This window comes from Thermobia domestica, chromosome 1 (assembly GCF_964235325.1).
Source record: "Thermobia domestica chromosome 1, izTheDome1.hap1.1, whole genome shotgun sequence".
In the NCBI taxonomy this organism is placed as follows: Eukaryota; Metazoa; Arthropoda; class Insecta; order Zygentoma; family Lepismatidae; genus Thermobia; species Thermobia domestica.
Window position 1 is genome coordinate 153,457,281 of NC_137454.1, and position 576,716 is coordinate 154,033,996.

Sequence of the window (576,716 nt, forward strand, 5' to 3'; positions counted from 1 at the left end):
CTCTACCTCAATGTCTTTTATGACAATCATACATGATCACTGAACAGCATATACCCTCTGAAAATTTTAGGACTATGTTCTGTAATTATTTAGGTCGTATAAAACCTAAACTTTTGGGAGGCGCGGTGGCTCAGTGGGAGAGCGTTCACCTCCGGTGCTTGGGGTCCCTGGTTCGATCCCAGCTCGCGCCGTGTGGATTTTGTGGTGGGCAAACACCTTGCTCGTGGGTTTTCTCGGGGTTCTCCCGTTTCCTCCCACTTTCTTCATTCCACCATTTCATTCATTTCTCATCATCACCGTCTCCTTTAGCCTAATTGTCATAATCGTGGGACGTAAAACTAAAGATTTCATTTCTTTTTTTTTTCTTGATACATGCAGTAGATATTCCAGTAAGACACTGTTCTACCACATGTCTCATCACTGTCTTGCTGTCATCCATTACACTTCCAGCAGATGCTGACAATGTGTTTCCCACAGATTGGCACTTCACAGCTAGCATGCGTATAGCTTTTTTTTCTGTTTTTCGCAAGCCGTACCTGGTTCTTCTCCTTCTTGTTGTCCATGATCTCGGAAAAATCACTCACGCCGTCGGTCGACACGTGAGCGTGGCGCTCATAAATTACGCATAGTCACATTTATAAAGCCAGTGCTACTCCAACAGAAGAGAATGAAAAGATTACACTTGGCTCTCACATCAAGAGACAGCTAGACAGCGTCTCAGGTCTGTGACCCCACTAGGGCGGCTTTGAAACGAAAACATAAACCAGGGTGAGCGCTTCGCTCACCTGTCGACCGTTCCCGGGTTAAGTGTGAAATGATGTAAATATACATAAATATAAGCTACTGAGCTTCTAATAAGGGATGATGTTATGAGAATCCGACTTTCTTCCACTCATCGGATTTTATTAATTTAAAATGTGTAAGGGTTATTTTAACATAATGAAACATCAGCATTATTCTTGTTTCCAATTTCTCTTGTTGACAAAAGGCAGAATATTTTCTTGAGGTCTAATTGAGAAAATAGAACATTTTTGTTCAGTTTAACGTCCCACTTTTATGCACCGAGGTTAAAGGAGACAGTGATGATGAGATGGAAGATATGGTAGAACGAAGGCAATGGGAGGAAATGAAAGAACTCCGAGAACATCCCGCTGATAGTGTTCGTCCACCACAAAAGATTAGGGTTTAGATTTCTGGGCTGTCAGCATTTAAGGCCATTTAGCCCGTCACGTAGAAGGATGACGTCCCTCGGCGATCACACTATCCAAGGAAAGGGAAAGAAGGAAACGGCCTGGGATCTTTATGTAATATACCATCCCGGTATTTGCCTGGTGTAATTGAGGGAAACCCAGGAAAACCCTCACTCAAGGTGACTAGCGTAAAAAAGCTGTTACACTTTTTCGGCCGAGTGACACCACCGGGAATCGAACACGGAACCGGTCGCACCGAAGGCGAGAGCGTTAGTGACTACGCCATGCGGGGCCACTCGACCACGACAAAGTCACACACTAGAGATAGAAGGAACAAACAAATCATTATGGGCCTTATGCAGAGTCGTTCTGAAGCATGATTAGAGTCATACTAAAGAATTTGAGTAACATGTTTCCTGCAGTAGTCAGACCTTTAGTATGACACTAATCATACGTCAAAACGACTCTGCAAAAGGCCCTATATGTTTTCTAAAGATTCATAAGTTTGAGGATTCTTCTCATTATGTTTGTATGTTTATTTTGAATACTAATTACAGATTACTTGCTCAAGGATTTTACAAAAAATAAATTTACAGAAGGCTTTATCTGTTTTCCTGACAAAAATATCGCTTTAAGAGCACAGCTTAAAAAAATAATAATAATTCTCTTATACACATCAAAATTTATTTATGTTTTGGTTTGTATTTTTCTAGGTTGTAATTTATTTATTTATTTATTTCCTCCAACAGAGAGATCTCTCCAATTATAGGAGGTGTACACAATTGATTACATTATTATATTGACATTGCAAGTAAATGTGATGTTATTTTGTTTCCTGTAATATAGTTCCCTCTCGACTCGACTTCGTTTAAAGACGGGTCGGATGAATCAGATGTTATACCAGAAAACAATCAAATGTTCTTATTTTTACCCTGCTGACTTCAATGGATTTTTCATAAATTATTCCTTAGTTTTGGCTCCAAGGAAGGTATGACTTGGAGGCACTAAAATTGGCAGTAAAGCAATTAACAAACGAAGTGAAGCACATAGTTAATCAAGTTCCTTGGTGCATTTGATGGTGTCAACATCTCTGAAAGTGAGGTGCAGAAGAGGAAGTGGTTAAAGCAGGCATGTAGCCAGGAATGGGGGGAGGGTCCGGGAGACCAGAAATGAAAAAAATTAAGGAAGGATGAAACAAAATGAAATGAGAAAAAGAAGAATCAGCTTTAAAAAAAACTACAGGAAGCTTTTGGTTACTCTTTCTTATGAGGAGATTTGTATTACTTGCAATACATGATGGCGAGGTGAGCGAGATATCCTGGAAGAGTCAGGGAATTTGAAATTTCTAGAAAAGTTACAGAATTCTCAGAATTTCTGCTACTAGTCAGGGAGATTTCAAGCTTCCGAAAGCATAGTGCCGTTGAGTAACAGCGTGGAGATTTTTTATCATAATTTTTCGTCATGACATCCTTGCAGAATCAAACATGTTATTTCAAAAACAATTTTCTACTGCTCCTTTAACCTGTCATTTGGAACCGACAGTAGTTGACGGAATAATAAAAACAAAAATTTATATGGAAAAGGAGTTCTATTAGCATTTGATTCAATAGAAAAAGGGACGCAGATATTGTAAAATATTTTACAAGACATTATTGAGTATGTACTTTTTTATAATAGTGAATATGTATTTTTCATAATAGTTGAGATCATAATGAAAGGAATATTGTTATACAGGGTGGTTGAAAAAGACCTAGTTTTAAGTGTAAATTTAATTGGGAAATGAATGAAAACTTACATAAATGAGTACATATCATGAAAGAGAATTCCTTCAAGTTTTGTTTAATTTTGATAGACTTCAACGTAGGATCCATTTGTGGCCCTGCACACGTCGAGACGATATTCCACACAATAACTTCATGTGGATGCTCTACCCCCCAAATTCTGCAGTTATGACGATTAACTGTCCCACTGACATGAAATTTAGCCTCATCAGAAAAGAGAATCTTTTTTTTTTTTTTTTTTTTTTTTTTTTAATTGACATCATCATCAATTCTGTGTAGAAAGTCAGCAGCAAACTCATACCTTTAGATTTTATCAGTAGGTTTAATTTCATGTAACAGTTGCAATTTGTAGGCGCGCAACTTAAATCTTTTACGCACAACATCATACACAGTACCTTTAGGCACTCCTAATTGTAGACTACGTCTGGCCAATGACATCTTCGGTCTCCGAACACAAGAAAGACAGATCTGTTCAACAACATCTTCAGAAGTTCTCGGTCTACCTAGTGATTTTGCTTTAAAAACACTACCGGTTTCCTTGAAAGACTTTCACTAATGATGGATAGTTTTTGCTGTAGGTGGTTCACCACCATACTGACGTCTAAAATTACGTTGCACTTTTACAACTGACTCAGATTTTAACAAGCCAAATAACACTGCGCTTTCTGTTGCGGAGTACACATGTTGCTGAGTTGCTGTGCACTGCACGCCTGCCAGGATTGAACTGAGGAAACAAAGTCAAAAAAAAGCACTGGTGCCGCCTCAAGATCAAGCAGACCTGCCAACTGCAGGGGAGTCAAACTTGGAGAGCTGATGAATCAAACACCACAAACTAGAATAGTGTATGTCATTTTCTACAGATTCTAGGACACATTAAAACTAGGGAGTTCTTTTTCAAACACACTGTATTTGAATGAACAAAGAAAGGAAAGTATACATTGTAATATCTTTTTCAATACTTTTTTTTATTCTTTTATTACTCGAGATTACTTCATAGTTTGTTGTTAAAATATCAACATATTCTCATGTTATTGTCCTAACAACTAATATATGTTGATAGTAAAGTAGTTTACACTGATCAAGCTCCTGAGCCTTCAGAATTTCATATCACCATGGTTTGTTAGGACCCCCCCCCCCCCGATACGAAATCCTGGTTAAACGAACCAATATATGTTCCAGTAAAATAGTTTAGAATGATCGAGCCCCTGGTGTGATGGTCACAGTATTTTATGTCACGCCCCCCCCCTTCACGAAATCCTGGCTACGTGCATAGTTAAAGTGAACATTTTTCATCGTACACTTATTTTACACATCTACAAATACTCATGAAAACACCTACATACAACTACTTTACATGCCTTCATTTCATTTATTTTTCACTTTTACCAATTTTCATACCCTGACCAACTGGGAGACTGGCCCTCTTCTTCCTGTTGGAGCTCCTTCACGAACTTGACAGCAGTTATACCTTATTTAGACTATTATTACACCCTATTGTGACTATACATTTCTTACACTGATTTCGACAAACTGTTTTTATGATCTTGAAATTGCACAATGATAATTTTTATTCTAATACATTTTCTTAACTATATATAACAAGCAATTCGACTGAAAAGTCGACCAACAGATGCAAATGGCGGCATCCGCTATTTGTAAATTTCTTTACAATTTTAATACAAATAATACAATTTATGAATAAGTAATTCAAAATACTTTTTTTTTTTTTTAGCATACTTGACTTATATAGCTGATGCCCCTATTAAAACACCATTAATGGTGAAGAAGACAAGACAAGATAGTTAATCAATGTAGTCTGTTCGTAGTTACGATATTTTTTCTACTTTCACCACTTATTTAATCATTCTAGATCAAAAATATAAATAATGTTTCACATTTGAAAATTTTCATAGTTTTCAGTTTGTAGCTCTTTTGTTTCTCTACAACGAAATTATCATATGCATACTGTAATATTATCGTTCAATTTTCACGTCTGACTTGGCAAAAATGCAGGGGAAAAGAATCAGACCTAAAGGGAATTTGTAAGGATCTACGGTCATTTTTCCGGAGTTAGTCTCTGAAAAACAGTTCGACTTTTTGTGATCAGAACTGTAGTAGCCGACAAGTTTTCAAAGAGGCAGACGGAACCTTTTTAGTTTACTACAGATACAGGGCAGGGCCGTATCCAGGGGAAGTCTAGGGGGCCGTGCCCCCCTAAATTTTTGCTGGCCCCCTAAAATTTTCACGGTAGGCTTGCAAATGAACTATAAGATGGTGATGAACTATCATATAGTGGGATCGGTCCCCTCTAACTTCAGCCGGGCCCCCCTACATTTTTGGGCTGGCTACGGGCCAGATACAGGGGTGTCATTTGGGGGACAAGGAGGTAATTGCTCCTCTGAGTTTGAGATTTATATAGATTTTATCAATAGAATAGTAGTAAACCAGTGAAAAACGCGAAATTTTACTTAAGTCAAGGGGTTTTATCCGCCCAAGCAAAATCTGAAATGACACTCCTGTACAGATATAGTGCTCAAAAATGTGTTACGGAAAATCTACAAAGGATTTCAGGGAACTAGCTTTCGAAATGGCTAAAATAAATAATAAGACGATGCCAGGTTCATGGAAAGCCAACAAAACAGCTAGAATACATATATTTGACGCAAGGGCTCTTAACCCTTTTCCGACTGAATTATATTTTTCTTACCATAATTTGATATAATATTGAATTATAGCAAATTGAGGGCATATTAGACTATATAAAAATAAGTTTTACTTTTATTGTTGTTCAACAATGCTGAGGGAAAAAGGGGATCCAGGAGTCCCGTCAGACGGATAGGCTTTTAATGTGTATATAGATATACAGTATATTTGGAAAGGTTGCTAAAGTAAATAATAAAATGGTTGGCAACACTTCTATATTTATTTCGTAAATAAAAGTATTCTTATAGGTTATGCAAGTACTAAAGAATCGTTTTAATTTTCTTACTAATTGCATCCATCTTGATGACGTTATACACGACTGGAAACGTCAAAAAATAACAAACAAATATTAGTTGACTAGATGTAAATCTATCGCAGTTTCGAGAAAGGGTGTTCGTAAACTTACATCCTATGGGGGATATATTCGATTATAACATGTTCATTGGTTCATGATTTTTATATAGCCTAGCTATTACGCTAAATATTGAAAAAAATCTTTACACTAACGAGGAGTCCGATTCAAGTGTGACACGAAATTGTGGACGAGTTTACGAGGAAACGAAGTGTTTTTGTATACAATTAAACCCATTAGACGGAAAAAACCCTCGATCTCAACCGTTCCGGAGATATAGAGGGGTAAGTGGAAAGCTGGCGCTCTGATATTTTGTGGATTTTTGGCTGTGTTGCGAGTGAATTGTTTGAAAATTGCATTTAAATGTTAAGAAAGATGCACCAGAATGAATAAAAGTGGAGTTAAATGTGTAGGTGAGTGGTGTAGCATTTACCCGGTCCGAAAAAAGAAGGGGTATGAGAAATAACAAACTCCATTGACAAGAAGAACAAAATTGTATGATATTACTTGCTAATATATATATATATATATATATATATATATATATATATATATATATATATATATATATATATATATATATATATATATATATATAGTGAAACCTCTACTAACGGACATATTTTGTAATCCCCAAACACCGTAATAGGAAAAAAACATATTGGCAAACCTCTCTAAAGCGGACACTCTCTAGTACGGACACAGACAGTCTTTCTTGTCTATTATAGGTATTATTTACCTCCTATTACGGACACTTTCTCTAAAAACAAGTTGAAAAGTAGAGTATAAATACACTTTTAGTAATTCATACTATGTCACCAAGGAAGAACATGAGGATGTGACAACATTTTGCCTCCTCAACTAACTGTTCAGCAACCCTGAGGAAGGGTCACTGTTTCACATCCGTATATTCTTTGCTTGTATTCCACTCCCACCTAACTTGCTTCAGAAACAAAAGTGATTGACAGTTGCCCACTGTTTGGAATGGCACATCATTCTACTGTCTGGCTGGAATCTCTAACCTAACAGAAGACAAGTTTGGTACTTTTACCACGGGTACGCATATTGTCTTTAAAAAAAAGTCATTACTGGACTGTAATTAACTCACAAATTAAAGCAACACACCGAAAACGTAGTAAGTAGCGATAAATGTAAAGTGCAGAGAACTATAACACCTTATTCCCATGTTGTGCCTCGAACATAGGGAATTGGATGACGCAAGATAATGCAGGTACAGCAACATTTTGGTAATATTCATAAATATGTGATTCATGCAAAAATATTTTTTTCTAATTGCATATTACCTTGTTTATTAATTTACGTAAGAAAATATTGAAACCTCTGTAAGGCGGACACCTCTCTATAGCGGACAATTTTTGATTCCCCACGGCTGTCCGCTTTAGAGGTTTCACTATATATATATATATATATATATATATATATATATATATATATATATATATATATATATATATATATATATATATATATATATATATAATTCGTTGAAAATGAGAAGTATTAATTATATTGCCAAAAGAAAAGAGACGTTATTATGTGAACGAAAATACAAGGTCATATTCTGTGCAAAAGCGCTATAGAAAAACATATCAAATACGAAACATACACACATATTGTTGCAAACGTAAGTACGACAGTGTGTAGTTGTGTGATATACGTATATTAAAACGCAAAGTATGAATCAATAAACCAAAATAATACCTTCCACTTAAGAAATGAAAACCTGTACGCCTTATACACCTGTACGGTGTATACTGTATATCACATAGCTCCGATCGGTTAAAATTTGTAGAAATTATAAATGTTTGAAAAGTTCGAATGACCACCATTTTTTACATTTTTGATCCTATTTGACTGATGATGCTTTTACTTGATTCAGCGTATCAAGAAACCTGTACATAGACACCTTACACGCCCATTTTAGGCAACAATGGAACTCCGGTATTTTCGCTTTCTCCCTCCAAAACATTCCTCCCTAAAATTTTTATGGACTCTTCGGTTTTGTAATCCTCATGTCTAAGGCGACATATTACTACAGTTTCGTGGATGAAGGAATTCTTCATTTTTAAAAGTTTCTTTTACTTGTACTATCGCTACGTATTTAAAAATTCGCAAAATATCAGAGCACCAGCCTTCCCTGATTCCTCTATATCTCCGGAACGGTTGAGATCGAAGGTTTTCCCCTCTAATGGGTTTAATTGTATACAAAAACATTTCGTTTGCGCATAAACTCATCCACAATTTCGTTTCACATTTGAATCGGTTTCCTCGTAAGATTGCAATTCTAAAGCATGTAAGCACTCGAAGCGGTATGATATTCATAGAAACATTTTTTTCTTTTCATTCGAGCATGGAAAAACGTTACACATTGTACACATTGAGTGTGGCCAGGGGCGTCATTTAGGGAGGACAGGAGGGGGCAATTGCCCCCCTTAAGAGTTTGAGGAATGCATATACTTTAATCGATTGCCTACTAATATACTAGTACAAAACGTGAAATTCTTATGTCGGTGGTGCACTTGCCCCCCCCCCCCCCACCAAGCAAAGTCTGAAATGACGCCCCTGAGTGTGGCCGTGACTATGTTGTTTCGAAGGTCCCGCTGTTGGTTCCTTGTCATCCACGTCTGCCTGTGAAGTTCCCGCTAATTGTTTGTTGCCACCCATCTCACCACGTTTATTATGTTTATTTTTAGATTCACTACTTGAGTCTTCTACAGAAACCACTTCGACATTATTCTGAGAAAAACATGCGACGGCTTTTGTCACATCTTTCCATAGCATATGTTTTTTAGTATATCTACATGGACTACCCGTCTGACGGGACTTGAAGTACATGAAAGTAAATCCATAACCAAAGTTACACCAGAAACCCCCACATAAGATTTTCTTTGATAATATTTTGCTTTCTATTTCTAAAACAATATAAAAAATTAGTAAAGCCTTATCTTTCTTGTAGGACAATAAAATTAGCACCGAATACGACGGTGTAGTCATCACGATTACTACAACTTCAAAAGCATCTAAACATTTCCTTTTTGTCACCAGTTGTTTCTTCTACTTATTCTCTCCGCTCAGTCTACAAAATCATACAACGCGAACAGGAGAAATAAAGTATGAGCAAAGAAAACGGGACTTTTCAAATCCCGACAATTGTTAAGGGTTAAAACGTCATCCAAATTTAACTATTTATCAGCCTGAGGATTGCAGAATCTCACGCGCAACTTCATTTAATAAGCTTAATGTCACGAAGTTCTTTCAAAATTTACAGAACGCTTAAGAGGCGGCTCTATAATGTAGTCACAAAATCACGTGTCTTTCCAATTAAGAAAATATGAACATTTATTCCTGTATATGAATGAGGACCGACCGAAAAATAGTTTTTTAATATGGAGTTCGCAACCCTGCTCGATGTATATGAGAGATTTGGCAACATACTGTACGTAACAATGGATAATACATGTCCACATGTTCTGGCTTGGCTCTTTCTGGCGAGCGCCTATCTCACAAAACAGCCCTTTAAATACTTTCCATCACGTACAATGCAATCACACATTTTTTGTGATAGAGAAAAAGAATCCGCTTCGGTCAGCAGATGGGATAGGGAGAGAAGAGGAAATAGGGCGGAGCGTAACTTCTGTTACACTGCTGACGCACTCAACCAGGACTAGCTCAGGAGAGTAATGCTCCCAGAAGTAGGAACGGAAAACACAGTTCTGATTGTTGGCGTTATCTATGTCTTGCCACGTTGCATTCAAATAACAGAATTCAGACGGTTGTTGTTGCCGGTCCTCGTGGCCGAGTGGGCTAGCGCTGTATGCTAGTAACGAAAATCTCTTTTGGCGTGAGTTCAAACCTGGCCCGACGAAAGTTTTTAAAACATTTTTTTTTTACATTTTTATAACACTTTTTAAATTAAAATAATACGAAAATAATAATATAAAATGTGATTTACTTACTTTTGTGCAGGTAAGTAGTAGTAGTAATAGGAACGGGTTAGAAGCCCCGCAGGGCTCGTTTTGTTGCCCTTGTACTCCATGATATAAGGCTCGTTTGTTCCCCTTGTACTAAATGATAATAGATTTTGTGACCAACTTGAAACAACTGACTAGGATAGCGCGTAAAACAGCTGGCTAGAGTAGCGCGCGAAAAACGTACTTCCGGGAGTATTACTCTCCCGAGTGGGTCGTACTCAACCCAACCCGAGCAAAGTGGGATGGATTCAGTGTGACCACCGCTAGTACTTTCGTACTAGATTTAGTACCTTATATAATATTTTAGTGTTCTAGTACGTTCATCAACAAATCTAGTACCATTTCCCTCCTCTTTTCTCATAAATACATGTAGGAGAGAAAAAGTAATCTCATGAAAATTTGGCAATGTACGGAAAAAATTCACTATTCCAGGTAACTTTTTTCTGCCTGTTTTTTTTTTTTTTTTTCCAACAATGGTATTTACGAAAGCGGAAGTGGGACATGGGTGCCTTCGGGTCGCCTCCTCCAACGAGAAGGAATTCTGGCAGTGGTTAGTTGTTCCTGGCTTGATAATCCATAGGGCTCGAGAAACCAGATGATAGACCTACTTTCTTCTTTATGAATAGCGGCAAATGTTTTTGGGGCAAGTGTTAGGGTGGGGGAAGAAAATGATCCATGTAGCACTATTTTCAATCTTGAAAGGCGAGATGTCAATGAACGAAGAGTTAAAATTAATAAATGACCACAGTAAACAATATTAGATATTCGGTGATCCGTTTAAGCATTAGGACATTAAGGAATTAAAACTCGATTTTCTCAATAAGCCAATTTTATAGTATATCTTATTTTCTCCCGACATCTTCTATACTTGTTATACTTGTGTTACTTTAATGATTTTACAGTGAGTTCTAATTCGACAATTAACCAGGGATTCCGGCAGGATTTTTAGTTTGGGGGTGTAAAGTCAAAATTGGGAGGGTGTAAGTGTTTTGCACGGGTTGTATCGAGTTTTGACTGTAAACAATTTAAAGTTAGAGGTTCTTTCAAGAATGTGGGGGTTCACTGTCCCACCTACAGGGAAGGAGGAGCTACCAGAAAACTTCTAATAAAATATTAATATCGTAGAATGTCACAAATAGGGTGAAACAGGAACAGATAAAATTTTAGTACTTTTTTCCCAGACTTAGTACCTTTTTCTTCATAGGTTAGTACGAAATATATTTGCTAGGTGGTCACACTGGATGGATTTGTTCCGCTTCTCGCACAGACACAAAAGAATGTGCGAGAAGAATTCACAGAATTTCGAATCATTGTTTGCTTACGACACTCATTCAAATTATTATGAAGGAAAAACAAGAACACTTTCATAGTGTACTTCACAATTTCGGAATACAGCGTGAGCACAGAAACAGTACCTGATTTTTAAGTGCCATATAATTAACATTTAATTGAATATTTACATGAAATTTTGTACAGAGCTCAGTAAACTCAAAGTATTTTCCCATCTCTCTTTTCACAATCCTAGTTCTGACCAGGGCAGCTAGAGGGCAGTAACATCATAGCACAGCAACGAAGCTGGTACGTTTTACAATTTGCAAAAACAAGCAGTTCTGTGAGAGTGCAGCGTGATTTCAAACGACAATTTAATGCTGATCCGCCCACACACAAATCAATTGTGAAGTGGCATAGAACGTTTATTGAGACAGGGTACATTTGTGATCAAAGAAAAGGACATTCAGGGCGACGTCCAGTCTCCGAGGAAACTGTGGAGCGCGTAAGAGCAGTCTTCGTACACAGCCCACAGAAGTCTACACGTAAAGCTAGCAGAGTTGCAGATGCCACAAATAACAGTAAGCAAGATCTTACGCAAGCGTTTGCCGTGTTACCCGTACCGACTGCAGTTGGTTCAGAAGTTATACTTACACCCACAAGACAAGGTAAAGCGCCGTGAGTTCTGTGAGACAATGAAAAATTTCATGGAGAACGACGAAAATTTTCTGACGAAGATCATTTTCAGCGATGAGGCGACATTTCACTTAAGTGGAAAGGTGAATAGGCACAATGTAAGGATATGGGGAACCCAGAATCCTCATGCAACTGTAAATGTGGAACGTGACTCACACAAAATCAATGTTTTTTGTGCAGTATCAGAGCGTCGGGTGCACGGTCCGTTCCTCTTTCAGGAACAAACAATTACAGGTGAAAGTTACTTAGCATTGCTACGTAACTGGTTGATTCCGCAACTTAGTAATGCAGAGATAGACGACTTCGTTCTACAACAAGATGGAGCGCCGCCACACTGGCATCGTGCTGTACGTATGTTTCTAAACGAGAACTTCCCAAACCGATGGATAGGGCGCTCTGGAGTCAATGATCAAGTTCTTTGCAAGTGGCCTCCAAGATCACCTGACCTCACTCTTTGTGACTTCTTTCTGTGGGGATTTCTGAAGGACAAAGTGTATGCACCTCCACTACCCGCAACTCTGAACGATCTCCAAGAACACATCAGTAATGCTGTCAACTCCATCACATCGGATATGCTTCACAACGTGTGGTTGGAGCTAGATTACCGCCTCGATTTTTCCCGCGTTACAGGTGGCGCGCACATCGACTGTTTGTAATTTCAATTATTGCTACAGAAACTTTTTGAGTTTATGTATCACTGTTCTAAATTTCAGCAAAATATTCCTTCGCATATTAAATTTACACTAATTTGAAACCTGAGACTGTTTCTGTGCTCACCCTGTATAATAACACCTAGTCATTGAATTATTTAATGTAGCTTTCTTTCATTTTGCTAATTATTATATTGTTATGAAAATTCAGTCGCCACGTATGATTGAAATTACTGAATCCTTGGTTATTACTATTAAAGGTAATTTCGAGCTCTAACTTCCGAACTGAGACATGCTGCAGTGTTTGGAGCACCACGGAAACGAAGATTTCGTCACTCTTACATGCGAATACATGATATTATTAAGAAAATAACAACCTTGCATTACCATTTTAGTTATGGACGAATCACATCTAGAACATATATCAGGTTCGAATCTCTCTGCCGTGGAATCTCCAACATTTACGTTAATTATCTGACGACTAGTATTTGAGGTCCTGTCAGAGTAACGCCTAAGAGTTCTGGGTGGTCCCAGATCATTCTTTCTTTCTACTCTCCATTAGGAAACTTGTGGGTGGAGTTGTGCGTTTATCTTTCGTCCGGAGATAACAGTCGCTCTCGCTCGTCTGATATAGACATTTCTCTTTGTCTACATTGACTACTGGAGTGAGGCGTCACAACTATTTGTCTAGTTGGGAGACTCAGCTTAGTTTATAAAAATTGCTACACTATTCTTTTAATCTTCTCATTCCTAGGTCATTCTAGTCCCAATGGCTAGGATTAACAAAGTAAATGAACAAGTCTAAATCTATTTATCGATATAACAAGAAATAAGCTTATGGATGTATTATTTAGCTAGCACATGCGTCTTACATGTTAGACGCAAGAGACTCAAGGTTCAATTCTCAATAGGAGGTATATACATCGTATAACACTTTAATCTATAGTGTTGATGAGAGCGTTAATTTCAGATCAAGCAAGAAAATAAACATACAGTTTATATTTTAGTATCAAGTACCTGAACTGAAACAAGCTAGTAATAACCATAGACTTATAGAATTTAAATTTATCTATTTGCAAAACCATTCTTTATGTTCGTAACTTATTACCAACCTGTGCCTAATATATATAATATTAACCTAATTGTATAGTCTTCGAATTTAGATTTGAATCAATAAATTTAGAGATTCATCTTACCTAATAATAATCATTTGAAATATGTAGCTAAATGATTGAACCAGGATAAGCCATAAGCTTTCTGCTTGGGACAAGAATCACTAGCAATGTGAGTTCCCTCTGTTTGATTTCTAAGAAATTGTTTGTATTATGCATTAAACCTATCTTGAATGATTATCTCGCCATAAACATTTATTTCTATCCAGTTACTGTCACTGCTATTTATACATATAACATGAGTTTAAACGAAAATGCTGTCACCTTGTTGCATTTTAATCTGGAATATAAATTATACAATACAGGTCTTTAAACCGGAATATTCTTCGTCGAACTTAGCACTCAAACGTTTCAAAAAAGTGTTTCATATATAGATGGCTATCAAAATAATGGAAACATATTATAATTCAATGTACTTGATTACATGTAATACAATGTGAGCCATTGCTCTGATTCGTCACAGAATAGAGACATAAAACTTGTGAATTGTTTCTAGAGGAATACGAGTATTGTATAATTTCGCATGCTGTCTAGAACTCACCAGGAATGCTTGCCTACTCTAAAATGGATTTTGAATAATCTGAAAATAGATTTTAAAAGCCACTCCCCTTCGATGATGTAACATAGCCTATTTCAAAGTTGTAACCACTAATGAACATAAGTAATGAAATGAAATCTTTTAACTTGCCACACGTATGCCCATTAGGCTGAGAGAGACAATGATCACAGCAAGTAAATGACAATGGAAGAATTGGTGGGATGAGAAAGTGGTAGGAAACGGGAATACCCCGAGAAAACCCACCACACCAAAAACTTACTTGGTTTGGGATCGAACAAAGGAACTCCACGCACCAGAGGTAAGCGCTGTGCCACTGAGCCACACTGACTTCTATGAGCATAAGTATTGAAGTCATGGTACAATATAGATTTTAGAAACGTGAACTCACAAGGGAACATTCCAATTTAGTGAATTTAATTGCTGAAAATGATTGCTAGCACTGGATTCAACACCAATAGAAACAGAGAAAAAGAGGGTGTTTAGTGGCAGAGCGTATACAGGGTGGGAGATAAGTGAGGGCAAAGTGCGAAGATAGAAAGTAGAAAATGTCTAGAAATGCCATGTTAATTTTATAGCGAGTAAAGGGATTCAGATCAAATGTTGGATATGAGGAATGCATGTAGAGCTCCACTCAATAGACATAATGTGAATCATAGGGGGACATCTGAAAAGCCGCCATGTTGGAATTAGGGCAAGAAGAATGTACGGGAAAGGAATCATGTGGCATATGGCTCTTGATGCAAATCGTCTATTGAAATTAACAGTGGCTAATACACTTTGAGATTTTTGTTTAATAGCAACTGTTATGGAACTTAAGAATAATTGTGTAGTTGATACAAAAATGGGAACAACAGTGTGCATATTTGAAAAAGATAAAGATGGACAATCGGGCTCGTCACAGCTGTCTCCGGTATTGAAATTGTAGTAGTAGTCGACAGGTGTCATGAATGTGCCAGGCACTGTTTGCAAATATCCAGCTTTGTAGAAAGCATTTGTAATCATAGCTTGTGGGTAAACTGGAAGTGGGTGAGTGATTGCTAATTAGAAAGGTTCTTCCGTTGTCATATTTTGAAGTCAGATGACAGAAAAACGGTGTCTGATATATTTTACGATATTCGTATACGTATGAAAAAAAAAAAAAAAAAAACAACATCCAACGGTTGTATGAGTGACGTGCAACCAGGGTTGGAAAAATGTTTTAAAAAAAGAACAAAACGTGTTTAAAACATGAAAAAGATGTTCAAAATGTTTTAAACATTTTGAACAGTTTAAAACATATTTCAAAATCGTGTAATAACTTATTTATTAAGACTTTTTACTCTTTACTTGCAACCAGTATTACAGATTCATCCTGTATATACTGATTAGTGCAACATTGATAATAAAAATAAAATCGTTTGACTAAAAATGGCTTTTATATAGTTTTTTAATGAATTTTTATTAGCCACTTATTCAAGATAATTTTCGAGAAAAGATTAAATATTTTCGTAGTACACTGGCGATAATGCACCTTAATATATCAAATTTCGTTTTTGTAGTATCAGCGGTTTTGGAAATGACTTTTGAGTGTCCCTATCGGATTCAAAATGCTGACTTTGTATTTCCGTAAGCTGTCACTGATAACGCTTTTTTTTTTTTTTTTTACCTAATTTAATTTGTTTAACACCAGTGGTTTGCAAAGTGACTTTCGACTAACCATTGGATTTAATATGACATTTTTTTTTTTTTTTTTTTGCGGTATTTGGCTCAAATAATTGTATTATTGGAATTTTGCACACATGTACATAATTTTTACTCAATTGATCACCTGGAGCTGGGTGAAATTGTAGCTACAAAAATGTTATTGCTATTTCGGAATACTGATGTTAATAAAATTATTTTAAAATAATACATTTTCGAAAAGTGATGTTTCAAGCACACTTCATGTTGTGCTAACTTTAGAATATTTTCTGCAAGCCTGTGTATTGGTTGTTATTTAAATCAATAATTGTGTTGAAGAGAAACAATATTTGGGACATTCAGAGCACAATGGATCCAAGTATATTTTCAATAATGTTCAGTTTTGCTCAGCAAATGAATGCAATTTCAAAACGTATTATCTTAGCAGTCAAGAGTACGAAACAAATGAAACTAAAACCACGTGAAAGGGCGTGGGCTAGTTTCATATGACGGCCGCTAGATAGGGGCAGGAGGGCAGCCGCGCCCACCCCACTCTGAATTTCAGAGTTTGGGGGTAGTAAGGCAGATTTAGAAACTTTTTGATAAGCAAAGTCCAATAGAACAAGTTTGAAGTCCTTACACCGAATAAATACGGAGGAAATATAGATGATCAAAACTGGAAAGTTGCTTAGCCACAATTTCCAGAATTTTAAGCAGGCCCGAAACTCGAAAGTAGAGCCACCTTTGGAATCCTTGGGTTAAAAAAAAAAAAAAAAAAAAAAAAGAGCAATATAAGCCTATAGCTCCTTGCGGCCAATGGAAATGGAATTTAACTGTTCAAACTTCGTATTTATTCGGCGTCAGGACTTCAATTTTGTTCTGTTGGACTTTGCTCAGCAAAAGGTTTCTAAATCTGCATTACTGTCCCAAAATTTGAAATTCAGGGTAGGCGGTAGGAGGGCGGATGATCTCTAAACGGACGCCCCTCTCTAGCGGTAATCACATAAAAGCTCTAGATTGCACCTTGTCACATAGTTTTCTTTCTTTCTTTTCGGATTCGTAGTTGCGAATATTTGACTTTTCCGTCGGTGTATTCTTTTAGACGCACCCTGCATTTATTTAATGTAATTATGCATCATTGACTATGACATTTGGGAACTTGACTTATTAATCTTTCTCACGCTGTAGCGTACACATTATCTTAAATTTGAGCAGGTAGGGGAAAATTAGCCCTCCTGTTCCTCCATTCTAGAAACGCCCTTGCCTAGCGGTTGTCACGAAACTCTAGCCCACACTACAGTTTTTCACGTGGTTTTTGGTTCATTTATTTCGGACTCTTCGCTACGAAGATACTATGTTTGCTGAGGAAAAATGAACCTTTTTGAAAATGGACTTGGATCCTTGTGCTCTGAACGACCCATATCTAAAAATATTTTTTAAAAGCCCTAAGTTGGAGCCAAATTTATCCTGCAACCCAAGTTTGTTCAAAACGTATAAAATTAGTTTCTTCGGTTAACTTGAAATGATGTCCTTTTTTCTTTCCGTAAAACTCATGTTAAACGATTCCAAGTTGTACGAAGACTGAGAACCAACATGCACGTTATGTATTAATGAATGCCTGCGATATTTTCAGAACCGCAATTTAGAAAAGAGCCCCTTGTTTTCTGAATACAACACAAAAACTTGTTTCAATGATAATTCTTTTATTTATTGTTTAATATCATTTCTACAAGTAGTCCAATCTTCGACTATAACACTTTCTCGCAAGTTAACTAGACGGAAAAAAAAGAAGAAAAAGAAAAAAGACACGAAATAAATTGTGGATCACCACATCGATCTGCTGTAGCCACGAAAAATCAAAACATTCGCACGGGAACAGTGTTGCCACAGTCCTAGCTCTGGAATGGGCTGAAAAGTAGTACCAAATTAAAACAAAAAGGGCTGAATTCATTATTTTATCACAGTGTAATAATTACATGGCTCTATAACACGAAACTAAAAGAAGTAAAATTCTAGAACACTCCGCCCCCCTTTCTCCAAGAGTCCAAATCAAGAAATTGCTCTTTTTAAAAACATCCAAATAGGAAGACTCCGAACAATTGTGGAAGTAGATGAAACTTTTTTCGCACGTAGGAAGTATAATAGAGGCCGCAAATTACAAGGGAAAACAGTTATCATCTTCGGTATGTATTGTAAGGAAATCAAACGCTCCTCTATTTCAAAATGACCAATAGACCAAAACGGTATTATGGCCATATATGAGAAAAATATATAAAACGAGGAAAAAATCAATCATGAGATGTAGGGAAAGTTTTACTGACACTTTTGAAAATGTGACAAGCATCTGTTACATGGTGCTGAATTCGATAGAATTGTACCAACTTTTATCACAAAAGGGGCTGAAAATGCCAGCGTGGTACCAACGGGCCGATGAATGACAAAACAGGCTGAATTTGGTAATTGTACCAAGTGTAACAACACTGTACGGGGAGAAACTAGCCTTCTATACGGAATCACTTTTTGGTAATTCTCTTTCTCTGGCAATTTTTTACAAAATGTAAATAAAATAAAACAAAATGTTTAAAACGTATATAAAATTTGTTTTAAACAAAACATCCCTGCGTGCAACCATCAGGGATAAGGAGTCTGGTAAGTTGAACATTGTCCGGTTTCTGCACCAACTCTTCATCTTTATTGGTTCATGAATCAGCGAGGAGCAGCAGTTTTATAAGCTCTTATAGAAGGCCAGAAAACATCAGTCATGAACTCTCAGGTTGTCCTTGGTCATATTTGTACTTTTACCAATATATGGACGAATATTGGGTGGACCGAAGCGCTTGTTGGCTGGAAAGTGGTCTCATTCACGTTTGTGGTTGTTCCTCATTCGCGTTACCTTTACAACAATAGTGCTATATTGCCATAGCTTAGAACGCTTCCTGTTGCAGAGGTCTCAAACTGTATTGGCCACTATTGATTTCAATAGACGGTGTGCGTCAAGAGCCATATATCATATGATCCCTTTCCCGTATATTCTTCTTGCGCTAATTCCAACATGGCAGCTTTTCAGATGTCTCCCACAATTCACATTACGCCTATTCAGTAGAACTCTACATGCATTTCTCATATCCAACATTTAACCTCAATCCCTCTATTCGTTTCAAAATTAACATGGCATTTCTACACATTTTCTATGTTCTATCTTTGCAATTTTTCCCTCACTTATCTCCCATCCTGTATACGGTCTGTCACTAAACATCCTTTTTTTTCCTGTTTCTTTTGGTGCTGAATCCAGTGCTAGCAATCATTTTCAGCGATTGAATTCACTAATTGAACGTTCCCTTGTCAGAACTGGAAATTTCTAAGACAATTTCAATAATTTCAACTGATTTACGCAATTGATAGGAAATTTTGGAATTGATAGGAAATATATACCTGTAGACCATCCGAAAACATTATCAAAGTTGTAGGTAATACAATATAGCCAACTCGGTATATAATTTATTATCAAATGGCACTATATAATGTTATTACATATATAAGATGACTGAATAATAGCGAACAAAAAGATATGTCTAATATGTAGCAGTGTTGCAAATTTAAATTATTGAAGAGAGTCGTTGCTATAGCTTTAATCCATAAATTCCAAATATACGAGAAAGGATAATGTTTTCTGAGGAAATTCCAGAGAGGACATTTCAACCTCAAGTACAAAAAATATGTACGAACTGCGCCATAGAAATTGCCAAAGCATGTTGTTTTACAGGTGCATAGGCAACCGAACTTATGTTCTCGAGTGACTCGTTATGTCTGGATATAAATTCTTCCTGCACCCCTTGCCTTCATCAATTCATTGTTCCCGTGACTCAATATACTCCTTCCATACAGAGAAATTCACTTAAAACGACTTCTCAATCGAGCATCAGAATGTGTCCATCAGATTTAAACGTTAACTAAAAATGATTTTGTCTCACTTGAGAAGCTGTTTCCGAACAAAGCAAGTTTGTTCTCAAAAAGACAGCATTACCTGAGGCATAGCGGATAGAAGAATAAGTGAGCTTTCTCAATCATCTAACCATTCGAACGGTGAACCCTCGCAATAATGGCGCTGTGATCGGGCTGATTTCAAATTTAATCATAAATGTGTAGAAAAGTTTGTGAAAGTTTGAGAAGTCGTGGCTTTTTTTTTCTGTGTCCTATTTGTTTTATGTGTATGTGCATCTGTGTTAATTCAAGTATTTTTTTTTCTTAATCTTCATACATTATTATTATTTGATGTATCGTGGTGATAGCAAGCCAAAACACTTTTTACACAACCCAAGAACGAGGTATTATAGGCTATGGTAAGTGGGTCAGTTCTGTCCTACGCAAAGACAGGAAGCTAATCGGTAACAGTAGGGTCTGTGATTCACAGTTACTTACTTTTAAAACTGATTCATTCATAATAAAAAGAGTTGAATTACCGAGGGAAAAGTGGAAATTAAAACATGGCGCGGTTCCACACACATTTCTTAACCTTCCCAAATGTTTGACCACCCCCATCAAATGTCCAAATCCCCCTCTGAATAGGCAGCTACCAGAAAATCAGTAATCTGTTCTTTTTAAAAATTCGATGACTGTGGTAATACTTCTGTACGTTACGTATTCTGGCGACTGAGCGACGCATTTCACCACTTGATCACTAAAGGTTTTTTTAGTCCTGAATGACAGGGGTCAATCAGATCGCGGTACGATTCAGAACGGATGTTATTTTAAAACTTCGCAGTGAGTTTTCAGTTTCAAGAAAAATTTACCAGAGAGCAGAAAAGAATGCAACCGATTTCCAAATAAAATTTGGAGGAATGTTACACGTAACCAGTTAACCTCCCTCTACCTCCTATGGAAGCAAAATTGATCGAAATTTAGCCAGATCGTTTCGTCGTTTGATCGTCAACAATCCGCATTTGATTAGGATTTACAAGGGTCACTACGAAAGTTTTGAGATGTGAAATAACTTACATACTTAAAATCAATTTAACACTTACATTTTCTCCAAGTATTCACCATTACACTGTACACACTTTTGCATCCTCGAAAACCACTTTTGGAAGCAGTGTTGCTAGTCTTTTTCTTCAAGTGTTGAAAGTTCATTCTAGTAAGCCACTACAGCTTCTTCAGGGCTGCAAAATCTCTTCCCATGCATACGATCTTTGATCCTGGGGGACAGGGGCGGATCCAGGACCGACTTCTGGGGGGGCGGTTTGTTGTCATACTGCTACTTTTAAGGGCTCCAAACTTTGGGATGGGTTTTATTTATATATATAAAATAAGAAAGTTTACCCTTCTGGGGGGGCGATCGCCCCCCCCCCTGGATCCGCCCCTGGGAACAGAACAAAAAAAATCAAACGGGGCCAAGTCAGGGCTATACGGCGGATGAGTCATAAGTTTGACCTTCGTAGATTCTAAAATCTGAATTGTGATGTTGGCCGTGTGTGCGGACGCGTTGTCATGATTAAGCAGGAACCCACGCAATCCAGTTCTTGGACGCCGTTCCCGAAGCTTCTAGAACACTTTTGTTAGGCAAACAGTGGTGTGCCACTGAGCAGTAACAGTCCTTTGTTCTTCAAGTGGAACACTTGCAACATGGCCAGATTTGGAGAAGAAAGTTGCGACCATCTTCTTCCCCATACTTCGCGGTCGATTCACTTTCGTGGGTGGATTTTCGTCTAGAAAGATCCAAACTGTAGACTGGCGTTTATTTTCAGGGTCAAATTGATAGATCGAAGTCTCATCACCAGTAACAATGTCACAGACGCGTCGAGAATTGCCTCCATCAAATCCTGCAAGCATTTCTTCACACCATTCCACACGCATGTGCTTCTGCTGTTTAGTCAAAGTGTGTGACACTCAACGAGATGAAACCTTCCTGAGCCGAAGATGATCATGAACAATTTTTGTTACTGCTGGCGATCCAATGTTCACTGTAGATTCAATGTCCTTGAAAGTTGTTCGAGGATTTTCTCGAATCATTTGTTCCACAGCGGCAATGTTTTCATCTGACACAGCTGTTGCCGGACGTCCAGCTCTCTTCATCTTTAAGCGATGTCCGGCCTCTTCTGTATTCACCAAACTACAGAAAAATGTAGCACGAGAAGGAGCAAGGTCCCCAAATGCCCCTTGCAAACGGTCAAGGCCTTGTGTCTCGTTCAAACAACTTTTGAAATCGTAAAGGATCATTGCCCGAAAATGTTCCCTTTCGAGCTCCATTCTAGACAGCCGATTACTGCTCACATCAACAAACAAGTGAAGGCGATACGGCCACGCCGATAAGCGAGGCGAGTTAAAACTTGCTTCGCTTCTTCGCTCTGGATACCACTACCGAACGCAATTGTTGGAATTCAAATACTGTGCCACAACAATGCGTATCTCAAAACTTTCGTAGTGACCCTCGTAGATTTCTGGGCTTTCGGCATTTATTGTCATGTTAACCCCTCACACATATGAGGGATGACGTCCCTCGGGGATCACACAGCCCGGGGAATTAGAGAGGAAAAAAGGAATGGAGAAAGAAGGAACTGGCCTGGGACTGTTTTTGATACCATCCCGGCATTTGCTTGGTGTAAATGAGGAAATTCAGGGAAAACCTCACTCAGGATGGCTGATCTGAAAAAATTTATACTCCTTCTCGACCGAATGATCCCACCGGGAATTGAACCCGGGGCCGCTCGTACCAAAGGAGTGTGTATTCGCGACTAAACTACGCGCTGTCACTGAGCGTTTGATAGCTACACGTAGTAACGTAACATGCATATTGTGTACGAGAAGTTAACCTGCTCGTTCCATGAAAGCAAAATTGAACGGAATTGAGCAAGATCATCTGATCGTCGTTTGATCGCCACTCGTAGTAACTTGATACACACAATTTTTGAAAGTTAACCTATTAACCCTACACACAAGCATGATTGATTGAAATTGAGCCAGACTGTTTTATCTTCGTTAGATCGTCTATAATCATTTGATTATTACATATAGTGACGTAATAAATATAAATTTGTAGGGGCATTAGATAACGTGTAAGCCCCATGGAATCAAAATTGATCGGAATTGGGTCTGATCTTTTATGTGTTTGATCTCCACGCGTAGTGACTAATACGCTTATTTTTTATATAGTCTATAGCCCTCTATAGCCACCAAAAGCACCTTCGTTGTTGGTGGTGTGGGTCTTCATAACGTATATATTATTTGCATTTATTGTCACAGATCGCGAATAACCTCTAATATTGTTTGAAAACATTTTATATAGTGCAGAAATTTAAGTACCTTAGAATGATAAACTGTGCTCATCTCTTTCTGGACGGCGTGGAAAAATGGGAACAATCCGTTAGCATTTTAAAAGCAAGATTATTTATTTTCTAAATTATCTCCATATAAAAGAAATCATCGTGAGTGACTAACTTATCTAAGCCCGGACAAACCGCTTAAGCTAGAAATTTCAAATTTGGACAGTGCATGAGAATTGTGACATAAGGTATCACAAAAGAAGAATCATTTGGAAATTCGATGAGGACGGGAAGAGGATGATATTAAAATTTCCATCTCGGAATTTCTGGAAGGTTAAGACATGAAATTTCGTATATGGATTTCTCATTTACAATAATGAAACAAGTGTTCCAGAGTTTCATTTTTAATTTATTTATTTTAATTTGGCCTAAAAGGAAAGTAGAGGGTAGGGTTACAATAATTATAAAATGCCCACATCCAAGAATCTTTATGGTTTGTTGCTGTTAATAAAAATAAAGTTGGTATTATAAATGCAAAAGGAAAAAGGTGAGGGATTATGTTGCCTCACAATCAGCACTATTACATCAAGAAATATTCGTTTGGCACCTGTTGTAAAATTGTACTACGTGTATGTGTTCGATTGTGTACGTGTTGTGTGTTGTTGAAATTTCTATCTATAATTTGATGACTAAATAATGTATCACTATAGGATTAAAGAAAAAAAAAAGCTATGGTACTCTTGAACCTGCCAATAAATTAGACACACGAAATTCGGTATTTGGACTTCTCATTTAAAATAATTACATAAGTGTTCCAGCGTTTTTTATATTTCATCTAAAAAACAAGGAAAGAAAGGATGGAGATTACAATATTATAATAAAAGTCCATAATTCGTAATCCGTTAAGATTAGAGACTTTGGTGTTTTAGCTTTTAATATAAAATAATTAAAGAAATGCTTCAGCGCTTTTAGACGTTTGACCTAGAATGGAAGGAAAACGGGGTGGAAACCCTTCTCTAAGATGTCCATAAGAGATGTTCAAATTTTGTGCGAGACTTCCAGTTTACACGAATTCTATATGAAAGGTGCAGAAGGAAGAACGCAAAGCATTGCCCACAGCAACACGTGGGTGAACTTGCTAATTTTCAATATTCTTCATTGTTCAAAATTTTGAAGAAGAAAAAAAAAAAACTATGAATATGCAGACTTAAATTGTTTGGTATATAATATCTATTACTTTGCGTGTATCTAGAAAGCTCTGCAACAACTACCTATAGCGACAGATAGATTTGGAACATTCGTCGTAGAAGTTATTGCAAAAATAGAACCAGCTTAATAATACAGGTTTGTTACACAGTATTAAACATTCACCCTTAAAAACCTGCAAAACTAAATGAAACCCCTGAAATACGTCCTTTCGGCTGAAAGAGACGGATCACAAATACAAGTGGATAGTTACGAAGGAATTGGTGGAATGACTTCAGTGGGAAGAAACAAGAGAACCTTAAGAAAACCAACGGGCATGGTGCCATCCACAACAAACTCATATTACCTAAAATCGAACCTGTGACAAAAATCTCTGCAAATACGATGTACATCGTAGAAAAGAAAAAGAAATCAATACAAGTTACACACACATACATTTATTATAAACATGCCTATTTTGTCACAATCATAAACCACGAAAATTGTACAACACTGTACAACAATTTAACATATGATCTGTTAGGATAACAACTTCACTCGTTCATGAACAACTTTCACCGAAGAAAGTTTATTCAATTTCTTATTAAACTTTGACAATGCTTTCTCTAGTTTTCCTTCATCTCTAGGATCACCTGACGATTCTGCGTATAGTGCCATCACTTTTTTTCTCAGTTTCTTCAATGACAATTCTTGATCAGGAGCAGACTTTAACACATGTAAAATAGCTACTTCCCACTTAAATTGGGCTTTCGGTCCAACTACATCTGGAACTTCTGATGTCTCACATCATCTGGAATAAAAAGATTCAGAACATACATACAGCTGAAAATTCATATAAGGGTAGTAACAATTAGTAATTGATACATATTCATGGTAACCACGATAGGTTCCACAAAAAACTGTCTAATTTGTACTAAATCAATTAACTTAAGGATACACATACACAAAAGAAAGTTTCCTACACTTTCACATTTTCTTCCGATTTTTTGCGTAGAAATAACTTCATGTCTCTGAAGGTATCAGAGACAATCAGAGAAGGCACCGCCTAGATTTCGCACCAAGTTTTTTCTCTAAATTTCCTGTATTTCTAATGGACATTTCCACTAAACTTATTTTATTGAGATATAAAATGCTTCAGGTGCCTTCCATTTCAATTCAGGCAGAGCATGTACCATCACCATCTCAGATATTGTTGAAACTTTTTTTATAGCAACTAGACATGTTTTTAAGAGACCCATATTTTTTGTTTTGTCGAAAAAAATTTTCCCACCAAGTAATGGGCCATCAAAGACGGGGAGTACAATTTATGAATTGTAGAAGACATGGAAAATGGTCAATTTCGGAGCCTCACCATTCGGCTATAGAGACAGGTAGAGTTTTAATTCTTGTTGTGGTATGTACATAGGGATATAAATAAACTATATTTTATTATAGTTTGGTTTGCGCATGCATATCTTTATGTACATAAATTAACAAATGAACGTCAATTTATCTGAAAAGTCGAAGTTTGCGAATTTTTTTCGAGCACTTCCGGTTCGAATTTTAAAATTCTGTTTTCACGGTTGGTAAGACCTAGTTACCCGCTTTCCGAAAAAAAATTTTGTATCGCTTCTGTGGTCAACTGTTTTGTTGCAAAAAATTCGAGAAATTGTAAAATTTTCAAAAATCGCCATTTTTGGGCGCCATTTTCTCGAAAACACCATTTTTTAAAATTCTGAAATTTTGTCAGATGGTTCAACTTTACCTGAATAATAAACACACCAAATACCATTCTCGACCAATGCTTCATGGATTAACTGCAGCCATTTAAAGTTAGCGAAGTTTCGCTAATTTTGATGTCACAGTTAGCAACACTGGGAACAATGAAAGTGCAATGATTTGATGATGTTTGTGGTTCACATTCATTAAATGAAGAATAAAAGGTTTTCTTGGCTGGTTTTTTATTATTTTGAACAAAGAGGCTCTCTGAAATAGTAAAATGAGCCTCCCCCTACTCCTCCGTTTTCTTAAACTGAAGTAATCTGAGGCGGAAATTACGATTACGAAACACACAAATTTTAAGTTTACTTGAAATGGCCATCCAATGAATTCTGATGATCTATAAAAGGCCTAAACTATTACCTCAGTATGATTTGGAATGCTCCAGACAAAGTCTCGATTAAGTGCGATGTCATTACAGTGATCGAAAAATGACAAAAAGTTTAAAAAAAAAAAAATCGAAACATTTTCTTACGCGTTCCAAAGAAATTTACTGAATTTTTAAACAGAACAATTCCAGCATAAAAATGGGTCACTCGGAATTTTATAGTATTCGACTAAAGTGTGCCAGTCCGCAACCTGAGAGGGAAGTGTGTGTGTATTGTGCAAATTTTAAGTTAGCTGCTACTGCGTTGCTACAAATCAAAGGTGCAACCTGTGTTGAAGCTGTCATGAGTGACCTATTTCCTTTAGTAGTATGATCCGTAGAAAATGACAGCTGTCTTCTTCAAGAATGTGGTGAATGTCCTGGAGTGGAAGAAATAAGTGTGGTGTCTTTAATTATTGATCCTGATGAAAATGAAAGTGGTTACGTATGCCATATGGGAGAATAATGATCTCGTTATAAAAAACACTGTGCCACTTTCTGTTTTCGTATCGTACACTGCTGGTTTAACTGTAAGAATTGTAATTCATGACTACATCAAGAAAATCCAAAGAGAATCAATTGCTACCAAAAACCCCACCGTATTAAATTTCAAGATACAAATTCTATTTTACTTCATGTGGACTTCGTTGAAAACTGGACTGTTCTTCTGCAAAGTGAAATTCAGAGTTATCACCGAAATATGAAACAATTGACAGTTTTGTTGTAATAAACGACGATAAAACACACGATTCGGCTCATATACTCATAGTCATAGACAAGATTCTAAACATACTCGAAGAAAAGCGAAAATATATTTTATAGAAAAAGGTTTGAATACGTTAAAATAGGTGTCTACAATTTCCCAAACCGTGTCAGTGATTTCTGATGGTGCTGCATCCCACTTTAAAAATCGCTTTCAGATGTTCGAGATGCAGACAGGTCCGATAAAGCAGTGTTTTTGCAGTGAAACCGGCCATGTAAGAAGGGTCTCTTCGACGGTAGTGGGGAGGCGGGGGGGGGGGGGGCAAAGAATATGGCAACGCGCCATAGCCTTAGGCTAAAACAGATACGCAGTATTAAAACCGCAGAAGAAAAAAATTAAATGAAATCTTTAAGTTTTACGTTCCACGGTTGTGTAGGTTAGGCTAAAGGAGACGGTGATTATGAGAAATGAATGAAATGGTGGAATGCAGAAAGTGGGAGGAAACGGGATAATCCCAAGAAAACCCTTGAGCACGGTGTTTGTCCACCACAAAGCCCAAACGGCACGAGCTGGAATTGAACCAGGGACCCCAAGCACTGGAAGTGAACGCTCTACCACTGAGCCACCGCGTCCCCACTAAAACCGCAGGAGAATTCGTGAGTATAGTGCAAGTACAAACTCCGGGTATTACTCTCGTTTTGTTACCTGGAACTGAATTCGACGACTTCCGAAAGAAAAAAGGGAAAGTATGCGACCGGTAACTGGTATTCAACGAAGTTATCTTTGGCTTTCGGAAAATTGCGAAGTTTTTATGGCAGTAACGGGTTACCATGAACTAACTTCATACTTCCCCCAAAATCGAACTTTTGCAATTCAAAGTGTAGATTTAAGAAATCTGCAAAAAGGAACTTTTGTTATATACATATATGTATGATAACCAGTGGTGCGTAGCAGAAATATTATGAATTACGTGAAGTTGAAGTGCTGTTTATGCTTCCACATGAACCTTCAGCAGGGTACAGGTTTCCAGAAGAGCATAAGAGAAGTAAAAACAAGTGTTTTGTGACTATCGACAATGTGCTACGCAGGGGCGGATCCAGGACGGACTTCTGGGGGGGGGGGATTGTAATACTGATACTTAGAGCTACTTTTAAGAGCTCCAAACTCTGGGATGGGTTTTATTTATATATAAATAAGAAAGTTTCTTCTTCTTGGGGGAGGCGGCAATCGTCCCCCTAGATCCACTCCTGGATGAGTTATGAGTGAACCAACATCTATTGGAGCATCTGCACGGTTTTATGCCATTAGCAAAGAAGACAACAACCAAGCAAATGATTGGTCCATGTAAAAAAAAAAAAAAACAGTGAAATTTTGTTTCCGAAGACCATTTTAAGTAAGTGAACTTGAAATTTGTGTTTTTCGTAATCGTAATTTCCACCTCAGATTACTTCAGTTTAAGAAAACAGAGGAGTAGAGGGAGGCTCATTTTACTATTTCAGAGAGCCTTTTTAATCAAAATAATAATAATAAAACAGCGAAGAAAACCATTTATTCTTCATTTAATGAATGTGAACCACAAACATCATCAAATCATTACACTTTCATTGTTCCCAGTGTTGCTAACTGTGACATCAAAATTAGCGAAACTTCGCTAACTTTAAAAGGCTGTAGTTAATCCATGAAGCATTGGTCGAGAATGATATTTGGTGTGTTTATTATTCAGGTAAAGTTGAACCATCTGACAAAATTTCAGAATTTTAAAAAATGGTGTTTTCGAGAAAATGGCGCCCAAAAATGGCGATTTTTGAAAATTTTACAATTTCTCGAATTTTTTGCAACAAAACGGTTGACTACAGAAGCGATACAAATTTTTTTTCGGAAAGCGGGTAACTAGGTCTTACCAACCGTGAAAACAGAATTTTAAAATTCGAACCGGAAGTGCTCGAAAAAAATTCGCAAACTTCGACTTTTCAGATAAATTGACGTTCATTTGTTAATTTATGTACAAAAAGATACGCATGCGTAAACCAAACTATAATAAAATATAGTTTATTTATATCCCTATGTACATACCACAACAAGAATTAAAACTCTACCTGTCTCCATAGCCGAATGGCGAGGCTCCGAAATTGACCATTTTCCATGTCTTCTACAATTCATAAATTGTACTCCCTGTCTTTGATGACCCATTACTTGGTGGGAAAATTTTTTTCAACAAAACAAAAAATATGGGTCTCTTAAAAACATGTCTAGTTGCTATAAAAAAAAGTTTCAACAACATCTGAGATGGTGATGGTACAATTTTATATTTTTTTGCCTGAGTTGAAATGGAAGGCACCTTCAGAGCTAGTGATTGCAGAAATGCTTCCTTTCGTTCATGTGATGATTCTAACTACTCGAAATTTACAACTGGATTTCGATCTCTTACTCGTGCGCCGCTCAGTCGGTAAACAGTTTACATAAAGATACGAGGTAGGTTTCGGAAGTTTCATAGTTATAAGTTTTGAGCAATGGCACAATTTGTAAATAAATATATATATATATATATATAAATGTTTGTATGCCCATTAATGTTTGACAGTGTAACCTTTTGCAATGTTTCTTAAGATCTACTGAAAGAGCAAAAACTGAGTTTTCATTTGATACTTGGATGAGCCCAATAACTTGAAAAATAAGGAAGTTATGGTAAGTTTCGTTCCATGATGCTGTGTGCCGGAAAGTAAAATTGGTACCAAATTCAGATTTTTCAAAAATTTCTCCTCGGCCCATTTCTCATCCAAAAAACCGGAAAAAATTAATTTAGCATAATTTCATTAGTATTTATGTATGAAAAAAATTTGAAGAGAATCTGAGACATTGCTCTAGATGAGTTGACATGGAATGACCCTAGTGTTACTTTTCTTAGCAGCACAACACAATCAGTGCCTACGAACATATGTACTCAAGCATTTTTTAAAAAGCTGTAATGTAAGCTACACGTAAAGACACACGAAGGTGGTTGTGACAATAATTTTATTTAGTACCTTTACATAAATGTGGATTCTTTGAAGGCTGAGTTAACACATTAATTAATGTTTAGATCACCAACCAAGCTTAAGAAGCTAAATTTTATTCATACTTCCGGAGCAAACATTTCTCAAGTAATATAAATTCTCTACTGATTCAATACTAGTACGCACGAACTTAAGATGATAATCATGTCTATGAGCTTTCTGGAAATTCTCCAGTACCATTATCGAACTACTTCACATATTAACAATATTATTTCATCGTCATTTTGTTTAACCACACTCGTAAATTAATTATATTAGTCCATGAAATGTATAAAACTGATAGAGATTGGTAAGTAGTGGTCCATGTTAAAATTCATAGATCGACTGAAGTGTTTTAAATGCATTAGATATGACAGCACAGTAATGATAACAAACTAGTTCCAACTGACTGATTATTGAATGAGTTGAATTATTGAATGATTATTGAATGGTATTTGGTGTGTTTATTATTCATGTAAAGTTGAACCATCTGACAAAATTTCAGAATTTTAAAAGATGGTGTTTTCGAGAAAATGGCGCCCAAAAATAGCGATTTTTGAAAATTTTACAATTTCTCGAATTTTTTGCGACAAAACGGTTGCACACAGAAGTGATAAAATTTTTTTTTTTTTCGGAAAGCGGGTAACCACGTCTTACCAACCGTGAAAACAGAATTTTAAAATTCGAACCGGAAGCGCTCGAAAAAAATTCGCAAACTTCGACTTTTCAGATAAATTGACGTTCATTTGTTAATTTATGTACATTATATATATATATATATATAAAACTTTCTGGGCAAGAAAAAATCGGATTACTATGAAGTGCTGATTAAGAGAATTTTATCGGGCTTGCACGATCTTGGATGCAACATGAGTGTGAAGATTCATTTCCTATACAGTCACTTTGATCAATTTCTTAAGAACCTTGAAGATTGTAGCGATGAACAGGTGGAGAGAATTTCCATCAAGACCTGAAGATGAAGAAAAGCGTTATCAAGGGCGGTGGGACAAAAAGATGTTGACATATTGCTGCTCGATTATCAAACGAGAGTGCCCTGTGATTCTCCACAACTAGAAGAGCTACATGCGCAAATTTTTGCCTCAATAGAAAGTGTTTCCCATGATTTCATATGCGTTTTTTGTATTACTGTGTTCTGTGTCTAGATACACATATTATTTTCAAGGAAAAGGCCTTTAATATATTTCTGTATTAGATGTAATTGTGTGTGTAATTATTGCACAAATACTTTCGTATTGGAATATATCTCATCTATAAAGCATATTTATGAACTTTAAATGACCAATATAATCATTTTTCTAATACATGTCGTACTTATGTAGACCAATACGTCATTCTCATGTAAATGCCTTAAATTTACATTTGTATACTACTACATTGGGTTTGTATGTAATACCACTGAAATGTGGCATAGTTCCAATTTTTAATGTATATATTTAAATTTTGCAGGGCTTAATATCATCTTTCTGTAATAGACGTGGTTTGTATTCAGACATATATGTTAATTTCTGCGTAAATACTTATATTCCTATTCATAGTGAGTGCACATGTAATGCCCGGAAACAAATGCGTTTATTTTGCATATTTTCAATATACATATATTTTGCATACTATAATGCATTTACACACTTTTCTGAGTACGTAGATTAATTTTCTTGCTACTGTGTTTGTTTTAGCCCTATATAGAGACTATATTATCTGATTTCTTAAAAGTGAATTGCTCCTCAATGCGACAAGCTCCAATTGTAAAAACTATAAGTTTCATAAATTGGCATTGTAGTAAAAACACAAAACATTGAATTGAAAAAAAAAAAAAAAGCTTACACACAAAAATGAAGTTCATATTTGAAATCAGCACACTCAAATTAGGATAAACGAGATGTTGGTATCAATGCTCCCCACTGTAATCTAAAAATCGGAGTCATGGTTGACGAGTCCATTACACTTAGTCATTAAAGCACTTGTCGTTTGTTTGGGATCATCTTCTGTAATTCAGTTGATGAAATAAGTAGTTTCTTTTTCTCTTTGTTCGAGTTTCCCAACATTACAACACAGTGCATTTAGGATAGTTTAAAAACGGCTCTCCATAAATATTTTTCTCAAAATTTTGTTGTGCAATAATCAATTGTTTCTTTCTTATGTACATATGTCTTCCTTAATGTATATAAAATGCCGTGTTGAGCATGAACGGTTTTCAGGGTTGTCTGTTGTGGAGGCGGACCTTCTGGGGTTCTGAAATACCTCTCAGTGGGGGTCCGGGAATTTTCCCGCGGAAAACTATTTACAAATTGTCAATATAAAAACTCGATTTTAGAACATTTTCGACTATAATTCTATGTAATACAATATAAGAGGATATTTTTTTATGTTTCTCAGACAACTGGCAGAGGACATAGTCTCTCCATGCTCCACATGACTACGGAAAAGTTCTCCCGTGGTTTTAAGTCATTGCGTAAATAGGAATGTGATTTTTTTGGGCAACATACCCTCACTGTATTTCAATATTTAGATAACCGGTATGCCGAGTCAAAATCGTAATAAAACATACTGCCTCTGCTTTTTTTCCACTTCGAACACTGTACCACACGCATGTGTGCATAATGTTCCAAAAAAGGGAAATTTGGAGCAAAATAGGGAAATTTTCATTTAAAAAAAAAAAAAAAACTTTTTGAAAATTTGGCGACCTTCCAAGCGGTCCCAGATACAAGTATCGAACTATAATCTACGTGGAAAATACTATGGTACGAAGGGCCGCTGAAAAATTCGTAGCCCAACCCAGAAGTTTTAAAGACCATATTTCGGTAAGTAGAAATACAAATTTTCATATTAATAACGAAATTCTTATTGTGTTTTTCAAGCCCCTGAAGTGATCATGTGTGCCCAACCAACGAATTTCACGAATATGAAGATCAGAGCTGTCATCAAATTTTTGCTCCACCAAGAAGTCACCGAAGCAAATTCATGAGGAAATAAGTGAAATACTACAGAACTGTTCTCCGTTGTATGCAGTGGTAAAGGAATGGGTGGGACAGTTCAAATGACGCGATTTTTTAACAGATGATGATCCACGTGCAGGACAACAATGACTGTCCTCGAAATCATGGATGAAAACATGACATTATTCTTGAAAATAGCAGTATCTCAGCAAAATGCGTGGCAGAGATTGTGGTCATTTCTCTGGAACGTGTCAGTAGCATAATTTATAATGACTTGGACATGCGCAAGCTCTCAGCAAAATCGATTCCCAAAAATATGTCAGCAGATCAAAAGCGTGAAAATGTGAGGGTATCAAGGGCAAGTCATCTCCCATTTTGACCAAAATGCCGACCAATTTCTGTCCGAATAACAACCATGGACAAATCATAGTTATAAAACTACAATCCTGAAACAGAACAACAGTCATTAGAGTGGAGGCACTTCGATTCCCTTCGCCACAAGAAATACGAGAGACAGAAATGGGTTGTGAAATTGCCTGCAACAATCTTTGGGGTAAGGGTGGAGTTGTACTCAGACTACCTGCCCAAGGGTCAGACATTTTATGTACTATTACTCTGCATTACTCACTAAACCTACAAACTGAAAGTGCAACACCGCGGAAAAATGAAAAAAGAATTATGTTCCTTTAGGACAACGACTCTGTCTACCGAGCACTGCAAATACAACTAACATTGCATAATCTAGGGTTTCAATGCATTGATCATTCTTATTGCCCAGATCTCGCTCCATCACACTTACTTATTCCTCAAATAATAATTGAAAGGACGCCATTTTGAAACTGATTACGAGCTGATTCGCGCTACGGAACAGTCTTCAGAATTTTGTTAACGAGTTTGCAAAAATTGGAGCGCCGTACAAGGAGTGTACTTCGCGGGGTATATCGAATAACTAAGATTTCATCATTCCACATGCACTCCTTCTACATTAGGTACGAACTTTTCCGGACCCTCTTGTATATGCATTGCATATCAAGTTTCTTGCAACATCTACAATAGCAACGATGAAAATAAATATTTCCCAATGCTGTTTGATAACACCGAATGTTATATATAAACACGAAAAAAGTGGATATAATAAAAATTTTCAAACAGTACCATTCATCCGAGTAGTTAGAAATCAGAAATTAAAGGTGAAAAACAACAATACTGATTTCTAACTTCTCTTATATTGCAGGAACAATATACCAAACCCTTTTTTCTTTACTGGACAAGTAGACAGCACTAAAGCATTATTTCAAAACTATCTCAGAGAACAGAACTATTTACGGATTGACTCATTTATCAAGTTAACTTATTTTTTACTTAAGAATATTCATATCATTTATTCAATAGCACGCTGCAATTTTTTTTTCGAAGTTTTCTCTTTTATGTACTGCGGAGTCAGACATACTCGAAGATTGGGAAAATAAGACTTTCACCAATATTCTATAAACAACTAGTAAATTAATACCTTTAAAACTCACCATTTTTGAATTTCTTAGCAGAACTATCCTCCATCAAATCTTCCCCCGTTTCTGTAGATTGACGTCTCTTCTTTCCCTTTTTCTTTTTCTTAGCTGCGCTGTCATTATCTTCCTCATTTATATCACCTTCGTCCGCATTCGGCTCTAGTTTTTCTTTATCTTCACTGTCTCCATTCATATGCATATCTCCATTAACAACAGTGTCTTTCTCACTCTCAGACTTCTTCTTGTTCTTTTTCTTCTTTCCCATGTTTACATCTACATTCATTATTTCTTCCTCATCTTTGGCTTTGTGCTTTTTGTTTTTTGGTTTATCTCCATCCTCATCAATGGGAACACTTTCACCAGTTGCTTCCACTTCATCTCCTCCTTTCTTGGATTTCTTCTTTTTCTTTTTTCCGCCGTCATCTTCACCATCATCGACTATTTCTTTGTTTTCTTCATTCGAAATGGCTGCCAACTGCGCTTCATATTTCTCTCGCTTTCTTTTTTCTTTTCTTTCTTTCTTACTCAATTTGACTTCTTCACTATTCTCTTTTGAATCTTCCTCATCCACAACCTTTTTCTCTATCTCAGCCTTCTCTGCTTTATCATCTACTATCTCTGTCTGACTTGTGTCGTTTTCGCTCTCCACACTATTATTATTATTATTATTATTATTATTCTGACCCATTTCTTCCTTCAATAGCTTTTGAGCTGATTCTAACAATTCCCATACTTTCTCCACAATCTCTGGCTTGAAGGCATTTCTTGAAATATTGTTTACATAATTCTGAAATCAAAGAAAAAGCAAAACTTCAATTTTCTAATTGTTTCTGCTATAAACATATCAGAATTCACAATGAAATTAGAACAACTTAAATTTCCTTAATATGAAAAAACAAATGAAGAATTTGGGCTTAAGCTTCGAACATGGGAAAGTTAAGTATGTCTTTATCTATTATAATAACTAAATCAACCTAAATTTAAGGGATCTGAACCACTACTGATTTTGTGTTCATAGAATTGTAATTTCAAATCCTCAACCTGCAGATCGAAAAAAGGTAACTCAAACAACGAGAATCAGGCCCGGATTAACGCTCAAGATGTTTGAAGCCTACGGCAGCATATTTGACTCCCTCTGCTCTACTTATATATTAGAGAATAAATAAATCTATTCCACTAGAAATTTCCCATGAAGGTGGTTTTGCGTTACAGATTCTAATATAATATTGATCCCGTACATCGAACGCTCCTGAACTCGAATAACTTCGAATTCAAACGAAAAATCCAAGAAAATTTGCCCACAATTGAATGACCGGGCAGCACGTTGTGAATGCAGGTACCAGAATCACCAGGAATGCCGTTACCTACCGTTATAATGGATGATGATTCACTTGATCTCTCTCCCCTCCAGCTTCCACATAAACCATCACCATTTCTTTTCATCACGATCTTGTCCACCACAAACTTGGCGAGGGATCGAACCAGGGACTTTACCCACCAGAGGTAAGCGCTCCCTGTTAAGCAACTACATATTATCATTGCAAAATAAAGCAACACACTTGCACCTATGCCTGAATTGCTGGGTAGCTTGGAAAATGTAATGAATATATAACTTTAAAGTTCTGCATGTATTATGATTTGAACTGCAGCCGATCTTATCTGTATAGATACCATAGATCAATGTTTTATACATTATGACGTCCCGAACATTGTCATTCTGAAGACCTATTGCCTTCCTTGTCAATGCCACTCATAATAATTGAATATTGCAAGTTTGCAATTTCTGGTATCATTGGATTGGATTGATTTGGAGTTTACGGTCCTTTTCAGCACCGAGGCTTATCGTGGACCTACAGCTTAACGTGGGATTCGAATCACATGAGCTGCCACCGGAAATCAAACCCGGGTTTCCTGCACCCAAGGCGCATACGCTAACCACATATAGTCACGAACGAACTCATTTTCTGGTGTTATGACGATACAATTTATATGAAAGCTGCGATTGACTCTGACTTGTTACTTGTTCTATTCCTGCAATATAATATTAACAAAAGTAGCACACAATATCAATTGCGTAAACAGAATACAGAGCAAGAATGATTGAAAGAAACATGTACAGGATAACAAAAGAACAGAATTTCAAAAAGCGTGAAGAATTTTAATCATCGAAGCTACACAGATCACAAAAACAGTGTGTGATTAAGAAGTCAAGCAACCGATGGCGCAAATATCTAAAACATTTTTCCTTTCTTTTATTGCATATGACTACTGAGGAAAGGAACTTAAAATACAGTACCAGTACAGCATGGTGTACATATTGAAGGAAAGAAATTTCATTTTGGAAGAATACGTAAGTTTGGGTTACCAAACCACACCCCGGAAAGGCAGACCAACATCCAACGAGCTGTTTACATTTCCAGAATGCGTTCATGAAAATGACCAGAAGGGTGTGAAGTAGTAAGTGTTGGCCATTTTCAGTAACTTTTGTAGTACTGCCATGGGTTGCGTGACATACCCTGTACTACACACACTGCTATTCGTAAAAACTGCAACACCAATAAGAAATAACGAGAATGCATCAAAACTCAGAAAATTCTTGTGACAGGGTACGACATTCGAAATACTGCGGAATAGAGTATGCGTAGGACCTCCTTGGATTGATGTGTCATCGAAAGAAAAAGACGAGAGGGTTGTAATCCGGTGGGCAGCGCGTTCCCCAAATCCCAACCCTCTCGCCTTTTTCTTTTGAGGACAGACAGATTTGCTTGCAAGAGTCCTTAGCTGCCTATTTAATTGTGCAAGAGAACACCGGGAATATTTGAGCGAGTGGGGCAAAATTTCCTCAGGCGTCGTGCTACGTGCATAGAGGCTGGTGGTCGTCACTTTGAGCAGTTACTGTGAGTGTTTGGTACGTACAGCGCAGCAGTAGTTTGTTTGTACTAAATCTTACGCATTCAGATATAGTGTTATGCACAATAAAACAGGTTACATTGACTTGATAAACACACTTTTATTGATATGTAGAACTTGTTCCCATAGACTGCTGCAACTTCAAGATGGCGTGGCGCTTGAACTAGCCACTTTCGACCTTCGGTTTCCTATCTCAAAATGTTTATATTAAACCCCTCTATCACCTGTATAAATTTGACCCAAAGGTTATGCACACTATATAAAGTATGCGGTGGAAAAAGCCAAAGACAATACGTTTCCATACATTCCTCTGATTTGAAGAAGTTTTCCCACCAACTGTACTAGGTGCTTACTGTTAAATATTAAATAAATTAGATCTCACTAGGGACTCCTCACATCAGAGGTGCAGGAAGACTCTTCCACTTAAACACAGGTGCCCCTCTCCGCCTCACAATTCGTTTATTCGGATTAATGTCGCTTTTTTCGCATCGAGATTATATGAGACATCAACTTACAACTTAACGTGGGATTCGAACCACATGAACTCCCACCTGTAATCAAATGCAGGTTTCAACACTATTTACAGAGCCACGAGGAGGTCTTGAAATGTTCAGCGTCGGACCAGCAGCAAGTCACAACTGGACATCTACTTTGATCATAAATCAACAAACTAAGGAAATAATTTCATATAAATACATCTGATTTATTGAGATAATATTAAACATTAAATTGAAAGTACCTGAAACTTAACACGTTTCCTGGGAATGTTTTCATGTTTTATCAACAGCTCTAGCAATTCTCTTCCTTTGTTGGATAAATTCTTTTCAGTGGCTACAATGTTACGTACTAGCGTCACCCACTTCTGTTGTTTTTGTTCATTCTTATTCTTGTTTGGTTTTGGTTTGAAATCCTTTCCCGAATACTTTTCCTCTTCAGTCATGCATTTCGTGTGGAGCTGAAATTCCTGGCCCCTGAAAGAAAGAAAGAAAATAAATTTCGAATACTTGTAACAATTTATTTCAATTCTTCAAACAATTTAACAGTCTTCAAAACATTTTTTTCTTTTGAATCAATGTTTACACACACAAAAGAAAGAAAGAAAAAAAAAAGAGAGAGAGAAGTTATTTCATTGATTGGTGCAAATCCTTGGTGCTGAAAACACCTCTTTTCGGTACCAAGACTATACCAAATGCGACATACTATTTAAAAATGTTGTCCGAATCCCTCCTTGGAATTGTATCTAAGGTACTGGGCGGGAATCGATCCCGAGTCCACGCATGTTAACCACTTAATCACAAAAGGTATATGCATACAACAAAATACTGTCTTCCTACTTGGGATCTTTTGGTCCTTCGAGATCAATGATGATGATGTCTATTAACAGCAGACAGTGTATACAAATAACTTAGAAAATGTAAGTAGAGAAGACATATTAGATCCTACTCTTCAATATGCAACACAACTGTCAACATAATACACGCAGCATTACAGATAATTGCCTTCTGCCATCGTTATGGAGTACCATTAATTCCGCTTCAACAAAACAACTCAGAACGTAAGGTAAAGAACAAATTCACTACAGTTTACATATAGTTAAAGATTCGAAATAACGTCCTCGAAGTGGTCATATAATGAATGGAATAAATCACTAACTGCGGTTAAAAATCTGAGCAATAAGCTGAATGCGTCATTTCCCAGCCACAAAGGACAACAGCAGAACGAAAAATCTTAGTAACGCGTGCTTTTCTGTTATGATGATTGCAAAATACCTTAGGAGAGATTCTGAAACGCATTCACCTTGACTTTTTAATTTTCCTTGCTGATCAGACTACATAGTTATATTGTTTGGCAAGTGACATATCATGATCCACGATAGTCCGCAAAATCCACTGAGTACACATCGTATTTTTTCGGATGCCGCAACGGCTTTTGCACGGCCAGGTCAAACAAAATATTGATGAAAACAACGAAAGCATGTGACTCGTACTGATTTTATTGTGCAATATACGTCCCTGTTGAGTTAAAACTGAAGTCTAGCCTCATTAATGCCTATGTCGGAGATTTACATTATACAATATAAACGAGAAGAAGAAATGTATTTTTCAATATTTTTCTCACAATAACAAGTACAGGGATCCACTGCGAAGTTTTTGAAGACACTGTGTATATACAAGTTAAACCACTTGAAGTGACTCCTGCTCATAACTTCTAAACTAACCGACAAAAATAGCTGAAATTTTGTACCAAGCAAATATCAGACGGGGGGAAAAGTTTGCCATACTCGATAATATCAACAAGTTAACAGAGTTACAATCTCAATATAAAGTCTCATTTTTTCAAATGGCACTATGTGAAGTTGTTACATATTTCAAGTCTACATGTAAAACGAAACATAATACCAAACGTTTTATTCTATTTTGCCAACTAAGGATGCTACAGTATCACAAATATCCAAATTTCAGAGAGCTCTACAACAGTAATAGAACACCTGACATAAACGAGGCGGTGCATATCTAAAGTAATTTAATATCGGATACTATGAGCATGATATGATGCATTTCGGACGAACAGGAACAGTCACAAGAAATTGAATATTTATTATTATTATATATATATATATATATATATATATATATATATATATATATATATATATATATATATATATATATATATATATATATATATATATATATATATATATATATATAAGCTTTATGTCGAAAAACTGCTACGGCAAGAATTGTATCTAAGAAGTTAGATAGTTTCCAACTGACAAAGTAATGATAATGCCGTTTACAGCAATTTGATGTCTCAAGCCATTCCTCAGATATGATAAACATATGTAAGGTTTGCAGCATTGCTTAAAATTATTGTAATTACAAATACTAAATAATATCGTTGTAATGTTACGCGTTGATACAAAACAAAGCGACGATCATCTTAATCCTGGGAGTCCCAAACGGGTCCATTGGACCCATATGGCTTTTCGTTTATTAATTACAGAGTAAGTTTTCGTGAGAGGTTTCTAATATTCCGTGACTATTTCTTTATGGTGCTCCTCTCCCATGTTATGTCTGAAATACTTTTTTCCTTTAAGTCAGGTGGTATATATAAAAATGATAGCATTGTGTACCAGGTGGGTCCAGTGGACCCGTTGTATATTTTAAATAGGAATACTGTTCAACTTCGGTTTTGATTTACATTGCGGATCATACCTAGTCTAGCCATAAATTCTGTCACACACTTTTTTGTGAATATATGAAATACGGTTTGAGATTTTTCAATCTGCTTTTAATATGTTATAACCACATATATTCTTTACAATTGGCACCTATCAAACTTCAAAATGTCCACCATTGGCATGCACATAGGTTTTGAGTCTCTTAAGCCAGTCATCTATTGCAGTACGGAGAGTATCAATCGGAAAATCCGCCACTGCTGCCACCAAGGAACGCTTCAAACTTTTAAGTGAAGGGTCTTTTCTTGCAGACCATGTCTTCTAACACTGCCCACAGTTTGTAGTCCAGAGGGTTTAAATCGTGGCTACCAGAAGGCCACTCAGCACTGGAGATGAAATCTGATACATTGGCCTCCAACCACTGTTGTGTCATCCTTGCCTTATGAGCTGGCGCAGAATCCTGCTGGAAGGTCCAGTGATCATTGTTAAACATGGTGTCACTCAAGTCCTTCACAATAGGCTCCAGAACAGTTTCCAAATATACCCTGTCACTTGTTTTTACACCTTGCTCACAAAAGTGAAGTCTGGTGTGGCCTTCATAGCTCACCCCCCACCAAACCATGACTGAGGAGGGGTGATGACCTCTCTGAACCTTAGGAACTCTCCCACGAGCTTCTCGAGAACTTGCTGCATATATCCTATCATTTTGGCGGTTAAATCTCTCTTCAATGGTAAAGATTTTCTCGTCGGCAAAGAGGATTTGCCGATGTCCATTGTTGGAGTACCGCTGTAGGAGCTGTCTTGCTTCAGTTTCCTCTGCTGCTTCAGCTGTGGTGTCAAGAAATGCTCCGTGCTCCGCCGATAAGCTCTGACCTTCAGGTCTTCAGAAAGTAACCTGGATATTGATCTTGGAGCCATGTTGAGCTCCCGTGCCATGATCTTCTGCTTCCGGAGTGGATTTCGCCGCACACGAGCAGCCACTGCTTTAACAGCTGCCACTGTTCTCACACTGCGAGGACGACCATCCCTTCGCCGGCCACGTACACTGCCGGTCTCAGTAAACTGCTGGATTGTGCGGTAAACAAATCTTTTGCTGATTTTCAGAAGTTTCAGCAGTTTGAAAATCTCACTTGGTGAATTTCCACCCTTATGCAAGGCAAACACTGCAACTCTATTTTTGTACTCACTCCATTCCATGCTTAAGCGAAGCAGATCCACCCGTTCTCTTTCCCTGTTCGACACACACTGGCCAGGGCTGACCTTGAGCTAAATTGTACCTTGCCACCTGCACAACAGGTTCTACAGTCAAAGCCAAAAGTTTGTGACAATATTTATGGCTAGACTAGGTAGATAGCAGAATTAACGTCAGCATGTTCATTATTCTTTGTGTTCAGTATTATGTTTAAAAATGTTTCACTTATAAAGGAGTTTAATGCAGTTTTAGTAAGTTTTCCTAACAAATTAGTCCTTTTGTACGTAATGTCTACTGGTTTATAGTGTTTTCTCCCTGACACCACTTCTCAGGGGCATATTATACATTTATAACTATAATCTAAACAGCCAGTGCACGTTTCACATTAGTCATTGGATTTAGTGGGTGAGGATTATGGCACCTGGCGGAGTTTCCGATAATGACATACGCCAATATCTGTTGGCAGAAGAGTATGATGGAGAAGTGGACTGTGAATTATTAGAGTTATCTGTAAGTAAGAGTGATTTTTCTGATGTTAGTAACAGCAACGTGCAAGATGAAGCAATTTTCCCCTCTACAAGTGGCTTAGAACATTCAAATTTAGTACCCTTCACTACCAGTGGTGGGCGTGCTGGTGCTGCCAATGTAACTACAAAAAACCATGCTCCTACAGGGCACGCTAACAGGGAAATTGATGATGAGAAATGTACTTTTTGTCTATTTTTTCGTAGGAACATTCTGGAAACAATTTGCAAGTGAACTAACAAGGAAGGTACGATAAAACTTTCTCGTGACTGGAACTGTTCGTGTTGAAGAACTTCAGAAATATATTGGCATGCTAATACTTATTGGGGTATAAAATCAAAGAATGAAGGAACTAGGCAGCTCTGGAGTAAGGAAAAGGATCGACCTATCTTCAATTCCATTATGAGAAGGAATCGTCTTCACCAAATCAATTCCGCTCTACGTTTTGATGATACAGAGCTCAGAGAAGACCTGATGATAAACTATCTCCAATTCGTGCTGTGTTTCAAGACTGGGATAAAACTCCACAGGACGCTTATATTTCCGGAGGTAACATGACGATGGACGAACAGTTTGTAACTTTTCGTGGACGTTGTCCCTTTCGGCAATACATACCAAGTAAACCGGGTAAATATGGAATAAAGTTCTGGGTTGTTTGTGATAGCACCACAAGCTATATGTGGAAGATGCAAATATATAGCGGAAAAAGTCCAGAACAGGGAAGAGAAGTCAATCAAGGGGAAAGAGTCGTTCTTCAACTGACAGAAGAAATTGCTGGAAGTGGTAGAAAAATTATTGGGGATAATTTCTTTACAAGTCCTTCTCTTGCACGTAAATTGAAGGAACGAAAACTCACCTACGTCGGAACTATACGGAAGAGTAAGCCAGAACTCCCAACTTCATTTACCAAAACGGATAAAAGTAAGGCTGTAGGAACCAGTTTGTTTGGATTCCAACAGGATGCCATGATAATTTCGTATTGTCCAAAGAAGTACAAAACTGTTACTCTTCTGAGCACAATGCATAAACAGGCTGAAGTTGACACTTCTACGGCAGAGTAAAAGCCAGAAGTAATCCTTTACTATAACAAAACAGAGTCTGGCGTGGACACTATGGACCAAATGACCCGCTGTTACAGCATAAAGCAAATGACAAAGAGATGGTCTCTAGTAATATTCTTCAACATGATTGATATAAGCGCACTCAACGCTTATATTATATTCTTGTCACTACAGAAGAAAGACAAGAGGCAAAGTTTGAAACGTCGTAACTTCCTGATTTCCCTCGGCAAACAAATGGCCCATATTGGAGAAGACTTTCCACAGAAGAGAAGCCACACACAAACTGATCAGCTCACGGAAAAAGAGTCATCGAGAAAGAAAGCTCGATGCGTGATCTCCCCATCAAAATGGGATTGCAAAACAAGAACCTTCTGTACCAAATGCAAGACAAATGTGTGTTCTGAGCACAGCAGAGTTGTTTGTGAAAAATGTTTCGTGCACTAACCATAACAAATGCATAAGAAAAGGAAAAGGGATCGTAATTTTCAGTTTTGTTGGAAGCAAATATTTGCTACGTGTATGTAAAATGTTGACTATTTCATTATGCCTAAAAATTAGAACTTCTATTTGAGCTCATATATAGAAATAGTAATACTCCTAAGTTACCATATATCTAGTGTACGGTATAACTACGATAACTACAGAGTATATTTTATTAATTCGTCGAAAATACATAGCAAAAATGACATTGTTTAGTATTTCGATGTCCATTTTCTCCCAATAAGTTAATTATATGGCTCGGGGGTCTCTATATATTACTGTGGGTCCATTGGGCCCGACTGGTACACAAAGGTATAAAAATATGTCTGGAGTTCCAGGGTTAAACATTCCCTATGAATTCATTTTAAGCAGTGTTGCAAACTCTACCAAAACCTGAAATTAGAAAACTAAGAGCTTACAAGTGTTAAATTGTTATTATGAATGAGATCTCCAATAACATATCAGAATGTTTTTAATAAATAATTTTTATTTATTGGTTCGTTATTTAAATGCTGTAATGATTTACCATGAAAGTTCTGGAGTAAGGTCTTACCTGAAATCCTTTAAACAATCAACACATGAGACGGACGGTACTCGGTTACGACAGACTGTGTAATAATGTTTCTCTATTTTATTCTTCTTCACCGAATCTCCACAATGATTACAAGTAAAATACACCATCGCAACGGACTTACGCTTTGCAAATTGTCAGTTTATCTGGAAGACAAGGGCAAAGATTAATTAAAATTAACAGTTAATTCCACAGCTTAATTTATTTTTTAAAAAAGTTATCATAAAATTTCAAAGATTGTTTCTCAAAATAGGTTGAAAATTAGCGATAAAGCATAATTCAATTACTTCCGACTAATGGTTTCAAGCAAAGAAAAATGTAATAATGTGTAATGATCACATAGGATCAGGTCACTCTACACTGGGAGAATGAAAAAAATATATATTAAAAAAAAAATAATTCTAATATTAAACAAAATAAATCTGTGTTTTCCTACAAGTCAACAAGAAACCGTTGGAACAGTTTCCGTGGCTGCATTAAGACACGGAACACAAGCTAAAAATTAACTTCCTAAGTAAAATGGAGTAACAGAAAGTAGTTCGTGACCTGAAAAACCAAGAACAGCAAACAGTATTTAAACTTCGGGTTTTGAGGTCACGAGGGGTTGTGGTACGCCAAGGTGCTGCAAGTTCACCGACGAATTCTTGATTAACAGGCTTGCCTCGATTTCGGAAGAGAGAAGCCCAGAGTTCAATCCAGTTATATCCAGCTCCATAAACCACGCAAAGAAGTTTGCTGTGGGCCGTGACTGTTGCCTATCTCAGAGGTCCTGAGATCTATCCAACTCCATACAGCCACGCAAAGAGGTTTGCTGTGGGCTACCACTGATGCTATCCTTAGAGGTTCAAAGTTCGATTCCGACTCCGTAGCCAGACAAAGAGGTTTGTTGTGGACTTGCAATCTGATCGCTGCTCTAGGCTTGGAAGAGGAAGAAATGATGCATCCAGTGATCTATAGTGCCTATAATTAGTGCGTGATTAAACTCATTATCGTGTGGTATGAATATAAGACCAGAAGCTGACATCCAAGACGAGGCCGAAACATGTAAGTAGACAAAGGCTTGTCATGTGCCTGGCGTATTACTTCAAATCACCTTGCTGATATAATGATTTCCTTTGTAGGTCAGACAGAATCTATATTATTTAATTAAACTCTGTTAAACTAACTTTTATGTCACACAGACTTTAACCCTGGTTTAGCAGATAAGCAGTAGTGACCAACAGATTCCCTTTTGCTGTATGTATAGCTTATGTAAATAAACAATCATCGTCGTCATATATTTTCTCTCTCATTCCATTTTGCAATTCTTAAAATAAGGTTGGGGGGTGCGGTGGCTCAGTGGTAGAGCGTTCACCTCTGGTGCTTGGGGTCCCGGGTTCGATCCCAGCCTCCGCCAAGTGAACTTTGTGGTGGACAAACACCGTGCTCGTGGGTTTTCTCGGGGTTCTCCCGTTTCCTCCCACTTTCTTCATTCCACCATTTCACTCATCTCTCATCATCACCGTCTCCTTTAGCCTAACCGGCATAACCGTGGGACGTAAAACTTAAAGATTTCATTTTTTCTTAAAATAAGGTTAACGAAAGGTTGTAAAAACTAGTAGCGTTATATTAGCGAAGGTTCACCAAATAGTTTGTAAAATGATTACATCCTTATTTATGATGGAGTTGCAGGGTCTTATCGCCCAGCCTCGTTAGGAAGAAGAAGCATATACTGTTTATTGCATTTCAGATAGCATATCCTACAGGGGAATCGAAATAGGCCACTCTATCACTATACTACCACACCGGCACTAATAAGAATAGTAATATTCTACCATTGTCTTGTTCTAAATGTTTGTTTTCAGTTAACCTTTCGTTCCATTAATCTTCACAATAAAGGTTTCAGCGGCCGGCTTGTCGATTTCTTTAGTATGATACTATAGCAGAAGAGTTCAAGCATATTAATGCCAAGGTAAGTCCAAGCAATATTTAATTTGGTCGTACAGATTAAACATATTGGGCCATATGCAGAGTCATTTTGACGCGTGATTAGTACCATACTAAAGAGTTCAACTAACATAAGGTTCCTGTGGTAATCAGGCCTTTTGTATGACTCTGATCATACGTCAAAACGACTCTGCATAAGGTGGATTAACTCTAATCCTGAAGTTAAACCCAGTAAAAAAGTGAAGAACAAATGAAACTAGAATCATTAAATCTTTTAACCATTCAGTGTATTGTTCTAGAAGTAAATTCAGAGTAAATAAGACGATAACTTCAGTAATAAATTATTTTACAGTGCAGGAATGTCACCTGAAGTGTGTTTTTTTAAAGGAACGTAAATTTCCTTTAGAAAGTCATGCTGAAAAAATCGATAAGCCGGTTAAACATCTACGGTGAATATTAATAAAACGCGTGTGTGAGTACAAACATAATTAATATTTAATATGCACAAGTTTAAAATGTGTACTTTCAAAGTAATAAGCTGTCAAAACAAGGGGGAAAAATCAGTTTTAAAGCTACAAACTCTCAAATTGTGAGATACATCAACGGCGGTGCATGGATTTCTTACAAAATGATAAAAGCGTGAACAAGAAATTGGTAGACTGCACAATGAAACAGGTATGCCCTTTGACCGAACTGTAAACATGAGCAGATGCCCGGTGTTTCTGTCTACCTCTAGACCACAATTGTCCGTTTGATACTTCAGTATTCATGATGTCACGAAAGAAAAAAAAGGGGTCATTCCACGTCAATTCAAAACAATTACAGAGGAAATTCTGATTTGACATCTCAGATTTTAATGATATTTGGTACAGTTGTTGGCCTCATAGACCTATGAAAAAATATTAAATTTTACGTCTCTTGCTCCATTTGTTCTTAAGTTATTTAACTTTGAAATTTGAAAATTTCGAGAAAATTGGACACGTTTTGAAATCTTTGATGAAGTGGAGAGAAGCAAACCAATTAAGATACAGACATGAGAGTGGTATCGTTTAAAAGCTCTTTCAATGGACATTCATATGAGATGCTACTTGGTAGGGGTTATTTTGGGAAAAAAATCAAACAAAATTTGAAATTTTCAATTTTTTTTCAAAAAGTGATAATTTTAAAATTTTGAAAAAATTCTCAAAATAAGTTCATAACGTCTCCTTACATCACTCAAAGTTTTGTTCTGGGATCTCTATGGGATCAGGAGTTATAATGCGTAACTCTCACACATATTCAGGAAAAATGCAAAATATGTGCATATTGCTTTAAAAAAATAAATTAGTATAATATTTACACTTTTATCACTTACTCATCAAATTTACTATTGTACATCAAGATACCAGAAAGGTATCTATTCTGTTCTTAAGACCATGGGCGGCGATTAGGGGGCGCCAAGAGGAGTCAGTTGCCCCCTACATTTTGAAGTGACCCCTTAATGTATATAGTTTTATTTGGAAATATAGTTTTTGTATCTATTATTGGTTCATAGAAAAAATTGTGTCATATAATATTTGCCGTTGCGTGAGTACGTATTGCTTATTTGTCTTCCCGTGGAGTTGAGAAAGCTACAGGAATTGAGTTTTAATTGCAATTGGCATATTTCTTTAAATGTCGTAGCATATGCTTGTATTTGCTGTTTTTCATTTTCTGAGTAATAACATACATTTAATGGCATGTATGGAATTAAAAATATAAGTTGTTTATTAATCCCCAATTTCAATATAACTTCTACAAAACAAGTCCCATTGTTCATTACTATGATTAATATCTTTTCTATTTATTTGTTTTGCAAATTGTTAGACCTATTAAATAATCTGATCTCACAATTTTTCAGGCAGAATTTTAAGATGTTCATGAGGAAGAAATCAAATCTCTTCTTACACCTTCGTTGTTTAAGAGTACAAAGGGCTAGTACGTACTTGCGTTGCTCTTGTCAATTTACTTAATAAAATACAAAATACGCTATATAGTATTTTAACTGAAAAAGATAGTATCCTATTAGTTATATAACTTTTCGTCAAATAAAGTGCTAAAAACAATCAGGAAAACTAACATTGATATACAAATATTCAGATCATGCCTTGCGCCCCCCCCCCCCACCCTTTACACACACATACTTTTAACGTCCAATCACCGCCACTGCTTAAGACTTAAGTTCCTCTTCTTTGCAGAATTTCCAATGACAAGTCTGGACAAGTTTATGCATATCCGCACCTGACTATGAACTGCTTCTTCGAATCGTACTCCACTGTAATTAGTTAGTGGAGCAGTGTTGCCAACCGTAGCGGAATTCCGCTACGCGTAGCGACTTTTCGTTGCCCTGGCGACAAAGCGGTGACGGAAGAAAAATACGGAAAATGTAGCGACTTTTGAAAACCTATCTTAAAACCTCCAATTTTTTCTCATAGCTTGAAAGAAATGAACAAAATATTTATGTTAGGTTAGAAAATATGTGACAAAATTCAATCAAGTCGGGATTTATGCAGTGTTGTTCTGACAAATGACATACTAAACAGTTCGAATAAAATGTTTCCTGCAATAGTTATGCCTTTCGTATAACGTAAATTATACGTCAAAACGACTCTGAATAAGGTGAAATCTAATTTGTACATTTACTGCTTTTCCAGGCTTAATCAGAGTATGGTTTTGGGGAGGGAGGGTCCATTTGTTGTAGAGGGTAGAAGTACTGTTGAGACAAAAGTATAGAATTTTTTATACAGTTAAATAATATTTTATAGTAGTTTCATAGGGAGAGAAATTTAAAAAATTAGCATTAAACGAAAAAATATTTTTTCTTGAAGGTAATTGCAATGAAACATTTGATAAATTTTATATTTGATATGTGTATTTAATATTTGATATTTATTGCACGCTAATAAATCTTTGTTTAATTTGTTGTCAAGTGACATTATTGTAATTATTCTTTCATAATTATTTAGAAGTTATTGTATGCAGTAACGAATAAAACATATGTATCCCTTTTCTTTCATTTCTTCTATTTTTAAAAGAAAAAAATGTATACAACTGATGTTACACCAGGCCCGTAATCAGGAGGCCGGTCCCCCTAAATTTTTGCTACCCCCTAAAATTTTCACGGTATGCTTGTAAATGGACTATAATACAGAGATAAAGTACAATATGGTTGGAATCGGGCCCCCTCTTACTTCTACCGCCCCCCCCCCTACAGTTTTGGGCTGGCTACCGGCCCGTGTTACACAATGTTAATATGTTAAAAGAACATGATAATAAAAGAATTATAAGTACTGACCGTGAGTGATTTATTCAAATAAGACTGATTTTTTTTTTTTTTTTTTTTAATTCATAAAATTTAATGAAGCACTGAATAAGTACTTTCCATTTAGAATTTAGGCCTTTCATTAATATGTGAATTTTTTGCAGTTTTGTTAACAGCGTTCTTTTTTTCTTTATCATTTAAGTTTAATTTTATAATGTAGCGGAATTTCAGTAAGGGTAGCGGAATTTTGACAGTTCAGCAGCGATTTTTCGAACTGGGGGACCTGGCAACACTAAAGAGGAGCTCCAGATCTGAAAGAGATTAGTTGATTCATGAGAATGCATTGCGTTCAGTGATTAGTCCAAGTGAGTTCTGAATTACAAGTCGGCAAAATGGATAATTCAGACAAGAGACAGAGTTTGAATTGTTTTAACCCTTTTAACAAACCTAACCATTCACACGTTAGGAAAGGATTGAGACCTGTGACCCAGCGGATGTGTGCCTTGATGCCAGGAACAAGTCGCAATTCTAAAGTGTGTGATAGTTGCAGGAAGAAACTCTCCAATTTGAAAGATCAAGATACCACTTCTCATCTACCAGGCAGCAGTCAGGAAGATGCAGATATTTGTGATTTACCTTATTCAAATACAACAGAGGCACTTCAATCTCTAAACAGTTCTCTTTTAAAGATGGGAGAGTCACCTGTGGCTAAAAGGAAGATTGGTTACAAGTCATACTCGCAGGAGAAAGCAGCAAGGATCAGTGTTGCAGTGAAGAGGAAATTGCTGAATGAACCTTCTACCGATGAAGACAGTGATACTGAATGTGATTTCCTAAAATATGTCAAAAAGATATATGCAAGCTGCACTAGTAGAAAAAAGAAGGTTATATTACTGACCCTTGTGCTCGATAATTGGAGTATAAGAAAAACAATGCCGGAATTTCAGGCCCCCAACTACACTGTAAGCCAAGCGAAGACACTTTTAAAAGAAAAAGGTGTCTTGTCAAGCCCTGATATGAAACCTGGAAAAGACCTAACAACGGAAACTGTTAACTGTGTCAAAGACTTTTGTGCAAGTGACGAAGTCAGTCGAATGATGCCAGGAATTAAGGACTGCATTTCTATGGTGGACAACACAGGTACTAAAGTTAAAGTATCGAAAAGACTGATGCTTTGTAATTTACAGGAAGCCTAAGAAGATACCTGTTCAAAGAAAAGTCCCCATTCGAAGTAGGTTTATCCAAATTTGCGGAATTCAGGCCAAAGAGCTGTGTTTTTGCTGGTAAGAGTGGTACACATTCAGTCTGTGTGTGCAACATCAAAATGTAAAACTCATGATAGAAAAGAACAGAATGAAATCAATTACTAGCGGTAAGATAACTACATACAAAGACTGTCTACAGATGATGGTTTGTACTCCAGCTTCTGTAGATGCTACTTTTCAAAATGTGTTTCATGCTCAGTTGCAAACAGTATCAGAACAATTTTGGAGCAGGCATTTGATGAAAAAGGTATGGAGACACTTACCTTCCGTCAGAGAGTCTCTGTTGATAGGTGTAACTTGGAAATGGTCCAAAAATACAGTTCTAGAATTTGTAGACCTGTTTTGTGAAAGGCTAGCTGCACTACTTCGTCATGACTTCATAGCTAAACAAGAGTTCTTTTTTAAGTAATTTGAAGGAACACTTACTGGACAAAGAAGTGGTTGTTATTTGTGATTTTTCTGAGAATTACTCATTTGTTTTGCAAGATGAAGCACAGTCATATCACCGGTCGAATACACAGGCCACAATTCACCCTTTTGTTATGTATTTTAAACAGGATGGATTAAAACATTTCAATTACGTAATCGTATCAGATTGCCTCCATCATAACACTACTGCTGTTTACCTATTCCAGACAAAATTGATTCAGTTCCTGAAATCAAAGTTTGAGTCATTTCCTAGTAAAATGTACTATTTTTCAGATGAGTCGCCTGCCCAGTATAAAAATTAAAAAATTAAAAAAAAAAAAAACTGTGTCATCATAAAGAAGACTTCGGAGTTGAAGTTGAATGGCATTTTGCCGCCACAGCTCATGGAAAGGGCCCATTTGATGGGCTTCGGGGAACAGTTAAAAGACTGGCAGCTAAGGCAAGCCTTCAAAGGCCATATGAAGACCAAATAGCAACTCCCAGGCAACTCTTTGAATGGGCTGACAAGAATATCTCTAATATAGACCTCACGTATGTAAGTCTTGAGGAATGCATTACAACTGCAGAACAAATGGCCAACCGATACAGTAAAGCTATAGCTATTCCAGGTACACAACAATTCCATGCTTTTATACCCTTACAGGGTGACAAAGGTAAATGTTAAATTATTTTCCAATTCAACCATTACAACCACCTATTCTCTAACTGATGGAAACGGGGTTGCCTTCAGTGATATAAATAGATATGTAACTTCCATCTACGGTGACAGGTGGTTAATGAGCTATGTTCTGGCCAAAGATGAAGCACAACAGTTGATAGAAGTGTCTTTCCTACACCCTTCTGGACCATCACCTTCATTTTCCTTTCCTGCAGCACCTGATATACTGTGGATTCCCACTGAAGATGTGATATGCACAGTCAATCCAGTCAAACATATAATTTACCAGAAAAGGAAGTGAATAAAATTGTGGAGAAATTCCAGCAATTCAAGGCGTGTCACTAGAAATAGTGATACAAGCGTAAATATTATACTAATTTATTTTTTTAAAAAGCAATATGTACATATTTTGCATTTTTTTCCCTGAATATGTGTGTGTTATGCACTGTAACTCCTGATCCCAAGGAGATCCCAGAATAACTTTGGGTGGTGTAAACAGACATTATAAACTTATTTTGAGAAGTTTTTCAAAATTTTAAAATTGTCATTTTCTGAAAATTTCAAATTTTGTTAGATTTTTTTCAAAATAACCCCTACCAAGTAGCACCTCATATGAAAGTCCATTGAAAGAGCTTTTAAACTATACCACTTTCATGTCTGTATCTTAATTGGTTGCTGCTCTCGAAATTTTCAAATTTCAAAGTTAAATAAGTTAAGGGTCTTCACTACAGCGAAATTAAACTACCGCTAATTTTAGTTTTCTGTAATATCTTCAAAATAAATAAAAATATTCGAAAAGCAGAAACGTAGTGAACTAGACAGTACAATTTTGCATGTGATACCGTTATCACAACTCATTTATCTGCTTTCCATTTGCAACTGTAGATAGATTTAGCATTTCTTGCGGGTTTTGTAAATAGTGGTATACCAAAAGCAGATAGGTGAGTTGTAGTAAAGGTATTACATGTAAAATCGTATTGTCTAGTTCACTACGTTTCTGATTTTCGAATATTTTTTATTTGTTTTGAAGATATTACAGAAAAACTCTAAAATTAGCGGTGGTTTAATTTCGCTTTAGTGAATACCCTTAAGAACAAATGGAGCAAGAGACCTAAAATTTAATACTTTTTCATACGTCTATGAGACCAACAACTGTACCAAAATTCATCGAAATCCAAACAGTTCAGTCTGGATGACTGTGTTGAGTTGACGTGGAATGACCCAGTGGCGATGGCAAAACTCATCATTTCATACTACGAAAATGAAGCAGGTAAAAGTAAGTTCAAAATACTGCTTCGTTTTTGCGACGAAAGTGTTCTAAAATGCACGATATACCGAATGATCAGGTTCGAGGCTATCCAGCAGAGAAGTTACCACATACAAACTGATCGTCCAGAAGTGAAATCTGAACTGAAGATGATGGCGAAAATGCACAAGTTGTTTCAAAGGGATCTGTCGATGTCTGCTCGCCATGCTGCACAAAAGTTGAAGCTGAGAAGTCAACTCTGCAGCTTATAAAGCAGAAAACGTTGGGAATTAAGACATACGTCAAGAAAACTGCAAATACACCAACGATCAGGAGGAGCGTGCGAAGTCAGGGTACCGTTACGTTTATTAAAACTCCCTGCGAGTGGATGATGAGACCTACGTGCCTTCGAAGCCAGATGAAGCTTCAGGAAGGAAGTATTACCACGCCTTGGATCGAGCTGCGCTACGATACGACGAAAAAAAGAAGAGGGGTGGAGGAAGTTCAAGAAAACATTGGTATGGCAAGCAATAGACAGCGACATCTGAACTTGCAGCGGAGCACAGTCTGATCCAGTAGAGCCAACTCGTTCTTGCATATTCCAGAGTCCCTCAAGTGGTGTGGCTCGATGTTTTAATGTTCCATTTTAATAGGCCAATGGACAAAAGTCCATTTTAATAGGTAAATGCCTGTATGAACGCTATCTAGAGATAATACATAAAGTTATCATCACCCCAGATACGGCCTACGTCAATTTAACCAGGTCAAAGCAGGTGCAAGCGATTTCCTCAAAGAGTTTACAGCAGTGGCAGGTTTCTGTAACAAGGGAAAGTTTCTTATAGAGTGGCATCGGGTGAACTTACAAAGGCCGCTCCAGTCAAAACACAATGACGTAAGTAATACCCTCGCGCATTGGGACTATTTTCGACCGAAGAAAAACACCGCCTTATAAACAGGAACATGCTCAGCAACACATTAAAATATTTCAGACAATAAAAACAACTAAGAAAAACGTGTAAATTACACATCCTCTCTGATACCTACAAAGAGAAACTGGAGCATGTAATATAAAATTTATATCCCGGGGTTAAACTATACAAAATCCGCTCCAGCTCTAACCCAATGTTCTAGATAACATACTCTCCAATGGAGCGTGTATTATAAAGTGTCCCTTAGATTCCATATACCGCCAAAATGACCTTTATTTGTATGGCCCTGAGACCGCCAACTCCACATCCAGTTACACCGATGAGACAACTTTTGCTTGTTTGTCTCGTGGGGAACACAAGACAACAGACAAGTTCACTCAAACAGAACGGCTCTACCAAACAGAAAACTTATGGGTACAATACAATGTGAAACTTTTTTTGTGAAGGAATGAGTGTGTGAATATAAGCAATTACTGTTAGTGCACAGCATATTGAAATGAAGTTTGAGTAATAGTGAATGTGTCAGTGTACTCTTCCACTAGGCAAGGTTCTAAAGAGCGTCTCACCCTTAGACTATAGTACAGGAGTAAACGGCAATGCTTTTCCTTATGCCCATTGTTGCCACACTTAGCCTGAATTTTAGAAATAGTTTTTTCTTGCTAGATATGGATAGATTATTGTAGAACATTGTGTTCTCTAGAAAACAGGGTTGGCATAAACCATGGCTTTTATTAAAAAAAAAAAAAAAAGGTTTAAACCGTTTTATTTATTTATTTATTTATTTATTTTTTATTTTTTTTTTTTTTGTTTGTTTGTTTGTTTAAACCAGGTTTTTTTAGTTTAAATAATTTGTTCAATGTATTTATATCATATATGGACAAAATAAGTTTGTTTCGCCTTGGTGTTGTTATACATCAACCGGGTTGTGCTGGAAGGGGTCACATAAGATTAAAGCGGAATTCAAACCACTTGTCGGCTTACATCCGAGAGAAATTGTCCTCCATTTGAACTCGAAACCAGAACTAATTAGCCACGAATGCAATACATCTGCCAACTCACTCACGATGACTCCTGATAAATATACGTTGTACTGATCTTTACATATTTGTTAATATAATTGTGAAGAGTCATTTCAGAAGGACAAAAGAAATAAACAGTTGCACAAATGAAAGTATTATACAGAATTACATATAAACAATTTCAAAATCTGCAGAGTACGGAAGAACTAATTTAGTATAAGTTAGTTCACTACGATTTTTACAGTCCAAGTTAAAGAAATATGACGACTTAATTTGCATATCAGTAAGAAAAGAGAATAAAGATACGAATTATTTCAGTCTGCTTTGGTTCTGACCCATTCATATATAAATAGATACCAAAGATACTTCTGATTTCAATAAATGCCTCTCGTTGGGTTTGTATGACCCCCTCCTCCAGAAAAAAAAGTACGGCACTTCGATGTAGTTTATCAACAGTAAACATTAAAACGAAACATTATTCAGAATTTTTCTTTGATTGCAACTGCATAACAATAATAACAAACTATTTAAAAAACACAAAAGAAACATAAACTAATAAGAACAAAAGTTGCTTTTGTAGTATAATCTCTTTGAGTAATGAATGGGGAATTTAGGTCTGAATATAATACGAATAATATAAGGGAGTGAAACGTAATAATCCACAAATGCGTAATAATCAAAATTTTACGAACACTTACATTTTTCGTTTTTTGGTTTAAACCAGTTCGTTTTTTTTTTTTGAAAAAAAAAAAACTGGTTTAAACCAGCCACCCCTGCTAGAAAATAATATATTTTCCTCATATCAAAAGTAATTTTCAAGTATTGAAATATATTGAAATAGTGAAATCTTCCCAATGGCAAATTCTAACATAGCGTTAAATATATCACGTCATAAGTTCTGAACTACAAAAGATACAAAGTTGAAACTTATACAGCTATTAATACCACATTTGACGCAAATGTTGGGAAAGTTTCAATTCAAAAAACTTTTTGAATTTTTAAATAAAAAATAAAATGTAAGAGAAAGTGCGTATACTATTGCAATGCAATATCTAAAAAGTTGACTAGTGAGAAACTTTTTAATTTTCATGTTAGATAGGGGTGCAAAGCGAGAAAAATATTGAGTAATGATTGAAGTTATTTTTAAAACAATTCGCAGGTCGATATCTTTCTTTATTTAGGTTTTATGACTTTTAATGTTAAAGAATCAACTTTCTAAAGCGCGCGCATCTGACCAGAAGAAAGGCAGTGACAAATCTGGCCAATACTATTTTCTTCATAACGGTCGTTTTAATATTACTGATGTAGAGTGTCGTGCTATACCGATAACTATTCACTGTTGATGCTATGCGAACACGAATTTATTGTGCCTCTTGGCCTGCATTGCTTATCGGAAACATGATCGCACAAAATCGTATCCTGCACCGCACCTGCGAGAAACATTGCGTCAACTCCACTCAATCTTACGTTGCACTTACTTCGATCGTTTTCCTTTAGTTGCGGAAGCGTACAGTTCTTCCTTTCTCTATTCCAAGAAAGACAAATTTCAATCGCGGGTGAATAGTAAGTATCCAAACACTTGAATTAGAATAGTAATTCAGTCAGCAATAACCTAAATCACAAAAATGCAGTTGGTACTCAAACAAACCAACTGTTTCTTCATTAGATCAGTACCTAAGAAAGAGGATAAAGGCGGCCAATATCTGTTAATAATGGAACTCCTCACTTACTGGTGATAATAGAAAGTTATTAGTTTTTGTAATTGATTCATTTACAGTTCTCACATGGTCCCTAATGTCCTTTGGAATGCTGACAATTTAGACAATAAAAGTTGGTTTCGTTTGTAATACCACTTTTCTTATTTACTTTGGATACGCAAATACAGATGGAAAAAGCGTTAATAACAAATAACTTCACGAGGTCATAAAGCAGAACGAAAAGGCTCTTTGTTCTATTCCTCTATGCTTCTTTAGGAAGCATGAAAGAAACTAATTGTACTTCGGAATGTTTGATAGTTCTATTTGGTTTTGTTTCCTCGCCCAACGATCTGTATTTTGTTGCCTATCATATGTGGCAACAGCGCGCTCCATTTACTCTGTACTGGAATCTAAGAGTGAGACGCTCTATAGAACAAATACCCCTTCCCATTCAGCTGTAATAAAGACAGAAAAATAACGTGCTCTGACCCGCCTTCACTCGCTAACGCTTGCTCGGCAATACTACGTAAAGTAAATATTAAACTTTGTTGCAGAAAGGAACCAACCTGGCTACTAATCTATATAGGGGGACCTATGATCTAAAAGGTTCCCCTTCCACTATCCTCGTTCATGCGTATACCCTCCGTCGCTGATGCGCCTCTCCATACGGACACACCTCCCAACGGCTTCGTCTTTTTTCTGCACTGTACTAGTTTTTATGCTATAGGGTGAGTATGCCTAAAGTCAGCCGTCTCCAGTAGTCAGCCATTTTCCAGTAAAAAGCATATTAAATAAGCATACAGTAGCCCGTTATCGAAATAGTCAACTAAAACTTAAATCAGAGCTCTAGTAGTCAACCTCATTTGTTCTGGCCTGATGTGACTTCTCGTGGCAAAAAAGAAAAAAATATAATTTGATATCTGCTAAAGCAAGTGAGCAAGGGGAGCATTTTGTTAATAAAAGAATAAGGAAGAAGCTTTACTTCAAAGTTAAGTTAAAACTACATTATTGTAAAATAGTACGAGTTATTGCTTTCTTCGATGCATGAATGTATGTAGTTTGTTTTAAAAATTCGTGGTTTTGATACAAAACAAGATACTGCGTAGAAATAAGGGGGGCTGACTACAAGTTGCATTTTTGATAACGTTTCCCGGTAGTCAGCCATTAGGGGCTGACAACTGGAAATGACTCTTGACTTCATTTTCCAGTGGTCAGCCCCCCATTACTTTCAACGGACGACTACTGGATACATATACTCCAATAGACATCCACTTATCATTCATTCCATTTGAATGCACATTTCTACAACTAAGACACTTAACTAATATGTAGAAGACTTTTCTAACGATGTAATGAAAAAAGTAATTGTTATGAAGTCACTAACTGCATCATATAAGCATAATACAGCTATAAAGTACGGGACAAAATTAAACGACCGAAAATGCCATTAAAACTTATGACGATGTTGGTCGTTTATTTTTATCCCGTACTTTAATACCAGTCTGGTATTACAACCATTTCAATTATTGTATTTTCCTGAAAATAAGACTAAGGATTTATGGCTGGTCTGAATTATTTCTCTAAAATTTAAAGGACAAGTAATCAATATATTTTTAACCCTGATTATAGGTTAGTCTTTTAATCTAAGGTAACTATTAGTAAATCAAGGATATCAATATCTAATTAATTTGATGATTTAAATTACTCCGCAGAATGTCGCATTTCTGCACGTTTTTAATTCCAAGGTTGCAACTGCTCTTTAACTATTATTATTATTATTATTATCTGTTCTATTCCTAGAGTTGCCTCATTGCCAAAACAATACAGAATAATCATAAATATTTACATTCTAACTCACTGTCAGCTTGAGGAAAATATGTCTAACAGTTTAAGAACTCCTGATTCAGCGTTTCTTTCTACCAGTCCAAAGACATCTTCTACTGGAATAGGCCCAGTGTCAGATGTTTTTGCAATCAGGTGCGTTGAGGGTACTGTATCCAAAGAGTCTTCTTGTTTTACACTAATGAACACACATAGGGCTATTGTTATGTCCGTAGAGGATCGATCTGCTACATCAGTAGATACTTGCTAGTGAAATGTTCGATAATCTTAGTCCTGGAACATACCAGATTTTAGCAATTGGCCTTCTAGAGCCTACAAATATATCTTCGATATCAGAAACAGACGTTACGTCTGACTTAAACCAGGAAAACACATTCGTTATGGCATCTTGTGCTGAAACGACACAAGATGAAAGGTCTGCTTCGGTTTTTACAATCAGTAGTGCCAGTAATAACTCATGATCTCAGAAGAAATTCAAAGAGAACCTTCGTCAAATACTTCCATGTCATCTGCCTTTCATCAGCATCATTTCTGGCTAGCTCCAATCGAAAACAAAACTACCAAACATGTGCCCAGAGAAAAAGTTCAAAGTGCAATATCCTCCCAAGAATGGAGAAATTATCAGATGGTAAAGAATGAAAAAGAAAAGAAAACTAGAAGAGGAACGTCTAAAACGAAAAAGGGAGAGAATAAAGAAGAAAGGAAAATTTGTACAGTGTCAAATAGAAAGAAAAAGACTGTCAAGCCAAATAGCACTAGTAGTTGAAAAGACGAGATGCAAAAAGTTGTTAAAAGCCGTCTAATGCCTATGAAGAAGAACTGATAAAGTGATATTGAGAACAATACACTTAAATATATTGGGTGTGATTTTTGTGATCGCTGGTAGCTGGTACCACTTAAAATGCACGTGCCTCAGTGAATTATCGTACCAGAAAGATGCTAAACAAGTGTTTGTGTGTCCTGAATGTGCTTAATGAACTTCATATTAAAGGATTAATGTTGTAGCTAAGTATAAATATGAATGTAAATATAAATAAGCCTATATATTAGTTTTAAATAGGCTAGTCTAGGTCGAGGCACATTTTTCTTAGTTTATAGTAAGTATCATCCAAGAAGTCTTTTTTTCCTGTATCGCAATATATTTTCCACGTAATTTTTCTCTGTAGGAACTCTGAGTGCAATATATTTGTCCTTTAAATTGGTAAATTGATCTCTAAAATTCCATTAAAAAAGTCAATTCTATAGGTGGCTGAGTACTGGTTAAAGTAATGGCCGACCTTTGGTTTTCATAGGCCGACTACTGGTTATTTTAGGGTTTATGTATTTTCTTTTACCTGTGTAATTATTTATAAAAGATTCCCTATATGAGCTACACAAACGTAAGATTTAAACTCTGTTCTTTGTAATGACATATGCAGTAAAAGTTATTAGTAAAAAAACGAATTCTTTATACTTGAGCTCCTCATTTACTGCATGCTCTAAAAGAAATACAATGCTCTAAGCTAGAATGAAAACGTAAAAAATGTGTCATAATTTGGTAGAACCGTCTGCTCGAGTAAGCCCAGACAACTATTAAGGATGTCCATTTAGAGAACTGGCAGGATCTTAAAAGCCTTAGTGGGTGGTAATCGGAACTGTCCGAACAATCATATCCTCTTACTAGTGACATTGTAACTTAACTTATGTTCAACGACGTTGCCATAGCTTTGGTCCCCATTACACTGTGATTAATGGCTTACACATTGGGTTCTTTCTTTCTATATAGAGAAGGGGGAAATAAACAAACACTGACCAATTTGCCTGCATATATAGATCATTCCGTCTCAATGGAAAAAGAAATATTCTGTTGAAAGCAGGTTGAAAGTGTCAAATAACAGCAACATCAAGCAATCGGAGTTTCCAGACTACTTTTTTCTTCGCCAAAACATTTGAGACATTCCATTCCATATTCATATGACTGAGAAGATCAGCTTTTGCTCACCCCCTATTTTTGCCGAGAGCTGCCGTCCAGTTCGAATTTTGTTCCTCTCCAAAGGAAGAAGGAAGATTTTTCCACTCAAAGTGTCAAATAACAAAACAACACAAACCATTGGGAGTTTCCACGCTACTTTTTTTTTCTTTTTCGCCAAAACCTTTCTCAAGTGACAGAGAGGAATACGCACTCACCCCTCTGGTCGAAAATTGTCAGCTAGCTTGAATTTCTTGGCAACGCCGAATTTCGGAGAAAATGTTTGTTTTACTACCATGTAGTGGGAGGAGAAGGTTAATAGGTCAATTTTCCATACCTCCCCCCAAGGTTTTTAAGACGTTTCTAAAACTGTAGACACTTCCCCGTTAAATCACCAGATGGATTATTCACGGACTTTTGTGCCTTTGGCCAATGAAAACAGAATATCACAAAATGCAGAGCCACATCACTTGAGGGACTCTGGAAACTACGCAAACATAAGCAGGATAAACTAGATCAGATCGTGGTAAACAGAAGCATTATCCAATGGCAGCTCCGATTCTGTGCAACTATTCTCCATTAGACATCATATCAATGGAAATAGGTGGTATGAAAGGATTTTTACAGCCTAGAGGTGGCGAGTATAAATTACTTGAAGTAAGGATGAAAGTATCTTCTGTAATTCCCTGATACACGTCGTGACGCATAGAACGATTAAAAGAAAACTTCAAACCATAATCTATTTTCATGAAAGTAACACAACAAATCTTACATTTCACATGTAACCCAATACAGAGTATATTACTTTTGTCGGTATCGTCGAAAAAGGGCACGTTCTACGGAAACGAAGCATAATTAGACAGCGGAACTAGTTTTTGTTTATGTTAAACATACCGAGTTTGAGCTTGCAAACAAATCTGACGCATTCGCACTTACTCGCGGGGTTCACCCCTGCAACCTTATCCTCTATCGACGGTTCAGAAGCCCATACTGAACTTACAGCAAGCCGTTGTAAACCACCCAATTTTTCATGTACCCACCGTCACTGACGCGCCCACTCCACTTATCTGCTCGATCCTCCTGGTGCGCTCCTGATTGACTCGGTTAGATAGCATTCCTGCTTCTTAGTTGCAACCTAGCACAAGTTAATTCATCATCTATGTACTGTAGTTTTATGCCATATACCGATAATGCATTATTATACTCAGAATCAGAGTTAGAAATAAAGAACCATTATCAACCGATTCATGGGAAAACTAATACCTGAAAATACTATACAATTTTCTTGCTAACAGCTCATCAATCCGCATGAACGCTAGCCATTGAGGACTGTTATTACCTACTAACGCATCCCACCCGAATCACCCCTCCAAAACGATACATGCTCACGTGCAAATTATCTGTTATAGAAAAACGTCCACACATTCACTTATACTTCGATATATTTCAAAAACAGTACTGAAAAAAACAGCTTAATCAGACATCTATAACTTCTATAATATGTTAAAAAGACAATAAATATTTATTGACGAACTTTTAAATTGTTTTAGGGTAGGCCTAAATTTCAAAATCAACCTTGCACTTGGCTCGACATATTGACGGCAGAAAACTCGAAGACAACTTCTTAAGTTTTACCTATAATTTTATTGAATTCTTCATTTACTTCTATAGGAACTTGCACTCTTCTATTTGATCGAATCAATTAACTTTCTTAACTCTTACCTCACAACAGAAACAAATCTACAGTTACGCTCCCCACGTGAACCAAACATACGAACAACGATCACCACTGTTACCAAGTAACCCTCAATGTTAACAGGAGTAAGACACAGAATTCCACCAGATTCTAGAATGAAAACGTCATAGTTCCTTAAGTTTTCATTCATATTGTAGCAACTAATCATCAAACAAAATGTAAAGATGCTCAGATTTATACAACATTGTGGTTACATATAACATTTAATGTCATCCTCTACAATATGCAGATAATAGAAAACGACTGCATTTGCTGTAAAGTTATTTTTGACGCACAAGCTATTCATAAGGGACTTACCTTTGAACTTGAAAACACATGCTGATATTTCCAGCTGGGGCGGTCCTCTGTTTGACACCTAATGCGGCTAAGCATAGGCTAGTGTTGATTTTTTGTTATCTTTTAAACAGTGGAGTTATATTCCAAGTTCTGTGTGCACTTAAGGAGAAATCTAATAAAAATATTTGAGACATTGAAAAAAAAATATGTGGAAATTGACAAGTGCGCCCATTTGGGGGATCAAGGTGGGGCGCTCGCCTTGAAGATATTGTACTTCGGAATATCGAAAACTCAATTGAATTTTTAGAATAGTTACAGCAAAAGTTGAAACTATATTTGAAATGTCGCTTATACTTGCCCCCCTCCCCTTGGAAACCACAACATGGGCGCCCTTGACAATTGGGTATTTTACAATGGCATAAAGAGCTCCCTCGTGGTTAAGCAGTTAGCGTACACGCCTATAGCATTGGTTTTGTTCGCGGGAAGCACATGTAGTTAAGATTTCATGTCTAATATAGCCACGCTGTTGAACGGGACGTTAAACTATAATTCAAATCAAATCAAATCCAACCAGTGGCGGCGATACTTGCTTCGCTCCCCCCCCCCCTCCCCCGCAAAAACTGAACACAAGGCCATGTGTTACTCAAACTTCAATAAACTTTTTTTTTTACTTTTAAATGAATGAAGCGAAGTAATTTTACTATGATGTTTTAAAAGCTGGTCATTTGGGGGAGGGGGGCAGGAAACCATTTGGGGGGGCCCGGCCCCGATGGGCTCCCCCTTGGCTACACCCCTGAGTACGCATCAATATTTATCGGATATGAGAAAAACTGCATGTTGTTTTGGAGCGTTGACAGTTGTAAAATCTATTTTTACATTCAAAAAATAAAGTAGCGCATTCTGACAATGTTCCAGCAAAAATACTACCATAGGTGTAACTCATCCTCACACACGTTGGGAAATGTAATTTATCAATAAAATTAACTTTAAAAAAAAAAAAAAAAAAAAGAAGTTATTGGTAAGTTATTTTCTAAACAAGACATGTTAAATACAAACTCATTATTTTTAATAGAACAATATGAGTACCAAGCGGGAACACAGAAGTCGATTTGCATTTAGTTCCACCAAATAGAATTTCGGATAAATACAAACAATACCACATATAATCTCCTTCATATACATGAATAACTGGCCATACACTTCATTTTAAAAGGTTATACTCTCAAAACCTACGTATAGAATTATTATAGCATTTTTCTTTCATGTTTGAAGTAAAGATAAAAGTTTTTTTTTATTTATTTTTTAAAGGAGAGCTGGGTAGCTAGGATTGAACAAAACTTCGTTTCTGAAGTTAAATAAATTCCAGCACACTGCACACTTAATGAATATATAAAAGTAACCAAGAAAGTTATGTCGCTTCTTCACCCACCATCTTCGAACATTGATATTGTCATCTAAGACGTATCCGGAAGATCAAAAATAGTCTCCATCAGAATCGACGACTTTCTGCCAACGTAAAGAAGAAGGTATCAAGTGCATTTTGAACTTCTACTAGGGATTTGAACTGGTGTCCTCGAAGGTGATTGTCCAAGGAATGGAACAGGTGATAATCGGACGGTGCAAAGTCCAGGGAGTATGGCGGATGCAATAGTGTTTCCCATCCAAGTCGCAGAAAGGTGTCCCGGGTCATCTTAACCACGTGGGGCTTAGCATTGTCCTGTAACAGAAGGATCCCTTTGCGATTCAGAAGTGCTGACTCCAGAATTTTGAGCTTTTCTTGAACAGGCTCAACTGCTGACAGTACACAGTTGCATTGATGCTCTAACCAACTGGTAGCAGTTCCCAATGCACAATGACGCGAGCAGTCCACGAAATACCAGGAGGACCTTCTTGTGGTGCAGTGCTGGTTTCGGCTCTTTTGGAACCGGCTCATAGGGTGCTAACCAATGATGATGGCGCAGTGGGGCTTCATACAGGACCCACATGTCAACGCCAGCCTGTCCAGAAATGGCTGCTTCCTCAGACGAGACAGCAAAGAAACACAGGTGTCTGTTCCTTTGCCTTTTGGCCCGGAGTCAAATCATGTGGGACCCAATTTGTAGTGCTTCAAGTTCATGGAGGTGTTGTCGAATGGTTTCTCCACTCACACTGAATTAGTCTTAATTCTTCACATGTCTGGCCACTGTTCCCCTCAATTGCTTCCTGAAGATCTTCATTTTGGACATGTGTTAGTCTTCCAGCAAGTGGTACGTCTGCGAGTGTTTAATCACAATTCTTAAACTTGTTAAACCACCGCTGCACTGTCCGCGTAGTCACGACACACTCACTAAAGGCTTAGCATATCTTCCGCCCCGTTGAAGCGGCGTTTCACCCGTTTGAACTCGTAAAGCATACACGCCCTTATCAGAGTTGGCGTGGGTCAATGAAAACTTGACCCACGACCCACTGACCCACCACCCACCGTGACCCACGATCCACTGACCCACCACACACCGTGATCCACTCTGACCCACCACCCACCATGACCCACTCTGACCCACCACCCACTGTGACCTACTCTGACCCACCATGAAACACTCTCATCCACTTTGACCTACTCTGGCTCACCAAAATTCATCGTCAACTCTGAACACGATCCACGGCCTCTTCTGAACTGACTAAAGAGTTTGCACTTGTAATGAAACAAGACTGTGAAATTGTCACTAATTAGAGTTTGAATTTCTAGTCAATCGCTCAAGCACCACTCTGCTACAATAACGGTGGATCTGACCTTTACGATATAAAATTGTAAAGTGTTTGTCAGTGAGGAAATTGAAACAGTTCGAGGTGGGGGAAATTAGTGTGTGCCTAAAATATACTTGTCCTAATTGCAAGTGTTACTTCTGTGTACTAAATTCTTGCAAGTGTTAATTTCTGAACGCATTCCACAAGAAACTTCTATTCGCAGGAAAATACTCCTGTACAATATGGAAAAGGTTATGGTTTCTCAGTTCACAGTATTTTTCTCACAGAAGACTTGAAAAATCAGTTGTTCATAGGGTATAAAGGTGCACGGGTACCCTATGTGAGAGCACTTCCATAAAGTATGCTCATAATTGTAATTTGTGTCATCACTGAAACACCACGTAAAATTTAAGTTACAAATATGCATAATTGCAATTATTATGAATATTTATTCAAAGTAGTTTACCTAAAGCAAAGAAGAGACTTACTAAAAATTAGGTACAAAGTTGAATAACACAAATAGTAATACAAGTATACATTTCCCGTAACTCGTAATTTTCCACCTTAAAACAAATCTGAAATCGGATTTATTTCCTGTTGGTAATCTTTTGGCGGTAAATCATCCGCAGTGGAATGATGTCCATCCTTCAGCTAAGAAATAACTAGCTTGTCTACTTTGAGCATGTCTAGCGGTGGGCCATTAACATTGATGAGCAACAAGTTAGACAATGTTTGAGCACTTAATATATTTCTAATATCAGTTATCTGTAAATTCATAAGGGGAAATCCCCATTCCCACTCTGTCGTGGAAATTGATAAAACTTCTACCCGATTTCTGCAACTCCTCATCGACAATCTGCTTGTTAGACTTAAGTCTGATAACGATTTTTCTTGGTCAGGTTTGAAATACTCGGCAAGAAGTATTATCTCTCTATCACCATACAACATCTTTTCCATATCGACCATGTCAGTTGGCAATGTTGACGCATGTAGAACAGAAAATTCATCTACCACACCTTTGATAGGGAATCTTGTGAATAAATTATCAATTAAAGCCTGATAAACTGATGATTTCTTATTTGTTTATAAATTTAATTTTTGTAACTACACATGAAGATTTGATACCATTACCAAGTTCCCTCCCCCGTCTAGAAAGCGAAAGGGAACGAGGTTCCTGGAAAGTGCTGAGAGGTGAATGGAAATTTCCCTCCTTCTTCAACTTCAATTACCACACTGCTGTTTGCCATGCGCCAAATTACGATGAATTTCAATTAAATTATCATAGTATAATTATTTCCTTGTTCAATTATCAATACTTTTCGGTAGAAAAAAGGATGAAATTTCAGTTTCAAATCAAAGTAAGTAGTGTAAAATTTTCCATACAATTATGCGTACAATCCAAACTTAAAATTTGCGTGTAATTAAGCTTACAGTACAAATTTTATGCCTATTTTTCTCACAACTTCATGGGTTGATTGCTCTGTGCTGTACGCGCTCCATTAATAAACATAAGCTTCAGCAATTATTATAGCAGAAAGCAATGGATATATGAAGCCAAGCACTATATTTTTTGTTTCTGATTTTTTTTTTAATAACACCGATCGACTTCGATCATTTTTACAAACCAACTCACTACCAATTTTCCATATATAGAAAGTTCTCCCCCCCCCCACATAAAGGAGAATTTTTAAAAAATACTAGGACACATTCTGTTTATTTTCAATAAAGAGTTAATACACTGAATTTCAGCTCTGTAAGTTTAACGGCTTGCGAGATACTCGTTTTTTTTCCCGCAAAAATTCGGACAATCACTACCTCCTTAGGATATTATGCATTATAAAAAAAACAATATAACATTCCAACTTGGATTAAGGCCTAACTATATACCAAAAGTAATTTCATTTGACTTTGCAATTTGACCGTGATGATCAGTCACACATAGTTACGTTCAATCTATATATATAAAAGAGAACGTACAAAAATTTGTCCGCTCATCACGCTAATACGGCTGAACCAATTTCTTTCATTTTTGGGGGGTTATTAGGATTTGGACCCTAGATGGTTTTTATCATATCACTTTAATTTTTAATTACCAGTGTCTTGAGATAATTGACCATTCAAGTGTCCATAACGTACAAATCCTTTGTTATTAGTTCATCATAGGTAAAAATAAACGTATTTATATGCAACCCGCATGACCGTGTCACTCGGCGGGTTAACATAAATGACAGGCGATATACAGCGGAAAATAGCTTGAATCTTCTGTTTAAAATTTTTTAATTGATTTGCTTATTTTTACAGACACTTTTACAATATGCCAGCACCGGGATGACCGCAGCGAAGCGGGGCGGGTTAACATAAATGACAGGCGATATAATGTTAAGATTTACTGCAATCTTCTATGGTTTTTATCATATCACTTGAAAGCGAAAAAGTAAAAATTATCTAAGTAACAAAGTTTATTGCGTTCCGGGGTGACCGCAGCGAAGCGGGGTGAACGCTGCTAGTTTTTTATATAATAATTTACATATTACAGTGATTCAAAAATGTATTTTTTCCAGTAGTTAGCTCTAAAAACTCACAGGTCTCGAAAGCCAAGTTGTAGTGTAAGTCCTATTGCTATTATTATTATTAAAAATATCAATATCCAAAAGTGCCTGAAGTTCTTTTTTCGCTTGGTTAGATATACTCACCTCAGGTAAGTAGACAGAAACAAATGGAGAAGGAAGGGAAAAGAAGGTCTTGAAAGTAAAACGGATATAAATTTACCAGTCTTCAGAAGATACTGTTTACAATGCAGTGAGCAGGGAGGGTCAGTAGATCATACTGAGTCGGTGGGTCACAGTGGGCGGTGGGTCGCAGTGGGTCATGGTGGGTGGTGGGTCACAGTGGGTCATGGTGGGTGGTGGGTCACAGTGGGTCACACGCTGTCGACCCACGACCCACTGACCCATTCAGAAAACTTGACCCACTGACCCACTCCATCTCTGGCCCTTATGACGCTCTGTGGAGGTTCCATGTTCATTCTGTCCTTACGCAAGTTCACGGTGTAACTGAACTGCCACAACCAGGCAGTATGTTGGATATACCCACACCAACAACTGGCCTTCGCGTTATATCAATTCGCATTCAACTCACGGTGTGAGGGCCAATTGAACACAGATCTCCACAAAAAGCGACACAAAAATTTACCCCATACGCAAATGAAATTATTGGAGATTATCAGTGTGGATTTAGACGAAATCGATCAACTATCCACCAAATATTTAACATTCGACAAATACTCGAGAAGTGGGAATACAATACCTCGGTACATCAACTATTTATTGATTTTAGAAAGGCTTACGACTCGGTTAGGAGAAACAGTGTACAACATCCTTACAGAATTTGGAATACCGAAAAAGATAATTAGATTAATTAAGATATCTTTAAATGAATCTCAAACTAAAGTTCGGGTAAGAAAATTTTTGTTCACGAGCTTTCATATCGAGAATGGCCTGAAACAAGGATGTATGTTATTATTATTATTATTATTATTATTATTATTATTATTATTATTATTATTATTATTATTATCATTATTATTATTATTCAACTTTGTCTAATAATTTCTTGGTGGACAAAAATATGGAAACACCTAAAAAATTACGCATTACCTTTATTAATAGCTAGAGGACCACCTTTGGCAAGCAGAACGGCATGCAGTCAACGAAGAATGGAGAAATACAGGTCGCGTATGGTTGTCAAAGGGATGTTGTACAATTTTTCCGCCAAAGCAGCTACAAGTTGTTGCAGAGTCGACGGTGGTGGGTAGTGGGCTCGCACATTGGTCTAAAAAATGACAAAGACTCAATGTTATTGAGGTCTGGCGATTGTGGAGGCCATGGTAGATGTGGCACTATCTTTGTGCTCATCAAACCATTCCTGGAAAATGTGATCTCTATGAATAGTGGCTCTCTCATCTTGAAACACGGTAGTACCATCTGGGAACAGAGTTCGCACGATGAGATGCAGCTGGTCACTCAAAATTATTACGTGGTCCATGCGGTGATGATGGGTCCGGCAGAATATCAGGATATGACTGACCAAATTATCACTGAACCACCGTTATGTTTCACTCTTACATAACAGACGATCCGGACCGTACGCTTGTGCTGGCATTTTCCATATGTAAACTCGGCCAGTAGTTGAAAACAATGTAAAGGAAGATTCGTCCGACCAGATAACAGTCTTCCACAGCTCCATTGTCCATTTTCTATGAGCGTTGCACCACTGTCTTCGTATTGCAGCATAGTCAACAGTCACGAGTGGTTTAGGAACTGCAGATCTGCCATAAATACCCTGCTTATGCAGTTCTGTTCTGATAATTTTGATGCTAACAGCAGGGTGCGAATTGGCGGGGGGGGGGGGGTGCCAGGGATTTCCCCCCTGACAAAAATCTTTCCCACCCTGGAGAAGAAAAATTTTATCCCTGGCAGGGATAACTTTTTCCCCCTCTGGAGTATTTTTAAATGGACATAAAGATAAGATAGAAAAAGGGAACAATTCTTACTTTGCTTAGCTAACCTAAATATTACTTGAGTGAAAATTTATGAATGATCTCACATCTCAACTGTTTTGTACTTGTTAGTATATATATATATATATGTGTGTGTGTGTGTGTGTGTGTGTGTGTGAGGACTGGGTGCGCATATGGGTGAAATTCATCCCCCCCCCTGGGAAAATTTTTCAATTCGCACACTGGCTAACAGGGTTTGTAAGCACTGTATTCAGCTCAGCTGACTTTTGGCGCCGTGATTATTTTTTGCTTGGTCACAATCCTACACAATGTGCGTCTGTCTCTTCTCACGCAAATGATACAGACGGGGTAATGTACACTCATTTCCAAAATTATTGTCGCATGTCTATAAATTAGTGATGTGCGATTTCAAGAAGTTCTAACAATCGAAAGGTTCCTTATCGAGAGTTTCCGTTTATAGATTGTTTCGACTGCTTAAAATCGTCTGCAATTGTCTGTATTAACGGGCAGGAGCAGGTTTCAACTTGAATATTCATACTTCGCTTTTATTGGCTCGCGCCAATTCCATATAGTCTAAGGTCAATTTTGTTATCATTTCTTGCACAAAAACAGGTTTTCGCGATTATCAACATTTCGATCATCGGACACCAATAAAGATTATAGCAAGTGTTGTGGAACAGATGTCCTTGTTTAATGTATGGTATGTATAATCAGATTGGAAAGAAAAGGAAAGGAAGATGGACTGTGTAGTACATAAGCGCTGCTTAAAGCTATTTGTTTCTTTCAATAAACATTTTGTTAAAAATGTTTTTAAAAAATGCAATAACACACGACAGAGAGAATTGAAAGCAGCTCGTGTTGAATTACATGTTTCTTATTGGAAATTGTTCTTCATCCTTATATATAGAGACACTATAGCCCTATATATTCTCAAGATAGAGAACGACACGAATAATTGATTTCGCCTTCGGTGCGAGCGTTGGGGTCACTTGGTCAAAAAAAAATATAACAGCTTTCTCAGGCCAGCCATCCTGAGTGAGGTTTTTCCTGGGTTTTCCTCACTCACACCAGGCAAATGCCGGGATGGTACTTAACAAATAAATCCCAGCATGCCGCTTCCTTCCCTCCCCATTCCTTGCTTCCTTCCGTTTCCCCGATTGATGTGCTCACCGAGGGACGTCATCTCTCAGACGTTACGGGTTTAAGGTCGTTGCTGCCGGTAATGCCCATAAAAATGGTATCAATCAATAACAAATAATTGAACTTTAGAATGTTTAGTTTTAACGGTCTTTCCAGCAGCAAGGCTATGTGAGGCGTAGATCTACAGCTTGATATTGTGTAGTCGCTACCGCTCTTACATTTGGTGCGAACAATCCTGGGTTCGTTTCCCGGTGGGGTCACTTGGTCGAAAAGATGTAATAGCTTTTTGAGGGCAGCCATTTTGAGAGGTTTTTCCTGAGTTTTCCTCACTCACATCAGGCAAATACTGAAATGATACCTAACCTACAGGTCCCAGGTCGCTTTTCTTGCGCAGGAAGCACACATCCTTTATTTCTTCCTCCTTCCCCGGATTGTGTGCTCGCCGTGGGACGTCATCCGCCGTACGTGACGGGCTTACGATCACAGCTGCAATAATGCCAGGGGGTAGTCAGGACTTAATTTCGGGGGGTCCGTTAGCCAGAACTTACTTTCGGGGTTGAAGGGGGGATCTGGCATTGACTGAAAATGCGATTTTAGCTTTTACTTTAACAACTTTTATGAATTTCGGATGTCCAGACCCCGAACCCACTCTGGTTACTCCACTGGGTAATGCCCATAAATCTGTTTAAATAGATCTTATTCAGGGCTAAATGTAGAGCTTTTGGGAAGTTAAGTTTCTGAATATTTCATTACAATATTTGGTTTAAGATAAATTTAAAAGAAACATTGGAACGTCAGGATCGTAAATGAAGTATATACAATGTTATATATATATATATATATATATACAAAATGATATTCGGTAATACTAATCGGAAGGCTTGAGCCAGGTCAGTCCTTCCCGGCTATGCTACTGAGTTCACCTGTTAATAATGTATAAAGCGCTGTAATTATACAGCACCAATATACAATAAAAAACAACTTTTAACCAGTGTTGCCGCGCGACAATGTCGCATAAAAGAGGTCAAATCGTTCAGTAGTATAAACTACACTGTGATGGTAAAGTGGCGTTTACTTTAACGAGCACAAATAATTATCATTTCAATATATTTTATTATATAGTGCTATTTATCTGAGTTATAGACATAAGTGTTCTGCCTGAGTGTTGTAATTATAGTGTTTTGAGTTATAAGCATAAAAATGGCGCGTCCGTGTAAAAAGAAATCTATAGTGTTTTTTTTTTTTAAAGAAAACAGAAAATGACAATGTCAAATACAAAAAGTGTAGTGTAACTTTTAGTTTTTTTTTTTTTTTTTTTTTTTTTTTTTTTTAATACTACAAACCTACATGACATCAAAAAGAGGCACGATATTGAACTAAAGGCTTTACAAGACGACCGTGTTATCAATGCTGAAACGTCTGCACCCGAACCTGCTACGCAGTGTTGCCAACAAGTTAATACAAAAAGTCGCTAAATAGGAGATGAAATGACTCCAATTTTGGGTGAAAAGTCGCTAAATAAAATTTTCATGGAATTTTGCCTCATATATATTTATGTGTGTGTATATATAAGATACGTGATCAATTCAATTCAAAGCTTAGTACTATCTACGCTACAAGAACATATATGAAAGACATATATAACTAATAATTATTTCACTTTTATACATTTAACTTTATGGTCAATTTTGCTTCAGCAAAATCAAAAATGAGTTTAGAAAAACGAACAAAATTAAAGGTCTAGGAAAAAATCTTACACACTTCACTTCTACTCACGCTTCTACAGATATTCATTCATATTCATATTCATTTTATTTCGTCTTTGTGATCATACATATTGCATGAATTCGTGCGTATGAATAAGACTCGTCAGGGTATAGAAATACATAAACATACATAGTTCTAACATATACATACGAATTAATTAAAATACTATGCTACGTCTACTATATAAAAGAAACACAAAAATAAACATTTAAATACTACCAATAATCAAATTCATTTACACACCTAGGAATTCATTCACGGAATAAAAGCAGTGCTGTAATAGATAGGCTTTCAGTAATCGCTTAAATTCTCCTCTTTGTTTTATCTTTCGAAGATATAGAGGCAGCTTATTATATAGCATGGTAGCCATATAGGTTGGATTTCTTTCGTATAATTTAGTGCAGTGTTGTTTGCTGGGGAATTTGCTATCGGCAATGTATTATTTGTGCCTCTAAACTAAGCTTTGTAAACTAAAGGACATTAAAAGCTAGGATTGGTTCCCATGAGGAGATTAGAGATAACAGCAATCAAAGTGGGAATCTAGAGATAAATGTATACACTTTCCCAGCTCGTCAACACCTGCACGGATTCAACTAAGCAAAAGGAAAATAAACATATATCTGAACTGATTCGAGCTGATAGTACTTATTTTAGGACAAGATGTTCGCAGGACAAAAGTAGCTAGATTTGTAGGTAAGTCGTCAAATCGTCATTCCAAAATCACCAGAAAAAGTCACTAATCGGAAAAATTATTTTTTGTCGCTATCCTGGAAGGCGAATCCCCTAGATTTAGCGACTTTCCCCCCAAATTGGCAACACTGCTGCTACGGCTACAGCAGTATCAAGCTCTTCAACTCCTTGTACGTTGACAACACCATCGCCACAAGGTAACTCCCCCTAAAAAAGAATGAAACAATTGTGCCTGACATCTACTAACAAAAACACAATATCTGAGCAGCAGATTAAAACCTTTGATCAAAATTTAATTCATATGATACCTCTAGACTATCAGCCTTTATCTATTGTTGAGGAGAGGGTTTCAGGCAGGGGACTCTCGAGATAGCTTTTCTGCTCTCATTTTTCTCAGGATACTTCGCGGTCGGTGACGTCACGTGGAGGTATCTTTTTTTTTTCAAAATAAGTGAAATTCTGCATAAACAACAACACTACTGTTTCAAGATGGGGAAAAGTTATCTTACTTGTGCAGTAGCTCATTCTAATAACATAGGAAGCAATACAAATGAAATAATGTTCTATCGATTCCCTAAAAATGATGAACTTCAAAGAAGATTGATTTCCCGCTGTAAGCGAAAGAATACTTTTAATGTGGATAACGCACGAATATGTTCTGCTCACTTTTTGCCAGAGGATTATCAAACAGTTTGAAAAAACGAGCTTCTAAGTTTCCTGCAAAAGTAATGTTTAAGATCTGACGCTCTTTCTTCATTATTGATACCAAACTGGCATGAGGGAAAATAAACTAGACACTAGTCAAGTTGAAAAACAGGTGTGTAACAACAATATTAATTTTACTTTTATGACATTTGTTTCTGAGGGCCTGAAGCTTAAGGAGTTTATGTACGTAAAGTGAAGTGGAAGGGAGTATCAACGAGAATATAAATGTATACCCTCATATATTCTTTAATTTAAATGATATTCGTAAGTTTTGTTAAGTATCTGAAACATTATTCTAGCAAAAAGTTCGGATTGAGTATAGCCCGCTCCCCCCAGTGATTTTTAACGAATCATAGTGATTCTAACGATTCCAACTAGTTCATAATGAATCGGAATCGCATATTATAAATATTTAAGATGTAAATCTTGTGGTAAGGAAGCTTTAGTATAAGTAGTAGTGGTAGTAGTAGTAGCGGTAGTAATAGTAGCAGTAGTAGTAGTAGTATTAGTGGTAGTAGCAATAGTAGTAGTAGTACTGGTAGTTAGTAGCAATAGTAGTAGTAGGAACGGGTTAGAAGCCCCGCAGGGGTTGGTTGGGTTCTGTTCTCGATATAAATAATAATAATAATAATAATAATAATAATAATAATAATAATAATAATAATAATAATAATAATAATAATAATAATAATAATATTATAATAATAGTTGTAGTGGTGGTGGTGGTGACTCCTCCAGTTTCGGTGACAAAGAACTGGGGGGAGCGGGCTATACACAAGCCAAAAGTTCAAAGTGTATTTGAGCAGAACATTCATAGGAACCTATTACGAACCGAACCTTATCTAACTTTACATAATCTAACCTAATCTAATCTTGTTCAACCGATCCGTACCTGTTACGTACAAATCACATTGATTTTATTCCTTCTCGAATGCAACATCGTGTGACAAAATCATTTGTTGTGATCAAAGTGCACTCTTACCATATTCTTATAATTGAAGGGTTGGCCGAGAGAGGGGGCTAAGCCACAAAAACTAAATTCCGATAAATCGAAGGGCAAAGTGTAGGACAAATAACTGCAAATTTTCCCCTGTGAAGGTGGTTTTCTTATGTATGTATACCACTCTATAGATATCTGTGCAACTTGTAACCTATAATACATACTGTAAAATGTGTTATATTGAGTAATAAACAAATATTAGTAATGTAAAGGAAATATTTTGCTGTCACGATTTCTGACAATTTGGTTAATACACACTAAATACAACGGGTTAGGTTAGATTTCTAACCTGACCTAACTTAACATAACCTAATCAAATAGGTTAGGTTAGATTCGGTTATATTAGGTTAGGGAGGATTAGATTTCTAACATAACCTAACCTATCCTAACGCAACCTAACCTAATTACATACCCGTTATTACATACCCAGAATCTCTGAAATTTTGAATAATGTTTGCTTTATGTATTTTACTACCTGAAATGCTCTTATTCAGAGGATTAGTTTATGGAAAGTATTTGAACTCCTTCCACCCTTAGAATTTACGTTTCAATGAAAGTGCAATGACAAAAATCCATAATGCCACCCCTTCCCCACGCCCAAAGAGGATGAATTTGCTTTCAAACGGCATCGGATGGTCACTATTCATTTCAGTGACCCTGAAAAGCATGGACTGGAGACCAATTTCGGCTAAGTTAGTTAGTCCTGGCTGCATTAAAGTACCAAAAATCGTTAAAGTTGGTCGAGGAGAGTTGGCAATCAAACATTGTTACAATGAATAGAAAATGCCCCCTCTTCCCTTAAAACGGAAATTTTCAAAAACAATGGGACATGTTTTTCTTTAAGCTTAATGAGTAGTTTATATACCGAGTTTCATCTTTCTAACTTGATAGGTTCGTGAGATACTGTATTTTAGGTACAAATTTTGAACCCCTTTTACCCCTTAGGATTCGGCCTTTAATCAAAGTAATAAGGGCCAGGTCAACTCATGTACGGTACTAAAAATTATAAAAATCGATCCAAAGCTCTAGAATGAATTAGCGAGTAAACATTATATTCATTTTTATTTGTATAGATAATTAACCATTATTGACGATATTTATACATTTATTACATTATATTGTCTCATCTCTGAGTAGAAATAACTCATTATTTGTATTTGGAAAGACAAGGAATATCATAATTATGTTTTGAATCCAGTTTTACGAATAAAGCGCGAAGTGTAACAAGCAGGCAAGCGAAAACAATCTTCACAGATACCTCCACATGACGTCACGGACAGGGAGCCAATCAGAACGCTAATCGCGAACTGGGGCTACCTGTTATTTTATATACCTTGGGTTTCAGGCTTTATTCAAAATCTCTCAGGCCAGAGTACATGTTGCCCTCAAGAAAAACTCTTACAGAAACGTTAATTCCGGAGTTCTACGACAGCATAAAACAAAGAGCTCGTGCGTATGCTCGAAAACATTGATCACTTGTCAATTACAACAGACCTATGGTCATCAGATAGTAACAAATCGTTTATCACAGTTACAGGTCATTTTATTCACGATTTTAACTTATTCAGTTGTATTGGCAACAGAGGAAATAAAAAAATCTCACACCGGGAAAACATATCAGAGGCAATTTTAAATGTTCTCGAACCACTGGCGGATCCACGTGGGGGGCGGAGGGGGCGACCGCCCCCTCCAAAGGTATTTTAATTCCAGCTTTTATCGTTCGGAAATGCAAATATTGTCTTTTCCCGGCCGATGCAATCAGTGTGACAAGCCTAGCAGAGTCGAATCAAAATGTATGGAAGTTAACACACAGATATTTGAATTGTGAATATTTCTGTCCTTAGTTCCTTGAGATGGTCACCAGAAGGCGCAAACGAGCAAGAATGATTCATGCGTTGAGCGAACAGCTGTAGGAAGAAGTAAAGACGGCTCACTCTTTGAACTAAAAATGTATATTTTAAAATTGTGTCCTAGAAAGAAAAAAAAGATGTGGGGATTGAACTCAAAACTGAAACTTCAATTACCTTTACCTTGAATAAAGAGAAATATAGAATATTCAGCGCTCCTTACCGTAAAGCTCTCTGAATCTGAGAAGAGGCTTTTCGGTTGGTTGAATGATTGATATGTATTTACGTCCTTTGTCAAAAGCTGTGCTGTACAGAACGAGAACTAGAGTTTAAAGTTGGATCTGAACCACTGTAGTGCGTTCGATATCAAGGTGATCAGACGTCCCGTTTTAGCCGGGACAGTACCTTTTTTTCAATCATTGTCCCGTATTTTTCTGATTCTCAAACGGGACGCCTAAATGTCCCGTTTTTAAGCAAAAATGACCCAGGTGTCCCGTAATTATTATTCAAAATATAAATGGTCAATACAAGCTCTACACTCTTTCGTACCAACACTCATTGAAAAGGTTCATTTAAGTGGAACTCAAATAAAGTATCTCCTGACAACTGCTGGGTAGAAGTATTTTCCCATTTCTGTTCTTATAACGTACCGTACTCAAATCTTCTAAAAACTTGTGAAGTTCCTTCTCTGTTTACCCGGGACTAATGCTACAATTGAACGTGTATTCTCGCACATGAATGCTTTGTGAACAAGTGATAAAAACCCAACTGTTTACAGATACTTTGGAAGCTGTGCCGACGAGTAAGATTAATTTTGATCAGTCTTGTACCAATTTCTACAAATTGTTAAGTACAAACAAAGAACTTTTAAAGAAGATCCATTCATCCCAAAAATGCCAGTGAAAATTACGCTATAGATGATGTAGTGAAAGTAATGATATAGTAAAGAATAACAGATATTCAATAATGAGGTAAGTAGTTTATTAGTAGTTAAAAGTATTCTTGGGTAGTACTTAACTCCTTCAGTGTGGGTGGCGAGCTAACTCGTGTCTTCAAAACGCACCTGCTGTGCGGATGGCGTACATACACGCTTTCATTTTGCTTTGGCTATTTTGTATTGCGTATGGCGAACATACTTGCCCATAGTATGAGTAATGTTATCCCGACAATATTTAGCGAGTTTGCGCTCAGCTGGTTTCAATTGTTGCTTAATTAAAAGCAGAAGAGGAAAAATAAATAAATTAAAATAGAGTTTGGGCTTCGTCAAATACAGTCGTGATCTGTGATACAGTTTTCATTCTTTGTTTTGTTTGAGAGCAGACAGCACAGTAATGGCTTCAAAACGATATTTCAACGATGCTGATATCGAGGAAGAGTTATTAATTAGTGATTCTGATATAAGTGATTTTGAAACAGATTTAGAATCAACATCCAAAGTTCTTTAAAAAAAACTACACTTTTTACAGCGGTTCGCATCTGAAAATTACGCACTGAAGGGGTTAAGTTAGAAACGCTGTGTTATCACTCTTGCTTGTGTATTTTATAAATTGAAAACAGATATCTGGAAATCAGATATCCCCCCATCGCTGATTCGTATCCGTCCCGTTTTTGCAAGTAAGAATTCTGGTCACCTTGTTCGATGTTCACTCACAGGGTATCAAACCACAGAATTTCACGCATCAAAGATCAAAGATACGTTCGCTAGCTATTATTACATCAACAAAGAACTGTGACTTTTGGGCTTCAACACGGAAACATTCATTGTGATTTTTAATAGCATTTCATCTTTTCTTGGGAAATAATACAAGCTGTTATTGTAATCATATATAAAAGATTCGTCTTGATCTTCGCACAGGCCAAACCGCTTAAGCTAGAAACTTGAAATTCGGGCAGTAGATAAGATTTGTGGTCTAAGGTATCACCAACGAAGGATTTTTTTGGGGGAAATTCAAAGAAAAGAAGGGGGAATGGGGTGGAAATTATTTTAATAAGATGGTCATCTCTCCGAATCTTTTAAGATTAGAGACTTGAAATTTGGATTTGGACTTCTCATTTAAAATAATTTGACACGCGTTTCAACATCTTTTGACACTATAGTAAAATGGGGAAAAGAGGTGGAAAGAAAAGGGGGGCGGGGATTGCAATCATTATAAGATATTTAAGAATGTTTGAAGGTTAGAAACATGATGTATTTCAGCGTTTTTGTATTATTATTATTGTTATTATTATTATTATTATTAAGATGCCTATATCTCGGGATCCCTTACGGCGAGTTGCTAGTTTGATTATTTATTTAAAATTATGAAACATGTATTTGAGCTTTTTTTTTTTTTTTGCCACTGTACGTAGAACAGCAAAACAAGGGGTGGGAGGTTCACTAAAATGTCTTGCGAGGTGTTTGAATTTCGTGACAGCGTTTTAGCTCAATCAAGTTCTATATAAAAGACACAGAAGGGAGAACGCGAAATACTGTGTCACGGTAGCACGTAGAAGCATTTGCTATATTGTGCTAAGCCGTATTCCGAACAAATTGGGGGTCTGGGAGCGAAATTCCACCTAGGCAAAAGTTACTATAATATAATTTTATTGTTGTTGTAAGCATAACTATAATTAGACATGTTTCTAAATGCTGCTTTTAAGAAATTACCTAATAGAGCCAATTTCCAACCCCCTGTTCCTAATCTGGTCTAATGCTTTTTTCTTTATATACTAAATTATACCACTGCAAAAGCGGAGTATTAGGACAAAATACCCTAAACGGTGTTCATGGTCCAAGGTTCGATTCCCGGTGAGGGCACGTTTGAACGGAAAAGGTGGTTCGGATTCCACTATAATCAATAAGTGCACGTCTCAATTAAGCGGTCATGTCATTACCGTGGCACATTAAGCTCAAGCAACAAATCAAAATACCCTATGTATAGAGGTCTACACTTTTGTAATAGTGTCCTATATTTGTCTTTTTGCTCTCTCCTGTTTAAGTGAAAAATTCCTGAAAGTCCCAGAAATCGAATTCCTTACACATTCATCTTTAAATGCATCAATTGAGTACAGCTGGGAGCTTTTCTTGAGAAATAAACTATTCCATGGACACATAACGTCAAGTTTTATCAGTGACTTCCCAACTCCTCTTGAATCCTGGGTTCTATACCAATCATAGAAATGTTTTCTTCACCTTTGATACATCAGAAGATTTTGGTACGATTTATGTAGTCGCAATCTTAACGGGCACTTAAGAAAATGTCAACAATGTTCAGAAACTGAAATCATGGTGAAATATTGAGTTTCGCAAATCCAACATCTTGCCTTCAGGAAATGTTCTTCGCATAGCGCTAGAGATCAAAGATAATGTCCCTCTCAGAGAGACACTGAAAAAAAAAATATCATGGATAGGGGTCGACGACCGGAATATTCCCTCGCATTCTGTTGGATAATGAAATTGATAGATTTATGTCAAGATTCATGTTTTCTTGCGATCACTTTAGTGAAACAAAGGGAAACTATATTTGTGTATACAGAGAAGAAATGGAAGAGACTTCGTGGCAGATAACAGATGACAGATAAATACCATCGTCAATATAATACTTTCTTTCGTGTAAGTACTGTGCAAGACAGCGCATCTGATATAAAATCGCAATGACTAAGTGTGACTAGTAATCATGACATTACTACGCCTCCGAAACGGAAGTGCGTATTTAATTTAAATCTAGAGAAAGAACATACCTTCATTTTTAAAAAAAAATCTGGTCACAAAATATAATCTGGGAGTCAGGTTTACAATCCGCCCTCTCCCCTCCAGCCCAGGATCCATATGTGTCCCATTTTTGTAAAGTAAAACTCGGGTCACCTTGAGGCTACGCTCATCTTCCAGGAAGCGAACCGCCCCCTCCAAACGATACTTCTGGATCCGTTAGTGTCTCGAACAGTTTAAAGTAACTAATAAAGTCGTAACGGTGGTTGCAGATAACGCCGAAAACATGCGAAAAGCCATCAAGGATTTGAATAAACACAATCATCTCTGTGTCCAAGATACAATAAGCAGTAATGAAGAGTTTTCAGTAATTTTAGTTAAAAGCAAGAAATTAGTAAGTTACTTTAAAAGGAGTAACAATGCAGCATATAAACTAAAAGAAATTCAAGAACAAATGAATTTACCAGTTTTGAGTGTAGTACAAGATGTAGCCACGCGTTGGAACAGCTCACTTACGATGTTTGGAGAGGTTACTTAAGCTTAAGTTACCATTGACTGTTGCTCTTCTTTCCTTGACTGATGCCGAGGAGTGGATTATTATTGAAGAGGTAATGCCTGTGCTCAAGCCTGCTCTGTCAATGACCGAAAATTTGTCGGCGGAACACTACCCAACAATGTCTTTCGTTGTACCGTTTATTAGAGGTTTGCAGATGTTACTTGAGAAAAAAATCACTATTACAAAAGTGGCTACACAACTGAAGCTGTCGTTAGTGGACAATGTTTCCAGGCGGTTTACCCATTTAGAGCTAAATAAGTTAGTAGGTAAAGCAACTTTCTTAGACCCGCGATTTAAGAAATCTGCATTTGGCACTGAAGAGTCTGCAAAAAATATCCAACTGCAACTAGTTGATGAGCTTTCTGCACTTATCAGTAAATTAGACAACCCGAAGCATTCAGAGAAATATGTTGAACCGAGCCGTCAAGAAGGAAAAAAGGAGGTTAATTATGATGATGATATTTGGGCTGATTTTGATTCTAATGTTTCATCTCGAACATCTGCAATCACTCCATCTTCAACTGCAACAGTGATTATTAAACAATATATTGAAATGCCTTACGTTGAACGGAAGATAGACCCATTAGAGTTTTGGAAGATTCACTATGCTACATTCAGAATTACAGGCTCGTGCCTAAATATTTGTGTATTCCAGCCACTTCCGTCTCCTATCAATGAATATTTTCAATGGCAGGTTTAGTCACTAATGACAGGAGAAATATACTTAGTTCAGAGGAACTCGATCAAATATTTTTTTAAATAAAAACATAAAGGTAGTGCAATAAATTAAAGAAAAATGTCATTGACCTTTTTTTTTTCTTTTCTTTCTTTTTTTTTTTTTTTTTTAGGGCTTTACAACAGAAGAGACAGTATTTCTTTTACCAATCGTGTGTGTATTTAATTTTAATTTTCTTCTTTACTCCAATATACTGTTACAATTATTAGTACTTTATGTTTAATTTCTAGACAATAAAAAAATCTTTCAGTGAAAGTGTTTTAAAAATGTGCACAGTGTAAAGTGTTGAAAAGTAACTGATTTATTGCCGACTACAATGTACGAGACTTCACTGCTGAGTATGTTTATTTATGTTATCTTATATTTTACAGTAAACAAATTTTTAAACTCTTTAATCGTTAATATTACACTTTACACTACATTATATTACATCACTATAGAACGTCTCACCCTTAGATTGCAGTACAGGAATAAATGGCAATGCTTTTCCTTATGCACATTGTTGCCAAACTTAGCCTGAATTTTAGAAATTCTTTCATTTACTGGATATGGATAGATTTTTGAAGAACATTGTATTCTATATCAAATAATGTGTTTTTCTCATATCAAGAAGGATTTTCAAGTGTCGAAATAAATTGAAATAGTGAAATCTTGCTAATGACAAATTCTAACGTTTCATTAAACATATCACGTCATAAGTTCGGAACCATAAAAGATACAACGTTGAAACTTATACAGCTATTAACACCATATTTGATGCCAATGTTGGAAAAGTTGGCATTCAAAGAAGCTTCTTGAATTTTAAAATAAAAAAAATACAATGTAAGAGAAAGTGCATATACTATTGCAATGCAATATCTAAAAAGTTGACCAGTGAGAAACTTTTTTTTTTCAGCTTAGATGGGGTGCAAAGCGAGAAAAATATTGAGAAAATATTGAAGTTATTTTTAAAACAAATTGCAGGTCGATTTATCCGGCGATTTGCCGGATCCGTTTCCGGCATTTGCCAGATGAGAAGAGTACCCTTTCATATTATCCGGCGCTTTCCCGCGGATGAAAAATATGCGAGCAGGGTTGCTGTGCAACTAAAGAAACAAAACCTTGTGACACTTGTCGTGTTGTGGTAGTTGGAATGGACAGATGTAAAAAGTGTCTTCTACTCGCCTTGTTAAGACAGACAGAAAAAAAAGTCAGAGACACATATGGTTCACTTTTTTTCTTTCTTTTTTTTTAAGAGAAGTGGTATCTTGAAGGAGATTTTTCTATACTGTTTCCACAATTTATAGACTTGAGCAAAATAGCGGCCAGGTTCTGGATATTTAAAATATGATCCCGGTATCACCTGTTGTGACTGGGAAAACCAGGATAAAGTCCCTTCAGGATAGTCGGGGGTTGAGATCTATCCCAGAATCCAGTGGCGGATCTAGAAGGTAGAAACGGGGGGGGGACTGCCAGACCCCAGACGATGAGAAATATATAATGAGTTTACTATAAAGTTTCAAAAATATATAAATAATAGCTTAAATTATTTTCGTCACCCTGAAAACTGGGGGTACAGGCCTCCTGGCCCCGGCCTAGATTCGCGACTGCCAGGATCCCAAGTCAACACAACCACTGAGCCCAAGGCTAATCTGTAGGCATTATTTATTATTATTATTATTATTATTATTGTATTTCGGGTTTATTCTTTTGTTTTAAGCGTTCCGACTATTGACTCAAGTCTCTTTAAAGCACTGCTCTACTTCCTGTATTCATAGGACTATTCAAGAAATTACAACCATAGAAGTGTTAAAGATAATTATAAAATATATAAAGTACGGTATATTTATCAAATATATTACATTATGAATTCTCTCTTGCTTTGCGAAAGTACATAAATGTATTATTACTAAATATATAATATTGCTGAAATATTTGATAGTGTATATTTCAATTTTGGGGCACCACAAATTTATAGAATTGCAAGCTCATTTGCCCAGTGCTTCCCGGACATTTATTTCTCCCAATCTTCTATTACATAGAAAAAAATAATTTATATTGATTTGGACTCTTTAATCAACGACCTATGGATTCAACACTTCGGTAGTATTGGTAGTTTTCTATTATTTTTACATGTGATCTTTTCCCATATATTGTATGTAACAGGTTTGGTTAAAATTACTCCAGGTGTACTGAGCTAGAACCACACACACACACACACACACACACACACGTAAAACACACGCATCCATATTATCGCAGCCACTCTCTACTTTCCTGGCAACACTTGCTTCCTCCCCCAACACCCATCCGGCAGTTTGCCGCATATATGTGAAGAGCTTCATTGCTTGTAGTGTCCCGCTTGGCTATACACTGCGATCTGCCGCGCCGGATTCCAGCAGGGATATCCGGCTGTTTTTGCTCACCGGATACATGTCCGGCGACCGCCGCAAACATGTGAAAAGCTTCATTGCTTGCAATGTCTTTCTACCTTGCGGATCCGGCAAATCGCCGGATAATGTGAAAGGGCGGTTAGTGTTGAGTCAGCTTTCCAAAGCGCGCGCATCTGACCAGAAGAAAGGCAGTGACAAATCTTGCCAATGCTATTTTCTTTATAATGTTTGTTTTAACGTTACTGATGTAAAGTGTTGTGCTATACCGATGAGTATTCACACTTGATGCTATGAGAGAACGAATCTATTGCTTAACGAAAGCATGATCGCAAAATCGAATCCTGGACCACACCTACGAGAAACATTGCGTCAACTCCACTCAATCTTACATTCCACTTACTTCGCTCCTTTTCCTTGAGTTACACACACATTATATATATATATATATATAATGTCATATTTAAATATATATATAAAAGACTGACATTCAGACATCGGGAGCTTATAGTTCGTATTTCCTCTGTTCCAAGAAAAACAAATTTCAACCGCGGATGAATAGTAAGCACAGTAAACACTTGAATCAGGATAGTAATTCAGTTAGCAATAACATAAATCACAAAAATGCAGTTGGTACTCAAACAAAATAAACTGTTTCTTCAGAAGATCAATATCTATGGAAGGGAAAAAGCAGACCAATATCTGTTAATAATAAAACTCCTCACTCCTGGTGATAAAATGTTATTTGTTTTTGTAATTGATTCATTTAGAGTTCGCAAGTGGTCCCTAATGTTTCGAATGCTGACAATTTTGACAATAAAAGTTGGTTTCGTTTGTAATTCCACTTCTTTATTTACTTTGAATACGCAGATGAAGATGAGAAAAACATTACCAACAAATAACTTCATGAGCTCACAAAGCAGAATGAAAAGGCTCTTTGTTCTTTTCCCCGATGTTTCTTTAGGAAGCATGAAAGAAACAAAATGAATTTTCGGAGCGTTTGATAATTCTGTTTGGTTTTGTTTCCTCGTCCAACGATCTGTACCTTGTTGGCTGTCACTCTACGTGATTTAAAGTCACAACTTGTGCGTTTGTTAATTCACTAATTGGGAACGGTAGAATCGAGTAGAGGTGATTGAGGACAGACGATTCCAATGGCAGAATAGAGCAGTTTGGAAATTGGTAAGTACAAACCTAGCTGTAGTTTCTAGAACCTAAACCCTTGGTAACCTCGGTTTAGTAAATTAAATAACATTTTGACTAATATTTTTTTTCCTGCTAACGCAAGTAGAAGTAGCTATTAGATTATTAATTACTAGATTTAAGACTTGGTATGAAAACGTTCGTAATTTCATTTTGAAAGAAAGTTGCATTTAGTGTCCCATTTTTGTACTTTAAGATTTCTGTTGAGAGATTACTTTTTCGACGTCGGATTCATTTTTCTTGTTTTTTGCTTTTCGTGTTTAATAGTTTTGGATTTTTCGTGTTATATTGTATTTAAATTGTTAGTCTAGTCGTGGTCGCTTTTGACTAAGTTTTTATACTTTCTATTCCGGTTAAATTTTCATTCACCGTTGAAATTATTAGCGTTTGGATTGTTCTTGTTTGGAATTATTTATTTAATCAAAGTGTATTTAACTATTTTTTCAAGCAACTTTCACTTATTATTCAATTGCATTTAATCACGTTTTCAAATTTTATAGTAAGAAGCTCATTCACTGAATTTAAATTGTTGTTGTTAGTTCGTACTTTTTTAAAATGGTTAATTGATTGTAATAAAAAGCAAATTGAATATTTTCTTTTATTTAAAAATAATATCTAGTTGCTGAAATCTTGATAACCTTGCATTTTCGATTGGGAGATTTGAAGCCTGCATTATTTGGGGGATTTTTTTTTTTTTTTTTTTTTTTTTAATGCCAGATATCAGAACCGTGTCAAAAGATAGTTTGGCTAAACTTAATCATTGCTTATTTGTCTTGAATAGAATTAAGATAGGTGTCAAACAATTCTCGGCACAAGGTTCGTTACAAGATATAACAGGGTTTCTTTTCATTGTTCTTCTGTTTTCAGACTGACATTGTGTATATGAGGTGTCAGAAATGAGTATAGAAACCAGGGAGGTTCAGTGTCTATTCACCATTACATTTTGTCATCATCATCATAGGTGTTCTGCCATTTTTGGCAGGTCACTTGCTGCCACTGAGAAGCATCCATGATTCACGGTCTTTCGTTAACCTCTTCGTCTTCACGTGTGATTTTTCTATTTTGATATCGTCCAGTAATTGTAGTTTCCTTTGTCCCCTCCCTCTTTTACCTGTCACCACACCCTCTAGCACGATCCTCATGATACAGTTCCTTCTTAGCCAATGTCCCATCAGTTTCTCTTCCTTTTCTTAATTATATCTAAAATCTTGTTCTTTTGACCCCCACCATTTCTAATACTCTCTTATTGGTTTTTCGTTCGACCCAGCTAATTCTCTCCATTCTCCTCCACACTCACATTGCGAAAGCTTCCAGTCATTTTAAATCATTTTTTGGATAATGACCATGTTTCTGACCCTTACAGTACAATACTCCACACGAAACATTTTATGAGTCTTTTCGTCAACTCTTTATTCAAGGTCGCACAAAACAGACTTTCTTTCCTCCTAAAGGCTTCTTTCGCTATTCCAATCCTTGCTTTTATTTCACGTTTATATTTCGGGTTTTCACCTACAGACTAAATATATGGAAGGGATTTCACCTTTAAGCGGAAGTGATTAAAAGGTATTTACCATGCGTTCTTCTTTTTTTTTAATTTTAAATTTACAAATCTTTCGTTAATATTCACAAATGCATTTATAATTTCTATTATAGTGCGATGTTCCATTTAGACTTTGTATTTGTTAAAATATCATACTGTTGTTCCGCGGGGAAAATCACATCTGAACCATCGGAAGTGGGGAGCAGCCGCCTTCACAATATACGAGTACTTTACAATGTAACTTTTGTTTGACAAGCGAAATTAGTTTTGCGGATAGTTTGCGTACACAGACAAATGAGCGTTTTCGTACGTCATATTTTCTTGTCACATATTACGATCACCCCTACTTCAACATTCTTATCCAGGTTCAGTAGCAGTATCTTACGCATTGGTATTTCTTAGCTTGCCGCACAATCGGTACAGGGAATTTCTGTGTGAAACAGTTTAGCCTGGCATTTATTTAATCGCATGTTTTCTATTCGTTTCATATATTCTCTCGATTTCGTATTGCTCCCATTAAACTTTTATTGCAACGATTTATAAACCATCATAAAAGGAAACCCCCTACCTAACACACAATTATTAGACTGTTGTTTCCTACCCTCCAATTCGACGTTCCAAATGAATCTGCGCAAATGGAATGGCAAAAGCGATGAAAATATACGAATTAGAGAAAGGCTTTATTACAGAGTCAGGCACTCTTTCAGTTTTTCTTGTTCTTTCTTCAGAAGAGTGAGACGCGCTATAGCTGAAATGTCCGCCCTTCGTACGGGCGATCGGATGAATGCTTATAGATAAGGACCTCCAAACAAATATTCTGACCACGCCACTAAAGATAGATGTACTATGTCCTGCCAAAAAACTTCGCGGGAGTATATTCAATAACCTCCTAAAGTTTCATGGCGATCGGATGGTTATAGGTAAGGTCCCACAAACAAAAATCCTGGCTACGCCACTGAGGATAGATTTATTATGCCAAAAACCTTCGCGGGATTGTACTCAAGAACTTCCAAAGTTTCATGGCGGTTGAATGAATGCGGTAGTAATGCATAAAGGACAGACAAACATACACACATACATTCATTATTATATAATACTAGCTGAAGTGCCCAGCGTTGTGTAGGAAGAATAGGTTTATAAAAATATAAGGTCCCTCCAAACAAAAATCCCGGCTACGCCACTGAGGATAGATGTACTATGCCCTACCAAGAACCTTTGCGGGAGTGCACTCAATAACCTACCAAAGTTTCATGGTAATCGGATGGTTATAAATGAGCCCCCCCCCAAAAAAAAATTAACCACACCACTGAGGACAGGTTTAATATGCTAAAAACCTTTAGGGAGTGTACTGAACAACTTACCAAAGTTTAATGGCAATCAAATGAAGGTTTAGGAGTCCATAAAGGACAGACAGATAAGCCCCCCCCCAAAAAAAAATCCTGGCTACGCCACTGAGGAGATATGCACTATGCCCTACCAGAAACCTTCGCGGGAGTGTACTGAACAACTTACTAAAGTTTCATAACGATCGGGTGATTATAAGTGAGCCCCCCCCCCCAAAAAAAAAAAAAATCCTTTCTAAGCCACTGAGGATACATTTTATATGCCAAAAACCTTCCCGGGAGCGTACTTGACAACTTCCCAAAGTTCCATGGCAATCGGATGAATGGTTTAGGAGTCCATAAAGGACAGACACACACACACATTATACATTATATATATATAGTTGAGGAAGTAAAGTTAAATGGATTTTTATTTTAAATTTTTAATAATTGGCTCAAATAGAGATAAATAAATGTAACAAAATTAAAAGATAAAATTAAGAGTCAAGAAATTACAACAACGCAGAATTAGGTTAAGAAAATAGATTTCAAGATTATGTTGTCCGAGTATTGTTTTGGTTTATGTCAGATGTAAATACAGACACTGGCGGATCCAAGGGGGGGGGGCGAAGGGGGCGACCGCCCCCCCAAAGGTCTGGTTTTTCTTTCAGCATTTATCGTTGGAAAATACAAATATGGTCTTTTCCCGACAGATTCACTCTGTGTGACATGCCTAGCAGAGTCTAATCAAAATGTGTGGTACTTAATAGTACTTAATACAGACATATTTGAAGTGTGAATACTTCTGTCCCTAGTTCCTTGAGGCGGTCACTATAAGCCTCAAACGAGCGAGAATATGATTCATTCATTGGACGAACAGCTGTAGGAAGGACGGTAACGGCTCACTCTTTGAGCTAAAAAGCTATATTTTAAAATTGTGTCCTAGAAAAAGGATATGTAAATGGAATTCGGGTCCTGAAACTTCAAGTATCTTTACCTTGAATAAAGAGAAATATAGAATCTTCAGCGCTCCTTACCGGAAAGCTCTCTGAATCTGAGACTTTTCGGTTGGTTGATTGATTGATATGTATTTACGTTGTTTGTCAAATGCGATGCTTTACAGAACGAGAACTAGAGTTTAAAGTTGGATCTTAACCACTGTAGTACTTTCGATGCTTACTCACCGGGAATCAAACCACACAACCTCATGCATCAAACATCAAAGATACGTTCGCTAGCTACTAGATCAACAAAGAGGACCGTGACTTTTGGGGTTCAACATGAAAACATTAGGAAAGAACCAGGGATTCATTGTGACTTTTAATGTCATTTCTTCTTTCCTTGGGAAATAACACAAACTGTTATATAAAAGATGAAGTACTGAATGAATAACTGGTCGCACAGGCCAAACCGCTCAAGCTAGAAACTTGAAATTCGGGCAGTAGATAAGATTTGTGATGTAGGATATTACTAAAGAAGGATTTCTTGGAAATTCGGAGAAAGGAAGGGAGTGGCCATCTCTCCAAATCCCTTAAGGATGGAGACTTGAACTTTGATACTTGACTCGCTTTTCAACGTTTTTTGATACTTTAGTAAAATTGGAGAAAAAGAGTTGAAAAGAAAAGGTTACGGGGATTGCAATTATTATAATAATATATCAATATCTAAGAATCTTTAAAGGTTAGAAACATGAAATTTGGTGTATGGACTTCTCACTCAAAATAATTCAATACGTATTTCAGCGTCTTTAAAATTTTACCTAGAACAAAAGAAAAGGAAAAGAAAATTATTATTATTATTATTATTATTATTATTAAATGCCCATATCTCGGGATCACTTACAGTTAGAGACATGAAAGTGGGTAGTTTAATTTTTCATTTAAAAGTATTAAACATGTTTTTGAGCGTTTTTGCCACTTAACGTAGAAGGGGAGAAAAAGAGGTGCGGGTGATTCACTAAAATGCCTTTCGAGGTGTTTGGATTTCGTAACAGAGTTTTAGCTCAATCCTATATTCTACATGATAGCTCAATCCTATATTCTATATGATAGCTCAATTCTATATTCTAAACGAGACGAAAGGAAGAACGCGAAATATTGTGTCACCATAGCGCGTAGGCGCATTTGCTATACATATCGTGCGAGGCCGTATGTAGAGCAAATTGGCGGTCTGGGAGCGAAGCTCTACCTAGGCCGAAGGTTAGTATAATATAATTTTATTGTTGTTGTAAGTATGGCTATAATTATACTATGTTTCTAAGAAGTGCATTTAAGAAATTACCTAATAGAGCCAATTTCCCAGTCCTAGTCTGGTCTAATGCTTTTTTCTTTACATACTCAATTATACCACTGCAATAGAGGTGTATTCGGACAAAATACCGTATACAAAGCATCATCCGAAAGAACATTTTCAACACTAAAAAGGTTAAAGACATGGCTACGATCCCGGATTGGTGCAGATCGACTTAACAGCCTGGCACTACTATATACGTACCGAGACAAACGTAGATTACGACCAAGTCATCGACAGATTTGCTAGGAACAAGAAAGGACGTAGATTTGAGTTTGCGTTGTAACTTTCACAGAGATGGACTGCAAGGTGACTAAGGCCGTGGTGTGGTTTTAACCCGTCGTGGTTTTTGCCCGTAATTATTTTCAATTCGTGGGCAATCCCCAAAAATCATGGGTATGAGTCTAACGTTGAACTCCTTCTATGTACTGTATCTGAATCGCAAACAAAAGCAAGATTTTTAAATATTTAACTGAAACAAAAGGGCACAACAACAATCGTAAAAAATGTGTACCGGTATATAGACTATATTATATTTTTAATAAACAATACATATGGTATTTGTTTGTTTAACGACCCACGGTTGTGCCAGGAGGGCTAAAGGAGACATGGACCTACTGATTATAGTGGAATCCGAACCACTTTTTTCGTTCAACTGTACCCCCACCGGGAATCAAACCCAGGATCACTCGCACCAAAGGCAAGCATGTTGGCCATTAGATCAAATCTTATTATATCTGAGATTAAAGAAAAACAACAAGTTTGTTTCTGTACTTTATTCTGCATTGGTGATTTCGTTTAAAGGTGAGAATTTTTCAAAATTAAATTTGAATTTTTTTCAAATATCTGATATTGTCAAATAATATCGCCAGTCGAAATGTTAAAGGAAATATAGTTTGTGTGCAATAATGAACGGAAACTTCACTTTGGTTTTACATTTCAGATCTTGTTTCCTTCATTTTGTTTTTTACTATTTATCATTATAATGGCTTATATTGTGATTCTATATAATTGTAATTCATATTTTAATTCATGTAAAATTTATACACATTTCGTGCTAGATCATCAGACAAAATTTCTTTTGAGTTTGTGTAAGAGAAAGTTTAGTATTGATATTTTTGTTATTACATTATTTGCAAGTGCGCAGGCTAGTTCTTTTAAGGCAAAAACCATAACATTCTTATTTACGGGGAAAGCCACGAAATTCATGTTTCGGCAATCACTATTATGGGTAATAATCACGGAACCACTAAGCATCCTTGGAGTTCAGTTTGGTTTTTTTTTTTTTTTTTTTTTTTTTCAATTTTCAGTTTGCTTAATTGTATCTGATATAAACAGAAATGAAAGCAATATGTAAAGATTGCTCCCCTATTTTTTGGCCCAGTTGGAACAATGTGCCATACACTATTAAACATTACTTTATAATTAATTATTGTATTATTTTATTACACCAAGAAATTTACATAGAAATATCATCATGTCTCTTGTTATTTGTTGACATTTTGTATTATTCTTTATTCATGTATATTTTTGTTATCTATATTTGCGCAGACCGAGTCTGTTTTTTTTTTTTTCATCTGTTATCCCACAATTGTTATTCAAAATATAAATAATTAGAGCAAATTTTATGTTCTTTCGTTAAAATGAATGCCATCGTCAATACAGTATTTTCTTTTGTGCAAGTACTGTGCAAGACAGCGCATTGATACAAAGCGGTGATTAGTGAATCATGACACCTCCATACCTCCGAAACGAAAGTGCGTATTTAATTTAAATCTACAGAAAAAATATACTTTCATTTAAAAAACTTACAAATTCGGGTACGAAAATAGAATCTGGGAATCAAGTTTGCACCCCCCCCCCTTCTCCAGTCCCGCATTCATAAGCGTCCGAGTCTTGCAAAAGAAAAATTCTGGTCACTATGAGAGTACGATCATCTTTCAGGAAGCGAACCCCCCCCCCCAAACGGTCCTTCTGGATCCGCTAGTGAATACAGACGTGTGAATGTGCAATGTTTTGATTACAAAGGACAACAAAAAAATAATGCGGTGTCAGGAATATTGTGAGAGTCGTTGTAATGTTTATTTTGTTATTTGTTAATTGTTAACATCAACACAAATTTTAGGATGTGACAAAATTGTCAGATTACGGAGATAGACGTCTGGAGATTTTGTCTATTTGATGATCATTGCAGAAATGTGAATTTCGGCAATGAGATAGCAAACACGTGGAGTGACGTGAAGCAAGGTGGCAGTTTGGAAATTGACAGGTTGGAAATAAATACCCTACCAAGATTGGAAGGTGATCATTCGTTGAAAGCAGGGTTGATATTTTTAAAACATGTTTAAAACGAGGGCTGTTGTTTTATTCAGTTTGTTTTAAACAAATTGTTTTAAACGTGTTTTTTTTTTCGATGCTGGTTGGACATGTTTAAAACAACTAAAATATCAGATTGAAGAAGCTAATTTAATTTTCTAACAAACAACCCATCCTCCGCAGGATTTGTGCATGGAGTAAATTACAAGCAGAGTTATATTCTTATTATAACAGCAATTACTGAACGAAATTCTGCACATCAATGTGCGTATAACTAAACCAACAGAAATTCAAGTGAAGTATTTGAACATTTCTTAATTTCCAAGAATAATGGAGGTTAAACACATATACACTATTCTAAGATCCAAATTCACAAATTCAAAACTTGGGTATTTTTTGATCACTATCATTTCCATAATAATGAACAGTTCTCACATCATAAGTTAGAAGAAATACTCTGACAAATACAATACTACTCATAGAAAAGAGCAGTGACTAGCCTACAAGGAGCAAATGACATTTTAACTAAACAGTTTTCAAGATACATCTCTATCTGCAACATGGGTAGCTAATAATGATTAGTGTCTACGGCATAACAACACAATTAACTGTAGACACCCGCCAGGGATTTTAACAAAACGGTAGACTCCAGTGGCGGCCGGTGGATTGTGGTTTCGGGTGTTGCAGTACGAACGATAAGAGACAGAAGATATAAATAGGACTCATTGACTAATCAACATAACTTTAGATGCAAATGCTATGTGACATGTGAAATTAAATAAAATTCTGTTTCTAAAAAATAAAAAATACAGAACATTTTATAGGATTAATCACCTTACTTAATTAGTAAGTTCATTCTCCTTTCTTTGATTGGAGCAAATCTGCCTAATACATGCTGGTTGAACTCTGTTATTCTTATTGTCAAGTCTTTTTCGATGGAAAGCATAACCAATGGTCATAACCTTTCTTGGGGCATTCAATTCCTTGAAAGTGTCAATTCTTTTTTATGTAGAAAAATACTTTCCGTCTTTTGCTGACGCCATAGTACAGTTAATATTAATTTCAGAAGCTTTGTAGATTCACTAATTTTTTTTTCTAGATTATTGCGAACGATTCATTCTAGCAAACGCAGTCCCTGAAAGTGATCCGAATTCCTCTGCAGCGTTGACTGAAGAGAGTTCGTAGCAGAGATTAGTGTTATGAAAAATGTCCATTGAACACACTTTATTCACAGTTTATCCAGGAAAATTTAAAATAAATTGAGGAAATGTATCTAGTGCAAATAACATTACTGCCATAAAACATTCTGTAAATTTAAACTGGATTTTTTTTTTCGAACACTCTCCTGAATTGTCCTTTGCTTGTTTTGTCTAAGCCTTAATTACAAGTTTTTCCTCAGTTGAAAGCTGGTGATTTTTTTTTTTTTTTGTAAGTTATTTACAGAAGTCACGGTATACAATTCATTCAGAATTTGTAGGTTATTTACAGAATTAAAGCACACACAATAAAATTAAATCTAATAAATAAAAACCAAAACAGTGATACAAAAGAGGTACTGGTATATGAATTCCGAATGTCACATATTCATAAATCCACACACACACTCATGTGCGTAAGAGAAAAAAACTTACATTCCAAATCATCCGTCTTGGTTGTTACGCAATGCACGATGAACACAATATACTTCGACATAAGGCGAAACAATGCTTATCAATATCATATGTTCTGGAAAGGAAACCTCGAAACCCGCCAGATGTAGGATCAGCATGTATACCTAACAGAAGGTAAAAGTCGAAGAACAACAAACAGCACTGCCAGTTCTACATCCAGAAATGTGTGTTGGGAGGAGTTCGATACGTCTATGCAATATATACCTTTCTTATTCTGCATCCGAAAAGACGATAAGTAATAACTGTCACCTACATTCTCAAAAAAAAGATAGAACAATTGTTTTTAAGAAAAGAGAGTACATGATGAGGCGTAAAATAAAATATTTAACCTACATCAATCGTTTCTCTGTTAAACAAGTATAGTTCGTTAGGAAAGTCGACAAATGTTAGTCAAATTTCGAAATTTTTGGGAGGTCCGGACCCGGTTGACCCCCCTCGTGGCTACGCCCCTGAGCATTGCTAACTAGTCCCAAATTCAATGTGGCATTCCCCATCATACAGTTTTATGTGGAAATTATCAAGAGTATAAAATAAACTTAATTTATAAAAGAAATGTATGTATACTAAAATACTAGGCTATCCATAGAGGGAGGGGGGGGGTCAGAGCCGTAGCTAGAGATTTCGGCGCCCGGGGCGAAGCAGAATTCGGCGCCCCCTACACTCAACTTACCAATATATATATATATATATATATATATATATATATATATATATATATAACCAAAACAGCTTTTGTTGTTATGCTATGTTGAATTTTTATTAATCTTCTTGGAAAGACTTTTCTTTTATTAATCTTCTTGGACTTTTTTGTTAAACTTGTTAAAACTACCTTTGGTTGTATACAAATTCACTAGAAGAACAGTTATCGAAAGTTACTACTATTTACAACGCTTCGTACTAACGATAAGAAATGAAATTTCAATACATTTAGACTATGTTCTTTTAATTGTTCGAAATGAGTGACAGTATTAATTGCCATAATTGTAAACTATTTGATTTTATTCTGTAGGGGTATATGTGACATCAATAGCATTTTAATTTCGATCTTTTTACGGTAAAAATATTTTGTGAAATGTAATGGAAATTCAGAAGGAGCCTTCTTTGTGAATTTCTAAATATTGATCGATATGGGTGAAGAATATGTTCAATGTTTGTACTTAAAATCCAAAATACAGGGTTTTCATAAAGTCTGGACGGATTTAATTTGCTTATAATTTTCATAAAAATGCTCATAATGAAATCAAATAAAGTGCAAACGGTAGCGGAAGGATTAAATTTTTAGTTGGCAACACTGTTAGATAAGCGGCAACTCTGAACACGTTGAGAGAGGGAGAGGGAGGACAAGGGTCAGTTTCTTACCAAATTCCATCCATTGTTGTTTTCATTGTTGTTTCAATGTTAACTGTTAAAAGTAAGTTGTAAGCTGTATTGGTGTGTGTGTCTTTTAAAGAAATAAATAAATGAAAAACTCCTCTGAGATGACTATTTTTTTTTTACCGTATCAATGTGTGGACGTAAATGTGTGTGGACGTAAATGTACCGTAATATGTGGACGTAAATGGCGCCCAGTTGGAGGTGTGGCGGTGAATGAACTGAGCTGGTGCAGATTACAGGTAAAAATTTAATCCTTCCGCTACCGTTAGCACTTTATTTGATTCATATGAGAAAATTATAAGCAAATTAAATCCGTTCAGACTTTATGAAAACCCTGTATATATTTGACTACTACATATACCTGAAATTAAAGTAATTATTTAGTAGGTCTACTTAATTTCTTAATGAATGAAAGTTCCGAATTTAAGGTACTTATTATTAATTGACATATTAAAATACACTAACACGTACATATATAAAGAATGTGTGTATGTAGATAGATAAAAACATCACACAACTAGACACGTATGCACAAAATAATATGCTGGCCATACAAAAAGTTGATGAAAAAATGACCCCAATAAATTCCTCCAAATTGGAAGCATTTGATATGTCAATGGAATTTTAAAATAAATCATAGGTAGTGACTAGTGTCTGAAAAAGTCGAACTTCGTTGGGCTAAGTTCTGATCCCTTAAGCCCCTATTCTACAACTGCTTGAAGTTCGAAAATTATATTGTTCCCCTTGTTTACCCTTATTTTTAATACTGTACGCAAGCAGCATCTTGAATGTCCCTTCACTCTTCTCACTTTCATACCTTCATTCTCACCGTCGCACCTAAGTGGGTCCAAACGCGGCAATTCTGAGCAAAAACTCGAAAAATGAAGTAAAAGATTGACTCGATATGATTTGTTATAATGAAAGCTTAATAGTGTACACATAAGATAGTGTGCAGGAAAAGAAGTGATAGCAGTTTACAATGAACTCATGGGACGTGTATATGTGGTTAACCGCCGAAGCCGGAGAGGCGCTACTTAGCGACAGAAGATAGGAAATAGACTTTGAATGGGATTATTCCTACATTGCGTGTAGATATTCAGTGGCTGGTAAACGTGGTGACACGACCGACATGTATGTATCGTTTTGTATATTTAGAATGTTGATGTGATGTATAGTCAATAGTCATATTTGCAATGATGCTAATATCATTATCATATCCCTATGATAATCTCCTACTTAATATCATATTTGGAGAATGCTGTGATACTGAAAGCATATAAACTATGGTCAAACGATAGAATGGCATTTTAGTAGAAAATATGGCATAATAAGTCTGTGATTTTTTAATATGTCGTAGCGGAAACATTGTTCTTACTGTATGCAAATAGAAAACCTGCACATATTCGCACTTTTGGGAAGTATAGCACATGAAAATGTTTGAAGAAAACCGCATTCTGGATGCAATGCTGCTTTTGAATTTAGCTGGGATGAATGTGAGAGTAAGTGTTAGATTATTAGACGTGTGATCCCCATGCACGCAGTGACGAAGTTGAATATAGGTCGATTCTGAGAATTTTGGCCCCAGACCTCATTGGAGGTTTCGCCTCCAGGACCCATCTTGTTTCCAACATCTAGTCATACTTCTCTGGCATTCACCAACAGAACTAAACTCTAGTCAAATATATTTGATTAATGGTGGTGACATTTTGAAACGCCAATGCTAAACAATCTATGGACCATAACGTAGAACCATATTAAAAATGGTGTTGATCAATTTAGTAGTGTGTTTTTTGTGATGCGTGCACAGAAGTGACATTGGAATCAACTGTAATGAGCCTCCGCTCGCTCCAACTGAGAATGTTCCAATCAAGCCCTGAAATGAGCTCACGTAATGCACGATGCAATATATAAAACAACCTGGACAGGTTACTGATGCTTGTAAATCATAATATGTTTAATATATCTGATAATATATTCATATCGAGAACTTGTGATGAGATAACACATGGGCTGAAAAGTCCCGGGCCTAACAAAGAAAACACCGTTTTTTTGGTTCAAAATTAGCTTTATTCATCAACGTAATCTCCATGAAGAGCAACGCAATCAGTCCAGCGCCGCTCTAACATTTCAATACCACTTTTGTAGAACGATTTATCTTTTGCCTCAAAATAGGCCTCAGTTGCAGCGATAACCTCTTCATTCGTGCGAAATTTCTTACCGGTGAGCATTTTTTTCAGGTCTGCGAACAGCCAGTAGTCGCTGGGAGCCAAATCTGGCGAATACGGTGGATGTGGGAGCAATTCGAAGTTCAATTCATGTAGTTTTGCCATTGTTTTGATTGACTTGTGACACGGTGCGTTGTCTTGATGATACAAAAGTTTTTTCTTTGCCATATGCGGTCGTTTCTTTGCAATTTCGGCCTTCAAACGCTCCAATAACGCTATATAATAGTCACTGTTAATGGTATGTCCTTTCTCAAGATAGTCGATGAATATTACACCACGCACATCCCAAAATACCGAGGCCATAACCTTGCCAGCCGATTGTTGTGCTTTCGGGCGCTTTGGACGAGGTTCACCAGTTGCTGTCCACTCAGATGCCGATCGTTTTGATTCCGGAGTGAAGTGATGGATCCATGTTTCATCCATGGTCACATATCGACGCAAAAAGTCCGGTTTGTTACGTTTAAACATGGCCAAACACTGCTCAGAAGCATCAACACGTTCTTGTTTTTGGTCAACAGTGAGCAAACGCGGCACCCACTTTGAACAGAGCTTTCTCATAGTCAAATGCTCATGCAATATAAAGCCAACACGTTCTTTTGATATCTTTACGATGTCAGCTAACTCACGCACCTTCACTTTTCGATCATTCAAAACAAGTTTGTGGATTTTTTTTATGTTTTCTGATGTTACTGCCTCATTTGGACGTCCACTGCGTTCTGCATCATCGGTGTCTCTACGACCACGTTTGAAGTCAGCAAACCAACGTTTTATTGTTGTTTCTGATGGAGCGGAGTCCCCATAACACTTTTCAAGCCATTGCTTCGCTTGAACGGTATTTTTTCCCATCAAGAAGCAGTGTAAAATTAAAACACGAAATTGTTTTTGATCCATTGTTTTGAAACTAACACAAGTAGGATCACTCTTAGCACAATAACTCACAGACGAATGAATAGAATATCATGAAATTCTCACAGCTGTCTTGTGAAGGTTAGTATTCACTGAAAACAAGGTGACTGCAATACAACTAGCGCCATCTATGTGTTAGGCCCGGGACTTTTCAGCCCATGTGTTAATTTTTATGTATTGAAGCGTCCTTGCATCTTCATTGTCATAACGAATCCTCCACAACTTTGAAATAATTTTGAGAAGCAAGAACTTTTCTTCAATTTTATTACTCTTCAGTTGTAAAATGAATAAGTACACTTTTTCCTTTCATGCGTAAGAATATAAGCCAATCATAAATTGCCAAATGAAAGCATATTGCCCACGCGTTTCTTTATGGCAATCACATAATCTGTTATATAATTTAGGCGCGAATATAAGGAATAGACCTAATGTTATTTCATTTTATGATGTAAAACTCTATGCTTTTGATGAAATAATGTCCAAATAACATTATTGTAGTCACTGCACACACCAAACTAATTTGTTTTCTTTCAATTTTCTGCTTCATATTGCGAATTCTCATTTTTGCTAAGAATTCAGTGCTTTGGCCCCACTGTGCGTCGTGATTAATCCGATTGGGTAGATAAAAAAAAAAAAAAAAAAAAAAAAAAATTGAACTAAGCAAACTCATCACTGTTAAAACGCCGACTTTGATCGTTTCTGATTTTAAAAATGCTCCTGTATCAGTGGCGTATTTAAGGGTGCTTCGGGGCTTACCCCCCCCCCCCGAAATCTTACTTACTATAGTAAAGTATATGAAATATCTTGCAGAATTTTCACATTTTCAGGCAAAGCCACCCCCCCCGAAACAAAATCGTAAATACGCCACTATCCTGCATACACTATAAGTCATTACTCGGAACCTTGTATACCACATGTCATTAAGAAATCATCTATAATAAACTTTTTAAGTAATAAGTAAAAACTTGTTGTGACTTATTTAAACTCTTGGATTGCGAGCGAAGCGAGCAAGAAAATTTTTAAGAAATCTGCGTATTTCATTGATAACCGACAGCAATATTGATCTAATAGGGCGCCAACACTTTCTGGGGGCGACTCGTATTTTACTCATGTCCAACACCACTTTTTCTTTCTCCTTGCTCGTTCGGCGCCCCCTTGCTATCAGCGCCCGGGGCGGGCGCCCCGCTGGCCCCCCCTTAGCTACGGCTCTGGGGGGGGGGGGCGATTCTACATACTGACTTATTAATATTTGAATCACAAATTACTGTGGAAGAATCCTTCATTATCAATATAAGCTAAGAATTAACTTGTAAATGCGGGTCTACTTTCATTTCTTTCTTCCTCTACCAGATATTTTCTTTCTTATTTGTAATTCTGCAATCACTTTTTTTTTTAAATTGTCATTATATTGATTTGCTTCAGTATGATCCCGTAATTTAAAAATATGAATGCATAAAAACAAATTCCATTTGTTAATTGCTAGTGAAATAAAATTTAGAAACCTTACTTAGCGCGAAAAACCTTACGTTCACTGGAAACCGTGCTATGTTGCAGAAGCACTGCAACGACCAGTCCCTTTAACTTCTGAGATAGGGGAAAGGAGACTTAACATTTGTTCCAATTCCCGCGCTGAAGGAATCTGGTCGTTGTATGCTCGCTGCAACACAATATAAATTAGAGACTCTGTGACGGATTATTTTTCGCTTTTTAAAATGGATTAACGGAACGGACAGTTACAGAAGTACAAAATATGTTATTTAGAGTGTATATATGCGAGTATTAAAAAGTATTTTTCTGTTCTTTACTACTATTGATAACAATATTTTTTCTTGAAATACTTTGGTCGTTGCGCAACGCTGCAACACTAGCTTAGCCGCCACTGGTAGACTCGCATGTTCGGGGCTCTGGTGACCGCAACTGGTTATCACAAGAGTCATGAGTTATACACCATTGGAAAGCTTATAGACCACAAATTCCAACGAGGTAACAATCGTGAAATTCCCGCCGTGTTCGTAGAAAAAGAACAGACATAAAAAAATCATTAAAAATATGAAAATATTGACTTTGCGGGACCCTGGCAACCCTTGCAGTCTCCCTACGCTGACAAAATGATGCTAATGTGTAGGCCACATACTTGTGACAATAATATAAGAAATGGTAGCCATTGCTGCCATTGCGTAATGAATTCGTTTTATGTAGGAAATATTTTTTTAAAAATATATACGCAGAAAAACATTCATTGAATTAGATATTTTCTCCCCTCCCCCACTATAATACCACGTCCATATGCAAATCAATTTTGCTGCACACAACATGTATACGAACAAGAATTATGCATCTAGATCATTTCAGTGAAATATATCTTGTGTTGTATGGGATTGTCCCGAAAATAAATGTAAATTAACCAAATTTGACTCCCTCTTCCTCTGTAAACAAATACACATACAGGTTACTATTATGTAGGGGACTACTTCATTGCTTCACATACCAATTTTTAGGGATGTACCACAAAGGGGGGAGAAATACCCGCCAAAACCTGATGAAAAGAATTTGATGATTTTTTTTTTAAACTTCATCCTCCCTCTCTCGGCCGCACATATGTACCCCCTATATACATATAATGCAACTGACGGAAAGCTTCGTCCCTCAAAAATACTTTGGTACCAAATCATCTTTCTAGCTTAATTAAGGACTGAACTATTGATGTTTGTTGTAAAAAGAAATGTAATTTACGTCAAAAAACTCCAAAAATTGGCAAACTTTGCCCCATACAAGCAAGAAGTCCAAATACACTATATTACCATGTAGTGGCCTACTTCATTGCTTCACGTAACAATTTTTATGAATCTATCCTCCAAGAGGAGGAATGCCCCCCCCCAAAAAAAAACTGTTCAAAAAACAAAACAAAAAAAAAAAAACACGATATTTATCCTCCTTCCACATACATAAAATGCACATCAGCAAAGCTGCATATTTCAGGAATAAATTGGTACCAAAACCATCTTCCAGCCTTAATTTGAGGCTTAAGACTGAGCCATTGAGGCTTAAAGCCCTGATAGAACGTAACACAAAGAAACTAAACTACATATTTTGTGAACGGAGATCGGGAAATTCCCGATTTCTTTCCCCGGAATTGAACATTTGGGCGGATCGAGATTAGGGAAGTTCCCGAAATTTGATCTAGCGGTTGAATATAATGTCAAGCAATACCTAAGAGTGTAGAAATGTAATATATATATGCCTATTTAGATTATTGTTTTAAACAAAATAAACATTTTAAACATGTTTTTTTTTGTTTAAAACAAAGTACTTTGTTTTAAACGTTAAAAAAGTTTTAAACATAAAAAACGTTCTTTTTGTTCTTTTTTTAAAAAATCATGTTTTTTTTCAACCCTGATTGAAAGGAGAGAAGTCTCAGACGATCCAGTTGAGGACTAGCTTTCCAAGTATTTTATTAGACGAGATTTATTTAGAGAATATTTACTAGCTATGGTGAACTGGTCTACAGTATAAGTTCTACAACTATTCTACGTTTGAACATCTTGGTAGCATTATCATTACAAGTGGTTGGAGTTAGTTCTGCAGCACCTTTGCTTCCTGAGGACCATCATCAACATCGATTCTGAAGGCATGTGTTTGCTATCCGATTATCATCGTCAAATGGAGAAAATAGTTAGACTTCGCGGGTTGTGATCTGATCACGTTTTGTTCATTCTCTACACAACATACAGTACACTTTAATAACAAAATCTGTTACTGAAAATACAATGATTATTAATGAAACTTGGCATGTGTTTACTTTCTTGGAATTAGTTACTGAATTTTCCGGACATTATAGAGAATGTTCGGAGGACAATCTCCCTGCGTTTTCGAGCTACGCATTTGCTATTAAAGGCACACAAAGGGGGGTTGACAATATATATATATATATATATATATATATATATATATATATATATATATATATAGACCAGAACCCTGCACGGCCCGGACACACTAAAAGACGGATCGGAAACTAATGTTGTCAGCCTATGATAATCGTACTGTGTTAGGGAAACTGACTCTCTATTCAAGACTGCAAAGTACTGTAATACTACTACTATTACTACTACGACCACTGCTAATACTACTACAACTGCTACGACTTCGCGTCAGAGTTGACAGGTGTTACAGTAATTTGTTATTTAAAACTGTTCTGGAGATACAATAAGAACTGTTAGTTTGCAACACTACTTAAATTTTGTAATTCTAAGAACTTACTGTGATTACACTTACTAAAAAGTGTTGTTGTAATGTTATAGAAGCAAAGTATATTAAAAAGTGTTTTAGGAAGTTCACAAGTATGCCATTATAACAATAAATCAAATTTTGTCATTTTTTTCTTATCTCCTGAATGGTTTGATGTATCAAACTGTAAGCGACATTATGATCTTTATGTCTATTGGAAACTATGTACGTAATTCGATGTGATACTTATCCAAACATGTTTTCGAAATAAAGTCCTCTGACAAAAAGTCAAATTTTCAATTCCTTGTAGCTTTCTTTCCAATTGTTCGAAACACGCCATATGATGCCCGTAGTATTTGACATAGTACTTAGATTTGTATTATCCGCATTTGCCTCACTAGCCTTATTACTGTTGTAGAATCCTCACAAATTTAGTTGTTTTTCGAAGTTTGCAATATTGTATCACAAGTGTGCTATTTTCATCTTATATGTAGATTTGAAATGTGCAATAACCTGATGCAGTGCAATTTAAACATACATACGAGGTGTATTTCAAAAGGGCCGATACTTAATTGGAAACAGGTAAGTAAGTTTAGCAACATTGTTTTATAGGGTAAAAACAAGTACATATCCACTTTATTTTTCAACATAGTCACTATTATTTTCCAAGCACTTTCTGTACCGTGGCACAAGTTTTTTTTTATACCCTCTGCATAGAAGTTCGCCGCCTGGGAGTTCAGCCACTTCAACACTGCCGTTTTCAATTCATCAGGTTCTTCAAATCGTTGAGATGAAAGCCACTTTTTTAGGTGCAGAAAAGAGGTGATAGTTACTTGGTAATGGTGAGGCGACGATTTTCATTCACTCGCTGCACCAAGTCGTCAGTCTGAATGCTTGGTCTTCCACTCTTCTCTTCGTCGCGGACATTTGTACGGCCTTCTTTGAATGCACGACACCATTGCCGTACCTTTCCTTCACTCATTACACTGTCGCCTCACGATACTCATTACACTGCACACAATTTTCTATGAATTTCAGCAGCACTTTGTCCTTTGGCATGAAGAAATCTAATCACAGAGCGGACCTTGCACCTGGCGGGATTGTGTATGCGCGCAGCCATTTTAACACGCCCCAGCACACACGAAAACAAACAGATGACTGGCGAAACTATGGTTATTTGATAGCCAATGGACCAAGTGATGTTACTGCGCAAGCGTGATCCGACCAATATTGCCAGTCGGTTATAATAAAATATCGGCCCTTTCTTTTGAAATGCGCCTCGTATTTTCCTTTGAGTGTGTTTCCTTGCCTCTCCAAAAGAACATCTAAATTCAGCCTCTGGCAGCAATATAGGTATGCAATTATATACAACATGAAGAGATATTGTATTATATTTGCTACTAAACTTAGTTTTGTAACGACAAAGAACTGCTTTAAAAACAATAAGTGTTAACTCCACTTTCCCTAATTTTATGTTTTTACTCATGGGCTTAGGAAAATTTATATATATGTCCCTTATAACACTATCCATGACTACTCGTATGCTACTACCGCTTGCTTATTCAATTCCCCTACCATCATGGTTCTATTCCTTTTTGCTGAAGTGTTATTTCCTGTGTTATTTCTTACAAGGTACATTCGCGAAGTGATTCGTGTAAAATTGATTTAAATCCAAAGTTCTCAGCGGCCCAATACGTATTGTACTAATTTTAGCGGCCCATACGGGTAATTTGCATATTTATGGGCCTTCATACACTACTATAACGCTCGGACACAAATTGCTTTTAGTTTCGTTAGATGTAAATGGACATGAATGTGGGTATGTGCAAAACAATTTGCATCAAGTACGGCTTCTCTGACACGTTACTCACCCCGGCCGCCATCTTGGATTTAACTTTCGTTTTTTCAAATTGGAATACGTGCAAGTGATATATCAAATTCATGTAGAATTTTCTCGGAATTCCACTGGTGTAGTTAATTTTACCGTAGCTGGTACCGTTTGGAAGATATTGCATATTAAATCCCTCCAGGCACTTCGCGAATAGACATTTTACAGCAATATCAGTTACGGTAACGATGTTGACAAATCAAAACAATTTCTAACTGCAAGAAAAATTTTTGGCAGCGGAGTATTTAAGAAGGGGGTACCGGGCTTAAGCCGCCCTCCAAAATTTTATTTACTATCTTAAAGTAAATGAAATATCTTGCAGAATTTTCACATTTCTAGAAATAAAGCTGCAAAGCCCCCGAAACAAAATCGTAAATATGCCACTGACTGTAGGTATAAACAAACTCTTTACAACATTGGTGTTATCATCTTATTACATTTCTGTGAGTGATTATTATTACTTTCATGTTATACCATAACAAGGAAGTATTCTATAGACTGAAATAGTGTGACGTCACATCCTTCTCGATGCCATGGTGATCGCAGTTTTATTTTCTAAACAACAAGAACTTAAGTACAAAGTGAAAACAGTGACGTATTAACTTCTGGATTGCAAACATTAGATTAAAAGGAAAACTTGTAATGTAAAAAAGATTTCCAATGAATGAAACTACGAAAAGATAGGAAAAGCAAGCAATTTGGTAAATAATATAATAAAATATGGCAAGCGTTGAAAGTGAAATGTTCCCTTTGATACCGTAGATTATGTGTATTTATCTATATATTTGGAGGTTACATTAAGTGTCAAAATACTTAACTTTTTTTTTTATATCGGACAATAAGCTTAAATAATTCTGGAAAGCTTTATTTAGCACCATTAGTATCACACATTACATTGCATATGTGTAGGGCTACAGAATTAGTATTTAAAACTTGACCGATCAGAAATCGGTCCAGACTGAAAATTCTCAGCACGCATATGGCTACAAGCCTAGTGTCCTCTTTTGTTTTGATTGATTGTTTATTTTATAGCCATTGTAACTATGCACTCATATTTTAAAGTGTGGGTGTACGAAATCGTAAATGCCGACAGCTTGTCAGTCTCTACCTTACAGTTTCTACATTGCGTATAATTGCTTTTGTTCATTATGGATTGCGTGGTAATGACGCTAGCGTTTCTTATGCAATTTCTATCTTATCATTTTACGTAGAAATGTGGTCCCTGTAGAAGATTCCTTAGATGTTACTTCATGAATTACTGAATTTCACTTGTAAATTTTCTAAATAGTGGCCCCATATTCTTAATCTGTACCTTTTCTTACTAACTTTATCTTCAAAATATTATACAATTGTCCAATTAACAGTCTGTGATTATTAACAGCAGACTTAAGAGTATTCTTTCGATTCATGTATTTGTTTAGAAAAAAACATGGCGATCACCATGGTAACGAGGAGGAAATGACGACATCACTATTTCAGTCTATTACGGTGAAAATGCCTAATTTAAATGAAGATACGACCAGATTTGGGTGAAGACCTATTTCCGTATTTATGTCTGTGTGTATGTATTTACGTTCAGGGAATATTTCGTCAACAATAAATCGTTTAAAAGATTACATATACATACAGGGAATTGCACAATCATCTATTTTTTCAACATTCGTGAAGTATCTGACATTTAACATGCAATACCTTGCAAACGGTACAAGCTACGTTAAAATTAACTACACCAATGAATTTCTGGGAAAATTTTTATATGAATTTGATTTATCACATGCACCTATTCCCATTTGAAAAACCGAAAGTTGAATCCAATATGGTGGATCCAAGGTGGCGGCCGGGATGAGTAACACGTGTCAGAGAAGCAGTACTTGATCCTATTTGTTTTGCATATACCCACATTCATGTCCAATTATATCTAAAGAAACTAAAAGCAATTTTGTGACCGAGCTTTATAGTAGTGGTTGACTAAATTCCGGATATATGAAGGCCCATAAATATGCAAATTACCCGTTAGGGCAGCTAAAATTAGTACAATACACATTGGGCCGCGGAGAACTTTGCATTTGAATCAATTTTACACGAATTCCGAGGGGACACTTCGCGAATGTACCTTGTTAGATTACAAAAACAGGTTCCTGCGTTATGTTGGTCAGTATAAGATATAACATCTATGGAGATAATCAGTACACAAATTTCTAATTAATATCTACATATGAGAGAAGCTGATAAGTTCTCGGCTTGACCACCTCTTGCACATGTCATCCTGAAATTATTCATTACATTTGAAACATTGATCTTTTATGAGTTCAAGTGCCAGCTAGGATGATCGTAGCACTAAGGGTGTTTTTCTTACAGGTCATTGAACCATGGCGTACGAAAATGTGGAATTCATCAAGAAGCAGATGAGAGGTGTCATGAAGTAGTTCTTCCTTCAACAGAAGTCGCGGAACGAAATCCATGATTGCATGCTACATACATTGGGTGTACATTGCCTTTCATACTCCACTGTGAAGAAATGGTGCTCAAATTTTAAGCATAGTGATTTTCTAACAAGATGGTAAAAGGTGTAAGAGGAAAGTGTTCGTGTCAACTGGCTCGAAAAAGTGGATCACGTTCATGACCTTATTTTCAATATCAGACGAATTTCATTTCAAGCGATAGCTGAGACCTTGCACTCCAAGAACGTGTTTGGTCAAAAATCCATGATCATTTGGACATGCAAAATTTCTCAGCGAAATGGTGTTTAAATGTTTAAACGCTGGTGAGAAATTAAACGTGTGACATCATTTCAGTTGAATTTGCGAATTCTAAGAACGACTTTTTGAATCGGCTTGTTATCCAGGACGAAAGTTGATTCCACTATTTTGATCATGAGACCAACAAGCAGACATGTGAGTGGCGCTACTCAGAATCTCCATGGTCATTAAATACAAAGCACAGAGATATGCAAGTAAGGTGTTTGTCTTAATATTCTGGGATAAATATGGTGTTTCGTTACCAGATTACCTTAAGATGAGACGCATAACATCAAAGTATTACTGCAATGTTTTGGCTAAGGATGCTCCTAAAGAAAACAGCCGGAGGAAGTTGAAGAGGTGTGTTATTTCTGCAGGGTAATGCTTCCATTCACAACCTAGAAAAACAATGGATTTTCTGAAGGACCTAGGGTTTCAGGCCATTGACCACTCACCATACTTGCCGAACGTTGCTTCCTTCGATTAGCTCTTCCCCAAAAATAGCAGCACTTTAGCAGCGAAATGAGTTTATAGCAGCTCAGAACATTTTCTGTAAACGTTCATATATATAGGAGAATGTGCAATGATGTGTGAAGTGTGTCGATCTATGAGTAGAACTCGTTCAACAGCCTGAAACTTTCGTTTCTGTAGCTGAAGCCCTTCTGGGTCGGGCCAAGAACGCAGTCCCCTTCCCCCACCTCATTCGAATATCACACTTCTTGTCTTAGAATATTATAGTCTATCAGTTCCGACAGAATATTTTAATAATAATAATAATAATAATAATAATAATAATAATAATAATAATAATAATAATAATAATAATAATAAAATCAGTACTCCTTTAATTCTAAGGTTTTCACATAAGTAGGCAAATTTACACGTGTTTCTTGATAAAGGACAGCATGGAATTCATTAGGCCAAATAAGGTTAGTATAAACTTAATAAAGATTTATTTTTAAAAATAATGATTTAATTTTTAAAGTATTATATATAACATAAATACTTTATTGTTTCACAGGATTTAAACAGTACTAGAATATTGTTTGAAGGCAGCGGATAGGAAAGTTCTAAGTTTTATTTTTTCCCCTGTGTTTACATTTAGCAATTGTTGTATATGCACAATTTGCAAGAACCTTAGAAATTTATACGCTTACAATATTGGCAATAAAGTACAGAAAAAATATAAACAAAAAATCAGTACATGAAATGACTGGCAAGGAATGCATAATGTTAAGTACACGAGGAAATTATACGCCAATGAGTACAATAGGTAACAAGAAAATTTCTAAATGATATCTTATATAAAATTTTGACGTATAAGGAATATTGTTATGCAACGAGTTGCAGCTTTTCTGAGTTAACTTTTCTCACAGCCCATTTTTACCTGGTTAACTGCAATTAATATTCTAAAATTATGTACAATGCCATGAGTGGGTTAATTTTAAAAAAGAAAACATTATCGTGTGTTTTAGTCGCCAAGTTTAAGAATTCCAAATGCTTATTTTCACATTCTTATCAAATGGCGTTAATGTTATGTTTAGTTTTATATTATGTCCAGATTCATGTAATCTACGAGGTACACACTACTTTAAATGCCTGTTGAGGTCCTTTCGAAATCCACATAATTGCCGGCACTTAGAAACTTGTCTCCACATGTATATTATATATATATGTACACGCACAAACACACAATCTTTCACACAGTAAAAAAATTCTCTCCAAAAGTTTGGCATTCATATGTTTCTATACACAAATCAATGCTCTGATGGAGCACACAATATTCAGTCTCCAGCAGAACTACCCACTTTACTGATAAGTTCATCACATATTGAAGCAAGTTCTGAATTCTCCTTTTCCTTCTGTTCTAACATTTCTTCCAGAGATGCCGTTCGTACTTCTGCTTTCTTCAGCATCGCTTTTAGCTTCGCTATCTCTCCTTGCTGACTCCTCCGAACGTTTTCCAGTTCCTGATTAGCACTGTTCAGAAAGATAAAGATATATATTGCTGTGATTTTGTTTATAAATAGAATAAACTGATTAGAACGCTATAACTATCAATTTATTCATATTGAAAGTTGAGTACCTTAGTTCATAATAATTTTTACTTCACTTTTCTTCTGCAATTACCAAGTAATAAATAATCATTGCTGACAATAATAATATCCTTCACGGATCTCTATTGCTCTAGAATTAATAAATTTATCTAACGCTTTTCCCTTCCATTCTGATATTTTTTTAAGTTCATCATTGGCTTTTTACACAGTCCTTATATTTATGTATAGGCACATACTTGATAGTTGGTCCTTTTTTGAGATTTTTAAAATTAATAGTTTTTGTCCAATAATGCCACCTACTCTAACTTATCTGCTGTTAGAAAGCTTTTAATGTGGCTTACAAGTTTACACCAGAAATTAAATGTAAAACTGTTTGCTACAATACTGTCTGAAGTACTAGACAAATCGATCATCACACATATCAATTACAGGTTCAAAGCGCTCTTTCGTGTCTCAATTTCGTCTATATAATTAACTTCCCATGTAGTCATTTTACCCCATATTATATACAATGTTATTACAAATGACTTTCCCGATTACAAACCTGAACAAAACTCGCTTAACACAACACTCAGATACGTGAAACTGGTATCAATGGTAACGAAAACTCAAAATTACTTTATTTTCTTTTTACATATGGATCACGTCATATGTGTTCAATATGAGCTCCCTTTGTCACGCAACACACATTTTATCTGTAGTCCATTTCTTCCCATACGTGCTCCACAGCTGCCTTGCTTACTGGTGAATGGCCGATATTACTGATTCAAACTGAGAATATTACTTACGGATACTGTCCCTATTGGGTGCATTTCCAACAAACTTCCTTCTAAAATTACGTTGCACAGTGATAGACTGGCACACGTGAAAATCCAGAACACAAAAACACCTTTCTCTTTTCGTTGACAGTCATCTTCTCTCCTAACGCCCTAGCGGGGAAAACTATAACCACACGACAATTTTACCAGCTACTGAGAATGTTTGAATACCATTGATACCACTTTCACGCGTTTGAATGTATTAAGTGAGATGTGTTCAGGTTTGTAATCCGGAAGATCATCTATAATAACTGAATAGTGGGAGAAATTAGGTTGCCTAAAAGGTATTGAATCTATGGAGGTCAAAACTGAAAATACATTTATTATTATTATTTTGAAATAACATTGTGAAACCACGTACGAAACATTTTGTCAGATAAACTTCTATCATTTTTTTTTTTTTTTTTTTTTTCAGCATAACCACAATCTCGTCATTAAAGAACTTCGGTGATTCCAGTAAAAAATAATCATTGGCCTCTTTTGAAACTAACGTAACACTATTTAGGGAGTTCTGCAGAAACCAAAACAAAAATGATATTCTAACGTTGGCAGGTCTGGGTTATACGTTGGATGCATTAAAACATTTCAGCTAAGTACTCTCAATCTTTGACGGATCATTAAAGACTGTGTGGTACGGTGTTGCTAGAGTGGTATACGACGTCGTTTCAGTTGACCAGTTCCGGTCATTTCTTATGAATTCCTAAGTGCACTTCCACTCATTCTCGACGAGTCATCGTTCTGACCGGTGGCAGCAGCTTGTAATGCGTAATGCCCTTTCAATCCTACCAAACGCACAACACAATCTTCCTGGGTGTGAAATGTGGGCTGTCCCACGGACCGTGGAGCCTCTAGTTTTGACTACGATATCTTTTCGCATAATGATCTCGTAGGAAACATAATAATGAGAAATGCACACTCATGATCAATTGCTTGAAATACGGTTTGAGTTCGTTATGTTTTAGAGATTCGCAGACAGAAATTCGATTTAGTAAATGTTTTCGAGTCAGAATATGTAGCTCTTTTCTATAACCAGCTTTATCGAAATGGTTTATCACTGTTTGAATGTTTAAGTCGTTGGCGATATCATGACTGCTTACATGCCAGTCTTGTCCAACTTTTGCCAGCATATCATCCACTTTTGCTGCGATTCGTCGCCCACTGTGAGGATTACCATCTTGGGACATCGAAATTCACAGAACGAAAGCAACTGAACTATCTTTTGACTATTGCTTTTGATAACTTATCTTGCTCATACACAGCACAAATTATTTCATGAGGATTTGCAGCATTTGCGACTTCACAAAAATAAAATGGTAAAATGTAGAGTGGTTTTGGAGAAAGTTCACTCATTTTTTTGTTGCATTACGCCTGACTAAGAATTCCAATAATTTTTGCACATCTATCTTCAACTGTCAGTTTCAAATGATGTTAAGCCTGACCCGCTACGACTCGTATATTCTTGAGATTTGGGACATTGACGCCATCTCGTACACAAAAGGCTCAATACCTTTTAGACGACCTGAGACAAGTAGGGGTATATATCCTACTAATTGAATTTGAAGGAAATTACCTCTACCCCAATTATACTACATATATATAAGAATGAAATTTTAAGTTTCTGGTCTAATTAGCCAATAAAATTATTTCAATACAAAGCTACGAAGAAAGAGAAAGCTTATAGACATATAATAATCATACATACTGTTCTAATTGGGCTTCTGCATGGGCTTTTAATCTTTCGTATCTCTGCTCCTGCTTCTTAACAGTAGCTTGATACTCTGATACACTTGCTTTCAAAATTTCTTCATTCTTTTTGAAGCCTTCTATTATGGACTTGGATCTCTCGTATTTCCTTAAAATTTAATAAATAAATAAATAAATAAATACATACATACATACATAAATAATAGTAACATTCTGAAAAAAGATGAAAATCTGAAAGCATGAGCAATCACCTCTGGGTCGATGATTTACTTTATGAACATATCCTTGATACCAATTGATGATTTTCATCAGTCATGTAAATACATATGCATAGAAAAAAATAGTTACGAATATATAAGCTTGACATCGAAAGCTAATTATTGAAACAGATTCTTGCCCTCTATCTTGTACATTATTCTAGCACAAAAAATAAAATGAAATGAAATTATATTACCGTTATATACTATGCACACATCTTATGGCATGTACTAACGAGTGTGTTATTGTACCTTTTGCATTTTCATAATTGGACATAACAGTTTCCTGAATGGTGACCGATTACGTACTATACACCCTCCATTCCAAAAGAAACCGAACGTTTTAAAAAAACAAAAAAGCAATGTACATTTTGGAACAAATCATTTTTATTAATGAATGTATTTCCCTTCTGCATCGATACACATATTTGCATGCTCCAACAAGTTGTCAAACGACTTCTCCATGTCCTTTATTGGAATGGTCTTTAGGACGGCGGTCGTCGCCTTCTCAATGGCATCAATCGATGCGTGCCACTTTCCTTTCATCGCCAAATGCAGTTTCGGGAACAGATAGAAATCGCACGGAGCGAGATCTGGTGAATAGGGCGAATGATGCAACCGAATAATGTGATTTTTGACCAAAAATTCAGTTACAAGTCGCGAACGATGTGATGGTGCATTATCGTCCAAAAGAGTCCAACTGCCGATTTCGCGATATTCGGGCCGAATACGACGAATTCTTACCAGCAAACGCTTCATGACGCCTAAGTAAAACTCTCCAGTGACTGTCTGGCCGGGCTGAACAAATTCTTTGTGGATAATTCCTTTTGAATCGTAAAAACAAATCAGCATCACCTTAACTTTTGACTTCACCAAGCGACTTTTTTTTGGGTGTTCCTTCATCCGGCGCTCTCCATTCAGCACTTTGCCGCTTTGTTTCGGGCTCATATTCAAAACGCCACGTCTCGTCACCAGTTACAATCGATTTCAAGAAGTTTCGATCCTGCCGACCACTTTTAACGATGTCTTTGCAATGCGCAATTCGATCAACTTTTTGGTCTTCGGTGAGTTTGTGTGGTACAAACCGCGAATTAACCTTCTTAAGGCCCAAAACTTCGGTCAAAATGCGGTATGCGGTTGTTTGAGGAATGCCTAATTCCATTTCAATAACTTTCACCGACGATTTTTTTATGTTTGATGAATTCACGCACTTTTTCGATGTTTTCTTCCGATAATCCCGTTCTGGGACGGCCTGATCTTTCGTCATCATCCAGCGTCTCTCTACCCGATTTGAATCGCCTGAACCACTCGTAAACTTGCGTACGGGATAGACACTCATCACCATATGCATTTTGTAGCATTTGGTGCGTTTCACTAAAAGTTTTACCCAGTTTAACACAAAACTCAATTGCAGCTCGTTGTTTGAAACTCATTTTCCGACCGATGTACACAACAGACTGACAGTTGAAACGCAATAACTTTGTTGCCGTGCATCCAAATGTCATGACATTTATACCAGTTGTCAATGAGGGACTACGCCATCTACCGGTAAAATATTACAACAGATGGCACTAGTGGTACTATTTGTTTTCAAAAGTTCGGTTTCTTTTGGAATGGAGGGTGTAAATATTACTATAATATTTTGTAACATGAAGTGAGACATATGTGTTATCACAACACGACTTTGGATAGAAGAAAATAAAGATTAAATTCTACGAAATCATTTCGCGGCAAGTTTATTATATTATTATTAAAAACGATCATATCTATGATAAATAGAAAGGGTGTTACCTCGAAAATGCAATAAAGATTTACAAAAATGTCAAGTGCTTGCTTTTTAGAAGTTATTTTCATTTCGGAAAACTACTAACAAAAACTTTAAATGGGTAATCAAACCTTATATAGTAACAATATTTATGTTCCACTTGAACGAAGTCGAAGATCAATTTATTTATTTAGGTTTTATAAAACAATTTTCACAAAATCTGTATTCATCATAGACGGAGGTAAATATTCTTTAGAGGAATACTAATTTGCTATTCGTCATCAGAACCTTATGCATATTGTAAACAAGCTATGTTCTGGAGCAGAAAGATGTAATACTATAAGTAGATAACAAAAGTTCGCAGATTGTTGAACTACAAATCTGAAGTACCTAGTTACCTGCCTCTTTTAAACGTTATGACAACTCATTTAGACTCAAGTACACCTATCAAATGTATCTGAACATTTCTAAGAAATAGTACTTCTTATTCTTTATAGTAACTAGAAGTAAGACGTCTGCAAAGTTAGGGTATTCTTTTTCATGTTTATTAATAATACTAAACTCAAAAGTATTGACATATCTTTTAAAATTATATTAGTTTTTCACAATGAAATAACCACTCAAAGACACAAGAAATTTTTCAGAACTACTGTTTCCACCATCAGGAACAATTATTCCTACGTGGAAATCAATCAAATCAGTTAGAATTTCTACCAAAATACATGAAACTACTTATCGAAAATTTTACACATTCAGAAAGAAAACTGTAGCAGGTTCTGCTGGGAATCACATCCCTAATAAACGCCGATAAAATTAAATTGGTTTATCATATTGATCATTGAATAAACAAAGAAGTAACTGATTGTAACAAGGTTTGATTCTGATTTGGTTTTAGCGTTCGTTTGAGCAATGAGGCTATATGACCTTCAGCTTAACGTGGGAACCGAACCAAGGTCTCCCACGCCAAAGGCACATACGCTAATAGCTTAGCTACAAGGGAGTTCTGATTAATAACAAGGATTCGATTTCACATTTAAGAAATACGCATTCGTTTACGGTTTGCTTCCAAGAAACATACAACTCACTATACGATAAATATTGCAAATAGATGTAAGACCTCCCTAACAGAACACCTTGTGTCACCTTTTTTTGATTCTTAAATGAAGAACAATACTACTACTTTTAAAAAAGAAAAGACAACTTTCACAATTTCAGGAGTGAGAAAAATAAAATGCATCCAGGTTGACAGAAAGGCTTTGTCACGCACCGAGAACATTAATTTTTTTGTTAGCATATTCCGAAAAAAACCAAGGACAATATATGCTAATAGCAAAACCTATGTTACAACAGAACAATACTGAGACGCAAACAGGGAATTCTGTTTCAGGTCTGTTCCAACATTTGAAGGCGCAAAAGCATACCTACGATCTAGCATGCATATTATATAAACTCTTACTCTTAGAAGACATGGATCTTGAAACTTAGTATAAAGTTCAAACTAAATGGGGTTAGAGAATCTTGAACAAGAAATGGGTTCCAGTCATTAAATTGTATAATATTTCTGATCCAATTTACTTTTGGCGATTCCGTTAGGGAAGAAAAGAAAGTATATATTTTTAAATGGTTTATCCGTCTATCTTCTGGGACCATGCTGCTAACTACCACCACACCACATTCCTAACAAGTGGTAGCTCATGAACAAGACAGGAAGAATCACCTATACGTTTAAGATTGGAAAATACAAGCAGTAACCTTGATTTTTAGCTTACTGATTTATGTGGAGAAATCCTGATTTCTCTTTCTTTCATTTAAACGGCTGTTTTATGTGCTCACGTTGCTGATTTCTTTTCCAGAGTTGTTTAAACATTTGTCACTTCCTAAAACTAAGTTCAATTTTCTCACGAATTTAATGAGATGTAAATTTCGTACGGAAGTAAATTATGAGAGAGAGAGAGAGAGAGAGAGAGAGAAAAAAAAAAGGACTCACAAATATTTGAGCCGCATTCATATGAAGGTTGCGAACTACTTTCTTATTTCACATTCTGGATAGCAATGGCTTGCAGTAGTTTAATTGTGTCCAGTTAAGCGAAAGGGAGAAATGTAGCCCTGACTCATTAATAGTAGAGACAAGTAGAAAATGTCTACCCTTATGTGGATATTCGGCTCTTACCCATACCTGCTACGACAGTTGGAAGAGCATCGAAAGCACAGCTATACAGGGTGGAGGAATGAATCCTCTCCCTTTTTATATTGTAAAAACAAATGTTATTTTACTTTCTACATTTATTCCAACAAACTGTCAGAGTAGAAATTAATATACAAGCCAAAAGACAGTTCAATTTTTGAATATGATTCCAGCAATAATAATAATAATAATAACAACAACAACAACAACTTCCGGTCATAGCAAGTCATACAGTTTCTATATTCTCGGGTGGCATAATCTCGCACTACCATCTCATTTTCGAGTTGTTTCACTTTTTTTCTCCAAAATTGTAAACCTAACCTACAATGACTTTCCTTCATTGGACAGGAGCACGAAAATGACTCAATGTGCGTTATGAATGCACCTAGCTTTCACCATTTAAGTCAAACGCTTTAACGGATAAGCCGTTGCATATCTTTAAACATTTCCTTGCTAAATGCTTACTTTGCACAAAATCAACTTCCTTGTCATTGTAATAGTACATTATCTCAGATTCTTTTGTGATAGGTTTAGTAATATGAGCGATGATGTAACACCCAAGCAAATAGCAGATATTTTCTTTCTTCTGTGGCGGCCAATTTTATGGAACGATCGAGGAGGGGAATGTACGGATGCGTGAATTTAGTTTTCGCACCACGTTCCTCCATTTGCCTAAAGAACATTAATTTAATTATATATATATATATATATATATATATATATATATATATATAAAAAGACGATCATAAACACAAGCGATGTGTAAGCTGATAAAGATGTATGACATCGCACATATAGTTCGCCATTTACAAGGAAGATGAAAAACAGCAGTTTTCATCTGAACTGATGCTCCTTGCGAGATAAAATCATGAAATTCTTGCGTCCCGGATTTGTGTTTCACATCTGGAAAGTTATGTTTGATGTATTATGATTATTTTGAGTGGTTGATACATAAAGGCAGTATCGTTCTCCAGATTATCAAACAGTATACACAAGCATAAAAGACAGCTCTCTCTTTTACAAGCTTCTTTAACACTTGGGAGTTGCTTTTTCCAATTCTCCAATTTGCGCCTTTACGTTCTCGAGTGCCGAATCCGGTTACTTCTCGCGGGTCTCTTCTCACTATGAGTTGACAAACAGGAAAGGTTGGACATTTTCTCACACGAAACGAACACGAACGTTTCATACACGCACCAAGTGAGTTTTGTGTTGGACAAATAAGGTGCGTGCGGGTTTTTATCAGATTCTCCCCTTACTTCCCACATTAGTAACTTATTCATTTATCACCATAATCACTTTCTCCATTAGCCTTGGAACATAATTGTGAGACGTCCAACTAAAAAGTTAATGTTTATTAACAGAAATAATAGGATAGATGAACACCTAAATTTATCAACGTATCTAAAAGATGAATTATGAAGACGATGCATTTTATATTATGACGGATATTATATTGTAATGTCCCACGTGATGTGTATAAACAATTCCACACGCCAGTGTTTACAAACATCACCACGTGGTTTAGCAAGATTTCACACCAGATGGATCTACAATCACTTGCAGACGACAGCTTCTATCCCTTCCCACGGAGCAGAAGACAACATCGGAGCAGCAGCGCCACCGCCACCCAAGGAATTATATAAATTGGATGGACTACGGCAATTCTGTACCAGTTTTCTGGTGATCCTCCTATTGTTTGCTTCGGAACATTACGAGTAACCTAACCCCAGGGCCTCTAGTCTGCTTCGGGACTACGCCTATCCTTTCTCCTGGCTTAATCTAATCTGTTTCGGGGCTCTGACTGGGAATCCTAACCACAGCCGCTTAGCCTGCTCCGGGGCTCTGTAGAGATCCTGTCTGCGACCTTACGGTCAAAAACTACCTGTAGCTTACCTTGTAAATTTGAAGAGATTTTTTGTGTAGTATTTTGTAAAAAATACTTTTATAGTAAGACATTTTAAAATAAAAGTCGGTAGTGGGAGTAGATTCCGGACACTTTTTATTAACGCTCTACCTATACCTATATGGGATAAAATTTTACAATATATATATATATAAATAAATAAAAACTGAACCTTCCTTTTACTTTGTCGACTGTATGAGATATTTGTATCAAACATTGCATGTGAGTAATATTGGCCTGACGGTCATAACCATCATGACGATTATCTTGAGATCTGCCGTACTGAACATTTTGGCCTAACATTTTTTAAAATAAAAAGTGGTTCATCTTATGAATATGTAACCGCAGGTAAGAAATAGTTTTACACTTGGATTTTTAATAAGCCAGCCAGCCTAAAACGATATGTCATTCGATTTTCTTCTGAAACTAAATCATAGATGGCAGGATTTCAGAATGGTTAGAATGGTGTTCACATATTTCTATCACCTAGCACTACCTCTTTTACTCGTATCTGTACTTGGATCTCAATTTCTAATTTTTTTCTCTAATTGCAGTATGTTTCCAGATTATTTGCCTCGAATTATATTTTTGAGTATTCCGTTAAGAATCCAACTAATTATAAGTTTCTCGGCATTCAAAAATTAAGTACTTTTATTTAATTGGATTTTCGACCACACTTTTATATATATCTATATCTATCTATCTACCTGTGTGATATATAGTGACCTTTCACATTTTCTTGCTTTATGTTGCTCACTCGAAAATTTGTTTCAAGTGACCTTTCACATGTGCAAGATTGATGAAACTTTATATATATATATATAAATATACATAGACACATACAGTACAGTACAATATATATACTATATGCTTTGGTTAGTATTTGCTAAAAATTTGACGTGGATACGTTCATAAGTCATTTGAATCGTGATGTTTTTCCCTCCAGCACTATACTCATAAGCAGGCGCTCGTAAACAATATTTACACAAGCAATTCTCTAACTAGAGAAGAAAAAAAAATTACACGTTATTAACTTGTTGGTTCTACAGCTGTACTGATTTTTATGAAAATCTGAGTCGATGGGTGTCATTTTTACATTTTTCTGGGTAATTTGACATGGAAAGACACTTATTTCAATTTTATAATACTATTACTATTATTCTATGAATGTTATATAGAGGAAAAAGCAAGTCTTGTGACTTGTCATTTACTCCAAGGGTCTGCATGTTGGTGGTTTGTTGCTATTATTGTCCTTAAATATGTTATTGTGCAGTACAAGTGTCCCAGCCTCTTAAAGAGGTCGTAGTAAATCAAGTAAAATACTCTTCAAATAAACTAAGTTCATAAATCTTAACACGTGAAATTATCAATAAATGTTTCGAACGCAAGAGAAGAAAAAGCAAAACTTAATATAATACATACCTATGGACATCCGAGAACGCAACTTCCACATTGCTAAGATCTTCAAGAGCCTGATCTCTCTCCTTTATTAGCTTTGCCTCCTTTTGCTCAAATGACTGCTTCTCATGCTCCTTCTCTGCCACTAGCTGAGAAATAGTTTTCTCATACTCTTCCATAATAATGCTGTAATAGAATTCATTCCAATAATGTTTTAAGTAGTAGATAGATAGATATCCACATGCATACGTATTTACACCTATACTAAACTTTCTAGCATCAGCAATATTTGTTTTCGTTTAATCATGTATGACTTACAGCATGCGTATTTACACCTATACTAAACTTTCTAGCACCAGCAATATTTGTTTTCGTTTAATCATGTATGACTTACAGCAATAATCTTCGTTCATTCTAAGTTTTACATAAGCATACTGCTAACTACAACTACTGTAGCTTAATGTAGCCCCGTTTCAGAAAATATAAGTTGCTGAAGGCATTTTTTATGTTGTATAAATAGCCCCCTGGGCACAGAGTCAAAGGATGAAAAATTTTATTCATAGATTTCATCTATAAAATTTACAAGAGTCCAGCTGTACACGGAAGCTAAGCCGTCTTTAACATCAGAGCGTTTCCCTGAAGTTAATCGTCGCTTGGAGCAACATCGTGGAATGACGTCAAGCCAGGAATATATAGCAACTACTACTTTACTTTTGTTCCTCAAGCTTAATACAACGCAATTATTTTGTTGTCATTGAAATCGGAAAAGAATTCGATTAATTGTAAATTACAGTAATAAACCTTAGGACGGCAACTATTCTCCGAACATAAATACTTCTATTTTCCTTAACTGCAACTACTTCATTTCTTCAGTTTTCCGCCACGTGAAATTCAGCTTTTTTGCATTAATTTCGGTCACTGTTTGAACTTTCTCCTCTCCAATGGTCTGTTCTTTACTCGTGTGTTTCACAAGTCAAGCAACGTACGTGCTTTGTCATGAGTCAACTTTTCGATTTTGCAGGATGTACTGAAATCAATCTTTGGAGAAGTGTCAAGCTTGAAATTCTTCCCAGCTTTTGGTATGTGGCTAGTTCCTGCCACCTTCAAGATGCAGATGTCTTATCTTCTGTCCTGTTGTACCATGAAGACTTAAATGACTATAGAACATAAGAAAGAAGGGAACCCCCCAAACACGGTTTTTGTCCACCACAACTATAGGACATCGAGTGCAAAGCTGCCTTTGTAGTTAGTAACGGTGACATTTTAGCCACATGTGAAGATTACCTGTCTATCTGACGTCACACAGAAGTCAAGAACAAAATCGTTGGAGAAAAGCTGCTCGAGGTACTCGGCTGGATAATTTTGGAGGGGCACACATTGGGTGATATCAATAAAAATAAGTAACTACTCCTGAGAAGTCCTGCTCGAGAATCGGAGTAACTACACCTGGAGTAATCTCCTCCCTCAATCGTATCAATAAAACAAGCCACTACTCAGGTCTAGTCTGCTCCAGATTTATGAACGTTTACTCGCGCTTCCTCTGCACGTAGCACTGAGTCGTATAAATAAAAGAAATGATTACTCATTTCTCCCATTCATCGCGCATTGTTTTTAACCTATGGCGTAGTATCTTAAAAGCCATGAAACGGGCAAGTAGCAACGATAGCTTCAATCAAAGTGCATTTGTGGATATTGTAAAAGAGTTTCCTGTGGTACTTTCAAAGTCACAGCTACCAGAAAGTAAACGAAGGAAAGCCGAAACTTTGAAGGTAATTACAGTGAAATGCAACGAAATATCAAATACGTCTACGACTGAGACACAAATTCAAAAGAGAATCTTTAATATTCGAGCGAAAATAAAACAAATATAAAAAGAATAAAAAATAATAAAAACCGGGAAAGAAGAAAGTAATACTGAAACCATGGGAATGAACCTATTTGAGCTGATGGATGTTGATTGGAATCCAGCAATATCAAGATTAACACGACAAGCGCATATCACGTGTTGTCCAAGGTCTTTGTAGATTGTTTGGCTTTAAGAACGAAATCAGACACTTGGCTCCTTTGTTTTCTTTTTAAAAAAGTCCAGCCACCCACGTCATAAATCACGTCCATCTGATTGCGTTTTCCACACCATACGTGTCCCCTTTCGCCTTGACATAAACAAAATACATTCTCATGTATACACCCTTTCTATCAACGTTGAGTTGAGTTTATTATTAGTTTAACGTCCTTTTCAGTAGCGTGCCTATATGAGACAGAACCCACTGATTAACGTGGAATCCAAACCACATGAGCTCCTGCCGGGAATCGAACGCGGGTCTCCTATGCCAAAGGCATGTACGCTAACCGCTTAGCCACGAAATAGCTCTTCCTATTAACGTATTACTCTCCAAAATACTAGGTTTCTTTAATGCCACTTGTGTATAGTCAAGTGCTCCGATAGCACCCGGAAATGTATATTGTTCTTGCCACTCTGCCTTTGCTGTTTGTATATTACGCACACTTCCGGAAACAATCCATTTTCAGATAGTCATAGACAGTACTTTGAGCACCAGAATCCCCTGACATTCCGACCTGGAATCCCGGATCACTCATGTAACGCAAGAAAACCAAGGGCACCGATTTCTCTGTAAATTTGGGGGGGGGGGGGCATTCAGATGCAGAAGGTATATATATATATATATCAGGATTTTAAAACAAATTGCACTCTAATTATGCCAAATATTGTATATTCATAAATACAATAGGGGCCCACATGAGCTTTGGGGGGCCCGGGCCCCCACAGGATCGGAGCCCTTGAAGAAAACCCGCATCTTTTCATCATTACGTAGTCCATCACCCCGAATTTCGGTTGATTCTCCTTAAAAAATGTTGTGCTAATCACTACATTTTCTTTCATAAACTTATAATGCTTTTTGTAATCTCCATTTCCAACATTTCTATGCAGTTTATAAGTTTTCCTACGTAGTAAAACAATCATATACTCTGCCATATTTCGCACGGAGTCACCTATTTAGCTTGCTCCACAAATTTGGAGAAGTTACTAGCATCACAGAGGAGTCTTTGATTTTTATTGATATCAAACGCGAAGTAGTTACTCGGCTCGAGAATAGAGGTGTGGTTACTTCAAAAGGGCGGAGCTTCTTCGAGGTCAGCCGAGACGACTAGTGCTCAGTTCTCTTTTTATTGATACCAATGCGAGTAACTACTTCAAAATTGGGCGTAATGAGTAACTTCTCCGTTTTATTGATATCACCCATTGTCTGTGTGTGCTCGATAGCTATATAGGACTTAATCTAAGGCAGATCTTTATTGGGTGAGGTCTAATTATTTTATTAATAGTTGCATTATACCTATAACACTATTCACCCCTCTGAAAGCTACTACTATTTTACTAGTATTTAAATTTCTTTTGTTAATTTATCTCTATTCTAGTTAATTTTCGTTCAGTAGCTTCTAGTAACAGTTTTTATTCTTGATATAGCAAGTGCAGGAACGCCTCCTTATTTTTTATAGCAAGCTTGCTCAAATTCCAGAAATATGTTTGGCAATTTCTAAGTTGTGAATAGCCCGACTTTCTATCCCGTTATATCTGTTCCTATTTATTTAATCCAATTTTCAAACAGTTCCCTACTAGAATGCACTATATTCTTAGATTTTGAATTTTTATAACAATTCGCGAAACAAACTTAAATCTGCATTGTAATTTGTAATTTCTGTATAGAAATTATTTATTTTATTCTTTTACGTATATATGAAATAACCAGAGGATATTTTTCTAAGTACCAGCTTTATCATTTTACAGATTACCTAAAATGGTATCTGCTTTTAAATATATCCACATGAAGCTATTTACTGAGAGTTGAATCTGTAATGCCATCAAGAAACGGAGAACTGGAATTTCACGGCCCATGAAGCGACTTTAATTTTCATCAGCACAAATAACTTCACTTAAGCGTTAATTCCTAACTCATTCTCTAGCAGAATTATGCACGGATAAGGTTTGTTTATTCATTTTTTAAATGTTGTATATCGAATATTACTTTTCTTGAGTCGCTATTCCATTGAAAAACAAGAGCAGCAAAATAATATTTTCAGTCAATTCTATCAAATAAATATGCAAATGTATCAAGTATGAACTCTTACTCTGGAGTTTGAAACAACATAAAAGGAAGTCCCGTGTTTTTCCTAGTTACGTAATTTCTGAAAAGTACGCTGAAATCTTTAATTTCAGAAGTCCAATGAGGTGCGTTATCATCATACGGCATAAAGTGTCGAATGCACATGGTCCTTACTCTTTTTGCCATCAACTCTACGGCCAGTCTCCAGTAATATGGAGGCTAGTCATAGTGGATTATTGTTATAATTGAAAACCAAAAAGGCACAAAAAGAAAAAATGTCGGGTTTTCAAAGAAAGTTATCAACTATATGAAATCAAAAGAAAATTCTTCTATCATGAAGGTAGTAACTATATATATGAGCGCTTTAATAGGGAAAATCTAACAGAGAAGTAGGAATACTTTCTCAAATTTGATAAAGTATTTAGCGGAAGTGCTTATAATGCTTTCTAAGGGCAATTGATTATATTGTTTTCTTTCATATACAAGCAACGATGGAACTGTTTCCTGATATTTCTCTGCACGCTGGATTGCAAGAAGAGATTGTAGAGTATGCGTCACAGTTACTCAACCTAAACCCCTCAGATTTTGAAACTGATGATGTACGTTCAAAATCAGAGAAACGTGTTGAAGCACGCAAGAAGGTAGTGAATATGATGGCGGAGTTATAATGCAGGTTTTGCCAATATGCCAAATACCGTAAATACGCGCGTAATTTTCGCATCCCAATTTTGAAGGGCATTTTCTGTGTATTTTATTTTCCTCGCGTAATTTGCGCAGGCGGAAACTTTTTGTGAAACAGCATTTTTCCAGGAATCAATTACGGTAGCTAATGAAAAACTGGCAACGCAGCAAAGCCATTGTTGCATTCCATTGGGCCCTGTCAACAAAACAAAACAAGTACTTCCGTACTCACCCCTCCACTTTCCCCACCCCTCGTCTGCTGTGCGAATGAGCTTGTTTCGCGCGTCTTATCTTTTCCTCATCCCACTTCGTTACAAGCTCGTGCTAAGCGTAGTGTTTATCAGAGAGCGTGCGTTTCTGTGTGGAGAAAAAAAAATGTCGAAAGTGCAGAAGTACAACAGCTACACTGCGGCATTTAAACTTCGCGTTATTAATTTCGCCGAAGAGAAAGGGAACCGAGCAGCTGAGAGGGAATTTGGTATTTCCGAATCTCACGAGAGATATTGGAGGAAACAAAAGGCGTCATTAACCACCGCAAAAAGTTCTTGCCGTGCTTTTCGAGGTCCAAAAGACGGAAAATATCCAGAAGTGGGAGATGAGCTTTTGCGTTATGTGCAGGAATTGCGTAATGATGGCAATGCAGTCAACCACGAAATGCTCCAGTGTCGCGCAAGGGAAATCGCACGTTCAAAAGGAATTCCGCACCGTGACTTCAAAGCGAGTAGGGGAGGGTTACACGGTTCATGAGAAGAAAGAACTTGTTCCTCAGAAGACGTACAACTTTACGCCAGAAACTGCCACGTGATTATACCGACAAAGTTGTGGAATTTCACAAGTACGTAATTCGACTACGTCAACGGAATGGATATCTGTCACAAATTGGCAAAGCAGATCAGACACCCGTATACTTCGACATGCCGAGCAATACGACAATAAAAGAGAAGGGAGCATCAAGTGTACCGAGAATAACATGAGGTGCAGAAAAACAGCGGTGCACTGTGATGTTAGCTATTACTGCTGACGGAAGTAAATTACCGCCATATGTGATTTTTCGAAGGAAAACTTTACCTAAAGGGTTAAAGTTCCCTGTTGGTATACATGTGTTGGCACAAGAGAAAGGGTGGATGACTTGCGAACTCATGTTGGATTGGGTCGAAAAAGTCTGGAAACGTCGACCAGGTGCACTGCTTCGCCCAAAGTTCCTTCTCTGCTGGATAGTTTCCGGGGCCATCTTATTGGCACATTAAAGTCCCGCCTTGAAGAAGCGAAAACAGACATGGCTGTGATTCCTGGTGGATTGACATCAATATTGCAGCCCCTTGATGTTTCAGTCAACAAACCTTTCAAGGGTCAAGTACGCCAGCTGTATTCGAGATGGATGGCCGAAAACACACGAGTACACACCAGGTGGGACGATTAAACGGCCAGCATTGATTGTGATGTGTGAGTGGATCCTGAGTGCTTGGAGATCAATTGCACCCGAAATTATTGAGAAAAGTTTCAAAAAGACAGGGATTTTCGTGTCATTTTGACCGGGGAAAAAAATTAGATGATGTTCACTTATGTGGCTAATTTTTTCCCCGCATAATTTACGCACCCTTGTTTCAAAACAACTTTTTTCTTCTAAAAAAGTGCGAAAATTATGCGAGTAAATACGGTACGCTGTATGTTCCAAGGATTTTTTTTTTTTTTGCTTACCTCAGCATCAGGAACCTCCTTCCGATGTTTGTTACATTAATTGTGTGTGTGTGAATATAAAACTGCTTGTACGTGGTATTATTATTACATAGATACAAAATATCATACCTCATTTGTTGCGCTCCTTGTGTCTTTTCTGTAACTTGCTTCTTTAATAGTTCTCGCTCTTCCGCCAATTCTTTCAGTTCCTTTTGGTACTGTTCGATAATTTTATCTTTATATTCCAGCCTCTCCATAAATGCGTCTTCTTGTCTTTTCAGCAATTCTCGAGCAAAAGTAACATCTTCTATCTTCGGTTCGTTCCCTTCTTGTTGCACCTGCTTCACTGATTCAGTTTTCGTGGTTACCTCCGCAGATGGTGCTTTGACTTCTTTTTCTCTCGGCTACAGAAATAATAATAAAAACTAAGTATCAGGTTCCTAGAGCAATCAGATATAATTCAACTGTCCTGCTAACTAAACAATATGCTCGCAGTGATTTATGCCGAAAATAAAAACTCACTAAGGTATATGAGACTGATAATGAAATGGATAATGGAATTAAGAAGTGAAAAAAAATATTACGCATATAGTGCTTTGTCCACCACAAAACCAACTTCCCGGAAGCTTGGATCGAACTAGGAACCCCAGCGCCAGAAGTGAGCACTCTACCAGTAAGCCATAGTGACTTCAACAATTTTCCTGTTCAATGAGTCTTAAACAATGTTATTTATCCTGCACTAAGTGGAAACCTGTGACTTCTATTTTTATTCAAGTGTTTTAAGTGTGGTCTAACACAATGGTACTTTAGGGCGAGTTTCCATTCATTTATATATATTTTTACGCCTACATAGTTAATTATTAACATATTTCTTACAATCAAACTACTACTGATCCTTATTTTGTAATGATATACAAAGTGGCCAGAAAGTCCCTTCACACCCAAACTAAATGAGTATAACAATGTACCATGTCCGAATATTTAAGATTTGAACCTTCCATTTTGATTATTGATACGACAACAATCTCCTAACGTGAATTACCATGTGATTGCCGTGTAACTGCCGCGTTATAGCCCACGGAGAAAGGAGAATAAGGTAAGTGCGTTAACCAGTTTACTATCTCGCCTTTCCGTGTCTGGTAATAATGGCAGGTCCATAAAGGGAGGCAACAACGAAAATACGCAACAGATGATGAGACAGGTTTCGTGAACGGTTCGGTAAGGAACCATCAAGGCGTCAGACTTCGATCCCATGAGAGAAGAAATCTTTTCGCCCGGAAAGAGTTTTGGATGCTCTTTGTTCTGGTCGTTCATCAACCCGAAAGGAAATATGTGAAGAAGTTAATCCCGTCAGTGATACGTTCACCCTGCAAGTTGATCAGAAAGCACACTGCAGAGCTTAGAATTGTAAGCACGATGTAACTCCACATGAAAATGGACTTAAGACCTGCACGCATTCCGGCCAATAGGCATCAATGAACTAAAACAGATGATGACTTAAAACACCAGCAGGAAGCAAGCACGATCTTGTTGGAGGACTTCCCCATCATCCCTGCTCAGAATTGTGTTCTTTCTGATTAATGTGCTATTTATTGGAATTCGCGGAATAGGAACGTCTTCTTATGGGCAAAGGAAACCCATATTCTAATCAAGAAATTGAGAACAACTCTCCGCACGTCACGCTTTGGATGAGAATGACTGACTGACCAACACATATTTGGCCCGTACTTCTTTGAGGGTTCTGTGACCCAATTTACCTAGATGTTGAATGATTGGATTCTTCCACAGCTGCAGAATCTGGGCAAGAACAACACGGTTGTTTACTAAGACGATGGAGCTCCTGCCAATTTCGCACTTGCTGTTCGTGAACGCTTGAACGCACTGTTCCCTGGCCGGTGGATACGACCTGGGTTTCCAAATTCACCTGCCTCTTATCCCTGGCCGCTTTGAAGTTCGGACTTTACGACACTAGACAATTCGCTGTGGGGGTATCATCAAATCACACGTCAGGAAGAAGTGGTATATGGACAATGATGCTCCTCGGGCAAGTGTATTTGAAGCCTGTAACGCAGCAGCTGCAAAAGCGGATGAGTAGGAGGCATGGAGGTGTATCAAGCTATGCAAGTATAATGGAGGTGCACATACGAACTTTATGGACACACAACTATAATTAATGTAAGTGTTGTGTAAAGGGACTTTCTGGCTACCCTGCACAAATCAGGTACCTGAAGTTGGGAAACACCAAAAAATAAAGGCTTCTGTCAAGTCCTTAATTATTCCTTGCACAAAATATTCCATTTGTATTATTAGGTCTTGATGTATCCTTAGGTGGTTTACATTCTAACTATACATAGGGCTGCAGAGGGCTCTATCTTTGAGCACAAGACCAATTGAGCTTATAGTCAAACTGGTACTGGCGAATTTAACTTTTTGAAAGAGAATGAACAAAGGAAGGAAAAAAGACAAGAAGTTGAACTCTGAATTCCATTTGTTAGAAATGCTTCTTTATAGTCTCTCTGAATAAATTGATTGAACTACTGTTATTTTGATTGTTTCACATTTACTTTAACATTCTGAAATTAATTGTTTTACTTTAAAATAAATACCTTCAACAGTGATCCGTACATCGGAAACTGAGAAAAAAAAAATACCAAATTCACGAAGTTTATTTTTATCTTTGAACATGTGAGATTGTGTTCTTTCTCATAGTAAGGATACTAGAGTAAAGAAAGAAGAAATAAACGAAAAGTGGTTAAGGTGATTGGTTTTTAAGCAACTCTCGACTTGATGTGTATCAAATCTCAAGCTGCAACGAAATATAGTACATGGTATGATAATTTTTGACTTGCTTTGGCGTGAAGATTTTGTTATGGAAGAAGTCATTTAAATCAAGGTTTAATGTGCCAACGTACCTTTCTCATTCTCCTTATTAACTGTTCTTTTGCTCCTTACTAAGTGGATATGTTAATGTTGATGTACAAAAGTAATCTATCTACTTCACACAATGAATACAATGAATCAGTTTTTTACTCCAGAATACCTACCTGTACTTTTTCGATATTCACTTTCGCAGTCTGTTTCTGAGGGGTTGGAGTGAAAGAAATTAAAGTTTCAGTGTCTTCAGGATGTGCCTTCTTAAGAGGTGTTCCAGGAGCTTCGTCTCTGCCAGCGTCTCCAGCACTTCGAAGAAAGAATGTAGTCACATCAGCAAAACTGCACGCATTAACAAACTTTCCTATAATCTAAGTATCATTACAATGCAGTTCAATTAGGATAGTTAACTGTATTGAGAATATTAACATAACTCAATCAATAACTTTTGACTAATATACTGAGTTGTCATGGAAGTTCTCTTTTGATATGGTATGGGTAAGAAAATTAGTTCAGAAGAAAGTACGGGATATTTATATCTTTTGCGCAATGAGTATATTATAGTTAAAACTAATATATTATCACAGTTATCCTTTTCACCAAATTTTTGACCACCAATTAAATAAAAAACCTCTTAGAATTACTTTTCACGTATAAATATATCACATATATATTCACACTAGAATCCCGCTAACCGAATTTAATAGGACGTGGTGCTTCGATTAAACGAAAATTCGGTTAAATAGGAATAAGTTTTATGACATACAGTACTATACGAGTATATTTGTATACACATCTCAACTCGCAGGTCTCTTGACCATTACTGTACAATACAGTCCATACGCTAAAAACAGACGTGGATGGATGAGCAGATGAGTACAGCCAACGTGCCGTAACAATGAACTTACTCTTTGATAAAGGACAAAAACAAATACTGTACTCATTGTTAGTCTTTTTAAATACATGTTACATACGTGTATTTTTTAAGCGATTCGGTTATCGGGATAGTAATGTATATATAAGCAGTGTGCACGAAAAGTGGATATTTAAAATTACTAACTCCATTTCCTTTCATTATGAAAGCTAGAAATGGTACAGTCGTAGTCAAGGTAACCAACGGAGTTCCGTCGCTTTTTGTGGAGGTCTGTGTTCAATTGGCCCTCACACCGTGAGTTTAATGCAAATGGAGATAACGCGAAGGTCAGTTGTTGGTGTAAGTATATCCAACACACTACCTGATTGTGGCAGTTCAGTTACATCGTGAACTTCCGTAAGGACAGAGTGAACATGGAACCTCCACTGCGCGTCGTAAGAGCGTGTATGCTGTACGAGTTCAGACTGGGGTCAAACGCCGCTGCAGCGGTGGTTTAAGGAGTTTAAGGATGGTGAAGAAACACATGAAGACGCGTCACTTGCTGGAAGACAAACACATGTACAAAATGAAGATCTTCAGGCAGCAATTGAAGCGAACAGTGGCCAGACACGTGAGGAACTAGGACTACAATTCAGTGTGAGTGGAGAAACCATTCGGCAGCACCTCCATCAACTTGGGAAGCACTACAAGTTGAGTCAATGAGTCCCACATGATTTGACTCCGGGCCAAAAGGCAAAGGAACAGACAGCTGTGTTTCTTTGCTGTCTCGTCTGAGGAAGAAGCCATTTCTGGACAGGGTGGTGTTGACATGTGGGTCCTGTACGAAGCCCCTGGGCGCCATCATCATTGGTTAGCACCCCATGAACCGGTTCCAAAAGATCCGAAACCAGCACTGCACCAAAAGAAGGCCCTCGTGTGTGTTTGGTGCACTGCTCGCGTCATTGTGCATTGGGAACTGCTACCAGCTGGTCAGAGCATCAATGCAACTGTGTACTGTCAGCAGCTGAGCCGTGTACAAGGAAAACTCAAAATTCTGGAGCCAGCACTTCTGAATCGCAAAGGAATCCTCCTGTTATAGGACAACGCTAAGTCTCACGTGGTTAAGATGACCCGGAACACCATTCTACGCCTTGGATGGGAAACATTTGCATCCGCCATACTCCCTGGACATTGCACCGTCAGATATCACCTGTTCCATTTCTTGGATAATCACCTTAGAGAACGGCACTTCAAATCCCTAGTAGAGGTGCAAAGTGCACTTGATACCTTCTTCGCTTTACGGCCCACCAAGTTCTACCGCAATGGCATCCAGAATGTTGGCAGAAGGTCGTCGATGCTGATGGGGACTATTTTTGATCTTCCAGGTACGTCTTAAGTGACCTATCGATGTTCGAAGGTGAGTTGAGTTGATTTTGAGTTTAACGTCCCTTTTCAACTGCGAGGCTATATGAGACGTGGACCTACTGATTAACGTGGAATTCGAACATGAGCTCCCGCCGGGAATCGAACCTGGGCTTCCCACGCCAAAGGCGCGTACGCTAACCGCTTAGCCACGGAGGAGCTCTGATGTTCGAAGGTGGTGGGTGACAAAGTGACAGAACTTTGTTACCTATATACCATTTGCTAAGCAATCCAGAATACATTGTATGAATGCAAATGACACTCCGGATAGTTACTTAAGAATCTAGGAATTCCCCTTGGAAGTACATCAGAACGTAGATTCAAATCTCTATTTATGTAATTTAATAACAGCCCAGTATTCTATCTTATTTATTTGAATATCAATAAATAATGCTTTATAATCACATGGCGTAAAATGTACTTCAACAAATGATACATGCATTTGATTTATATCTTATTACCTATACATATACATCTATTCATATACATATACATCTATTCATCACATCAAATTCATATACATCTATTTGTAGTTTACCTCTTTTCCTCTATACATGGAGCTGGGTGTGGAATATTCTGATCAGTAGTAGCCATTGCTCCTACCAATGGATCAAACTTCACATAAAGTGACTGTTTCCTTAACAAACTTTCTGCATTTGAACATCCCTTCTTCGCCAGGAACTCAAAATCAAATGACGTTGCATCTTGGAACGCTATAATTAAATTAATAATAAAAAATCTACGAATTTTCAGCTGAGAACTACATTTAATACACTAACACCAAGCAATTTTACTGAATGATCTTATTACAGTACTTCTCGAGTTTAATCCATTATACTTGAACATATTACGACTTTAGCAACTATAAACAGAGCTAAAAAAGATATTTAAGTACATCAAAACAGCAACTTTAGATATGTATTTTGACTAGACACCACGTGTTTAGGAATTCAATAGTAGTTGAAGTGTCACACTACCACGACTAAAAGAACTTTTCCACACACAAGTCAATTTCCAATCTATATACTCAAAAAATTGTTTTCTATTCGAGAAAATTCACGCAATCCCATGTATTCAATATACAGTGGCAGGTAATAAAGTTTACACACAATATTGACATTTATTTCTCTCATATTTGAATTTACTTAGAGTTGCGTTTCGAAGTTTGTCTTGTAAGCAAATTGAGACGATAAATGCAATTGAACTGATGTAATATTGTGAGAAAATTAAACATTATTTGTTCGCTCCACAAAACTACAAGCCGCAATCTTAGACTGATCCCGAGAAACCACGTTCTCGAATGAAATCTGGCCATATAGCCTAAATATATAACATTTGTATCATCAGCTAAAGCCAGCTTGTTTTCCTTGTGCAATATTTATTAGCTCATCAATACTGAAAATTATTTGCACACAACATCCACACTATGAATATATTATTTACAGTGTGATTCAAAAGTCGCTGAATTTAAGTTCTAAAACGCAAAAATACAGGTGTATTGTTGCCTACGATACGTAATGGAGCTAGAAAAGTTTTGCCACTACCAGACAACAGTGACGAATAACAAGATTCCTACAAAAAAAGTGAAAATCGATTTTCCTGACACAAATTCTTGTTTTCCCTGACAAATTCTTCAACAGAAATGGAAAGATATGGAGTAAGTTCTATTATACACTTTTTTTTTAACAGCCTCCTTTATCCCTATAGCCATCTAACACACATCTTTAATCACCATTTATATATTTGTTATGTATGCAAGTATATAATAATACATGTACGATACAGTAAGTAACACATACCTTGATATTGCAAATTATACTTTTTTTTGCTTGAAAAAACAATAAAAAGCAGTCAAAAATATATTGCCAACTCTCCCTGAGACCTAATAATATCAGTCCTAAAATGAAATTAAATTAAATATTTAAGTTTTACCTTCCACGGTTATGTCGGCTAGGCAAAAGGAGACGATAACAACACGAAATGAATAGAATGGTGGAATGAAGAAAGTGGGAGGAAACAGGAGAACCCCGAGAAAACCTAAGCACACAGTGTTTGTCCACCACAAAGTTCACCTGGCGCGATCTGGGAACAAACCAAGAACCCCATGCATCAGAGGTGAACGCTCTACCACTAAGCCACCACCGTGGCCCATTATCAGTCCTAATAGTGCCAACTCTGAGATGTTAATCCTCACATTTACATTTTTAAACAGAATTTTGTTTTTGCCTTCAGTTCTTGAATTTGTTTTACGAGAGCGTCTGGTTCTTGTTTGTAACGTTATTCCATTTGTTTCTTCCTTCTTCCAATTTCTTAACTTCAGCACTTAGTTTTCATTTTTCACCTTTGATTTTACTTTCCTTTGCACTTAAGATTTGTTTCTGTTCAGGGTATTCATCATAGCGCCTCCGGGCTGAGAGAAGCGTTCTTCGATCAACAGGAACAGATTCTACACATTCATAGTACGTAACTGCATTATGCACCCGCCTATGTGCTACCAAAGAATCTTCGATTTTGTTTTCTACAGTAAGTGTCTTACTGACTGAGAATCCGCCCTTATTGCCACGGGATAATATTAAACATATTTTCACAACATGCCACAAATCGGAATATTCTTGTTTCTTGGGCATTACCTTTGCAAAAAAGTCATCTAACTTGATGCTGCCCATCTTTTTGTATTCATGGATTTCAGTATATATATAAAAGCTTTCTCAGGTACAGAATCAGATATGCTCATGCAGCGTTTGTACGATGCGTTTCATCCTAGTCTGAGCAAATTCTGGATTGTACTTTTGTAGCCTGGGATCTAAATCTGAAAGAGCACGCACTAGTTTGTACTTCAGAGGGATCCTTTGCACAATCTTCTTGATTGTGCCCAGCAAAAAGTCAAGCCTGAAAGCTAGTTTATCTTTATCTGATGCTTTCAGCTCTTTCAGTAGTTTTATCTGTCTTAAATTCAATGTCCACCTTTCTTACTTCTAGTAAATTTTCATTTGCAGTCAAATCCAAAGCAAGAAGCTTCACTGCACTGTCAGCAAGTTTCATAATGTTTTGTTGGACACAATAACTCATTAGATTTCTTAGAGACAGAAATTCTGAGTACAGGAAATAAAATGGCTCAAGACTCTGGAATTTCCCTTAAAATGATTCACATTCTGCTGTGACAGTTTTGAAGAAACATAATTTACACTTCATGAATTGTCTTGCACATTTACGTTCAATGACTTTCCATGATTTTCCAGAATGTGGAAACACTGGACAAGGGTACACTAGAGTTTGCAATACATAACAGAAAAGAGAGCCAGTACGCCACGAATTTAATAATAATAATAATAATAATAATAATAATAATAATAATAAAAGAGCTGCCTCTATAAAACCGCATTTTGCACTGCACGGCATAACGTAACGCATTACCGAAACAGGTACTGTTGTACATAGGCCTAGAAGGGGTAGACCAACTGTAATGCCTAGAGACAAATTGTGGCCAATTTTTCTCGACAACTATAAATTCAGATATTGTACATTTGCTGATTTTTTTTATTCAGATCGCGGTTAGGTATGAAAAAGTTGGATGCTTTATTCGAACACCGAGGCGAAGACTTATACTTCAAACACGAGCATGGAGATGTTTAACGACTTCTTTCAAGTTCGACTATCATCATAAGCTTTTTCTATCCTCGCTCACATGACATGGGTCCTCATATTTTTGGTTGGTTGATTTGAAATTTAGCGTCCTCTTCAGCACCGAGGCTGAGTGACGCGAACCTACAGCCAAACGTGAGATCTGAATTTTATGAGCTCCCACTGGGAACACATTTTGGGTCTCCCGCGCCAAAGACGCGTACGCTAACCATTCATCTGATTTTTACTTATGGGGTTATCTGAAGAATACGATATACCACAGTAAACCCATGATTCTTCTAAGATCTGCAGTAGATGATGATCAGAGTCTTATACACTAAAAAAAACATTTGTCGTCGTGTCAGTTCGTATATTGAGGTTAATGAAGAACATTTAAACATGTTTTGCAACGGTAATGCAAGGCTGTATAAGGCTTTTGTAGTTAAAATGTATTTTATGAAAAAAGTAGTAAAAATATTTGTGAATCACTACTTTCTTGAACTGAATTATATTGAATACCGAATAATTTCAGTTGAGAGTTTGGGACTTTTAAATCGCATTTCACTTTTTATTGGTTTAGTTATCTTTCAAGTTATTTTCAAATTCTTGAACATCAACTATAGTTGAAGCATCGGCTGTACTCATGTGCAACATGTGGGCTTGGACGAGGCGAAAAACTCAGGAATGTAATGACGCGAAAAATCGGTATATGTAGCGTATACATACCGTAAATTTACGAAAGAACGAGCGCATATGGAGGTGAGTATACGGTATATTTTTGAAAAATATCTACTGGAAAAACTGACATACAGTATATAAAAACTATTTTTGAAGTATTTATAACTCAAACTTAATTCTTAACAATCAACTGACACTTTATACGTTCTCACCGATGCTACAACTATACTTTATGAACTAAAATTATGGTGGGATAACGTGCTTAATAGTGGGTTTTAAAATATATTCTTTGTAGGGAACGAGGGTGGGGGACAAATGATATTGCACGGAGCGGCAAATTGCCCAGGACCGGCCTAATAGTTAGAATGGTACAGTACGAGCAAGGTAAATGACTACTTCAAATAATCTTTGTTTAAGGATGTATCCTGATAATAAAATACCTTAATTAGTTCATCTTAATTATTTTATCTCTAATTACGTGCAAATTACACTCACAATTTTCCTGTGACTGTAAACGATTGTACCAGGGCCCAAATCTTCCCAGGTTAGACTAGAAATCTGGATTAATCCTTTATTTTGACCCTTTCCTTTTTACTGATACTGAATAAGTTAAATAATTACTATGTTCTTAATGATATACTAAAGCATGAGCTTGTGTGTGTGGTCACTCTCTAATACTTTGATTTAAAGTTTACAGTATCGGTGTGTATTAAACCCTAATATTTCTAAGACAATTAAGAGTTTCTTTAGGTTAATGTGTTTTTATTAACTTTCTTCTTAGTCGACTTATGTGCTCGGTCTGTTTATTTGTAGTATAACTTTATTGTATTCTCAGAAGTCAATTTTAACTTGATTGTGCTCTCCGAAGTCATTTTTTCTTATAACTTGATCGAATCCTCCGAAGTCAATTTTAAGTCTACTTACTCATTTGCACAAAATGACGGAAATAAAAGAATTGCCAATCTTGCTGTGAGTACGATATAAGCCTGATGGTATGGTAACTAAGTTATACCACTACTCTGAACTAAAATTATGGCGGGGTGCGGTAACGCCAAAATTTTTGGTGCTCTATCCAAGTAAACACATTAAACTTGGAATACTCATCTGGAGAAACTTTACGATTCTCAGCTAGTGGGGACACTTATTTTCATACAATTATCATCAAATTACGGAGGAAAAAAAAAAAAAAAAAAAAAAAAAAAAAAAAAAAAAAAAAAAAAAAAAAAAAAACCGAAGTAAGGGGTTAGGAATTATTTAGTCGAAATTAGTGCTGGTGAGATTATACAAAAATAATGGAAACTCCGTAACAAAATGCAATTACCTGATTAACGTTAACCTCGCTACATCGATATTCATTGCGGAATCGAGACATGACTCGTGGATCACATTTAGAAGAATGGTAAACTTTCTTTATTCAGTGCAGTATTCAGTCACTTCAATGAGGAAACCTACGCTGGACTTACTGCTCTAAAGTTGATCATAAACATTCTAGTCGGGGAGATTAACTGGCTCAGGATAGGCGCTGAAGTTCATTTTGGTGTTCCTCAACAACACCTGAGCACGTCTGGCTGGAAGTATTGGGAATTATCTTGGAACACTGTAGTCAGGAGCACTTAATTCACTTCGTCGCATAAAATGTCCATAAGTATAATCCGTCTTTTGACGGTGATAACTGGACCAACGGAACAGCATATAACTGCGAACCCAACCAATGGAGATTGGCTGCTATGTTTAACAACAGAAGTCAGGTCGTCCGGACCACACAAGTCGTTGGACGTCCCTCAAATATGAAACCTTATTGTTAAAAATAAAATTTAAAAAAAAAATCAATCTGAGAATATCGAACTATATTACTATTTTCCAATCATGGAGGCGAGATGGTGTGGTGGAGAAACGGCCCATACAATAAGGACTCACGGTGTTAAGACCCGTCAAAAGCACCGGGCTCAAGCATCGGTAGTATCGCGGAGCCTATGTTGGTTCTATCTTTCAATACCTTGGTGTTAAACAAGAACGTAAAACACAAAAATTTACGAAGTCAATTCGGCAATCCAAGTCTTATGTTCTAAGTACAATATTTCTAGCGCATTTCTCGTCGGACCGTGATCGCAGAAAAAGATCATTCCAGATGGTCATTACGCTCTGCAGTGAGTTGTGCCACATTAACTCAACCTTCCTATTCTACTTTTCTGATTATGTTTTGTCAACTCCTCTAAGCACCAAACAAAGAAAGAACCTTGCTCCAATCACCCGCGCACCCATAATTTGCCCTGAAAGTCAGAAAGGTCTCCTATTTTGCATCACCAACGTCTGACTGTTGTAGATCGAGTTGGTGGCTCAGTTGAACCAAGTTGAGCCAGTGACATTTGTTACCAATCAGTTCTTTTTGATTTCCCATCAGTATTAACGTTTCATTGCTTCCTTATATTATCTACAACAATGTAAATACTTTTATTTACCAGATGTCCCTACAGAGAAATGATATTGAGACGGATATATCAGGAACAGATGAGGTATAGAAATGAAAATGTTACCCTCGATCTTAGATGGCAGAGAATGTAAATAGTAACGTGTCAATACAAAAACTTACTGAAACTACTTGTTACTCCGAGTAAAGCTAAAACTACAAATTGTATTTGGTAAAATAAAAGAGCTTGGGTCAATGTTAATATTATATAAGGCCAGTGAGGGTAATTATGAGACAGATTTCACAACTTTCCCACATTACTCAGCTTACATTAGTTTTGAAAGCTGTTAACCTACGCAGCAGTTTATGGTGCCAATAGAGTAACAATTTTTACTGGCAAGAAATTTCCTATTATCTCTTAAGTTAGTGAGTAAATGTCAAATTTGTACTGTCTCACAATTTTCCTCCAAAAGCAGGATTTACCCAAGTGGGCCCAGCCCGAAAAAAACCCGGGTTGGACCATCTAAAAAAAAAACTATAACCCACCTAGGTTTTTGGTTTATTTGTTAGTATATTATTGATACAACTCAGGTGATCACACTGTAAGTGATTTTTATCAGATTTTGGACTTTCCTTGGGCGAATTAGAGGCTTTCACGTTAAGGTATACAACAACATTCAACATAAGACCTTTATAATGTTCTGAATGCACTAAATGAATTAAAAAACTTAGCTTGAGATAGTTATAGAACAAATTAATGTATGGGTTATGCTTATAGCCTATTTGAAGTAAAATAAGCAATTTTGTACTTTAGAAAATATTTTCCGTGAATAGTATGCTCGTCGACGTGGAGACACCGAGGGACATTATCACTCATAAGTTTGACGGGTTTAAGGTCATAGGTACCGGTACTAATAGTACATATGTAAATACATTAGTAAAACTATTAGTATTATTTCTTACCTTTGATGTAAAACACAAGGTTCTTCAACTAAAATTTGGTTTTCCAACAATAACAGTTCAATTCAGTCATTTGTTGCTACTCTTCTAATAAGCATTCTGTAGAATCAACATCAGCAGTAGCGTAAAAATTCTTGTCAAATTTAAGAAGCTTAATGCTCGGGGTTCCGAAGACTATGTAACGCTTACTATTTCAAGTGTTGAGTTCAAATTTCCGTACTAGTGGAAGTTTTAATGTACAAGCCGTGAAAGAAGTGCTCGGGAATGAATACTTCAACATTAAAACTATCTATTTTACGCTTAAGCTTGCCATACGTCCCGTAAAAAACGGGACAGCCCCGTTTTTGGTCCCGAGTGTTCCGCGTCCCCGTAAATTTAGTCGGGACAGGGAAATGTCCCGTATTTTAGCTCAGTTCCATTTATGATGTCAATATCAGCTCATTCGAAAAACAAAAAATTCTGACATTGGCTGGGAATCCTGTAATTAGTGAATGAACAGTACGCTCTTCCATGTAAGAGTTTCGAGGAAGTACGACTTGATAGCGAGCGAAATTTGCAATGCTACTTTTTCCATTGCAATTGATGGAAACTCAGATACTCTCCGGAACATACATACATATATTATATAATGCCTTTGAGTGTTTCTACATTTACAAACACAGGGAAGATGACTAACCTTTTCTTCAGCAACACATTAGATAAGTTAACAAGAATTATAATCTTTTTCAGAGGCTAGGGGCACAGAATTCTGCTTTGGTCCAGGTCTTAGAAAAATGTAAATCTGGCCCTGAGAATTACACACGACACAAGGAGAAAAATCAGCTTTTCATCAGATTAAACTGACGAACGTAAATATGGCAGATACAGCCATGCAAATAAATATTGCTAAACGCGCGAAAAATATTGAAAGTAGATTGTATCACTGATTTAAATAATTTGCATATTGTTTTCCTGTAAAGCATTTTTATAGCATATCTTAAGTTTTTAGGCATCTTCAGTCCATACCAGTGTTTCCCAACCGGTGTGCCGCGGCACACTGGGCCGCTAGTGTGCCGCGAAGAAATTGAAAGAAAATTATTAATAGCAATCAAATTGCAAGTCATAACGAAAAAATGTATATTCGTATTTCACATTACTATGAATCTACAATTTTAAGTTTCATACCCTGTTACTTTTCTGTACATTTTTAATGTTGAAAAAAATATCTGTGATCATTGTTATGGCCAAATATTAAAAGCCAATTAAGAAAGTGATAAAACGCATTGAGTTATTTAGAAGATTAACCTAAAATACGAACCAGGCCCTTATAAGGCCTGGAATTAAGTTATTAACATCTTCTAACGACGAACTGCTAGGAGCGGCTCTTACATCCGTCACAAGGAGCAAGATATTACTGGAAAAGATTTCATCTTTACATCATATACTTTAGCGCCTTTCCAAACTTTCTGCACATTCAGCATTTTATCTCCTTAGAGCATCTTTGTCGATCCCAAGATTGTTGTATTTTCTACGGTGTTCCCCATCCTGGAGAGACGATAATCTACTGAAGAAATTCGACAACGTTCTTAAAACTGGATTGAAGAATGTTCTAAATTGTACTCTCAGTGACGAAGCATTTCTACATGCATCACTACCAGTCAAAAACGGAGGTCTAGGAATCCGTCGCGCCACAGACTTGGCTATCCCGTCTTTTATAGCCTCTTTCTATAGTTCAAGAAGATGATCGGAACCCTCCTTCATAGAGAAGATGAAGAAGTCACCAACCCCGATGTACTGGACTGTATAGTTGGTCAAATTTAGTTGGGTCAGACCCCCCGCTCCTGAAAGTCGAAATAAACAGTCGGTCTGGGACGAGCCCATCGTGAATTACCATTTAGCTTCATTATTGCAGACTTCTAATAACATCGAAAATAAGGCCAGGCTTCTTGCTGCCATGTCCCCTGAAAACGGCGCGCAGCTTCAAGCTCTACCATCACCTTCTCTCGGACTACACCTAGACAACGAAAGCTTCCGAGTATTCGTCGCTCTTCGTCTAGGAGCAAATATATGCGAGCCACACCATTGTCAAAGTTACAGCGCTCTCGTGGATAAAAGAGGTTTACACGGTCTTCCATGCAAAAGTAGTGCCAGCAGACATTCACGCCACTGGAATGCGAATGACATAATTTTGAGGGCCTTAACATGCGCAGGGGTGCCAGCTGTGAGAGAACCAATTGGCTGCAACTGTTCAGACGGAAAAAGGCCGGATGGTATCACATTACTGCCATGGAAACGAGGAAAGGCGTTGATTTGGGATTTCACTTGCTCAGACACTTATGCCCCTTCGAATCTTCAATTTTCATCAACAAAAGCAGGACTTGTCGCTTCACGAAGAGCAAAAGAAAAGAGAAATATATATATTTATCTCCTAGACAAGTATTGGTTTGTTTCAATAGCAATTGAGTCTAGTGGTTCCTGGGATCAAGAGGGCGCTAAATTTATTAACAAAATCGGCAAACGTATATCCATTAAATCAGGAGACACTCGAGCCAAATCTTTTCTAATTCAGAGCCCCAAATCCCCTGGGGGTCAAGGCGTTAAACAATTCAATTGAACTTGAAGAAAACCAATTCTGTTTTTAAATTCTCAGCAGAGAGCACAGCAGGTCAAATGCAATGTCCTAGAGGAAAGTGGAGTTGCTATCAACAATTTAACTGATTTTGAAAGTAGTTTAATAGTGTTATTGTGGGTACAAAATATGACAATTGTGTTTTTGTGATGTAGTATAATTACACTGTTCTACAAAAAATAGAAAAGTTATATTTCTGGGGTAAAAGTCTGTAGTTCTGTAGTAATTCACCATGCTGAATTCCAATCAAGATCTGAATTTACGCAGATTCACTTCGAGCGTGCCTCTAACGACCTCCTGACTGAAATTTATGCCGGGTTTCCATTACCAGACTTTTCTATAGGTAAATTATTTATACACATTACTTATTTTGCAATTGTAGTGTAAATACACTGACGGAATTGGAAATCCCAACACCAATAAGAAGTTATGCAAGGCGAATGAAACTTACATAGAATAGTCACCAAATGTTTTATTCCAATGATACCAGTTACAAGGTCACAACTCCAAGGATGCGCTTGCACTGCTATATAAATGCGAAATGGGTGGAGCCATTAGACACGTGCCACGTGTACAGAATGCCTCAAAGACGACAACGAACTGTTTATAGGCAGTTAACGCAGTTTGAACAACGCCGCGTGGTAGGGCTGTCAGAGGATGGATATTCACTTTGTGATATCGGTCGAGACGTCTCCATAGTATATAACTGTTGGCAGCAATGGTCCCAGGAAGGTACTACTACCAGAAGACCGGGTTGCGGCCCGTTCCGGCCCACCGGAGAAATAGGATCGGCGTAGTCGCAGAATGGCCTGGCAAATAGGAGGGTATCTGCAGCCGAAATTCGAGCTGCAGTGACACCTGGCGTCAGTACAAGAACTGTTCTGAATTATCTACTGGAGTGTGGGCTCCGCTCTAGACGTCTCGTAAAGTGTTTGCCGCTTTCTCCTACCCACCGTCAAAATTATGTACATTGGTGTCGCGAGAGAGCCCACTGGAGGGCAGAATGGAACTCTTTGGTATTCACGGATGAGAGTAGTTTCTGCCTCGGTATTAGTGATGGCAGTGATGGACGTGGCCTGATGAACGTTTGTTGTCAAGCTGCATTAGCCGTCATCATACCGGTCCAACACCGGGCATTATGGTATGGTTAGGGATTTCGTATGACCACAGGATCCCACTAGTGATTATTCCTAACACCATGACAGCGCACTTCTACATTACAATGGTGATCGAACCCGTTGTTCTCCCGTTTATGAAGATATGGAAGTTGTGGCCTGTTCCAACAAGATAATGCTCGTCTCCATACCACAGCTGCAACTCTGACCTTACACGTGCAGCAGGCATGGAACACAATCTCACAAAATGACATCCTACACCTCTACGATCGAATGCCTGCTCATGCTGACGCTTGCATTCAACGAGGCGGTGACTACACTGGATACTAAAGACTAATATCGTTCACTTTCGTCTGGCGGTGCACCTGCATTCTCTAAGTTCTGTACTTCAAACTTGAATCAATATGATAACACATGTACCTGATAGTTCTGTGTAAATTTTATTCACTTAACATAACTCCTCCTTGGTGTTGAGATTTCCATTTCCGTCAGTGTACTTGTTTTGTTACGTAATATTTAAGAGGACCACCTCCTGCTGAAGTGATCGGCTCGGCAACGGGTCAGTCACCACCTAGCCGAACCGAGAAGTGAGCTGAGCCAACAGCTCACCCAACCGAGCTGAACTGAACTGGTGGCTCATCTGAGTCGAGCCTAACAGCCACTGGCTCATCGCAACCGAGCCAGTTGACATCACTAGTTCACTGTTATTATCCACTAATATGACATTGCAGTACACGGGTGTTTCCATTATAAACGCTACTGATTATGTAATATTGAAAGTTTTCAGTTTGGGGAAAGGTCCAAGAATTAAGAGAGTCAACATTCACTTTACTATATGAGACTCAGTGTGTGGTAATTTATTTTTATTTGTACATATTTCTGGGCATTACCGGCATCTATGGACTTAAGCCTGTCACGTATGAGGAATGACGTTCTTAGGCCAGCATCTTATGCGGAAAAGAAGGGAAGGAAGAACGCGCATTAAGGAAACAAATCACAGCACGTATTTCATGTATTTTACAGTTGGCAGGAGTCTCAATCGGCAGAGGCATTTTAAATACTCACAAACAAACGTAAACAAGAACGAATGTTTCCGCAATAGCGTCTGTGGACTGCCAACAGATGTAGGTATGCCGACCGCAGCGCTGCAGCGGCCGAATTTCAAATTGGTACTTACTTACTTAAAAAAAAAAACGAAAAAAAAACCTCGTGATAACTGATTCCTACAAGCTCGGTATGCATATGACATGCTGATTTAAATTAAACAAATTCTAAGTAAATAAATTTTATTAGGGAATATTTCATTCTATCTTCCTGATCAGTAAGAGACTTAAATCCATCAAGCACATCGATTCGGTATTTTCCATTGCTTTGAAAATACAAATTGTGTAACAAATCATTTATTCAAAACTGATAATCCCTAATTTAGAACTGCCTGCCTACCATTTTAACATAGCCCAATCAGATTACAATATCAGCATCTCTCATCCATTCATGACCAACAGGAGTCGAAGTTACAATTTGTATTATTTTTAAACCAAAAACCACTCTTTGTCCTAACATGAATATTAAAAATCGAGAATCACAATACTTACACTCATTTTTATCCTCCTCAGCTATATCTGGACCTGCTTCGCTATGGTTTACCTCTGAGTTAATCGATAGATCTTTGGGAGACGAAGCACTATCCGTGCTACCATCCTGAAAAGTACAGTAAAAATTAAATTGATGTTAAGGTGCCAGAAGTAGTATCTTAGAATTTATTTTAAATTGTATCAACTATGTATTATTTATGGTAGTAATAGAGCTCTATATTAAAACTGAATGTTAATCATTATATATGTAGACCGATGATGGAAAGTGACCATTTAGACTTTATCCCAAAACCTATGTAGCATTTTACTGCGCGAAATTTCGCATTCTTTACCTTTGTTGCATATTACATTTTGGCATACAGATACTTACCAATTTTATGGAATCTGGAAAAAAATGAAACAGATTAAAATGGCGTTGGACCATCTTTCGTCTTCAGAATAACTGATGCGACGTGTAATGTACTCATAGAAGTCGTGAATATTATCAAGTAGAATATTACACCATTCCGCGTGTATGAACCACTCAGTGCCGTGAGACAGGATGGAGGCGGAAATCTGCACCGAGTTTGTGTCTCCAACAGGGGCGGCTTTAGGATTTTACTTTCGGTACGCTCGCTCCCTCGCTTATGGCTATATTTGATTGATTAATGACAGTAGGAAATTACTTCTACAATAGTAGTTGATGCTATTTGTTAAATGATTATCTACCAATAATATAAATAGTGGAAAACATATTTACTCTTTATTGTATCTTTTAGCGTTTGTATATTTTTCAAAATTTTTGGGTTGGCCTCTGCCTACCCGCTAAAGCCGCCACTGGTCTCCAAAACGAACAGATCAGGTCTGGGGATTGGGATTGGGCGAACGAGAGGTAGTATTTAAATAAATCTCGATGTTTCTCAAAGCACGTTACAACAGCTTCAGCTGTTCGAATGGGCACACTATCATCCTGGAATAACATCCCATTGCCCGGAATCACCTGAATTATAGGGTGAACGTGCTCCATAAAATTGCGATACAATTACAAGCAGTGACGTGAACGGTAAGTGGCACCGCAGGACCCCCAGAAAATTAGGATATTGTGCCCCACTGCATCACAGAGTAACCCGCTGTATTTCACAGTTGGGCGGAGAGACTGTGGATCATATACACTTCTTTGGGCACCGGCCACACACAAATCAGATCTGTGGTTTAAAGTAGGGTGAACGATAACTCATCCGATCATATCACAACTTTCCCATCATCAGTGGCTTATGTTGCATGTCTTTGATACCACTGGCACCATGGTGTAATGGTCACTTATCACCAGTTTCGCCGTGCACCCGACACCATACGTCTATCTCATTTCATTTGCGGGGGACTCATTGACGACACAGGCTGTGGTAATTGCTGCTTGAGCTCCTCCGTCACTTGCACCACAGTCTTAGAAGCTCTGAATGACAGTCCCCCTTACTGCTTGGGGGACCTGTCACTGAGGATTTTTTCTAACCACTGTTTTTCTTCGTCCATCTACTTTTGTCTTAGTTTTATAGACTCATCACCTTGGATATTGTCTTTCACGACACGCGCAAAACACTAGCCAATTTCGTCACGTCTGCACCGGATAACCGAGCGCCAAAAATTTGCCCTCTGAAAATCAGAGATTGCCCATTTTACACTATCACTGCCTGCTCAGCTCACTTCACACTGCTGTTCTACTGCTCCTTACGTAGTACGGAGGTTTGCTCTAACCACCAATCAAAAGCACAGTACTGCAGTCGCCTTCTGACCGCTGCCAACACAAACACCCGACGTGTTTCCAATTCTAAGTGTCCATTAAATTGATAAGGATCTTTGCTCTATGTATGAATCTGAGTGGTGAAAATGTTTTAGATTTATGTGGGTAATAATTGCGTAAAACAAGAGCTACTTTTTATTGCTTATTTATTCATTCATTGGTACGTTCAGTCATTAAAAAACGCATAAATATACGACAAAATCAAACCAAACATAAATCCACAAACAGTTCACTTTAATGCACCTTATCTTTTCATGTTTCCAAAGAAGCAAAGAAAATAAGCAGCTACATATTTATTTAGTCTAGTGAATAGAATTTATAGTTCAGGTGTGTGAAATGGAGTTAAAAAATATACTGAACTACAATGTATCCGCTTTGCAAGTAGGCTATATTATATTTTGGTACCATTCGGGGGGGGGGGGGAATCCCCCAATATTTTTTGAACAGATACGTGGTCCAGTATGTCAAAACCGCTTGGTGGACTTTCATCCGGCACACCTTTATGCCAAATATAATGGATCCTGGACTACTTTTTTATAAACAAGATTGCACATAAGGGTATCACTAGGGGCGCGAATTTTTCGCACTAAGAATTTGAAAATTTCGCGAATCGTTTATCATATTTCGCATTTTCCAAATAAAGTTTCACATTTTGTGGAAAAGATATTCCCTGACATTTTAAAAATTGTTCCTTTTATTGAGAGATCACTACAGAAATAAACCATTAATTACCTAAAAACAAAATACAATGAATATTTCACTTGACATAGTAAGTTTCACTTATAGAAAATTAAGCATTAAACATAACCATCTTACATGTTTCAACATTTTCCTCCTTCATTGTTCTACGTTTGTTTACCAGTCCATGCCACTGGCTAATTAATTAAAATAACTCCTCCACATCCAGCTGCGATGGTGATAGCTAACGCGCAACATGTTCGCTATAGTCGTGTCCGAATCACCCAAAATGCACCATTCATGCCACGTTCTACCGCTGTCAGAGGAAAACTGGAGTTTTTAAATTGATGAAAACTTATTTTTAAAATTTCGCGTTATACAGCGTATTGTTAGAAATTTCGCGCAAAACTGCCAATTTCACGTTTTATCGCGCAACGGAAATCAATGGAAATACACACAAAATATCATAAAATGTCAAGAAACTGGAAATTACTTAATTCTGACGCATTTCGTTTTATCGCGCATTGTTAAAAACTCGTGCCCCTAGTTATCACTAATCTTAACTCTGCCTAGTATCAATCTCATATTCTAAAACTAAATACTGAATTTGCATTAAATCCGAATTCTACAATAGTATGTGATTCGTTCAGTAAATTATTCTAGAATAGCATAAATGGATGTAAACTCATGTGCTTACGGCGTATTTGTTAGTAATAAACGCTCAGGATGTGAGTGGAAGGTCTAAAACCTTTCTTAAGGCTGAATTTGACAACGAAATGAGACGAAGATTCCTACAGATAGCTTCAGCTCTAGATACTATCAATACTTGTACCTACTAGGATCAACTCATGTGATCTAATGAACACATTCCAATTACTCTCGTAAGGATAACATAAATTTGCATTCGACAATCGCAGGTATCTTCTTAGCTTAAAAAATAAAATAAAATAAATAAATAAACAGAAGAAAATGACATTTAAAGTAGTTGGACTGCTGTTGATTTTACTAATCTAAACGAAGAAAATAAAGATTTGAAATTGAAGGTAAAAATAACGTGTTCATCTAACAGACTTGGGAAGAACGAAAAAAGTAAGGAAAAATGTCAAGCAATTCTACGTTAATTGCTCGCATTAAAGGCATCAATATTTAAAACAAACAAAACCAGCGAAAAGCGGAGGAGTAACACATTACCTATTCACGATTTTCAAAGCACATTACCAGCAACTGAATTTCTATTCAAGAATTTTCCAATAGCAGTATTTATCATAAGAATACTCATCCGTAGAATTTTTCGGAGTTCTCCCGTTTCTCTCAAATTCTCATTTCATCAATTCTTTCGTTATCATTGATTTATTAACAATCGTAATCATTGATTATTAGGACAAAGAGCTGGAAGATTTAATTTCATTTTGAACAGTCACAAGAAATATTTTACACTGTACTTTTACTATATATAAACTCACTAAGTCTTAAAAGCCTCACTCACCACAAGCCCTGAGCTGGAACTTAAAATATTTGAAAGAAAGTTTAATTATGGACTGACTTAAATTTGTTTCTGATGTTTCAGTCGAAAGCAACTGTTGAAAAACTGCGATGTCGATAGTATCAAACCATTTACCTACGGCGGGCATTGCTAATGTATTTTTATTATTACCATTTTAAAGTTAGATCTCGCTTGGATTTTGGGTTGGGCGAAACTAAGAAATTTAAACATTCGCACGCAAATATGTTCACTGCTATAAAACATTATCAGCAAGACGCATCATGCATAACTGAGATTTGAGATCTTGTAATACTGCTTATAAACAACAATTTGCGCGAAAACAATTTTATTTGAAAATCAAAACTTTAGTTGAGATGGAAGTGTCAGTTTCAACAAATAAAAGATACCTCCTCCTCCTACCTCCCTTGCTCACTAAGGACAGGGCAAAGTGACCACAGGCGATGTGAAGATAAGATTTCCCTCTAAATTTTCTTGACTTCGACACATACTGGACGTGATCAAGTTACCATCATTCCTAAAGTACCTAGAAACATATCACTGACTAATGCAACCACGGCTGTTTCAACAAGCACGGGAGGTATTAGAATAAATTCAGTAAACTTCAAATAAATAAATAAATAAATAAATATACATACACAATGTAAAAGTGTACTTATACCTTGACTTAAATTGCCACGCAGTGAGTATTCCGCCGAGACAATCGTTGTGCTTTGGTTGGCAAATACTTCTCAATGTGTTACATGGCGGCAACATTGTAATCCGTTTGATCCTTCCTACAGAAGCCCTCCATTTATAACTATCACCACGACGATTGGGATTGATCCCTATCTCGGTGACCTTAACATACTCCTGTGACATAGCTTCCCTTCAACACAAATTTCCACGTAGTTTACGGGTGAACTGTCAATTAGTTTCTAATTTTGATCAAAGTTAACTTAATATTGTGGAACATTAAGTTATTTAAATCATATATGTGATCAGAAAAATGGAAACACCTGTAGTTGGCAACGCGTCAGATGTATGGGTTGGCAGTGGTGTCGTGGCGCCCGCAGCGCCGGACCGGTGGTGGTGGTGGTGTGTTAGGTCGGTTTCCATACTACGTCAGGCGCAGTGTCCAGTGGCTGCAGCAGACGGAGGTAGTGTAAAATGGGAGACCTCTCAGATTTTCAAAGAGGGCAAATTATTGGTGCGCGGTTATGTGGAGTAAGTGTGACGGCAGTGGCTACTGTGTTAGGTGTGTCGCGTGGGACAGTGTCGAAGGTGATGATGGCCTACACAACACACGGGAAAACCACATCGGGGAAACGGAACAGTGGGCGGAAGAAAATCATGAGTGACAGGTCACGCCAGGTATTAAAGCGCATTGTCACGCAGAACCGTCGTGCCACTGAGGAACAAGTGACGGAGGAACTCAATCAGCACCTCCCCCACCCTGTTTCGACAATCACAGTCCGCCGCGAATTACATGACATGAACTTACGGGGTCGTGTTGCACGGACCAAACCGCTCATCAGGGACCATAACGCTTTCGCACGCCGCAAATGGTACCGCGACCATGCAACTTGGACCATTGAGGACTGGAAATGTGTGATATGGTCGGATGAGTCATCCTTCACCCTATTCCCAACCACGGGCCGTGTTTATGTGTGGAGAACGCCCAAAGAAGCTTATGATCTGCAGTGTCTCCGTCCAACTGTGAAACATGGCGGCGGCTCGGTGATGCTGTGGGCCGCCATATCATGGTTTTCATTGGGTCCTGTGGTCACACTTAGCAGACGAATCACTGCCAACGATAATGTCGCAAATTTAGGAGACTACTTGCATCCTATGGTCCGGATGTTGTTCCCGGACAATGACGCCATCTTCCAGGATGATAATGCACCTATTCACACAGCTGGCGTTGTTGCAGCGTGGTTTGCGGAACATCGGGATGAAGTTCAACAACTCCTCTGGCCCGCCCAATCCCCAGATCTCAACATAATTGAACATCTGTGGTCCGTCTTGGAAAAACTACTCCGGCGACGATTTCCACCTCCATCCTCTCTCACAGAACTGGCCGATGACCTGCACGAAGAATGGTGTAAAATTCCACTTGCTACCATTCACGACCTCTATGCTTCCATCCCATGTCGCATCTTGGCTGTTCTGAAGGCGAAAGGTGGTCCGACACCATATTAATCTGGTAAGTTGCAATTTTGCTCAGGTGTTTCCATTTTTCTGATCATCATCTGTATATACACCTCTATAAAGCGGACACCTCCCTTAACGGACATATTTTGTAATCCCCAAACACTGTAATAGGAAAAAACATATTGGCAAACCTCTCTAAAGCGGACACTCTAGTACGGACACGGACAGTCTTTTCTGTATTTTATAGGTATTATTTACCTCCGTATTACGGACACTTTCTCTAGAAATAAGTTGAAAAGTGTAGTAAAAATACATTTTCAGTAATTGATACATGTGTCACCAAGGAAGCATTATGACAACATTTTGCCTCCTCAGCTGTCTGCTCAGCAACCCAGATGAAGCGTCTCTGTTAAACAACACTTTCATGTCTTTTGCTTGCATCCCACTCCCACCCAAGCTGTTTTAGACACAAAAGTGATTGACAGTTGCCCGCCGTTAGGAATGACACATTACGCTACTGTCCCGTTGGAGTCTCTAACCAACCAGAAGACAAGTTTAGTATTTTTTGCCCTCAGGCATATATTGTCTCAGAAAGGACACTTCAGGACTGCAATTACCCCACAAATTAAAGCGCCATACTGAAAACGAAGGAAGTACTGATAAGTTTAAAGTGCAGAGAATTATAACATGTTATTTCCATGTTGTGCCTCGTACACAGAGTATTGGATGACAGAGGATAATGCATTTAATATTCGTAAATACGTGATTCATGCAAAAATATTTTTTTATAGTTGTATACTACCTTGCTCACTAATTTACATAGCAAAATACTGAAACCTCTTGAAGGCGGACACCTCTCTATAGCGGACAATTTTTGATTCCCCACGGCTGTCCGCTTTAGAGAGGTTTCACTATATATATATATATATATATATATATATATATATATATATATAGTATTAAATAATATAAGGATTTTAAATTATTGGAATATGTGAAGAATACGAAAATTTCGTCTCAGGTGTTTAAAACTACCTGTACACAGAGAAACGATACTTTCCAAAAAGGTGCAATTTTGTTATAATGCACGTGCATTGTAAATGATCGCAAAAAGACTAGACCGTAAAACAATGTCCATTCCTTTGTTCTTTAACGTGCAAGAGCAATATCCATATACGGAACAGAACGATCAGAGAAGTAACAATACACGTAAGACGCAAAATTTCGTGAAAAATATAGCAAATAGAAGAAAAAAACTTGTCAAAAAGTCCAGAAATGCATCCTTTTGGAGCTATAAGCTTTGAAAAAGCTCGAAAAATCAGACCCTGAAACGCCTCTGTTTGCGAACTGAGATTGTTTTAAAAATTACAACCATGTCGAACCTACAGACCAGATTTTCGAAGTTAAGTAAGTGCTGGGAATTCATGTTACCTTACCGTATCTTCTACGATGTGTTGACAGGAATGGTAAGATTAGTAAACATGGATATTTCGACACCGTTTGTATTAATTCATCTATAATTTCTCGAACTGTTTGGGCTAGATCCTATAGTTTATAAATGGGGCGTTTTAAAAACTGAAATTTCGAACTTTCAATGACATCGTTCTGAAAAGATGGAGTTTTCGACAAGTGTATTACTTAAATAAATTTTAAAAGTACAAGGAATTATCAGAAGTTTCGTAGTGGTATTTTCCGCATAGTATGCGATATAAAGAATCTCTAATAATAATAGCTTTGGCTCATAGTACAGAGTAATTCATTTAAACTAAAACGTTTATTTACTTATTCAAACTGAATGATTAGAATGGACACGGTGGCTGTGGTAGAGTGCTTACCTCTGGCTCGTGGGGTCCGTGGTTCGATCCCTAGCCAAGTTAGTTTGTGGACAACCTCATGTCTGGGGTTTCTCGGGGTACTCCCTTTCCTCCTACATTCTCACTCCACCAATTCTTCCATCATCATTCACTTGCTTTAATCATAGTCCCTTAGCCTTATGAGCATAACCGCAGGGCATTAAATTCAAAAATTTCATTTCATGAATGAATGATTAGAGAAACTTATTTCTACACATCACATGAAGAGTATCTATACCTCTGCTATGTCATTAGTAAATGCTGGAACTATTCACCCTGCTGCTGAAGATAACTAAATACGTTCGAAATTCCTGGCTGCTCTTGACAAAATTATCAACATCATAGAAAATGTGCGTAATGTTCTGTTTCAAATCGGCACGATGTGGACAGCAGTTTGGATACTTGGTATTTGATGTAACTATGGAAGTAGTGTGGTAGCCACAGACTTTTGGGAACCATTCGGTCCCCAACAAAACTCAAAATCAATTCCATGGACATTTTTGATCAGCATTTGGTTCAATCCACTTGAAAATACCCTTGACGCAGCACTCTATTATCCAGTTACAGAACGAATACAATCACAAATGTGTCTGTACTTTGTAGTGTCCATAGTTTCATGGAAGAATATCGGACCTACTATGCTCTAATGTATATATTCCACATGAAACTGCGACTTTCAATGGAGGAACAGACTACTAAAATAGAATGTGAATCTCGGCGGAACAAAACGTGTGTATTCCGTGAACTGACAGATACACAAATGAACCATACCTCATCTGTGAACTATATGATCTCCAGTATACTAAGATTACTCACGATGAACTGAAACAAATGACAGTATTTCACATGTTCTTCCTTACCTTATTCCAGCAATTGTTGAACAGCAATACTTCTAAACGTCTTTGTTAGTGTCGGTTGTATGTAAATCACCCGATAGTACATGTTTCCGCTCGAACGCAGGATTTCTTAAAGGAATAAGTTCCATGCCGACTTGGTAGTTACGAAATACTATAAGGTAACCAAGACAGTTCTGTCACTTTTTTACTTATCACCTTCGAACACTGATGTGTCACCTAAGATGCACCTGGAAGATCAAAAATAATCCCCATCAATATCAACGACCTTCTGCCAACGTTCTGGAAGGTCATGGAATCCATGGTGTTTCCCATACAAGGCGTAGAATGGTGTCCCGGGTCAACCTAGCCACGAGGGGCTTAGCGTTGTCCTCTGGTTCCAGAATTTTGAGTTTACCTTGAACACGGCTCAGCTGCTGACAGTACACAGTTGCATTGATGCTCTGACCAGCTGGTAGCAGTTCCCAATGCACAATGACGCGAGCAATGCACCAAACACACACGAGGACTTTCTTCTGGTGCAGTGCTGGTTTCGGATCTTTTGGAACCGGTTCATGGGTGCTAACCAATGATGACGACGCTGTGGGGCTTCGTACAGGACCCACATGTCAACACCACCCTGTCCAGAAATGGCTCCTTCCTCAGACGAGACAGCAAAGAAACACAGCTGTCTGTTCCTTTGCCTTTTGGCCCGGAGTCAAATCATGTGGGACTCATTGACCCAACTTGTAGTGCTTCCCAAGTTGATGGAGGTGCTGCCGAATGGTTTCTCCGCTCTCACTGAATTGTAGTACCAGTTCCTCACGTGTCTGGCCACTGTTCGCCTCAATTGCTGTTTGAAGATCTTCATTTTGTACCTGTGTTTGTCTTCCAGCACGTAGTGCGTCTTCGAGTGTTTCGTCACCATCCTTAAACTTGTCAAAACCACCGCTGCACTGTCCGCGTAGTCCTGACACCCTCACTAATTGCCTGGGATATCTTCCGTCCCATTGCAGCGGCGTTTGACCCCAGTTTGAACTCGTACAGCATGCACGCCCTTATGACGCTCTGTAGAGGTACCATGTTCACTCGGTTCTTACGCAAGTTCACGGTGTAACTAAACTGCCACAACAAGGCAGTATGTTGGATATACCCATACCAACAACTGACCTTCGCGTTATCTCCATTTGCATTTAACTCACGGTGTGAGCGCCAATTGAATACAGACCTCCATAAAAAGGGACAGAACTTTCTTGGTTACCTTTATATTAATTTATTTCAAAAAAATCTCTCGATAAGTCGACACGACAATCATAATATTAAAAATCAGTAATAATTTAAAATTAGGTGTAGATTCATAATACTTTGCAAATAATGATTTACTACAAATGTATTCTTTAAGAGAAAAAATCAACAAAACTCGTAAGAAGTTTCTCTGTGTTCGGTATGCATGCAAAAAAGTTCAAGGAACTTTCACTCGCATTTCAAAATTTGAATATTTACAAATAATATTTCAGTGTATTATATTATCATTTAGAAGAAGTAAGAAAAAAGTACTTATATTTAGTTGAATTGAAGCACTAATTTTTACAAATTCAAGGGTTTCTCCAAATTTTCCAGGTTATTTTTTTTATCTATATATATAAAAGAGAACGTACAATTCTTTGTCCGCTCATCACGCTAATACGGCTGAACCAATTTCTTTCATTTTTGGGGGGTTATTAGGATTTGGACCCTAGATGGTTTTTATCATATCACTTTAATTTTTAATTACCAGTGTCTTGAGATAATTGACCATTCAAGTGTCCATAACGTACAAATCCTTTGTTATTAGTTCATCATAGGTAAAAATAAACGTATTTATATGCAACCCGCATGACCGTGTCACTCGGCGGGTTAACATAAATGACAGGCGATATAGAGCGGAAAATAGCTTGAATCTTCTGTTTAAAATTTTTTAATTGATTTGCTTATTTTTACAGACACTTTTACAATATGCCAGCACCGGGATGACCGCAGCGAAGCGGGGCGGGTTAACATAAATGACAGGCGATATAATGTTAAGATTTACTGCAATCTTCTATGGTTTTTATCATATCACTTGAAAGCGAAAAAGTAAAAATTATCTAAGTAACAAAGTTTATTGCGTTCCGGGGTGACCGCAGCGAAGCGGGGTGAACGCTGCTAGTTTATTCATAATATGTAGTGAAAACCTTTATCATGATATTCGATTTACATTTAAACATATCTGAAAATTTATATATGAAATAAATACTGCTATTACATATTATATATGTATGATTACAAAGCACCCTATCAAGATGCAAAGTATTAACTAGCGTCTCTCCTGCAAGACAGCCAATCGAAAGAAAAGCTTTCAAGAATGTAAATCAGGATTGATGGTAATATATATATATATTAGGTGCGAAAAAGACTAATATTCTTCCGCACTGGTGTGTATAAACCGGTATCTCGTATCGCTACTGGTTGCGAAGGAACTTCACTGGGTATCTCGAGGTAACTCACGATTTCGTAGGTTTTGATGTGCAAAGATATATGTCCCTTCAAATCAAGTTTTAAGAGTTACTTCATTTTTCACATCCACCTGGTAACTCCCTTGTGGATGTATGATTAGCGTACGTACTTGAGGCGCACGAATATCAGGTTCCATTCCCGGTGAGAGCACAATGTGGTTCGAATCCCACGTTAAACTGTAGTTCCATGTCTTATACAGCCTCGGTGCTGAATAGACTAATCTCTTAAGTCAACCAATCAACATAGAAGAATTAACTTTTGAGAAAATCGGGAGAAACTACTTCCAAAAATTCCAGGTATTCTGGTTAATTTCGATGTTTTTTTCTTGGTTTTTGCAGTCAAAAATGAATATACACGGAATTCCAGATTAATTCCACAATTTAAGTCAGTAGTCACAGTAGAGGTATCCAACCAAATTAAGATATTAAATTTATAGGAATACATTTCCTACTGACATTGATATATACAGGGTGTCTCAAAAGTCCCCTGACAGGGTAACTCTGTTACTATCAGAGTTACAACAAAATGTAGGGGAAATAGTCTCCAAATATAATGTTTTCAATTTGAAGTGGAAGATTTTTTTTTTTTTTTTTTTTTAAATCAGACGAACCGTTTGGACTGCACAATCTTTATGCGCCCAATGTTAAATGCAAACGCAACATTGTCATTTACGTGGTCCCACAGCATAAGTGAATGAAGTTACTATCTTTTAAGCTAACGTGCCGATGGCCAGCCCCCATTTCAACAGTAACTTCATTCATTTATGTTGTAGGTCCAGGTAAATTGCAACGTTGCATTTTTATTTAACGTTGTGCACATAAATAGTATACAGTCCAAACTGCTCGTTCGATTTTAAGTTTTACTTACCTCCTCGACTTTATATTTCTTATATAAAAGCAAGTTGAATAAACGAAATTAGGATTTAGTCTGAATTCATCTACACTACAAAATACTACATGCTACATATAAAAGATGCTGTTAAATTCATACATTAAAATGTGCATCCATACACGGTATGTTTGAAGTCACATGCATAAAAAAACAAGCACATTCAACAATACGGAAAACATGTACTACAATTAAATACAATTTCTGTACATACAACTTTCCGCAATTCAACTTAAAAAAAAGTGACAACTCACTACTGGAGGTTAACATACCTTTTCTAATTTTCTTTCACGTGAACTGGCCTGGAAAGTACTATTTAACACTCTTGTATTATTTACAGAGTTTTGGGTCGCATCTCCACCGCATGCCAAATCTCTCGGTGGCGAATTGCGAAGTTTGTTTCTAGGCTTGAATGGATCTTCAGTCTCATCGCAATTCATCTCCCTCCCGCCAAATGAAAATTTGGATTTCGGTTTCGCACATTCAGTCTCTTCCATTGCAGCTGAAACAAAATCACTGAATACTTCTTTTCTCTTCGATAACTGTTGTCTGGTTCTAGTTGGAGTTTGAGTCTTGCTCGGAGTACGTTGTTTAACTAGTGTTTCTAAATCTTTCAGTTCGTCATTAGCATTTTCGGTGTCTCTCTTCTGTGGCGTTGAATGACCCAGTATCGGAGAACTACACAAATTTATGTTCTCGTCCCACTTCCCCACTTGTCTTGTCTCAGTAGTATCTAATACGCCATTACCTTCTTCATCCGCCATTCCACTATGTGAACACACAGAACTATTCTGATTTCTAGTCACCTCTTGTTTCTTACTTGTTTCTATGGATTCTTCCAAATCTGCTTCTTGCAAAGATTGTGAAGCATTAATAATTTCTTGTGAAATTCTTGCAGCTTCTAAAGCTAAACTTTCATCAAATTCTAATTCTTCTTTAAAAGAAGATTTAGATATATCACTTGGTTCAAGTTTTAACGATAAATTATTAGAGGGAATAGTACATTCACAAGTAGCAGTTTTGCTTTCTGATGTTGAATCGTCTAATGCTATCAAATTTTCACTCGCGTTGAGCTGTAATTGAAGATTTTTGTTGTCTTCCTCTTTGGCAAGTTTGATAAATTCTACTTGCTCTCTTGATTCTCTCCTTGTGGAAGGTGTGGAAGCTACGATATTTTGGTCTGCTTTAGGTGGGTTATTACTACTTAGCTCAGACCTAAACGAGTTATCCTCTTCGTTTATAGGAAGACTTGTATTTGGTTTTACTTTAGTAACTTCTGTTACCAGAAGGATTTTTTCAACTTCTTGTTCTACTACTGGTACACTCTTTTCAATTTGTTGTTTTTCTATTTGTATACCTTTTGCAATCTGTTGTTCTAATCCTCGTGCAAGCTTTTGAACTTCTGGTTCTAATATTGGTGCAAGCTTTTCAACTTCTGGTTCTAATATTGGTGCAACCTTTTCAACTTCTGGTTCTACTGTTGGTGCAACCTTTTCAACTTCTGGTTCTAATATTGGTGCAACCTTTTCAACTTCTGGTTCTACTGTTGGTGCAACCTTTTCAACTTCTGGTTCTACTGTTGGTGCAACCTTTTCAACTTCTGGTTCTAATATTGGTGCAACCTTTTCAACTTCTGGTTCTAATATTGGTGCAACCTTTTCAACTTCTGGTTCTAATGGTGGTGCAACCTTTTCAACTTCTGGTTCTAATGTTGGTGCAACCTTTTCAACTTCTGGTTCTAATGTTGGTGCAACCTTTTCAACTTCTGGTTCTAATGTTGGTGCAACCTTTTCAACTTCTGGTTCTAATGTTGGTGCAACCTTTTCAACTTCTGGTTCTACTGTTGGTGCAACCTTTTCAACTTCTGGTTCTACTGTTGGTGCAACCTTTTCAACTTCTGGTTCTAATGTTGGTGCAACCTTTTCAACTTCTGGTTCTACTGTTGGTGCAACCTTTTCAACTTCTGGTTCTACTGTTGGTGCAACCTTTTCAACTTCTGGTTCTACTGCTGCTGCAGCCTTTTCAACTTCTGGTTCTACTGTTGCTGCAGCCTTTTCAACTTCTGGTTCTACTGTTGCTGCAGCCTTTTCAACTTCTGGTTCTACTGCTGGTACAGCCTTTTCAACTTCTGGTTCTACTGTTGGTACAGCCTTTTCAACTTCTGGTTCTACTGCTGGTGCAGCCTTTTCAACTTCTGGTTTTACTGCTGGTGCAGCCTTTTCAACTTCTGGTTCTAATGTTGGTGCAACCTTTTCAACTTCTGGTTCTACTGCTGGTGCAGCCTTTTCAACTTCTGGTTCTACTGCTGGTGCAGCCTTTTCAACTTCTGGTTCTACTGCTGGTGCAGCCTTTTCAACTTCTGGTTTTACTGCTGGTGCAGCCTTTTCAACTTCTGGTTCTAATGTTGGTGCAACCTTTTCAACTTCTGGTTCTACTGTTGGTGCAACATTTTCAACTTCTGGTTCTACTGTTGGTGCAACATTTTCAACTTCTGTTTCTACTGCTGGTGCAACCTTTTCAACTTCTGGTTCTACTGCTGGTGCAACCTTTTCAACTTCTGGTTCTACTGCTGCTGCAACCTTTTCAACTTCTGGTTCTACTGCTACTGCAACCTTTTCAACTTCTACTGTTGGTGCAACCTTTTCAACTTCTGGTTCTACTGCTGCTGCAACCTTTTCAACTTCTGGTTCTACTGCTACTGCAACCTTTTCAACTTCTACTGTTGGTGCAACCTTTTCAACTTCTGGTTCTACTGCTGCTGTAACCTTTTCAACTTCTGGTTCTACTGCTGGTGCAACCTTTTCAACTTCTGGTTCTACTGCTGCTGCAACCTTTTCAACTTCTGGTTCTACTGCTGCTGCAACCTTTTCAACTTCTGGTTCTACTGCTGCTGCAACCTTTTCAACTTCTGGTTTTACTGCTGCAACTTTTTCAACTTCTGGTTTTACTGCTGCAACTTTTTCAACTTCTGGTTTTAGTGCTGGTGCAACAATTTCACCTTGTTCTGTTAGTTTATCACTTAGATAACTTGTTTCGAAAGTAACACTTGAGTTCACAGAATTCACTAGGTTTGAGTTAACACGGTTTTCCAAGGTTTCTGTTGCATTCGGACTGATTTCACTCTTTGTTATTTGTATAGTATTATTGTTATCTATGGAGGGAGTAGCAGTACTTGTATTACTTTTATCAGCATATTGTTCATCAGTTTCTGGACATTTTATTTCCACATAACTATCAGGTAAGTCTTCTTGGGATTCAAGTTTTTTCAATAGAGTCACTACACTATTGGAAGTCGATTTAGCACTACTGTCAATAAAATGTTCTTGAATATCACTTTCGACAGCTTTTACGTCTCCGTCGAAACAATTTTTTTCTACACATACATCACCAGGACTTGAATCTAACCTTTTTGGTGTACTACAATCTGTTCCGTTGGAGAGCTTTAAGTGCTTAAATGCATGGGTTACTTCGGACAAAATGTCTTCTTCATTTAGCGTAGCATTTCCAGTTTCAGAAGAAATTTGCACTTCCTGCTGCGCATCCTGAAAGATTCCTATGACATCTTCTGTAAAAACACTTCCAGTTGGTGACAGAAGATCTTTCGACTCACTGATAGGTTCTGTGTCTGCAGCACTTTCATATTCTGTAGTGTCTGTGTCTAGAAATTAAAAAAAAAAAAAAAAAAAAAAAATACATAAGTTGTTATAATAACACAAAATGTCTTCAAAAACATACATACTATAGCTCGAAAATGATAAATTGATCTCTGGAAGAACTTTAAAGTTAAAATAGTATAAAGAGCCACTAAGAGTGTCGGATACAGATTCTAGTCTAAAATGATTTGTTCTAGATAAACTATTGTACATAAATATCAGTGTTGCCATAATTATAAATTACAGTGTTTCCGACATTAAGTCGTCCGTGACAGTATTTATCAACAGATAAAATTAAATGAACGGGTAGAGAAACTATTACTACCGAGCCGAGCTAATAATCTGTAAGTCTCATAAATGTAATAGGGCAAATTTAAGGGTAAAGTGATACAAAAGGTTTACGATAATGAATTTGTCATCCTTACAACTTGCGAAATATCGCAACGCCACCAGCAGCTGCAGTTGATGTGCAAGCCATAAGCCCTATCTGTTGGCTATCGCCCTGCATTTCAGTTTCCATCGAAGGAAACTACGATAAAGCAGATGCATGAAGTCTGCTCCGTATCTTTAAGAACCGTGGAGTGCACACGGCCCAAGATAGTTTAACAATGGGAATCCACAAGATCCCATATATATCAAGAGACTTCATGTCTGTAAAACTGATTCCACGAATTCCCGTTTCACGTACCATCCACTCTACACACGTCATCGTTGACTTCGCCATATGACTGGACAGCTTGTCTCGAATGACAACGCAGGTGTGTCGTTACCACAAAATATTATGGTGGTATATTTGCTTCAAAATGATCCTTTGGTAGTAAGGTGCATTAGCTGTAGCCTTCTTGTCCATTCTGAGTAACATAATTTACTCATCATAGCAGCAATTACCACCAACCATAAATCCGCGTAGAAAACCTTCCACAGGTTCATGCATCCAGTAAAACGGACTTGGAATCACGGAGCAAAAAATGACCCTCCTTTTTTATATGCCGACAAATATACCTAAGTACAGCCCACTCACAACTAACTTCCACCTGTCCCTGCAAGATTGCGATCGTACAGTTTTCGCCTGTACCTCGTGCTTTCCATATGTGAGGGACGAAGCATAGGAACCCGAGACTTCTTTCTCTTTACAAAAAAGTATTGCGTAATTACGCTATTACCGTCACGGATGACCGTTCTTCTGCGCTTGCTACTGCTGCTCTCTGAGCCGGTGGGTTCTTACATCGCACCAAGAAAGGCACTTCTTGCGCCATATCTCGGACATGATATCTGCGATGCAAATTTTGGAGGACGCAGCAGCACAAAGTGATCCTTTTCTTTGACACACGGAAATCGTGTCATATATCCTACTTACTTGGCTACAACTACTGCAAACCAGTGTCCGAAACGATACAAATGCAGTCCTTCCAATACGCCATATTGTTCAGAGCTGTATCACCACCCACACACAGCACTTTTAAAGTAACCGTAATAGCTTCATGGACATTTATGCATGCTGGTACCTTGCGTTCAAATTCGTTACCATAAACCTGAAACCACCTTTTACTTTCATACCTTTGAAATGAACAAATGTTCTAATTACCCAATTGATCTGTATTCCTGAAGCATGCTATGACAGGATAAATAGTGTGGACTATATCTAAAGAATACTCTAGAGAGAAACTGGTAGGCCTAAGTATGTATTGAATCAAAATTTTATTTTATTTTATTTATGAGACTTCTCACAGCATAATCCTCAGCTGCTTTTACAAGTTACAAATTTAACTTCCTTTACAGGAACCAAAATAAATACAAGCACATTTAGTAGAAATACCCAAGTCTCTTTTCGGCCATTTCTGTAACTTACGTCTAGTAGTACATTTAATCATTATCGCTTATTTGTCTGTCTTTAAAATTTACGTATTAACAAGAGTGCCTTCCAGAAGACTGAATTAGCAGTTTCGTTATTCAAATACGTTTACATAATAGAAAATACGGAAGATTAGATTCTTGAGATATATATATATATATATATATATATATATATATATATATATATATATATATAGTCAAATGAAACAAGGCATTAATCGAAAGCAGTATGTAGCAGAGCTATTGTCTTTTAAAAGTCTTAACTTTACTTCATATAAAATATATAAAATCAAAATTATATCTGATAGTGTTTAACCATGGTCAGATACAGTGGCGCTAAAAAATGAAAGCGAAGGTAGACAGTTGCTCGTGCTGTTTGTTGAATGAGCAACGAAATAATGAAGTTGGGAGTTGACTGTCTGATTATCACCCACCTAAGTGCGCAATCTGGCCAAATATGACATACGTGCGCTGTAGTAACGCAGAGCTTAAAATTAAATACATACCGACTGAGGCTAGTCAAAAAGATGTTTCGGCGCCCCTACCTATTTTATATTTTTATCATAAATATACTAAACTGAAAAAAAAAAAAAAAAAAAAAACTCACATCTAGTTACCTATATATATTTCAACGGCAATAACTGATGTTCATTTGTAATGTCCCTTTCGGTATGGGCATTCATTATAATATTTATTATTATTCTGAAATGTTTAATGAAGTTCATGTTCATTTTGTTGAAGATACTTTGTTCTCAATCTAGTTACATAAGCTACGTAAAGGGAACTTGGAATATGGTTCGAACCGTAAGAAAGATCATTGCTTATAGTAGAAGCAAAATATCTCACAATCCCTACACAATAATCATCGACTGTTTTGAAAGAAGTTGACAAATTTTAACCCGAAAATATTGGAATAACACATCAGACATGTGGGTATCTGGGCCGCCATTTTGTCAGTCTTTGCTTACGGGTTTCTTTATTTCTTCCTATTGCGCAACAAATTTAATTTTTGATACCGTTCCGCGACGGTCGAAATGAGCACGCGCCGCGAAACTGTAGGCCCACGGTTGCCATAGACGTGTATCCTCCCCGCACGCACCCGATATTACATCTAAGTCCTTGAGTACTAGAGCCATGATGAAATCTAAATATATCACAACACACGGTGGTGAAATCATTAAACCGTGACGTAATTGGAATCGGGGCTTAATAGTGACCTGATAGAGTAAATTACAAGTTCATATTACAGAAATTAAAATTTAAATAAATTGTCAAGAGAATTTTGAAAGAGAATGTTGTGTTAAGTTCAAAATAATTGCACTAGCAACATTTAAGATCCAACAACACGCGTATACTACAAATAATCCCTAATAACCATACATTGGATTGAATTCTATAGATTCCGATATAATATAGACTCCTTCCTACACAGAAGAAATCTTGTGTCTATAGTTCTGTCATTCAATACTCCTGGTCTTGTAAAACAAAAGAAAATTTCAATGGTAATAGCCAAAGGCAGATTATGTTGTTGTAGCCTTAGTAGTAGATGTAACTGTATGCAGCACATTTAGTACTTCCCTAATAGATTAGACTGTTTTCGTATAGGTTTTTAAATAGTACTAGTAGTAGTAGTAGGCTTTGCTTTGCATCTTAGTTGTAGTTAGGGTTAGGAATTGTTTCTAGCATTTAATAATTCTTCCTGTCCGTAACTCTATAAAGATAAACTGACTGATTATTATACATGAGCTTCGTATGCTTGTAGCTAAGTTAGAAATCCATGTGCAGAAGTTCAAAGCATGCATAGAATTTTAACAAGTTTATTTGAGAGTATGTAAAGTGATGGGAGTAAATAATCACAGGTGTAACTAATAGATCTTGTTAGATGTAAGTAAAATGGAAGCGTAGGTTAATTATAAGTGTTGTATCTTAACATGAGAAAAATAATCAATGTTTATTTGTTTATTACAGAGATGACAGCTGGACGAATCATTCTTGAAAACAATAGAATATGACCAGGCAAATTAAATTGCTTACATATTGCACGTAGCAATCTCTATTTTTAATAACATTCATACTAGTTTCATGTAGATTAATTCATTATTATTCTCACTAATAACAATAATTAATATACTTTAAATAATTCGTCACATTGGACTTCACTCTCGAAGAACTATTTTTTTTTTTTCAGTATATATTAATTGTATTTTGCTTCGTTTTAGGTTATCATGCGTCAGCTGTTCCAGGAATGACGTACCAAATCATCGTTCTTACTTAAAAACTTCTATCATCAAAGACTACCATTGTGATAGCTAGTACTTCACTCTTTTATTCTCATTTATTTAGAGCTTCGCATGTTTTACTTCTTAATGTGCTATTATTGTATTAGGATGCATTTCCTTGTTGAATGGTGAGTATGAAATTTACAGGATAAATTCTTTTTCGTTTTAACCACAAAATGGAAAGACAGTGAAACAACCAGCTTACTTAAATTTACAGTCAATTGTTTTGTCTCTGTCTTGGATTATTAGAAAAAGGGATGGATCCTCTAAACTTACTCTTACAGACACAATCTGCTGCTTTTTTCTCTCCGTCATGAAATTAACAGAATAATATACACAATTTTATATCACAGGAAGTTCTTACATAAATACTATTAAAAATACTTAGAGTTGAGTTGATTTTGAGTTCAACGTCCCGTTCAGCAACGAGACTATATGAAACTTGGACCTACTGATTAAGGTAGAATCCGAACCACGTGAGCTCCCGCCGGAAATCCAAACCCGGGTCTCCCATGCCACAAGCGCGTACGTTAACCACTTAGCCACAAAGGAACTCTAAAATTACTTATGTTTGCACTGATGCTCAAATCTAAAAATCACTTATTTTTGGTTTAATATTATATTCAAACCTCAAAAGTGTTTTTCAATGTACACTCGTGTCCAAAATTATTGTCGCATGTCTATAAATATATTGATGTAGGAATACAATTTGATAACGAATTCGCCTGGTATTTCTTATAATGTTAGTATCTGTATAATCGGCAAAGACATGTATGTGGCAAATTTCATGTCAAAAGAGCAGTAAAAAAGAACAATAAAACAAAAATAAACTTTCTTGTCCATTTAGCAACATTTTGTTTTACTCATTCTAATTTTCGTATTTATAATTCTATTCCTATGAAATTTACCACAAATATACATTTCACGATAATACACATAGTATCAGTATTAAAAATGCCCTGCAACATCATTATCAACTTATATTCTTACAAGAAGACAGTTATAGATATGCGACAATCATTTTGGACATGAGTGTACATATTTTCTCGTTAAAATTGTCAACTTCTTTCAAAACAGTCGATTCTCTCTAGAGACTGGACCATACTTGAAGTTCCCTTTACGCAGCTTCTGTAACTAGATTGAAAACAAAGTATTTTCAACAAAATGAACATGAACCTTATTAAACATTTCAGAATAATAACGAGAGTGTAATGTCCATACCGAAAGGGGCATTACACACTTCAAGATCTTGAACATCAAAAGTGGTATGTATGTAATACCGTGTATTATGTACTGTTATATACTAATTTTCCATTTAATAATGGCGTAAAGATGCTTGAAGAACCCTGAACAAAATCTCAGGAAGTGATATTGCTAAGACGTATCATAAGTGTGTTGAACGACCTTCAGATTTTGCAACGAAATTGAACTTACCATGACCTGTTATTTGTCTTGATATATTACACAATTATTCGAACTTTGACGAAATATGTTGCAAATTCGTGTGTGTTTCTGTTATGCAAATACAATTCGCAGATAAGAGTAAGTAGATTAAAACTTGAAGTATGCCGTATCATCTAAAAAGCGAATACATTTAACTCAACCTACATTCTACCAACCAGTTTTCTCTGTATAAAATCTATTTCCTTTAAATACTAAATAAAACCTGCGAAAGCAATTTGCAGAATAACAAGACTACACGATTATTCTATAGTCATAAGACATTTTAATGGGTAGCAATATCAAAACTTTCTTTGAAGTATCAGTATTCCACACTTACTAAACAAATAACAATCAGCTCGCCTTCCATATGACCTGCTAACAAAGTAAGGACATAAATATGGTATTTAAAAATATGGGTATTATTATTAGCCAAAACTTGCTTCGTATGGCTTAAACGCTGTGTTATGTGCGTGAGACAATGTCGTGTGAAAACACACGTATAATGTAACAATATTTTGGTTCTTATAGTGACTCGTTTAGGAAATTCATGCCTTATTTTAACAATTTAGTAAATACATAGAACATACGAGAATTTTCTGAATTATATACTCGCTGTGTTGCAACTTACTTACCAAAAGTAGTAAACGCACTACAACAAAAAATTAAGGAATAAAGGGCTTTCGCCAAATGCTTCAGACAGGGACGTAACAAAAGAATAAGAAGTAGCGCCAAGAACAAGTTGGTTGTCATAGAAATGCCGAAGGACGTGGCAATGTTGCCAGGTTGAAACTGCAAAGAGTTTAGTGGACGAAGATTAAAGAGATAGGTGATAAAGAGCACAGAATAAAGGAATAACTAATGAAAGCAGTAATTTATATGTATATATGACTATGTGAAATACTAGAAGAATAAAACAAATACTGAAAGTAACATACAAATTAATTATAACAGTAGAGTTAAGGTAATCAAAATTACGTTACTTTCCAAAAATCTGTTTAAAAATACTTTTAGAAAGTTCTGAAGATACAGACAGGCTATACGAAATAAAGTGTATGTAGTGAGGAAAGTAATTATACACAGCTAAAGGATACAATGGGAATATGTCTTTCGGCAGAATGTGGACGAGTCTGACAAGAATTTTGGGAATGCTTACGCAGAAGTTGTGATCGAGTGCATAATTGTGGTATGCTGTGTGTTCTGAGATAGATACCTGAATTTGAGCGTTACAAGAATATCAATGATCCAGATCAAAAGAGTAACAAGTTTAGGTGGCACAAAAGACGCGATAGCCGATGGATGGATTTAAGAAGGTAAACGAGGTTGAAATAATCGCAAAATTTAAAAATAATTTATTTCAATTAAACCACTATTTGATCTTATGAACATCTTACACCAATTTATGACCGAACACCACTAAAGAGTCCGTGTATCTTTGCTCTCGTAAGGAGTTAGTATGTCGTAAGTCCGCCATTCGTCCTGATAACAACCTCAACACTTTTAAGATGATTTTCCATAAGATTGTGATAGACTTCGGCAGGTACTGTCCTCCATGCTCCTTGTGAAATGGTTAACAGTGAGGTTGTGGCTTTTGGGGGCTGTAGTCGGGCCTGCAACCTCTGCTTCTACTAATGCCAAAGGTGTTAAACAGGGTTCAAGTCGGGGCTTTGGGGCGGATAGTCGAGTGTTTGAATCTTATCTCATCAAACCTCTCTGTGATGGAGTGCGCTTCATGGATGTTGATACTGGGATGTTGAAATAAAAACGGCTTAAGACTGGAATAATTGCCAAACGATAGATAGTGTAAAAGTGTGTAAGACTACTTGATATACATTGGCATCATTAATCCACGTACCAAGATTTCTCTACTTCTAATTTCACAGTATGAACAATGCACTCCAGCAAGAGGCAATTATTTGGCATGCATCATGTCGACACACGTCCCTAGGATTGCCACATGAGGTGATTTGTTACTCCACATGATGCTCTTCCACTGTCCATTCGCACCATATTTTTCACTGCTGTAATCGGCGGCTCTCGTTCACTTGCGTGATCCTCGACTTATGGGCAACAGTCGCCAACTGAACTTCAATTCTAAAATCTCGTACGAAGAGCAAATGTACAGATACCACTCTCCGATGCCCGCCGAAACATGTGGCCACAGTGACCAACGTTCTTTGCTGGTGTACTATCACTACGCATCTGGGCCATAACCAGTCTGAATAATTTTTGTAGTTTACTTGGTCGAGCTGCTGTTTAATCACTCCGTCTCTTTCCCATTTCACCTCCTGGTTACGTGGAAACCTTACATACTGAATAGCCGAATCGGTGGGAACCAATGATTATTATATTCATTTCATTTGCACTTGATTCACACAGTCCGCTTACTTCGATTGCACGCGCTTTTATGACGTTCTCCCAAGTGATAACTTTTCCTTCTACCACCATAGTGATACATCTGTGACGTCTGAACGAGTTACTTGTTTTTTGGCGGGTGTCTGCTCATTAATGGCAATCTAGTGTGAATGTTCACGTATCAACTCAGATTTGTGTCTAATACAACACACGCTTTACGTTTAATTTTTGGCATTTCTTCGGTGAAGGGGCAGGTTATCCAAAAGGCCAGTTCTCGTAATGAGTGTGTGAAGTTTGAAGGAGGGTTTCTGTACACGAGTTTGGGGTGTAAAGGGAATGACTTTTCGGCTTTAGATGAGGCTGGTACGCGAAAAGGACTCGTTAGTTTCTCTTAAGAAGCTGCTAGCGTACTGAGTGAAACTCAAAAATTAGATATATATTGTTAGGTGAGATCCCCAATTGGTGAGTGGTGACGAGGGAACTTCAGGTAGCTGCTAAGGAACGAAATGATGGTGCAGATACGAGTTTCTCTAATAATTGCCAGCACGATACTGGCTAGGAAACTGATACGGGCCAGTATGAGCTCTAGAAGTATTAAGTACTATTAGGTTTTATGTGTAGCTGGTCTTGTGACTCCATAGTTAAGAGGATGAAATTTGAGAGTACAGCTGAAGAAAAACAGGTAAATTTGATTCAAGAATTGTGTAAGAACTGTACAAATTGTTGCAGTACTGATTGAGGTTTCAGGTAACGAAAGAGATGAAAAACTGTAGTGATGAGAAATTTGTTCTAGGCGCCATATGAGTAGGTTGGGGTATGACAGTGCCAATAATATGAAGACAGTAGTTACTTTCAAATGTGGAGTTATACACGTTGTTAGAACAAATATTCGTTCAATGAGGAACTGTGCTGGTCTTTCAGAGTATAGATGTGTATTTGGAAATTCGAAGAAACTGGCTAGGGAGTGAGCTTAAAAGTAGCGACTAATGAACATATAGAGGTTAGGATGTTATTAGACAATAGAGATATCATGACGGAGCAGATAATGGATAATACTGGTTTGTGTCTTTGATGTATGATGAGAGAGGTTAAAACGAGAGGTTGGAGGAGGCAGTAGTTGTCAAAAGCGATGTGTTTGATTGGACTGCAACTGGAAACCATTGTTAAGTATCTTAATGTCCCCAGGAAATAATCGATGTCCCTTGTGGGGTCCATGACATTTGGGCGCAAAACCTTTATACAAATACGTTTACCTACCTATTTATGTCATAGTGAATTTCGTAAGTAGAGCCTGGATGTTTAGGCACTGGCAATTTTCAAACACTTTCACAAATAATTTTGCAAAAAAACTATTAAAAAAATGCATCTTTAACGCAACAAAGTTTCTGCACGTCATGCACAACTTATCTCTACCAGTTGAAAAGAAATAGGAAGGAACTGCAGCAGACTCTCGACTATCCGGGTAGCGATATTCGTACTCCATACTACGTGGTTTAGTTTTAAGAGTTCTTTCTTTTTAATAAAATAAGACATGTAGTAAAGAAATGTAATTTGTGTATTTAAAAAAAACGCACTTTTTCGTTAATGTTTAGTTATTTTAAAGATGTATCTATATATTTATACTGCACTGTTTATTTGATTTTTTGAATCAGACATCATAGAATTTATCTTAAAATGTGTACAATACTACACATATTTTCATTTCTGAACTTTCATTTTCTATAATAAATTATTAAAACGCATACAAGACTAACCCATGGAATCTGTATGATAGAGTTCTCAATGACCAGTCAAGAACGAACACCACGCCGAAGCAGCTCATCGTGGACTGCAGGGCTTTAAATGCGCCATCCGTCGATTTGGCGCTTTTTTGATGCACTTTGGAGGACACACATACACATAAATAAAATAATAATAATAATACGAGGCAATGCTTCAAGAAGAGGAGTCACCCAAGAAAAGAAGAAAATATCGCTCTCTCTGGTGGTGTAGCGGTTAAATTAATTTTCCTTTATGAAGTTTTTCCATTTGCAAAATGTTCTGGTGAAAACGCACACCCTGTTCATTGCTTATAGCAGCTAATTTTTCAGAGAAATAACTCAACTGGAAATGCAGACAGTGAATGAATTTTAAAATATATATTTCATCCTTGTGCCTCGCAATTTTTCAAGAAGGTTCTGTACTAGTATTTTATAGTTTCTTCTCTTACAAGTACACCCAACGATGTCGAAATTAGTTTCTTGACCAAACTTGGCAGAGAAGTGTGGAATATCAAGAAAAGAGCTTAAGCAAAATTTGAAGTACTTCCGTCTTTAAAGACGGCCGCAGTTGCCAAAAATCTGATTGATCAGAATAAGCCATAACAATGTGTTTCAAGTTTAAAAAATTCATTTAACTTGTAAAACGAAGGAATGAGAAACAAAAGCACATTAACCGACATTGGGAGGTAGTAGACATCTATTTGAGGGTATGCTTAGGATTGCCACTATCTTGAAGCCGACCATCTTTTATCTCGCTCGACTTTTTTTTATAGGAAGGGAGTCGTGATAGGGCGCCGATTTCTCTGTAAATTTGGGGGATGGGGGCATTAAGATGCAGAAGGTATATGTGAGGATTTTAAGACAAATTGCATTCAAATTATGCCAAATATTGTACATTCATAAATACAATGCGGGGGCTTACATGAGCTTTGGGAGGGCAGCGGCCTCCAGGATCAGCGCCCTTGGGGTCATGTAATGTAGCAAATTGGGTTAGAATTTTATGAGAAATACAGTGGTAAAGTCTAGTTTGTATTTGTAAGACAAATAAAATGCACATTGATATGAATTCGTTGGTTAAGATTTCTTAACAGCTGTATCTTTTTGAAAAGAATTCAAATCAGGAAAACCTAATGTACGCTATTGTAAACATCGTAGGTAGCTACTTATGAAAGGTATAATCAGCTTGAAATCGTTACGGACTTCAGACAAAATGAAATGGTGATGAGACGATCATAAACCTGAAGGAACTGATGGAAGATGAATGAAATATTTTCCATTGGATTGTTCGAGTTAGAAGACAAACCTTCATAAGCAGACACCTATTCAGTACGCACTAGTATACATTCGGTTTTCCTGACATGATTTTTTAAAATATATATATATATATATCACGGGATTTTTCACAGGAAAGGGCAAAGTTTGTCCTCTGGTTTTGTACTTTTAATATAGTTGTATAATAAGAGAAGTAATATGCAAAGAAGTCGCACTGAGGTTGATTTATTTGATACCATCTCAGTATTCACGGTAGTATCACATGATATAATCAGTAAGAACGCCAGGAACTTTTACTCAGAGACAATATTTGGGGGGGGGTGTAGGAAAATTTGGGGGAGTGTTAAGGGTGTTGGGGGAGTGCAGAATACTTCCTGGAAATAATATTTATTTTTGCACCAGAAGTTGTAAATGTAAAAAAATAAAGAAACTACTGCAGCGTTAAATTCAAAAAATATTTGCTTACGCCCGGAAACTTAATACGAACTGTTCATTTACTTGTTAGAGAAAGGCCATACTCTCCCTTGTGGAGTCTATGGATGTACCTGTATTGCAATATGTTGTTGTATGTACTTGACAACCGAAAGCAACAGAGCTATCTTAACGGTACCATAGCCACTTTGCCGAGGGCCCCGCGAACAGAATGGCATGTATTAATTACACGTATTAGGAGCAAAATTATCATAGGAACCACAATGCACTTGTTTGCTCTGAGCCCTAATATGCTGTTAAAACTGTACTGGGGAGTAGATTAGATTGGATAGTAGAGTAGACGGCAATAGCACGGGGCCCGATTAGAAGCAATCGGTCCAATCGGCTTAAGGCCGGCCCTGTATATTATATTTCATTGTTGTTTCTTTTCCAATTGTGTCTGTTGTAAATATAGTAATAAACAGTAATACAATGTTATGAACTGCTATGAAGTTATGAATATCCAAAATGCTTATTTCTTTACGTTAGAGATGATATAAAGGTAACTTCACTGAAGTTTATTTTGGGGTGTCATAGGATGCCTACAGCAAATTTTTTTGTCAAATACAGATTCATGCTTTAAAAAAAAAATGATCTCAGATTTTCCTGAAATTAGGATATATTATTCTAGAAACTTTTTTTTTGGTTCTGCGTTATACAAAAATTTACTAGAACTAAACCAAGCATTCAACGCAACTAAGACTTTCAGTGACTGTTTACCATAGGCCATAGGAAAAATAGGACATACATACATGTAACGAAAATTTAGTTTTTGAAGATAGAGTTTTTTTTTTTTTTTTTTTTTTTTTTTTTTTTTTTTTTTTAAGAAAATTGGGATGAAATTTCACCTTTCTGAATATTTGTTAAGTTGTGCAGTTATTTGTTTATCTTTGTGATATTAGTGCCTATTTTCGAAGCTTTTAGTGCATAGACATCCGGGGTCCAGGTATGAAATACATTATAACCCATTTAAGTAGATTAACCTATTCGGATATACAGCTTTGTGCCCAAATGTCTAGCGCCTAAACGTCCTGCTCCATTCCTTGTGCGCCTAAATACTTTCTGATTGCCGGATGTGTAGCTTTTTACGTTAACTGTACCTTTTGGTAAGTAATTTGATCAAGCCTGTTTTTAGATTTCATTGTGCAAATTATCTTTACTTTAGACAGCAGTCATGAGAGAAGACGAGCTTCCGAAAAATTCTATGCATATTTTCAGACTAAAATCTTACTTCATAGCTGTGAACAATAAAATTTTACAGTACCTGTATCTACGAGGGAACGTCTTTTATATACGGCCTCTGGCTGAAGAAGATCTGGAAGTATTTCATCGGACGAACTGACAGGCTGGATATTATCTTCTGGTAGAGCTGTTAATTGACTTGTTATAGAATCTGTATCTTCCAACGATTTCTTGAAAGCTTTCTCTATGCTATAAGAAAAACAAACAGCATGCTCGTAAGTGCATATGAACTAAATCTACAGTGACAAATGCTAACTAAAAAGCATGCATTTCAATAGAAATAATTGAAAAATAAACTGAATAACATTTTGCAAAATTGTATTTTCGAAAGAAAAAAATAAAAATAGAAAATGAAACATCGAAGTACGAAATACACTGAAAAAGATGTAAAATATTTTTTAAAGTCCTTTAAATATAACAAGAGTGCTAATTATCTTTTCCTCTATCTCGTAGCTACTTAGTTAAAGGTTTTATAATGCATATTACACTTTCTCATCTCAGTAATAGAAACGATTTCTTAAAGTTGACATTATGTACGTGTGCGTATAAGTAATTACTAGCAGAACAAATTTCTTGTCTTGTGACGTGTTTGTTTTGAAACCCAAAATTGCTATTACATGATACATTAAATTGAAGATATAAATTAAAATGTCTATATACATGCGCGTAAGACATGTAATATTAAATCGTGATCTTACATCTTGAAAACATTTTTATTAACTGACATATTCGGTAGAAATTTATTTCCAGTGTTGGAAACGCTTGGTTAAGGGAATCTCAATTCGGTGACGATGGTATTACGAATCGAAATTATTTAAGCAACTCAACTGAGTTGATGCACACTAATTACTAGAGTTGTGGTCTAGCAATAAGAAGGTGTGGAATACAAATCTCTAGGGGAAGGAGATTTTCGCAAGTTGCGAAATCGCGAAAGTTTTCCAACAAAAGCCGAAAGTTGGCTTTTCAGAGAAATACGTCTGATTGAGTAAGGAAATGGGTATTTTGAAGTCGCGACAAAATGCGGTAACTGACATTTTGAGCAAAAAATGCCGCAAAACGCGACAAATTGCGAATTTTTCAAAACTTCAATTTCAGTCGTTAAAGTATAGAAATAAAAAGTACAATTTTCCAAGCAACGTTTTCCTTTTGCAATATATCCATAGAAAAGCTGAAGTGGAACATACCCGTAGAAAAAGTTTACCAATCTGCATAAGAAGAAAATGGTGATATTGTTTGAAACATGCCGGGGGAAATCCCTCTTCAAATTACATACCTTGAGGAAGGAAAAGCAGGAACTGAATGAAATGTACGAAAGCCTTGGAAAATTATTTGATCCCTTATTTGTTGGATGCCTCTCAAATCCTGATGTAGTCTTTGTGCAAGCTTTTTGTTCACATACTAGGGTTTTCAAAGTAAACTGATGAACCTATGTAAGCTGATTTCCATTAGAGGTTGAAGGAAGTTGTGATGCAGAGTGAAGATGTTAATGTCAGTGTGATGGATATTTTACTTGCACAGAGAACCAAAGGGGAGGAAAATTTAAATTTCAGTAACTTATTCCTGTCTGCAATATTTCTTCCAGTAACGAATACTGATTGTGAAAGGATTAAAAAAAAAAAAAAGCTTGGTAATAAATGATAGAAGGCTACAGATGAAAGAAGATTATGTGGAAACGTGAAACATGCTGCACTTTTCATCAGAGTAATAATGTGCAGACGAGATATACAGGAAGATATTGCGCTAACGTTTTGTATATATCCGGACCTTAAAGGCAGAGGGGAGTAAGTCATTTTTATTAAATTTACAGGAGAGACAGAAAACAGTGACTTACTTCTTTTTGCCTTTAAGTGCCTTCGGACTTATATCCAATTTTATAATATATATTTCATAATTTTTCCAGTATGTGGATCAAAACTCAAGTATATTTTCAGTATTTCCAGTATCAAAATTAAATTCCAGTATTTCAAGTATTTCCAGTATCAGTAGACACCCTGTTTACTTATCTATCTATTAAAATACTAAGAAAGCTTTAAAAACGCCTGAACTCCAACCTCTAACTTTGGATTTGAAACCTCTGATTTACGGTTATTTGTGATTTCACGTTCAACAAAGACAATATTTTAAATTATGTGTACTTTAAATAAATTATTTAAATACATCTTTTTTTAATTTATCTTTTTTTTATAAAGTTTGTTTTAAAATTATTGTTCAAAACCTTTGTATTTTAATAAGCCTTCTCCAAAATCAATGCAACTGAATTGTGCTGTCACCTTCGGAGTTCTTTTATACGTTTGTGAACGTTTATATGTTTGTGGGCAATCCTTTCTACAATGAGATCTCGGAAACTACAGGCTCTAGAAAGATCACGTTTTCACTGATCGATTGCAAATTTTGCGTAATTGTCCAGTTCTAATTGAATATTTAAAAAAAAAAACATGGCCATTATTTTTTATTATATTTTTACGACTACACTGGGTGTTGAAAACATTAAAAAAAAAAGCATCATATCCTACGGGTTATACATTCCAACACCACACTGTTGTATATGTCTCATTGGCCAAATAATAATGAAAAAGGAAAGATAACCATTTCTCCAGTCTAAGATGAACCTCTACTTGTCGAGTGTTATGCCCAATGAACACCATATATAATTGACATAAATATTTGTGTATTTAATGTACTTGCTTATTACATACTGCACGCAAGAAGGATAACACTGATCATACATTAATTAGAAACTTCAACCGGAAGTAGGCTCAAATCTTGCAAATGGTGCGAAATATTGGGGAAAAAAAAAAAAAAAACCGAAAAATCTCCCCTTTATGATACCCTTTACCGATTTTTTAAAATCAAGACGTCTTTCACTTGTCTGTAAAGGGACATGTACAGATGTGAGGAATGAGAACATTTATGCTCATATGCGAATGATGCGCTGTGTAGAAACCGCAGGTTCAGCTAGTAAACTTCAAAATTGTATGATTAAATTTGCACTAAGTGGAAACTATATATAACGGATATAGATAGATGGTATTATAGAATTCTTTGATAGCTTTTCACAGTTTCTTGTACGGATACCAGTAAGAGGGATACTGGCATGATTGAAATTTTAAACACACTAGTGTGCAAAACTTAAGGGACGATTAGGAATTATTTTCTTAGCTTTCAGTATTTATGGTCAGGTAAGCCTATCACGTATGAATGATAGCACTACCAGAGGAATTGGATAGGTAGAAAGGAAGGGAGAAAAAGGAAACGGCCCGGAACCAACAGTAAGTACCATCCCGGCATCTGCCTAATGTGAATGAAAAAAGAAAACCTCGCTCAAGAAGGCTGCCTGAAGAAAAGAAAAAAAGAAAAAAAAAAAAACGACCGAGTATTCCAATCGAAAATCGAAACCGGGACTAGGATAATGCAGGGTTCCCATTTATTTGGCGAGCAAAAATGTCCTGACTTTCCAAGGTCATGACGTAGAAATTTTCAATTCCATATATAATGTTAAAAAAAGAAAAAATAACTTTTTCCTGACCGATAAAATTCCTCTACAGAGAGAGGGAGAGATTTCGGAAAACTATTTATAAAATATCCCCTACCAACTAACCAAGGAAAAAAAAGTTAAGAAATAAAAATCCACACTTAAAATTTTCTGGTTCTTTCAGAGCTTTACAAGTAAACTGAATTTTTCCAGGTCGGTGAGAACCGTGTAAAGTGATACAGAATGTTACGTAGTCTGTGGAAATGAATGAAACCCGACAGTATCTTCTACAGGTACACAGGAAGCAAGACGTTGCATCGTGTGACTAACGCTAAATGTGTCTGCTACTCTAACTGAGGCAGTATAATGAAAAGGACGAGACAGTGTCAGAAAGCTGTAGAGGTGCACTATGGTAGTGTTACAACAATATAGTCGAATACAATATCTGGATGACTTCACACGCGAAAGAACCATCGAAAACTGGAAAAATGAATTGTGACAAGAGTCGCCCACCACACGCGAAAGAATCATCAGAAACTGGAAAAATGAAGTGTGACAAGAGTCGCCCAGGAATTTGGTATTGAGATTGATCATAGCACTGTTTCACGTGCTAGGGGTGCACGGTGTGTGACCGAGCGTTGGTGGTCGACTATAATCAATTGCAGCAGCGAACGACTGCTACATTGTGCAATACACAAGAAAGGACTGACATCAAACAGAGAATGCAATTGGAAACACATTTCACAAGACTGGAAGGGATGGTGCCAAGAACAACAGGACTAAAACGAGGAGGAGTGATGCATTTCCTTTTCGGATGAGAGCAGTTTCAGTCTAACTATCGACTCTGGACATACACTCATCTGGCGAGAGGTGGCAGCAACACGCAATGAACCTAGGAACATAGTTGAACATGATCACTTTGATGGTCCAGATGTTCTTGCGTGCAGAGTCGTAATGTTTCATGGGCATACAGACCTCCAAATTTTGAACGCGGTACACACACTGGTCAACGTTATTGTGACTGTACTCCTCCAAGTGTGTCCCTTCAGAGGTGTAGTCGACCTCGATTTCACTTTATGTATGAAAATGCACGACCATATCGAATAGCGAAAGTGGTGGGACTCTTGGAACGAGAGAATATTAGGCGAATGGACTGACCTACCCGATCCCTTGGCTTCAATTTATCGACCACGTATTCAACGTTTGCCAACAGCACTAGTAGAAGAAAGAACCTTCATACCACAATAATTCATTACCGACCTTATGAACACCACGGAAGCACGTTGCAGAGCACGTATCGCTCCTTCAAGTATCACTTTACTCTTTCTGTAATGTCAAGGGTCCATAAAAAATACCAGTGACTCCTGCGTAACAATTGTTTCTGTATAAAAATGCTATTTTTGGTCTAATCATTTCTTTTCCTGTTGTTACCTGTATAATATTGTAACACTACTTTCCATACATGGTGCAACTTCACTGATCTATGCCATTTGGAAGTGACACGCATATGAAACTTACTTTCGTCGTCAAGTATTGCACACTATGTAAATACCTTCGTGTATAATCTTAGATGCTACATACGAGATTTTCCAAGGGAAAAAAAAATCAATGGGAATCTAGCAACTGAAAAACAGTTTAGTTGTCGAAAATATTATTGCCTCGATTGATCAAAAGGATGTAGCCGGGCGTATCTACAGGGAGGTCTTTTGCACCCTTCTGTGTCACATTAAAAACAAGAAAAAAATAAATAAAACCACAATATCCCACACAAAAAATGATAAATTCAGAGCACAGCCTATATCATAATAAAAAGTGTCATTCCACTTACGAGATAAAATGCCATAGTATTTAAGAAATATGCAAACTCCACATACAAATACAAGAACTGGTAAAGACATGTTAATCTTCTCTTCGGGGGCAGCTCGGCAATATGTAAACACACGTGAGACACCCGTTAACTAGCAGTGGATATGACTGTGCAGGATAGAAGAGAAGATAGAAAGGGCAAGCCTGACAATACTATGACAAGAATAAACCCAACACAATACAGATAAGCAGAGGATAAAATGGGAAATAAAATAAGAAAAGGTCTCAAAGCAGTCAAGACTTCGGCATGTTGCAGGAATGAGAAAACTTTTAGAATCATACGTGCATCATCATCAAGCAAAGTACGCAGATGAGCAGACACTCCAGGAAAAGATGGTGAATAGTAAGCAATTCACCAGAAAGGATATAAGGCGGAGGATTCTAACCAGACAACAGATAGCAATGGATGAGGTTACTATGGCAGATACGCAAGCGTGCTAATCTTCTCTCTTCTAGTCGTGAAGTATGGGAACTCCTGGTTCAAAACCCAAGCTAAGGCTTGACAGCATGCAGTTTGGTATGCACCTGCTGGTCCCAGTCTACCAGTGCTTGCGTCTACCAACAAGACGACAACGGTCGAAAACACGACGAAGACCAGTTAGGAAGTGGTGACTGGTAGGCAGGTCCTGTAAGGGTTACAGCCTTGGCAGCAGTCTCATTGCCCGGGATACCAACATGGCTAAGCACCCAACATAAATGTACATTACAACATGTAAGGAGTGGCAAGAAAGATACGCTGAAAAAGCGGGTGTACAATCGATACATCGGTAAGGCTACACAAAGCACTTCTGGAATCAAAGAGGAAAGCATAACGAAGATGGCGTCGACGAATATACTGCAAAGTCTGCAAGATAGCAACTAATTCAGTAGTGAATGACGTAGAGAAAGGATGGAGTTTGAAACTAGCGCTATGATCGGTCGCAATGAAGGAACAACTAACAGTCCAAAAATTTCGAACTATCAGTGTAAAAGACGGTGTAGTTTCGGTATTGGTCCAGAAAAGAGAACCGACGAAATTCTTGACTACTGGTAACAGAATTCTTAAACTGCGTTAGATGAAGACTGTTGAATGGGGTAAGAATAGTCTACAGAACAATGCGTTGAAAGTCCAATGGGTGAAATGCAGGGACATCCACTTCAAGAGAAGTCAAGAGTTCCATAGCATGAATGCCACAAGATCCGTGCCAAATACCGAGCATACATACCCGCGTTGGAAAAGGGCCGAGATGCAGAAAGAAAATATTCATAAGTGGATGTTGAAAGAAAATATTTGTAAGTGGATGTTGAAGTACTCAACTAAGTTCACGAGAAGTCTGTCGTGAACATGACGGCGCATTCTGAAGCACACAAGATCATGGCTTTACAGGAGTTGAAGCCCGTAGACCATTCTAGACTTGTACACTACTGCACTTGGCTACTGCATGAAATAGGAAGTAGCTTTCCTGATCCGAACCTCTACTTCATAAAGCACAAGGCGTGGTTCTATCTCAAACGCTATGTTAATTTACAAAACCTCTATTGGTCTATCAAAAACTCACGACAAATATTCGAGCTACCAATGCATGATGCAAAGATTGGAGTGTGATACACTGTGCTGGGAAGAGAATCACTGTACCCATTTTCTTCAAGGAGACAGTGAACTCGGCACATTTCATCTCGACATCTTCGAGCCCTTCGTGTATGAATTGATGGCGCATAGCCATTTCGCGTTATTTCCAGCACTACAGCATACGCCTCTTTGGAAACAGTGCACTATTAGTTTTACGCTTAATAGAACTCTCTCGAAGTTCTATAACCTCTGATCTATCCATTATTTTTTATTTATTTATTTTTTTAATTTCTGGGGTAACCTGTACCACAACCACTGACACACTGTAGTAGATTTATGCAACGCCATTCCCAACATAAAGCAGAACGAGTTACATACAGCAAGTCGCACTAAGCGTGATCCATTGGACCAATCTGTGGGTGAAACATCATGGTCAACATTTCCAGTAGTAGCTGTGGAGACGAAGGAACGCATGTAAGTACTTTTTATCTTTAATCTACTTGTAGTTCATATGTTCACCATCTAGTTTGGTTTCGGTGTATCCTGACCCACCCTGTAGATTTCACTTCAGATTTCTTGTTTGAAGTCCTTGGAAAGAATGGGTAGTGAGATGAACAAAAGAGCTCCTTCGAAATTGGAATGGGTGGAAATTGTTTAAGTGTCCTGATGCCTTCGGAGTGGCTCATTGCTTTTGAGCCTGTTATGTGCAAGGTGGAATATGATAAAAATAACAGGCAACTCTTTTGTCAAGATGTTTTCGGAGATAAAAATAGTCTTCAGTTTACAAAGAAGCAGAGCAATAGCATCTTTTACCTTATTGAAGTAATATAGTTTGGAGAGTGTTGTTTCTTTTATATTACTATCTTTAGCATTTACTAAAAGAATGCTTCACTGCATGTAAAGTTTCATTCACTACAATTGTAACACGCTGTAAACACCAGGTGCAGTTATTCTGACTGGTCTCACTACATTAATTGCAAGAAACTACACTTTTTGGAAAAAAAACAAAATAATTTCCATTACTATGATTTACAGTATGAACCAAATCAAATTAACACTTTTCGTCCTCACAAGAGAGCGGCAATCAAATACAACTGGTGAAGAGAAAAGGTAGGTTTTGAAGGACAGCAACTTTTATTTTACACATTGTTTTCTATTACGGATCATATAATATGCGACTTGTCACTCAACCAAATTATCATTTGTGGTCAAAGAGCTAAAGGTTTGATTCCCTGAAAAAACTAAGATTCCGTTACATTGAAAATTAAAATTTACGTGTAAAAATATGTATTACTAACAGATACATCTGACCCATCTTACTAAGATTAACTTATTTACAATATTCCCAGACCACATAAGTGAGTTATGTAATGCTAATTAACGATACCATACGAATATGACTATGCTAAGAATATATGTACAAACTGTATTATATATATTAAAAACTATTATATATATTAAATGCATATATATTAAAAATTTTATGCATTAGAAATAAAGTTAAAGTACTTACGGTTGTGCTGGAATATTTTCAACTATTTCCTCAACAAATTCACGAGCATATTGAACATAAGCTTCGTGTTCAGGTTTTACAAGCACAACAGTTCTCTCGCGCCACTCTTCTGCTTCCCGTAGACTTTTCCTCGATGGTATATGCCCACTGCCAGCCTACAACAGAAAGCACTTTCGGTTATTCCCTTATCTCAAAATAATGGAGGAAACCTACCAATTATGAATATACACTCCATTCGAATGCATGCATAATCTGTACAGAAAGATAATCTTTAGTATTGTTAGTCCAGATCAATCGAAACTACCACCACCAACATCGCAAGGCTCTTCATACTATACAAGTGCCGCATGTATAGATGTTTGAATCAAACGAACTACTTCAATGATATGACCAAATATTTCGTTCTCCGAACACGGAAATATCTCCATATGGTACACGAAAGTTTTAAAGCAGGTCCTATTATTTATTAATCATTGTACTGCAACATCTACTTTCAATATTTCGCTTGATATTAGTAAAACTGTCTAGCCTGTTTCAATGTTATGGAATTCAAATATTCTATGAATAATTTTCAACAAAATACAATGACTGTAATGGTTTCAACTTAGTGAAAATGAAATGAAATGAAATCTCTAGTTTTTAACGTCTCATGAGGCTAAGGAAGACTGATTACGGTTATGAATGAAACAGTGGAATGAAGAAAGTGGGAGGAAACGGGAGGACGAGAAAACCCTTGCACCAGATGTCTGTTCACCACAAAGTTTACTTGGCAAGTTGGAATTGAATCAGGGACCCCACACATCAGAAGTGAGGGCTCTACCAATGTATCACCCGTCTTCGATGTAGTGGAGTTCGTACTTTAGATATGGAACTGTTTTTGTCTTTCTACGTTACTTTTCTGGCATGACGCAATGCACCACATGAAATTCTCTTCTGCGTCTTTACTTCGATGCCAGACGGCGATCAATGCACTGGAATTTCACGGATAAGTGATTTCATGTTTCGAGATTTAGTAGCAGCTTCCAACAGCTGACGTAATTTGGAGTCTGTAGCAGTTCAAATATGTAAGAACAAAATATATTTCTCAAGTATATTGTTATATCTTTACATAACCCAGAGTAAATGCAAAGTACACGAATTTGTAGTGAAACTGGACTGCTTCAAAATAACTTCACACTTCGCTGGAATAATTCCAGCTAGACTTTTTTTTTTTTTTTTTAATGTTTCAAATCTAATAGAACCAATCATGGTTTAGTTCCTGAAGTAAGTATCGCATTGATAACTTCACGCGCTTGCAAGTACTGAATTGTTATTGTTTTACGTAATTTCATTTTGTTCTTTATCTTTCTGTCAACTGGAGAAGTATTACACAATCAAATCACTACTACATTTCCTTCATGTACACTCACCACTTTTTTCAAAGAAAAGAAAAAAAAAAAGAAAGAAAACATAGTAGTATATTAAGTAACCCAGTGGCAAACTACGGAAAGTGGACCAGGTGCGGCCCCCTTAATGATTGTATCCGGCCCACAACATTATTCCTAATCTGAAAAAATGAAAAGAATAGGGCTACTTCGAAAGAATTGTATTAGAACCGAAATTAACAGATAAGAATTTAACTTCAAACCTGTGAATCAAAGTTCCAAACAGATTATGAGAAACTGCAATCATTAATAAGGCTTAGTATAATAAGAATTTTTAAAAGCACCCCATTATTATTTCTAATAATTTATATTATTCCGTCTGAAGTTTTTTTCTGCCCCATACCCCTAAAAAGTTCGTCCATCACTAGTGTAACGTATCTTTAACGGAATTATGCACAAATGTTACAAATTAATTGAATGAGATAAGATATACCTATTATGTCTCCAATATAGTACATCTTCCATGTGTAAAAGTACTACGAATCATGTACGTATTTATTATTCAAAGATTTCTTCGAATTATAATAAATATGGGAAATACATGGCAAATTCAATATTTATTATCTATATTCCTTCCTGACTGTCACGCGGAACTTCGAGTTAGCGCACATGGTCATACGAGGAATATTCCATTTCCTTTCATGCCATTGTATGTAAATGTATTAATCCCAATGAGTGTGAACAAGAAAACACGCAAAATGAATAAGTGACTCGACTAAAATCAATATTATATCTAAAGTGTCCTTTCTATTTTCTTGAAAAGTTTCTTACTTTCTAAAAACACTTCCACAATTCAAGATGATTCAAAACATCAAAAATGATTCATTATAGTGTCTTGATTTATTCTCCAGAAATAACAAGAAACCCAAGTAATCTTTCCAAATACTGCTCTGGAATCAGTGGAATTGTTGATGGTAGTCATCTCCTAAACACGGAAGATTTTTATTCTTGATCAGTCATGCAGTTCTTTAAGTTTATTGAATATCTCAAATGAGTCATTATGTATTCTCCATTTTTCAATCCCATGTACAAACATAAAACTAAATATTCAGATGGTCATGTTCATCCTACAATTTGACAATCACTATTACAGTTTTAAACTCTCATGTGTTTAAGGTCGCAGACACAATCTTAACATCGCACCTACATATGCTAATCCAATCCAATTAGGATTAATTACTATATCCCTAAAGTTTATCTACGTTACCTTTTTATTTCCTTAAATCATCTCAACAGTATTTTTACTGAAAAACTGGTAATCTCTCACGAGAGCAAGATATCTATCTACTTTGGACACAGATATTTGCGATATATCAGTCGATCTACTCATATTACGGAGCCCTACGTTGAGTAACCTTCTCCACTGCGCTATTAGTTAAACCTTACAAATTCTCTCTCTTAAATATTACATCATGTGGCTCGGAAAATCCCAAGTGCAGCTCGGTACGGCAACTGGAAATACGAGTTTGGCGTCCATTTTCATTCTTACCTTCTAGTAGTTCTGAATTTTATGCAAGTGGATGGATTGATAAAGAACAATCTCAGGTCATCAACGAAGTAGACAACCTTAATAATCTGAAGTTTATTAACATAAATGAAAAATCAGAGTATTATCATCCATCCAGAACAGTGGACAATCAGTACTTCATGCTCTAACTACAAGAAACGTACATGAGCATAAAATATACACTGTGGTTCTGTAAACCTTCACTTACATTGCTATCAACTGCTATTATCTACTATGGATAGCTTAAACACTAAGTAGATCTCTCGTGATTATATGATTAGCGTACTGTCTGCAGCGCGGGAAAACCACGTTCGATTCCCGACGGAACGTGTGGTTCGTATCCCACGTTAAGTTGTAGGTTCATGCCTTGTATAGCCTCACACCGAAAAAGGGACGTTAAACTCGAATCCTCCATCCTGTACAATAAGTTTGTATTTATATACCAATGACCAGGGTCATACTTAACATTTTTATCGTCCCGGCCCATTAGGAAATGCATTCCTCTCAATACCAATGTTTGGCGCCAAATTTCTGAGATTTCCAGAACTGCTGAATGAAAAAATCTGATCTGAGTGAGAAAATTTGCCGCCCCATACCACGACCCGTGTTGGCTCATGCTAAATACGGCTCTACCAGGGACTATAATTTAAGATCGAAACAAATAATTATATCAAATTCAATTTTTATTATTGTAGCGCCTAGTTAACAGTAAGGTCTGCAACATAGCTTAAAATTGCGTATTTGTGGAAAACGTTTAAACTGATAACGTGCTATAAAAGCAACGAGACTTTTAAGACAAACTGAATTCAAACTATGCAAATATTGTATACTTATAAAAATAATGGGGGCTCGGGCCCCAGGAACGGCGCCCTTGAGTGGAAGCATGGTCACAAATGAAGTGTGTACTATCGTGCGCTATAAATGAACGAGTGAGAGAATAGTGTTTCTGATATTCATCGATGCCTACAGTGCGTTTATGAAGCCAACATCATGTCCCGTCAAATTGATGAGCGCTCGTGTGCCATGTTTAATGAAGGAAGGCAGTATATGCAAGATTTAGACGCTCCTCCACATCCTTGACTGCAACAAACGTCGACGGAGTACAAAAAATAGTGTTGGCCAACACATGTGTAACTGTGTATGATGTTGAATCTATATACATTGGATGTTGGTCGTGCTCAAGTCTACCACACGATTCACAATTTGTGAGATATCAGAAGGTTTCGCTCAGATGGCCAAAGACATCACCCCTGTCACAAGACTGCATAGATGGTAGTAAACCTCGAACATCTGATGCTGTACGAGCGCGAGGGCGATCATTTCCTCTTCAGGATCATCATGGTTGATGAGACCTGGGTGCACACCTTACGTAAGAGACCAAGGCCGCCTGAATGGCATGGGAACTTCACAGCTCACCTGTCACCAAAAAACGTCCCGCAGTCCCCAGATAAGATTATGCTGATTATGTTCTGGGGCACGAAGGGTGACATACTGCTTGATTTCTTCACTGCATCATCAATGCGGCACGCTATTGCCCACATACTACACAAACTTAAGTCCAACATTTGACGCAAGAGACAGGGCTCTTAAGCCGAAAGGATTTGCTTTTGGATAACAATCTGAACAGACACTCAGTAAAAATCACTGGAACATATTTGTCCTGTGGGATGGGAGAGAGAATCACCCGGCCAGCCCCGATCTTGTCCATCAACTTCTACCTTTTTCTTTCTTGCGCTGAAGTCATCAACATCATCCAGTCATCTCTTCAGAAGCAAGGAAAAGGTGCAAAAAGCTGTCAATAAATTTTTCAAACCACTGGGCACCAACTTTTATCAGGAGGGTTCCTTGAAATTAATTTTACGGCACGACAAATGTATTGTTCGGTTCAGTTAAGATTTTGGATAAGATGTTCCTTAAGAATAATAGGACCAAGTGTTGAGAGGTTGTAAGAACAGTTGAAATACGTTTGAAGTGAATACTCTAAAGAAAAAAAAAATGAGTCATGTATAGCTGTGGATACTGTAATGGCTTTTAATGTGTAACAATTGTAGTAGTGGTTCTATTTTAAGGATGAAGGCAGTCCTGTTACATAATGTAGCTTGAGGAAGCTGTAGAAGTAAAAGGTACAATAAAAGGTAGCTTGAAGGGTATATGCCTTTAAACCTTATTGGTTGTGATAGCGTACATTCATATACCACGAGATATCGGTTTATTAAAATTTGAAGGTAGGGAAAAAAAAGAGTAATTATATACATTCATTGGTAGAGGTTAATGAAGTAATACCCGTCTAACAAACACACCATAACATGTTGGTGTGGTTATGTGAAAAAACTGCCAGATGATTGTATTTTGTTATGACACTACACATTTTCTGATTGTAATAAAGCTTTCTGTGAAACAAACGACACCTTATTTTTGGAGTGACCCTCAAATATGTAATCATGTGACATTGTGCTACTTGAAGAAAGAAAGAAAGAAAGAAAAAAAAAAGATTCTATGATATTGTTCACCTGTTGGCACTGTATAATTAAGTCAAACGATTTCTCCTTGTCGACATTTGTTTTGTAGAATTTTTTTCCTGTTAGTCATATGATTGTCTCAAGTTTAAAAAATGACTATAAAAGACTGATAGTAAAAGTTTAGTAATGCTTCCTCAAAGATGAAGAGAGCTAAAAACCTCAAATTCCCCTTGTACACGCCACTGATGATCACATCCTTACATTATTGAGGGAAGTTCCAGCTTGGATTGTTTAAAAAAAAAAAAAAAAAAAAAAAAAAAAAGGGTTGCAATGTAAATATCTTTAAATACGTTCACACTACAGAATCCTAATAAATTATGATGATCTACAGTGATGGAATAGGTTATGGGTAACGATTTTTGCCCGGGTCATTCTGATCTGAGTCTTGCCTCTGGGACTCAAATAGATTCGGCGTCCCAGAAGCAGCCAAAGTCTTAGATCTTCAGTGTTATAGCAGAATTTCATACTACATTAATGATAACAGCTTGAGGTCGAACACTTATTTGTTTGCTTCTGGGTGTCATTTTTTTTTAAGATACCATGTTTTGCATTCTTCAAATGTAATTTCATGTTTATTCGTCTTTCCATGCGTGGTGTTAAACATTGCATTGATGAATTTGACAAGTTTTGCACTCTGATAAACCTTACATTTATACTTCAGTGCAATGCTTGGCACACACACAAACGTAAATGTGAAAAAGAAAATTATATGTAGTGAAAATGCAATGAGAGAAGAAAGAATGATTGTTAGAAATGCATTAGTAGCCCCCCTTATACTAACTACATCTTTTAACTACGTTTTGTCTCCATGTCATACTGGGTAATGGGTCCGGCTGCTTCTAGGTGACCCGCTGCATCACTGGCGCTCTACGTAAGGATACTGCTCACGAAACTGGTTTCTGTCACTTCATTCAGAATTAAACAAAACCTCATTCTATCAGAGTTTTAAATATTGTTACGGAATACGAGAACAATACTGACAATTTTAAATGTCAAAACAAAATAATGATAATCTATATAGAATTAATACTATTAAGCACTGCCAACTTCTACCACACTTAAACACTCGTTCATCACAAGCTCTTGCATTTTAAGTTAGATACACAAAAATAAAATAACTAAGTGCTCGTTAGGGATCACTCACAACGCTAACAAATTAAAAGTTATTGTCCTTAAACTTCATTATTCTTATTTAAAGACATACAACATGAAATACTGAAATGTGCGCAACGCAAAATCACCACTAGAACCCAAATCTAATGGAATATGTAAATAAGGTCGAAATATTAACTGCGAGTGTTAGTTCATAACTGTGTCAGGGTAACATTAAATTTCACTCAAGCAAATTTAACATTTTTTGGGTTATAATGTACATAATTATTATGCGAAAATTATTACATACAGTAATGATGGTTAAAAACAGTTTCACCATCGCTATACACAATAAGCTTCATTCAGATTTTTTTTTTTTTTTTTTTTTTTTTAATGCAATGCTTTTCTTTTAAACGAAGTTAGTCCATGTTAGTTACAAAAGCAATAAGGTTTGGTCCTAAAATAAATACTGTACCTTTGAAGAATTTCCTCGTAAAAGTCTATGAAAAAAATCCATTTCTTCAGCGAAGCATCGGTGCAATCAACACTGGAGGTGCAGATCGTGCAAAACTTGTTTCCCAAAATACTGTTCGGTGTCCACATATCTCTAGTCACGAAAACTGCGCCTTGCGAATTTGAAATCTGGCCAAAGGTTGGTGCCAAGCGGACTTGAAAACCTTCACTTCGTTCCATTTTAAAGAGTGATTGCATATGTCCATGAAGGACGAACGTCAATGTGTCAACAATATACTCTTGATCGGATATGAACTAACTTATTTGTTTTTCACTTAAGTGCAGACTAGTTAAAACGTAAATATAATCTTTGAAATTAACAATTCACATAAATATTACACTCAAGCATTTTAAGTAAACCAGTTAATAGTATGTAGCCAGCTCAAAGGATATGGCTTCACAGTTCTAGTACCTTAATACATAAAGCGTCAAGTGACTACCGAATTTCATAGGGTTTTATGAAAAAACAACCCCAATGGGCATTCATGATATTATGGTCACAGCCTTGTTAAAGTTGGTTTATTCGCGATTCCAACTTACATGGAATACCACCACATTGGTAGATATTTGCACATTAGAGGAATTAGCTAATTAAGTCTTACGTTAAATCTAACTCGATTATTCAGTTATTTTGGTTGAACAGGAACTCATTCCAATATTCTTTAGCTTTACATTTTGAAGCAGAAAACACATCAAAACATATCCAGTCCTGAAATCAATGGCTTATATCATTCAACCAAATGTATAATAGCCTTTGTGAGTATATGTAAATGTTATATGTACATAATTACAGATATCAAAACGTACATATTAATCTTTGTAAATACATCATATAGAACAGTATGAGAAATCAATGCAGAAAAAAGAAAAAGAAACACTACAATAGAAAAAATGAAAACAGCACAGCTGAATTTGACGTTTTGCGACAACCAATGAGTAAACAGTGCAGCCAAATCTGAGGTAAGAATTCTGAGTGGGCGGATACTGTGATATAAAGCACTCTTCCGCTAAGAGCGTTTAGTACAATATAACAAAAATACATGTCACTAACGATCTTCATGGTATCAACTGTTATAAATACCATATTATATATATATATATATATATATATATATATATATATATAAGAATCCAAGAAGAAGAGGTTTCTTGCTTCAATCTCATGTCCAAAAATATGGAGTCGTCATGATGTAGTTTTTCTTTACTCAAAAGAGAGACGAACTCTCGTTATAGTACCTTCACCCTCTTCCTCATCCACTATTTCCGTCTTAAAAGTTAGCCGATTAGGCGGATCTTTCCATATTTAATGGAATGGCAAGTGAGGTCTGTATTTGAAGTGTAGTTTCCCAATAAGCTCTGAAAATATACAATATGTGCTATAGACGTATTTCTCTAGTAATCCTTAAAAAAGGATCCAGAAATATGCGGTAACATCTATACGTAACAGGAGTCCTGACAGTATCTGTCTGGTCAATGCCCAGTCCATATCGCTTAAGCTAGAAACTTGGAATTTTGACAATGCATAGGATTTGTGACGTAAGGTACCACCAAGCAAGGATTTTTAGAAATTCACGAGGAAGGAAAATAGGGGTGGCACAATTATTACAGTAAAATGTCTCAATCTCTGAAGGGTACAGACATGAAATTTGATGTACAGCAGATTTCAGATGAGAAGCGGCATGGCCTTGAGTTGGCTTTACGCGGCGTCCAATTGGCTTTGAGCGGTGTTGACAATTCGCGACAAGCAGTTCTGCACGCTGACTTCTCCCGCTACCGCGAATCTTGACAATAGCAGAGGCGCTTATTAGAAATATTGATTTAGCACATTAACTGCTCACTTTACGAAGTAGAGAAAAGAATTACGAACACATACGTGAAAACTACATCTTTTTATGACAACTGGTTGTCATGATACATGCTTTGAAAGGTTTCCATATAAAACAATTAGTAAAACGAGCGTTGAGTCCCGTCTAATTTCCAGTGGATTTTTCTTCGATTTGGAAATGGAACTCAACTTTTATTAAAGGATAATCAGGGGTGTAACCAACAGGTTGTTCTAGGGGAACATTACTTTCAGGGGGAGGAAAGCTTTTCACACATTAAAAACAGAACAAATGACCTATTTCAGAATATGAAAGCATTTTAACTCACCATGTATACTATACACATATTATGTTTTCTCGATGCTACCTTAACAAAAGACGGATCTTTACAGTACTGAAGTTGAAAAGCGGATTGTAAGAAATAAATCAATAAGGTATTCATAAGAAAACAAATGCTGTTTCTAGCAGTCTGTTTATCCGACTTTGTGTTTATGTAGGTTAAAATACTAAAGGGAAAAAACTCGAAAAAATATCAACTCAGATATTATTATGCAATAATATAGTAGTGAGAGATCCTGGGGGGACTGAGGGAGCCAGGGTCCCTCATTTTATTTGTAAATGTGCAATATTAGGCATAATTTGAATGCAATTTGTCTTAAAATCATCATATATGCTTTCTGCATCTGAATGCACCCCCCCCCCAATTTACAGAGAAATCAGCGTCCTTGTAATTAGGTACACAAACTGTATTGATGATGTTTTCTTTTTTCTTTTTTTTTTAAATCGTATTTTATTATAAACGTTCCTAATTTGCATTAACTATTAAATAAGTTTACTAAACATATACTAGATGAACCTCCCTCATTTCGGGGCTGGAAATAGTTTGGAAAGTCAAGGCCCTCTTTTCCCCCGTTTCTACACCCTTGAGAATAGTAAGCGATCGAATTAAATAACAAGCCTCTGCAATTTGATTCATATATATATATATATATATTCGATTCCCGGCGGGAGCTCATGTAGAAGAACAGAAAGTATGGGACATTCGTAATATTGTTTTGAAATTGCCTTCATGCAAGATTCTTCCTTATTCGACAGAAAAAACGCAGTATGATTTTTTTTTTTCTTCGTTTCAATACCTTACGTATGTGTGGCCAATTACGTACTCCTTCTTTACTCCTCTAGCAGGGATGCAAAAGCACCAGGCGTCTGAGTGGTGTCATAAATTATTGTAACCCAAAACAAACTCGACCATATCGTGTTGCTTACGAATCAGATGGATTGTTGTTGTGAGACCTACATCAAGTATAAGAGTATGTTATTATAGGAACAGACATGGAAGCAAAGGAGCTGATTGTGTGTGTAGGAACGCAACTTCTGTTCTAGCATAAACAGAATTCATCAGTGTCTAGGTTGCTTTCTTTCGTGGTAGTTCATTTGTTCTCCAAAATTATAGTTGACAATGTCTTTAAGGAAACCGAGTACAAGTGCGGAATTTTCTTTAAAAAAAAAAAAAAAAAAAAGTGCTACGAAGTGAAGCTGGAAGAACTATTTTTTGTGTTTACAATTTTTGGAACTCATAATAAAAAATTTACAAGAGTCAGATTCAGACAATGGCGAAATATTAATTGACATAGACGATAGTGAAAGTAGTGTTGAAGACGAACGTTTAGCAGTTCCACTGGAATAAGTTAATAGGTAGGTTATTCAGTTGCTATATATACTTCTAGGATACACAGCCAAAATCTTTGAGTTGGCTGGAATAGTATATTTACATTGTGAATAATGTTGCCAATGTATGTGTAATAATCTCAACTAGAGGAAGAGCGAGAAGGGAAAGGGGAGTCCGAAATCCGGCAACACCGCGCGGAATATCGCACAGCATTGGCTACTGCCCGTGATGCTTTACATCTGAAAAACACAATATGTACTTCTCATTTAGAATAAATAGACATATTTCACCTTTTACAAAATCCTAGAAAAAAAAAAAAAAAAAAAGGTGGGTTACAATTGATGACACGATGACCGCACTTCGAAATCCTTTAAGATTAGACATGGAATTTGTTATTTTTCATTTAAAATACCGCAAGACTTTGCACAAGATTAAAGCGATTTTAAAGAAAATCGCATGCAACTTACAAACGTGATGATTTAGAACACTGTATTTTAAACATATAATAGCTAGATATATAATGCTGCTTGTAGACGATCCAAGAAAGCTTGAACAAGACCGTTCAATACCTCAAATTTACACGTTCAAACGACTATTGTGCAAGACACTTGAACAAGAGTCTCATTACACGATCACAGAGGTATTGAATCATGTTTTATACACTTGTTGATAGGTGGCAGTCCAAAACAAGTGATTGAAACTATGAAAACAAATTAAAACTAAACTGCGTACTGATTTAGTTCAGACCTGTGCATGAATAGCTATAATATTAAGCGTGTCTTTCATAACTTTCTGTATTTGGAATTTAATAATTACCGGTATATTAAACCATTTAGATAAAAGGTCAATTGATTTTGTAGCAATCCCCTTCGAATTCTTACTATGTATTTTGCCCCTTTTAAATAAAATGTGGGTTAGGTTAGCTTAAGAGTAAAGTTCTGCTTAGATATAAAAACCCTGAACTATTTTTTTTAAAAATTTGATTCTTTAAATGGCGTACTGATGGCAGAATCATTCAAAAAGAAAAAAATCGAAATGTTTCCCAAAATTGTATCAGGAGGCAATGACTACCTTTTGATGTTATTTATGTTATGGTATAGAAGATTGTTTAAGGAAAATGCTACAAACGCAGGAAACCAAACGAAGCAATGATAATATATTTTTTTCAGGTACTGGACTTACCGCGCATATCTGCATCCGACTTTCTTCACAAACCTATCCCATATTTGGTACTGGTTAAGAATAATATGTCAAACAAATAGTAATTTTACTGTTAAAATGTGTGAGTGCATATGGAGGAGGATTGATTGGGATAATTTCCATTGTCGGAACATGCGTCTATAATGTAGGAAACAATTATGTTTAGAAGTTTTAACGTTACCAGTATCAAATAATTACAAGGGCTATAGTTGAGTTCAAATCAGTGAATACGATGTACGGGTTTGTTGTACTATTCTTATGTTTCTTGCACTATAACCTCAGTCGATGACGCGCCTGCTCCCGACAGATGTACTCTCGCGTGGACCCATTTCTACGGTCCTGCTCTGACACTGTTAAACAGCATTCTTGTTTTAAATAGGGTTTTCACTTTCGTATATGTGGCATATGTCTGAATGGACAATTGTACCTTACGGGATAGTCCTCGTAAAATTAACTTGTACGCATGAAAACAACTCCTACCTTAAGAAATAACTCCTGAAATACTACGTGTGAAATACGTAATAAAATAATTGCATGTTTTATAATAGGATAACGTGTAATAATTTTCAGGGTGCTTCAGTTTGCGAGCATATCAATTTGTACGCAATTATTTTTTTTAATTGTCCCAGATTAATAAAGCAAGAAAGGTCACACACACATATTATATATATATTTGATGAACTCTTCTACTTTCTTAATCTACACCCGATATTCTTGTATATTAAATTCTCAAATTAATACTTATACCTATCATTGCCTCAAAATTTAACAATAGTTATGGGCATGTAAGCACTGTAACTACATAAATCGTGAATATTATCAACAAAATACAAACAATATCTTCCAGCCCAGATATTAGCTTTTGTTTATTATTAAAAGTACTCTTTGAACATCAGATAATTAAGGAAAAGAGTAATAAAAAGATGTTTATTCAACAACTGCCGCTCTGTCTCACGACGCCATCATAATTGTTTTGTATTTTCCTGCACTCAATTCGAGCGCTAATTAGCTATTGAATGCTCTTGAATTGGATTATTTAGAACAGGACCGAAACGAAATCTCTTGAACGAAACTATTGAATTACAGACAAAAATTGACGTCAGTGTTGAGTCTTTCATCAAATAATCTTGAATGGTCTTGAACAAGAGTCTTGTTCAAGCTTTCTTGGATCGTCTACAAGCAGTATAGGGAAAACATTAGTGCAAGTTCATTGGTAAACATTCAGTATGACCATAGTTATTGAAATATAAACCTTGTTAAAAAGTAACCCCATAGGTGGGGTTACTTTGCACAACTCACAAAAAAGTATGTTCAACATACGAACATAACGTTTCTGTGCAATGTTTTCCCTTCAGTATTTATACATTTTACTTTCTACACAAAACTGCATGCAGTCTATAAATATTGATATTATACTGATGGTACCGGTATCAGTACTTAGTTTGAATTATTGATATCATCGATTAGAATATATATATTTTCTGGTACCGGCACAGGAACCACATTCTATATAGTTTGAATAGAACCCAGAGCATAGTTTAGCATATGTCCCACAAAAATGCCAACTCGGAACAGAATAAAAAATCCCCATGAACCAGGGAATTTTTTAAGATACCTTTTTTTGTATTTAAATGGATACCCAGGATATCCAGCGCACTTGAATCTTTAAATTTCTTTAAGAGTACTTGAACAATAAATTACTTGAATTACTGTAAATTTAACATTACTTGAATATACTTTAGTTTTGTGACTATACGTATTAGCTTGTATTCTGTGGATAGGTATAAAATTGGAGAGCTTCATCCTTGAAATTTCAGATATTCCTCTTTCCTACGATTCGCGTTCTCATTTGTCTACCTCGAGATGCTAGTACTTTTATTCTACTCTAATACAGAGAAAGTTAATAGACCGACTAAAGAGGCAGAAAGTTGAAACCGAATTCTCACATGTAACGGTCCAAATGACGTTTGGCTTATATACCTTTTGAATAGTCTCAGAGAAAATAACAGAAGAAAACAACTTGCTATTTGGATATTTAATTTTTATGAAATGAAATTTTTACCTATGTTTAGTTTACAACACTGTTTTGGTTCGCTACAATTAAGTCTCCTTATTTCTGATAAAACATTGTGAATAGATCTTTTACACTTTAGGGGAACGCTTTGCGTTGTGACCATAGCCAGTTGTGTTTCTAACCTGGGAACCTTAGATCAAAAGCGGCGAGATGTAGAGCAGAATTGTCGTCTCTCATTTATAAGTTAGACCCACGTGTTAGAACATATTTGAGTCTAAGCTAACCTGTCTACTGAAGAGGAGGTTATGGTAAATAGGAAGGAACTAGAGCGACATAATTAGTTAGACTTGCCATGTTTATTTTGTTGCTTGTATGTTTTCTGGAGACAATTAAATATCAAGTTTCCTAGAACCAATTTTTATTTTATTCAGAAGAAGTGATCACAGACGATTTTTCCTTTAAAGTCAGATTGCCTTTTATCCTTTACCACCACGTGATTGTTACATACATCCTACCCTCACATCGATCTGCTATGAACTATAATGTTGATATTTATTTGATGCGATGCATAGTAAGTCATAACCTTTGATTTAAAAAAGAAAAACTTTTGATTTTTTGTTGGGTTATATTGAATGCATTGTTTATACATACATAATATTGAAACTGTTATTTTAGAGGCCTGTTGAGACTAGATTTCAGCTATTCTTGAGCTACGTTCGCGCATTCGTAATTTGGTTCGTTTTCCAGAGATTCTCAATTCTCATTATCGCCCAATTTTAGTCTTCTTCCCAAAGATTGTTCTCTTTAACCTAATCCTTTTTATCCTGGCCTAACGTTTAATGCCACAAACTTGTAAGAAAGTATGTAAATGTCTAAGTACAAAGCGCTATTTTTAACAATTTTTGATCCTCTTTGTTGCACAGTTATCTTCAGTTGCGGGTTTACGCCGGCGGGGTAGGAGCTGAGCTCCTCCAAAATTTTAGGATTTTCGTAGAATCAAATGTTACTCATAACCTTCAAGCCCCTCCCCTAAAATTTTGGGATTTCTAAACACGAAATATTTCTAAGAGAAGCCCCTACCAAATTTTTTTCCTAAATCTGTCGCTGGTTACCTCTGTGTCCATTCTTATTTTCCCTTATACTCAGTATTAGAATTGTATTGCGTCTTGTATTGAGTGTTATTTTATCCTCTCCATCTGTACCAGTCGCGTTTCTTTGTCCTTGTCCTGTCTATGTCCATGTGCAACTTAAAAATATGGATATAAAAATAAATAAGTAAATAAATGAAGGAAAATATCCAATTATGGTAGCACGGTACGGTTTTATCTTCAAGTACCTGCCTGAAGGGGGATCTAAGCCAAAATGTTAAAAGAAAATATCCTCTCCTGTATTGATGGCAATGTGTTGAATAGGAAATGAAACGGTTAGCAGAAGTCTGACAAATACGTCATTTTGTATGCCATTATTTCATAAGTGTACATTATACAAAAATGTACTTTCAAAAATCTCTGTGCGTTTGAATTTTGCTATGTGAGTCAAGGGCCCTTTTGTGGATACCCAGTAGGGATTCCTTAAAAAATGCACTGCCATGAACTGATCTGCCTTTATTATTCTTTCTGTCCAAGAATATAATCCCAACCGTAATCAGTGGAAGATTTACGGGATTTGGGACTTGCAGGCTGACGCTCATCCGAATTTCATGATTTCTTTTTTAAAAAAATCTAATGTAGGTCATTCCTATGCGTAAAAGCTGCAATTCCCCACCACAAGTCTAATGATTTCTTTAAAAAACTAAGCGTTCGTGATTGAAGCCCCTCTCAAACTACTTTTCTGGACCCGCCACTGTTTTTAATTTATTTTCCATCAAAAAATTCATTCCACCATCTACCTAAATAGGAAATGTACCTAAATTTAGAATGCAGGAGGTTCCAGTAATAATAATTTCCTATCTAAGCGCTATTTTGGACCGATGCAAAGTAACCCCGAGTAGAGGCTGAAACCGCTTTCTCCGGTTTTTTTTTTTTTTTTTCTAAAATGTTTCACATTTCAATTTCAACTATTGCATCAAAGTCCCATTATACACAGTAGTATTCTACGAAACTGACTTAACTTTGACGGAAATTCTTGTACGTGATATCTTTCAAATTTTGGCGGCCTTTACAGTGACTGCTTTCCATGCCTCTAAAACAACGATCCCTCTCGGTAATTAGAAGTGATGTTAGTTGCCAACATTATAGCCAAAATACAGTTAGATGATCTATCTTAAGGTGGCAGTTGAAACTTCCTCTTTACTGTTACTTTAGCGACAGAGGACTGTGGAACTCTTTTCGCATTTTGTGCAAAGTACGGTACTACTGTCTTACGGTACTACATTTCGAAGGGGGAAAGAGGTTTAAATTTTTCGCAAAGACTAATGTTCTATAAACGTATTCTTGCCGTGTAAACAACGGAAACAAAGTCTGAAGTATGAGGTGCAAAGCCAAGCAAGTACGCTAGTCTGGTTTCGCGAAGTTCCCAGCTAGAAAGAAATTTTGGTAATTCCACGAGGAAGTGGGTAAACAGGGATGTAATTATATTAAAATGTCCATATCTAGGAATTTCTGAAGATCAGAAACTTGAAATATGCCAGTGTCTCCGAATCCTTTAACGTTAGAGACATGATATTTGGACTTAATTCAAGTAATTAATCATGTGAATCTACGTTTTTTTAGTGGTTTGATATAGAATGGAAGAAACATATTGAGGTGCTTCCCTAAGATGCCCAGACAGGACGTTCCAATTTTGTACGAGATATCGGGTTCAGACGAATTCTATAGGAAAAGTGTTGAATACAAAACGCAAAATATTGCCCACAGTAATATGTGAGGCATTTGCTAGTAGGCGTATATTTAATTTGATTCGAATGTTCACATGACAAGCAAACGAACATAAAGGTATCTTAAGTTGGTCTGCACAGGTATGTCAATTACATTCAGTTCCCCTGAGGATCGAAGTTTGGATCCCGCGAACCCCAGGTCTATGCCGTACCATTTTTCATAATCTCGACCGAAACGTAACTTCACATACGGCACTCTCATATATGTTATGCATCCAATTAATGGAATATAAACACACTGGGCTAATAATAAAGCACTCACCTATGAAAGGCCTACTAAGGATCCCTTATTAAATTTCAAAACCATATGAGCTTGTAGTAGTGTGTTTATGGGTTTTCTCCGGAGTATCTCCGTTACCTTGATTATATTAATTTCCTAATTTACGATGTGGTACAATAATCCATTTAAAATTATATATGCTTATTAAAGTTCTGAACCTAGTAAATTCTTCACTTTTACCCTTTGAATAAAAAACAAGTGTCAGTAGAGAAATCATAGAAGTTTGGAACAACTGAAGATTGATTCTCCTGCATCTTCATGCAACGACGAGGCTATGAAGGACAGGATCTACAATGAGCATGGGCTCCGAATCACACCAGAGCTTGCATTCGGTGCAATTGGGGGGTGTTCGACCAGTAGTTCCCAACCGGAGTCGCTACTCTGTTATGTTGCACACTTCTATAAGGTGTGTGTCGCGAAATTTTATAATTCAAAAATCATGAAGCAGCTAAAATCAGTTTCAAGACAGATGTACATTTCAATGCCTTCAGCGGCATCAACAATGTTCAGTACTACATAGTCACTGTGAATTTACGAAGATATTAGATTTTTTAATTTTTTTTTCTTATTTTTAACAAGACAAAGAAATGTGTCGCGATTCTGTGGGTTTTCAGTCAAGGAAAGTTGGGAACCAGTAGCATAGAATATTATGCACTGTCACATTTCCAAAAGGCTCCGTAGGTCTCGGTTTTGAAGTAACTGAAAAAAAAAAAAAAAAAAAAAAAAAAATGGTGGTAGACAAGGAATCCAGTTTCCAAAACAAGTAAATAAATAATGTGGTTTCGTACCGAAAAATGCAGTCATGTGGTAAATGAAGTCCAGGAGCCTAACAAATGCAGCATAATATAAGCGCAAGGTTTCTTTACTGTTAATTCTTCGGTGAACTTCAAATCCCATAAAGGAATGAAACAACCGTTTTTTTTTTTTTTTTCTTCAGAAATGGTTTACTTCGGTTGTAAGTTTATATATAAACTTAAGCTTACTAACAAATGTCTTTGTTCCCAAAAATGTTCCTTCCCGTAATCTATTCCTGCGCTTCCTTCAATGACTTCTCGGTAGAGTGTTGGTATGTTAGATATGTTTCCCAATTAGGGAGCAAAGCACTTGCAGACGATGCGTTGATTCAATATAGTAATTATTTCCACGTTGCAGTTATATACTTATACGTTCTGTGTTGTTCCTTAAGGATACAAACCACGATTATACCAGTTTATAAAGTATGAACAATTACTTCATAATGATGCTTCGAAAACAATGCAAATAATCTTCGGTTTACGTATAAAAAAATCAACTGATGGCTCAATAAATTACTTGTAATATCTGAGACAGCAGATTACTAACTAATAATTTCAATAGTAATTAAAGAGAAAATACCACATACTACTTCTGAAGGCAATATTCTCGCAATCATGCTTAGGAAATGCTACGAGTTCGATTTGATTGATGAAATTCCATTCAAGAAAACAGTATAGAGCTTTTTCAAAACAGTATTAAAAAAAAAAAAATGTTGTAAGCAATATTACTTATTTCTTTACTTTTCTCCTCTAAATAATATTAAAACTTGGCAAGTAGCAACGAATCAACTTCGCAGATACTACAACAATACTTCAGGAAGAGATTACCCGTAGCATTAGTGATGAGCAAATGCAAGACCAAGATCAAGACGAAGACCAGGGTGGTCTTGGTCTTGCACATCCAATCTTGATCTTGCACGCAAAAGTCTTGCTTTTAAGAAATCTTATGCTTTTCGTAGGTAAATTTTACTCTGAATATAAGGGATAATAAATTCTACAATGCGCCAACAGTAACGGAAATACAATATATGTTTCTAAATGTAATTTAGTTTACCTTCGTGTAAGTATGATGATAGTGTCAACATAGGCGATGACCTTTATTTTTTTTTTTTTTTAATGGGCGCCCACACTTCGCTACTTATAAGATAAATCACAACGTTTTGTAATCTTTTTACATTTTTAACAGATCTAATATTCCACTGGTTCCCAAACGGGGAGGCTACATCTGAAACGCATGAAAGAAAATCAAGACGGCATAGATAACTGAAATACCATGAATTGCAAAATTATTTTTACATTCTAAAGGCATCAGATTTTTCTTTTCAACCACGGTAAGCTAATCATTGTATTGAACAAACTTCCAATTAAATATTGAGATTGTTTTATTGATTCCAATATTACAGAAATATGGACATTACGCAAAAGCGATCAAAAAACGGAGGCTTTCGAAACGTAGGCATGGAGAAAAATAAGAGAATTAGTTGGGTTGAACAGAAAACGAATGGTGGTAGAAATGTAGCAGAAGGGGGGGGGGAAGACTTTTAGATGTAATTAAGAGGAGGAAGAGGAACTGGTTGCGACATTGGCTGAAGAAGAACTGTATTATGAGGGACGGGCTAGAGGGTATGGTGAACGAAAAGAGAGGGAGAGGGCGAAAGAGATTGTAGTTGAAGGAAGTTATTAAGACAGAAAATTGCTATGTCAAGACGAAGAGACTAGCTGAGGACTACCGTACATCGAAGCTTCTCAGTTGCAGCAAGTGACTTGTCAATAATGGCAGAAAACCTATGATGATGATACTTGGCCAAAAAAGAGAACGAAAAATTAAAATATTAACGATTGTAATCAAACCTCTTGATATTTAAGAATTTGAGTGAAAATTGAAAACGACTGAACTGTCTATGTCTTTTGTGTTAACTAAATTTACATATATACTTCTGACCTATATTAGAAATACAAAATAAAGGCAACGCTAAGTTTTTTGAAATAACTACAAAATCACTCTCACTTGTGAATATTGTTTATTTATTGTTGTATAATATTATATCCCTCAATCCTCGATGTGCCGTATACCTAAGGAGGCTAAAAATTATATTGATAAACAATTATTTAACGTGTAAGCATCCGCCTATCAATCAATCTTGCAGTCACATGACAGCAAGTTTTTGTCAATGTCATGAAAATGTTATTTCGATATTAATTTTAAGAGTATACGTAAGGATTTTCAACGAATGCTTGAACCTCGGAGCCTATGGTGTACTGAATTACCGATGTTTAACACTACATTTCTCTTTAGTTTTGGAAAAACATTACTATTATGTTTGAAATGAAATGAAATATCTAGTTTAACGTCTCACGTTTATGCACTAAGGCTAAGGGAGACGGTGATGAGAAATGAATGAAATGGTGGAATGAAGTTGGAGGAAATGGGGAAAACCCCGAGAAAAATCCACGCACACGGCGTTTGTCCACCAAAAACGCTCACATGGAGCAAGATGACACTTGTGTGTGGCTTGAAAACAAGTAATAACTACAGAAAACGCGAACAGATTCAGGAAACGTCATACTGTAGCTACATGCAACAAGGGCAGATCGACTCTCACGGATTGCATGAACTACTGGGAACACATTCACTCCAACGGTCTTGGTCTTGCATGCAAGACTCTTGCAAAAAAACACCCTGCGTAGCATTAGGAAGGCTTAGGAGCAGACTGGAGGGCTATATAGATTCATCTCGCAGTTATAGAAATACAAGGTAGAAATTTTGATCTAGTTGTGCGGAGGAAAAAAAAAAACTCAATGCAGAGCTTCTGTGAATATAGCATTGATCTCTCGGGTTCCATAGGCCACAGTTAGTTTGAATCCTGGAATTGAAAATGAAAGTAAATGCAAACCCTGAGTATACATAGCTTCCAATGGACTGACTTCCTTCAATGAGTATCGAGTAGATTCAGTTAACTAACGCACTCACTCTATGGCCTATGGAATAAGGAGGTTTAATGCCGCATTTACAGAAGTTCTCCATTTACTACTGTACTTAGCCAATTGGATCCAGTTTCTACTTCGTAGTTCTACTTCTGCGAGATCCATCTTAATATTTTCGGTTAAGAACTACTGTACTAATCCATGTTTCAGATTCCAGTAATTAGTTTTAGTAGTTTTTGTGTAGAGATGGTAACTAAAAAGCACTGAATTAAGAAATTGAGTCATGATAGAACTGCTTACCGTGTTAAAACAAGCATGATTAAAATGCATCTAACTCTTCCAGATTTAATCTGTAAAGTGAAATCTGTTTTAAAAAACTAAACATTCGCTTCAAAGAGACATCTTTGCATCATAGGTAGGACTGAAGTATTTCTTGCAAAACATGTACTGTATACTCATGTTCAAAATGATTGTCGCATATCTATAACTGTCTTCTTGTAAGAATATAATTTGATGATGATTTTGCAGGGTACTTTTAATACTATGTGTATAATCGGGAAATGTATATTTGTGGTAAATTTCATAGCAAAAGAATTATAAATACAAAAATTACAGTGAGTAAAACAAAATGTTGCTAAATGGACAATAAAGTTTTATTTTCAATTTATTGTCCGTATTTACTGCTCTTTTGACATGAAATTTGCCACATACATGTCTTTGTCGAATATACACATACTAACATTACAAGAAATACCTGGCAAATTCGTTATCAAATTATATTCCTACAACATATCTATAGACATGCGACATAATTTTGGGCATGAGTGTACATAAAAATACGCTATATATGGATTCGAAAATGGAATATTTAGTTCAACGAAGTGCGTTCTGTGCGTTAAAAACAATACTGACGAAAGTGAATGACGATGAAATACTAATAAAATGAGTGCAAATGAACTAACAGTACAATCTGAAAAATATACATGTTATTATCCAATTAGCTCATAATTGTCTGGAAATGAAATCTTTGAGTTTTACGTCCCACGCGTATGCCGATTAGGCTAAAGGAGACGGTGATGATGAGTGATGAAAGAAATGGTGGAATGAAGAAAGTAAAAATGAAATGAAAAATGAAATCTTTGAATTTTACGTCCCACGGTTATGCCGGTTAGGCGAAAGGAGACGGTGATGATGAGTAATGAATGAAATGGTGGAGTGAAGAAAGTGGGAGGAAACGGGAGAACCCCGAGAAAACCCACGTACACGGTGTTTGTCCACCACAAAGTTCACTTGGCGGGGGCTGGGATCGAACCCGGGACCCCAAGCACCAGAGGTGAACGCTCTACCACTGAGCCATAATTGTCTGGAATAGAGCTATGAACTCATTGCATCAAGCGGTAAGCGCTCTATTACAGCCCTTTTACCACCATATTCCGTCCATAAATTTGAGTCGTTTCCAGAGAGTAACGGAACGCCTGCGCAAATCTATCAATGGCTACTCCGACTGATTCCACACAATTAACTTATCATATAAAGATAAGAAGTTAATATTATTATAGTTCACTTAAGGAAAAATTTAAAGAGCTGAAACATTCACTTTTCTAACATAAGTGAACACATAGTGTTAAATAAGTATGGTAAAAAGTCAGTCTACTGAAAATCAGAAATAATTTTTATCATATATATATCTTATAAAAATAACATCCAATCTGCAATTGATATTATGAAGTGCCGAAATTAATTTAAAATTATCATTGTAATTCTCCACAACAGAACACTATGCAATATACTGAAACCTTGTCATCCATGTATCTCTTACTCCAAAATCTTCACTTACTTCGAAATTGTGAACATCCAACTTTTTGTTTTCTTTCCGAAAAACCAGATGCCATTCACCTTTCGTCAGTCTCCTCTTGGGTCTGGTGTGGAAGCAATCCGGTAAAGGAAACAGACAAAGACTCCCGCTTTATATTTGCTTAGACTTCTGCTCCGAAAAGCTCTGTTACCTAACTACATCAACCTAGTAAATTCCTCCCTAAACTCTCACAGAACCCCTAATTAATTTCCTTCTACGATGAATAACGCTAGTAATTACCACTTATCCTCTCAATTATTTTACACAAACCATTCATCCTATTAGTATTTAAAAATAATTAATAATTTACGTCGGAATGCTAACAGTAATTCCCCTGGGTAACCAAATGAATGTTTCTTAAATTCATGATCATGTTTTCATTTGTTCGAATAACTTCGCAGTGATAACTAGAAAACTAGTAAACGCCTAGGTACAAGTTTCAAAAAAATATTCAGATAATGCATAGAAAAATCATTCGCAAGACCTGAAAAACTGATTTTGTATATTCAACACCCAGTTATGTTCTGAACAAAGAAAGCTTATTTTTTTATAGAACGCACCCATATGTAGGTTGGATATTACAACGACATAAATGTACTATCAAGGATTTCTAAAGGCAAAATGACATTCATTTTAGATTTCCTCATACTTCGTTGTTCTTATGTGCGGAAACAATAAGCAAATTAATGCAACACGAGGACCCCAATAAATTATAAATGAGTACAATTACATAGTTAAAATTTGCAGTACATACAGATTAACGATGTTCAAACAATTCCGTTAGATTAAATTAATTAGATGATATTCAAGAGGCCATTTACTAATTCAGTTTTCATTTGCACTCCCATTTCTTGCTTACTGAGAGACCTTGCGTAAGACCGGGTTACATTCTACAAAATCGGGCTACACTCCACAAGAAGTACCTGCTGACACTGACCCGAAGAAGGTGGTCATGTACATCATTGTACAGGACAGGCAACATAAGCACTCAATGCTTCAAAATCCACATCAGACGAGCCGTTATTGCTCATCATATGACGACTCAAACAGAGATTAGGACCATCCAAACGAATTTGCTGGACGTAGAACAACGATCACGGATGCTACTAACAAGACCACCGTCAAAGTGCAAGTGGCCTCCAATTAGTGCTGTGAAAGAAACAGGGTTTGAAAAAAACCCGGGCTTTTTTGAAAAAGCCCAACCCACCTGGGGCCATATGGGTTTTTTCGGGTATTTTCGGGTTTAATTGGGTTTTCTCGGGTTTAATCGGGTTTTTTCGAAATATTTCAATGTCTCTGGGGTAAAAGTGTTAAAATGTGATTTATATTTCAAGACTGTCATTGTCACAACTTGCAACAATTTTCTACTCACTGCTGTTTTGAAAATAATGACCGCCATTTTGAAATTTTACATTCGATCGCCGAGAAAATCTATACAGCAGATTTAGCATATCTCGTGCTTCAGCCGTCAAAATTTCAACGTAAAAGACTGAAAATTGCGCTTCGTAGCGTAGATACTCACTGGTTTGAAAAAATGGCCGCCATTTTGACATTTTACGTTGGTATGCCGCCAAAATCTATACAGGAAATTTAGAGTGTCTCGTGCTTGTACTCTGAAAATTTTAATTTAAAAGGCCGAAAGTTGTACCCTGTAGTGTGTGTGGTAGAGGCAGACAAACGAGTTGAGTTGATTTTGTGTTTAACGTCCCTTTCAGGGGCGAGGTTATATGAGACGGGATCTACTGATTAAAGTGGAATCCGAACCACATGAGCTCCCTCCGGGAAGCAAACCCGGGTCACCCACGCCGAAGACGCGTACACTAACGCGAAGAAGCCTGATTGACGTTCGCCAAATATGAATACCAAAAGGGGTCTATTAATTTAAAACAAAGACGCAATTCATGTTGTATGAAATAAATAAATGTTTCAAAATGTCATATGAAATTAACATCTTCTAGCGTAAATAAACCTGCCATATATTTTTTTCATGAGAATACGGGACACCTCAGTTCCCCCCCCCCCATCAACTTTCCAACACAATGAATTGAAGTATAGTCTGGTTATGAACAAAAGTATAATAGGCCGCGGTGGCTCAGTGGTAGAGAGTTCACCTCTGGTGCATGGGGTCCCTAGTTCGATCCCAGCTCGCGCCAAGTGAGCTTTGTGGCGGACAAACACTTTGTGCGTGGGTTTTCTCGGGATTCTCACGTTTCCTCACACTTTCTTCATTCCGTCATTTCATTCATTTCTCATCATGACCGTCACCTTGAGCATAGCAGGCATAACCGTGAGACTAAAATTAAAATATTTCATTTAATTTTATTTTTTTTTCTTTCAAGAATATAATAGGCGAAAGTTCACTAAGCAGAAGCTGCTTTTCTTTGTTCGTACCCTGCAATTAATTGTACAGACTGAAGATGCTTAAAAACTTAAGATGCTTAAAAACTTAAGATAAATACTTTACAGGAAAACAATATGCAAATTATTTAAATCAGTGGTACAATCTACCTTCAATATTCTTCGCGCGTTTAGCAATATTTATTTACATGGCTGTATTTGCCAAAATTACGTTTGTCAGTTTAATCTGATGAAAAGCTGATTTTTTTCCCCTGTGTCGTGTGTAATTGTCAGGACCAGATTTACATTTTTCTAAGACCTGGACCAAAGCACAATTCTGAGCCCCTAGCCTCTGAAAAAAATTATAATTCTTGTTAACTTATCTAATCATGTATTGCTGGAAAAAAGGTCAGCCATCTTCCCCGTGTTTGTAAATGTAGAAACCCTCAAAGTTATTTTTTTATGTTCCGCAGAGTATCCGAGTTTCCATCAAGTTCAATGGAAAAAGTAGCATTGCAAATTTCGCTCGCTATCAAGTGGAACGCTTCCTCGAAACTGTTACATGCAACAGCGTACTGTTCATTCACTAATTACAGAATTCCCAGCCAATGTCAGAATTTTTTGTTTTCACTTTTCGAATAAGCTGATATTGAGAGCAGAAATGGAACGGAGTTAAAATACGGGTCATTTCCCTGTCCCGACTAAATTTACGGAGACGCGGGACACTCGGGCCCAAAAACGGGACTGTTCCGTTTTTTACGGGACGTATGGCAGGCTTAAGCGTAAAATAAATAGTTTTATTGTTGAAGTATCCATTTCCGATCCTTCTGCGTTTAATTCGGGAATTTCCCGAGCACTTCGTTCACGGCGTCTACATCAAAACTTCCACTAGTACGGAAATTTGAACTCAGTACTTGAAATAGTAAGCGTTACATAGTCTTCGAAACCCCGAGCATTAAGCTTCTTAAATTTGACAAGAATTTTTACGCTATTGCTGGTGTTGATTCTCCAGAATGTTTATTTGAAGAGTAGCAACAAATGACTGAACTAAACTGTTATTGTTCAACCAAATTTTAGTTGAAAAAACTTGTGTTTTACATCAAAGGTAAGAAATAATACTAATAGTTTTACTAATGTATTTACATATGTACTATTAGTGCTGGCACCTATGACCTTAAACCCGTCAAACATATGAGTGATAACGTCCCTCGGTGTCGACGAGCACACTATTCGCGGAAAATACTTTCTAAAGTACAAAATGGCTTATTTTACTTCAAAAGGCTATGAGCAAAATCCATACATTAATTTGTTCTATAACTATCTCAAGCTAAGTTTTTTTTCTTCTTTTTAATTCATTTAGTGCATTCAGAGCTTTATAAAGGTCTTATGTTGAATGTTGTTGTATACCTTAACGTGAAAGCCGCTAATTCGCCCAAGGAAAGCCTAAAATCTGATAAAAATCACTTACAATGTGATCACCTTAGTTGTACCAATAATATACTAACAATTAGGTCAAAAACCCAGGTGGGTTTTAAAGTGTTTTTTTTCAGGTGGGTCCAACCCGAAAAAACCCACCGAGTTTTTTCGGGCTGGGCCCACTTGGGCAAACCCTGGAAAGAAACCATTGGTGTGAACGGCACCTTTCAAAGTGTACGAAGTCTTTCAGCAGTAACTAACAGGAATAATGGTAGGCATCGATAGCTGTCATACCCACAGTGACCAACCGCCACTTGTGTTCTTACATGAGCACTGGTGTGTAGTCCTGATTACCCAACTATTCTGCTCTCGTCCCTGTACCATAGGATATATTTCCTCTTTCAACAGAATGCGTGCCCAACACAGTTCGTGTTATTTACGGTGTGAGTCACTTTTTCTCAAATGCATGATCAACAGATCATTGACCATACGTGGGACTGTCTACAGTTCGATCGCCAAACCTTCACATATGCCAAGGAATGGCATCTTTCAAGATGATACCCGGTCTTGTACCTACGTACAAGGGCAGCCGTGCACCGTGTATAATTCGTCCATAGGTGTAGAATTCGTGCATGATGAATTATGTACAACCATAATGTGTAGTATAAAATTTCATTCTCGTGGGACCATGGTTTAGGGAGTTAATATTTATTTTCCATCAACGTAGCTTTTTATCTTCGTCATAGCTAAGTCAACAGAACGAATGCATGTCTTTATTAAAAGCTATATTCCGTAAGAGTTCGACTAAGGTTGATTACTACTATCAGACACACACTCAAATTTATTTTTGCAGTGATTTAATTGTAGTATACTAAAAACGGCATAAAATCTATTTTACTTTTTCCGACAGAAACACGTTTATCTCTTGAATTAGGATACATTAACACCTAAGACTACTCCCTTGTTTCATTGATGTTTTTAATACTAGAACATCACATAAGCGAAGGAACAAAAGGAAAGAAAATAATTCAATAATCCGAAGTTCGAAATTATCAACACCAGATAACATGAATAATTCCTCAATAAAGAAGCAATGACATTACAAATCCTGAAAGCTTCCACTTACTTTGCAACATTCCGCAATGTAAGTTTTTTAAAAAAATGAAATAATCTCATTAATTCCGCGTAAATCACTTTATCGTCATATGTATTGTTTTCATACGACTACAAAATACAGCTCCAAGTTTACTATCATTCGTATACATTGTCTGAAAATTATTTTCCTACAATCTGAGCTATTATGAATTCAGGAAGTATTCAATGTTTTATAATCCTGATTTATAAGTACCATTCAACTACAACATATCACTGTATTATCGAATTTAACCCTTAAAACTAATTAAAAAGACAGCAATCATTTAGAAGTGTTACTGAGAATATTGGCGCAACCCAAATCATGCACAATACCAGTTTCACAGTCGATGGTACACTGGATGTCCAAACAAGCTCACAATGCAGAAAATGAGATACTAACAATAACTTCCTACAGATAGGTATTTTAGGCTAAAGCAGATGAGTGATTGCGAAGTTCAAATAAATCCAAACGTACTTTGTGTTTTGTCTATCACGGTGTAATCAGGATTAGAATTGAACATCTTAGCTTGAAATGATAGTGCTTGACTCTTACGTCGACACATTTGGGGGTGTCGACGCAGTTACATACTATCTCATCAATGAATCATGCTGCCACCACGTGTAAGAGTAATCGTTTTCAACCGGATGATGCTCTGCGACGTCACAATGTTGTCCTCTTCTCAGTAAACCACACAGATAGAACAAGTAGACAAGAAACTAGACATTGATAAAGATATTAATGACACGCAAACAATATTGATGGCACGATCGATGGAATAGTTGTACTAACCCTTCGTTAAAAAAAAAATAAATAAATAAATAAAATAAATAAATAAAAGCAATGCTTCGGATCTCATTTTAAACAACAGACCCCACTTACTACCGCCTCAGTGTTTAAAGGGACATTAAACTCCAATCACTAAATCAGAAACTTGAAGGGGTAAAAAAAAGGGGAGGGGTTGAGTGGTTTAATTTTAATTAACTACGAAGAAATTTAATGCATATCAATCTACCACTACCAGATTTTATTAATCAATATCATTGTACTTACGAGTACTTACGTCAGATCCTAAGGACAAAAATATAAATGACAAAGTTCCTAGTACAACTGCCCATTATATATATATTCTCCATCTATTTCGAAGAGGTGACCAAGTTCCGTAGATAAAGCCGTTTCAGTTGGAATAATTTAATCTCCACTTCAAACACAATACGCGTATTTGGATCAGCTAGCCCAAGTAACCAATACTTTTTAAGAAAACTATTCAATACAAACAGAAGAAGACTAGCATCTCAGTTCCTAATTGTTAATCTGATGTTATATTTTGCTTTAACATTTGCAATTCTCAAATTAACAATTAATGAAATATGGAAATTGTTACCATTCAATTTCAGAGGACACAAATACGAAATAATATTCTCCGAAACTTATTAAATGAAAAATTAGCAGGAAGACAACTGAAAAGAGTACATACTATTGTGCAGTCAGAAACAATATTAAGTATAGATTGAAGCAGGGACGGATCCAGGACCGACTTCTGGGAAGGGGGCGGTGGGTTGTCATACTGCTACTTTTAAGGACTCTAAACTTTGGGATGGGTTTTATTTATACATATAAAATAAGAGTTTACTCTTCTGGAAGGGGGGGGGGGGCGACGCCCCAATCGCTCCCCCTGGATTGAAGGTATAAGAAATGACAGCTCCAACCTTTACTTAATATTATTTCTGATTGTATACTCTAAGAGAAAGTCATTTATTGCCAAATTTAATATCGATACAGGTGATTAAAGTACGAAATCTATGAATACAGTTGACGGTTAACAAAATAATAAAATTTAGTTTCTAATTGGTTTATTAAATTTTTTAAAAGCAGTTTAGAACATGGAGTGGAAATTACGAACGGAAGATAGGACATCCAAAGCGCAGTTACATCCAAGAATTATGAACTTGGAGAGCCAACATACATGCACTAGTTCACTGTGCTCTACGCAACAGAACGACTTATGAAATGGCAACTATGTGTAAAAACGATTCAATTAGTAAGGGTTCGTTGCATTATAAATTAACGAGTCCGTTGCAAATTAATATGAAGTCTTTTTCACTTCACATACTCTCCATATATACACACACTACCATCACAAAAACAGGCAATTGCAATATTTTCTATCAACAGAACTATTGTTATTGATAACACTACTCTACACTATACTTTATAAGGATGAATGAGTTAATATTGAGTTTAACGTCCCTTTCGGTAGCAAGGCTATATAAGACAGGATTACTGATTAACGTGGAATCCGAACAGGAGCTCCCGCCGGAATCGAACCTGACTCTCCCACGCCAAAGGCACGTATGGTAACCGCTTAGCCACGAGGGAGCTATTTTATGAGGGTGAAATCTTGAAGTATAGTTAGTACTAATCCGCACTCGTATGATCCCTGCAAACCATGCTCAGGTCACAAGAAGGAAACGCACGTGTTGGCAAAGTTATATTTGGAACTTGTCACACATTCTAGGAAGAACAAGAAATATCTCCCTCCTATGCAATTCACAATCAGCACCATGTTGTTCTTAAATGCCTCCCATACAACTGGCAACATACGGTGTGGAAACTATGTTCTAGGACGAAAACAGATGTTCCAATTTTTTCACGTCACTGCAGCTGATAATTCGCCGAGTTCGGGAGTTGTAAAGATGGTAAGAAATCTATCTCATGGAAGAAGACAGATTTACGTATAGATAGTAGATCGCAATCAAAATTAACTCCATGTCACGTATACAATTCCCTCAAACTTCTGAGACAACTCATATTATACAACAAAGCGGCATCGCCATAGTTTATTATTATTATTATTTACTTATCTTTATTTTCACTATTGGTCGCGTTGTACCCACATACGAAACAAAACTTAATGGTGCATCGTTGCTCGTAACTTTGTTCGCTAATTTTCGTGACGAAGTTCAATAACGCACTTCGTAACATTAGCTCTTTCACTTCACCTGTTAACTCGAATTTCTTGTATCACAGGTCCTATTGCGGTCAGTCGAAAGTATAGTGTTATTATAGAAAAGGCTGCGGTGGCTCAGTGATAGAGCGTTCACCACTGGTGTTTCGGGTCCTTGGTTCGATCCCAGTTCAAGCCAAGTGAACTTTGTGGTGGATAAACATCGTGTGCTTGTGTTTTCTCGAGTTTCTCCCCTTTCCTCCCACTTTCTTCATTCCACCACTTTCTTCATATCTCATCATCACCGTCTCCTTTTGCCTACCGACATAATCGTGGGACGTAAAACTTAAAGATTTCATTTCATCTTGAAACAAGGATGTCCAACTAGCTAATGCAATCCAGAAGCAATTTGCATCTCACATCACAATCGGAAGGTAAGAAGTTCGAATACCGCAGTCGACTACCATGGCCTGACTGGAAGTTTTTCAAGGATTTTTTTTCTCAATTCTATCATGTGAATGTTAGGGTAATACCCTTATGTCCTGACCTGGAATCTGAAATGTTACCTTCCGAGTGTTAACATACCCATCCGTAGATGGAACTTTGTAAAATGTGTGTATAGAAAAGATATTAATGAATCAGATTTTTGTGACTACTGTCTCAATGCAAAGAATTAGTTTTCACTTCCTACAGTTCATTAGTTTCAGCAACTAACCACAGGTCTATTAATTCTTTGTTATATCAAGATTGCAATCAAAAGTTGAACTTATTGAACTGAATGGTCATACTAACAAAAGGACGAGAGATTTTTTTTACGGCTTTTTTTGGCGAGGAATTTTTTTCTAATATTTCGATTTTAATGAAGAAAAATGTAGTCTACTTTTCTTTTTCCATTATAGCAAAAAAAAAAAAAAAAAAAAAAGACAATTATGCTATTCTAAAGGACAAAAATTAAGAATCAATAAATATCGGTCACTCGATAGGAATGGAGAAAGACAAATCAGTGGATACTAATTCCGACAAATTGTTTGTAATTAGAGTAATATTCAACAACAAAAATGTTTTAGTAAAAAGGTTAGCAATAACTGCTCTGAAAATATAGTTTCGCAGAACATTATCGTTTACAATTTATCCATAAACGAAGAATTCAGTTACTATCGTTTTAGAAGACACATTTTATGCAGAAGAGAAAGCGGAAAAGTACAGAGTGGACCAAAAGTTGGTATACCGTCCCGTACTGATCGGTCATAACATTTTATATCATTTACTTGTTATCCATACAGATATTGACTTAGTTTATTTCTTATCTGTTCTTAATTTATTTTCCCTTAAATTTTAAGCTCGTAACAAACAAAAGCAAGTAAATTTACTATCTTAATAAATTAAAATGTCATACTTGGTAGATGTTGATCTATAACTACTTTTGGGTCTATCTATATACGTAATATTTAGGATTGGTTAAAAATTCGAGGGAGAGACAAAATATGAAAGTTTCCTATTTCAAACATATTGACACGATGTAAGAGCCAGAAAAGTAGTAGTGTTGCGAATAATGAAGTTTTACCGTTAAACTATTACCAATAGTGTTTCCCAATGGAAAACGGATGGTAAGCGAAATGTTGTACCTGCAACATAAGCATTGTGTTTGTGAAACTACACCTAACAGTGCAGGGAATCAACATAACGTCTAAGTGGCACGAATCACGCCAGGAGAAACCTCGGCGTCCTCCCCTGCACACTTCTTTCGGAGCAAAAGACTTCGTCGTTTCACAATAAACTTACATGCTCATGTTGAAGGTTTTTTGCTGCGGACTGTACCAAAATTAAATTAGTATATGTATTTGGTCTAGGAATTAATTCGTGCGGGTGGACAAGAGATGGCGCAACGAACGGAGCGTCCCACAGTTCCGTGTATCCACACATGTGTTGCAAACCCCTGTCATCGCGTATCGTTCGTAGTATAGGGCAGTGGATTAAAGCGTCAACAACACCAGTTTGTAGTTAAGTGAACATGGCGCAATTTGTGCCTGATAAAGTGTTTTTGCGGGGTGTCCTGCTGCATTACTTTAACATGCAGAAAAGTGCGACTGAAAGTCATCGTATTTTGGTGGAAGTGTATGGTGACCATGCTCTAGCTGAGCGAACGTGTCAGAAGTGGTTTGCACGGTTTAGAAGTGGTGATTTCGGCTTGGCAGACCAAGAGCGAGCTGGACAGCCAAAAAAAATTCAAGACGAAGAATTGACAGCATTGCTCGAGCAGGATTCGTGTCAAACGCAGGAACAACTTGCAGCAGCATTAGGCGTTGATAAAACAACAGTCTCCAAACGCTTGAAAGCCGTCGGAATGATTCAAAAGATGTCACATTGGGTTCCACATGAATTGAAAGACAGAGACGTTGAAAGACGAAAAACCATTTGCGAATTGCTGCTTCAACGACAGAGCAGAAAGGGGTTTCTGCATCGAATTATTATGGGTGATGAGAAGTGGATCCATTACGAGAACCCTAAAGGAAAAAAGGCCTCGGTGAAACCAGGTGAACCAGGTCCATCACAACCAAAACGAGATATTCACTGTGCAAAGGTTATGATGTGCATATGGTGGGATATGAAAGGTGTGGTGTACTATGAGCTGCTGCAACCGGGTGAAACTATGAATGGAGAACGTTATCGACGACAATTAATGCGTTTGAAGCAAGCTCTGGCCAGAACACGACCAGAATGGGAGAACAGACATGATAAACTTATTGTTCAACATGATAACGCTCGCCCACATGTCGCAAAACCGGTCAAAACCTATTTAGAAAATTTCGGATGGGAAGTTTTACCCCACCCGCCGTATTCACCAGACGTTGCTCCTTCGGACTACTACTTGTTCGATTGCATGAACAACGATTTGATTGGACAGCGGTTTACTTCTTCAGAAGATATCGAAACATGGGTCTCTGACTGGATCGCTTCCAAGGATGAGGACTTCTTTCGCCACGGAATCCGTACATTGCCTGCCAGATGGGCGAAAGTGGTGGCTAGCGATGGACAATATTTTTCTTAAGGTATTTATGTATTTTGTGTTTGTACTACAGCTTCAATGTGTGCGTACCAACCGCACGAATTAATTCCTAGACCAAATATATGTTTCTTCGTTTACGATATTTTTTTCTTCTCTGCCAGTTGAAACAACCAATGAAACATGACACGAGGTACACTCATGTTCAAAATTAATGTCGTATGTCTATAAATCTGATGTTGCAGGAAAATAATCTGATAACGATTTCGCCCGGTATTTCTTATATTGTTAGTATATGTATAATCCGCAAAGACATGTATGTGATAAATTTCATGTCAAAAGAGCAGCAAATATAAACAACATAACGAAAAAGAACCTTTCTTGTCCATTTAGCAACATGTCTTACTCTAATTTTCTTGTTTATAATTCTTTTCCTATGAAATTTACCACAAATATACATTTCCCTATTATACACATAGTATCAGTATTAAAAGTACCCTGCAAAATCATTATCAAATTATATTCTCACAAGAAGACAGTTATAGATATCGACAATCATTTTAGACATGAGTGTACAACTTTGTGCGGTTGTTAGGCAAGCAAATTAACCTTACTATTGTTTGTTTGCGTAACTTACGCTTGCTGGAAATCTTATAAATGAAAGTTTCAAAACCAATCAAGATAGCCAGCTCCTAACTGAAAAGAGGACACACGAGTAATGGGTATTGTGAAGACACTTTCTTAATTGTAGACCCACTACAGGAAAACAAAGATGGTACTTGAATAAGTAACAAAATAGGAAATTTCAGCCTCCCCCCAAAAAAACACTTTTTTTTTTTTTTTTTTTTTTTTTTTTGCATCTCTAATTCCACATACTTATCAATTTATTATTATGCAAAAGCACTGTGTATAATAATAAACTACTCCTGAATAACAATTCGACTAGTTACAGCAGTTTCCGTATTAATAACATCTAAAACATTACTTGCAGTGATAAAATACTACATTCATAGAACTGCAACGATAAACACGTCTAAGTAGTCACAACCATTATTACGTAGTAAAATGACGTCGACTTGCTGACATTTCAGCGCAGAAACCATTTACATGTATTTATATTGGAAATTAAAATCCGTTTTTAGAGATGAGTTACATATCGTCAGTCAACACTGTGGTTAACTGAAAAGTTGGCACGAAACCAAATTTACACATCAGCCAGTCATTGCTGATTCAAACAGCATTATGTCACACACTCAATCTCTCTTCCGCTCTTCAAAAAGCGTATTCAAAAGACAAATGTTACGTGCTCACTCATTCTACTGTTCCTTTGTTATGCTCAATCTGAAACACCGCATGACAAAAATACAAACTATATACAGACAAACGAATTAAATAGCCAAATAAAAGCATCTAGTAAATAAAGTGGAAAGGGACTAACTGTATTTTAGATGCTACATTTCTCTAATTTTTGATCATGAAGTTAATTACGTCATATGATTTTTACTGTTTCTTGTTCAAACTATAGAATAGGAAATCAGTCTCATAGTGTATTTGAACGATTCACTACACAATTTTAAAACCACAGTGTGAACGTTGTGGAAAAGAACAAGAAACTATTTAAAATGAAAGAGGAAAAAACAAGGCATCCTTAACTCAGAACGCAGTCCCCTTCATAAATTTTAAAACTTCTGAAAATCCCCAGAAGATAATTAAATCTTTTAAAAACTAAACACAAACATATTTCCCTTCTAATGGTTTTTCATTATATATATATAAAAAAAAAGTATCATTTGCCTCGCCTTAGTTAAAACCCAGAAAATATACGGAAGAGGGTTTTTTTCACACACAACTCAGAAAGGAAGAAAGAAAAAACACTGACGAATGCACAACAATTACGTAGTGTTGCACAATACATCGTGGTCCCGTATTCCATACCTGGGATGGCACAAAAATTTAATTTCACATTTATTCATTTTCATTAATCATCCATGTCCTTTTAGCCTAAAGAATAACACTCATTTCTTTGCTAGAGTTTTCTGGTTGGATCCCAGTCCATGAGAAATGTGATAGTTCTATTCTCCTACATTCATATTTCGTCAATTCTTTCATATTTATTCACTTCCGTTTTTCATTTGCAGTTTAGTGTCCTTTAATACCAAGACTACACGAAACAGACCTAGAACTTAAAATGGGATCCGAACATCATTAAGCTTACACTGGCAATTGAATCTGGTTCTCTCACACTAAAGATGAGCATATTAACCACACAACTACGCCCATTCTTTAATTATCCGACTCTACCCTAAAGAGCACAATCGTGGGACGTTAAAAGAAATCTGATTTCCATAAAAGAAGAGCGGATTCAGTATCTTTAGACATAACTGTACTTGATGCCTCGTAATTCTTATTTCATAATGAAGAGCACCAGGTGTATGTGACTGACATACTTAAATATGATAATCACTAACTGGTTATATTATATTGAAAGAAGAGAGATGTAAATAAATTGGATAATCCTTACATCTCCAGATCAATTATTGCGTTTCCTATGTAATATTGTTTGAACGTTGCAACGGACTAATAAAAATTTCATGCCGGTTTCCCATCGAATTAACTGACCTCTTTTGTTCATTTAAAAACTAAGCGTCTGTTGGGTTGATTAATATGAATTAAGAAAAAAATAATATATCAACATTGTTATTTGAAGAGTATAGTCAATATTCAGTAAGAAGTTGGAATCTCAGTAAAACGCCTTTTTCATTTTATTTTTTTCTCAAAGGTTTGTAGCTTGTCATTCTTTGCCTGTCAAAACAAATAATAATAACCTTCTATTGAAAGTAATTTTAAGAAATTCTTACCGCTTTTAAGAAGCACTTTCACATGTCAATAGTAAAAAAGTCTTTCTCAGAGATAAAATAATGGCATGTCTTTCATGTAGCTACACTACTAATTTCATTACTTGGTGATAAAGAAAGTCTTACAGTAAAGGGCCATGTCGAAAGATACGAGCTTAGGATCTCTCTAGCAAAACAACTCACGCTCTAACGTTTCAAAGCCAGCAGTGGGGTGTCGCGAGCTAAATATAAATTCCCGCTTTCACACAAAATAAACCATACATTTTTATTTTATATAGACTAGATTTTATTGGTTCCAACAACTTGAATATTATATTTTACAAAAATATTTTCTCTCTTTCTCTGAAATGTCCGTATTTCTACGATCAATAACCCTAGAAATATGTTTGAAATATACTAACATGTTTCTGTGTTGAATAGATATAAAACTGTTTAACTAAAAGCAAAAACAGAAGCTGCCAAACTTTATTAAAATTTTGCAGTGAATGAAGTCTGCAATAGAAAATACACGTTTCAATAATAACGTACTGAAATAGCACAGTCGTGAAAAAAGCACAAAGATCCAATCTTAAGGTTTCAAATGATCTATGAACTTGTTTCAACATTCATTCAATTATTGGTAAGAAAGACAGTCATGAAGAATACCAACGTCCGAGAGTTGGGTGAAGATGTTTGGAATACATCATTAATGACACTTTTCTCATTACTCTACTTACATTGTTATGTTGTTTGAAAGCATCACTAACTTCTTTCAAGAGGCCGCGCTGGCTCAGTGCTAGAGTTCACTTGCGGTGCGTCGGGATCCTGGTTCGAACCACTAAGTGGGTTTTGTGAAGGATGAACACCATGTGCGTAATCGATCCTTTTACTTTCCTCATTCTACTATGTTCACTATCATCAGCGTCTCTCTCAAATTCCTTCATAATCCTTAATTCTTTTATACACCCAAGAAATTTAGACCTAGTCGAAATCTCATGGCTTTTCATACAGAATTATTGCAAAAATTGAAGGGGTTTAATTTTCTACTACAAGTTTAAATGGTTATAGTTAAGGAGCCGTACTTCCCATTTAGGCAAGGACGAGAAACGCCATACTTTCAGGAATTATTCATTGACTATCTAGGATGTTAAAAAGTAGGTAATAGACTGAGTTTTGGCCCTTGTACTTAGGGTGTTTTTCTAGGAATATCTGTTTTCTTATATCGTATGGGAATAATAATGTGCCCTTGTACTTAGTATATGACTATGTGGGGGGATTTGAAAACACATATCGCATGTCCCGTGCACGTGGATACTTCTTACTGTTGACTACGTAGAAAAACGATTCTATTTGGTGTACAAGTAGTAATAGAACACACAAGAAACTGAGATCATGCTGTATTCTCACTCCATGTTGAAGTGTGAATACAACATGATCTGGGTTTGTTGTGTGTTCTATTACCACTTATACATGATATAGAATCATTTCTGTAGGTAGTGCAACAGTAAGATGTATCCTCGTGCACGGGAGATGAGAAGTGGCTATCAAGTTCGAATTGTTGCTCGCCAAACGATGTCTATTTGGGAGGTAGTACCATAATAATGTTCACATGTTTCCTTACAGTATAAGCACTGGAAAAAACTACGAAGAGGAATACTGTACTTAAACTACGAAGAGGAATACTGTACTTCTCTGGTATCCGAACTACAATCTTCTGGAAAACCATGCACAATATCCACAAAGTTAATGCAACTCAACAGAATAAAGAACTATATATTTTCATGTGTACACTTCAATCATCTACTCTTAACTTACTTCATTATTATAGACGCCGAGAATTATTACGACTCAACGTGGAAATGTCATGTGCGAAGTATAATGACTAAAAATCTTCTCTAGGTATTCTGTATAAAGCCATCAAAACTTGGGTCGTGACTCCAAAAACGTTTCAAATTCACCTACTTACAAGTTGAAATGAGAATTCACATGTTTTTCATATCTGTTCAAAATTATTAACTTTTGCCCGATTTTTAACAAATTCTTGAATGTATACGTGGACATCATACGTGCATAAAATTGAACAAGTAAAATTTCTATCATCATAAAATAGCTATCTTCTTTCAAACATTAGGGATGCATACGAGATAGGAATGGAAGCTTCTCATCTAGAAAAATGTTTTATTATTATTATTATTATTATTATTATTATTATTATTATTATTAGAAGACTTATGTTTGGTTTCGAACCTTGTCACTAAAATTGTCTCGTCTCATACGCACCCCTGTTTATCCTTCAGAAAGTTATTATTATTTCAATTTACCCACTACAGATTTCATAGAATTTTTAAGATTTATCTTCTAGTTGTTAGAACCCTATGCGATAATTACTGGGCCTTTATCTACAAGTGGGAAAGTAGTTTTAAGATTGCATCTCGAATTTCGACCATGATTAAAACCAACAGATGTAAAATTGCGTAGTTTTTTTCAACTTTATTTATTTATTTATTGAGGAATCATTCCCCAGTCAATTCAAGTGACACCTTCAAGAAAATATGAACCTCAACGTAAGCAACTTATATTATAAATTTTAAGTAAAGCCCGAAATTCATGTGTGTTTGCACTAAATTTCTTTAATGCAGGTAAACTAATCTAGTTCTCCATGTACTCTCGATTACTTTAGCGGTTAAGTCACGTGTTCTAGCTCCGCGTTGAGAATCGATTTTGTGGACGTCCAGCTGGAGCCTGCGATTCGGGGTATTTAAGACTGTAGAGTACCTGTATGCTACAGGTCTTAACGTCGGCTCATCCACATCAAGCAAAACAATATTACAAATACTCACCCGATGGAATACATTTCCCATGCTGGAGAAAGGGTGACAACCTCACCACTATAAGGGCAGAAAAGCCCGGAAAAGGCGTTCAAGATGAACTCTGGCTTCATTCCCTTAACACGGCGAGCCGTGTAGGGTTTCGAAGGCGCTGTTCACCTGCACAATTCTATCACCATTATCGTTGCATTTCTCTCCCATAACACTACTGCTGCACAACTATATGTCAAGCACAGCTGAGACATGACTTGAAATCGTCTGCTTCAGAGCTCAGCAGATTCAGGCAGACCGGAGTACAACTGCGCACGCGCCTAATGCACCACTATGGCTCTACGAAACGCGAACAGGGAAATGATGCATAACGGAAGGGATTCTTTTATTATCAACGACGGGACGGCGCACAAAAAATAATGCACATGAAACTTAAATATTCAGAATAACTTGACTTAAAATTAGCTCAAGCTTTACTAGTATTCTAGTTATTCTAATTGCTCAAGTATATCTTAATAGAAGACTTTAATGCAGGCAACCAGAGTTCGATTCCAGGCCTATGACTGATTTGAATCTCGCATTAAAAGGTAGGTTCAAGTCAAATCAGTAACATCTTTGATAAAAACGGCGAAAATCTCCACTCAACAAAAATTTCTGCACTTGTTAACGTATCTTGATGTTGCTACATTACATAGTTAAGTAACTTCGGAGGCTATGCAGGTGACAATGAGACACGAGCTAGCACCTGGTAGTGCTCATTCCTAACTCTCTGGTTCGATTACCGGCCGTGTGAGTTTCGTGGAAAATAGGTTCCCGTGGGCTTTCTCAGGGATTCTCCGCTTCCACCATTCTCATTCCAGCAATTACTGCATAATCATTCATTTTTATTAATCAGCCGTCTCCTTTAGCCTAAAGAGCTTAATCCTAGAACAGGGATGTAAGCAGGGGATGGGTCCTAGAAGGCCCGGACCACCCCCCGAAATCCCGACTTTTCTGTAAATTTACTCTAATTTTAGGAACGATTTTACAAATTTATCCTCATATTGAATTTGAACTCCACCCAACAGGGTTGCACCTCTCTTGAAATAAATTTTTGCCTACTTGCCTGCCCTGGAATGTAAAACTAGAAATTTCTTTTCATGAAGGTGACTATCACTAAAATCGAATTCGAATCGCTACTTGGGTTAGCAAATGAAATCTTTTTAGTTTAACGTTTCACGATGTTCTGTGGGTTGAAGAAGAGAAATGCTGGAATGAGGATATGACAACAAACGAGAGGACCCCCAAAAAAACTAACGATCTTTATGTTGGTTATTACAAACTCTCACATTAGAATTGAACCAGGACACTTCGTACACGATGACTTCTCGACCAATATGCCACTGCGCTCTCTGGTTTCCATCCAAGGCGTTCTTCACCCAAGTTTTGGTCTAGTGAACAATCGCATGGAATGCGTGCAAACCAGTCGTACGGTTACGGAAGAAAATTAAATCTTTTAACTTCACGCCCGAAGCTTACATCATGCTGACTAAAAGAGACAGTCATGAAAATGGATGAAGAAAGTTGGAGAGCCCCCGAGAAAATCCTTGCACACCATAAAGCCCAGTCGACGAGAACTTGCAATGAACTAGGAACTTTACGTATCAGAGGTAAATGTTCTGCCAGTGTGTCACCAAGCCCCAATTGTCTGTAATTAGGAATTCTGAAATGAGCTATTCGCCTACAGAGAAGTCAAGTCCCCTAGGACAGTGATTCTCAACCGACGTGTCGCAACACACTAGTGTGTCACGAAGTCCCATAAGGTATGTCGCGAAAGTTTAGAATTTAAAAATCATGAAGAATTTAATATGTTAAATCGAGACACACCAGTACCAGTCAACACCTCCAGCAGCAGCAATAATGATGTGCTACATAGAAAAAATTAAATGGAATTTTTTTTAAATTTCACGTCCCACGGTTATGTCGACTAGGCTAAAGACGACGGTGAAGATAAGAAATGAATGAAATGGTGGAATGAAGAAAGTGGGAGGAAACGGGAGAACCCCGAAAAAATCCACGCACACGGTGTTTGTCCACCACAAAGTTCACTTGGCGGCAGTGCTACATAGAATCGTTAGAAAAACTAATAGGATTCACTATTATAGTCAGGGGCGTCACTTCAGACTTCGCTTGAGAGGGCCAAGAGCAACAGCGACATAAGACTTCCACGTTTCGTACAAACATATTAGTCGACAATCGATGAAAGTATATGTATTCTTCAAACTCTTGGGGGGCAATTGCCCCCTCCCGTCCCATAAATGACGCCCCTGATTATAGTAGATATTATTTATAATAAAAATATCAAAAAAGTGTGTCGCGACGTCGTGGACGTTTAGTAAAGCATGTCGTCAGTCAAAAAATGGTTGAGAATCCTGCCCTACAATACTGTTGCCTCTCTGATAGCGTTTGACCCGTTGAAAGGTTATTTCAATTCAAGGGGCTGTGTCCTCTCCCCTGGCAAAATATCCCAGTTACGCCAAAGCTATGAACCATCATTTTATGTACAATCCGCGGCAAAAAACCTGCAACATGAGCATATAAGTTTATTGTGAAATAACGAAGTCCTTTGCTCCAAAATAAGTGTATATGGGAGGAGGCCGAGGTTCATCCTGACGTGATTCGTTCCACTTAGACGTTATGTTCATTCCCTGTACTGTTAGGCGTAGTTTCACAATAAACTTATATCCTCATGTTGCAGGTTTTTTGCCGCGTATTGTACAAATGAAGGACTTCAATATTTGTAGCTTTTACATTTTGACACGTAATAAATCAAGTAATGACAACATATTATGGCTAAATTTCACTGATAAGTTATTGAAATACTGATAAGTGTTGTATTATCATTTTTCGAACGATATGATACTCTATATGTATCTCGAAGAATTTGAAAAGCAGACATCCTATCAGAATGTATTTTGTAACATAATTGTTTCAGATTTTGCGAAACCAATTTCAACAAGCAAATATAAACTTAATAATAAAGAAGGTCCAGAAATGAATAACGTAATGGGAATAGTAATTAATGTAGCTAGTCAGTATTATTTAATGTAGTGATTTGCTAATGACTTAATTCAACACTGGAAGAAGGACACGGTGGCTCGGCGATCAAAGCACTCATCTTTTATACAAGGAGTCCCTGGATCCATAATCATGCAAATTTTCCAGTGGACAAAATCGTCCAAGATCCCCCGGCCAAAATCCTGTTTCTACAAATTGAGGCTAATTTTAGGGGCAAGTTCATAAATTTTAATATAATTTATCATATTACTGAATTTGGATCCCCCGAAATAAATTCCTGCGTACGTCCCTGCCTAAGAGGCAAAACTGAAAGATTAACTTCAATTCAATTTTAGAAATTTTAAAACATTAGTAAAACAAATAGTCCTAAGACAACTAGAATGTAATCTGCGCCGAACTTTAAAATATCACAATTTCGAAATGTTTAGCATATAGAGGTCAGTGTCTATAAATCACAAACATTTGAGAAAAAAAAAAAAAAAAAGAAAGAAAGAAAGAAACAAAAACTCAGGAAGAAAAACGCCCATATGGCGCATCGAAGATGAGTTCTGCTTACTCCACAGAGGTCCCCGGGGAACAATCAAAACTTTTAAATGGACGTTAACTTTTACAATACTCAACCCGCTTTCTGACAATCTTGAGATCGGCGGTTACATGGACTGTACCATGCCTCCTGTTATCTTTGGCCAACCCATTCTATATATCAGTGAACAGCTACGGTGATGAGACATTAGTGGAGGAAACAATCGAAATTTTCGTCATTCCCACACAAAGGTTGATCCTGGGGGTCCGTACCCTCTCCCGAAATCCCGACTATTCAGTAAATTTAGTTTAATTTTAGGGGCGAGTTTACAAATTATATTATTTATCCTTATATTTAATTCAGACGCCAAAAAAACTATGGATTCTCTCGAAATAAATTCTTGCAAATAAAGGTGTGCATTGTTTTATATACGGTACACGGTTGTCATAGCACAATAACTTTAGTGGTTAAGACCATTTAATCATACATCTTATTAACATCGAACTCGAGTGAAAATGTGGCTGATCAGATACAGAATTTGGCAGAGCTTCGACACGGAAAGCCGAACACCCGATAATATTCGTTATAATTCTAAAAGCCTGCAAAAGATACGACAAAATGATACTCAATACAATTTTAAGAACTGAATCACTTTGTTACCTGTTTAAATGTTTTATCTGCGTATCTCTCTGCAAAACATGTGCGACTTCAACTTAATTCTCTCCAAGAATTAGTAAGGGATAATTTTGGAACTGGAGGGCCAAAGTAAGGTAAAATCACTATGTTTAGAGGCAGGGTTGGCTGGTTTAAACCAACTGATTAAAAAAACAAACAAAAAAACTGGTTTAAACCAAAAAACGAAAAATGTTTGTAAAATCCTGATGAACACACATTTGTGGGTTATCGCGCGTCACTCCCGCATATTATTCGTATTATATCCAGACCCAAAATTCCCCATTCATTACTCAAAGAGATTATACTACAAAAGCAACTTTTTTTTTTTTCATAAGTTTATGAATGTTTCTTTTGTGATTTTTTAAAGTTTATTATTGCTATGCAATTGCAATCAAAGAAAAATTCCAAATATTGTTTCGCTTTAATAAGTTTACTATTACTAAAATACATTGAAATACCGTACTTTTGGGGGGGGGGGAAGTCATACAAACCCCACGAGAGGCATTTACTGAAATCAGATGTATTTATTATGTTTACATGGGTGAGAGCCGAAGTGGACTCAAATAATTCTTATCTTTATTCACTTTTATTACTGATATGCAAATTAAGTCGTTTTTTTTTTTTTAACCTGGACTAATAAAAGTCGTAGTGAACTAACTTAGACTTAATTAGTTCTTCTGTACTTTGCAATATTTTGAAATTGTCCATATGTAATTCTGTATAATGGTTTCATTTGTACAACTGTATCTTTTTGTCCTTCTCAAATGACTCTTGACACTTTTATTTAAAGTAAAAAAAAAGAACAGTACAACGTATCAGGAGTCCTTCCTCAGTGAGTCGGCAGATGTATCACATTTGTGGCCAATTAATCCCGGTTTCCAGTTCAAATGGTTGAAAATTTGTTTCGGATGTAAGTCGAGAAATGGTTTGGACTCCGTTTTTAAGCAGGGTGGATTGATTTAAATCAGTCTGATTTAAATCACGATTTTAATAAGATTTAAATCACTTGATTTTTTAAATAAAAATCGTTGATTTAAATCAAATTCCGAAATGAATTAATTTAAAGTGAAAGTAAGTAAAATCCCGTTTCTCTTCTGTTATTCCGATTATGGAAGATAATAATCATAATACAGTGAGACTCAAATGTATGTAAGCACAGCATGAAACGAGTATCATGTGGGAACTATCAGGGAAAATTCCGTTTGAACGGGTTACGGGTGAACCCTGCTTTCTTCTCTTTGTAACACAGGGTTTTAAAATTTCTGTTCCAACGGGGAAATCACCATGGACATTTAAGATGAAAGCTCTTTTGTGTTCATGTCTATTTGTTTGTTTCCAGATAATAGGGGCATTGGCGGATTAAACCAAACGTCTTGGAGGGGGCTCTTTGTTGTGGAGTGGGATATGTTCCCCGAAATCCCCCCCCCCAAATGAAAGGTAAAACGGATTCAGGAAAAGAGGGTAAAATATATAATTGCTACGGAATTTTTCACCACAATGCCCCCTCCCCCAAAACGATATTCTGTGTACAGGCCTGGTCGTGGCTATGCTTGACTAAATATTTCGCTTGAAAAAATATCAGGTTAAACATTTTTTAGAACGCTCATAATGTTTCTGTATTTTAGTAAAATGAATTAAACAAAAGAACAAAAGAGCTTGGAAGTTACACTCAAAACACGCTTTTCAGTGAATACTACCCAAGACGTATCTGTCGATATAATATTGTCGTGATCTACAACAATGTCCCTATGACATTTAAAAGTGCTAGTCCCTTCAGTCGCTTTTTGCCAGAACGAGATCGCAACCACGTCTTCAGTCGGTGCAATGTGGATTAAGATCGTTCTGCACTGACCACGCTCGAATGCAGGGTTACAAGATGAGTTGATGTTGAGTTAAAACATCTCTTTCAGCGGCGAGGCTATATGAGATCTACTGATTAACGTGGAATACGTACCACAGGGTTACAAGTATGCGCAGCAGTTTTCGAATAGTTACGTGAAGATATTCGTTGCTGGTGGTCAAGGCCTCCAACGCAGTTCGTGATAGAATTCCACCTTCTTCTTTAATTCTCTTCCATTCGGAAGTACAGATTGCAAATTTAGAACTACAGGGGGAAAACCATTTTTTCTTGAATTCCGATAGTTTTGTAAAATCTTTCTGCTAGAATGCGGAATTGTTGCTCAGAGTTTAGTCAGTTGCGCGTGTTGGCAATAAAATGTTGAGTTGATAAAACATTGACAACTTTCTGCGCAAGACGAGTTTTGAGGTCCTCTACAACCGACTCTATAAACTGAATGTAAACAGTTCTTCAGTAGTAAGATGTGTCATCTGCTTTGAAGTTCGTACGATGTGTTTGTCTTTGAGTGAGATGAGGAATTTGAATCTGCACGTCGACACTAGCAGCCATTCTGGATATTGCTTCGAAAGTTGCCTTGAGTTCTTTGCTGTTTGAACGCTTCTTGTTTAATGCTGCGATAGTGTCCTAAATGGCATCTGACGTTGCGTTCATGTCTAAATTTGTCTTCTGCAAAAGTCGATTGAGGGGAGGGTTATCTTGAGAACACCCTGAAGGCACGTAATAGTTACGATAAACTCACTGTCGTGCATGGCAAAAGAAAGTGCCCATGCTTTGGCTGCTGTATCTAACTCGGACCACTTGGAACACACTGTAGGGCCTCACTTATTTATTGAAATTTCACGTGAAATTGTTATACCGCGTCGTTTCTTTCAACCCATCCCGTTTCACACAATGTCTCCAACTGGCCACTAACCGTAAGCTTAAGGACAGTATTACGTTTTGAGATGCGATGAAAAACGCAATGATCTCTTTCGTTGTTCCCAGACAGTTCCTCACGCACTGTACTGACGTCGACCTGAAGATGGACAAGTTGAGACTGTGACTACAATATGAACAGTGCAGCACGTTTGAAGCCTCCTTCTGAATCTCCTGCACTGCCCGGCGACTTTGAGAAGTCGTGACGGTGCAACTATCTATACCAATACCAGTTTTTCGGGTCGAGTAAGAAATCTCGTAGCAAAGATAGAACAATTTCTCCAATTTTCGCTCCAGTCAGTGAGAGTTCGGGCGGTTCTGCGTCTTCGGATTCCGAGCTCAAACCAATGTCCTCACCTTTCAGCTCTGCTGGTGGAGGATCAATGAAACCGAAGCAGTCCTCTCTTATTTCACCCATGTGTTCATACCTTAGAATCAAAGACAGCTGAGGTGTGTGCGAAACGACCGTAGTCTCATCAAACATAATAGAATAAAACTGATCATCTCGCACTCGATTGACAATTATACAGACGTGATTTCTCATCCACAACCCTCAATGAGGGCATTTTGTATGGTTCTATTGGCAAAAATGGTCATTTTCGATGCTTTCTTCCAGTAATTCTTTAAGAGATCGTCACTACAAGCCATTCTAAATTTGAGCAATTCTCGAAAGTTGCCCACGTTGAACTTAGTTTCTGCACAGTCACCATCTGAGGTCCAATTATCCGCACAAGCATCGTCCCTGTGGCCTTGAAAAGCAATACCTTGCCTTCCAAGGAATATCACATTCCGCAACATTAATTTCAGTTTGTCGCGATTTTGGATGACTTGTCTTCTTGACGAGTTGATCTGATTCTCAACTAATTTCACTGGTTCCCAGTAATTTTTCAGAAACGCTTTTCCGACCTCAAGAGCGTTAATGTGATATTGTGTCTTCTTGTGAGTTTCTAAAATACCGTACAAAGTAGCAAATTTCTTCAAAGGTTTAGTCCCAAGAGTTTGGAGGGGCACGTTTCTTCGATAGCCCCCCCCCAAAAAAAAACGTTGCAAAAGGTGAGCAATATTTACAAAAAAGATCCCTCTCCTTATGGGAGACAACCAGCCATGGATAGTTTTCCAGATGTTCTAGCCTCAAGTAACATCGTCCTTCTTCCTGAGATTTATCTGATATTATGACTCGAGTTACCGTTAGCGTAAACGCGTCATGCCGGATAGAGACTATTTTTAAATAGAATTTAAAGAATTAACCCTCTTTTGAAATAACGCAAGAACGAACCCAAACTTGTTCTTGTGGCGGTAAGCTACAAGGGGCAATGTGTGTAATTTTAATATCTTAGAAAGCTCTTGGGGGGGGGCGATCGCCCCCTCCTTTAATCCGCCCCTGAATAGGGGCGTATTTAGAGGGCTCGATCCCCTCTGCGAAACAAAAAAAAAAATTAGATTTTAAAATTTTAGGCGAAATTTATGTACTAAATACATAGAAGTTCCTGGGGATCGTAATACGACAAATTTTGGATGCGTTAAAATATCGAATAATACTTTTGATAAAGTGGATACTTGACCCCATTGCAGAATATGCCGAGATCTGCGATGTGATTGCAGAAAATTTGCCGTGTCTGTGCAGGAAAAATTGTAAGAGGAAATAAAATAGCCAACAGAAAAGTATAAAAATGTGCCTGCTATGTATAGATGTCTTAAATGCACGGACAACTCGCATTTGAACTGTTTTTCACGTCACATAAAGCATATTTTTAACAATCACAAGTGTTTCTTCTTCTGGAACTGATCATCTTGATTTTTTTTTTATTTTGGAATTCCTTCAGGGAATTCGTGTTATTATTCAGTTCAAAATCTCTTATCATCGCGAATTGTATCGAGGAATTTGAAGCTTTAAAATATATAAAACAATAATTATGCCTGTTGTGCTGTATGGTTGTGAAACATGGTCGCTTACGCTGAGGGAAGAACGCAGACTGAAAGTATTTGAGAATAAAATCCTGAAACGAATATTCGGAACCAAAAGGAACGGAAATGAGAAATGGCGAAAACTTCATGATGAGAAACTGCATAATTTATACCATTCACCAAACATTGTTAGGATCATCAAATCTTGGAGGTTCAGGTGGGCAAGACTGTAGCGAGAATGGAAGAAAGTAGGAACGCTTTCAAAGTTTTAACTGGAAGTCCAATCGGAAAACGACTATTAGGAAGACCTAGTCGCACATGGGAGGGCAATATTAAGATGGATCTCGCAGAAATAAGAACATAAAATAGAAACTGGATTCAGTTGACTAAGGATAGAAGTCAGGAGAGCTTTTGTGAACATGGCATTGAACCTCCGGATTCCATAGGTCATAGAGTGAGAGAGTTAATTTTAGGCGAAATTTATGTACTTTATATGTATTTCGTGCCGCTAGCTAGTTCCAATTTTTTAAAAATATGCCCCTGCCAAATATCAGTAACTTTCGTGAAAAGGAAAGTGTCATGTTGATATACATTGCTGTACTTTTTCCTTAATGCTTAAGAAACATTGTTTGGGATTGAAATAGGTTAACGATTGGGATTTAATTCAAAATTAAAACCCAATACTTTCACTTAAATGACATAATTAACATTTAATACTAATTCCTAATGTTTTTTCTTCAGTTCGCGACTTGTATCATACGAAGAAAAAGATTTGATTTAAATAAAAAAAAATCGATTTAAATCAAAAAAATCAACAAAAATGATTTTTTTGAAAAAAATCATGATTTCTTTCCACCCTGTTTTTAAGCTTAGTGACCCCTCCCAGCACAACCCGGTTGTTGCATAATAACACCTAATTAAAACAAACTTATTTCTGTCCATATGTAAGACAAATACATAGAGCAAATTATTTAAACAAAACAAAAAAAAAAAAAAAAAAAAAAAACTGGTTTAAACAAAAAAAAAAAACAGGTTTAAACCCATTTTTTTTTCTTTTTCAATAAAAACCATGGTTTTTGTCAACCCTGTTTAGAGGAGAAATGAGTTGTTGTTAGGTAAGTGTAATTACTAAGTACTAACCTAACCTAATCTAGCCTAAACCACCAAAAACAGAAAATATAGGAAGTACAAATTTTAAGCAAAGAATTCTGGCCTCCAAAATCCAAATATCCTATCCTAACCTACCAAAACCATCAAAAATACAGAAATTATAGCAAGAAAGCACCATATTAAAAGAAAATATTCTGACTCCAGTTCCAAAAATACTCCATAACAGTAATTATGAGACAATGTGCTTTCGTCCAAGACTATTTTGGACTTGTGTATAGTTCTTTGTCACCGGAACTGGAAGAGTCACTACTACTACTTATATCGAGAACAGAACCCAACCAACCCCTGCAGAGCTTCTAACCCGTTCCTACTACTACTACTTATACTAAAGCTTCCTTACCACAAAATTTAAATTAAGTCTTTATAACATGCGATTCCGATTCATTATGAACTAATATGAATCGTTAGAATCACTATGACTCGTTAAAAATCACTGGGGGAGCGGGCTATACTCAATCCCTATTTTGAAACGTTAATGACGTAATGCCTTAATGGTATTTAATATTACAGGGATGAGCGTAGGAGCTTAAATACTACTTACAAAGTGAGAATAATTGTAACTGCGTATAAATGTATTTGGAAATATACTGCAAACTTTTATAACGTGAATGCAGAAGCTGAACACACTTCCGATCCTACAATGCATTTCTACTAACATTAAGAGGAACTAATATTTTTCTCAATTTAATAATCGTCTTAGGCTACTGCTTCAATATGTTGGATCTTATCAGTCGAGTACAAATCACTAATATTTACTATCGTGAAAATTATTTTGAGATTTCAAACTAGTAACATTTCTAAATATGATATATAAGTAATGTTCTTACCAGCACCTTTCGTACAAGCCCTCCGAATAAACTAAGAATCACTAGGACATGATTCATTTATACGCTCTTAAACAAACAAACAAGCATCAACGCCTCGTCAAGTATATTTTAAAACTCACGAACATATTGTTGGAAGGGGTTGGAGATTATCAGATAAACGGGCATTAGTTACGACGGTTTGGTTGGTTTTACATTATATCAAAACTACTCCTATCAGTTGTTATACAATTCTTAATAAAAGCGAACCATATAGTTGGCATTTTATAATGAAGCTCCAAAACAAGTAAATAATAAATAAATAAATAAATAAAATAAAATAAAACAGGTGTAATTTTCAAATATTAAAATGAGCGAAGTACACATTTGGAAGCCTCCTTTCAACCAGTCCTGATGACATATTTGCGTATTCCAAACTGTCCAGAACGAGCCGGTAGCCAGCCCAAAAATGTAGGGGGGGGGGGCATAGAAGTTATGGGGGCCCGATCCAATCATATTACCACCAGCACCATATTATATAGTTCATTAGCAAGCCTACCATGAAAAATATACGGTTTACCGTTTCTCTAAAATAATTGTAGGAGACCGTTTTCCTGTCAGATACTTGTGTCGGGTATGCACATTGAAGAGAAAAAGCACATGTTCGAAGCGAGGATTGATGGCGCGTGTGCTTTGTTTTCTTTTGTTTGTTTAGTGTGTGGTTTTCTGGTGTGATATTTTATGCAGTACTACTGTTGAAAATATCCTGGAAATTCAACATTAAGAACGGTAATGTATGGGAAAGCACCATGTTAATGTGAACTTAATTCGGTGACAAACAAAACTTTAGTTGCCTATCGTGGCAAGCAGATCCCTCCAAAGTGCAACGATGCGAAACCAAGAAACTGCTGGAGGTATCACTTAAAGTTCTTATGATTATATAGCCAACTACGAGTAGTTGTGAAGCTAAAATTAGAAAAATGAAATGAAATCTTTTAGTTTTAAGTCCCACGGTTATGCCGGTTAGGCTAAAGGAGACGGCGATTATGAGAAATGAATGAAATTGTGGAATGAAGAAAGTGGGAGGAAACGGGAGAACCCCGAGAAAACCCACACACACGGTGTTTGTCCACCGTATACTGTCACTCATGCGTGCCCGAAGGAGGGGCAGGGAGTCACTCCCCTAGCTAATGAAAACTTATTAAATTTCTTAATACAAATAAAAAATACAAAATGTAATAGGGTATATAGTAACCAGGGAGATGAGTCCCCTAGGAAATTTTCATCAGGCGCCTATGCTTTCACTACTTTTTCTGGATAATTGAATTGTTATATTTGAAAAATATTTCTGTAAATGTTGTTTTTATCTTTAATGTTGTTCTGAGTACTTATAATCTGTTCTGGTGTCTTGTTAACCTTTTCAGGACGGGCAGGGATTTCAAGAAAATCGTAGACCTTTACTTTGGCGGCCCTAGCACCCCTCCTAATTCTTCCATGGGTATGAATTATACCTTGATGGAAAGCTTATGAAACAAAGATTCTAGTAAGATAACCTTTGAGGCTACCGTACCTAACCCGTAGAAGAAGAAGAAGAAAGAGAAAAAGTGAAAAAAATAATTTTTTTTCGAAATTTGTGAGTCTGGCAACACTGTTTCTAGTCGTACGCTAGAAAAAAATATTCTGACCTGTAGGCCAGACATTGATAATAATTATACCAAAAAATGAAGGGCAAAGGTGCAATAGCTAGGTAAAAAAAAATCGGAAGATAGAATCTAGGTGAATCATCCTGTTAATATTTTCCCGAGAAATTTTCGTCTACCCTTGCGTTGGCAGGCTTGGCGACGCCCCTAAATGTCACACATAAACAAACCATACCTCGTTGGAAACCTTATAGAACAGACATTTCAGCAAAGTAACTTTCGTGTCTCTCGGACCAAATTAGTAAAAGAAGAAGAAGACGAAAATCATTTTTTTTCTTCAAAAATACAATTCTTCAGATTTTGTCAGACTGTGGCAACGCTGATATATACCGTACGCAAGCAAAAAAAAAAAAAAATCTCAGATTTACGCCAGACACTGGAAACAATGATATCAAAAAAATGAAGGGTTTAGATTCAATAGGAATGGAGGGAAAAATTCTGAACACCGAGCCTACGTGAATCATCCTGTATTTTTTCGATAGATTGTGGTATACGCTAACATTGGCAAGTCTGGTGATGCCCCTAATTGTCACAAGCATATCATCTATACCTCGTTGGAAACCTTATGAGACACCCATTTCAACAGGGTAACTTTCGTGTCTCTCGGACCAAACTAGTAAACGAAGAAGAAGACGAAAGTCAAAATTTTTGCGAAAAAATCTATTTTTTCCAAATTTGTCCGACTATGGCAACACTGGTATCTGTCGTACGCAAGGAAAAAAATTCTTAGATTTACGCCAGACATTAGGAACAATGATATTTAAAAGTGAAGAGTTTAGGTACAATAGGAATGGAGGAAAAAATTCGGAACCCCGAACCTACGTGAATCATCCTGTATTTTGTTCGAGAGATTGTGGTATACGCTAACATTGGCAGGCTTGGCCACGCTCCTAATTGTTACAAACATATCAGCTATACCTCGTTGGAATCCGTATAACACACACTTTCCAACAAGGCAAGTTTCGTGTCTCTTGGGCTAAATTAGTAAAAGAAGAAGACGAAAATCAAAATTTTGGTTGGAAAATCCATTTTTTAAAAATTTGTCGTACTATGGCAACGCTGTTATTTCTCGTACGCAAGAAAAAAAATCTCACATTTACGCCAGATATTGGGGACAATGATATAAAAAAATGAATGGCGTAGGTGTAATAGAAATGGAGGAAAAAATTCGGAGCACCGAATCTGCGTGGATCATCCTATATTTTTTTTCGATAGATTGTGGTATACGCTAATATCGGCAGGCTTGGCCACGCTCCTAATTGTCACAAACATATCAGCTGTACCTCGTTGGAAAGCTTATGGAACAAACATTCCAACAAGATAACTGTCGTGTCTGTCGGGCCAAACTAGTAAAGGAAAAAGAAGACAAAAATGAAAATTTTGGGTGGAAAATCAAGTTTTTCGAAATTTGTCGGACTAGGCAACACTGTTGTTTGTCGTATGCAAGAAAAATAATTCTCACATTTACTCCCGTTATTGTCAACAATTGTGCAAAAAATAAACCGTGTAAGTGCAGTAGGAATGCACTATTACTAACGGCAGAGAATAAACTCGCATTGGTTCACCTAATATTCTTCGTCGCAAGATCATTGCTTTTCTTTCCTTTTGCTTCGTCAGGAAGATTTTTTTCTAAAACTAAATAACTTGTCAAAGGAGGGAGTTGAAAGAAATGCATATTTGCGACCCTTAGATTCAACTGATAGCTACAGCTGGCTCTGACCAGGCTAAAAATAGAACGGTGCGTTCTGAGGTGATAACTGTTTTCCTTTCGCTCTCTCTCTCTCTCTCTCTGTGTATGTCTGTTCAATAAGTTATCTTGTTGGGATGTCTGTTCTATAAGCTTTCCAACGAGGTATAGCTGATATGTTTTTGACAATTAGGAGCGTGGCCAAGTCTGCCAATGTTAGCTTATACCACAATCTCTCGAAAACATACAGGATGATTCACGTAGGGTCGGCGTTCCGAATTTTTTTCTTCACTCCTATTCCACCTAAACCCTTCATTTTTCTACATCGATGTTTCCAATGTCTGGCGCAAATGTGAGAATTATTTTCCTTGCGTACGACAAATAACAGCGTTGCCAAAGTCTGACAAATTTCGAAAAATTTGATTTTCCACCCAAAATTTTGACTTTCGTCGTCTTCTTCTTTTACTGGTTTGGCCCGAGACACACAAAAGTTACCTTGTTCAAATGTTTGTTCCATAAGCTTTCCAACGAGGTATAGCTGATATGCTTGTGACAATTAGGAGCGTAGCCAAGCCTGCCGATATTAGCGTATACCACAATCTATCGAAAAAAAATAGAGGATGATTCACGTAGGTTCGAGGTTCCGAATTTTTTTCTTCACTCCTATTGCACTTACACCATTCATTTTTTTATATCGTTGTTCCCCATATCTGGCCTAAATGTGAGATTTTTTTTCCTTGCGTACGAAAAATAACAGAGTTGCCATAGTCCGACAAATTTCGAAAAATTTGATTTTCCACCCAAAATTTTGACTTTCGTCTTCTTCTTCTTTAACTGGTTTGGCCCGAGACACACAAAAGTTACATTGTTGGAATGGCTAATCTATAAGGTTTTCAACGAGGTATGGTTTGTGTGTCTGTGATAATTACGAATGTCGCTAGGGCTGTCAACGTTAGAGTACATTACAGTGGATATTGAATAATATACAGGATATCACGTAGGTGTGGGGTTCTGAATTTCTTTTTCCATTTGTATTGAACCGATGGGTTTGACTTTTGTGTATCATTGTCCCAAATATCTGTCGTAAATGTGAGATTTTTTTTTCTTGCGTACGATGAATAACAATGTTGCCAGAGTTCCTCAAATTTGAAATATATTTTTTTGTCTTTATAAGAAAATATACAATAAGAAAAAGGGTAAATTCAATACCCCTCCTATTCACCCTCTCAAGCCCAAAAGTCATGGACTGGGTATGGCTAGTTAGTATGTTCATTTGTCTCTATGGATGCCATTTTTTTTAATCCTTGTAGCTCCATCAGGGGGGTACCTCCCCCCAAATTCTGAAGGGAGAGAGGGAACACTATAAACACCCAACTTTTGCCCCCCTCCCCCTTCACGGAGGGACCCATTACATGAATGATATACACAGGATTAGAAAGTTCCATCCTTCCTGAAGAGATACATACCAAAATCATATCTCTAGGTTAATTAGGAGCTGAGCTAGAGGTTTGAATTGCTGGCTCAAGGGTTGAGCCGTTCGTCCTGAAAAGGTTAATACATTTCAGCGTTTAATAAATATGCGAAAGTTCGATAATTTGATTTTTTTTTTCTTTTTAAGCATTGATGCCACTGTTACATATACTCTAGGCAGTGTTGTGAGAAGTCATATGGTTTTACACTTGTTTTGTCTCAACTATGTTGTCGGGTGCCTCCTTGGTTATCTGAAACCGTAATAATGCGACTAATCTAATGAATTGCTGATTATAATATTTGAGGTCCATTAGTCTACTGGTACTCAGAGCGAAAATACATGCAATAAAGCTAGTCTGAACAGTGCAACTTGTTCCAACTACACCTTCAAAGCGTGCGAAAACTCAGCTATAAGATTCATGAAACAGTGTATGTATGTGTGTATGTATGTATGTATGTATTATCGAACCCCTCTTCTGCTGTTCTGTTCAATACATGATAAAATTGGTAATCTTGAAAAAAAAAATGTATGTGCAAGATGATATCAGAATAGGGTTCGATATTATAAACTAAGAATGAATTGCAACTTTTCTTATGGATATTATGGACGTCACAGGTGCAACGCTTCTTTCGTTCACTTTTGTGTTTTCTTTACTTAAGTAGCCTTTAACACCAGTGGATCAGTGTGCACTCTAGTTGCGTCCATCCAGCAAAACTTATTGCTAGCCAGTGTGTGTATTGATACAGTTTCCAGCATTTCGATGAAAATTTGGATCTAGCGAGAACACATGCCGGACCGGTAAGGACCTCTAGATAAGGAATCGGTGTGATAATTACCATAAATCTACGGTAATAGCACACCTGTGCTTTTTTTTATATAAAACAGAAAAACGACCCCTAAATATTACGGTAGTTTACCCTAAAATATACGTTACCAAATTTCTTTCAAAACACGGTCAATATTATTTTGCTTCTAAATATACGGTCTGCCGTTTTTATGAAAAAACAGTGGTCCATAAAATTTAGGGTAATCGGTTGGCAGCGAGAGTTAATGATAATCGGTCAGTAAATTTAAGGTGATTTTTTTTTAGTGTAGACCCCCGTGGATACGGACCTGGTTCAGAATGGGTACATAGAAAATTAACTAATCTTATAGACTCCATGTTTTTGTGCTTTCATACTCGAATATTTAACTTGTTTGTTGAAAGTTAGGGAGTCGGGAGAATCAGTGGCGTCATCTTGTAATCTAGCTCTCTTCAAGGTGGCATAATGTGAAGAATGACCTACAGAATTGATCAAGTATGGTGGCCCAGTACACGCAAATTCATCCAATTCAAGACCCAAAGCTAAGGTTGCCAAATTCTCCAGAAAAAAGAAAGATATGTGATATTTAGAATTTACATATAATAAAACACACATGTGGTTTCACAAAGTAACTTAGAATAATTTTATCTGGATACTGGGACAGTTTATTAAAAAATAATACAGCACGTGAAACTAAATTGGAAACTCAAGTAGTTCAGACCCCACGTTATGCTGTATGTCCTAGTTTCATGTAGCCTCGATACTGAAAGTGACGCTGATCTTAAATCCAAGCAAACAAGTAGGCTATATTACACAAATTTTTGTTACCTTTAATTGTACTATAATGAATAATTTGCATCCCTTAGCAGTCTCACATCGTTATTTTATATATTAACATCTGCAAAGACCATTCTAGGACACATTAACCCTGGAACTACAGACAAAATGTTATACCTTTCAATACCAATCACCCACGGTGATTTTTATGCTCTTTTCTAGCCAAAATGTGCACTTTTGAAGTGAGGAGCAATTAAACAGTAAATTACTACCATCTTACTTTTTATTAACTAGAACATCAATGAAATACATCTACGTTTAATTATTTCTCTTTTTTTTAAGGAAAATATTTTTTTTTTATTTACGAAGTAACAAATACTAAGATACATAATATTAAACTTTAGACATCAGAAATGTGTTCCTATATAACAAAAAATAAAATTATAGGGGAAAATTTCCCAAATAGTTTTCACGAACTCGTAGTGGTTCTTTCATTTTAGGGAACGGAAGTTACGGAAGTCACATGGACTCATCCGGTGAATAGGATGAGTGCTCTAAGCCTCCTACTCCTATCATGTAAACGGGTTCCTCACAGGAACTGCGTTGTGACAACGGGTGTTGTCTTGCAAAACAATGGGTGGATTCCTCAAAGTTGGTTCGTTTCGTGCTTAATGCAGGACGGAGATGATGTTCCAGAAACCTGCGGTAGTACACTACATTTACGGTCAGGTTCGGAGGGACTGCATGCCGTAACATGACACCATGTACATTGTATGCCTCTATCAGGATTAACTTCACATCCACCCTAGGGTACACTTACTTTCATGCTGACGCAGCTTCTTAAGTCTGGAATATGATTGTTAACACTATTCATTCGATTGGCGTTGAAGTTCTGGCTGATAAGAGCGTGCCCATGTTTAGTCAAGTGCGATAACCTGGAACACGCGAACTTCTCGTCTCTAACGTGCCAAATGATAACCTCCCAACAAAAATTTCTGGATGCCCATCTATCTTCGACTAACCCTCTATAAAAACCGGAAGTTGTAAAAATAATCTTTACATATTTTAACGTTGATAGCCATACAGCAAGACCTATAATACATAGCGGCAAGCGGATTTTCCTAATCGATTCTGTGTTTATAAGTTATATAAATGTTTATAAGTCAAAGTACAGCCATATTAGCTCAGTTGTTGGAATTAATGTCCAGATTTTGTTTGGAATGCCACGATAATGATTATAGGCATAGCTCTTGATATAACACGATTTTCTTTGTGCCACTCTTCGTTTATTTTGCTCTGTACGCAAAATAACCCAGAACTCACCATGGGGAGCCGGTTGCACATCAAGTTTCGCCCACCCACCCAGTATGCATACGTTGACATTTGACCTTAGGTCACGTAATTCTTCTTGGTCTCGAAGCGGGGCATTCTCGTCCTAGACTTCAGTTTGGCTCTAACGTAGATATCTTGCGTTCTGAAAGCACTTTTTCGACGCTGCCTCGGACACCAGCTTCACTGTGCGTTCCAAAGGGTTGATACTGAGTATAATTGCTTCCTGTACAGTAGATTACACAACAATGACAGTATAATTGTTGTAGTTCTACTGTATTCTTTCAGTTCAGGCATACTGATTGAACTCTTTCTACCATATTGCGCTAATATTGAAGTTCCTTAGATGTTATTCTTTCTCTGTGAATTTATTGGTTTTACCTGGAAGTCATCGAAATAGTGTCTCCGTATTCTTAATCTACAGCAAAAGTTAACACATAGAAGGATGACAAGGAAAGAAATGGTAAAGTTGAACAACATGAGGACCAAAATTACAGGGAAAAGCTATTATGTCGCTATGAAATACCAATTTATAAGGATGATGCACACTCAGGACGGATAACCCTAATTAAAGTAGTTTGGTAAAAATAACAAAAAAAAGTGAGATTACTATCTTATAAGCCTGCTTGAATGGAGTTCTGTATATTGTATACACTTCAACATTTACGTGCATTTTACTACGCTTTCGGCGCCCTACATCTCTCTTGAAATATACTCTCCTACATGCTTCCCACTGCGAAAATGGTTATTCAGTAACGAAACAAATCCCCTGCTCCAAATATAAACGTAAAATAAACTACTAAAAAAATAAGAATTTTATGAAAATTAAGAGACGGTTTTATGAAAAAATACAGTATGTAATGTAATGGCTCTCATTGTTCAACTATACGGAAGAAATTATTTGTTCATAATCTTTTAATACTGGGTACAGTAATGGGATTATATGAATTAAGAGGAAGGCAAGTCTTTACTTTGGACATTTCTTTCAATGAATCGTTCAATGAACCGATTCGTAACGAAGACGGAAAAGAAAGTGCTCTGCGGGGTTCCAACCAGCCTTCATTCGCTAACACTCGCTCGTCAATATTATGTGAATTAAATATTATACTTTGGTACAAAAAGGAACCAACCTAGCTACTACCTTATATACAGTATATGGGTGAAGAGGCAAGTTCTTAAAACCGGAACCGAGAGATCAAATCGCTAAACCGAAGAATAAAAAAAAATAAAATGGCCATAGTAAAGACTTACCAAGAGTAATTTGTGAAATCTTTGATAAATGTGGAGAAAGGAATTTTTGATCTGTATTTCACTTTTCGGTACCTGTCAAAAATACACAATGTACGGTAATTGGTATATTACAGTCTCTCTCAAGTGCAAGGAAATATGGTATCGTTGAAAGGAATTCGTTTAGAATCAAAACTATAAAATTAGGCTTATGTGTCTATGAATTAACATTTGCGGCTGCGGCTGTAGCTGTAGCTATAGAGAAATGAATAATCTATGTATACTATGCTAGAACTTAATATATTCATACACCATTAAAATTTGTAATTTACGTGCAAATAGCCGCATTACCGATAGTGCAACTATTTCAATTAAGCTACATAAACCATGTAATATTTAAGCACAAATGTCTTTATAGCATTATTAAAGAAACTATTTGTTTGTTTTCCCTATACTATTTTAAATTCTATTGCATACTCAAAGAACATAACGTAAATACATTTGTTATTTGCGTAATATTTTTATATTCGACTTGTAAAACCACTAACTTGTATGTTTATCAAGTAAATTATTATAAAATCAGTCCACAAATATATTTACTTAAACAAAAATATTAAAAATATGCCTATTAAAATTTTATTAGGTCATTCTACGAGAAATCGCCATATTAAGCACACAAGTATACTAACGTAGTGTACATCCTCGCACACTACGCACTATGCACTCGCCCACTTATGAACTTGGACCTTTTGACGCACACTAGGTGACGTCACTTCCGGAAATAAGCGTACTTCAAATGTGCACTTGTATCTTTTGGACACGGCCTTAGTTTCTCAAAGAAGTCTGAAGGGAGCTTTACGTCTGTGTATATAGATTTGCGAGAAGACGAGAAGTACTTCAATAATTTCCGTACGTCAATTCAGTCGTTCGATACCTAATTGAAAAAAATCCATCGAAATTATAAAAATGCGGTTTCAATAAAATTCATATGCACGCTCTTAAAATACAGCACTCAACAGATACTGTATTTTAACAAATGAAAATAACCAATATTTGTACATTTGGTTAGAACTTCACATCCAATCAACTATTTCATAGTAGAGATAAATTATTTCCCTCAATTTATCTTTTTTCATTGTCCGTACCTTCATTTTTACAAAAAAAAAAAAAAAAAAAAAAAAAACTTATCTCGTTCCATGCCTGTTCATGAATGTCACGCTTTTTGTGTTCCTTACAAGAGGGATCCCATTAACATGGTGTTAACCTCCATGATAATAATTGAAACTGAAACTGAAATTTGTTGAAAGAAAGTCCAAAAATTACAATAGTCACATACTGTTAACAGTGGTATATTAGAGGCACCACATGTACAGTTCCAATTAAGCAAAGACATTAATTGAAAGTTCCAATTAAACGAAGACAATATAGCTAAATCAAATATAACACTAAAAATATGAAAATAGTATTATAGAACAGTATAAAATATTATTTAGCAACTCACTATCAAAAATAAGAAAAGAAATCTGGATCAATTTGCATTTTGCTTTTGCTACCATGCACGTTTCTTTTTAAATTTTAAAGAGAAGTGGCTGCTCCGCGCGCGGAGTTCCGCTTGACTATGTAAGCACCCATTTGTTCAATGGCCTTATCTGCCTCGCGGAGCGCGGATAGGGCCACGCGGAGGCTGCTCCGCGCGCGGAGGCCTCCGCGTGACTATGTATGCACCCATAAGAATCAATAGAACAATCTTGCCACGCGTGACTCCGCGCGCGGAGCTCCGCGTGACTGTGTAACGGGCCTAAGTGTTGTTAGAATAGAATAAACATAAATGGCTATCATTTAAAATTATTTTCTACACACTTACAATATAAAATTCAAATAAAAAATAACCATATTCTTCATGAAAGTTATATAAATATAAAAGCAAAATTGTGGGGCCGGAAAAATTGTTGGGTCCGGTCGTCCCACCATCCAATTCGGTATCCGAGGGTCGAAATGGCAACTCGTTGGTATGAAGATGGCAAATGAGATGCTGCAGTTCCTTTCCTAGGGATCTTTGTATCTGACTTATCACGCCATCATCCCATCCTCTGTTTGTGGCTTCACCATCGCTGCCGACTGCCTCAAGACTTGACACGTCGTACTGGTTCTTCTCTACAGAAGGCTGTTTCAGCCTTATGGTAGTGAATTACAGACCTGTGCCCTAGGGCGTAAAACCCCGTTTCCACCAGGGATCATGTTCGATGTGAGCCCCGTTGGTGAACGATTGCACGACATCGTAGTTTCCACCGAAGGAAACCTCTATTGAGCACTCCCTGATCCAATTTCGCCCACTCCTCCTTGCACACTTTCCAAATGCCACCAAATGTGGTCGGACAACGCTTATTGATGTTCCGTTTGAGGAAGCCGAAAGCACAAAAGTCCACAGGGGATGCATCTGATGAATTTACAGGGATGTCTCGAAATGGGATAGCCTTTACACCTGTCTCCTGTTCTATACGTGTCATGTACGCCACCGTTCGTTTGGCAGTATGGCTTCTGGCCTTGTCCTGGTGGATGAACACATTGCCAGTGTCATTGCCATACAAAGCCGGGGCATGTTAGCGATAGATGTGTTCCAGTACATGCTCGATATAATACGCTGCATTCACCTTGACATTTGATGACACCCGGTGTATCGGAAGCTTTCCTTTTGCATAGAAACCCGTTACTACCATAAATCCCTTTGGAAAACTCTCCTTGCAGGAGCGAACCCACTTTGCATGATCGATTCCATCACTGCGGCGATAGTAAATTGCACGCATCTGCTGGGATCCTGTCAAATAGACCCATGCTTCATCTAAGGTGATCACATAACGCCATTTTTCACCTGCCAGGTAACCTTCATATAGCCTCTTGCATGCCAACCGCCGTTCTCCGATGTGTGTTGGCTTCAGAACAAGGACCCTCCGCTTGTGTGCACTTCTGAGTCCCAAATTGTCGCGTATGATTCGGTGTACAGTTGCAGTTGACCGTCCAACACGCCTCGCTATGTCACGTTGGGTGGGTGGATTCTCCTGGGTCACAAACCGGCGGACCTTGGCAAGGACTGCGTTGGGGAACCGGTTGCTTCTTTTGCCCCTTTTGACGACGAATAGCAATGGTTTGCTCTGGGTTTGCATTGCGATGGATGGCTGCATTAATTCCCTTATCAGACACTGTGAAACTTTTCTTCTTGACCTGTGTTCTCATTCGGCTATAGCTGCAGCCTATATCAGAATGTGCTACGATGTAGCCCTCCCCCCAAAAAAAGGGTCGATTTTCGGTGGCATTCTGCTTACACACGTCACTCCTCTGCACGCCTTGTACACAAGTGTCTGGCTACTCCGTACTGCGTGCGTCACCTTGCTGACGCGAAACTAGCGCCTCTGGTGGCGACTGCAAATTGCTACCATAAGGATAAAACAGTCTTCTGTAAAAACTCCAATATAGAGTCGGGAATATCCTTGCCAGTGCCTGACTCAGCTGTGGCATGACCGAAATATTCTGAACCGGGCTCCGATAGAAGTGTGATATGCGTTTCTGTAACCTCTCGTCTTCGTAGTTTGCCGTTAATTTCTTTCTTGCACAAGAGTTGCATCATTTTTTTCGTCCAAGTAGATACTTGTAATCGCCCGGCCTAGGTGAGCCTTTTCTTTCTGAATCTTCTCACCCAGTTTATCTTTTCCTCTTCGTACCTTAGATCTGTCAACAACAAGATTTTTGTCCTCTAGCGTTAGGAGTCTCGCGTCCTGAAGTACGGCAAAAGCGATCAAAGCAACCTGTCTCTCTGAAGCTCCAGTTCTAAACGCTGCCTTCGCTGTATTTTGAAGAGAGATGCGCTTTAGGCTATGTTTCCTTCTTGGTCGCGCCTCGAAGTCAGATCCCGACGTGCTTCGCTGGATTCCTCTGACGACGCAAGTATCTTTGACCTATGCCTAATCCCACTAGTTGATAGACTTGCTTCACCACTTACAGCGCTTTCTTTGTTGTCTGCCCCTTAAATCTGCTCACTTTACAAGAAAACATCTTTGACAGAGATTTACTTGTTCGGACGTCAATGTTACCAAAGCTCATTTTCCGTGATGTTCTGTGGTCCAAAAGAAACGAATTCTCGTTTTGGAATCTTGCGTGTCCTCTCACAATTGCAATCTTCGGCGGTTTTACATTTGCAAGACGCAATATCGAAAAAAAGCTTTCCGCGTGTGCAACAAAATCTGCATGAAGCGTTGCTTCTTGTCCTTGTCGACTGAAATGTTTTTCCTTGGTGCGACACTCATTATAAAATGTTTTCAGCATGTCAAAAACTCTTTTTTATGTAACCACAGGAATGTTTGCTTTACGCCAAATATGTACAACTCTTTGTCCAACTAGTTTACAAATGTCAGTCACTGGTAAGTTAGTTACACTTTCGTCACCACTTAAACAACTTCGAAACCAATGATAATGTCGCATAACGTCAGCGCACATGGGTAACTGCACTTCACTCATTTCACTTGGAGTGCCAAATAAGACTCGTTTCACACTTTCCCGCGTTGGTCTGCTATGCGGCTTTTTCTTCATCTTGCTTTCCATTGCTTCCGAACTTGGAAACCAAAGTATCTGAATCGTATCGCACTAAGACGACTGTAACTTTAGGCACAATGCACAAACGCTCTGTCTTAACAGAAACAGTAGCGAACTAAAACCGTTAAAGCTTAAGCTGCAATAAACTGGCCTGTTGGATTGGTTGGCCGAAGTACGCAACATTTATACCACTGCCGAACTTCGAGCGAGAATATTCTAGAAACGTCGGTGTAGGTTCTGGAGCCAACGAGGTGAGCGGGAGGTACGCGAATCTTCTGGACGGAGCCGGACGTTGCGACGAAGCTCGAGGAGCGTGGCCAACGTAAGCAACCACGAAGTTGTGTAGCCTGCCGCTAGATGGCATTTGCTGTCGGTGTACATAGCAAGCAAAGAGTTGACCAAAACAAATCGTGTTATATCAAGAGCTATGCCTATAATCATCGTTAACGTGGCATTCCAAACAGAATCTGGACATTAATTCCAACAACTGAGCTCATATGGCTGTACTTTGACTCAATTATTTTAAAATTATTTAGTGGCATTCTACAAGTTTCTTTTAATAAAATAATTGTATCATAGCCATCAAGTAACTCTAAAACGACCACAAGTAGCTTTTCTGTCATTTGGTGTTGTACGTGTTGCCTAAAATTTTTTTTTTTAAATCAGTAAGGTCGGTGCCACTAATGGCACCTTCTCCGCACTAGCCGTCATCGAATTTCAAACACAAGTGTAAAACGCTCCACCCTAACTTTTAACCCTTACAATGTTTTTGCGTGTCAACGCAAAAATACGTGTCAACTTATTTCCAGTTTGCCGTTGATCTGCCAAATTTGAAGCAAAACGGATAGGGACATTTGAGAAACACGAAAGGCCTAATTTTACATAGGGTCTATATAATATCTACACAATTTCATCTGCTTCGGTCCACTCCTTCCTGCGCTATTACGGTAATATTTACATTTTTTTTCAGATGGGGCCTAGGCCCCAACTCTTTTTCCGCACAAATGAAAACACGTTTCACTTGTTGTTTTGCGTATTGTCACTATACGAAGTTTCGTTGTAATTCTCAATATTTTTTGGGAGGAACTTCTGACGTATGCCTAAGTTACTTGCACTTTTGATATTTCGTAATCAACGGTTTAGAAGGTCCGTGCCTCACTCAACCGCTTTTTTCCAGGAAAATACAAAACCCAATTACCACACTTTACGTCTACAATATCTGTGCACAATTTAATTCAATTCGGTACATTACTTCTTGCCTTTTGGGCTTCAAATTTTAAAATTATGGGTAGGGGCTTTTGCCCCCCCTAAAAGTTTTTCCGCAGAAAATAAAAAAAACGTATTCGTTTATTTCATGCGTGTTGTCCATATACAATGTGTCGTTCGAATTCTTCATGTCTTTTAAACACTTCTGACTAGTTCTCTCAACGGGTCGGGTCGGGTCGGGTTTAAGACCGACCCGATCCGAGTCAGGTCGGGTCAACCCGATCCGTTTGAGAGCACTATGGTCACGACACTGGGTGAACGGCAAAATGCACTCCCATTGGGAATTAAACCCGGACCACGTGTACCGAAGTGTTACACGTTAACCACTAGCTAGATCAAGCGGCGGATTTGTATATGCATCTTAATGAATATTTGGCACTTTTGAGGTTTGGTTATTTCTTTTTATAACTGATACCAACGTCCCATGTGGGAGAATTTTTTTTCTTGCTTTAGTTCTATTTGACGAAATTTTTATTCAAGGTCAGTGTTCTCACCTGCTTGAACGGCAGGGGGTCTTCTCGGAAGGCAACAGCAAGAGTATCTTGGCTGAGACAAAAGGAAATCGTGTAACTACAATGATAAGGGTTGAGGAAACAGGAGAACACCTGTGATTTTTTTTTCCAAGCCTTCAGCTTTCATTCCAAAATAGATTCTTATGATTCCGGGACCCGTGCCACTTTGATTTTTCTTTCTTGGTAATTAAAACGTATTTTACAGTATATATAGTTGCACGTAAGAAGATACATATGAATTTTGTAATTTAAAATTTAAAAATACAGTATGATATTTAATTACAAAGTACTAATTTTATTTCATCACTTTCAGCCCAACAAATGAAATTCAAACAATTCGCTCCCTGGGTCTTGGTCATCAATACTGCGTCTTATCCTTTGTCTTGCAGTCAAGTCTTGGTCCTGCATTTCGTAGTTTTGATGGTCTTTCATGCTATACAAGAGCCAAGAATGCTCGCCTCATCGGTACAAATGAAGACCAAGTGTGATTTTGATTATGGCCTTTCATACTATACGGAAAGCAAGAAAATATGCTCATCGCTACTTGGTGATCACCAAAACAAGGCCAAGAGCAAGATTACTATGCAATTCGTTTTGCATATCCAATCTTTATCTTGTTCTTGTATCGATGTTCTTGGGCTTGGTGAAATAAAATGAAATATTCAGTTTAAGGTCCCCCGATTCTGCACCGAGGCTAAGGGATACGGTGACCATGAGAAATGAATGAAATGGTGGAATGAAGAAAGTGGGAGGAAACAGAACCCCGAGAAAAACCACCACACGGCGTTTCTCCACCACAAAGCATACTTAGCACAAGCTGGGATCGAACCATGGACACCATGCACCAGAGATGAATTCTCTACCACTGAGCTACTGCGGCCCTGCTTGGGCTTGGTCGTCCATATCCAATCTTTCTTTTAACCTTGCTTAAACAACTTCGTTTTGTTCTAAATGCCGACTCCATATATATATATATATATATATATATATTGCGTAGATATTAATATTACAGTCGATTGGTAAAATCAATCTTCCTTATTTACAAATTAAAGTACACACAAGTACAAAAATAAGCATTTACCATAAAAACACTAGCTGCAAGTGTTCAAAATAGACTTATGGCTTCTATAAAATCAATTGAAAATTGGTATTTTTAATTAGGCAGCTAGTGAAAAACAGCAGCTTTCGACTCCAGCCGAGTTTAAACTCAACCTAAACTCAGTTGACCAAAGTGAGCTCACCCGACCCGACTCGTTTGAGAGCACTACTTCTGACACTGTTGCTAGCACATTTAATATTTCATGATCAAAGTTTTGGAGGGATCCGTGCCCCACCCAACCGTTTTTTCCAGGAAAATATGAAACACGTGTTCCCTCATTTTATGTCCACAATATGTGTATACAATTTCGTTGACTTCGATTCCCTTGTTTTTGTCTTTCGGCCGTCAACTTTCAAAATTTTGTGTTGGGCTTTTGCCCCCTAAAACCGTTCTTCCGCAGAAAATTAAAAAAAAAAAAAAAAAACGTATTCGTTTATTTTTTGCGTATTGTTCATTCACAAAGTTTTGCTGCAACTCTTCATGTTCTTTACACACATCTCACAAACTGTTACTAGCACTTTTGATATTTCGTGATGAAAGGTTTGGAGGGGACCGTGTCCCACCTAACCGTTTTCTCCAGGAAAAAACGAGACCCGTATTCCCTCATTTTATGTCTACAATATGTGTGTACAATTTCGTTGACTTCGGTTCACTTGTTTTTTGCATTTCGGGTATTAACTTTGAAAATCATGGGTGGGGGCCTTTGCCTCCTAAAACAGTTTTTCCGCAGAAAATAAACACGTATTCGTTCATTGCATGTGTAGTATCCACCTGACAAATTGTATCAAAATCGGAGTGTTATACGTAGGAAGTGTTACTTGTAACTACCACCATTATCGATCAGCTTTTAAAAACAATTGGGAGCGTTTGTGACACTTTTGCAGATACTCCAGCAGTACGTTTGAGAACATCACGGATTCACTCCTCCAATACAGCAACAGTTTTTGGTTTTGTGCGATAAACTTCTTCCCTCCCTCAGCCTCTGAGGTAGAAGTCGCATAGTATTACGCCAGAACTCATTGCCAGCCATTCAAAGGGTCCAAGATGTCCTGGAAAATGGGTGTTGATTCTCGCACGAACAGAACGCGCGAAATGAAATGGGGCAACATGTTGTATAAAAATTAGGTTGCTGTAATTGTCACACGTGGATATAATATCGTGAACAATCTTTAAGTATAGGAAAGTATTGGTCTGCATTAACCGTGTCCTAAATAACATGGACCTACAGCTATCGTGGATGTAATTCCGCAGCACATTATGAACTTTGGGCCATGTTAGGTTTTTTCAACAACCCCTTCGGATCAGCTCCTGTCCAATAATAACTGTGCCCGTTAACGAACCCCCTAACATGAAACAAGGCATCATCTTACAGGATATTACGAAAAGATCGGATCAGTCTTTATATCAAGCTTGCAACACCCCCATACTCGAATCGATGACTAGTCTTCCAGCGATAACCCTTGACACTAACGTGGTTCCCATGTACGAAAATTGAACTCTTTCTTCAGAACACTTCGGCCTTTATGTCGTATTAAACCACTTTCATAATTCCATTCATTCCGGATGTTAAGAGACGACAGCATCTCCTGCTACAGAACCTATGACCATTTGCTTCGAATGGCAATTCCTTATGATCTATGCATCTACCGAGGCACGAGGTTCTTTCTTAATTCGCCATCATCTCTGTACTTGTGGCTCGAACTACTGTACTTCGTACCGGATGCCAGCTAAGCCCGCTCGCGCAAGGTTAGACGTTTCGCCACGGTTCGACACTGACATAAACGTGATATGCAATAAATTCTAGCACTATAAGAAACATTTTTTTTTCTCTGATAGAAATCGGTTAAGTATTAAAAGCTAAAAACAAGTTTCAATATGAAGTTAATTTCCGCCCACCCTGTAGACTGAAGTTGAAACTCTCCGAATTATCTGGTAACCTTTTACAATTAGGGCGCCAGTCCTCAGCACGGGAAGAATAGGTTTATGTAAAATATTTGAATTCCCTTCTTACGTAAGATAAGTATTTCAATGCACCTATAAAAATACAGAAGATATCCTACTTCAATAAAATTTTACAACTTCCTACCAACAGAATATACCCTTTAACCAAATTGATAACCCAAGCCATTTCAAATGGGTCATCCGTTTTCCCGAATCCGATGACTAATCTCAGTAATTTCTGACATTTGTCATCCCTTCTCCAACCTCCTTCTGTGTCGATGGGGCTGAACTTCGAATTAAACTGCATTTGGATCGTCACTATTCATTTGAATGATCTCGAGAACTATGGATTACACAGGGAGAGTGTTACTCTCATTGTATTTTCTTTTCAGATCGTAAGTCATATGTCTACTAAGTTTGGCTGAAATTGGTCCAAGCACAAGTTCCAGAGTTAAGCTGAAATACACATTCATACACCTACACATTATATACATATAATATGCGTGTGTGTGTGTGTGTGCGTCTACTTATAATAACGAGATTTGTTTTTTAAAAATTGTTTGAGATTGGTGTTCTTGAACAGTTCTGCAAATTATACAGTACTCGGAGGACGAACTCTCGCACACTGTACAGTTGTAAACTCATCGTCTGGATACTTTATGACCTGAATTTAGAACTGGTCGTATGCTTGATATGATGCTATGTATTATGCAAATTTAAAGATAAAATGATCCATAACATTAATCTATTTCTGCTCACTCATTCCGGAAATAAACTTTCATAATGAAGCAAAACCAAAACAAAAAATCATCGAAAAACCTATTATAAAATAAGAACAAATGAAGCTACGATCATGGTTGTTTTACCGATATTCTCAGAAAAATATATTGTAGAACTCTAAGTGTCTTTCAGATCAGTAAAGTTTCTACATCAGCTTCAGTCGAAGCAGTCTTCCACTTCATTGCACTGGAAACGTCGCTACAACTGGGATGGCCGAAGTGAAGATCCTATGCCTATTTGCCTCCTGCAGACTGTAAGCAGGTTACGGGGTTTGAAAATTGAGAAAGTGATGCACGAAGATTTGAAGAGCTCCTTTCCAAATACCACTTAAGTCATATGTTTAAAATTTACAGCATACACCAAAAACCAGGAAAAACCAATGACTAAGGTGGACTTTGCAAAAGAACGTAGTTTTTGAGTCATTACACCAGTTTGACTTGTGTGAGTTTTGCAGTTTATTCAACATTAATATGTGCATCTCACCCACAATATCATAATAAACATAAAAAGTTTAAAATTGAGAAAAACTGACTTAAGTGGTATTTGGAAAGGAGCTCTTCATTTATTCTAATGATATTACTCAAGAAACACAAAGGTATATAAAGTACAAAGCCTTTTTTGTTTAGTACATAAAGTTCCGTTTATTTTGATATAACTTCACTTTGTTGGTAAAATTTCTCTTACCTCATACCAGATTCTTCCGGCAGCTGAATGATTAGGCTAAATTTTGAAGCTTCACCAGTTAAAAAGCGTCTATTGACGTACAGCAAAACACTTTCCTGGTGGGTACTGACCTACAGGATACACTGACGTCCAATAGGACTCACTAATACACTGAACATTTTGATACACAGAATAAGGGAAGAATTTTTTATTTATGATGCATGTGTTCGTGTATTGCACGGACTACTTACAGAACTATAGTATCTGGACTATTCTGGGATTTCCTAAGCTTCAGAATTTTATCGAATGGCGCACAAGGTAATAGTTAAGAACAGCTACTTCTCATCTCCCGTGCACGAGGATACATCTTACTGTTGCACTACCTAAACACCCTAAGTACAAGGGCAAGAACTCAGTCTATTACCCACTTTTTAACATCCTAGATAGTCAATGAATAATTCCTGAAAGTATGGCGTTTCTCGTCCTTCCCTAAATGGGAAGTACGGCTCCTTAACTATAACCGCGCACAATATGTAGTGCATAAAATTATTCTTTTAATTAGGCATGCATGGGGCCCCGGGCAGTTGCCCGGTTTGCCATATGTAAAGGCCACCACTGAATTGAGAGGGCAAAATTCAGCTTATATAAAGAATTGGACCCAAAGCGTATCCTTAACTATTGATTGAAGTTTGCATGATGAATACTTCGAGATCTATTAATAGGATTTTCATGTAAGTCAGCACAGTGCTTGGATTGTGCGTCCACATCTACGGACACCTTTTGTCCGCTACTTTCAAAAAGCACAACACGATTATCTTCAGAAACTAAAGCAAATAAACAACCAACAAACCAACCGCCCAGCATTTCTTCTTTTCTATGCCAGACGGCAGCACTTACATGTGACATTGTGCCATCTATCGGTGTAATAGAAGACTACTGCAGCTGTACTTTTCCATGGAAGAAAAATAAGTAATGATAAAAGAGAACGTACAATTCTTTGTCCGCTCATCACGCTAATACGGCTGAACCAATTTCTTTCATTTTTGGGGGGTTATTAGGATTTGGACCCTAGATGGTTTTTATCATATCACTTTAATTTTTAATTACCAGTGTCTTGAGATAATTGACCATTCAAGTGTCCATAACGTACAAATCCTTTGTTATTAGTTCATCATAGGTAAAAATAAACGTATTTATATGCAACCCGCATGACCGTGTCACTCGGCGGGTTAACATAAATGACAGGCGATATAGAGCGGAAAATAGCTTGAATCTTCTGTTTAAAATTTTTTAATTGATTTGCTTATTTTTACAGACACTTTTACAATATGCCAGCACCGGGATGACCGCAGCGAAGCGGGGCGGGTTAACATAAATGACAGGCGATATAATGTTAAGATTTACTGCAATCTTCTATGGTTTTTATCATATCACTTGAAAGCGAAAAAGTAAAAATTATCTAAGTAACAAAGTTTATTGCGTTCCGGGGTGACCGCAGCGAAGCGGGGTGAACGCTGCTAGTAAGTAATGACGGATTCGGAACATTAATGTTTCCAACTTATGGCAAAACCTACATTAGGGAATTTCCGAAATTTAGCTTATTTCAAATTCAGTCTGGGTGCTGGTTAAAATGCTAATATGCAATTGAATATTGTTAATAAATTTACTACATCGTAGCTTTTCATTTTCTCAACAACATACAGAGTATTAACAGTAAATCTGCGTTTATTCGTAGCTCTTCCTACATAACAACTCGTATGTTGCTTAGATTGTTACAAGCTTACGTAATAATGATCTCTCATAATGAAATTCGAAAATATGTGTGTAGTCTCGTTCAAGAACTTCCGGCCTCTCACCCTGCTTCACGATTATTCTTTTGTTTTGTTTAATGTTCCACTGTTATGCCTTTTAGACTAAAGGAGACAGATGATAGAAGGAAGTGAATGGTTGTGAAATTAAATTTTCTACGCTCTCCTATCAGGAATCGAAGCAGGGACCATGTGTACTAAAGGAACGCGTGCTAGTCATTAGATCAGCGGGGAGGGCTCCACCTTGTTTGGCGATGTTCTGGCTACAGTACATAGGAAATTCTAATTCTTTAGCTGCCAAAGTAAGTCTAAACTTGTTTAATCCAATTGTAGGTAAGAGTACAAGACCTTTCAGAGGTGGGTGGTCAGGTGTTTTGAAGAGGAATATATTAGTAGTTCTGTCAAACTACGTTAATCAGAAAAAAATAATTCCACAGATTGAAATGTGCCAACCAGGGATCTAATCTGGGATATGTGAAGTACTTTGACTGGGAAACAAAGATATTGAATTTTGCTTCTATGCATTTTAGAATTCATTTATCTCATCAGGCCTATTTTAGAAACTACATAGCTTTATCAGTAGGCAAAATACACAATATACCTTTTTCTACTACAAAACACCATCTTAGAAAATGAAAACAACACATTACTCAGCCAAGCTTACCTTTTTTAGACAATGTCTTGCAGTATTTACCCAATTATAAGACTGACCCCTACTTTTCGGAAGAAGCTTCGAGAATGCTCTTACCTTTAACAATTCTGAATAATCAAAATTACAAATTGCTTTAATAAATGAAAGATTAATATGATTTATAAATGACAGATTGCTTTAATAAATGAAAAATGATATTTTTACTTTCACAATTTCTTCATTCATTCTTTCTTTACTTTCAAACATTGTTCTCAACTCCCAAAGTTTTACCTGCGAATGTAAGATGATTCCGTATTCTTCGAATGACGAATTGGGAAGAAAAGGGAGGAGAAAATAGTTATAGTTTTTAATATTAATATAAATAATATACACTGAAGTTAATATCAAAAAATAAATTAAGATTTCACTACATATCTCTTCCCAAATAACAGTCCTAAAAGAAGATATCTCAAGTCAAACGCTCATCAGATCGCTCGCTATTGGTGTTCGCAAGATATTGCACTCAAGTTTCTTGGAAATACAGTAAAATGTATATGTAGTGAAATCTGGCCACTTATTTAATTTGATCCCTCAGATGAGACCATTGTAACTTCGTTACGCCAGCTACTTGTATCACTTCGGCAGAAAAGATTGACAGACAGTGGCGAACTTACATTTGGTTGCATATATTTCCACATAGTAATTTTCAGAAATATTTCTGCAATTTTCCACATCAAATATGAAATCAAATCATATTGAAAGGACTACCTTCTAGAGCATTAGTAATATTTTATTATTTCTCGAAAGAGAGACCAATTAGAAACAAATAATCACTACCTGCTTTATCAAAGCTGTAAAATAAATAAATAAAAACTAAAATGAACTGAATAGAGCCATAGCCGTCCTAGAGATAACTATGATAGAGCTCAACATCCTGAAGCTCTGTTCTGCAGACTAAACGGAGCATATCATACATTCTAATGAACGAATATATTTGCAGAATGGGGGAGAAAAAAATAGAAGAACTTAAAGAAGAAAAAAATAAAACATGATTTTCACCACACACACACACGATGGGATAAAAATTAAAATCTCCCCAAAGACAAGCACTATCACGGATTCACTAGGCTTCTCTTTTGACCTCATTAACTAACTCCGTTATCGAGATAATCACTTCATTGCTTTCAGGTTATCTGATAGTCTTACGAATAAGGCATTAACAATGGTATTCACTGAGTTTTATGGCGCATTATACCACCAAATACTGAAAACACGAAGCAATTCTCGCAAACTTAAGATCATAGAACTTTGAAGAATTGAGCTTTTACGAAATGCACGTCCAGATTAAGAATATCACAGCACAAATTTTGTAACATTTTGAGTATGTATATCACGACTGGTAATTCGACCCATTTCTAGAAAGGTGTTATTCTACAACTAATTTGAAGAAAGAAAAAAATGTTCCTATGAACCGAGGCGTGGACAGTGATTTCGACGTTGCCGACCTACAACCACGCTCCATTCTGACCACTAAATTGATACTTCTCTAACAGGTGACGAATGAGGTGCTACTGTAAAAGAACATTCCCAAAATCACCAGAATGTCAGATATGAATGGATCGAAAGTCACGTATCTTTAAAAAAAAAAAAAAAATCTCCCTTACATCAATGCGATTTTTTTTACACAATAAATACAAAAAAGTAGCTAACATTGCGCCTTAGGAAAGTTCTATTAAATGGAGAAATACGAACACACATTTCTCAAATAATTATTTCACTTAAAATCAGGGATGGCTGGTTTTAAAAAAAAAATGGTTTAAACCAAAAAATGAAAAATGTTTGTAAAAGTGTAAGTGTTCGTAAACTCTTGAACACACATTTGTGGGTTATCGCATGTCACTCCCGCATATTATTCGTATTATATTCAGACCTAAATTCCCCATTCATTACTCAAAGAGATTATACTACAAAAGCAACTTTTTTTTCCAGAAGTTTATGAATGTTTCTTTTGTGATTTTTTCAAGTTTATTATTGTTATGCAATTGCAATCAAGGAAAAATTCTAAATATTGTTTCGCTTTAATAATGTTACTATTGCATAAATACATCGAAATACCGTACTTATTTGGGGGGGATCATAAAACCCCACGAGGGGCATTTACGGAAATCAGATTATCTATTACGTATAAATGGGTGAGAGCCAAAGTGGACTCAAATAATTCTTATCTTTATTCACTTTTATTACTGATATGGGTGATTCCACGAAAAAGGGAAATTTTCACTTGGAAAATTTTTGTTCCGTTGATGGTCGCCTATTTCAATAAAAATATCACATGCACTTACTACTACTAAGTACATGTTAATTAGGTGTTCAGCAGAGCTGAATCGTTATTGGTGTAGTAAATAAAAAATAATAAACTTTTCAGCACCCACGGAGTTGAGACCATAGGTCACGGAGTTGAGATTAGTTAACACGGAGTTGAAAATTGCTGTGGAGTTGAGAAACGTGATACATCTGGGTGATAAGTTTTGGTTTATAAGTGATTAAGCATATAATTTACATAAAAATTGAAATAATTTTCCAATAGTTTTTGTAAGTTAGAATTATTCTCCTTGTGTTGAATAAAATTCTAACAAACTAGATGACATGTAATTTGTTATACAAAAATACTCCAGAAAATACTGCAAGCATATGAAAATATATCTAATGAAGGTTCCAAAATTGAGTATATATATATATATATATATATATATATATATATATATATATATATATGAATATGTGACGTAAATAAGAAAAAAAGAAATACACATACACTTATCGAATATTGAAAAATTATTGCGCTTTCAATATGTTGACTATCATATGGAGAGGACAAACTTTTTACATAAGCTTACGAAACAGACGAAGTAGTCACTAAACCTGTCTATTGTCTACTTCATTTGTTTTCTGAGCTTATGTAAACCGTTTGTCTTCTCTGTGTGATCAAGTCCACACGTCGAAAGTGCAATACTTTTTCAACATTTGGTAAGTGTATTTGTACCGTATACTTGGTATATATACAAGGTGTTTCAAAACAATACACACATCGTTTGGGAGCTGATTTCTGACACCAAGATAAGACGAAAAGTATAGACAACTGGGTGCACAAATGCTTCCTTTCGGAGTTATAGGCTGCCGAAAACATGAAAAAAATGAACTTTAAAGGTCCATAGCTCCAAAACTATGAGATCTGCCGTAGTCGGATCACGACTTCACTTAGGAACTAATATGTGCACTATCCAAAAATATGTTTCAGAATCCTGAGGTACTCACGAAGCAATTTTTATAGAGGGAGTTTGGTTACGGGCGTATAATCTGAAGTACTCACCAACTACTTCTATAAAAGTTGTTGTGGAAGTACCGCAAGATTCTGAAACATGGATATTTGGATAGCGCACATACTAATTCCCAAGTGAAGTCTGACCCGACTACGGTAGGTCCCATAGTTTTATGCTATGGACCTTCACCTTCAAAGTTATTTTTTTTTTTCATGTTTTCGGCAGCCTATAACTGCGAAAGGAAGCATTTGTGCACCCAGATTGGTCTATACTTTTTATCTTATCTTGGTGTTAGGAATCACCTCCCAAACGTTGTCGGTATTGTTTGAAACGCCCTGTATAATGCACACTAAATGACAGTGTAAGGCACTCATCATTTCTGTTTTCTTTGGACAATTCGATGTTCTTTGTTAAGTAGCCCTCATTTTCCACTCCAATAAAGGAAATGTCTTGAGGAAACAGGGAAGGGCTGTTCTAGTCTACACAGAATGACAACTGCCAACACTTTTTAAACGTCAGGTTTAGTAGGCCAGGAGAAATTCCTCCCGATCCGCGTCATAAAATTGACTGTCCGCATATTGCCCTCAGACTCTTCGACAATCTCTGAAAAGAAAACAATTAGTTGATCATAAGATTCAGACGTCAATAGGTTAAAAACAGATACCATCCATCTTGACTTGACTGAAGTTTTACCTCCGGCTACCTGACAGCCCCAAATCTGAACTTCCGCGAAACACTCCTTAAATGGGCTAGGACCCTCCAGCCGGTCTTTGAGTGTGAATGACACGTGGTCAGCGTGTCGGCTCCTACGACCGTTGCGATGGTCTGCGCGATCAGGTTTCAGTACACCTCTACTCAAATGAGTTTTTTAATTGCCTTACTGTGCGAAGTAAACACCATTAATTTTTGAGCTTCCACTGGGAAACAAACCCAGAACCACGCACGAAAGGCGAGCACACCAGTCACTAGACCATAAACGAGCTTTATTTCTATTAATATATTGAAAGAACAAATATTTGGAAGAGCATGAGCATAACAAACACTACAGGATTATCAACTCCGTGACTTGTCTCAACACCGTGGATTCCTTAGTTTTCAGATGGACATGGAGTTGAGAAAATCGAATATAATTTATTTTTACCGGCCCACTTTTTAACCAGTACATGTGAGTAATTGTGTACGAATTTTCTACGTTAAGGCGTAGGTTCCTCAAGGGAGAGAAGGTATATACCATACAAATACATTCAGTAATAAATACCATGGTGTTGAGAATCAATTAATATACGCACCTGCTTTCCACACACAAAAATATTTTTCCTATAGCTTTTAACACATGCACACAACTTTTTCTGTTCTTCAGTCAAATATGTCTGCCTTGTCTTCTTGTGGGTGTTACCAATGTGGACGACCATGCTATCTGTTGAGAGCAATGATAATTTTTTCTATTGCCATGGAGTTGAGACGAAATAGAGGTGACAGAAACGAAGCATAGCCAAGCTTTCCAAAATAATCGTTATAAAGATTTACTTTCCACAAAACCGAAACATTGAAGTGTTGTCTTCCATTTAATTACCATTAAATGATGTTTGATTTGCGACTTCAGTTGTAATTTACTGATTAAAATCAGTCAACTGTAGTCTGTGACAGTCCACGGTGTTGAGAAATTGGGTAATAATTAATTTTTTTACGTATGTTTCGTGTTATATTTGCAAACTGTTATACATGGCATACCTACTTTGTGACGGTTATTACCAAACAAAATAAAAATGAGGTGATTCTTTCTAGTAGTAGTTTGAAGAAATGCCCGTGACAGAAAATTTCCCTTTTTCGTGGAATCACCCATATGCAAATTCAGTACTCGTCTTTAACTTGGACTAATAAAGGTCGTAGTGAACTAACTTCGATTTAATTAGTTCTTCTGTACTCTGCAACATTTTGAAATTGTCCGTATGTAATTCTGTATAATGGTTTCACTTATGCAACTGTTTATCTTTTTGTCCTTCTCAAATGACTCTTGACAGACAATTATATTAAAAGTATGTAAAGATCAATATAACGTATCAGGAGTCCTTTGTGAGTGAGTCGGCAGACGTATCGCATTTGTGGCCAATTAGTCCCGGTTTCGAGTTCAAATGGAGGAGAATTTGTTTCGGATGTAAGTCGAGAAACAGTTTGGACTCCACTTTTAAGCTTATGTGACCCCTTCCAGCAAAACCCGTTTTTACATAATAACATCAAGGTGAAACAAACCTATTTCTGTCCATATATGATATAAACACATAGAGCAAATTATTTAAACCAAAAAAAAAAAAAAAAAAAAAAAAAAAAAAAAAAAAAACTGGTTTAAATAAAAAAACATGTTTACACACACAAAAAAAACGGATTTTTTGTTTTTTCAATACAAACCATGGTTTTTACTAACCCTGCTTAAAAAAAAAAACAATTCTGGTTTGATCTAAGAATGCTCACAAACTTAAAATAATTACAATTTACAAGAACAAAACTGGTTCGTCATTACACTTGTATGGTCTAGTATACAGTAATTCATGAATATTAATCGCACATTCACATGGTTAAAATCTTAACAAAGCAACTTGGTAACATTTAATTGATTTATACACATAAACCAATTAGCTCGAACGAATCTCGTCGACATTTATTATTAGTATTTGTGTTCAAATACTATTTATGCGATACGCGCAGAAAATATATTGTTAGCACTGATGATAAAAGTTCTTCACCTTTGGAATTGCTCTATTTGTACTGATAACTCAATTCTGTTACCAACACACAAATTTACTGATGAAATACTAGTGATCTCGTTGTACATCAACAATGACAAACTCAAAATAAATTTGTTCAGTAACAGGACTCTTTGCTCAGTACATAAAATATTCCTAACAAATATTTAGACACTTACCAACGTGACAGAATTACTCTTGTAATAAATTTCCCAGCAGAAAATGCAATTCGACCAAACATTCTATGATGTTCATAATTTTATTTATACTGTACTGACAACTACATCTTGGAAGTTTCAAATTTTTAAAAGGGGATATAAAATATACCAGGTCACGAATATGACAAAAAGAGTGGTATAAAGTGGGACACGGTACGCTAAATTAAACTATAAGTATAGATGTGTAAACTGGGACACGGCATACTAAATTTCTTATCTTCCTTTTTCGTCAAGCAGTACGTACCAAATTCTGGTGCCGATTTACTTTACAGATCCACATATTTGTAAAATTGAAGAACAATTTGTAAAAAATACTTTAACAGACCAGTGTAAATAGCTATTTCCAGAACAAATTTTAATAGACCAGTGTACATATTTCCAAGTATATTGTGTTCTCACACGTGAGATGCTATACGTAGAAATACATTAATGAAAGTAACGTTAAGCATGGATTCGCCCATAAGATAGTCATTCAACATAGTATACAAAGTGAACTGAAGTATCTAAAATCAATGTGCTAGGTTCCGAGTGTTAAATGATCCATATATGCAGGGATGTAATGGGGCGTATACGGTATATATCCACCTAAAATTTTTGTAGTCATGTTTGCTCACCGTAATTTTAAGAAATAATGAGCGTATATTGGGGTGTGTATATGCAAAGTAGTCTTGCTTATCGCTATACTTTTGAAAACGATCGAGAGTATACCTACCAAAAATTCTAGCATTACACTACTACATATATGTGAAATTTACGTAAGTAATGTGTTATGTTATTTTGAAGACAAATGTGCACGCAATGTGAACATATTAGCATATTGCCTATAACGTTCTTAGTAATGTAAAAATGCGAAGTCAACACGTAGTAAAGTGTTTTTATCATTCAAAATGTTTTACATTAACATAGTTTTGTATGTATTCCGACCGTCGCTGATACCTCTGCTCTCATTGGACACACCCCAGCTGCGCTCCTGGGCATTTATTCCGAAGTTGGGCGTCCGCCGCTTTTGCCACGTTTTTTCGCTGTCATCTCGTTTCCACATTTTCTGCAATTTGTTATTAGGTTCATTAATCCGTGCTCTTCACAAACTTTTAAAAGATTTTGCTCGTTATCAACGTATTGCTTCACAAATGTTCAAACTGTTAGTTCATTGCCCTTGTACATTCGCCATGTTGATAACATAAATGCTCGTTACTTTCCCACAATGCAACTGTTTAGTTAGCTTGCGCCAAATAGTTCCCTCCGCTCGCGGTATAGTCCCATGTTCATAACCGCTCATATATAACAAACAAACAGATTTTTCTAGACCCTTATATATTATCAAGCACACAAACGATCAAATTATCCATATCTTTCCCAGGGTGTCTACTAAAATTCCAAAATGAAATTTCGTGACTTTTTCTTTACCAAATCATAAAATTTCCTAAAATTTTCAAGAGCGAATTTGGGTGCGAATTAGGCCGAATTTTCAGCCATGCGATAGAAACGTAGTTTGCTTGCGATTTGGTAGCGTTTAAAGCTGACCACATTTTTGGTGGTGAATTCTGAAGTTTTATAGAACAAAATTTTCCAATCTGTACTTACATTTGTACAGTTAAAAAAAGTCGTGACCCAAATGCTAAATTTCGTGACTTTCATGACCGTTTTCTGATTTCGTGACTTTTTCGTGACATTCGTGACCGATAGACACCGTTTCCTGTAAATTTTAAAAAATTTGCTGGAAACGGACGCCCAACTTTGGAACTTAACCCGCGCTCCTGCAATCACTCGGTTAGATAGCATCCGTTCTTTTTAATGTCCACTTAGCACAGGTTGGTTGCTATTTTTTGAAGTTATCCTATAGTGAATCTCCGAGGAATGCAAGTGAATACCCCAAAAATTACTGTTTAAGATACAGTCAACTCAGCGAAAAAACTATATACCATGAGTTTATGTATGGGTTTTACAGACGAAGTTCATTTAAATATTTTGTTTCCCCTAAGATTAGAGTGAAATTATCGACTTTCTGAAACGTACATTTTGTTATCGTTTAAGACAACAAAAATTGTCTAACAATTTATTCCCTGACTACAGTACATGCCAATATATAACGAAAATTCATAATACCAAACAGCTCGAAATAAATCAATGTCTAATACTAACGGTTAACTTTAAAGTATTTTGAAAAAGCCATTCTTTTAACAGAAGAGTAAACTTCGGCAATTGGTTAAGATTTCAACACACACGAGTTAAGCAATATACATTTAGGTAATAGGCCTAGTTTTATTTTGGAGATTCTGTGCCTACTTTCCATTAAGATGAACATTAATATCGTTTGTTTTTAAAATCCGAGAACAAATTTAACATGGTACATATGAATGACAAAGAAACTTTGGGACGCTGTCAAATATTGGACCAGAATCTGAAAAATAAACTACTATAGTTAGACCATATTTTATTACAACACCGTAAACATGTATTAATTTAGTACTGTATTTTAAATTTACTATGTAAGTACGGTGCTGTTATTCTTTGTAATGTAATCAAGTATATCCTCACACGCAACTTGTAAATCGTAAATAGGCCTATATACATTACTACAGTTTATCTCGATGCTATTATATTTAGAATGTATTATTTATTCTGCGTACTTAATTTACTCATTTGAAGTTATTTTCGATGTTTAAAATTTAATTTGAAGCTTTTCAGTTGAAGGATATTTAAAAAAACAAACACAATAGTAAAGACAATTATTTAAAATTGATTTCACACCTGCTGCCCACATGTGTGCGCTGGAGAAACGCCTAAAATCATCTCCCCATACGAGCGTAATTGTGTAATACTCACCTCCTTCAAGTGTGATCCTTGTAAAGAAATCCGCTAACAGAAAAAGCTTCACACTGGTTGTCCTTTGAACGCGAATGCACCGTTAACAAGTCACTGGCTCATTTACTCAACACATGGTTAATTATTTCGTTACACATGGACTATCAAATTCCCGATGTCACAACCAACGTGAAAAAAAAGTTCTTAAATTAGATAATATATAATGTACGAGTGTTTTCGTTATATATTTGTATATTTATTATTAATCCTAAGTACTTGCACACGTCACAGATATTTTGTTTCAATTGCTCTCAAACATCGCGATTCATCACCAATACCGATTGTGTTCATTCCACTATATATTAAATTACACGCAAGTGAACACTGCTTCACAGATGATGATTCAGTGACCATCCTGAATAATCGGGTCCACTATGACACCGAAACAGCCGCCTACTCGATCTAAGACTTGCCACCGAACGGACAAGTGGCAGACGACCCACTTCCACAGTACGACGCCATGCCATCGACCGACAAGTACTAACCTCCTTCCCCCGCACATTCCCAAGATTGAACTTGCGCGGGCGCTCTAAAATCCATAACATACTCCATTCCCTTCCCCTTTTGTCAATGGGAAACACTGCAGTTTCAGCTAGACATCTCTAACTTCATTTCCCCTTTCATGCGCTTTGTGTCTAGTCAGGTAAGCATGGATACTTGTTTGAATGTCGTAATACCGGTAACCATTCATAGAAACCCATTCCAATGATCATCTTAAATTTTAGGCAGAGCAATATATATTGTTGCATGAAGAACCGATATGCATTTCTCTTAGCGTGTGCTCTAATCTAGTGCATTGTATATTAATTAGCGAGAACGTCAACGCATGCATGTGTATACTTTCATTTTTCGATCTACTATATAGCGTGCGGACCGAACCACCAATATTACTGAAACACTCACTTTCCATTGAACCTTACGTTCATATGCAATTTGTAGAAGTGGAGGCCAAGAACATCTGCATACTCATGCTACAATAGTTTATCGTGGCAATTATACGATACAACCAAATATACCATTATTGCTTCAAAGTGCTCTTACCGCTATTCAGTGCACACTTTATTACTATTTCTTAGGTACAATAAACAGATTGGAAGCATTTTGGTCTTCACTCCACATACAGTTTTTGAACTTTCGTCCCAGAAGATTACCAAATTTTATATATATATATATATATATATATATATATATATATATATATATATATATATATATATATATATATATAAGAATGTACTAGCAGTTGTTCGCACGGACAAAATACTTTTCATATTGGACATAAGGTGAATTTGGATTTACACAGCATCGAAAGTACTGTTCGTCTCAGCGACTCCGAAAACTATGGATTCGATTCTAATATCGGTCTTTTCGATATATATATATATATATATATATATATATATATATATATATATATATATATATATATACTGTATATCCCTCTCCCCCAAGTTAAGGGGCTGAATTTGGATTTGAACGGCATCGGAAGTGCCACTGTTCATTTCCGTGACCTCGAAAACTGGATTTGACACTAATATCAATCTCCCCTCCACCTCCCGTAAGTTGTACCGTCAAAGAGAAATGATAAAAACCTTACCAGGTCCGAACCTCCTGTGTTGAAAATGTGATCGAGCTCAAACCTGTGGTTCAAGAGTTGTCACAAACGTACTTTCATTTAATATGTATATATATAGGCGCGATTCCAAGGGGGGCTGTAGCCCTCCTCGACGTTCAAGTATACACTGGATAAAATGGGCTTCAATCCTGCTTTACACTGGATAAAGCTGCAAACTATTGTTTAGCCCCTCTTATGATCATATCCTGGATCCCGCCACTATATATATATATATATATATATATATATATATATATATATATATATATATATATATAGGGTGGCCCAAAAGTAGGTATACAGTCCCGTGCTGATCAGCTCACTGTATTTCATTGTTATCAAAACCGGTAGACCTAGTTTATTATTTGTTCTTTTTCTTTATACATTAAGCCCGGAACAGCCGAAGCAAATAAACCTATAAGATAGACTGTTATACTTGATCAACGCAAGGGTGTATACCTACTTTTGGGCCACCCTGTATATATACAATAATTATACGGAGAAATCTTATTACAATTTCATTGCATCATGGATATACCATTTCTTCCATCTACCTGAGGGAAATAACTTTTTTTTTTTAACCATCAGTTTAATATGGGAATTCTTATTACTAATAGCAGAGAAAAATATATAAAATTTCATAATTTAAACCATGTGTCGTACGCCAAAGGAACAAAGATCTTAATGTTTTTCGTATGTCGAATCGAAACAGCGTTTTTTAAAAATATTCATATTCTGTTTCGTATCCCTCAACTGAATCTCTTGATTCCGTTAAACCCAATGACCATCACTTCCAAAGTTAAACACATTTCCCGTCCGTAGCTATATAAAAGATCTTACGATCTGCCTCCCACTTATATCTACTGGTGGTGGAGGGAACTTCCTTAGTGAGTAGGAGTCTACCAGCATCTGTAGTGTTGGCGTCTGAGTGCTTTAAGGAAGAGCTCATGTCCCCTTTTTGGTGCAAAAGAACCTTCCTACTATTAGTATCGCATGGTACCGAATCCTATTGTATGTCTACAATCTGGCGGGCTGACCCATGATCAGGTATCCAATGGAAACGGGGGAGGGACTAAAATTCCAGCCCTGCCAATATCCGATTAGGATTGAGGTATCACCTGTACTACCGGAACAAATATCTCGTGGAATCCGCCAATTTTAGAACGGGACAAACCTAATCCGAAAGGAGGAATCATCACATTTTGCTCACCTTACGCTGAAGATAAATGCGTAGGATTTACTCGTACTCAAAACATTTAGCTTTTGAAAAGTATATACAAATTTATCCCACATCAGACGGAATTCTGTAATGCTGACGCAAAACTGGGGGAACTCAGTACTCATAAATGACAGACTACTGAATTGATATTACATCTTTTCCTTTTGCTGAACGAGCACTGGCGCAAATCCCGGGAGGATGAAGGGGAACTCGAACTGGGGGAACTGTCCACCCCAATAGTCTGATTTGATTTTTTTCCACCTACATTGTGGATGACTAAGTAGAAACATCCCAGTTATAAATATTCAGAATGTGTTCACGGCACTGACTTGTAATAGTGTATGTACCAACTTCATCTACATCGCCTGACATATACATAATATACAACAGGTTCAACTCAGAAATCAGATTCATCTACCGTAATATGTCATATTTGCCCCCAGAATAAGCCACAAATCTGCTCGCCTCCCAATGTTGACAACACTGCTCCTCTGATCCTCTACAGCATTGTTTTTCAACTTCATAAATATTTTGAACATCACTATTAAAAGAAAAAAAAATGAGAACGATCTTACCCCTCACCCCCAACGTTGAAGACAGATTTGCGCCACTAGGAACGAGCAAATGTCCTCCTTACAGGCCGAATGGACCGCAATTGCTCAATGGTAGAGCGCTCACCTATGGTACCTGAGGTCGTTGGTTCGATCTTAGCTGTGCCAAGTAGATTTTATGATGAACAAACATGTACAGTAGTGAAGAGCCCTTGTGAACCTATTCTACAACTCGCCAAATACGTGACGAACGTACTACGCTTGCGCGACTATATAGACAAATGTCTTTCAGCAGTACATACAAACTCACCAACAACACCATGTTTCATGGGAGGGGTGAAAATAGTACTGACAAAATACTGATAAACACTTTTAGCACTATCAAATATGTATTATGTACTGGGAAGGATTTTGTAGTTTCGGGGCGGAGGTATGAATTGTTCCTGGGCCACCCCTTAAAATTACTAGTTCATGCAATACCGAACATATAAAATAGGGAATTATGTAATATCACAATGTGTTTTGCTCACTTCTTTCTAGGGATGTGATCCATCTGGGATTGAACCTGGTATCGTGTGTACTCGAAGTGCCGACACATATTAACCATTCTGGTTGGAACGGTGCACATGGACTTTCATTACGAACAATTTTCTATTTATTGCGCAAATCCTTGAGTTAGCTCGCTCTCTCACACAGAAATTTCAGACTTTACATCTTTACATTTCTACTCCACTGTCTTATGAACAGATTTCTACCCAGCAAGATATTTTTTTTTCCTTTTTTGGTAGCTTTAATCTTCTATTATGTAACCCTAAAATTTCTCCCTCGATTTCTCTTGTCCAACAATACTGTGCTTCTCAAATGTATTGTTCCTTCCAAGTCAAATGTCAGCTTCAGAAAATTTGTCTTCTCATTTACGTTTATAGAAGAATCGACTGGCTATAGACGGCGAAAGGTCACCTTCCTACACAAACCCACAAAGATTCCTTTTCGTCTAGTGGTGTCGCTTTCTCTATACAGGGTGGCCCAAAAGTAGGTATACACCCCTGCATTGATCAAGTATAACATTCTAGCTTATGAGTTTATTTGCTTCGGCTGTTCCGAGCTTAAGATATAAGTAAAAGGGCTTTAAGAACAAATAATAAAGGAACTAATTCTACCTGATGGATAACAATAAGAAATGATACAAAAAGCAATGACTTGATCAGTACCGTACTGTATACCCACTTTTGGGCCACCCTGTAGTAAGACATGTCTAGTTTCCCCTCTAAACCTTTGTCCAACCTTCCATCTGCCGACAGATATCATAACAAAAACGGTAAAGATATCGAGAAGCCACTTTTTTAATCGATTCAGCGTCCAAATATTATTCAAATCGGGAGTGTTCAAATGAGCTATTATCAGTTTCAACTTTTATCACCATAGAACGGAAACGTTGACAACGGTAAGTGTTCTTCAAAAACAATATACCATGATTAAACACAACACTACCGAAACCGGAAATGGTTCAAATTTACTATTACTTCCGGTTTCAATACTGATTCTCGTAGAGTAAAAACGGTAAATGCTTTTAAGATGCAGTTTTTTGCAATCGATTCAGCGTCCAAAGAATAGCTTCCATCTCCGTTAATCCTCTATTCAAACTAGATGTGGTTAAAACTAACCACTTCCGGTTTCAATCTTTTATCCCCATAGACCGAACACGGTGATAGACAGCGGGCAGTGCTTTTTTTCGGAAAAGATTGTGCGTCTCAGGACAACATATCATTATTATCTACAATACTACCGAAACCGGAACTGTTCAAACTTGCTATTAGCTCTACTTCCGGTTTCAATACTGATTTCCGTAGAATTAAAACCGGAAATCCTATGAAAATGAAATTGTTTCATAATCAATTGAGCGTCCAGAAAATTGGTTCCATTTGCTCCGATGAAGATCTAAACCGGAAGTAGTTAAATTACCTATTTCCGGTTTGTCGAACATTTATCGACACAGAACGAACACTGTGACAGCAAGATTTTTTTGCAAACATTTTCAAATCTCAAGACAACATATTACTATCCACAACACACGACCGAAACTAGAACTGGTTCAAATTTACTATTGTTTCCGGTTTCAATACTGATTTTCGTACAGTAAATGATGTCAAGAAGCGGCTTTGCATTCAATTCAGCATCCCAAGAAATAGATTCCTTCTTCTCCGTTAAATTTCAAACAGGAATTGGGCAAAATTAGCAATTTCTGGTTACAATATTTACTGTCAAAGAACGAAAACTAACATTTAGCGAGAAGCGGTTTTTTTTTTTTTTTTTTTTTTTTTACAAACTATTCAGCGTTTTTAAGATAACATGACTATTCACAACATTCTACCAGAATTGGTTGAAATTTATTATTACTTCCGGTTTCGATACTTAATTCGATAGAGGAAAAACTAAGAAATATCGAGATGCGGTTTTTTACTATTGATTCAGCTTGCCAATAAAAGGTTCTATCTTTTCCGTTAACAATTTGTTGAAACCAGAAATGGTTCGAATTAACCATTTTCCGTTTCATCACCAGAGAACAGAAATGTTAATAGATAGCGACAAACTGTTTCTGCAAATTGATACAATGTCTCAATCGTATAGGCCTGTATCATCACAACCCACAGCTACAACACTATTTCGAAACCGGAAGTAGTTGAATTTACTAATTCTTCTGGTTTCAGACTTTCATAGAGCAAAAAAAAAAAAAAAAAAAAAAAAAAAACTGTAAAAGATATAGAGAAGCGTTTTTTGTATTTGATTCAGCGTGCAAAGGATGAGTTCTATCTTCTCGCTTAACCCTCTATTCAAACCGGAAGTGTTCATAGAATAAAAACACTGCGACATAGAGAGTAATGGCTTTTTGACATGGATTCAGCGTCCGAGGAAGAGGTTCGATCTTTGATCATATTAGCGTATTCCAACCAGTGCTCATAGACGTACTATTTCAAGTTTGAGTATTGTATTTGCATAGCTAGGAAGTTTAGTTGCACACTGTAAAACAATTTTTTTATGATGATGATTATTATTAGTAGTAGTAGTAGTATTATATTATTATTATTATTATTATTATTATTATTATTATTATTTCAAACCTGTTCTACCGCAACTTTCCATCTCATAGTATAAACCGAGAACTTGCTTGTTTAAACCAACCTCTATCACATTTTAATGTGTTTGTTGTGTGAAACGACAGAACGTTTGTTGTATATTTTTACAATATGTTTTCCTTTTCACTTTTCATTTCTGCATGTGTGATATATGCTGCCTTGAAAAGTGCATATCCCAGTTTATTCTTATATAATAATTAATTTATCATACAGTATAACTCTTCTTTATATTTTTACATAATACTGCACTCAATTGGATATTGGACCCCCGCTTGGCCTAGTGGATAGTACGCTTGCCTTTGGCGTGCGTAGTCCCAGGTTTGATTCCCAGGTGGTGGTACAATTTAACGAAAAAAAAAAGTGGTTCGGATTCCACTACAATCGGTAGGTCCACGTCTCCCATAGCCGCCCAGGCATAATCGTGGAACGTTAAATTCAAACCGAAACCAAATCAATTGGATATTGTAGTAAAAATGAAGAGCACATTCGCTTTTATTTTTATTTGCAAAACGAGACATAGCTGAACAGAAAAAACAATGATATGAATAGCGTACCCACTTTTTTTTTCTAATTTTATTTCAAAGGTATTGTGTAATTCCTATAAGATATAAAGAGCATAGAAAGACTGAAGGGAAATGGTAATCCGATATACAATGTTAAGGTATTAGAATTAACCTTACACTTTAGCGCCTCGTGATGGGGACAAATAGCCTCGATGCTGACGTCCCCATTAAACATTAACATCAAAAAATTTGCGCCGCCATGTTTTAGAACAGAAGAAAGTCTGAAGCAATTGAGAAAGGGATTTACGTTCAAAACGACACACATTCAACATCAACACAACAGAGGTCTGCATGAACTCGGTCCGATCCCGCGGGCATAAGCCCGACCCGGCCTAGGGGCCGGACTCGGGCCTACAAAACATATCACTTCGGGCACGGGCCGTAAATTTTTAAATATACAGCCATTTTTCTCAGGCATTTTCGGGCCTAACTTTGTAAATACACTATACGATATTTATTGAACCATTCTTTCTAAAGAACTTTTAGAGCACAACTGCAAAATTAAATCTGTTATTGCTGTAAATAAAAATACAATTTGGCGTTAAGTATCAAGTTTCTGTAATTCAGGCTTATTTGATTATCACTCGGGCTCGGGCCTAAATGATGAAAATATTTCGGACTTGGGTCGGACCTCACATTATAAACAGAAGTCCAGCCCGTGCAGACATCTGCAACACAACTGGAAAAAGGAAACCGTTTTCAATTTTTTTTATTTTATTTTTTTTAATGAAAAGTCCGGCACTTTCTGAAAGAATGTCCGACAATCGATAATTTTGATAGTACAAAACGAGACAAAAAAGAATTATTCAGGAATAGAGACGAGACGAAAAGATTTTTTTTTTTTTTTTTTTTTTGTCCCGTCGACAACACTACTGATGTCAAGTCACTTGAGCAGCAGTATTAAAAGATACATTAGGTGTATTTAACCACATTGTATTAGAAACATAATTTCTTACAAACTAGCTAATAGTCACTTCCGAAACTACTCAAAATTAACTACATTTATTGTAAAAGTTGAAAGGCTCAGGAGCGTTGAAAGCATCTATAGTTAATTTAAAGTGCAAAAATGCATACAGAAATTTAAAACTAGTGGTTAAGATTATTCTAGTAGACCCACTTGTGTTGCAGTCGAATTTGTTAAAGTTATCCTCTCTTAAGTATCCTTATGCAAAGCAGTTCATTTTTTAACAGTAAAAATGTATACAACTTTAAAACAAAATATTAAAATGCTGACAATGATAGTTACTAGTAAAATTGAAACAATAAATGTGGATATTGAAATGGGCATGGACACGCAACTACAATTGTAGTTTTATCTAATTCTAATTATCATGTACGAACTCATAACGACTCTAGCGGGTCAAACGGTCCAAACAGGGTTTATCAGGTCTAAGGATCGACTAAACCAAACGCAAGGGGAATCGGGCGGGTACTGTTTACCCGAAAAGTTCAAGCGCTAATTATGGGTTAAAATCATACTTAAGAGCTCTAATTGTTTGCATTCACTGTTTTCTTTTCTTTTCTTTCTTTTTTTTTTCTTTATTTGGTTAGCCGACTAACGAGTGGCTTTCCAATTCAGGGTATAAAAGCAAAACCTGCTAAATCCATTTTTCAATTTTGTCAGGAAACGAAGAAAAAGTTACGCCCTTATGTTTTAGAATTGTTGATTTTGTTTGTTTGTTTAATGGTCACAGATGAGTCAAATCTACCACCAAAAAAAGTTCAACAATTCTGAAACATAAGGGCGTCACTTTGTCTTCGTTCCCTGAAAAAATTGGGTTTAGCAGGGTTTGCTTCTATTCCCCTGAATTGTCCTCACGACGCTGGGTGAACGCTGCAACGCCAACACCGTCTGGTGACTACGAATGGTCACACCTGTTTCCTCTGACCAGACCCGGCACTGCTTAACTTCGCTGATCTCACGGGGAGTGGTATTCCAGTGTAGCTAGGGCGTTGGTAATAAAATAATAAATGCATATTGAAATTTGCAAGAAAATATAAGGAAGTGCTAAACTGACTCCCTAGAGCTACGGTCCATGATGGATTGTGCCCACTGGCGCAAATCCCGGGGGACGAGGGGGGCATGTACCCCCAATCTTGAACCTGGGGGACTGTCCCCCCAATAATCTGACTTAAAAAGTCCTTTTGGGGATAAGTGTGATGATTTGTGTCTGTCTGCCACAAAGGCATTTAAGATTAAATTGATTTCTCTTAGCTTTTCCATTTTTTAAAAAGAATCGTATTTTGTAGTATTTTAAACTAAACTTCGTGCTGTAGTGCGTTTAGTAGCCTCATCAATAAATTCCACTTCCGCTACTTGGGCACAAATTACAATAAATGCCACAGGAGGATATGCCCCTCTCCTCATGCTCGAAAGTTGTCTCAGCTGCAGGTAAGGGCACAAATTTCGGGGAAATGTCCCCTCAACATTGGAACTGGAGACTCTCCCAATAATCCGGTTTCAAAAGTGTTTTTTGCAGATAAGTGTGATGATTTGTGTCCGACTGCCACAAAGGAAAGTGAGATGAAATTGGTTTCTCTTGGCTTTTCCATTTTTAATGAAAATGAAGGTGTGCGACTGTGCGTGACGTAACCTGATGTGAAATCTTATTATCTCCTCTCGCCTAGGCCCTAGCATACGAAGAGTATATACACTATCCAATGTCAGTAGAACCCACCTTTTCAGTAAATGCGCATTTCATCTATTTGTAGTATCAGCCTAGGCATCTACTTATGCTTTGTAAGCTAACTCTATGGCCTATGGAACCCGGATATTCAATGCCGCGTTCACAAAAGCTCTCCACTGTTTCTATCCTTAGCCAAGGGATCCAGTTTCTGCCTTGTATTCCTATTTCTGCGAGATCCATCTTAATATTGTCCTCCCATCTGCGCCTTGCTCTTTCCAATGGTCGCATTTCCCATTGGTTTTCCAGTCAAGACTTTGAAAGCGTTTCTACTTTCTTCCAACCTAGCTACATGACCTGCCCACCTAAGCCTCCTAGACTTGATTATCCTAACAATGTTTGGTAATCCGTAGAAATTATGTAGTTCCTCGTCTCGAAGTTTCAGCCATTCCCCATTTCCGTTCCTCTTGGGTCCGAATATTTGTCTCAGGATCTTGTTCTCAAATACTTTCAGTCTATATTCTTCGCTCAGAGTAAGCGACCATGTTTCGAAACCATACAGATTATAGTTTTATATATTTTAAGCTTCAAATTCCTCGACAGAATTCGCGACGACAAGAGATTTTGAGCTGGATAATATCACAAATTCCCTGTTTTCAGTCAACATTTAATTTCTTCGTGAATACGATTTTCGTTTGTTAATATGATATTGATGCTAGATATTTGAAAGTATCCACTTTATCAAAAGTATTATTTAATATTTTAACGCATTCATAATTTGCCGTATTACGTGCCCGACGCACTTCCACGTATTTAGTTTTCTCTGCATTTACTTCTGAATCCATGTCCCTGCAAGCGTAAGACCTCTGCATTTCTTTCTATTGTTCTCCTATCATCCCCTATTAAGTTTACTTCATCAGCGTACGCCATAACTTGGGGAACACCGTTCAACTCTAGGCCTTGGTTGCTATCTTTGATTTTCCTTATAGCGTATTCCTGGACAAAGTTGAATAATAATGGCGACAACGCATCTCCTTATTTCAGGATATTCTCGACGTGAAAGCTCGTGAACAAAAATTTTCCTACCCGGACTTTACTTAGGGATTCATTTACACATATCTTAATTAATCTAATTAGCTTTCTCGGTATTCCAAATTCTGTAAGAACGTTGTACAATGTTTCTCTCCTAATCGAATCGTAAGCCTTTCTAAAATCAATAAATAGTTGATGTGCCGGGGTATTGTATTCCCACTTGTTTTCGAGTATTTGGCTAATTGTAAATATCTGATCAATAGTTGATCGATTTCGTCTAAATCCGCACGGATAATCCCCAATAATTTCATCTGCCTATGGGGTCAATCTTGCTAATAGAATGTTTGAAAGGATTTTATAGGATGTTGACAAAAGAGAAATGCCTCGATAATTATTACAGTCAGTTTTGTCGCCTTTCTTGTGAATTGGAACAATGATTGATTCTTTCCACTTTTGTGGCAATTCTTTCTTGTTCCAGTTAAGGAGGATGAGTTTGTGTATCTTGGTCCACAATTTTTCGCCTCCAGCTAAAATTAACTCAGCCGAAATTTCGTCTACACCCGGAGATTTGTGTTTCTTTAATTTCTTTATAGCGATTTCTACTTCTATTTGGTTGGATTCTGGAATTTACGGTTCTGCGGTGTGTATCTCCCCTTCTACATGCACATTAGTTTTTGGCTGCGTGTTAAGCAAATCGTCAAAGAAATCTTTGCTTCTATTTAAAATGCTATCTGTATCAGTGAGAACTGTTCCGTCAGTTTTCTTTAATATATAAGCACGGGATTGATATCCTTTCTTAAATTCGTTGATCCCTTATACATGTCCCGAATGTTTTTATTTTTACTATTATCTTCATGTTCCTTAATTTTAGCTTTAAAAACATCGCGTTTCTTTGTTCTAAAAGTTTTGGAAGTTTCCCCCTGATGTCTACGAGATTTTGTGTAGTTATTTCATTCGGATTTTGTAGCCGTAATTTTCCGTTTTCTCTTCTCTGCTAGTTTAATGCATTCCTGGTCGAACCATGGTTTGCTCCTACGTATTTCCGCGTGTCCCAATTTTTCTTTTGAGAGAGGATGCTTTATAAGCAAAGAAAAGAATTCAATTGCTGGAATAAACAAAGATTTCAATAAATTATAAAATACTGATTTCTACTTTTACCAGTCCACAAGGCATTGCATTGAAACACTAAGCTTAACGGTATTAACACTTAAAAATTACAGAAAAGATAAATTACACAGAATCAGATATGTTTCTTATGAAGGATCCTCAAAGTTAAATAGAGCAAACTTGTTAAACCTGTAATATTAAAAATGGCGCTGTGCCCAGTGTTTTGTTAAACCCTTTTGTACAGTTTATGTTTAAAAGCCACTATTATTACTCAATTTGGGGAAACGAATAAACATTACCTTATATTTGAAATATCAAAAGCATGATATCTTAAGAAATGTTACACTGTGAATCAAACGAATAAATCTTTCAAGCTCTAGTAGTGATCATCGTTAATCAATTACAAACTTCTGCAGTTATGTTGAATATTATTTCATCTGACTCAGGGTCCACACGACAGAAGCGAAACACCGACGACCCGCACAAAAATCGTGACCTGTGATCCAAGACTAGTTCCATCACTGGGTTGAACCTCTTTTTTTATAATAAAAAAATATAGAGAGGGGGTTCAATTTTCTTACTGAATTCAACTCCAAATATTGGGGATTGTGTGTAAGTCTTAATAAACAAATATACTTTATATCAAAATGAAATTTTCAGGAAAGTTGTCGGAGAACATTTTTTTTTTTTTTAAATCAAGGAGGATCACTCATTCTCGATTGATTTTAAAATCAAGGGAATGATTGTAAAGCCTAAAAAAAGCATCATATTCCATTAAAATTAATTTTTTATTAAAGTTTTCGCGAAACTTTTTTTTTAAAAAAAACGGAGGAGGTATTCACTAGGAATGGCCAGATCCGGATCTAGCCGGATCCGAAGATCCGGATCTCGGATCTGGATCCGGATCTCGGTTCGAAATTCGGATCTGCATCCGAAATCCGGATCTCAGATCTTGATTCTTATCCAAACCCACATCCCACCCAAATCGTGATAAACTTGAATATCAAAAATTCACCGAAAGTAATTTCACGAAGTCCTGACAGTGAAGAAGAAAACAGAAAATTAAGACGGATATTGACAAGTCTATTTGTCTCCTTCATTCTACACTAAAGATCAAATGCTTGCCTTACTAAAAAATAATCTGATTTCACCCGGATGAGAATTCGAATGTCGAATCTAGGTTCACCCGGTTGCAGGACAGAGATGAAGTACACACATATTTATATTTGAAACCGGAATACAAAACTCGAATATTTAAAATTCCTCACCTATTTCATTGACAGTTAAGAAAACAAACAGTTAAGACAAGTATTGACTAGTTTTTACGTATATTTATCTTGCTCAGTCTGCTCTAAATATCAAATGTATACCTTACAATTAGATTTAATAATTATTTAGTAAATCACAACATGAGCACCGAGAATAAACTATGAATTTTGGTGCCCCTTATCTAGATCTGAAATTTCGGATTCATACATAGAATCAGGCTGAAAAATAAATATTTGAGATCAGGGCACCGAAACAAGTGCTAGTACCAAGATCGTAGCCGTTTTACCTAGGTAATGCGAGCGGAAGGCGAGCACTAATTCGGCATGTACCGGTACTTTGGGGAACACGAGAAACTAAAAAGAGATAAATATTCTTTTTCAGGGGCAAGTTGCGCTTTAACATGACTTTTCATGAGTGTTGTGTTCAAATACGAAAACTGTAATGGCGACTTGTTTGAAATAAATGCCTTTTCTTTTTTAGCAATAAAGTTAGGTACTTTCACATTGAATAATAATTAGCAAAGCACATTTCACTGATTAGAGTGCTGGTTCTTATGGAAGCTTTCACACGGAACGGAAGATTTCCTCATGTGGGTATCGGATTGCCACAATTCACCTTGCTGAAAGACGTGGTTTATCAGGAGGTCGTCCAAGATTCTTTTGGACAGCCTGTAGACTGCTTCTGGTCTCAATTATTCCCATATAACAAGACTAACCATATATAAAGTTGGTTCGAAATGATTTAAAGTATCACTAATTGACCTTAAGGTGATAATCGCGATTTAAATATTCGTAAATCAGAAGAGATGTAAAAGTTAAGCGTTAAAATAAATCCGATAATTCCTAATGCAACCTAATGATAGCAATAAAACTCCTTATGTAACATTTTCAAAGCTAAGATTAACAGTTTTGTTCCTGAAGAGGGTTTATGATAACATAGAATATTATAAATCCAATTATCATAGGTAGTACCTCTGACAGCCCCGCATTTCACATCACCATCGCCCTTCATCCTGACAACTGGGCAATTCACTTACCCACAATGACTTTTCAGGCATTCCAGTGACATCAATATCTCAGTTTGGGTTTGGGATCATGCTTCGGTGAACCCTGACTATCACCATCAGCAGCTATTAGAGAATCAGAACTTATTTCTGTATTAGATAATGTGGGTAACTATAGCTTTTCGTCTATAGAAGACAGAGAGCGTGCCTTAGGTGCCCGTGGTCATGGGTTCAATTCCCGGAGAGGCACTCAACAATTTCGATGTTGGCCCAGCTTAAGTAAGAGGTAGCGGACTGCAGTCTAGAAAGCCGGCATTAGGGACTTCGGGTATCGATGCGTTGACTACACATCCCCACTTTCAACGTAAGCCCGCTGGTAGGAACCAAAGGACTGTCGTGCCAAGAATTTAGTTTGTTTTAATTATCATAAATGGCTTCTTTATTATTAAATTTTATCCAATATTTTCTTTTCAACTAGTTTGGGAAACTCAGAGCTAGCTACTTGTTTTCTTTTTAATTCATGTTCATAGTTAGCACAACTAATCACTAAGGAAAATCAATCTTTTCAATAAAATTCGCCTCGCGTCTTTCGTAGCTCAAAGTTTAGTTATTTTTAGTTTTCTTTTTCTTTCTTTTTTTTTTTTCAAGTTGAAGGGCGGTTTATCATTTTGCCCTCGCTTACCGTATTCTTTTTTCTAGTTTTACCTATGTTTCTTTGCACGGACACTGCGCCTATATGCACGTGCTTAGTGTGTTCGTTTCCATTTTCCTGCCACTATAGAAAGTAAGAGTGCACTGTATCAGAGAAATATTAATTGACGTATGTAAGTGAATATATCTATGACGAAGTCATAATTACTCAGTTTTTGCATCGTACATAGTTTCCTCATCCGTATTAATCTCTTCACCCCCGCTTCCTGAATTCCAGTTCTAGTATTCTTTCTTAATGGGGGACTGATGTCTCATTTAGGCTTATTAACTATAACATCAACAATAAAGAAAGTACGGTTTAATTTGCACTAATTTTAAAACATTGCGTTAATTAAATAATAATAATAATAATAATAATAATAATACGGAGCGAGCTCAGGCTACTTGTTAGGATTCTTGCTTCGCAATTGGATAATACCGGGTTCGAATTCGGAGACCAGCCATCCTGACAAGATTTTCCAGGGTTGTTCCTCAGTTATACTGGGCAAATGCTAGGTCTACCTTGATCTAAGGCTCTGGAGACCTTCCTTTCATTCCTTTTCCAATGTTTTCATCTGTTGATTACTACAGTGTAAAATGGCCTATGAGGATGTATCTGGTAGCTTATAGTAAATAAACAATAACGACGTAATATATCTTCACGAAACGTGTGGGTTAATTTAACTACAGCCTTACAGTTCCAATAGATAGCTAAAGTTTTAATATCAATTTCCTGACTTTTATATACTATTTTCATATTGTTTCAGCTTTCAATTTTCTCATGTATGTTCCCACCGAGAATTGAACCTGAGATCACATGAACAAATGCGAATATGTTAAATATTTTTGAACACTTTAATATACAAAACACAAAATGCTTCAATGATACGATGCATGGATATGTTTTGGTTACGTCCTGCAATGTATGATTAAAGAAGCCAGGAGGGTGAAGAAAAATAACAGAAATTCTTTTATATTTACTCCTTCAACAAACTTCCGACCTCAGAAGGGCAAGCCATAAGTTAGGTAATAAAGTCATACAACGAACACAACTATATCGCTCTCCTGAAATTCTCGTGTGTATGTTTAAAAATCTACTGTTGTTCCACGCCAACCAGTCTATATTTTTTGTTGTATATACCTTCGAAGTGAAAGATATTTATTATTACATTTGTTGGTGGATGGGCTCGTGAGTCAGAAACTACTATTAATAAAGGGTTTGTTTTGTCTACTATCCCTGCGATTAGAAGGGCCTTATCTAACAGATATTTCATTTGTATATGAGAAAAGAAGGAACTTTATTTTCTAAGAATAAAATAAATATTTTCAATGTGAAGCTAACATTAAGTTTCGAAGAGGAGCTAAACAGAAGAATTTGTTACCATTTATATCAGTTTTCAGACAGTTCACTATACTCTGAAATGGGAAGAAATCGAACTGGGAAACATTTTACTAAAGAGACTTCGACAGAAAGTGCAACATGTAAATATTGCAAGGTTAAAATAAAATAAAGAACAAAGGTAACACAAACGTGTTATGGAAACATTTAAAAGCACAGCAACCTAATATTTACCGGATCTGGATCCGGATCTGAGATCCCGATCTAGGTCCGGATCCGGATCTCACTGGATCTGGGATATCCGGATCCGAAAATTTTTGGCCATCCCTAGTATTCACCCTACAATAGGGGTTAAATTAAATATTCACTTTGGCTGTTTTTAATTCTAAGCATTTGGGACTGTGAGAAAGCCTCATAGAAAGTATGTATAATATTCTTTATAACAAATCGAATATTTTTTATGAGTTAGTGTGAACTCTTTAAAAGATGGATCAGATTTCATTCACCTCTCTATTCTTCAGCGTCTGTAGCTTTATCCAGAAGGATGATTCGGAAGCAAAGAAAACAGACCATACTCAGGGTGTCTACTAAAATTCCAAAATGAAATTTCGTGACTTTTTCGTGACCTTCCTTTATCAAACCGTAAAATTTCGTATCATTTTCGAGAGCGAATTTGGGTGCGAATTAGGCCGTATTTTCATGCAAGCGATAGAAGAGTGCTTTGCTTGCGATTTGGTAGTATCAAAAGACAACCACACACATTTTTGGTGGTGAGCTTTGATGTTTTATAGAACAAAATTTACAATTCTCTATACTTATATTTGTACAGATTTAAAAAAAAAATCGTGACCCAAAAGCTAAATTTCGTGACTTTCTTGACTTCCATGAAGAGTTTTCTGATTTCGTGACCGATAGACACCCTGACACTGCATTAAAATTAAACTAATATTAAAGAGAAATTATCGCGGAACATTTTTTTTTTTTTTAAATTTAAGGGGGCAGGTCAATTTAACAGTTCCGTGAATGATTTAGGGATTAGGGTTAAGATTTAGATTTTTGGGTTCTTGCCATCTATGGCCACGTTAGTCCTTCATATATGAAGGATGACGTCCCTTGGCGATCACACTATCCGAGGAAAGGGAAGGGAAGGGAAGGGAAGGAAGGAAGCGGCCTGAGACCTGCATGTTAGGTATTATCCGAGCATTTGCCTGGTTTGAATGAGGAAAACCTCATTCAGGGTGGTTGGCCTGAAAAAGCGTTTTACACTTCTTCGACTGAGTGTCTCACCAGGGATCGAACTTGGGACTTTAACCGAAGTTATAGAAGATCATTGGAATGCTCTAAAGAAACTTTACATTATGTTCTGTCAAAATTAAAAAAAAAAAAAATATTCTCCAAAATTGTGTAGAACGCATATTTTCAAACAAACTTGCAGCATGTGGTGGATTTGATCCCATTTTATCCCCGCCCTTTATTCTTCATGAATTGCAATCCCAAACAGTAGGTTTACTTCGGAAAGTTGGAGGGAGATACGTAACGAATTTCGTAAATATCGGATACATTTTACGAGTTACCGTGAGACGGGCAAACACAAATGCCGTTCGAGACAAATGGTAGAAACTTTCTAAGCTCGCTGCAGTTAACAACGCCAACTATTAATCGTAAGCTTTTATCATTGAAACAATGGAGTAAATATTTGCCTAATATGTTTTACTGTAATGTAATATATAAATCATTTATTTATATATATATATATATATATATATATATATATATATATATATATATATATATATATATATATATATATATATATATATATATTTTTGGCTACACACGCTTATGAATTGGCTAATAATAACAAGAACCAAATAATCCACTTATGAAGCACGAACCGCAGTTCCTTGCGACGCAAAAATGACCAATCCAAAAATGTCCCTGGTAAAACTTCAGGTTACTTTTTGATATAGTCCTCTAGACCACAATACACAACTGACTGTCTAATCATGCGAAGTCGAAAGTTTCGAATTGTTATAAATAAATTGTTGAAAATACTTAAATGATGATAGCTCAAAAATAGGTCAAAATAAATACTTTTTAAAAAAAATTCATTATTAACACATCCCTTACTGACAACATTATGATAAAATCGTAACTTGTATGAGATCATCTGAGTTGATTAGTTTATCTTCAACATCAAGCAAAACTTGATTTACTAATTAGTAATTATGCTTGTGCATTGTAGCGGGCGTTTGTGACATATTTAGGGATAAGTTGCCCTGAAACATATTTAGGGATATATTATATATATATATATATATATATACAAGAACCATTTTAATATCGAATTTCACTATTATACGCTTCATTAGCCTCTTCCCTTGTTTGAAAGGGGCGTCCTCGACGATTTTTTCTTCTTTTTTTAAGGAAATGTGACATGAAGCTAAATCTGGTGGAAAAGCCAAGGCGGCGGAATACAGACTCCACTTTTCTATAGAAACTCCAAAGTTTCTGCTGCAGTGTGTAGTCGTGCATTGTCGTTGTGAAGAAAGTGAGACAGTGGATACATTTGGTGAGTAGACCTCCAAGCTTTAAAAACATTTCAAAGACAATAAGTAATGTACCACTCAGCTTTTACTGTACGTCAATCATCTAACTGTATACTTGCTACATGTTCAGTCTTACAGGAAAAAAAATAAACATAACTTTACGCTCCGCGCTCTTTTAACTTTCGAAGATGAAATTTCATTTTGAAAACACCACGTTGAGTGCTGTTTTCTTTCAGGGTCATAAATGTAAATCCATGTTTCGACATCTGTGATGAATTTATAAATGCCTTTGCCTTTGCGAAATCTTTTTAAGCATATAGCGGCACCATTCCACGCGGTCACAAATTTTGCTAAGGCGTAAGCACATGTGGAACCCAGCCACTAGAACGCTTGGGAAGACTGAGGTAATCTTTTATTATGGACTAGGCTGCATTGATCCATCTTCAAGGTTTATTGAACTTCCTCATATGTGATATGGCGATTCTCTCTCATAAGTTACCTTACTGGTGCGACATTTTCACCCGTAACTGCTGTGCTAGGGCGTCAAGAGCGAAGCTCATCTGTTCGACTTTTCGCAGTGTTCAAAATTTCGGAAACCAATTGAAAACGGTTGCGTGTGAAGGGGCAGAGTCCCCGAAACACTTTTCTAAACAAATCATGCTACTGCTCTTAAATCGTACAAGATCGTTGCACGAAAATTGTAACTACTCGAGCTCCATTGTTGCCAACTGACAAACTCAAGCTAATCTACACTTCCAGCACCCTAATTTTCAAACAAACCTGTAGCCTTGCCGTTATATCTTTCACCACTAAAGGGTATATGCTTTTAAATGTGATGCGTTTCAGTAAAGGAACAATTTGAAGTTTAGTATCTAAAAACTTTCTGCATGCCCCTCGTAAGAATAATAATCGGTTATATTTTGAGAAGTTTGTTTTATCAAAACTCTTTACATATTTATCTTGTCTGTCTGTGTGCGTGTCTATTCGTCAAAACCTGCTATCAATTTTGGCCAGTATGTAGAGGCTCAAAATTAGAGCCTTTCTATTTCAACTATGCCCCTTCTGGCGCTGCTCTCAATATGTGATTTCCCCTACCTCCCTCGAAAGAGGAGGGTTAAGTTGTTGCGGCCGAGATCTTTCAATTATTGGATGCAGAAGCGTCGCCACAATGAATTATTGCACGGACTTCGCTGTGCTCTGTCTTGTTAGCCACTCGAAGTATCCTAAGATCTTCACTTAAGGGGCCAGACTACTAAATATTTTTCAAAAGCTAACTATTTTTCTTTTGTCCGTTTCTCGTAAGTGAAAAGAGATAATGAAATGTAACTCACCACAATAATAGATATTGTTATTCTACACCCGAAAAAATTAATCAGAACAATTTTCAGTGTTGCCATCCATAGAAATTAAAGTGTGGCCAGAATTTGAATTACCCAAAAATCTAGGTTAACCTATAAACTACGGATATTTCGATTTCGAAATAGTACTATAACTTTTGTAACACTGGGAATCCTGTTTTAGTTCTGCGTCAGAGATCTCTGAATGCTACTAAGACGACGTAGGAGGACTGAAGAAATAAATCAGCCAGAAATACTTCACCATTGTTAGACCAAACAAGCTCCCCTCCCCTTTTTTTCCCCATCCGTCTGAAGTTTTATTTGGCAGAAGTCTTATTTCTGTTGTCACATGGAAAATGCCTCTGTTAAACTTGTTAACTCCTGTTTACATTATGGAAAGGCCTTTCTTGTGTTACTGGTGGGACAAAGGACCATCTGTGTGTGTGAAACTTTTTACCTGAGATCAGGGTCTTTTGCGGTAATCTGGGGCATTGTAAGAATTCTTGATAAAATTTCTCCCGCCTTTACTGTTCAAGATAGAAGCTTGAAATTTGGCATACACATTTAGTCTACCGAGTAGTATTTATCAGATTTTTATATATATATATCTACATTCACACAGGGCCGCTCCAGAGGGGCCTAAAGTGTGAAAAAAATGTTTTTCCCCGAAATTTTCCCTTTGACCTAACTTTTTCCCTCTCTTGTTATATGGTATGGGCATGTAAGTGGTACCATTTGAAAGCCTAGACATTCATGGACACAAAACTTTTTTGTTTCATGTGTCTTCGATAAATAGTAATGAAGAAATGGACGTATTTTTAAACCCTTACGAAAACGCTTTAAATGGCGCCGTAAAAGGGGGGCTGCGACATTTATATCTAAGTGATGACTTATGCTGTCTTTGTTTCTTGTTAACTACTTTTTAAATAATGTTTGTATTTATTTTGTAATAACTTATTTATTCTGTAATAACTTATGTAAGTTATTACAAAATAAATACAAATAAATACCATGTCCTCACTTTCGCCATTTTATAAACACGAAAATAGGAAATGATTGTAGAAATGTTCCTCTTTAGAGGCAGAATTTTCGAAATCCTCAACTTATTTTCCATAAGGATTTTATACACAGACTTCCATCTGTCTAACTTGAAGGGCTCATGAGATATATACTTTTGTCTAAGTTTTAAGCCTCTCCCCACTTACGGTATGCATTTTTGTGAAAGTGACAAGATAAAACGCGGGTGCATCCGTAGGGAGGAGGCCTATCAGCGACAGTAGGATAATATATAAACGACGATAACGCAAAATATTGTATATGGCATAAAAGCACTTACCTTACATATTGGATTATGTATATGAACATTACAGGCAATATCTCGATATATTTTTATTGCCTGCACATTTGTGTTCCAAATTAACATAACACATTACTTACGTAAATTTCACAAATATGTGGATCTCTTAATTCTCGGACACTTCTATGGTTCTATGGCATGAGTTAATGCCCTGACTTCAAATACTTCACTTCACTTGTCTTTGTATACTGTGATTAACCCCTAGCACTAAAATGATTAGTTATTCTCTCATGGCCTCCCGGTGCCAAATCGCACAATGACGAGCTACATTCATCATAAAATTTAAACTATTGTAGCATCACGTAGGGTTACTATATTGATGTTTTGAAAATTATATAATGATAAACCATCTATAGTACATTTTTGTAGCTTATACTTCAATTATCAGAACTCACAAAATAAATAGGAAGGGGCTAATGGGTTCCTTATAGACGAATCCGTGCATATGGATCATTCCATATGAATTCACCATCACCAGATTGAAGGAACATTTGTTGCTTCATAGTCAAAGATTTGGCTATCTTTTTTGTACTGAAAAGTAGTGTTGGTCTAGGTAAAAGAAATGAATGAGTTTTTTAATAGATACTGCAGAAAATACAGGGTGTTCAAGAAGTGACGAATTTCTCCAAATTGGCCGTTTCTGAAAAAACAACTCTACGACAGAAAAAGAGCCATATCTCAAAAACTATTTGACCAATTGTAATGATTTGATCTTGTTTGAAAGTGGAAGGTCTGTACAAACCGAAAATGTCATTTTTGCATGCGTAACCCCAAAAATCCCAGGAAAATCTTGTGAAGACAAAAATACTAACCAAAATAACACCCGAAATGACATTTTTTTAAATGGTGAATCCCAGGTGATAAAATAATTTGGTATATCACCTTACCAACACATACACAACATAAAAAAAATTAAAAAGGTATTATTTCTGACAATAAAAATATCACAATTTTATTGTACCCTTATCTGGTTGCTGTTTGACGCTTTAAGAGAGCCTATTTTCGCAAAGACATATACTCTCTCGTCTGCCTTGAACTAATTTTTGGAGCATATCCTTATGTGAATTGCTTGCAGCATCAACGTGACATTGTGATGATATGTAGAGTCACACAATCCTTGGAACGCAACTGGCAAAAGTTAGAAAATCCAATAATGTTCTAATGAATGTTTCTCCTTAAAACATGTACAGATTTTCTTTAAGTTGAACAATAATAGCCTCTTCTGGTTCAAAATCTTTCCATTTCCAACTGGCACAGATACACAATCCTTTTTACCAGCACACTCGACTTATATAATCATGTAGGTAAAATTCTTGAATTCATTTTATAGTATCTTGGCTTAAACTTGCTCCTTTTCTTTTCCCAGGTTTGGATGAATCAGAGTCATCTATTGAATATGTTAAGAATGTACACTGTTCAGTTGTGCCATATGTGGGTAATTAACAAAACTAGTGAGCTACATGAGAAACAAGTCCAAACTTGTACAGTATAGTGAATGACATTGTCTGAGTGGGTAACAATGGAGGCTTTTTCCTTTGTAGTGGTGAGCATGTGAAGACACAGCCATTGTACTCTGTCTAGTTTAAGTGCAGAAAAGCAAGAACTTCTTAAATTAAGAACAAGGCTTGTCCAGACTGAAACAAGTGACTTTGCTTCAATACATATTTGTGAGAGTCACAAGGTAGAATACCTCACAAAATATGAACATAAGCAAAGAAGATACTGTGACCCTCTGGATCTGCATCTCCATAAACCACGAAAAAAATCTCTTAAAACTATAACAGTGAAAATGTGTGAAATCAACCTTACAAATTTAAACATCGCACCAGGACAGAAACTGTGCATTACATGCTACAAAAATATTTTTACTGCAGGTAAAACAGAGCAAGACATATGTGCTTCACAGTCTGAAGATTTAGTTTTCTGAACCAAGTACGTCACTGGAGGGACTGAACAACTCCCTCACTGCTGTTGGTTGTTCACCTCTCAAAGTTAAAAAGAAAAAGGCGTATACCATACATGAAAAAAAATATATATATATTAGATTTAAGTGCAAAATGTGTTAAAACCGCAGCAGATCTATTACATGTTTCTCCTCATGAGTTACACAGTGTTCCAACGCCGTGCACTATATGTTCAGACTGTGACACATTGATGGAGGGCCTCAGGAGAAAATTTGCTGAATCTACATCAGATAAGGTGCAAATACTGACTAGTTCCTAACTCTTGAACTATACCACAGACTGGAATATTTTCAAACAACTGAATACATGGTTAGACAGGCACGTACGATCAGACACAGAAGGTATTCTATCCAAACCTGGCAAAAGAAAAGGTGCAACTGAAGGGTAAGGGGAAAAAAGAAGGAATGTCACAAAATTGCATTTTCGAGAAAACGGCGTTTTAATATTGAAAACCGCGTAAAAGACAATAGAATTAGTCAAATATTTTGCCCCTTTTTAATGAACATTTCCACATCTACACATGCATGGCATATACAGTCAAATAGTACCAAGAGTCACCAACAGATAGGACAAAGAACTCGATAAGGCACATACATGGACATTCCTTGTTTTTTCCCCTTACCCTTCAACTGTAAGCAATGATACTATAAAATGTGTTCAAGAATTTTACCTACATGATGATGTAAGTCGAGTTGGTGCTGGTAAAAAGGATTGTGTGTCTGTGCCGACTGAAAATGGGAGGGAGTTGAAGCAGAAGAGGCTGTTATTGTTCAACTTGAGGGAAATCTTTACCTATTTTAACGAAAAACATCCACTAGAAAAAAATGGATTTTCTAAATTCTGCCAGTTACGTCCCAAGGAGTGTGTGGCCACTGTAAGCCGTGGAATACATTCTGTCCGTGTATGTAAATATCGTCAAAATGTCAAGCTGATGCTACAAGCCATACACACACAAGATTATAAGGGTATGCTCTAAAAATTGGTTTGTACATTAGAGAATGAGAAATGCATGATTCATTGCTGCAAAAACTGTACATCTGAAGAGTTTGTCAAGTCAGAACTGCTGCAATCTGAAATGTTTAACCTTGTAGATACTATAAAGTACTACCAGTGGGAAGAAACAGATCAACTATTGCATGCATAGAACACCCATGAGATGACTTTATTGACAAACTGGTTACCAATCTTTCAAAACTTACAGCTCAGCTCATCATTTCTAAATGTCAGAGCTTTTTTTTTTTTTTTTCAAATATCAAGGAAGAACATAACACAAGAAACAGTTATTATTGCTGATTTCTCTGGAAATTACTCCGTTGTAATTCAGGATTCCATTAAGAGTTTCCATTGGAATACTTGTCAAGCTACGGTTCATCCGTTTTTGGGCTATTACAGAGATGCTTCTGGGTCGGTCTGTCACCTCTGTATGTGTGTAATAAGTGACTGCTTGCAGCATGATACAAATACATTTTGGTCATTTCAGAAACACATTGTTGCTTATATTAGAAATGTTCCGGAAATGGCCCATATTTTGTATTTCAGAGATGGCTCAGCTGCACAGTATAAAGATTACAAAAACCTCACAAATTTATGTTACCATCTGGAAGATCATGGCACAATGGCGGAGTGGCATTTCTTTGGCACAATGGCGGAGTGGCATTTCTTTGGCACAAGCCATGGAAAAACGGCATATGATAGTATTGGTGCAACTGTGAAACGAATGGATACTCACAACAGTCTTAAACACTCAAAAGATAATATGATATTAACTCCTGAAGATCTCTTCAATTATGCACACAAGAATATCACTGGCATCAAAATGTTGTATGTTTCATCATCAGAAATATCTGCTTCTTCCATTGGTCTGGAGAAAAGGTACACTAATACACATGCCAATTCGTGGTATCAGGCACTATCATAATTTCATCCCCATACCAAATTCACTAACAATTGAGGTCGCAGAGTTTCTGGTTCTCTTCATTCACACAATGTACACTTGAGTAAAAGGGAACATGTACAGTCACAAGTTACTGAGTTACAAGTAGGGCAGTACGTAGCTTGTGTTTATTGTGGAAAATGGTGGATGGAAAAGATCACTGGTGTTTCACAAGAAAATGGTGATGCAAAAGTACAGTTCACGCATCCTAATGGTTCATCTATGTCTTACAACTGGCCCTCAACTCCTGACACATGCTGGATCCTCACAGGCCATGTCTTGAAAATCATCAATGTTCCCATCACACCAACAGGGCGAACATATTACATCAGTGCAGAAGAAACTGCCAATATCGTGTCCCTCTTCCAGAAGCAGTATTTGCAAGTACTTCTCGGTGGGAGCTTCTACATGCCATACCTTCATACTATCATCTTTTTTAGACATACTGTAATTATCATGTTATACCCTTGCTAATAACGATGTATAGTCGGAGCATTTGCCTTCTTTTATGTGAGATAATTCTTACACAGTAGTGACGTACTTCCACATATCTTCTGGTGTGCTAAAACTGTTCAATGTGTGACATGCGTGTTGTGTTTGCAGAAATATGGACTCTTCTAAAGCATTAGACAGCAATCAGGTAAGGGTACAATAGAATTGCGATAATTTTATTGTCAAAAATAATACCTTTTTAATTTTTTTTATGTTATTGTGTATATGTTGATAAGGTGATGTATCAAATTATTTTATCACCTGGGATTCATCATTTAAAAAATTGTCACTTCGGTTTTTTTTTCCTGTTGTTGTTGTTGTCTATTTCACAACATTTTTGGGGTTATGCATGCAAAAATGATATTTTCGGTTTGTACAGACCTTCCACTTTCAAACAAGGCCAAAATCATTACAACTAGTCAAATAGTTTGAGATATAGCTCTTTCTGTCGTAGGGTTTTTTTTTTTTTTTTTTTTTTTTTTTTTTTTTTTTTTTTTTTTTTTTTTTTTTTTTTTAGAAGCGGCCTATTTGGAGAAATTCGTCACTTTTTGAACACCCTGTATTTTCTGGAGTATCTATTAAACTCTCATATTGCATTTCTGTTCCCTAGATAACATTGTCTTTCAGTCAAAAAATAAATAAATAATAAATAAAATAAACAGCCAAATCTATGACTATAAAGCAACATGCATCTGGTGAATTCGTATGGAATGGCCCATATGTTATACTTTCATTAATGTATTTCTACGCAGATACGCATCTCAAAGGTAGCATACATATTTCGATTATTTACACACTGGTCTAAATTAAAACATTACACATTTTTCCTGTAAATTTTACAAATATGTGGATCCGTATAGTACATCTGCACCAAGATCTCTTTTCTGGGCTGAGTACTAGGTTCTTAGGATTTCGTTTTGGAAGCAGTTTGTATCTATTTTTGGATCTAAATCTTACATACATCATTCTTGTTGCCAACCTTGATTTCCTCTGAGTGAGGAAAACTGATCACTAAACTCGGCATAAACACGCTGTTCTATGAAGGATGATTCGAGATAGAGCAACTGAAAAGGGAAAAATGAAATAGGAAACTTCGCTATAATCGTGCCCTAACGCGCGTACTTTTTGCGCGTCTACAAGATGCTCACGTTTGATTATTGGTACGAATATTTGTAGCGAATATTCACCCGAATAGTAGATCAGGTTCCACGTTAAACAGTAATGTATTTATTACTTTATATTTTATTTGCTTCATTCCAATTACAGGGCTCATAGTGGTCTGGTCTCTTGTAAATAGTTGAAGAGTGACCAAAAGCACACGAAAAAGTGACCAAAATCTCATCATGTCAATTTTTTCCTTTTATCAATTTCTCCACCTCTCTGTTTGTTGTTTTGTTTCATCTTTTCTTCTTTACTACTTCTTTTTGAGCTTCCTCCTTTCTTAGGTTTTCTAAGTATGCTTACGGTAAGCAGACTGCAGATGTAAGAAGCTTCCGAGTAAGTGGAACTACTATCCATTTCATAAAGATAGGCCCCTGACTTCGCGGTGCTGCCCTGACGCTTACTCAAAACATATTGCATTGTCGTACCTTGTTGGAATTGCTGGAATGTTGTTTTTATAATATTTAAGACAAAAATTTTCTTTGTACTGTATAGTGAGAAAAAAAAATAGAAATTAATGAAAATGTGCGTATTTTGTAGTGCTTTTTTGAAAAATCAATGTTTATAAGACTATATATCGGAAACGAGATCATGTGAAATAATTTCCTGCGCACGATATGTAGCTGCATCTATTAACTGTAAATTCTGAAAATTTCACTACTCAGCACTTAGTAATTTTTCTGTTATTCAGTAAAAAGTGAAACATCATTATCTCTGAATTGCTGCGGTGTATTATCAATCTGAAAAATCTTTTAGAAAGATTTTAAAGTACCTTTTTCAATCAAACTGTTTCGATTTATTTTAAAAGGTAAACAATGACAAATATGAAATTACGATTTTCTGTGCTCTGCGCCCTTCGCTATCGCAGTTCATACGGAGTGCTAACGTTGCCACATTCTCCTGACGCAACACACTCAGCCCGACGGGTATTTAAACTTGTCACGCACGGTCCGGCACTTTTCGGAGGTATTTTTAAAATTTCGTATCTCCACAGATTTTAAACCAATTTGTTAGAAATTAACAGGATATACAGTAAACTTGTCAATTGTTTAAAATTAGAAAAACGAACCGTTTATCTTGTTTGGATTGCATATGATAGTCCTCGAAAATTTGTTGCTTTCTGTCAGTTATTTCACTTAGGGTACGCAGTACAAAATACACTTGCACAGAAACAAATATACTCCAAAGTTTATTATATGATACAATCATAGTTGATATGTAATATTGAGTTCACACTTTACAGAAAATCGGTTTGCAGATTTCTACTATAAAACAACATCGGTTAAAAAAAAGAAAAAAATCTTTATGTGGAGAATACTCTGTAGATAGCCCAGCATTTTGACCAATTCCCGGGACACCACTAAACAGGGCTTTGCATTTACTTGAATTTTATCGCTCCAAGCTACATCAGAATCTGCCTTCGAATAGGAATGACGCGTTTCTTTTCTTTCCCGGCGCAACTTCAGGTTCACTTGAAACAGAGTTACTATCCTGTTCATTCCCGGATACGCCACTGAGCACAGAATAATCAGTTCATTACTATCTAACTCATAACCATCTAAGTAAGAGATCCAAAGTTATTCATCAGTTCTGCAATTTCATTATCGTCCAAAATTTTGTCTCTTCTTTCTGTAATACCGCCGCTCGTAGAAGGAATATCCATATATTTCTTTTAAAAAAAGCACGAGTGTGCGTGTAAGTTTTTGACGCCTACGAACTGAAGGGAACTGTTGAAAACTTAATCAGTGCGACATATTGTTTTCTCCATACACTTCACTCATCTGGCGATGAATTTCAGCTGCTTTCACGCCTTTAGCACTAAGATAACCAGCACGTTTAAAATACTCACAAACGTAAACACGGTCGAATGTTTCCGTAATGGGGTCTGTGGCTTTCCAAAAGATGTATTCTCTTTCCAACCTTAGAAAAAAGTAGATGTAAACAAACCCATCTGATTACCAGTGGGTCGATGACCAGTGATTGGTTCTTGGTCTCACTGCAGTAGTATCTTACCGCAATATAATCTCTACTAAAAAATAATTTCAAATAAACATGTGATAATAAACGCAATATATGTAATATTTAACAACAGATGTAGCTTTATTTCAACCTCACCCGTATTTGGACATATAGTGTTTACTGCGTATGCGTATGTGTTCGCACGCCGATACCGCTCATTTGAAATTGTAGAATGTAGAGCTCCATGGCAACGATGAGTGACAGTAATCCATCTTCGTCTCGTGTTATAAAACACAAAAGAGAAATTTATATAACGATTTCCAACATAGCAGTAGTCAGTGTCAGTGTGTTAATTATTTTCAACCAACCATAGCCTTACATTTTGGAAATTATGCGACGACAGTAAGTAAGTAGACGATCTTGCTCTTAACGTCTCTCGCTGCCGAAGCACGTGAGAGCCGCGGAGTAATACATTTCACTTTGTTTACGTCTACTTTATTCTAAGGCTGGAAACACTTAGGTACACAGCGCGTATGCGCGGAATGCAGACAGCGGAGCTAGAGCGGCCGAATTTCAAAACGTTACTTATTTAAACACGCCTCACATTTAACCGACGATCGTTTTATTGTTTCTATTGCCAGCCTCAAGGGCAGTATGAAGGTGAAAAACTGAGAACTGATATTCATATGTGGTCAGTGGCGTTTGATGCCCTATAATTGGCTGGAACCTGTTGGGCAATCACAGACTGCCATTTGATGCATAATCCGATCGGTTACTGGCTTTCTGGTCCTGAAAAGGGTATTCTAAATGGAGTTTAGCTGATATCCGAATTTTCTATAAATTACTGGAATGCTTTATAATTTCAATAGCTTCTTTAATTATTCTTTCGTGATAATTGTTGCTCTTATGGAGTACCTCAGCATTACCTAACTGTATTTGATATCTGTAAATGGAATATTCGATCACAGCGGATCTCACAATATCACTTTTCATTAAATATGAAATATGTTCATTAATCCTAGTTTGTACGGTTCTACCAGTTTGTCCAATATATACACTGCCACAAAGAATTTATTTCGTAAATTCCAGGCATTCTATTGATTTCTCTGTCTTACTGTTCGGAATTATTCTGCATCTTTATGATGATCTTGTAGACTGCCATTATGTTTTATCTCTTCCGTGTTTGTCCAGTTCTATTGCTCGTCCCCTGAATATATGGTAAAACCGCTATTTTGGGTTTTGCTTCTTCATTTTCCAGTCCCAGGTTCCTGCCCCTCCTTGTCTTGTGCTAATTTTCGAATGTGTTTGTTGATGGTTCTAATGATTTGTGTTGCACTGTATCCGTTGTTTTTGCAGTCTTTGACGAAATAAGCTTCCGCATAGACGTGTCGTATCAGATATCTAAAATACTATATGGATAGGTGTCGAAACAACTGTTTGCTTGTGAGCTGCACGATGCGAGCTGAAATTGAGATATGAATCAGTGTGTGTTGATTTTTTTTTTATACTCTATGTCCTAATTTGTATAGTAGAACGTTCTGAAACGTCCAGACACCTTGTCTTTCCATGGTAAATTAGATTTCTTATGTATTGAATTTAGATATTCCAGAAATTCTTGAAAATGTTCCCTGGCATGTTACTAAATCGTGAAAGTGTCAACAACATAGGGATTTGTAATAGGGATGGTTAATTCCAAAATTTTGACTTTCCGCAATCCAGCAAATAAAATCGAAAAAATTCCGGAATTCAGAAAAATTCCGAAATCTGGGAAGTAAAATTTCCGATTCTATTTTCCGGAATCCGGAAATTTTTGGCCATCCCTACTTTGTACGATCTTTCCGCATTCTTGTGTTTCTGCTCATGCTTTGCTAATGGCTTGTCTAAGTGGAGCCCGGATTTATATGCAATAAAAAACTTGAAAGAAATACATCCAAATATGCCCTGAAAAGAAAACATGCACTTAAGAAACAGCTTACTCATTTGAGATGCCCTTGCATACAATGTTTGTATGTAGAATGAATTTCCAGAGTACAATACTAGAAGTTTTATAGGTATTTGGGTACAAAACTTCGTGTATTGTCAGTTAAAGTAACTTGGTTGAAGATGACCAACATAACTGACATGACTGGGCATTATTTATATAATGGTACAGAAAGTCCGAAATACTCATCTAGCAAAGACTTACTGCTTACACTCATACGGGTTGCTCGATTTAATCTTTCCTAATCCTGCATGAGCTAAGCACCTTATCCTAATTGTCTAACTTTTTCTTCAGTTTCGCCTGATGCAGATGTATTCTTAAGTTAAAATTTCACTAATCCCTTCCACGTTCTCCCGAACGCCCACTCTGTATATAATCCTGACGAGGGTTATTCATTAAAACCATGCTAGACAAGAGTTTACGCTCAGAGAGTAGGAAAAGTACTTTTTAAGGGATACAAGCTAAAGATCCAGAACTTCAAAAATATTACAATGAGTCGTGCCTTCAAATATATGCAGAAATATTCGAATACCCTTAGAAGATGCATTAACCATCAAAATATGTATTTGCATATGCGCACACCCATTAAAAAAAATGCTCTAATTAGCAGAGGAAAAAATACTTACATATAATAATTGCTAGTGTTGAGGTAGACACTCTCTAGTCATAAGCATGCTGTGTCCTTTCCACAAACAGATGAAGTTTTTCACATTCATGGAAATTCGAATTGGTGAGGTTTAACGCACATAAATAGTATTCGTTTTGCGTCAAAATAATCTATACGTATTGTCATTTGCACTACTGTTGAACTACTGTATAAAAAAATTATCACCTATTTTTAGCCGTCCCTTTTCATCACGAATTTACGTTCACTCTCAAGAAACTTTTCAGCAGCAGGAATGGCATAAAGGTAAAATACGAAAAGAAACATATACAATACATAAAATAATAACATGATTAAAAGGATGAAAGAAACTACTGAAATTCTTAATGTGACTCCGCGCCTTTATTAAATGTCTATAATAGCAGAGTAATAGTGACATTACGATACAAACTACTCACACTTCTTTCTTGAGTGTATTTGTTTGGGTGTAATACCTAAAAGGAGGCAATCCCTGGGTTTATACTTAAGTACAGGTGGTTAGTTGTACCTTTTCCTACACGATTTCCATTAGTAAATTCAGGTTTCTCAAAAGTGAACAAAAATTTGTGATTGAAACTGAAGAGTGGAAATTAAATATGTTCAAGTCTTTTATACATTAGTGTATTTGTATTTTATCACAAACAACAGCTATCGGATTCTACTCAATCACCTGTTCTGTCATTTTGAGGAAAAAAGAACGTTTTTGAGAATACTACTTTATTGATGCTACGAATATTCACAATGTAGAGTATACAAAGTTCAACATAAAGGCACATCGTAAAATCCTGTTAAAGAAGTTCATATCATTGAATGTGCACGGTTTGACATATTTAAGATCTATTTATCCATTAATTGGAGCACTTGTATAGTATTAAAAGAGCCTTTTTTCACAGTTTACATCCCATAAACCCTTGTCCACAACTACAATATCACGAAACCCTACTCACCTTGGTGACTGAAGGTTCCTTCTCTTTGTCAGCACTGCATGTACTACTGACATTAGGATTTAAATCTTTCAAAACTACTCGAGTGCCAGGTTTATTAAACACTGAGTGAGGACTTTTTTTCACTATAGTGAATGATTCATTGAGGTTTTTATCCGAGTGTTGATTCTCAGATGGCATACAGTTTTCATTCTGAAACATCTCTTCACTATCCGGAGGAACGTTTTCTGAAAGTTCTGAACTTTCACATTGCTGAATCACGCTCATGATAGATCTGAAAAAAAGACCAAAAGTTCACTTTAACACTGAAATTTTCCTTTACAATTCTAATTCAAACTTGCTTCGTAAAAAAAAATAAAATAAAATAAAATAAAATAAATAAATAAATAAAAATTTCAGTTTGATATACCGGTATATAGAATAATGCAATATACCATACACTTTGAAAAACGTAACAAAGAGTTGTAACGTCAAATACTTTTTAATAGTGTTGATATACAGAACAAGAAATCATCGAATGTTAAATTTTGCACCTAAAGTAAAGGTGTTAAACCTTAAATTCCAGAGCGTCATTTTGTACTACTACTAAGGCTATTCAAAATAAGAGTGGCCCAAAAAATGTATACACTGTTTAATTGTGGAAAAATTCTCAAATGAATTGACATCATCTCATTTTTGTAGTGTTATGGTTTAATGTTCTGTTATTACATTGTAATGCATGGTGAACTAATATTATCTTGTGTGTTCAAATTATTGGCTGTTACCATCAATACACTGGCAATGCCACCGAACTTCTGACGAACTACCAACTGCAATGTGCAAGTTCGATATCTGCATGGGAACGTTCGATGGCTCCCGTAGGTCATGCAGTATACGAGACTTGTGCATAAAGAACGTTCTTGACAGTCCCCCATTGGTACAAGTCTAGAGGAGTGAGGTCTGGGAAAGATTGGAGATACTCAACTAATCCTCTTCGACTTATCATTCGGTAAATTGAGAAACTGCCTGACAAGATGATGGAAGTGGCACGGACCTCATTTTGAAGACTTCTCGTCCCCACGGAAGTCTCTGATGGCAAGCAAAATGGATGTCTCTGGGAAAGGTGTCCAAACTCCTGAGGTTGGCGCTCACGAGTTGGGAACTCACGCTCACTCGACCTCAACCTCACGAAGTGAGCGTGCGGTCAGACTGGTTATGTGAGCGTGAGTTCGAAATGAGTTTGTGAGCGTGAGGTCGAGTGAGTGAGAGGTCGAAATGAGTTTGTGAGCGTGAGGTTGAGTGAGATTGGATCAAAGTAGACACCTGGTTCTTCCAATAGCAGGGAGAAGTATATTGTAATTCGAAAACACTGTAGATTTTTTGTCCTCTACATAAGAGCTTCCTTTTCTCTATCTGAAGATAACACCTGCTGTGAAACGACCATACTTTGGTCCGCTACTTTTTTATTATTATTATTATTATTATTATTATTATTTCATTGGCCAACTTGGGATCGAAGTTTTATTGTCTTTGTGATCAGGTATTTCTTAGAAGCAATTAGAAAATAATCATGGAATGTCTTGTTTTGTCAGGCACACTGGAGTATTTGGCCTCGAAATCCGGTCAAGAATATTCATCATTTAGTATCATAAAATAACCGATTAAATTAAATTGTTTTGTATTTACCTACATTTTTAAAGATACATTATCGCCAAAACTGGTTTTAATATTTTCCTTTGTCCCTTTAACTATAGTTTTCTCTTGTGATTTCGCTTGCCATTGTTTAATAGGGATTTTGTAGGCTAGGGGAATCTTGAATCTTGGGCTAGCAGTTAACCACATAAGAATTGCAGCCCTCCCCCGCCTCCGGCCGAGGGGAGCCCATCTCTCCAACTACTTGGGCGCAATTTCCCCCCGAATATACTATTCGCCCCCAAAACAGAGTGCTTAAATTCTTAGCGAGATTCCCCCTCCCCAATAAGTTTCCACACTGGTTTGCATGTCGAATACATTGCAGGCTACATCACTTAATAGCCCTTGTCCATTCTTTCTAAACAGGATCAGTCTATACAGTATTTTCTTCCACCTTCCGTCATAATTTTATCCTTTCAAGCCACAGAGAATACATTCCTTCGCCTTTACACTTGCCGTTCTTAAAAGGAAAATTATAGTATAATTAAAAGTGCGATTCTGTCATTTCAAAGAAAATATACCCCCCCCCCCCAAAAAAAAAAGTCTAACGAGTGCAACCAACACCTTAAAACCAGCCTGTGGGTATCCCTACCTGCTCCAAATAGAAAATAGAATTTACATATTTTCTGGGCGAGTATTTGAGAGACATTATTACATCTTGGTAAGTATATAGAATTTCATATACCGCGACTATTTACTTGAAAATAAAATTCATATAGTTGGCAAGTAATTTTGTGTTTGTATAAATATAACTACGCAGAACAGGCATAAATAAATGTTTTGTATTACTGGGGTAAATGTGCCAGTCCTCGACCACTTAACTCATTTCGTATAATCCTTTAATCGTTGTTCAGAGAGCGGAACAACTTAGGAGGACACAACTAGTTCACATGTGTTCCTAAAGCTATATTTCATCTATATTTTATCTAAAACTGAGATAACTTATACCATTTATGTAATATTAGTCGGACAAACACCGATGATTTATTTTTAGTATTCGACCAGGACCGCATTTAATGTTTCAAATTTTAGACTGTACGTAATAGTTTTGATATTGAAACTACCGAGAGTGTCTCTAAAATGACAGAATAACTGTTTGGACTGTTGAAATTTATCTAGATAAAGATTGGTAAGGTGACAGATGTCGAGGGTTACACGCGAAAGATAAATCAGGGAAAGGGGTGAAGCGCATCATACGGACCGGCCTCTATGCAAATATCTACTGCAAGTATAAGGTTAAAATTTCACTTAACTTCGACCAATGATTCAAGCCACAGATTTGCAAAATCAATTATTTCTTGGAGAGCTTCATTTTTACTTTTATTATTATTATATTTATTATTATTATTATTGAACTGACTTTTTTTTGGGGGGGCGGTGGCTCAGTGGTAGAGCGTTCACGTCTGGTGCGTAGGGACCCGGGTTTGATCACAGCCCTCGCCAAGTGGACTTTGTTGTGGACAAACATCGTGTGCGTGGGTTTTCTCGGAGTTCTTCCGTTTCCTCCCACTATTTCATCACCACCGTATCCTTTGGCCTAACCGGCGTAACCGTGGGACGTTAAACTCAGAGATTCAATTTAAAATGAAGGGTTACGAGAGATAATAACTATTCTTAGATGCCTATCCAGATTCCAAAACCTACTTCTCGTTAGTTCTTACCTTTTTTGCAATATGTATTGAATCCGCATGTTGTAATGTACTTCTATCATTTCCGATTTCGGTGGAAAGATAAGGATGGTACTAAAGGTATTCTTGGGATGTTTAATTGAAAAAAAAAAAAAAAAAAAAAAAAAAAACTTCCCATCTGGTTAATTCTGACTAAACCAAACTGCCGACATAATTTATTATAGTATATTTTAGAATATTTCGACTGAAATTTTATTTTAAAGTAACACTAATGTCAACGTTAAATCTTTGACTAACAAACGACAATACTATTGAACTTTCCAACTTCACCAAATGAACTGAATCAAGTACATGTTAAAATGTTTTACTTTCAGAGTTGCTGTGAACTAGAAGAAGCTACTGAGTTTAGAAAATTTCATGTATAGTTTGCAAACAAACAAAATATTTTTTTTTTTTCTTCTTCGATGGTCAACATCTACGGGTGACCTCTTTCAAGGAAAGAGCATGTCAGGCTTATTTATGCCTCCTGATTATAATAACCAAGTGACACCATTTGATTCACTGACAATTCCAGCGTGAGCCCTAATGCTCTTTCGACACTTCTACTGCTGATAATGTCGGTTTAGTTTGTAAAAGAAAGGTAAATTGGACGACATATTTCATACGTGAAAATATGGACTCAAATTATCCTTAAAAATTAATCGTGAAATTTCGAATCTCAGTGAAACCTTATACGAACTTTTGAGGGTCATACACAAAAATATTCTAAAAAAAAATTGTTGTATCCAATTATGATACTTAGACTATTCCTATACAGAAAATACTATTTATTTTTCACTGTTGTTTTTATCTCTCTTACTGATCTAGTTTAGAGTTTCATTTCTGTACAGCAGATGAAACAACTGATCAGTATTGCAATGTGGTCTGACCATGTAACCAGCACGAAACAGAGGAGGAAACATTCAAAAAGGTGGTTTCATGGGATAACCAGAAGGTACAAATGGTTAATCATAATAATAATAATAATAATAATAATAATAATAATAATAATAAACCTGTTGCAAACTACTTCAGGGTTTCCACTTATTGGCAGCAATTCCTGACTTTCAGAGGTCTCTGTTTACAAATTTCAGGATGTGTTGAAAACGTAATGAGTGTACGTGTGTAATATGTGTAGGTAGAAGTTTTGCAAAACTAATTTATTTTATGAAATATACCCTGCCAAACAGCCAGGTAAGGCAAAAAGAGAAATGGGCTCTGAGAAGTAAAAGTTTTCTTAAAATACCTGACTTTTCCAAGACTTTTTACGAGTAGGCTTAATTCCCTGACTTGTCCAGGTCAATGGGAACCCTGTATACGGTATGTATATACTGTAGACACTACAAAATGAATCTAAAAAACGTTTTAAAAATATGTAGCCATTTCAATTTGTAATTCATTTTTATATTACGTTTCTTGCGCAGTTGAACATCAGTCATCGCATGTTATATTTGACTAAAAATAGCTTAAGAACTGCTTTTCACGCTCTGACAGAATTATCTTTTTAACGCATTTTAAGAGGCTATGCACAAATCAACCAGGCTTAAGCAGATCGTTGTGGCCATGTACGGAGCTATTGTGTGTGTCGTTACCAACTATAATATAATTTGCAACAGTTTGCCAATTGTGTTGGTGAAATACATGGACAAACTCTACTGTTTCATTGACGATACAACTAAATTATTATTTATGGAACCTAAATTATTTCTTCAATATATTATCTTATATCATACAACAATTTATCTTCTTAACTTCGATTGTTCCAGTTGTACAATCTGATCCTAATCATCCAAATACAAGAAAAACAACAAACGAAATTTCATTAGCTTTTTAAGTTCATTGAAATCTGCAGAAAGCATAGATTTGCGTATGAATGTTTCATCAGGCCCTACTCTTGACGATGTGCTTTACCAATGCCTCTACCTATAGATAAGAATAACTCATTTACGTGCTGTCATGCTAGTCTCCCAACCTCTTTCCTGCTTGTTTTGACTCTCGCATATATTACTTCATGATAATCCTACCGCCACCCATTGGTAAATACGGAAAAATTTATTCAGTGTTTAAACAAAGCAACACTGACACCCAGTAAACTTAGTATTTCAGAGATTAGTACCTAGGCAAACTTCTCTGGCTTTATATATTTGTGCAATCACACAAAAATACATACAAGAAAATTAAGTAACTTTACTTACTTGACAAAATATTGTGCTTTCTCTCAGTAAAACACAATATGCCACATACTATTTAAATGCTTTAAATCCACCTAGAAAATCAAATTTTAAAACAGCAGAATTTATGCAGTTCTTGCTGCTACGACTTCAGTAACAGTTCTCACACACTTGGTTCACGCACAACTCAGATTACTGTTCATACACAGTACTTTCAAAAAAGTCTGAAACACGTTTCAAAAACTAATTTCACAATCGTCAAATAACTCATCTTGACAACTGTCAAGTGCAACTAGCTCTTCAACTTCTTCAGTAAGTTCTATCATTTGAGATTCTAGAGTTTCACATTTTTCGAATTCGAATTTATCTTCCTGTGAGATTCTCGGTAATTCTAAATTATCAATATTCCTTGACGGATTAAATTTCGATACTTTACTTGCTTCCTTGACCTCGAATGGGCTATTATACATTGCGAGATGTAGCTCTACTTCGTCAGACACATTTGCCAACTCCTTATCACTAGTCGGAGATGAGAGAAAAGGGTCTATTTCCGAAGTAGTCAATTTTCCATTGCTGTCATCCGAGGAAAATATCGGTTCTTCCCAAGAGATTTGAGCTAATTCATCATCACTAACATCACACGGCATTAATGGCAATTTGTCCATGCTATTATTATGTTCAAAGTCCCCACCGAGTTCAGACGAAATCAGTAGTTCTGTTTCATCAGAAACTCTTCCTAATTCTTCATCGTCAACTTCTGAAGTATCTAGCAAATTAAAATATTCATTTGATAAGTAAACTTTTTCTAATTCAGCATCCTCCTCGCTATCAAGACCCAAAGAAAACATGATTTCACAGGGCAAATTAGTCTCCATGGAACGAAAATTGGCACAATCTGGATCATGGCATTTTTGATAATATATCCCTCGTTTCAAGTCTACAATATACATTATATTGTTACTTTTATGTTCACGTTGAATATTGCCACAAAATCGGTAACCAGATATATCATACACTAAAAAGCTTCCTTCACTAAAGAACAGCCATCTGCGTATATGGCCTGGTTTAACTAAATTTTCAATGAAACTGTCTAAAATTGGAAACATAGATTTCGACAAAGATATGGCTTCCACTCTTTTCGAAGACTCTCGTGAGGCAATACATTTAGGTGTAAAATTTAATTCAATTATTTTCAAATTATTAGAGTTTTCGACAAACGTCACTAAAGAGTCTAAAAACAACTTTTCCTTATCTATTACAAGTGATTTACTTGAATGTTCATTGTGTTGATTTTCTCTACTCATTATCAATGGCCGGTTCTTCTTATGTTTGGTAGACAAATACAACCGAAAATTTCTGTTCTTGGTATAAACGCCCTCATCACAAAATAGCCCAACATTTCCCTTATTATCAGTTACTAACAGGTCACAGAGCTCATTTTTAGTTATCTTACAAGACAAGCACAGATCATGCAAAAGATTACTTTTCTCAGTTTCACTCTCTGAAGTGTTGGACGTTATTTGTCTTAAACTATCACATATGTACTTAACAAAAGCGCCCACATCGTAGTTATTTCTAAATGCAGCGTTGGGCAAATTAAATATTAGATGTCGGCTGAACTTCTTTTCATTGCTTGAATCCAAGTCAAGCACATTGTTTTTTGTGCAATGAATATTAAAACATTTAGATAAAAAGAACATAACAATCTTAATAAATATGTCCACCATTTTAGTACCACACTTTGTTGAATTTAAACTCTGATCGTATTCCAAATCGAAATACAATTTGCACACTGTTCCTTCCGGAATTACTTCGTAAGAACACCTTTCGTCTGGTTTGCGATTTACATGATAAAACCAGAATACGCGTGGATGAGCAGCAAGAAATAATCTTTGTCCTGACTGACTACCTTTGGTTTCAAACGAAAATGTCATTAAACCATTTTTACTAAGTGTCACAAATTCTAAAGCTTCTTGTTGCTTTCTGAACACCTTCCAAGTTAAAGGTGGCCCTGAAAGACAACGTAATGTCCTTGGAACTGGAATATCCAATATGTCTTGCGGAATTGCCTTAATTTGTTTCTTCTCACCATCTCGACTGTTACTTCCATAAAATATGTTGACTGGTAAGCAACCACCAGAATTTGCTTCAACCATGGCAATTATCTTAATGGAACATATACATCTGTGCGCTTTTGCCTCGTTGATCCCTGTAGCAGAAAAGAAAATTTCAATCTAAGCTTTTTTTCTTGATTTCCAATAATATACTAAAAGCCAACCCCTTCTGTGTTCTGTATACTTAAAGAATTCTTGAATTGATGAATTCTACAATTCGATATCGAAGTCATCATATCAGGAAATATAAAAATTAACATCTTCACATTACTAGTTTTGAAATTTAAAAAGTCCTGCTGGTCTAATGGCAACAGCATTCAGGTTAGAGTCAATGGGGATCAACTTTTTGGCACTGATACTTTACCTTGAGAATAAAATGAGAGCTACTTGAATAAAGCGTAAACAACGACCCAAGCAAACCTAAATAATGACGCTCGTAGGCGATGAAGTTAGGTTTTTAGTAACTTTTCTCCGTTTCTTCGTATTAGCGTTTTTCTCATGATTTATACAACTCCACAGTGCAGGAAATTTATCCTAAAAATGAGCTTCCGCACAATGTAAAATTAGCTTATGAATCAATTATTACCGGTTAAATTTGTAAGATATAGATGTTTTCAAGTCCCGCCAGATCTGAAAGCGGCATAGATACCAAACGGAGTGTCGCATCAACATGTAATATTTTGGTAGTGATAATTTACAATTATGGAACTGACAGCACCGTGACGTCAGTATCTCATGAATAGCAGTCAGTATATAACAAGGTATCGCAATGCACCTAAAGTTCCAAAAAGTTTCGAAAAAGAAAGCATCGAACAAGAATACTAAAGGATAGTTTAAGAACTCCAGAGAAATGAAGTGTTTCTGGCTTATCACGTAACTTAAAGAGAGTTAAACTCGTAGGAACGGTGAGACATCTAGATCAACAATGTGGTGAGAGTGATTGCAAGGCACAAGGCTACCCAAGGCAACTTCTAATAGTGAAGGGTGAGAGCATGCTAAACATACGTATATTTTGAAATCTTTCAATGTATATCATGGGTCATTCCGTATCAAATGAACCAGAATAAAAGGTGAGTCAACGCAGTAAACTTTCTCGCTCCAGTTTCTTGAACTAAATCACGTTAAGCTGCAGTTATAACGAACATTTATTAATAAAATACGAATACAATTAAGAAAACTCGTCCCCAAAACCAAACTATCTTGTGGATTTTTCGTAAGAAAAGCAACAGTCTCAAAAGTGAACTATTCCGTGATGATTCCTTTATGCGAAATAACATATCGTGTACTGTGGTGTTATTAACGAAACGTTTAAGGAATGTGAACCTAACTGACAAACGTTTGAGAAAATAGCAAAAAAACCCTCAAGAGCAAACTACCTCTTGTGAATATTTTCAAGAGACATAAGTAATGCTATATTATCACGTTATAACTGAAATAGTTATTTACAAAATATGAAACTGTCTGGTTACTTGTGAGAAAATCGCCCGAAAAAATAGGTCACCAAAATAAAGTACTCGTTCTGATTTTTTTTTTCAGTATAAATGATTTATGCCATATTGTCAGGTTATTAATGACATATGTATTTATGAAATATGAACAAAATCGCTTACGAGTCCTTTGAGAAAATCGCCCGAAAAAACTCGCCCAAGAACAAACTACTCCTTGTTAATATTTTTAGGACAAATGAATTATGCTATATTGTCACGTTACCAACGAAATATTTATGAACTATGACCAAAATCGTCTGAGTAGGGTGAGGAAATCGTTCTAAAAGAACTAATTTCTTAGAGTAAACTAGTACTTCTGGATTTTCCCATAGAAGTAACTTATACTACAATACAGGGTTAATGAAATATTGATATATGAAATTTAAACACAATCGTTGCAGTCATTTCGAGAAAATTACAATTTTCAATACTCCCCCTTAAGTAAATTTTGGGGGTAGGAAGAAAATTCAAAAAACGCCCCTAGAGAATCTTATGAAAATCTAAGTTTAAAATTTGAAGCTGATATGTTGAAATGTACGCCTCTAGGTGAGTGAACACACTTGCATCGGGACGAACAGACAAACATCGAAAAATAACGTTTTTGGTACGTAGAGGCCGTGAAACGTGTAAACCCGTTGAAATCTCGAATTAGATTTCTCTCACGATCACTATACTTTCTACTTTATCGTCACTCAAAGTAAAAATGAACTTGATAACTATGATCTCAAATTTTGGTGGAATTTGTCACCTTTATTCCTTTTATGGATTTAAGCAAGCAGATTAAACCTTTTTGTTCCACTTCAAGTGGTTTAGGTTTTACAGCCTGTTAGTTTTTGGAATGTCGGTTTTTACCGATTAAGTGGTCAGGCAATTATATAGGATTATTCGTCTGGGATCAGAATAGAAATATTTCGAGAGGTAGAACATTTTAAAGATGAGTCAATGAATTAACTTCGTCGAAATAAAATATCACATTTAGGCTTTTACTCTCACAATTACAGACTTTTACCCCTTTTAATAGGAAGTGTGTCTGCTGTTAGCCTTTAGTAAAAGTTATATCATAGTAAGATAGATTTCTAGTACATACCTCCCATTTTGGTCATGTCTGGCTTTCCGTTTGTTCAGTTGACCACAAAATCAGAGAATCCTCTGCACGGATGACAAGTATTGAGCAGAGGTTCGATCAACAACAAACTCCGTGTGTTGAAGTTCTGGATTTTATTCAAAAGTTACTTCCTAGGTTTAATTCAGCAATTTTCTGCCACTGAGCCCAGCAATACACCAAAGAATGCGGAATGTAGTGTGACAAGACTAAGACAGAGCAATATACATGTACTCGTAATTTACTGCATCGTTTTCTCCTGATACGATACAAACTATATATAGTGAACCATTAATTCTTATGTGCCTTCTTAATTTTTAAACTAATGAAGAGAAATGAAATTCTGTACACTTCTGGTCACAAAAACCTAGACTAGCTTCAAGAGGTAAAGTCGGTAAAAAAAAATATCCTAGATCCTTTCAAATTCCCTTTATGCCTGGATCATTTTCGCTTCATTTTTCCCAGTCACGGGTGGAAATTGAATAATAATATTGCAGTATGTAATGAAAATTTCGTTGTAGATTAACAAAATAGCTACAATACATGAAATTACAATTTTAAATAGCAAGTATGCTATATTACTTAACATTTTTAATCCAGAACTAATAAAAAAGCGATAGAAGTAGGGGAAGTATAACAGGGTGTCTACTAAATTTCCAAAATGAAATTTCACGACTCTTTTCCTTACCAAACCATAAAATTTAGTAATATTCTCAAGAACGAATTTGGGTGCGAATTGGGCCAAATTTTCATGCAAGCGATGGAAGTGTGCTTTGCTTGCGATTTAGTAGCATCTAAACACGACCCTAGACATTTTTGGTGGTGAATTTTGACGTTTTATAGAACAAAATTTTTCAGTCTATAGTTACATTTGTACAGATTAAAAAAATCGTTACCCAAAAGCTAAATTTCTTGACTTTTATGACAGTTTTCTGATTTCATGACTTTCGTGACCGATAGACACCCTGTATAACTACAAATAGATTACAGTGATTAACCATCTGCTCCACGTGATTTGCTAATTGTTTCACTGCCAATTTGAGTGTCTCCAAAGACACCTTTGTTTGGTTACCTTCCTAGGAACGAAAACTAAGGAATAATTTATGAAAAACACATCGAAATCAACGGGATAAAAGCAAGAATATTTGAAAACATTCTGCTGTTTTCTGGTGTAATATGCGATTCATCCGACCTGTCTCTTGCATTGGAAGTTGAGATGGAACTCCTCTTTGTTTCTAAAAAGGTTGGAGATTAAACACAGTAAACTCACAAGTAATGATTTGTTTGTTCCTTCTAGCTTTGGTGCATGAGATTCCTGATCTCTGATGGACAAACACCATGAGTGGTATTGTTCTCAGAATCCTCTTCTTTCTTTCCAATTTCTTTATTCTACCATTATCATCTATTTCATTATTATAGTATCCTTTAGCCACTGCGCATAATCGTGGGACGTTAAATTAAATAAATATTTTCCTCTATTTTTTTAAAGACTCACAAAAAAATATTTAGATTAAATTTCATGACAATTCTACCTTCTGCCAGCCTAGCCGGCATAATCGTGGGACTTCAAACTCAAAAATTTCATTTCATTTCATTTTTGAATATTTAAAATGCAAGAACATTGTTAAAGTAACCGTTACGCATTTTAAATTAATAGTATCCGACGACTAAACGAAAGACGGAATTCTTTTAACAGCATTTCTTCCTAGAATTTCAGCAGCTTATATTTATGTACAGTCATTGTCAAAAGTGAGCACACTATCGATTTTTCAGAATTACCCAAAGAAAAGACTGTGTCCATACAAAACCATGTTTACTGGACTAGTTTCTTAAACAACCTGTTCATATAAGGATATGAAAATTCATGGTCTTGACATCGAAACGAATTTGAGGAAAGCTGCTTGGCGATACACAACTAACGACATGCTTTGCTTGATGATGCATCGTTTCAAAGATACCTAGTGGTGCGTGTATAAACTTGTCAGTAGTTGTCCCTACTTCAACGAGCAGTTCTTTATGCAGTATTCAATCGTGTCTAGGAAGGACAAAATTGGAAGGAAAAATGTGACATGGGATTTTACGGTTTTCATTCGCGTGAACCAGTTTAATAATGTAAAGAATATCCAAATACAACAAAATGCGGAAGTGAAACTTAACTAAAATTTGAAGAATGTGTTCAAGTGGTTATTTTGAGGATTCACAACGAAAAATCAGTTAGCGACCGGACGAAGCAGCGTGTCAGATTCTTGATAGTCACAGGTGGTACAAATATTGCACGAAAACGCACTGACCATCCAAAAATAAGAACTTCTCTTCAGAACAAATTTACTGGAAAAACAAGCAAACTGAATAGAGCAACCAACAGAACTATGGAAGAACCATTTCCATGCGTCAGCAAACAGGACGGCGCTCCAGCGTCTTGAGATCTACGGTCTTGAGGGTAGAATTGTGGTAAAATCATTCATCCATGCAGGCAGGAAACATTACAAAAATATACCCCTGGGCCAATAAATAAATAAAATAGACTGGAACGATGAACAATTGAAAAGGGTATTCCGGACCGACGAATCTAAATTCCAATATTTCACCATCCTATGCTAGAAGTTTGTACGTAGTCGTCCAGCAGAGCGCTTTCATTCCTACCGTGTAATACTTACAGCAAGGCATGAACAAGGTAGCATCATTATTTGGGAGTGCTTTACAGATACCAAGTTGACAATTTAGTTTGAATTAATGGATTGTGAGGACAAAAACGTATTTAAGCGAGGGATGGAAATCCATCAGGAACGCGGATTTGAGGCAGTAACTTTGTACTACAAAACGATTACCATCCTAAACATTCTTTAAAGCTACGTAGTAATTATCTGTAATGCAAAGTTTACATCACCAACTAATGTAATCGTCGCCAGTCATCGGATTTGTTACCCATAGAGCACTTGTAAAATAACTAGACAGTCCAAGGTGGTTTAAACCAGCTGGGAAAAAGAAAAAGAAAAAAAAAAGGAAAGAAAAAAGCTGGTTTAAACAAAAAAAAAAAAAAAAAAAAACGAAAAATGCTTTAAATCGTATGAACTTAATGGTGACGTTTCCACATATCAAACCATCCGCATTATGTTTATCTACTTTTCACCTTTTAATCAAGGGGTCCCGTGTTCAATTCTCGGTCGAACCACAACCCATCTTTCAAAAATGAAATGAAATCTTTAAGTTTTACGTCCCATGGTTATGCCGGTTAGGCTAAAGGAGACTGTGATGATGAGAGATGAGTGAAATGGTGGAATGAAGAAAGTGGGAGGAAACGGGAGAACCTCAAGAAAACCCACGAGCACGGTGTTTGTCCATCACAAAGTTCACACGGTGCGAGCTGGGATCGAACCAGGGACCCCAAGCACCGGAGGTGAACGCTCTACCACTGAGCCACCGCGCCCCCCAACCCATCTTTCAAGTGTAAACCAAGTAGCGATTCGAGGTGTCCCCTTAAGCAAAAGTCCTCTCCGTGATAACCTTTGTATTTCATAAGGATGTTAAGCCTAAACATACGAAATGAAACCAAATTATATATTTCTACTTGAATGAATGCCCTGCTGTTTTATAAAGAAGCCAAGCTTGCCTCTTATTGATAGAAATTGGCAAAATTTATCAAATGCCTACGTAGCTTCCAACATCAACTTGGATTTCACTTTGTTTTAATTTTATTGAATGATATCTACATACCAATTTGTAATTTAATACCTCAGTTTTAACGTAGTGATTATATGTTGACCTTAAAATTTTACATACAAATATATGTAAAGTAATAACAGGATTTTCCCGATTCCGTGTATGTGTCTATCTTTTTGTTCTTTTGAAATGACTCTTGACAATTATATTAACAAGTACGCCTATGTAAAGATCACTACAACGTATTTTTATCAAGAGTCCTTTGTGAGTGAGTCGGCAATCGCATTTGTGACCAATTAGTCCCGGTTTCGTGTCCAAATGGACAATTTCTCTCGGATGAAAGTCGATAAGCGGTTTGGATTCCGCTTTAAGCTTATGTGACCCCTTCCAGCATAACCTTGTTGCATAATAACACCAAGGCGAAACAAACTAATTTCTGTCCATATCTAATATAAATACATAAAGTAAATTATTTAAACCAAAAAAAAAAAAAACCTGGCTTAAACCAAAAACCTTGTTTTTTCAATAAAAACCATGGTTTTTGCCAGCCCTGCTGGACAACGATAGTTATACACTGCGCCTGTGTGCAATTTACACACGTGACCATCAGTCTAGAAAGGTACGACTTCCAACCTTGTACACCTTATCTGATGATGGTGTTGACTGCGTGTGTAAAACTCTCAAAATAATTACACAATACAGACAACATTTTCTGGATCTGAAACAAACTATTTTGATGATGGATGTGCTACATAACATCAAAATTAAAAGTTTAAGAAACTTTTACTGTCACAATCAGGATCGCTAGTTAGGAAATTATTTATTTTCAAAATTTTTATTTCCCTTCAGAATTTTACAAAAGCCTGAAGTACAAAACAATTCTAATCAACATTATTCCATAAAAAGTGATTTCTCTAAAACAAGTAACCAGGGTGGATTGATTTAAATCACTATTTCTTTTTTTTTTAATAAAAATTGTTGATTTAAATCAAATTTTGAAATAATTTAAAGTGAAAATAAGTCCCGTTTCTGTTCTATTTCGATTACGGAATATGATAATCATAATAAAACGAGACTCAAATGTATAGTATGTACAGATAGTATGAAAACAAGTGTTGTGCAAAGGATGATTAGGGAAAATCCCGTTTTGAACGTGTAACAGGGCAATCCTGTTTTCTTCTCTTCCTAACATAGGGTTTATATCGTAAATCGTTAACCATTCCAACGGGGAAATCACCATCGACATTTAAGACGAAAATTATTTTGTGTGCGCGTCTATATATTTGTTCCCAGATAATAGGGCGTATTTAGAAGTGCCCTATCCCCTCTCCGATTTTTTTTTTTTTTTTTAAATTTTATAACTCTAGGCAAAATTTATGTATTTCGTGCCGCAAGCTAGTTACAATTTACTTAATAATATGCCCTTGCCAAATATCAGGAACTTTTGTGGAAAAAAAGTGTCACTTTGATAAGCGTTGCCGTACCTTTTCCTTAACGCTTAACTTTTTCAATTATATCACCTATTTTTAGGTGATAGGATAAAATCATTCGATTAAAAAAGTACCAATAAAGCTTCTTACTTCGTGTTTTTCAGGACTGAAGGCATTGTAGACCACGTTACATGTGCTTTCACGCCTCTCTGCGTCGAGACATAGGGTGTGATGACGTCATAAATTAAAAAAAAATATTTTTATGCCTAGTTTTATTACTTTTTGGCGGGCCTACATTTTGCATTCAGAAGATTGAAATTCTACACACACGTTCAGTGCACCCTTAGTATTTTTCAGATGATTTCAGATCTCTGCGTAAAAACTGGGAGATCGAGAAGGGCAAAAATGTAAAATGGACATTTTTAACAAAAAATAGCTTTCTTCGCGATTTTCCCGCCTAAGATGGAGACATATGAATGGTACCAACTGAAAGCCTGTTCTATTCTGAAGAGAATGGGGACATTCCATGTCAGATCAACACAGCTATTTTGGTCACCATTTCAGATTTTGATGAAATTTGGTGTGTTAGTAGGGTTTGATGAGAAACGACCAGAAATGAAATTTTTCCTTCCTGACTCTTACAGTTCTGGAGTTATAGCATCTCAAAGTCTGATTTTTTATAAGAAAATTGGGTCTGATTGATTATTAAAAGAGCTTGCAACTTTGGTCCTAATTAAGATAGAGGCTTCATTCGAGTGTCATTTTAAAGCTCATAGACAGACCTTTCGTTTGATATGCCACACTTGACCTTTCCCGTAAAATTGAAAATTTGACCTTGATCTTTGACCTTGAATAGCAAAAAAGACGTGGTCATCGATTTTCGTGAAGCTTTTACAGAATAATGGCTTATTATTGGTGATGACATTTGGAAAGTTTCAGAGTGGGACAGCCATGGGATGCTGAGTTATGAACTTTTAAGTGAAAGTCACTGGTAGTAGTTTTGATCTTTTGCCGAAAATTTAGTCACATTGCTGATTATAAATGCTTGTAACTTTTGCCCTAATTATTATAGGAACTTAATTCCGATGTCATTGTTAAGCTTGTAGATAGACCTTATCATTTGATATGTAACACTTGATCCTTTCTGTAAAACTGAAAATTTTATCTTGAATGACACGAAAAATGACGGAGTAGCTTTTACAGAATAATTGCTTGTTATTGGAGATGACATGTTGAGTTTTCCATAATGGGATATGCATGGAATGATAATGTATGTATTCTTAAGTAAAGATCACTTATTGACCGAACGAAACGGAGGTTAGTCGATTTGTCCGTCCGTCTGTCTCGCGATAACTTTGGAACGCGTGAATCGATTCGAATGAAAGTGTCACAGATTGTTTATTCGTTCAAAGGACAAGACAAGTTCGTTGGGGAAGTAAATCAGACGAAGAGGTAAGGGTGAAATCTCCTCTTAAAAGTGCAAAAATGTAGAAAACTATTACTTAAAACGAATTTAATGGACTATTTTCTGTTATTAGAACTTTATAAGTGTTCGAACATACCTCGGGGATTCCGGGCTAATAGTTGGGAAGGAGGGGGAATCGGACAAGAGCGTGGGCAGAAAATCAAAAGGGGATGATAACAAATCAGACTAACGAATTGCTATTAAAATTGCACAGCTTTATCGCAAGGTGTACTTTTCGAAGAACCTTAATACTAGTAGTAATTAGTCATTTGTTTATAAATAATTGCATTGTTCGTTATTCAGGGGACTAAGTGTACTTTAACGTAGAAATAGACAGTGAAAAAATTATCTGCATACCTGAGGACGAAATGCCTGCACTAAAATTGTTTCTCTAGCATAGTAGTTGATTTTTGAGAGTCTGCTTTGTTAAGCACATATGTGCGTCCAGTGGCTGTTAGCGGATGAACTGTAGCTAGTACACACGAAGTAGGAAGTGTTAAAATGTCTTCCTTGCGGGGATATGTGAAAGATGGATTAGGCCCTGCAGGATGTAAGAACGTCACAGTAACTTCCTGCTCAACTTCGTCTACAGACAGTACACATCCTAACCACCATTTGCCGTCATAAGCACATGTAACAAAACCTCTTATTGCTTCTATGGATAGATGTGCTCTTAATTTTTTCACACATTAAGTTCGGTATTCACCACTGTTTGAGAATTTCTTCGCATGTAAAGTATTTACAGTAACTGGTAGGAAAGCATGTAGTTTCTGAGTTCCAGCTATTGCAGAGGCACTGTTGTATCTTGAGGTAAGCAGCGATTCTTCTGAAGAGACGTAACAAAAAGTGACGCTGGGCATAGCTGTAGTAGCCCAGTTATAAAGTTGCTTTGGAGTCATTATTTGGTCATCACACAGATTCTGGAGACTAGCTTTGGCTGCAAGTCGTTTTAATGTTCCACCCAATCCATCACAGGCACTTTTACCACGTGCAGTGGCGAAAAAGTGCCACTCAGCTTTAATTCCAAAGTCGTCTTCGTGCGAACACAGGTTAATGAATTTTTTCTTATTTTTGTATTGTGTTGGAGCCCCGTCAGAGAAGTAGAAAATCTTTGACACTATTGAAAACTTAGATTTGAGGAAGTGCGTGAATTTTTTTTGGAATAAGTGTACTGCTGTAGTGTTGTGTATGACGGAGTCAGATATCACAACAAAACTTACGTGAGTTATAGGGTTTGATTTATAGTATGCGACGAATGGATGTATGGTTGCCTGGGAATTGTTCCAATGGTAGCCTTGCACAGAGTCTTGCACAACAAATGAATAATTTTCACTGAAGTCACAAAGAGCAATGAATTCACCCACATGAAGATTGTTTTTGAGGCCTGTCAAGAATTATGTTTGTTGTTTTGCGATAAATGAGTGGCATAAAAGAATCTGTAATTTCTCACTGAATTTTGGGCAGAAATCTTCTGGTGATTCTTGGATTGTGCATAGAGTGGATCGGTCTGTAGCTACCCATTGACGGTATGTTATACTGTCTACATTATGTTCCTCCATATGGTTTTGAATACTTATTATTAACCTCTCTGTACCAGGGCAAGTTTCACAGTCACCAAAGTAACATGATATATTAGGTGGATTACAGACAATCTGTGCAAGGCAGTCATGATATGATATAATGGGATGTGCATCATCAGCTGTAAGTGTCGATAGTTTGGCACCTGCTATCATCAGTTTCACATTCTGATGCGTGCTGCAAACACAGACCGAATGAGTTCCCGCAGCCCCCGCTAAGATACACTGCTTGGGTCTCAGTTCTGCAAATTTTGAGAAACCAATGGAAATATCAGGATACTGATTCTTAAATGCCTGGAATAGTTCTTTCAAGTTGCAAAGAATGAGCCTTTTTTGTTTGTGTATTTTCTGGTCTCCAGTCCTTACAGAAACGAAATCTTTTTTACCAGGCATTATTCTGCTGACAGAATCTGCTTCATAGAATTCTCTGACCACTTCTACAACCGATGTAGGTAATGCTTTCCCAGGTATGATGTTAGGTGTTGCCATTATACCCTTCTCTTGAACCAGTTTTTTGGCACTACGTACCATGTAATTAGGTGCACCAAATTCTCGCTGAATTTTACGAACTGACCAACTCCGCGGCAGTACTGTTAGTACTTGAATTTTCTCACTTCTTTTCACACAACTTCCGAATTTGTCTTTAAGTTGTTGCAGCATTTCTTGAGTAGAATCCTCTTCGTCACTACTGGAACTTTCACTATTTTCAACATGGAAAATTTTCCTCTTGAGGGCAGATCCAATTTTCTTCACTTTTTGTCCCGGATATTTCTTTTGTGAGATCTTAGTTTTCAATATTGGAGACTCGCCAATAGAGAGTAAGCTTTCATTCACAGCCTTCAAATTTTCATCGTCGTGTAATTTTTTCTCGGGTGTACTAATCTCGGAATTATTGTCTGTACATTGGTCTGTTTCAGTCACATGTTCGTAATCAGGCAACTTCGCGACATCTTTCCTGCACTTGTCACATATTTTATATGTCTTTTGCATTACTGGTACTTTCTTGATCATCCATTCTGTGACTGACCTTAGACCTCTATTGCAGTTATGGCCGTTAATGGAAAAAGGATTACAACAGTATTTTTGGTACAACAGTTCAATACCTTTTACACTGGATGTAGTTGCCATTTTACTTTATTGATGAACTGGGAATCCTTATTTCAGAAATGATAATGATAAACTCTGAAGAAAAAAGAAAAACATAGTAACAGTATATTATTAGTATTAGTAGTAGTATTATTTATACTGGAAGAACAAATGAAACATAAACTAACATTTTTTTTCTTCTGTCATCAGCAATAGCAAGCACTATTCTGTAAAACAGGGCGCAAAATTTCAAGTCGCCATTGGCGACTATACATTTAGAACTGGGGACCAGCGCTCAGTAGGAATGGTTTCTGCCTAAACTCACAGGGCTGCGCAGTGTCTGTTTCTCTCGAAAATAATGTCACTGAGTGAGAGAAAGCACGGAATTTGAAGTCTTCATAACGAAGATAGAAAGCGAAGTCTTTACAACGTTGTAATTCGCCCCTCCTTTCCCGCCCTCGATAGAAATGGTCTGCTTCATAATTTGTACGTGAGAGACACTGGCGACCATCAGTTTTGGATTGGCGAGTGCGTCTGAATTTGAAATTTTGCGCCCTTGTGTAAAAGCAACTCAGTCATTTTTCTTGTCATTCAAGGTCAAAGGTCGGTAAAATTTTCAGTTTTACAGAAAGGATCAAGTGTTACATATCAAATGATAGGTCTATTTACAAGCTTAACAATGACATCGGAATTAAGTTCCTATAATAATTAGGGCAAAAGTTACAAGTATTTATAATCAGCAATGTGACTAAATTTTCGGCAAAAGGTCAAAACTTTTACCAGTGACTTTCATTTAAAAGTTCATAACTCAGCATCCCATGGCTGTCCCACTCTGAAACTTTCCAAATGTCATCACCAATAATAAGCCATTATTCTGTAAAAGTTTCACAAAAATCGATGACCACGTCTTTTTTGCTATTCAAGGTCAAAAGTCAAAGATCAAGGTCAAATTTTCAATTTTACGGGAAAGGTCAAGTGTGGCATATCAAACGAAAGGTCTGTCTATGAGCTTTAAAATGACACTCGAATGAAGTCTCTATCTTAATTAGGACCAAAGTTGCAAGCTCTTTTAATAATCAATCAGACCCAATTTTCTTACAAAAAATCAAACTTTGAGATGCTATAACTCCAGAACTGTAAGAGTCAGGAAGGAAAAATTTCATTTCTGGTCGTTTCTCGTCAAGCCCTACTAACACACCAAATTTCATCAAAATCTGAAATGGTGACCAAAATTTTTGCCCTAAAGTGTGTTGATCTGACATGGAATGTCCCAATGATGTACGAACCATGATCTTAGGATAGGGATGTCTCAGAAAAATGTTACTTGAGATCCTGTTTTATACGGGAATCTGGGGTATTTGAGGAAATTTTTCGCGGGCTTACTTTTGCATCTACAAGTTTGAAATTTTGGACACCCATTCACTGCACCCCTTAGTATTTTTCAGATTTGTTTCAATCTTTGCCTTTAAACAGAGGCGATACAGAGGGGTAAAAAAGGGGTATTTCTTAACAGAAAACCCCTTTTTTTTCGTGATTTCCCAGCCCCAGATAGCCTACACGATAGAGACTTTGAAACTCCGTTTTATTCTGAAGAGAATAATGTACAAATCATGATTCTAGGATAAATAGGGATGTCTGAGGAAATTTTTATATTACATCCGGGTCATCTGGGGTATTGTGGGGATTTTTTTAGCTCATTGTTAAATATTTTCCCGCCCTTCTATTCAAAACAGAAGCATGAAATTTTGTACACACATTTAGTACACCCTTAGTATTTCCCAGTTGATTTTGAGATCTGTGCGTTAACACACGAGAGTCCAGAGGGGATCAAAATTTGAAAAACAAAAACAGAAAAAATCTCAAAATTTTCCGCTTCAGGGACATGATAGGGAAAATGTGAATGTTATCGGTTTAAAGGCTGTTCTATTCTGAAGAGAATGAGGTATGAACCATGATCCTAGGATAAATAGGGATGATGCTTGACTGAAAGTCTATAATTTACCAAAAAAAAAAAAAAAAAAAGCCATAATTTAAAATTGTTAAGAATCATTGTTTGGGATTGATATAGGTTAACGATTAAGGATTAATTCAAAATTTAACCCCAATACTTTCACTTAAATGGCATAATTGGCATTTAATACTAATTCGTAATGCTTTTTCTTCAGTTCGCGACTTGTATTATACAAGAAAGATTTTATTTAAATCAAAAAAAATAAAAAATGATATTTAAAAAAAAAATATGATTTTTTCCCCACTCTGCAAGTAACAGTAGGTAAAAAAAAATCTCGCATCTGTATTTTGGAGAAGCCAGCCAATTTAAAACCGATGTCGCACGACCCCCTTCCGATTTCACATTTCTCAAACTGAAGCCAAGATGACAGATTTCAAGATACTCATTCGAAAATCCAGTATTTTTTATTTCACATAACTTTTGGGCATACTTTCAGTTTCATTGTGAAACAAAACGAAAAAGAAAACTGTGATGCCTTTTAGTGAGAATGACTCCACGTTGCGCGCACAAAAATTCCTAGTATTTGAACAATTACTTTTTAGACAACCTTTAAAGTGCGCAAGGTTGATGAAACAGTATCCCTTATAACCTACATACTTTGGTTGGTAATTGATAAAAAGTTGACGCAGGTATGTCCATTATTCACTAAGTTATGACTTCTTGCCCTTAAAAGCGTACTCACAAGCGGGATCACGTAACAATATTTACAAATAGCTTTCTCAAACTTTAATCACTTATATCTCCGAAACTGTGAGAACTAGAGAAGAAAAACTTACATGGATTATTAACTTGGTCCTAACAACTATACTAAGGATGAAAATTGAATTAAAATCTATTCCAGGCAACCTGATAGGAAACTCCCCTTCCTCCCACCACTCTCCAGTACGGAGGGGAAAGCAAGCCGTTGACCTTCACAGGGAGGGAAGCATTTCTAATAAGCAGAATCGTGTACACTCTAAATTCGTACGTCAATTCGCTCGCACCTGACGTTGAGAAAGCACTGTTGTTTCTTTTACCTGTCAACCCCGAATAACAAACAATTACTGTTTTTTTTTTTTTTTTTTTTTTTTTTTAATTTTTGTGTTTAAGAAAAGTATTTCTTACTATTTATGTACTAAAGTTTTGGCTTTAGTCCTATTTATTAAATTGCATTTCTAGAAATAAGAACTAATTCGTTATAAAGTTAATTTCCATCATTGTTTTACTTAAGAATCGGGAGAGAAAGCAAACCAATCCTGTCGACATTCTGTCTTTATTTACAATTTCAAGGAAGGTAATCTTCTGGTTGTCTAATTATCGAGTGCGCAGACTATCGACCTGTGCAAATATTGTATGAATTTAGCGTGTGTGGCAACTATATTATATATAGTGTCGTGTGAATTAGTACATATTAAATTGTATTTTGTATCCATTATATTTTATAGTTTATATTATCTGAAACAAATTTTAGTGCATATTAAATTGTAAATAATTGCGTATCTAGTGCTTTGTGAAGCGACAATTCATGATGCTTGCAGTAGTTATGAAGTGGTGAGAGGCGTTGCATTTTGAATATCTTCAGTGGCGTAGCACACTTTTGCGGGCCCCCCCGCAAAGTATAGAGAAGGGGCCCTAGTTGTAAAGCCGACAGAAGTAAGGTTGAAGTTCTACTTCTTTAAATCTTTATTCTTCGCAATACTTCGGGGCCCCCTATACCTCGGGGCCCCCCCGCACTGCGGGGGTTGCGGGGGCAGCTGCTACGCCACTGAATATCTTCCATGCTTTCTGAGAACAATACCCTAATTTAACTGTTGAAGAATTCGCCGACATGACTGGGAAAAAAGTGTAGGAAAGGCAACTGTTTATAGAAGTATGCGGGAGGCTAAATTTAATGAAAATAAATTAAGAAGTCCCAAAAATACGCGTACAAGTATTTTCCCTCTCGGAAAATTATGACGACTTCACGAAATCGGCAATTCGATCAAAGGTACATCAGGTCTTTTCCCGTAATGAATTGCCAACGTTAAATAAAATTCTGATAGCTATAAATACCGATGATGAACTGCCCTGCTTTTCTCACTCAACTCTCCATTGACTGTTGAAAATAATGAAATTCAAGTATGAATAGCACCCATTAATTGCATTGACCTCCAGACAAGAGTTCTGTGAGAACTAAAAACTTTTGTTGGGGCCGTGGTGGCTCCGTGGTAGGGCGTTCACCTCTGGGGCATAAGGTCCTGGTTCGATCCCAGCTCGTGCTTAGTGGGCTTTGTGGTGGACAAGCACTGTTTTTGCATATTTTCTCGGAGTTCTTCTGTTTCCTCCTACTTTTTTCTTTGCACTGTTTCATTCATTCTCGTCATCACAGTCTCCTTTAGCCTACCCGGCATAACTGCGATACGTAAAACTCAAAGATTTCATTTCATTTATAAACTTCTGTTACTCTCCCTCCCCATAAACGGTCGTCAGCGCTGTTGACAACTCCGTTTTTATTAAAATAATCAAGTAACAATTCAAAAGTCAATTTCCTCTATTACCAATTGGTTAAACTCAAGGCCAACGAAAGAGCCGGGTGAGGATTGCAACCGCACAAGGCGCCAAATTTTAGGGGATTTTAGGGGCGTCAAATTCACTATGATGGTTAAGCTCCAATATTATAATTTTGTTTGAAACGGCAGACTCAGACACGGGCCTGTTCAAATTACGTAGCATCTGTAGTTACTACTTCGAGTCAGGCTTCCATCAATCTGGGATTGTTTTTCTAAGTCCACCATAACAAATTTTCCCCTTTAATAAACTCAGAAGACTTCAATGTTGATGAATCTTGTATGTATGATGCTTTACCGTAAATTTATTGCCGCGTATTAATAAACAAAAAAAAAATTATATATATATATATATGCTTTGCCACCATCACATCAGGTGCACGTACGAAGAGAAAAACGTAGGAAAATGATTTCATTGAAAAATAATCAATAGAAACCAGGGCATTTGCCTAAGTTAAGGCGCCCGGGGCGAGACGCATTTATTCACTATTATCAGTGTGTATACATATGGTTATTTTTCTTCTGGTTCTTTTTAATGTAAGAACAAATGTATATAAGAGAGGAAACAAGAAGTGTTTTATTATTATTATTATTATTATTATTATTATTTCAGATTCTATTGTTATTATCTTAACGCACTGATAATTTACCCATACATATTGTACTTGGTTTCCGATTTTATATTATGAAATTAATGTATCAAAGCAGTAAATACCAATTCAATTACCAACCCTGACATCCCTTGCCATTCCAACATTATGTCATAACCCCGACTGCCAAAAAAGAAGGAAAATAAACAATACAACTGTTCAATAAAATTCACATTAAAATGACATGTGCTACTTACTCACTAATGCAGGTAAATGTAATTGTTTTAAAATACGCAGTGTTATTATGAAAGTTGTAATTTATTATTTAGGCCTAGACATATTTATATACACTCTATACCTCCGTGTGCGGGGGCTGATGGTGCAAGACGGAACACCAACATTCACCTGTACTTGAGCGTGGTGGGGGAAAAATCTTCTTTTTCCTATCCGCTTATGTGAAACAGAGAATAGTTAGTATCATGACGTGGGTGAATTCACATGGAATGATACATATATAGATGTTAAAATTAACTTCCACATACTGTTTCCAAAACCAATTTAAAGCCATCTCTTAACGGTCTTCACTACAGCGAAATTAAACTACCGCTAATTTTAGTTTTTCTGTAATATCTTCAAAACAATAAAAATATTCGAAAAGAAGAAATGTAGTGAACAAGACAATACGATTTTGCATGTGATACCGTTATCACAACTCATCTATCTGCTTTTAACTGTAGATAGATTTAGCATTGTTTGCGTGTTCTGTAAATAGCGGCATACCAAAAGCAGATAGGTGAATTGTGGTAAAGGTATCACATGCAAAGTTGTATTGTATAGTTTACTACGTTTCTGCTTTTGGAATTTTTTATGTTTTGAAGATATTATAGAAAAACTGTAAAATTTGCGGTAGTGTAATTTCGTTGTAGTGAAGACTCTTAACTTAAAAACATATCTAATTTATTTCAAAATTTTGCACGACTATTAATATTTGTCAAATTACAGCATACACGGCACGCGATTAGATACACCTCTCGACTATTTGAAAATTCAGAAGTTAAGAACACTAAAGGGGTTAGCTACAACAAGGAAACAGACAGATAATTTAAGTATGTGAAAATAACTATCAAAAACTTAAAATATACAATAGTCAATATCAGTTTTAATACATACATTCTTGAGTCCATTACAAGTCTATTCCCAAATTTTATTATTACTCATAATTAAAAATAAAATAAATAAATTAATTAATTTGGAAGTTGGGGTAGCACCAGGTTAACTACTTTATATGGCAATTTTTATTTATTATTATTTTCAAAAAACCCAATCCCTAGGTTAGTTCTATCTAACTGTCGTAAGTTTCTTGCGTGGCGAAATCTCATCCAGTTTACTATAGTATATCATGTAGACTGTTTCTAGCAGAGTCAATATGGGAAAGGAATTACATACGATATGGATAAGTACAAGATATATTTCAGAAGAACGGAGTGAAATATAGGCTTATCGGTTACTAAAATTGTTACACGTATCGGCCTGACAACTTCCTTTATTTTTATGAAATTTAATTCCTTTCACGTTAAAGGCATACATGTTACGCAGCATGTGACTACCTTACAAAATTGCACTTACTGAAATGAATGAGTTCCGTAAAATGAAGAAAACTGATATCTCACCCAGCCGAATTACATAGGCCTATATGAAATTATGTCCAAAGCAACATGAACGCAAATTCATTACTGTGAATGTTTATTTTAGTACGGTACTATGAAGACATAGACCTACTCAAAAAATTTTCTTTTGTAATATTTCACCCGCTTGGCCTTACTATCGTCAGTGAGCGACTACGCGTTAAGCAGAAGATTTGCTTCATTCAACAATTCAAATTTAGCATTAATTTCAGTTATAAAATACCTTCCCCTAACAATGTTAAGCAAAGAGTAAAATGAAATGAAATCTTCCAGCTTTACGCCTCACAGTTATGCCGTGTAGGTACAAGAGACTGCGATGAGAATGAAAAAAAATGAAGACAGTAGGAATAAAAGAGAATATAGAGAACACAAACGCATATCGTTTGTCCACCATAAAGTCCACTTGGCGCGAGCTGAGATCGAACCAGGAACTCCATGCACCAAAGGTAAACTACCGCTAATTCACCGCGGCCCCTGCTAGGTAGAGTGCATACATATGCAGAAGGCTTAGTTTATACGCTATTAATATATAAATTGCAGCAATGAAGCACCATAACTGGTGTGAAGTTACTGTATTATGCCCTTTTACTCTCCCATTCACAGCTTTAACTTATACAGCTTACAATGGCTGAGCAATACGAAAGTCAGTTGATATTTCAATATGAAATGGTCCCCGTGCGGATTTTTGTTGGCTGGGCCTTTCAATGGAGAAAAATGCAACTCACATGACCTGTGATGAAACCAGAAGCACTACCATCGAACTATAATTCCCCTTTAATATGTAGCTATTGCTAGGAACATCTGGCTACTCAAGTATTGACACTGTCAAATTGTTAAAGCTTGCTACAGATGGAATTACCTAATATTTATTAGAACTGAACTTTAGGAAAGCATGGACTGTCAATTTCCAACATTGCTGCTAAAAAGTCTTAGAATTAACGTGGCAGTGTGAGGTTTTGAGCTGTCTGAACATAGGCTATGTAGGCCTACTCATTGAAACGCTGAAGTTGTTCAAAGATTGCAGGTTACTTACGATATGGTACAATACAGGGTTGACAAAAACCATCTTTTTTATTGAAAAAAAAAAAAAGTTTTTTTTTGTTTAAACGTTTTTTTTTTTTTTTTGTTTTGTTTTGTTTTGTTTAAATAATTTACTCTATGTATTTATATTAGATATGGACAGAAATTAGTTTGTTTCGCCTGGGTGTTATTATGCAACAACAAGGTTATGCTGGAAGGGGTCACATAAGCTTAAAGCGGAGTCCAAACCTGTTCTCGGCTTACATCCAAGAGAAATTGTCCAATTGAACACGAAACTGGGACTAACTGGTCACAAATGCGATTACCGACTCACTCACGAAGGACTCTTGATAAAAATACGTTGTAGTGATCTTTACATAGGCCTACTTGTTAAAAATAATTGTCAAGAGTCATTTCAGAAGGACAAAAAGATAAACAGTTACACAAGTAAAAACATTATACAGAATTATATATAAATCGGGAAACTCCCGCCTTAGCCATTGGGAAAATCCTGTTATTTAAATGTATTTGTGTGTAAAATTTTAAGGTCAACATATCATAATCACTACGCTAAAATTGAGGTATTAAATTACAAATTTGGTATGTAGATATCATTCAATAAAATTAAAACAAAGTAAAATCCAAGCTGATGTTGGAAGCTACGTAGGCAGTTGAGAAATGTTGCCAATTTCTATCAATATGTTTAAGCAACCTTGGCTTTATAAAACAACAGGCATTCAAGTAGAAATATATAATTTGGTTTCATTTCGTATGTTTAGGCTTAAAATCCTTATGAAATACCAACGTTATCACGGAGAAGGCTTTCGCTTAAAGAGAAACCTCGAATCGCTACTTGGTTTACACTTGAAAGATGGGTTGTGGTTCGACCGAGAATTGAACACGGGACCCCTTGATTAAAAGGAGAAAAGTAGATAAACGTAATGCGGATGGTTTGGTATGTGGAAACGTCACCATGAAGTTCACACGATTTAAACTTTTTTTTTTCTTTTGAACCAGTTGGTTTTTGGAACCACCTTGGTTTAAACCAGCCAACCCTGCTACAAAATGATACTCAATAATAAAAAGCGATAAAGCAAGAAATCTTTGGAGAAGCGCGATGCTTTCTCACAGATTTACCAATATTGATGATCATAATCAGAGACTTCAATTACACTGACTTTTCCACTATTATTAATTACTTTTTAAAGTTTATATAGATTAAATTGATTTTTGATTCATGTTGATTACAAACTTCAGTCAGAATATTTTATAGCTACTTTAGTAACTTATAGACTTTAGTCTTAGCATGAAGAGTTTCGATAATAGTGTTATTCTACAACCTATTCCCAAGAATTAGTTCCTCCGGAATCTAGTCGTTGGATTATTATAGAACTTTGTCCCGAGGCCTGAGGTAGTCACATTTCCAAGAGCGAATTCGGGTGCAAATTGGGCAGAATTCACATGCATGCAACAGAAGCGTGCTTTGCTTGCGATTTAGCTGCGTCTAAAGCCGACCATGGACACTTTTAGTGAATTTTGACGTTTTAATGAACAAAATGTTTCAGTCTATACTTACAGATTTTGTATAGCCATTGTTTAGCTTTGGGGACAAGATTTTTAACCGACTTTTTGTGATATCCTATTAACATTCGGTTAGGTTAGGTTAATAAAATTTTAATTCAGACAGTATTGTACAGCGAGCCTTACAGAGAAGACGGGTTAGTATCCCGCAGGGCACGTTGTTTTCTGTCTCCGTTAGTGTTGGCCCATTACTAAAAAATTACCAAATCGTAACCCAAAAGCTAAATTTCATGACTTTCGTGACCGATAGACACCCTGGGACCCCTTCTGCTAAACATAACCCAAAAATTTTTGTTCTGAAACCTCTGTGCATAAAACTATGAGAACAGTACACAACAAAGTATACTACTTCCAGCAGGGTTGGCTGGTAAACCAAATAAAACGAAAAATGTTTGTAAAGGTGTAACTGTTCGTAAAATCTTTATGAACATATCACGTTTCACTCCCGTATATTATTCGTATTATATTCAGACCTAAATCCCCCATTCATTACTCAAAGGGATTATACTACAAAAGCAAAATTTGTATTTTTTTAAGTTTATGAACATTTCTTTTGTGATTTTTTTATAGTTTATTATTATTGTTATGCAATTGCATTCAAAGAAAAATTCTAAATATTGTTTCATTTTTATAATGTTTACTGTTGATAAAATATATCGAAATACCATACTTTTTGGGGGAGGTCATACAAACTGCACGAGGGTCATTTATTGAAATCAGAAGCATCTTTGGTATCAATGTATAAATGGGTAACCCAAAGTGAACTTACATGATTCGTATTTTTATTCTCTTTTCTTACTGATACGCAAATTAAATCGTTGTATTTCTTTAACTTGGACTAATAGAAGTCGTTATGAAGTAACTTCGACTAAATTAGTTCTACTGTACTCTGCAATATTTTGAAATTGTCCATACCGGTATGTAATTCTGCATAATAGTTTCTCTTCTGCAACTGTTTATCTTTTTGTCCTTCTGAAATGACTCTTGACAATTATAATAAGTATGTAAAGATCAGTATAACGTATTTTTATCAGGAGTCCTTCGTGAGTGAGTCAGCAGACGTATCGCATTTGTCGCTAGTTAGTTCCAGTTTCGAGTTCAAATGGAGGACAACTTCTCTCGGATGCACGGTAAGTCGAGAAGCGGTTTGAAAAAAAATGAAATCTTTGAGTTTTACGTCCCACAGTTATGCCGGTTAGGCTAAAGGAGACGGTGATGATGAGTAATGGATGAAATGGTGGAATGAAGAAAGTGGGAGGGAACGGGAGAACACCGAGAAAACCGACGCACACGGTTTGTCCACCACAAAGTCCACTTGGCGGGGGCTGGGATCGAACCCGGGACCCCAAGCACCAGAGGTGAACGCTCTACCACTGAGCCACCGCGGCCCCAGAAGCGGTTTGGATTCCGCTTTAAGCTTATGTGATTCCTTCCAGCATAACCCTGTTACTGCATCATAACACCAAGGCGAAACAAACTTACTTCTGTCCATATCTGATATAAACACGTAAAGCAAATAATTTAAACAAAAAAAAAAAAAAAAAATTCAATAAAAACCATGGTTTTTGCCAAACCTGACTTCCAGTTCTATAAGAATTTAGTTATAGAGTAACTGGTGTCACTGCTGCACGATTGTTTCCAGCCTCACATAAAATCTCAAGATCTTACGTCGGAAAACTTTGTACATCTGGGAGGGGGAGTGAAATGAATTATTTATCTCACGGTCACGTCCTTTAGGCTAAAGAAGACAGTGATAATGAAAGTGAATGAATATTCAATTTTAGTGCTTCCCGCTGGAAATCGAATCCTACACCCTTTGACTTCACTATCACTCAAATACTGTTAAATTTCTCACCATTTACATAAAATAAACTAACTCGAGATGAATAACTAAATAGCCAGTCCTCTGTCTCTGCAGAAAAAGCCTTCACCAAATATATTTACTACTACTTCCATGTTGACTCTGGAATTGTTACTTAAATAATTTATATCTTTCTCAGCAGAGTATGTCCTTCTTTATTAAAATTAAATCTGGTCAGAAAAATATTATTTATTCAATACTAAATTCTACATTCTTACCGATCAGTGACAAGTAATCAAACAGAAAACAAGGTAATGAAAACAGTTTAAAAAAAAAAAACTTACACTCAAAACCAGGACGAAAGGTAGAAACACATCAATATATGTAAATATTATACAATAGTTTCTCTTCCACGATATTTAAAAGATATCAAACAGCCTTGGTAACTTCCGTCACTCGCGCACTTTCAAATAATACCTCTATGTTTGAATATCACGTGATTAAGCGGTTAACACTGTTGCCGTATCATTTCCACCAATTGTTTAGTGGAATACACCGGTGTTCCATCAGTGTATTCCACTAAGAGAACCCAAAGATTTCCGAATATATGTCTAATATCTTATGCCATAAATAATAAAACGCGTCGCAAAAATCTGCGGGCGAAACGAAGCACTAAACATGGAAAAAAGTAGTATAGCTATGTTATCCCAAACTAGAACAAAAACTTAAATTGCGTTGACGCAAACCATTACTGAAAGGTCCACTGATCAGCGTACGCAAAGCTGTAAGACGTAAAGCAATGCAAAACCTTTATAATTAATTGTAACTGGTATTAAGGCTGTTGCTACCTCTTCGCTGAGTCGAGTTTTCCCCTATCTAATAACATTGGAACTTTTTTCGTGTTTTTCTCAGCAAGCAATGAACAAATCCTTATAAAAATTTGCATAGAATCAGGTCGATAATAAAGGATTTGTTATATGAGCTTATAATTTTACTAAAAGCCTCCAATTAAGTTATTCATTCCCCCCTTTTTTTCATGTGAAGATTTGCAACAGTGCGATCTCTGCTTCTTCCTGTTTGTATTAGCAGCGTGAGGGAAATTCGGGCTAGCCATTTAAAACAGGTTTTTAAACTCTGTCCATATCACATCTGTGGAATGAAATTTTCTAGCCCTCTCGTCCTTTTCGAGGACAGATTTATGGCACTGAGAAGGAGGGGGCGCTCTTTATTTTCTTTGCTAAACCTATTGCTTTTAGTATATTCGTCTAGTCTCGTTCGGAGTTCTTGTGGTTACTTTCAAACATAGCAAGATGCCTCTTGCGTCTCATGTATTTCAGTCTTATACCTGGTGATTGGTTATACAAATATAAATTAGCAGACGATTGTGATAGCAGATAAATTTCCTGTGTGGGGGCCGCGGTGGCTCAGTGGTAGAGCGTTCATCTCAGTTGCATGGGGTCCTTGGTTTGATCCCAGCTCGCGCTAAGTGAACTTTGTGGTGGACAAACATCGTGTACATGGGTTTTCTCGGGGTTCTCCTGTTTTATCCCACCTTCTTCATTCCACCATTTCATTCATTACTTATCATCACTGTCTCCTTTAGCCTAACCGGCATAACTGTGGGACGTAAAACTTACAGATTTCATTTTATTTTCAAATTTCCTGTGTGAAATAATAATAATAATAATAAATAATAATAATAATAATAATAATTATTATTATTATTATTATTATTATTATTATTATTATTATTATTATTATTATTATTATTTTTATTATTATTATTATTATAGGAAATTCTTGGCACAAGAGATTGTAACGAGCAAGGAATATCAGTGCGGCTTGGCACTAGTAATTTAGTTAAAATTTGTGGTCACCACATCGGTTCCTCCTTGCCGGTGTTTCCTTGACCAGAGACTGGCCGCGCTGCCGACACCAGTGGGGTTTTCACATTGAAAACACTAGCGCTCTTTGACTTTTGTAACCTCACGGAAACAGGTAAACCAGTGGAGATAGCATTTTGGAATAATTATATATATGTATATGCAGACCCGTATTCAGGAGGATCTAGGGGTTTGCCCCCCTAAATTATCGCTGGCCTCCCTAAACTTTTCACGGTAGGCTTGCAAATGAAATATAATATGGTGATAAACTATGATATGGTTGGATCGGGCTCCCCTAACTTCAGCCGCCCCCCTACATTTTTGGGCTGGCTACCGGACTCTGTATATGTATTTGAAACTGTGAATAGTAGTATAGAATGTTTATGCTAAATAATAATAATTTCATTTTTACCACATACGAAGGAAATTTAGAAATAAACTTTTTTGTTACACAAATGTGTTCTTAGCGTGAATGCTGTCGAATTCTATTCCTAATGATGGCAGATTTTTCGGTGTTGTTTCAGTATCGTGAGGCAACTGGGAAACTGAAGAACTGACCACACATTACCCTTCTAACAGAGCACATTTGTAGGAAAAGTGAAGTGTAATATCAGGGATTCTTTTACTAAACAGAAAAACACCTATACATAATGAAATATGTAGTGTTAATGTAGATACAAACGTCATTTTCTTGGTAACGTTTTTTCTTGGTTATTACTTTACGAAATATGAATAGGGACTTATTTCTTGGTAACAGGGAATAGAGACTTACTAGTGTTACCTGCTAATAATAACCTTGTAACTTACGCATTCTAAATAAGAAATATTTATTTCCCAGGTGGTGAACGCGAAATTTCATCTATAGCTACAACATATTATATATATATATAGTACAACACATATTAACAGAATAATTTTAATTTTATGCATTATTTTTTCATGCTTCATTTTAAAATATAGGGCTTTTTTTTGTTGAGGTACACCAATTTGTCATTGTCATACATATTAAACTAAAGCATTACCGTATGAGTATAAAAATATGTGATGGAATACTTCGTTACATCAAACCACAACATTATGTAAATGAAGTTATTAAAAAATAATAAACAAGCAGTATAATCAAAATGCTAAATATCACCGAAGCACTATTCACAATTTAAATATCTATAAGCATACTCCAAAATCCCTGGTGAGTTTCTACATTGAAAAAAAAAAAGTAAACAAAATTCACAAGGCCACGCTAAACATAAATACAGGAAAAGTTAAATAAAAAAAATGTTATCAGTAAAATTTCTACTCTTCCCCTCCAAAATTATGTCTCAAATCAAGTAAGTAACTTGCTTAAATTATACTGGTCTACGACTTTTTAATTTTGTTGATAAGTGGTCAAAGTTACACTCGAAGTATTGACTTCAATCAATACAAATAAATCAAACAAACACTAATATTTCACATTTATTTATACAATGAGTATGTCATAGTTTTTTTTAAAAAAAAAAAAACAATTTTCATTTTATGTATAAATTTTAAAGAAATAATTCGGTTTCAAATGTTACTTTCACGCAAAAAAAAAAAAAGAAAGAAAATATACTATGGTAAATTAAAGTGAGATTACAGTGTTACGTTAGTTCAAATAAGATGTTAACGAAATTTTGCGGACAACTCTCGAAACTTATCTGAGAAGCAACTTTAAAAATTGACAAAAGTTATAGATATACTTCATGAGTGAGTAAAGAAAGAATACAAATGTAGATTAAAAAGAGATCTTTTTTAAAAAAACCTGCAGTTAACAGGAATATAGTTAACAAATCTAAAAGATTCTATAAAATAGATTTAAACAAATCTTCAATCAGATCAATTGATTCCCTAAATTTTCTTTGTATCACCTTATATATAAATATAAAAAAATATATAAAAACAAGAATTTTAGGAATAATCCAAAAAATGGATCAATGATCCAAAAAGTGCATAAAAAGATTGCGATCTTGCCAAATAATTAGGTTTTGGATCAGGGGCCACAAAAGTTAGCAACGGTTCCTAAATCGAGTTTTCGTATTTTCTACGGAATTAGCACATCATACTGAGTAAATTGTTAGTTTGGGTTTGGCTACACTACCTGTAGTTCTCCAAATATAAGGCTACAAGAAAATGTTTGATTGTATGAAATATATTTGATTTTTTGGATCAGGGTTCACAAAATTTTTGAATGGGCCCTAAATCGAGTTTTCGTATTTTTTACGGAATAAGCACATCATGCGGGCTAAATTGTTACTTTTTGGTTTGGCTATACTATATGTAGTTCTCAAAATATGGTACGTACAAGAAAATGTTTGAATGGGTGAAATATATATTGATTTTTTTGGATCAGGGCCGACAAATTTTTTGAATGGCAGCTGATTTTTTTTTTTTTTTTACGGAATAAGCACATCATGCTGAGTAAATTGTTAGTTTTGGTTTGGCCACACACTTTGTAATTGTCAAAATATGGGGCGTACAAGAAAATTTTTGATTGAATGTAATATATTGAATTTTGTGGATCAGGGCCCACAAAATTTTTTAACGGTCCTTAAATCGAGTTTTTGTATTTTTTACGCAATAAGCACATCATACTAAGTTAAGTCATAGTTTGGGTACGCTATATGTAGTTCTCGAGATATAAGGCCTACAAGAAAATTTTTGTCTGAAATAGATTGCATCTTTTGATCCAATAGGGTCTAAATGTATACAATATATAATAGTGTTGTTGTCCATTATTATGTTTGATCTAAATCTATAGTTGACTGGTAATAGGTGCTGTTTTGAGCACTATTCGTTGTTACAAACGATACACTTTATTTTAAATTGAAATATAATAAATAAAATACAAATAATACGTCACTATAAAAGTAGCTTTTCTTTTAGCAGTATAGAAGTTTATTATAAATACCTCATATATAGATAAAATGGGCACTGGAGTCAAGAAAGGTATGTCTCTTCATGTTTTGAAAAATGTAATAATAATAATAATAATAATAATAATAATAATAATAATAATAATAATAATAATAATAATAATAATAATAATAATAATAATAGTGATAAAGTGACATTCGCTTTCGTATACATTAAAAGTATCTTTATTCAATAGAGACAGTTCGCTTCTAATTACTTATAACTGTCTATACTTGACGGGGGGGGGGAAGCTAATGTAAAGAAGAATGGATCTGTTCTCGCTGTGTTTATTTTTTTCTGCTTTGAGCAAAGAAAACGTACTCCAACGCCTCCTCACTGAAATGCCATAAATATGTCATTGTTGAAAAGGGTCCCCTCACAGCTGTGGACAATGTTGAAACTTCAAAGTAACCCTCAGTTACTCGCCGCAACCTGCTAGAAGAGAGAACGCAGTGTCGTCAATGCGTTGTTGCAAATCTTCACATGAAAAAAAGAGGGGAATGAATAACTTAATTGGAGGCTTTTAGTAAAATTATAAGCTCATATAACGAATTCTTTATTATCGACCTGACTCCATGCAAATTTTTGTAAGGATTTGTTCATTGCTTGCTGAGAAAAACACGAAAAAAGTTCCAATGTTATTAGATAGGGGAAAACTCGACTCAGCGAAGAGGTAGCAACAGCCTTAAGGCGGATTTTCATGCCCGCGTTAGAACGGAAGCATCACATGTAGCGTATTCACCGTAAATTATTTTCGTTTTCATACATCCGTGCGTGTATTGCGCCAAATTACTACTCGCTAGCTAATGCGCATGCGTAAAATAGAAAGTTTGCGACTTTAGTTTGTGATAATGGATTCCCGAAGGAGAGCTATCGTTTTAGCTGGAATATATTGTATTTCAAAACGCCGCCGTCGGAAGTATGTTAGGAAAATGGGGTGGGTTCACCCCATTTTCCAGCTTTGACGAGAATACGGAATATACAGGAACCTTTTCTTTGAATTAAAATCCGATCCGGATAAATTTTATAAAACAAATAAGAATATTTATAAATCATACTAAAGCATGTTTCAAATTACATTGCTTTTATTTTGTATAGGGATTGATAATTTGTACATACCAGTTATTGTATGAACTATCTATTGTTCCCGGTAATACAACTAATTAACTACACAAATATAAAAGTGCTAACCATCGATACCAATATTCTCAGCAATTTGATGCCATGTTTTTGTCCTTAATACTGAATCCTTGTATTTCGGATGCTTAAGGTTGTACAAAATTTCGTTTTCTCTTACTTGTTCTACGAGCAGTTCTTCAAACGTTGTTCTTACCTCCGCCATGTTAGTCAGTGAATACAATAGTGTATGCGCGCTACTTCCGTCAGAATTGAACAAATTTCTACTCTGACGCGAGTGTGGCGCACCATCTCCGATGCGTGATTTCATTGGCTGTTTAGCACAATCGCTCGCAACTCACGGAGGTAAAGGACACATGAAAATCCGCATTAGTGTTGTAAAAAACGGTTTTTTTTTCTGTGAAGTTTTTTTTCAATAAAAAACGCCGTTCTTTTTCATGTTTTTTTTCAAATGTCTGTTTTTTTTTTCTGGCAACTACTATTTATTGATTTACGATGCAGATTATTGAAATAATCAACAGAACTTGAGTCGAAGCCCTCGTAACTTACATATCTTTTGTTTCTTTGTACGTATATACTATTTAGCAAAATTGTGTGATTATTCCTTTCGGCCCCAGGTCATTTTTGGCGTTTTCCTACATTTTCAGTTAGTGACTTATTGCTCAAAAACCATTCACTCGATTGATGTGGTTAAGGCCTTTTTTTTTTTTTTTTTTTTTAGAAAATGGATGTGGCTATTTTTTGGTGTAAGTTGCATTGCAGTGTTGCCAATGGGTGGGAAATTATTGAGGAAAATGTAGGGGTGAAAATTTACAAAAAATTCCCTAACCGAATTTCAAAATTTTTCGTATCTAGTACCACTGCTGCTACATGGGTTCAAGTCACCTTAAAAAATCTTTGGTTTGTCGACAAGGTACAGTGAAATCCTGAAGTCGCTGGCTTCCATTCAAAGAGGGGAACAAAAAATTCTGTCATGCATATGAAATTTTGACACTTTTTACGCCTCAGAAGCAAAAATCAAATATATCGGGGCTACAGCTTCTCTAATTATCCTATTGAAACATTTTATAATGTGTTCTGTAGGGCAAAGAAGAAGCTTTCAGGTAGTTCTACGTTTGTTTCAATGTAGCCAGTAAGAGGGTAATAATAGAGGGGAAAAGGGAAATTTTCCGAATTTTTCACCTAAAAGCGGGAATTAATTGTTTTGGCTGGAAACACTGCCATCAGGCAGACGAAAACTATCTGAAAATAAACTTTAGTACTCCAAGAATATATCCTACAAGTATCATGGGGATACATAACAAAGTAAGCATGAAATTTAAAAAAAAAAAAAAACTCATTCTACCTCAGAAATTCACCATACCATTTCCAGAACATGATTTATTATAAACCTCAACTGTACTTTCCCTAGTTATTCTAGTGAAACTTTTTATGGTGCGCTGTGTAGGCTAAGGATGAGGCTGTTAGACACTGGTACGTTCGTTTGAATGTAGCCAACAAGAAGGAAATAAAAGAAATAAAAAAGGGAATTTTTCCAAAATTTGTCCCTAAAATCTGGAAATAAAATTTTCTGTAGCTGGCAACACACAGACATCAGACACAAACTATCTTAAAATAAGCTTTGGTATCCCTCTAATATATCCTACAAGTATTGTGACGATATCTCATAAAGTAAGCATGCCAATAAAAAAATATCTCATTCTACCTTTTAAAAAATCAGTCATCTTCCCAATTAGAGAACAAGGTCTACTGTAAACCTCAACTGTACTTCCCCTAATTGTCCTATTCAAACTTTCTATAGTGCGTTGTGTAGAGCAAAGACGAGACTTCCAGATAATGGTACTTTGGTCCGATATAGCCAACAAGAGGGAAATAATAGAGACAAAACAGAATTTTTTTTCCAAAATTTACCCATAAAATCTGGAATTAAAATTTTCTGTAGCTGGTAACACTGCTACCAGACAGACGCAAACTATCTTAAATTAAACATTGGTACACTACTAATATATCCTACAAGTATTATGGCGATATTTAAGGAACAAAGCTTCTAATTACCAAAAATATATTACGGTAAACAGAAAAGTAGGGAAAAACTAGAAAAATCAAGGGTTAGAACCTATATACGAATTTTTCGTGCGTCCCCTATTTACCCCATTGTAACGATCTGTACTTCCGTTTGTTATGTAAGGACAAATGTTCGATTGGCGTAAGTTGACTTGCACTCGGACGTATAGGTACGGATTTATAAACAAAAATTTCTATTTATTTTTTTTGGCCCAAATTTAGGAAAATTATAATTTCCCTAATTGGCAACACTGCGCGCAGGCCCGTTAAATTGGTGTCAACAAATATCCCGATATCTTAATTAGTGACCACACAGGAGCGGATTAAACAAATGACACCCGTGTGTGCCACTGGTTTCTTGCGCCACCGAGAATACATTTGATTACATTTTTTGACTATTAACTCATATTGTTGTTGTAGATATAGTCTCGACTAATAATAATATCGCTGTTGTAAACAATGACTTTATAAGGAAAATTTTCTCTCCTTTTTACATCTTAGTTCCAACACTGTTGGTGAGAAATGCAGGGTGTTTCAAAAGGAATATCGGGATTTTAAGTCTTCGTAGTACTTACTACATTTTACGTACAATTATAAGAAATGCATCAACTAAAAGAGCACCTCAAACAGTCTTTGCTACAAGTGTTCAATGTGAGATTCATTCGTCACACGGTACACATCTAGTCGATAGGCGAGAAAGGCCCATATGGCACAAAACACATTCAATTTAGGGGAGTCTCGTTTCAAGTGTACCATCTCCTGAGGATTTGCTGACGGCCAGATACAAACATTATGAGTGTTCACATTAGCTCTTAGGTGAAATGTCGATTTATCACTGAAGACGACACGATCCAGAAAATCTTCATTGTTATGCAGCAATATTTCACTTGTAAAATAGGCACGTAAACCGTAGTCTCTAGGCTTTAGACCTGTAGCAACTGCAAATGATAAGGACGTAGTTACAAGCGTCTCCTTAATATTCTTCACATAGACCGTTGCACTGTACAGATTCAGTCCTTTATTAAACACACAAAAAAAACTTTCTGCTTTCTAGTCTCCATCTTTCCTGCTTACTCTTTCTAACGGCAGACAGAAGAAACAATGCATGTACATGCGTGCTTACAAAACTGTCTGAGCTGCTCTTTCATTTGATATAATATTTATAATTGTAAGTTAATTGTAATAGATACTACAAAGTTTCAAAACCTTAATATTAATTTTGAAACACCCTGCATTACTTCAAGTTGTGTCATCCTATCTTCATGTCTTTTATATACATATCATCAGGGCCGGTCCTAGTCAATTTGTCGCCCCATGCAATGGTATAATTTGCCGCCTCCCCCTTTCTCCAGAAAGAACAAATCTTAAAAGTCACGATTTTGTGTATGCTGCTCCAGCATGAACAACAAAGATGAGGTTAAGTGCAGTTGCAATCAGAAATGCTTAAATACTTACTAAGAATGCAATCCCTTTGTGTCTGTTTTTTTTTTTTTTTTTTTAAATATTAATCTATTATGTTAGTGAAAGATAAAGCAATAGAATTTACTATCGAGCTTCAATCTCAATGTACCAGTTTGCAATTCCAGTGCAACTAGCTCTTTTATCTTTATTTCTTCATTTCTCTTCTATATCTGTTAACATTTTTTTAAAAACTTGTTTCTATCTTCAATGATAAGGAACTTGTTTCTGACAAAAACAAGACTAGTTGTCATATCAAAACTGTGATAACTTACTAAATGGAGCAGATATTCACTACTATTCGAGAATTGAATTCTTGCATTTGGCAACAATCAAGCAATTTGTGCTGGGATTTATTCGACAATTTGCTTTAGCATTGTCCGTGTTGCCTTAAACTAATGCAATTTAAACATAATTTATGAATGTAGTATTCAAACAGAAGGTCATCTTAGTAAATGTAACTACCATCATCATGAAGTCTGTTTCCAACAAAAAATATTTAATTTAAATAATATACTTATGACAGATTTTCCCGGACCCTCCAAATTTGCCGCTCCACGCAAATGCACGTGTTGCATATATGGTAGAGCCGGCTCTGCATATCATATATCTAGTCGACAAATTATTTATATATGACATTTAGAAAAAATACTATTAGGCAAATTAGCATTAGGTTTTACCTTTAGACAAGTTATTTGAATTTTATACTGTACATGACATTATTTTTGTACTTATTAAAGGCCTGCTTTCACGAAAAAACAAAATTTCATTTCTACTTTTATTTCTTACAAGTAGACCTCACCACTTCGCCGTTGCGTTACCAAAAGGAAATAACTACTGTAACGTTCCTCTTTGAGCGTTACATTTTCTCAAAGAGATTATTGGTGGAAATGTTTAATCAGCTCTTAGTTAATGTTATTTCTTTTATATTTCTCAATTCTCGACTCTCATGAAGGATTCAAGATGGTCGATAATTGGGCTAGTGTGCGTAGCTATAGTGTGTTACTTTTCTTTGTATGTCTTTGTTTTGCGTTGAGCGGGCTTTGAGAATAACTCTGACTGTTTAAAAATAATTTGAATTTTGTGTTTCGTTTAAACAGAGAGATTAATTATAAACGTGAGTATATAAACGCTTATTTATATAATTTTTATTTCCACTTAGTTATATCTGTTTTATTATTAAAGTTGTCGTTTCCGTTCTACGCTCTGATGCGTAGTATGGAATGACCAATCAGGAAGCGAGCGGGCTGCGGAGAGCCCCCCCCTTTTGTCTTAGTTTCTTGTAGCGAACATGGCGGAAGCGTAGTGAGAAGCATAATTTGTCCATGTCTTTGGACATAACATTTCCTGCAAATTATTCAGTAAACGAGTGTCCTTTTTATTATCAGTGCCCTCTTAAGCATCGCTGTGGTTGAACATTATGTTGGGGGAATGAATATGTAGTGAATTATAAGGGATTCATCAAAACTGGCTCAGCGTGTGTGTGTCTGACGTATTACTGGGATTGGCAGCAATACTCCTTAATCACTGCTGTGATGAAATCTGAAGTTTAATAGCCTTTCTCTATTGTCTCCAAACCGCATTCGATTGCGTATGGCTTCGTCCTCTTGAAGTAGTGACTCCTCGTCTTCTGACGTGGTGATTCATTGGTATCATATTCCTTAATAAGGGACTCCATCCTATGTTACTGGTTATTGGTCATACCTGCTTCTGTGGAATTTAAACGTTTCCTGGACTGTCAATGGACAAACGGTCCTCCTCCAATTTGTTGAAGTTTCTTGAGTGATTCGTCGCCTATTTACTCACCAACAGTGTTGTGGCAGCTTTGCAGCGAACTTCTGTCTATCTGGTGAAAATAGCGGTGAAATGTGCTTACTTGACATCAACTAAGGAGATGTCACCCTTTGGTCAACCTGTGCCGAAGTTATGGTTATGATTGCTGTTTGGTGAGATGTTGGAGAAGTCGTCAGGACCGGTTGTCACCCTGGGACATTGTTTCACAATGTTTCTGCAGTGTTCCTACTCGTGAAGTGAGAGTAAGGTTTGGTGAGCTTTGGTCACTGTTACCCAGGTAATTATGTCTACTATTTTTTATTCCGTCTCGTGAAGAAACTGATAGCGTCCAGGAAGTTGTGAAAGAAATTTGTCCACCGTTTATAATCCGTCCAAATCGTTTCCGATCACAATATCTAATGTCAAATCAATATCTTCATGTGTTCATTCTACTGATACAGATCGTTTATAAGTAAACAACAATATACATTCAAAAATTCTTGGTTTTCAGTGTATTTATATATTATCTGCGTCAATTCAAAATGTCTATAATATTGTCTAAAATGAGTCTCGTCAGTAACATGTCCGAGTAAACGAAAGTGAGTCTCTATCCAGTAAGTCGAATCATACGCCGGCGGGGTAGTCTGATATCAACACCGTTTTTTTTTTTTGCTTTGAATAAAAATCATTTCCTTGAGTTGTTTAGATGTATAACATATTACTCGCTACCATCTAGCTCATGTTCGTTCAGTAGCGGGCATTCCGTATTATCTATTTCTCAGGTACTTCACTTGATAAACTAAAGATTGATTAGCGATGGCTAGTTTATGTCTGTCCAGTAGCGGGTATTCCATATTGTCTATTAATATCCACACACACACACACACACATATATATATATATATATATATATATATATATATATATATATATATATATATATATATATAGTTTACAATCTAAGTATTAAGTCGCCACACCACAAAATTTGTGTTAAATCCTCGAGTTGTTTTCATGTCATGTTTTAACTATAATGTTGCTCACTAGTTCAGTGAGGCGCGCTAAGACGGTGGGTGTATGATACCGCTCGTACTTCAATGCGAAAGTGTCAGGAGTTGAGTCTAATTTCACTGGCTGGTCTTGTATTTCCCGCAATGTTCTACAGTGTATTGTTATTACCGCCGCTGTTAATTGTAAATTATGTTGAGGGAAATGCCCTCTTAACAGTTGGATGCGGACAAAGTGGAGATGCTATGTACTTAAAGGGGGAAGGTAAATCGACACAGCCGTAGGTCTACTCTCTCTCTGCAATGAGATATTTACGAGCAGTAATGTAATTGGTAAACTTTTTTTTTTTGGTGAAGTAGCCTACCGAGGATTTTGTGCTAATGTTTAGTTAAATGACAAACAACTCTTTCACTGTTATAACAGTACCGTTTAACTCCTGCTGTTACTCATCTTTGAGTTGTGTTGGCATTAAAGGTTTGAGAATTTTGAACGGAATTCATTTTTTTTTAATCTAGCTATCCATGATCATAAATGTTAACGAGAGTCTAGTATTATATGTTATTACAAGGAAAGTTAAATAAATAGAGTTGCAAGATATATGGTGTTGTCCTGAATGATTTTTTTTATCTCTTCTTCCTCAACATTGACGATGCCATTAGTGTACAAGAATCTGGAGTTAAGTAGCGTTGTGTTTACTGGTCTATAATTACAGCGTAAGAAAGGAATAATATCGGCGACCCAATTTTTTTCTTTCCTTTCCGTTTCCCTTAACGTCGGCTACGGATACGTCTTAAGATAAATAGTTTTTTTTTCTTTCAAGCTGACTTCCCGTAGCCTAGGATGTTTGGCTACCCAGCCATAAAATCGAACTAGCGTAAATTGTATCGTTTCAAGTTGGCGAACCCAACTGTAGGATTATTTTATTATCTAAAAATGTTACACTATTTAGTTGTTGTCGTGTTATGCGGGAAGAAACGAGTGATATGGACTGTCGCGTTGGTGTTGATGAGATATACTGGATAGAGCTCACATATGTCTATGTTTATTAAAAGTAAGTAAGTAGGATGTCGGCTGAGTCGAGGAATCTTCCTCCTAATGGAGATGATATTATTTGCGTTTGTTGTAGCGAGCCTCTCGCTGCCGTGGAACAAATTGATTCTGATAAGAAACGTGCTATATCTTGTGACAGGTGTCACGAATGGTCACATTTTGTTTGTGTTAAGTTAAAAGATACCTCTAGTGTTTTCGAAGGTGTAAGCTCAGATTCTTTTGTTTGGGTTTGTCCTAAATGTGACGCACATACTTCTCCTGAAGTGTCGGAGCGTGAGAATGAATCACCTCCCAAACATTTTTCTTCGCCTAAGTCCCCGCAAGGAAGCGAAAAAGGGACAGAGCACGTGAGTGAACTTGCTGAAATGTTTGCGCTTGTATTGAGCAAGATAGAAGAAAGTAATGCTAATACTAATAGAAAGATAGAAGAAAGTAATGCTAATATTAATAGTAAAATAGAAAGTAAGATAGCAGAAAGTAATGAAAGAGCTGAAGCTAACAATGCTATAATTCAGGAGTGCATTGTTGAAAATGTACATAGCCTTTCCACTACAATTAACAAAATTGATGAAAGAATAGGTAGTGTAGAAAATCTTTGTAGTTCTCTAACCGTTAAATCAAAAAGATTTGCAAGTGCAGTTAGAGAATGTAAAATTAGAAGTTGATAATAATAAGTTATGTATTGAGTCTGTTAAGTCGTGTGTTGAATCCGTGGAATCTCGTGTTGATTCTATTGAGAATGAGGCTGAATCTCATCATAAAGTATTAAAGGTTGTTTTTGATAAAATAAAGAAACTTGAAAATGAAAATGATGAAGTAAAAATTGAATTAGAGGGGTGTAATACTAGTCAATCTAAACTTTTTGCTGAAGTGTTAACTTTAACTAATAAAGTGGATAAATTGCAGAAACCGAAATTTACGTCAGTTGAGTGCGGGAGCCTGAGTAAAGAAGGTGTCCCCTGTAAACGTCCTTGTATTGGTGTTGACCCTCCTGTGTCGTTTTCTGAGTCAAGGGATAATTTGCCTGTCAATACTATTGTTAGTACGTCTGCTGAACGCAATGTGTTTGTTACTAGTTATTCAAGTAAACCTGGGTTTGTGCAATCCGAACCAGATATTAGATATGAGTTTCCAGCTAGTCCTATTGAAACTAAAGTGGTTGCCAGTGCTTTAAATATTTTTCCAAATGTTAATTCTTCTGTTTATTACAGTAATAATGTAAGTAATAGTACTCGTACTACTGACACTGTCACATGGTCAATGTCGAGAGGGATCACTTCTCATGTTGGGAATAGCCCACCAGTGTTTAATACTAGCTATTTAAAGCCTAGTTATGATCCCAGTGTTTTTCACACTACTATTGTACCGAATAATCCGGTATCGCGAAACAGTGTTGCCACCTTGAGTGGTATAACACCAAGTTCATTGCCTTTTGCAATTAAGCAGAAAGATTTACAATCTTTTCCTTCGTATTCTGGAGATATCAAACCTGGAGCCCCAAGGAAGTTTTTGAGGGATCTTGAGAAATGTTTAAGTATGTATTCACTTACTGATGGAGACAAATTACGGGTTGTAGAACATTGTATTGTGCGAGCCGCTTTTGCTTGGTATAGCTCAGTAGCTCCTGAAATTAAAACCTATCAAGACTTTGTGCGTCTTTTTAAGAATCAGTATTGTTCGCCTCAGATAGAGCGTGCACAGAAGAAGTCTTTGCAATCTTTGCGCTATGATAAGACAAAATTCGCTTCATTGTTAGACTACGTTTGGTTTGTAGTTGAAAGTTACTATAATATATGTGAAACCCCGAGTACTTCGGAACTTGTGGAATTAATTTTGAATTGTTTACCGCCTAGAGATATGCGTTTGCTGTCTGTTCAGCAATATAATAGTGTTGACGAATTAATGAGTAAAGTAGCATTATTATCTGGGATTGAGGATACTTCTATACATGAAGTTAGGCCTCCGACAAAGAAAGTATTCGCTAAGCAAGCTAAAATTATTAATCGTAATTCAGAACATGTTGACAGTAGCTGTCAAACTGAATTTTTAAGCTATGCTCAGACCGAAAATAGCAATAACAATAACAATAATAGTAATAATTATCAGTATAATAATCGATATCGAGGAAATGGTAGAAACCGTTATCGTGGAAGAAATCGTGGACGTAATGGAAGATATCAAAATAACGATAGGAGACGAGATGAGGCGTCTTCCAATCCAAGGGAAGATCAACCTTCATCTACTTCGGAAAACTAAGGTTGCAGTCTTTTCCGAACACGGGGGGAAACGACTGCTGTATTTCTTGTCCCCGTAGATAATGATTCAGAAACTAACGTCAAAACTTGTAATGTCTTGGTTTAGTCATTATCTGGAGATGTAAACAATAACGAGAGCAATAATGCTATGTCATTTAACGTAAACTTTGTGGTCGAGGAGGATGAAGAAAAAGAAAAGCCCGACTATTATTTTTCTTCTTCCCCTGTTGTCAAAGGGAACATTGGAGGAGTCCAATTAACCAGTACTATTGACTGTGGGTCAGATCTATGCCTTTTGGACTGGAATATTTGGAAACAGTTAAAATTAAAATTCCCATCTGCTAAATTGCGACCATATACTGGTTTGTCATTGGGTGCCTTTGCCGGTACAGAAAAATTTTCAGTTCAAGGTGTCCAGATATTTAGTTTAAATATTCAGGGTCATTTGTTTGATATTCCGTTGTTTGTTATAAAGTATCTTCGAACTGATCTTATTTTGGGTTGTACATTTTTAGACAAATTTAAAGCTGTTATTGACAGGGAGAGAAAGGAAATCAGATTGCGTGATAATGTTGGTAGTCTTGTGATTTCGACCGATCAACCTAGTATTCTCATGGTAGCTTTGTCTTCAAACAAGGTTGAGATCGGGAGGACTAAATGGCCATCCAATAAGCAGGAATCACTCGCCTTTGAACTTTCGTGCTCTGATGTAAATACTTTAGAGGTTCCTCCTCCAGTAGAAAATTCAGCTGTTCCTTCTGTGTCAGATGTGCATATAGTTCCTGAATCTAACCTTTCGGAAACTGAAATTCAGAACTACATCTCATCTCGAGAGGATTTAGATACTAACGTTAAGCAACGTTTATATAATTTGTTACTTCGATATCGTAATATTTTCTGCGAGTATCCCCGTAGGATACGAACGCCTTTGTACAAGATAGAATTAACTGACGAAGAACCTGTTGTAGGACCGTATTATTCTGTGCCAAAATCCATGGAAATGGAATTTGAGGCAGAATTGCAAAAATGGATTGAATTAGGCATAGCCCGTGAACAGACCTCACCGTACCGGAACCCCATGCATTGTGTTCGCAAGGCGTCTAGTGCTGTGAGACCTGTAATTGATTTTCGCCTACTGAACCACCGTGTCCGGGCTCCTAAAGCTCAAGTGGAACCAATAGGTGATATATTGAACCGTGTAGCGAAAGCGCAATATTTTTCAAAGTTCGACTGTTCGTCAGGATACTATGGCGTAGGTCTCCATCCTTCGTCATACCCCTGTACGAGTTTTGTTTATAAAGGACGCCAGTACGTGATGTTGGTCTTGTCTCAAGGAATTAAGAGTGCGCCCGCCATTTTCCAGAGCGTCATGCATAGTTACTTCGACCAAAGTACTAAAGATTTCGTTACTTTATTTCTGGATGATATTTTAATATCTAGTACTTCTCTAGACGAACATTTCGCCCATTTGGAGCGTGTGTTCGAAATTTTCGAGCGTGGAAATTTTTCCCTAAATTTCCGGAAGTGTTGCTTCCTTCTGACGGAAGTAAACTTCCTGGGACATGTCATTAGTGGTCAAACTGTTAAAGTTGACCCACGTCATAATGAGCCAATTCGTTGCTGTCCCGTCCCAAAAACCAAGAAAAAGATGCGTCAATTTCTAGGATTATTGGGATGGCGACAGCGGTTTATTCCAAATTATTCGACTCTCACTTCTCCGTTGTACGATCTCATTAAGAAGGATGTTAAGTATAAACTTACTCCTGAAGTTTTGGATCTCTTTTATAAATTGCGGGAAATCGTCAGTAATCCACCTGCGTTGGGGCAACCGGATTTCAATTTGCCGTTCCACATCCATTCGGATGCTTGTTCAGAGAATTTGGCTGGTTTTCTGGCACAGTACCCTGATGGGTCCGATCATCGAAATGTCATTGCCTACGCTAGTCGTAGAGTTAAACCTCACGAACTTTCATTGTCTTCTTTTCAGTTGGAATTGCTCTGTTTTGTTTCTGTGTGAACGTTTTTCACAATATATTCTTGGGAGAACCACGTATATTCATACAGATAATGCTGCCGTCACTCATTCTTTTTCTATGAAGAACTTAGATACTAGGACGACTCGTATGCTTCTCAAATTACAAAGGTTCGACCTTGTCTTCGAGCATTGTCTTCGAGCAAGTTTAAATTTTGTAGCGGACACAGTGAGTAGGAATCCACCGGAAGTGCCTTCTAAGTTAGAAGAGTATCATGTCAATTTCTTGTCTGTTCAAGATTCGTCTCTTTTCAACCTGGAGAAAGTCAGGGAAAAGCAACAGTATGATGACTTTTGTATTAGGTTAAGGATTTATTGGATAGTTCTCCAGAACATGTCACTTGTTATCAAGGTTTGTTATATTTCAAGCATAGAAATTCGAACCAATGGCTTTTGGTTATTCCTCAAGAGTTAGTAAAAAAAATAATTGGAATAGTCCATTCGCGTGGTCATTTTGGGGCTAGGAAATGTATGTCTTTATGCCGTTCTTTATTTTACTGGAAGAAACAAAGATTGTCAATTCGACAGTATATAAGAGATTGTCTTGATTGTGCTGAGACAAAGTTCGCCAATCAAGTAATACTTAAAGAAGAAATTCATATAGAAGCTAGTCGACCTCACGACCGTCTAGCGGTAGACCTCGTTGGGAGGCTCCCAGTTAGTAATGGTTATTATTATATTTTATCTATCATTGATATTTATTCTAGGTTTGTTTGTTTCTTTCCTCTAAAGACTGCTCATGTTAAAGGTATAATTTCAGTGTTGGAAAAGAATTATTTCTATTTGTTTCCTTATCCTAATGCCATTGTCTCGGACTAAGGTTCACAGTTTGTCTCGCGCCCCTGGCAGGACTATTGTAAGGAGCATAATATGAAATCAATATTAACGTCCAGTTATTCCCCTTCTTCGAATGGCTTGGAGTCATAAAGAACTCAACCGAATTATTCGTTTGGAGTGTCATAGTAATCATTCTAAGTGGAGTACTGTACTGAAGCGATGTCAGGAACTCCTTAATTATTCGTTATGTAGTAGTATTGATTGTACGCCTGCAGAGCTATTTTTATCTTATTCTGCCATTGAAGCATTTAAAGGGAGTTTCCCTTGGCCTGGTGTTCTAGAGAAGATACCTACCCAAGATCGTTATATTACATTGTATCCTAAAGTTACTAATAAAACTAAGAAATCTTTGAAACGAACAGGAAAGGAGGTTAAGTTAGAAGAAGGTGACCTAGTAATGGTAAGACTTCACCATCTTTCCTCTTCAATCAAAGGGGAATTTGCAAAATATATGAAATGTTTCTCGGGCCCTTTCTTAGCCAGAAAGGTACTGAAAAACTCAGCAATTTTGCATACCCTCACTGGGGAAAGTGTGGGAACGCAAAATTTTCATAACATGAAGAAATTCAACTGCTCCGAAGAACGGAGGGATGAACTGCTTCTGAATTATCCATATAAATAACTTTAACTAATAATATATATAGTGTAAAAATTTTTTTTCCTGTCCCCTGGTTGGATGTAACGTTCCTCTTTGAGCGTTACATTTTCTCAAAGAGATTATTGGTGGAAATGTTTAATCAGCTCTTAGTTAATGTTATTTCTTTTATATTTCTCAATTCTCGACTCTCATGAAGGATTCAAGATGGTCGATAATTGGGCTGGTGTGCGTAGCTATAGTGTGTTACTTTTCTTTGTATGTCTTTGTTTTGCGTTGAGCGGCCTTTGAGAATAACTCTGACTGTTTAAAAATAATTTGAATTTTGTGTTTCGTTTAAACAGAGAGATTAATTATAAACGTGAGTATATAAACGCTTATTTATATAATTTTTATTTCCACTTAGTTATATCTGTTTTATTATTAAAGTTGTCGTTTCAGTTCTACGCTCTGATGCGTAGTATGGAATGACCAATCAGGAAGCGAGCGGGCTGCGGAGAGCCCCCCCCCCTTTGTCTTAGTTTCTTGTAGCGAACATGGCGGAAGCGTAGTGAGAAGCATAATTTGTCCATGTCTTTGGACATAACATTTCCTGCAAATTATTCAGTAAACGAGTGTCCTTTTTATTATCAGTGCCCTCTTAAGCATCGCTGTGGTTGAACATTATGTTGGGGGAATGAATATGTAGTGAATTATAAGGGATTCATCAAAACTGGCTCAGCGTGTGTGTGTCTGACGTATTACTGGGATTGGCAGCAATACTCCTTAATCACTGCTGTGATGAAATCTGAAGTTTAATAGCCTTTCTCTATTGTCTCCAAACCGCATTCGATTGCGCATGGCTTCGTCCTCTTGAAGTAGTGACTCCTCGTCTTCTGACGTGGTGATTCATTGGTATCATATTCCTTAATAAGGGACTCCATCCTATGTTACTGGTTATTGGTCATACCTGCTTCTGTGGAATTTAAACGTTTCCTGGACTGCCAATGGATAAACGGTCCTCCTCCAATTTGTTGAAGTTTCTTGAGTGATTCGTCGCCTATTTACTCACCAACAGTGTTGTGGCAGCTTTGCAGCGAACTTCTGTCTATCTGGTGAAAATAGCGGTGAAATGTGCTTACTTGACATCAACTAAGGAGATGTCACCCTTTGGTCAACCTGTGCCGAAGTTATGGTTATGATTGCTGTATGGTGAGATGGAGAAGTCGTCAGGACCGGTTGTCACCCTGGGACATTGTTTCACAATGTTTCTGCAGTGTTCCTACTCGTGAAGTGAGAGTAAGGTTTGGTGAGCTTTGGTCACTGTTACCCAGGTAATTATGTCTACTATTTTTTATTCCGTCTCGTGAAGAAACTGATAGCGTCCAGGAAGTTGTGAAAGAAATTTGTCCACCGTTTATAATCCGTCCAAATCGTTTCCGATCACAATATCTAATGTCAAATCAATATCTTCATGTGTTCATTCTACCGATACAGATCGTTTATAAGTAAACAACAATATACATTCAAAAATTCTTGGTTTTCAGTGTATTTATATATTATCTGCGTCAATTCAAAATGTCTATAATATTGTCTAAAATGAGTCTCGTCAGTAACATGTCCGAGTAAACGAAAGTGAGTCTCTATCCAGTAAGTCGAATCATACGCCGGCGGGGTAGTCTGATATCAACACCGTTTTTTTTTGCTTTGAATAAAAATCATTTCCTTGAGTTGTTTAGATGTATAACATATTACTCGCTACCATCTAGCTCATGTTCGTCCAGTAGCGGGCATTCCGTATTATCTATTTCTCAGGTACTTCACTTGATAAACTAAAGATTGATTAGCGATGGCTAGTTTATGTCTGTCCAGTAGCGGGTATTCCATATTGTCTATTAATATCCACACACACACACACACACACACACACACACATATATATATATATATATATATATATATATATATATATATATATAGTTTACAATCTAAGTATTAAGTCGCCACACCACAAAATTTTTGTTAAATCCTCGAGTTGTTTTCATGTCATGTTTTAACTATAATGTTGCTCACTAGTTCAGTGAGGCGCGCTAAGACGGTGGGTGTATGATACCGCTCGTACTTCAATGCGAAAGTGTCAGGAGTTGAGTCTAATTTCACTGGCTGGTCTTGTATTCCCCGCAATGTTCTACAGTGTATTGTTATTACCGCCGCTGTTAATTGTAAATTATGTTGAGGGAAATGCCCTCTTAACAGTTGGATGCGGACAAAGTGGAGATGCTATGTACTTAAAGGGGGAAGGTAAATCGACACAGCCGTAGGTCTACTCTCTCTCTGCAATGAGATATTTACGAGCAGTAATGTAATTGGTAAACTTTTTTTTTGTTTGGTGAAGTAGCCTACCGAGGATTTTGTGCTAATGTTTAGTTAAATGACAAACAACTCTTTCACTGTTATAACAGTACCGTTTAACTCCTGCTGTTACTCATCTTTGAGTTGTGTTGGCATTAAAGGTTTGAGAATTTTGAACGGAATTCATTTTTTTTAATCTAGCTATCCATGATCATAAATGTTAACGAGAGTCTAGTATTATATGTTATTACAAGGAAAGTTAAATAAATAGAGTTGCAAGATATATGGTGTTGTCCTGAATGATTTTTTTATCTCTTCTTCCTCAACATTGACGATGCCATTAGTGTACAAGAATCTGGAGTTAAGTAGCGTTGTGTTTACTGGTCTATAATTACAGCGTAAGAAAGGAATAATATCGGCGACCCAATTTTTTTCTTTCCTTTCCGTTTCCCTTAACGTCGGCTACGGATACGTCTTAAGATAAATAGTTTTTTTTTTCTTTCAAGCTGACTTCCCGTAGCCTAGGATGTTTCGTCTCAAGCTGGTGGTACCAGCCAGAATTTTAGAATAACGTAAAACTATGACGTTTCAGGCTGGCAACACTAGCCAGGATTTTAAGGGAAAAATAGCGCTTTCAAGTTTGGCTACCCAGCCATAAAATCGAACTAGCGTAAATTGTATCGTTTCACTACTGTCCTAGAGTAGGGTTGAATATAAGATATTGACAAAAATTTTAGCTGCTAATGAGCACTAGAAATATGGAAAAACGAAATAGAAACACGAATGTGGGAAAGCCAAGTACAATATAATTTGATAGTTGCAAGACCGATATTTTTTCGAAATAGATGGAGGAACAATAGTTATGACTTCAACTATGTAAACCGAGTTAGGAGGGATGTTTTTATGGCATTCCAGATCATGGCCGCCATATTGAATCGACGTCAACTTTTTCAAATGGAAAGAGGGCCATGTGAAGTATCAAACGACAATGATATTTTCCACCCAATCTCATACACTAATTAGTTTGTCCATATCTGGAACAGTTTACAACTTAGAGTTCTTTCAATGTTGAAAAAAACGTTGTTTGTAGCAGATAACAGATAACTATAGTGACAATGAATATAGCTCCAGAGATAGCATTCTTACTGGACAAAATTACTGCAATGCAAGAATTGAAAGTCCTTAGCATTCATAAATGGTCAACACAGAATTTTGCAGAGTACCATGAGCACCTAATGAAAAATGAAGCATCAGAAATATCACAAAAGTTAATGCCGGGAATATTGAAAGCGTGCTTCTTCGGCACTTGGAACCATTCGATCGGCTCATCAATATATACTGATTTACAAAATGCTTATTGAATCATTCCTGTGAAGCGAAGAGACTGAAATTGATTGTACACAAGGGAATGCAGAGTGACAATAGTATCTCTGTCATGCAGTTTTGAATGGAAAGGTTCGTCCTTTATTGCATAATCACATATAGTCAGTAACGTAGCGTGAAGTTTTGAAATGGGTAGGCTGAAATTAGATTCGTAGCTAGAGGGTGGCTAGGGGGGCAATCCCCTGAAACTTGCAATTTTTGTTGTATGTATATATGAGTGTAAAGTGAATTTAAGTTACCCCCCATATGCAATACTCGCATATCACACATACACTGTATTACTGTTTCGAAGAAACAAATAAAAACGGATAGGTAATGTTATATGACGATCTTAAGTGTAACTTCCCCAAATCATAGACAAAATTAAGCAATACACCCACAACAACACATATAAGCATACTAATGGAAAACAGTGGAGCAGTAGCTCACAATCAATTGATGATTTTTACAGAAAAAGGTATTTTTAGATTGAAAGTATGAAAATGAGAAACTATAAATCATCTGAGGTCTTCAGTATCGATCTTCGAAAAACTTGCGGATAGCAAAGCAACGCAAAAAATATAACATAACTACTTAATTATGGGGCTTTTACACTTAGTCGATTTAGTCGCACGACTAAATCGACTCGCTGCATTTGCCACTAAATCAAAGAAACTAGGCCGAATCAGATTGATGGATGTATTCAATCATTTCAACCACAGAAAATAGAACGTCTTTTAATTCAGTTGCCAGTCGATTAGTCGCCTTCGATCAACAAGCGATTAAGTTGAAGTCCCGTTTACACGGTCGATTAAGTTGAAAGTGACGTCAATTCAACTGAATCGAACGCAAATCGACTAAGTGTAAACGCCCCATTATCGAAACTAAAATGTAAATTTTACGCTGTGATAACGCAAACCAGTACGCAATAAGGTCCCTGATGAATTAATACTATTCATAATAACATAACATTTTTATTCTCTCCGTCTCTCTCTCTCTCTCTCTCTCTCTTTTTCTTGGTCAAAACTCGTTACTGAATGTGAGCTTCTAAATTTTTCATAGTCTCTTCTATACTTTCTTCTAAGACCGCATCCTGTCTCTTTTGTTTCCCCAAACACCCGAAAGGCTAGCCTTCGTCAACATTCGTCCACTTTCGTTGCATCATGTTGAATTTGTGTATAGCTCAAGAAGTTTTCGTCTGCTGAGGGTGGCGGGAAAGCGATTGGCACCGCCCCATCAAAGCCGTAGCTAGAGATTTCGGCGCCCGGGGCGAAGTAGAATTCAGCGCCCCCTACACTGACCTTACCAATCATTATATATATATATATATATATATATATATATATATATATATATATATATATATATATAAAACAAAAGCAGCTTTTGTTGTTATGCTACGCTGAATTTTTATTCATCTTATTGGAAAGACTAAACCATTGCAACAACCAAAAACGATCATTATGTACCCTTTTTCAAATAAGAGCTGTTTTCAAGAGCCTTATTTTGGACTTTTTGTTAAACTTGACATAACTACCCTTGGTTATATACAAATTCACTAGGAGAACAGTTATGGAAAGTTAATACTAGTTACAACGTTTCATACTATCGATAAAAAATGATTTCAATACATTAAAAACTATGTGTTTTTAAATTGTTCGAAATGGGTGACAGTATTAATTTCCAGTAATAATTGTAAACTTCTTACTTTTATTTTGTATGTGACCACATCAATAGTATTTTCATTTCGATCTTTTAACGGAAAAAATATTTTGTATAATGTAATGGAAATTCAAAAGGAACCTTCTTTATGAAGTTCTAAATATTGATCGATAGAGGTGAAGAATATGTTTTCAATGTTTGTACTTGGTAAAATTGTAAGTGGATATTATCACTCGGCACATCATATCATTGATGAATTAAATAAAATATCAAAAGACATAAAATTTTCTGTATCAAATATTGTACAAGTAGATTGTAGTGATCGTGTTGAATCTGCCTTATTATCAGCAACATTAGCAATGCAATTAGGACTTCGTCAACATAAAGATCTTTTGTATAAACGTGGATTTAAACAACCATATGTTGATATTGGACATCCACATCAAATTTTTATTTATACTGATATCATACAATATCAGTTTTTAGGTGATACAAAAGCGCCTTTATTACGTATTGCAATAATATCAAATGTAAAATACGGTAAAGTGAAAACATTAACATTTCAAGATATTCATTATCTTCCACTTGCAAAGTTTTCATTTAACAGTATTGAAATACTATTAAAAGACCATTGCCATTTCGTTCTGGGACACTAAGTGTTACACTTCATTTTAAGCGCTCTCCTAATAAAAAATTAATTAATTAATTATATTTTAAAAATGAAATTTAGATGACATTACGGACATGGTATCCCATACTTTTCAGGACCTGTATATCAACGAGGACATGGTATAGGTAGTTTCTTCCAAGGATTATTTCGTTTTGCATTACCATTTCTTAAACAAGGTGCAAAAACTTTAGGTCGATAAGCATTACAAACGGGAATACAAGTAGCGGGTGATGTATTAGAAGATAAACCATTTAAAGAATCTGTTCGTGCACGTGTAAAACAAGCTGGTGAAACATTAAAGACAAAAGCTGTTAACAAAGTTGGTCAGTTATTAACTGGAAGTGGTAAGAGACGGCCACGCAAGCGTAAAGCTCCGGCAATTGTTCGTTTTGGGCCTCCAACTAAACGTAAGCGTACTAACAAAAGCAAAAGCAAAAGAAAAGTAAAAAGAAAAATAAGTCGTGTTACAAATATATTTTCATAATGGTACTACTTAATTCAAGCAGTGTGGAATGTTGTACCAACGATTTCGATTTATTTAGTACTCTAATGACACAAACTGCAATTGAATCTTGCTTTAATGCTGAATACCGTCCAATTTCAACATTAAGTTCTGATGGACCTATTGAATTTTTTATTCCCGGTGAAACAGGAGAATTTATTCATACTGCATATCTTTATCTTTACGTACGTTGTAAAATTACAAAACCTGATGACACAGCATTAGCTGACACTGATGTTGTAGCACCAACAAATAATTTCCTACATTCATTATTTAGTCAAATTGACATTTCATTAGATGATAAATTAATTACTTCTTCATCAGGATTTTATCCTTATCGTGCGTACCTTGAAACATTATTAAACTATTCCCGTGATGCTTCTGATACACATTTGAAATTAGGTATGTGGTATAAAGATACTGCTAAACAATTTGATACCATAGGTAATGCTAATGTAGGTTTTCAACAACGTGCTAATTATATTAAAAATAGTAAATCGTTTGAAATGTATGGTCGTCTGTATACAGATATTGCTGGATTACCAAGAGCACTTGTAAATAAAGTAGGTCTTCGTATAAAATTACATCGTAGTAAAGATGCTTTTTGTTTATTATCTCCTGCAAATACTTCTTATAAAGTAAAACTTGAAGATGTTACTCTACATATACGTCGCATTGATGTTGCACCACATTTGGCAATGGAAATCAATACTAATATTAATCATGAAACAACAAAATATCCCCTTACAAGAGTACAAACAAGATCGTATACTATTCCTGCAAACGTTAATTCATACAATCTTAATATTTTCCTGGGTAACGTACCTAAAGGTGTTGTTATCGGATTTGTTTCCAATTCGGCATTTAATGGAAAATCTGAACTAAATCCATTTCATTTTCAACACTTTAACGTTAACAAACTGCGGGTACAAGTTGGATCAAAATCTTTTCCTCCCAGTCCCCTCACCCCCGATTTTAAAAACAATTTGTACCTTCTAAGTTACCATTCTCTGTTTTCCGGTACTGGTTTATATTATAAAGATGATGCACATACTATTACTCCTGAAGAATATCCACACGGCAATACTCTTTATGGATTTATTCTATCACCTACAGCAACATTAGATGATTGTACGTGGGACCTTGTACGTGATGCACCTGTAAATGTTAAAGTTTCCTTTTCTGAAAATTTAACTGAACCTATAACATGTATTGTTTACGCCCAGTTTGATTCTTTAATTCAAATTGATAAAGATAGAAATATATATACTGATAATACTTTTTAAAAGTATCATTTTAATAAAAGAAGTATAACTGTTCACTTCTAAGCATATGAATTACATGTGCCCTACTGGTACAAAGTGTGTTAAACATTGTATATTGTAATATTTTTGCTTGATTATTCAAAGAGTTGCAAGGTATCATACTATGAAGTTTGTTAAAACTATTTTTTATGCGTTAGCACCATTCATCGTTATTGGAAAAGTTATAAAAAAATCTGTCATTAATATTTTAAACATATTTCGTTTTATGAAAATATTCCATATACTCCACTAGGTCTTCCAACATATACGCGTATAAAATGATGTAAAGTGAAGTGAAGTGATGTGAATTTAAAAAGAAAAGTTATGTACACGGATGATTTAATAAAAGTGTTACTTCGTGATAAACTTACTGGTGCAAATGTGCATGGCATTTATCCTATTGATAGAATACCAAAAACTGTACAACCACCGGCTGGACTTATTATAAATTTAAGCAATTCATCTTCAGGTGGCACACATTGGGTATCTGTATTCGTTGATGAAAATCAAAGAGGGTACTATTTCGATAGCTTAGCATTACCATTTCCAAAAGAAATAAAAACTTTTTTAAATAAAAATTGTAAAATATATTTTACAAATAGTTCCGCGTATCAAGATGATAATTCAATCTTGTGTGGACAATTTGTGTTGTACTTTGTCCATCATATTGTACGAAAGAAAAGCTTTCAAGAATGTTTAAATTTGTTCAGAAAAAATAATCTTAAACAAAATGATAAAATTGTATTCAATCATGTAACCAATATAATGAAAAAGAAAAACAAGTAGATTAGTTTAATATTTTTTTATTTACAATTTAAAATCTTGTATTTTTATTTACAAGACATATCATATCCTTTTTTACAACTTTGCAAATGCATTAGTTAATGTTATAGTACGTTGAAACTTCCACCAATAACATAATTGTTGTGCATTACGAAATGCACATCCTGATTTTTTTTCAAGTTTAATATTTTGCTCATGAAAAGCACAATAATCATTAAATACGTTTGCATGCAACGTGTTTAATGGTGAACACTGTTTACTTTCCAAATCAATAACATTAGCTAGTGCAAAAATATTTTTAATCCAAAGTGTTTTTTCTGCACCTTTACAATAAAAGGTTGCATCTTGTTTACAAAGTTGATATATAAGGTTACGCATGTGTAATACAGTGTAACCGCATTTATCATTCCAAGTTAATCCGTGTAAGTTTAATGTTAACCATTCAATTTGTTTTTGACAATCTAACGGAAGTACATTGTATTCTACTGGTGATTTTATTAAACAATGCAAATTTACTGTATCATCACACGCAGTTAAACAAAATTCACGTATAATAAATTCATGATTTGAAATCTTAAAACCTTGTATGTCAATAATGTATTCATTAACACAGGGTGAAATTTTATGTTTACGTTCTAAGAAAAACGGTATAATTTGTCCAACAAATTCAGTGTTCTTTAAACAATCACGCACTTTGCGTATAAAGTTTATACTTGAAATTTCACTATGGTGTTCTTCAAACACTTCAAATAAATCAATAAGAGTTATGTCGTTGGATAAATATCCTACAGCAAAAGTTCCAATATCGTGATGAAATAAACATTGATGTTCAAGATGCAGCAAGCATTGTTCACAAGAAATATTATTATTAAAACGTAAGTATGCACTTATAGTTTTTAAAACACAAACTTCAATAATATGTTCTTCACTACATGATACACAAAAATTATTTTCGAAATACATTATGTACAGTACGTTTTCTTAACACCTCACTATACTCGTTCGATCTGTCTTTTTCAAGAAAAATACTTTAAAGTTCTTTGCGTACATTCACATCCACTGATAGTTCACCAAATGTAATATTAAAATAATCTCTTGTTAATGTTGTAATAACTGTATGTGTTTCTGCATAAATCTCAAATAATTCCTCCTGTACACGAGGATTCACTAACACAGACCAAACACGAATGTCTAAAACGTCTTCATTACAATAAAAACATTCATGAGACCATTCACATGTATCATGCCAATAACATGCATAACATAATAAATAATCATTTGGTTTTCATTTCACAATGCAGTCTCTTACACAGTTCACATCCACATAGTTAACACCACATTCACAGTTCCAACTTAATTCTGATAAAGCAGGTGAACATGGCGGCGTATCCACATTTGATACCACTTCGTCATTTGATTCCGCCTCAAAATCTGAGTTATCCTCCGAAAATTCATACACTTCATTATGTATTCCCACCTCACTATCACTTGCATAAACTTTTATATTTTCGTTTTCATATCTTTCTAATTCATTTTGATCAATTGTACAATCTGGAGAATCTGGATATTCATTCTCAGCGTCTAACTTATGCTTCACATCAACGTCTTCTACAAATTGACGGTTCTCCATCGCTAACAAAACTATACATGTCTATTTTTAAAACCAATATTTAAATAAAAATTTCAAATGACGTCACCCGCTCGCGCCCGCGCACGCGGGTATTTTCCGTTCGCGCCCCCGCGCCTTCCCGCGCCGCGTCCGCGTTTCCGCCGCCGGTTTAAAAATTCTTTTCTTTTTTTATAACAATCCGGTATTGTTCAACACCTAAATTATTATTCTTTAACGCATACAGCTGCAAGGTTTCTCTTTTATTAATTTAAAACATGCAGCTGCAATGTATTGTATACTTCTATTATTCTTTATAACAAGCTTCCCATTGTTCAATGATTTTCCAAGGTTTCTCTTTTACTATTCTTTTCATACAACTGCAAAGTATTGTATAGTTCTATTATTCTTTATAATAATTTACCCTTGTTCAACAAGTTTCCAAGGTTTTTTAAAATCATTTATCTTTTCAACTTTGACATCTTTTATTATTCTTTTTTATGTCACTCCTATACATACAATAGTACACTACCCATTACTTGTAATCATATGTCATTTAAACAATAGTGTATTTCTATACAACTATACTCTCTACCCATTGTCTCTAGCTCCCCCCGTTTTGGTCACATAATCCACCAAGGCTACTTAGTAAATCAGTGAAAAACGCGAAATTTTACTTATACCAAGGGGTCTTTCCCCCTCCAAGCAAAATCTGAAATGACGCTCCTGGGTGCTACTTATTATCCTCTCCTATATAATGGGTGTCTCCATTAAATCTAATCAAGAGGATATAGGAACGAAATATTTAACGTCTATCAGCCGTAAACTATACTTAGCTTCGGTAGAAAGCATTGCAACCTTTAAAATAAAAGTATTTTTACTACCAGTAAAGCTGCTAATGATTTTCTAGGCCATGCAATTTTAAAATCTCAAAATTGAACATCATTTGTACCTAATTTCCCAATATATTCAACAGGGGAACCTGTAGAGGAACTTATACAAGAAATTGTGTATAGTGTCCCAATCATATCAATTATGAGAATATACCGACCACAAGATGGTAAGAAAACTCCAACCTCCACAATTATCATTACATTTAATTCTCAACAACTCACTATCCATGTTAATTTTACTTAAGACTTCAAGTGGAAACCTATATCCCGGCTATAAGACAATGTACTATATGCCTGCGATCAGTGGCAAGGGTGATAGTTTCAAGAGGGTAGGCCCAATGTTCTACTACTACTACTACTACTAATAACGATAATAATTAATAATAATAATAATAATAATAATAATAATAATAATAATAATAATAATAATAATAATAATAATAATAATAATAATAAAATGAAACAGATTCGACATAAATATTTTACTACAGAAATACAAGAAGACGAATTCACGTAAATTTAATGCAATTGTAGTTCATCGACAGCACTTATTCCATCCGGAACTCAATTTCCATAATGAAATTGACGTATGTGACTCATATATGATCTTAATTCGCCATAATTCAATTTACTTGTTTTAATTGGCGTGTTCGGGTGAAGAAGATGGACTATCGCATTATCTGCGCCTCACAAGAAACATATGTTGTTTAGTCTACATGTACTGAAACAAACTCTGCTTGTAAAATTTTATATTGTTCAAAACACATGACAAGCATTCAATCAAGATATTTTGTGTCACTTAATTCCCCTTTAAAAACAGAATCAGACTTAAATAATCAGTCTTATATATATTGTACCAATGCATGCAGAACTCTCTTGCCCTCTGTTTGTTCTATTTTCAACACAGGCGTTAGTCTTCGTTCCTTAATTACACATTAATTTCCAAAAGACCACTCACATAGAAGGTTCTTTAATAGGAATTATGTTACGTATATTCATATTTTCCACTTACTGACATTTTCTCTCATTCACTTTTGCAAATGTAAGAAAAAAATCACTCACAATATCTCAAAAAACACACTCTTTCTAATGAACTCAACGAGTCTGATTTCGTACAGGTTTGCGCCAAAGCAACGGAATAAAGGGACATTAATAGTTTGCGATAATAGGTGTAGCGCCTTTAGAATTTCTTGTTCCAGTTTTTGCATTGCGTTAGAGTCCGCAAAATTAAGCAAAGTTGGAACGGAATGGAGCCCACGTTATCTTGCTCTTTATTTGGTTGGTATATCGAATCGAAATCGAAGGTCTCGAGAGAAACTAGTAGGTAGAAACGAAAGTCGATAAGCGCTGAGGCCGGTCTCTTTCGCAGCTTATACGCTGGTGAAGAAAACATCATTTCCAACACGTTCTCTCGCGGGATTTTCTGAGTAGCTTGTCGGTAGTTCTACTGCCCCCTGAGACACTGCTCGGTGAGCCTCCCAGCAGTGGTGCCAACCATGATTTCTTTATCGAACAATTTTTTTCAACTTAGGAAATATCATGCATTCGGTGCAAGGAAAGTAAATTAATTATAAATTATAATTTCTGAAAGTAAATGGGTAGGCCGGGCCTCAAGGCCTCTTACCATCCTTCGCCACTGTATATATTACAGCAGATTTCAAATGAGAAACGATATGGCCTTGAGTTGGCTTCACACGGCGTCCAATTGGCATTGAGCGGTGTTGACAGTTCGCGACAAGCAGTTCTGCACACTGACTTCTCGCGCTACAGCGAACCTTGACAATATCAGAGGCGCTACTTAGAAATATTGCATTAGCACATTAACTGCTCACTTTAGGAAGTAGAGAAAAGAATTACGAACACACACGTCTACATCTTTCTATGTCAACTGGTTGTCGTGATACACGCTTTGAAAGGTTTCCATATAAAACAATTAGTAAAACGAGCGTTGAGTCCCGCGTCTAATTTTCAGTGGATTTTGTTTCGAATTGCAAATAGAACTCACAACTTTTATTACAGGATAATCAGGGGTGTAGCCAGTAAGTTGTTCTAGGGGTACATTACTTACAGGGGAAGACAAGCTTTTCACATATTAAAAGCAGAACAAATTACCTCTTTCACAACATGAAAGCATTTTAATTCACCATACATACATACATACTATACACATATTATATTTTCACAATGCTACCTTATCAAAAAACGGATCTTGACAGTACTGAAGTTAAAAACCGGATTGTAAAAGATGAATCAATAAGCTATTCATAAGAAAACAAATGCTGTTTTTGGCAATCTGTTTATCTGACTTTGTGTTTATGTGGGTTAAAATTAGGGATGGTACCGAGACCGGGACGTACTTTTATATACCGAGACGAGACTGAGACCGAGACGGGCATTTACATACCGAGACGAGACAAAGACAGACCTCTATAAATCGAGACGAGACCTTGGTCAGTCTCGGTCTCGTCTCGAATATTGACAGCTATTTTCCCTTTACTCAAAATTTGTTTCGCTGCTGTGAGAGATAATATGGGAAGGTTTGACTGATGTACAGTGGCGTATTTAGGGGGTAGGTGTCGGGTTCAAGCCCCTCCCGAAATAAATTTATGATCATTTTTTCGCATTGCACGTACAACACAAATGTTTCTTACCCGTTCCTCAAGCTTCTCTCGAAACAAAATCCACTGCTGTTGTATATAATCCTCTCTCTCTCTCTCTCTCTCTCTCTCTCTCTCTATATATATATATATATATATATATATATATATATATATATATATATATATATATATATAGATAGATAGATAGATAGATAGATAGATAGATAGATAGATAGATAGATAGATAGATAGATAGATAGATAGATAGATATAGATATAGATATAATGCTGAAAATTTGTACCATATTGTGTGAAATATTGAAGGGAAAATTCTTCTAGATACTCTGCAATACCACTAGATAAACAAGCAGTGTTGCCAACGCAAAATAAAGTTGTATTTTCACAAATTGCACTATGTAAGGTATTACCTATTTCTAATTTAGACATTAAATAAAACCACAATACCACATACATTATTCAGTCTAACAAAGAACAATACAGTATCACCAACATCAACATTTTGGAGATATCTAATAACTCAAATGGCATATACCGTGCAATGTGCATCATTTGTATCTTAGCGTCAAATACTATGATCATGGTATAATGTATTTCGAATGAATGAAGGATCAAAGTTACAAGAAATGGAAAATTTAACTTTTTCTAAAGTCTTCACTTCAAAAACGTGCTGACATATCATGTCTCATCATGTACAATGCTTCCAAAAAACTTAAGTGATCATCAGGGCCCGGATCTTGTTGACCTAAAAAAAAATAAAAAGTGACCTATAAAATGACTAAAATTCCTGTAAAATGACCTTAAAAATCACAAAAATTGACCTTAAAACTTACGTTATCTCAAACTTTTATTTCATTAAACATTGACATTTTTTAATATCCTTTGGATTTTTAATTAACATTTCTCACTCATATTCAAAAAGTATTGTTTCACTTAGTTGCAGTCCATTGATAATTTATTTCTATTGATCAGTCTATTGTACGGCATTGTAAGTATTGAAAGCGTCAATTCACTCCCGAGTTGAAACTAGGAAGCACTCTTAAACAATAAAACTTAACAAGTTTAGACTACATGAAAATAATAGATAAAAACACGTTTAAAGCCCTTGTACGCCTTCTAATGCATTTTTAGTTATTCACGTGATCACATTTTTTGTGGTCAATAACCCAAAACTATCTGTTTGGCCACCTACCAACCCCCACCTTTCGTTAACCAGCTACAGTTTAGTTTTCATTAGCTTGTTAAGAATGCAGTTTTCCCACTCCAATAGTCAGGAGGTAAGAAAAGGGATTATTCAACTTCCTGTTTTCCACATCCGTAAACCGTGTTCATTTAAAGATTTCCTTATGCAGAAAATAAGAATAAAAAGACCATAAGTGACCTAAAAGTTACCTTAAAATATTAAAAAATGACCTGAAATTTCAAAACAGCAAAAGGAGACCAAAAGTTGACCCCAAAAAGCTATATTTTTAGAACCTAGAGTTGATGGATAACGTTTTTATTTGAAGTTGCCTTGTCCTATGGGTAACAGAAAAAAGTTGACTTGTCAACAAGATCCGGGCCCTGGTGATCATAATGTCACTTACAACAATTGTTATTTCAAACCGTTTCAGAGATACCAAACACATGGATAGTGATTGTTGTACTGCTTAAAATAACGTATTTGTGTTAACTTTTTTATAATGATTGTTGCTTTAGTTCGCTTCTACAACATTACAACAATAGTTTTTAGTGGTTTTAATTACAAGTCGCAGTTCCATTATTTTAAGTAGTGTTGCCAACTTAAATAAATTGGTAAATTTTATTCTAAATATAGTGCAAATAACGTAGCTAAACTGCAAATATTTTAAAATTATTCGTAATTTGTTTTATGGTGCAAGAATGTTTTTAAAAGACGATGTTTTTCGTAGTCTTTATAATGTTAATGTCAAAGTTTTGGTTCCAGCAATACATGTAAATGCAAATCGTAACTGAAATTAAATGTAACTGATAACTTTTCAGTAACCCTAGTTGTTTCCTTAAGTCTTAATCGGGATGTACACAAACCCATGGTTAATCAAAAGTTTTAATTACACCCTAGTTACATTTCACTTGTTTTAGTTTGACACCGACCACCTCAAACTCGATCCATACCACAGCTGTATGCAGTTATTCAAGGACTTACAGTTAGTAATACGTACACATATTGGAAAATGTGCTGGACATATTGCAAGAAATTATGATGGATGAACAAAAACAATTCTAGACAGGATACCACGAGATGAAAACAGCCTAGAAAACGTTCTTGTACAAGAAGGTTTGACGAAATCAAGAACAACTGGGGAGTAACATGAGAAAGAATTGCTCAAGCTTAATTGTAGAGAAGACTTGGAAAGACCTTCATCCAGCAGTGGGTTGGTAATGGTTGATTATGATTATGGTTATGATTTTATTATATCTGGACCTCAGAGATAAACTAAACCAAATTATAATTTCGTAATTTTACAGAAGCGAAAAACCGGTTCCTTAAGTAAGACCTATAGTACTGTTTTTCAAACTATACTAAGTAGTTACAAAGTAATAGGATGTTTTTAGACTTATATTATTACACCACTAGAAAGAACATAGTCTAAAAAAGTATTGTTAAATAAATTTCGACCAAGAAGTGACTTAGCATAGTCTACTACTAAAGTTCATATATATATATAACTTTTACTGGGTAAGGTAGGGTAAAAACGGACCCAAAATTTAACGAAATTCGTACAGAAAAAGATATTTTTGACTCTTTATATTGCAGCAAAACTACGAAAATTAATAGAAAAGAAAACTAGAAAGTTAAAAATCACTCATATTGCCGGGACAGAGAAAATAGATACATGTAGCTCGAATTACCTATATACTTATATAACACTTTAAGCGCCAAGGGTCAAAATCAGAATTTTCCTCTTGGGACCAACTACATATTTTCTATTTTCCCTTATTTGGCCATGTGCATAAATTGTATGCACAAAAAGTTTTTACCTGTGGGCCATGTGCATATATTTTCTGGATGATTCAGTGTACAGATTATGGGCTTGTGTAGAGATTTTCTATACATTTATCGTTGAAACAGATGTACAGATATTTAGTACTGACCCCCGGGAACAGCATATAGCGATAGGCCGTTAATTACTCAAAAGTTGGTACCGCTGCAGGCAGTCAAAGTTCATTGTTGTTAGAAGCTAAATTGTAGTGGATTTCAGTTAACATTACGCTGTTGTGAGAAGCACCTGCTCCGTGTAATAATTCTTTTTCACCTCAATATGGCAAACGAGGACGCAATAAGAGATATCTTGCAAGGAATGGAAAGTGATATGAGTGACTTAAGTGAAGATTTATTTAGTAACATTACTAATTCTGATGATCCTCCTTTTTCACCACCCAAGACTGTCAGTAGTTCTTCTAGCAGTGAAGAATACGAACATATCCTTAAGCCATGCCGGAAAAGAAGACGTAGATCAGAGAATAGTGGATCAATATTTAGTGGCCATCAAGTGAGTGATTCCGAAACGGACCCAAAGGAAACCGAATCTGGGACTAGTTCCACAAAAGTAATTGTGTGGTATCCAGTGTCTGGAAACTTGCACGAGTTCGAATATGATTTCGATAGTGGTGTGACGGGCGAGGTTATTGACATTTTGCAAGGTACAAAAGACGTTCTAAAATACTATGAGCTATTTGTTGATGACTCAGTATTGGACTTAATTGTAACTGAAACGAACAGATACGCAGAGCAATGTATTATTTCTCATATTGAAAACGAAACGTCAACTGATCATGCACGATTGTCCATGTGGTATGATACAGATAAGAGTGTAATACTCCAGTTATTAGGTTTGATTTTATGGATGGGGTTGGATAGAAAACCAAATATCAGGAAATACTGGTCTAAAAGTCCACTATATGAAAACAATATTAGTAAGTGTATGCCTCGAAACCGGTTTGAACTACTTCTTAGTATGTTTCATTTCTCTGATAACGAATCAGTGGAAAACAAATCTAACCGAATGCATAAGATCAATCTCCTTATTTCCATGCTGAATGAAAAATTCAAGACTGTGTACATACCCGAACAAACTGTATGTATTGATGAGACAATGGTTCCGTTTCGAGGAAGACTTAGTTTCAAGCAGTACATACCAGGTAAGAGACACAAATACGGACTGAAATTATTCAAGCTTTGTGTCAAGGGTGGATACACTTGGCACGTAAAACTCTACGGAGGAAAGAAGGCCAAATCAACAAAGCAAGCTGTATCAACAAAGATAGTGATGGAAATGATGAGTCCGTTATTGAATGCCGGTAGAACGTTGTTCACAGACAATTTTTATACCAGTGTTGCTTTGGCTCACGAACTCAACAGCAATCAAACACATTTGATAGGAACCTTGAGGAAAAAACGGAAAGAAAATCCAAAACCAGTAGTTTCAGCGAAACTCCAAAAAGGTGAAATGATCGCTCTGCAAAGCAATACCAATGTGATTGTGGGGAAGTGGAGGGATAAGCGTGATGTTTTATTTCTTTCCACCAAAAATGTGCCAACCATGACAGAAGTTGCATACAAGCACAACAAAAACACAACAAAAAAACCTTCCACGATTTTGGAATACAATGAAGCAAAGTCGTATATTGATGTATCCGACCAGATGGCTTCTTATGCAACAACAACACGGAAGGGAGTGAAATGGTACCAAAAAATGGCAATACTTACTAACACGGCTGTAGTTAATGCGCACGCAATTTTCAAAAAGGTGACGCGCGAAACTTACCAAATTACTGACTTTCCTGAAAAGCTTTCCCTTGCTTTGATATTTCGTAAGAAGAAAGAAGACACAGTAAATCTCGATGGGCAACCTTCTTCAAGAAAACACATTCTCCAAACATCAGATAAGAAAAGGCGTCGTTGTACAGAATGCTATACCAAGCTGTCTCAGAGCTTTAGAAGAGCACATGTAGCAAAACCCTCTAAGCAAGTTTTAACCGTGTGTCCCGGGTGTTCAGAGGACAAAGCGATTTGCCAAGATTGCTTTTTTGAAAAACACAGTGTAAGTTTGAAAAACTGAAAAAAATGGTGATTTCCTTGCTAACTCTTGAGATAAACTGTCATTTGTTCTTATATTTTCTATCTGATTTTCTTATATTTGGTTATCTCTTGGTTTATAAAAGCTAAGAATGAATATTAGAAAAAAATATCAAAAATATACTTGTTTGAAACGTTATCTCCAAATACTTTGAAATTTCGAGAATTATAAGAACTTCTTTAGCCAAACTTTTGAAATAAATTTAACGTAAATTTCAATAACATGAAAATTTACTTCTCAATTTTATCCCAGGGGCCATGTGGATATAATTTATGCACACTCGTATTTTCGCAAAAAATCATCATAAAATATAATCAAATGTATAGAACAACAACAAAATTAATATTTTTTAACAAACAAAGAATAAAAAAAGAGAGACCCGAAACAGAAAAAAAAATGAAATTTATGCATTGGCCTCCAGCAGAAAACAAAAGTGTGCATAAGATATATGCAATGGCCCCCAGGAACAGACCAAGTGTGCATAAAATATATGCACATGGCGCTTATGTCCATGTTTTGCAAGTAATTATCATCCAATATAAAATTTCAACATAATGAACGCACAAGTTTTCTCGAATAAAGATCACATGCACCGCTGAGAGCTCAGGAATAAGCTTAATCTATGTTATGGCACTGGATATATGCTTGTAATACATTACGACCTTATGAACTTGTATAACAAACAGAATGTACTTAAAGTGAGACGCGAACTATATGAAACATCGGACTTTGAATCTAACTTGTTTGATGATCCTACCCGAGACCTCAGATAGCAAAGATGAGTGCCGTAGCTCCCACCACAAGGTTAAGGAAGTTCCTGTTTTGGAGTGTCAATTAAACACTGAGATGTGAAACGGTAATAAATCATTTGATTATTTTGAAACAAAGTAATAATTTACTCAATTTGTTAAGGTAATGAATATGACAGTCAAAGCAGAATGTATTGGATAATAACTGAGAAATTGAAAAATTTCAATTTCGGTATGATTAAATACATTCGTGCTTCTATGTGTTGCGTTATTCATTAGGAGGTATTAAACAATTCTGATTCAAAGGAAGGAAATATACTACTGTATAGTACTGGGGTTAATTTAATAGAGTTTAATTGTATAGGCAGTACTGATGCTATTTGAGGCAAAGTCTATTGCTGAAAGTGAAATATGAGTTACTATTAGGGTTTTATCCCGGGTATGTTATACCCACTGATGATTGAACCTGGAACACACACATGGAAAGCATTAGCGCTAGCAAGTTAGCTACGAAGAGGTACATCATACCATAATTTTATGTCAAGAATGAAGGCAAAAAATAAGAAGCGGAAACGACAGACTGTACCTTCGAGACTTTGGAGACGAGACCGAGACCGAGATCGAGACAGGCATCTGTTGACCGAGACGAGACCGAAACCGAGACGGCGATTTTTGACTCGAGACGAGATCGAGACTGCTACTTATCAACCGAGACGAGACCGAGATTGTATGAAGTCTCGTCTCGTCTCGTCTCGATACCATCCCTAGTTAAAATAGTAAAGAAAAAAAAACTTGAAAAAAAATATCAACTCAGATAGGTCCTATTATTATGTAATAATATAGAGACTTCACACAGAAAGGGAAATGAGAATGTAAAGCATATGATTAATTTTAGCTGTTTTAATTAGGTACAAAAACCGTACTGATGATGTTTTCTTTTTTAATTTTCATGTTTTGTCATAAACGTCCCTCATTTACATTAACTATTAAATAAGTTTATTAAATATACCAAACAAACCTCATTTCGGGGTTGGAAATAATTTGGAAAGACAGGGCCCCCTTTTCTCCCGTGCCTACACCCTTGAGAGTAGTAAGCGAGCGAATTAAATAATATCAAGCCTCTGATATATATATATAAGCCTTTAAAAAGTATGGGAAGTTCGTAATATTGGTTTGAAGTTCACTTCCAGATAGATTCTTCCTTATTCGACAGAAAGAAAAGCAGTATGTTTTGTTTATTTTTCTTTCACGTTTCACTACGTTACATATATGCGACCAGTGGCGGCGATTGGACGTTGGAAGTAGGGGGGCAAGACATGATCTGAATATTTGTATATCATTGTTAGTTTTCCTGGTTGTTTCTAACACTTTGTTTGACGAAAGGTTGTATAACTAATAGGATACTATCTTTTTCAGTTAAAATACCGTATATCGTATTTCATATTTTATTAAGTAAATTGACAAGAGCAACGCAAGTAGGTACTAGTCTTTTGTAGTCTTAAACAACGTAAGTGTAAGAAGAGATTTGATTCCTTGCTCAGGAACATCTTAAAATTCTGTCTGGAAAATTGTGTGATCAAGTTATTTAATAACAAATTTGTAAAATAAATAAATAGAAAGGATAATATTAATGATAGTAATGAATAATGAGGCTTGTTTCGCAAAAGTTATATTGAAACTGGGGATTAATGAACAACTTGTAATTTAAATTCTACAATACATGTTTCGTTGCCATTAGGCGCAGTTTTCACTTTCTTGGAAAACTCAACAATACTTAGAATCACTCCTCACCAGTGACGACGCCAGAGGGGGGGCAAGGGGGCGAGCGCCCCCTAGTAGCTACTTCTGCCCCCCTGACTGCCACCTAGACTGCCCCCCAGACCCCTAAAATCTTTAAACATTCTACATGTAGTATTTTATATCAGTATCATAACCAATCTCATTGACTAATTGTAGTCTACTTTCGATGCATTTACTATGTGGCAGATTAGTCCTCAAGCTTTCTCCTTTGAGCGTCTGGGTATGCACGAATATTTCTGTTTTCTAATTTAGCACCTGTTGAGGTAAATTTTAGTTATACTTCTTTCTTATGATTTTTAATTTTTGTGCCTAGCGAACAATAGTAGATTTGGTCGACTTGTTTTCTTTTCATTGGATCAACTTCGATTGGAAACAAAAGAAAGGTAAAACCAGTTACGTAACTTGTTTGTATTTATCCAGGTTTGAAGTTTTCAGTTTCATATTTTGTTTTATTTAAAGGTTCTGTACTTCTTTTTTCTGAAACATTATTCTCGGCTTTCAATATTCAGAGGATGTGCTTATAACAGCTTAGTTTGCAACTACCAGGGCTTAATTTTTTGAAGGGGATAAAAAGAGTTGTGTTTTCCCTTCCTGCAAATTATAATAATAAATTTATGGAATTAAATTGATTCCCAATGAAACGTATTGTCGGAGTGCTGATCTTTATTTAGTAATTGGTTTATACTAGTGCTCCTTTACTTATTTTGTTTCAAAGTACTGACGTAACGTCTACCATATTGACTAGGAAGTGCTGAAAAATTCATAGCCCAACCAGAAGGAGTGCACGTGGAATGGTGAAGTTTTACTTCTTCTACACTTCCCCCGAGAGTCAATATACTACCTTGTGCAGTGCTCCAGTTTTTGCAGAAAAGTTAAAAAATCTGAAGATTTATTCGCACCACTGTTCGTAGCACTACCCCTATCAGATCTAAAATGGCGTCCTTTCACGTGTTATTTAAGTTTGGGAAATATGTACAAGTAATAGTTAGACGGAGCTAAATCTGCAGAATAAGAATGATGATCTAAACATTAAAATCCTAGATTATGCAATGTCAGTTGTGTTCGCAGGGGCTTGATGGACAGGTGTATTCTCCTGAAAGAACACAATTCCTTTCTTTTCATTTTCCGCGGCGTTGAACTTTGAATTTTTCTTTCAGTTATGTAAGTAATATAGAGATTCTGGATTAAATATCTGACCGTTGCGGAGGTAGTCTATGAGTACGATTCTATACTTATCCCAGAAGAATGTTGCAAACAGTTTCTTAACCTACTTCTGTGTCTTGAACTTCTTGGGGCGATGGAGAAATGAGTACTACTATTCCATTGACTGTTGTTTCGATTCAGGATCATAGTGGTACAACCATATTTCATCTATGGCTACTATTCGTAAGCGAAATTGATCAGCATTACGGTCAAATTGGAAGAAGACTTCTCTTAATACTGTCACTCTTTCATTCTCCTGACAGATATTTTGGGAACCCATTATGCCGAGAACTTTCACATACCCAAACCATTCTGAATTATGCTACCGACGAGTTCCAAAGAAATGCCCAGAATCTCTGCCACAAGTTTTGCTGAGAAGGTAAAAACTGAGAAAGCGGCGTGCAGCCAGACCTCAGTCTATAATAAGTATATCGTGAGTTTGCTATACAGTTTAAAAACTATATAAATAATAGCTTAAATTATTTTTGTAACTCAAAAGCTGGGTGGCCTAGGACCTCCGGCCCGGGCTATATCCACCACTGGCTGAAATGCTGCAATTTTCAAGAATAATGTCACAAATTGCATCCATGATTTCGGGAAGAGTCATTGCTTTTAATCACCCTGGATGTAAAGCATAATTTGTTGAGAATTCGCCACGTTTATACTAGGCCACTTACTTCTTCACTACTATATATAACGGAGGAGAGTCCTGTGGTGTTTCACTGATTTCCTAATTGATTTACTTCGGTAACTTTCCTTGGTGGAACAAAAAATTATAACAGTTAGAGTCTGAATGTTCGTGAAATTAGCTGCTTGGGCACACATAATCACTTCAGAGGCCTGAGAAACAATAAAAATTTCATTATTAATATGAAAATTTGTATTTGTACATACAGAGATATGTTTTTCTAAACTACGGTTTCATTTTTCTACCTAGTACCTACACTCCTTCTGGACTGAACTACGACATTTTCAGCAGCTCCTCGTGAATTCTCTCTCTCTTATATATATATTAATATATAATATACGTAGCATATAGTACTAGACGAATGTGTTACTTGTAGCATACGCGAAAGTAATTCAATTTATGTTTAGGCTTCAAAAGTTTCATTGAAAAATATTTCATGTTCAGACGTTACTTATTTGTTAGTTACAAATTTTACTTGACATAAGTCTAATTTATAATCATATAGGTCTAATATGAAAACAGCAACGAAATACACAATGTAATGTAAAATAAGTCAAACGTAATAAATATGTCATTTTTGTTATGGCAAATAGCTGCCCCCCTAAAAATGTTTTTGCCCCTCCTTTGCCCCCCTAAGAACTTAAATCTGGCGTCGTCACTGCTCCACACTCCAGTTATACAAAATAATACTAAAACCTAAAATTATGTCGAATTCACTAAATTTAATTGTACTGTATATACACTGGTACACCCCTAAACACACCACTTGACTCGTATATTACACTGCAAAACAATGGAAAAGGTAGAACTTGTTTGTTATTGCTCTCTTTTTAATCAATACTCTGTATTCTTTACTATTAGAAAGAAGAAAAGACATTTTAGGAACTGTGAATTTTTGTGCAATTAAAGAATAACTTTATTTTTCGAAATGTTATCTCCATTAGTTTCAAAGCGGTTGAGTGACATATCGGGCCCTTGTAAGAAGAAGAAGAAAAAAAAACGCTGGAATTGTAGTGCTCCAATAGGGTAATTTTTGGGCCATTTTTCGTGCAGCAAAGCAACTACGCTAGTTGTCACCCGGGGCAAGAACCCGCCTTAGCGTCCTCCTGACCAACCAAACCAAAACGCTCTCCCAAATGTTTGCTCAATTTTGAGCCCTCCCGCTCCGGCGTCCGGGATACAAGCCCCGTTTGCTCCGCTAGTTACGTCACTCTTTCCGTGGCAATTAAAACCGAATTCCTCCAGCTTTCTTAACTCCACTGGAAGACAACCAGTGCGTACTCACGCAACGGCAAATATTATATGGTATCATTTTTATTCTATGACTAGTAACATATACAATAACTGTACATTTAAAAATGAAAGTATATACATTAATAGGTCACTTCAAAAAAGTGGGGGGCAACTGCCCCCCCTTTGCCCCCCCCCTAATCGCTGCCCATGTATGCGACCACTTATTCCCTCTTTTCCCCTCCAGTAGGGATTCAAAAGCACCAGGCGTCTGAATGGTATCGTACATTATCGTAACCCAAAACAAACTCGATCATATGGACTTGCTTAAGAGAATCAGGCGGATTGTTTCCGTGAGACCTAGACCAAGCCTCAAGAGTGTTATTTGTTATGAAAACTGATAAGGAACAAAGGGGCTATTCGTGTAGGAACGCAACTTCTCTTCTAGCATAAATAGAATTCATCAGTATCTGGGTTGTTTTCTTCCGTGATAGTTCGTTTGATCTCCGAAAACTAGAATTGACAATGTCTTTAAGCAAACCGAGTGCAAGTGCGGGGTTTTCTAAAAAAGAAGTGCTTCGATGTCAAGCTCGGAGAATTATTTTTGGTATTTACATTTTTTTTTAAGAAATACTCATCACAAGAAGAAAGAAAGAAACTTAACTTTAAAAAGTGTCAAAGCCTAACAGCACAAGCTTGCGGGATAAATCGAGCCACAGTGTGACGAATCTGCGTGGAGGCAAGAAAGATGCCTCCCAGTAATATTCCAGTTTTTCTATCTCCTAGAAAACACAAAGGACCTCCCAAAAGGCTCACAAACCTTAATGACTTTGACAAGGACGTAGTACGCAGGACTGTTTTTGATTTTTATGACCAAGGCAAATTTCCGACTTTGCAAAAAATCACAAATGCTTTGAAAAGTAAGATTTCCTTTAGAGGTTCTAAGTCATCCACTTACAGAATACACCGTGCTTTAGGTTTCAGGTAAAAGAAAACAACCGATGGACGTAAGTTTTTAATGGAGAGGAGTGATATTGTGGCGGCAAGACTAAAATTTCTTCGGAAGCATGAAATTCGGACTTCTGGCGACACAAGACCAATATTTTACTTGGACGAGACTTGGGTAAATCAAAACCATTCACATAAGTCAGTTTGGCAAGATTCCACAAAAAACGGTGGATTAAAGGTGCCTCCGGGAAAAGGAAGCAGACTTATTGTCTGTCATGTGGGATCTGCAAAAACTGGATTTATACCTGAAAGTAAGTGGATATTTCGGTCTAAATCAACTTCCGACTATCAAGAAGAAATGACAAGTGCTACATTTAAGGATTGGTGTTTGAACCGATTTCTAAATTATTTAGAGGAGGGTAGCATTATAATAATGGATAATGCCCCATATCATTCAGTCGTCACAAATAAAATTCCAAATTCATCAACTAGAAAAGATGCCATTGTTGAATGGTTACACCAAAAAGGTGTTGAATTTTTGGCAACAGAAACTAAGGTTGAGCTATTGCAGCGCGTAATGCCGTTCAAAAACCAATCTAAAATGTACGAACTAAGTAGTAGGGGTCCCGTTATATCGAGCCGAGTCAGCAAAAATTTTTGTGACGTCATAGGTCAAAGGTCAATGACCTTGGCCCGGGGTCAATGACCTAGGGGTACCTAGGACCACCCCCTCTAAATTTTGGCAGGGGTACCTTGGCCCACCCCCTAAATTTTGGCAGGGGTACATAGGACCACCCCCCTTAAATTTTGGAAATTGCCAAATCTAAAAATTGGGTATGGTAGCCTAGGACCATAGTATGTACCTCTATCCGTATTGGGTGTCTATGTCGTTCCCTTTCATGGGTAAAAAATTGCCAAAAATTCAAATTTCGGGGGGTTTTTGACCTAATTTATCCCCTTTGATGAGGTATTATTACCCTATATAGTTATATGGGCGTATACAGGGGTCCATTACCTTTCATAAGACATGGGTATATTAATGCACCCCTTTAAAAATTTGGGAGGGGTACCTTGGCCCACCCCTTCATTTTTAGAAATTGCCCAATTTAAACATTTGGTATTATAGTATAGGACGCTAATATGGATCACTATAAATTTGGGTGGTCCACCTCGTTCCCTTTTAGGGGTACAAAATTGCCAAAATATAAACGGAAGCAATACGTTATACCACGTGTTTTGTTTCGACCTAAGTTATCCTTTTGATGAGGTGTTATTACCCTATATGGTTATATGGGCGTATACAGGGGTCCATTCCCTTTCATAAGACATGGGTATATTGGTGCACCCCTTGAAAAATTTGGGAGGGGTACCTTGGCCCACCCCTTAAATTTTGGAAATTGCCCAATTTCAACATTTGGTATTATAGTACAGGACCCTAATATCTATTATGATAAATTTCGGTGGTCCACCTCGTTCCCTTTTAGGGGTACAAAATTGCCAAAAAATATAAACGTAAGCAATACGTAGTACCACGTGTTTGGTTTTTGGTCGATTTTATCCCCTTTGATGAGGTGTTATTACCTTATATGGTTATATGGGCGTATACAGGGGGTCCATTACCTTTCATAAGACATGGGTACATTGGTGCACCCCGGGAGGGGTACCTTGGCCCACCCCTTAAATTTTGGAAATTGACCAATTTCAACATTTGGTATTATAGTACAGGACCTCAATATGTATCATGATAAATTTGGATGGTCCACATCGTTCCCTTTTAGGGGTACAAAAATTGCCAAAATATAAACGTTGTACCACGTGTTTGTTTTTTTGGTCCATTTTATCCCCTTTGATGAGATTCTATGATTACAGGGGTTCATTTCTTATCATAAGACATGGGCACCCTTCTTAAATTTTGGCAATGGGGGGTCCACTGAAATTGTCCAATTGAAGCATAGTACAGGACCTCAATATGTTTCGGTGGTCCTATTACCAAATTTGTTTAGTACAACCACGTGTTCGGTTACTGACTCAATTAAGGTTATAAGGTATGGATGGGTATCCCCTTTCAATTTGGTAGGACCCTTCGGGTGTAGTACAGTCACGTGATCGATGATTTGGTTTTAATGTGCGACGAGGTCCCTGGTCAATGTTCTCTAGGAAAGATTCTTGGCATTTAAAACTTTTTTTTTCAACTTTTCAAACTAAAAAAAATGAAAACAAAATTGAAACGAAAAAAATTTCGAAACAAAAATGTTCAAACAAAATATTTTAAACAAAAAATTCGAACATTTTTTAAACTTAAATTTCAAACAAAAAGTTTTTTAGTTTGAAACAAAAAAATTTTAAACAAAAAAAATTGGAAACGAAAAATTTCAAAACAAAAATTTCGAACAAAAAAATTTAAACAAAAAATTTTGCAACAAAAAAAATTAAAAATTTTCAAACGAAAAAAAATTTCAAACAAAATTTTGAAAACAAAAATTTCAAAACAAAAATTTTCAACAAAAAAAAAATTTCAAACGAAAAAATTTTTAAACAAAATTTGAAACAAAAATTTTGAAACAAAAAAAATTTAAACAAAATTTTTGAAAAAAATTACAAAACAAATTTCAAACGAAAAATTTTCAAATAGAATTTAAATCAAACAGTGATCAGCTTTCACGGTTAACCGTTAAACTTTATCCGGTTTTTAACTATTCGATTAACAAATAAACGGTTTTCAACTATTCGATTAACAAATAAACGGTTTTCAACTACTCGATAAACAGATGAACGGTTTTAACCTTTTCACACCAGTGAGTGCAAGAGTTTACAATCTAAAACAAAAAGAAAATTTGTACTCGCTTTAAATACGCATCATTTTTGAAACAAGGTGTTAGTGTTCATCATGGATACACAGTGGAAACATCCATTTACCTGTATTCTCGCAGGGCCTAGTGGGTGTGGAAAAACGTATTTTGTGAAGCGATTACTGTCACATCTCCCAACCATGATCAATGTAAAATTTCGTAAGATATATTGGTATTATGCAGAATGGCAAGACGTGTATGCAACAATGCCGGTTCCAGTAGAATTTCACGAAGGACTTCCACGAATGAAAGATTTTCAGCCTCAAGATGGACCACATTTGATTATTATTGATGACCATATGCGAGAAGTGAATAGTGATATTGTTGATATGTTCACAAAAGGATCACATCATCGAAATATTAGTGTGATTTTTATAACACAAAATGTATTTCATCAAAGTAAAGCAAATAGAAATATGAGTTTAAATTGTTCGTATTTGGTGTTGTTTAAAAATCCACGTGACAAGTCACAAATCAAGCATATGAGTTATCAAATCATGCCTGAGCATCCACTGTTTCTACAAGAAAGTTATGCAGACGCAACAAGAAATCCACATGGCTATTTACTGATGGATCTTAAACAAGATACACCCGAAGAAATGCGATTTCGTACAAATATTTTTCCCGACGATTTGCATCATTATGTTTACGTACCAACAAAACATGTTTAAATTATTGTGCATGTGAAAAGAATGACTTAGTCTGTCACGATGTCTCCTACAGTGAAACACGCTGATCTGCTACGTGCTCTGCACAAAGCTAAACCAAGATTGCGTAAAGCTATTATTGCCAATGCAGACGCTTCATTAATTCATAGTATTTGTGAATGTTGTTATAATGTCTTAAAAGGCAATGTTCCACTGACAAGTGCGCAGAAGTCAAGATTAAAGCGTTACAAGAACACGCTCCGCTATCTCGTAGACAATACAAAATCATTGGATAAAAAGAAGAAACATTTAGCCGTACAACAAGGAGGATTCTTACCTGCATTACTTGCACCTATTGTAGGAAGTGTGTTATCCAGTATTTTGTTTAAACAATAAACTTCATGGAACATAGCAAGAAGATGGTTTTAGTCCCACCAGAAATGGTTCAACGAATGCATGCATCATCATCCCGTGTGAGTGAAAATCGAGAATCTAATCTCGATCGTGAAATGCAATCCATATTGAATACATCGTATCCAAGTGATGAAGAAAAATGGAATCAGTACAATAGAATATTACAGAAATATCTTTATGTGATACGTAAACAAGAAGAACCAATACCACTTACAATTACATCAATGAAACCTGATGGTGACGTCCCGAATGTTGACGATAGCACGAAACAAGAAATTTTAGCCGCAATACCACAAATGTATCGTAAGAAAGCCGAACTACTATTCCGTCGTTTAAAACAAGATGACGCAATTACGTGGGATCATAAAGGAACAGTGTACATCAACGATAATAAACTACAAGGATCCAATATTGTAGATTTAATGTGCGATGTGACTCGACCGAGGAAACATTCTAATCCTCAAGGCTGGGAATTGTTTTGCAACTACCTTGCATCGTCAAACACACCTCAAGAATTGATTGGTAATCCACGGAGATTAAACTATATTGTCAAGCATAATAGTACAACAGCATCTGAAGGATCTGCACCACCAAAACCGGCACCTGAATTATTTTCTTCCGGAGAAGAAGAAGAAGAAGAAGAAGATGATGATGATGTTTTAGAAGTCCGACCAAAAAGAAAACGTATCATTCCACAATGGTCAACGTACAAACCATGAACAAAAAGTTGAAATCCATTTATTACAATCCAGCACATCCTGCATCATTTTCTACTGCAAAGAAATTATGGCAAGCCACAGGAAAATCTATACCTCTAACCAAAATAAAACTTTGGTTAAACAAACAACCTACCTACACATTACATCGTCCTGTACGTCGTCGTTTCCGTAGAGATTTTTATCTTGTCAACAATATTGATGATCAATGGGAATGTGATTTAAATGATTTACAATCACTTCAAAACTATAATGACAATTACCGCTATATTCTTACAGTGATTGATGTGTTTAGTCGGTACGGGTGGGCTGTACCACTAAAATCAAAAAGTGCCGAGGATATAGTGAATGCATTTGAAATGATTTTCCAGGACAGGAAACCAATTGTACTACGTAGTGATCAAGGAACTGAATTTACCAACAAGACAGTACAAAAGTTTTTCAGGAAACACAACGTGCAACATGTTACAACAAAGGATCCAGATATTAAAGCCAGCATCGCAGAAAGATTTAATCAGACATTGAAACATCGTATGTGGAAATACTTTACCAAATATCAAACATACAATTACATCAAAGTATTGCCTTTACTTGTAAAAGCATACAATGAAAGTCGGCATTCCAGTATTAAAATGGCACCTGCAAACGTTTCTCAGGACAATTTACTGGAGGTGTGGCATAACTTATACGACAAAAAGCTACAACGTTCAAAACAAGATACGGATTTATCTGTTGGTGATACTGTTCGTATAAGTAAAACAAAACGTATCTTTGACAAGGGTTACCTCGAGAACTGGACTTGGGAAATATTCAGAGTAAAAGCCATTGTACCAAGAAACCCACCAGTGTATCGACTAGAGGATTTAAATCATCAACTTATCGATGGTGTTTTCTACAGAGAAGAATTACAACCAGTACCGCTCCCTTCGACGTTCCTCATCGATAAAATATTACGTACAAGAACAAAAGGTCGCAGAAAGGAGTATCTCGTCCAGTGGAAAGGATATCCTTCCTCATTCAATTCGTGGATCCCTGCAACTTCATTGAAGAAGAAGAAGAAGAATGGAACCTGATCAAGATTTTTACGTTACACTTCCCAGTAATAGTTCCATGGATTATTTTCCAGAAAATACATTGACTTCATATATTACGAAATTACAACGACGTGTAGAGTTTCGCCAGAAATGGGATGTGGCAATTGTAGAGATTCATTATCCACATTCTTTGCTGAACATTAACAGTAAAAACAATAAAATATATTACAAATCATCAAGTAGTAATGATCAGGAACCGTGGAAGGTTGTAACGATCCCTGTACGCTATTATAACAATATACGGGATCTTATTCATGCAATTAATATACATCATAAAGAAACCAATTTATTTATATCTCATGACGCAACTAATAATATATGCCTCATAAGACATCCCAAAAGGGAAATCCATACTTCTGTACAATTGTCACCAAGTGTTAGTTTAATGCTTGGATTTGACCCGAAAAGTGATTTAAAAGATATGGAAAAGGGACAATATACACCGGATGTACGATTAGGCTTACCATCACAAATGTACGTCTATTGTGACATTATTGAATCTGTCATTGTTGGAGATACAATGGTACCCTTGCTACGAATTGTCAACATGGATCCTGTGAATCATACTTTTGGAAGTCATGCAGTACAAATCTTTAATCCTGCACATTATGTTCCGGTGGAAAAAATGAATTTTGAGCAAATACAAATCGATATAAGGGATAGCACAGGTCATCCTATGCCATTCACCTTTGGAACGGTGTGTACAAAACTACATTTTCGTCGTCGTCGTCATGACTGATCCGTATTTGCAATACTACCAAAAACAAGCGTTGTCCGGTATCGGCAACGTCTATGTAGGAAGTCCCTATCAAGCAGGACATGGCATTGGAAGTTTCCTTGGTGGCTTATTTCGTTCAGTGTTACCACTTGTGAAGCAAGGAGCTAAAACTGTGGGAAAAGAATTATTAAAATCAGGTGCCAATATGATTAATGATGTTGTGATCTCGAATCAACCGCTGGAAGAATCGTTTCATCAACGTATGCAAGAGGCAAAATCAAATTTACAAGAAAAAGCTAAAAACAAGTTGAAAACTATGCTGGGAAGTGGATATCATAAACGAAAATGGGATGACTGCTCTCAGTTTGAGGTTGACCTTCCAACGATCAACAACACCATCAATCCTACAAAGAGACGTAAATTATCACATAAGAAGAAGAAGAGATCATTGGCATCGTCACCAGATATTTTTGATTAATTCAACGATGGCTTTCTTACATCATCAATCCTGTGAATGTGTAAAAAGTGAATTGGACATTTTTTCAACGTTGCCCACGCAAACCAGTGTTCTGGACAATCGTATTATTGGCTACAAACCAATTAGTTCAATAGCTGAAAATTCACCAATAGAATTTGTAGTGAGTGGTAGCAGTGATGAATATATTGATTTACCACAAACCTTATTATACATCCAAGCACAAATTGTGAAACCAGATGGTTCCTCCTTCATCAATACGGATAAAGCAATTGCACCTGTCAATGATTTTCTAAATGCTATGTTTAGTGAAGTACAAATCTACTTGAACAATAAACTGATTTCATTTCCGTCACATAATCATCCATATCGTTCGTACATGGAAAAACTACTCAATTATAGTGATGGAGCTAAAAATACACATTTACAAACAGCAATGTGGTTTCAAGATACGGCTGGTCATATGAACGCAACCACAAGTGAGAACAAAGGATTTCAACAACGCTATGAACTGACAAAACAAAGTATGAAATTCGATATGATTGGACATCTTCATTGTGACATTTTTAATCAAGATAAATTTTTAATTCATGGAGTGGAATTACGTGTGAAACTTATTCCTGCAAAACCAAACTTTTGTCTCATGGCCGGTGAAAGTGGTGTCAGTGCAAAAATCAATATTCTAGATGCATCGTTGCAGGTGAAAAAAGTCAGCATCAGCCCTAGTGTCAAATTGGCACACAATAAAATTTTACAATCTACACCGGCAAAGTATCCTCTGACAAGGGTTCAAATGAAATCATTTACCATCCCGAAGGATATACAATCCAAAACTATTGATAACCTGTTTATGGGAACATTGCCAAATCGTATTATTGTAGGATTTACATCGAATGAAGCATCCAGTGGAACTATTACCACCAATCCATTTGAATTTCAACATCTAAACATTAATTTCTTTACACTGTACGTGGATGGAAAAGCTGTACCTTCAAAACCGTTGCAACCCAACTTTGAAGAAAATCTCTACATTTCATCGTACCACACATTGTTCTCAGGCTCTGGCATACATTTTACCAATACTGGAAATACAATTTCAAGAGCCGACTACAAGAATGGATATACACTGTTTGTATTTGACCTAACTCCCGATTCTTCTGCTGGAGATTGTCACTATTGGAATTTACAACGACATGGAGCCATCCGATTGGAAGTTCATTTCCAAGAGAAATTAGCAGCACCTGCAAACTGTATTGTGTATGGAGAGTTTTCCTCACTCCTAGAGATAGACCACCAGCGCAACATTATCCTGGACTTTTAAATTACAAGGTACGTATACGTTATGTATCATTTCCATTCACGATGTTGAATACATTACAATTAGCTAGTGCTTTACACGGTAGTCCATTATTCAGAAATCATTTTACCGGGGTATTTGCAAGCGATGAGTTGCCCTCACGGATTTCTCTTCCTCTGGCAATGATTGTAAATACAGATCCATCCACAAAACTAGGAAGTCATTGGATTGCAATTTATATTGATCATCGCGGTGTTGGAGAATATTTTGACAGCTATGGCCTTCCTCCTTATGTACCACAACATGTTGCATTCTTAAAACTTCATTGTATATACTATAAATATAATAATAGCCAAATGCAAAGTCTTGGTTCATCCGTATGTGGCTATTATGCTTATTTTTATTTGTGCTGTAAAGCCCAAGGAAAATCTCTGCGTGAAATTCAATATTTGTTCACAACAGTACCCACGGTTAATGATCGTAGACTGTTGCAATATACCTTCCAGGTAATTTTATCATATTTATCATTGTAAGTGTATTTGTTTTATCATCATCTATTTCTATACTAATCATCTTTTTCCTCGTTCTTTTTTACAGAATTCACAATACGAAGCTTTGCAAACGGGTGCTATGCTGCAAAACATGGAAACAAATCATCGCAATCAAGAAGAGGAGGCAGTCTAATGAAGAAACCCAGCTCAATATACAAACATTGTCAATAAGAAAGAAAAAGAAGAAACCAGAAAAATGAATAAAATACAATTTATGCTTATTTATGTGTTTTTATTGTCCATTCCATATACAACGTTATCAGATTCTCCTAAAGAACTGTGCGATATAAGACGAGAACCCTGTGCAAAGTTTCCACCTAATTCCTAGAGAACATTGACCAGGGACCTCGTCGCGCATTAAAACCAAATCATCGATCACGTGACTGTACTACACCCGAAGGGTCCTACCAAATTGAAAGGGGATACCCATCCATACCTTATAACCTTAATTGAGTCAGTAACCGAACACGTGGTTGTACTAAACAAATTTGGTAATAGGACCACCGAAACATATTGAGGTCCTGTACTATGCTTCAATTGGACAATTTCAGTGGACCCCCCATTGCCAAAATTTAAGAAGGGTGCCCATGTCTTATGATAAGAAATGAACCCCTGTAATCATAGAATCTCATCAAAGGGGATAAAATGGACCAAAAAAACAAACACGTGGTACAACGTTTATATTTTGGCAATTTTTGTACCCCTAAAAGGGAACGATGTGGACCATCCAAATTTATCATGATACATATTGAGGTCCTGTACTATAATACCAAATGTTGAAATTGGTCAATTTCCAAAATTTAAGGGGTGGGCCAAGGTACCCCTCCCGGGGTGCACCAATGTACCCATGTCTTATAATAGATAATGGACCCCTATACATGACCATATAACCATATAAGGTAATAGGACCTCATCCAAGGGAATAAATTAAATCAAAAACCAAACACGTGGTTGTACCTAAATTTGGCAATTTCGTACCCATGAAAGGGAACGAGGTGGACCACCCAAATTTATAGTGATCCATATTAGCGTCCTATACTATAATACCAAATGTTTAAATTGGACAATTTCCGAAATTTAAGGGATGGGCCAAGGTACCCCTCCCAAATTTTTAAAGGGGTGCATTAATATACCCATGTCTTATGAAAGGGAATGGACCCCTGTATACGCCCATATAACCATATAGGGTAATAACACCTGATCAAAAGGATAACTTAGGTCGAAACAAAACACGTGGTATAACGTATTGCTTCCGTTTATATTTTGGCAATTTTGTACCCCTAAAAGGGAACGAGGTGGACCACCCAAATTTATAGTGATCCATATTAGCGTCCTATACTATAATACCAAATGTTTAAATTGGGCAATTTCTAAAAATGAAGGGGTGGGCCAAGGTACCCCTCCCAAATTTTTAAAGGGGTGCATTAATATACCCATGTCTTATGAAAGGTAATGGACCCCTGTATACGCCCATATAACTATATAGGGTAATAATACCTCATCAAAGGGGATAAATTAGGTCAAAAACCCCCCGAAATTTGAATTTTTGGCAATTTTTTACCCATGAAAGGGAACGACATAGACACCCAATACGGATAGAGGTACATACTATGGTCCTAGGCTACCATACCCAATTTTTAGATTTGGCAATTTCCAAAATTTAAGGGGGGTGGTCCTATGTACCCCTGCCAAAATTTAGGGGGTGGGCCAAGGTACCCCTGCCAAAATTTAGAGGGGGTGGTCCTAGGTACCCCTAGGTCATTGACCCCGGGCCAAGGTCATTGACCTTTGACCTATGACGTCACAAAAATTTTTGCTGACTCGGCTCGATATAACGGGACCCCTACTACTAACTAGACCAACTGGCAAACGAAAACGGACACGAGATAGTAAGGTTTCCACCCTATCATTGTCAATACAACCCAATCGAGCTTATATGGGCTCAAGTAAAGGGAGGAGTTGCAACAAGAAATAAGACATTCAAGTTGACAGACGTTGAAAGACTGATAAACGAAGAAATTGATAGCGTAACGCAAAACGACTGGCAATCTTGTGTACAACACACGGACAAATTACAAGATGACTTCATGAAAGAAATAGGACGTGACGAAATTTTGGAACCCATAATAGTAAATTTACAAGACTCAGATTCAGACAATGACGAAATATTAACTGACATAGACGATAGTGAAAGTAGGGGGAAGACGAGCCTTTAGCAGTTCCACTGGAGTGGATAACAGGTAAGTAATTTAGTTGTTATATATACTTTTAGGATGCACAGTCAAAATTCCAGATATTGCTGGAATAATATTGTTACATTGTGAATAATGTTGCAAATTTATGTGTCATAATCTCAGCTGGAGGAAGAGCGAGAAGGGAAAGGGGAGTCCGCAATCCGGCAACACCGCGCGAAATATCGCGCAGCATTGGCTACTGCCCGTGATGCTTTACATCTGAAATACACAATAAGTCTTATTTCAAAGAAAATGCATAGAATACGCAACATTAGGCACTAAAGCAATTATTTAGGCAGTGAGAGGCAAAATAGGCAAAATAAAGTTGGTTTAAATCGAAACTATAACACTGGTATACAAATTTTGATCAAGGTCGTGCTTATGTTGATTTTTCGACGGTTTCTTAATGATTTGCACCCGCTGAACACGAATATGACAGTTATTTTCCCGTAATGTCAAAATTTGTGATGATATAAGCATATCCGATTTTATTGAAACAGTAACATATTATACAATTGTATCTTATGAGAACATTGAACTACAAGCATAACACAAACATTGTAGTCGTGCTTCTGTTGATTTTTCATTGGTTTCTTAATGATTTACACCCGCTGAACACGAATATGGCAGTTATTTTCCCGTAATGTTAACATTTGTAATGATATAAGCATATTAGATTTTACTGAAACACTAACATATTATAGAATTGCATCTTATAGGAACATTGAACTACAAATATAACACATACATTTTGAACATCAACTTTCTGGGTAACAAAAATCTACATAAAAATACATAAATACCAAAATATATGAATATTACATTTCTTATAAAAAATATACAAAAGTACTTGAAATTTGAGGAAAGTGCTCAGCAAGTACTGGAATTACCGTAATCAAAAGTGAAGGTTTAGTGGTTCTTTTTCTTTTGTGGAAAACGTTCACTTCGTCAGGGACTAACCCCCAAATATAATTACCCATCATTGCACAGTTCTGCTTTCTATTACCAGAATGTCCTCATGGAAACGTTCCCCGTGCTCTTCGCTGTTCCTGGAATAAGCTCCGTTCTTTCAGGCCACACGGTTTAATCGTAATGCTGGTTAGTTGCCCGACTCTTCCACAGACATAGAAAGCAGGAATATTTAGTATAACCACTTTGCACCCTCCCCAAAAAAAACAATAATTTTGAAATCTCCACACACGTCCCATTGATGTCCCTCATATTTAATTTTCTCCAACATCAGCTTCACACTTGAATAACTTTCCTTCATGTGGATGGAATATGCAACAGGGATTGAAGGATACTGATCTCCGTTGTGCAAAATAACAGCCTCCGAGACTAGTACTCGTACTGTCCATGAACAGTCGCCATTCCTTTGGTTCATATTGAAAGCCAATTGCCTTAAAAGATCACCGATATCTGTACAGTAGCACAATGAATCCTTAAAGAAAATAAACAGAAAAACATTGGTGTCTGCATCTGTACTTAAATATTTTTCAAGGAAGGAAGTAGAAAGTTCAATTCTTTGAGTTGTGGTGCTGGCAATTCGGACTTATTTTTCGGTAATTGTAGATCTCTAATCAGACCATCTAGTTCTTTTTGGTTCAGTAAATGAGGTTTCTCTCTATCTTCCAAAACGAACGAACTATCTGAACTGTTGGAATGAGCTGCTTCTTCACTGAAAACCGTTTGGGGCGGAAATGAGGAAAAAGGGAGATCTTCACTATGCGGAACAGGTGCTCGGGACAATGGTATGTTTGGGTATTGCAGCTAACGTCTGTTCTTGCCTTTCTTGTAGTGCGTGAAGTCGATCATGCAAAAATAACAATGATCATGATGGTTGGTAGGTTCTCTCCACACTCGCGGAATGGCAAACGGTATGCTTTTCCTATTCCCACGCAACCAAGGTTCCAACGTCGACCTGCAATTGCCACAAGACACATACGGAGCCCATGGCTTGTCAAGATCCCCAATCGCCATTCCAAAGTAAGCTTTATAGGCTGGCTGCACAAAATTTTGTTCCAGGCACAATCCTATGCTTCAACTGCTTCGGACCAATATAGTATCCACACATATAACAAAAGGAATCTGCACATAACTTGCAGTTTCGACCCGACGACCTGTTGCTCACATATACTAATTACACACTGACATTTAACTAGACGCACGTACCCTTAGAAAGACATATACGATAATATAAAATAACTGTGGAAAATGTGGAAGCAGCACTTTGCCACCATTTCATTACTACCAAAATTGCCTACATCTTAATTATTGCTTAAACTCTATTTAATCAATTTACAATTCTGCTATGAATTTTTAGAATCTATTATTCTCTGTTTGGTACTTCGAACAATTATCTAATAACAAATGCGCTACCACCTAGCGAGTATCGAAATAAATGCACGCGAATTGCTCTGCATAAACCAGTATAAATAGAAAAATAAAACATGCTTATATCACTGAAAATATTGACACTACATAAAAATAATTGCCGGATTCATGTTCAGGGGGTCAAATTACATAGAAATTCGTTAAGAAACAATAATAAGCAAAATTTTGTATACCAGTGAATCCCCGATATAAACTTTAAAACGTTATTTTTGATCATATCTGTAGCATTAAAGAATAGGCATTTTGCCTAACATCCGGTCTCTAGTTATAAGTATATTATTTAAATTAAATATTTCTTGTTGGAAACAGATTTCATGATTATGGTAGTTACATTTACTAAGCTGACCTATTTCAATACTACATTCATAAATTATGTTTAGGTTGCATTAGTTAAAGGTGACATGAACAATGCTAAAGCAAATGGTCGAATCAATCCGAGCACAAATTGCTTGTTTTCAAATGCAGGAATTCAATTCCCGAATAGTAGCGAATATCTGTTCCATTTAGTAGGTTATCACAGTTTTGATATGACAACTAGTCTTGTTTTTGTCAGAAACAAGTTCCTTATCATTGAAGATAGAAACAAGTTTTTTTTTTTTTTTTTTTTTTTAATGTTAATAGATGTAGAAGAAAAATCAAGAAATAAAGATTGGAATTACAAACTGGAATTCGTGCAAGCTGCAATGTATCGGTTTGCAATACTGGAATTGCAAACCGATACATTGAGATTGAAGCTCGATATTGAATTCTATAAAAAAAGATTACCATCTTTCTTCTGCAGGTATGTTTGCTTTATCTTTCACTAACATAATAGATAAATATTTTTCAAAAAACAGACACAACGGGATATCATTTTCAGTAAGCATTTAAGCCTTTCTAAGTGCGACTATACTTACCCTCCCCTTCGTTGTTCATGCTGGAGTAGCATACTTAAAATCGTGACTTTTAAGATTTGTTCTTTCTGGAGAAGGGGGCAGGCGGCATATTATGCCATTGCACGGAGCGACAAATTGCCTAGGGCCGGCCTTGATGATATGTATATACATGACATGATGACTCAATTTGAAGTAATGCAGAGTGTTTCAAAATTAATATTAGGGTTTTGAAACGTTGTAGTATCTATTACAATTATAAATAGTATATCAAATGAAAGAGCAACTCAAACAGTTTTGTACGCAAGCATGTATTATCTGTCAGGAAAGTAAATGTACACCTATTTTTCGAGTCTGGCATTCCTGCGCTCCATCCGTGGAGAGTATGAGAATTAAATCAATCAAATGTTTACAGAGGGGCAAAGAGAAAAGTTTAATCTGAATAAGACATTGCAGAGAGGCACAAGCTGTGAATACGAATAGTGCATAGTGTAAATAAAGTACGACACCGAAAGAGAAAGTCAGAATCATCTGTTAAACGCAGAAAAAAGAGAAAGAATTGTCGAAGTGGGAACATAAAACACATATACAATAGATACGACGACAACTAAAATTTCACCACACCCTGATCTTGGTGTAGTGGTTAAGGTGCTGGCTCACAAATGCAAAGGACGCCAGTTCAAATCTCTGGCAAGGTAGTTTTTAATTTCTTTTCTTAATAATACATACAGCTCATGAGAGATAGTAAAAGAGGTCGTATTCAGTTTTTCGTGGCAATTATTATTGGTAATGTTTAGTACTGATAATACGTTTTGTCTTTGTGTATTGCTTTTATTCTTTTCTTCATTTCCAAAGAGAAGAATATCCGAACAAATGCCACCAAAATTCCTCTTATTTTGAATGTAAACGCCATTTCCAATTAGTGAAGAAGAAAAATTGAACGTTTCAACGTAGCTGTAAAAAGTAAAAAGAAAAACATGGAACTGGAGGGGTTCGAATCCATACTCATGGTTACAAAAATACAATTTCTACTTGTCTTACACTTCTCGACCACGTTTCTACGTTAGCAAGTAAAAGGCTTGTGTTTAGGTTAGGCTGGTCAATACATTTTGCAAAGAGGTCCGGTTCAGTTCTGACGCAGCACAGGTGCGAGAAGGCAGCAAAACACCTTCTCTCTCTCCCTCTGTGTGTCTATTTATCTATCTATCTGTATATATAACGCTTTTTGTGAATGCCATAACCATCCTAATTTTCAGCGGATTGAGACGAAACTTGGCACATTGTTGCATTATTGTTGAAATATGTTGATGAGTTTGTTAACCAGAATAATCAGATGAAAATGTTCAAAATGGCGGCCCTTCAAACTCTTAAAAAGTTCCCAGGGAACCAAATTTCGCCCATAAATGGGTATTCAGAAAGTTTGAGTAACTTTTCCTCTTTTACTGAAATATTTGTCTGCAGGGGCTTATCCTCTTTCATTGAAATATTGGACCCGATTAATCGCCTAAAAAAGGTTCACGCCCTTTCGCTACAGTCAGGCTTTTTTTTTTTTTTTTTTTTTGCAGGAGGAGGATTATTTTCGTATCGGAACAAGATGATTGTTAGTGATGATATGAATTTACACATTGAAAGTGAAGTAACTAGTGAAACGTGTTATTTGAAAGAATAATATAATAAATGTGCTTTCCCCTAACACAGAGAACTGTAAATCATGTGTTTCGCGTTCGGGAGCGTGAATGGCGAGGAGTGTTATTTGATTTGCTTTTTAGTAACACATTGCATTGCAAATAAAGGTAGGCAACATTAATAGTAAGTATAACAACAACAACAACAACAACAACAACAACAATAATAATAATAATAATAATAATAATAATAATAATAATAATAATAATAATAATAATAGGTATTTTTTGTGGCAGGGCAATATCTTCCTCAATTCTTCTTCAAACGTAATGATTGTATCGCCATATCTTCCTTACAAACTAAATTAGCAATTTATATAGAGAAAACATGAAATGAAATCTTTGAGTTTTACGTCCCACGATTATGCCGGTTAGGCTAAAGGAGACGGTGATTATGAGAGATGAGTGAAATGAAGAAAGTGGGAGAACCCTAAGAAGATCCACGAGCACGGTGTTTGTCCACCACAAAGATCACTTGGCGGAGGCTGGGATCGAACCCGGGACCCCAAGCACCAGAGGTGAACGCTCTACAACTGAGCCACCGCGCTCCCCAATTTATATAGAGAGAACGGGAAATTGTGGAGTGATGGGAGCAACGTTGTACAGTATGCACTCATAGGACTCAGAAAAATAATCGATTTCAATGTAAAATCAACGAAGAGTCATTGTCATGGGGAGTCATGGGGCCACGGCAGAGCCCTCTTTAGGAAAAATATCGATAACTTATATCAAGAGAACAGGAGGTGATCGTGGGATGGAACCAACGTTGGACACCGTGCACCCATAAGGCGCATCGAAAAAATTAGGGGGGGTGCGCCAGCTAGCCTTACTTATTTTTACATAATAATATAAAATTATATTGTCCAAATACACACGCGAGTTAGCTAGTTATATTTCATATATTATTATTATTATTATTATTATTATTATTATTATTATTATTATTATTATTATTATTATTATTATTATTATTATTATTATTATTATTATTATTGTTATTATTATTATCAACAGCGTCTTTTCACTACGTGTGCATGTTTGACATGAAACTAAAGAGAAGATTCATCATTCGTAAAAAGAATAAGAATAGCCAGTTACTTTAACTGTGAAGGACGGCGAAAAATACGAAAAGAGTGTAGCGAAAAGACCTGTAGTGAAAAGAAACAATACTTTCTTTCAAATGGATAAAAAATCAAGGCGAGATAGATTCGAACTCACATGGACGGCGCGAAAAGCCAGTGCTTTGTCCACTATTTTTTTTAACTGACTCACCGAACGTGTTTCAGTAACTTACTTATTGCTAATTTTACTTGCTTGTGCTTTTTCTAATAACTTATAACGAAGGAGATACGAACACAGAAACATCGAGGACAGTTAAAAATCATAAATACTCTCCCGCCGAGAATCGAACCCGGGACACCATACACCAAATTCGCACGTGCTAGACACTAGACCAGCGGGGAGGGCAACGCTCACCGCCTCTGTCGTTAGGGATTACGACCACTATATTGCCAGCTATCACTTCTGTGGGTTGTATACTATGATCACATGTTCCTTCTTTGCTGGAAGAGTTAAACCTACATTCTATGTAATACATGAGGTATTTAGACTTACATGCTCTTCATATAATGTAATAAAAGGGTCATGCTGGGAATAAGAAAAAGAACATTCCTTGGACAAAACGGAAACTATTGGAATCAGAAATATTTATCTACGAGGCATGCGCAGTAGTATATTTCAGAGTAGCTAATGTTTAGCTCAGTAAACGAAGAAAGGGGTATAAAAAAGCAAATATGTTGCGTCAACGAGATGGACCAGAGTTGACAGAGGCGGAAGGAGATGTATAGTATTACAACAACTTGGTTAAATTGATAATTGGTTCTGTATCCTGTAGTAGATTGTATCACAACTTTACGGGAGAGCAGAGAAACTCACTAAATAACGCTATCATACAGTAAGCTTTAGTAACACGATCATATAGACACAAATGGATGTAGTTGTGAGTAATACAACTTGGATTTAACGAAAGCCGTTTAGATATTCAGTGGTATGCAGGGTTGTATAAGACACAAAAAGAAAAGACACAATACAATTCTTCATACCTTAGCTTCCAGTAGCTAGATACATGCAATTTCTGGTTAGATACTTAAACTGCTGTCGGATTTTAATACATGACGTATTGCAGGATACAAAATGCTTTGCATTACTTGTTTGTTTGTAGACAGCTACTAGCTTAGTGTTCTGAAAGGTTGTGTATAAACTAGGGATAGCCAATTCCGGAATTATTACTTTCCGTACTCCCGAAAGTAAAACCGGACAAATTCCGGAATTCGGAAAATTCCGATTTTGGAATAATTCCGGAACTCGGAAAAATCCGGAATTCGGAATCAGAAATTTCTGATTTCGTTAACATTCCGGAATTCGGAAAAATTCGACACCGAAAGAGAAATCCAGAAACAGCAGGTAAACGGAGAAAAAAGAGCAGAAATTGTTAAAGTGGAAACAAAATACAAATACGAATAGGGATGAGCACGAGTCGAGCCAAAATTCGACTCGACTCGAATTCAATTCGAGTCAAGTCAAAGGTAATTTTCTTGCCTTGAGTTCCGAGCCAAGTCGCTGTTTTCAAGGTCGAGTTTGGAGTTGAGTCAAGTTTGATAATGACTCGCTCGCTCGTTCAGCTCGTTTTAACTCATTTTGAAATAATGGCATGATTAGAGTGGAAAGCGAAAGCCATAAGAAATGTAAGCAGTAATGTGGAATACTTTCAGCGTTGCTCACGACAGGGGGTGAATCTCGTCTCGTGATTTTAGTGCATCTCGTGAGGCAATTTTAGTGTATCTCGTCTCGTCTAGATAACGAGAAGACAAGAGTTTTTTTATTATTATTACGAGACAGCCTCAAATGTCGTAATTACCAATATAAGTATATACTGTAGTTCTTAAAATCAAGGCTGAGACCTGCACGGTCGTATTCTTGAGCCCAAGCAGAAGACCAACTCGGGTAGTGATATCAACCAGCTCGGCTCGTATCAACTGAGCGAACAGCTCCAGTCGGATCGGCCTAATTGAGCCGATAACCTGAGCCGGCTCAGTTAGAAAGAGCCATCGACTCAGCTTAATTAAACCGATGGCTCGAGCTTTCTCGGTTGGGATGGGTCACCTACTCAGCTCATGAGAACCGGTTCGAGCCAGCTAAGTTGAAACTAGTCCATCGGCACGGTTCGACTCAGCTCAACTAATCCGATGGCTCAAAATTGGATCGGTTGGGTGAGCTGTTGGCTCGGCTCACTTTTCGGTTCGGTTCGATAGTGAATGAGCTGTAAGCCGAGCCGCTCGAGCCGTTGAGGGGTCTAAACCCGGTCCCAGCTGTTTTGAACATGTTTGGCTGAAGCCTATAACTTTTAACAATTTTTGGCTCGAACCCGCATACTTGCCCTTTCGGAACTCAAACCCAGAACGTGACCGATGTCCTTGCCTCCTGAAGACTTCTCGACGAGCGAGATCGACAGTCAATTATCTTTTACTATTCAGATATAAACCACATATCTTTTAAAGATTGTATACGTTCTTGATATAATAATAATAATAATAATAATAATAATAATAATAATAATAATAATAATAATAATAATAATAATAATAATAGTAATAATGGCATTAAAAGTTTTAAACGTGCCGTAAAATTTGGCAAAACTTACTTAAAATTAGAGATTTCGGGGAAAGGGTTCCGCACCTTCAAGACACACCTCTGCAACTACCCGAATTTTAAAGTCGAGCGTTCCATTCAAGTTTCATGTAACAGTATTCTACTGTATGTTTTAAGGAAAATAACTGTAATAAATATAACTGAATATCACGCAACAGTAACGCATATAATAAACTATTTTTTAGGATATGCAGAGGTAAATATAAAATCTTTGCTATAAAAATTCCTACACAGACCATAATTCAATGATCTCTGAAATACAATGTAACGAAATAGCCTATGAGATTCAGCCTACAGAGCAATTGCTACTTAAAGAATGGACATACACTATTTCGAGAATCGAGACAAGACGGGAAATGTTTACAATACTTTTCGTCTCGTCTCGATTCTCATCTCCAAAGCGAGACGAAAATTTTGAGTTAGCCTTATCCCGTCTCGAAGGTAAAATATTAATTCTCAGGTTATTTTGTTTGTTTTAGAAACCAGATGAGAAATTCCTCTTCTCGTGGACAACATTAAACCAAACCGAAATATTCTTTCCAAATGTCACGTTTCTGCTTGTAATGGTATGACCTGAGCGATAATTAGCTCCTAGCTTTTAATCTTCTACGAGATAATAATAATTATTAGTTTATTATTATTACTATTATTATTCCTGAAGATTTGATAGTTCAAGTATTGAAACATCCGAGTATTCAAATATCTGAATATAATGAAACGTATGTCATCACCGATCAATCGCCATCAAAAATCCTCAAGTAACAAAACAAAAACAAAAACAAACAAAAAAATGCGACGTGCATTCGCACAAGCACCTTGACCACTTTTTTTAAAAAAGAAGTTAACTGAGCCACCGAACGTGCCTCAGCAACTTACTTGACCTAACTACACTTGATTTGCTTTACGTGCTTTACTCGGTTAACTTGCTTTACCTAGGAACGAAGGGAAACGAACACAGAAATATCGAGGACAATTAAAATCACAAAGGCTCTCCCACCAGGAATCGAACCCGGGACCCCGTAGACCACTGAACCGCGATCGCTACGCGGCAAACCAATCGTCTTTAGTCTGGTTACGTTAGGTTTCTTTGTCTCCGCTTGCAAACTTGTATGTCATATTTCTTCGACTCAAAATGTCTTTCGTATTTCTTTTATGATGTCGGCAAAGTTTACATTAATAGCTTGAGTTTTTCTTAAACCGTTGGTTCACAAGTTTGTTTTTTCTCCACACGAAACTGCAGATATGACAGATTGAATTCTCATACTCTCCATTTCTTTCAAAGCAGTCGCCATTACCTGGTCAAAGTCTTATTTCCGCCACGGAATTCAGTTAAATTCTGGAATTCAGAAGAATTCCGGAAGTCGGAAACAATCCGGAATTTAGAAAATTCCGGAATCGAGAAAAACTCCGGATTTCGAAAAATCCGGATTTTTCCGAATTCCGGTATATTAACGAAATCAGAATTTTCCAAATTCCAGATTCTTCCGAATTCCAGAATTATTCCAAAATCGGAATTTTCCAAATTCCGGAATTTGTCCGGCTTTACTTTCGGGAGTACGGAAAGTAAAAATTCCGGAATTGGCTATCCCTAGTTTATACACAACCTTTCAGAACACTAAGCTAGTAGCTGTCTACAAACTAGTGCTCCCAAACGGGTCGGGTTGACCCGAGGGTCGGGTCAGCTCGGGTCGGGTTACGGGTCAGGTCGGGTCAGATCAACTCGGGTCGGGTTGTCGGGTCAAGTCAGTCGGGTCAGCTCGGGTCGGGTTGTCGTGTCAGGCTACTCGGATCGGGTCAATCGGGTCAGCTCGGGCCGGATTGTCGGGTCGGGTTATTCGGGTCGGGTTGTCGGGTCGGGTTAATCGGGTCAGCTTGAGTCGGGTTGTCGGGTCAGGTCAATGAGGTCGGATCACGGTTCGGGTCAGTCAATTCGGGTCACGGATCGGGTCGGGTCGGTCGACGCGACATATTTGCTTTTTTATACCCCTTTCTTCGTTTACTGAGCTAACAGTAGCTATTCTGAAATATACTACTGCGCATGCCTCGTAGATAAATATTTCTGATTCCAATAGTTTCCGTTTTGTCCAAGGAATGTTCTTTTTCTTATTCCCAGCATGGCCCTTTTATTACATTATGTGAAGAGCATGTAGGTCTAAATACCTCATGTATTACATAGAATGTAGGTTTAACTCTTCCAGCAAAGAAGGAACATGTGATCATAGTATACAACCCACAGAAGTGATAGCTGACAATACAGTGGTCGTAATCCCTAACGACAGAGGAGGTAAGCGTTGCCCTCCCCACTGGTCTAGTGGCTAGCACGTTTGAATTTGGTGTATGGTGTCCCGGGTTCGATTCTCGGCGGGAGAGTATTTATGATTTTTAACTGTCCTCGATGTTTCTGTGTTCGTGTCCCGTTCGTTATATGTTATTAGAAAAAGCCAGTTAAAGCACAAACAAGTAAAATTAGCAATAAGTAAGTTACTGAAACACGTTCGGTGAGTCAGATAAAAAAAATAGTGGACAAAGCACTGGCTTTTCGCGTCGTCCATGCGAGTTCGAATCTATCTCGCCTTGATTTTTTATCCATTTGAAATAAAGTATTGTTTCTTTTCGCTACAGGTCTTTTCCCTACACTCTTTTCGTATTTTTCGCCGTCCTTCACAGTTAAAGTAACTGGCTATTCTTATTCTTTTTACGAATGATGGATCTTCTCTTTGGTTTCATGTCAAACATGCACACGTAATGAAAAGACGCTGTTGATAATAATAATAATAATAATAATAATAATAATAATAATAATAATAATAATAATAATAATAATAATATGAAATATTACTAGCTAACTCGCGTGTGTATTTGGCCAATATAATTTTATATTATTATGTAAAAATAAGTAAGGCTGGCTGGCGCCCCCCCTAATTTTTTCGATGCGCCTTATGGGTGCACGGTGTCCAACGTTGGTCCCATCCCACAATCACCTCCTGTTCTCTCGATATAAGTTATCGACATTTTTCCTAAAGAGGGCTCTGCCGTGGCCCCATGACTCCCCATGACAATGACTCTTCGTTCATTTTACATTGAAATCGATTATTTTTCTTAGTAATATGAGTGCATACTGTCCAACGTTGCTCCCATCACTCCACAATTTCCCGTTCACTCGATATAAATTGCTAATATTTTGTTTGTAAGGGGGATATGGCGTTACAATCATTACGTTTGAAGAAGAATTGAGGAAGATATTGCCTTGCAACAAACAACACCTATTATTATTATTATTATTATTATTATTATTATTATTATTATTATTATTATTATTATTATTATTATTATTATTATTATTATTATTATTGTTTTACTTACCATTAATGTTGCCTACCTTTATTTGCAATGCAATGTATTACCAAAAAGCAAATCAAATAACACTCCTCGCCATTTACGCTCCCGAACGCGAAATACATGATTTATAGTTCTCTGTGTTAGGGGAAAGCACATTTATTATATTATTCTTTCAAATAACACGTTTTACTAGTTACTTCACTTTCAACGTGTAATTTCATATCATCATTAACAATCATCTTGTTCCGATACGAAAATAATCCTCCTCCTGCAAAAAAAAAAAAAAAGAAAAAAAAAAAAGAAAAAAGAAAAAAGAAAAAGCCTGACCGTACCGAAAGGGCGTGAATCTTCTTTAGGGGGTAATTGGGTCCAATATTTCAATAAAAGAGGATAAGTCCCTGCACACAAATATTTCAGTAAAAGAGGAAAAGTTACTCAAACTTTCTGAATACCTATTTATGGGCGAAATTTGGTTCCCTGGGAACTTTTTAAGTGTTTGAAGGGCCGCCATTTTGAACATTTTCATCTGATTATTCTGGTTAACAAACTCATCAACATATTTCAACAATAATCCAACAATGTGCCAAGTTTCGTCTCAATCCGCTGAAAATTAGGATGGTTATGGCATTCACAAATAGCGTTATATACGTATACAGATAGATAGATAAATAGACACAGAGGGAGAGAGAAAAAGGTGTTTTGCTGCCTTCTCGCACCTGTGCTGCGTCAGAACTAAACCGGGCCTCTTTGCAAAATGTATTGACCAGCCTATCCTAAACACGAGCCTTTTACTTGCTAAAGTAGAAACGTGGTCGAGAAGTGTAAGACATGTAGAAATTGTATTTTAATAACCATGAGTATGGATTCGAACCCCTCCAGTTCCATGTTTTTCTTTTTACTTTTTACAGCTACGTTGAAACGTTCAATTTTTCTTCTTCACTAATTGGAAATGGCGTTTACATTCAAAATAAGAGGAATTTTGGTGGCATTTGTTCGGATATTCTTCTCTTTGGAAATGAAGAAAAGAATAAAAGCAATACGCAAAGACAAAACGTATTATCAGTACTAAACATTACCAATAATAATTGCCACGAAAAACTGAATACGACCTCTTTTATTATCTCTCATGAACTGTATGTATTATTAACAAAAAAAATTAAAACTACCTTGCCAGAGATTCGAACTGGTGTCCTTTGCATTTGTGTGCCAGCACCTTAACCACTACACCAAGATCAGGGCGTGGTGAAAGTTTAGTTGTCGGCGTATTTATTGTATATGTGTTTTATGTTCCCACTTCGACAATTCTTTCTCTTTTTTCTGCGTTTAACAGCTGATTCTGGCTTTCTCTTTCGGTGTCGTACTTTATTTACTCTATGCACTATTCGTATTCACAGCTTGTGCCTCTCTGCAATGTCTTATTCAGATTAAACTTTTCTCTTTGCCCCTCTGTAAATATTTGATTGATTTAATTCTCATACTCTCCACCGATGGAGCGCAGGAATGCCAGAATCGAAAAATAGGTGTACATTTACTTTTTCTGACAGATAATACTCCCATGCGCAAAAAAAAAAAAAAAAAAAAAAAAATTGCGCGTATACTGTAACTGAAGATTTGTCGTATTTATTCCATTTTCCTTACGTTTATAGGTAAAATTCAGTTATTAGTGTGTGGAGATAATAGAAAGCAATCCATCTAAGGAGATATTTCCAAAAAATATAATAAAATAATAAAAATATAAGCAAAAAACAAAATTATGCTCGGTTTTGTGTATACTGGCAACGATGATTTCTAGGGATTTTTTCAGTAGCAGAGCATGATTGCGGAGGGAATTCAGTAGGGTAGTCGAGGACTTGGATCAAGGAACTCGATAGTGGACTAAAATGTTGCATTTATTGGTTAAAACCTAGTGTGTAGATTGCCTGCCAAATATAAATTAGCTTCTGTAACTAAGATGTCGTACGAAAATATAGAATTAAACAGAAAAACTCTTATCTTAAGGTTCGAAGCGATACGGACCATGGTTATGAAGATTAATTCTTTAAAAAAAAAAAAAGAGTCAACACCACCTAACCTCCGTGGTTAGGTGGATAGAGTGGCGGACTTATAGTTATTTCATTATTTTGACACCACATCGAATCCCATCCCATCCTTTTTTTTTTTTTTTTACAAAACATTATAGGAAGTGTATAATTTTGATGTTAATAAGAACCGAAACAATGTAATAAGGAAATAATTTATTGATAGTATCCTTTAATCGACGTATTTATTCTGTATTAGAATACGTGTACTATTGGAAACAGTTATTGTTTTCAGTTTATAGTCTTGTATTTACTTCCCGTTCTTGAACAGCCGACAACTCACTTCGGGTTTGTGTGTCTGGAGCAGGAAAAAAAACATACGCGACCTTGAAGCCTATCCAGTCTTACCCTTTGTTACATCGACCTGATGTTAAATTATCGTTTATGTGTGTGTGTGCTTGTGTTTTTTGCTTTTTAGAGTATTGACTTTCTCTATCTCTCTCTCTTTTTTTTCATATCCACAAGTGCAAGAATGCTTTCGTTGAACGTAACTAAATTATACAGATCTATGTATGCCGAACACGAACATTTCCAAAAGATAGCATGAATATGAACGATAATCATACCATATTTCTACATTATATAGTAGCGTGAAAAACTGATATTAAAATGATATAACAAACAGGCATAAGCTTTTTTTCTAGCATGGCAACACATTAAACGTAACTCATTAAATTTTGGGAATTACAAATTATCACCTTACGTGTCGTTGTATTCCTATTCTTTTTCACGTTCAAGCGACGAAAGAAGAAATTGTAGTAATAGTGATAAAAATCGAATTCGAGATTTCAATGACTTCAAGTTTCACGTCCCCACATATCGAAAAAGTTATTTTGATGTCTGTCCATCTGTTCGTTTGTCGGTTCGTCACGCTTTTACATGCATTCAAATAGAGGCCATACTGTTCGACGTATCTGGACCGAATTCTAGACGAATTTTTTATAACACTTTATCGTTTCGAATTCTATATCCTCCGACACCTAAAAATAAGGGTAGTTTACTGATGAATGAAAATTTAAAATAATTAAATTGTTTCAAAAACAGCTGTAAAGATTTTGCTTATTTTTTTTACAAGTATAGTATGAATCATTGCTCTGAAAAAAAATACATAAGGTGTAATTTACTGTATGGGATGCGTTTTTTCGAACAATTTTCTCAATCACATTTCATAAATAATTGTATCATTAATAACCTAGCAATATGACACAACTCGTTCGTTCTGTAAACATTCAGAAGGGGTAGTTTACTCTTCTCCGACGATTTTCCCATTAACGCCTGACGCAATTTTGTTCATATTTCATAAATAAATGTTACATAAATAACCTAACGATATGGTATAATTCCATCATCCTAAAAAGCTAAAAGTGGTATATTACTCTTCGGAGCAAGTAATTACCCTACGATTACCCTACGATTACCCTACGATTTTGTCGAGAATGACTCGGGCAATTTTGTTCGTATTTCATAAATAGCATACTCGTTTGTCCTGAAAAGATACACAAGGGATATTTTATTCTTCGAGATGACTTTTTTGACGATTTCGCAGAAAGTACTCAGACGCTTTTGGTCATAGTTCACATACAATTATTTCCTTAATAATTCTAATATATGGCATATGTTGTTTCTAACAGAAATATGACCAATTGGTACTTTACTTTTGGACATAAGTTGCTTTGAACAAAGTTTTCCAAAACACATTATTTTATTCGCATTTCCCAAATAAATGTTTCAGTAATAGCTGCAGCCTAACACGAGTCAGTTTAAGAAATTCGAGCGAGAAAAATCAGTGCGTTTCATCCGTACCCATTCTTAAATATGGGGGGCGCGGTGGCTCAGTGGTAGCCGGTGGGTGTAGCCGAACGGTCTAAGGCGTTAGGCTGATGATCGTAAGGTGAAGCCCATTGAGGGTTCGAGTCCCTCTGAAGAGCAAGGGTGGAATTTTAACTGTCCTCGATGTTTCTGTGTTCGTGTCCCTGTCGTGTTCAGTAGTCCTGAGAAGTGGTTAAAATAAAAAAAAAAATAGTCAGGAAGTTTAAAAAAAAGTGGTAGAGTGTTCACCTCTGGTGCTTGGGGTCCCGGGTTCGATCCCAGCCCCCGCCAAGTGAACTTTGTGGTGGACAAACACCGTGCTCCTGGGTTTTCTCGGGGTTCTCCCACTTTCTTCATTCCACCATTTCACTCATCTCTCATTATCACCGTCTCCTTTAGCCTAATCGGCATAACTGGGACGTAAAACTCAAAGATTTCATTTCATCTTCATTCTTAAATATATTTTTAAATGTTACACCTAATCACAATTTTCCTAACAAAATCGAAATTTCTATTTAAATGTGCCTTGTTGTAGCCAAATGGTTCAAGTGCATTGGTTCTGGATTTGATTTCCGGTGAGAGTTAGTGTATTTTTATACAACGTTAAGGTATAGGTAATAAGTAAGCGCAAAGAGAAAAGTGTTTAAACAAGCTTAACCAAGCTAATGAATAATACAAAGAAATAATACAATATTACGAAATTATAGAAGAAACGTTGTTAATATTAGATATTTGCGTGTGAGATATCCAAACGATGACTGTCAACTCCAAAGGTAAAAAAGTGAAACATCCAATACCAGGTTAATCAGTGGTCTCTAAGTAAAGCTATCCTACTAGGAAGTGATTGAGATACCAAAAAATGTTGTAATCGCTGAGAGACATGTTAGGAGCATACATTGGGTGAGAGACTTTAACTCATGAATAGTCTGCACCTTTTGTTGGTGTATTGAAGTGCGTAGGTGGTGTGTGTTTGGCACATCGGGTTCTTTTGTTGTTAGTCGCAGCTTTCTAGACCGGATGCAGTTATTCCCGGTAGAAAATACAAGAAAATATACATTTCTATTACTATTAAAGTAAATAATTACACTCATTCCCTCAATGTGACACTTGTTTGTTTAACTGTATACAGACAGCTGATCCGTGGAAGAATCGTTCATAATAATAAAAAATAAACTCGACAAATATTCTTGTAAATAATAGGTAAAAGTTTGCGTCACACTGTTCATTTTGCTGGGCACGCCAGTGTGCCCCGTTATCCGGTTGTGGCACACTGGAATATAGGGTATGGCTTTCTAATTTTTCCCAACTATTTTAACTGAATCAATTGAAATGAATTTATAATAATAAGAGAGTGAATTTAATCTTCTTACCCTTCGATTTAGAAATAAGTTCCGCTAGAATTGTATATATAAAAAATAATAATACTCAGAAGTTTATAGAGTAGTTTGTTTTATTCGAAATGACATATTTCCTGCAACTGTTTGGGTTGGAATTATTTGAAGTCAAATCTTTAAGTTTTACGACCCACGGTTATACCGGCTAGGCTAAAGGACACGGTGATGAGAAATGAATGCAATGGTGGAATGAAAAAAGTGGGAGAAAACGGGAGAACCCCGAGAAAACCCATGCACATGGTGTTTCTCCACCACAAAATTCACTTGGTGCGAGCTGGGGTCGAACCAAGGATCCCATGCACCAAAGGTGAACGCTTTATCACTGAGCTACCGCATCCCCTCTGAAATTATTTATAGGAGAGAATGACTACTTTATGAAAACTTGATATCGAACACATTTGTTTAAAAATACCAGCTTTTTGAGAAATATTGCTTAATATTCAGAAAAACCTGTCAATAAAATAATAATAATAATAATAATAATAATAATAATAATAATAATAATAATAATAACTATTATTATTATTATTATTATTATTATTATTATTATTATTATTATTTAGCTTAAATTAAAAACTCTGTGGACCTAGTGCATTGGCACAATTCCACGAATTAAAAAGAATGTGTTTACTTCTCATGTAAGTGTAGAAGAACTTAATCCCTGTTGCTTTCAATATCCGAAGAAAGTGTCCAACTTTCAAATGATATGCTACATAAAATGCCCTATGCAACATAATGTAGTATAGAGTCATCATTTCAGGTTGCCTAAAGAACACTTTCGTTTTAGCAAGAAAGGAAGAAAATAAAAAATACCGAGTTTTAACCTAATAGAAAGTTTGCAGATTTAAGGGAAAATGCACAGAGTTGTTGGATATAAAATGTAGTTCGGATTAATGGAGTAAGACACCGTAAATAGTTTATTGTTTGAAATATACTGGGAGTGACCAAGCCATTACATATGGAAATATCGAAAGAGATACGTTAATGGTGTTAGTTGCAAACTGTTTTAGAAATGAAAAATTTAAGGAAATCTCTAAAACTCTGATATCACAGATCCAAGTTGACTGACTGTTAAGTAAAACTGCTAAATCTGAGTACAGCAAAAAAAAAAAAAAAAGTATTAATGACCTGTGTTACAGTTTCAGACATATCATTCTCATATCAAAACTACGATAGAAATAAATTATGAATAAAGGTGAATTCACAGTTCTGGAATACCAACAAATAATTTTGCTAGATGTAAATTTTCGGAAAACTTTTTTTTTATAAGGCTTTAGATTTATTATTTTGTTGGTTTATTAGCTTCCTCATGCCGTAAACGTCGCCAACTCCTAGTTTCCCACTTGCCGGTAAATGGCGATCGTCGATATAGCGACGCGTCGAAGGATTGCCACTAGTGTGCCACTAGTGGCAGGGTTTCGTCGAGTCAAAGCAGATATCTAGAATCGGAGGTATCGGGAAGAAAATATTTGCAACCCATCGCATTGACAGCAGAGGAAGATATCGAACTAACGGACAACGAGGAAGTTGAAACAATAATTAAAAAACTAAAAACTAAAAAAGCTCCAGGATTGGATGGTATAGTAAATGAGATCTACAAAAATAAAAAGGATATTTAGACTCCATATCTAACAAAATTGTTCAATACCCTGCTTAAGAAGCAGATATTTCCCTCGTTGTGGAAAGAATCGAAATTGCTAATTTTGTTAAACAGTCAGGATAAAGATTTAACAGAAGTGAGTTCTTACCGTCCAATCTGCCTTTTGAGAAACATCTCAAAATTATTAGAAAGGATAATAGCAAATAGAATTCGACGAAAGCATAGAAATATCGAAGATGATAGTTTACAATATGGTTTCAGAAAGGGCAAATCTACGGAAGATGCCTTAAATGCATTTGTGTATCAAGTTAAGGAAAGTAGCATGGAAAGAAAATATGCACTGGCCCTGTTTTTTGACATAGAGGGAGCGTTTGATAACTTATGGACACCATCTCTCATTGAAAGGTTAAAAGAGCTAAATTTATCACAATATTTAGTAAATATAGTTAGGGATTACTTCTTGAATAGACAGATCATCATCCATGAAAACCTGGGAAATATCAAAGTTACTGCACAAAAGGGATGTCCGCAAGGATCGATCTTAGGACCATTGATGTGGGATTTGGAATACCAGCCGTGTTTAGAAAGACTAAACCAATTAGAGGAAACTGAACGAGTAATTGCTTTTGCTGATGGTTTTGCTGTAATAATTTCAGCAAACTCTAGAATAGAATTGGAAAGAAAATCAGCACGAATTATAAACGAATTACTTGATTGGTGTGGAAAGTCTAAGCTAAAAATCTCTGAGAGGAAAACGAAATACATGATTTTTGGAAGTAAATTATTAAGAGGACCAATAATTAAAATAGGCAACAGTAAGATCGAGAGGGTATCAGTATTTAAATATTTAGGTATTATGATAGACGATAAACTGAATTTTGGAGAGCATATTAATTATGTTACTCAAAAGGGTCATAAAGTAACTAATAAACTCATTTCATTGGCTCAAACAAATTATAGGCTACCGAGAAAATTAATTAAGACTTATCAGGAGGTAATCCTAAGCGCCTCGATGAACTATGCTTCCAGCGTATGGGCACATTGATTATGAGAGAATAACTCCTTAAAAGCAAAAATAAATCGCCCACAAAGAAACCTTTTAATTCGGCTCATTGGTGCCTTCAGCACGACACCGCACAGTGCGTTGTGTATTTTGATGGGTTTCAAACCAATGTATTTAACAGTAATCCAGAGAGCGGCAACATATTGGTATAAAAAAGGAAATTTAAATAAGACGAAAGAACTTTTAGGGACCAAAGCACAAAAACTCGATGAAATAGAAAGACAAATTCAACAAAAATGGATACAGGACTGGCAAGTAGACAAAACATCAAGAAGATTATTCACGTTTATTCCAGACGTTGGAACTCGACTCAAATGGAATTACTTCAATCCCAATAAAGGACTAATTCATTTCCTAACAGGACATGGACCCTTTCCAACCCATCTTTATAGAATCAACAAAAAAGAACATGATAGCTGTGAATGTGGAGAACAAGGGACACCTGAACACAGTGTTCTGTGGTGCCCGTTCCTGGAGGAGTACTTGCGAATTCGTGACCAAATTAGACAGAAAGATATAAAAGCTATCTTGGAAGATGAAGAGGATTATAGAATCCTGGCACATGTAGCAGAGGAATACTCAGAACTATGCAGAAAATATTTTACAGAGAAAACACAAACTAAATGAACATAAAATATGGAAAACAGAATGAATGAGGATTCCTCCCTCCTGGACCGAAGGAAACTTCTGGAAGCGCTGGATCTCCGCGCCCCCAGGAAGGAGGTTGAGTGATGGTGTGTGAGTGCCTAGAGCATTCTCGGTCTTTGACTGGTAAGGAACTCCGGATGCTCTGGGAGCGTATGTGTGATGCGATGGTGACGGAATGAGTGTTAAATCTAGAGCCGTGGGAATAAATATACACTAATATGTAATAGAAACAATCATATAAAAATATCCCAATTTTGACATGAAGACTCGGAAATAGAGCATCATCTCGAAGCCGCTTCGCGATTCGGTTACGATAGCGTGCGACTTTCGGTCCGTGGGTACGCGGCGGCGGGACACAACTGACCAGGGCCCGCACTAAGTGCTCCGAGTGTGTCCTGGGCCTCATGTCGATACTCACGGTCCGTTTCTGATGTGTAGGATGAACCGAGATCAATGAATAATACAGCTACATCAACAAATACAGTCATAATCAAAATTTTTTAAAAAATCAGTGAACCAACTTTATCGATATGACACTTAAATGCATTATAGAAAAGTGGTGTGTTAGTGAAGTGATGTGTAGTGTAGTGTTTAGTGAAGTGATGTGTGTATATAGTGATTATTAATCACACAGGGGAAACCGTGACACAGGAGAGGAACGCACATACAGGTGAAAATCATTTAGATGAGAAACCAAGATTAGGAACAGTATCAGCAGTCAGCAGTAAGCAGACACCGAAGTTATCAGAGTGTGATAACAGGAATTTTTCGTGTTATTTAATAAACTCTTAAAATCAATAAGACGAAAATAGAAAATGTATGTTTTGGAAATATTAAACAATTGTCAACTTACTATATATGACAATTTAGGTAGTAGCTAGATAGCAATCAAATTTGTTACGTAATACGATAATAAAATTAGGTAGGAATTAGATAGTAATTTAATTCTTGTTTAGTTAGTTAATATTGATTAGATAGCTCAAGTCCTTTTGTTTTTCTTTTCGTTTTTCTTTTTGTTTTTAAAATTTTGTTTTGTTTTATTTGTTGTTCATTGTTGTTGGATGATGAGTGTTGTGGTCTCGTCCTTCCCACCGTTTTCCTTGTTACCTGCCTTCTTTCCAATTATTGCAAATAAAGGATGATGAAAAAGGCTAAAGAAAAACAAAATGCGATGATGATAGCCCGTTTCGGATAAAGTCTTCAGATGCCGAAGCTGAAAAGGCAGATCTGAGCATTAAAAAAAAAAAAAAAAAAAATCGGGGTATTGAAGTTACCACGTAAGAACAAGGACTTAATTTTGGTCCGCGCTCGTTTGATTGGGTCTAGGTCAAAATCCCCACAGCCAAAACCCCCACACTCAAGAAATGTCAAAACACCCACACAAACGGTCATAACCCCCACACAAATGGACAAATCTCCCAAACGCACGAACGGTCAAAACCCCCACAGCCAAAACCCCCACACTCAAGAAATGTCAAAACGCCCACACAATCGGTCATAACCCCCACACAAATGGACAAATCTCCCAAACGCACGAACGGTCAAAACCCCCACAGCCAAAACCCCACACTCAAGAAATGTCAAAACGCCCAAACAATCGGTCATAACCCCCACGCAAATGGACAAAACAGCCACATATAGCAACGGTCATAATCCCCACATAAATGGACAAAACTCCCACAAAATCGGACAAATCCCTCACACTCTGAAATGATCGTCATTTCACGTCTTTGTTGCGGGTCTTTATGACGCCCAAGAAGAATAGTTGCAACATCAGTTTCAGTGGAATAAAAAATGTTATTAAAAAGTACAAGGGCAATACATGAGTATGGGGGTTTTGTCAATTTGTGTGGCAGTTGTGACTATTTCTGCATGTGGGAGTTTTGTCCATTTGTGTGGGGGTTTTGTCCATTTATGTGGGGATTGTGACCGTTGTTATGTGTGGCTGTTTTGTCCATTTGTGTGGGAGTTATGACCGTTGGAGGTTATGACCCACTACCAGTGTGGGGGTTTTGGCTGTGGGGGTTATGACCGTTCGTGTATTTGGGAGATTTGTCCATTTGTGTGGGGGTTATGACCGATGGTGTGGGCGTTTTGACATTTCTTGAGTGTGGGAGTTTTGGCTGTGGGGGTTTTGACCGTTCGTGCGTTTGGGAGATTTGTCCATTTGTGTGGGGGTTATGACCGTTTGTGTGGGCGTTTTGACATTTCTTGAGTGTGGGGGTTTTGGCTGTGGGGGTTTTGACCGGTTCCCGTTTGATTTGTCACGGAGAATCGTAAAGGGGCCAACATGAACTATCACCAGTCATGTGCATGCGGTTATTATTATATATTATTTTTCGCTGACGAATTGTTATTATAAGGAGAATACTTGAACTCCGGGGGTCAAGAGTAACTCCTGCCTTTACATCATGAAGTGAAAAATCTTGAGATGGGTGCATATAATTGTATGAATTTAGTTGGCAACTGTCGCCGATCACTAGCAAGTGCATATGGGAGAACTATGAAAAAAGTAAATAGACGCTTGCCATTTTGTTATAAAATTACATGACGAGTGCATTTGATCTGATTCCAAACAGTTATCTTCAAATATACACGGTTAAAGGAGCACTCTGATTAGAAATATTAAAAAGACTTCAACGATTTATCACTCTACAAGCTGTGTCTTCATAGTCGCTTCCGTGGCGAGTTCGGAAGATTACGCAACTACTAACCCTAAGGTTGATGGTTCACGCCCAGCTCACGGCACTTTTGTTTTATTTTTAAAAAAATGTTTTTAGACACCTTGATGCAAAGAAATTACGCATATAGGCGATTTAACGTATCTTAGGGGAATAATTTTGTGGTTCGTTGGCGTCCCGTCGCTTCTCTGCCGGTGGTGGTATAATTTTCAAAACGGAAGTGTTACCAATTTTTGGCTGCGGGACCGTCAATTTTTGGGGACATGTCACTAGTTGCCTATCGGTGGTCCACCGACGCTTACGGCATGGGATTTTCCCCTCACGAGTGAGGCAGATTGTAATCGACCAAGAGTGTTTTGGAAAAATGGGAAACATCTTCCGACTTCGACTTCTGAATAATACGTTTAGGATCAAGTCGAATCAAGGCTGCGCCACGGGAAGGTAGAACAAGTGAGGCAATCGTTCCAAGCACTACGCTCGAGAGCTTCCGTCTCATTCAAGACTTAGACTCTTCAGGAAAAGTAACAAGTTTATTACTTGTAATTCATTCTTTGAGTCAAAGTATTTTACAATAAACCATCGTTTTGTAAGATATTTTTACGATTGTATACTATTAATTTCGAAAATTGTACTCATAATATAATTTCCCATCATGGATTTGAAAAAATCAAAGTTGGAACAAAGAAAGATCTTCGATCCACATGTCTCTTCATGTTTGATATGGAAGTCTCATCTTTATTATTGACCCTTAATTTATTTTAGTCCTAGGCAACGCGAATCGACGAGATGGCTCTAAGTGAAAACATTCATTTAGATGGTTAAGTAATCAGGAAATTCCTGCTGTTATTTCACGAAACACAACAGATCTTGAGGAAAAAAAAAAATTTTGCTTACCAGAGGGAGGGAGTAAATTATCTGCATACGTTTTCTTAACTAGGAAGAAGGCAAGGGCGCCGATCCTGGGGGGCCGGGCCCGCCCAAAGCTCATGTAGGCCACCTTTGTATTTATGAATATACAATATTTGCATAATTTGAGTGTAATTTGTCTTAAAATCCTCATATATATATATATATATATATATTAGGGTGGTCCAAAAAATTCATTTTTGTGCTACAGCCTGGGGCACCCCCTAAGTTTTTTACATTCATCCATAGTAACTTTAGGGTAAAATTTTGGATTTCTACCTCAAAGGGAAGATGGTGCTCAACGACCACATAATAGATCACATTTTCCCCATTATTTTGCCTTGTTATATATAGCATTTTTAAATAACATATCGTAAACGTGAGACATTCCTTATTTATTCTATTACAAGATATACACATACAATTAGTGAGACATGGTTAAGGTTACTGTTTTTTACTCAAGTGTTCAATATTTAGGTATAAGCTCTATTATTAGGAATTATTAAATGGAACACTGGATTGTACATATATTGCTGTTATCTACGTTTACTTATTTAATTATTAAAATAAAGAATAATGTTTGCTAAATGCTAATTAGTCTTTTGCATACTACATTTTTTTTATTTTTCGGTGTGGCCGATGGAGGGCAGGCGAGTCATTAAAGAAATATATTGGAAAAACAGCTTTTTGTTTTCGAAACTTTTAAAAATTTGAAAACGCTGTAAAATTTATGAAGAAGGAAGAAGTAGAAGAAAGTATTTTTGGTGGAGATTGGGGAAGAATAATAGGGACCTGGGACCAGAACCAATAAAGTTTCATGCAAAGACTGTGCTTAGCTTAGTATTTATGTTCATGTGTTTGTGTTAGTGTTATACTAGTAAGTTAAATTGAGTCTGGGATGAAACTAAGTATGTTTCAACATAGGTTTCGAAGTGATCTTAATGGTGTTTCGTTCTGAACTTGTTACAAAATGGCATCAACTCGCTCGAGCAACGAAGTGTTCCTGATTGGTGTCCGTGACTTACAGCCGCTATTAAGGTTGAAACAGCTCCCAACTACGAAGCAGGTATTACAACGGTTCCATTATCATCTAAATGTATCATACAATAATTCGGTGCGAAATGCGAGCCAGGCGACAACCAGAGAATTGATGATGTTGTGGTCCAAGGCTGCAATTCCTACAACTCTGAAGAAACATGTAGTTGAAAAATTAGAAAAAATCCATTGCAATTGGTTGCTGCTGAAGAAAAACAAGGGGCGCACTTCTAAAGCCCAGCGCAGTAGGGAGTTGAAGTTTGTAAAGTTATTGGAGCCACTCTTTGATATCGCCCACGCTGATGCCTTGACGGTTATGAAAATAAAGGAAGATTGTGATTTTCTAATAGACCAACGGGGGGATCGTAAGATGTTTCTGGCTGCAGAAGACAAGGCACTTGTACAAAAGCAGGAGCGAGCTCTTCAGCGACGAAACAAGGAAGAAGAACGCAGACAAAGAGCAATTGCTTCAACATCATCATCAGTAGCAGCTTCCAATGTTTGCTTTACAGATGAAGAAGAAAACTCCGAAAATTCTTCCAGTTCGGATGAGGAATTTAAACCAGCTGGATGTCTAAGCCGGAAACGACAAAAACGGACGGAAAAGGTCACAACACCCAAGATCTTCACTCAGTTAGTAACAGACTTTCTGGATCGAAATAAAACATCTGATCGCCAAGCAGTCCGGTTAATGGTCCCGATAGCAGCAGCTCTTGGTTGCGACCCTAGATCCCTTCCACTTTCACGAAGCTCAATCCGCAGGGAGCGAAAGCAATCCAGAGAAAAGAGAGCGGATTCCCTGAAGAGAGAATTTTCTCCGGAATATCCTCTCGTGATTCACTGGGATGGGAAAATTCTACCTGAAATTTTCGGTGGAAGAAAAGTTGACCGTCTAACAGTACTTGTTTCTGGCGATGGTCACGAGAAACTTCTTGGTGTGCCAGAATTGTATTCAGGGACAGGGCAGAATCAAGCCAAGATCGTTCATGATCTTATCACACAGTGGAACTTAATCGACAAAGTGCAGGCCATGAGTTTCGACACAACCCCTGTGAACACAGGTCATATCAATGGAGTGGGAGTTCTTCTTGAACACAGGATTGGTCGAGAGCTTCTGTGGTTAGCTTGTCGTCACCACGTGATGGAATTGATTTTGGCGAAAGTCTTCACCCTGTGTTATGGTTGCTCGAATTCACCTGACATTTCTATCTTCAAGAGATTCAAGGCGGTTTGGGATCAGGTACAGAGAGACAATTTTCGGCCATTGGAAATCAAGAAGGAAAGTGAAATTTTCATGGTCTCAACTGTAGACTTCTTGAGGGAAACTATCAAAAAGGAATTGCAACCCAGAGACGATTATCAAGAACTCATCGAGCTGACGATGCTTGTTCTAGGATCTCCCCCTAACAAGATTCATTGGAGAGCTCCAGGGCCAGTTCACCACGCTCGGTGGATGGCGAAGTTAATCTACGCAATGAAAATCTTCCTTTTCCGAGATCAGCGTGATGTGTTCAAGCTGACGAAGAAGGAGGAAACCCAACTTGAGCGTTTCGTACTGTTCGGAGCCCTTCTCTACACCAAGGTATGGATACAAGCTCCACTAGCAGCTGAAGCTCCTGTTGGAGATCTGAGCTTCTGGGTCGAGTTGCAGAAATATCAAGATATCGATAATGAGATCAGCATCGCCGCAAGAAAAGTCTTCGAACGTCATTTATGGTACCTTTCCGATGAATTGGTAGGTCTCGCCTTGTTCTCAGATAAAGTTACAGCAGAAGAGAAAAACAAAATTGTCCAAGGAATGACAACTGAGCCCAGAGAGAGGAACGTGAGAGGTGATGCGACTTTACTCAAAGAAGGAGTAAGTCTCGGAGATTTTGCAACCAGCCGGACGGCAAAGCTTCTCTCCAGCTTAAAGATTAGAGATGAATTTCTTAACCTTCCGCCGGGTGAATGGAAGAAGAACCAAGACTATCTCGAAGGCAAAGAGCGAGTGAAACAACTTCGAGTCGTGAATGACACCGCAGAAAGAGGGATCAAGCTCTTCGAGGAGTTTAATAATCTCTTAACAAACGACGAAGAAGATAAACAGTTTCTCCTGCAAGTTGTTGAGGCAAATCGGAAAACAGTTCCGACACAGACAACTAAGAAGTCCGCCATAGATGCCTTGCAATTGTGAATTGGTCACTGTGCTACTGTTAAACATTCACTGTTTTATCAGGATAAGATAGACAAAATATTTTGTTTCAGTTTTCTTTGTTGTTTATTACTTTGCGCATTTATTTTTATTTTGCACTTTTAACTGAGTTCATCCTATGAAACCGGTCTTTCTATAATCCACCATGGAGGACGTAACTTGTGTTTGCTATAGTTTCCATGTTTGTGTACACCGGTATACATGTGTCTAAATATAGTATGTAAATTGTTCAAATGTAATTGTATGTACATGCTTCTCTAATTTATCTCGTTTCTAAATAAAAAATAATAGCATGTAAATAGTTAACTTTTTTACAATTAAAATTTCTATAGATCCATAAAAATACAGTAAAACCTCGATTATCCGACAGAGTTTCAGGCTATTTCTCAGCTTCTATTCAACCGATATACTTTAAACTTTAAAGAACAAAACTAGATAGCAATAGAAGCTTACCCTCCAAATTTGGTACATATCGGTTGAATAGGCGCTAGGAAATATCCCGAAAACTACCAGATAGCCGAGGTCCTACCGTATTTTTAAGGAAAAAGGTGGTTGAGCACCATCTTCCAGTAGGACTAGGAAGCTGAAATTCTACCAAAATAATACTAACATTGGAAGTAAAAAAATTAGAGGGTGCCGCAGTCTCCTGCACAAATTTCGTTTTCGGCCATATGTTTCTGGACCACCCTAATATATATATATATATATATATATATATATATATATATATATATATATATATATATATATATATATATATATCTTCTGCATTTGAATGACCCCCCTCCAAATTTACAGAGAAATTGGCGTCCTTGGAAGGTCTAGTGAAATGAATAAAAATGTGATAACCTAATACTTGAATAACTCTATCTAATGGAGGAAAGTAAATTAGTATTCAACACTTCTTTCAATTTTAAGCATTTCAAAGATTCTCGTAATTTAGTAGCGTCCCGGATTTGCATTTTTGAAGTACGGGAACTTTATCTATACCTTAACGTGGGAATCGGTTTCGGACCATGCACTTAAGCCGCTTTGCCATAGAGGCACATAGGAGTTTTTCTTTCGATTTCCTTAGGAATATTGCGAATGGTATGACTTAAAACAATGTTTAAAAAAGAATACACATCGACACAATAAGATGATAATCTGATACCTAGGAAATACATTCAACTGTTTTTAATTTGTTCTCACGCTACCAAAACAGTACTTACGCTTTTTTTTTTTATTCCAGCCTTTTAATATAAGCATTTCACACTATTGTCTGTTCTAGGATGATACAATTCTAATTCATGTATATGCTAGCTTTGGAAATACAGTAGAGTTTCGCTTATCCGACATAAACAGGCAGTCAGAACGCTGGATAATATGGATGTGTTAAGAAAAGACCTATTAAAAGTAAAACTTATGATATAATTTTACATATTACGCATCTAATAATAATGTTTTATAACAAATAATTGCACTGCACTGAATCAGGGACGTATCCAGCGTGAGGGCTGTCACTCTCCGAAACTCAAGCACTTTTTAATAAACTTTTTTTAAAACCCTTTTTAGGTTCTTTTATATCATTGAGTTGAGTTGATTTTAGTTTAGCGTCCCTTTCAGCAGCGAGGCTATATGAGACGTGGACCTACTGATTAACGTGGAATCCGAACCACATGAGCTCCCGCCGGGAATCGAACCGGGCCTCCCACGCCAAAGGCGCGTACGCTAACCGCTTAGCCACGGAGGAGCTCTTCTTTTATATCAGTTTACTAGTAGTCAGTGTCCAAACTTTGGGCAATGTGCTGTTGTCTTGTTATAATTCTAAGAACATACCATAATGCCATTATACCAGGTGGAATTAAAGAACAGTTTTAAATAGGATTAACATTTCTTTTCCGTTCTGTTTTTAACTTTAATATATTAGAACGATACACTCAATGTCTTCTTGCTATTTTTGTTATGCGATATACGTAGCAGACAGTTTTCTTTAGTTACATTTTTCTCGAAAATGTGTTTCATTTTGTTTGTGCTATAATGCAGTTTACAAAGTAAATGTAAAGTAAATGCGGTTTATAAATGAAAAGTAGGAAAAAGTTTAAGAGAAGTACAGAACTGTTGCATTATTATTATTATTATTATTATTATTATTATTATTATTATTATTGATATTGATATTTTTAAAACATTAGAATTACGTGCTTACGAGGACGTAATTCTACGTAATTAGAATCATACGTGTTGGGTCCACTCCGAATAGAAAACCTGGATAAGTGTCTGCACTGAATGATAGACGTATGAGTCAAGGTGTAGAGGGCGCGCTAGGCGATAGACTCCAGAGCATGAAAAATAGATTAAGACCACAACTTGCAGTTCTTCTTGCCGATTGGTGGTATTTGCAATGATATATCGGATCATACGGTATGTGGAACAAAGGATGGTCGGATAAGCGAGACCATGGCGTATTGGTGTTTCACGCACCTAAACCTGTAAAATGTTTGTATAAACAATTATCTTTCACTCCCTAGCTAAATTTGTGGGTATGATCACACACCTTGCCTCATAAAGTATAGTCTTATAAAGAAAAAATATTTTTTTTAGCTAAAACCTAAAGAAAAGCCAACTTCAATAATTTAGTTTTTTTTTTTTTTTTTTTTTTTTAATAATAATGGCAAACTAGTCCATTTCATTACGATAAATCACTTTTGATACTAAGATGTCTTTTTCTGTCCGTATATATCCTTCACACTTTGTTGGAGACAAAATTGTTCTTTCCCCAAGAAAACAGGATGAGAGAAGCTATACAACAGCATGAACAGAAAACAATAGCTATTAACAATAGTTCTCTAATCCTGGATAAATACATCATTACAGCAAAATATCAGTAAGCTGTCATTATATTGCTTCGGTTCTTATTAACATGAAAATTATAATGTTTTGTAAAAAAAAAAAAAAAAAAAAAAAAAAAAAAATGGGATGGGATTCGATGTGGTGTCAAAATAACGAAGTAACTATAAGTCCGCCACTCTATCCACCTAACCACGGAGGGTACGTGGTGTTGGCTCTTTTTTTTTAAAGAATTAATTTTCATAACCATGGTCCGTATCGCTTCGAACCTTAAGATAAGAGTGTTTCTGTTTAATTCTATATTTTCGTACGACATCTTAGTTACAGAAGCTAATTTATATTTGGCAGGCAATCTATACACTAGGTTTTAACCAATAAATGCAACATTTTAGTCCACTATCGAGTTCCTTGATCCAAGTCCTCGACTACCCTACTGAATTCCCTCCGCAATCATGCTCTGCTACTGAAAAAATCCCTAGAAATCATCGTTGCCAGTATACACAAAACCGAGCATAATTTTGTTTTTTGCTTATATTTTTATTATTTTATTATATTTTTTGGAAATATCTCCTTAGATGGATTGCTTTCTATTATCTCCACATACTAATAATTGAATTTTACCTATAAACGTAAGGAAAATGGAATAAATACGACAAATCTTCAGTTACAGTATACGCGCAATTTTTTTTGCGCATGGGAGTACATGCATTGTTTCTTCTGTCTGCCGTTAGAAAGAGCAAGTAGCAAAGATGGAGACTAGAGAGGAGAAAGCTTTTTGTGTTTTAATAAAGACTGAATCTGTACAGTGCAACCGTCTGTGTGAAGAATATTAAGGAGACACTTGCAATTACGTTCTTATCGTTTGTAGTTGCTACAGGTCTAAAGCCTACAGACTACGGTTTACGTGCCAATTTCGCAAGTGAAATATTGCTGCATAACAATGAAGATTTTCTGGATCGTGTCGTCTTCAGTGATAAATCGACATTTCACCTAATAGCTAACGTGAACACTCATAATGTTTGCATCTGGCCGTCAGCAAATCCTCAGGAGATGGTACACTTGAAACGAGACTCCCCTAAATTGAATGTGTTTTGTGCCATATGGGCCTTTCTCGCCTATCGACTAGATGTGTACCGTGTGACGAATGAATCTCACATCGAACACTTGTAGCAAAGACTGTTTGAGGTGCTCTTTTACTTAATGCATTGTTTATAATTGTACGTAAAATGTAATAATTACTACGAAGACTTAAAATCCCGATATTCCTTTTGAAACACCGTGCATTTCTCACCAACAGTGTTGGAACTAAGATGTAAAAAAGGAGGGAAAATTTTCCTTTAAAGTTATTGTTTACAACAACGATATTATTATTAGTCGAGACTATAACTACAACAACACGGGTTAATAGTCAAAAAACTGTAATTAAATGTACACTAGGTGGCCCAGGTGGCCAAAGTGACACACACGGGAGTGTCACTTTTTTAATCCACTTCTGTGTGGACACTAATTAAGATATCGGGATATTATTATTGCCAAATATGGTTGGCCCATAGTTTATCATATTAATTTCTTTTTCTTCTGGTGTCGAATTTCCTTCTCAAATTTCACCCCAGTCAAAAATTAGAGAATTTTCTAATGTCAAATTTCCTTTACTTTTTTCCCTGTAGCCTCCTTCGTTGTAGAAAGACCTCCTTAAGACTTGCCAGATAGATACCTCGGATGGATACCTAACTGTTGACATCTATTGGACGGGCCTGCGCGTAGTGTTACTAATTAGGGAAATTAAAACTTCCCTAAATTTGGGCAAAAAATTCGAGATTTTTGTTTATAAATCCGCACCTATACGTCCAAGTGCAAGTCAACTTACGCCAATCGAACATTTGTCCTTACTTAACAAACGCAAGTACAGATCGTTACAATGGGGTAATTAGGGGGCGCACGAAAAATTCGTATTTAGGTTCTAACCCTTGAATTTTTTCTAGTTTTTCCCTTTTAAGTTTACCGTAATATATTTTTGGTAATTAGAAGTTTTGTTCCTTAAATATCGCCATAATACTTGTAGGATATATTATTGGTGTACCAGTGTTTAATTTAAGATATTTTGCGTCTGTCTGGTAGCAGTGTTGCCAGCTACAGAAAATTTTAATTCCAGGTTTTAGGGGGAAATTTTGGGAAAATTATCTGGTTTGTCTCTATTATTTCCCTCTTGTTGGCTACATCGGAACAAACGTACCAGTATCTGGAAGTCTCGTTTTTGCCCTACATAACACACTATAGAAAGTTTCAATAGGATAATTAGGGGAAGTAAAGTTGAGGTTTACAGTAGACCTTGTTCTCTAATTGGAAAGATAACTGTGATTTTATAAAGGTATCTTAGAGGGAGATATTTTTTATTGACATGCTTACTTTATTAGATATCGTCACAATGCTTGTAGGATATATTAGAGGGATGTCAAAGCTTATTTTAAGATAGTTTGTGTGTGTGTGTGTCTGATAGCAGTGTTGCCAGCTACAGAAAATTTTAATTCCAGATTTTAGGGGCGAATTTTGGAAAGATTCCTTTTTTGTTTCTATTATTTCCCTCTTGTTGGCTACACTAGAACAAACGTACCAGTGTCTAAAAGCTTCGTTCTTAGCCTGCACAGCGCACCATAAAAACCTTCACTAGAATAATTAGGAGAAATACAGTTCAGGTTTGTAATAAACCATGTTCTGGAAATGGTAAGAAAATGGTGAATTTCTGAAGTAGAATGAGATATATTTTTTAAAAATTTCATTCTTACTTTGTTAGATACCGCAATGATACTTGTAGGATATATTATTGGAGTACTAAGGTTTATTTTCAGATGGTTTCTGTCTGATGGCAGTGTTTTCAGCTAAAACAATTAATTCCCGATTTTAGGTGAGAAATTCGGAAAATTTCCCTTTCCCTTCTATTATTACCATCTTGCTGGCTACATTGAAACAAACGTAACACTACCTGAAAGCTTCCTCTTTGCCATACAGAACGCACCATAAAAAGTTTCAATAGGATAATTACAGAAGCTGTAGCCCCGGCATATCTGTTGATTTTTGCTTGTGAGGCGTAGAAAGTGTCAAAATTTCATGTGTATGATGAGAAAGAATTTTTTGTTCCCCTCTTTGAATGGAAGCCAGCGACTTCAGGATTTCCCTGTACCTTGTCAACACACCAAAGAAGTTTTTAGGTGACTTGAACCCATATAGCAGCAGTGGTGCTAGATAACAAAAAAAAAAAAAAAAAAAAATTGAAATTCGGTTAGGGGATTTTTTGTAAATTTTCACCCCTATATTTTTCTCAACAATTTCCCACCCATTGGCAACATTGCAATGCAACTTACACCAAAAATAGCCACATCCATTTTCTAAAAAACAAGACCTTAACCATATCAATCGAATGAATGGTTTCTAAGCAATAAGTCACAAACTGAAAATGTAGGAAAACGCCAAAAATGACATTGGTCTGAAAGGAATAATCACACAATTTTGCTCGTAGGTACAAAGAAACAAACGATTTGTAAGTTACGAGGGCTTCGACTCAAGTTCTGTTGATTATTTCAATAATGTGCAACATAAATCGATTAATAATAGTTGTCAGAATAAAAACAGACATTTGAAAAAAAAAACATGAAAAAGAACGGTTTTTTATTGAAAAAAACTTCACAGAAAAAAACGCTTTTTTTACAACACTACGTGTACTGAAGTCTTACACATTAACCACTAGCTAGATCAAGCGGAGGATTTGTATATGCATCTTAATGAATATTTGGCACTTTTGAGGTTTAGTTATTTCTTTTTATAACTGATACCAATGTCCGACGTGGGAGAAATTTTTTTCTTGCTTTAGTTCTATGTGACGAAATTTTTCTTCAAGGTCAGTGTTCTCACCTGCTTGGACGGCAGGGAGTCTTCTCGGAAGGCAGTAGCAAGAGTCTCTTGGCGGAGACAAAAGGAAATCGTGGGTACAATGATAAGGGTTGAGGAAACAGGAGAACACGTGATTTTTTTCAACCCTTCAACTTTCATTCCAAAATTGGTTCTTATGATTCCAGGACCCGTGCCACTTTGATTTTTCTTTCTCGGTAATTAAAACTTATTTTACACGTTGCACATATAGGTCTATAGTTGCACGTAAGAAGATACATAGTATGAATTTTGTAATTTAAAATTTAAAAATAGAGTATGATTTTTAATTTTAAAGTACTAATTTTATTTCATCACTTTCAGCCCAACAAATGAAATTCAAACAATTCGCTCCCTGGGTCTTGGTCATCAATACTGCGTCTTATTCTTTGTCTTGCAGTCAAGTCTTGGTCCTGAATTTCGTAGTCTTGGTGGTCTTTCATGCTATACAAGAGCCAAGAATGCTCGCCTCGTCGGTACAAATGAAGACCAAGTGTGATTTTGATTATGGTCTTTCATACTATACAGAAAGCAAGAAAATATGCTCATCGCTACTTGGTGATCACCAAAACAAGGCCAAGAGCAAGATTACTATGCAATTCGTCTTGCATATCCAATCTTTATCTTGTTCTTGTATCGATGTCCTTGGGCTTGGTGAAATAAAATGAAATATTCAGTTTAAGGTCCCTCGATTCTGCACCGAGGCTAAGGGATACGGTGACCATGAAAAATGAATGAAATGGTGGAATGAAGAAAGTGGGAGGAAACAGGAGAACCCCGAGAAAACCCACTACACGGCGTTTCACCACCACAAAACCTACTTAGCACAAGCTGGGATCGAACCATGGACACCATGCACCAGAGATTAATTCTCTACCACTGAGCCACCGCAGCCCTGCTGGGGCTTGGTCGTCCATATCCAATCTTTCTTTTGGCCTTGCTTAAACAACTTCTAGTTTTGTTCTAAATCCAGACTCCATATGGGCGTAGATATTAATATTACAGTCAATTGGTAAAATCAATCTTCCACATTTAAAAATTAAAGTACACACAAGTACAAAAATAAGCATTTACCATAAAAACACTAGCTGCAAGTGTTCAAAATAGATTTATGGTTTCTATAAAATCAATTGAAAATTGCTATTTTTAATTAGGCAGCTAGTGAAAAACAGCAGCTTTCGACTCCAGCCGAGTTTACGCTCAACCTAAACTCAGTTGACCAAAGTGAACTGACCCGACCCGAGTAGCCTAACCCGACAACCCGACCCGACAACCCGACCCGAGTTGACCTGACCCGATCCGACCCGTAACCCGACCCGTTTGAGAGCACTAGTTACGCCACTGGTTACTATGGACGAGAACAGAGTTTTGAATTAGTTATAACTAATCGAGCAGTATCTTAAGTGATTTTGTAAAAGGTAGGGCCCACCCGGAAATTTCCTTATATCCGGGCGACCCAGTCCGCCTCTGCCTGTATCATCATAGAGAAAGTAATTTCTATAGCCCACCATTTTTCGAATGATAGTATATATATCTAATTTATAAAAACAATTCGAAATTTTCAACAACGACAAAAAGGATACATTTTCTTGCCAATTTTTGATAACATGAGTTTTTGTTTTCTGTCGAATGAATTGAGGAGTTCCGGGTATTAAGGGCGTACTCAGTATCGGACCATATTTTTTTTACTTGCGAACGATGATAGGAGATAAGATTTTTAACTTACGATTTTATTAAAATTCACCGTGGAAGTTACTGAATTTTCTTCCTACTTCCAAAAAATAGTGTATAAGGGTAGTTTACTAAAGCGTAAAGATTTTTTAAAAAAATGTATTTTCCCGAAAACGAATATAACGATTCTGTTTATATTTCATTAACATTTCTATATTGTAGCATAAATAATTTCTCTGGAAATGATTTGGAAGGGGTAGTTTACTCTTCGGGGTTAGTTCTTTTTGGACCATCTACTCAAAAATATGACGCATTGATTTCGTTTATATACTACTTAATACAGAAATGTCCCATTAAGAACCTGATAATATGGTATAACCTATTTGTCCTGAAAAAAGAAAGAAAGACAGAAAGAAATCCATAAGGCGGTAGTTTACTACTGAAGATGAAGTTTTCACACCATTTTCTCGTAAATGACCATCAATTTTGATCATATTTCATAAATAAAAATTTATTTAAAAATAACGAACTGACCCCCAACTCATTTGTCCTGAAAATTGTTTGATATACCCATTTAGCATGACATACAATGTTAATTTACTGAATACGGTTGGAAGAAGTACATAAAATGACATATGAATCTACTTTTTAATTAAAGAAAATAAAATTTGACCGAAGATAATGTGTCTGATGAAGCCAATGGTACTTCGCCAAAACTGTAACACTGTTAGTTATTAAAAGTAATTTGCTTTGGTAAGATTTTATTTTTTTAATTAAGGCAAAGCAGTTCCAAATCTAGAATGAGCGGCATTCATATAAATCTTTTGCTAATGTTACAGTAAAGTAACCAGACATCCCATTTTTAAACGGATTGTCCGTTTTCTGTCAGATAGTCGTTCGGTGTCCCGAGCAAAATTCGAACGCTGAAATGAATAGCGACAGTATATATACCTTCATGCATTGTCAAATTACGCCAGGTTGTCGACTGATTTTTAAAAAAAAAAAACTTTCTAAATTTGGTCAGCCTAAGTTACGTTTACGAAACATGCTCTTGTGAAACAAAACGTGAGCTGTATAGCTATCTTTTACATTTTACGTACCGATCTTGAGTTGTACACAGAATTACATATAGTCAGTGGCGTATTTAAGGGAGGCTTCTGATTTTAAGCCCCCCGAAATTTTATTTACTATTTTAAAGTAAATGAAATATCTTGTAGAATTTTCACATTTCCAGGAATAAAGTTAGCAAAGCCCCCCCGAAACAAAATCGTAAATACACCACTGCATATAGTAAAGAACTTCCTCATGTCTATCTGATTAACGTATGCGTCTTCGACACAGGAGAACCGGATACAATTTCTGGAAGTGATTCGGATCCCACGTTACGTTGTAGGTTCACGTCTCAAACAGCCTCGGTGCTGAAATGGACGCTAAGCTGCAATCCAATCAACCAAAATACTAGTATAGGAGCAAAACAATGAACTTAATAGTTAGAAAGAAATCTCATTAATATTATTCCTTACTCATTAAAATACAAAACAGGGTAATGGCCACAGTCAGGCAGGGAAAGAGCCATTGCGGTGAACAATTAAGATAACGAATCATCAAATATTAATGTAATATTTATAATAATATTTTAATATCTACAATATCGAATAATATTATTATTCAATATTGGTATTCCGATATTTAAAATATCCACCGATATATCGAAGTATCTCAGCCCTGTCAAGAGAGGCCCGACGGCATGTGCGCCGACTACGTGGGTGCTCCGGGGCTTCGGCACCCACACAAATAATCTTGTGGGTGCGCCGTACCCACAAGATTTTTAGTTTGGACCCGGATTTGAACCCGTTTCTCTTGCGTTTAAGTCAGCTGTATTACCGTCACTAGGGCAACCCCAACTTATCATTATAGTACCGGTATATTTTACTTAATCACAACACAGCCCTTTATGACAGTGTTCATAAGAGATTTTAACTAAAAATAAATCAATCAAATATCGAGATGCATATATATGGGATGCACCCCATTGATATGTACCCACATAAGTTTTGGAAAGTCGGCGCCGTTGCCCGACGGTAGTTTTACAAAATTTTCTTGTCCTTTCAAATGCTTCGATTCATCAATAAACTAAAAAGACAATTCCACAAAATACAAAAAATGCACGACATATTATAAAACCTATTCTTTATAGAAAAGGATTATTTTTTTAACACTTGTACTATCTCATAATGTGCAAAGCTCACAATTTTCGGACTTAAGCAAAAGGCCAAAATCACATACATTTCTCGTTCTTTATCATTCTGCACTTCGTTCGGCGTTCTCAGTAGTTCGATTTCCGGTATTGTTCAGTTCTTATTTTTTTCTATATTCTTCAGTATTTTCGAATGTCGACATTTGGTTTCGTTCGGTTTTCCAGTATATCGATTTTTTTTTTATTTATTTATTTATTCATACCAAATCTCAATACCGAACGCATCCAGGGTCCTGCAGAGCAAAATGATTAACCTGACTTATCGGTGTATGAGACAGTTTCTGTGTTTTATTTATATTATTATAATTATTTGTTCTTGTAAATGAAAAAAACATAAATGACCATATCTGTTTCTTATAGCAAGTACAGATCAGAATTGCCCATAATTTGCATTGGCTTTTTTTTTTTTTTTTTTTTAATTGAAGGGGTTAAGCTCACATTACCAACGTACTTTGAAATTGTTATGAAATACTGAATAATTATTTTCCTAATTTATAATGAAGTCAGTGAACTTACCTCTAGTATAGAAAATACTATTTTCATCCATTTTTGCTGTCATTCATATCACTTTATAGAACGCATTGCTTTTTTCTAAAGAGTCACAACTCAGGATACAAAACTATTACTAAAACGAAAATGTCACTAATGAACTTTCCGATTCCAGGCGAAAGGGCATTGTGTCACGTTCGTGTGCATGCGCAAGATCGGAAAGAAGTTGGTTCGAAAAGATGAGAGTGAGTGTCTTGTATTTTATATTGTGCCAATGAACTTGAGATCGAAAAATGGCAAGACTACTGACGTGTTGTTTCTTTCGCTCGTTTATATGCAACACCAGAAGGTGCTGACAACTCATTGTTTAATAAGAGATGAATCAAGTACTTATTTCATATTCGATACGGTACTGTAAGAGGAACCGACTCGTATCGACTATTTTAGTTTGAAAATATATCCGTCTCTTTGCACAAGATTATTGTAAAAATGTATTCGTACGGGGCATCTCAAAAGCTCGATACAGAGAGAATACCTGTTCACTATAGTAATATAATGCTTAATATACTTAATATGCTTAATATAATACTGGTAATACAATAAGTATCTACAATAGTAGCGGATTCACACGAGGGAGGTCAGGGTGATTTTAACGGAATTCACAGAACTTTAAAAAATATAGGATATGTATATTACTAACTTTACATGATACAAAGTACTCCTGGTTCTTCTGGTGCGAAGTTCAAGCTTAACAAAATTGTCATTTTGTATTCCTTTACAAGGAATACAAGCTCTCTAAGTTTTCATTTAATATTCATATAAAAGTGGGCCATCTATTCTCTGTACAGTATTTTTTTAAATACTGTCAATGCCTTTTTCCTCATATAATGCTATTTAGCTTTAGCACCAATTCCAACTTACCAAAATTGATACTTTATATTTTTCTACGAGGTCTACTCTTTCGTTTAAGATTCATATACAAGTGCGTGGGCCGTCTATTTTCTAATTATGTGTACGAGGCTAGGACAATAATAGCAAATATTGAGAACAAATGAAGATATCTCCATTTTCAATCCAATAGTACTCGAATTTGAAATATCTAACAATACATTTCTTTTGTTTTTCTTTTTCTTTCTTTTTCTATTTTTTTTTTTTTTAAGTGTGCTTGTTAAGAAATTGGCTAAGTGCTTCATCATTTAGCCATGCTAAACTACTTAAATCAAACTATTCATAAAGTGCTATTTGTCTTTCATAAATGACGTCAAAACATCTGACAAATCGCCACTAATGTAAAAGAAAGCAATTAGGAAGAAATAATGTTAGTGTGAGGCTGGATTGAAATTGTTCGATATCTGGAAGGAATTCCAAAAAATTCCGAAAATAAAGACAATAAAATTACTTCATTCAAGGAATGGAGTGAACAACACAAAACTCATGTTGCTAATTGAGTAATGTGGTGTTCAACTTTTGATTAATTTTGCTCTTTATAATGTCACTTTACAGGCCCGCAACCAGAGGGGGCTAGGGGGCCTGACCCCCTTATCTTTTCGTGGCCTTTAGACATTAATACAAAATGGTATTATTAATACAAAAACGCAATTTAGATATTGGTATGATAATTTTTGATGATTTGCCCCCCTCCCCTAACATGTTCATGGCCCTTTCGAAACCTCTGTGGCTGGTTTCGGGCCTGTCACTTTATAAAGTTGACAAACTCACTTTATAATGGAACCTTATAAAGTCACTTTCAATATTTAATTACTTTAATATTAAGTAATTTAACAATTTAAAGATGTCGTTGGTTTCTATTTGTAATCATAACTCAATTCTGTTACGAACATTGGCGTAACTAGGATATTCTCCTCGGGGGGCATGGCCCCTTAGTTCCGAAAATTGGAAGAATCTTTTAGAAAATCTTGTTATATTTTTTTAAAATTTCCTTCTGAGCAGTGTTTAAAGTGACATGAGATGAGGTGACGGTATGGAACAAATATGACCACTTAGAGCAGTAATTTTGACAGAATCCTAAAGAGCATCTCTACTCCTGATATTTTTGTATCATTTTTGACGTGAAAAATCTATAGAAAGACATACATACACACACACACACAGAGAGAGAGAGAGAGAGAGAGAATGCGGACAAATATGTAAATATTTTACTCCCCATTATCATCAGTCTAAGAGAAATAAATATTTTTTTAAAAAAAGGTATTTAGTGAATATTGTTTTCCGTTGTATTTGTGTTTTCTTTTCGTCTCGTTTTCAAGCTCTGTAGGCACTCTCGTCTAGTCTCTAGTATCTAGTATTTAATGATTCTTTCCAATCTCATTTCCATTTTCAAAAGCTTCTGCTCTCGTTTTTTACTCGTGGTCAACAATAATTTTCTTATAATTGAAAACACAGATGTCCAGTCAATGTGAAAAGAATAATTTTGAATTTAGAAAAGCATCTTGTCAATGACAGGAGAAGATCCAGGTTAAACATTTTAGGTGGGCGGTACGGCAGGATGTTTTTTTAGAGAGGGGGGAATTACTCGCACAAATGTTGAAAAAAATCAAGAGCACAAATTTTGCCATTGAATAGGGTGATAAGGAACTGTTATTAACTTTCAAAACATCAGCAACGAAATCTTTGATAGTACAAACATATTTGATGACTCAATATCACGTCGTACTTATTTCTATGTGTAAAACCAGTTTTTTCCTACAGGCAAATTATAATTTAAATCAGTTATTTTTACCGGTATGCCATACCGGCCGATTTTCTAACTTTCGGATGCATAACCGGCTCATACCGCCTCACTTTAAGCACTGCTTCTGAGTCCCCCTTAACCCACACTCATTATCATCTCTTCAAGTTATTTAGTTCCCCTAATACTACACTGTCATGTAACAGTTCAGTGAAAATCTACATTACATCAGAAATTTGCTTAAAATAGTGTATTTCCTATATTCTGTTGCTACTAAATTACCTAAAATCTATTCTAATTATGAGAGCTCATATATATATATATATATATATATATATATATATATATATATATATATATATATATATATATATATATATATATATATATATATATATATATATATTACTGCTTTACTCTTGCAATTCTGAGCTAAATCACATTCGTAAACGTTAATGATCATGTTCTCAGTTTACTCTTATATGGGCAAATATTTATTCATTTCTCTATTTAAAGTTTATTCAGTTCTGCCTTTTTTTTATTGTTGCGATATCTATATCACTTTTACAGTATGAAACTAAAATATCAGGTTATCAGGAACATACCATTTTATTTATTTATTTATTTATTTTTAGGATAGCACTAATATAGTTGAGTTGATTTTAGTTTAGCGTCCCTATTCACTTCTCAAAAACAAAATATAAAAAGTGTTCGTGCTGTGCATGACTTTCGCCATTGGAAATTATTTATCGTTTACTCAGGTGCAGAATAACGTCGTGTCTGTTTCTTGCAATATTGTACCCCTCCCATTTTTCAACACTTTGCACAAAAATTTCTGGGTGCGCACCTGGTTACAGTTTATACTTTAAGAATCTAACAACAAACTTAAGTTCATAAATAATAATAATAATAATAATAATAATAATAATAATAATAATAATAATAATAATAATAATAATAATAGGGAAAAGCAAAAACTGATATTGAATAGTGACTTTTGAATGGGTATTACATGCATGTATAGAAGGCAACAATCGCTTGTGTTTAGTAGTTCAAGAATTCGGCTTCTTTGCCTTTCAATTTTTTAGTGTACCTTAATAATTTGCTCTGAGAATCTTAACTATTCAAACATTACTATGCTAAAAATAAAATAACAAGACTTGTCTACCATACATATATAAACAAGAAAATCTTAGTATGGGTAACCAGGGCAAGAGTGAACGCCAGAGCAAGAGTGAAAATACTATTTACGGAGAAATGGCAACATTGGTAAGTAAGCGAATGTTGAAAACAGTTCGGCATGACACATGTCAGAAAGAAAAAGGAGGGAAGCCGTGTGCGCGCAGTGTGAAGAGCAGCAGAGTGGAAAGTTTGGTGCAGAAGGAAAGAAGTAAAAGATTCGTAGGTACTGTACGTGTCACAGCATATAATGTAGTTTCAGATGAAGGTACAGGACTTAAAATATTTTGTGGAAAAGCTGTATTGGTTCGTATTTCTTATCAGTAGTATGCAAGAAAAAAGTGCTCAGACGGAAGATAGCGGGCAATGATTGGAAGATGTCTGAGCCGGGGCAAGAGTGTACGGGGTAAGTGTGAACGTTCATTCTTGCCCCTTGTGGTATAGTTGGGTAAGGAAAATATAGTAACCAACATGTAACATTGAATAAAAGACATTTGCAGAGGTAAGACAGAAGTTGGCGGCCATAGATTACTAACAAAACGTTTGCATTATAGTTTAGAATTTCACAGCCTAAGTTGTTGAGCACATACCATGTCGCACGGGAATGTCGATAGGCAATGTTGCGCGGGAACACAAAAGAAGCTAAGAACAGCAAATAAGCAATTCACATCAAAGTCATCCACTCAACCACAAAGCATCACTCATCAGTCAAATATACCTGTACCGGATGACATGGAAACGCCCTGCCAATTCTGTGGGAAATTGTTTTCCAGGTACCCCAAACGGTGAAATGTAGATTTTCTGTATCATATGCAACGAGAGGTCTCACGAACAATGTTCCAATTTTAAACAAAGGAAGTCTGTGGAAGTCTGTGTATGTGTGTGACCACTGTGTACGTATGTAGCACCGCATGTAACATTTTTGTTCTTCGTGACGGATGATGATGAGCTGATTTATCTTATTTTCATATTTTGTAATTATAACATGTATGATATAGTACTGTAACTTTTGTTGGCAGTTCCACTTGACACTAATCTGTTTGGTATTTTATAACTTCCTTTAGTTCCTTATAAGCAGTACATATATATCTATGATTCAACATGTTTCTTGGCGTTTATGTCTATGCTTCTATGTTTTCATTCGACTGTACACTGTTGCTCCAACAGTTGTTTACTCTTACCCCACCACATGGGGAAAGAGTAGAAAATTTTTCCTTCGTTAAAACTATGTTATTCCTCTGTATCCTCTACTTGCTTTGTCGCAACTAAACTGTATATGTTATTAGAAATAACAGGCTTTCACATCAAAGACATATTGCGGTTTTCGCTGTCACCATTTCACCGCAATTCTTTGATTTACAAAAAAAGTTCACTCTTGCTCTGGTCGCCCATACATCAACAATGTTAATTATTTGAAACAATACAAAAGTAATTTATATTAATGAAGCTATCAAATAAAAAAAACGCATATTGTGCAAGTTGAGAGATCGCTATACTGCCCACTCACACTGGACCAGGGATTTTATTACATCCAGACACCAGACTATATTTAAAAAAATCGATGGGCGGACGAATATAGACACTATAAATATGTCGAACGCAAGCATCACTAAAATTGTTATGTGTAAATTGAGATAAATTAATAACATTATTTTCGTCCAGTAGAGAAGTTCTAGGGGGGGACTAGGTCTGCTTCTAGGGAGAGCCGGCTTCCCTCTAGTTCCACCTATGGTTACGAACTGAAAGCTAAACATTTTACCATGCGTAGGCTACTATACTTCTATTTGTTATCACAAGTTTTCACTGTTCTAATACACTGGTAAGAGACAATCTTCATTTTATCTGCGTCTTACCTGTTATTTATTAACTATTTACTAGTACAAAATCACTTCTAAAACTATTAGGCTCTTTCAAGAGAATAGGCAAGATAAAAGAAAACTAATTGGTCCTAATAGCAATCAATATCCTCTGGATGTGCAGGGTTGTCTACCTGGGCGATTTGGGATGTTCCATGGACATCTCACGATACCTATAGCACGTATCATGGCTCTTAATGGCCGAATGTCTGCCTCGTGATGTGCCATGGGAAGTCCCGCAGGACATAGACTCTATTCTGGGTACTGATGCTACATTAATTGCTTAGTGCTAAAAATTCATGCCAATTACACCATGTGAGGTAAAAAAAAAAGTTTCTACACGTGTAACTTCTTTTAAACCCTAAACTCATTAAACCAGCTTCGAAGTTGTTTAACACAGGTTACTCTTTGTTCCTCCACTGGGCTTCGAGCTACCTTTGTTCCAGTTCCTCGTAAATTACCTGTCGCCATCTCAGCGACTCCTCTAACTTGCCAGCTATCGAGAGCCGCACGAAAAAAATACTACTCAAGTCGCCTGGAGCACCGAGTGCATCGAGTTCCTTAAAAGTATGGATATTTCATATTGTGAGCAGTACGTACATAATTCTGTAGTGGAACCATTCTTTGCAGGAACAAACAAACATTTTCGCATGCCCTCCACCCAGAAAATCTTCAAGTCTTCGATTGCAATTGCATTTGTAAGTGCTCGTAACGTCATTCGTGAAAAGACAATTAGCACTTGATTATTCAAACCCCTTTGTCAAACACAATAATACTAGGGTGGTGACAAAGAGTTTTCGAGTACTTAGTTTAGATAATATCTGTAGTTTAAGACATAAATTAAAAGAAATTGACTAGCAGCAAATATTCTTTAGATGTAAAAATGTAGTAGAAGCATGTGAATTTTTTATGTATAATTTAACACGATGCCTAAACGAATGTTGTCCAAGAAAATTTAAATGCTATAACTTATCTACAAACAAATTACAGCAAAATGTTAGTAACTGGTACACTCCGCAACTAGCAGAGCTTCGTATGGTTGTCATTGCTTGGTATAATATGGCTAAATCGGGCTGTCCTGTGGGAAAAGAAAAATACATCACAGCTAAAAGACACTACAGAAAGGAAATAACTGCGGCAAAAATTAAGGCAAACGACAATTTTATTGTAAACCATGCAAATAAATGTAAAGCAGGGTGGACAATTATAAAGAGGGAAATAGGGGTACGGAAAGAAAATGATTCAATATCAATATCCCCTGACACTTTTAATGAATTCTTTGTAAGTAGTGCTAAGTATGTAAATAGCAATACAAGCAATATCTCTAAGTCCGCAGAAAACGGTGTTATAGACTTTAAAAGTATTCTAAGTTCATGTAGATATCAAACTAGTAACTTGACATTTAAATGAACAAACGTAACACCTGAAGCAATTTTGTCAGTGGTTCGTAAGTTTAAGACATCTGGTAGCGAGATTATTATGGGTTTACTAATAGTACAATTAAAAACATTATAGACGTAATAGTGAAACCCCTTACACACTTAATTAATTGGATACTAGTTGAGGGAGTGTTCCCAGATTGTCTTAAGATTGCGGTTACTATTCCCATATATATAAAAAAAGGGGACAAAAACTGTCCCAGCAACTATAGACCAATATCTCTCGTACCAATTGTATCAAAAATTATTGAACATTGCATGAAAGAACAACTAACTCTGTACTTTGAAAATAACAATCTCATTAACTGTGCACAATATGGGTTTCGGAAAGGTATGTCCACAATTAAAGCTGTTGAAAAAGTTGTATCTGAGATAATTGATGCCTTTGAAAACAGTTCATTCGCTTGCGCAACATTATTAGATTTAAGTAAGGCTTTTGATACTGTTTCACATGAAATATTGATTCAGAAATTACAGTATTATGGGATCAGAGGAACTGAGCTGTTATTGATCAGGTCTTATCTAGAAAGTAGAAAACAAGTTGTGTATGTACAAAATAAACAGTCAAACGTACTTGAAATATTAACAGGAGTGCCACAGGGAAGTGTCATTGGACCTTTTCTATTTCTGGTACATATTAACGATTTACCTGACTATTTATCAGAAACCACTGTTATGTATGCCGATGATACTACATTTATAACGAAAGATAATAATATCAACGCAATACACACGAAAAATAATAAAGCAATAGATAAATCTACTGTTTGGCTGTTCCACAATAAATTACATTTGAATCATAATAAAACAGAGAAGTTACACTTTCATCTCAGCAGCTCCACAACTGATACAAAAGAATGCTCCTCAATTAATCTATTAGGGATATACTTAGATACGAAATTAAACTGGAATGTGCATACTATGCAACTTTGTAAAAAATTATCGAGGGCAGTATATATGTTACGTAAATTAAAAATATCTGTAAGTAAAAGTCTATTAATCACTGCATATTATGCTTTCTTTCACTCTCATCTGTCGTATGGCATACTATTATGGGGTAATTCTTCCGGGGCACAAACAGTATTTAAGTGGTAAAAAAGAGCGATAAGAACGATAACATGAATTCCAGAGAGAGAATCTTGTAGACATTTTTTCAAAGATTTTGGAATAATGACTATCCCGTCCTTGTACATATTATCGTGCCTTATGTATATCAAAGAAAACTGTACAAATTATGTTACTCGAAGTAGTATTCACTCACACAACACAAGGCGCAAAAATGAAATAAATATTCCCAATGTGCGGCTGTGCAAAACTCAAAAGAGTTATAAATATATAGGGATGAAATTGTATAATCTATTGCCACTTAGAGTGAGAGAAATGGAGATTAAAAATTTTAAATGTTTTTGTAAAAAGTGGCTCTTAGAAAAGTGTATATATAGTATTCCAGAATTTCAGGAAGAAATTTCAGGATTAGAATAGAAAAGTAGTACTAGGTAAAATATAAAATATTGTATTGATTAATTCAATTTGTAAATATTGCATGTACGCGAACTTAAATTTTGACGTTGTCCATTACAACATCATGTTGTTTAACGACAATAAATTATTCTTATTCTTATTCTATTAGTTTGATTTAAATACTTGTCAAGAATGAAGGATGGATCATATGGTCAACTTTTTGACATACTCTTCCTTTGTTTCCAGCATAAGTCCTGGAGCCCTGTACACCTTATTCAAAAAAGAACCAACACATTAGATATTGCTAAGATCAATTCGGGTATCTTCGGAAACAATAAACCAAACATGACAGCTTCGAGCCCCAAAGCAACCTTCGCAATCGATAAAAAAAATGTGCCAATATGTTTTTAATCTTTTAGGTCTAAAAAGACATGTTGAAATATTATTAAGTGTAGAAAAAAGTAGCATTCATTGAATACATAATGATATAGTATTTCGAAACTGTGTATACATATGAGCATGTGCTGGTTTTGTCATTTATGTTTCCATATGTAAAAGAACATTTCTAATGAAAGACAGTGAACATAGTTCTCGCATCCATAGTAGAATAATAATAAAAAAAAACAGTATGGCAATAAAAAACATCATTTGCAGTGGACTTAAATGTCCATGTCTTAGAAATTCAGTTACATTTCTTCAGAAGGAGGTCGCCAGAAGTTTATAGCTCAGTGGTGAAGCACGGGGATTCTAATCGTAGGGTCGTGAATTCGATCCTAGTTTACTCAAACTTTTTGTATGTAATGCTATTTCTCAATGCATGAATATTTATATAAAATAATTACATTAAAATAAGTCAATTATATATATATATATATATATATATATATATATATATATATATATATATATATATATATATATATATATATATAGAGAGAGAGAGAGAGAGAGAGAGAGAGAGAGAGAGAGAGAGAGATTCATATAATCATTTCAGAATATAAGTAATTATCATCTTTAAAATATAACATTTGAAGTGTGGTGTGTGTTGACAGGAAGTCAGTATGTTGTATGTGAATGTTAAATACAAATTAAGAAAATCGTATAATAGCAATAAATAAGTGTGTGTAGTGTTTTTGTCTGCAACTATTTGTCATACAGAGGTTACTTCTCAATATTCCCATTTCAGCATGGGATTTACGTTCTTGAAATATAATCAGAGGCGTAAAGAGAACATACAGGTATAAACAGAGATAAAGAGAACAAAATCGGATCGTGGTTCCAGACAGAAAACTCACTGTTCCCAAAATCATGTCCACAGTTAGTCCCCGAAAGTCTTTTTAAGAAACTAAATTATGTTTTAGTAAGGAAAGCAGAGCCATTGATATGAGCAGTGACACTTTCGATGCCATTTAAATTCAAATTCAGCCACTAGTATTCCTGAGAAGGATGGTGACATGTAAAAATAATTCAAAAATTACCGATATTAGTGTCGAATCCATAGTTTTCAGTGTCCCTGTGTTGATTGGTGACAGTTTTAGTGACCTTTAAGTCCATGCTCTGCTCCCAATTATGGTAAGAGCTGCCCTAGTACTCCTACCCCATGCCCTAAGCGTTGGCGGACCACCGATGTGCAACTAGAGACAGATGTGCAGCGGTGGTCCCACTTTCGTTTTGAAAATTTTACAATCAGCGGTCCATCAGCGGCAGAGACGCAACGAAACGCCAATGAACTACAAAATTACTCCCCCAAAATATGTTAAATCGCCTATATACGTGATTTGTTTACATTAAGGTGAGTCTAAAAAAAAGTACCCCGGGGTGGGCGCGAACCACCAACCTTATAATTACTAGGCGCGTGTTCTTCCGACTTCGCGACGGAGACAATGAAGAAAACCTCCCTTGTAGAGGTATAAATCTTTAATGTCTTTTTAATTTGGTCAGAGTGCTTTAACCCTGTATATTCGACGATAACCGTTTGGGATCAGATAAAATGCGTTCGCCATGTAATTTTATAACAAAATGACGCGCGTCTATTTACTTTATTTCATTGCTCTCCCATATTCACTTTCTAATGATTGGCAACAGTTGCCATCTATATTCGTACAATTATATGTACTCATCTCAAGATCTATTACTTCATGATGAAGAGGCATGGATTACACTTGATCCCCAGAGCTCACTTTTGGAACAATTCGTCACGAACAAATAATATATAATAATAAGCGCATGCACATGACTGGCGATAGTTTGTGTTGGTTCCTTCGCAATACTCCGCGACGAATCGAAAGAGTGCGGACCAAAATGAAGTTCTCGCTCCTACACGGTGATAACTTCAACACCTCAACTCCAGATATTTGTTTCGACTTGACGAAACCCTGCCGCTAGTGGCACATTAGGGCAATCCTTTGACGCGTCGCTATATCGACGATCAACATTTACCGGCAAGTGGGTCACTAGGCGTTTGCGACGTTTACGGCATGGGGTATGGGGAAGATAGGAGGAGACATATAAAAATGAGCGAAAGCGACCGATATTAGTGTCAAAGCCATAGTTTGGGGGATCGCTTAGATAAATAGTGACACTTCTGATGCCGTTTTTCTTGATTTAAGCTCCCATTTGTACCCGGTGGGAGATGTGGTGACATGTAAAAATATCTAAATCGACAGATACTAGTGTCGAATCATTAGTTTTTAGCGTCGCTAAGTTAACTGGTGGCAGTTCTAATGCGTTTAAATCGAAGTTCAGCCCCAGTGGTGGTAATACACTTATAAACTTCCAGGGAGATAGGAGGCCTAGACAAAAATTATTAAAAAAAAAACAAAAAACGATATTTGTGTCTGAATCCAGAGTTCTCGCAGTCACTTAGATAAGGAATGACACTCCAGATTCCATTTAAGTTGAAGGTCAGCCTTCGTTAGCACCTTAAAGGGGTGCGTAACATTGTGACATGTAAAAATAATTGAAAATGACCGTTATTAGTGTCGAATACATAGCTGTCGGGGTTTCTAAGTTGGTTGGGAGCAGTTCCGATGACCTTTAAGTTCAGCATCCAGTAGAGGTAATTTCCCTAATATGTCTAGGGAAGTGGAAAGGGGTAACATGTAAAATAATCGAAAATTAGCAATATTAGTGCATACTCTAAGGTTTTCGGGGTAGTTGAGATGAATAGTAACAATTCTGATGCTTTTTACGTCCAAGCTCAGCCTCATTAGTATGGTATTGGAGATTTGTGTCATGAAAATATAATTTAAAAGGACTGATATTAGTATCGAATCCATAGTTTTCGGGATCTTGAAGTTGATTGTCGACATTCCTTATATCATTTAAATCTACCATTGGTTCCCATTAGTACCCCTGGGGTGGTGAGAAGGGCTTTAGATGTAAAAGTAATCAAAAACGACCGTTAATAGTGTCGAATCCATAGTTCTCGATGTCACTGAGTTTAATAATTACAATCCCGATAACGTTAGGGTCCAAGTTCGGCCTCCACTGGCATGAGGTTAGAGAAGGGATGAAAAATAAAATGTTTCAAATGACTGAAATAAGTGTGGAATCCATAGTTTGGGTTCGTCAAGCTGTTAGATTACAACCGCCAACCCACTTGTCAATTGGCATTTAACTCAAGTTTAAGCATGAACGAGCATGTTAGTTGGATTGGGAATTTACAGGAGCAGCGCCAAAGGCATTCCTCGCACACTTATAAATATTTGGATGTATGAATGTATATTCCAGCGTACCTCCAGAACGTTTAGGAGCAACTTTGACCAAACTTGGTAGACATCTATCTGTGGTAGTAAGACACCCCAGGGGATTGGAGTTGGGAGGAGTGATATATAAAAATAATGCAAAACGTCTAATGTTATTGTACAATCCATAGTTTTCTTTGTTGAAATGAACAGTGAGGCTCCCAATGGAGTTTAAATCCAAGTTCATCCCCAGCGTCAGAGGATGGGGCGCAGGGAGAGGTGAGGAATAAAATATTAGAAGTTACTGAAATTTTTGTCGAATTCATAGTTTCCGAGTTCATTTGAAATTACTTTTGGAAGATAGTACGCATTTCAAGCTGACTTTTAATAATATCAATTTCATTAAAGGTGTATTTTGCGGATGTAGGGAATTTCAATATTTATGTCAAAAGTAGAGTATCATCAATTTTTTTATTCGACTTTTATTGAAATAAACATTCTAAGGGGAAGTGTCACTATTTATCTAAGAGACCCCGAAAACTATGGATTCGACACTATATCGATCGTTTTCGATCATTTTTATATGTATCCCTCTCCCATTCCTCATAGGTATGAAAAGGCATCTTACCCCGACAGTACACTTTTACAGACAGTAAGTATTGTGTGTAGAAAGATTGGTTAACACTGCCTTCCTTGCTAAAGCACAATTTAGTCTCTTAAAGTTACTTGTGGAGAATCGATCATAAGGAAAATGTGGAAAATACATCTGTATATGTGGAAAATCATAAAGGAAAAATCATTGTTACTCATCTAATAGTTTGGGCTTTCTACTACTGATATAAAACAATCATTCGCACTATTTTAGTCTTTGAAGTCTACGTAGTAGTAATTACACTATGTGCAATACACAGTTTCCCGTGGTTTTGCTGTTAGCGCACTCGTTTCCAGTACGTTTGATCGCAGATTCAAACTGTGCAAGAACTAGAAAGTCTGAGATACAAATCAAAGATAGAGATGTTAAAAGTATTTTCCATGTTATTGATCTTTCATATGCTGTTGTTTCTCAATTTTGCGATTTGAATAGCGAAAAATTCGACTCAGGGTACTTTTCGATCATAGGGAATGAAAGTAGTTGATTTGCGTTCGAAAAAAAATGATCGAAGTATGAATGACCATATGTAGATCTATATGGATGGTGTGTGTGAAAGAGAGAGAGGTGGTGACAAGATTGAGAGAGCACTTATGGAAAGCAAACACGTAACCTGATTGCAGAAAGTGAAATTAATATTGTTATGAAAAAACACCACATTTTTACGCAGCACACTTATTTTACTTAGTCTTTTCACTAATTAAGAGTATTTCATAATTTTCTTCTTCCATAAAAGACGTTGCATATTTATTCGCCTAACCGCACTATTAAAAAAAAAAAAAAAAAAAATTTAAACAGTATGACTTGTCGCGATATTCAAACTTAGTATCATCAAGTACGAAGTGGATAAGTTAACCATTTTCCTACATTCTGTGGAAGTATTTACATTTCTTACCCTATAACAGTTAACGAGGGACGTAGAGTTTAATATTTAGTCTACATAACTAAGAGTTACGTACGTACTTTTATTTGCTTACTTTCTTTCTCTTCACGCATACAGAACAGTGTACTAGAGACAACATCTTATCAGCAGTGACATTAATGAATTCAATACAAACTAAGTTTTCTTCGTGTTGATCACTGGCTGGTAGGAGCTCCATACATAATACTACTACTAATAATAATAAGTTATATATATTGAACATAGTTCCAATGTTTAATAATTTTCTTCTTCCTTCTTTTTCAGACAGTAATGATTGCGAAAATTTCAAATTTTGAAAGATTGACAAATAATTTCGAATCTTGAAAAATGCCAGAGGATTTAGAGCTTGGTGATGGGCATGTTGTCGGAAATAATCATCCTTGCTTTATTGTAGCTGAAATTGGCCAAAACCATCAAGGAGATATTAATATAGCAAAAGAATTAATCAAAACAGCAAAGGTATAGTATAAAACTACTTACTTCTATGTTTTTTTTTTTCTTGGAACACACTGCAGAGCTCCCTTGTGGCTAAGCAGTTAGCGTACTCGTCTTTGGCATAGGAGACCCGGGTTTGATTCCCGGGAAGAGCTCATGTAGTTAGGATACCACATTAAACTGTAGGTCCAAGTCTAATATAGCCTGGCTGCTGAAAGGGACGCTAAATTCAAGTCAAACCAAATCAAAACAGTGTGCATTTAATGTACAACCAGGAATCAATTAATGATATACGGCTACTAGGCATTAACCATATTAAAGTTATCCAATAAAAATGTCCATGTAAATTGCACTGGCAGTAAAATTAGTCTTTAAGGAGTTAGGTAAGCCAAAACTCCTTTATATATCTACCCTTGTCCGTCCTCCGAGAGACGAAAAAATCTTAGGAACTAATCGATCAATCATTACCAAATTTCGTCACCATTTACACGGTAAAATGTTCAGAATCGAGTTCATTGATGGAGGTTGTACCGAAACCAAAGTGGTAGAAATAAGCCATTTCCGGTTTTACGTTGATCACTGTAGAACCAAAACTATAATAGATAGCGAGAAGAGTTTTCCTGCAATCGTTTAATCATTTTAAGAACACATATTACCTCCATCCTTAACTCTCTACTAAAACTGAAAGTGTCAAAAATTAATTCCTTACAGTTTCAACTTTTGTTGTAGTTGTAGAGTAGAAGTTGTAACAGATAAGAAGAAACTGTTTCTTGTAATCAATTAAGTGTCACAAAAATATTTTTCAACTCCACTGTAATCTCTATATTAAAACCGGAAGTAGCAAACATCAACTACTTCCGGTTTTAACGTTCATCATTATAGGGCAAAACGGTGATAGACAACAAGAAGTGGCTTCCTGCAATGGCACGTCGCAACGTCGCAAGAATACTTTTCATCTGCATCCTTAACTCCTTGCTAAAAACAGAAGTGCCAGAACTTAACCACTTCTTGTTTTAACAGTTATCGTTATAGAGTAAAACGGTAATAGATAGCGATAAACGGTTTTCTGTAATGAATTAAGCGTCTCAAGAATATATTCTATCTCCACTCTAATTTCTATATTAAAACTGGAAGTGGCAAAAGATCAATCGCTTTCGGTCTTAACGGTGATCGTTATAGAGTAAAGACGATAATAGGTAGAGAGAAGTGTTTCCTGCAATCAATTAAGCGTCCAATTCCATCTCCATTCTAATCTCTTTCTTGAGACCGGAAGTGGTTAGAAATCTACTACAACTTCTGGTTTCAATATTAATTGAGAAAATATCCCGGAATACAGATCAAACTCTTTCACGTGATGTATAAGTGACATTGCTACTTGTTTATTTGATTCTGTTTTATTTCCTTGAAAATAATGATGTCATAGTGGGAGAACCCAGAACTACTACTCTCACATTCTAACAGATGTTCTACTTCCCGTAGACAGGTATTAATGACTTCTATATCAATAAATTCAAGAATTAATGAGTTTTCTTAACAATCTGTGTGAAATAAGGTGAAGTTAGGGTTATTAGGTACGAGAAAATAAGTTAGCTGTGACTTGTCTTTAGGGAAAGGTATTTGAAGCGATTTTAAAAAATGTAGTTTTAGGACGTTGACGATTTTTGCTGTCGATTACTGTGAAATTGCGCGAATCTACTGTTTTCAGGTGCGAGAAAGGAGTTAGCTACATTTGATCTGAAAGTGAGTGTAAAAATTATTCAGTTGTGAAACATCAAAGCCCACTTCATACTCATGCCCAGTGGCGTATTTAGGTTCTTGTTTCCGGGGAGAGGGGCTTGAGAACAAGTAAGAAGCATTTGTGCTGTACGTATAATGCCAAATAATAATAATAAAATTATTTTGGGGGGCTTGGGCCCTATAGCCACCTCCTAAATACGCCACTGTCCATGCATATATTTTTGTGTATGAATATATACATACATATATACCCAGAAGATCTTTTGTCGCGCTCGTTCAAACTACTCGATCCCATTTGTCATTTGAAATGTTCAAGTTTACCCCGTACCCCTATTCGATGGTCTAGGGTGGAACTTTTATAGCATATAATTTCAATCCGCTAAAATAATGACGAGTGTGTTTTAGCGTTTTCTCATATCCACAGTCGTTTCGCAGATACACGGGATGACAACTAACTTTATAGACACGAAATGTGAGCCCCCGCCATTTTGGATGGGGTCAACATAGGGACTTGAAACTTTCAGCAAAATATTTCTTTTGTCGAAACATTTCCAACGGGGTACTACTCGACCCTCTTTGCCATTTGAAATTTTCAAGTTTACCTCACGTATCCCTATATGGGGTTGTCTGGGATGGATCGTTCATAGCTTAAAATTCAAGCCCCTTAAAATAATGACTTCAGTGATGTGAAACCTACTGCGTCATACATATTCTGTTAAATATTACTCAGTTCTTCTGATACTCATCCTCCCTATGCGTCGTCGAATGTCTCGTTTTACTCTCGCCCAATAAGATTCAATTTTTTGTATATGTGTTGTATAGTAATTCAGATCAACAAAATTAATGCTGTGATTTACTGTATCATGCTGGTATCCCAAAACAGAAAATCTCCTATATCCTCTCCAGCAACCTATTTTTATAATTGTGCCAGGTAAGACATTATTTAATACAACGTTTTCTAAAGTTGCGGCATTTCTTGTTTCCACCAACACCATAGAAGTTCTTGTTTGTCTGGTTGATTTCTCAAACAACCTATTTGGTGCGCATTATGCGGCCTCTGTTTGCCAAACACGCTCTCGTCCATTTCAACTATGTGGCCCTTACCTCCAATTTTGGCACTGGTTTCTAATAGCCACGGTGCAAGGAGCTCTCTAAATTGATTTAACAGTTTTGAAACTGTATTTTTGGCTGAGACTCGTTTCTCTTGTAATTACTAAGCCTGGGTATCGCAGAAGCCACCCAAGTAAAACTTCAAAAAACAAGTGAAGTTTTACTTTTGTTACCGAAAACAAAGTGCCATGTCGAATCGAAGATTTCTTCCTACAGTTCCTAGTTGAACATCTGTAGCTGAGTTCTTTACCTATTAAAAAAAATAATAAAAGTACTGTATATTGGTTGCTATTATAATTCTAAATTTGAGTTTTCTATCGAAAAATTTAAAAAATACAGTGGTATATATATTAAATATATTGACAAATATGTTATATTCGAAAACGAAAGTGATGCTTTTACATTTATCTTTTGTTACTTTTTATAGTCACAAATTTTTAAAGAGCATGGTGGAAAATGGGCTTAGTTCGTAATTAGAATATACGATGGTCATTTAACTCGAAGTGCAACACTGCTGCGATTGGAGTGTTGTGTAGGCAAGAGATAAATGACGAACGTAGTGTGTTCCATGGATGTGTACGAATCAGTTCAACGCTGCTGCGGTCCCATATTACGGTGTGTGTGGCGAGTAGACATTGTTAAAGCGATTGTTGTGTGAAATACCGCCCTAACACAATGTTCACGGGTGCACAACAGCGTGTGTTTATGAAATTCCAGGTGGCACGAGAGCGAAATGCTAGGACGATTCACAGAGGATTAGTACAGGCCTGTGGTGAAGCTCCTCTACCGTATCGGAAAGTGACAAGATGGGTTGCAGCATTTCAGGCGGGACGACAGTCAATAAACAAAATGCATGGTGGAGGGCATATTCGAACGGCTACGGACAAAATTCATCTTGCAAGACTACGGACACTGCTTGACGGTGATCGGCGCTAGACTTATAGTGAATTGGCACATGAGCGGAACATTTCTTGTTGATCAGTGTTCCGCATTCTAATACAAGATCTTGGCATGTGGAAAATTGCAGCCAGATGGGTACTCCATGCTTTGACCGAGATTCAAAACTGGCATAGGTGGTAATGTGCGCTCCTACACCTTCAACGTTACAATGAGGAAGGTGATAACTTCTTGCACCGCATTATTGCAAGTGACGAAACGTGGGGAAGATCCTACGAGCGTGAATTGAAACGTCAGTCAAGTGAATGGCGCCACCCAGAATCTCCACGACCAAAAAAGCTTAAACAAGAGCGAGCAAACGTGAAGGTGATGATGATAATGTCATACGACCAAGCGACCAGCATTGCGGCGCAAACGTTCACACCTCCTGGAGTCTGGACCAATTCTCCTATACGACAATGCCAGATGCCATACAACCAATCCAGTACAGACTTACGACGATGGGGTTAGGAGCACCCACTATACTCTCCGGATATGAGCCCTACGATTTTGATATTTTCCCAAAAATAAAAGAACCTCTCAGGGGCAAATATTTCAGAAACATTCCCAGCATAGTTCGTGCCTTAGGGCGCACTGTAAACACCCTCTCACAAAGTGGGACTTTGACAGGTATTCAACGGTTACCAGACATCTGGCGAAGGGTTCAACAGGCTGGCGGAGACTACATCGAAGAACTGTAATCTTCTTGACGTGAATAATTCACTACATTCCATTTCACAACTATGTTGCCACTTCGAGTTAAATGGCCCTCGTATATGGATCTCTCTCTCTCTCTCTCTCTCGACCAGAATGTTGTGTATTTAAATTTTGCAATTTTCCAAGCATCACTGTAAGATTTCATTTTTTTAAAAAAAGACTTAATGTATCTTCTGTTCATAATTAAAAAGTAAATGCCTGTTATGAACGTGTCATCCATAGCAAATGCTAATACACAATATGTCTCACAAATTTTCGATACCGTAAGACGGAGTTACTTTACACATCAGGAGTTACTTTGCACAAAATAGGAAAAGAGTTACGCAGTCCTCTGTCGGTAAAATCATTAACTGTAAAGAGGAAGTTTCAACTGGCACCGTAAGACAGAACATCTAACTGTATTTTGGCTATAATGTTTGGGGTTAACATCAGTTCTAATTACCCGGAGGGTTTGTTGTTGTAGAGGTATGGAAAGCAGTCACTGTAAAGACTGCCAAAATTTGAAAAAATCACCTACAAGAATTTCCTTCAAAGTTAAGTCAGTTTCGTAGAATACTACTGTGTATAATGGGACTTTGATGCAATAGTTGAAATTGAAATGTGAAACGTTTTAAAGTCATAAAAAAATAAAATTTGAAGAAATCGGTTTCAGCCTCGAATCGAGGTTACTTTGCACAGGTCCAAAATAACTCTTAGATAGGAAATTATTACTACTGGAAACTCCTGCATTCTAAATTTAGATAAATTTCCAATATAGATAGATACCGGAATGAATTTCTTGTTGGAAAACAAATTATGAACAGTAGCGGAGCCAGAAAAATAGTTTGAGAGGGGCTTCACTCATAAAGGCTTCGCTTTGTTTAGAAATAACTACATTTTTGGGGGGGCTTGAAGATTATACTCACAGGAATGACTAACATTAGATTTTTAGAAAAAGTAATCATGCAATTTGGCCTGCATGCCTGAAAGTCCCGAACTTCTTAAATCTTCCATTAATTACGTTTGGGATGATATTCTTGGACATAAGGAATAACCAAGGAGGGATTTTCACAAGGATTTTTTTCTCTTCCTGAGTTGGCATATTAATGGGATATACTCTAAACTGTTAGAATGTGGTTCTTATGCCGTTACCAGAAAATACATAATTTTCTTTACAAATATTGCTAATTCATACTAAGTATCGATACCAGTACATTCATTCAATATCAATATTTGTAAACTGTGTGCAGTTTTGTGTAGAAAGTAAAATGTATACATACTGAAGGGGAAAACATTGCACAGAAACATTGTATTCGTATGTTCAACATACTTTTTTGTATGTTGTGCAAAATAACCCCACAGTTCGGGTTACTTTGCACCAAAGTTTATATTTCAATGACTATGGTCATACTGAATGTTTTCTAATGAACTTGCACGAATGTTTTCCACATATATCTAGCTATTATATGTTTAAAATACAGTGTTTTAAATCATTACGTTTGTAAGTTGCATGCGATTTTCTTTAACATTCCTTAAATCATATGCAAAGTAACCCCGTCTAACGATAATAAAGAGATTACCATTTAACAATACTGGTGACAAGCGGGCTACTACTTTTCTGATACAACGTATCAGCATAGCAGTTCAGCGAGGAAATGTGGCTTACATTTTAGGTACATTACCTCCTGGAAAATTATTAGAAGAAGTTTTTCTTTTATAACTAACTGTTCAGAATTTGTTGTTTATCAGTCTGTAAAAAATGTCAAATATGTTCCAATTTATAGATAAAAAACTATATTAATAAAATAAACCTTTTAAATAGAAAAAATAAAAAAAGATAATTTGTAATATTCTACATAAAAATCTAGCTCTTCATTATTGACATTAAGGAAAATATAATGTATAATTCATATTTCTTCGCATTGACAAACTTCCATAAATATTCATATCTGTTAAGAGACCTAAAATAACTTACCATTCCTATTTTTACAACTATTATTACTATTGCATCCGCATGTACCACACAACTTCAAACCTTGAACCAGATGCCATTGCAAAAGAAATTGTTTCAGTCCATAAGTGGCGATAGTTTTACGTAGCCCTGTAATGCTTTTAAAGGTGTCCATGTTGACTGGCCTGTAAACTAATTGACAACTAATTAAAATATGTACCCTTGAAATGAGATCGCGTAAGTCTTACCGCCTAGGGGTTGGCGCTCATAACAACTATGACAACTGAGAGGAGAGAGTCGCGTAGCCTCTCGCCTGGGGAAATCAATTATGAATAATTGGTCAGGTGGAACGATCTCCAGGAAAGAAGCGAATCTTCTGATGAAAATGACGGTAAGAGATGTTTACCCTTGAAAAGCGTATTACCTTTTTATACTAATAAGTATTTTTATACTTTGATCCAGGAGTGAAAATGGAATTCCAGAACTAAGGGGACAGTCATTAGTCTGATCGGGAGGGAGACGAGGGCGCAAGCAAATTTTCATGGGTAACCGTCTTAAAAGCAATAGCTTTTGTTGCAGAAGAAACAAAATCAAGATCAACATTCAAGTTTCCTATTTGTTACTAATAACTAGTGATACTCTTCCTTCTTTTGGACAAAAACTTCAGGTTACTAAGGGGATATCATCCTCTCGATCCCCCTGATTTTCACTCCTGTTTTGATCTCATACTTGTTTGCCGTGGTGTCGCCTTTACCCGAGCCCTTTTGACTCGAACCTTTTTCACGCTGGGCCCTTTTTGACACAGGGCGCTTTTTATGTGGTCCAGTCTCTCGCGAACCCTTTTGACCCGGACCCTTTTGGCGTGGGACCGTTTTGACTCGGGCCATTCTATCCTCATGCTTTTATCCGGGCCCTTCTGACAAGAAATCATTCCAATGAACGTATTTATGAGGAACTCCAAAGACGCTCGATGAGTTGCAACAAGCAATCTCCAATGTAGCACATCATCCCGGAAACGCTTAACAATGTCTTTAGGAATATGCAACATCGTATTGAGACCGATTGCAGGTCGATTTCCCATATCTCCTTCAGTACATGCACTCCTTGCGTATCATGATGATTGATATTAGCTTAATTCCATATATGGCCAATCTTTTTACGGTGAAACATGAATGTACAGTACCTTTTGGGACAACATGAATGTACACTCATGTCTAAAATTATTGTCGCATGTCTATAAATATGTTGTTGTAGAAATATAATTTGATAACGAATTCGCCCGGTATTTCTTATAATGTTAGTATGTGTATAATCGGTAGAGACATGTATGTGGCAAATTTCATGTCAAAAGAGCAGTAAATAAGAACAATAAAACGAAAATAAAACTTTCTTGTCCATTTAGTAACATTTTGTTTTATTCATTATAATTTTCGTATTTATAATTATTTTGCTATGAAATTTACCACAAATACACATTTCCCGATTATACACATAGCATCAGTATTAAAAGTACCCTGCAAAATCATAATCAAATTATATTCTTACAAGAAGACACTTATAGATATGCGACAATCATTTTGGGGATGACTGTATAGTACCTTTTCGAACAACCTGTATTTGCATATTTCTTTAAATGTTGTATCATATGCTTGTAGTATTTACTGTCTTTCATTTTCTGGGAGTAATAACATACATTTAATGGCATGTATGGAATTAAAAATATAAGTTGTTCATTAATCCCCAAGCCTCATTATTCATTACTATGATTAATAATATCCTTTCTATTTATTTGTTTTGTAAATTTGTTATTAAATAATCTGATAACAAGAATCCAGGGGCAAGGAACCAAATCTCTTCTTACACTTTTGTTGTTTAAGAGTACCTACTTGCGTTGCTCTTGTCAATTTACTTAATAAAATATTCAATACGATACTTTAACTGAATATGATATTTTAACTGAAAAATTGTATCCTATTAGTTATACAACTTTTTCTTCAAAGTATTAGAAACAACTAGGAAAACTAACATTGATATACAAATATTCAGATCATCTCTTGCCCCCACTTTTAACGTCCAAACGCCGCCACTGAATGACACCACTACTGGTTTACATTTCATTTTATTCATGGTTTGTTTTTGAGCTTTTGTGGTTTAACCCCTTACGTATTCCAGAGAAACAAAAATGAGAGGAACAATACGTAGAATGAGAGATCAGTGGCGTATTTAGGGGGGGGGCTTCCGGGCTTAAGCCCCCTCCGAAATCTTACTTATTATAGTCAAGTATATGAAATATCTTGCAGAATTTTCACATTTTCAGGTAAAGCCCCCCCCGAAAGTTAGCAAAGCCCCTCCCGAAACAAAATCGTAAATACGCCACTGTGAGAGATATTTGTGAAAGGAATCTTAAAAGTGAGAATTTTTACTGGGATCCTAGAATTGAATATACTACTGTATATACTTCTACAGGATGTTTCAAAACAACACCGACAACATTTGGGAGGTGATTCCTGATACCAAGATAAGACAAAAAGTATAGACCAACCTGGGTGCACAAATGCTTCGTTTCGGAGTTATAGGCTGCAGAGAATATAAAAAAATAGAACTTCAACGGTCCATAGCTCCAAAACTATGGGATCTACTGTAGTCGGGTCAAGACAAGGATGTTATAAAATACAGGATCTGCCCATATGTATCTTCACCATATGAACTCAATGAAGCCAGAAAACAACCGAGCATCATCTGAGCCGGAACGTCCGATTCGCTATTCTCGTTTCCGCCATGATTGTTGGGTCGAAACACTGCGATCTTAGTGGCACGGAGTGGGCAGAGTAGGTGTGGCGAAGCAGTGACGTATGGCTTCACGATTTTGTTATATGGGCAGATCCTCTATTTTATAACATCCTTGAGTCAAGATTTCACATAGGAACTAGTATGTGCCCTATCCAAATATCCAAGTTTCAGAATCCTGCGGTACTTCAGCAATAATTTTATAGAGGTAATTGATGAATACTTCAAATTATATGCCCGTAGCCAAACTTCCTCAATAAAAATTGTTGCATGAGTGCGTTAGGTTCTGAAATATGTACTTTTGTACAACGCATATGTTAGTTCCTAAGTGAAGTGTTGACCCAACTACAGTAGGTCCCATAGTTTTGGAGCCATGGACCGTTATTATTTTTTTTTCATGTTTTCAGATTTCTATAACTCCGAAAGGAAGCACTTGTGCACCCAGGCTGGTCTATACTGTTTGTCTTATTTTGGTGTCAGGAATCACCTCCCAAACGTTGTCGGTGTTGTTTTGAAATACCCTGTATATATAGATCTATAGTGTATCATGTTCTTGAAATATTGTAATTTTTCGTTTCTTTAGCTCTGTGGAGCGGATTGCGTTAAGTTCCAGAAAAGCTGTCTCACAGAAAAATTTAACCATGCCGCATTGGCGCGTCCATACAATTCTCCCCATTCGTGGGGAGCAACATATGGAGAACATAAGAAGTACCTTGAATTTAGCAACGAGGAATTCTGTGAATTGCAGTCTTATGCAGAACAAGTTGTAGGTGTTCCATTTACAGCTTCGGCCATGGATAAGGTAGGCCCTATTTTATTTCTTGTTTATATGATTGCTATTAATAGTCTTAGTTTCACACAATAATAATAATACTATTATTATTATTATTATTATTATTAATAATAATAATAATAATAATAATAATAATAATAATAATAATAATAATAATAATAATAATAATAATAATAAATAGTGAGTTTCGCTTCACAGTATGAAACTATGATAGGATCAATCCATGCTAAGTGATGGAGAAAAAAGACAAATTGCCGCTCGACCTTTTCAAAAACTAATTTTTTCATGAATGTTTATCTATATCAGGGTACTTTAAAAACAATTAATTATTCTTTTATAACATTCCATGGCGACGCAGCAGTTGCATTTTTTCGACTTTAGGCGTTTACGTTGTTTTTAAGATCTCAGCATATATTTGTCCTACCAAATTGAAAATTGCTTGACGTCTCCAACTCGTGCAGAGCTAAAACTTTGATCTCTTAACAGTTTTGCCTAAAACCACTTGAAGGGGGTGAAATCAGAGCCTACAGTAGCAACATTTTTGGACATTGAAGACATGTTTGGGAAGAGGAAGCAATTGACGTAGAGGTCTGAATTTGTGTGTGCATGTAGTCCGGGATCATAAGTTAATACCCAAATTTACCGACGACCACAACGACGACGATCCACAATCTCAAGTCAGTGAACACTTACTGCAGAATGAAGATCAAACGAAAGGACAACAGTCTCCTACATGAGTTGACAGTTAAAACAAGAATAAATAAGATTAAATATCATTGATATAGCAAACAGGAAGAACAATGAGTACTTACGGACTTTTTGTCAAGTGTGCATTTTGACTTGTCTCCCCTGCTGATAGCGGCATTCTTCATCAGTGCTGAAGTGTGTGTGATAAGACAGTGTTACAACTAGAGGAAAGAAACAATCTTGAGAGCCTTGACTGGACTAACCATTCATCATACCACTTCACAACAACGAATTTCCAGTTGAATTTGTGAACAAAACACCTCCTAGAGTATAACGTCATTATTTAATACTTTGACCCCCTTCTGCTCAAAAACACAAAACGCACTTTGTTGTGTGTTATGATATACTAAAGAACTAACTATTCCCAATCTTTCAGATTTTTTTTTTTTTTTTTTTTTTTTTTATCCAGGCCTATTGCAGATATTGGACAGTGAAACATGCCAAATTGGCATAATTCCCCAACTTAACGATTTTTTCAGGGCTTTGGGAGCAGTTACAGGTCGGTAAATTTTTGGGTATTAACTTATGATCCTGGACCACATGCACACACAAATTCAGACCTCTACGTCAATTGCGTCCTCTTCCCAAACATGTCTTCAATGTCCAAAACTGTTGTTACTGTAGGCCCTGATTATTTCCCCTTTCAAGCGGTTTTAGGCGAAAATGTTAAGAGGACAAAGTTTTAGCTCTGCACAAGTTGGAGACGTCCAGCAATTTTCAATTTGGTAGGTCAAATACATGCTGAGATATTCAAAACAATATAAACGCCTAAAATCGAAAAATCGAAAAATGGCGGCAGCCGCTGCGTCGCCATGGAATGTTGTAAAAAAAAATAACTAATTGTGGTTTTAAAGTAACTAATATAGGGTAAACATTCATGAAAATATTAGATTTTTTTTTTGGTGATGGTCGAGCGGCACATGCTTGATCACTTAGAATGGATTGACTCGATAGGCTTTCAAACTATGTGAATTCAATACTCAAACTTGAGGTTGAATTTCTGGTGGCAATAGAGGAATAAGATTAAAGATAGAACGTGTTCCTTCGATGCTGAATTCATATCGGTGTCCATAGTAGTAATTGATATCTATCACTTTCGGTTACAATAAAGGAGTAAAATGAGAGGTGGAATATATTATTAGTATTAGATCCATTTCAAAGATCTGCATCTCGCTATTTCCATTTTATTCATTATGCGATCAGTGTTGTAACGAAAATTTTTCACCACCTCTGTTTCAAAAGTCGAGATAAAACTCAATGGAACGCTGGATCTGTGTCAAAAACAGCTTTTTGATATCCCTTACCACTTTTGCTCTATGGAAATAAGTATTGAAACCGGAAGTTGCAAATAATGAGGAACACAAAGTCGTATGACGTCACCAGCAGTACACATCTCAAAATGAGTGGCTGATTCTGTTCAGTACTTGCACAAGATCATTTAAGGGATTACTTATAATAACCATATTCTGATTTTATTTTTCTTTAAAATCCCGATATACCACATATATACATTTTTAAAAATAAAACTTACGGCTTATACTGATGATGTAAATCTTATAGGAAATGGCATGAAGACAATAGGAAGAAATGGAAAGGTTTTATTAAACATTTGTAAGGACATGGGTTTAGAAGTAAATGCAGAGAAAATTAAATATATGGAGAGTCGCCGTGTCCGTAATACTGCAAACTATGGATATGTTAAAAATATCAAATAAGACTTTCGACAAAATTCATGTCACACGAAAAAATTAAATGTCAGCTAAAGGCAGGGAACTCGTGTTATTATTCAGTCCAAACTCCTTTGTCTTCGTGAATTCTGTGAAAATAATTTAAGCATAAATAATATAAAATGATAATTGTTCTGTTGTGACTTATGGATGCTAAAACATGGTCGCTTACTTTGAGGGGAAAATGCAGACTGGAAGTATCTCAAAATAAAATAAGGCATATTCGGATCCCGGAGGCACGGGAATGAGGAATAGTGGAAATTTCATAACGAGGAAGTGCATAATTTATACCATTTATCTAACATGGTTATAAGGTCATTAGGTCTAGTAGGCTTAGCTGGGTAGGTAGGCAGAGTGAAAGAAAGTAGGAACACTTTCAAAATTTTTAACCGGAAACCCAATCGGAAGAAGACTATTAGGAAGACCTAGGTGCAGATAGAAGTACAATATTAAGATAGTTCTCGCAGAAATAGGAATATAAAGTACACAGCAAAAAATGAGGTGTTGAAATAACTCAAAATGACTACGACTTTAGCGTGTTACTTGTGTGTCAATTCAACACCAGCCACATCGCCTTCAGAGCATATCCGAAATACCTCGTTACTGGCTGTAAGTATTTGCATTGTTTTGTTGTTGTTTTGTTTTGTTTGGTATGAGCAAAGTTTTGCGAAACATATTTCGCATTAATGGCAAGTAACTAATAACATTCTATGTTTTCTGTAGTCGGCGACAATAATATTGTTGTAAACCTGTGAATCATCTGACAACAGTTACACAGATAGCTGTGCTTCCATCTGTTTTCTTTATCTGTTATTCTTGAGTCAAAGCATATATGAACATAAGATGGCAGAACTGTTGCCAGACGATACACAGGTTTACAATATTATTGTGACCGATTACAGAAAACATAAAACATTATTCGTTACTTGGCATAAGTGCCAAAGATATTTCGCAAAGCTTTGCTCATATTAAATGATAAATATCAATGCAAATTCTCTAAGGTAGTAACTAGTTATTTCTGATATGCTCGGAAGGCGATGCCTTGGTTCTGAATTAACACACAAGTAACACGCTAAAGTGGTAGTCATTTTGTGTTGTTTCAACACCTCATTTTTTACAGTATAGAAACTGGATCTAGTTGGACAGAGTTATCGGTAGTGTTGCCACGAGACGAGACGAGACTTCAGGCTGTCTCGTCTCGTCTCGTGCAAATCATGTCTCGTCTCGTCTCGAAAAAATGTGCTCGTCCCGTCTCGTGTCTCGTCTCGAGAGGTTCTGTCCCGTCTCGTCTCGTCTCGTCTCGTTTGTCTCGTTTTGTCTCGTCCTGTCTCGTAAAAATATAGCAGCATACCCTGGGAACGAAAGTAAAATGTATCAGGCTGCACCATGCTAATCAAGATACAACTAACAAGGGAAGAAAGGGGGATTATATATCGAAGTGGAAGATGGTTTATATACCAATCGAAAGCACTAATAACGCCTATTACAAAACTGTTATAAAAATTTTCCGAATGCATATACTGTGCGAGTTATATGAATATACAGGGTGTCCAGAAAATCCATTTCCACCCCTTGAAATCGCAAACGATGAGACAGATGCTAAAACTGGAAAACACGTTTTTGATCATTATAAAAGTATAATGTATCAAAGCAAACATTGTTGTCCCAGGGGCACCCGCAGAGTCCCAGGCGGGATCCAACTCAAAAATTACAAAAGGTAAGGGGGTCAAGTAGTATATCGTTCGAAACTTCTTAGGAAATGAAAGAAGACGAACAAGTCCCAACTCTCTAAAATTACCCTGTGCAAAATGGCGGCCGGTCAAACTGCCAGCAAAAACGTCACTGTAGAGTCTATGGCCACCCTCCAAAGAAAGAAAAAAAAACTGAAACGGTAAGATAGATGTCAAAAAAGAAAAAAAGATGTGTGTCATCTTTTCAAAAGTACAATGATTGAAAGTAAAAATGTTTGTCCCAGGGTCCTCCACAAGGTTCCAGACGGGGTCCTACTCAAAATTTTCAAATGGCAAATATGGTCAAATAAAGCTGTTGAGAAATAAAAGAACACGGAACAAGTCTCGATCCTCTAAAATTACCCTGTGTAAAATGGCGGCCGGTCAAAATGTACATCTTCATTTCGATTTTCTGAGCACGTTCACTTTCCATTTTGCAATCGGCACTTGTTTTCATTCTGAGACATTTGTACGTATTTACTCTTCCTGGTGCAAGGAATTCTTTCGTTTGAATCATTTTATAATTGATAAACCAGATAACGAGCATAAGTACCACTGTTGTGCAGTCATAAACATAAATAAGTAGAGGTAAGAGTCTTTACTTCTGATGGCTCGAACCTCTACTTATTTATGTTCGTGGAAGTACATTATATGTTAACTAGTCAGTTCTATACTCAAAGATGTCAAATGTTGTCGTTTCTTTTCTTTATGTCTTAATTTGCTTTTATTTTATTATTTTTTTTTCTTTATTTAGATATTATTGGGCTCAAAGAGCAGAATCTCACAGTAGGGGCATTTCCTTTCTTTCCGTTGAGTACAAGAATTAAAGTGAAAATAAACTAAAACCCGGTTACAGAAAGAACAACTAAAATGCAATATGTTTGCACAGTATTATCGTAGAGCGTCCATAGTTGTTCTTTCTGCTTTCATTTAATAACAGCTTTAAACGATGTGCTACTTGATCTCCCTTGCCATTTGAATAATTTGAACATGACCCCGCCTGGGACATTGTGGAGGACCCAGAGACAAATATTTTTACTTCCAATCATTGTACTTTTGAAATGATGACACACATGTTTTCCTGTTTTGACATCTGCCTCACCGTTTCAGGATTTTTTTGGGAGTGGCCATCGACTTTACAATGACGTTTTTGCTGACAGTTTGACCGGCCGCAATTTTGCACAAGGTAATTTTAGAGTATTGAGACTTGTTCCGTCTTCTTTCATTTCCCAAGAAGTTTCGAACGATATGCTACTTGACCCCCTTACCTTTTGTAATTTTTGAGTTGGATCCCGCCCAGTACACTGCGGGTGGCCTTGTGACAAGAATTTTTGCTTTGATACGTTGTACTTTTATAATGATCAAACACATGTTTTCGAGTTTTGGCATCTGTCTTATCGTTTGCGATTTCAAGGGGTGGTAACGGATTATCTGGACACTCTATATATCCATATAACTCGCATAGTATATGCATTCGGAAAATTTTTATTACAGTTTTGTAATAGGCTTTATTAGTGCTTTCGATTGGTATATAAACCATCTTCCACTTCGATATATAATCTCCCTCTCTTCCCTTGTAAGTTACAAGTATTACCCAGAACACAAAAGACAAGAAATGTCACGGTAGCTACACCGTGAAGCCTTCACCTCTGGTGTATGTGGGAGTCGGTTCGATCTCGGTTAGTACCATGTGAGCTTTGTGGTGGACAAACATTGAATGTGTGTGGGGACCGCGGTGGCTCAGTGGTAGAGCGTTCACTCTGGTGCTTGGGGTCTCGGGTTCGATCCCAGCCCCGCCAAGTGAACTTTGTGGTGGACAAACACCGTGTGCGTGGGTTTTCTCGGGGTTCTCCCGTTTCCTCATACTTTCTTCATTCCACCATTTCATTCATTACTCATCATCACTGTCTCCTTTAGCCTAACCGGCATAACCGTGGGACGTAAAACTCAAAGATTTCATTTCATTTCATTTTTCGAATGTGTGTGTTTTCTCGAAGTTGTCTAGTATCCTACCACTTTCTTCATTCCACTATTTTTCCCATCATCATCCATTCGGCCAAAGTTGCCTAAAGGTCTTAAAAATAAATTCAAATAAGCTCACAAGGCAAGGACAAATAGTTTACAAGATAATATCTGCTGTTAGTTGTCTGAGGCTTCTCGACCCTGGCTTCTTTTTTTTTTTTTTTTTTTTCATTCTAAAACATTGAAATTTGTTTCACTAGTTTCAATACACGAATATACAGTAAATTGCTCATAGGTACGTCGAAGATGAAGACACTAATGTTAAATAATGTTTACACGACAAGCAAAGTTCGATGCAAAGGTGTCATCATCCCCGACACTATCGTATACTATCAACCCACTTGCTTTATAGTGTCTACATATATATATATATATATATATATATATATATATATATATATATATATATATACAGAGAGAGAGAGAGATGGAAAGATATAGATAAATAGAGAGAGAGATATGTGTGTACACTTTGATTTCATATATTCCAGCCTTTAGGTTTCACAGTGTTAACCCATAACAATCCAAAAACTACTTTCCATTTTAGCATATATAGATTTGTTGCAATTATTTTTTTTTTAAAAAAAGCTCGGAACCAAATAATTTTATTGAGTAATGGAAAGTATTTGATTGAAATTTTATATGTTACTGCACACTAAGCTCTGCTTAAAGTGCCATAGTAATGGGAGCTGAACGACTCATCGGACGAAAGAATGCTTGGGGCCAGTCTTCATCTCCATGGTTCAAATCTGTTCCCATAACCGCGGGGTGTGTGCTACTATGTGGTGCTTGCCCCGTTTGTGTAACAAACTCATGACAGTACACCCAGATTAGCTAATGGCTAAAAAAAAAGTTGATTTTTGGGTGGCCATTTTGGATTAAAGTTCCTTATATTGTCGGGATCTATTCGCAATCATACAACGTACATCTTCATACCAAGCCGAGCGGTCTGCGGCGATAGACCATCGGCTTGAAGGCCCCGAGTTGAGTCCCGGAAGGGTCATGTGTATGGATTTTAACATTTGTTTTTTCGTACTGTGTCGGGGGGGGGGGGGAATCGTACGGGATAAAAGGATTTCAGTCTGAAAAAAATGGAGAGAATATCCTCCCCAGGATACTTTCATGGGAGTAAGGAATTAGTAAAAATATAGGATATACATTTTATAGCAGGTTTAAAAATATAGTTTGGGTATCCTATTTCTTTTCTGTTAATTATATTCTTCAATGTTCGAATTTTGATCATTCTCATGATATTTTCTGCTTTCAACGGAGTTCCATGAATATTATATCAAATGTTCTTTACACTTATCAAGTTCGAGAGGTTTAGTGCGCCTGTAAGAAACAATTTCTGAAGATAATTCAGGTCCTAATGAATATTATTCACTAGGAAAGGGAAGTATTCCCCTCCTCTCGAACCAGAGGGCAATTTCGCACTCTGGTCAGAGCAAACATTTCCGCGTAACAAAACGAAGGTCCCCCTGTAAAACTTCTTTACCTAAAGTGTTATTATTAGTATCATAAATTTGCTGAAAGCAAACAATTTGAAGGGTTCGTCGATAATATCTTTGCTTCTTTTATCGTCCGCCCGCCTTCCAAACGAAGAGGTGAATTTTACAACATGACTGCTGTATAATAAGCGAGCGATTCGTAAAATGGTAAAAGTGTGTTTTTATGTGTGTGTGTGTGTGTGTGTGTGTGTGTGTGAGAGAGAGAGAGAGAGAGAGAGAAGACAAAATTTTAGTTGCAAGATGACATACTTCAATTGCCGTTTTCGGTTCATATAGCAAAAAGAATACCGCCACCAGAGAATAAAGACAAGTGTAGACCTTACCCAGTTTTCAAATTGAATAGATGGTGGTGGTAGTTCGGTTTCTTGACCTTGTAAAAATCTTCCCTGTCTTTGATTTTGTTTGTCATCATTCCAGCCAGAAATAAAAAAATGAGAATTCCTTAGTTTACAGCAAGGGGAATTGGGGACAAGACATTAAGGATGATATTCCTGGAAGCTCATGTATCACGATTGTTTCATTCAAAAGACAGAGGACACTTTTCTATGAAGGCTTTTCAACATGTTTTCTCACAAAGGGGATTTTCCTTTTGCAATGTATATGACCACTGGCAATTTCAATCTTGGCCATTCCCGCCAGCGTTTTCATTTTCGAGACACGAGACGAGACGAGACATTTCACGAGACGTCCCGTCCCGTCTCGTGTCTCGTCTCGTTTTCGAGACGGGACAAGTAGTCTGTCTCATCTCGTGTCTCGTCTAAGAGCGTTCTGTCCCGTCTCATGTCTCGTCTCGTCTCGACGAGACGAGACACGAGAAATGTATCGTCTCGTGGCAACACTAGTTGTCGGAGAGCTTTAATAAATGCGGCATTGAACTATTGGGTTCTATAGTCCAACTTCATAGGGTTAGTCATTGTCTTTATATGGCAATTCAGTGCACTAAGGAATCAACTCCACTTTTTAAAGTAATTTCAGATATATTTCAGATTTAAGACCACCATCTAAATATTCTTTCAGAGCTTAAATGATACGTGTTTGAATATGGTAAATAACTCTTAATATGTATACGGTACATAAAAAAGTGTTATCTTTACCATGTAGTTAAACGTGCCGTACAAACTTTATAATTTTTTCTTGTATCTTGAGTAATTGGACTTTGTCTTCTGAACGACCCATATACCCGAACCGGAAGAATGGCGGAGTGTAATCTGTCTTGGAGAAGAGATGCTGTAGTAAAGAACAACCTTTACTTTGAGATTTGATCTTGCATGACGGTCAGTGTACCCGCCAACCGTAAAGGATTCAAGGACCGGTTATTGTTCGGAGCCCACGTCAATAGTATGTTCTATCTTTCATAACTTCGGTATTGTACTAAAAATTTTTAAAAATCCTTTATTATCTTGATGACGACTAAAATTTAAAAGATATAAATAAGAAGTAGCTATAGATAAGGATCTTACATATAGGTAATTTAAGTTTGATTCAAAATTTGAAGAAAGCAATATTAATTGTTTTATTTAATTTGTTCACTATTAGTGTTAACTGTGCAATCAAAATATAATGTATATATGTTTTTTTTTTCTTGACAGGTATCAGCAGATCTCTTGGACAGAATGAATGTTCCGTTTATAAAGATAGGATCAGGAGACACTAATAATTTTCCATTTATAGAACATGTAGCCCAAAAACAGCGTCCCATGATAATATCCACAGGTTTGTAGCACGGAGGATTTGAGTAGATTTTTTGTATTTAGAGAGAGATTTTATAAATGGATTTGGAATCGTTCAACAAAAGGAGCTGTTCCAAAAGTGCCCAATTTTCCCGTTTGAGTCGCGCGCATACAATTCAGTGTGGGAAGAGATCGTGGCCTAAGACCTTCACACATAAAAAATGGTGGCCATAGCTCAGCGGGAATATGGCCAAAAATGGATCAACAATCCAATGGAAATGCCCATAAGGCGCATATGTTTTTGACATATTTTTTGTAAATCGCCCAAAAGAGGAAGCACGCTCCGTTCAGGTTTTATGGAAGTGAGACTACACATTGAGCTCTACAAGAACTATGAGTTTCATCGCACTCGAGCCTGCAGAAAAGGGAATTAAATCGAGTCAAAGTCAGAGGACGTACCATCTCCGATGTTCAGATTCTCTTGATATAGATATTAGGCAAACCTCTCAGAAGAGAATGCCGTAACCGTGTGTCGTATTTCCGCTGAATACCATTGCTATAGATGAAATAAGTGGAATTGAATGGTAGTTAGGATTTCGCATATTGAGCACCATATCTAAAATAATAAAATCAGGAAGACATATCTAAAATAATAAACGCACATTGAGCACCATATCTAAAATAATAAACGTGGAAAACCTGATCATGGCAGTAGCGTAACACGTGGTATTGAAAGGTACAAAATGATTGATGTGTTACCTGAGCTGAACTACAAGCTTTTCCTTACTCTCAGTACCGCTCAGACAGTTGGGGTGTATTATGAACGATGCAATGTGTTATACATAAGTATGCAAAAGGTTTCAATCATCAATTTCATCGTTCTCTGACAGGAATGGTTCATCGTTATCGTCCAAGAGCCTAGATACGTCTTCTTGTGAATAAAAAAAATAATCTAAAAATGCAGATGACTTCGGATGTGGTGCGATTGCTTCGCCGATCCCTAAGTATAAAATAATGAGCATGACATGTGCACAACATCCAACTGTTTGTATTCCACTTGCACATTGTCAAAAATATTTTATAATCAAATCGTCCCCTTCCGGAGCAAGATCGTATAAAACGAAAGTGCAGCACTTTACCGATTACTGTGCCTTGAATGGGTGTATGCACGAACAAGGTAAGGTGTTTGTCTCATATCAGGCTAGTCGGAGCATCGGAGATTGTACGTCCCCTGACTTTGATCCGGTTTATTTCCCTGTTCGGCAGGCTCGAATGTGATGAAACTCATAGTGCTTGTAGAGCTCAATGTGTAGTCTCACTTCCATAAAACCTGAACGGAGCGCGCCCCCTCTTTTGAGCAATATACAAAAAATATGTCGAAAACATGCGCGCCTTATGGGCATTTCCTTTGTATTGTTCATCCATTTTTGGTCATGTTCCCGCTGAGCTATGGTCAACATTTTTATATGGGAAGGTCTTAGGCCACGACCTTGACCAACATTAGATGCAAGCAACGCAAACGGGAAAATTGGTCCCTTTTGGAACATCTCCTTTGTAAGTGAGTTTATCAGCAGAAAATATGCTGCAAGTGCTGTACGGAAGGTTGCACAAAAGAACAGATAAGGAAGTTCAAGAGAAACTGTTTGGGTTTAGAAAGGATAAGAGTACAAAATATGTTATTGTTTTACTAAGATTAATCGGTAAAAAGGATTTATTAAAAAAACAGAAGGAAGTATATATTCTGTTTATTGTTCTAGAAAAGGTCTTTGATTACATGATTTGGGAATTGTTGATGAAAGTTCTAAAAAAAAAAAAGGTTAGAATGGAAAGACAGAAGGCATATAAGAAACTTATATATGAACCAACAAATAAATGCTAGAATGTAGGAAGAAATTAGAGAGAAGAGTGCAAATAGAAAGGGAAATCGAGAGGAATGTTGCCTCTCACCAATGTTTTTAATATGTACGTAGAATAAATAGTGAGCTTGAGCTTACATAAGCTAATTAGATAAGAGTTTAGCGTCTCTTGAGGCACTGAAGCTATGTGAGATGTGAGTCTGCAACTTAATGCGGAATCTGAACCGTATAATATCTCACTGAGAATTGACTGATCTCCAGTGTTCAAGGCACGTACGCTAACGACATAGCAACGACAGTGTTCAAAGGTTTCCATAAGGAAACAATATTCATGTATAATATTTTAAAAAAATGAGGTATTAGGTGTATGTGGTTTGCAGATGATACCAAAATTTGCATTACGATTTGATTCAATGCAGTTTTTCGCTGTTATCTCCATGATATTTGATATTGACTAATGATACAAGATTGGCTGCTAGTGTAAGCTGCTTCGGCGCTGCACATCCAGGTTCGACTTTTTTGTGCGAACTCATATGGTTTGGAGCCTACTTTTGCTATAGATCTAAGTCTTATATATCCTTGGTAATGAAACCAGGCGTTCAACTCCAAATCAACTATAAATGAAACCAAACAGGGACATTATGGATGTATACATATGAGTGTAATACAAGAGACACGATGAAAACTTTTAGATACTGAAATTCAAATACTTTTGCCGTACTGAAACTTATCACATTTAAAAGGGTATACCCTCTAGTGGTGAAAGATGTAACTACTGTACAAGGCTGCAAGTTTGTTTGAAAATTAGAGGACTGGAACCAGTGCCGTATTGAGGGGGGTGGCTTCCGGGCTTAAGCCCCCCCCAAATCTTACTTAGTATAGTAAAGTAAATGAAATATCTTGCAGAATTTTCATATTTCCAGGCAAAGCCCCCCCGAAAGTTAGCAAAGCCCCTCAAGAAACAAAATCGTAAATACGCCACTGACTGGAACTATAGGATAATTTGAGCCTGTCAGTCGGCAACAATAGAGCTCGAGCGATGTTATTTTTGTGAAATATTTTCTTTTATTTTAAGTAAGGTTTACGTAAGAGTATGGCCATGATCATTTAGAAAAGTATATCGGGGACTCTGCCTCTTCACGCGCAACCGTTTTTAATTGGCTTTCGGAATTTAGAACAGAGTGGCACGGTACTTATTACCTTCCGAGTGTCTTTGAAGCTTGGAAGTCTGCCCACCGAAAGTCTCCAGTGTCTCACTTTCTTCTTCATCACGACATGCACGCCTACACACAACAGCGAAATTTTTGGAGTTTCTACAGAAAAGTAGAGTCCGTATTCTACCGCAGCCAGCTTATTCTCCAGATTTAGTTAAGCTGACTGCCTCCTTTCCAAAACTCAATAAAAAGCTTCGAGGACGCCATTTTCAAACAAGTGAAGAGGATATCGAATCGTATAATAATGGAATTTCTGATATTTCAAAACAATTTTGCGAACTATTATGAGAAATTGTAAAAGGTTTTACGTAAAATAATTGTTTTCTCAAAGAGTAACTAACAAATTTCGGCATGGTCCTCGTATGTAATATGGATGTTTCTTATTGGAATAAATATCTTTTGTTGAACCAAATATGCAAATCGAATGGACCTTATTTGCTGTGTGGATCATATGATAATGAAGCCCAAAAAACTTCTATCGTATCATTCATGAAAATGTATATGAAGCAGATATTTTCACGAAATATACAGTTAAGGCTTTTGAACTCGATTGTACTGCTGAACACAGAAGATGTTATGTTAATGAATATAACTATAAGGTTATTTAAATAGACTATAACTGCAAGTGTATAATTAAAACTATACACAGTATATTAAAATTATATAATTTAATTATATATATTTAGTTATGTTGAAACTTTCTTCGTAGGCATGCAAACTATGTCAACTGTTCGAGAAGTATATCGCAGAGTAAAGACCATTAACCCAAAATTTTGTCTACTGCAGTGTACTTCAGCATATCCCACACCACCAAGTGATGTGAATCTGAGAGTTATTTCGACATACCAAAAAGAATTCCCTGATATTCATATTGGATATTCTGGTCATGAACAGGGCATATCAATTTCATTGGGAGCAGTAGCACTCGGAGCAAAGGTAAGAACATAGATAAAAATGTTAGTCCAGTCTGTGATCAAGTAATTAGGATCTTGTACTTAAGTTTAACAATGAAGAGGAAGAGTAGGTTTAAATTTTAATTTGATTGGCAATTTTTCTTAAATCACGCCAGAGAAGTTTCGGTGTTATGAGAGTCCATTTGTACCTTCTTCCGTGACTTTCCTGGAATGAAATCGCAAAATTTATCATACTGACAATAACATAAGGTAAGACTGTGAAATGTAAGTTAATTAGTTTTAAGAAGAAAATAAAATTTGTTGGAAGAAATTCGAAGACAATTTTAAACACAGAACAATATTTCTACAATAATTATATATGGATTAGACGGACTTTAAGACTGGCAGTTATGGAGAAAGGATCATGAGAATTTCATAGCCTGGTATCATTTTACCTATAAAATTACTAGCAGCGTTCACCCCGCTTCGCTGCGGTCACCCCGGAACGCAATAAACTTTGTTACTTAGATAATTTTTACTTTTTCGCTTTCAAGTGATATGATAAAAACCATAGAAGATTGCATTAAATGTTAACATTATATCGCCTGTCATTTATGTTAACCCGCCCCGCTTCGCTGCGGTCACCCCGGAAGTTTTCGCTTTCAAGTGATATGATAAAAACCATAGTAGATTGCAGTAAATATTAACATTATATCGCCTGTCATTTATGTTAACCCGCCGAGTGACACGGTCATGCGGGTTGCATATAAATACGTTTATTTTTACCTATGATGAACTAACAAAGGATTTGTACGTTATGGACACTTGAATGGTCAATTATCTCAAGACACTGGTAATTAAAAATTAAAGTGATATGATAAAAACCATCTAGGGTCCAAATCCTAATAACCCCCCAAAAATAAAAGAAATTGGTTCAGCCGTATTAGCGTGATGAGGTAACAAAGGATTTGTGCGTTCTCTTTTATATATATAGATACATTTTTATAATGTTCTCTTAACCAATAATATGTATTTGCTTAAAAAATTATCCTTCACTACCAAGCCAAATTTGTGAGTATGATGCAATTCTTGCTTGGTTTGCTATTACAAGGATAAGGTTTAACGAACTGAAAAGGTAAAAGAAAAAAAAAACACAACTACAATAATTTATCATCGGATGGTTTGATGGACAAACCATGTCCATTCTGAATGTCTGTTCTATTTCATTTACTGTATCACGTTTGGTATTAAGTTTGCTTACATCAATGTATGATGTGTGTGTTTCTGCATCATTCTTTCTTTCTTTGTTTATCCGAGTTTAAAGTTGGTCTGCCTTGAAAAAAAATGGAGAGAAGAAAAAAGTATAAGGCCCGCCATACACTATAGAATTATCCTAGGAAATCTCTTACGAGTTTTCTTAGAGTCAGAAGCTCAACGTGTATGGCATCAGGTCGCATGTCATTTCCTATGTTCTGAACGATCCTATGAGATTTCTCTTGTTTAGAGTATGCTCTATTTCGGAAAGATAATTCGTAAAATTCCGATTTAAGCGACATCAGGTGAGAGAAAGTGAAAACATTTGTTTTCTCCCCGCCAACCGCCATATTTGTCCACGATACGAAATGGTCTGTGCGCGTGCGCGATATATAGGAGGGAATCACGAGCGTGTTAACACTATTTCCACATTACCAATTTCTTGTTCAACTATAGGTGCCATTTTTTTACCGCAATGCACTATGGATCAACATCTCGCAACGTCATTCGGTCAGACAGGAAAAATCTTCACTTGTATGACACAAAGGGTAGGATTTCCTACGAAATATGTCGTAACATTTTGCCTAAGGTAAATCCTAAGATTTTTCCTAGGATATACCTCACAGTATATAGCAGATCTAAGGGGATAAACGAAAAACAAGCACTGTTATTAATAGTTCTGAGTAGACCCGTAGATTAAAGGAAAATATTGAACAAAAGTATCTTCGTTTTTATATTATTTCAGGAGTAGCCTGAAAGTGTTCAAGTATTCTACTATTTTATAATAAAATAAATAAATAAATAAATAAAATAAAAGAGAAAAGAAACAAAGAGAGAAATGGAAATGGTATTCAATCCAGTGTTAATGTGTTATGCAAATTTGTCACCCTTAGCTTTACTCATTTATCTACGGAGACTTCACTGAAATAACTTCCTACTTTTTACTATATATTTAAGTAGCTGTCTTAGCCGTAGCACGTCGCTTTGAGTCTCAAGAGAAACGTTTATTTCTATATTTGGGAACAAAATTTTGATAATGGAAGCCAATATATGGTAGGTAGACAATGTAGACACTAGGTTTAAAACAATAAATTAAACATTTTGCTCCATTTCCTATCTTTATTCAGCTCTTTTACTGGAAATTATCGATTTCTCCTCGCAAACGTGTTCTGCCTCTACAAAATACAGGAAATAAGTTCATTTCATCTCCACTTACTTATCACTCAACTACAGCCAAAGACGAAAGGGGGAAAATATTATGAATGCGAAAACTCGTGACCTACAGTATAAGCACATATTTTTTTCTGTGCACAGGTGTACATACATAGCTTTAATCAGTATTCGAAATGAAAAAAAAGAACAGAGATGTCATGTTTTATTACGATTTTGATTCGACATACCGGCTATCTAAATGTTGAAATAGTGACGATATGTTAGCCTAGATTGACTTTGATCTCCCACCAACAACTTTATGAAAAAAAAAATGTACAAAAAAAATTATGTTGTAATATAGAGAATTATACACGAAAATATTCAAAAACCGAGTTTTATATTAACAATTTTCTGTGGGAAAGCTCCCGGACCACCACTCGACTGAGCGGTAATCCAAACGTCCGGAAGATCCGACCCCCACAGCGAAAAACTCCTAAATTCGCCCATGCTCAAAACACGACATTTATATATTTCTACATTAAGGCAAGACGACACACATATATAAGGAAGAAGATTTCATATAGAACATCAAAATATAAACTAGATGAATTTCTTTAAAGACGCCCCATTTTTTAAAAAAGGTAGGAAAATGATAACAAAAATGTCTGGGTTGTCAACTTAGAAATTATTTCTACATAAAATATATATATATTTTTACGTGCAAAGCTATTCGTCAATTACTGTGTATAAACATGGATTTATTAAAGGTAATTATCATATCCTCTTCAGTTATGGTATGTCTTGATCACTGAAAAACCAGAGGCGGTATGTCTTCACTGAAAAACCAGAGGTGATATTGCATACCACCGCATACCGTCTCACTTCGACCACTGACTTTAAAAGTACGCCAAATATGAACTTTTGATCTAAATCCAGGTAGAGTGTACCGGCAGTAATTATTAAGCAAATATAAATTAATTTAAATTATATTATTATACATCGGGACAGCTTTAAAGGGCTCTTTCCCCAACCACTGCTTCTTTTCACCCCCACAACCCTCGGTTAGTCCTCGCGAGCGTTTAAGCTGTCACTGCTCTCAGTGTTGCCGTACCTCCGATCCACTTGTGTAGTTAAAGTACGGCAAAATAAAAAGAAAGTTTTCCTTCCTATTCTCAGTTAACAACAAAAATTTTAAAAAATCGACTAGGAAAAAGGAATTGAGGCAACATTGGTTTTTAGCCAGAAGGGATCATAAATCTCTACCACGTGTCGCGGAGACTAGTTAGCGGAAGGTTTAGAGGGATGGACAGGGTTTTCAGAATTCCTGGAAAAAGAGCCCTCTCTTTCTGTCCCAATGTATATACAAAAGAGTATTGTGTAATATAATCTAGAGTATTTTTTTTTTAAGTGGATCAAATTTACTTTGAAATCTACTTTATTCTAATCTAGGTTCTTGAGAGACATATTACTCTGGATAAAACATGGAAAGGCAGTGATCATCAATGCTCTCTTGAACCAGCTGAATTCAAACAACTTGTGGAACAGGTACGTATTGTAGAGTCTGCTCTTGGTAGCCCAAACAAAGATAGGCAACAAAGTGAAGAGCAATGCTACCAAAAGCTGGGGAAAACGGTTATAACCACACGAATGCTTACAAAAGGGTCTGTCCTAAAATTAAGTGATTTAAATGTGAAAGTTGCTGAGCCGAAAGGATGGCCTGCTGAAAAACTGCATGAATTAGTGGGAAGAAAAGTGAACCGTTGTCTCGAAACAGATGAGAGTATATGTGAACACGACATTTTGTAGATTTTTTTTTTTTTTTTTGTATAATAAATATTTCAACAAAATATATTGATTTGTTTGTTTATACAAAACACTACGCATCACGCCTTTAAAACCAAATATAGTAAAACCTGCTAATTAGCCATTTCTGTAAGTTAATCATTCTACCTAACTTAGGCTTCTTGTTCCATTTTTCATAACATATGTAATACTAATTTCTCTGTAGGTTGGCCACGTGCATAAAAGCAATGTTATTCATGTGTTGTTAATGTTAATCCACATTTCTCCGTATATTGAACAGCTAACAGAACATTTTATAGAATACTTAATATTTTATGCTTCTTACAAAAGCTTTACTGCCATGCTTCAGAAGGTCAATAAACTCAAAGGAGGAAGAGGGAAATCTTGTTCATTGAAAGTAATGTCTTTAAAAAATACAGGAGATGATGGTCTCTTCCAGAAATGTGTGGTGGTTCTCAAACCTATTGAAGCAGTCGAATTTTTAGTACACATTATAGACATAATATTCATACAAATTTTACAAATACAAATGTATAATAACAACATATTACATACTTGGAATTGTAAGTTGCATAATTCTCGTCTAAATGTACAAATACTAAATTATATTACTGGAATATATGTATATTGGTTTTACCACACTCTCTTAGCTGTCCATTCACACAATAAGAGGGTTCGTGTGAAACAGAAAAAGAAAGAAAGAAAAACGGAACATGCTTCATCTGAAAGTTTTAGTAAGAAAAGAAATTGAAACACACAACTAGAATGCGTGTGAGAAAACAAAATCCTTACTGAAGCACTGCTTCATTTGTTTGGGTTCAATTCTAATGGCTTCTTATGTTATTGTTGGCGAGTGCACGAAAAGTCAATGCCATCCATATTCTACATTTGGCAAGACATTTGGTAGACCTTATCAGACGGATTTAATAAACTGTGGATGACCTTTGTTTTCGTAATGTGTTCAAAGAGTTATGATGTTACAAACTCTGTAAACCAAAGTAGAAAAGATAACAGCACAACTAACTGTTCATCCCACTGCTTGCTTCTCAAATCACATTAAGAGGGTGAATGCAGCTATTATAATAATATTTAGCGTATACACAAGTTTTTCGTTCGAGCGGCGTGATTTCTCCTAGATAGTTTTTTTTTGTTTTGTTTTTCTGCAGTTTGGTGCTGAATAGAAGTAATATACCGTACACCTATTAATTAATAACGCCATATATATTACTGAAAATTATTATTATGTTTAGTTTATATAGATTATAATTAACTTTAGTCTGAACTCAACATAGAATTAAAAAAGAAAAAAAAAAGTCGGTGGAGCAAAATGGAGTTTTGACTGTGTGGTATGATGGGTAAGTGCCCTATCTTTTCCAGTTTTCTTACCTCATTCTTCATTTTTGCAGATTATCCAAAATGGTTCGAACGTATAAAAGGAAAATTGATCGAGGAGCGATGGCATCTGAGCTGTCATTAAGAGTGTAATGTGATCAGTAGCGGCTCGATACCATAATCTGAGGTAGTTCTGCACAGTTTGTTTTGTGAATATTGAATTTACTCTTCGCAGTAATTAATTATAAAATGTGCATACACCAACCAGCATAAAATTTTAGCACTCTTAATCGTTATAAATGACAATTATAATTGGACATTGACAAATATGTTCGCGTATACAGCTTTACTGTATCATGCAACCAAAACACTATACTTTTGATTATTGCGTGTCAGTAGCGTATTTAGGATTTTGTTTCGGGAGGAGCTATACACAACATATTGAATAGACACTTCGATTTTTCCTTTTGGATGCCGACAAGTTTTATGAATTTCGGGGGAGCGTGAACCCGATATCTCCCTCCTAAATACACCACTGTTGCGTACAACAAACTTAAAAATACCATATCCATATCGTAAGAAACATGCTGTTTTTATATACCATAAAAATTCCGAATTCACGTAATGTCTACAGACAGAAATTTTATCAATACTACTGAATTATAGACATCTTACCTTATCGTTTGTAAATGAAGTCCATCCGACGTGTCTTCTGCTGTGCAAAATGTTCTATTACTCTATCATTGAAGTTCGGAATAGTGGATATGAAATCACGCTCAATTGATAAGGCAGCCAAAGCATTGAGTCTTTCCTGGCACATTGTGCTTCTCAAAAATGTTTTAACTCTTTTTAGACTTGAGAAGCAACGTTCTGCTTCAGCTGTTGTCATTGGGGTAGTTAAAAGAATTTCCAAAAGTTTTAGGGTTTCCCTAAAATTGTCACACAAATTGTGTTTGTTCAGAAAATTTAAAAATGGTAAGGCACCTTGCATAAATGACACCCAACTCAGTTCAAAGACGCTCTTTCTCTAAGTATGGATATTGTGTCACAGTTGCACTTAATTCATCACTGGGAAACTGTTGAACATACTGAAGAAAGTTTTCTGAACACAAAAGTGATGATGCGACAAGGTGACGAGAATTTATTGTATCTTCTCTTCGTCTTCTTTTTATTTCGTGAGGTGCAGATGTTGTTGCCAAATTCTGTGCTTCTTGTATTTCGGAAATGCTTCCTCTCAACCTTTGTGCATTGCTCTCAAATGATTTAAGGGCATTCTCTAGATAACTAGGATCAGCTTTCCTCTTTTGCAGCTGATTGTATAGTATGCCCACGTGTGGCATAATATGATGAAAAAATGTCAACCAGAATACAAATGTTTCACACTGCAACATTCTTTCAATAGCTGAGGCTTGATTTATCGCTGTATATTGACTAAGTTCCTTCCTAATGTCTTCCATGCACTCAATAAGTTCATTTCGGTATTCAAAAACAACATTTACTGTTCGAATATAAAAATTCCAACGAGTTGGAGCGGACCGCGGCACTCTTTTTTTAACTATTCGATCCAGTACAGCAACTCGTTGTGGTGAATGAGAGAAAAAAGCTGGGATGTCTTGTAAGTTAGCGAAAAATGTCCTAACCTCTGTATTTTGCGAACACACTTGCTGCATTATTAAATTTAACTGATGAGCATAGCAGTGCACAAAGTGTGCTGATGGATATTCTGCTTTAATTTTTACTTGGACCCCGCCATGTTGGCCACTCATAACTTCAGCACCATCGTAGAACTGAGCAATTAATTTGTGCGACGGTATAATAGGTTGGATTTCACTCAAAATAGCTTGAGCAAGGCTTTCACTGTCATGCTTTGGACGTAATAAAAATCCCCAAAAACGTTCAACTGGAGTACCTTCTCTCATGCATCTTAATATCACTACCAGTTGAAATTGTGATGAACAATCTGAAGTTTCGTCAGAAAGAAGTGCTACAAAACGTGTTTGCTCTATTTCACGTGTTATTTCTTCTCTGAACACTAATACCATGCTATCTAGTAACTCGTTTTGAATGGTTTTGGAGGTTCCTTTAAAATTACTAGAGCCCTGTAAATGTTCCCTTAATGTTTGGTCTAAATCAGCGCTGAAATCTATCAGTCTACGAAATATCCCCGGATTGGAGGAACCTTCCGCCTCGTCATGGCCTCGCATTGCGAGTTCAAAAGCACCACAAAATTTTATACAATTTATTATTTTATGAAGGATGTATCTATTCCTGGTTACATTTTCATTATGTTTCTGTATACTTGACCAGTACGCAGAATCAAGTTGTGAGCGTATATTGATTGTCCCTAAAAGCGACAAATCTGTTTGATTGTTCAAGTGGAGCTTCGAATTTTCATGTTTCTTAATTTTTTCGGTAAGATGCACAAGATCTTTTATCCCTCCCTTTGACCATGCATAATCCCCACCGAAAAGAAGACAAGGAAAACAGAAGAGCGCATTCGTGTTATCACATCCACATATCCAGTTATTTCTGTTGTATATATCTTTGTTAAAACGCCTAATGTAAGTTTTGCCACGACTGGTGCCCGAAACTTCGAATGTTAAATCAGGAAGAGGCCTGCCTTTTTCCTTAATTTGAAGCTTTTCTTCGTAAGTTAATGAAGAGAAAGGTTGTTGTAACAAATGTTTCACGGAAGTCATTTTAAGAATATTGTTTACCTTACAATATTAACCATAAATAATCCCCACCGAACACACAAATTCACACAAACTCGCACAAAAAATAGCGCACAACACTTACACTAAACACCTTGATCAAAACCAAGAGGTTTTGCAGACAAACTTAGAGATATCTTGCCCTAACCACTACTGATTTTCCCCCACACACAACCCTCGGCTGATAAAATTCAGCATTTTTTTTTTTCAAGAAGTAATAAATGGAAGATAAAAGAAAGGGACAACAGAGAGATGTGGCACCGTTGATTTTTAGGTAACAGGGGTCATAAATCTCTAACAAATTTCGCCAAGAACAGCAGGGAGAATTTTGAGGACTTTCCAGATTCTATGAAACAAGTGCCTTTACTCATGTCTACTAGTCGTATCACGTCGTGTGATTTCGGCTTCTTCGGAAGTATTCGTGAGTTTTGAGCTGCTGGAAGTGCAGCTCTAGTAAATCCTATCTAACAAACAAGGAAAACGTAATACAGTGCGGCTGGTGAAGATTTTGGTCTCAATGCTAAAGAATAGGGTAATCCGTGCACAGCTCTTGCAATATTATTAAGCTTCAGAAGGTGTTTCTAAAAATTCTACGCTATGTAGCATATCCAGCAGTAGAATTTCAGGTCACAGTTAGATCAAATATCATCATTACGTGCTATTACCTTGATTAAATTAAGCACAATTCAACTCAATTGAAAATATATTTATTCTATAAAATAGCTGGCAGTTCTGCAGCTCTGCAGCACTTATTGTCAAGCCGCCCCTGAATGTGATATAAAAGAGCAGCTGCAGCGACTCTTTTCAAGTGCCACAAACAACACTAGCAAGAACAGTTAAACTAACCCGAGAACACATCCAAAAAACAGACATATTTACTGTATCAACAAGTGGCACTGTATATTACAGTAAAACTAACCCAATTTGGTACAGTCTTGGCCCAATTACAACAGTTTTTACGATCGATGAAGAAAATTTGTTGGTTGCTTAAAATGGAGGAAATGTTATTTGGATTGACATTTTATGACTTACGAGGAAACCGATGCAGGCGACACGAAATTGTGGACTAGTTTATGCGCAAACGAAGTGGTTTTGTGTACAAATAAACCGATTAGAGGGAAAAAACCTTCGATCTCAACCTTCCTGGAGATATAGAGGAATAAGGAGAAGGCTGGTTCTCCGATATTTTGCGAATTTTTAAATATGTCGCCTTTAGTAATACGTTTAGTTATACGTCGCCTTAGATATGAGGGTTTCAAAACCGAAGAGTCCATGAAAATTCTCAGGGAAGAATGTTTTGGAGGGGGAAGGCGAAAATAACTGAGTTCTATTGTTGCCTGAAATAGACGTGTTAGGTGTCTATGTATAGGTTTCTTTGAAGACTCGCTTTCCAATGAACAGGAAAATTGGATTCTTAGGAAAAACAAGTAGCCGGCAAAGATTAGTTGATGGGTGCAAGTCCAGGCATCCCCAGATAAGCTTCCAAAAACCAGAATCCATAAAAACAGAACCGGAACTATCAGAGCTGCAGCGTTTAACAAAATTAATGTTACAAAATTTTTTTGAATTGTTAACTCGAATTGTTAATGAACAAAAATTTACTGCTGATAGACTATATAAGATGCACACCAAATGTACGTATCGTTTCGTTCTAATTTGCAAGTACAAATACAGAGACCAACCTCTATATATTTCTCAACAAACTCTCCGTCTTTATTGATACAGAGTTGCCATCGCTCAGTCCATTTTGTGTAGCATGTAGCAGCCATTAGGGGTTATTTTAAAATAGAACCATTCCATGTCAAATCAACACACCCAATTTACATCACCATTTTAGATTTTGTTAAAATTTGGTATAGTTATAGTGGGTGCTGAGAGTAAGCAAAATACCAAATTTCAATGTTTTATCTCAAACAGTTTCTGAAATATGGGGATGTAAAATTTGCAAATACTAGGCAAAAAAAAACGTGAACAGACTTTCTTTAAATCGCTCTAGGAACTGCAATAGTTGAGCTAGAGAGCTGAAAAAGGTGTCGTTTTGCAGCATTTCGTATGCTCTTTCCAGTGATATACAACACAACATAGGTTCTAATAATTTTTTTTTCAAAATACGAATTAAAATTTTGATTTAAATTTTTTCCAAAAAGTACATAATTTACAATTTTCAAAATATTTCCATAAATACTTGGTACTGTTGTAAATCAAATGGCAAAGTATAAATATGGGATGATGATGGGTTCATTGTTAAAAAAAATATTTCTGACACCTGTTTTCCACTAATAGCCTATATTTGGACGAAACATATCTTCAACAAATAAGAATTTAACATAATAGGTACTAACGCTAATTTTTAAACAACTATATATAAAATATAAAGTAACAATAACTAACCTGCGGAAGTTTTGAGTTGAAAGCAGTTTCAAAAAAAAAAAAAAATCTCGGAGCTTTACAGATTATATTTTGAAAAAGCCAACTGGGTTTGGCTTACATCACTTTCAACAAGAGTGTATGTTCTCCCAGTCGGAGTAAACGGATTTACATTTGTGAGAATATCCACAACTGACACCCACAGGACGTCCGGGTGTGTTGGGTAGAAGAATGATGTAGCTGGTCCACACGGATGAAGAAAAGTTATTTTCACTTCATCAAGTTCTTCATTTTTGTCTAAAATGTACCCAAGCCACCAGTTGTTGTCATACACAGTGGTAACGTAGCCTGATATGTCTTGTAGCTTCAGTTTGTCCGGCGATGTAGTTACCTCCCTCTCCCAACCTTGCACATCATCTGAAAAGTGTTTCACTAATAATTTTGATGTAGTTTTGGGAATGAATGCATGAAATTGCTGTGTTCCTTTGATTGTTAACGCTGCTTCAAGCCGGCTTTTTAAGAACATTTCTGAAGCAACATAATCTTCTTGAGTGGAATAGGCAAAATCTATGTTTGTTATGGTATCTACTGCCCACTCAAATAAATCTCGTGGGGTTTGGAACTGGTTGTGGTATGGCCTTTGCAAACTTGCACGAGCTGCCAGTCTCTTCACGGAATCCCCTACTCCGTCGCAAGGCCCCTTCCCATGTGCTGTGGCTGAAAAGTGCCACTCGGCTTTGATGTTGAAGTCTTCCTCATGAAGGCAAAGGTTCAGAAAGTTTTTCTTATTTTTGTATTGAGCAGCAGAACCGTCTGAAAAATAGTAAATCTTTTTTGGAAGTGTCTGAAATTTGTTGGTTAGATATGAAATTAGCTTCTTTTGAAAGGTGTACACAGCAATAGTATTGTGCTCTAGGCAATCAGAAACAATGACAAAGCTCACATGTTCAATTTTGTCTTCCTCTTTGTAATATATAACTAAGGGATGTATAGTAACCTGTTGGCTTGTCCAGTGGTAACTCTGAGCTTCATCCTGTAGAACTATACCATAATTTTCTGAAAAATCACATGTAACAACAAATTCCGATCCATTAAGATTTTCTTTTGTGGAGTTTAGAAACGCTCTTTGTTGCTTGGCAATAAAGTCATGCCGAATCAAAGAGGACATCTGACTGCAGAATAAATCTATAAATTCTTCGGACGTTTTCTGTACGATTTCCAGGTTACAGCGGTCAACTGACACCCACTGGCGAAACTGAACTCGTTCAATTAAATTTTCATCTAGAGAGTTTTGTAAAAGTTTACGTATTACAGTTTCTCCTGGGCAATATTCGCAGTTTCCCATGTTGCAATCAATTGATGATGGGTTGCAAAGCATTTTTGCAATGCATTGCTTGTAATTGCTTAAGTTGCAATTGGTTACTCTATTTAGTTTGGCGTTTTCTATCATTAATTTTATGTTTTGGTGAGTTGTGCACACACAAACGGAGTGTGTGCCACTCTGTCCTGCTAATACACAATGTTTTGGTCTCAACTCAGCAAATTTAGAGAAACCTATTTTTATGTTAGGATACATGTCTTTAAAATGTTTGTAAGCTTCTTTAAGATTACACAAAATAAGTCTTTTTGATACTTTTGTTTTACTTCCATTTGGTCGCAATCTTTAATACCTGGCATTACCCGACTAACTTCATCGTTTTCATAAAATAAACGTACATTTGTGACAGTTTCTATTGGTAAACATTTCCCTGGTTTTGGGTTTGGGCCTTCCATAAACCCTTTTTCTTTCAAAATTTGTTTGGATTGGCGAACAAGGTAATTAGGAGCATTAAATTCGCGCATTATTTTGCTGATACCTCACTTTTCAGGTAAACTTGTTAGAATCATTAGTTTTTTTTTTACCCTACTTGTAGAATTAACAAAGTTAGTTTTGAGATTTTGGAGAACAGATTCGTCACAGTCTGTATCACTATCTGATAAAGTTTCAGCAGCAACAAACAGGTTACGTGTCATCGCCACGGAGATTTTTTTCACTTTTGATTTGGCATAGTGCTTTGATGTTAATTTTTGCTTATCAGTAGGGGACTCACCTAGTTCTTGAAGTGATGTGTTAAGTGTTTCAACAACTATTGAATTTGTAGTGAAGTTTGGGTCTTTGTCCGGAATGATTACATCCGACCCAAAAGAATCATCATCTTCAGCCTCACCGATTGGCCCTGTATTTTTCAATTTGCCTACATCTTTCCTACAGTTATCACAAATCATGGAGCCATTTGGTATTTGTAGAAATAACTCAAGTCATCCACGTTGTAACTTTTCTCAGTTTTTTTCTGTCTCTAATACAATGATTTGATTTCTTCAATGGATTACAACACTGCACTCTTATAGCACTGCACTTTTTAGTAGTTTCCACTTCCATATTGATACAAAACTCACTTACACTCTCTTCTTCGATCAATTTATAGTTTTACTTGTAAATGAACTACTCAAAAATACCAAGTTCCGCTAAATTATATTAGATACAAAACTGTTCCATGTAGGGGTATTACACTTATACCATGGTGTACTATAATGGCTTAGGAACACTAACAAGAACGTGTTTAACTATCCACCTTAGACAGTGGTGCCCACCCCCCCTTATGTCTATGACGCACCCCCCCCAATTGTCTATCCGTAGGTGTTCTTCCATGAAAAATCTTCTTTTCGATTAATTTTACCCCCCCTCATCAAACATATTTATATAGATTTTAACCCCCCCCAAAATTTCAATGACGCAGTTTGCGTCATAGCCCCCCCCTGTGGGCACCCCTGCCTTAGAAGGAAAACAATACAGCACACATCCTCTCAGCAAAGGCTCTAGACACTGAATGATTGTACAGACAGCAACTGCATGGTGGATGCAGACTGTGCTTGTTTAAACTTGTTCCTGCATGCATAGACAAGCTAACTAATTTGCTCACCTTGCATATACTGGCTCAAGTCACTGAGGAAAGGGAAGATACATTTAATATTACAAATGAGAAAGCCAGTAAGGTTGATATAGTAATAAAAGACAGCCATAAGTTTAAGCAATAGCATTATGTGAAACGTCAATACACTTGGTTTAACTTCAATTTCCAAATGCTGAAATGATTGACTGCGCAAATGAACTGACATAGCAATGTACATTTTGAATAATCTGTTTGGATTAGAAGTATTACATCAATACTTACACTTTTATCATACCTTATTTCAATTTGTATTTATAGGGCCAATGTTCAATATTTTGTTTTACCAATTTATAGGCTATTAGTATAAAATTAAACTTGATCAACTTAATTTAATTATAGCATGTGCTGATTGGTTTTATTTTAAGATGATATTTTGATATTTCATATATATTGTTAGTTACCTGTCTGTATGTTTTAATTAAATTCTTATTTGTTGAAGATATGTTTGGTCCAAATACCCAAATATAGGCTATTAGTGGAAAACAGGTGTCAGAAATATTTTTTTTTAACAATGAACCCATCATCATCCCATATTTATACTTTGCCATTTGATTTACAATAGTACCAAGTATTTATGGAAATATTTTGAAAATTTTAAATTATGTACTTTTTGGAAAAAATTTAAATCAAAATTTTAATTCGTATTTTGAAAAAAAAAATTTTTATTAGAACCTATGTTGTGTTGTATATCACTGGAAAGAGCATACGAAATGCTGCAAAACGACACCTTTTCCAGCTCTCTAGCTCAACTATTGCAGTTCCTAGAGCGATTTAAAGAAAGTCTGTTCACGTTTTTTTGCCTAGTATTTGCAAATTTTACATCCCCATATTTCAGAAACTGTTTGAGATAAAACATCGAAATTTGGTATTTTGCTTACTCTCAGCACCCACTATAACTATACCAAATTTTAACAAAATCTAAAATGGTGCGGTAAAATTTTTATTTAAAGTGTGTTGATTTGACATGGAATGGCTCAATACCATTTTATTCCAGGATGATCTACCTGCAAAATGGCGTCCACGAAGAGAAGCCTTGAGGTTTGAGAACAACCAGAAGTCACTCGGGGCGTAGTTTAGTGAGTAGGATGATTGTGGCAGAAGTTCAATACTGAGCTCAGTCAAGAATGATGTCACATTAGCACTGTGTGGCGATGCATTGTCCATGTAGAGGATGAAATTTCCATTTGTAGTTGTTTCTCAGTCAATTTTGGCAAAAATTATGTATCCAAAGTGTACGAAAATACTCGCCCGTAATTATATGACCTTTCGAAACAAGGTGGGACAATATCACTCCTTGGGAATACCAGATGATAGCGTACGGTACCTCATCATTGGATACCATTTGACGATTTTTTTTCCGTGTGTGAATCTGTGTTTCCTCTGTATCAACTGGCTTTTCGTTTCTGGGTTAAATAATAGAATCTGTGATTCATTCGCTGTCAGAATACTTTCCAAGAAATTGCGTCCCTCTGTTCTGAAGCATGTCAAATTTGCAACACTTGATCTAATCCTTGCATCTTTTTGATCGTCATTAAGCATTCGTGGAACTAAGGCCGCGCCTCCATTGCATCCGAATGCGACTGCGAACTGCGAACTCATATGCCTCTACTATACTAAACGCAATGTTAACTTGAGAGCCGCATCACAAGCGCATTAGTACATTTGCTGGATGTTATAATTTGTGTTCCGTGCTATTTAACAAAACTTCATTTTGTGCTCCGTTGGCAACACTGTAGTACGTATGATGTTATTGAGCATATCTGTGGGTACAATGTTTGCTTACTATACTGCTGTGTACGTGTCATTTGAGATTACTTTAATCATTTTGAAGTTCTTTTTGTGTCAGTGTATGTTTTGCATTGCTATCTTTACATGATTATAGATCCTTCTTTACTCTGAATCTCGGCCCGTAAAACTTTGGATTTCTCACTTTTGTCCACTCCTCTATCGATTGCGCATTGTTTGATTGGACAATGCTACTATCAATATAAGATGGTCCTTTGTCAGTTTACTGAAGTGATGGATCGTTTCAAAACTGCTTTTCATGAAATTTACAAATTAGCAGTAATTGCTGTCACCATTCCTGTATCTAGTTCACCATCTGAGCGTTCTTTCTCGTGCCTTAGACGGGTTAAAACATCTAAGAAATCGAATGGCAAACGGTCGCCTAAGCGATCTTTGTTTCCTTTCAGTAGAAACAAAACTTGCAATGAATATTGCTGTAGAGGATGTGGTAAACGCATTCGATGCTGGACATAAAAATCGACGCATTGCACTTCATTAAAGTGCAGGCATAAGAGTTTATTGTAAGCTTGTTCGCACCATGTGATGAGCCCTTCATAGTTTAAAATATATTTTGTTTCTGTGGATAATGATGAAGTTTTGTTTATTGCTATTTACTTCTTTATCCAATTTATAATTGATTTATTTTTTTTTTCTTTTTCAACTCGAGTTTGTTTCAAATATTTCTGTGTAAGGTATGATCAAACAATCATGCTGTCGAATTTCCCTATTCTTCTAGTAACAGGTCTTTGCTGTTGCATATAGTGATCACGTCAAAAAATCTACTGTGTACAAATTAAGAATACATGAGAGAAAATATAAATGATTTATATTTTTTGGCTCTTGCTTTCTTGTAATAAATCCTTCAAAGATAAAAATGTTTGCAGTAGCCTATTTTATCTATTACCAATAGTACTCTAATCCTGGATAAATACGTCATTCCAGCAAAATATCAATAAGTTATATCCTTATTATATTGGTTCGGTTCTTATTAACATGAAAATTATGTTGTTTTGTATTAAAAAAAAAGATGGGATTTGATCTAGTGTTAAAAAAAATTATTAGTAGTGTGTAAAAATTATTAATCCACCACGCTATCCACTTAACCACGGAAACTACTTTCTGTTTTCTTTTTCTTAACAAATAAATGCTAATATCCATAGCGCATGTCACCTCCAACCTCAAGGTCAGAGATTTCCTGTTTGTTTCTATATTTCCGTACAACATCTTGGTTACAGAAGCTAATTTATATTTGGCAGACAATCTACATACTAGGTTTAAACCAATAAATGCAACATTTTACTCCACTATCCAGTTCCTTGATTCAACTCCCTGACTCCGCTACTGAATTCCCTCCACAATTGTGCTCTGCTACTGGAAAAAATCCCTCGAAAGCATGATTGCCAGTATACACAAAACCGAGCATAATTTTGTTTTTTGCTTATATTTTTATTATTTTATTATATTTTTTGGAAATATCTCCTTAGATGGATTGCTTTCTATTATCTCCACTTACTAATAACTGAATTTTACCCATAAACGTAAGGAAAATGGAATAAATGCGAAAATTCGTGAGTTACAGTATACGCGCTTTTTTTTTTTTTTTTTTTTTTTTTTTTTTTTGCGCATAGGAGTACCATCCACTATACTCGCCGATCCTACCACGATCAGATTACTCCTGTTCCATTACCTGAGCAACCACTTCTGTTTGGGGAAATTCTTAGAGAATGAGGCAGACCTATGACACACAGTCACAAACTTCATTGCGTCTAAGTCCCCGAGTTTTATCGCTAGTGCATCGCAACTGTAGGAACGTTGGTAAAGGATGCTGGATGCTGCAGGAGTTTACTCGAAACCTAACTCTGAGTACTATGCACTATATGCCAGTCAGTTTCTGACCACCACGAATGGCAAGAACTTTCTTCGTTACCTTATACTACTGTATTTACATTTGTGATTCGTTAATCATATCTTCCAACCATCTGGACACGTCACACGACCCCATCTTCTAGCTGTACAACGCATATTTTCGTATCACCAAGACTCTCTCTGTATAGGCCTTCTACCTTGGTCTAAGCCATCTCTCCGAACGTAATCCCTATCGAGCATGTATGGAACATTATGAAACGGCGCACAGATCTACAGCGAGAGTGGGGTACTGTACCTCAGACAAATATTAAGCATCTGTTCAATAGGCTACAAGATTATTAAACGTACTGTATGTATTTGAACACCTTGTATAACTAGTTCGGGATGTCTCTCAAACGCCATATTGGGATTATTTACCACCAACCATTACTTTTTCTTGTGTTACAATTTTGGATCAGATTCATGACTTCTTGCTGGGTATTTTAAATGCATTTCCAATAATGGAATAAATGCGAAAAATCGTGAGTTACAGTATACGCGCTTTTTTTTTTTTTTTTTTTTTTTTTTTTTGCATAGGAGTACCATCCACTATACTCGCCGATCCTACCACGATCAGATTACTCCTGTTCCATTACCTGAGCAACCACTTCTGTTTGGGGAAATTCTTAGAGAATGAGGCAGACCTATGACACACAGTCACAAACTTCATTGCGTCTAAGTCCCCGAGTTTTATCGCTAGTGCATCGCAACTGTAGGAACGTTGGTAAAGGATGCTGGATGCTGCAGGAGTTTACTCGAAACCTAACTCTGAGTACTATGCACTATATGCCAGTCAGTTTCTGACCACCACGAATGGCAAGAACTTTCTTCGTTACCTTATACTACTGTATTTACATTTGTGATTCGTTAATCATATCTTCCAACCATCTGGACACGTCACACGACCCCCATCTTCTAGCTGTACAACGCATATTTTCGTATCACCAAGACTCTCTCTGTATAGGCCTTCTACCTTGGTCTAAGCCATCTCTCCGAACGTAATCCCTATCGAGCATGTATGGAACATTATGAAACGGCGCACAGATCTACAGCGAGAGTGGGGTACTGTACCTCACACAAATATTAAGCATCTGTTCAATAGGCTACAAAATTATTAAACGTACTGTATGTATTTGAACACCTTGTATAACTAGTTCGGGATGTCTCTCAAACGCCATATTGGGATTATTTACCACCAACCATTACTTTTTTCTTGTGTTACAATTTTGGATCAGATTCATGACTTCTTGCTGGGTATTTTAAATGCATTTCCAATAATGGAATAAATGCGAAAATTCGTGAGTTACAGTATACGCGTTTTTTTTTTTTTTTTTTTTTGCGCATAGGAGTACCATCCACTATACTCGCCGATCCTACCACGATCAGATTACTCCTGTTCCATTACCTGAGCAACCACTTCTGTTTGGGGAAATTCTTAGAGAATGAGGCAGACCTATGACACACAGTCACAAACTTCATTGCGTCTAAGTCCCCGAGTTTTATCGCTAGTGCATCGCAACTGTAGGAACGTTGGTAAAGGATGCTGGATGCTGCAGGAGTTTACTCGAAACCTAACTCTGAGTACTATGCACTATATGCCAGTCAGTTTCTGACCACCACGAATGGCAAGAACTTTCTTCGTTACCTTATACTACTGTATTTACATTTGTGATTCGTTAATCATATCTTCCAACCATCTGGACACGTCACACGACCCCCATCTTCTAGCTGTACAACGCATATTTTCGTATCACCAAGACTCTCTCTGTATAGGCCTTCTACCTTGGTCTAAGCCATCTCTCCGAACGTAATCCCTATCGAGCATGTATGGAACATTATGAAACGGCGCACAGATCTACAGCGAGAGTGGGGTACTGTACCTCAGACAAATATTAAGCATCTGTTCAATAGGCTACAAGATTATTAAACGTACTGTATGTATTTGAACACCTTGTATAACTAGTTCGGGATGTCTCTCAAACGCCATATTGGGATTATTTACCACCAACCATTACTTTTTTCTTGTGTTACAATTTTGGATCAGATTCATGACTTCTTGCTGGGTATTTTAAATGCATTTCCAATAATGGAATAAATGCGAAAATTCGTGAGTTACAGTATACGCGTTTTTTTTTTTTTTTTTTTTTTTTTTTTTTTTTTTTTGCGCATAGGAGTACCATCCACTATACTCGCCGATCCTACCACGATCAGATTACTCCTGTTCCATTACCTGAGCAACCACTTCTGTTTGGGGAAATTCTTAGAGAATGAGGCAGACCTATGACACACAGTCACAAACTTCATTGCGTCTAAGTCCCCGAGTTTTATCGCTAGTGCATCGCAACTGTAGGAACGTTGGTAAAGGATGCTGGATGCTGCAGGAGTTTACTCGAAACCTAACTCTGAGTACTATGCACTATATGCCAGTCAGTTTCTGACCACCACGAATGGCAAGAACTTTCTTCGTTACCTTATACTACTGTATTTACATTTGTGATTCGTTAATCACATCTTCCAACCATCTGGACACGTCACACGACCCCCATCTTCTAGCTGTACAACGCATATTTTCGTATCACCAAGACTCTCTCTGTATAGGCCTTCTACCTTGGTCTAAGCCATCTCTCCGAACGTAATCCCTATCGAGCATGTATGGAACATTATGAAACGGCGCACAGATCTACAGCGAGAGTGGGGTACTGTACCTCAGACAAATATTAAGCATCTGTTCAATAGGCTACAAGATTATTAAACGTACTGTATGTATTTGAACACCTTGTATAACTAGTTCGGGATGTCTCTCAAACGCCATATTGGGATTATTTACCACCAACTATTACTTTTTCTTGTGTTACAATTTTGGATCAGATTCATGACTTCTTGCTGGGTATTTTAAATGCATTTCCAATAATGTATAATCATTCTGTTATCCTTTTCTCAATGATAACGTGCGAACAATGTGACATTTCCTTTGAGCACAATGCTAAAACTACATACAACCTAAGGATATTTTTCATCGTAGTGTTGTACAACTAGAACGACAGAAAAAAAAATTAGAACATAATTACAGTTAAGTAATAAGGAAAAGTGACGAGTTTTGGTTCAGTACATTCTCGAAATAGATTTGATAATGCAAGCATACAATACACTGAGTTATTCTAGAATCAATAAGGCAAATTCTGCGTTTCTCATTTACTTTGTAAACACGTTTCCGTCTTTTATCAATATAAACTTTCAAAGACTATGCCCATGTTCGTATCCAAACGAAAAAAGTAAACCAGTAAGTTATTGATATTATATAAAGACTAAATAATAATAAAAAATAATAATACTCACTTTTAGTAAAAATAATTTCTTTATTATTTTTATTATTGATTTCTCACTTTAATTATGGATATCAGGAAAACATCAAGAAAAAATCTGTCTTGACAAAGACTAGATATTGGTGAATTATGCATTAAAATAAACAGCAGCACAACATAGTACATATAATGCACCACACGAAATTATTGGTATCAATAAAGCATTGTTTTTTACGTACTGTTTTTTGAACAGAAATAATATAATACGAAGTGTAAACGAAACAAACAATGATAAATGTTTACATAACAATATAAAACACACACACACACACACACGTTTGTGCGTGTATTTAAATAAACAAAACTCATAATAAAGGTTACTCCCAATTAACTTGTGAATTTCCGATTAGAAAGTACGTGATTTAAAACACGAATATATATGTAAGTTTCACATAATAGTGAAATACAAACACAGTTTGTTCATGTTTGGAAACGAATCTTTAGTAATGTTAATGAGCTGTAGATGTACATAAATATACTGTAACATTCAGTGCCAAATACAAATACTGTTCAAATTTGTATTTCGTTCAGTTTCTGAAACTAAATCAATACGCTATAGATTTGTGTGTGTGTGTGTCGCACGTGTTGAAGCGTTGACAATCGTGAGTTCACACATATTTTCTTATCACATTGACAAATGTAGTATGACAGTGAATTATACTGAACAGAAAAATTTAAACTATGAACTCCTTTGAGTTTTTTCTTATATCTTTTACTGAAAAACGTGTCAATGAAATTAAATTTATTTATATAACAACTGTATACAAAATAGCGCACAAAAAGTATATCACATGTTGGTTGGCATCAGGCCCGTATTTCAGCATTTCATTATTACTGAACTATTTATTTGTACTCAGTATAGGCTTAAACAATACGGCCATATCCGCTTACATTGAGCCACCAGCATCGGGGCGGGAGACAGTACGAAATGCACGGATTATCCTGGAAGTCAATACGCAATAAGCTCAACTCAAGTAGCATCGTATCCAGAAAACTTGGTCGCGCTGTAATACCGACATTGGTTTTAGTATTTTTATTAATCTCGGTTTTCAAATATGCGATCCTTGGAAATTTGCCGCTTTGGGGTCGGGCGTAAATACGGGTCCAGCTGATACATACAAGAATATGGAAGGAAAAAGAAAAGTCACAATCAACATAGATCTCTTGGATCTTGCTTTAGCGGCTAATTTCCGAAGAACTAGTTTATACATATTTTTCTTTTGAAAACATTTTTGAAACAGATGTGTACTAATGTCGATTGGTTGATGTTTGCCATTTGCTCCTATATTTTCGGTTTGCCGTTTAACCATATAGATGCAAAATAATTTTTAAGATTTTGGGGAAAATAAACTTTTCGGAAGCCACAGCTCCCAAATAGAATCCTAAAACATTTAACGTTCACTGATTTCCTCATTTTTCGTGTGTACTAACAGAAATAAAACAGCAATAAAAAATAAGAATACCCTATTTAAATTTTTGATTTTCCATGCATCAGTAGTAAATTCCCAGGAGACGCGTTTGGTATTAGCATAAAGCTAAATAAATAATACGTCTGTACCGAAAAACCTTTCCTTTTCTTTAACATTTTTAAAAGTATTTTAATATTTACATTATTCACTCGTGCGCAATGTGAATCCCCTGTTAATTCTAATCTTCGATAAAAGACGAATTCTTACAATCTTACAATTTAATTGTAGAATTTGAAACATTTTTCATTACACAATGAAATATAACGAAAAATTACTCTGTCAGAAAATGTGTGTGTGTACGTGTATATATATATATATATATATATATATAGAGAGAGAGAGAGAGAGAGAGAGTTTGTGTACACATATACACAAACTATATATTCCAGTTTTCTTAATGACTGCAGCGGCCTTTAACTGGACTTGCATACACACATTGGAAAGAAAAGAAACGCAACTGAGATTTGTTCTGTTTTATACTAAGAAGATGAAATGACATTTATAATTTTACGTTCCAGGATTACGCCCTTTAGGCTAACTGAGACGAATAATTATGAAAGAATTAGGAAATGAGAAAAAATTTGCCAGAGAAGAGGGGAATCCCGAGAAGATCCATGGATACGATGTTGTACACCACAAACTCATGTGGCTGGGGACCCCTCGCAAAATTTATTCTTACAAATACAACGCAATGTTATACGTAATACAGTCAAGTTTCAAAAAACTGAGGAAGTCCAACAAAGGTGGACAATTTCAACATGTAGACAAATTCAAAAATTTAAAAAGTTGACGCGGTTGAATTAATGTTACATTTCAAATCTGAAGAAATAATTTGGTCAATTAGAAGACACTTGGCCTAATTTGCATTTTTTTTTTTTTTTTTTTATTGTTGTATTTACTATCAAGTGGTATACTCTTTGCTCGCCATTTTGGTATCCATGTACTAAACAAGTAAGTTTCTTTTTCATTAAATATGCTAAGACGTTATGCGCAAAGACAACAAAAAACACACGTGCTACTATCAGTGAAAAAACTCTATATGTTAGAATAGTGAATACACATGAGTGACTAGTGTAATGGAACTATTTTATATTAATAATTGTTAAGCTAAAAATGTTAATACAGAATAAAACAAAACATATTTATGTACTGACCAATACTAGTAGCATTACTACAACTTGTTTCCCAAGAAAATGCTGTTGGTCATTCTTAGGGAGTTAATCCCAATAAAATTCAGAAAAACGTTGCAAAATTATTTCCGAAACTATGTTCACGCTGCTTTTATTTAGACTTTTTCCTTCAATGTATAATCTACTCCGAATACAACAATGCTTTACGAGTTAACATTGTAACACAATATTTTGGCTACGGAAGCAATTATACTATTAATTTAACACTGTTTTTACATTTCAGAAAGTTTGGCAAACCATGTTCCGCATGTAAGCTACTTGAAGAGCTATCTTATCAATAATATTTTTGCTCTTCTGTATCCTGTTATAGTTATGTACAAACATGTTAAAGATCGAATTTTCGTTGACAGCTCTCATTATTGTCAAGGCGTAAGAAAGGTTTCAGTACGAATATAATGTATAGGAATTAATTATATAAGAAATAATAATAACTATTTACACTAGTAAACAAAAATCTAATTATAACAAGATACGGAAAAGCAAGTGAATAACTTTTGAGTTTATTCATGTCCTGAACAATCACATTCAAAATTTGATTCCCTTTCTCACAAAAATTCTTTTGTGAATAGTTCTGACTAAACAGTTGAAATAGGATAGAACTACGAAAATATTTTATAACTTTTTGGTTACCAAGCCCATTCTGCAAGGTAAGGCCGTTGATACCGGGCAAATTTGTAGAAAAAAGAATATTACATAGTTAACTTCAAGTGTTCGTAGCTCTGCCCTAACTGCCCTAGACACGCATGAAACATGAAGCAGGATATGAAGAACAGAAGAAAGAGTAATAAAAAGATCTACAGAAATTCAGCAAACTGTTGTTTAGGGAGGGCTACAAGGAAAATGGCCACCAAGTATGGTTCTTATTTTGTCGTCCTAGCCCGCAGTGCATCACTGCGATAGGAACTATCACTAAATAAACAAATGAATAGAGAAAAAAAAAAAAAAAAAAACATACATGAACATGTTATCACAACTAACTACTGCCGTTCAGTTTAAATAGATGTGCTACCTCATTCAGCCATCCCTGCTTATGTTCAAATACACAGTGTCTTAAAAGTTACAAAAGATAGTACTGAAATCGCCCAATTATTTATAGTAAATCGAATATATGGGAGAAAACGAGTCGTAAATAAATATTACAATAAAACGATTTACCGACAGAATTTGAAATGGATCAGTACCAACATGATATGGGATAAAAATTCAAATAAAAAAATTGTACATAATAACCTTAACACTTGCGATGTGTAAATGTTTGCAACGCAAATAATTTTTCTTGAACTACAAGTTGTAGCAAAAAAAAAAATAAAAATTTAACACATTACAAACAAACAAACAAAAAAAAAATCTATTATTTACAATAAAACTAAAAGTAATAATACATATATTTTGTACTTCAATTTACTAAGAAATACTTCAACGACTACACCTAACTAAATTTCTAAAATTTGAAATAATCAACGTATTCATTTAAAATCTGGAAAGTTACAAACAAAAAATATATATAATAAACAACAAAATTATAAAAAAACACAAAGCAATTTATACACTACTAAACAAATAACACCTTAAATAAACTTAACAGTAAATAAAATAAAACTATTTATCTTCTATTAAACATTATTTTTCGAAGAAACGATAATGACAAGAATAATGGGCCAAATTGCTCTTCCCGAAGTCCCTTACAAAAGAGTCCCTTACAAGTCCCTTACAGTAAATACTCCATAGAGATTAATAACAATACTTAAAACAACCTGAACAATATTCGAGTGCATAGCTTATTAAAGTAAAATCATTACAATGTGAGATAACCCCATAAAATCATCCATGGGTGAGACAAACATATGGAAAATAATTATTTTTCATAGCACAATCACGTTAAAAAATATTTCAATCTTCACTTGCGTTTTTAAAATCCCTCCACATCTATGCTTTTGCACATTTATAAAATTACATTGTGTTAGTTATTGAGCTATCAAAAAGTCTTCGTTATAAGTTTTTAAATTATATTCTTATGTCTGTACGCTTAAATTTTTATTAAAACATAATTGATTAACGCAATAGTTTTTAAAGTTGATTGTACAATACTTCCCTAAAGACCTTGCCTTCAAAAGAAGTATCATATTTTACAGAAAATATCTTGTAATGTTTGTGGAACAGTTTCAAATAACCAATTAATCCCTCCTCTTAAGTTTAGCACATCAAAAGCGAACTTAACAAAAGGTTTGTTTTCTAAAAATGCACTCTCATGGTCAAAATAATTGTCCATTTATTTTTAAACTGTATTTACTAAGGGAAAGAGGAACAACTTGCATAAAGTATACGTATAGGTATGAGAACTGGCTGCCACAGAGCTGTTTGGTAGTACTACTCAGACACCTGAAATGTAATTTCTGAGCCTTCAGATTGCACGTAATTTTTGTTAAATTCACGGAGAGCTTCATATATACATATAATATTGCATTAGTTTGATATATATTTCACACAGACAAGCAAAGATAAGATTTTAATTTCTAAATTAGATAAAGCATGTACTATCAATAGAATCTATATACTGAATTTCCCTATATGACCCACAAGAAACTTTTGACGATGATCATACAAGCGAATCTTAATTTTATATTAGCAAATGTTCTCACCCCCTAATGCAGACAATACTTTGAGGTTCCTTTACTTCCTGAGCTTCTCTATCAAATTCCGTGTCTTTATATCCAATGGTTGAAAGAAGCCATGTAACAAAAAATTCTAAATAATAGTTACTCTATTAGTCAGTTCCATATATTCAAAGCGTGAAAATATTTAGCCTATCACAATCACGAAGAAATATGCTTTCTAATAATAAAAGGATTATCCAATCAGTTTGAATAGTTTCGGTCGCACAAACTGACTTTCTCTCTTTATAATACATTATGAGACTAGGAAATGTCTCGTTAGCTCGAACATAAAATTCTTGAAAAGACAGAAGTAGAAATTGCTGCTGTCATTTCTGTTTAATTTAGAGGATACACGCATTACCCCCAATTATGAACTTGAAAAAAATTACCTGAGGGCTCCATTTTCGAATTCTTAGAAAAAAATATAATTAGAAATCCCTATTATTAAAACTGTGCGTAAAACAAAGATTAAAGTAGTTTCGATTTGTGTAAAATTCAACCCTCTGTAGACGCTAAAACATAACGAAGGAAATATATTTTGTGAGCAAAAGTAAGTCTTATATATACAGTCGATAAGCTATTATCTTCCAGTCGTACAGAAGGGATAAAATAATCTCCTTGCCTGGTTTACTTACTTTTGCTCACCAAATATATTTCCTTCGTTATCTTTTAGCGTTTACAGAGGGTTGAATTTTACACAAATCAAAACCATATATATAAACTGACGATATTAAAAGAATTAACCACTTTTAAGTTTAGTCTGCCGACGCAGAATAATAAGGCAAACTACGTACGGAGATCACTACTTTCATTTAACTTAGTGTACTAACAATTCTTTGTGTAGGCGACGAAACAGTGTTTCTATTACTGATAAAAATTCATTCTTCCACTCAGCTGTCACTGTTTATTTGAAATTAGCTTCCGCAAATGCACACTAAGCAAGATGTGTCGAACAGTTAAATTTACGGAAAGACACGTCGGATGTTGACCCAAAACTAATAACGAAAATACAAACTAAATTCACATTCCTCATTTTTAAGCCTTAAAATTTTTGGAAGGCAGCTAGAAACATGAGATTTAGTAGCTATTAGATAGTTTACCAACCAGAGATTATTTGTGAAAAATTATAAGCTTTGTCAATAACACATTCGCAACACTGATTCAGAGAGAGTGAATACAAATTTTGAACAAATAACAGTTTGTCTCATGGAAAAAAAAATAAATAAATAAATAAAAATAAAAATAAAAAAATAGAAAAAATATAAAAAATCAGTAAGAAATTCTAAAGCAAGTACAAAATACATTTTATGCTTCAATACGATCAATATTCCAGCAAAAGTATACATGCACGGAGACTTTGAATGTCGGTTTGCATCTTCTAAAATTGCTATTCATAATCATTACTTTCGAAATAAACCTTATAGAAATTTACAATTCACAAGAATAATATAAATGATGGCTTTAAATGAATTATCACACCGAGATATTTTAAATTAGTAAAACTAGACTAAAGATCCCAGATGATATGCAACAAATAAAAACAGGTGTACACAATTATTGATACATGTCCCACATACCAAATTACAATACCAACACACTAAGACAAAGTAATTGAAATAAGAATACGACATGTTCAAATAGTTTTATCTAACATTAAAATACATTTTCGTAAAACAATTCATTCCATACACATTCTCGTGGAACTTGAACTGCTAGATTTATTTGTTTGTGTCAAGTAGGTGTTAAGACGTACGCTTACGAATAATTTATTGCTGAAAATCACGTTCTTTTTTATATTTTTTCCTGTTTACTTACAACATTCATTATGGGTTTTTTTCTTGTTTACTTAAACATTAATTATGGGGTCACGTTTAAAACAATTATTTTACGTATGCATAACTAATTTCTACTTTAAACATGTTCGATTCCATTTTAACCTGAGAGAAGAATTATGATAAGGATGCAGATTCAATATTTTCGCATTTTGTTTTGTCGCGTTACAATGATTATGACATGAGCAGTCGTGGTCTTAACCAAACGTACCTGAACCTTAAATACACGAAGGGAAAATTAAAAATCAATACGACATTCTATAATTTTATCTACAGATTTATCATTCTATAATTTTATCTACAGGATTCATAAAAATGTATGAGAATTCCTTTCACGTAGGCATTAATCTACAAATAATATTTATACATGAATTAACACTTTTCGATTCGTAATAGCTTTGTATACGTACAACTATTTTCTCTTTACAGATATTGATATATAAGACTAGAGTTTTATAACAATGAAATACTGAACATAATGAAGACGAATTTGGGTTCTGACCAATACATTACGGCTATGACTAGTAAGTTACGTTAAATACTAATTAAAAGAAAAGAGGGACTTCTATACAATGGATTTTCATATAGGGTCAATCCATCTGAAGTGGTCCAAAAATGGTGAAAATGGTTGCTCGACCATCTCCGAAAATTATAAAAATTTGAGTGTGACGAACCTCGTGTATGAGATCAATAACATCATTCACGTTGTCGTATGTACAAGTGTTTCTAAATGGCGACCATCTTTGTTGTCGGTGGAGTGCCAATTTTTGCATTTGCAAGCGTTTACGAAAACTACAGTTGATCAGGACGTACGAATCAGACGAACACCAAACAAAAAAGAATGTTTACAGGAGAGACTGATGTACACGGGGAATATAAACTTAAAATAAATATGCAGGGTTGCAAACCAATAGATGAAATCATCAGAAAATTACAGTTTTGAAGGGGCTGTATTTTGGAATAGCATAAAGTTGGGGGTTCATAAGTTTGGTGCTGAATACTATTACATGTAAAGAGTCTGAAGAAATATTCACAGCTATGATACTACTGGCACCATAGATTTATGGGGATTCGAAAGTTGAAGTTTGTGATTTTGATGCCATTTTTGGAGTGTAATATATCAGGAGGGCAAAGTGCTAAAAATTGTTGCTTATGCCACAAAGTAATTCTATATGTGAGTAAACTATTGCATTAAAAAACATATATTACACGGATAATAAAAAGTGAGAACATGGTAAAAACGCGAAGAAAGCACTTGCGTGACGATGGTCGTAGTCCGGAAAAATTTTAATGACTGGATTATGTTTTATGCTAGATCTCAAAAACTATGCATGGTGCAGTAATTAGACCCACTTTTGTTTATGTTCAGTTGTGCAAAAGCTTGCGAGTGGTGTTTGTTCTATCTTTCTAACTCCATGATCATTACCATTTCTATATGGTAAGAAGATTAGCTCTCCCTTACACCCACGACACCCATCGTCGAACTGGACAGCGGTATTAAGGCATTTAATGTATCAGCAAAGTGACATTGAAATCCAATCTCAGTTAGGAAGTTAATATGTTCAAAAGGTTGCGTGATATCTATCCTAACTATATATAAAACTACATGAACTAACAAAAATAAAGGGGTACTTCCGGTTGACTTGGAAAGTTGAAATTTAGCATGATTGTAGCTTTCAAGTACTAACCCACAGGAAAATTGCCAGAAGTTAATGTTTTTAATTTTTAGGGGGTCTAAGGGGAATGGAAAAATTCTCTATATTATTTGAATGAGCCCTTTTTTTGACTTATAATCCCATATTTTAGGTACTTGGAATAAAAACTTGAAATTCGATATGCTTGTACGCTTCCACCAAAGTTCAACCGTAGAGAAGTTTTATGGGGAACTGAAAAGTCTTCCCAATGTTATTTATATGGGACATCTTCTACACCCGAAAATGTTTAGAAACTTCCGGCAGGATTACAATGATGAAATTACGCACGATTGTAGACTTCCGGGACTAACCAACAGGAAAATTGCCAAAAGTGAATATTTTTAGCTTTTAAGGTATCTATTGGGAGGATGAAGTAATTCCCATTTATTTAAATGGGTCTTTTCTTGTGATACAAAATCATATCTTTTAGATAGTTGAAATACGAAAAGAAACTTGAAATTTGGTAGAGATTTGAGGCCGCAGGCCGAGCAAACGCGGAGGTCTGGGGGCGGAGTCCTCAGCTAGCCAAAGATTAGTCTATCCTATATATCGCAACTTTGTGAACATATTAACTTCCGTAACTGTGATTGGATTTCAATGATACTTTGCTGATACATTAAATGCCTTAATACCGCTGTCCAGTTCGACGATGTGCGTCGTGAGAGCAAGGGGAAGCTAACCCCCTTACCTTATAGACGTGGCAATGATCATGGAGCTAGTAAGATGAAACAAACACCACTCGCAAGCTTTTGCACAACTGAACATAAACAAAAGTGGGTCTAATTACTGCACCATGCATAGTTTTTGAGATCTAGCATAAAACATAATCCAGTCATTAAAATTTTTCCGGACTACGACCATCGTCACGCAAGTGCTTTCTTCGCGTTTTTACCATGTTCTCACTTTTTATTATCCGTACAATATATGTCATGTTTTTTTGCAATAGTTTACTCACATATAGAATTACTTTGTGGCATAAGCAACAATTTTTAGCACTTTGCCCTCCTGATATATTACGCTCCAAAAATGCCATCAAAATCACAAACTTCAACTTTCGAATCCCCATAAATCTACGGTGCCAGTAGTATCATAGCTGTGAATATTTCTTCAGACTCTTTACATGTAATAGTATTCAGCACCAAACTTATGAACCCCCCACTTTATGCTATTCCAAAATACAACCCTTTCAAAACTAATTTTCTGATGATTTCATCTATTGGTTTGCAACCCTGCATATTTATTTTAAGTTTATATTCCCCGTGTACATCAGTCTCTCCTGTAAACATTCTTTTTTGTTTGGTGTTCGTCTGATTCGTACGTCCTGATCAACTGTAGTTTTCGTAAACGCTTGCAAATGCAAAAATTGGCACTCCACCGACAACAAAAATGGCCACCATTCAGGAACACTTGTACATACGACAACGTGAATGATGTTACTGACCTTCTCATACACAAATTTCATCACACTCAAATTCTTATAATTTTCGGAGATAGTCGAGCAACCACCTCTGCACCACTTCGTATGGATTGACCCTATAGCACTGTTCACATCGGATTACATAGAACTCCTTCATATACTTTTCATTAGTTTCTACTTCACAAAATAGGTAAAAATTAATACAGAACGGCCAATATTTTGTTTGAGAGTTTAGTAGCCCTCTTTACCCAAGCTTTTAATAGAAGAATACTGACAATAATGTTACACAATAATCAGTCTTTCAGCTTACTGGATAGAAAAGAATATTAATAAAAATAATCGCAAAATAGATTGAAATCAATTAGCATTCTATTAAAGTCTCAAATTCTATGCAACTACGCAAACAATGTTATGTATTCTTAACATGATAAAAAGAACTGGAAACAGAATATTCACATTCCAATATAACGCAACTTAAAGAACTTACTAACTTTCACAATCGAAGATTTAACAAAACAAAGATACCAGCATTCATAAAAACATGATAATTATTTTCATCTCTGCATAGCTGGCAGTGAAGAAGTAGTTTTCTAATACATTGAATGTGAAAGAGCATCTTTCTTTCTTTAAACAGGAATTAACTATAATTTTTCTTTCCATCAAAAATAATTTTTAAGAATCACTATATCCAATGGATCTCATTACGACTTCTAACATTAACACAACTAATAGAACTATCATTACAATACAGGTAAATTTTACAATTCTTACTCTAATACAATTATTTGTAACACTACTATAAAAACACTCCAATCTACTATCTGTCTCTCCTTTAACAACCACAATAAAGTAGATGTTTGAAACAACAATCTTCTGACACAATTAAATTTAAACGATATCGAAGTTTTCAGATAGCTTTGCTCAAAAGCCAGCTTATACTTCTTTATACTGACCACAGATTAAAACTAAACCAATTAGTGGTACTAATAATAAAAGATGATAATGTACATTGATTATAGAAACAATTACATTTAATATTTTTATATTTAAAAACGAAATTAAAAAGTAAAGATCCCTGTTCATGTTTTAATGTATACATAATTAACTTTCAATATAACCAATTTATTGATGTAAACACATCAATGGTTCTGCAACTTCTTACAGATGTTCGGCTGACGCGGTTGAAATTAGTCGTCGAATGATATCAGTTTTAAACTTATTCAAGTGTCAAACTATCAACTACACAGGACCACAAGTTAACGATGGATAGTAATTGACAAGGCCCGATTATAGAACTCTTGTGTGCTAGCGCAATGGAGTTACCGAACAACGCGGTGTTATTCAAAAGTAGGTTCCTCTCGGGTTGCCAATCATGTTGATTTTGTCTTAGAATATCCTGGGTTCCCCATTGGCAGCTTTTTGCCTTGACTTTCACTCGTAAAATTTTTAATGAAATATCGACATGAAAATCCCAAATTATATATTAAATATATATATATATATATATATATATATATATATATATATACACTTTTTAAAAAATCATGCATAACACCAATCGAAAAAGAGTACAATTAACGCGAAAAATTTAACAAATAACAAATGGGTTGATTTTCTTTCAAAATCTCATGAATCCTCAAGCTACTTAATATTATGGTATTTGTATGGTCTGTTTCAATACGCAATGTTGTTACAGTTGAACTTGTTTTCCGACTTGAAAAAAAAAATGGATTGAGTACAACATGCTTATCGTGACTTCAGTGGAAGCTCAACTGGTTGTTAAAACAAATTTTTAGAGAGCATGGACGAAAATTGAGGATTTGTGTGACCCCCCCCCCCCCAAAAAAAAAACTATTATTGGCAACAAAAAGAAAAATTAGTATACATTTCAATAAGAATAAAGAGGATATAGGTCAGACGTACAGTATATATATCAATGTTTCTTTTTCTTATATACCAAGTGTGTCCCGATTCCTTACTTTGAAAAGTTGGCAACCCTAGTCCTTCTGTTAAAAATTATTTTATCAATATTTCTGAATACACTGGCTTCTGAAGAGGAAGAAAATTTCTTTACTGAATCTGACCCAGAATTTACAGGAAAAGATTTTGAGAGAGACATTTGAAAGTGATTGCACAGCATGGCACTCGCTGCGTTATCAAGTGTTAAGAATGTTAATGTTCTCCGTCATCTAGTAACAGTACAGCAAACTGCTATCTGCCTTCTATTTTTAGTTGTGATACATGATATTATGCAGATATACAACACCTGGTCTTAAATATAACAATAGTGCATCCTATTAAACTCAAGTATCTAGGGATATGATATCACTCGAAACACAACTTTATAATCTGATTACTGTATGCAGTTCCATTTACCTTATGCTGACATAGAAATTGGCCAAAATCTACACTTCCAGCTTTCCAGAGTTTACGACAACTTCTGGAGTTAAATAAAATAACAATGAAATTATTTGTGCTTCTATTTTATTTCTCTCGGTTTGTCATTTTATATTCGTACGAAGTCTTTAAAACAAACAAACAAACAAAAAAAAAAAAAAAATACTTTTATGGAAGATACTTTAAATTATATGTAAATTTGTTGATTTGAGTTGAGTTGATTGTGAGTTCAACGTCCCTTTCAACAGCGAGGCTGGTTCTAGTGTCAAGTGAAATTAACATAATTAAAAAAAAAAAAAAAAAAAAAAAAAAAAAAATAGATAAATTAAAAAAAACACAAACACAAAGATATCTATTTTTACTAAAGCCAAAAGGGAACATATGGAATTTCTACTGACAGGTTAGTTTGAACTTTGACAACATGAATCGACAATGTACATCTTTCTCTACTCAATTTTGTATTTAAATAAAATGATCTTCTTCAGCTTGTTTGGCACTTTGCTGTAACTTATTTTCTCATGTTTGTATTGAAGATCACGGAAATTACGCAGTTATTCACCACACATAACCCCATACTAGTACCATCAAAATATAGTTTCATGGATACAGCCGCCTATTTATACTACTTCAAACAATTTACGTTTAGCTGCTTTTCAGGAGGAAGAAGAATGTGTATGTTTAAGACGTCTTGTTTCAGAACCTTCCTGTGTCTACCGACTACTAATTTACATGTTTTCTTTTAGAAAAAAGAAGAAACCAGAAATCAAATAAGAAATAATATTCAATTGATGGGGAGTTTAACATCCCATGTATGAGGCTAATATCTCAACCGATAATGGAACCCGGGAACACGCGCACAAAAACACAGGTGTTAGCAGCTTGGCCACGAAACAGAACAGCAAAAACCACTGTTAAACTATTAAGTCAATATCAACTGTTGATTGCTACGGAGACTAATTATAAGGCTACAGTTACACAGGATGTTCGGTCGAAAACGAAGTTTTGAGGAAAATGCTTAGTGCAAAAATAGATCAACAAACTAATGGAAATAATTTCATACACGCGAAATTTCACAATAGCTGAAGTTTACCAACATGGATTGGATAGGACAAATTCATGAAAAACAAAAATGGCTTCTTTGATGAGCTAAGGCGCAAGCAGTCGCTACACCTAGCAGTGCCACGTTTTGTTTGCAACTGACGAATGTTCTCAGACTAACTTATTATTTGCCCATATTTTGAATGAGAAGAGTGTTGCCTTCGCATTCGGGAGGTCGTGGGTTCGATTCCCGCTGCCGACCTTCCTGACTGGGGTTTCCCAGGGTTTTCCTCAGTCCTACCAGGCAAATGCCGGCATGGAACCTACTAAACAAGCCCTGGCCGATACTTTCCCAAATTCTTTCCATTGTTATTGTTGTTGTTACATATCCATTATAAAATGGCCTCTGAGCTGTATCTGGTGATTGTTAAATAAATAAAAAAACAAGTCGACATGGAGCTGATGTTTTTGATGGCAGCTGTACATACATCCTCCTGTGTGTTTTGCAGGAAGCAATTCAAAACCTACAACAGTTGTGTCCTCAAGATTAAATAAGTACGTCGAAACACGTCAATGTGATACGACGTAGGGGCCCAAACCCTAAACTCCGACACCAGCACTTTGTGCAACAAACACTGACTCTGGTTGTAGTTTTGTATGTGATGTACAGTTCTTGTTGGGAAGTATACAGGAAATAACTCTTTGGATAGGTAAATCACAAATAAGTTGATTGGTTTGAAATTCAACATCCTTTCAGAATTATGAAACGTGGATCATCCGAACAACATGAGCACGAATAGGGTAGAAGGATAATACAAAACACAATGTTAACGGGTGAGTAACAACAATTCTGATGAATTAGCTTAGTGCAGGATAGAATACAATGGCGAGCTTTGGTTTATTATGAGATGAACTTCAGGGTTTTTTCTTGCTATTGAACTATTAATGTTTTTCATTATTTGTTCTAGTATACCCCTGCGATGATTTTAGTAATGTAATTTCTTCCTTCTCGTTTCATTAAGTCCCATAATTTGATCTCAGGTGGAAAAATCCACGTAGCTTTGCATTGACTTCGTCCTCAACTGTAGTTATGAGTCAATTACATGCAAATAATATTACACTATAATTTGCCTTGTTTGCCTGTTCAAGCTCCCTTATTAAACTTAAAGAAATAACTACAGATAATCGTTTCCAACGATGAAAATATACGTTCAGCTTCAATTCTTACTCTATTAACAATAAATGCCTCGAACATAAAATTACTTCTATGCAATCTCAACGACATTCACTCAAAAACGTAGTTGATTAAACCTGAACTCGATATGGGATTACTCTTTATACAACGTAGTTAATCAAAGCTGAACTGAACATATAATTGCCCTTTACAATGTAACGCATCGGTCGTACATATGCTTACATTTCATTGTCTCACTATCTGCATTGGCTTAATTCCATACAACAATTAAAGCCTACAGTGCTATTCTACTACCCACCGATCTTTCTGCATGAAATTTGAAATGCATATTTGGCATTAACTCATCGTTTGGAAAGAAAGCAAAGTCAGTCTAAATAATACAGATTCTGCTTCCTCGTGATTCTTCCTCTTGCCCGCTGTGAAACTAAAGTTTAATGTCATAACCAAAAGCCAAAAGTTTGACAACAGTTATTCCTAATTTTAGTTTAAATCTCCTTTTAACACTTGTCAAAATTAGTACTATAAACTAGAATTTTTTTTCGTATTTACAAATAAACTTTACTTAAAATACAGTATTACAATAAAATACTGGCTTCATTATCAGGCTAAAACAAATATATAATCAGATCAAACAAAAGTACGTTCTCTCTTGATTTTGGTCAAAGACAGCACGTAGACGTACGTAGTGCTATTTATAGCATAGTTTTATACACATATTTTTATATATCACAGACACGTCTCACAATAGATTTTTCAATTAGACTCTTCTTAATTAGTAAATAATTAAGAAAATGTACATTTCTTTTTCTATAAAATAAAGGAAGAAATCAGTAAACTTTTTTTTGTGCTTTTCTACGACCCTCCGTCTTCTTGTAGCGCTACGACGAATGATGATACTTAACAAAGGCAATGGCGGCCAATTCTTTACAAAACTCTTCAAGTACAATGAAACTTTCTAGAAGTGTGTTACCATCATCTCTGTGAGAAAGAAAGAAAAAGAATCATACATAAATAAAACAACATTAAATATTTCTTGAGTAATATATGGAGCTGTCATGAAATTTTACATTAAATTTGAAAGAAAGAAAATGTGTCACTGGACCGGAAATGAAACTGGCTATGTGTATCCCGATTTGCCATGCTAGTGCGTTAACGACTATGCTTACAATTTCTCCCCTCCCCTTCCCTTCCTAGACTATCCATACACTTTGAGGTTAGTGCACAATGCACTAGCTCACATGGACTATAGAGGAGGCAGCAAGAGAAGGTTTCTGATAGCTAGCAGCGGCGTTGCCACTGTTCACGTCCCAAGACTTTTTCGGTGCATCTATATATATATATATATATATATATATATATATATATATATATATTGTGTAAAACATAGTAATAGTTGGTAACACTGGCACCATTTTTCCCCCACACGTAGAAAATTTCAGGGACCATCTCATGATGGCTCCTCTATAGTGCTTATTCCAAAATAATCAGTGGGGTTGTTAAGATATAATTGATGTCAGGGACAGACCGCGTGATTTAACACACAACGGACACTCGCAGACAATATGACTGGCTGTGCAGCTAGTGGGGAACTGTAGGTATAATTGTTTAATGGAGTAGGACTTTCTTTTTTAAAGTTTAATTTTGCTGTTGCGTAGCAAACTATTATATAAATTTAAATATAAATAAATATTTAAATTTATATAAATGTTGAAACACTGTAACACTGCTCGTATATTTCCATTTTTTTGAAACTAAATTGTGCATCCCATCAGCTGGATACTTCGACAATGTCACCACACACAAGCGTTAAATCACAAAGATCAATCGAGCACATTATATTCACCATCGGACCTGAAGTTGAAATCAATCGTTCTTTTGATGAATAAAAACTCAAACTTCCTTCGCTTAGATGGACGTTGAGATCTACAGAATGACAATACAGCATCGCGATGCATATCTGTCACAGCAATAAGTTTATGAGTGGGATAGGAAATTCTTAAGTGGTGTGACATCCGTTGGAGACGCTCATCGCCGGGGTTAAGCACATCGAGTTGTGACGCTGGAGAAGATTGAAGCTGTGATAAAGGACTGTGAATGGTGTGGCGATAATTATTGGATTACGTCATGGTTTTGCCCAGAACATTATCCACGATGTGCTTCGGTTCCCCGCCAGATCGGTGCAATAACATTTGACAGACGAAATGAAACAGGAGTGTGTTGATGTGTGTGAAGAGCTTTTGCGGTGCTTCAAACGAGAATGTACTGACTTCCTAAAGAAGTTCATCACTAGGGATGAAACATGAGTGCGGCAATAGGCGTTTTTCTGCAAATGACAATGCTCGGCCTTATACTGGCCGTGCAACGGCTGCGATCATTGAAGGCCTTTATTTTAAGTGTCTATCCCATCTTCTTTACTCACTTGATCACATCCCAGTGAGTTTTACATGATTGAGCCCATTAGGGAGAAAGAAGATTCAATCCGATGAAAAGGTGCAACGAATGGTGTCTGACTGGTTGCATAGCCAAGCAAGAAACTTTTTCCCAGGGGGATTGAGGCATTTTGTATGCGATGGGAAATTTGTATTGAGCATGGAGGGATAAAAAAAATATTCACGTGTTTCTCATTTGCTTAATATTTAAAAAGATCTTTACAATTCTCATTTGACTGATCCTCGTAGAATTATGATATAGATTCGCTTCTATTGCCATGGGTCGTACCGTTAGTTGTTCATGGTGGAAAAACTAAGGTCAATTGTAACATTCTTGGTAATGTAATATCCTCTACATTGTGGAGGTTTAAGAGTATTGGCATATGTTACTTTCACGAGATTATGATAAGTATCATGTATAAACTGTTATTTGACACAGGAAATGTAGACAATATTAGCCGACTATAAGTGACCCGTTGGCTTGAACTCTACGAAACATTGTATGTTGAATTTAACCCAAGGATAACGACCAGGATGATGCGTTCAAAATTAGTGGCCGAACTAGAAGACATTTTGCGTATGAAGGGTTTAAACATGGAACATACATTTCTTAGCTAGCTTGTTGAAAGTTTCTATTGCTGCTATAACCGTAACAACAGAGGGTTTACATGGCCTCTAAGAATGTCGGAGTAGGTGCTCAATTACGTTTTAGTGAGTAGGATGGCAAAGAAAATAAATAAATAAATAAATAAATAATACATCAATGTTACAAAAATTGCAAAAAATTGTTAAACTCTACAAGTAAATGCACATACACAAACCACTCCATATTTAACCCCAATTACATCTTTAAAAAAGCATAAGCGAAAATCCCGATTCTAAAACTCTTTTAACAATTAATGAATTTGTACTGATACTATCATAACAGGGGACTTGAAGAGCCACTATGGAATTTTTGTAAGTATCACGCACTGAAAAATAAAGTATGTTAATAAAATATACATGGAAGTGTGTATATATGTGTGTGTGTATTATAATTTTCAACTTGTTATAAAGACTGTGAAATCTCTTCATGTAAGCCACAGAACAGAACATCAAGGAGCCACAATCTCTGACCTTTGTATCTCGTATTTTATAGAAGATTTTACACTATAACACCACAGACTTACATGAAACGTCACTGAATTTAATATTGTTGGAAGTAGTGTCAAAGCGGAAAAATGAAATAACCTGGAAGTCATTTCGAGGAATGATTTGTTGTCAAACATCGTTTGGTCTTTGTAATCAATCAAAAGTGAATAAGTGATTTGCAAGTACATTTAAGGATGAAGCTGCATGCCATGCCAACGCAGTGACTTTAACGCACTAAAGCGTGGCTAACAATAGATTAGTGACGAATCATGTAAAGTCACCATTAGATAGATGTAATACCGCAAAATATCGACCGATGACACACGAACCTAAGACAAATTCATGCATCCCTGAGTATCAGCATGAAACAAGTTTAATCCCATTTAAAGAATATTCCATGATCATCAGATGAAAAAATGCATCAACAGAAAAAGAGATGAAAAATGTGATTGCGTAGCTATGATAGAGTATATGTTAAAAAAAACTATAAATTTAGATAACTATGTTTTATTATTTTGTGGACTACCCTCATAGCTCACTCAGATTTGTTATTTTCCTTTATATAGACTTCGGTTCTATTTAGCGTTATTATTTAAATACTCTCATTATTTACCGTAGAGTCGCACCTCAATAACATCTTTTAATCAAGAAGAGAAATTGTTACTGATATATACACTCTGTAAAGAAAAAATAGCGACACCTCAATTCTCAAGGTAACTTACACAGAGAACCATAGTTACAGGCCGCTAGTAAAGAAACAGAAGAAAACGAAGAGTGGGATAGTTCATTTGCGTTACCTGTGACACCTGTAGTGTAAACGGCGCTTGTCAGTTGATTGCGTATCTAATATTCTCTCCAGATGGCACTGAGTGCGTCTCGCAACTTACTGTAGTGAGAATTCTGCATTTCATTTGGGTTGGTAGGTCCAAGTAAATCGTATTTTTTGATTGTTCTCTGTTTTCTCATTATTTGGACAGTGTCAAATGCAATATTGTTGTCGCGCAGCGTTGTTTTAGTGTGATATTGTTACTAAAAGTGGACTGCAAACATGTAAAATGGGTAAGAAATGTGACTTGTCGCCATGTAAACAAGGCTTGCACAGCTAAAGTAAATCTCTAAGGGAGATGGGTGGAATACTCAAAATGCACCGTCCAACGGCAGGAAGAGTAATTCACAACCAAAAGCAGTATAACAAATCGTCCCTTCGTCAACAGTGTGATAGGGAAATGAAAGCATCGCCATATAAGATCAATAGCACTGCACAATCAAGGAATGAGTTCCTGACAACTCGCTTCTGTATATCGAGATTAACTTGAAACTGCAGTTAATCGTATAGCTGTATTGTCTTGACTGTATGAAGAGGATATTACGAAGAAGAAACAGCTTAAGAAGTCGAAGCTGACAAAAGCACAGAGGGTAGTAACACGTAGGTTTGTGAGCCAATATGCTACTTGGACTTAGGACAACTGGAGGCATATTTTGCACGTTGAAAACAAATTTAGAATAGTGGGAAACGATGATGGTGTGAAGTTGTGGATACGAACGAGCGAGGAATTTGACAAGAATTGTGTTTCAGAGAGGCAAAAAATCAGTTACTGAGCAATGGTATGCGCTTGCTTCACCGCTAATGGCATTAGATGGATGGGAATATGAGAAAGGTCAGTTGATGCACGAAAATATCTTCAAATTCTGTTACGTAAAGGTCTTAAAACAACTAATGATTATTTATCTGGAGAAAATATGGACCATTTCGTTTTCCAGGACGATAATGCTTCGTGTCACCGAGCAAAAATGCTAATACGTGGTTCAAGAATGAGTATTCAGAGACTTATGTTGTCTCCAAACTCACCTGACATGAATCCAATTGAAAATTTGTGAGTCAACATGAGCAGAGGACTGAATAGAAAACTACCTCGAATAGAACGGAACTCACAGAACAGAAAATCGGGCGCGATTCCATGAAATCGAGGTTACATTTTGCAATAGCCTTCTTACCAAGAAGCCTCGATAATTCACTGCACTGCTGAAAGACCACGGTGGACATACAAAATATTAGTTTGCTGTATTGTACCTCCCTATGTTCGTACACAATGTATCTTATCCTTAAGATATTCCATTTTTTGTTTTGAGCTATTCTTGTTGATCTTTTTTACTTTTTATATACAACTCTTTCTAAAAGCGATTTGGTTCAAAACACATATAGCTACTTACATATGCATATAAATTCATTATATTTATGTCCATAATCTGAAACTATGGTGCAAGTATTAAGAATGAACTACTCATTGAAAATACGCATTGCAAAGCAATCAGGAATGCATGTATAAAATCATATTGGTTAAAGTATCTTGTGAAAATCATATCCGATCAAGTGTCGCTATTTTTTCTTTACAGGGTGTACAATGCAGCATGATGCAACTAGACCTCGAAAACGGAAAACTACGTTCCTTTATTTAGCATTTTTCCATTGAGCTACCCTGAGTCTAAGTCAGATTTTAATCTGCGTTTTAAGAGTAATTTAAGTTAAGATAGATTGATGACAGGTCAGAGATCGTGGCATAATGTAGTTATTACAAGAAGGGCATTAATATTACAAAGCATTACTTACACCGTAGAATTATCAGCAGAATCTCCAAGTAGACGATGTCGCGTATCGATCAACTCTTTATGGTAGTTTGGCACCTGACGTATTCCGGACATCATTTTGCCCACTCCAATTTCCAAAGAAGAGAAGAGAGTTCGTGTCCCAGGAAACACTGGCAGTAAAGGGTTGAGTAGGAACTCATGCAAATACGGATGTGGTAGAAGAGCTAACCGAGAGACTAGTGACGTCAATTGCAGATTGATTTCGTAAGGCTACAGGGAAAATGAAGAAAACTAAAGAATGTGAAGGATGTCTACACTAACAGTCAGTGACAAGAAGGAAGAACAATATATAAAATAGTGTATTGGCATATTTCTCACAAGATTCATATGACGAAAATAATCTGAAAACATACAGTAAATAAAATGGCATCTAAGAATGTACGTACTCCAATTAGATTAACAATAATATAGTTATTCTACAGAATAGTTACATACTTTCGATATACAATCCTTTAGAAACATGGTTGAATGTAAAATCAGCAAAAATGATGCCTGACTTCTTTTCACTTTTCCTTTCTACCTTTTTAAACATATCTTCTCAAGTTCTCTCTTGTATCAACATACTTGATATCCTTGAAGATTTAATACCATTAGTATTTACAAGAAACTAACTCAATGAACAGTTGCGTACAAAAAGTAGTAGATTGCTGACATCATGACGCATTTTTCAAAGTGCTTATTACCGCAATTAAAATTATTACATTACATAACTACAATATTTTATTTGGAAAAAAGTTATGTTATCAATTTTATGTTTATTTTATATTATGCCGTGTAACCTACTTCCAGCAACTGAATGTGAGGCTACACCTACAAAATGTAGTTCAAATGAAGATCTTATACAGATAAGCTTTTCACCTTCCAAGACCTTTAACTTTTACTTATCATGTCTTGACATGATTTTGGTATCATTCTAATTATATGTCATGATGTTAGTAATGCTTAATTCTTCTTGCATGACTATAGAAAATACTTTATTATACCCTACTAAAATATGAAGTAGGGTAGAAACAAATGCAAAGATTTATAAGTATGAACACGGAAAATCAAGATATTAAGAACATAAAAACAGCCTACATAATCAAAAATAATATAAAGCTACTCTTCTATCTGTGGATTTGTATTACTTTCTTCTCATTATTTCAAACTTTTCATTACACATATAAATAACTTTCTTAATTTAAACAGCCTTATCTCTACAGCTAAACAATCGTAATTTCTGTAATATTTCGGTTGAAAATCGTCAACTTGATTCGATTGGTTTTAAGAGAGAATTGCAGAATGAAGCTTTTAAAACTACACTGTAAAAATAATTGTAATCCAAACGAGCGCATTGTTACGAAATTAACTGTTAGACATTCTGTCTTCCAACTACTGGATTTATTTTTATTTGAAGTTTTTTCATTAAAGTTTAATTTTTGATTTTTTGCTTTAATGAAAACCGATCAGATAACTCCTCCCCCCTAACGAAGAATGAAAAATCTTGATTTGTGCAATACTATGATCCATTGTCTTCAAATTACAAAGACCTGGTTTGAAAGTTGTGCTATAGATATAAGACTCATTTCATTTGCGATCTACTTCCTATACTTCCTGCCAGTGTATTAATTTTTATGTGAAGAGATAGTTCATGTTATTTTAACATTATATCTACAGAATGAAAGTTTCAATCTCCTAGGTCAATGTGGATAATCACAATTCCAGATTTTTAAGTAGTGATTCCAGGTTATTATTGTTGTATTGTTGACTGTTAATAGTACCTTGTACTTCAGAAATCATTAAAAAAAAAAAAAAAAAAAAAAAAAAAGGCAGTGTTGCCTGTAGAGTAAATTTTGATTCTATTCACAAAATACATCCGATTCTTAATACTGTGTAGCACTATACACCAGACTGTTTCGAATATAACTCCAGAGAGGAGGTATGATATGTAATATAGCATAAATGTATTTGCAATATATAGTTCGAATAAATAATTTGCTCTGCACTGAATTCAAAGTGCAAACTGATACCTTTGCATCTTCAAATAATTCTATAATTTTAGTTTTTTTATTTTTATTTATAATTATTTTTTTAGTATTACAAAGGCTGTCATATGCACAAAACGCAACTAAAATCATTATAAAAAACGACTGTATTGTTCAACGTACTTGCTATATGCATGAAAAATAATCTTTTATATGCAATACCACTAAAAAATATATACACAAATGTACTTATTTATTTTTTAGTTTAACGTCCCATGGTTAGGCTCTTTAGGCTAGAGGCGGCAGATGACTGATGGTAATGAACGAATGGATGAAAAATTTAATTTTTGTGCTCTCCCAAAGGCAATCGAACTTGAGACCGTAAGCACCAAAGGCACACGCGCTAGTCACTAGATCAGCGATGAGGGCTATATAGAAATGTGCAAATGGCTTGTAAACAGTATATTCTGTAGTTCTAAGTGTATATTTTCATTGATAATAGGATTATTCAAAAGCTTCTCAATCTCGTTTAAGAAGAAAAAAAAAAAACCGTGGTACAAAGAGCCGACCTAAGAAGGACAGCATAAGCAAGGGCCCTGGCCTGAATGTGTTAAAGACAACAAATATTTTATTTATAATAACAAAATAATTCTTACTCAGGGTGTTACTGAGTTTCAATTTCAAAATTCCAGTATATTCAGTATAACTATCAGCAACATTCCAGTACCTAATACAATGATCTTTTAAAAGTTCTTTAGGAATAATTACACTCTTAATGATTTCAGGTTTGTAATTGTTTTACCATCAAATTAATATTTTATTTTTAATAAATTTAGTTAGCCTTGACTTCTTTGAAACACAAATAATTAGGTATATGTAACTGCTCATGAAAGCTCTGAAATCTTTACACAAGCAATGTGCCACATCCATACCAAGCATTAAAACTGGCCCTCAGTTTCCCATTCTTGGGCAAACTTTTACTGACTTTATTGACTAGTTTACAGCCCTGTATACTGTGCTTGAAGCATTGCATATAATATAATGCATCAATTGTTATTATACGTGAGGTATTTACAACGATAATGTATATTTTCGTATGTATCTTCTAAGTATTGTTTATATTTACTGGCAAAAGTGCTATTTTAAAGGCACAAGCAATTAAGAAGAAGAAAATATAAAGAAATAATTTAAATATTTGTATCATATTGAAATATTTGTTAATCTCGTTGCTATGACGACTTGTTTATCTGTTTGATGTCGTTGTTATGGTAACTTAGAAAGATAAAAAGAACGAAGTGCCATCTTGAACAGACTGAATGTATAATGTTGTAATGTGAAAAACACGATATATGTTGCAAGTGAATATATATATTCAATAGTGCATAACTGTGTTGTTTGATTCATGATAATCTCGTGAACTGCATAAATATACATTTCGAATCAGGGAATGTAACGTAACGGAAGTAAATAACATTACATATTGAAAAAAGACAAGAACAGAAAAAAGAAAGAAAACGGAAACTGAAAACAGTATTAGTAGAAAGGGAAAAGAAAGATATGACTATCTGAAACCAAAAGAGAGATGGCGTTACGTCTTAAGGTCGGATTATTAGGGAAAAAATCACAATTTCTTATTTCAGTAACTATACTGTATTACATAAGTAACGTTAATCTATAAAACCACTTTTTTCATGATCTGAAGCTTAATTTCACTACTTTCCTTTGACCGACAACCTCAATTCATGACTTTCACTGTCCGTAGACAACCCGCTCAGAGGACTGATACAGTGAGCCAAAAGCATTATTTGTATTATATAACTTTATTATAACTTGTATAAATAATAGTATATTATTCTATTCTAGTTATAATATAAGATTGTTATTACCCTGGACTTTTGGAGTTCAAAAATCCAGGGTAGATTATAATGATAATATTTGTATATTTCCTAATTTTTCCAGTGTGTGGATCAAAATTCCAGTATATTTTCAGTATATTCAGTATCAAAATTAAATTCCAGTATTTCATGTATTTCCAGTATCAGTAGACATCCTGTTACTGGGCGAAAGTTTGAAAAAATCTATACAAAGTCTTCGTTATCGGAGAATGCAACGTAACATCATCAATATGCTTCTATCCTGCGGTGGCCTTATATGCTACTAAGACGCATTCTCCGATAACGAAAGTGAATATGTGACTTTTGTGTGTTTCTTTGTTTGTTTTTCAAACCTTCCCCTATTACTTTGGTCTAACTAATGAGTAAAAGAGGTCTTAAGAGGTTTTAAGAAAAAAATATTTCTGAAGTATTACGTACAATAAAGAATCAATAACGTAAAAATAAAATGATAATTACACGAAATAACTAAAAAAAATTTGGATTAACATTGTATTTTTATTCAAAACAATTACGCAATTAGACTTTTCATTATATACATACAATATTAAAATGATATCTATCCCCCTTCTATAGAAAACGTAAAAAGCTAACTGGTTACCAAAGCTATTCGACTAGTGTTTTCTCCTTATCTGACGTATAAGAAGTAATTTGTTAATGTAATGAATCATATTGGAATGACAAGGAGCACAATATTACAATCAGCATGAACAAAATAGGGAGGGCCAGGGAATTGCAAAAAGCAAGATTCTACAGTTTTCAAATATAGCACGTAGAAGGAAATTTTGTGTCAATTCTCACTAAAATATAAAATTCGAAGAAGTTAAACTGGTATTGCGGAACAACTACAATTTACATAATAAAAATAAGCACAATAGTTGGAAATACCGAATATCTAATCGCCAATTTTATAAAACAGAGCTCATTTGGATTATAATTTTTACGCTGCAATTTAAAATCTTTACATTCATTGATTTCCCAAAACCTAATCATCCTTCTAATCATGATTCATGATTTTCAGAAGGAATATTGAAGAAATTAAATTTACTCACACAGAGAGAATAAGATGAAGTAAAATTAAGATGAAGTAATTGTTTTTGCATCCTCAGCACGTATGACGAAGATGTAACTGTAATTCTCCGGTACTTATGGAAATTTACATATTTTGGAAAAATTGTGATCAGTAATTCGTAAACGAATTCGCTTCCAACTCTTTTAATGGTTCACGCTACTATTGATTCTACATATCATTCTACAAAAAATACTATTGCACATATAATGCAAAGAACATTCGTACCAAATGTTTAATATATATATATATATATATATATATATATATATATATATATATATATATATATATATATATATATATATATATATATATATATATATATAATGCATTATTTATAAGAATCGAAACCGCTGTATTCTGAAGCGAAAACTTGTTATAGGTAAATAAATACATGACGTTGATCAAAGATGTTACACTTATAATATCTTGGTATCACTGGAAATGAAAACAAAACTCACAAATGATAATACGTAGGACTCTAGTCTTCGCAACTGACCCACATAGAGTTACTTGAGGCGTTAAGTTAAATAAACAAACAAATAAAACGCGGATACAATTCTGACTGACAAATCATAATAAAAGCTCAATATAATATTCAGAATATTACCTGATCCGGCAACTGTTCCAGCCGAGTGAAAAGCATCCGAAGAAATGCACCTTCGTAGAACTGACGCGTATGATCTGCTTCCGGACGGGAGTCGGAACTCGAAGTGTCAGACGGAGTTTCTGGAAACAATGCCTCTTGGGGCCAGTTGTACGCTGAGCACTTAACAACACAATCCAAATACTGACGGTGAGCATCTTGTAAGTACTGTTCATAACCGCTATCTTCGGCTTCATTTGTAGAATGGACTTGCTCAGGCAATAGATATAAAAAACTAGACGAAAGAAAGATAGAAAGCAAAAAAGGAAAAAAAGAAAATAATATGATTGTTTACAGTACATGAATCACAAGTAAAACAATTTATTTTGTCTGGGTGTTAGTTGTGTACATTCCACAATTATGATCTATTCATTAGAACAAACTTGGCTTTCACTTGAATCGCAGCCCGGACCATGATATCTAATGAGATACTAAGTTTCGAATTAAAAATGTTAAAAATTAACGCAATAGTGCTGTGGAGGCATGTTTTGTTTCTTCTATATTTCATTCACTGAAAACGTAAAGGATGTCATACATGATGCTACAATAGTTCCTTTTAGTTTCACTAAATAATACTAAACGTATATGAATTTAAGAATCTAAAAATCTAATTAAATAGTATTTACAGTTTTAATTTTGTTTTAGTATAGAAAATAATCGAAATATTGTTACAATTACTTGGTTGAATACATAAACTGAATATTACTTTTATAATAAAAACAAGTTTATGATTATGGTTAGTACTTACCAATTAATGATTTTGTTGATATTGCTTGGGGCTAAAGTCCTACTCACTGGGGATGAACCCGGTGATATATCTAACTCTGAAAAAAATAATTATATATGCCTAATTGATTCTTGTATTATTTATCGAATGCTTGGCATGGACGACAATAATGTCAACTCAACTTAGAAAACGATATTTTCTAAACTGGTGAAAAATAAAACAAACATTAAATGAAAATTCTCATAAAATATCAAAAATTCAAAAAATCAGTTTACACAGCAAGTTGGTTTACAGTTTCTATTCACTAATTTTAGTACACAGCAAGTTCTTTTGAGGGTCTGTGTTAAAAAAAAAAAAAAAAAAGTTTTGTACATTGCATCAGCAGTTTGCTGAGTGATACGCAATTCATTATCGTTAGTTGAATCTTTAAGATCTTCAACTGAGTGTTTGTTATTTATGACTTTACACAGAAACATATACAAACAACTTTTTATTACCCATAAATTGGGAAGAGAAGGAAATTTTACACTATTATTGAAATACAAACTTATCCCATCACCTTTATTCTACAAGATGGGCAAGCAGAGAATTTCACACATCATGATTTTTACGTAAGAACTATTTTTTTTCTTCAGATTAGCGATGAAGAGAGAAGAGTGCCTCAAAAGAGCTCCCTGATTTTATATATATATATATATATATATATTGCTTATGAAAACACTGTATTTTATGTATTAATTTATAATTGCGAGGTAATTATGGAACATTTAGGTTGAGAATTAACGTTGTTGGAAGGGGATGCGCTGACCCCCTTCCAACAACGTTAATTGTCAACCTAAATGTTCCGTAATTACCTCGCGATTATAAATTAACACATAAAATATAGTGTTTTCATAAGCAATCGAACCTGAGACTATACGTGCTAACCTTTTTGCTACTCAGAAGCACAAATAACAGGATAACTAATAATATCAATGATCACCTGCTCCTTCTCTTCTCTTCTCCCTTTCGTCTTCCTCGTCACTCCAACTGGCTATCAAAGATTCGGAAGCCAAACTATCGTAGTATCCTCGACTGGTTAAATACGTTAATACCAATGTGTACAATGCATGTTCACCTGGCTTTTCCAATAATACCTAAAAAGCACAAATGGTACATTGGAATTAAATGCTGAATTTCATCTGATCTATGGATATCTGTACTTGGTTAAACAACACAACAAGCTTAACAAACAAAAGGTGTAATATGTTAAGTCTAGGAAATTTAAATGATAGTAAAATGAACAAATTACAGTATAATGTCAAATTATAATTAAAAGCATATTTTTTCTCGAAACTGTCAGAAAGTTTCATTTTAAATTTGAGTGGACACTGCTCAATATTACTGTTTACTCCTGCTATAAATCTGTTACGATTTCTTTTAAGATCTATGACGACCTTTCTCCTACTATAACTAAGCAAAATATATTTATTTGTCACTGTGCCAAATTAACACCATACGTCAGCAGATAAAATAAATTATTACTGTTTGAAGTTGATGCATTAAAATGTGCTAATTTTACTTGTGAAAGTTCTTTAAGAACATGTTATTCTTCCGAACTCTTCAATTAACAAAGGACACGACCAAATATTACGTAATATAATAACAAATAATTACTGTTCTCTACGATGCTTGATTCTACCCTATTTATAATGCTAAATTACAATATAAATTATGTAGAGCACACTAGTTCCTTTACAATTTTGCTACAAAGCTACGAAAATGAAGTGTGCTACAAGATAATTTACTGGATATAATAGTACCGGGTGTATCAAAAGTTTAGGGCCATAGCCCAACTCCCTTATGAATAAAGATACGAAAAAATGAAAAGAGAGGAAAGTTGTTGGAAATAGGTGGTTCTCAATTAAAATAGTAGAATTTTTCCAATCACATCAGCCATTTGGATTCCACACTGATAAGGCGTCCAATGTTAAAGAAAAAGCGATGTTACCAGTTCAGAAGGCTGTTTCCTTGGACCCTCACCAAACCAACAATACAGCATTGTTGGAAACTATTGGACCTCCATAACAAAGTGCACATACCCCGTTTCATTTCTGTGTGCCCCTACATTTCGTTCGAACAACTCGCTTTACTGAAGGGTGTACTGTTCGCGTGCCTGTTGTTTTTTCATGCAAACCAGTGTGAAGTCCAAACAACTGGTGTGATTGAAAAACTTCCACCATCTTAAATTGAAAACTACGTATTTCCAACAACTTTTCTCTTTCCATTTTTCCGTATCTTAACTCATAACAGAATTGTCTATGGCCCCGGATCCGGTATGTTAGCTGAAGAATCAAAATACTAATATTCCTACTTCTTTAGCTTTCCTCAATTTTGTTGTTGTTAGCTCATAAGTATCATACAAATACAGTACGTGTTGATATAATCATTTTCAATATACTAATTATGCGGGGGAGTGAAGATTAATAATTGGTGTTTCTGAAATGAAATGAAATTAAATGAAATGAAATCTTTGAGTTTTACGTCCCACAGTTATGCCGGTTAGGCTAAAGGAGACGGTGAAGATGAAAAATGAATGAAATGGTGGAATGAAGAAAGTGGGAGGAAACGGGAAAACCCCGAGAAAACACACGCACACGGTGTTTGTCCACCACAAAGTTCACTTGGGGGGAGGGCTGGGATCGAACCCGGAACCCCAAGCACCAGAGGTAAACGCTCTACCACTGAGCCACCGCGATTAGTGTTTCTGCTTTTGGTCGGGATATACTAGGTTGGATTGGTTGACTGATTTGGAGTTTAGCTTCCCATTCAGCACTGAGACTACATAAGACGTCTCTCGCTAAACCTACAGCCTAACGAGGATGCGAACCACAGAGCTCCTACTGTGAATCGAACCCGGGTCTCAAGAGCCCACTCGTGGTATGTGGATAGCCTACGCGCCTTTGACGTGGGAGATCCGATTTCGATCCCCGGCGGAAGCTCATGTTCTCCGGATCCCACGTTAAGCTATAGGTCCAAATCTCATATAACCTCACTTCTACAAGAAACATTAAACTCAAATCACATCACATCATATCGAACTTGGGTCTTCCGTCTCGAAACAGTGAACACTAACCATATAGCCGCGAGAAGTTCATCCTAAGTTCGAATTCCGCGATCAAAATTTTGGCCGAGGTTTCTCCTGGATTTTCCCCTTACTTCTGTCGGCAAATTCAAGGATAATATCTTTAAATACAGGCCCTGGGCTTCCTATTCTTATTTCCATTGTAAAATGGCCTCATACTCTGTTCGGAAGTCTTTATTATAATTTTCTCGGATTTTGAGAATTTCTAGTCAGGTAAATAAATAAATAAATAAAAATAAAAAAATAAAAACATTGCGCTAAAGATCAATCAAATGTTAGCATGGAGAAACTACGATACTTACTTCGAACAGCCTAAGCGTTTCAAGACTAAGTTCATCCTGATCATGCATACAATTGTCCAGCAACTGTTGTTTTATTGGAGACGTTACAACGCCACACAACTCGGCATCTCGGTTTTCTCCTACGATCCAGCTAGTCACCTCTGTGAATGAAATATAAACATATTTTTTTTCTCAATGTTATTACCAAGATAAATTATTTGCCTACTTTAATGTACCTCCTGACCTCACAAAAGAATTTAGTTCAAAATAATCTATAGTACCTAATATAACGAAAACTATCATCTGCGGCAATCTAATATAATAATTTCATATTACCTTTGTTGTTTCATATGGAAAATAATACTGTGATTTTTTCTCAAAACATACCTTTGCCAATTAAAATCGAAGCTCAAACATGTTCGGAATGTGGCAAGGAATTTCCAACAAAAAAGGGTTTGAGCATACATAAGACACGAAAACATGGCTCACAGGAAATACCTACAACCAATACGGAAGATTTTGTTCAAGAGCTCACTAAATTAAAATCAAGCACCTGGCTGATTAAACGAATCCCAAGAGGGGCTAGAAACGCAGCAGCAAGAAAACTTTCATCCGTAGTAGAGGAATGTATCGACAAGAATGATTTTGTCTCGTGGAAGAAATTATTATTATTTTCTTTTCACAATTTATGTCTACCCAGAAATCGTAGCTCAACATCTGTCACAAACATCATAAAACAAAATCTAAACGAAACCTCCTCTATGGACACTCCTCCTGCTCCTAGTAGAAAACGTAGTTTTGATTTAACAAACAGGATAATATCCAAAATTTCTGAATTTGATACAAAAGGGGCTTTGAGATTACTAGCTTCAGATGATACCTTGGCACCTGCAAATGAGGAAACCTATAAACTCCTGCAAGGAAAACATCCATCACCATCTAGAGTTCAAATAATGCCGGATCCTCCAAGTGAATTAGACCCGTGCTTAAAAGTTAATGAGGATGATGTATTAAAGGCCATCCATAGTTTTCCCTGCGGTTCGGCTTCAGGGATAGACGGACTGTCGCCTCAACACTTAAAAGACCTAATGTCCAAATCAGCAGGTGATTCAGCGCTCATGTTACTAAATTCAATAACTAGAATGACAAATCTAATTTTAAATGGAAAGGCAAATCCGGATATATGTAAATATTTCTACGGAGCAAATTTATGTGCCTTATGAAAGAAAGATGGTGGAATCAGGCCAATAGCAGTAGGTTGTGTTTTTAGAAGATTGGCTTCAAAGATTGCTGTTTCATTGGTCTACAATCGTTGTACTAAATATTTACAACCTCGTCAATTGGGATTTGCCACAAGAAAGGGAAATGAGGCCATTATCCACGCTACCAGAACATTCATAAAAGCAAATAAAGATTCGAACAAGGTAGTCCTCAAAATAGATTACAAAAATGCTTTTAACTCAGTCGAAAGAGACTCTATGTTAAAGGAAGTGAAACTAATTCTACCTCAACTATATCCATATTTATGGCAGAGCTATTCTAGCCCATCATTGTTATTTTATGGAAATAGAACTATTTCATCACAAGTAGGATGCCAACAAGGTGACCCTGCTGGACCGATGATTTTTAGCTTAGCAATCCACCCAATAGTGCGCTTGCTTTCTTCTGAAATAAATCTATTTTATTTAGACGATGGCACATTAGGGGGCTCACCAGATACGGTTATACAAGATCTAAAGTTCTTATTGACAGAATCTAAGAAGATAGGTCTGCAAGTTAATCCTTCTAAGTGCGAACTGTTCTTCACGTCGGGTAAATCAGATCCAATTATAGAAGCCCAGTTTCAGAATTTGTTGCCTGGAATTCGGATAACACAAGCTCACGAGTTATCGTTATTAGGAACACCACTACTTGAAGATAGCTATGAAAGTTATTTTGAAGACCATTTGAACAGTTTAAAAATGATAACACATAGATTAAAAGGACTGCCAGCACATATAGCCTTCTTTCTCGTAAAAAATTGTCTAGGTGTCCCCAAATTAACATACTTTTTGCGAACCACTCCGACATGGCTTCTCCCATCAAAAATTCTTCAGTTGGATAACTCCCTGAAAACATCTTTACAAACAATAATAAATCAAGTTTTAAATGAAAGCCAATGGGCTCAGGCAAGTTTACCAATACGATTCGGTGGTTTAAATATTCGAAGAGCATCCGATTTGAGCCTTCCTGCGTTTCTGTCTTCTTGCTGTGGGGTGTTGTCACTAGTCTCCAACATTTTGAAAATTTCAGTTGACGAAGTGAAAATCCCTCATCTGTCGGAAGCATTGGAATTATGGAAAGGCATCTATAACAATACCATTCCGGAGGCCAAGGAATCACAAAGAAAATGGGATGAAATCCTACTAAACGAGATAGCTGGGAAGGAGGTAATTTCACAAAATAGTTTTGACGTTGCTCGCCTAAAAGCACTTCAGAAAAAAGAGTCTGGCGCCTGGTTAGAAGCTACACCTTCAAAAAACATCGGAACTTTTTTAGACGATAATATTTTCAAAATATGTGTAGCATTACGCTTGGGACTAAATGTTTGCCACCCATTCACATGTGCGTGTCAAGATCGAGTGGACGAGAAAGGTTTACATGCTTTGAGCTGCATTAGAAGTGGTGGTAGAATTACACGACACACGGAATTAAACCAAATAATCAAACGAGCACTAGCCAGCATCGATGTTCCTAGCATCATTGAGCCACAAGGATTGTATCGAAATGATGGTAAAAGACCGGACGGAGTAACTTTAATCCCTTGGAAAATGGGCCAGAGTCTTGTATGGGATGTAACATGTGTTGATACTTTCGCTCCTTCATACATAACACTAACATGTGAGGAAGCAGGAAATGCAGCAGAAGCAGCGGTTAAACGTAAACATACAAAGTACTCCAGACTGAAAGAAGACCATCTTTTTGTTGCCTTTGCTACAGAAACGATGGGAGTTTTTAGCAAAGAAGCCAGTGATTTTTTGAATGAGTTAGGATCAACTTTAATTAAGAAGTCAGGCGACCCAAGAAGCAAACACTATTTAATACAACGAATAAGCCTAGCAATACAGAGAGGAAATGCAGTCAGCATTTTAAAGTCCTTCCCATCAGCACAAGAGCTGGATGAAATTTTTTACTTAAAATAAGTAGTATAAACATGGTGATGGACAGCGATTTGCTTTTTAAGTTTATTTAGAAAATCCGTTCTATTTCCCATTATATTTCTTCGCTGGGATGATATTCTTATTTCATACGTTTTCTCGTAACAATAGAAAAGATTGCAAGTAACACGTTGGAAAACATTTGCAAAATCTATGGAATATATTTCCTATTCTGTTTTTTATATCATGTATGTAAAACATTTTCAGTATTACTATGAAAACATTTTCTCTTTAAAAAAAATATAATTGGTTTTAACTGAAAAAAAGTGAACAATAAGTAAATTGTTAGAATAAGTATTTGAATAATGTATAAATTATTTGAATAAAAATACAAAAAAAAAAAAAAAATGAATATATATATATATGACGGTTAAAGAATTTAAACTCTGTTATAACAACATTTATATATATGTCTGTATTTTCATTAATTTCGATCGTGTCTGAAGAAGGATATGCTAGATATCCGAAACAGTTACAAATTATAATTTAAAATAAAGTAAAATGTTATTTAAAAAAAATAAATAAATAAAAAAAATATAATAATTTAGTGGTAAATTATCAATTTAATTGTGTTCTTTCTTTTCTTAAAAACAAAGCTTACGTTACTTATGAAGTGTATACAGCGTGAAATAAGAAATCAATTCCCAGAACAATAGTTTTCAAACTTGTTTAGTTTACCACCTCTGTTGCTATTATAGTGAATATATATATATATATTTTTTAACAAATCTGTACAATAAAAGATAAAGAAACTGTTATTTGTTAACTTTTTCGAGGAAAACTACTTTTGTAACACTCTGTACAGTTAGGTATTCTTTCACAGAAAATTTATGTTTTCTCTCTCTATTGTATACTTAGTTAAGGAACTACTAGTTGAAGTTTAACGTCCTTTTTCTGCACCAAGGCTGTACGAGACACGGACCTAGAGTTTAAGGTAGGATCCGAACCACCGTAATGTGTTCAAATTTCAAGGATCTTCGAACGGGAATCGAACACGAAACCCCATGCTCCAAAGGTGCGCACACTAGCAACTAGACAAGCGAAGAGAGCTATAAGAAACTACTACATGTATTAATGTGAGTTAAGAGACTTAAAAAAAATACAGAACAACTATTGTTTTATTTCCATAATGATCTTTGTAGACGATGGTAAGTGTAAAACTACCACGAAAAGTAAAAAAGAAAAAATAAACTAATAAAAACTGCAACCGAAAGACATGAACTGGACATATGAAACAAATGTGAGCTTTCTTTGTTGTTGTTCTTGTTGTTGTTTCAGTTCCTTGAAAACTATTTCAACAAACGAATATATGAAAAATATTTTGTTTTGGTATATAGTATAATATTCAGTTTTAACGGTAAACATGGAACATGATACAAAGATAAACATGATGAAAAGTTTAAGCTTTGGATACAATTATTGCAAAAGGATAGTGAGTATAAACATCGTTTGTGGGCTTTTCTAGAGAGTAAAAGTACAGAAGTGGTTTAATTTTCAGACATAGACTAAAAATTTTACATTATATTTCATCTTTGATTTGAGGGAATATTACGGCGAGAGTTTGAAATAAAAAGACATGACTCACGTTTATGGCTTTTTATTCAGAGTGCGACTGAATTCCTTTAGTTTTCCAGATTTCTGTTCCCAGTTCCGAATATTCCTGTTCGACACCAAATTTATAATAAACTTTAAAATAACATCTATTTACACGTAAGCATATATCAACGCATTGTCTTATATTACTACATGTTTCATAATACCACCGGGATTTCGGACTCTCAAGCTCAAGGGCAAACTCACTCCAAGAAAAAGAGAATAAATAAATTTTGACTTCTGAGGACTCTTGGTAAAGGATTTTTGTTTGAGATCCATAATGTTAGGTCATGATCCTGGCCTGCTTGAACATTTTCTGGCACACAGACAACTTGTTTGTTCAATTTTGTGTTTCGTCTGTTAACGGTTTTGTTTGACACTTGGTTTGAAAATTATGCTGTACTGTAGCATTTGACTCGGATTTTAGCGAATTGTAACACAAAGAAAGCTCTCTATTTACTAGAAAATATTGTGCTTCTTCACTGTTCCTAGACTAATGCACATTGCCTCCTGATAAACAGTTTAGCACAGAATATGATATATATATAAAACTTGGATATTCATTCTTCTAATACTTCCCCTTGAGATGAATTAGTCTCCGAACTACAGGCCTCCGAAATACCGGAAGGAATTACAGAATGTGGTGTATTTCAACGAACTGTATCTATTGAAGTCAACAATCTGCGATATCTGCGACAATTCGTACTCGAAAAACAAAATTTGAGATCGGAAGCAAATACTCATTACAAACATTTAAAACGACTCCAGGAGCAAAAGTCTACTCATCCGCCACAATAAACACTCCACAACATTCAATCTTGTGTTCAATTTAGTATGAAGTGGCATGTTGATGTTTACAAACATGTAACTTTGTGAATAAGGTCGAACAATCAATGCCCGGAAACATGGAAAATCTCCATTCTTTATAATTTTACCGTTGATTCACATTATTGACAAAAGTAAAATCTCCGAACACAGGTTTAAAAAATATTTTCTTACATTCTCTCCTCCTCAAGGATACAATATTAACATTTTTCACACACTTTACGTGTTATAACCTTGAAGGTTTTTCAACAATGTCTTCGAACCAGTACCTGTTTGCGGAAATAGTTACACGTCTAACCGGTTAAATAAGTTTAAATAAATTGAAAAACAGTTAATGAAAAGAAGCTTCATCTTTCGTGATTTTTCATTTCTTTTACTGGTTCGCGAATAGAAGGTTGAAAAGAGCCAATATATAAGGACTTACGAAGATGTTTTACAAATTATAAGGACTATTAGAGATAATTGATCTGGTTTATATAAAGATTACACTAATAAAAAGGACACAACACAATGTTAATTATTACCTGACAATAAATATGGAGCAGTTACTTGTTTCAAACACTTGGAAATGTAAGCTGTTGTAAGTACTTTATTACTGCCATCATCCTGTAACAATGCAGGCTCTAAAACTCCCTGAAGAAAGTGTATCCTAATTGCTTGAGCAAGAATTTCTCCTATAATTGGATGAGACTCACGAACTAACTATAAAAGGAGGAAATAAAGACAAATTATACTCCATAGCAAGTATAAATGAAAACACTTCGTAAAGTATGAGAAAATATTTACCTCCCTAATTAGCTAATTCTATGGATTAAGGAATTTGTAAGTTCTCTATCACAAAAACCAAAGAACGTCAATGTATTCTACCCTGTGGGGATGTATACGAGGGGAGGCTGGAAAGTTAATGAAATCACCAACAAGAAATTTACCTGGAAGACCTATTTTAATACACTATTCAACGTATTCCCCCCGAAGCTCAATACACTTTTCACAACGATGTTGCAACATTTCTATCCTTTGCAAATAGGTCTTGTCCTGCTGTGCAAACCAGCTCTCCACCTCCGCAATGATTGCCTCATCGAATGGAAAATGTTTGCCTCTGAGATGTTTTTTCAAATGTGGGAAGAGGTGATGGTCGGAGGGAGCCAGATCAGGTGACTAGGGAGGGTGAGGTACACAGGTGAAGCCCAAATCCACCAGCAATTGCATGGTTTGATAAGCCTTGTAGGAGGGTGCATTGTTCTGGAGAAACTGAACCCACTGCTCACTTTTCCCCGACTTTTTTTCTTCAGAGCCTCCTTTAGCTCAAATAATTGGAATAAATCCCACCATTGATGGTTTCACACTTTTTAAGATATTTGATAAGGATGACACCGTCCTTATCCAAAACACCGATGCAAGCACCTTCTCAGCTGATCTTTGTCTTCGGAACTTCTTCGGTCGAGGAGATCCACTGTGGCGCCATTCCATGGATTGCTGTTTAGTCTCGGGTTTGATAAGCCTTGTAGGAGGGTACATTGTTCTGGAGAAACTGAACCCACTGCTCACTTTTCCCCGACTTTTTTTCTTCAGAGCCTCCTTTAGCTCAAATAATTGGAATAAATCCCACCATTGATGGTTTCACACTTTTTAAGATATTTGATAAGGATGACACCGTCCTTATCCAAAACACCGATGCAAGCACCTTCTCAGCTGATCTTTGTCTTCGGAACTTCTTCGGTCGAGGAGATCCACTGTGGCGCCATTCCATGGATTGCTGTTTAGTCTCGGAATCATAGTAGTGCAGCCATGTTTTATCTTCTGTCACCAGACTACGCAAGTACTCACCCGGGTTTTGAAACTTGCAAAATTTCCTGTGACATCTGCACCCGTGTTCGCTTCTGGTCAGCATTCAAATATTTTGGGATCCATTTGGCACTGACCTTCCGCATGTCCAAATATTCTGCTATTATGACACCCACACGCTCGCGCGATATCCCCACACACGCAGCAATGTTTTTGATCGATATGCGCCTATCCTCCATGATCATGTCATGCACTTTGTCGATGTTTTCCGTGGTCACTGACTGTACTTGAAGGCCTGCCTGAGCGAGGTTCATCTTTAGTCTTACGATGACGAGTCTTAAAACGCTTCACCCACTTCGCTAATCTTGTATATCCAGGAGCGTGTTCCCCCAAAGTATCCTGCAAAGTTTTATGAATTTCCAGGAGAATTTGTCTTGCAGCAGAAAAAACTTGATGACATTGCGAAGCTCATTCTTCTCGAATTTCCTTACATCCTCCGCCATAAAAACTTGATGACATTGCGAAGCTCATTCTTCTCGAATTTCCTTACATCCTCCGCCATATCTTCTTGCAGAACCTGTAACAAAGGAAATAACAATGATAAAATGATCATATATGGGATGAGAGGTTCACAATATATGACCTTTCTAATGACTACAATGATATGGCCTTTCTAATGACTACAATGATATGTTTCAATTTTTATTTCTTGGTGATTTCATGAATTTTCCAGTCCCCCTCGTACATCCTTCACTCCAAACATCTTGAAAAAAAAATGAAATCTAATTTAACGCTAATAGTTATGCCTTTTACAACGGAAACAAATGATTAATGAAAGTAAATGATTATGAGAGAATTCGTGGAATGAGAATGTGAAGGAAAATGGGTAAACTCCAAGAAATATGATAGTGTCCATCAAAAAATGGCTTGGGATCAAGCCAAGGATCCCTCGCAACAGAGGTGGGTACTCTACCACTGAGTCCTCATTCTTCCGCCATCGGTCTTATTTGTTGAAGTTTACCGTATCTTTTCAGCACCAAGGCTATACGAGGAAATTCCAATCCTTTCCATCAGGAATCGAATCAAAAACTTCCTACATTAAAGGCGCCCATGGTAGCCACTAGACCAGTGGACATGACCGCCAAAGGTCTCGTTTTATATTACCTTTCCCTCTTCTTCTAGACCTACTCAGAGACCTCTTACTTAGTTTTTTTCAACCGTAACAATGTACACCTGAAAGGACTTTTCCATTCAAGTGATGTCCCTCTCCTATCTTAAGCATCTTGCTTACGAACTCTTACAATATTCGGCTATCTGTATAAATTGTGGAACTCGCGTTATGTAACTCTACACAATTGATGTGTAAATTGGTGATTTCACACAATCAACATTTAGAAAAAAGATAGCACAATATCACAGACTCAAGAATTTTATTTGGATCTAAAAATGAAAACCAACGAAACTTTTTTTAAAATATGCTTATAATTTTAAACCTGCTAATACCTAACAGACAACAGTTAGTGCAATGAAGGCCACACTAACAACTAAATAGAAACTGAGAAACTACACTTGAAACAAACACTCCTCTTCAATGTACCAAAATATCGTTCCAAAAATCAAAACAGATTCTATATCTAGGTCAAGAATCTCAACTCATACATATTCATCAATTACAAGAATGATCAGAATCTACAACAAACTACATGATTTAACACATCTATTTTCGGACGGATGAGTTAAATTTATGTATGGAACCATATCTAATGATCATCTATGACTATTACTGTTTGTTAACACTCTGGCATACATGATCTTCTTATAGCTGGATTGTACATTCATTTTTTTTAGTTCTTTTTCGTATTTTATTTCCTATTTTCTTCCTTGTGATATTCATGTTATCACTGATTATGTAACTTAAGAAGGAATGTTATGAACTTATGTCTGTGTATTTTCACATACCTAGACTGCACGAAAGAAACAGTATACGTCAAAAAAGATAGGTTTTCAGAAGGTGATTTTTTATTTTACCAAGAATAAGTATGAATCACTTATACTAACAGTACCAAGACGCGATTATTCAACTCACGTTTAGATTGACTTATACCAAGTTAAGCGGAGGTGAAGCATGACACATAGATCTCCAATTTTGACTTATCTCATTTTGGTCAATTTCTGACTTATACTGTTCCTCCCGCGGTCTAGATATATAAATATATTATTATTATTATTATCATTATTATTATTATTATTATTATTATTATTATTATTATTATTATTATTATTATTATTATTATTATTATTATTATTATTATTATTAATAATAATACTCTCTATTTCAGAGTGAGCTCCTAACACTTGACGAAAGGCACTTCAACAGCCATGTTAAGACAATGTGTGTCTACAATGCTCTTCCCCCGTTAATTCATTATTTTCTAATCTTTGATGTTTCATAACTTTTTCTTCATATTTTTAACCAACGTCAGCACAACTCAAGGAGACTGACTAAAGATAAGAATGCAGGAATCATGGTGGAAAAAATATTTTTTGTTGATTTTTTACATTTAAATCGATTTCATTTAAATTGAATCTTTCTGCTTGTATAATACAAGAAGGGAATTGAAGAAAAAACGTTAGGAATTAGAATTAAATATTAATTATGCCATTTAAGTGAAAGTTTTGGAACTGAAGTTTGAATTAATCCCCAATCGTTAACGGTTAACCTATTTCAATCAAAAACAATGTTTCACAAGCATTAAGGAAAAAGTACAGCAATGTTTATCAACATGACACTTTCTCTTCGCAAAAGTTACTGACATTTGGCAGGGACATATTAAAAAAAAAAAAAAAAAAAAAAAAAAAAATCGGAATTAGCTTGCGGCACGAAATACATATAAAATACGTAAATTTCGCCTAAACTTATAATATCTATTAATATTAAAAAAATCAGAGAAGGGATCGAACCCCTCTAAATACGGCCCTACTATCTGGGAACAAACAGACGCGCACACAAAAGAAGTTTCGTCTTAAAAGTCCATGGTGATTTCCCCGTTGGAATAGTTAATGATTTAAAACCGTATGTTACGAATAGAAGAAAGCAGGATTCCCCCGTTACCAGTTCAAAACGAGATTTTCCCTAATCATCCTCTGCATGACACTCATTTTCATACTCGTACATACATTTGAGTCTCATTGTATTACGATTATTATCTTTAATAATCGAAATAACAGAACACAAACGGGATTTTACTTATTTTCACTTCAATTTATTTCGGAATATGATTTAAATCAACGATTTTTATTTTAAAAAAATGAAGTGATTTAAATCTTGATTTAAATCAATCCACTCTGGCAGGAATACTCTAGGTACCAGAATTAAAAGATACATTTATTCATTATCCTCTTAAACAAAGTATAGAGGTTTAATATGTAACGGATATAAATTTGATTTTAAAATATAATTTCATTGCACTTTAAATTTAAACAGATCTCTGTCATATGAAAGTCAGTAAATGTTCTGATTGTTTGATGCATATTAGCATTAAATGTACAGTGTGGATAACATCAATCACTTTTGATCAAAATTAATTTCAATTATCTTCTTGCTTGTACAATCTAAGCGTACGATTCACTAAGTAACCATACATTTTCATCCCATTTTCACACTCTCCATTTGTTATGACAGTAACTCATCTAGTAAGTGCTTACATAATAAACAAAAACATGACAGAAACCTGTTCTCTTATCTTTCATGTTAGGATATATTGCAAATTTTCGAAATGTCTCAAAAGACTAAAAAATATAAGTCAAAAAAGGTAGCAGATAGATAAGATTGTAAAGGTTTTGTTAAAAATTCGATACTATATGCAAGAGTAAAATAAAATAACACATCAAGAATCCTTTTAGGTCAATCCTGTTGGCCACAAAAGTAAGTTATAATGAAACTGGGAGGCAATATAATCTCAAAAACGTGAAATAATTCACTCGTATTCTTTCTAGATTTTGAATTTTGAACTATGTGTGGGCAATCTGCCCACGTCCAAACTCATCCTTTTCATAAGTATACGCAAGGAACAACGCATAATGTGATAAATTACTTACTACAAAATAATTCAAATTTTTCATAACCAATGAAAATCACATTCACATGCTTTATCGTAAACTAACCCTATAAATGTATACTCTTTTGTCTATAACCAGTGATGATTTCTGGGGTGGCCCGGGGGCGGGGGGAAATCCCCCGGAGCTACAAAATTCCCCCCGGGTGCTTCAGGCCTCTCCTTATAATAATTTAGTGTGAACCTATTGTCTACTTGGGCTTAGTAGAAAAATATTTCTAAATTAAGCTCAACAAAACTTTTTTAAAAACATACAATAAATCATTTTCATTTGTGCGTACATTTTATCAGTTAAATAAGTCTAGCTCGACTCTTGTCTTTCAGTGTAATTAAACATTTTCAATGCTGTAGATTTTTCAGTTAATATTACTTTCGTTCTCTTTGTGAAAGTTCAATCGAGAAAGAACTTTTAAATGAATCTGATATAGCAGATGGTGAGCCCGAAGATAACGAAGTGAAAATAAACCTGTCAGGTTTTGATGCAGAAGACAGTAATTTGAACACTTTATTTGATAATATCAATGGAACAAATGGAAGTAGTGGTACCGTTCGTTGCAGTGAATACCTTGTAATGTTAGTCATGCTGTAGCACTGTTAGTGTGCAACACTGGCAGACAAGTGATAGCTTGTTTGCTTACATTTTACATGTGCGTTCCCAGGTGCAAAAACCTGACTTTGTGCTAATAGAAAAACTGCAACTTTATATTGGGTTGGCAATACTGCTCCTCTGATGATATCCCCAGTAGTGAGCAATGAAGATCATTCACACTGTCTATCTCTCCGCGGAAACAAACTTTAAAAGAATTTCGCCATTCCAAGAATTACCGGGATGGAAAGTATAAAAAGTTAACCCTGAATTCATTGGAATACTGAAATATGCACCTCTTCCCCATTCTATCGTATCACCACCAAAATGAGATTAGAAGCAGCCTTTGCACACATACTACACTGTACTAAGTTGCTATTGATTTGTATGGTAGTTTTACTATAGAAACAAATAAAATAAATAGGTAAATAAAAAATGGTAACTTAAACAATTACACACAACAATTTAACACTGTACTTAGAAACCCAGTAATATAGAAAATAAAACTATATGGTGTCTTAGATATGTCAAGTTCATATCAGACAATATAAATTAATTTCCGTGAGAAATAATGACCTTTAAGTTGTGGGCCTCACAGCCCCCCCCTCCCCCCGTTGGTGTTTCATGTAACAGAAAAATATCCTGGTATTCCTACGGTTAATATATTATGATATTTATAATATATGCAAGTTTGTAACTATTGTGTAGATTTGTCTATTTGTATGAGACACAATTATAAGCTGTACGAATGATCAGAATAATGTATAAGTTCTTTATATATTATCAAAATTTCCTCACGTTATATCATGTATGTAGGTTATTAGTATTTCTGTTTGTGTGTGCCTTTGAATTGTCAGTTCAAATGTATAACAACATCGACAACCCAAATTTCTAAAATTTAAAATTTGATTTCTATTAATAAACTTTACCTGTAAAATATTTTAATAGTTTTTCATAATTTTTGTCGGCCTTTCCAGACTGAATAAATATTTATGCCCCTTCTTCAAGTAAGAATTAAGTGGGAACTGCTGTAGGACATTTATGGTTTGTAGTTCTCTTCCCCCTTATGTAATAATACCTCCCGGGGTGGGGAAGAATGTTCTGGAATCATCACTGTCTATAACTGAAGTAAACTACAATAACGTAAATGACATCTGATAAATTTAGGTATCGTGCATGAATCAGATTGATGAGTTGCACCCTTTAAAATATATGTGTCATGTTATCCGTTACACCATAAGAATTTAAGATAACAATCATTCTTACATGCCATAAAAATTAGGGATAAGAAGATCTTAAGTGAGGGTGGATGGTTCAGATATAAATTGTGAAGAATATACTATGTTCTAATCCTGTGAATGTCTAGTTATAATATGCAAAAAGTATTTATTAAGAGTGTTCTAATCTAAAAAAAAAAAAAAAAAAAAAAAAAAAAAAAACTGGATTACGGGTCATTTAACCAAGAGATTTTTCTGAGCACAAAACAAAGCAAATTTTCGTTTGGCATATGAAAATTCGGTCTATCAATATTTCTCAATTCATTCCAGAACACTATTCACAACGTAAAAATTGTAGAAATTTCTATTACTCTTGGGGGTTATTAGAGATTTTTACCTGGTCACAGTAGTCTAGCCACGCTAGGAAGCTTGAAACTTGCCTGCATCCTGGAAACTTGGAACCATCGACCCATTGTGGCGAATCTAACCTGGAAAGTAGGTACGTGCTGAATTACAACGAATAACAATTATTTCATGATTGATGTTTTTCGAATCAAGTTTTTAATTCTAGAAAATTATTTATTTCTTCCATTCTAGTTTACAGAAAGAGAAAGACAAGATTTAACTCTTACAAGAAATATATGAACTTGTATGGTAATAAAAAATCGGAAGTCTGTATATGCACGATCATAAACACACCTGAAATTGAAACAGGTATTCCTTATGTATCGCCTGCAACTGAATAAACTAAAGCGATGTACGACGTCTGTATAGGGTTGAATACATTATAAATATTCTGTCTGTAAATTCCACAATACAGCAATGTATAGAATCAATGAATATTGTTCTATGGTTGTAGCGTAGCGAATATGCAGATAAAACGTAACACATTATTATGCCTGTAATGATTAATTTCTTCCTGCAGTGTACATATACAATAAAAAATATACAGTGTAACTTCTGAATAAAGGACACCGATAAGCCATGATTATTTGTCCGTTACGGAGAGGATAAACAAATTTAGATTACTCACAGCTAATATCGGGGGATTTTCAGAGTAAGAGAGGAAATATTCCTTGTTGAAATTTTATCATAAAACTAACAACGTTTGTTCCTTTATATTTGAAGGTGGAAAAAAAAGATGAAAGTTCCAAGGAAAAGAGGACAGAAAGACATCAGAGATGTAAAGAGCTTCCGCAATGTATTCTTCGACATACGAATTGGCTCTCCAAGATTGATTTTACTATACGACTCCAAGCAGAAAACAATTTTTGTGTATAGAGAAAAGAAGAATTTGAAGTTCAGCTTTCAACTGTTTTGTGGTAATTCACTTATGACACAAACATTTTGCAGGAATAAAATTTTCTGTCTACTGTACTGCATCGCAGATTTATTTTCAAATTGCCAGAAAGTACTTTCTGTTTTAAATACGAATGAAATGAGATTAATTCTTGTAGTTATGAACAGGACACTAAAATGTTGGGAGAAAAAGAAGGTTGACGATATTTAGAAAAAAAAAAAGTTTCTGTTCCGTAATATATATATAATATATATATATATATATATATATATATATATATATATATATATATATATATATATATATATTTTTTTTTTTTTTTTTTTTTTTTTTTTTTTTACCGGGGCAAAAATATCTGTTCGTGTTAAGAAATTAAGCGAAGTAAGTTTCGGTGTATGTACTGTACAATCCTCAGTAGAAAGTTTACTACTTCATATCTATTATTTTGCCAGTAACTTCGAAACAAATGAATTAATCTAAGTATAAATTTCTTTAACAGACAGAAATTTATGTTCTCTTGTTTCATAATAATATGTACATACCAAACTTGGCCAGATTTGTTCGCTTGATATTGTTGGCAAACAAACGATATAGAATACGTACGCAATATTTGGAACTGCACGGGTTCGTATTACAAGATGCATCTAATAACGAACAGTTCGTTGACAAAGAATTAAGAAAATAATAATATCTATGTCTAACATTTTATACTAGTTGTACACTGCTTAAATGTTTGATGGCTACGTTACAAGAACATCTACAGGACCAAGCTTTGCTCACTGAGAGTAAGAAAATGATAACACAGAGCGGCCGAAAGTCACGAAGGGGTTTTTATAACTGCGAATAACTTTTTTATTTATCGTTAGTTCCCACTGTTATTTCACAGACATGAAGACCAAAGATAGGAAATTCTTTACATTTATGTGTGGAATATAATCTCAGGTAGTGTTCGCCATTATGGGCCTCACAGTTACGGGTCCTGTGTAGCACATGATTCATGACAGGAGTCAACACTTCTAGTCCGAGTGCCGTATTTCTGCACGAATATTATCCTAGAGTTGCTGTATTTTTCACATACACGTTCGCGAACAGTCTGCTGAAGTGGAAATGTTCCATTTTCATGAACATATGGCGTCTTACCAGTGTGGAGTCCAAATGGTTGATGCAATTGGGAAAATTCCAACATTTCAGATTAAAAACCGCCTATTTCCAACAATATTTCAACTCTTTACGTTTTTTTCATACCTTTACTTATAACGCAGTTAGCCTATGGATACCTTCGATATAATGACCAGGCGTATATTTCCATACATGTTGTAACATTCGTTTTATAACTTCACAAAGCATTCGATTTCGAAATTTGCTACTACTCTACCGACTACGGTTTGGAATATTCAAATGATCACACTTTACCCAACGACTCTTGTACAAATCAAGCGCGGGAATCGTGGAATTGGTGGGGGATTTTCGCCAATTTCGCAAGAGAATGAATCAGTACCTCTACCTTAATATATATCAATATAACATAGGACCATATCTAAGAAAAAATACGAAAAGACAGAGGTAAGTTTTAGAAGTTAGTGTTTGCTTACAACATAGGAGAAAAATCCATGGAATTTCTTTCAAATATCGCATGGAATAATAGACGTCAGAAGCGAAAACTGAATTTCAGACGATACTTTCTACATTACTCCCTGGACATTTAATCGGGTTAGGTAAATCTCAAATATATATTTACTACTTGAGATTGTACTTCTTACTGTAAAAAATAATGATGCTAGTTACACTTTACTATAGAACAATTTCTGGTTGTGACCACGAGTTCCAGGGCTATGATTACCACCGCCCTCAGAAAAGCAGTAGATTTACACCATTCAACGAAAATTCCGGAAGGGTGCTTCCTACAGATGATATTAAATGAGTTTTCTCGAAGTCGAGATCAAACTAAATAGCTTTCTCTGATCACCTGAAAACAATATGTCATCAACTTTAATGAAAAGCATTACAGTTGCTCATTTTCAGAAATAAATTGACAAACATAAAAACGTTCAAGCAAGAATAGCTCGTTTTAGAATGTAGGGTTTGTAATTTTGTAAGCCAATCTATTTTTCATGCGTACAAGATAAAACAGCATTATCTATAAAACATTATTGAAATATCTCTATTACTGTTTCAAATGCCTACTAATGTTCCCATTAATGTCTCAAATGTCTAACAAAAGACGTACTAGAACGAAAAAAATACGAAATATTTACATTTCTTTTAAGTAAATACAAGTTAATACAATAAACCATGAAGCACAAGTAAATACTAACAGAGGTTTGAAACTGCAGATAGGAATAAGCAGGACAGGAAAGAAATGTTTAGGAAAAAGAAAAAAGAAAAAGAAAAACATGCACAAATATGTTATTCCAAAATTCATTAGTACCACGCAACTTACCCCCAGTTCACTTGCATGTCTTCGAAGTCATTAGGATCAAGATCTTTAGGTATTGCACTGAACAATGTGACAAGACGGAGGGCAAGGGTTGTGCAAAAATTAGAATTGGCTACAACTGAACGAGCAATTTTATCATCCGGTAGAGACGCTAGCACCATAATCCCTTCACAAGCTTTTACAGTTATCCTACTATCCTACAACAAATAAAAACAAAAATAGTGCTATTAATATATGGCAACTTTGCTTAGGTAATGTGACTTGCATCCTATTCTTTATGATAAAGCTTACAAGTTATGTAAAAACATCTCGTCAAATTAATGATGGCATAATCTCTTCGTCGGGTTATTCCAGGATCAAAAATAAATGGGACAGGATAATGAATACATTAACTTCCAAATCATGTTTAATTAAATTAGGTCTGGGTCGATATATTGTTCATGCCATATTTGCAACTTACGCTCGATCATGTTTGCAGAGAAGATTAAGTTTTTGTAACCTCTAAGCTATATACTAATTTAATTACACGAGAAAAAAAAATGAGAGCTTTAATTGTACATTCCATGGTTATGACTTTACTGAAAAGTATGAAAGAAATGGTGAAATAAGAATGTGGGAGAACTTCGAGAAAATCCACCAACACGATCCGTCCATCGCAAACTCACACGATTTGGGATCGAACCAGGGATCCCTCCCAACATAAATGAACACTCCACTAGTGAGTTAGCGTGCCCCTGGTCTAATTACTGAATTCCTAGTAAAGGAGGAACTAACGCGCGTGCTTTCTGTATGCATTAATTCGGGTTTGATTCTTGATGAGCATATGTGTTCAGATCCCATCTTCAACTGAAAATTCACACTTCATATAGTCTCGGTGTTGAAAAAGTACATTTAATTATATAAAAAAAGAGATAAAAACTCAAACACAAATTTCACAATTATGAGTGTTACACTCACATAAAATATTAAAATAAAAACATCATTGGATCCGTAAGAACAATATATATGTTCTTTATTACTTGTGTGTATCTGAGTGAATATATATGAAAATAAACTATATATAGTACATTAATTTACGAACATCGTTCTAGATACAGATGAGTCATTCACACTGAAAACAATTTGAATGAAGAATGGGAAGGAATTTTGAAGGTCAACTTTATCTATATTTAAGGCTCTTATCTCAGCAGTACCCTAGGAGACAATGGGAAGTCCTGGCAAAAATTGTAGACTTATCATTCAGGATTCGAAACCGAGAACCCTTGTCTGCAAAGCACGAACGCTAATCGTTTATTCACGCATCCGCTATATTTAATACAAATCAATGTAATAATAATAATAAAAAAAATCCATGTCTTAATGAACAGTGTTCTATTCTATAGCCTCAAAAAAGTTTGCAAAATAACGATCTTTATTTCTGAAGCATTAAAATATAAATAAATAATAAGGTCTAATATTTGCTATGGAAAACTTCAAAATATAATTCACATCTGAAATTCGATTTCCTTTCTACAATTAGTTAGCGAATCCACGAACGAGAATTTATTTGTTTTAAAATTGGTTGTGTTTTTGCAGAAATATTTACAAATTTCAAGATTCATAGTATTATTTTAGTAAGGAATTTTATCCCGCGCTTTAGTTCTTACCAAGTCGAATTTTGGGTTGTCAATTACACAGATACCATACTGAACTAATTTTTAACCAGAGCCTCATTTTAATTAAACTGTATATATATATATATATATATATATATATATATATATATATATATATATATATATATATATATATATATATTGGTAATCCTGACTTCCCAAATATTATTGACAAATCAGAATATCTAAGAACCAGCTACTATATTTACAACTACCATGCACGTGACTGTACCCTATTCCTCCATAATAGTTTCCATACTCCAATCAAAAGTAAAGAAAAAGAAAAAAACTAATACCCATCGAATTACTTTTTAAAAAATTCTGATACCGAATCATGCCGCACAAACAACATACCATCAAAGGATCCTTAACCAATCTAATGAATTACATGACTATAAAATAAACCATATTAATACCCATAAATGAAATTACATTGCAACCGAAACAACTGAGTGATTCTGAAAATTCGAACAGTGCGTAGGGATGTCTAGGGTCGTTAGGGGAAGAGCTCCTGTTACGCTGTACTATTTAGAAATCAATGTATTCAAAAACTGTACTCTCACATTGAGAAAAGGTAAGAAATTGACTGATTTTTGCTTTACGTCCTTATGCAACAAATAATAATAATAATAATAATAATAATAATAATAATAATAATAATAATAATAATAATAATAATAATAATAATAATAATATAAAAACCTTTCTTACACTATCTCGTACCCAAGAGTTGGATTACACACTAATAGAAGTGATAACGACTATCATATGACAGTGGTATTTCTCAATAATAACAAATGATATGGATTACGTAATAACCTAAATTAAGTGGGAATTGTGAGTTGTTAACGTTATACTATTTATTGCCAATATGTACAGTACTACCAGAATCATAAAACCGGGACAGGACGTTTGGGCGCCGCCATTTGGGCGCGGACGTTTTGGCGCTGCCGTTTGGGCGCCGGACGTTTGGGCGCAAAGCCGTTTAGGCGCCAGACGTTTGGGCGCGAGGTACATAGTAAAAATCATAATTTACGACATATAAAGTAAGCTAGGCACTGAAAACTAAGCGCCAATCAAGATATATACATTTCCTACACTTCTATCTTTATTTCACCTCATTTATCTGTATATTTTCTATCTCTATCTTATTTTATTCATCTAAATTAAATAGTTTAATGCGTTTGTGGCATTTGTTGCCTAACCTCGTCATGGATTGATTTTTCGCTTGTTCACGATTCTTGTACTTCTGATCTAATGTTGATCTAATTTTTGTAATATATAAGAAAGCTAGGAAATGAAGGAATCAGACGAACTGTTAATAATTTTCTTAATGTTAAATAAAACATATTGCTTTAATTTTTGTATTTTTTTTAAAGAAAGTTAATAATTACATATTTATGAATATTAAAATTTTTCTTTCGTATTACGTTTGCCAAACTCTTCTCTTCCTTAAGTCCAATAAAGAACTACCAATAAAAGATTTCAGCATAGTCGCTAACATTCTCGCCTTCGGTGCGATCGGTCCCGGGTTCGATTCCCGGTGGGGGCACTCGGTCGAAAAGTGTAACACGCTCTTTCAGGCCAGCCACCCTGAATGAGGTTTTCCTGGGTTTTCTTCATTCACATCAGGCAAATGCCGGGATGGTACCTAATTTATAGGTCCAGGCCGCTTCCTTCCTTCCCCAATCCTTTCTTCCTTCCCTTTCCCCGGATAGTGTGCTCCCTCAAACGTGACGGGCTAAATGGCCTTAGATGCCGAGAGCCCAGAAATCTAAAAATCCTATATCCTAATCGAGTTGAGGGAAAGATATTTTGCATACATGGTGTCTAAGACATATTTCGCATACAAGATGTCTAACATATTGAGTTTAGGAACTGTAGTATGCCGTATTTCTGGTATCACTTTTTTTTTATTAACATTCCAATATAAAAATCAAAACTTAACACACATTTTTTTCGTCCCATTGTAAGCATTTAATCTGCATTAAATTGGCGAAAGGAAAAAAAAAAAAAAGAACGATTTCAAAGTGAAAAATAATAGTTAAGTGTACATATATTGGTCGTTTAGCCACTAGAAATGTGTTTGACATTCACACTTATTGCGTAACTACAGTAGAAGGCCTGCTTTAAGTTTTTTAATGGAAAAGGCTCACTATGTACGTAATGCAGTCAATCATATGTAGTCTGGTCGACTTACATTTGGCTTGAAAAGTTATCAAATAAAAAGCACACTTAACTTTCGTTGAAACTTAAATTTACAAAATTTAATTGTTAATTCAGTTTTTATAATTTTGAAATTCCAGTATTTCTAGTATGTAAAACAAAATCCAGTATAATTCAAGGACTTCCACTACAGTAGACACCTTGTGATATCTTGATTCGAACTTAGTACTCAGCGCCTAACATAACGACTCTTTCACTCGTGCCCAAACGTCTGGCGCCCAAATGGCTTCGCGCCCAAACGTCCAGTGCCCAAACGGCGGGGCCCAAACGTCCGCGCCCAAACGTCACGTACCGCATAAAACTGTTTTAATTTTGGTATAGTCAAAACGATAATGTTACAAGATGTACTTCATTTACCGTATAACAAGATACTTCACATCTGAACTTTCTTTTACTTAAACTCCTTAAATTTACACAAATATCGGTAGTCAAGTTACTCAGAAACAGGGTGGAAAAAATCATGATTTTTTTTTAAAATCATTTTGGTTGTTTTTTTTTTATTTAAATCGATTTTTTTGATTTAAATCAAATCTTTCTCCTCGTATAATACAAGTCGCAAACTGAAGAAAAAGTATTAGAAATTAGTATTAAGTGCTAATTATGCCATTTAAGTGAAAGTATTGGGGTTGAATTTTGAATTATCCCCAATCGTTAACCTATATCTATCCCAAACAATGTTTCTTAACATTTTTAAATCATGGCTCTTTTTAAAGGTAAATTATAGACTTTCAGTCAAGCAGCTACTGCATCATCCCTATTTATCCTAGGATAATGGTACATACATCACTCTCATTAGAATAGAACAGCTTTTGAAATGGTAACATTCACATTTCCCTATCATGTCCCTGAAGCGGGAAATTTTGAGATTAATAGGCATTTCTTTAACTTTTTTAAATGTTGATCCCCTCTGGATTCTCATGTGTTAACGCACAGATCTCAGAATCAACTGGGAAATACTAAGGGGTGTACTAAATGTGAGTACAAAATTTCAAGCTTCTATCTTGAGTAGTAAGGGTGAGGAAACTATTTAACAATGAGTTAAGAACATTCCCAGAATACCCCAGATGACCCGGATGTAATATAAAAAATTCCTCAGACATTCCTATTTATCCTAGGATCATGATTTGTACATTATTCTCTTCAGAATAAAACAAATTTTCAAACGGTACCCTTCAAATGTCTCCATCATGTTTCGGAAGGGGGGGGGAATTCACGAAAAAAGGAATTTTCTGTTAATTTTTTTTTTTTTTTTTTTTAATTTTTACCCCTGTGAACCCCTCCTCCTGTTTTAGGCAGAGATCTGAAAAATACTGAGGGGTACACTGAGTAAATGTGCAAAATTTCAAGCTTGTAGGTGCAAAAGTAAGCCCGCGAAAAATAATATTCCCCAAATACCCCAGATTCCCGTATAAAACAGGATCTCAGATAACAGTTTCCTAAGACACCCCTATTTATGTTAGGAGCATAGTACGTACATCATTTTCTTTAGAACAGAACAGCCTTTCAAACGGTACCATTCGTATGTCTCCATCTGAGGCGAGAAAATCACGAAAAAAGCTATTTTTTGTTAAAAATATCCTTTTTTTAAAAAAATATTTTTGCTCCTCTGGACCCCGCTGTTTCCACGCAGAGATCTGAAAACAACTGAAAATTATTAAGGGGTGCACTGAACGAGTGTGCAAAATTTCAGTTTTCTGAATGCAAAATGTAACCCGCCAAATAATAATAATAATACGCATAACAAAAAATATCTTTTTAAATTTATGACGTCATCACATACTATTCATCAACGCAAAAAGGCGTGAAAGCACATGTAACATGTCCTAAAATGCCTCCAATCTTGAAGAAAACGAAGTATAAAGCCTTATTTGTACTTTTTAATCGAATAATGAAGATTCTACCCTATCACCTAAAAATAGGTGATATAATTTAAAAGGTGATATAATTAAGGAAAAAGTACAGCAACGTTTATCAAAATAACACTTTTTTTCACAAAAGTTACTGATATTTGGCAGGGGCCTATTTTTAAAAACTCAGACCTAGCTTGCGGCATAAAATACATAAATTTCGCCTAAAGTTCTAAAATTAAAAAAAAAAAAAAAAAAATGGAGAGGGGATAGGACCCCTCTAAATACGCCCTATTATCTGGGAACAAACAGACACGCACAAAAATGAATTTTCGTCGTAAATGTCGATGGTGATTTCCCCGTTGGAATAGTTAACGAGTTTAAAACCAAACCCAATGTTACGAAAAGAAGAAAGCAGGATTGCTCCGTTACCTGTTCAAAACGGGATTTTCCCAAATCATCCTTTGCATGATACTTGTTTTCATTCTATACTGTACATTTGAGTCTCATTGTATTATGATTATTAACTTCCATAATCGAAATAACAGAACAGAAACGGAATTTTACTTATTTTCACTTTAAATTAATTCATTTCGGAATTCGATTTAAATCAACGATTTTTATTTAAAAAATCAAGTGATTTAAATCTTGATTTAAATCGTGATTTAAATCAGACTGATTTAAATCAATCCACCCTGCTCAGAAATAAGTTAAATTCTATAAAACAAGTGAGTTTTGTTTTACAGGGTGAAATTATGGTAGACTTCCAAATCATGCGAATTCAATATTCACACTTGTAATACATCTATAACTACAAGCTGCAACAGAGGAATAAGATCAAATATAGAATCTGTTCCTCGGGACGCTGAATCCATATCAAAAAGCCATTACTTGCTATATTTTATTGTTTTGGTTTTACAGAGCTTAACATTGAAACACGAAGTGCTAATTGATATCTGTCACTCCCTGTTGCAATAAACGAATAAAATCAGAGGTAAAACATATTCTTGCGGTACTGAACCCATATCAAAAGACTAACTGTCGCTATCTACTTCTCTTTTTCCCTTGATGCGATCAATGTTGTAATCGAAAAATTGTAGATTTTCACCACTTCCAATACCAACAAATAAAGAAATGTCGAGACAGAAATCATTCTTGGGATGCCGGATCTGTGAGGAAAAAGAATGCTTTTCGAAATCTCTTACTGTTTTCGTTCAATACAAATAAGTACTGAAACCGGAAGTACTAATAAATTCTAACATCTTTCGGCTCTGGTAGAGTGTTGCGGGTGATGATCTATATTCTCTTGCCACTTTGAATCGATTATTAATAGCCACTGGCACTATCTATTACCTTTTCGGTTCTATGACAACAAACGTTAAAGCCAGAAATCCTTGATTTCTACCACTTCATGTTTGAATACGCTAGTAAATTTTAGGCACTTCCGGTTTACGTAGAATTGTGGGTATTGATGGCGTGTTCTCTTGAGATGCTTAATCGATTGCACAAAACCGCTTCTTGTTATTTATTATCGTTTCTGTTCTATAGGGATCAATGTTGAAACCGGAAATGGTTAACTTCTTCCATTTCTCGGCTTGGAAAGAAAGTTAACGGAGGAAATGAAACCTATTCTTGGGGCGTTGAAACAATTGCAAAAAGCAGATTTTCAATATTTTTAACCGTTTTTGCTATATGGAAATCTGTATTCAAACCAGAAATAATAGTAAATTTCAACCACTTTTGGTTCTGGTAGAGTTCTGAGATGATGATGTCATCTTGAGACGCTTAATTGATCACACAAAATCTCTTCTCTACATCTATTAACGTTTTTATTATTATTATTATTATTATTATTATTTGTATCAACCCTGAAGCCGAAAATGATTTGTTTCTACCCACTTCCGGTTTGAATGAAGGTTCTCTGAGGAGATGGAACCTATTTTTGGGAAGCTGAATCGACTGAAAAAAAAAAAAAACGCTTCTCGGTATTTTTTTTTATACCGTTTTTGCACTGTAGAAACCAGCACTGAAAGCGGAAGTAATTGTAAATTTAAACCACTTCTGGTTTTGGTAGAGTGTTGCAAGTGATGACGATACATTCTCTTGAGACGCTGAATCGACTGCAAAACCTCCTTGTATCTATCCATTACGTTTTAGTTCTATGGTAATAAACGTTGAAACTGGAAAAGGCTTAATTTCAACCATTTTCGGTTTGAATAGAAGGTTGACGGTAGCTATTATTGGAATGCTGATTTGATCGCAAAATGCCGCTTCTCGATATCTTTTACTATTTTTGCTCTGAGACAGACAGACGGATATTCCTGCTCTATAAGACTTCCGACTCTTATTCATAGCATAGTTTGGTAGTCTAACAATTCAAACAATAAAATTATTTAGAAAAGTGCATGCATTTCTGGAGAAAATGTACTAAACAACTCTGTACTCCTCTGACTTTGTGACCATAATTTTTCTTGGGCTACCGGTCGTGAATAGCTGATTGATTAGTTCTTGGAAAGTGGATTTATTGACACTATCACTATGACTGTTTTTCAGCACTGACAACGCTGTCATTAGCCACCTTTTAAAAATATGTTGCTCTGCAGGTAATATCAATCACCCCATCACCCTGCAGCTAAGTGAAGCCATGAATTCGGAAGAGTTATTGTACATAAATATAAAAATAACCTAATAGCTTCATCAATAGAAACTAGAATTGGTATACAGACATGGCAATATATCTTATAAGACCAACGCTCGTTCCCCAATCTCAAAGAACTCAATTAGCACTATCCATTACTCTTACAGTTAGATTCCTGACTAGTTTCTGACGGATAAGAGGTATCAGCACGGCACGTATATACGATACAATAAAAGAGCTTTTAACGACAATAATTCAGCTTTTTCAGCACGAAACTTAATTTTGGCATACTTTAGCAGCATACCTGAATATCAAGGAGCACTATTTTAGTTGCTGCTTTTGTTGGTTATATATACGTAATTCTGTACGCCATCTGCTAGGTATTTTAAATGTTCAACTTAATACGAGGTTGAGTTATCATTTGAAAAAAAAAAAAAAAAAAAAATCATGAATTCCCTCATGGTTAACGTACGCGCCTTTATCGTGGGAGAATCGGGTTCAGGTTTGTTGCTACGAGGGGGTAGAGCGCGCAGTGCCAGCCCCAAATTAGTTTTTTCTTCCACTAAAACAGAAGGTAGCAGAGAGTTCTTAAATGACAAACAACTTGATACTAATTCTTGCAATTTTATTTACCAAATACACTCAATTTATCACACTTCCTCACTTCTATATTTGTCAATGTTGTGTGTTAATAATGAACCTTTGAAGTCTTGGATTTGTGTACAGTAATATTTGCCAGTATTATATATCCTTCGTAAATAAAACTACAGCTTTGTTGCAGATTTCATAAACAAATAAATAACCAGCTGTTTTTAATGCCTTCGTTTTGCCCTCTTACCATTCATTTCTGCCCCATCAAAGAAATCGGGCTGGTTACGGACCTGCCCAGGATCAATTCCCGGTAGGAGCTCATGTGATGCGGATCCCACGTTAATTTGTACGTCCACGTCTCATACAGTCTCGGTGCTGAACGGAACGCTAAACTTCAAACCAACTAACCAATCATTACAAAAATTACATACATGAATACCTTCCTACAACGTCAAAGTCCTACTAGCTTCTCAATCGTAAGAACTGAGTTCAAATTTTGATACCTGCAATTCTTCGTAAGAGTTTTTTAAAAATTTGTTTATTTATTCAATAATAAATCACTACTATAAATAAATGTGTACCTCTGTGAAGGATTTTTCATCTCATTTACTGTACATGTATGGTGTTACTTATTTATATATAATTCACAGACGATTTATTTTTACTTACTGCACTTTGCAGGTACGTCAATAAAGCATCTAGGAGTGGGAATCCATCTGTACTGGTTGTAACTGGTTCTATAGCCAACTTAGGAAGAAGCATCTGTATTTCTTCACTCTCAGAACTATGGCTGCTTGTACTACAGGTACTTACCCTTCTTTCTGAAGGCTGTAATGAAAATTAAAGATTAATGAAATAACTGTATAAAGAAACTAGGTATTTTACGAAAATCTAAAGTAAATAACTGTGAAACTGTTCATAAAATAAAATATAACATCGCAAAGTTATGGACCAATATATGGACGGCTATCGGTTTGACAACGCTACTGTCACTTGTGTATCTGCGCCAGAACCATGAAACGGTCGTCGTTATCAGTGTGGTATCTCGGCTTGCATATGCCGAAGTGTAGTGCTTGTGCCAATAAAATGATGCCGAAAGTGAACTGTTAATGAAAAGGGAACATCACGGCTCTTTTGTTCGCACATTTTTTGTAAAATCGAATAGTTGGGGAAAGGGTTTAACTATCGGAATGACCACATCTAAAGACAACGTGGCCAAACATACACGAGTGAGATCAGGAGAACCTCACCCCAACGTGACATGGCCCGGAGCTTAAAACTAGCGCAGTCCACTGACAGCCACAATCATACCGGGTTCACAACCTTCTTCCGCGCCATACTACTGAATGTACAATGAACTGCCGCAAACTGTACGAAAGACACTTGATTTAGTAAAAATGGAGGATAGTTGCGATATTAGATGAGATCTACATTTATCTCACGTGTAATGGTAACATTTAGGCATTTACGTACCGACATCTGTAGTAAGAAACATACCGAATTTTACTGCCAGTATCGAGAAGTTTCCTATAGGAAATCATGATACGATTACGAGTGAGGAAAAGTTGAAGGTAAAAAAAAAAAAAAAAAAAAAAAAAAAAAAAAAAAAAAAAAAAAGTGAAGGTAAATGCTACCTACTTCCCTGAATCCATCATGTTTCCGATATATCGGAAATACATCCCTCGTTTATACGGAGTCAACAAGAACAGGCGAAAATCCATATGGACAAAGCATTCAGCCATTCCGTCAGACTATCTCTCCGGTTTTATCACCATATGGAGCAGGAAACGGAAATCTGTATTATTCCCTTTTATGATATCCCTGTACAAAGTACTGACGGCAGCCCAATGGATTTCTGTACATATTACCTGTTAAAACGTCTAGAACATCGGCGCACAGAAAATCTGCAGGGAGGAATGGAATGGAATTTCTACGCCTGTGCTCCAACATTTTGCTAAAGTGGACAATGAGATATCGGGTAATAGTCCATACTGTTGATGGTCTGAAAGAGCACAACCAGTGCTGGTGGCACGGCTTATCATAGGGTAAGTACACTTCGAAGATGCCGGTTTCATTATTTTGGCGCGACTACACAAGTAACAAGAGAATTGTCAAATTGGTCAGCTATAAACCTATCAACCTTTTGCATGCTGTGAATTAATATATATCGTTGGCTATCCATCCTTGCAGTGCAAACTCTGTGAACTGTATTGTACAAGGAACGAACATTCTGTAGTATCACACACAACAGACACTTTATCAAGAACTCGTTCTTTCAAGGTTTGTCGCAATAAAGCTTATTGACTGGAAATTAAAAATGTTCCAACAGTTAAAAAATAAAGCTTTTCCACTAACTTTCTATGAATGCTGCTACTTCGCGAGTATTTCAAGTGTGTATTATCTGTCAAAATCCACTATTCTTCCTAAGCAAGGAAACATGAGATTTACTGAAGTATTAATTTGGTTGTGCTCATTACACACTAATGCACATAGACATGCAATTTTATATGTTTGTGAATTGTACCTATACATCCACTACATGTTCCATTTCTTCCACTATACTGTTTTTCGATTGCAGCGCTGTAAACTTGAACAATCCTACATGTATATCAAGATCATCTCTAAAATGGGCTTAAGCTTCTTTTAGCTTGTTCAAGACCACTATCTCTGCATATACTTTTTGTCATCATAAAATTGTATTGAAAGAATAATTTTGCAGTATTGGATACTGATGAAATACAAGAATCGGATTATGAAAACAAATCACTAAATAGGTTAATTTTAATTTTATGTTCCTGATATCACCTCAACCTTTATTTTAGTTATCTTACTGTACAATATTGTGTTCAATCTAAAAAGTCACACTGGATGAATTTCAAGATCAGGCAGCGTAATTTTAATTGTGGAAAGCTTAGTTTATTACTTTTCAAACATAACTTAACCCCCTCATCTCACGTGGCATGTATTATTCTATGAACATGTGACATCTATTAATTGCCTCTAATACCTACTTTTTCAGTAAAACTTTTCCCCTCTATTGTGTGAAGGAACGTTGAAGGGGAAAAAAATGACTGGCGCTATTCGTCGTGGCTGAGGGATGATGACGTAATACTTAAATCCTACTCGAGTAAAATGGACAAAGAAAATGCACGTGTAAACACACTGTTGTACCTAGCTTTGAAAATACGATTGATAAATGGTGTTGTAACAATGCGTCGTGATTGTACGGGTTCATAATATTGTCATATAGAAAAAATATTAATATAACCCTCCCCCTGTTCCACAACTCTTCCCCCTTTATTCGTTAATTTTACTTTCCTTGAAGAAAAAGGTTTTCTGAAGGGTGATTTTGTGTCGTAGAAAGCTGAAACCTTTCTGCTCTGTGTGTTACGGTTGGATTTGTGAAACAAAGGGCGCCTCACGGTTTTGTGGGCTGTTTCTGGACAGAACTCTCCAGCACGGATGTTTATTGTTTGGCATGGCATTTATAGCAAGTACTAAAGTGCAGTTTGTAATATTGTTAGGGGTAAAAGTGTATCTGAAAAGGTAGGGGGACGGTAGGTAGCGGCATGACGTCAAGCCGTCCCCCTGCCTATCTTTGCCCATTGTAATTTTTTAGGAACTGGGGGGGACGACGTACATATTTTTGGTGATGGGAGACGGCGGCCCCCGCGCTCCCCCTCAATTCTACCCCTGAATATTGTTTAAAAGAATGATAGTATCTTTTCGAAATTGAAAATGACGTATCTTTCTCCATCCAACATTCGAGAGGCTTTGGAGCCTTTTGACACAGACGGAAATGATGAAATGGATAAATTTGGTTCTGAATTTGATCTGAGGCGAGTTTGTTCAACCATTAACAAATGTGCAGGGCCCTAAGCCTGCGAAATGGTTGAAAACTGATCACGGTAGCCAGATTCTCGTGTCCCCGAATGTGCTCCCCTTTCACCCGAATGTACACCTAGGATCAAAAAACGATCTCTCCTTTGTACAGATGTACGATTACTTGATCTGTTTTTTAATCTTTTCATCATACATATCCTTGAGCTTGTAGTGGAACAGATTCTGTACATTGATCAGAAACTCCAGAAAGCTAATTGAGGTTCAAGGCAGTATGAGGTCCCAATATCCGTAGAAGTGTGTGACATTCTTGCAGTGTGTCTGCCAATGGGTCTTTGTAGGCGCAACAGACTTCAAGATTACTGAGCATCGACAGGCATGGATTACTATCCATGGTACAATAATACCATCCACGTACTCATTTCATGTCCATTCTCTGCAATCTGCACTTCAAGGACAACACGCTGAATCCGGGCAGTCCCAGGGTATGACAGCCTCTGGAAATTCAAGCGTTTCTTTGATATGATCAATAACCGATTCATTACGCAATACTATTCTACGGATTCTGTATCTGTCGATGAGGTTATTGTAATGAACAAAGAAAGATTTAGAATCAAGGTATTCCAAGTCACTGCTGTGTTGGACATACTTATAAGATGGAGCCTGCCTTGGGAAACTACGTGACCTGAATCGCGTGCAGACACATGTTCAGTCACCCATAACCTAGTTCTGAGATTGATAGAGGAGCTGAAAAAAAAATGTTGGCCATATGTCTTTATAGACAACTTCTTCAGTTCCCTTTCCCTCTATGACGAACTACAGTTATGGGGAATCCAGGCATGTGGGACAGTCAACTGTGGACGAAAAGGAATGCCACCTATCTTTAGTCCGAAGCAGTAGTACGGGTCCCGTTATGCCGAAGTTTGGACTTTGACCCCTGTGTACTTGTGACGTCATATGTCAAAGGTCAATGACCTAGGGGTACTTAGGTACCAAATGAACGATTATTTTCATGATGAACTAAATGTGACCATAGTCAAATCATTAGGCTCAAATCATGAAGTGGTGCGGCGTATAGTCCTCTAGAAGAAGATGGTGCTGTTACGTAAAAAGAGTACACTGCATGAATCCCGCAACATGGTGTATCTAACGCAATCGGAATGGATCAAATTCATCAATGTATTCCAGTGTGTTGAACATTTAGTGGAAGTGTGCAACAAAACAAGCATATTCCTGAAAAAGTACTATTTTAAGAAATGTGTTATGCATATTGTACATGTATCTAGATGGTGTGATGGTTGCCAATACTGTTCGTGGGTGCATACCTCTATTGATAAACAGTTTATTTGTGATCAAATGGACATTGAGTTTCCACCTATCGATATTGCAATAGACCTTAGAAGACTTCAATTGGAATTTAAAATATACGCTAAAGACAAACTAGTGCAAGAAGTTCAAAATACACTGTATCGACAATATCCAGATCCTTTATCATGTATGGATTTATGTGATTAACCAGTGCAGTGTAATAAAATGATCAATTTCAATGATTTGTGTTTTTCATTTCAAATACAAGCCCATGTTCTGACGTGTACTATTGCATCATGATAAACAGTGTTGCCAGGTATTTTTGTACTAAACAGTTCCGGTTCTTTACTAATGAGTGCACAAACTTAAAAAAATTCAAATCAAATTTTGAAACGAAAAAATTTTCTAAAAATTTTTAAAAATTTTTAAACAAAATTTTGAAACGAAAAAATTTCAAACAAAAATTTTGAAACAAAAAATTTTAAAACGAAAAAATTTTTTAAACAAAAAATTTTGAAACGAAAAAATTTTTTAAACAAAAAATTTTGAAACGAAAAAATTTCAAACAAAAATTTTGAAAAAACTTAACAAAAAAATTTCAAACAAAATTTTGAAACGAAAAAATGTTACAAAAAATTTTAAAATTTTAAAACAAAATTTAAACTGAAAAAAAATTCAAGAAAATTTCAAGTAATTTCACGGTTAACCGTCAAACCTTATCCGGTTTTTAACTATTCGATTAACAAATAAACGGTTTTGATTATATTTATCAATGAGTGCAAAATGTTGAACGAAAATGTTCAAACCAAAATCGATAAATGTTAAACAAAACTTAAAACTGAATGCAGCAAAGAGTTGAAAATCATCAACCAATCAGACTGCACGAAAGACAGTGATCAACTAATCAAATTGCATCAACAATAACTTTGCCAGTGATCAGATTACATCACCTTAGACAGTGAGTTGTAGCATATCAGGTATCATGTATTGCTTTTAGACAAGGTTACCTATCAGATTTCTAAAGCTCAAGGAAAAAATCAACCACTACCAATGATCTTAGACTATGAGCTGTGACTAAAGTTCAAAGTATTGTTTCATATTAATCAGGTATTGAACATTTAAACTTCGCGCATCATACTAAAATTTTGGTTATCACAATTCCCAAATCTAAAAAATCGTCCTATGTACCTCTCTCGATATACCTAAGTCTTAGAATTAACCACATAATTATATGTTCAATGAGGTCAATAACCTAGAAGGAAATAAGCAGAACCAACTGTTGTCTGGAAGTATGTTATTTAATAACTCCCAAACTTAAGAAGTACCACAACAAATTTTGAAAAGAAAATGAATCCCTGTACACTACCTCATCAAGGTCAACCACGTGGTACAAGTATTGCTTACGTTTATATTTTGGCACATAGGTGGGAATATTTAAGACCAATGAAGTAATTTCATTTTGATAATTCTCAAATTATCTTCCCAAAGTTTCAAGGTACCAATGTCCTGGACCCATAATCCCATCATAGGTCAATAAGTGACCACGTGGTCATACTAATATTTGACAACGATTTACCCGAAGAATAGAATACCACACAATTTTAAGAACAATTACCAATTATTGATTTGACAATAAGAAATGTACCCTTCCCAAAATTTAAGATTGGTGCACAAATACACCTGTCTCTTATTAAAAAAGTAATAAATCCTGTACTCATTCATTGATAAAGCCGGATCAAAGAAGATAAAATAGGTCAATAACCTTCGAATTTTGAATATTTGGCCATAAGAGGGACACCAACATTTACAAAGGGTTCTAGAAAACGTTTACTGAATTTTGTTATTTGATAATTCCCAAATATACAGAATGGTCCTATGTACACTAAACAAATTTTAAAAAGTGAGCATCAAAGTGTAAGGGAAATGGACCCCTGTATACATCCATCTTTATCAAAGGGGTTCAATTACTTCCAAAATTTACATTTTTTGACGATTTTTACCCATATAAAGGAACAAAATTTATACTGATATTTGTCAGGGACCTGTACTATTATACCAAATTGGGCAATTTCTAAGCTTTAAAAATTTTACCTCTGCCAAATTTTAAGATGAAAGCATCAATGTACTTATGCCTTATAAAAGAAAATAGGCCCCTGAACACAATCACATGTTCATATAAAATAATAAAGCCCTCATTAAAGAGAATAAATTGGGTCAATAACCTCCGAAATTTAAATTTTTTATCCATGAAAAGAAACCAAAGAACCACCCAAATTTATGGTGATACACATTAGGATCCTATAGCACTATATTAAATGTTTAAATTGGGCAATATCCAAAAATATAAGGTAATAAAAGGTACTCAAATGGGGTCAATAACCTCCGAAATTTGAATTTTAGGCAATATTTTACCCATGAAAGGGAACCAGGTGAACAATCCAAATTTATAGTGATACATATTGAGGTCCTATACTATTATACCAAATGCTTAAATTGGACAATTTCCAAAATTTAAGGGGTGGGCCAAGGTACCTCTCCCAAATTTTAAGAAGGGTGCATCAATGTACCTATGTCTTATGTAAGAGAATGAATCCATGTACACACACATATAACCATATAAGGTAATAGGAATCCAAGGGGATAAATTGAGCCAAAAAAACCGAACACGTGGTACAACGTAATGCTTACGTTTATATTTTGACAATTTTTTACCCATGAAAGGGAACGAGGTGGACTACCCAAATTTATAGTGATATATATTAGGATTCTATACTATTATACCAAATGTTTAAATTTGACAATTTCCAAAATTTAAGGGGTGGGCAAAGGTACCCTTCCCAAAACTTTAAAGGGGTGCATTAATGTACACATTTCTTATGAAAGGGAATGGACCCCTATACATAACCATATAACTATATAAGGTAATTAGACCTCATCAAAGGGGATAAAATAAGTCTAAAACCACCGAAATTTGAATTTTTGGCAATTTTTTACCCATGAAAGGGAATGAGAGGGATCCCCAATACTGATAGAAGTACATACCCTGGTCTTAGGCTACCATACCAAATTTTTAGATTTGGCAATTTCCAAAATTCAAGGGAGTGGTCCTATGTACCCCTGCCAAAATTTAGGGGGTGGTCCTAAGTACCCCTAGGTCATTGACCCCGGATCAAGGTCACTGACCTTTGACCTATGACGTCACTAAAATTTTTGCTGACTCGGCGAGCCATACGTCGGGGCATACTATTGAAGCAATAGAGACTAATGCGAGATCCTGTTGTGTCCTTTCAGAATGATGAAATGGCCGCCATGAGCTGGAAAGATAAAAGGGAAGTCTACATACTGACGAATATGCACCCCAAGCTAGCAGAAGTTATCGTGATCAGCATGGCAATTGTACCAAGTCGCTGATAGTTCTGGACTATAACAAGTGCATGGGATATGCTGACAAGGTGATCAGATGTGCACTACTTATGGTATAGAGGATGATGAAATGGACTACTAAATTCTTCTTCTATTTGCTCGACGTCGTAGTCGTTAATTGCTATGTAATGTGCGATGAGATGAAGAAAAGATCAGCAAATGCTCGATTTCGGTTGAGTTGATTTTGAGTGTAACGTCCCTTTCAGCAGCGAGGCTATATGAGACGGAATTTACTGATTAACGGGGAATCCGAACCACATGAGCTCCCGCCGGGATTTCCAAAAGAGCTATTGTGCCAGTTGGTGGAGTTTGGGAAGGCTCAAAGTGCAAGTCCATGTCGGGTAAGTACGGGAAGCCGGTACAGCTTGCTTCCTGCTCCTGCTGAACACGTTTTCCTGAAGTTAAAATTAATTATCTGTAATTCCCCGAATTTAAAAGGGTTAATTAGCTGTATATCAATTAGCTAAAGAGTAGTGGTGCCTAAAAGATCGAGTATTACCAAAAATTTACGTTTTTCTCTAATTTTTGGACTCTCATATCTCTCCAACTATATCATCAAGCCTACAAAAAATGCAAGTTGTCGCATCGAGAACTGTTGATTTGGCATGGAATAGCAAAAAGTACAATATCGGACACACTGAAGAGTTGTTTCACAGGAACACAAACTACTGTCTAAACTTACACTGCATGTATTGAACAACACACACTATATCACAACATCCTGATGTCCGTTCGTGACAGTCGCTAGATAAACATCTCTACAGTTCAGCTGAATAGGGTGAATTTACAGTTTTATGGTGCGAAAAAGTGATTTATCTATGACAACCTGATTGACTAATTTCTTCTTTGGGAGGAGGGGAAAAGGAGGAGGGGATCCGGAACTGCAATGAATTTTAATTCCGTCACGAGTTCCTTAAGTAAAATGCCGACTGTTTAAGTTTTTTTAATAAATCTTTGATGTAAAGGGGGAAGGAAACGGTCGATTCAATAAATACAGTGGTTCCGCCTTATAGGATCATGTTCGGGCCGTGGATTTTGGTTTTAGTATGCGGCTGGTGATATCAGAATTTTATGTGCATTACTATATTCCACGTTATAACATCATATTTAGATTATGGATTTTGCTTAACTAGTAGGTAGGTCCTACTAATCTGTGGATTCCGTTAAGGGTTTATACTATACGGCAGTGAGATACGCAAAGAAAAACTTTTTAAATGTATGCTCACGAAGTTTTGTTCTATTCTATTCTGTTTATGTAGCTAATAATTTGGGTGATTGTTGCCTTTTGTCGGCTTTCTCAGGACATTTAGAAAAGGCGGGTTTGAAAATTGAGGTATTACTGAAGGTAAAAATAAAGAAAAATGCCCTTACCAAAAGAAGACAAAATTTATCTTAAATACTGCAAAATTTATGTAACGGAATAACACTAAAATTCAAGAATTTTGCATAGTTAAAAATAAATTTTGTTTTTATCAAGTACAAATCTTTATTCATTTTGCCTTACATAACACCTTAATGTGCCACATGGAATTTTGCCGAAATAACGTTATTTTTCTTCTTCTTTAGCTAAGACCAGCTTCCTTTCTTTGTTTTTATTTTCTATAGCGCCTCAATTTTCAAGACTTTTCTTTCTTTTTTTTTAAAAAAAAAATGCCCTGAGGAATGCGATAGAGTGTAAAAATGCCGTATACTGATAAATCTGTATTATTATACAATCTTTCTCTTTATAAACTCACTTTCTTAGAAGTTAAAAAAATTGAATCCCTAAAAACTCCAATCAAACTAGGAAAACTGTTTGGTAACCATACCTCACTAAAGAAATTGATCAGATATGGATCCTTCCTTATCACTGCACATAAGGTACACAAAAAATGAATTTCTTCGTTTTCAGTGGGAGACGCTGTGAGATTTTTACACAAACCTACCACCCTCTGAAACAGGAAAAAAAGCACCAAATTATGTGACAACAATAAACTTTTAATGTTTCAATCTTTCTGTAATTTTTCTATACATCATGTCGCGCATATACAAACACAGCATGTACACTCGTGCTCAAAAAATTGAATAACAGAAATTAATTATTTAAAACTGATAATAGTGGAAAACAGTTACAGGCTCATTATATTACAGAAATTGCTTTAACAAGTAAAAGTATGGTTAAATATGCCTGAACATTAAATGGAACATAAACAGTGGATTGAACTTCTTCTTTACCCATGAATCATTAATGGCTTGCATAAAACATATAAGAAATGTGGAATCAAAGCGCTTTAATAACTCTAAAAATACTTAGAAGAACTTAACTTTTTTTATAAAAACATCAGAGGCTTCGAAACTACTTGCAATAGTATAATCAAAGGAAATAAAAGGGATATTAAGTATGTATAATAATTCTCCCCTTTCTGAATTATCTGAACATTTCAGGCAGAACAATCATCACATGTAAGTCACTAAAGTAAGAAACAAAATAATATTTTTCAAGAAAAAGAATAACATTTGAAACTTTTTTCATCCAGTTCATAACATCAGCATTAAATATAGGTTTAGAAAATTTGGATAAGAATTCCAATTTAAATGGATGCACGTACAAAAATTTTGGCTACAATGAATCTTAAAAATAAAATGCTCCTTTAAGTAACAAATGAGTTACAACATGCATAGAACAATGCTTTGTCCTGTTTGATTTACTTGAGTTTTCTGTATTTTATTTGAGCTACTAATTTCGTAGATGTGTTAGAACGTTTTTTTATGTTAACATTTTTTCAGTTTCTTGCAACAATCCGTGCCAATTTTTTATTTGTAATTTTCTTCATTGTTGAAATGGATATCCAAACCTGTAACAATGGAACTGTTTCAACAATGTAGATTATAAATAAAAAAATCGGCACGGATTGTTGCATTCGATAGGTTATGATGTTTCTCCTCTAATTATTTGAAGTCTCTAGGTAGAAAATTTTTAAGAGAAATTGTAAATTTTCATGAAAGGTAAAAAATACATGAGAGAGATACGAAAACCGTACTGACATCTATCGGCACAACTTGTCCCTTTACACCAACCTTAATGATTTTATTACATAAGTCCTTTCAAGGCACAGGTTTAATTTTTACAACCTCAAACCATTGGATTAAGGGCACAGACTTTGAATTTGCAAATCAAGAAACGGCAGATTCTCTACGTACAGTATCAAATTTACTACTTTTCTTCGACCAATTACGTTATTAATAGAGTGAAGTAAAACATCGATGAAATGCTTCTTTAATTATAACTGGTTGTTCCTCCAAACCTTCAGTTCGTCTTGCAAATTTCCTGCACGCTACAAACGTTTCTTGGCATCGGGTAGAAGGCAACGCAGCTAGCGACAACTATTAGCCTTACAGTGAACTATCAGGAATTAGCATGAGTGACAGACTGAGGCGTCTTGCGGTTATATAAGGATTAAGAATATCAAAATATTTTAGTTTAAATGTGTATGCAGCCTGTAACTTAAATGTCTTCAAGTTCTGCGTATTAGCATTACTCACAGACTAACATGTTTTGTATTATAAATTAGTATTAATTAGCTACGTCAAATACCAGTTGGTGCCCATGAAGTGGAGTATTTACGCACAACGAATATTTTATGGAGGAATACTGGAAGTAAAGAAAGTAACGGTACTCGGAAGAAGAAAAACACCGGGATTTAGCTCCACAGACCACGTTAGTTTTCTGAAAGAATTTGTGTCGATGAAGGCAATAACTTTTTGCCGAAACGTTACACTTAGTTAATTTGGAGTGCTTTTGGCGTTAGTACTTTTTTAAATGAATACTGAATATTCATCTACTAAATCAAGTAGCTATTTCCGTCTCCCTCTTTGTATCAGAAACAAGTGCTTCTCCTTATTGCTGAAAAAAAAAAAAAAGTTATCTTGAAATGTGTGTTGTTCCTGTGGTAAGGATAAACATTTGTTTTTGTTGTTTGTCGAAGTTTAGCGTCCCCTTTCAGCACCGAGGCTATATGAGACGTGGACCTACAATTTAATCCGAACCACCGTAATGTGTTCAAATTTTTAGTGCTTTCTCACTGGGAATTGAACCAGGGACTATGTGCACCAAAAACACATGCACTATCCACTAGACCAGTGAGGAGAGGTCATTTGTTTTTAAAACAAAGACAGAGATGTTCCATTAAAACAGGAAGCCATTTTCTCTCAACTTTCAATTTATCGACTGAGGATGGTGAGACAGCTCACAGAATATATGGATTTTTCTTTGAGGAGGGAAGGCAGACAAGTGAGTAATATAATAGAGTATGTTCTCATAAAGTGCTCCCCATGCCAAGTAAGATGTAGGTAAATTTAATTTGATGTTATATGATAAATAATTCAAATAAGAACAATCTTGTCTTGTTCTACGATTTTTATGATTTACTCATACGGTTTCAGTGTTCTCTAAATTTTCTTCACTAAAATCTAAAAATTGCTAAACTAATGCATTGTTAAAGTGTCTTCCTTACTGCGCAACTCTTTTTTTTTTTTTTTTTTTTTTTTTTTTTTTTTTAAATAGACAACTCATGCCTCAAAAACTTTTTTGACAAACTTGTATTGTACAGTTATTAATGTTTATCATTAGTCTTACATGTTATTCTTCCCATGAAATAGTAAAATAATAACAAAATTCCAGATAAATGTTGATCATTTTTTACTACTGAAATGAAATATGCTTTTTAAATATATATATATATATATATATATATATATATATATATATATGATGCACAGATTAAATGCTAAAATTGAACTCAAAACTCTGTCAATCTTGATAGCTGAAATTTTAAGAGAATTTCTAGATAACTGTAAATTCACTTCTATGTTAACTGTAAAATGAAAAAATGTTACAATTGTTCTTGAAGAGTGAGGTTACCTTATTTATTTCTCAAGAAAGTGACACAGGAAAGGAAGTCTTAACAAAGCGTCCAATTTAGCAATCATCAGACATCACTAAAGAAAGTAACAGAGAAGAGTGAAACCGGATGAGCAATCTAAAAAATTCGATATACAGAGCAAGACTCTTATGTGAATTTTACTTTCAATGATTCTTAAACAACAGGATTTTCATTCACTGAATTTGAATCTATCTAATAACAGACACAGCACATCTTAAATCAAACTTTAGTTCAATTGTTCATAACAAATGTATGGAGCCACATTCACAAAGCGAAATTTGCATATAATCAGGAAAATTATGCATTTAAAATTAAAGGTTAAATATTTATGCATAGTAAATACCAAAATTAATTTGGATTTTATGTAATATATTGCAGATAAGAGTTCATAGTGGAGCAATATCAATTAATTTAACAAAAATATTTATCTCATGCTAAAGGAAAGAAAAGTGTACAAATTCGAAGATACAAAAAACTTCTTGGTAGTATAACAGAAATATTTAAAGAGAAAAACGACGGTAAACGCAACATAGATCTTCTGAAGGCACGCTTAGGTTTCAGAGTTTCCATCCTAGGATATAAAAATAGTAAAACTATATTTACGAGAAGCGGAATATAGGAGTAGCACCATTCAATTCAAGTAACTAGGGTTAGTAAGAAAATTCACATCGGGAAATAGTTAACTTTGGAGATATGATTCTGTTGCAAACCTACTGTTTCAAGTTCCACAATGACAAGCAAAATGAAATTCTAACTCTAAAAGACTATACGAGTAGATTTTGACTTGGTGTCTCTTTCCAATGCCTGAAACAACTTGAAGAAAATAAATTATTTTTTTTTTTCTGTAGACGTGATATCAAGAATATCAAGAAAAAGGGGGACGTATACCTGACGGACCATTAGGACACAGCGTATATAGAGGGGGACACACGGATCTTTATCTCAATGCAAGCAGCTATCATCACAAGTCACAACGTCTTGCAGTGCTAAACATCTTGGTCCACAGAGCAGTCTCCGCAAGTGACTAGGAATGTTTACAAGAGGAATGTAATCATTTTCGTTCCGCTACAAGAGGATGATTACAGTCATACAGATATCAATATGGCCATAAAAAGAGCCGTTACTTTTCAACATAAAGTAATCAATCAAGTCAAGAGTGTGGATTATCTCTCTACTACCGCATCGCCTTTCATCGGCCACACCTCCAGCAAACTCAGCAGAACACTTGCCAGACATGGTATAAGAATTATTCACAACCTCCAGCTAACATCAGATCGTTACTCAAACCAGTGAAAGATAACCTTCACCTGCGGACTCATGAAGTATATCGTATACCATGTGAATGTGGCGTACTATACATAGGGCAAACTGGATGTACTATAAAACAACGATACAAAGAACACAACAGCTACGTAAGACTTCAGCAACGCGTAAAGTCAGGACTAGCAGAGCATAGCTTAGAGCTGGGACACAGAATCAATTTTACAAATACCACATAGTAGCCAAGTGCAGCATTTTTGGGACAGAATAATAAATAAAGCACAGCCATCTCACGTGAAAGGAACAGTCTCAATAGAGACAATGGCTTTCAACTCACTCAGTCCTATCTGGTCAACCTATTTCAGGAGCAAAAAATTGGGCGTTCTACAAAACCATTTCTTGTAGCCACAACAACAGTCAATCAGGAGTCATCATTTCCTTCAGCCAATCACAAGCCCAAATTCATAGCTTCGCTCCTAAATAGTGATCATATATATACGCCCACGTATCTTCAGTCTCTTCATTACAATCCCTGAAGATCAATGCAATGCTTGCATTCGAAACGTCGGATCTTAATATCTTCACCTGGTTGATAACCCGAGAACACTTACTGAATACAATTTGGCCTATGACCCTCTCGGAAACCAAGCTATAATCTTTGTTATTCGGAAAATAACGCATTAAGAACTCTATGCAATTGTAAATAGACATATTAAAGCATAAAAGACAATGTTGGGATCTGTAGATGTTTATATGTATTAAGTTCATTTTTTTTATTTTTCGTACAATTAAAATTACTTTCAAGTGTTTTCGATAGAATTTAATTGAAAATTTCACATTTGTAGACAGAAAGATTAAGTTTTAGAATCTCATAAAATAATAGCAGACTGCCAAAGTATTGTACAGCAGATAAGAAACATTGCTATGTATTTATTTATCGGTGTTCTGTATAATAATCTTGTATTTAGCTTACAAAATAATGATGAGAATTTGAAGAAAGAAAACAAAAAGACAATGATGAGAATTTGAAGAAAGAAAGAAAAAAAAGCTGCCAAGCCCCAATAGAAACGAATAATCACTTTCACCAATTAAACATGAAAATAGAGTAGAAACTGAGTAAAGTCAGTATTGAATGTGCGATAATTTGTGCTTAAAGTAAAAAAGATACATAGTGAAATATATGAAATTCCTTGAAATAAGCAGAGATGCTAAATGGCAATTTTGTTCGAAACGACATCATAAACAAACGAAAAAAGTTCGTGATTTGGCCTACATATGCGTGGGTTTGTGAAGTTTACATATAACAGACAGAACTTGAGTCATTAACTTCTCATAAAAAGAGGTACCAGAGGAACGAGTTTCCATCTTTGAATCGTTGACCTTCCAAAATGAAATATATCGTGTTGTTTCAGGACAGTTGCGGTGTATTCATACAAGGAACATAGATTCGCGTCATGCCATTCGAAAAAAGCGGTATATTCAATGTACTGTACGTACATTGATTCATACATAATGATCACCTTATTTGGTATTGTGTTGAAAAGTTGATACTTCTACTTATGAGCCTCAAGTTGACAGATTAATTCGGATTACTAATGTACGTAAATTCTGATTTCCTGTTGCGCACATTATTACAAATTTCCAATATATTACGAGGACATAATTGTGATACTTCCAACGAAATCAGAAAAAGACAGTACTTACTGCAATCAGTGTCAGTACTGCACATGACTAACGATTTCGCAAATTGTACGTGTTGATAGCATATCTAAGTTACTACATAAGTGCGGTAGACTCAAATTAACAGAACGAGTGCACAGTACAAGATTTAATTTTGTGCATATCAAATTGTGTATTTTGTGAATAGTATCTATACATTTTATAGAAGAGTTTGATAAGTGAAATCTCATAATGTAATTATTTTCTGGAGATAATTACGAAGATAACTGTAACACATCTACCCAGCATTTGGTAACCAGAACTAAACCCAAACGAAATGAGTTTCTCACTGTAACAGTACTTTCCATATGAATAACAAGCAGAATAAACTGGAGCAGTGACAGGAAGAACTAAAATAGTATATTTGATACTGACACCAAAAAGGACTTCTAGCACTTTGAAGTGTGGATTATGATGAAGGGAATATCTGAGCTTACCAGAATTACAGTAAAAGACCGTTGAAGGGAAATACATCAAGGAGATTAAAGAGGTGACAGATAAGGGAACTTTCTTTTTCTACCTCTATTTAGAGCTCATTCGTGACTAAGCGGTTGACTTACGCGCCTTTAGCGTGGGAGACCCGAGTTCGATTCCCGGCGAAAGCTCATGTGGTTCGGATTCCACGTTAATCAGTAGGTCCAGTCTCATATAGCCTCGCCCCTGAAAGGAACGTAAAACTGAAAATGAATTCAACTTAACAACTCTACTCCTATTTAAAACGCACATAAAATAAAATAAAATAAAAGGAAGATTACCAAAACTTACGTTAGCTAAAAACAATGTAATAAATGAAAAGAAAATATAGTATTAAATTTTAAGAAAATCTTGTGTGTCATAAATAAAATTTCAGTGTGATTCGTGCATGAAGTGAGTGACGTACAAGTTCAAGACAGTGTTCTAACTGAAATGCGTGTAAGTGTAATACATAATTATTGGATTTACCTTGAAAATCTGCTATTATTCTGCTGTTCCTGTAAGGTAAGTGGCAAGAAACAAATTTACTGTCTGTGTTTGTTTTATAGGATTGTAAACAACTGTTTGAACCCACACTTATACGGGTCGCGGGTTCGAGGCCAAATCACGACTAAACAGGAGCTCAGATCAAGCCAATCAATGAACTTTCAAACTCATGTGTGGATATGAAAAATTGAAGCCCTACACCTAGACTGGTAATAAGTACATGCTCAGGAGAGAATGGGGGGCGTTACACTCAATTATATTACCAAGCATTTATCTTACACAAAGCCTTGAAATGTAATTCCCATTTAAGGGTCGTGGTCCTTACAAGTATAATACTTCGATTTTACTAGCTATTTATATTAACTTAGACTTTGCACAGTAGTAAAAAATACTTATTTCACTACGTATTTAAGTAAGATTCTTGATATTTCTACAAACGTAAATCCTTGTGATATATTTTACTATTTATTTATAGCAGAGATGGGCAAAATTTTCCGGAATCCGGAATCAGAAATTTCACTTTCCGGATTCCGGAATTATTCCGATTTTACTTTCAGAAAATAAAAATTCCGGAATTAGCTATTCCTAATTTATAATTTATTTGCAGGGTTGGAATTATATAAAACGATTATTAATTTTATATATATATATATATATATATATATTGTTGATACATACGATTGATATTATTTAGGAATATATTATTTTGGGAAAGGAAGCATATTTTTATTGAATGTTATGTCAGAATAAAGAAACTCAATGTTGTCATAGAATGTAAACAAGTGTGTGTGGTTATGTGTTTACATCAATGTTTTGTATATGTGATGAATGTTATGTTTTTGCTACGGCTAGACGCTAAGTCGTCAGTTCGTATGCTATTGTAATTTGTAATTTGTAATGTTTTGATTCAGGAATGAATTGTCATCAAGTTGTAATACTATAACACTGACACACATTTGACTGTGGCATAATCGTTGAGTTTGCAGAAATTTGTAGGTCTGAGAATTTGATTACGATGTAATTCGGGTGAAACCAATGTTTTACCAATAGCTGAGATATACAGAAAGTCGACGACGATGAATTCCAGGATGTCTGGAATCCAAGTATAAAAACTCATGGTTCTAAAAGATTGGGGGGAGAATACAGTGGATCAGAAGACGGTGATCAGACAACGAGCATCGTACGTTGAGCAGCAACATCGAGAACCACTGATACGTATATCACGGTTGTCATTTAGCTGTGATTCTAGTCAACGATTAGATCAGGAGATCTAATAGTTTCCAGTAAACCATTAAAGTGGATTATGGTTTCACAATAGTCAGCCACTACAGACTATTGGCAGCGAGATATTTATCATCCAGAACATCGACATCAGTTCCAGGCATCATTTACTCAAAGGTACGTGTATCTCAGCTATGTTCGAGTTATTCGTGGTTAACTTCTTAGATGCTTAAAGATATGTGATCTGGCGTTTATACACAGTCGACGATCAACAACAGTATTACACGATATTATGAAAATACAAAGATTTAATTCAAAGTTAATTTAATGTTGTTTACTTTATGTCATCCTCGACCTACTCATTCTAGATGGTGAGTAGCAGCGATCTTCAACCGTCAATTATCATTTCATCCCCATGCAAACTAGGCACGACGGTAAAAGGTTGTTATGGTGGAGATAGCTGTGGTTCGATTCCCGAATAGTGCTAAGTGTAGTTCCCACCATTGTTATGGTGGAGTATGCTTAGGGTTCGATTCCAGGCGGAACTAGGTTATTATGGTGGAGATTTGCTGGTTTTGTAACGATCCTAGTGTAGCCACCGTGTTATGGTGGAGATACTTTAGGTTCGATCCCCGAAGAGTAGTGTAGCCATCGTGTTATGGTGAAAATAGCTATGGTTCGAATCCCGAAACGGAATAATTTTAGTTTTAAGAATAGGTTTCAATGTGGTTATGGTTTAAGTTCGGTTTAAATAGTTATAGTTTGAGTAGTTTAGTATGTTAATATTTTGTAGTATCATCGTTCACCAATTGAATACGAGATTTGGTTCGGATCTCGAATGACCAAGGCATTGACTCAAGTAGATTAAGTAAATACGTTAACCCTCACCACCCACCCTCACTTCGTAATTAAAGTTGAATTAAGTATTGAGATAAATGAATGAAAATACTGTGTTAACTAGAGCACAGAAAGCGAGTAAGGGAATAAATATTGATGTGCATAATTTATTTGGTGTGAGGACACCGGAAAGACGAAATATTTCTTGCAGTCAGGACAAGGTCGCGAGTCCTAAAATTATTTTGAGTAGGGAACCAGTTTTCAATTTCCCAAGTAGTCCGGTAACTAAATCCGTATCAGAAGACTTTCCTTCAATCATAAATTTAGATCCGAAATTAATAAATAGTGACAATAAGGATTTTAAAATGGCGTCTAACATTACGTTTTATGCAGATATTAACAAACTACCTAAATTCGATCTGAAAAACGATAATGACATCGTGTCGTTCTTCGATGAGTTCGACGATGCTTGTCAAATGACAGGTATCGCCGAAAGCAAAAGAAAGGAATTACTGCCTAATATTTTCAAAGGAGTAGGGAGGCAATGGATTAAATTGTTCCTGAAACGGAAAAATACGGCAGAAATCCAATATAAGGATTTGCAGTCAGAAATCGTAGAAGAGTTTACCAAATCTAATGTGACAATTGATATCGAGGATAAAATTAAGGAACGTTTACAGCATGAAGACGAGGCTGTCATCAATTACATATATGACATGCTCGTTCTTTGTGAACGATTAGATTCGAACATGACTGACATTAAGAAAATAGGTATTATAGTTGGAGGATTACATCCATACTATATGGAAAAAGTTGGAACGATAGCATATTCTAGCCTAGATAAATTTGTTGAAGATTTACAAAAGATAGAAAAGAATAAATGTAAGATTGCAAAACGCGTGAAAAAAGAATCCGGTAAAGTCACGATTAAAGATCTTGTAAAAAAGATTAGGGAGCAAGTACAAGATGACGAAAGTGAATCTGAGTTAGATCACGTAGTTGTAAGGAAAAATAAGGAAGAGAGTAAAATCAAACAAGAGCCGCAGAGTATTACACAAATCGCGGAGTTAGAGAAAAAGATAGACAAATTGCAACTTGCATTATCGGCGAAATCACAAGACGGAGAGAAACACGAAAATAATGTTAGAAAACAAGGGAAAAATCAATATTATAGAAATAATAGGCAGAATAGAGGAAATAACCGAAATAATTTCCGAGGAAATAAGAATAAGAATTGGTATAATAATGGTAACAGAAGTCAAAACGGTAATAAAGGAAATAATGGTTATTACAATAAGCGTGGTAATCGAGGTGGTTATTGGAGAAATAATAGAGGACGTGGTCAACAAGGGAACTGGCAAGGAAATTGTCAGAATTCGTGTTGTCACCAATCCTATAATTTTGAAAATCCGAATCAGCAGAGATTTGTGCAAGTGGTACCAGCACAAGTAAATGGTACTACTTACTATCAAACAGCAGGTCCGAGTAATTTAAACGGAACACATCTGTAAATGGGCGAGGCGCATTTACAGGGAATAGGAACCTAAGAACAAGAGAAATAATTGCCTCAGTTAATTTGGAAAACAATATGGTATATTTACCATTAGAGATCGATAGTAGACAGATTAAAGCGTTACTCGATAGTGGGTCACAAATTTCGATTATTAATGAGAAATTAGTGCCACCGAGTGCAAAAATAATTCCACGACAAACAAAGATCAAAGGTATCACGCAAAACACTCTTGTAATTAATAAATTAGCAATAATCAAGTTTAAAATTTCAAATCAAACTTTTCACCAAGAATTTAGGATAATAAAAGATTTCCCATATCAAATGTTAATTGGGAATGATTTTTTGCAGACACAGAATTGTCGAATAGATTATGGAACTAGTAAAATCATAGTTCAAAGGTTTGGGAAACCGATTAAACATTGTAGAAATGATCAGGAAACCAGAACAGTTTCCGATAATATCGCGATAAGTATAAAAACAAGTTTAAAGCCGAAATGGGTCCTTGGACATAAAGTGAAGTTGTTACCAAGAACTAGGACAACTGTTGAAGTTAACCTAGTCAATTCTTGGGCAAACAATGAATATTTATTAGAGCCAGATAAATTGTTAGAGACTCAATATAACATATTTGTACCTAGAGCGATATTGTCGAAAGAAAATCGGTGTTTAGAAGTAATCAATCCATCAAATAAGACAATCATGTTAACGAAAAATTTGAAAGTGGGAGATGCAGAAGCATGTATTAGTGAATCAGAATTAAGACAGGAAGGATTAACAGAAGATGAAATTGAAGAAGTGTTAGAAGCGAGAAAAAACTATGATAAAACACGGTTAAAAATTGGTGATAAGACTAAACCAGAAATTAAAAAGGAATTAGAGAAATTATGTTATAATTACGCAGATGTTTTTGCGTGGAAAGAGAATGAATTAGGAAGAGTTAAAGGAGTAGAACATAAGATAGAGTTGGAAACGGAAGTTCCGTTCAGACGTCAACAGTATCCAATACCTATAGCTATGAGAGATAAAGTTAAAGAACAGATAAACATCCTACTCGAACAGAACATCATCGAGGAGAGTAATAGCTCGTATAACTCACCCATGCTATTTGTAAAGAAGCCTAATGGATCGATCAGAGCCTGTTTGGACTGTAGGGTCCTTAATCGGCATGTAAAATTCCATTCCGTGGCGTTGCCGCCTATACATCAGATTCTAACATGTATGGGTGGTCACAAATTCTTTAGTGTCCTTGACATTAAGAGTGCTTATCACACGGTATCGATTTCTAAGGATTCAAGGAAGTATACGGCGTTTAACATTCCTGGCGTCGGTGCGTACCAATACTCTAAATTACCCATGGGTTACATCCAATCGCCCGCCATATATACGAAAATCATGGCAATGACATTAGCTAACGTTCATCCGGAAGCGGTGTCGTTTTACATGGACGACGTATTCCTATACGTAAACAATCAGGAAAAGATGGTATCGGTATTGCATTCAGTTTTTCAAAGACTAAGAAAATATGGCTTAAAGTTGTCGGTAGAAAAATGTCACTTCATGGAGGAGAAAGTAATGGCATTAGGTCACATTGTGAGCGAAGCTGGTTATGAAATAAGTCCTAAAGTGATTCAGGCAATAAAAGCTTGTAAGCCACCCACAAGCGCGAAAGAACTTAAGTCATTCCTTGGGTTGACTAACTACGTACGAAAATTTTGTAAAAACTATGCAGAAATGTCAGCTAATTTTCAACAATTATTAAGGAAAAACCATAAATTCGTATGGACCGAGGAACACCAACTTAGTTTTGAAAAATTAAAAGATGCGTTGATGAATGCACCGTTATTAGCACCTTTTCGAGAAAATCTGGAAACGAGAGTGTATACCGATGCGTCTACAAAATCAATTGGGGCTGTACTCATGCAAAAGCAAGTGAATGGAGAGTGGACACCTATAGCATATTATAGTAGAGTGTTAAGACCAAATGAAACGAGAAGACATATAGTGGAGTTGGAAATTTTGGCCGTGGTGAGTGCCTTTAAAGCATTCAACTACTATTTGTATAATAAAGAATTCGAGTTATACACTGATTGCAGATGTATAAAATATTTACAGACAACGCCAAAATTATCACCGAAATTGTTACGGTACAGTTTAGAGATGGCACAATACCAGTATACGCCAGTGCATTGTCCAGGGGAGACAAACCCGAGCGATGTATTATCAAGAAACACGGATATTCAACCAACCGATGAAGACATTGATTTAGATGCGCTACCAGTAAAGACAGAAGATCTCGAAGTCAACATCACGTTCGACGAAGATGTGGACGTAGCTGAGTTGCAGAGGAAAGATTCTTTCTTTGGGCCAATAATGAAGGCTATAGAACATCCAGAAGAAGCAGACGAAAAATCGGAAAAACAAGCCCGCTGGTATGAAATTAAGGACGGAAAACTTTTCAGAACTCAAAAGATGGCTAATGGAAAGAAATTTCTATTATGCATTCCTTTTTCTTTAAGGGAACAAGTTTTCAAGAACTTGCATTGTTCGATATATGGAGGTGGACACTATTCCTACACGAAGTGTTATAATCGAGCATTAAAATCCATTTATTTTCCGAATATGAAAAGATTTTTCCAAGAGAAGGTCAGCCAGTGCATCAGTTGCCAAATTCAGAAACGTAAAGCTGGTAGGACACCACTGCATCCGCAAACATACCCTAGTTATATGCCATTCCAGCATGTAACTATGGATGAGATTGGGCCGTTTAAAAGATCTAAAAATCATAGGAATAAATATGTAATTGTATTCGTAGACAGTGCCACTCGTTACGTAATTGCTAGGGCAGTTCCCGCTATAACTTCCGAAATTATAGCAGAAGTAATTTTTGAAGAATTGATTACAAAACATGGGATTCCTGAGATTTTAGCCATGGACCGGCATAGTACACATCGAAGCCGAGTAATGGAAGAGATGGCTGAGCGTTTTGGTATGAGGTTAAACTTTGCCAATACAGATGCCCACTACAATATCGGAACATCGGAAAGAGCTATAGGGTCAATCCAACAGATTATGAAGCACTATATAGACCGTGAATTCACAAACTGGGACGAGATATTACCTTGCATAGTGTTTACCATGAATACACAGATTCATGACGGAACCAAACACTCGCCATATTATTTGCTTAAAGGGCGTGAACCCAGAACGTTCTTGGAACAGGATCTGGACATACCTTGTGAGTATGTAGAAAACGAAGAGCGAATAAGAACTGTAAAAGAGGCAAGGAAATTGGCGTACCAGAATTTGCAGAAGCGGTTTAAATCTCAAAAGAAGCAGATCGAGAAGAAGTTTTCTCAACCTAACTTCGACGTAGGTCAAAAAGTTTGGATTCGTGAAATGCCAAGAGCAGGCATTCCAGCTTGTTTTGGGAAGAGATTCAATACTCGTGGAGTAATAGTGCAAAAGATGAATAATAATTCATATAAAGTGAGATATGAGACAAAGAAAGGACAAGAGAAGACGGATTCCATTGATATACAACGTTTAAAACCATTTGTCAGCGCGAATGAGGAAGATTCAGATAGGCAAGATGATGAGTCGGATTTAGACAGTGATGTCTAAACAGAAAAAAAAACAACGCGTGTAAAAACCAAGAAGTTTTTAAGACTCAAAGGACTACATCACGAAAAGTTAAAAAAAAAAGTATGTGCAACGATAAAACACGAATAAGTTTTAGTATACAAGTTTTTTTGTTAGGGATCTGTAAACAACATGTTTTGATCAGTGAAACAGCGAGGTGGACCGCTGTTTATCAACAAAAGTCCGTGTCCCGAAATCAAAGTAAATGTTGATTTCCATCTAAAAATCCCTTAACTGGTAAAAATATATTGTTTACAGAGTGTAAAGTGATTAGGAAATTAGAGAATTTTTTTTAAAATTAGAGATATGTAGTAAATTTCTTTAAATTGTTGAATAATCCAAGGTACACATACAAATAAATTAAAACATAAGTATTAAATAAATAAGAGATATAGAAATAATTAAATTAGATAATTTAAAATTCAGATAGTAATTCTAAGTTTTAATTGTTTGCAGTTAACATCATGTTCAAGATTTTCATTTTTCAAATACTATTGATTAGTATTGGGGTAGCAGAGGAAGAACATCAACAAATAACATTATCAGAGATTGGATTAGCTTTCACGCAGAATGCATATGCTGTTCATGCTACGAATATGGTGTTTACTACTGTAAAAATGCATTTGAATTTCCAAGAATCGGTGCCAGTACATGATAAATGTACTGACGCATACGAAATTTTAAACGACTATGCAGTAAAAGAAAAAGAATTTAGACAAAATATAGTAAATTTATTACCCTGCCATTTTGTCTATGAAAATAGTAAAGCTAGGTGTAATAATAATCATAGAAATAAAAGATTTATATTTTCGTGGTTACTGGGATTATCGTCTATTGGTTTATCGACGTATAACTTAATACATAATAAACAGTTGTCTCAGTCTATTGACAAATTAAGTAAACATGAAAATGTATTAACAAATGAAATTAAAAATTTAAAAGAATCATTTAATAATGAAATTGCAGTAGTCCACGGGATTGTAATAAAAGTATAACATGTGTTGCACGATTTTAAAAATAAAATTCAAGATTTATACTGTTATTTGCATCAATCCCAACGCAAGATAATGGCAAACTTGTTTGCTCATCTTGTACAGGAGAGAGTAAATAAAATAGTAAATAGCATATTAAATAATCAGTTAACATATCATATATTATCTAATGCTGATGTTAAAAGGTTAATTAGTCTTCATGACGTATTGAAGAATACTATTTATAGGTCAGACATTGGGATGTTCTACCAAATGTCTAGCGTATATTTAGTAAGATATCATTACGAAGAAAATAATGTTGATTTAATAATAAAAACTCCGATAATATATGATACTAGTATTTCAATAATGTATGACGTAACATCAATGGGCTACTTAATAAATAATACTAGAATATTTTATGAATTACCGGAAGCAGTTTATTTGGCGGAAGGTAAATTTCATTCATTGGATAAAAGTAAATGCGAATTTAAGAGTTTTCTATATTTTTGTGAAAGCATAACTATGGATTGTGAATCAAAATGTTTGAATAATATCGGTTTAAATAATTCTCTGGAAGGATGCCAGCAGAATTCTGAAAAATTTTGGGGGAATGTGATATTCAGATATACACACGCTGGTGTGATGTATTCTTCTGTTGAAAAAGAAGCGTACATGACAAAAGTGGGTGTTCATCAAGAAGTGACTTCAACAAAACTTGATCAAACTAAATCTAAATCAAATTTCATAAACTATGATAAATTTGATAACATAATAATAGGAGAGCTGGTCATTCCAACCAAACGGATAATTCAAATTCAAAATAAACATATTAAATTGATTGGTAATTGGACTGAGAGACAAGTAAATTTCACCTTGCATACGCAAGAGTTAAATAGTTTAACCGAAAAATTGTTAAAATTCAAAGTCGATACGTCAATCCCAGAACTACATCTAAAAACAGATTATATCATGTATGTAATTTTTGGAGTAATAATATCATTAATTTTGACGACAATATTGTTATTAGTACTATATTGTAAGCTTTATAGAGCAATACGGAGGTATAAAATTCAAAATCAAGAATAATAATAATAATAATAATAATAATAATAATAATAATAATAATAATAATAATAATAATCATAATAATAATCATCAACAAGTAATAATGAAGTAAGCATAGTATACTGTATGTGCCTTGGGTTATGAAAAAAAAAGTGTTACATTTTTGGAAATGAAGAAGAATGAAGTTTATTGTGAAAAAAAAGTCTAAGTTGCAATGAAAACCTGAAAAGGAATATTGGATTAACATTTAAAACAATTGGTAATAGGTAGAGATACTTACCTACAGCATGAGGTAGTTGTGAGTTGAAAAGCCTTTGGTTATGTCATCCTAGATAAAACTAGGATTGGTCTATTTGATTTGGTGAAACGAATAAGTTGTTGAATAAAAATGGTTACGTAGTACTATTACGGCAAAACTCTTTGTTTTGGTAGAAAAAGAAGCAATAGAAAATAAGCATAGTTAATAGATCATCATAGATGAAAATAGATACAAGCGTGTAAATAGATAATAGCTAGGTTAAATAACAACATAATATTAGAGAAATCAGTAGCTCCAAGCTATGGAAAACAAAAGCGAAAAGAAGAAAAAAATAGAAAGAATTGTCTATTAGTAAAGCTAGACAAATAGATAAATAATAGATAATGTAGATGCTAGTGATATAATCTAGTATAGTAAGCTTACGTATCAAGAATAAGAAGTCGTTAAAAAGAACGAAAAAAGTATGAAAAAGTCGTTAAAAGAAGTAAATAGTTTGGATAGAAAAGTAAGAAAATCATAGATAATAGACGAGAAATGGTCAAAAATAGAATACAATCATATGCATCATGTATATAATCATCATTAAGTGGTATGTAAACACATTATTTTTGTCAAAATTCATTTTCTAAATTCACGTTTCTTTTAAAAATGAGAGGAAAATTATTGATTTATTATTATTATAGAATGATCAATTGGCATATGAATTATTTGTATAATAATAAGGAAAAGTATTCAGTTCATGAATATCTTCAATATTCATGTGGATACAAGATTCAGTTTGTGGCTTTTAGTCCGCTATAACTTACTACTTACTTGGCCGACTCAGTGAGCTTCTCTCGCGTACGAGAGAGGACCCGTTGCTAGGGGGCGGAGCTTATAAGAACATGGCCGCTGTATAGCAACAGGCCACTCCTACTTATGACGAGTCTCTCTCATTCACAATGATGTAGATGCTTTATGAATGATTTCTCAGTACATAGAATGTTGGAATGTTAAAGTATGATAGATTAAACATCTATAAAGATAATAGTACCTACAGACAACGTTAAAAATAGCAGTAAAGTGTATTTAAGAACATAAATATGCACGAAAATGTAGGGCTTTACGACTTTAAAAAAAAATGACAAAGACAGCGTCAAACGAATGAAAATGTAACGAGGATAGCATTTTTGTATCCGAATAGGTTACATAACGATTAGAACACTAGTCATTATTTAGAATATGCATCGATTATGCATTTTATAGATAATAATGAACGATTTTTGAACATTAAGACTAGGCCTATGCACGAAGTATGTAATTGTTACAGAAGGGAATCATAGACCGAGATTTAGGATTATTAGTTTTTAAGAAAAATAAAAACGGGATTTCACACTTAGTTATTTATACTTACAGGTAATATGGAGAAGAAGTTTATGGTACTTACTATTGCTTTAACATCTTTAACAGTATTAGTACTAGCAACGTCTATAGTTATAATATATTTAGTTATTAAATTACGTAGATTTAGTAGAAAGAAAGAAAAGGAAGGAAGTGTAGTAAATAAAAAGGTATATGACGATATTAGTAACATAGAAAACTGCGGATTATTTCCAATTTACGCAGAAGTAGATAAAAATCACACTAAAAGCACACAATTAGCACTGAAAAATAATGCAGATCACAATCACAAGCATACAGAAGTATCACAAAATAACTCAGACACTGTTGGTACACACGAAAACCTATGCACCAAAACCAAGAGGGATGCACTAAAAATCACGGAATTATCCAATTTCGAAACGGAAAACACGGATAGACACTTATTCACAAACTCGAAAAGCGAAAAAGTGTATGTTCGACCATGTGATGTGGTAATCCTGTGAACAATTTTCCAAAATTTTAACGGAAAGTGCGGAGCACGTTTTCAAAGTCAACTTGAACTATCGAAGCGACGCGGCAAATAGGATGAGACGCGGAACTTTTCAATGTCAGTATCAAAAAACGTTGCTGATACAACATTTTACGGAAGGAAGTGAATCAGAGTTGCTAACTCTACGGATAAGAAACTTACCATTAGTGAAGTGATTAATATTTTTCAAGTTTTATTTTTGTGTTCTAAAATCTTGCAACGACAAGAGACGTTGTTTATTAGTATATTAGTGTACTATAACAAGATAAATAGTGTATAAAAAAGTGTGTTATAATTATTGAAACATCAGTGATATGGACACTGATACTAGTGAAACAACTGCAGAGATAACAAACACTGGTTTGGACTTTGCGACTGAATGTAGCGGAAAGTTTCCAAGAACGAGAACAAGAAGGTATATGTATGTGCAGTTCCGAGCACAGGAAATGCAAGACAATTACAAGTAGTTATGTATATAACTCAACACATGGCAGGAGCCGATACGTTTAAGAGGACTCTTGACAAGTATTTTTTTTAAAGAACAACAATGAATGTAAATAAATGATGTTTTAAAGATTTTAAATGTGATAAATAGTTAAAGCAATATAAAGATATATATACAGGGTGATGGATAAATATACTCAATTATTTTTATAGTCAATTTCAGGGAAGAAATTGAGTCGAGAACGGAGTTCCCTCATTTTGAAGGAGGGGCATGTTGATACATACGATTGATATTATTTAGGAATATATTATTTTGGGAAAGGAAGCATATTTTTATTGAATGTTATGTCAGAATAAAGAAACTCAATGTTGTCATAGAATGTAAACAAGTGTGTGTGGTTATGTGTTTACATCAATGTTTTGTATATGTGATGAATGTTATGTTTTTGCTACGGCTAGACGCTAAGTCGTCAGTTCGTATGCTATTGTAATTTGTAATTTGTAATGTTTTGATTCAGGAATGAATTGTCATCAAGTTGTAATACTATAACACTGACACACATTTGACTGTGGCATAATCGTTGAGTTTGCAGAAATTTGTAGGTCTGAGAATTTGATTACGATGTAATTCGGGTGAAACCAATGTTTTACCAATAGCTGAGATATACAGAAAGTCGACGACGATGAATTCCAGGATGTCTGGAATCCAAGTATAAAAACTCATGGTTCTAAAAGATTGGGGGGAGAATACAGTGGATCAGAAGACGGTGATCAGACAACGAGCATCGTACGTTGAGCAGCAACATCGAGAACCACTGATACGTATATCACGGTTGTCATTTAGCTGTGATTCTAGTCAACGATTAGATCAGGAGATCTAATAGTTTCCAGTAAACCATTAAAGTGGATTATGGTTTCACAATAGTCAGCCACTACAGACTATTGGCAGCGAGATATTTATCATCCAGAACATCGACATCAGTTCCAGGCATCATTTACTCAAAGGTACGTGTATCTCAGCTATGTTCGAGTTATTCGTGGTTAACTTCTTAGATGCTTAAAGATATGTGATCTGGCGTTTATACACAGTCGACGATCAACAACAGTATTACACGATATTATGAAAATACAAAGATTTAATTCAAAGTTAATTTAATGTTGTTTACTTTATGTCATCCTCGACCTACTCATTCTAGATGGTGAGTAGCAGCGATCTTCAACCGTCAATTATCATTTCATCCCCATGCAAACTAGGCACGACGGTGGAAGGTTGTTAATATATATATATATATATATATATATATATATATATATATATATATATATATATATATATATAATCAACATTTGGTAAATTTCTTAGCTTGAAATTTCACGTCAGTGCCATGGTTAAAACTTTTTCTCGCAATAACTAATAATTGGTAAATAGATATTATATTTCTATTATGCATAAATCCTAAACTGTAAAAAAAGACTTCGTTCTCTTAAAGCTGGTAATCTCATCCAAATTAACTCGACCGATAACAACCCGAGAATATTTTTGTAGCTTACGTCGACGGTAAGCTTAACTAATACTTACACAACTCGAATGTTTAAATAACATGTACGGTTCAGTTTGACCCTTATCTACGCTTTGTTATATTTTCCATAAAGAAAATGCAGAGTTAAGGGATTGAACATTGTTACGGTGGTGTAATGACCAACTTTCTTCCATGTTTAACTAACCCAACAAAACCTAACAGAAAGTTCAATATGAAGACGACCGTGTAAAGCACTGAGAGCACTAATCACTTTTACTACATTTTCTCTATAGTCATAGTCATAAACAATATTAACCCTAGAAGTCATACTCAAAAAACTTCACACTTTTACACAGGTGGGGTCTAGTAGACCCCATCCGGGTATCTCAGTGGAAGTAATTATAAGTGAATATTTCGATCACTACAACATTAGTTCATTATGTGCTACTAATGCTATTTTGACATATCCACACTCGTTTTGCCAATAAAAATTTTCGATATGTTTATCGTAAGAAATGAAAATGAAATCTGAGTGTTTTACGTTCCATGGTTATGCCGGTTAGGATAAAGGAGACGGTGATTATGAGGAATGAATGAAATGGTGGAATGAAGAAAGTGGGAGGAAACGGGAGAACCCCGAGAAAACCCACGCACACGGTGTTTGTCCAGCACGAATTTCACTTGGCGGGGGCTGGGATCGAACCCGGGACCCCATGCACCAGAGGCGAACGCTCTACCACTGAGCCACCGCGGCTCATGTTTATCGTAAGTAGTATAGAATTCACCTAACTGTTTACATGAAGCTCCGTACGAGTAACATTTTACTATCTTTTTCTTTTCTCTGCAGCTATGCTTATCCTTTCAAGGTTTGTGCAATATCAAACATATCTTGTGTAATATTATAATTTCATCACACATATCTTGTGCAATAAAATACTCTTATGCGCCTTGCAAATGTTGTTTTGAGGTCGCGTGCTGGTCCAGGTGTGTGTGAAACACATTGCGTTGACGAGTCTGACTGTGAGGTGTACTGTAATAGGTATAGTGTACAATCTCTTCCGGTTAAAATACCTTATTCACCGACTTCTGAATCCGAAAACAAGTTTCGTTGCCATTAGAAAATTCAATTTCACTTGAACTATTTGTTACGGATCACGTATGCTGTACGTTTTCGAAGTATCCTTCTGCATCACTCTCCACATGACTATCTTCAGGACTTCCCCCAGAAGACAAAACTACTTCTGCAAGTCACTCAGACGCAACTTCTCTAAAGTTACTATCTTTTGAACTCACTGAATCTCCAGTCTTCCTTTTCCTGAACTCATTCTCACTGGCTAGTCGGCGTATCTTGAAAATAACACCAAATTACACTAACACGTAATAATGAAACACTAACTTCACCCGAAGTAGAGTACTTGCTCTACGCCATTAAAATTATGAATAAAAGAGTTTTATTATTAGCAAACAGGTTCATAAATACGTTCATAATCTCGGAAACTACGAGCAAAAGGGCTACACAGAGAAAATCACAAAAAAAAAAAAAAAAAAAAAAAAAAATGAGTATTAAGATTTAAAATGAAATTAATTCATTAACTTAATTTATAAAACACCTGTAAAAAATTAAGTCAATATTTAAATGGCAATAAAATGCGTTTATCTAACAATGTTCATATATAGCATTACAAACAATAAATTATTTCTTGTTGGGTCTGGGAGACTCCAGGTATGGAAACTTGGAGTAGTGATACAGAAATCTCGGAAATTATTGCTTGCACAAGGCTAAAATTACGTAAGTTACAAAAACACATTTAGATATAAGATGTCACGAAAGCTGAAGATTTGATGCAGATTTATTATACCACAAGGCATTTCAATTACCTCTATGGGGTCTGTTAGACCCCACATATGCGTTCTAGGGTTAAATAATGAGTACACTTATGAATGATAATTCTATTTACAATATAATGAACAGTTTCAAAAGAAAAGATAGTGGATTTTGCTGGACATAAACTGTATATTTGTTTTAAAAAATATTAGAAATTTTAAACTGAACTTACCTGAAGTGGAATATATACACTAATGTGAGGAACAAGTGGTTGCTTAATTTGGACAATAAGTCTGGAAAAGAAATTAAGTGTATATTGCCTCATGCCTGGAGGACAATCCGTACAAGCTAATGTAGCTAGAAGATCAAGGATTCGATTCTCGAGAAGATATTCGATACAAGGTCCTGTGCTCCCTACCTGCAAGGTTTCTTCTTCCTCAACAAGGATCTATAATTAAAAAAAAAAAAGAAAAAATCGAATTATACAAGAAATAGAAATACTAGAAATAATTGTAAAGAAATTAGAATGGTCTATTTCTTCAGAGAAAACTAACGAGGTTCGTGATTCCCATTGTATGAGAACTTCTCTTTACTGTTACAGATATGCATCCTATCGTAAAAATTAGTAATTCCAGAAACTGCTTCGTTCTTCTTCAACTCTAGAGCTCCCTCGTGGCTAAGCGGTCAGAGCTCATGTGATTCAGATCCCACGTTAAGCTGTAGGTACACATTTCCTATAGCTTCGCTGCTGAAATGGGCGTTATACTCGAAATCAAATGAAATCAAACCAACCTCTCCAACTCTACGTACCCTCATTTGATTTCACGAGTGGTCCAGAGTGTTTTCTTTTTGATGTAGAGAAAGAGTGAAGATACATTCTTAGTGTGCACTACCATCATGGTAACAGGAAAGAATCCTTTTCAGTTGTCTAGTGGATAGCGCGTGTGGGTTTGCTGCACGTGGTACCGGTGAGAGAGCACAAAAATTTAATTTCACAATCATTCATTTTCATTGATCATCCGTCTTCTTTAACCTGAAGAGCATAACCATGGAACATTAAACTAGAGAAAGGAAAGCTCCAAACATTTCTTGAATTATAGCTCCAAACTTTTTATTCATTGTTTCTCAGAAGGAATATCGAGACCAGTGATGTCCAAATAACGAGCCATGTACAAAAATGAAAAAAAGTACCATTTGTTCTTTCTTTCACTCCATACATAACAAGAAGAGCATCATATTATCTGAAATGACGCATGACTTTTAGCTACAAAAATATTTTGTTTAACGCTTTGGTTATCAAGCCCATTCTCCTTACGTCCCACGGCTATGCCGTATAGGCTAAAGGAGATGTTGATTATGAGAAATAAATGAAAATAGTGGACTGAAGAATGTGGAAGGAAACGAGAAAACCCCGCACACGGTGTTTGTCCAGCACAAAGTCCACTTGGCGCGAGCTGGATCGAATCAGGGACGCCACACACCAGAGATGGAAGATCTACCACGGAGACATTCCCCCGCCCCATTCTCCATGCTACATCTTAGAAAAATGTAGATGGTTCTTAAGAGTTACTTTAGTTTCCAACTGGCCTAGACACACGAAACAAGAACCAAGATACACAGAATAACCAGACATTCAGTGAACTGTTGCCTCAAGGGAGCAAGGAAAACGGAAAATTAACTACCAGGTATGGTTCTTATTTTGCTCTGGTTCATAGTGCAATCACAAAATGTCCACCATTGCACTAAAAACATGTGTTTCTTGCGGTCTATATCAAAATACTGTTTATAAATCTTACTATAATCTTATGGAGAAAACTACTTAACTACAGCAGCCTACCTTCAAAAGTTGATCCAAGTGTGCTGGAATGTTTGTACTCTCAATCGGAATTTTTGTGTTAGACCCTTTTTTGACATAAAAATTCATCACCATTTTCCAGTGATATGTGAAATCTTGCTGCAAAGGTACTGGTGGTGCAAGCTATTTAAAATAAATAAATAAATAAATAAAATTGTTAAGGTTACTAAACACAAATGGAAATATATCAACCAATAGACAATATACTGTACAGTACCCAAAATAATTTTACATACTCTTGCTTAGTTTTATTTATTTAGATGCTAAATTTCAGTCACGTTTGCTTCTGTAAGTTTCTTCAGAACTAAGCAAGGGTACGAAAAATTACTTTCTTTTCTATATATATAATTTGCGAAATGAAATATGAAAACTTAAACGAACTCTATATATATATATATATATATATATATATTAGTTAATTTAGGTTTAATTTTGTTTAAGAAAAATTCGAAGTAATATTTTTTATTCAAACTGCCCCAAAAATTAAAAATCAATTTTCTGAATAACATGCGTGTATCCTTCTAACTCTTATCACAAGAATAAGTCAGTTCTTTGAGTTTCCATCAGAAAGTCTCCATTTATTTATCAGTCACTGATGTGTTCACAGTAAGCACTTCTCTTAGATTCTTTCATTAGCTGGTTGATACATTGTCTCTGTGAATATTTAAAGGTTGTCGAAGACCTAGATTTACCCTCTTTATGAAGCTCTGTGTTCGATTTCCGCCGGAGCTTATGGGGTTTAGATCTCATTTTAAATTATAGGTCCATGTCTCATATAGCCTCAGTGCTGAAAGAGACGCTAAAAACCAATGCAATCAACCAGCCATTAGTGTTACAGATATTTTTCCGTAAGATGCTAATCTAACTTAGAACCTATGTCATCCAGGAATTCATTCCAATATCTACACAAAACAGACAAGAATTTCAAACTCAAAATTAACATTTAATCGGTGCATTATACTTTCTCTAAGAAGCTGTTTTGTTGAAGCTCAAAAGTAATCAATTGTTTTCTGGAACTATGTTATTTCTTTATTCTTAGGAAGGACTAACATTAAGAAGTAAGACTACGGTGGTAACAATTATTATCAATACGAGTTTCCAGAAAAGAAAATCACGGTTTCTACAGTTTCCGAGAATTAAAGGTTCTACTACGTTTTCTAGGATAGCTTCACAGGAAAGAAGAAATTTAACCCTCCAGAGGGCGCATGTCGGTTGAAAAGACCAAATTGCGCCATTTTGGTCATTGCTAGTAGGAGATTCCCCCTCTCAGATACTCCTCAGGGAGGGGGTGAGCCAAGGAATGCAGGTGGTGGGGAGGAGTTAGTTCCAAAGTGCCCGTCACAGTGATAACAAAAACCCAAGGTCGGTCATTTCCACCGAAGCGCCCAGTAGGTCAAAAAGACCGATGCGCCCATTCGTGCCCGTATGACCGATGCGCCCTCTCGAGGGTTAATAATGCAATCCAGATTACAATTTTAACATGTTACTGAAGAAGTGGCAGAGTACACTGAAACTGCAGATATAAGAACATTATATTCGAACAATGCATTTGTTCAAAATCTCCCCACGAAAAGTCAATTACTTACATTTACACGAAATTCTCACGTCTTGGTTTGTTCAGATCTATAGTTTAGATGCACAATGACGATAACTATAATCATTAGTCTAAAATATGATCCGGGACACATTGTGTGGACATATAATGCAGTAACCTAGAGCTCCTGGGGATGAAACAGTGTGTCAGGGGCCTATTTATACTGTTGAGAGTTGACTTCGCGTGTTAGTCAAATGATAGTAGTTTCATGGTCAAATGATAATGAAAAACGAAGGATAATCATTTCTCCAGGCTAAGACGAATCTTTATTGTTTGGAGTTTTTGCCCAATGAACACCATATATTATTAACATTATAATTAATTGTGTGTGTAATGTATTTGCTTATTACATACTACATGCAAGAAGAAAGAAAACACTGATCATATACGAATTAGAAACTCCAACCGGAAGTAGGCTCAAATCTTGTACACGATCCGAGATACCTCATGTCGATTTTTATCAAGACGTCTCTCACTTGTCTCACTAAAGAGACATGTACAGATGTTGTGAGGAATGACAAGGAAATTCATGCTCATGTGAATGATGCGCTGTGTAGAGAGCGGCGGTTAAGCTAGTAATCCCTTGAAAACCCTTCATTCCATGAGCAAATTTTCACCTGTGCTAGGCATGCTACCAAGGAAGTTTGTTTCGTAACCTACCAAAACGTACGTATACCTCAGACAGGAAGACGTGTGGCCGCGACTAGATCCGGTTAGCTTGGAGTTAGTGTTCCGGATTCGCGTTTTACTACAGTTGTAGTAATATATTCAAATTTGCGGTCTTCCTATTCTAGGTTTACAATACAACTCTCCTACGTTCTCAAACATATAGCCCCGTTACAAATATATCCCACTTATGCGGGCACCGTTTGTAAGATTTACGGAAGAAATATGAATTCTGATTTCAAAATAGGAACATAAGAGCGCCCTGTTAAACCAGGAAGCCATACCAAGCAATGTCGTAAATCGTGATCTGTAATGATCAAAGTATCTAAAGGTGTCCAAACGAGTCCGATTAGTTCCAGCGAGCGGTCTGAAGTAACGTACTAGTAATGATAATATTATCAAAAATCAGTGTAACGGAATGCTAGAACTCAGTGAAGTAGTATACAGGCATAAGAGAAGCAGAAGCTTGAATTACCAGATACTGGAAAACATAAAATGTTAGGATTTCAAAGAATCTCTCACATGTATAATATGGCAGAAATACGAAATGCAAAGTGTGCTCCATAAGCAAGCCATTTTGAAGTGAAGAGCTATGTGATGGCAGTGTACAAGGTGACCATAGAAGTGTTGCAAAGATGTGCCACACGCAAGGCACGTGTTTTTGTACCATAGTCTACTATCTTTACTTATGCGTGTATTCATATTCGCTGACACTCCAGCTCTCTACTGGCGCATTCAACCCGACCCTCGTGTTTTTGCCCTGACTCGATTAAATGGCATTCGTACTTTTTAGTGGCCACCTAGCACATGTAGGGGTTCATTCAAGCAGACGAAAATCAATCTACACCCACTGAAGCAACCCCTCCCTTAAAGAACCCTTTCGAAGGCAGTAGGATAGCATTTCCTGCTATAAGATGTTTATAATTTATGAATATATGTATGCATTCATAAAATGGGATAGCACGAAATATCTTACGTACTCCTTTCATTTGCAGTCACGAGTTTTAACTGTAAAATTACCATTAATATGGCGAGTTCGTCAGTCTGCATTATATTTTCAGAAAACAAAACCTAACGTATTTCACAATAATAATAATAATGAAAAGACCTATTCATTTACACAAACTGAAATAACTTAATTATTGTAGTACCAAATGTTGAAATAAGTCTCTTATCACTTCATCTTTTACTAAACTTCGATTAAAACTGAAGTTGTTACCACTATCAACTACTGTGAATATTCACTGACCATACCATTTTCATCAAAACACTGAAGATGTACTTCACTAAAAATTATTTTAGCCGAAGATTTCTTATCATATCACAACCACTGGATTTGCTGATAAAACCTAGCCACGTAATAAAAATATGAACTTACTGCATCCACAGCGTTCTGTAATGCAGCTGAAAATCTGCTGAACATTGCAATACTTCTATAATATCAAAATATAACGTATTAGTTAAATCCTTTCACATTTTCCTTAAATTCTTTACATGTAAACGCATCACTTAATATAAACATAAGAAATAAGTCAATTAATAACAAAAATTCGACCATCATTTGTTTTAAATTTACGTACAGTGGTATCAAGTGTGCTCATTAAAAATACTATTACAGTATCTAAATAAGCACTAAACATCATCTCAGAAATTATTAATTATTTTAAAAGTAGCTGAACTACCAATTTCACTGCACGGGAGCAGGGTGCGAATTACCGGGGGGGATGAGGGGGATTTCCCCCCTCAATCACAGTTTGTCCCCTCCAAAGAAGTCAGCTGAAGTATCACCACCGGGGATGCTCGCTTTCCCCCTCAAACTATGCTTAGTATAACTCCAAATTTCACTGATTTTTGTTATTTCTTGTAAATTTAATATTCTAGCTGTATTTCGAAATGATCGATGTAAACTGTTCAGTTTTGGTCATTTCTACTTACCACCTAATTACCCACTATTTTCAACGTTGTTTAGTAGAACTATATTATTATGACTAAGGTTGTTACTTGCAACTGTACCTTCGTTCCCTTCAGTTCGTCATCGTTTGTGAATTTGAATGTACTAATTGCGTATAACAAAGCCACATATAGATTTATAAATGTTCTTAGCGGTTGGCCAAGAAGAAGTAAACAAATAGCTTCTTCTACCATACTTGGCGAAGTTCGGATATGTCATATTCATCCTCTATATTTGTATCGATTATCATCCTATTTTAATTTTTGTTATAACATGTTATTTCATTTTCCAGTGTACTCTTTGTTAGCACATGGTCTTCATTCCCTAGTAGGTTGTGTGTATGCAACTCAAAAGTTGCATTTAATTTTTGATAATTGGCATAGTAATCACTGCTTTTACAGTTTACGGAAATGAACTTTTGAAACTGTACTCAAAATCTGAGATATAGGTATTCTCTCGTAAGTATATGTTAACGTACACGCTGGGGATACGCTCCTAGTGAGCAGACATGTTAATGAAGGTGATTTTTAGGTGAATAAGCGAATAATTCAAGATTTGTTTCAGCATTTGTTAATACGACTGGTTCTCCGTGTCATTGTCCGTGTCTGTATAAGCATTTCAACTGGAGCGTTTTTTTTTTTTTTTTTTTTTTTTTTTTTTTTTTTTTTTTTTAAAGTTAACCCTTCATTTTTCCATCTTTTCGCTGTACAGTTTGCTGTCCACGCAATTAATGTTGTCTGAAAAACTTCAGTGTAATGTTTTACTTTATTTGAATAACGTAGCCCATAGTGAATCAACTCATCTTCAACCTAACAGTAAAGTAATTTTTAAGTGTTGACTTTCTGTGCCCATCACGGAATCGATATTGGAGAAAAAAAGTTGTGATGAGCACAGCTTTAGCGGGAAGTAGAAGCACAAGCTCGAAATTTAAATTGAGATATTTTAAATATTTGGCCTTCGATTTGACCTTGATGTGAGAAATCGGGACCAGCAACAATCCATTTCTTATTTGATAGGCTAATATCTAGATTTTCTTAAAAATAAATAAATAAATAAATGTCCGGTTTAACTGATAATTTTAGTGGTTTTTACAAGACTGAAGTAGGTTTCTTTTCGCAACCTGCATGTATTAATGCAAAGTGGAAGCTTTCAATATGAGTGGAAAAATTAACATATGCTTGTGATCATGGCTATCGCTCGAGCCGAATTATTAACTAAATAAACCTTAGAGAGCTACGGGGACAAGAGTGAGTACAACATTAAAACACGATCAGAAAGGTTTAGTGGGGTATGTGTATGTCAGACAATATATATGTGCATAATTATTGTCGGTAGATTTATTAAATCAATAAATCTCTTATTTATTACAGATGTCACACACACACACACACACATATATATATATATATATATATATATATATATATATATATATATATATATATATATATATATATATATATATATATATATGGGGGGTAAGGCATTTATTGTCTCATTTTGAAATTTGAACCTTCAGACTATGTCCTTTGGCCTAATTTTACCCCTCCCCCCAATATAGATTATCTAATTCGCAAACTGCACGGGAGAATAAGGTTTATGTAATATATCATATCTAAAAGTTTAAAAAAATGAATGAAATAAACAAATACAGATGAGAAATAATTTCAGGGTTGTCACTGTCAATGCGTGTAGCGGTGACACTATACCTCCAGCTGCTATAAATAAAGAGCATTCGTTCATAGGCATCAACTTGACAAAAGTGCTCTCCTTTTCGAGTTTAAGGGCAAATCATGTGACAATTTGACATCCGATATTTTTTGAATACCAGTATATACCCATCACTGATCACAAAAATGCCGGATGCCAGAAAAAATACCTCACGGGAAGGGAGGGGACGGGGAGAGGAGAGCGGAAATTTTAGCCGTTTCTATTATTCACTATAACTCCGTAACCATTGGAGCTAGAGCGTCCGGAATTTTTAAATTTTGTTTGTCTATTTGTCTTCTACAATTTAATTCTAGTGCATTTTTGAGATAAATATAATGGTTTTCTTGTTATTTTCACTTTTACTCAGTTTTGGTTGCGTGTGACGTCAGTTTTTTAGCCAGAGATTCTTTACAAGATGGAATTCGGAAAAATGTTTCCTCTAAAAGTTTTTCGGCATTTCATGCTCTTTCAAAAAAATGTATAAACATGGTCGCTTACTCTGAAAGAAGAACATAGACTGAAAGTATTTGAGAACAAGATCCTGAGACGAATATTCGGACCCAAGAGGAATGGGGGAAACTTCATAACGAGGGAATACATAATTTATACGGTTTACCAAACATTGTTAGGGTCATTAA

The 576,716-nt window shown here is 36.0% G+C and overlaps 6 protein-coding genes across 12 annotated transcripts; 1 reads left to right on the forward strand and 5 right to left on the reverse strand.

The window, feature by feature from the left end:
• Nucleotides 1–24,900: 24,900 nt before the first annotated feature.
• Nucleotides 24,901–62,847, reverse strand: LOC145668104 (uncharacterized). The gene is made up of 5 exons (XM_081735669.1): nucleotides 62,689–62,847; nucleotides 44,710–44,873; nucleotides 38,457–38,688; nucleotides 34,815–35,594; nucleotides 24,901–25,265 (listed from the first exon to the last, which is right to left on the reverse strand). Exons 2-5 carry the CDS (start codon nucleotides 44,835–44,837, stop codon nucleotides 25,005–25,007), a joined length of 1,401 nt encoding a protein of 466 aa, XP_081591795.1. The 5' UTR covers nucleotides 44,838–44,873; nucleotides 62,689–62,847; the 3' UTR covers nucleotides 24,901–25,004.
• A 46,526-nt stretch (nucleotides 62,848–109,373) lies between these two features.
• Nucleotides 109,374–301,505, reverse strand: LOC145690090 (uncharacterized). Of its 3 annotated transcripts, XM_081764644.1 has the most exons (12): nucleotides 301,367–301,505; nucleotides 295,837–296,107; nucleotides 182,061–182,215; nucleotides 173,683–173,849; nucleotides 157,607–160,992; nucleotides 145,137–145,242; nucleotides 132,691–132,865; nucleotides 130,051–130,186; nucleotides 127,136–127,410; nucleotides 120,549–120,710; nucleotides 113,015–113,164; nucleotides 109,374–110,417 (listed from the first exon to the last, which is right to left on the reverse strand). In XM_081764644.1, exons 2-12 carry the CDS (start codon nucleotides 296,098–296,100, stop codon nucleotides 110,222–110,224), a joined length of 5,172 nt encoding a protein of 1,723 aa, XP_081620770.1. In that variant the 5' UTR covers nucleotides 296,101–296,107; nucleotides 301,367–301,505; the 3' UTR covers nucleotides 109,374–110,221. The 3 variants fall into 3 exon arrangements, with proteins under 3 accessions (XP_081620770.1, XP_081620780.1, XP_081620789.1); XM_081764654.1 differs by lacking the exons at nucleotides 295,837–296,107; nucleotides 301,367–301,505 and adding an exon at nucleotides 231,970–232,066; XM_081764663.1 differs by lacking the exons at nucleotides 295,837–296,107; nucleotides 301,367–301,505 and adding an exon at nucleotides 221,061–221,287.
• Nucleotides 263,751–462,450, forward strand: NANS (N-acetylneuraminic acid synthase). 3 transcript variants are annotated; one of them, XM_081764696.1, is made up of 6 exons: nucleotides 263,751–264,010; nucleotides 434,661–434,855; nucleotides 444,632–444,850; nucleotides 454,165–454,288; nucleotides 458,025–458,251; nucleotides 462,064–462,450. In XM_081764696.1, the coding sequence occupies exons 2-6, from the start codon at nucleotides 434,724–434,726 to the stop codon at nucleotides 462,418–462,420; spliced, it is 1,059 nt and encodes a 352-aa protein (XP_081620822.1). In that variant the 5' UTR covers nucleotides 263,751–264,010; nucleotides 434,661–434,723; the 3' UTR covers nucleotides 462,421–462,450. The 3 variants fall into 3 exon arrangements, with proteins under 3 accessions (XP_081620822.1, XP_081620815.1, XP_081620830.1); XM_081764689.1 differs by lacking the exon at nucleotides 263,751–264,010 and adding an exon at nucleotides 281,926–282,085; XM_081764704.1 differs by lacking the exon at nucleotides 263,751–264,010 and adding an exon at nucleotides 299,990–300,126.
• Nucleotides 301,579–327,004, reverse strand: LOC145690102 (DNA-directed primase/polymerase protein-like). The gene is made up of 2 exons (XM_081764676.1): nucleotides 326,821–327,004; nucleotides 301,579–303,551 (listed from the first exon to the last, which is right to left on the reverse strand). Exon 2 carries the CDS (start codon nucleotides 303,496–303,498, stop codon nucleotides 301,579–301,581), a length of 1,920 nt encoding a protein of 639 aa, XP_081620802.1. The 5' UTR covers nucleotides 303,499–303,551; nucleotides 326,821–327,004.
• A 2,309-nt stretch (nucleotides 462,451–464,759) lies between the features above and the next one.
• LOC145668358 (zinc finger MYM-type protein 1-like) lies at nucleotides 464,760–465,953 on the reverse strand. Its single transcript, XM_081736165.1, has one exon. The coding sequence runs from the start codon at nucleotides 465,951–465,953 to the stop codon at nucleotides 464,760–464,762; it is 1,194 nt and encodes a 397-aa protein (XP_081592291.1).
• A 28,337-nt stretch (nucleotides 465,954–494,290) lies between these two features.
• Nucleotides 494,291–573,965, reverse strand: LOC145690128 (FHF complex subunit HOOK interacting protein 2A-like). 3 transcript variants are annotated; one of them, XM_081764715.1, is made up of 14 exons: nucleotides 573,796–573,965; nucleotides 570,140–570,280; nucleotides 568,535–568,750; nucleotides 546,062–546,184; nucleotides 536,352–536,510; nucleotides 526,729–526,922; nucleotides 523,386–523,476; nucleotides 515,810–515,987; nucleotides 509,692–509,831; nucleotides 507,248–507,401; nucleotides 506,287–506,362; nucleotides 505,503–505,773; nucleotides 499,927–500,174; nucleotides 494,291–494,736 (listed from the first exon to the last, which is right to left on the reverse strand). In XM_081764715.1, exons 1-14 carry the CDS (start codon nucleotides 573,838–573,840, stop codon nucleotides 494,637–494,639), a joined length of 2,136 nt encoding a protein of 711 aa, XP_081620841.1. In that variant the 5' UTR covers nucleotides 573,841–573,965; the 3' UTR covers nucleotides 494,291–494,636. The 3 variants fall into 3 exon arrangements, with proteins under 3 accessions (XP_081620841.1, XP_081620850.1, XP_081620860.1); XM_081764724.1 differs by having other exon boundaries at nucleotides 573,672–573,811; XM_081764734.1 differs by lacking the exon at nucleotides 499,927–500,174.
• Nucleotides 573,966–576,716: the final 2,751 nt, after the last annotated feature.

Coding starts and splice junctions, on each gene's coding strand:
- LOC145668104 (XM_081735669.1), bottom strand. CDS start 44,837: ATGGTGTATTTTACTTGTAATCATTGTGGAGATTCGGTGAAGAAGAAT. Junction 35,595..38,456: donor GGAAACGTGTTAAGTTTCAG/GTACTTTCAATT, acceptor CTTTGATTTCAG/AATTATGTAAACAATATTTC. Junction 25,266..34,814: donor AATTCAAAAATGGTGAGTTT/TAAAGGTATTAA, acceptor AGATGATGTGAG/ACATCAGAAGTTCCAGATGT.
- LOC145690090 (XM_081764644.1), bottom strand. CDS start 296,100: ATGAGCGTGATTCAGCAATGTGAAAGTTCAGAACTTTCAGAAAACGTT. Junction 132,866..145,136: donor TGAGGAGGATAAAAATGAGT/GTAAGTATTGTG, acceptor ATTTAATTATAG/CGTTCCAAGATGCAACGTCA. Junction 110,418..113,014: donor GCAGAAGCCCAATTAGAACA/GTATGTATGATT, acceptor CTTTCTGAACAG/TGCTAATCAGGAACTGGAAA.
- LOC145690102 (XM_081764676.1), bottom strand. CDS start 303,498: ATGGTTGAAGCAAATTCTGGTGGTTGCTTACCAGTCAACATATTTTAT.
- NANS (XM_081764696.1), top strand. CDS start 434,724: ATGCCAGAGGATTTAGAGCTTGGTGATGGGCATGTTGTCGGAAATAAT. Junction 434,856..444,631: donor AATTAATCAAAACAGCAAAG/GTATAGTATAAA, acceptor TCGTTTCTTTAG/CTCTGTGGAGCGGATTGCGT. Junction 458,252..462,063: donor CAGTAGCACTCGGAGCAAAG/GTAAGAACATAG, acceptor ATTCTAATCTAG/GTTCTTGAGAGACATATTAC.
- LOC145668358 (XM_081736165.1), bottom strand. CDS start 465,953: ATGCGAGGCCATGACGAGGCGGAAGGTTCCTCCAATCCGGGGATATTT.
- LOC145690128 (XM_081764715.1), bottom strand. CDS start 573,840: ATGTTCAGCAGATTTTCAGCTGCATTACAGAACGCTGTGGATGCA. Junction 523,477..526,728: donor GACATGCAAGTGAACTGGGG/GTAAGTTGCGTG, acceptor CCTACTTTCCAG/GTTAGATTCGCCACAATGGG. Junction 507,402..509,691: donor AAACGCTTAGGCTGTTCGAA/GTAAGTATCGTA, acceptor TGTGCTTTTTAG/GTATTATTGGAAAAGCCAGG.